Below are 538,756 nucleotides of genomic sequence, written 5' to 3' on the forward strand. Positions count from 1 at the left end.
CCAGGAAAGGAAAAGGCACTGCAAGTCAGTGCATCATAAGCAACAAACACTGATGCCTACTAGCATTGGAACCACTGCACTTCACTCCTGTGCAGGGCACCAAACATTACTGGTGGCTTTCAGCATCGAATTTCTCCCTCAAGGCATCCCTAATCCTTATAGCCCCGTGCTGGGCCCCTCTAATAGCCCTGGTCTCTGGCTGTTCAAATTCAGCCTCCAGGTGTTGAACCTCCATGATCCATGCCTGAGTGAAGCTTCACCCTTCCCTTCACAAATGTTATGGTGGGTAGAGCACTTGGCTATAACCATAGGGATGTCGTCATCAGCCAGGTCCAGCTTCCCATACAGACAGCGCCAGCGTCCCTTTAAATGGCCAAAAAGCACACACACCACAGTCATTTTGCACCGACTCAGCCTGTTGAACCACTTCTTCCTCATGTCAAGGCTCACAAGAGCTGTGTAGGGTTTTATGAGCCATGGCATTAAAAGGTAAGTGGTATCTCAAGGATCACAATGGGGATTTTGACTTCCACTATGGTGATCTGGTCTGGGAAGAAAGTCCCGGCTTGCAGCTTTCTGAACAGGCCTGTGTTCCGAAAGCTGCGTGTGCGTCAGCCTTCATGTTCATGAAATGCCCACAGTGATCCACAAGCATCTGGAGAAACATTGAGAAATACCCCTTCCGGTTTATGTACTCTGAGGCTAGGTGGTCTGGTGCCAGAATTGGAATGTGTCCCCCATCTATCGCCCCTCCGCAGTTAGGGAAACCCATTTGTGCAAAGCCAGCCATAATGTCACGCACATTGCCCAGAGTCACGGTTCATCTGAGCAGGATGCAATTAATGGCCCTGCACACTTGCAGCAACATGATTCCAATGGTTGATTTTCCCACTCCGAACTGGTTAGCGACCGATCAGTAGCTGTCTGGAGTTGCAAGCTTCCAGACTGCAACAGCCACACACTTCTCCACCAGCACGGCAGCTCTCAATCTCGTGTCCTTGTGCCACAGGATGGGGATGAGCTCAGCACACTCAGTCCCATGAAAGTAGCTTTCCTCATCCGAAAGTTCCGCAGCCATCTCTAGTCATCCAAGACTTGCATGACAATGTGATCCCACCACTCGGTGCTTGTTTCCCCGAGCCCAAAAGCAGCATTCCACTGTTGTGAGCATATCTGTGAATGCCACAAGCAATCTCATGTCATATGCATTATGCGTGTCATCATCATCATTGGACTCCTGTCACTTCGTAGCTTAAGGAGTAACTTGACTGCAATTCGTGACGTGCTGGCAAGACCCATCAGCATATTCCTCACAAGTTCAAGATCCATTCCCACAGACCAAAAGGTAAGACAGAATGTGCAGTACAAAAACTGTTGAAAGATTGCGCCAAGTGTGGACAGAAGCACAGGGATTGCTGGGATGCGAAGCGATGCATCATGGGGCATTGGGACCAGACCCAGGATGCACCACGCTCCCCCTCCCTCCAAGCCACAGTGCCAGAATGGGAAGAGGAGCTCTGTGGGATAGCTGCCCATAACGTACTGCTCCCAACTCTGCTGCAAGTGCCGCAAATGTGGCCACGCTACTGCGCTTGCAGCTGACAGTGTGAACACACAGCAGCGCTTTCCCTGCTGCTGTCTGAGGGCTGGTTTAACTCCCGGAGCTCTACATCTGCAAGTGTAGCCATGCCCTTAGAGAAGCAAGAAGTTTCAACACCAGTACTTTGAAGGCATATTCAGTAGTAAAGCACCTCCCTCAACTCTGGCTGAACAGAATTAAGAATCTGAAAGACAAGTGAAAAAAACAAGCCATCTCTACTCTATTAAGGAGAGCTCTACTTACCAATTTAAAGCCAATGTCAAATAACAAACAAAGCTTTTCTCAGATGGACAGAGTTAAGCCAGCTGTTGGGAGACAAGAAGTTCATTGGAGGCTGGAGTCCAGGACTTAAAGAAAAAGTTATCAGCTGGTAACCATTCCCCTCAAAATGGAAATAAAAGGTTCGGGTAGTATCAAGCTATAAAAACAGAGCTGTGATGTATGGTATTAATTTAGAGAGGCAAAAAAGTGTTTTACTATTGTGACTGGTAGCAAACTCTGCTGCCTGTGCTATATCTATTGAGGATCATGTGTATCGGTCTCCAGAACTCAGATAAAGACTAAGTTCACTCAGGGGGAAAAATAATGGATTAACTCCTACAACAGATTAACTGAATTTCTTGTGTGATAGAAAAAAGTCCATCTTTGTGTTTCAGACCTTTAACATTACAATGAGAAGATGCTCCTGGGGCACTGTATGCTATTAATGTGTGTGTACATAGATGTTTGATCAATTTATGACAACTTTTAATCTATTTTAGCTGTAGCTAAAAGTTTGATAAGGAGAATGAAATTACTAATCAAAATTATGCGTCTGCATCCTATGTTATCACCTTGCCTCACGAACAAGGGTTTAAAAAGAAATGCCCTACATGAGTTTCTAAAGAGCAGTCATCACAGCTTTGCTAAATAAAAAAATCCATTCTGCACTGTAGGAAGCCTGCAAAAGAAAAGGTATGTGTCTTTTTTTTGCTTCTTTAGAATATATAAAGGTGGCTAAACAAACCCACTGTGTCGCTTTTCTACTCACTGTTCTACTAAATCACAGCCCCCAATTACTTTATCATTTATTTAAAATGAAAAATATTGAGCGACAACCAACTCAGAGTATTCAGGTTTTAAACCATGTTCTGAATAAGCGCATCTCCAGTACTTACCTATTTCACACCAGATGACTAAAGAGCGTCTCATGTTACATTAAGAAAACAGAATTTCTGACAAACAGTTAAATGTTACTAAGCATATAAAGATTGTCACAATACAACAGAAGAGTCTAAGGCCAATCAATTATAAGAATGTTTGAATATTTATAAGTTACACTCAATCTATATTAAACCCTGTTTTTCAAAATATAACCAGAACAAAAGCACAACAATTCTGTAGTGTACCAAGTGTATATTTCAATTTACTGTATGCAATCTAACAACAAATTTGGTCATAATTTACCAGATATACATAAATGATTTAAGTAGTAAAAGAAGATTCAGTTTCAAGAGAATAAGTTCATACCTTGAGAAAAAAGTAAAATACATTAAGAATGTAAAGCCAGGTCCAGTTTCTAAGCATTAAGTGAGCTGTATTCTAATAGAGCAGATTTAGGTGAATTTCATGTATATATATATTATATATATAGACAGATCTACCAATTGTAAACTATGGTTTTAAAGGGGATAAATGGGATGAAAAAATCTTTATGCTATACTTACATATTCACAAAGCAGAACATTACTTTTAACGTTTAAAATACTTTTTCATAGGATCTTTGCCCAACTAATTTCTACTTTGGACCCCACCAGAATTACACATTTCAGTCTAGAATGAAAATAAGATGGATTCTTCAGTTTAAAAAAAACTGAAACAAAAAAAACAAAAAAAACCTAGTCATCTGTCAGGTTTATAGTGCTGTGGAAACTACCTATGAAACAACTGGATGATAAAAAAAGATGCATTTTAATACCCATATAACTGTAGTTCACCTTATCTCAGTTTCATCCAGCAGAAACAATGTCTAACATTAAATCACTGTTCTACTGAAATAAAAGGACAACAGTAAAGCTTGTCTCTTTAAATACATACCAACTTTGATCAGATGGAGCACCATTAATTCTGTCCATCAAAGCACAGTTCAAAGTTTTCCACACAACTAGCATAATTTAGTTACCTGATATAAATTAGGAAAATATACTCATTTTAAAATTACAACAAAAGCTGAAAATATGGGGACCCTCAATTTTTTTAATACAGTACAGTCACACTGGCCTAGCTATGTGTTATGATAAATGCTGTGCATATTTATTCATTGTGACATAGTATTACATCAAATGCAGTGTCCAATGATCAGCTAATTCATTAGGCTAGATGAAGCGAAGGAGTTTAACCTAAAGGTGCAATACCCTCCCCTCCCTCAGAAAGAGGCCTGAAATCATTGGTACAGTATCACAAGTTTAGAAAAAAAAGTCCATGGCTACAAAAATTCAAGTTTCAATGCCTCCTCAAAAACTGAAGTAAAGAGTGTTGGGAGCGGAGCATTCTAAATGGTGAACTCAAATGAATATCACTTTGCTTTTGGTTTTTTTTTTTTTTTTTAAAATGTTCCATCAAATTAAGCCGCCAAGTTAAACATAATTTAACATTAAACACTAGAAACACCCCAGAAAAATACAAAAGAATTAAAAAAATTAGATCATTTGTGTTCATTTTAATGAATAACAATGGGCACAACAGCCTAGTGTCTAATTCATACTGCATAACAGAACTAGCCAAAAGCAGGCATTTATTGTAAATTAACAAAGTCAGATGTCATATACTATTTCTATGACACTCTTTCTCCATTTTGGGGATTCTTTAAGCTTTGTGTTGGACTGAGGTATACGCCGGAGGAAAAAAGATGGTCAACAGGGAATGCTGCCAACAAAGATACACCTAAAACAGGCAGCAATGCCAGAAAGAATTTAATACACTAAAATTTGCTAAGTGGCAAGAAAAAAAAGTTACTCATATTTGAATCACAATCCACCCAGTATTAATCAATCATTTTTTCCGTGTGATTATTCTGCATTTGTTGAAAGAGAAATAGCTTTCTTGCAAATTCAAAATCATCAAGAAATCAAGTCAGTAAATTAATGCCAATATCTTCTCCAGTGCTTGTCACCTACACCACAGGCTGGCTTAAGCCAACTGATATAAGTCGATTTCATTAGCATGTTGGTATTACCTATACTGCATATTTAAGTTACTGAGGAGTTTAGACCATTAAGGGTAATGGGGAGGCAAGAGTGGTGTGGCAAAGCCCTATTCTTGGAAATAAGAGCCACTTCTATGGCTGAAACTATGATTGGATTTGGGGAAGCTGTCATGTATTTCCATAACAAGATTGTAATTTTCTTCATTCATGTTGAAGGATACATGAATGTGTAACATAATAAGTACAGTTACCATGTCTGAATAGGACCCAAGTAGCTATATCCTATAAATAATAAAAAATACATTTTCTTTTGATAACTGACTAGATGTGAGGACTCTGTATAATTCAACCAAATGGTTGTATGCTGTACAGTCCTGTGCAAATATTATAAAAAATTTAATAATCCTTTTTTGCTATAAGGCTTTGACCCTACAGTTTTCACAGCAACATAACTACCATCCAGCCTGTACCATATTTTGCAAGCCTTCAGTCCATGAACTCAAATTGTCAATCCACAGTATCCAACTGCAGCATCCTTAAAGAGTACACCCTCAGTCATCTAAAGGCATACAGACTTCCCCAGATTCATCCCATCGAGACTGGTCATTTTGTTCTTCTACATCATCAACTAACTCTTCATCCGCTTCTCCGACTTCATTTTCCTCATACTCTTCATCCCTAGGGAAGTCTGTGTCCTGCACCTGGTCTACTCCCTCTTGCCCTCCTGGTTGAGATTTATCTGCACAGTCTACACAAACTCCATAGCGTCGAGATCCATGTCTTATTCCAACACTGGCTGCCAGCATGAAGATCTTCTTACACACCATACACTTGTACTTTTTATCCTTTTTATGCACCTGAACAGGAAGAGAAATGTTATTTAGAAGAAACTCACATTTGCAACATTTGGAAAAACTTGCTGAATTTGCGTGAATTATTTGAGGTCAGTTCATGTTTTGAGGTCCTCAAAAGAGTTTTTGATGCAAACTTTGCTAGCCAAAAGCTGAGAAGTGAGACGAAAGGGCCTCTGAAGGTTGAGAGGCAATATTTTCACTGTCTTAGCTGTTGCCTGCCTAGAGATTTAGCAGCTGGTTGGGATAGGACTGGCTTGATTATTGTCAGTTTCACTGCTGTACAGTTTTGTATAGACACTTGAAAACAAAGACGCTATAAAGTTACACTGAGTCCTCTTTTCGAAAACTGTCTGTTATTCTAAGGGCTAGAAACTAAAAATAAATTAGCTTAAATCCTGCATAAATTAATAGCGTAGGCCCCTTCATTCCTTAGGAAAGCTTCCCACTTCTCTATGGAGAGTATTTTCAAGACTGAACTCCTTATGCATACAACTGAATTAATATGCGTTGTAACTATTCCATTATTGTTTAAGGATACGATATGAAAATATATAGTTTTTCAACAAACAAGTCACTGAAACACAAATTTAAAACCAGATGGAAATTAGTCAGAGGGGAGGTATTTCACCATATAACATTTAGACCTTGATTATAGGGGAATATGTTAACAGTTACAGTGCTGTAATTATACCAGCATAACCACTGTGCGATATTTATAATAAGAGTGTTTTGTTTATCTTAAATGCCTTCCCATGCAACACAATGTAAACAAAAAAGCCAATCTTCTATTGGAATACAAGTGTGCCCACAAGAGGTTATACTGGTATAACTGTATCTGTTTAAATTCTTAGATTATACTGAAAAAGTTTCCTCTGAAGACAAGAATGAAACTGGTACTCAGTCTAAGACAGGATGATGAAAAATAAAAATCCATGCAGTTGATACAGTTTCAACCCATGCGTAGAATCAATATATAGTTATAAGAAGCAATAGATTTTGTTGTTTTCATAGTTCAGACTCACTAGGCTCTTGTCCCATACCTAGGGCAAAAAAACCCATTCCTCAAATGAAATTTTCTTACTGACTAATAGAAACAGCTGCTCACTGCAGTTCAAGTCTCGAGTGGTACCGAAACTGCACCACGCCAAAGTCAAGAAGCCCAATAGGGCTTATGGGGTTGAGCTCCCCCTCAATGAGGCCCAAACAACCTAGTGGAGCTTATGGATCTATTCGGATCACACAGAGGGAACCAAGCCCAAGTCACCCAGAGAAGTTGCAGATGTTCAAAATGCAATCACACAATCTTCCACAAGTGGTGTCTCATGAGGGTAGTACTTCGAAAAATACCACGATCTTTTTTGTTACCAGTTTGACCCCTGCTTTTATTGCTTCCCTAAAGCTGAAATGTTAGTGCACCTAGGGTTTATACAACCCAAGAATTAAAATGAAACTTCATCTGTCTCATTCCTTGTAAACTACATAGAAAATACCAATCAAAATGCCTAGAATATAAACTTCTCTGGCTTCTCACATAAGAACTCATCTTGAAGTGCTGGGATTATCGCCATTTAGATACACCCACATGGCAAGTTAGTGAGTAACTGTTCAATGGCATTTTACATGGAATCAGTGTCAAAGGCAAGTTTTCATTTTCAGCATCAGGTTCAAGACAGTGGTCGCCCCACCTTGGATTTTTAAAGTGCATAATACATCATCCCATCAGGTATCAGAGGGGTAGCCGTGTTAGTCTGGATCAGTAAAAGCAGCAAAGAGTCCTGTGGCACCTTATAGACTAACAGACGTTTTGGAGCATGAGCTTTCGTGGGTGAATACCCACTTTGTCGGATGGCCTTTGGATGAACATACCTTCAACTTCAACAAGACACTTGGGAGAAATTGACTAGTGGATTGTCAGTGTGGGCAGAAAATGGTGAAGTAGTAGTACAGAATGAAAGGATGTCATATTCAACTGCTGCCCCATCAAGGGAAGGCTTCTTGTCTACTAAGCCTGTAAAAGGATGCATTTCTGCTCTTATTATTTTCTGTCACTTCCTCAATCCTCCTAAAACATCTGCCCCAAAATACTCATGACATCAACATGGAAGACCTTGGAAACAAATTTCACGGACAACAGTGCGATTTCCAGATGGGAATTTAAAGAGACAGATAGTTGTCCTGGAACCAAGTAGACTCAAACTTGGTTACTTCACGGTAAAACAGACACTATTCAAATGTCAAATCTCTTATGAAACTGTTTCTACCAAAGATTAAGAAACAGCTGAGAGCTTTAAAGATGTATACAGAAAATGTTACTTACCAAGGAATGTCTTTTTACATGCTCTCTTCGAGTAAACAGCTTCCCACAGATGTCACAGCTAAAAGATCTCACCCCTGTATGAATGAGCAAGTGTCTCTTTAGTGTTCTTCTGTACTTGGCTACATAATTACAGTGTGGACACTTCAGTTTGTTCATGATTAGAGCAGATGAATCACCTAAAAAAAAAAAGTCCCAGTGTTCAGTAATGGAACAAAATAAAACAAGATTATCCTCGGACACATTCTAGTACAACTGAAACCGCAAAAGGCTTTTGCACCATACAGATGTCAAAGTTACCCAGGTCAAAAACAATGTTGCCCTAGGGTCCACTGACATGGTAGGCCCAGTAAGCAGGATTTGACTGTAGGTGCCTATCTAGTAAATATGGACATCCCATGAAGTCTCATTCTCCTACAAAAAGATTCCAGAACCCAAGGACAGACCAAATCCTTGAAGCTGAGGGAAAAAACCCTGTTTTTATTGGATTTCCTTATGTATTTTCTCCATAGAACCTCATTTACCCTCCCCTTCTTTCCCTCTAATTCAGAGCTCAGATACAGCTTCTAGAGGTAGAGACAGCAAAGAGTCCCGTGGCACCTTATAGACTAACAGACGTTTTGGAGCATGAGGTAGAGAAGAACTGAGGTATTATCAGGAGGTAAGAGCTAGTTATACCCATGGGCCAGGGATGGTAGAGCTCAATGGCCATGCACAAACCCAAATTACAAGAAATGTTAAGATACTACACTACTGTATCTCTACCCTGATATAACTCTGTCCTCAGAAGCCAAAAAATCTTACCGCATTATAGATGAAACTGCGTTATATCGAACTTGCTTTGATCCACTGGAGTGCTGCTTTACCGCGTTATAGCCAAATTCGTGTTATATCGGGGAAGAGGTGTATATGACAAAAGGAAAGGAATGGGTCCAATGACTATGGTACAGTTGGACAGAGTAGAACTCACGAACCATTAAGGGGGATGGCTATTCACCCAGGGAAGATAGGAACACAAGATACATGCACATGGATTTAACTGCCACCAAAACTTTTAAAACAGGTTTTCTAAGGGCATGTGGCTATGCACAAGATGGATTCTGTGGCGTCGATGTCAGGAAGGAGAAAGCAAAGACTTGTATGTGTCTGAACAGAAGGTACTACTGCTCCCTGAGGCAAAGCCTTAATTCATTTGTACCATGGATTTTAAGTATTTGTAGTCTTCAAAAATTTGGCTTTCAATAGCTGACCACTCACATTTGCTGCATCTAACAGACTCGTAACGTTAACTATTTCAATTCTAGTCACCTTTAAGAAATCTTATTCCAGAACTGACTGAACCTGTACTCTTATGCATCCTGGCAGAGGTAGTCAGTAGGCAGACTGCAGACCAAATTCAGACCTGCAGACACTTTTAAATGGACTGCAAAATCTTTTTATTTACTTATTACCATTATTATTGTTGTAGTGTGACAAATTTTTTTTGGTTAAGGTCCTGACTCCAGAGAAACAACTGGCTACCCCTGCATCGAGGTATTACGTGTTTAAAAGGCAAAAAGACAGCCTCTTAGAAAAGAGTGCCATGATAGATTTTTAAATTAAAAATACCCCCAACAAAAATTAATACTAATGTATAAGGCTATGATTTAGTCATGGAGGACCTCTGCAACAACTTCTGCTTCAGCTGTCAGCAGCTAAAGCAGGGACTGGAGGCAGGATTGTGCACCCCTGCCTGGCTGCAACAGCTCGTAACTGCAAGCTGGATATCTGGAATCAGGACCCTGCAGCCCTTGCCCTGTAGTTTGCAGGGGGTGGAGGGACTGCAATCGGAGCTGTGCACCCCTGTCCCGCAACCAGCTCTGGAGCAGGTGCTGTGCACCCCCTGCTGTGCCCCACAGCTTCCATTGAGGTTGCTCATACCCAGCCCCATGGCAGGAGCTGCAGCGGGGCTGTGCGCCCCTGCCCCGCAGCATCCCAGGGCCCTGCCCACTGCGCCCCCCTCTACAGCCAGCTCCGGAACTGGGGCTGCGCTTCTGCCAGGGGCTGCAGCTGGGAGCTGCATGCCCTTGTCCCGCAGCATCCCAGGACCGTACACCATCCCTGGCTGTGGCAGCTCCAGGGCTGGGGCTGCGCATCCCTTGCTGCCCTCCAGCCCCATGGCTTCCACCAGGGTTGCATGCCCCAGCCCCATGGTGGGAGCTGCGCACCCCTGCCCCACAGTGCCCCTGGGCCATGCACCCCCTCCTGAATACGGCCGAGGCTTGGGGCAGGGGTGCGCCTGCAGCTGGGACCATGCACACATCCCACAGCTGTCTATCTCTGGAGCAGGAGCTGTACACCCCCCCCTCCGAGGCTACGCCCCCCGCTGCAGCAGCTTTGGCATGTCATTCTCCCCCCCCAATGGGACTCCGTTTCTCCTCCCTATTTAGCCCTGCCCCCGGCTATTTTTAGTAAAATCACGGATAGGTCACAAGCTCCATGAATTATTGTTTATTGCCTGTGACCTGCCGATGACTTTTACAAAAAATAACCGTGACAAAATCTTAGCCTTACTTATGTATGCCCACAAGGATCGGGGGGGGGGGGGGGAGGCTGATACAAAACTGAAGCGTAACATTAAGACCCTGCATGAACTATTATGTTGAGGAAGTCTCTCCTAGTAGATAAAATATTGGACTGGGACTTAAAGGACCTGTGTTCTTTTTCCAACTCTGCCACTGGCATGCTGGCAAGTGACCATGGGCATGTCATTTCACCTCCTTTTGCCTCAGTTCCCCACCTATAAGTGTCAGGATATTATTATCCTTCCTTCATAAAGCACTGAGTTCTGATAAGGGATACAGGGCTAGATATTACTACCCACTCCTGTATGTTCCTAAAATAGCTGCTTTATTGAGAAATGGTGTGTTTCATCATTAATATGTTTGTTACATGACAGTGCTTCTTTGTATATTCTCAAAATCTTCAGAGAATGTCTACAACTAACCCCCTAGGTAGATCTTATACAGTGGGAGCGAAGGGGGGGGGGGGGGGAGAGAAGAGAGGTTACTCCCAGAAGGGCAAGACCACCCAACATGGGTCTCAAGAGAAGATGCTTTTAGCCATGCTAAAAGGAAATATGAACTGCACTAACCAAAACTTAGTGTGTTGAGTGACAATTTTCAGCGTTAAGCATTACATATTTGAAGATCAAATCTATTTTATCTGTATGCTAATCCATCTATCCTAAATTGATAGTAAGAGCCTAATCTTAAAAAAAAACCAAACACACCAAACTGGCTATAGTTTGCTTTGGGAAAAGCTACTGTGACATTGTCAATGAGAAAGTTTGCTATAACCCACGATTTTTTTAAATTTTTCATTTAACAAGAATAAATTCAAGGAAGTCAGACTAGATGACCACAGCAGTCCCTTCAGCCTTATAATCTATACGATCATTAAACATTACAAGAAACTGGACCCCCAAAAAAAGAGGGCTATGAAGAGGAAAAAAAAAATTTACTTGCCATTTTCCCAAGCTTCTTTTGGCCAAGATTCCGGCAACAGTCCATACTTGAAGTCATTTGAAGTACCCGGCAACAGTCCATACTTGAAATCATTTGACGTACCCGGCAACAGTCCATACTTGAAATCATTTGACGTACCTGTTACAAGTAATGTTCTTTTAACTTGATTCAGACAAAATTCTACAGAAGAGAATTCTCTGAACAGTTATATTTTTTAAACAAACTCTTCAAGAAGCTTTATGACTAACTTGTGATATTCGGCAAATTGCAGATTCTGCAATATTAGGCTTCCACTGCAATTTTGACTACAAGCACCCCCATTCTCAGCCCCGAGTGGCTGACAGCAGAAAATTGCTGAAAAGTAATGACTTTATTACTGTGAATAATAAGGTCCATTATTACTTTTCCACAGTTTTCCCTGGCTTGTCTGCAACGCAGCCACAATTTTTTTTGATAATCTCGCAATTCAAGTAGGGCCTTATTTATGAATTGATTACTCCGATAGTCCCTTATAAGTAAGCATTAACTAATTTCACCAAAATGTGGGATTTTTAAGACTACAGCCCTGGGCAATTTCATCCTCTCCATGCTGACAGATTCTCCCTCAATAACATTAGCTATGCTGATAAATACTGACAGCACAGTTGCATCTACACAAGCACTTTTGCCAACACCGATGTTGAGCAGAAAGCACAATTTTTTCCTCATTCCCAGCCAACATAGCTATGCTGGCAAGACTGTGTAATGAACACCATGCCTTATACTAGTAGAAAGGTGATTTAAACAGGTGTAACTTATTTCTGTAAGTCTACTGTGATAGTGCCTTTATTTGCACTATAACTACATGCATAATAGGGGTTGTACAGCCTTAATTATACCCAGTTTCAAACAAACATACTTAAAGCAGTACAAAAAAACCTGATCAGTCCTTTGTCCCATCCAGTCTCTAAATTTGTACGTTTGTGAAAAGTTTTATAAAAAACTTCCTTATGCAAGTCAAATTTAAAGGAATATGGTCTATTTAACACATACACACGAATTTCATCCTATTCTCATACTACTTTTTCTTATGTCTATTATATAGCAACAGGAGATTTTATTTATTTATTTATTTATTTTTAAAAGCTGATTAAATCCACCCACCCACCCACCAAGAGATCCAGGATTAAGTGTAGAAGCTGAAGATTGTAGTAATTAAGAATGGTTAAAAGTTTTAAAGTTGAATCTCCCTTTAAAAATGTTATAAATAAGGAGCAGTTCTGTTGAACCTCAATGAGGATTGCAATTCTATTTTTGGTTTCTAAATCTAAACTCTAGTCCATACATACACACAAAAAAAGCCATACACCTAGTATCTATAGAATGTGTAAGAGAAAGCCTTGAAATACAGGCTCCATCACAAAACAAAATTTTCTGCATTTTGTATCATTCTTCTCTTCCCCCACTCAACTCATGTTGTCGCTCCTTCCTCTCTCTCCTGGCTTGACTTTAGTTTGTTTTATTCTTCTTCTAGCTACCAAAGATTGAAAAAACTACACTTAGAAACCATCATGCCTAGAAGCCATATATTGTGGTGATCCTCTAGCAACTAACTGGGTACAGGCCCCTTATCTATATGTTTCTTTAGTCAGGCATAAAGGGAACAAATCTTTTACTAAGGATACATCATGCTGGCATTGGCAGCACTGCACACCATTCTGATACACAAAAATAGATATGTTTTAGACTGAATTCTGATGGGCAACCACATCATTCCTACCATTCTCCTGTGCCTGTTCTTCGCTGGTGATGGGTGTTTTAAATCTGGAGGCTTGTAATCCTGTCCTACCCTCTTTTATCGGGTGTTAAGTCTTGAGCAGAAAGGGAATAGCTATGTCTGCACTTTTGTAAATTCCAGCTAACAAATCCATTTGCAGGTAGGGGGTGCACGCGATACAAGAAGTTCTGCCATACTTTGCCAGTGCTACAGCAGCAGAGGAGTGACAGTATACTTTCTTTCTGCTAGGCAAGGTAGGTGTAGAAGTATCCAACGTACATCAATTTTTCACTATTACTGTACAGTGAAAATCTCCTCACCATCAGATTGTATGCATCAGTTTTACCCTGCTGCTTAAACAGCATTATGGATTATGGCTGGCAGTGGTAATTGCATGGGAAGACAGCTCAAAGGGAGCCCAAATGAAGTTAACAGGTGTCTGGAAAAACTGTCACGCAGCTGGGTAGCCAGCTGCCAGCTATAGCCCATGTGGGATCATTCATGCAACTGACCCTCAGCAGCTCAGTCTCATTGGGATCTGAGGCTTTGTGATCACTGAGTAAAACAGGAAATTATTCTCCCTCTGCCCACAGGATTTGTTCCAAGGTTGTTGAGGGTTTGTTTGGGGTTTGGGTTTTTTTTGGGGGGGGGGGAGGGAGAGGGAGAAGAAGAGGATGGGAGGGGGAAAAAGAAGAGGAGAATTCCAATATTTTAGCTCTCATGCCTGATTGTTGGAGGGGAAGTAGTGACAACCTAACTTTCGTTTGATTCCTGGGAGCTGGAGTGGAGAAAGAATGAGGGGGGAAAAGTTACTGTAAGGAAGTTGTTCTTTGAAGTTACTTAGCTCATACCAGATCATTCTTATGTCCATGCTCCCACACAAAAAAAAGCTAGTGAGAACTCCCTCAGCTTGAAGATTATATTGTTGATTCCAGTACAGGCATTTCACAATAGCTCATGTAATGAAACCAGAGACACACATAGGGTATCTAACTGCTTATTCCTTTTGAATAGGTCCAATTCCCATATATACACAAAGTCCTCCCTTTGTGGTGAAGAGTATGGATGAATGATGATCTGTTATACCCCACTCTTGGGAATTAAAGATCTCCAGGTCTCTATTTAAAAAAATAATTTAAAAAAAATCAAGGAACTGGAATGGATACTGAGGACAGGTAAGCACTTTAAACAGAAAGGATGAGATTATAATGCTCTTAATCTTAAAGAAAAAACTAAAGAAAACAGTGGCATCCAAAAAGGAGAAAGATTAAGCACCAAACAAAGCTTTGTGATAAAAAAATTTTTAGCAACCCTAAGCAAAAAAACCCATATCTGCAATGTTGATAATCAAACCCTGTCTCTTGATGTAGTGTTAACACTACAACAACTGCCTTGCAAAGAGATGAGAACAGACTAAAGTTGTGTTGCAGCAGATTAAAGGTTTATGATGGACATGATTCTATCTCAAAAAAATGCGGCAGATAGGGTAACTTGAAATCAGACGCATCAGTTTTCATCTTCTATATAGACAGACATCCTCAGTTGTGTTAGAGAACCATTAAAACTTTCAATATCACCAGATATGGAGAGACTTTTGGAAGATATAGTGGGCAACTAGAACTCTGAAAGGATAGAGAACTATATTTGCCTCAGCCAATAAGCAGCAATTAGGATTCTTACTGCTACTAACACAGTAGCGCCCAGACCCCTACACAACAAGAAACAGGGTCACTTAGTACAAGGTGTGCCACGAAGTATTTAGTAGGAGATAACTGCCCAAAGATTTTACAATCATGTTTAACACAAGAGGAAATAAGAGGGTAGCAGACAAGAAAGGCGAGACAGGCAACATTATGCACCCAGAGCAGTCACTATTCAAGTTAAAATGAACTATGCAAACAGCAAATGAGTTAAATGAAGAGGCAACTTACCTAGCAGCTATCAGTTACAGTTTACTGTAGGTATTATGGAGGTGGCTTTTTGAAAGTGACTTAGAAGTAGTTTAATGAGAGGGTCAATAATATTATATGCATTAAAGCCATTTGGAGAGGGGAGACAGAGGCTAGCTTTGTTGATGGAACAACACAGTAAAGATACAAGAAAGGACAGAACAATGAGGAGTCCTTGTAGCACCTTAGAGGCTAACAAATTTATTTGGGCATAAGCTTTCGTGAGCTTTAACTCACTTCATCAGATGCATGGAGTGGAGAACACAGTAAGCAGGTATAAATATACAGCACATGCAAAGATGGGAGTTGCCTTACCAAGTGGGGGGGGGGGGGTAGGGAGGGGTGGGCAGTGCTAATGAGGCCAATTCAATTAGGGTGGATGTGGCCCATTCCCAACAGTTGACAAGAAGGGGTGAATATTAACGGGGGGGAGGGGGGAATTATTTTGTGGTGCTAATGGAGGCCAATTCAATACTCCCATCTTTTCATGTGCTGTATATTTATACCTGCTACCCCTCTGAAAGAAAGGATAGGTAACAGCTAAACTGAAGGACCTAAACAGCATAAAAGACCAGAAGTTTGATACAGTGGAGAAGGGGAGAGTCAGAGATACTGGGGGGGGGGGGCGCGAAGGGTGACATGGTCAAAAGCAAAAGGTCAGGAAAGCTACTTTTAATCAACAGCTTTAATAGATCTAAGGAGGAGAGATGGATGTCAGGAAAGCCAGAGAGAAGGAGTTTGCTGCAGTTAAAATAAGAGATAAATTCCTAGATGATGAATGCCTGAAAGGGTCAGAACTTTGGAGTGTTGTGAAGGAACAAAGGGCAAGCTACTGATGCAGACTTAATGTCAAGCATAGAGTTGAAAACATTCCAGTTATGTGCTATAGTAGCAGATAAAATGGCATTGTCAGGGACAGAGATCTGGATGGAGGGTAGGGGGGAGAAGAGACGAGAAGAGGAAAGAATGGAGGTCACATTGGTGTTTGGCTGGAACATTAGTTCTGATCATGAAGACTTTGTTTCAGAGGTTGGTCAGGATTTTTGTACTAGAGGTAGTGTAGCAAAGGAATGTATGTAACCCATCTCTAGTGGACAGAAGGAATCTTGCCAGTCCAATCTTTCTGGTGTCAGGTGTAGAGCAATTCTAGGTTGTTATAAACCTGCAGCACGCAACCTGCAGCACACAAGCTGATTTGCAGTGGCACCTCACATTGCCCAGGTCCTGGCCACCAGTCAAGGGGGCTCTGCATTTAATTTTAAATGAAGCTTCTTAAACATTTTTAAAACCTTATTTACTTTACATACAATAGTTTACTTTATAACTAAAGACTTACAGAAAGAGACCTCCTAAAAACGTTAAAATGTATTATTGGTACGTGCAACCTAAATAAATGAAGACTCGGCACACAACTTCTGAAAGGTTGCCGACCCATTATAAACAAATTTTTTTTTTTAAGCGAATGGGGACACAGTAAAAACACCCCCCCACACACACACACACCACTGATTCCCTACCCCAAATAAGAGTTCATGTAGCTCTGTCACAAATTGGCTTCAGTCAGTGCTCAAGTTTTACTGTCAAGCAAACTAGGAAAATCTATAGAATACTGCTTAGTCTCAAGATTTCCTGGCACAGTTAGTCTGTTTATTTAGACGACTGTGACCTTACCATCCACCTGAATCAGGACCACCTTGAGATTACCTGAAGCTCCTCAGTGCATTCAGAACCATCCAGAACATGCAGATGCTCCTGGCAAATCAAATGCCCTAGCCACATTTTAGACCATAAAGTTGCCCTAGTCCAGAGTTATGGGTCAGTGTAGCTTTTGACAGAAAGGATTTCTTTTAAAGCATGTAAACCCAGGAAGTGAAGAACTTCCCCGAGAAGGGCTCTAAAGAGCCATTTTGGAGGCAATTCAAGAGAAGAATTTCTATGAAGCAAAGATTCCATATCCCAACAGCGCAGAGCTTTTTGATGTACAAGACTCTTAATATCCCTTTAAGAGATAGGTCCTCTAAGGCAGACACCACAGACTTGCTAGTCTTTCTGAAACCTTTAGAAGGCCAAGAAGCTTTTGCTGTTTGTATTTAGGAGGCTTGCGTCCCTTGTGTGAAGAGAAAGGCCAAATACCCAGATTCTGAATATATTAAGTACTATTTAACCTCTTTGGTCAAAGATAACTGGACAACAAATTCAAGGAAACAATGGATGGCTTCCATTTTCTTAGTCTTTGAGGGAAGCCACCCTTTTTCTTTTGGGAGAAAAATGGTATCTCCCATAACATGGCAAATCGCCATGCTTTTATTGAGCCCCTAAGAAGGGCTTATGAACAGTGCAGTCACGAGTGTCTTCCAGCATCACAGCCGGAGAAGAGATGCTGTTGCTACCATTTACTAACAAACTAATACCAATGCCCAATATCTGGCAGCCTCAGTACCCTCATGTGCTACCTTGTTGAATTAACCTTGGCTCCCTATGGAAACTATCATCCACACAAGTGTCCTTCTACAGTGGAATTGGTATTTATCCATGAATAGGAATGTGACAGATAAAGATTGGTATAACCTTTTGGCCAAAGAGTGGATTTATGTTGAAACGAACAGTGCATTGGAACTGGGCCCCCCAATGACAAGGCCCCCCCAGAAAATGCAGGACAAACATATGACAACCTGCCCCCGAGTCTGGGCTGGCAGCGCAGTAGGGCTCAGGCAGGCAGGCTGCCTGCATGCTGTGGCCGGTGGCCCCACGCCACTCCCAGAGGTGTCCGGCTGCTAGCATGTCTCTGCACACCCCTGGAGGGTGGGAGACGGCTCTGCACGCTGCTCCCCCAAGACCCGATGCCCCCCTCCCCTCAAGGGGCATGCAGAGATGTGCCAGCAGCAGGGCTAAGGTGGCTCCCTGCCCCCCACCCCTGCACCACTCTCAGAAGCAGCTGGCATGTCCATGTGGCCCCTGGGGGGGGCTGTGTCTCTAGGCGCTGCCCCTGCCCCCAGCGCCAACTCTACAGCTCCCATTGGCCAGGAGCTGCAGCCAATGAGAGCGGGGGGGGGGTTGCGCCTGCGGGCAGCACTGCGCGGAGATCCTCTGCTCCTGAGCCGCTGCCATAGGGTTGTGCGCACTGGTTGCTTTGGGAGCCACGTAACCTGAGGTAAGTACAACCCCCCGCGCCCTCCCACACCCCAACCCCAAGGCTGCACCCTGCACTCAAACTTCCTCCCATAGCCTGAACCCCTCACCCCCCTCCACCCCAACCCCATCCCAGAACCTGCATCCAAACTTCCTCCCAGAGCCTGCCCCCTGCAGCCCAACCCCTTGCCCCAATCAAGGGGCCTCACTATTTTCATTTACATCCCATTACTTATAATATAGAAGGAGGATGAAGAAAAAAAAGAATGAAAAACAGAGGGGAGGGGAAGAACGCTCTTTTTCTTGGCTGGGTCCTGAGAAGGAGCCCCCCCAAAAAATGAAGCTGTGCACAGGGCCCCACTTACTCTAAAATCCGCCACTGCTTTTGGCTGACAATATATTAGCATATGAAGTCAGAAGTGTGGCTGGCCAATATTGCCTCTGGTCACGGCAACATTCACCACCAGGCTCTCTTACACAAGGTACAGCTGATGGATTTCCTAAGCAGAAGATACTTTCATCTACTCCTTTGAACAATCAGATCAATGGATTGTGCATGAGGTTATGGGTCATCTGTGCTAGCTTTCATCCCAAGACTGTCGTGTACTATATCAGCTCTAGGGCCAGCGAGCATAAAGGCTGCCAGAGCACATTATTTCATACAAGTTTTTATACCAGGTTCATTAGCACAATATCTGAGTACCTTTCAGTAATGCACTAAGCAACATAACTATCATGTTTGTTCGCTAATTCTCCCCAGGGAGAAGTGTAAGCAGTGGAGTGTTTTGTTCACATGCACAAGCCATTTTCTCTGGTGCACATTCCCTATATGTACCCGTTTACTGAGCAAGATCAAATCAAACTTTTTAAATATTGCTCTCCCAACTTAGAACTCAGTTGCTGCACACTAGCTCAGGTGGCTCTATTTGGTGAGCAGTGTCGGTTTAAATCAGAAGTGTGCACGCAAGTTAAAAACAGTCCAAGTCTATTCACCAGCCCTTTTTTCCTGAGAACTCTCTGGGCCGGGATCAAATGATCCCAAAATTTGCACCACTGAAGCCTACTTTGCGCCCCAATGAGGCATACTACTTTTCAAGACAACTGAGTATGCATATGGAGTTTAGACCACTTTGAAATGTCAGCTCTTAATACGGGAGCTTGGCCATGAGCTGTATCCCATAATGCTTTGGACTGGACTGTCCCGTGCCACTCAAGCACCATAAAGGGGACAGAAGTCACCCTAAAGTTCCCTGCTGGGTACATCCCCAGAGGAGATGTGGCAGTAGTGCCAGCATGTGGAAAGTTCAGAGCAAGGAAAAAGTATGTTAAGTGCATTACACTGCACTTATTTTCAGCTCAAATATGACATCCATGGGACCACTGCAGCTAGCACGGAACATTTTCAACTCACAACCAAGTACAAATACACCGACCCCCGCTAGAACGCATGTCCATAAAGGGTGAATTTGCATATAATGTGGTCGCGGCCATGGATCCCAAATTTCTTTAATTGCAATTCATTTTAACGTGGTCCCCACAAATTTCTCACAAAAAGCTATTACAGGAAGTTAAGCACTCACTGGGGTAAGGAGCAAAAAGCTAAAGTGAACTGAAAACTAGCTGGGAGAACAATAGGATAAGTAGATGGTTTGTTTTCAACATGGCAAGAGGTTAATTGCAATATTCAACCTTAGTTGAATAAGACTGGTACTGTTTAAAATATTTATTATCTAAAGGAGGAGTGAACAATGAGGTAGAAACATTTAAAGATGACCAAGTTATTTTGGTTAGTGCAGTTAAGACTAGCGACGGCTTTAGAGGGACTTAGAAGGGCTGAATAAGTAAGTAGTATAATGGCAGATCAAATTCAATGTTTTTCCAATGCACATTACCTCACATTTGTGGAATAATTTGAATTCTCAAACTAACTACTCAGGGCGGAGTGGGGGTGAAGAGAGGAAAAAAGGACAGACATCCTTGTGGGCAGCTGAAATAAAAAAAAGTCTGCTCATTGTGCAGCAGCAGTTGATAAAGCAAACAAAATATGTATTTAGTATATGCACATAAAAATGGGATGAAAGATACTGAAAACTTATGCCAGGAAATACTTTTAATAAAACCCACTCAAACTTCCTTCAGTAGCATGGGTTCTATTGCTCTTTCTGGAAAAATCATTTCTAGCAAACTCTTTACTGGTTACTAGCTGGGAATTTTGACACAAGAGTCCATTCTCATTCTGAGCGAAGTCACTAAGCATGGTCTACCTGAAGGTGACATTACAAAGCAGACTCGGCAGGATCTGAGAATCAAGAATAAAAATGTGCTTGTTGAATTCCCTAATATTAATCAAGCAATGTTGCTGTTCTCCCTCATTCCGGCAATACAAAGGGAATGGAAGTCGTCCACAGCTGGGCATTTGTGGGTATCCTAATATGTGGAAAGCCCGTAACAGCACAGATCCAGCATAACTGCTCCTACACATCCCAGTGCAGTGCCCTGAACAGAGGATAGGTTGGAGCAAGGAGAGGAATAGTTTGAGCATGCTGTGCTCCAGCTATCCCCATCTGGCATATGGTTGCTTAGGGACCATTACTAGCTGAAACTAATTGGAGCTGCCATGGGCTGGACAGACAATTTGAAACCTATAGCTCAATGATTCTCAGCTTCTTTACCCTTTTCTTAGGTTGCCCTATCTGGCTGCATGAGGAAGGAGAAGCTCTTTTTTTTGCAAGTCAATCCTTTAAATGTAGGCAGGGTCAGTCAAGTTCCTATTCTGTTCACCATGAAGCACCTGCAGCTCAACAAGGAAGCAGACAACAGAGCATCCAAAGCAACTCTCCTCCCTCATGTAATACAGCAGGCAGTCATCTGGGGAGCTACTAAGGAGCTGTTCAGAATACTACTGGCTCACATTACAACTACTCCTGAGAAATGGCATGCAGCTGGAGGTGATCCCATCCAACACTAGCCCATACCAATGCAACTGGCACACCACACCACCCACACACCACACTGCAAGTGTGGCTCAAGGAACACACTTTCAATTCATAATAAAAGTGAAACATCTCTTCAAGGGCCATAGGTTGAACACCACTGGTGTGAAGTCAAAATGCAACTTCTCTATACACTGAACAAAGGGATGATCATTCAAAAGATAAGTCACTAGCAGACATCAACCTTCCCACTGCAGGAGAGCATCTGGCCAGGCAATTAAACTCAGTTATTTTCAAGTTAAAAGCCAACTGCTGATTTTAAAGCATCGTACAGACTAAGTTACACATGGTGGATAGTTGAAATGTGCTAGCCAAGAGAATATACAATTAAACATTTATATAAGCAAAATAATTTTTTGAAAGTTTTCACCAGTTGATGTTACATTGTTTGGTTTATTTGATAACTGGCTCTTGAGGATTATAGAAAGTAGGTATTCACCAATGTGAACTGTAACTTTTAATACAGCGTCTACAAGTATTTTGGCAATAGTGTACATCTGAACACAAAACAGATATTCAGCCTTTTTTTTTTACTAATCATAACAGAGTAAGCATGTTTGCATTAGATAAGACTCACTGCAACATTGTCAGATATTTGCAATTCATTTTGTCTACTGATTTACTACTTGTTGCAGGATCTTAGCTAATACACGTTTATACAAGTGCGGTTATCCTAGAATGGATACAACAGTAACACTTGGATAATCCAATATATTAGTGAAATAATTTACCTGGTTCTTCCTTAATAAACTGCAAATCTTCTGGATATGGGACTGACGGCTGCATCACAGAGCAATCTTCTAAATTCTCTTCATTATTAGGTGGTATATTATAAATAAATCTCTTTGTAGTTTGGTTTTTCCTTCTTGCTTTTCCTGGTTCTTGAACTGATTGTCCCTGTGAGGCCATGTCATTCCACACAAACACTTTTCCTTCACCTTGAGATTCATTTTCAGCCATTTCAGGTGAGCTGTCCTGGACCCAACTACAGTCATTCATTTGATAGTTTTCTATTTGGCCCTCATCAATACAGTAACCATCATTTTCAGTTTTTATACTGCTTGCCAAGTTAGTAAGATTCCGTGTTGCCCAGAAACTGGCAACTTTCTGATCCCTTGATGAAGGCAGACCATCCCGACTAACCGATCTTCTGTTATAATCCACTACTACAGCCTCTGGAGCTTCTGATTTAATGCTTATATTTAAGGCATCTTTAATGAAATTGCGACAGGACTGGACAACCTCAGTCATTTGAAGATAGCTGGCCACTGACATCACTTCAATGGCATTTTGGCTTGTAAGGACAAGGTTACCAGAATATAAGAAGTCCAATATGACAGAAAAACCTTGAACAGCAACAACATCTAAATAGGTAACAGTGGTTTGGTTACGGCTTTCTTTGTTTGTAAAGCAGTACAGAGTCTTAAAGAAACGGCTGCCGGCAACTAGGATGTTCTTATGAGCTCTGAAGACCCTCCCACTCACCACAATATTGACATCACAAAGAATGCCTTTCTTCCTCTGTTCATTTAGTTCTTGCAGCAGCTGATAGCAATAAGAGTTCTCATTTGGCCTACTGTTGTAGTCGCAGTACCCCTCATTAGTCAATTCCGACGTTATTTCTGACTCCTGCAATTAGAGGGAAAAAAGTTAACTGTCAGTTTCCTTCTTAGTTTTCCCACTGCTACCAACAGGATATGAAAATAAACTTACTTTAAATATGTAATACAGAGGAAAATTGGGTTTATATCCTTTGTTTCTTTATGTCATAAAGGCAACATAAAATACAAGTTTCCAGAAAGTTTCCTTGTGTATTAGAAACTCAGGCCAGTTCTACTGTTTTTCCAGTTTCAGGAAAAAGGGGGTAGATGAGCTTTATGTACCACAGAAGTTAAATGTAAGCCACTGATGGTGTTTACATGGGTGTTTAAAGTGTTCATTTTTGTTAAAACAAATGCCTGAACTAGAAGATAGAAGAGATTTACATTGAAGATTCAACTACCAACCTGTTCAGGTAAGAGCTATGAAAACTCCTCACACCATTTCTCTGATCTTCCATAGAGGCCTCAAGTAAAAATGGGGAGACAGGACTAACATTGCCAGTATATCCTTCCTCCCTCCTTATCAGCCTTCCACAAACAAATGGAAGCAAAATGAATACAAATGCCACCCTGCTTCCTTTGCAGATCACATTTAGTAATAAACTATATTCTAATAACAATTTATAAAAGTTGGTGCACTACTAGGCATATTTTTTAACTCTCAAGATATTTTAACAAGTACTTAATTTTCCAACTATGACAGTTGGCATTAGAGAGACTCGGTGGGGTAATACACATGACTGGAATATTGGTATAGAAGGTTTTGGCTTGCTCCAGAAGGACAGGCAGGGAAAAAAGGGAGGAGGTGTTGCCTTGTATCTTAAAAATGAGGTTGAAATGGAAATAGGACACAGACTTGTTGAAAGTCTCTGGGTAAGGATAAAAGGAGTAAAAAGCAAGGGTGATGTCATGCTAGGGGTCTACTACAGACCGCCTAACCAGGAAGAGGAGATAGATGAGGCTTGTTTATAAAAAGAGCTAACAAAATCATCCAAAGGAAGACTTGATGGTGATGGGAAAGCAACACAGTAGGGCACAGATTATCCAACAAGTTCTTGGAATATATTGGAGACAACTTTTTATTTCGGAAAGTGGAGAAAGCTATCAGGGGAGAAGCTGTTCTAGACTAGATTTTGATAAATAGAAAGGAACTGGTTGAGAATTTGAAAGTAGAAGGCAGCTTGGGTGAAAGTAATCATATGACATTACAGAATTCATGATTCTACAGAATGGTAAGAAGGAAAACAGCACAATAAAGATAAAAGATTTCAAGAAGGCAGACTTCAGCAAACTCAGAGGTGGTAGGTAAGATCCCATAGGAAGCAAGTCTAAGGGGGAAAACAGTTCGAGAGCTGGCAGTTTTTCAAAGAGACATTATTAAGGGCACAAGAGCAAACTATCCAACTGTGTAGGAAAGATAGGAAGTATGGCAAGAGACCTCCTTGTCTTAACAAGGAGCTCTTCAATTATTTGAAACTCAAAAGAATCCTAAAAAAACCCAGAAACTAGGTCAAACTGCAAAGGATAAATATAAACAAGTAACAAGTATGCAGGGACAAAACTGGAATGGCCAAGGCACAAAATTAGATTAAACCAGCTAGAGACATAAAAGGTAACAAGAAAACATCCTACAAATTAGAAATAAGAGGAAGACCAAAGACAGGATAAGCACGTTACTCAAGGAGGGGTGGGGGACGACACGGGACAACAACAGAAAAGGACAGTGAATGCCAGTGAAAATGAGGTAAGACCAGATGCTAAACCAAGGAAAGAACAAGTTACAAATTAGACAGGTTAGAGGTTTTCAAGTTACCAGGGCCTGGCGAAACATCCTAGAATACTCAAGGAGCTTACTGAAAAGATGAGAGCCATTAGTGATTATCTTTAAAAAAAAAAAATCATGGAAGACGGGTGAGACTCCAGAGGACTGGAAAATGCCAAATACGGTGCCAATCTACTAAAAGGGGAATAAGGACAACCCAGGAAATTACAGACCAGTCACCTTAACTTCAGTACCTGGAAAGATAACGGAGCAATCAATTTGCAGACACCTAAAAGATAAGGTGATAAGCAACAGTCAGCATGGATTTGTCAACAACAAATGATGGCAAACCAACCTAATGCCTTTCTTCGACAGGGTAACTAGCTTTGTGGATGGGGAAAAGCAGTAGATGTGGCATATCTTGACTTTAGTTAGGTATCTGATAATGTCTTGCGTGACCTTCTCCTAAACAAACTATGGAAATACAACCTAGATAGAGGTACTATAACATGGGTGCATAACTGGTTGGAAAAAAAAACTATTCCCAGACAGTAATCATCAGTGGATCACAGTCAAGCTGGAAGGGCATATTCAAGTGGGGTCCCGCAGGGATCAGTTCTGGGACTGGTTCTATTCAATTTCTTCATCAATTATTTAGATAATGGTGCAGAGTGTACATGGTAACAGGTGTTCAAGTACATAAACTGTTGTTACAAGGAAGAGGAAGGTAAATTATTCTCTTTAACACAGAGATGGGTAAACTTTTTAGCCCGAGGGCCACATCGGGAAATAGAAATTGTATGGCGGGCCATGGATGCTCACAAAATTGGGGTTGGGGTGCAGGCTCTGGGGTGGGGTGGAGGATGAGGAGTTTGGGGTGTAGGAGGGTGCTCTGGGCTGGGACTGAGGATTCAGAGAGCGGGAGGGGGATCAGGGCTGGGGCAGGAGTGTGGGGAGAGGCTATGCGGTGCAAGCTCCAAGTGGCACTTGCCACTGCTTCTGGGAGCCGCTTGAGGTATGTCCCTTCTCCGACTCCTACACGGAGGTGCGGCCAGGTGGCTCTGCACACGGCCCCATCTGCAGGCACAACCACTGCAGCTCCCATTGGAGCACCGGAGGGGGCCACTGGAGCATGTAGGAGCTGGAGCGGGGCCATGCCACAGCTTGCGGGAGCCATGTGGTGCGGCCCCCTGACCTGATGCCCTGTCCTGAGCATCAGAGCAGGGCCTAGCTGCGTGGTGCAGCCCCTGACCCAGTGCCCCAGCCAAAGGGGAGCCAAGCCACATGGTGCAGCTCGCGAGCCGGCTTAAAACGGCCCACGGGCCACAGTTTGCCCACCCCTGCTTTAACCTCTGAAGCTAGGACAAGCAGCAATGGGCTTAAATTGTAGCAAGGGTGGTTTAGTTTGGACATTAGGACAGACTTCCTGTCAGGGTGGTTAAGCACTGGAATAAACTGCCTAGGGAGGTTGTGGAATCTCCATCACTGGAGATTCTTAAGAGGTTAGACAAACACCTGTCAGGGATAGTCTAGATAATACTTGGTCCCGCCCTGACTGTGGGAGATTGGATTAGAAGACCCCTCCAGTCCTATGATTCTATGGTTCTACAGTGGCAGCTTTCACCATTAGACATTAGTTCAGAAAAACAAGTGGAGAGAGTACTGAAGGCGATTATTGCAAGTGTTAAAATACCACAAAAGCTTGAATTATTAAACCAGGAAACATCTTTAAAATGTTGCACAAAGATTTGCCATTATAGTAGTGTTTAAATGTGTAATAAGTGTTAACAAGGGAATTACTACATCCTTTGCATTTATATAGCATTTTTCATAAGGGTATCTCAAAGTGGCTTGTAACAATTCCTGAAGAATGACAGACAAAGAGGCACCAGGCAGTGAAGTATTACTACTATAGGTCAATGCAGATAGTGGAAACCTGTAAGTAGCAGACAGGAGAGTTTTGAGCTCAATTTTCAAAAAGGGATGGTGAAGTCAACAGATGATGTGGCAACAGCAAAGAAGTATGCTCTGAACAAGGAGGAACTGGAGAGAAAATTGGAAAAGGGAAGAGTTGGTAGACTGGGATATACAGGGTGGCCCTAATTTAGATGGAGCATTGCCATGAAGAATACTAAGGCAGCAGCAGAAATTTTGTAGCAAATCAGTCAGAGATGGTCTTTCAGGACATCATTAATGCAACTCTATTTCTATTTATCAGTTAGGAAAGGGCCATAGATGTTTCAGAACAGGCTGGACTAATCAAAGTGTGAAGAGAAAAACATGCTATCATTGCCAACTATAATTCACACTTTTTAATGCCAGAAGGAACAATTATATCATCTAGACTGACTTATGCGACATATCAAATTTCACCCAGTTACCCCTGTACTGAACCCAATAACTTGTGTTTGACTAAAACAGATCTTCAAATCAAAACTGAGGCCTTTCTGGAAGACATCAAGAGATATAGTTGGTTAGCACCGTAACTAAGAAATCATTTTCCACAACACTAAAATAACTTGTGTATTTTGTTAGTAGCTCTCAAAACTCAATCTAATGTGGATCATGAAGAGGATGGCTGCAAGACTGATCAAATCTTCTCAATTCAAGTTTTAGCTGCTTCTGTTTAGGTAGCAGCTATTACCCCAGTGGGGCAGAAATGGAAGAAAGATTTATCTACAGTAGTGGTCAGGACTCTCTCCCCCTGGTGGGTGGAGCACTCAACCAACTCTATACTTTCCTACATCACCACCCTCCTTACAGCTGACCTCATGCAAGATGTGTAATGAAAAGCAGAATAGTGAAATATAGATGTGTAACTGGAAATGGATGTTTCAGAGTAGCAGCCATGTTAGTCTGTATCCGCTAAAAGAACAGGAGTACTTGTGGCACCTTAGAGACTAACACATTTATTTCAGCATGAGCTTTTGTGAGCTACAGCTCACTTCTTCGGATGCAGTTTTCGGATGTGGTTGTCTCAGCCACACCTTACAATAACCTTGGTACATCCACTCAATAATATCCCAAAACCTTCTATCAGAACCATGCCATACTCCCCAGTCAGAGTACCCAACTTCTTGTAACTCTAGTCTCAAAATCCTTTGAGGACTTAGTTGCTGCAGCAAAGAAACGGTGGTCAAGAAACCATTTGTCACAATGTATACCCACACCATACTTGTGCCTAATGTGGTCTCTCCTAAAGGAGCTCTAGTCATCTATTTGTTTATTAAAAAAAAAAAAGGCAGGAAGGAAGATGCTAAGGCATTTCAGATTAATTCAGAAGAAGATATGTGCAGATGACTGCAATTCCAAAGAAACATGTTCTTAAAATGCAATAAGTTAGTGAGAGATCTCGAACTAACACAGAGATCCTTGTTTGGCATCAGTCTCTGCTGTCTCCTGGGAGCAGGAAAGGACCAAAGACTCTTGCGCCACCTCTTGCATGTGAGTATGAAGAGTAATGGAGAAGTATTTATCCTTTCAGAATCCTTCATATGTTGTTTCATTTGCCTTGCAGCATCTTTCCTCCTCTATCCAATAGGTAGTTCTTTCCCCATCAGGTAAACACTGCCCGCAAACAAGCCCTTTCAGGAGAGAGAGAGAGAGAGAGAGAGAGAGAAGTATTTCCTGGCCACTGTTTTCTAGAAAACATTTCAGAAGGTTTTGCTGTCAGCTGCCATAGAGGTGGAGCATCACCTACACACAGACCTTGCCTTATTATTTAACATTTATACTGAGTAGCACTGAACAGACAATCAGATTGGGCTCCACAGTGGCAAACGCTATAGAAGATATAAGAAAATCCCTACTTCAAAGAGCTTATTTTTAAATCAGCAAGTAAAGGTGGGGAAGTAATCCTGAAAACAGGGATACGCAAACATATTTATGAATGAAACACCGCCTCATATTCGTGACATCCCAGGCAATTATGGTTCATGTGCAAGAGTGATACTACATCAACTGTTCTTCTGCTTTCAGAGAACTTCTGCCTTTATTTGAGACTGAAAGGGATCTTTTGTGGTGTTACCTGCAAAGTCCTAACTTTAAAAAGTGTTAGGTGGAGGGGAAAGAAAACTGGTACCCCTACCACATGCATTTACCGACAGCAGCAAAAGGAACACAGACCACAGTAAAGCATTTCTGCAAAACTTATTAACTAAATAAATCTGTCCTAGTGCAAGAGTCCAAATTTTAAAAACTTGAAGGCAGTCAGTCTACCCCAGGGCAGATAAAAAAATCTGATTTTTTTTAAATTTCATTTCAGACTTGTTTCATTATTTAAATTATAGTACATTTTTCTTTCTAAAAATTAATCTGTTTAAAATGAAATCTGAATTCAATACAAAATATTTTAAGGGCTAAACTTATAATTTCTTAAAACATTTAAATAAAAAATAATGCTGACTCCATCAGCCTCTATTAAAAACTGAGTTAAAGACCGCTTTTCTATATAAAGATAATTTCCGTCAATTCTAACTTTTTTCTTTATAAACATGGCACAATAGTGTCAAGTATCAGAGGGGTAGCCGTGTTAGTCTGGATCTGTAAAAGCAGCAAAGAGTCCTGTGGCACCTCATAGACTAACAGATGTATTGGAGCATGAGCTTTCGTGGGTGAATACCCACTTCGTCGGATGCACATCACAATAGGTCACGTACTTTATTAAGGGCTTGTTTTAATGAATATAAATGTTATATGCCGTTTGTATATTTAATTAAATTTCAGTTTCCATCCTAATGTAGCTTGACACAGATCATGAGTAAAAACGTAATTATCTAGTAAACAAGCAATATATCATTCATTATTTTCTAACATACTTAAAGGTACAAGAATCTAAACACATTAAGCTACATAATTGCTTAAATAATGTATACAGTTATAGCCTACCCTCCTAAATAGCAAAAAAGATATCAAATCTAGTGTAAAAGCTCTATTTAGTTGTAAATCAAAATATTTTAATGCTTATGAGAATGCACTCCTGTAGAAAATTGAAATATAAAAGGAAAAGCTGATCAAAATCAATGATTTAATTCAAGGCTTTCCACTTAGTGATTTAAATTGCTTTGATTTAGATCAATCCACCCAGGTCTACCACATACTGTAACTAATTTAAAGGCAGGCCATAATTTTGGCCTATAGTAATTGTCTATTTAAAACTAGTTTACAAAGGGGGGGAGGGGAAGAAACAAAACAAAAAACAAAACAAACAAAAACTTAGGATTGGTGCCTCAATAAGAGGCATGGAATCACAATACCCTTGAATTTATAGCTGCGGAAACCACTTGTGATGTATTTTGGCATTCCGAGTGAACTGTATCTCTCTAAAAAAAAATTGAAATCACTGCTCTCATGTGAGTCTATTGCCCAACAGATCTATAGATGTTTCCACTGCTTTAGTGTCTAATACCCACAATTTCCTTTTCTCACTTGAACAATGGCATTATGCCATGTGTGTCTTATTAGTAGCTGTTAAACATGTCCTGCAGTTGAAGCTTGTCAAGTGAAGAATACATGTGTACTATCTCTAGGACAATGACTGAAAGATCTCTCCTAGCTTTTAACTAAGGCTTTGGCTACACTGGTGCTTTACAGCGCTGCAACTTTCTCGCTCAGAGGTGTGAAAAAACACCCCCCTGAGCACAGCAAGTCATAGCGCTGTAAAGCACCAGCGCTCCCAGCGCAATAAGCTAATCCTCTCGGGGAGGTAGAGTACCTGCAGCGCTGGGAGACCTCTCCCCCAGCGCTGGCGGTGCGACCACACTTGAAACTTCAAAGCGCTGCCGCAGGAGTGCTCCCGCGGCAGCGCTTTGGAGTTGAGTGTAGCCAAGCCGTAACTCTTAAAAGGCTTCCTCCCCACCATGTTTCCTCAAAATTTTAGGAAAAACATGCTAAGGAACACAAATTACCTACTTAATATTCCAATGTTCTAAAAATTTGATATCGGGGAATTTTTTTTAAAGGCCTATTATTTTGGTATTACCAGATTAAATTTAGAGGTGGAGAGAAATCGCATCCCTGTTGTGTTTGCATAACACATGGGAATAGAAACATAACAGAAAAACCTCCACAGTTTGTTAATTAAGTTTGGAATTAATGGCAAATGTGATTTAAGAGATTTGACTACCCAGTAAAACTGTATTTATTCTTTTGAACATTCATACAAGTCAAAAATTTGCAGCAGAAAAAAGGGAGAGAATCACACAACAATGGTTCAAGGATACAGAGATCAGTACCTTCCATTTGAAGATTCAACCCTCTAAAGCTACCCTGTGGGGGGGGGGGTCCCCACTTACTCAGCAATAGTACAAAAGAAAAATCTGATGTTACACCATAACGCAAGTGTTTTAATTTGAGTGAGCAGGTATGGAACGTGGAAGATTTCAAATGTATTAAGCAATCTACTTTTATTTTAGGTCTTGTTATATTTAGAAGCGTTTGAAATATCAGTTTGCTGCCTCTATTTAGAATACTGAAGTGTTACTGTATCCACAAACTCTAAACACAGAGTAGATGGGACAAGCACTGACTGACAGTTTACAGAAGAAACAACAGATAAGGTTGATTCAGGTTATGAAAATCCCCGGCACAATGAAGTGCAGATCTCTGGCTGGTGTAAACAGCTTGAAAGAACTTCAACAGAAGCTGTGACAGTCTACAGCAATTGAGGATCTGGCTTTAGTGTTTAAAGGTTTTTCTATAGAATACAAAAAAAAGTTCAAATCTGAAGGAAAGCAGTAAGAAGTCTTTAAGATAGATGACCACTTAAAATACACTTCACATGCACCTGGGTAAGACGATAGCAGAAACATTTTCCTTCATATGAAAAATTTGAAAAGCCTAACATATTAAAGCAGCAAAATCCAGTGACTTATCAAGAATGAAGAGAGATACCACTTCCATAAATTACACCAGACTTACCATTACAAAATAATCATCCAAAAACAATTTTAAAATATAACAAGAAGGGATAGGAATGGTTGTAGGATGGCTAAAAAGGTTAACACAAGGAGTAAGGAAAAGCAAAGGAAACTGTCAGAAAGGAAATAGAAATTTTAGTCATTTAACACATCAGGACAAGACAATGGAGAGAGGAACAAGCCTCAAATTACAGGACAAGGAACAAAGTATGTTTGAGAATTACATGACAGATCACATTAGCAATCTCAAAGCATCAAGTTTCTGAGAATGCTTTTACTAGGAAGATAGACAGATACTTCAACTAAAGGTGAAGTTTATAGTATATAATTCAAAAATGCTCAGATAACTGAAGTCACTTTACTCACTTCTGAAGTGAACTGCAACACAACAGCAAGGCATAGGAAGTTCATGTGAAGTGAAACTTGTATATCCTATCCAATTGAAACTACAGGGGCATCTAGATTTGTTTACCATACCTGTCTTTAAACCCTGACATCCTGCTCAAATTTAGAAAACCTGGTCTTGCCAGAAGTGCCACAGGCTCTTTAAAGAGCCTAAGTAGTCAGCTCAATTTTAATTATCAAACCAGTTCAGCTCTAACTCAGGTAGAAAAGTAGTACTGCAGAGAAGTCAGTGATTCAGCAGGATTAGGCATTCCTTTAGTGTCTCATTCACCTATGGACCAGAGTTAACCCTGCCTAGCTGTGAGAGCTCTAATCAAGATCAAAGGCAGAAACAATACAGCTGAAGGCTTTCCATTTTTTTCAGATGTGCCTTTAGAGAAGTCTATATAATAGAAACTATTTTCCTTATGCTTGACTTACATTTTGTGATCAATTTACTTCACTATCTTGTTAATTTAGCCACAGTGTAAGATACTGTCAGAAACCAACAGTGACAAAGGAAATTACGTTCTCATTGCAGACAGTTAATTAAGTAATAGGTCCAATAAAAATACAGCTTTTATGTCAAGCACATGTATTTGTTGACATTTCAATCACTCTTTAGACACTTGGTAGATATAGTAAAAGAGTAATGTTGTCAGTGGCCTTGCCAATAAGAGATATAACAGCTTTTGCTTTCAGGGTGGTTGGGGATCCACACAGCTCACTAGTTTCAAAGCATTAAAGGGGTTAGATGGCATATTAACTAGGCTTTCAGGAAACCACATGTTTATCTTGATGCAATTGCAAACTCTTTATGCAAAGTAGCAGATGAAATCTAAGTCACCTATGTTGGGAAAAAAGAATTACAACCAAAAGCAGATATGAGCACCCTACACACCCTCTAGATACTAAAAACGAATATTCCCTCAGATTTCATGCTAGTGTCTAGAGGATTTTGCACACAGCTGGTTTTGGGACACTGTTATAGTTTTCCCCCAGAGAAGAATGCTGTAAGTAGTTTTAAATATCAGTGCATTAACACATTTAAGTGCATACAATTTTCTTCTCCTAAGGACATCAATTTATCATAACAAAATTAACAAATGAAAATAGTCACCCATCCCTGAGCACTTAAGTTATGTTAACCAGGTATAACCACAACTAAAACTATTTTGTCTACCCCCCCAGCTAATGTGTCTGGACTATAGGTGCTGGAACTAGGGGCCTTGACTGGAAGTGGATTCCACTATATACAGGGTTTCCAGTTTGATTCAATGGCTCTCCACACTCCCACTATAAAAACTGTTCCAGCACCCCCCGCCTGGAAAGGCGTATTAGATACTTCAGCCTGAAGCAGAACGCAGGGTAATCTGCATACTGGAGACAGAAGGTGTGGGAACTGGAGCAGAATGTGCCCCGCACCCCTATCGGCCAGTGAGAGACCGAGGAAGCCATTTAAACTACACACGTGGACACGCAGACATGTGAAACAGTCTCCATCTGGGAACTGCGATACCCCCACCCAACACTACCCTGGCCGGGAGGATGCCATCACCCCCAATCCCGAATACACCCCCCCAACCCCTGTGGCACCGTACCTGCTCTGCAGTGACCGGTTCGTTGAGGCGGTGCTCGGCGGAGAGGTGGTGTCTGAGAAGCAGAGCTCGTTTGTAGTTGCGGGTGCCCTTGCAGAGCTCGTCGTGCCCCCCTACGCCGCCTCCCCCAGCCATGCTGATGTCGGTGGGGGCGGAGGCGGCGGCGGTGCACCAGGCGCAGGACATGAGGCCGGTCTCCTGGCAGTAGTGCAGCCATGGGAACTCCTTGAGCCAGGAGCCCTGGAAGGAGACGTGCAGCTTCTGCAGCAGGGACTTGGGCCTGGCCGCTAGCGGGAAATGCTTGATGCTCTCCCCCTCCCCCGCGCCCACGCTGCTGCCCTCCGCCTCGTCCCCCCCATCGCCTCCAGACCGCCTGCTGCTGCTACAGCTGCCGCCCTCGGCGCCGCTGCCATCGCCCAGGCTGCCCCCCTCGCCGTCCTCTTCGTCGTCACTGCTGTCGCTCAGGGAGCCCCCGTCCTGGACCAGCTCCTTGCCCTCCAGCAGGCCCTCGGGCTCCAGGCCTTCGGCACCCTCCAGCTCCAGCTCCTCGTCCGCCCCCCGCCCATTGAAGTGCCTCCGCGGCCAGGCAGGGGCCTCGCAGCCATTGTTAGCGGCGGAGGGGCCGGAGAGGAGCCCTCCGCCGCCCCCCCGAAAGGCCAGAGTCCTGCGGTTCCTCTCGGCGAACATGGGGCCGCTGGCGGCCGCAGGGGAGACTGCGTCCTGGGGCGGGGGCAACAACAGCAACTCCTTCCCCTCGGCGGCGGCCTCCAGCTCCTCGGCCTCCAGCCCCTCGAGCTCCACTTCCTCGTCCGCCCCCCGCCCATTCAGCTGCTCGGGGTCTTGCCGGGCCCAGGCCTCGGCCGGGTTACCCCCAGTGTTATTGTTCGAGGAGCCGCCCCCGGCGGCTCCCCCGCCCGCCGCTGCGGCCGCCGCGGTGACCAGGCCGCCAGCCCGGAACGCCAGCGTCCTGCGGTTCATCTCCGCGAACATGGCGCGCGCGCGCGCCCCCCGTCCGCCTCGCGCCCCCCGCCTCGCGCTCTGACTCGCGACCGCCGCTCCCCGGCCGACCGACCGACTGTTCTGCCCGCTGACGGGGAAACGGGGACCCGGCCTGCCCAGGGAACAAAGAGAGACAAAGGGGCGAGTCCGACCCCGGGTCTGGCCTGTACCGCCGCAGGCTCCCCACAATGGATCCGGCTCCGCAGCGCTTCCGTCCCGACAGGCCCCGGCCCAGGTCGAATGGCAAATGAACAACGGACTCCTCCCACAATGCACCGGGGCAGCCACCGAAGAGGGAGGGGGTTGAGCGGGCGGGGGAGGGAGAGAGAGGGAAGGAGAGCGGGAGGCCGAACAGCTGGTGAGTGTCAGGTTCTAGTCAGCGCTCCCCGCGCGGCGCCCCCCGCCCCCCAGAGCACAGCGCAAGTCTCTGCCTCCCCCCCCCACCTCCGGCAGCGCAACTCTCTCTTTTTCCTTGTGCTGCCATTACTAGCCACGAGCTGCAGCCCACCTAGGGTGGCCAATGCACGCCGAGCCCCATGTTGTGTCTCAGAAAGGGTGCCTGCAGGGCCGACTTCTTATTGTGGGCGAGGGTGGCGACACACCGCCCGCCTCCGCGGTACAGTGTGCCAGGCGCGGGTAATTGCTCCGAAAAGCACTGCCCCGAGTGCCTAAGCTCCTTGCGCTTGTTGTGAAATGGGAATGCAAAGAAAAGGTCACACACGTGCTGAACTGAGTAGGGATGATTGCCATGGGTCTTACATCATGCACCGCCAATTACAGAGCGCCCTGCGTGTTTATACCTGCGCAGCCATACACTCTAATGGCATAGATTACCTGGGTTCCATAATCCGGTTCAAGGGAAGGGAGGGGAGTGCAGGTCAATGGTCTCAGTGTGCACTACAGGCAGTAATCATTAACAAATCTGAAAACACAGGTTATATTGGTTATAATAATGGTCTTGTAGCATTCATAGCAGTCTCTGCTGCATTTGTTTTCTAACCTCACCCAAAACTGAGCTAACATTTCTTAATTCCTTTCCATTTGGGTGCTATATTTATGAATACAGACCTAAAGTTCATGCTGTAAAATAGTCAGGGCTCTATCCTACAATACCATAGTCACCAAATTTGTAGCAGATTCTGTTTTTTGCTCAGAATTTAAACACTTTTGCGGGGGGAAAATCATTTCTAGATTACATATTTGGGGGGGAAAAAACCTTGAAAACAAACCAAATTAAGACGATATCGTGAAATGTGCTTGATACTGCATGTGACCTGAAAGTGTTGCCAACGCTCCTGGATTGTCCTGGAGTCTCCAGGAATTAAAGATTAATTTTATTATGTCAAGTGATGAAACGTCCAGGAATAGGTCCCAACCAAAATTGGCATCTGTACCTGAAACAATAGTTCTGAAAAGCCCAGTTCATTGCAGTAGGGTGTTAACTTTGCTTAATCATGGGCAAGTCTACACTTCAGACCTATATCAATATAACTACATCACCCTGAGTGATGTAGTTATACCAGCCTAACATCCCCATATGGACATAACTATCTCCTCTTGGGGAGGGAGGATTAACTACGCTGATGGGTAGTGATCAATGGCTCCATGTCTAGTTGGCAGCTGGTATCAAGCGGAGTGCCCCAAGGGCCAGTCCTGGGGCCGGTTTTGTTCAATATCTTCATTAATGATCTGGATGATGGAATGGATTGCACCCTCAGCAAGTTTGCAGAGGACACTAAACTGGGAGGAGTGGTAGATACGCTGGAGGGTAGGGATAGAATACAGAGGGACCTAGACAAATTGGAGGATTGGGACAAAAGAAATCTGATGAAGTACAACAAGGACAAGTGCAGAGTCCTGCACTTAGGACGGAAGAATCCTATGCGCTGCTACAGACTAGGGACCAAATGGCTAGGCAGCAGTTCTGAAGAAAAGACCTAAGGGTTACAGTGGACAAGAAGCTGGATATGAGTCGACAGTGTGCCCTTGTTGCCAAGAAGTCTAAGAGCATTTTGGGCTGTATAAGTATGGGCTTTGCCAGCAGATCGAGGGACGTGATCATTCCCCTCTATTTGACATTGCTCAGGCCTTATCTGGAGTACTGTGTCCAGTTTTGGGCCCCACACTACAAGAAGGATGTGAAAAATTGGAAAGAGTCCAGCGGAGGGCAATAAAAATGATTAGGGGGCTGGAGCACATGATTTATGAGGAGAGGCTGACGGAACTGGGATTGTTTAGTCTGCAGAAGAGAAGAATGAGGGGGGATTTGATAGCTGCTTTCAACTACCTGAAAGGAGGTTCCAAAGAGGATGGATCTAGACTGTTCTCAGTGGTACCAGATGACAGAACAAGGAGTAATGGTCTCAAGTTGCAGTGGGGGAGGTTTGGGTTGGATATTAGGAAAAACTTTTTCACTAGGAGGGTGGTGAAGCACTGGAATGGATTGCCAGGGAGGTGGTGGAATCTCCTTCCTTAGAGGTTTTTAAGGTCAGGCTTGACAAAGCTCTCGCTGGGATGATTTAGTTGGGGAGTGATTCTGCTTTGAGCAGGGGGTTGGACTACATGACCTCCTGAGGTCCTTTCCAACCCTGATAGTCTATGATTCTGTTCCATGACAGGAAAGCTCTCTCCCCTCGGCTTAGAGCATCTTTATTAAAGTGCTGCAGCAGCACAGCCACTACAGTGTTTTAAGTGTAGATGTGCCCTTAAAATGCTGCATCAGTGCAGCTGCAGCACTTTAAAAAAAGATGCTCTAAGCCAGGGGTCTCAAACACGCGGGCCGTGGGGTTATTTTCTGCGGCCCGCAAGCTCCTCACGGACCCCCCACCCGCCCCCAGCGTTTACCTAGAATGGCTCCGGCCCGACGCCCGGGGGCAGGGCATGCTCCCTGCCTGCCTGCCCTACCCCCGTGCTGCTCCGGGAAGCGGACAGAACCTGCGGGAGAAGAGGCACAGAGGTGTGTGTTGCTGTTGCTTCAGGCACCGCCCCCAGCAGCTCCCATTGGCCGCGATTCCCCGTTCCCAGCCAATGGGAGATGCTGGGGGCAGTGCCTGAAGCAACAGCAACACACACACCCCTGTGCCCTTGCTCCGCCATGTTCCAGCCGCTTCCCGGAGCTGCGCAGGGGCAGGGCAGGCAGGCAGGCAGGCAGGGAGCCTGCCCTGCCCCCGGAGTGCGCTGGGCCAGAGACCGCCCCCTGAACTCCTCCCGCAGCCGAACCCCCTGCCCTGAGCCCCTTGCCGTACCCCTCCTGCACCCTGACCCCCTGCCACACCCCTCCTGCACCCCGACCCACTGCCCTGAGCCCCCTGCCGCACCCTGACCCCCTGCCATACCCTGCACCCTGACCCCCTGCCCTGAGCCCCCTGCTGCACCCCGCAGCCCTCCTGCACCCCAACCTCCTTCCCTGAGCCGCCTGCCGCACCCTGCACCTGACCCCCTGCCCTGAACCCCCTGCTGCACCCCTCCTGCACCCCAACCCACTGCCCTGAGCCCGCTGCAACTCCCCTCACCCTTCCTGCACCCCCACATCCCAACCCACTGCCGAGCCCCCTGCTGCACCCCTCCTGCACCCTGATCCCCTGCCCTGACCCCCTGCCACACCCCTCACCCCTCCTGCACCCCGCACCCCAACTCCCTGCCCTGAGCCCCCTGCAGCACTCCTCCTGCACTCTGACCCCCTGCCACACCCATCATCCCTCCTGCACCCCACAGCCCAACTCCCTGCCCTGAGCCCCTGCCACACCCCACACCTCTCCTGCACCCGCTGGGGGCAGGGAGGGGGCAGAGTTGGGGTGGGGATTTCGGGGAAGGGGTTGGAATGGGGGCAGGGAAGGGGTGGGAAGAGGCGGGGCAGGGGCGGGGCCTCATGGAAGGGGTGGAGTGGGAGGCAGGGCCGAGGGCAGCGGTTGGGAGGTGTCAGTAATGCAGCCCTTGGGCCAATGTACTAGTCCTCATGTGGCCCTCGTGGTCATTTGAGTTTGAGACCCCTGCTCTAAGCTGATGGGAGAGAGTTTTCCTGTCAGTGTAGTTAATCTACCTCCCCAAGAGATGGTAGCTATGTTGGCAGGAGAAGCTCTGCTGCTGACATAGCATCTACATGGTGTGGTTCGGTCAGTATAACGACATCATTCAGTGGTGTGGATTTTTCACATCCATAGCAACATAATTACACTGATATAGGTCTGTAGTGTAGATAGCACCTATAACAATCCAAATATCACATTAAAGGTGATCATTTTAGCAGAAACATCCAACAAATGTGCTTGTTCCAAACTGACTTCCAGACCTTCCTGGGTGCCAGAAACCCAATTGTCTTCTCCCCAGCTGCAAAAACCTCCCATCCCCCCCACCACCACACACACACACACACACACTTTCTATAATGCAATTATGTTTTTAGCACAAAATTCTGCAACACATGGTACAGTGTTCTAGAACAGAGTCTTTGCTTCAAGTCTTTGCTTATAGGGTGCTATCACAAGACATTTTAGTATTAAACATTTTATACTAAAAGGTTAAATACTTAAATAGGCAATTAAAATTAAAGAAGAAAAATAATTAAAATTCAGTCCAAAAGAATCAATTTGGCTAAATTATGCAAACTCAAACAGCACCAAGGAATGTGGTATAAAAGACAATTCAGTGGCCCTCAAATCAGATCTCCCAGCCAACAAAATGGATCAGTTCACAAATGATAGAGTTGAAAAACGGTAGCATTAAGTATGAAAACTAAGGAAGAGGTTCCAGCATAGGCAAATCAAAATAAATGGGAGTTGTATTTTAATTAGCTGATGAATGGGAAGCAGAGCACTGCCCAAATTCTAAATGTAATAATTGCGTAAATAATATTCGTATGCTAAGGTGAGATCATGAGAAAAATCAGTAATTGAAAATACTAACTCCCCATCCCAACTCTGAGAGGATTCAAGTAGAAAATTAGTTTAACACTGTCCTCAGAAGTAGTAGTAGAATTGAGTTCAGAAAGGCACTGCATTGACTGTATTCTTAGTATTGGAGGTTAAAAGCTTAAGGGATCTCACTATAAGTCCATAGATTCTCTGGAGAAACAAACAAATCGTACAATGCATTGTCATACATCCATGAGAATTGTGGAGACTACTTGAATCTATAAGAGGAGATAGGAGAGTGGTGGAAAATATTGAACAGGTGACAAACAAACAGAGAGAGGCAAGGCAGGGCCACATATGGACCCCAGGATGAAGAAACGTGAGGGTTGTATTGCAAGGCAGATACATAGAAGACAATAACCTCCACGTATACTAACTAGAATGTTTTTCTGTCAGAAAATACTGTTTAATTGAATTCAAAACTTTCCATGGGAACATGTCAGTCTTGACAAAATTTTGTTTTGGGAAAAAAAAATCAAAATGAAGCATTTTGATAATGAGAAAACATCCCATTTTGACATTTTCAGAATGGAATGTTCAGGTTTTAATTTTGAAACAAATTCCAAATTTATTTTATATTACTTTATAAATTATAATATATAATAAAAAGTCAACATTGACATTAAACGTTTTGTTTGACCCCCCAAAAAAATTCAAAAATTTAATTTTGCAGGAAATTTCAGAATTCAATGTTTCATTCTGATTCAAAACAAAAACAATGTTTGAAATTGTGCAATTTCCCATGAAATCGAAATTCTGGTTCCCACATAGCTCTAATTGTACCATATAGGCCAAGTCCCAACACGATTCAAAAAATGGTTCAAATATAAGTTACAATGTGGAAACAATTCTCAGTACCCCCAGGGCCAAGATGGAAGAGCTATCAAAAGGACACTGTGCTTCATGGCATAATGGGACCAAATTCCGCTGCAAGCACCCTATAATTCTGAAGGACGCCCAAATTCTGTGATAATGTTAAATGATTATTTCTCCATTAAATGTCTCCATGAAATACCCTTCATTTCCATCCTTCCCACGCAAGACATACACACAACTATGGTTCATAGTTGAAAACACTCGATGTAAAATCGGTCAATGATTATTTTCAGCAAAGATTATTTCTGATTATGTATTTTTTTCTATGTGTTCTCTAGACAGCCAAGCTAGTTGGGTTTCAGGAGTTAAACCACTGTCTGGGTGATACAGCTCAGAATCTCCTTCCTTCATCCCATACATACCAGAGAAGGCAGGAGGATGTAAGTTTCAGTGGCCTCAGATGCTACTTCTACTCTCTAGGCAACCTAGCTGCCAAGGGTTAACATCCATCTCCCCTTGCTCCCTGCAAAGTGGACTCTAGCTTCCTAATTCATCTTTGGCCAGGTTCTATACAACAGAACTCTAGAGACAGCATCCACTTTAAACCAGTTAATCTCCATTTGTGGGAAAATTGCAGGCAGATCTCAGCAGAGCAGGGAGACAGAAAAAAAATGCTGGATGGCTGTCTGCTGCAAAATAATGAATTCTGCAGCAAAAATGCTCAGTTTTGTGGTATCTTGGAAAAATGACAGATTCTAAGACAGGGATTGGCAACCTTTTGCCCGCAGCCTGTCGAAAATCCGCCAGCGGGCCGGGACGGTTTGTTTACCTACAGCGTCCGCAGATTCGGCTGATCGCAACTCCCACTGGCCACGTGTTCGCCGTTCCAGGCCAATGGGGACTGCGGGAAGCTATGCGGGCCGAGGGATGTGCTGGCCACGTTTTTCCTAATAGTAATGGAAATTAGGACTCTAAATACCTTTGTGGATCTGGGCCATTTTGTTCATTATTGAATCCAATAACACAGCTTAACTATAACTATCTCTGTTCTGCAGAAACATTAACATTTCTTAAAATAACTGTATTTTAACGATATATTTTACTGTCACTCAGAAAATCAAAACAGGTTTAACAAATCCCTTGTTTGTTGGGTGAAGTATGTTACCAGAGAGGCAGATGCCTAGCCAATAAGGAGCTATGTCAGTACTCACCCATGTATATGATAGATAGCACAATGTTGTCCTTCTCATAGCTTCTTCTGCTGCTGCTGCTGCCACCTCATGTGTGGCTCAGCCATGGCAGCTGTAGTTCTTTTCTCCTCTTTCATTCTCAAAATCCTCTGCAGGTGATGCCTTTTACCAAATCTCCCCTTCCTAGGGATATCTGGTCAAATCCATACTGTAGAAAAGACCCACGTTGTCAGATAGCACATTTCAAACCTGGCTTTCTCCTGCCCCAGTTTGGAAGCTGGTTTGGTTGTTAACATACATAAGGCCAAACTGGGTTCAAAACAGTTGTCAAAATCCATCTGTGGTGTTTGGAAACACATCCTCTCTCCCCACAGCCCCCTTACTCATATCTCATGTAGCCAGAGCTAATGATATTCCTTACTACTTCTGTGTCTGAAGCTGTCTTATTCCAAAGGCTCCTCTCATTTCCCTTTCCACTACCCTTGAGCAGGGAACCAAATTCTGTTTCCATGTTACAATAATTTTGTTGAATAGCTTTGTTTCTCTCTGGTCAAACTTGTCTTCCCCTAATCTCTCTACCCACTTCACTTTCTTTTCCTCCCCTCCTAATCCTCAAACAAGGCTCATTCATCCTGGAAGAGGAGCCAAAACAAAGCCTGGTTCCTTGGACCTTGGCCTGATCTACACCTAAAACGTAGGTAAACTTAGCTAAATCGCGCAGGGCTGTGAAAAGTTTCATGCCCTGTGCGATGCAGTTAGGTCGACCTAACCCCCACTATAGATGCAGGTAGGCCGACGGAAGAATTTTTCCATTGACCTAGCTACTGCCTCTCAGGGGCGTGGATTTACTACAATGATGGAAAAACCCCTTCTATCACTGTAGTGTCTATGCTACAGCAGCGTAGCTGCAGCTTTGTCAGTGGAGCACCTGTAGTGCAGACATACCCTGTTACAATCCCTCTCCCCAACTGCCATTTCCCAACTGTCATGGAACTCTCCACGCTAGTTACTGTGTCCTTGCCCAACATGGAATGCCAACAGGGATTCCCAGCCCGGAGGCACAAGTTAAAGGGCTCCATACTTGCTGCATTAGAGTAATACTGTAATCATAATTAATTTATAAACAATCCATGATCCTATTCAGAAGAAAATATTTGTGGCCTTGGGAATTGCTGGCTGTGAAGTGGGCTGATGTACTCGGGGAAAAGGCTGACCAGCTGTGTGAAATGGCTAAATAAATAGGACTAGATTCACTCATACATTCTGGCTAAGCCAGGTTTATGGCTGCTTTGCATCATTGGAGTGGCACAAAGCAACCAGAACATACCAGCGAACCTGGCCCATAAATTCCAACTTGGGTGCGAGGAAAGTTCATGTCTCCCATGCACAATAACTGTCTTTGCTGAATCTGTGCATGTGCCCCAACTGAGGCCACACTTTCCACAGTGGCTATCAGGTCTACAATAACTCTGACTGCATATACCCCTAGTGGGACAGATGAACAGGTCCCAGGCTTAGCTTCCATTTCATTAATTAAAAAAGAAAATAGCCTTCAGTTGCAGTGGCATCCCTAGTCTCTGGAGAAGGGCAATTGGGAAAGACTTCTGTGTCCGTTCTATGGCGGTTGTGGAGTGCCCTCATGCTATTATTGACTAACTTCTCAATCAGTGAAGTATGTGTGTATGTCTTAGCATGATTATATTTAAAATTTCTGCAAAGAAGAACCTAGACCTTGGTTTAGTCATTTTGAATAAGATTTTGGGGCGGGGGGCGGGGGATAAAAATTGAAATAAATAAATAGATAAATAAAAATGACCATTTTACTTGGGGAGAGTGGCAAATTCTTCCACCCAATAGATCTCTTTCTTCTCCATAGCTGAGCTCAAACAGAGCTGTCAGGCAAGGCAACACCATCTTCAGGGTATGTAGTTCTTTTAAGTGTCTAAAATCTTCTATTGTTTGCTTTTCTTGCTACAATCTTGAACTTCCTCTCCCTCAGAATGTAGGTTACACCAACCTACATTCACTTGTGCAGATTTAGTTGGCCTGTTTCACCACTACATTGCTTCTTTTTTAAGCTGGTGCAACTATATTGAAATCAATTGATGTATACCAGCATAAAACTGGAATTACAGAGTAGTGAATCTAGACCAATGGTATTTCACTTGCACCACCATCGATGTCACCACTGATTTTAGCCCTGGGAGTTCAAGAAGTTGCAGAAAAAGTATCAACGGGACTTTGAGTTCCATTTGCACTGATTCTCATTTAACAGCAATGAGAATTTAACAGTCTTACAATTTGTTCCTCGACGCAATTCAGCTTGTTGGCCTTGACCTAATAAATCCTTTCTTGCTTGAACATAGAAACCATTTCTCTTCTAATATGTTAATCTGATAGTTGAGGTCAGCTGAGAGTGTTCAGAGTGACAGTTCTTAGGTCATATTTACTCTAGGCAAATAGGTGTATTTTTACAAGATAGCTAACACTTTGTAAAATCCTAGACAGGGCAGTTGTAGTTTAACTTGGACATAGCTGGTCCAGGTGAACACTAGGATTTTACGTGTTAGCTATCTCATTAGAAAAACACACCTATTTGTCCTAATGTATACATAGCCTTAGAGTTGTACTTCGGTGGCAATAGCAGGACATTCTTAATGGAAGGAACTGACTTTTGGGCACCACAAAGCTTCTCCACTTCAGTTTGAGGGAAGTAGAAATATAAATGAGAATCCCAACATACACAGAAGCAGCAAAGAATCCTGTGGCACCTTATAGACTAACAGACGTTTTGCAGCATGAGCTTTCGTGGGTGAATACCCACTTCTTCAGATGCAAGAAGAATCTGAAGAAGTGGGTATTCACCCACGAAAGCTCATGCTGCAAAACGTCTGTTAGTCTATAAGGTGCCACAGGATTCTTTGCTGCTTCTACAGAACCAGACTAACACGGCTACCCCTCTGATACTTGACAACATACACAGAGGCACAATTTTTCTGTAAAATGAGTTACTTGAGTTTGGGGTGTATCCCAAAGAATAATGAGACTAATCCTTTCCAAAGCCTCCTATAGTGGTGTGATCATGAAAGACATGAATCAGTTATGTTTTGGGAAGGAGTAGCAAAAATTTGTTTCACAGACCTGGCCAAAAATGCTCAGGCTGGTCCTGTGAGAGGAGGGCCCTTGAATAAAATTTGTTTCCTGACTCAGTCCAACAGAGCCCAAACTTGTTGAGCCACACGGCATATTTCAAATCTTATCTATTTAATCAACTCTGAGGAGCTGGGTTACATGGAGGGGGTTCTTTTCCTTTGTTTGTATAAGCAGGGACAATACTTTTTAGTACCGTTGACATCAAATCAGTGTAGATACTTGACTTTTTGTGAGTGTGCCTAGAAATTACGGTAGAGACCCAACATAAATAGAAATAAATAATTTAACAAACACATTTACAGCCAGTATTGATAGCTCTAAAATGGAATACAGAAAAAAATCAACAAAACACTCTCATATATAGTCTTTTATTTTACAAAATGACATCTCGTGCCACAGCAACCTCTTTAGTTAATCTATGGAGGCTGAATTTTTTCAAAATTAGGTGCCAAATGTAAAGGCAATTAAATCTGTAGTGAGCCGTCTAACTACATGTTTTAGGCACCTCAGGATACATCTACACTGCAAAAATAAAAAACCCATGACAGTGAATTGTGGAGCCCAGGTCAACTGACTCGGACTCATGCTACAAAGCTAAAAATATAGGCATTCCGACTTGGGCTGGAGCTCAGGCTCTGAATCCCAGCGAGAGAAGAGAGTCTCAGAGCTTGAGCTCCAGTCTGAGCGGGAATGTCTACATAGCTATTTTTAGCCCCATGGCATGAGCCCTGCAAGCCTGAGTCAGTTGAACCAGGCTCTGAAACCTCACCACCATGTTTTTTTCCTAGTGTAGATGTACCCTATGTGTTGATTTAGGCACTTAAACAAGGATTTAGGTGTCTAAAACTGATTCAACAAAGCACTTAACATATGCTTGACTTTAAGCATATGTCTCTGTTCAGCAAAGCACTTAAACGTGTTTAACTTTAACTTGAAGTGAATGAGATTTAAAAGCAGGTGCTTTAAGTTAACTATGTGTTTAAGTGCTTTGCTGAATTGGAGCCTAATACAAATTTGAGTGCCTAACTTTAGCCACCCAAGTTTGAAAAATGGGCTTTGTAATGTGAAATGTATATGCAGTCTTAGTCAATATATTTATCAGTAAAAGAAGTTCTATCACTTTTCAGCCTTATTATAAATATATAGACCCCTGAGGAAAAAAGCTATATACATTAATGGTTTGGGAATGTCGATATAATAGTATGGACAAATATATGCCTCCAGAAGCTTGAAGTTAGGAGAAAAGTTTATAGACCTACAAATGCTCAGCAGAATTTTTTTTTAAAAAGCTTATGAAAATAATTTCTTATTAATGTAATGTCTGTTAGTTGCTGATGTTTTCAACAAGTTATTTCCCATTTTCAATCAAAGTGAAAGTATTTGTGTCATCTGAAGGATTTATTAGGCAATTTAACATGACTGTTATGGTAGATTATTCAACTATTCTCATATATTGGGGCTCTTTCGATTACTTTCCTTTGAATTTACAAGTACCATTTCCTACAAAATGGAAAGCTATGCCAAGAAAAAAATTATAAAAAGTGGGTTGGCTGAAAACCTAATATTCTAGACTCTGCACAATCTAGATTCAGGCCAGGATATGGAACTGAAGCCACTTTAATAGCGTTGATTGATCATCTCCTCCTGTCAGTGGATAGAGAGGAGACATCCATTCTCATCCTCCTAGATCTCTCTGCAGCATTCAACATTGTCAACCATGAAATACTGCTATCTCACCCGAGAGAGGTGCAGAGGTCAAGGGTAATGCACTAAAATGCTGCCTGGAGGGATGCACCCAAAAAGTAGTGAGGGGAAGCTGTACCTCCATGTGACACTCTATACCTCAAAGTAGTACTCTGGAACCCCCATATTCACCATTGTCATATGATTATGAGATGTTTTGTACAAAGTGTGCCTGGTGAGGTATCATATTAAAAGTCTTGATCTGTTGAACATTAATATCCTGTTGGACTGTATGTGCTATCATTGTATGTGAAGTTATGAAGTATTGTTATATGTGCTACTGAAATACCGTATGTTGTGAGGTTGGGAAATGCTCACAGCCAGCCTTTCAGTTGCAACAAAGGAGGGTCAGACAGGCATTGATGGCTCATCAAGAAAAGAAGCCACTACCCCAGTCAGGGCCCTTGCAAGGATGTTTCGCGCCCTAGGCAAAACTTCCACCTTGCGCCCTCCCCCATCCCCGAGCCCCTGCCCTGAGGCGCCCCCCCTCCCCGCAGCAGCTCCCCCCCTCCGCCCGGAGGCGCCCCCATCCGCAGCAGTTCCCCACCCGCCACCCTGCACCCTGAAGCACCCCCCCACCCCAGCTCACCCTTGCTCCTCCTCCACCCCAAACACACCGTCGCTGCTTCACTTCTCCCACCTCCCAGGCTTGCAGCACCTAAGCTGATTGGCACTGCATGCCTGGGAGGCGGGAGAAGTGAAGCAGCTCACCCCTGCTCCGCCTCCTCCCCGAGCACACCGTCGCTGCTTCACTTCAATCACCTTAGGCGCCACAAGCCTGGGAGGCGGGAGAAGTGAAGCAGCCAGGGTATGCTCAGGGAGGAGGTGGGGCAGAGGTGAGCAGGGGCGGAGAGTTCCCCTGCGTGCGGCCCCCCCCCTTACTTGCTGCAGGTGGCCCTCCCTGCGCTCCCCTGCCCCAGCTCCCTCCGCCTTAATGCCGGCGGTGACCGGGGTGGCCGAAGATCTGGATGCCGTGGGCGCTGCCGAAGAAAATGCTGCCCCCCAAATCCTAGCCCCCTAAGCGACCGCCTAGGTCGCCTAAATGGTTGCACCGGCCCTGATCCCAGAGACTCCTTAGAGAAGGCACGCAAGGGAAACGGCTTGACCAATGGGGACTGCCTGACCCCCACATCACAGCAAGGATTTTTCTAGGAGCTGGAAGAAAGTATAAAAGTGGGAGAGTGACAGCATCATGTGACCTCTTTCTCCCCATCCCCCATCTCAATATCTGGAAGAACCTCTGCAAGAAAAAGACTTTGAATAGGAAAAGTTTGGTCCCAGGCTGGAAAGTGGTCCAGTGTGTGTATTGAGGAACTGTAACCTGCTTGTACCTTCTGTTAGGGTGAGACTTGGGTTGATTCAAATCTTGCATAGTCTGTTTAAGTTAGAATTTAGGCTGCAGATTTATTTTTGTTTCTTAGGTAACCAACTTTGATCTCTATGCCTGCTACTTCTAATCACTAAAAGTCTATCTTTCTGTAGTTAATAAATCTGTTTTATATTTTACTAAAACTGTGTGTTTTAGATGAAGTGCTTGTGAAATCTCATCTCAGACTACAAAGGCTAGTGTATGCCTATTTCAAACTGAGGGAGTGGCAAACTAGGTAATGAGCTTTCACTGGTCAGGCTTCCTTATTGATGGTTCATGAGTGGCTGGGAGATCATTCATGTAACTCATTTGGGTGTGTCATTGCCTGTGGATGTCTGTGTAAATGCAGTATCTGTCAGAGGCTTGTAGCTTGACATCAGCATCACAGTGTGAGGGCCATCCCAGGTTGGTGGGTTTGGAGGACTCAGCAGTCCCACAGTCCAGGTTGCACTGTAAGGACCCCGCCACACTCCCCTATTAGCCTCCTCACTTGTGAAGTCCCCCAATGATAAATTCTCTCTCTGGTACTTTACAACACCTATATGGAGCCAGTAGGTGAAATGGTCAGATTAAACAAATTCAAGGGCAAGCAATATGCAGATACCACTCAGCTGTAGCTATCCATCACCAAATATGGCCATACAATTACCACCAAGATACTTCAGTGCTTGGAGATCAGCTTGTGGATGAAGAACAGCTTGCTGAAGCTGAACCCAAGCAAGACAGAGGTCATGCTGGTGGGTGGAGGAAAGCATTCTGAAGCCAAATTACAGCATCTTTGTTTGAAGGCACACAACCACAATTGGTCAGATCAGTCCGAAGTTAGGCGTATTCTTGGATTCCTTGCTGACACAAAACTCTCACATAGCAGCATCTGCAAGTACACTTTCTATCATCTCAAGTTGGCTAGGAAACTCCACCACATTCTGGCAGATGATGATCTGGCCTCAGATATTCTCATCTTCATCATGTCTTGATTGGACTACAGCAATGCGATGCACTTGGGCATAAAGCCTTCAGCACTTTGGAAACTCCTGCTAATACAGAAAACTGCAGTAGATCTCTACAGCAACACAGGCTACTGCAAGCACATCAAGCCTGTACTCTGCTTATTATGCTGCTTCCTATAGAATATCAAATCAAGTCCAAGGTCTTGGAGTGCTTTGAAGATAAGGACCCAGGCCTGGGCCCAGGATATCTCAAAGACTGCCAAAAACTTCGGGATGAAGAACATGGTCAACAACTTTGCTCCTCTGGATCTACAATAAGGTATTCTGAGGGAATTCTGCACCAAAAAATTAAATATTATGCACACTATTTTAAAATTCTGCAAATTTTATTTGTCAATAAATAAATGTGGTTCCAGCATGGCAGTGGGGAGCACAGGACACTGGATGCATTGAGGTGGGAGCTCACCCTGAAGCCCTCACAACTCCCAGTACAGGGACTCGTCAGTGAGGCTGCACCTGACCCTGACACAGTGCAAGGGCTGGGCCTGCCCCAGAAACACCCCGGAGTCCTGCTCCTCTGCACTAGGTGCACCATGTGTGGGTGGGCAGGCTCAGCCCAGCAAGATCCAAATGTGGAGGGGCTTAGTGTGGCGGGATCCAGGTGTGGGGTGAGAGAACATAACATAAGAACATAAGAAAGGCCGTACCGGGTCAGACCAAAGGTCCATCTAGCCCAGTATCTGTCTACCGACAGTGGCCAATGCCAGGTGCCCCTGAGGGAGTGAACCTAACAGGCAATGATCAAGTGATCTCTCTCCTGCCATCCATCTCCATCCTCTGACGAACAGAGGCTAGGGACACCATTCTTACCCATCCTGGCTAATAGCCATTTATGGACTTAGCCACCATGAATTTATCCAGTCCCCTTTTAAACATTGTTATAGTCCTAGCCTTCACAACCTCCTCAGGTAAGGAGTTCCACAAGTTGACTGTGCGCTGCGTGAAGAACTTCCTTTTATTTGTTTTAAACCTGCTGCCTATTAATTTCATTTGGTGACCCCTAGTTCTTGTATTATGGGAATAAGTAAATAACTTTTCCTTAGCCACTTTCTCAACATCACTCATGATTTTATATACCTCTATCATGTCCCCCCTTAGTCTTCTCTTTTCCAAACTGAAGAGTCCTAGCCTCTTTAATCTTTCCTCATATGGGACCCTCTCTAAACCCCTAATCATTTTAGTTGCTCTTTTCTGAACCTTTTCTAGTGCTAGAATATCTTTTTTGAGGTGAGGAGACCACATCTGTACACAGTATTCGAGATGTGGGCGTACCATGGATTTATATAAGGGCAATAATATATTCTCAGTCTTATTCTCTATCCCCTTTTTAATGATTCCTAACATCCTGTTTGCTTTTTTGACCGCCTCTGCACACTGCGTGGACATCTTCAGAGAACTATCCACGATAACTCCAAGAGCTTTTTCCTGACTCGTTGTAGCTAAATTAGCCCCCATCATGTTGTATGTATAGTTGGGGTTATTTTTTCCAATGTGCATTACTTTACATTTATCCACATTAACTTTCATTTGCCATTTTGTTGCCCAATCACTTAGTTTTGTGAGATCTTTTTGAAGCTCTTCACAATCTGCTTTGGTCTTAACTATCTTGAGTAGTTTAGTATCATCTGCAAACTTTGCCACCTCACTGTTTACCCCTTTCTCCAGATCATTTATGAATAAATTGAATAGGATTGGTCCTAGGACTGACCCTTGGGGAACACCACTAGTTACCCCTCTCCATTCTGAGAATTTACCATTAATTCCTACCCTTTGTTCCCTGTCCATTAACCAGTTCTCAATCCATGAAAGGACCTTTCCTTTTATCCCATGACAGCTTAATTTACGTAAGAGCCTTTGGTGAGGGACCTTGTCAAAGGCTTTCTGGAAATCTAAGTACACTATGTCCACCGGATCCCCCTTGTCCACATGTTTGTTGACCCCTTCAAAGAACTCTAATAGATTAGTAAGACACGATTTCCCTTTACAGAAACCATGTTGACTATTGCTCAAGAGTTTATGTTTTTCTATGTGTCTGACAATTTTATTCTTTACTATTGTTTCAACTAATTGCCCGGTACCGACGTTAGACTTACCGGTCTGTAATTGCCGGGATCACCCCTAGAGCCCTTTTTAAATATTGGCGTTACATTAGCTAACTTCCAGTCATTGGGTACCGAAGCCGATTTAAAGGACAGGTTACAAACCTTAGTTAATAGTTCCGCAACTTCACATTTGAGTTCTTTCAGAACTCTTGGGTGAATGCCATCTGGTCCCGGTGACTTGTTAATGTTGAGTTTATCAATTAATTCCAAAACCTCCTCTAGTGACACTTCAATCTGTGACAGTTCCTCAGATTTGTCACCTACAAAAGCCAGCTCAGGTTTGGGAATCTCCCTAACATCCTCAGCCGTGAAGACTGAAGCAAAGAATCCATTTAGTTTCTCTGCAATGACTTTATCATCTTTAAGCGCTCCTTTTGAATTTTGATCATCAAGGGGCCCCACTGGTTGTTTAGCAGGCTTCCTGCTTCTGAGAGGTTTCTGTGTGGGACAGTCTGGGTGCAGGTGGCTCAGTGGTAGATCTGGATGTACAGGGGCTTGTTGGTGGGTTCTGGATGCAGGGATAACAGGACTCTGCAGAGGATCCAGGTGAAGGTGTTTGGTGCTCAGCAGGGGGGCTGGGTGTGGGGGGCTCAGTGGGGAGGTCCAGGTGCCAGGGGAGTGGGACTTGATGGGATGGGGTTCCAGGTGCAGCTGGTTGGGGATCAGTGGGGGTGGGGGTGTAGGGGGGTAGGGCTTGTCAGGGTGAGGGTTCAATGGGCCTGCTTAAATGGGAAGCCCCAGCTGCTGCCGAGGGGAAGCTGCATGCCTGGCTCCCACTTCCCACTGCGATTCCCCTATCCACTTTTCTTCTTCATCCTCCTCCCCTCATTCCCATATTCCCTTCCCCTGCCCTATTCCACCCCCCTCTTTCCCCACTGCCTCTTCCCCTATCTTCTCAATCCCCTTCCCTCATTTCCCCCACCCTCTTTTACCCAGCCCCACTGCGGGGACTCACTGTTGCACAGAATAGAAAACAGGAAGGCTCCCAGCACACAGAAGGAAGCATGACTGGCACTAGGACCCAGGAGAAGGCATTCAGATGCAGAGTCAGTGGAGCCAAGGCACAGCCTTCTTCGGCTGGGCAGCTCTACACTTGCAGAATTAGTGGGGGAGTGGCATGTAACACAATGTGCCCCCCATGCCTTGCCTATGTTTGGAGGAGGGAAATCCCCCTCCCCCTGCAAAAAAACCTGTGCCCATTGTTGTCCCCTCCCTCACACGGCTTTCATTTGCTTCTCTGCTGTTTTCTGCAGGGAAGCACAGGAATTCTGCGGGGGCAGGGAGTGTATTCCCCTCAGGAGTAAATAAGGGTAGAGGACGTATGTGTGGGAGATAGAACCTTCACCATGGCAATCCGAGACTATGGACAACCCTGGGAACTAAGAACCATCAAAAACCTCACCACCTTCTGCTCCAAGTGCAAGGCACATTTCTTTGATTTAGCTTTTTCTGACATAAATGCAGAGTAACATGCATATTATATATATATATATATATATATATATATATATTATATATATATATATATATATATATATATATATATATATATAAAAATAACCTACCAAAACAAAACATTCCTCCATGTACTCTTCTTCCCCGGGGAGAAGATGAGAGAACAAACAACACATGACAGGTATTAGTCGCATCATTTAATGCATAACTGGAAGGTGCCCAAATACTACAGTGATGAGCACAGTATAAGAACCTGAATGGACTAGAATAGTATGTAATGGACAAGTTGATTTGTTTATATTCCTCTATCAGATGAAATGTTGGCATACAGAGGGTAAATAAGGGCCTGATCCTGAAATCTGTCAAGGGCCCTTAGCACCTATTGACTTCTATGAGAAAGAACAGCACTCAGTACTTTTCAGGATCAGGCTTGACGATTGTCCCATAGAAGGCAGAATATTGTTCAAATAATACATTTTCACTCTGCCAAACCAAAATATACTGAAACACAGAGAGAGAGAGAGAGAGTGTTAAAATAAATGCTTATTTCCACAGAACAAGGCTTAAATACTCCTCACCTTACTCATGAGGTTAGTCCCCTTGGACTGGATTCTTGGGTTCATTAAGCCAGCTTTGTGCCGTACCAGTGGAGCTAAACTGCCTTAAGGTAGGCAACTGGTCAATTGAGCATCCCCTCTGTATAGTAACTGTCCAGTGGAACTTCCCCCATCATGGGGTGAGCTGGAGCCGGTTCGCACGGGTTCGCGCGAACCCGTTGTTAAATTTAGAAGCGGTTTTAGAACCGCTTGTTAACTAGCTTCCCTGCGAGGGAAGCTTTGATGGGCTCTGCCTGGGAAGCCTGTAATTCCTCCTCCCGGCCGCCGGGGGGCGCTGCGCTGTGCTGCGAGAGCCATGTGAGCTGCCTCCTGGCCCTGTTGCTGCTCCTGCTCTTTGGACCTCTGGCCCTGGGGCTCCGGCTGCGTCCTGCTGCTCCCAGCCGCTCCCCCCGTGTGAGTATCTGCGCCCCTCCCCCGCCTTCCCTGCCCGCAGCCAGCCCCTGCCAGCCCCTGCCCCCAGCCAGCCCCTGCCCACAGCCGCCCCCTGCCCACAGCCACCCACAGCCAGCCCCCTGCCCGCAGCCAGCCCCCTGCCACCCCCTGCCCACAGCCGCCCTCTGCCCGCAGCCAGCCCCTGCCCCCAGCCAGCCCCTGCCTCCAGCCACCCGCTGCCAGCCTCTGCCTGCAGCCCCTGCCCGCAGCCAGCCTCTGCCTGCAGCCAGCCTCTGCCCACAGCCACCCGCAGCCCGCCCGTCTGCATCACCTGCCCACAGCCAGCCCGTGTCACTCCCTGCCTCCAGCTAGCCCTGCCCCACGCCCCTATCTGCAGCCAGCCCCACATCCACTGGTGCCCTGCAGTTCCCAGGGCAGTAACCCTGCACACGTGCTTTAATGAGGGGGGGGCAGGGAGCAGCTGGGACCCACACATGTGCACACCCTAGAGTGACCAGACAGCAAGTGTGAAAAATCGGGACGGGGGTGAGGGGTAATAGGAGCCTATATAAGAAAAAGACCCAAACATTGAGACTGTCCCTGATCACCACCCACACATTTGAAACGGAGCTCATTTCTAGTTCAGCCCCATCTTTTTAAAAAAGAACTTTAGGTAGGGTTAAAATACATCTGTATTTCCCTGGACATGTCAGGCTTTTCGGTTCTTAATCACCTCCTGGGAAAATATGGACGTATGGTAACCCTATTGGTACAAAAAATACATGCTGTCGCACATCCCTTAAATCAGAACTTTTTATATGGAACCCGTTGTTAAATCAGAACTTTTTATAGGGAACCCGTTGTTAAGATTTTGGCAGCTCATGCATAAGATCCCCATGCATAAGACCACTGCAGTAATTCCTATGTGTAGCGGGATAGTTACCCGCTCCTGCCCTTTTGGGGCTTTAAAACAGCCCTGGGAAGGGGCTTTAGGCTGGGCTGATTGGGGAAGTGGCTGCAGCTGGGGCCACGCCCCAAACTGAGCCCAGGGCCTCATAAGCAGGCCAGGAAAGCCAGAAGCCAAACAGTCTCTCTCTAGCTATAGAGGGAGATGGGCCTGGCTGCTTAGGAGTTGAGATAGAGTACCTGAGTGGAGCAGGGCTGGGGAAAGGCTGGGGAGCTCTGGCCTGTAAAGCCCCAGGCTGTGGCCTAGCACAAGGCCAAAAGGTACTGGGGGTTGCAGGGGGCAACCCAGGGGTAGGCCAAGGCAGCAGGTCCAAACCTCCTTTGCTGATGATGAGTGGCGGATATTGCAGTCTGCCCCAGTGAATGGGGGCTAGATGGAGACTGGGCAGTAGCCAACACTGAGGCAAAGTGGGGATAGTGGGGTGGGTGTTCCCCTGGGAGGGGGAGACCCAGTTGAAGGGGCACCGGGGTCCTGGGAGGGACACGGGGGCCAGTAGTGGACAGGCGGATCACTGGCCTGCAGAGGGCGCTCTGGATGCTGGACTGAGCTAATTCCCAAGGACGACCAGCAGGAGGCGCCGCAGGGGTGAGTCCAACCTGCTACACTATGCCACACCTCACCTGGTCTCCCCAGACCCAGGAAAATAGGGGAATGACCAGGACACCTGAGTACTGAGCTGATCACCAGCTGCTAGAGCTGCTGCTGAGTGTATTGGTAATTGGTATACAATAGAGCAGCCTTCAGGCTTCTTTGTTTTAGGCGTAGGACTGGGCTTCTGACAGCAACATAGCACACTTGCCAGGTCAGGAGAATTTGGGTTATTGACTTCAATAGACTCACATTAGTAACAAAATCAGAGATCTATAACTCACTCTACTATGCCTGGGATTCACAGCACATTTGGTTTGTTCTTATCTGGATTTTGTAAGGCATGCATATACGACAATTGTGATCATGGCAGGAGTATCTAGATAAAGAAATAAATAGATATGATCATTGATTAGTGAATTATGCAACCTCTGAGCACATATTAGAACTAAATGTAAAATGGAATCTGTAATCGTTTTTTGCTGGTGTCATAAATATCTTGCTGGTCATTGGTCTTTATTCCATCCTCTTCATCTTCCCCTTCATTACACCAACCTTGTTTCAAAGATAGTTATAGCAAAGTGAGCTTTCCATACAAACAGTGTAAATTGCCTTCCTGTGAGGAAACCACTTTTGCAAACAGAATATTTCAGACTGCACAAAACCATGTATAGTCAGCTTCACGCTTGTTTTTTGTTAAATAGTACATTATTATTATTTATTCAGGATTCCTGTATTCTTGCTGTCACTGACTTACTGTGTGATCCTAAGCAAGTTATTAAATCTTTCTGTATGTCAGTTTACCTGTCTATAAAATGGGGCTACTTACTGTGCCCACCCTAGAAGAGTTTTATGAGCCATATTTAATTAGAGGTAGTTTGTTTCTTTAGGCACTGGGTGATGTGCGAGCTGCATCGTCTCAAGAGTAGCCCCAGGAGGTACTGCTCTGTCTCAGGGACATTCCCCTGAAATAGTTTCTCTCTGGGTCCCTTCTTTCTCCTGGGGAAGGTATGTTACTTCAGGACATAGTTTATTTCCTCCCTTGTGCCTGACTAGTTGTTTTGGTCAGTGAGCGGGCAGGGTGGGCTTGGAGTCAAGGCTGTAACCACTGTCCATCCATCTCTGCACCCACTTGCTCACAGAGGGGAGAACAAGGGCTGTACTCCACCTCAGACCTAGATCTTGACCCAGACTCAATATCTGGATAGATCTTATTGAGCTGAACATACTTAGGCTTGGGCAGGGGAAAGCAAGTCACAAAGTTCCATGAAAATGCCAACCATTTGAATTCTGGGTTGAGCTCCCATTGCCGGATGGGTCAAAAACAAAAAAAGATTACAAGAAGTGGAATATTGGACAAATGACCAGGGAGGAGTATAAAAATATTGCTCAGGCATGCAGGAGTGAAATCAGGAAGGCCAAATAACACTTGGAGTTGCAGCTAGCAAGAGATGTTAAGAGTAACAAGAAGGGTTTCTTCAGGTATGTTAGCAACAAGAAAAAGGTCAAGGAAACTGTGGGCCCCTTACTGAATGAGGGAGGCAACCTAGTGACAGAGGATGTGGAAAAAGCTAATGTACTCAATGCTTTTTTTGCCTCTGTCTTCACGAACAAGGTCATAAGAACATAAGAATGGCCATACCGGGTCAGACCAAAGGTCCATCTAGCCCAGTATCCTGTCTACCGACAGTGGCCAATGCCAGGTGCCCCAGAGGGAGTGGACCTAACAGGCAATGATCAAGTGATCTCTCTCCTGCCATCCATCTCCATCCTCTGACGAACAGAGGCTAGGGACACCATTCTTTACCCATCCTGGCTAATAGCCATTAATGGACTTAACCACCATGAATTTATCCAGTTCTCTTTTAAACGCTGTTATAGTCCTAGCCTTCACAACCTCTTCAGGCAAGGAGTTCCACAAGTTGACCGTACGCTGCGTGAAGAACTTCCTTGTATTTATTTTAAATCTGCTGCCTATTAATTTCATTTGGTGATCCCTAGTTCTTGTATTATGGGAATAAGTAAATAACTTTTCCTTATCTACTTTCTCCACATCACTCATGATTTTATATACCTCTCTCATATCCCCCCTTCAGGGGCAGCTCCAGGCCCCAGCATGCCAAGTGCATGCTTGGGGTGGCATGCCGCGGGGGGCGTTCTGCCGGCCACCGGGAGGGTGGCAGGCGGCTCCGGTGGACCTCCCGCAGGTGTGCCTGCGGAGGGTCCGCTGGTCCCGCGGCTTCGGTGGAGCATCCGCAGGCATGCCTGCGGGAGGTCCACCGGAGCCGTGGGACCGGTGACCGGCAGTGCGCCGCCTGCAGTGTGCCGCCGTGCATGGGGTGGTGAAATGGCTACAGCCGCCCCTGCCCCCCTTAGTCTCCTCTTTTCCAAGCTGAAGAGTCCTAGCCTCTTTAATCTCTCCTCATATGGGACCCGTTCCAAACCCCTAATCATTTTAGTTGCCCAGGTCAGCTCCCAGACTACTGCACTGGGCAGTACAGCATGGGCAGACGGTGACCAGCCCTCTGTGGAGAAAGAAGTGGTTCAGGACTATTTAGAAAAGCTGGACGAGCACAAGTCCATGGGGCCAGATGCGCTGCATCTGAGGGTGCTAAAGGAGTTAGGGGATGTGATTGCAGAGCCATTGGCTATTATCTTTGAAAACTCATGGTGATCGGGGGAGGTCCCAGATGACTGGAAAAAAGCTAATGTAGTGCCCATCTTTAAAAAAGGGAAGAAGGAGGATCCGGGGAACTACAGGCCAGTCAACCTCACCTCTGTCCCTGGAAAAATCATGGAGCAGGTACTCAAGGAATCAATTCTGATGCACTTAGAGGAGAGGAAAGTGACCAGAAACAGTCAGCATGGATTGACCAAGCGCAAGTCATGCCTGACTAACCTAATTGCCTTCTATGATGAGATAACTGGCTCTGTGGATGAGGGGAAAGCAGTGAATGTATTATTCCTTGACTTCAGCAAAGTTTTTGGTAAGGTCTCCCACAGTATTCTTGCTGGCAAGTTAAAGAAATATGGGCTGGATGAATGGACTATAAGGTGGATAGAAAGCTGGCTAGATCGTCGGGCTCAATGGGTAGTGATCAATGGCTCCATGTCTAGTTGGCAGCCAGTATCAAGCGGAGTGCCCCAAGGGTCAGTCCTGGGGCTGGTTTTGTTCAATATCTTCCTTAATGATCTGGAGGATGGCATGGACTGCACCCTCAGCAAGTTTGCAGATGACACTAGACTGAGAGGAGTGGTAGATACGCTGGAGCGCAGGGATAGGATAAAAAGGGACTTAGACAAATTAGAGGATTGGGCCAAAAGAAACGTGATGAGGTTCAACAAGGACAAGTGCAGAGTCCTGCACTTAGGACGGAAGAATCCCATGCACTGCTACAGACTAGGGACCGAGTGGCTAGGCAGCAGTTCTGCAGAAAAGGACCTGGGGGTGACAGTGGATGAGAAGCTGGATATGAGTCAACAGTGTGCCCTTGTTGCCAAGAAGGCTAATGGCATTTTGGGCTGTATAAGTAGGGGCATTGCCAGCAGATCGAGGGATGTGATCATTCCCCTCTATTCAACATGGGTGAGGCCTCATCTGGAGTACTCTGTCCAGGTTTGGGCCTCACTACAAGAAGGATGTGAAAAATTGGAAAAAGTCCAGTGGAGGGCAACAAAAATGATTAGGCGGCTGGAGCACATGATTTATGAGGAGAGGCTGACGGAACTGGGATTGTTTAGTCTGCAGAAGAGAAGAATGAGGGGGGATTTGATAGCTGCTTTCAACTACCTGAAATGGGGTTCCAAAGAGGATGGATCTAGACTGTTCTCAGTGGTACCAGATGACAGAACAAGGAGTAATGGTCTCAAGTTGCAGTGGGGAGGTTTAGGTTGGATATTAGGAGAAACTTTTTTCACTAGGAGGGTGGTGAAGCACTGGAATGGGTTACCTAGGGAGGTGGTGGAATCTCCTTCCTTATTTAGAGGTTTTTAAGGTCAGGCTTGATGAAGCCCTGGCTGGGATGATTTAGTTGGGGATTGGTCCTACTTTGAGCAGGGGGTTGGACTAGATGACCTTCTGAGGTCCCTTCTAACCCTGATAGTCTATGATTCTATTTTTCTATGATTCTTTGTAGACAGAGTTGGCAACGGAGTTTGTTGCAGGGATTGGTTCCTGGGTTAATGTTTTTGTTGTGTGGTGTGTAGTTGCTGGTAAGTATTTACTTCAGGTTAGGGGGCTGTCTGTAAGCGAGGACTGGCCTGTCTCCCAAGGTCTGTGAAAGTGAGGGATCGTCCTTCAGGATAGGTTGTAGATCCTTGATGATGCTGGAGAGGTTTTAGTTGGGGGCTGTAGGTGACGGCTAGTGGCGTTCTATTACTTTCTTTGTTGGGCCTGTCCTGTAGTAGGTGATGTCTGGGTACCCTTCTGGCTCTGTCAATCTGTTTCTTCACATCACCAGGTGGGTATTGTAGTTTTAAGAATGCTTGATAGAGATCTGTAGGTGTTTGTCTCTGTCTGAGGGATTGGAGCAAATGCGGTTGTATCTTAGAGCTTGGCTGTAGACAATGGATTGTATGATGTGGTCTGGATGAAAGCTGGAGACATGTAGGTAAGTATAGCAATCAGTAGGTTTCTGATATAAGTGATGTTTTATGTGACCATCACTTATTTGCACTGTAGTGTCCAGGAAGTGGATCTCTTGTGTGGTCTGGTCCAGGATGAGGTTGATGGCTGGGTGGTATTGTTGAATCTGGTGGAATTCCTCAATGGCCTCCTTCCCATGTGTCCAGATGATGTCATCAGTGTAGCGCAAGTAGAGTAGGGGCGCTAGGGGACGAGAGCTGAGGAAGCACTAAGTCAGCCATAAAAATGTCGGCATACTGGGGGGCTATGTGGATACCGATAGCAGTGCTGCTGACTTGAAGGTATAAATTGTCCCCAAATCCGAAATAGTTGTGGGTGAGGAAAAGTCACAAAGTTCATGCCACCAGGTTTGCAGTGACATTATTGGGGATACTGTTCCTGATGGCTTGTAGTCCATCTTTGTGTGGAAAATTGGCGTAGAGAGCTTCTACATCCTTAGTGGCTAGGATGTTGTTTTCTGGAAGATCACCAATGGATTGTAGTTTTCTCAGGAATTCAGTTGTATCTTGAAGATAGCTGGTTTTCAAGGGGCTGGGCAAATGCGGGGTGGCTGGGATCTCCGGGGCCCACCACCACCTGTGGGGGCTCAGAGCTCTAGGGTCCCCCTGCCCTGGTAGTGGGGAGCTGTGGGAATCCCCCTGCTGCTGGCCAGGTGCTGCAGGGGTCCCCCTGCCCTGCCGCAGCAGCTGGGGGCTGCAATGATTCCCCCTGCCCCTCTGTGGTGCCCAGGGAGCTTTGCAGATCCCCCTAACCCCTCATGGCAGCAGGGAGCTACGGGGTTAGGGTTGCTAACCCCCCAGAATTGTCCACGAGTCTCCAGGAATTAAAGATTAATCATTAATTAAAGAATATGCCATGTGATGAAATCTCCAGGAATACGTCCAACCACAAGTTGGCAACCCTAGCAGGGGTCCCCCTACCCTGCCATGGCTGATGTGGAGCTGCAAGGATCCCCCTGCCCCACCGTGGCTGATGGGGAGCTGTGGGGATCTCCCTGACGTCACAGGGGCCAGGGAGCTGCAGGGGTCCCCCTGTCGCCCGCAGCTGCCGTGAGCTGTGGGGTACCCTCTGACCATGGTGGCTGGGAGCTGTAGGGTACCACCACTGTTCATGGTGCCTCGGAGTTTGGGGGCCTGCTGCCTGAGACACCGGGGGTACCTCACCACTCCCTGTTGCTCTGGGAGGCAGCAGGACCCTTCCAGCTACCAGGGCTGAAGTCATGGAGGTCTTTGAAAGTCACGGATTCCATGACCTCTGTGACAAAATCGTAGCCTTATTCTTAATCTTGGGTTCATGAATCTATATTATTGTTGTCACTGACTTTCAATGATAAAAATAAGGGGACATCAAATTTGTGTGGAATGTAGATAGATAACTTTAGGACTAAAATGAGTGCCATCTCCAGAAATGAGAGATGCTTCTCAGGTATGAATAATGGATGTCTTTTAGATTCAACATATTCTTTCTCGCCAAATAATCCTGTCTAAAATATCACCTCCGGTGCTCACTGTTTATAGTTCTCAATTCACAAATTCATTTAAACATTAGTGAATGAATTCATTAGCTCATGTTTGTACAGTACTTTGAAGACATAAAGAGCTGTATAAAAGCTAGGTGTTACAACTTGTGAGCTTTCCTGAAAGTTTAATCAAAATGATATTTGGCATAATTCATTTGCAAATGATGTTCAACTGCAAATATGCTTCTTTTGCAGTGTAAATTCTACTTTATGTTGCAAAAACTGTATGGAATTGCTATATGTTCCTTAAAATATCCACTGCAAATCATCTAATTTAAAAAATTCTTCTGAGTAGAACTGAATAGGTTTCTACACCATATAACACCTCAGAATTATGCACTGCTTTACAAACACGGTGCTTGATTCACGCCCACAATGTGACTTCTGACCCAGTGCCCCTGTTGTTGCAGAGGGCCCATAGCTACTCAGTGCAACCGCCGGAATGTAGATACATATATAGTCTTTTGAATTAAGTTGAAGCGAAAGCACAATCTGGAGGAATAAAAACAAGGTTGAATGTCAGTGTCCTGTTCCAATATGACTGGGTTAGTGATTTAATGTGTGGCCTTGGGTCAGTCACTGATACTCTGCCCCAATTTCCCCATCTATATAGTGGAAGAATAATTTGGGGAACTGGTATAAACTATATCAGGAAAAGAACTCTTGCCACTACAAACTGTGCATGTCTCCTCTTGGAGAGTTTGCTGATATAGCTATACTAGCACACTGTTTCTAGTGTAGATATGGCCTTGATTTGGGGAAAAAAATAAATGGTGGTATCTTCTCAACACCATCCATCCAGTCCTGGCACCATAATGAAACATAATTCACAGTAAATTGTGCAGATCTGTGAATGATGTTCCAGACACTGGCTGTCAAAAGTGTTTGGCCTTCAGTTGGCCAAATGCACATTCTGCAACTGTTCAGTGTTTAATTAAACCTTCTCCTACCAGGTTTTTTTAAATCAGTCTGTTGCTTTATGAGCCAGGGCTGGAGAGAATAGGCTGGGTCCCCTAAAATAACAGTTGGCACGAACACCTCATGTACACCCGTATAACTGTCAGGGAATAAAGTTCCATCTTGTCCAAACAGATAAATGCCAGATCTTGTGAGCACCCTGGCATCATGCACCCTGCAAGTGTATTCCATGTTGGTGTTCATGAGCCTGCCTTTATGGTCAACCAAGGCCTGCATAATGATCAGTAGTGTCTTTTCTGGCTGACATGTTCATATGCTCCTTGTGGCATGCAGACAATGGGCACACGTGCCATTGATGGCCCCAGCACAGTTGGGGAACTCTGTTCTCTCAAAGCCAGGTATTATTTAGGGCAGGGGTGAGCAAACTTTTTGGCCTGAGAGCCGCATCGGGTTTTGTAAATTGTTTGGAGAGCTGGTTAGGGGAGGGGGTTGTGGCCCAGCCCCCACCCCCGGGACCCCTGCCTCATCCACACACCCCTGTCCCCTGACCACCCCCGGACCCCCACCGCCCCATCCAACCCCTCCTCTCATTCCTGACAGCCCTCCTGGGATCCCTGCCCCATCCACACACCCCTGCTCCCTGTCCCCTGACTGCCTGCTGCTGCCCCATCCTTCCTGACTGCCCCCCCAGACCCATGCCCCCATTCAACCCCCTGTTCCTCCCCCAACTGCCCCAACCCCTATCCACACCCCTGCCCCGACCACCACCCCGAACTCCCCTGCCCTCTATCCAACCCCACCTGCTCCATGCCCCCTTACCGTACTGCCTGGAGCACTGGTGGCTGGCGGTGCTACAGCTGCGCCACCCGGCTGGAGCCAGGCTACGCTGCCACTGCCATCGTGCAGTATAGAGGCTGGGTCAGGCCAGGCTCTGGAGCTGCGCTGCCCCAGGAGCTCACAGCCTCGCCGCCCAGAGCATTGCGCTGGCGGCGGAATGAGCGAGCTGAAGCTGCTGGGGAGAGGGAATAGTGGGAGAGGGGATGGGGCTAGCATCCTGGGCCAGGAGCTCGGGGGCCGGGCAGGATGGTCCCGTGGGCCAGATGTGGCCCGCAGGCCATAGTTTGCCCACCTCTGATTTAGGGACATTAGCCATGTTCACCACCCATGGTTAAACTGCAGTAATAGTTGACTTACCAATACTAAACTGGTTAACAATGGACCTGGTATGGTTCTGGACTGGTATGGCCTCCCTCACATGTGTGTCCTGGTGCTATGGGTCAGGACAAGCTTCTTACACAGCACCATGAAGATGACCTTCCACATGTGGAAGTTCTGGGACCACTGCTGGTCATCCCAGGTCTATGTGCTGATGTAGTCCCACCACTCTATGCTTCTGGTCCTGTGATAGAAACACTGGTCAGCATAGGGGAAATCCTTAGCTATTAAACCAATATCAACTGTCTCCATTCCATCATGTCAGCATGAAATCTGCATGATTGTTGTATCATGGGGCTCAGGGCCGGCTCTACCTTTTTTGCCGCCCCAAGCGGCGAAGGAAAAAAAAAAGCTGCCGCTGTCATGCCGCCACCGAGGGAACCAGAGGAGGAGCTGCCGCCATCATGCCGCCACTGAGGGAATTGCCGGAGGAGCTGCCGCCAGCATGCCATCGAAGAGGGAACCACCAGAGGAGCTGCTGCTGGTGTGCCGCCGCAAGCTGCCGCAGTGCCACTCTAAGACTGCCCGGGAAGCCGCCCTTTCCTGTTTGCCACCCCAGGCACATGCTTGCTAGGCTGCTGCCAAGAGCCAGCCCTGCTCGGGATTCAGGAAGTTATTTTAGGATAGTCCCTAAACATGTATTCTGGGGAGGGGACTTTTGCTTGGTCCCTGGGGGCCATGTTGTAAATTAATAAAGAAGCAGTTATTGAGTCCAGACCTGTTGTGTTGTGCTCCCTACCTACGCTGAGGAGCTGTAACATATTGGTGACTAGGTGCACTGACTGGTGCATGCAAAGCATTGTATATGGATGCAGTGCTGTCTGTAGCTGTGGTGCTCCTGAGAAGCTGCTTCCCTGGCTGAAACTGGCTGTTTTCCTGAGAGGGAAGAAGGGGACTAGCCTCCCTGAAAAGTCTGAGGCTATGTCTACGCTACCACTTATGTTGTTATAACTTATGTCACTCAGGGGTGTGTAAGTAAGCCACCACCCGAGCGATACAAGTTACACCAACCTAAGTGCTGGTGTGGACAGCACTATGTACCGGTATATAGCTACTGATATAGCTACCGCCGCTCGCAGGGAGTGGACTATTAAATCAGTATGAAAGCTCTCTCCCATCAGCTTAGAGTGACTACACTAGAGAGCTTACAGCGGCACAGCTGCATTGGAACAACTGCACTGCAGTAAGCTTTCTAGTGTTGCTATAGTCTGCGTGAGTACCAGGGGAAATGTGGAGGCGCAGACTCTGTGTTCTTCAGCCACACAAGGGTATGGCACACTACAGCAGGGTGCATGAATGCAAGCCTCTGAAGGATACATGGACACACTATGTAGAACACATTCACTGTTACCTATTGGCTAATGGTGTAATGGATGAGACAAAATGGAAGTTATCATACTCGGTGTTGTGGGTTGTGAGACCTATGGGCTGATTTGTGATCTCCTGGAGCCAAAAACTCCTGGACTGGTGACATTTGATGCAATAATTAAAGCAATGATGGATCATTTATGAACCCAGACCATCCATTCAGGTCCTGCTGTGTAAATTTAACTCCTGTGTCAGAGCGCTTAATGAATCTGTCTTGCAGTTTGTAGCAAATCTACAACAGCTGGCAGTCCAATGTGAATTTGGAAATGGTTTGGAGGACAACTTATGTGACTGTATTGTTTGTGCCATCAACAATGAAGCTACACAGCAAAGGATTCTGGTAGAGCCCACTCTAACACTCAAAAGGACATGGATATTGCTGTGGCACTGGAGACAGCCGCCAGAGGCACCCAAGACCTTTCCCAAATCCCCACCAACTGGATCCACAAGTTGGGAGATGGGAAAGGGATGGTCAAGTCACGATTGGAATGTCCAACCTCCAGACCTGTTAGTGCTAGAGGGAATAGGAAGTGGTACCAATGTGTGGGGATCATTCTCACATGTAGTACAGGTATGAAGAGTGTCATTATTGTAAAAAGAAAGGACATTTGGTTAGGTTTTGCAGAACTAGAGGCAGGCAATGCAGGGATACCCAGAAGAAGAGGGGGAATAGGATGCACCATGTGGAAAGATGATCAGCTGGGGACCCTGAACAGGAGGATGAGGAGCCAGATGAAGTGTATGGTCTCTTGACTCAGACGGATTCTTGTAAGGAACCTATTCTGTAAAGCTACAGTTGAATGGACAGAATGTAAAAATGGAGCTTGATACAGGAGCAGTAGGTATGGTGTTGAGTCAAGAGACCTAAAAAATTATCACTGATGTGTGCTCCAGCTTGACTTTGTCCCCTACCTGAGCTATACTCAAGTCCTTCACTAGGAGAAAATTCCTATAGTGGAGATGTTGGAAGTCGAAGTGAGGTATGGACTCCACAAGGCTCCTCTCCCTCTTTTTGTAGTAGCTAAGGCAAGGCCAAACGTTTTTGGATTGAATTGACTATCAACCTTGAATATGGGCTTGAAAAGACTTCAGGGACCTTTGAATCACAAGTTCAGGATCGATCAATGACCTTTTGGAAAAACATCAACAAGTATTTAGAGAGGAGCTGGGAGAATTCCAGAATCTCAAGGTGAAAATACATGTAGATCCTAATGTATGTCCTGAAATTTGCAAGGTCTTCCCCATTCCTTATGCTCTACAAGCCACGATAGAAGGGCGTGACGTTCCCTTGGTGTTATCTGGACTGGTGATCTGCTAGGTCACTGCAACCCTCGACAGTGGGAGCCAGCCTTCCCCTGCTCTGCTGTGAGAACCCCACTCCTGGGCTGTTCACGCACAGCCTCTGGCATGTAAGCTGCTTGGATTGTGCAACCAAATGACACTAGCCAATATCGCCGGTCCGCAGCACAACCCTAGGAATCTCCGTCTTGCAGTGTCTAGTTATGCCTGCTGAACGCTGCAAGCTTATGAGTTCATCAATTTAACAAAGAAATTGATACGCACCAGGCTTGTTATCCTAAGGGGGGGAGGGGGGTCTCTGACATGCTTCAAACCAAACACAGTGCTTCAGGTAGAATAAACAAACAATTTATTAACTACAAAAGAGATTTTAAGTGATAGTCAAAGCACAAGAATTCAGATTTGGTCAAATGAAATAAAAGCAGAATGCATTCTAAGCTCATCTTAACACTTTCAGTGCCCTTACAAACTTAGATGCTTCTCACACAGGCTGGCTGGTTGTCCTTCAGACAGGTTCTCCTCTTTGATCAGTGCTTCAGTTGCTTGATCTGTAGATGGAGGTGGAAAAGAGAGCCAGCATGTCAAATGTCTCTCCCTTTTATCATGTTCTTTCTTCCCTCTTGGCTTTGCCCCCCCACCACCGCCTTCAGAGTCAGATGAGCATTACCTCATCGTAGGCCCAAACTGACCAAGGGAAGGGAGGTGGCTCACTCAAGAGTCCAACAGATCCTTTGTTGCTGCCTAGGCCAGTGTCCTTTATTCCTGTGAGGCTGGGCTGAGGTTGTCCCATACATGCCCTGATGAGGTGTGGACTGCCCCTTTGCTCTTGGAGAGTTTTTGCCTGGGCTTGTTTTAAGCCATGAGGACACATTTTCAGCCTCATAACTATATACATGAAATTACAACTTATAACATTACTATAATAACAATGCTCAGTGCATCATGAGCCTTCCGAAAACACCCTACATGATAAACTTTGCATTGGATACCACACAATCATATTATAAGGATAAACATGGGGGTGCAGGGTGTTCCCCCAAGATAGTGTCATAAAGGGTAACTGTGGTGCTTAGACAGAGGGGAATAATCTGGTCACTGAAATTCTTTGAAGGGACTACTCCAGTAGTGCCTGTAATAGGAGCTGACCGCTCCATATGTATATGTGGTGATTATAAACAACCTGCAAACTAGGATACCCACTGGAGCACTACCCCATTCCTCGTATAGAAGAGCTTTCTAACAAACAGGGAGGTGGAGTCTTGTTTACCAAGCTAGATATGTTGCATGCTTACCAGTAGTTAGTCCAGGATGAATACTCACAGGCTGTGGTCACTGTCAATGCACATAAAGGACTCTACAGGTACACCTGCTTACCACTGAGGATTTGCTCTGCTTGTGCTATCTTCCAAGGGGCCATGGATGGTTCATTGGCTGAATTGCTCCATGTTTTGGTATACCTAGACAATGTTCTCATGACAGAAGAGACAGAAGTGGAGCATCTACAAAACCTAGACAAAGTCCTACAAAGGTTAAGGGAAGCCAGGTTGTGACTCAAGCACTCAAAGTGTGTTTTTGTGGACAACGAGGTGGTTTATTTAGAATATCATGTTTCAGGAAAAGGACTGCAACCACTAGAAGAGAAGGTTAAAGTTATTAAAGAAGCTCCAGCTCTGAAAAATGTGAGTGAGCTCAAGGCATACCTTGGGCTTTTAAATTATTATTATGATTCCTGCCAAATCTGTCAATGCAGCTTCATGTATTGCTCAAAAAATAGGCAGAATGGCTCTGGGGTAAGGATCAGGAGATAGCCTTCTGAAGTCACCAAATGCATGGTGCATTTTGACCCCAAGCATGCCCTGTTACTTCTTGCAATGCTTCTCCCTATGACATAGATGTAGTACTTTCTCACTGAATGGAAGATGGGACTGTCAGGCCAGTCTGCTATGCCTCATGTTCCTTACTGTCGGCAAAACAACGGTATTACCAGTTAGATAAGGAAAGCTTTGCTATTGTCTTTGCTGTGAGGAAGTTCCATCAATATCTTTGTGGGTGAAAACTCACTATAGTAACTGATCATAATATACTTTTAGGACTCCTGGGGGAGGCCAAAGCTATTTCCCCTTTGGCTTCTGTATGCCTGCAATGTTGGGCATTATTGCTAATAGCCTACCAATATCAATTGATCTATAAGCCTGGAACTTGCCAGCAACTGGTCATGTGGACAGCAGGAGTCAGCTGCTGGTGGGTAGAGCACCAGAAGACACTCCTGTACCTCAAAGTGATGTTAGCTTTAGCCAGAGTACAAGAAGCTCCACTAACAGCTAAGCAGATCACTCAGTCATCTAACTGAGACCGTGTCCTTTCCCAGGTCTCTTGTACAGAATGGATGGCCTGAGTTGAAGGTATCTTAGGACATTAGGTATCATATTTTCACTGCTTTGGGAACTGAGTCTCCAAAGCAGAGTTTTTCTCTGGAGATCACAAGTCATAATGCCTCCCCAGTCAAGAAAGTTAATACTGGAGGAACTGCACAGAAATGGGATGACCCAAATTAAAACTCTGGCTAGAAGTTATGTCTGGTGGCCAAGCCTAGATAGAGAGAGAGAGCCAGCGGTACTGGGCTGTGCCACATGCCCACAGTTAAGAAAATAGCCTTAGCCGACTTATTACCCAGGGAATGGCCAGGGAGACCTTGGACCAGACTGTACATGGACTATGCTGGTCCCTTCCTTGGGTCAATATTCTTTTGTTGTGGTGGATGCATGTTCTATGTGGACGGAAGTCATTCCGGTCACAGTAGCTACCTCATCTATAACTATTGAGGAGCTTCTTTCTAGTTTAACACACAAGGCCTGTCTGAGACCATGGTCTCCAACAGTGATAGTGTCTATACAAGGGAGGAATTCTTGCCTTTCTTATGGGCTAATGGGATCAAATATATAACATCTGCTCCTTACCACCCATCCATGAATGGGCTGGTAGAGAGGGCTGCTCAGTCCTTTAAGAATGGACTCAGAAAGGGTTGCTGCAGACCAGACTGCTTTGGTTCTTGAGTAATTATAGAACGACCCCTCAACCCAGGACAGCGGTATCACCTGCGGAACTACTGATGAGGCAGCTGATAAGTACCCACTAGAGTTTCTTGAAACCTTGCCTAGAAAAGCAAGTGCATCCGCATCAATAAAATATTAAACACAATCATGACCATTAATAGGGCACTCTTTTTTTCTTTTTTTGTCTCCTGGATACTCGTTTGCATTGCAGTCTGGTGGGAATACCCAAGTGGTTACCTGGAATGACTGTAAAAGCTACAGGACCAACTTTCCTATCAGGTTTCTGTAGGAGATTCCATCATGAGATGTCATATAGATCATCTGATTGCCTGAAGAGTAGGGTTGCCACATTTCTACTGGCTGGTAACCGGACCCTTGAGGCCCCACCCCTGCTCCACCTCTTCCCTCAAGGCCACACCCCTGCTCAGCCTCTTCCTGCAGACATCCCCCTCTCTTACCCCAAGACCCTGCTGCTATTCCACCTCTTCCCTCAAGACCTCACCCCCTTCTCTGCCTCTTCCCCTAGTCCCCACACCCTTCTCTGCCTCTTTTTCCCCAGATAAAAAAAAAACAGACACCAGGGCTTGTCAAGTGGCACCCAGACACACAAGCCAAAACCCTGACTCTCCAGGTGAAAATCGGATGGGTGGCAACCCTACCAAAGAGGAAGTGAGGAACCTGAGTCAGGTTCATAGGACTCATCCTCTTCCCTTGGTGGTGGTGGATCAGCAAATGCTGCTGTTCCCATTATTCACCCAAGTTCAGAGTTGGGAGAGGTAGAGTATGCTCCTTTTGGAGCAGGTACTGGAGTGGACCTCTCAAGGGACTCTCAGTTTCTTAGTACTGGGGTGGAATTTCCACCTCTCCTGGCTATACCAGGAACATCTATTCCAGTCTGCCACTGCTCCATGAGACAACACAACCTGCCCCCGATCTGCTTCAATCTGTAGATAGTGTGGGTGGGTGTGGGTGGTGGTGTCTTGGGGCAAAATCTTCTTTTTTCCCCCCCCTTTTTTTAGTGCACGAGCTCAAGTAATCTACCCTGCACCTCTAGATAGAGTTCCAGTTACTATACTGAGCAGTTAATTTTCCTATCAAGGAACTTTTGTTGAACTTTGAGGGAGAGGGTTGTTGTATCCTGGGAGCTCAGGACAGTGTATTTCGTATAGTCCCTAAACATGTATTCAGGGATGGCGAGTTTTGCGACGTGCCTGGGGGCCATTTTGTAATTTAATAAAGAAGCAGTTATTGAGTTCAGACCTGGCGTGTTGTGCTCCCTACTTACCCTGAAAACAGCTGTAACAATGATCTCACCAAGACCCAGCACTGCCTTCTAAGGGCAACAAGCTAATGCTGTAATGCCCTCCACCATGCACCATATCCTCTATCTCAGTGGTTCTCTTGCGGCCCAGTCAGCACACAGCTGCAGCCCCTGTGACATCCTCAGGGCCATACAGTTAGTATATATATTGTGTGTCTGCGGCACACAACACAGAGAGCTGCATACGTGGCCCACAATGGTAAATAGGTTGAGAAGCACTGCTCTATCTGCATCCTGCTGCATTAGCAGGAAGAGGTCATCATCTTGTGCTGGATCCATGCCTTGGTACTGGCTGGATAGACAGATGGGAGGAGGGTACAGAGCCAGAAGTGCTTTTGCTTACTTGTGTTGGTAGATAAGTACACTTCTGCAAAGGAGCTTGGGAGTTGGGAAGGACATACAAGTTCTCCCACAACACACCACAAAAAATTCCCTAGAGCAGCTTATCTTGGTTAAGTGCTTAGACCCATGGGCTATGCCCTCTGGAAATCCTTGTGCCTAATGCAGCTTACTGTAGTGCCAATGCAGATGTGGCTACACCAGTATGACTCTAGTGTGACTCAGCAGCGTGGACACACAGGCTACATTTACACTACGCACTACTGGCGGTGGCGTGTAGTGTAAACGTAGCTACTCATCACAGTGTAAAGCACACTGTCCACAATGTGATGTGTAGCAACACATGTCAGTGAAAGGCTGTGGTAGGGGAAGGGCTCCAGCAGCGGAGAGTAGCCAGTGTCTTTCCCTGTGGCAGAGAAGGATCCCAGCAGTGGGGAGGCAGCGGGACACTACATTGCTGAAAAAGGCAGTGTAGATGGGGAGGCATGGCTTGGGCGAGTAGAGAGCTGGGTAGGGTATGTGCTTGTGTATATACCCACACCCTTCAGGCACGTCTATACTGTATTTGCCAAAGCCATGTCTCTCTGTCTACGTTGCTATTCTATCTGTGCTCAGGGACTGCACATGTACATATGCTCTACCTCACCAAAACAAGAGTATAGACACACCCTTACAGGTAGGGTTGGTTAACTGGGTACCCAGACCTGGGCAAACCCTGCAGAGAAGACATACGTTGAGTGGTACCTTCCTCAGAGCTGAAAGAAAAATGAGTAATTGCTGTGTAGATGGGGAATCAGGAGCTGGAGAACAGGATTGAGAAAAAGTGATCTTCTCTTTCTCTACCCTCCTCTCTGTGGGCTCTCACAACTGCCTTCCAAGAAGCAGGCAAAATATTTTTTTTATTTTAGTCAATTCTGGCCATGATCCTGGGGAAACCATCTCATGATCTATGTTAGGGTTGTGAACCCAATGTGCCTGATTATTCTGCCGGCTTTGTGCATTGATTGTCTGAAACCATATTCTAGTTAGGCCTTTTTGGTGATCTCATACCCATGGTTTGAATCCCACATGAAATAACATCATCAGTCTCATTGCCATATCACCACATTTACTGTAAATAATATGTATCTATAATATCATGCTCTTCCTCTGATCTGAGCGCTGATTCTACTTTCTTGTCCCTCTTTAATTCGCTGTCTTCACTCTCATTTCACATTCTGTCTTCCTTAACACTCCTCAGCACTGGTTTCTGCTTTTCATCTCACTCACACCTTTTCCTATTGAACAGTGCTGGAAAAAGTCCAAACTCCTCTCTGATTTCTAACTCTTCAAATCCATTTTCACATGTTTTATCTCATATCTTGTTTTCTGCTAAGCAGCATAGTAATACCAACTTCATTCACTCTAACACTTCTAAATTTTGCAAATTATATCTACTCCTAAGTCACTCCGTTCCACTCTTTCCTTCATCTCCACCCTCCTTCTGTGCAGGATTCTTTAGATATTATTCATCCCTCACTTTCTCACCTCCTGTCTTCCCATGGCCTCTTCCAGCTGCTTTGTTCTTTTCTTTTACTTTGTTCTCTCAGTCTCTGATTCATCAGGGCTTCAGAGTTCTGAGTAAAGTAGCCATAAAATAGTTGCATCTCCCCAAGGAATTCTGCTGACAGGAAAGTCCCTGACAGGAGAAAAGTCCCAGCAGGTGCAGTTGGCATAACCGCCGTTATGCCACATTCTCTTCCTGGGAGGAGATCTTGGCACAAGGACACATCAGGAAGGGATTCCTGTGACCCAGCTATTTCCAGCCACAACAACCCATAGGGCCCCTAACTACCTCCTGATCTCTGTGCCAGGCTCATTTCATTTGCAGAGATGAATTTGTCTCTCAGTCCTTTGGTCATTTTCTTTCACCACACAATAACAAACATGCTTTAATTCTCTTCCTCCTTTCATACTCGTTCACTTTCTAAAATTATTTTCATTGCACATACATTCATTCCTTTGCTGCTGTCTTTTACCTTCCTCATTTATTTAGTCAAGCTGTGGTCTCTCACATTCTCAAAAAACCCCCACCCATTGACTCCCTGCAGATGAATAACTGTTGCCTAATCTTACTTCCTTTTCTCTCCTATTTTGGAGCTTGCTGTTCATTTGCAACTTTCAGTCTTCCTTTCACATCATTCCCTCGAGATTCCCTTCAGTTTAGCTTTTACCCAAAACATTCCACTGAAATTGCTATTCTGTCTGTGTACTGTTCTCTGTTAAACCTATTTCTCTCTCATTTATCCGTGTTCTTCTAAACATTTCTGCTGCTTTCATACTGTCACAGGCTTCTTTTGTCCTTGTGTCAGACAGGGTTCTGTTTTCTCATGGTTCCAGTGCCGGCTCCAGTTTTTTTGCCGCCCCAAGCGGCAAAGCGGAAAAAAAAAAGCCATGATCAGCGGCACTTCGGCGGCAGATCTACTGCCGCCTCTTCATTCTTAGGCGGCAATTCAGCAGTGGGTCCTTCGCTCCAAGAGGGACTGAGGGACCTGGCACCGAATTGCTTCCAAAGACCCAGACGTGCCGCCCCTTTCCATGGGCCACCCCAAGCACCTGCTTCTTTTGCTGGTGCCTGGAGCCAGCCCTGTTTCTAACCTCTCGTTGTTGGTGGCTTAGGCTCTGTCTACACTAGAGACCTTACAGCGGCACAGCTGTACCAATGCAGCTGTGCTGCTGTAAGATCTCTCATGTATCTGCTCTATGCCGACAGGAGAGAGCTCTCCCATTGACATAGCTACTGCCACTCGTTAGGAGTGGTTTAATTATGTTGCCGGGAGAAGCTGTCCTGCTGATATAGTGCTTATGCCAGCAAAACTGATGTCATTCAGGGGAGTGTTATAAAGCCTAGAGTAAATGGGAAGTTTGCTGATTCATTGTTTCCTCTCATCAGCTCCTGGTGGCAAAGCTCAGAAGCAGAGCCAGTTCAAGGGTCCCGTTACTGGGGTGAGAGATGGATATTTTGGGGACTCTGGATGTCACTAGTTAAAAAACAAACAGCCTTTGAGGAGTCCAGGGGCTAGTTAGAGCCTGGAAAATCTTGGATTTTAAGAGCTTAAAAAAGTAAAATTTGGCTATTGTCAGTACTTTGATGTGATATATAAAGAATGAAGACTGTACATATTGTACATGTTTTGGCCTTTCTGACAATAATTTAAGGCTGCTTGAAGATCATTCTTCCCCTTTCCTTCCCCTGGTAGCACCGAGTCTACTCATATGGAGTTCAGATGGAAGTTAAAATGGTCTCTCTCCAGGGGTGAAAGTAACTTAAAGGACTTACTGGTACACCCGGAGTCCTGAGCAGGGGGCGGGGCCCCTCAACTGGAAGAGGGTGGGGCCTCAACTGGACAAGGCAGGGCCTTTAAATCGCCAGGCCCTTTAAATCATGGGGTTCTGGCTGCGGTAGCAGTGGCTGGGAGCCTCAGGCCCTTTAAATCACCACCAGAGCCCCATGGTAGTGGTAGCTGTGGCCGCAGCTGGGAGCCAAGGGGCCCTTTAAATAACCACTGGTGCCCTTGGGCTCCCAGCTGCCTCTGCTACCTCAAGGGTCTGGTGGCAATTTAGAGGGCCTGGAGCTCCGGCTGCTGCCGGGAGCCCTGGACCCTTTAAATCATGGGCCGGGGGAAGCTGCCCCTTACCGGTATGGTTGGCTGTGTACCGGCTCTTGCCAGTATGCTGTACCAGCTTACTTTCACCTCTGTGTCTCTCCCACACAGCAGGGCCCCAGAAGATGGTATAGCAGAAACATCACCTGCCCTACACTGGGGTGCGTGTGGTATAAAATACACCATCTGAACTATCTTTTCAAATCTGGCCTGAAATCTCTGTTCTCCATTATCAAGCAGGGATCGTGAGGCAGGAGAGGAGCAAGATGAAGAGTACTAATAACTAATGGCAGTATAGAAAGAGAGCTAAAATATTCAGGGCTGGACTCTCAGCTCATGTAATCTGACATAGCGCCATTGAAGTCAATTGGTAAATTGGCATAGTTTCATTGAAGTCTGGAGATACAGAGCATCTAGGAATCCCTGAGTCTGTTACCTGAGAAATTTTAGCTCTGCATTATTATTTATAAAGCCCCATAGGAGTACATGGCATTGTAAAGACATTTAAGATAGCATGGTCCCTGTGTCATAGAGTTTACAGGTGAAATCACTGTAGAATGGGAGCTTACAAATTGCTACGTCCAGTGGGCAGTGAAACAACAATGGGGTAGTAAGATGAGCAGGTAAACAACTATGCAACAATGGGGTGGAAAAATGGGGAGGCGGTTGCACCTTTTTCTTTATTTTTAAAAATGTAGTTAGTGCTCCCAGTCTAATTTAAAGATTAATAATCACTCAGAATAGTCATGTCACCAAGAGCAATGGAAAGGGCCTGTTCTCTTGATCTCCTTCTTGTTGGTTGAAGGTTACGTTACAGCAGTATTTCACTGGAATAGTTGATTATCAGAACATACCGTATCATTTCACTGGTCTGAGAGGGACTGGCTTGATAGGAACCAGTTAACACAGACTGAGCAAACTAATTTGAGGCTTTTAGCATAATTCAACTAATCTAGAGGCTTTAGCATAATTTAAGCCTGCAAGGGATTTATAATTTGAGCAAAAGAAACACCTGCCCTAGCCAACTTCCTCTTCTGTGAGTAGAATGGGGAACCTTGGTTGTTCAATCAGAGCTAAGGAGAGGATGTCTGTTGGCATAGGCAAAGCAATGTGTCAGAGGAAAATAATACATGTTTAGACTAAATCTCTATTTACAAGGGCAAAACTAAGGTTACGGAAGCGCACAGGTTTTTCATGACTGAATGAATGAGGATAAATAGAACACAGAAAATTTTTAATCACAAATAGGCAAAAACAAATGTTTTTTGGGTAAAGGATACGTGTCTCCTAGTGTTGCTGTAAATAATAAGGTCAGAAATATAGATTTTTCTGACATTTCAATAAGCAAAGATTGAAAAGTTCTATGCAAAAGTCATATTAAAAGCCCCTTGGATTTGATATTCTTCTTACACCAGTTTTACATTAGGGTACTCTATTGACTTCAGTGGAGTTACTCCTGATTTACACCTGTATAGATGGGAGGAGAATCAGACCCACAATTTCCAGGTTTAACACTACAGGCCTTAACATTTCAGGAAAGGCTAAGAAGGACGCTACCTACCACAGATAGTAGGCCAAAATCATTCCTGCAGTAAATTCATTGATGGCAACAGCCTCTTACGTGCTTCAGTGAGTTATAATTTGAGAGATGGTATCTCACATCACACTCTGCCCTGTGAGAATTTGTGGGACTTGAACCCAGGTCTGTAGGCACATGCTGCTTCCACACTGCTACCAGGCAGCCTTGGCAGAGCCATGGCCTATGCATCAGACATCAATCACTTTGGGAAGTGACACCCATGGTAGAGATGACCAGCAGTCCCTCCCATGACCTCTGATTGGCCCAGACCTATTAGTTAAGCCTGGAGAGAATACTAGGAAGTTGCCTATGCAACAAGGCAGATCCCTGAGCTGCTGCTGAAACAGGCCCTGCTCCCTGGTTCCTGACTATTGACTCTGGCTCAATCTTAGGCTTTGATCCTTAGCTGGGGTCCAGAGCCAAGAGTCCTGCCATCAACTCTGGCTCGATGCCTGAGCAACTCCAGCTCTAACCACCTAACTGACCACCCACATCCTTGTTCCTGATGCCCTCACCATGTTGTCCTCTCCCCATCTTGGAAACAAACAAAGGGCCAGCACAGAGATTCAAGCACACATTCTGTGGTCACGGCATCTTGCCCCATGTTCATGAAGTAGGCAGCTGCAGCCCACACCGGCTGAAACTTCTGGACAATTTTCAAGCATAGCACCCCTAAGCACAATGCATTACACTTGTTAGTATGTAGATGACAACAGCGTGGATGACCATTACAATGTCTGTACGAAATGAGAATGGTCACAATCGTCTAGTCAGTGGTATATTATTAAAGGCAATATATCCTATTACTACTACCCAAGAATTCAGGGGCAATGCTGGATTTAATACGACACCATGCCTACAACCATTCTGGCAAAGGTAAGTGCCTACACCCTTAGTCACTGGCACAGAAACTAACCCATCCATTTCTCTACATAGTTTCCCGTTCAGACAAGTATCACTTCTGTTTTGTTGGGATTGGGATTGCAGTTCACCCCCATGCAGGTACCTGTCTAAGCCAAGCACCAGGAAAGACGTGAAACTCTAGATTCTGCATCTGATGAAAAGATAATGTAGAGGTCAGCATTATCAGCACCTTTATGTGATGACAGTGGAACCTGGAACACAGTTCTCTCCTAGTGGCCTTACATATATATTGAATGACGTGTGGATGTGTGAGACAAAATGGACTTTACAGGGCAAGGCCCAGCTTGGGAGAGTCTTACAGAAAGATGGGCAATTGCCCAGCACCACAGCACTACCCATGTGAGATCTCCAGTGAAGAACACCAACCCCACCAACCTCTGAAAAATGCTGCAAGAAAGTCAATGCTATCTGATGGCCAATGCTATCTGACTTTCCATATAGATCTACATCAGAATGAGCAGTAGAATAATAATAATCAGAGTTAATTCATATTTTCTTGGGCAGATGTAGTCATAATTCCTGTTTAATATGTAAAACTAGAAGAGGTTAGCAGTTCATTTACTTCCTGTAACTAAGTAGCCTGGGGAGGGGAAGGAGGTGTTAGGGCTTCTGTTTACTTTAATGGGAACCCAAGCCTACATATAGGAACATGGTCTAGCCCTCGAGATATGATGGAGTTCAGGATTCTGCAAATTAACATCCTGAGAGATGTAACACAGAAGGCAGAGCTTAGGGAGGAAGGGGCCAATGTGAATTTAAGCACAGATTCTGAGTTGCTGTGGGGGCCAAATGAAATGGTGATCAATTTATGGCAACATCCACATAGTTGTCTCTAGGCTGCACTGCAGCCCAGAATCCCCATTCAATATCAACTTCCTACTTGCCAATGATCCGCTGTCTCCCATCCCCAGCATGACTGCTCTATGGAGATCTGCAAAGGGGGAAAGTGCAGGACCATGGTTACTTTTTCATACTTTCCCCAATGCCGCTGCTGACGTGTTATCAGCTATCTACACCTCCCAAAAACCATATAAAAGCAGGAACCAGAAACTGATCCAGAGCATTCAAAATAGATAAAGCTTGTTTAAAAACCTACACATTTTCAGCCTTTCCATAGGATAAATATGAAATTAAAGAATTAGAACTATCTTAAGATTGGTTAAGGAAATATATTTGTGTTGTAAAGAAAGGCCCTGACTAGCAAGTAGAAGGGAGGCCTTGAAAATAATAAGTTTTAAGGCAAGAAGAAATAAAGTAGGGATGATGTCTGGTACAAAGAATAACTAATGAGATAAGGGGAAGTTTCTAAGAAGAAGGCCTTTATCCGATAGGGGTGATTGCAGATGGTTTTAAATAAAACAAAATAAATCTGTCTTAAAATGAGCCAGCAAGGCCCTTCCCAACCCACACACCAGCGTTATCTCAAAATTTAGGGCTTACGAGAACTCAGCTGCAAAAACTGTTGGTCAGCAAGAAGGAAGGGAGAAAAGGCCTTGGGAAGAAAGAAGAGGCCTGGAAATAAGGGTAAACTGTCTCAGGCCTGGTCTACACTAGGACTTTAAGTCGAATTTAGCAGCGTTAATTCGAACTAACCGCTCAACCGTCCACACCAGGAAGCCATTTAATTCGAACTAGAGGGCTCTTTAGTTCGAATTTGGTACTCCACCCCGACAGGTGGAGTAGCGCTAAATTCGACATGGCTAGCTCGAATTAGGCTAGGTGTGGATGCTAATCGAACTTAGTAGCTCCGGGAGCTATCCCACACTGCACCACTCTGTTGACGCTCTGGACAGCAGTCCGAGCTTGGATGCTCTGACCAGCCACACAGGAAACGACCCGGGAAAATTTGAATTCCTTTTCCTGTCTGGGCACTTTGAATCTGACGTCCTGGTTGGACATCAGGGCGAGCTCCGCAGCACCTGCAACGATGCAGAGCTCTCCAGCAGAGGAGTCCGGGCAATCCAAGAATAGAAAGAGGTCCCCAGCATGGACTGACTGGGAAGTCATGGATCTGATCGCTGTGTGGGGCGAGGAGTCTGTGCTCTCGGAGCTGCGCTCCAACAAGCGGAATGCAAAGACCTTCGAGAAGGTCTCCAAAGCCATGATAGACAAAGGATACAGCCGGGATGCGATGCAGTGCCGCGTGAAAGTCAAGGACCTGAGACAAGGTTACCAAAAAGTCAGAGCGGCAAACGGACGCTCCGGAGCCCAGCCCCAGACATGCCGCTTCTACGAGGCACTGCATGCCATTCTCGGTGGGTCTGCCACCACTGCCCCACCAGTGACCGTGGACTCTGAGGATGGCATAGTGTACCTGGACAGTTCCTCGGCGATGTTCGCCGATGGGGAAGATGAGGAAGGGTTTGTGGAGGACGGCGCAGGCGACAGCGAACACAATACCGCTTGCCCTGACAGCCAGGATCTCTTCATCACCCTCACAGAGATCCCCTACCAACCGTCCCCGCCCGTTAACCCGGACTCAGAATCAGGGGAAGGATCAGGCGGTAAGTGCTATAAACATGGAAACATTTATTTTTTAAAAAACAGGTATAGAAAAAATAGAAATACTATATAAAAAATTTTAAATGTCAAACTATATAAATAGTAGGTCCACACATATAGGAATTGAACAATAATCCTCTTGGGACAGTTCAACAAAGCTCTCAGAGAGCTGCTCGAAAAGCCTCCGCAGGAGGTTCCTGGGGAGAGGTGCCTTATTGGGTGCTCCGTGGAAGCACACTCTTCCGCGCCAGGACATCCTAATGTAGAGAGGAATCATCGCCTCCACCAGCATTGCTGCATATGGTCCTGGTCTGTGCAGGGCTTCCCTTAGCATCCGCTCTCTCTGACTCCGAGTGACCCGCCTCAGGGTGATGTCGTTCTGGACAGGCTGCATCTAAGTAGGGCAATTAGTGTATTGTTACTATTGTTAATGGTTTAAAATTAGGTTGCATAACAACGACCCTCGCTTAACAGCCACGTGCTGGAGGCCACAGAGAACAAGCATACATTGATCTTTCCCGTGCACTGGCGGGAGGGGCTGGAAAAGGCTCAGCCTTTTTGCTTTCCAGATTGCCTTTAGCAGGAGAGCACAGCTATCCACTAACCGATAAGCATTATCTACTTTAAGGCTTACCAGGACTGTCTGCAAGACGGATTCAGCTGTCTCTCCCCGCTTGTCCGCTCTCCTGTGCAATGGCGCCGCCAATGAGAGCATATTCCGAAATCTCGAACTTGTCCTGAGATCTCGTGGAACTTGGTCTTGTTCAGAGAAACTGACTAGACTGTGTTCACTGTTCGCAAACATGTATCTGTTCAAGGAAATCACTTACTGTTTCCCATCACACAGCTTCTGCTCTTTCCCGGACTGCCCCGGCATCCCCCTCGCAGAGGCTGGCTCAGATTAGGCGGCGAAAGAAAAAGACTCGGGACGAGATGTTCGCGGAACTGATGGCCTGCTCCAGAGCCGAGGCGGCCCAGCAGAGCCAGTGGAGGGAGACCCTCTCTCAGCAGCAGCGCTCACACAGCGAACGGGAGGACAGGTGGCGGCAGGAAGACCAGCAGGCGACTCAAACGCTGCTTGGGCTAATGAGGGACCAAACGGACACGCTCCGGCGCCTTGTTGATGTTCTGCAGGACCGCAGGCAGGAGGAGAGAGCCCCCCTGCACTGTATCTGCAACCACCCTCCAACGCCAAGAAGTCCTGTCCCCCCCTCACCGAAAATTACAAGACGGAGGGGCGGTAGGGGCCGTGAGAACTGTCACTGCACCACAGCTGAGCGCTAATGTACCACACACCTCTGACACTATAACTGTGTAGAAGCGCTTCCCTTACAGGATCACCCAGTCCCAAATCCAAGTTTCATCACCCCACTATGTAGTAGATTAATAAAAGCTGTTTGCTGTTGTTCACTCTTTCCGTCACGTCTTTCGTGTCAGAAGACTGTATGTAGGGGGGGGGGGCAGGGAATTTATAATTGCACGGGATAGCCTACATTAGCAGGGTACAGACTATCGGGGGCAGGATCAACTGCAGGGCACACACAGACTGCAGTCAGTAGTCACCAGGGTCACTCTGTGTGGTGTATACTGCCCCGGGTCATTCTGTGATGTGTACGCTTGTCCACGGTCCTAGCGCCTGCCACCCCCTAATGTTAAGGCATGCTGCCCTTACCATGCACTTCCACCGTAGGCGCGATCCTCTCCGCTGCCCTGAGCCCCAACAAGAGCCCTCATCCACGGACAGATACTCACCCTTCTCCCACACCCCTCACCCCTTCCTACGCCCAAACCCACAGCCCAGAGCCTGCATCCAAATCCCTATCCAAAGACGGCACCACTCGCCCCTTCCTGCAAACCCACCCCTACATGCACAACCACTTGAAACCGTCCCCCACCCCAGAGACCTATGTAGGAGCAGGAGGCTGTCCGTCCTGTATTGTACAAGCGGTCTGTACATCAGTGCACACCGTACCCAGCACAGTATGCGTCCATGTTTCAAACCCTGAACAGAAATGCAAAGTAAAAGAAAGATTTATTAACAATAACTGTTCCGTTTAATTTGTTTTAAAACGTGTTTTGGAAGTGGGGGAAACTTGGAGAACGGGGTATGTAACCGCAGATCTCACTCAACACATAGAGACACAGGCCCAGGATCAGCTTCTCTTAAAATCAAGTGGAGAGTCATAGGTTACCCTGCTCTCTGAGGAAACTTGCTTTCAAAGCCTCCCGGATACACAGCGCTTCCCGCTGGGATATTCTTTCGGCACGGGTGTCTGGCTGAGCGTAAACAGCAACCAGGCGATTTGCCTCAACCTCCCATCCGGCCAAAAAGGTCTCGCCCTTGCTCTCACAGACATTGTGGAGCACACAGCAAGCAGCAATAACTACGGGGATATTCTTTTCGCTGATGTCCGAGCGAGTCAGTAAGCTCCGCCACCTCCCCTTAAGACGTCCGAAAGCACACTCCACCACCATTCTGCACTTGCTCAGCCGGTAGTTGAAGAGTTCCTTCTCACTGTCCAAGGCGCCTGTATAGGGCTTCATGAGCCAGGGCATTAGCGGGTAGGCTGGGTCCCCGAGGATCACTGTAGGCATCTGCACATCCCCAACCGTTATTTTGTGGTCCGGGAAGAAAGTTCCTGCCTGGAGGCGTCTAAACAGACCAGAGTTCCTGAACACACGCGCGTCATGAACCTTGCCCGCCCACCTGACGAAGATGTTGGTAAAACGTCCCCTATGGTCCACCAGTGCTTGCAGCACCATTGAAAAGTAGCCCTTTCGGTTAATATACTGGCTGGCCTGGTGGGCTGGTGCCAGGATAGGGACTCATCCCATCTATAGCCCCACCGCAGTTTGGGAATCCCATCGCTGCGAAGCCATCTATGACGACCTGGACGTTTCCCAGAGTCACTACCTTTGAGAGCAGTTGCTCAACGATTGCGTGGGCTACTTGAATCACAGCAACCCCCACGGTAGATTTGCCCGCGCCAAAGTGGTTCACTACTGACCGGTAGCTGTCTGGCGTTGCAAGTTTCCAGAGGGCTATGGCCACTCGCTTCTGCACACTCAGGGCTGCTCGCATCCGTGTGTCCTGGCGCTTCAGGGCAGGGGCCAGCAAGTCACAGAGTTCAAGGAAAGTGCCCTTACGCATCCTGAAGTTTCGCAGCCACTGTGATTCATCCCAGACCTGCAGCACTATGCGGTCCCACCAGTCCGTGCTTGTTTCCCGGGCCCAGAATCGCCGTTCCACACCATGAACTTGACCCATTGCCACCATGATCTCCACTGCGCGGCGTACCCTGCTTTCTGAGAGGTCTGCGCCACTCTCCTCACCGCGCTGCCGGAGCCTCCTTGCCCGATTTCTCAGCAGCTGACTGTGGAAGAGGTGGACGATAAGGTGCGAGGAGTTGACAACGGCCATAAGTGCAGCGATGATCGCAGCGGGCTCCATGCTCGCAGTGCTGTGGCGTCCGCGCTGTAACCAACCAGAAAAGTGCGCGAACAGATTTCCCGCCGGCGCTTTCATGGAGGGAGGGCGTGATTGACGGTTCGATGACGACAGTTACCCAAAACCACCCTCGACACATTTTTTCCCCCAACAGGCATTGGGAGCTCTACCCAGCATTCCAATGGGCAGTGGGGACTGCGGGAACTGTGGGATAGCTTCCCACAGTGCACCGCTTCGAAAGTCGATGCCGGCCCTGTTAATGTGGACTCGGAAATTCAAATTAGTGTATTTACTGTGGATACACAAATTCGACTTCATAAGGTCGAATCCACAAATTCGACTTAAGTAGATTCGAAATAGTCTTGTAGTGTAAACAAGGCCTTAAATTAGTTTCAGCTGAAGTCGGTAATGACAGCACTTATTTGTTTAAAGGGTAAAGGGGTTATACATTTGAAGAGTTTTTGTCAGACCCTGCCTGAGCATGCTGGAGTGGAGTACGTCAGAATGAGATGGTCATCCCTAGGTTTGGCCTTTGTAAGTATACTGGTCACATGTTTATGAATACTTTGTTACTGTCAGGGCCGGCTCCACTATTTTTGCCGCCCCCCATCTCCCCCCCAAGCCACAATCAGTAGCAGCTCTACCGCTGCCGCTTAATTCTTCGGCGGCAGGTCTTGACTGAGGGACCCACCGCCGAATGGCCACAGAAGAACCAGACGTGCCACCTGTGGCAAAGTTCCTCCTCTCCTCTAGTAGGTCCTGCGCTTATTGGCGGATTTCCTCCCCTCAGTGGTCTTCCCCTTGGATGAAACCCACAGTCTGGATCACCTCCTCCTATGTCTGAATAGGAGTAGCGAGGCTTGGGGGGAACCCGGGCCCGCCCTCTACTCCAGGTGCCACCCCAGGGCCCTGTGAATTGCAGCAGTCTCTATAGTGCTACTTGTAACCGCTGCTTGACCGCTACAGCTCCCTGGGCTACTTCCCCATAGCCTCCTTCAAACACCTTTCTTATCCTCACCATAGGATCCTCCTGGTGTCTGATACTGCTTGATTGTATGGTGTTTCCTCAATCCTCCAGTAGTACACCCTCTCAGTTCTTAGTTCCTTGTGTCTCTGGCTCCCAGCTCCTCATACACCCTTCCTTCCTCTGGCTCCTCCTCCTTGACTGGAGTGAGCTCCCCTTTTTATACCAGGTGCCCTGATTGGCTGCAGGTGCTCCAATCAATGTAGCTCTCTCCGGTGCCTTCTAGAAAGTTCTTAATTGGCCCCAGGTGCCCTGATTAGCCTGCCCTGATTGATTGGAGCACCTGCAGCCAATGTAGCTCTCTCCAGTGCCTTCTAGAAAGTTCTTAATTGGCCCCAGGTGCCTTAATTACCCTGGAGCAACTGCCATTTTGGTTCCCATGGTACTAGGGATTTGCTTAGCCTGGGGCTAACATACCTGTTCCTGAGTACTTTCCTGTAGCCATCCGGCCTTGCTCCATCACACACCCCTTTCTGTTGGCTGCCCCAAGCACCTGCTTGCTGCGCTGGTGCCTGGAGCCAGCCCTGATTACTGTAATGCAGGGGTAGGCAACCTACAGCACAGGTGCCGAAAGCGGCACGCCATCTGATTTTCAGTGGCACTCATACTGCCTGGGTACTGGCCACTGGTCCGGGGAGCTCTGCATTTTAATTTAATTTTAAATGAAGTTTCTTAAACATTTTAAAAACCTTGTTTACTTTACATACAATAGTTTAGTTATATATTAGACTTATAGAAAGAGACCGTCTAAAAAGGTTAAAATGTATTACTGGCACACGCAACCTTAAATTAGAGTGAATAAATGAAGACTCAGCACAGCACTTCTGAAAGGTTGGTGACCCCTGCTGTAATGGGTGCAGTGACTGCTTATTTTTAGGCTATTAAACATGTTTAGAGCAACTGCATGAAGTACCATTTAGCCTTTTGATTTAATAAAGGAATGTATGGTTAAATTGGTGTCTGGTGATTTCCCATAATAATACTAATTATTTCAACATATTATTAATAATTCCAACACCATCCTCCAAAACAGGGACATTTTTAATTGGACTTCAAGTTTGGTTGGAAGCCAATGAAGGTGTCAGAGGATGAAAATGGCTTTACACAATGTGGTAGAATTCCAATACAAATATTTCCTCTATATTTGGAATATATTTTTAGTACAATAACTAAGCTACTCTGGATCTAAATGCTGTGCTCATGGTCTTTGGTGGGTTGACATGAAATATACTGTACATGAGATTCAACCATTTTTCACTAATATGCTTCTATTTCCTGAAGCGAAGCAGCTTAGCTATAGCACACTGTGGTTCTCTGGATGTTTAGAGACTGAGGGTATGTCTACACTATGGGATTACTCCGATTTTACAGAATTTGATTTTTGGCAACAGATTGTATAAAGTCGAGTGCGTGCGGCCACACTAAGCACATTAATTCGGCGGTGTGCATCCACAGTACCGAGGCTAACATCGATTTCCGGAGTGTTGCACTGTGGGTAGCTATCCCATAGTTCCCGCAGTCTCCTCCACCCATTGGAATTCTGGGTTGAGATCCCAATGCCTGATGGGGCAGAAAACATTGTCGCAGGTAGTTCTGGGTACATGTCGTCAAGCCCCACCCCCCCTCCATGAAAGCAATGGCAGACAACCGTTTCACACCTTTTTTCCTGGGTTACCTATGCAGATGCCATACCACAGCAAGCATGGAGCCCGCACAGCTGACCATCACCATACGTCTCCTGGGTGCTGGCAGATGTGGGACTGCATTGCTACACAGCAGCAGCTCATTGCCTTTTGGCAGCAGATGGTGTATTAGGACTGAAAGCCATCGTCATCATAAAGAGATGGGAGTGACTCAGCCATGTCATTTTCCATCTTCTGCCTAGCACCCAGGAGATGATGAGGGCTAGCAGTTGTAATGCAGCATCTTCTGGCGAGCAGCCAGGAGATGATGATGGCTTGCAGTCTTAATGCAGCATCTCCTGCTAAGCACCCAGGAGATGACAATGGCTAGCAGTCATACTGCACCATCTGCTGCCAGCCTAAGATGTAAAAGAGAGATGGAGTGGATCAAAACAAGAAATAGACCAGATATGTTTTGTATTCATTTGCTCCCCCCTCCCCCTGTGAAATCAACAGCCTGCTGAACCCAGGCTTTTGAGCTCAATCCTTGAGGGGGCCATTCTGAGTGACAGTTGTTTGTGTTTCTCCTTGATGCAAAGTCTTCGCCTTTGTGGATTTTAATTCCCTGTAAGCCATGTTATCAGTCATCCCTCCCTCCCTCCGTCAGAGCAACGGCAGACAATCATTTCGCTCCTTTTTTCAGTGCAGACGCCATACCATGGCAAGCATGGAGCCCCCTCAGCTCAACGCAGCAGTCATGAACATTGTAAACACCTCGCACATTATCGTGAAGTTTATGCTGAACCAGAACGTGGAAAACCAGGTGAGGAGGAGGCGACGGCAGCGCGGCGACGAGAATGATGAGGACATGGACACAGAATTCTCTCAAACCGCGGGCCCCGGCGCTTTGGAGATCATGGTGTTAATGGGGCAGGTTCATACCATGGAACGCCGATTCTGGGCCTGGGAAACAAGCACAGACAGGTGTGGGACGATTCCCAGTGACTGCAAAACTTTTGCATGTGTAAGGGCACTTTCATGGAACTTTGTGACTTGCTTTCCCCTGCCCTGAAGCGCAAGAATACCAAGATGAGAGGAGCTCTCACAGTTGAGAAGCGAGTGGTGATAGCTCTCTGGAAGCTTGCAACGCCAGACAGCTACCAGTCAGACGGGAATCAATTTGGAGTGGGTAAATCTACTGTGGGGGCTAATGTGATCCAAGTAGTCAACACAATCACTGAGCTGCTGCTATCAAGGGTAGTGACTCTGGGAAATGTGCAGGTCATAGGGGATGGCTTTGCTGCAACGGGATTCCCTAATGGTGGTGGGGCGATAGACGGAACCCATATCCCTATCTTGGCACCGGAGCACCAGGGCACCCAGTACATAAACCTCAAGGGGTACTTTTCACTGGTGCTTCAAGCACTGGTGGATCAAAAGGGACATTTCACCAACATCCACGTGGGATGGTTGTGAAGGATTCATGATGCTCGCATCTTCAGGAACACTAGTCTGTTTAAACGGCTGCAGAAAGGGATTTACTTCCCAGACCAGAAAATAACTGTTGGGGATGTTGACATTCCTATAGTTATCCTTGGGGACCCAGCCTACCCCTTAATGCCATGGCTCATGAAGCCACACACAGACACCCTGGACAGTAGTAAGGAGCAGTTGAACTATAGGCAGAGCAAGTGCAGAATGGTGGTAGAATGTGCATTTGGATGTTTAAAGGGTCACTGGTGGACTTTACTGACTAGCTCAGACTTCAGCCAAACCAATATTCCCATTGTTATTGCTGCTTGCTGTGTGCTCCACAATCTCTGTGAGAGTAAGGGGGAGACGTTTATGGCGGGGTGGGTGATTGAGGCAAATTGCCTGGCTGCTGATTACGCACAGCCAGACACCAGGGTGATTAGAAGAGCACACCAGGAAGCGCTGCGTATCAGAGAAGCTTTGAAAACCAGTTTCATGACTGGCCAGGCTATGGTGTGACAGTTCTGTTTGTTTCTGCTTGATGAAAACCCGCCCTCTTGGTTGACTCATTCCCGGTAAGCCACCCACCCTCCCCCCTTCGATCACAGCTTGCTTGCAAAGGAAATAAAGTCACTATTGTTTGAACACCATGTATTCTTTATTAATTGATTATAAAAATAGGGAGAGAACTGACAAGGTAGCCTGGATGGGGTGTGGGAGGAGGGGAGGCGGGAAGGAAAAGGCCACTTCAAAACTTGTTGAATGACAGCCTTCTGTTACTTGGGCTGTCCACCGGGGTGGAGTGGCAGGGTGCACAGAGCCTCTCCCCACACCCCCCCATGTTCTTGGGCATCTGGGTGAGGAGGCTATGGAACTTGGGGAGCGGGGAGGGCAGTTAAAAGGGGCTGCAGCAGCACTCTGATCCTGCTGCCATTCCTGAAGCTCCACCAGACACCCAAGTATGTTCATTTGATCCCACAGTAGCCCCAGTGTTGCATCCTGCCTCCTCTGATCTTCCTGCCTCCACTTCTCATCTCGATCGTCCCTCCTGTCCTTGCGTTCATCCCTCCTGTCCTCGCGTTCATTGGCCGCTTTCCTGTACTGTGATACTGTGTCCTTCCACTCATTCAGATGAGCTCTTTCATTGCAGGCCAACTGCATGATCTCAGAGAACATTTCATTGTACGTGCGTTTTTTTCGCCACCTTATCTGAAAAAAACTGAAATAGCCTTCGGGACGGAGGAGGGAGGCTTTAAAAATTTGAAACTGCGGGAGGGAAAAAAGGGAGAGAAGTATTTAGAAAGATACATTTTACAGAACAATGTGTGTACTTTTTCATGGTGAACAGCAGTATTCATATTACATAGCGCATGTGATTTTGGTACAAGTTCGCATTTTTCATCTTAATATTGAGTGCCTGCAGCTTTGGTGTTAGAGATCACAGGCGCAGGTCCGGGCAACAGAATTCGGCTTGCATGCGGCCATGGTAAGCCATTGTCTTTTGGCTTCTGCAACCTTCATAAAAGCAGCACCCTCCTTTCCCATACCAAGCAAAGCCCGTTGAGTGCTGCAGTTTTTGTGTTAACGTGCAGCAGCAGAAACCAAACTACCCCCCCGCCAATCCTTTTCTCTGGGATGACCGCTTGAACCCTCCCCCCACCACGTGGCTAGTATCAGGGAAGATCCCTGCTAGCCAAATGTGAACAGCTCAGCGCCAATGTCCTTCCTCCCCACCGCTTGGCTAACTGCGGGGAGGATTTCTTTTCAGCCACAGGCAAACAGCCCAGTAGGAACGGAAACCTATGAATGTCCCCTTAATTAAATTCCCATATTTCAACCAGGTTACCATGGACGATATCACTCTCCTGAGGATAACACAGAGAGATAAAGATGTTGCTTGAATGCCAGCAAACACCAGGACCATACGCTTCCAGGCTTTGTCATGCAATGATACCAGATTACTTGCTACTAGCATGGCGTGGTCAAGTATCCTACCATAGAGGACGGACTAAGGCTGCTTTCCCCAGAAACCTTCTGCAAAGGCTTTTAGAGTACCTCCAGGAGAGCTTCGTGGAGATGTTCCTGGAGGATTTCCGCTCCATCCCCAGACACATTAACAGACTTTTTCAGTAGCTGTACTGGCCGCGAATGCATCCCAAGTCCTCAGGGCAAATTAATAATTAAAAACGCTTGCTTTTAAACCATATTTTATATTTACAAAGGTACACTCACCAGAGGTCCCTTCTCTGGCTTCATGGTCCGGGATACCGCCTTGCAAGAGTTGGGAGGGTATTTCAGTCAGGGTGAGAAAAAGATCCTGGCTGTTGGGGAGAACAGTGTGCTGTGTGCTCTCCACAAGCTCGTCCTCCTCCTCCTCCTCCTCATCTTCCCCGCCCACAAAATCCTCAGGCATGGCTGAGAGTACCCCCTCCTCGGAATCCACCGTCAGGGGTGGGATAGTGGAGGTGGCCCCCTATAAAATTGCCTTAGGCTCAGTGTAGAAGCAGCATGTCTGCGGCTCTGCCCCGGCCCTTCTGTTTGCTTCTTTGGTTTTCTGGTAGGCTTGTCTGAGCTCCTTAACTTTCATGCGGCACTATATTGAGTCCCTATTGTGGCCTCTCTCCATCATGCCCTTAGAGATTTCATCTTTTGGAATGTAGTTCTGCTAGCACGGAATCGTCTCCCCATACAGCGATCAGATCTAGTACCTCCTGTACAGTCCATGCTGGAGCTCTTTTTCGATTCTCGGACTACTGTGCTGATGAGCCCTTCATGGTCACCCGTGCTGATCAGCTCTCCACGCTGGGCAAACAGGAAATTAAATTCAAAAGTTCACGAGGCTTTTCCTGTCTACCTGGCCAGTGCATCCGACTCCAGATTGCTGTCCAGAGTGGTCACAATGGTGCACTGGGGGATAGCTCCCAGAGGCCAATACCTTTGAATTGTGTCCACACTAACCCTAATTCGAACTGGCAATGTCGATTTCAGCACTACTCCCCTCGTTGGGGAGGAGTACAGAAATCGATTTTAAGAGCCCTTTATGTCAAAGTAAATGGCTCCGTTGTGTGGACGGGTGCAGGGTTAATTCGATTTAACGCTGCTAAATTCGACCTAAACTTGTAGTGTAGACCAGGCCTGAGATCCTGATAATTGACTTCATTGGGCACAGGATCAGACTCTAAAGGTCACACTCTCTCCCACTTGTGGAAGGGATAAATGTGCAGCAAAACTGTATTATGAATCAAGACAGAAGGGCTATGTGGATGGGAAAGACCCCTACAGAGGGTGTGAATAGTCTACCACAGTCACCAACAACCCCTTTGACAAATTCCATGCTATTCAATAAAGGTTCTGAGGAGCAGATACTGTATGGACAAGAGATTTGATACAATTCAGCCTACTCTGGATAAGAACTTTAAAGCTTTATGTTGCCAAACTGCAAGGGAGTGAGAAGAGAAAATGAAGACCTGAAGGTAATGATTGATGACTTCACAGTTATTCTAGCCAAGCATATAAAGAGCTGAAAAAACAAACTGGTGACCTGGAAAACAAGATCAGATTAAGAAATAATGTCAGGTCTGGGGGGGATTCCTGAAGGAGTGAAGATAGTTGAAATAGAGATATTTTGGTCACAGTGGATTACAGTGGTGTTAGGGATTAACAGAAAATTTTCAGCTTCCACTATAATGTGTCTGGGACATTGCCTCTCTCAGGAACACAATCAGGTAATGCTGCAATGGCCTGATTCTGCACTCCCTACAAGTAGTTTTACAGTTGCTGTAAGTCCCTTGACTACAGTGGTGTTGTTCCTGATTTACACCAGCAGACCTGACAGCAGAATGAAGCCCATGGCACTTTTGGAATTTACAGATCTTAGAATGAGCTACTCCCTTTTAAACAGCATAATAAATCTGCATCTAGGTTCAGGGAATAGGGGATTATACATACACACTTTGTATTTGTCATTAGTAACTCTAAATGTTTTACAAAGGAAGGCAAGAATGATTATTCCCATGTTACAGATAAAGAAACTGGGGAACAGAGCATGTAAACGACTTGACAGAGGCAATACAGCAAGTCAATGACAGAGCTGGGAATAGAACCCCGCCTCCCCGCTCCTGATTTCCAGTCTGATGCTCTCTTTAAACACTCAAAAACACTATGCTGTGTATCAGATAAGGCTGTTGCACGCCCATATGATATCAAACACAAAACATGAAGCGCAAGGAAATGAAAAACAAAGCATAGAATTTTACTTACTCACAGCTCCTGCAGCCAGAGAGATACGCCTCACTGCTAGAATCCAAACTATGCATCACATACAATGGATTGCATCCTCACCTTTATACAAGAAGGTGTCAGCCTTCCAGCAACCTCTGCCTCAAACTCCACACAAGGACAAAGCCTCCTGCTGTACCATGGTGGGATTGAATTTTGGAGAAGAAACAAGCTGACTGAGGCAGGTTGGTTCCAGTGGGAAGGTCACTATCCTAGGACTTAAAAGACCTGAATTCAATCCTCTGCTTGTCCACTGACTATGTGACCTTGGGCAAGTCACTTTGCCTTTCTGTGCCTCAGTCTCCTGTCTGTAAAATGGGGATAATAGTACTTCCCTACCTCACAGGGCAGTTGTGAGGCTAAATACATTAAATATGGTGAGGTGTTCAGATCAGGGCCGGCTCCAGACCCCAGCGCACCAAGCGCGTGCTTGGGGCGGCATGCCGCGGGAGGCGCTCTGCCTGTCGCCGGGAGGGCAGCAGGCGGCTCCGGTGGACCTCCCACAGGCATGCCTGCGGAGGGTCTGCTGGTCCCGCGGCTCCAGTGGACCTCCTGCAGACATGCCTGCGGAGGGTCCGCTGGTCCCGCAACTCCGGTGGAGCATCCGCAGGCACGTCTGCAGGAGGTCCACCAGAGCCGCGGGACCGGTGACTGCCAGAGCGCCCCCCGCGGCGTGCCACCGTGCTTGGGGCGGCGAAATTCCTAGAGCCGCCCCTGGTTCAGATACTACACATAGAGAAGCACTTTCAGAAAGACCCAGTTCTACATGAAAGTTGATTTGCTGAAGATTCTCCTCCAAATGCTGCTGGACTGGATAAACTCTTCCTTCTCAACCATGGTAGTCTCAATTTTGGATAGAGGGGACATATGTCAAAAGGCAGTGTTATACTGCTGTCTGAAAATGTTCAGAAATTCTTCTGAATGCTACAGAGGCAGCAGTTGTTAAACACATATATATATTGCTTACCTGACATGTCAAAGTTTTCCATTGTGGCACAAAATGCCAATTTTTTTCTTTTAAATTAATTTAAAAACTAGCTACTCAGACTAAATCTCATTGTATACACATTTCTGACTTTCTGCAGAGCTGGTTGTTGTATGAGAGATACAACATACATGTGTGAACCCCTTATGCTTAACAGTGTGTCTCATCTTGTCAGCTTGGACACGCTAGTTAACCTTCTCCAGACCTGAAGAAGAGCTCTGTGAAAGAAGCTTGAAAGCGTCTCCCTTCCACAAGAAGTTTGTCTTATAACAGATATTATCTCACCTACCTAGTCTCTTTCTACAGGCCATAATTTTTTAATCTAATAGAGTCAAAAAAGTCATGACACACAAAATGTAAACTTTCTTAAAGGGCTCAATTTTACTTAATTATAACCTGAAAAAATATTTATGAATATTCTAAGGATATATTAAACTATATCTTCAGAAATGTCAGTCTTTACAACAAAACATGTCCTTTAAATTTGGGGCAGATATACTAAATTTATTCATTCAAACTAAAGAGGTTGAATCTCTACTTTGAGTGCCAAAACAGAACCCTGTCATACCTATGGTGTCACTACTATTTCTCCATAGTTCCTTGGATCATGCTGCCTCTCTAGGTCTCTGACCAGACCTCAATGCTCAGATATTATGGCTACGGGTATGGTATAAGAATTAACATGGATAAGATAGTTGTCTTTCGTTTGTGTCATAGAGGTATTTAATTAAACTGGTTAAAGCAAGAATGTACCAAACCTTAAAATGTTGAAGCCAACAGGCTGTCCGATGGCCAGAAATACATCTTTTTTCTGTCCTGATCTGATGTTTCTGGACAAGAAGGAGTCAAATAGTGGAAGAAATTATTTCAGAGATCAGGAAGGGGGATGGGAGTGCACATTTTTTTAGCTCCCTTGCAGACATTCACTGTTTCTGGTCTAGATGTGGACAGCAGTGTATGACTGAAATCCTTGGGATAGTCAAGAGACATGTTTTGAGTGTATGATTTAAGATTGTGATCCTGTTTTCCAGGGGGAAAAATAGGCAACATACTGTAACAAACCAATAGGCTCCCAAATATCTATTTTTATATTTAGGTTGCCTAAGCCTTTCCTTTATAAAGGAACCTTTCTGCCTTTAGTCTGGGAAGCTCTCAGATCTCCCTTGTTTGCAGCAGGGCAAATCCTGTCAGGCTACAGAAGTGTCTTTTCTCTGTCTCATGAAATTCTATGTAGATTTGACTGAGATATAAAGCATTATAAGTCGCCATTTCCCTTCTCTCACGTGGGCTGCTCAGACATATTTTGGCAGCACACATTACACAGGGAACACCAGGGAGCTGCCAGAGCAGCAGAAGGTGGAGGCAGGTCAGGCTCTTTCCACACACCCCGCCATGAACCCCTAGATCCACAACATGGCCCACTACCCCTGACTCCACCCCTTGGAAGCAACATGAGGGGCTGGAACTCCCCCTGCTCCCAAGCAGGGAGAAAAAAAAAGTTTCCCCAGCTACCCCTGGACCCAGCACATGGCACCAGTGAAGTTCCTTCCCTTTCTCAGGAGTAACACATGTGGCATGAGCTCCCGAAGAGCACCAGGCCAGGCGGAGCTTCCCCTCCAGCACTTCTCCAACCCAGCACCTGGATGTGGCAACCCATTTTCTGCTCTGGGAAAACAGCTTTCTTCGGTTACCAGCTAGCATTGTTAGTCCTGTAACTCAAGTAAATGCAGTCTGCGCTGCAATGCTAAAGGTTCAGCCCTCAGATCCTGCAGATAATTCATAATGGAGAGGAAAGTCACATTTGTTTTTACCTTTTTCTTAAAAAAAGAAAAACCTAGGAAATTACCTATACAAAAATCTACATTTAAATAGTGTTATTTATATTGCAGTCAAGCCCTCAAAAGATAGGAAATACTAGACTCGCAGCCGCCTGTTCCACCTTAATTTAGTCTCCTTGTGCATATGCATTATAAGACAATCTTTAATTATGTGATAACATGCTATTTTTCCACAGGCCCCCTGCCTCATTCAGAGCACTGGATGAACGCGCAAGTGGGCAGAAGTAAGGTTACATGAGCAATCATAAATCTGACATTTTCTAACTTTTGAGTGCTTGACTTTGCAACCTAAATAATGGTTTTTAATTTTTGTGTGTGTATAAAATAGGTTAGAACAACTCTTTGGATTCCACCCAGTAGCTACTTGGCAGCCAGTGCAGCTCATGGCATTCTCAGGAGTAGCAGAAAGCCAGGAAGCTCTGGAAGCACAGCTAGAGTGACATGGGGGCTGGGCCTACGCTCACTGGTCTGTAGTCTACAGCAGATTTCAGGAGATCAGTGGGTTTGGGGATGGGAGGGGGGCAACATCCAACTCATCCCAACTCATGGGAGGAGATGGGCACAGGTTTGGCAAACTTCAGCTCCTCATTTAGAATGACTGAAAAGGCTGCTTGTTCCCACAAAACCTCTCCTACAGGATTGCCATGGAAGGGGCGATCCCCTTTCATTTAATTAAAAGGCAGTTTGAGTAGAAACCAGGGACAAAGTCAATATGGCATATTCTTACTTAACACCTCTTTCCCTTGGACTTGAGCTTGCAAGGTGCAGAGCACTCTGGCCCTGATCCACCACGCACTAAAACCCATGCATGACATTAAAGTTAAGCACCTGTTTCCATGCTTTGCTGGAGTCAGGTCCAGAGGGCTGAGCTCCAAGAGGGTAAAGCCAAGTTCCCAAAAGACAAGAGACCATGAACATGGTGTAAAAATTCACTGCATCGAGTGAACAAGTTTCTATAATGTAGAAAGTTCTAAAGATAGAAATATAATGTATTAAATATAAACAAAGCCACAGTGAATGAACCATCTCCAACAAAAGTCTGAAAATGTTACAAATGACAAACCATAGACACTACACTCTCAGACAAGGATCCACGGAAGTATTTAGCTGCCTAACTCCCATTGATTTCAATGGAAGTTAGACATCTAAAATACCTTTGGGGATCTAGACCTCAGACACTATGTTCACAAAAAGCAGCAAAGAGTCTTGTGGCACCTTATAGACTAACAGACATTTTGGAGCATGAGCTTTCGTGGGTGAATACCCACTTCGTCGGATGCATGTTCACAAGCGCTATATAAATGCTCAGATGAGATTAGATATTGTAGGAATGGAGGCCTAATCAATTTTTAATCAGAACCCACTGATCAAAAAAATCCACCTTTCCCCCTGGCATGCTGCAAGACTTGGACACAAATAAGTATGACAAGAAAACAGGCCTGTTGTACTGGTGAAATGAGGAAGAAAATGGTATGATAGAATTTAAGGATACAACTGAAATTCTGCAGAACTAAGTCTATGACTTTATCACTGTTCTGGGCTTCAATATTTGCCCATGCAGCTATGTTCCGTACTCACCCATTCAGCAAAGAAAATTGCTGTTAACAGCAGAAATTTAAAAATACATTAAGTTACAGAGTATCATATTTAAAGATTTATATGTAGATTAGCCAAATAACTCCTTGGCCAGAGCTGAATAAAAGTTGAGCAATGTCTACATTTTATTAGACAGACACTTCATCATTTAAGAAGTCCTCAAGGTCATTTTTTAATTAAACATTTTTTCTGTAAAAAAGAGAGAGACTTTATACAAGATTTACAGTGTGTTGACCAGTTTTCACACTGTGCAGTCTCAGCTTTGCAGGCTGAATGTCTATTTCTCCTTGTCATTCTTCAATCGGGCTTCACCCCTAGCTTTCTGATTTCATTTCTGTGCTTCCCTCCTCCTGACATCAGTGCTTTGCATGCCATAGGACGCTGTAAAATGCAAATCTGTGTGACTTAGAGCCTCTGACTCTTTCCAGAATGGAATAGTAGGACACTAGCGTGGCCTGTGGTGCCTGGGCAGCCCTCACTGGAAATGCCAAGGTCAGGGCAGGCTGCAAAAGGGAGAGCAGATACTCCCAAGACTGGTGGGTAACACTGAAGTCAACCAATCACAAACTGTGCTTCTGATCCCCCACACTGGTTATCAAGAAGCAAAAAACAAATCACACAGCCCCCTTTATTGCATTCCAGTTGTCTGGCTCCCAATCAGCACATAGGTACAGCACAGTCAGAAGTTATTTAAAAAAATCTGCTTATATATACAACATGTTCTTCTGACCCCAAAAGGTCAGCCACATCCCCAGGTCAATATAGGTTTGGATCTTACCCAAAATACCATGCTGCCTGCCAGTCCTGTCTAAAACTAAAGGTGTATTGTAAAGAAAAAAGAAAGAACAAGAAGAGAGATATTAAATGGTAAAGCATTCACATACATACGACTTCAACGTCCATATATCAGGTTCCTAGTTACTCCAGAGGTAAGAATCAGGAATGAAGACAAAATGGAGAAGATGCAGCTGCCTTTTATAGTCTTTTGCCATGCGGCCTGTGCTTCCTTTGTTTCAAACACAAGCTGCCCAGCACATGGCTTGGAAGCCTTTTCTGTCCATAGGCATGCCCCTGCATGCCTTGCTGAGTCATAAGGTGTATCTGCCTTCTCTGAATGGGTCAGTTGTATGGCTGATGGTCCTTAATGGGCCATCAAGCAGGCTAGGCAGTGCTGATGCCAAACAGTCTGGGGGTGTCATCCAGAAGCATAGCACAAGTTTTGTAATTCAGACCTACATACATATCTATAACCCATAATATACAAAGGTAATGCAAACACATAAATGAGATTATCATATTTGGCAAATTATAACATTTTTGCAGATATCTTACATGGCATATCTAGCACAACTTGTTGCAATTTTACAATATTAATATTCATAATATCCTCAAGTGTCCCCCAGATTCCTTACAGCGTCACAACTGGCTTCATCCCTTGTGTTCTCAACTGTTCAGGTTTTTGTTGCACTCTTACCTACTTTTGCATGAGAAGCATTCATAGGATTAACATGTAAAGTCCTAAATTTTGTTGGGTTTAATTACTTAAAGCCTGAAATTGCAAGGGGCCCGATTGCTGCCCCTGCACAGTCAGGTAGGAATATTCAAAACACCCTATTTATTTACAACAAAAAAATTCTAGCCTTGCAGCAAATAGCCTCCTGTAAAACCCCTTGGGGCCTCCATTCTGAACAAATCTGCCTCAACCTTTCATTTCCTCTTGGATGTAAATCCAGCACAACTGTCAGAAACCAATCATATAATGTTAAATTAGATTACTGAGAAAAGCCTATCAGAACAATCAGTATTTGATCTTAAGGAGAATCACCTCCAGCTGTAAGCCTTTAGACTTGGGGAAGATCTATTCACTGAATGCAGTCTCATATTTTTATTGTATCGTTAACATACATGCGTTCATATTTTTGCAGGAAGGGCCTAATTCAGTTCTCACTTACACCAATGCAAATTTGGAGTAATTCCAGTGAAAAGTAGTTATGGCAGGGTAGTATCACTAAGGGAAGAAGGATGGACCTCTAGTTAAGACATTGGACTGTGACTCAGAAAGTCTGAGTTCAGTTTCCCCTTCTACCACAGATTTCCTCTGTGACTTTGGACAATCACTGAATCTCTCTGTGCCTCAGATCCTGCCGTCTGTCTTTTTCTCTTAAACCTGGGTATGTCTATACTCGAGCGGGGAGGCATGATTTCCAGCTTGTGTAGATGTACGGCTCCTCGCTCTGGTCGAGTTAGCATGCTGAAAATTGCAGTGTAGTAGCACGGGCGGTGGCTTGGGCTAGCCACTCAAGTACATACCCATCTGGAGCATCTGAGTACATGCACATGTCCCTGCCCTGGCTACACTGCTACTTGTAGCACCCTAGCTCTCACATAGCTAGGGAGTATGTCTACACGAGCTGGGAATTGCACCTCCCCACTCAAATGCAGACATAGCCTGTAAGCTCGTTAGCAGAAGGACTGTCTCTACTGTGTGTTTGTACAGTGCCTAGTACAATGAGGATCCTGTCTCTCTGGGGCCTCTCGGTTCTGCTGAAATACAGATCATTAATAATAATCAAGCCCTATGTCTCAAAGCATTTTATTTTTCCAAGCAAAAACATTCTATGAATAAAGTTTGAACATTTGACATGGTGAAATGATTTAAAGATGAACCTTTAGTAGATGAAAACATTTTTGCATTAGAATTGAATAATACTTTATCCTCCAGGCCCTGTCTCTCTGCCTCAGATTGTTGAAAGAGTGGTCTGAGGAGGACATTCTGAGTATAGGACTCATCTCTACATTTAAGTATTCTTCCTTTTGGTCCCATAACACAGCCATGGTGAAGAGGTTTCAATCATCTGTAGCACAGATATATAGAAGTGGTTTAGCTGCAGTTAAGTGGATATGGAGGATGTGTGTAAAAACGTGCCATATTTGGCTTGATCATTAGAGAAACTAATACTTTTTATGTTTTTTAAAGAAAGATGTTGTGGGGGCAGGACTGGGGCTACACCACTGCCTATAACTTTCGTTAGGCAGAGCTTTGTTCCCAGCCATTGTCCCCTGGCCCTTATGGTCATGGAGATTGGCCAGTCAGTCGAGAGACAGGCATTCAGAGAGCAACCACTAATCAAGAGGCTGGAAAGCCATGACATCAGTACTGCAAACCCCTGCCAGTCACACAAGTCTGAGGGCTGGAGAGCCAGTCCCAATTTTCCATGGGCATGGTGGAAAAGGACACACACAGATTTAGGAAAATGTGCTTAAATTTGCTGCAACTTCATTAATAAAAGAGCAATTAACTATTAATGAACCTTGCAAGCTAATTCTTGGGGATGGAAGCTTGCCCTAAACTCCTCCTCCCCAACAACAGATGGGGCAGAAGCAAACTGGGCACTGCAGGTTAACCATTCTGTATGACAAAGGGTAAACTCACTCTTGCAGGCAAGCTGCCTTCCCCTCTCTCAGCCTCCTTTCCTCCCCCCCCCGCCCCCCGCCCCGCATCAGCCTTCAGTAGTCAGCTTTTCAGGATCCATGGGAGGAATTACTCCTCCTGTCTCCTGCAGCAGGATTGGCAGGCAATGAAGTCTACCCACCTGTGACTTATGTTTCTGGATGTTTATTCAAAAAATCATGCAAGAATTATTCATCACTAGATGCCACTAGCAAATTGCTGAGCTAGCATCCAACACTCCAAACCACACACAAAATAATTCAGTCCATGAGAGGAAGGCCAGAATAAACAAGCCCTCACGAGCACTGGAATGGAGGGCTGAAAGAGGTCCAGACAATCATAATTAATATTTGTGTGTCTGATGGTTTCCCCTGCTGAAGTCCTAAATAAAGTTCCTCATTTCCCTGTTGATGACTTCCAAGCTCAGTCAGTCCTTGATCTGCAAGGTACATTGTATGGTCCTTCCTCCAGCCCCTGTTGCTTCCTTACGTACCCAAAATGTCTGGAAAGTGGTGGTGAAGGCAGCCTCGAAGAGAAGTAATTTATGGAGAGAATTTGTGGAAAACCAAGTTCAGCAAGGCTGAATTAAGGCAATCCAGGTGACCCAGGGCACACCCTCCATAGCTCCACTCCTACACTATGGCCCCACTCCTACACCATGGCCCTATCCTTCCTTGAGGAGGCAGCAGATTTCAGAGTTGGATGAATGGGGCAGTTCTCTTGAAGCTATTGTTTCAGGCTCTCTGCAAACTCAGACTGACATTTGTTACCATAGCTGCTAAGTTTTGCATAACTCCATGTGTGAAATTTTATGTACATTATTTAATGAACTAATTTGTATAGTTGCTAATAATTTGCATATGACCATAATCTTTATTTTCTGGTTAATCTCCCCTTCCTCAAAGCAGTTTCAGGATAGGATATGAAGCTGCACAAAACTTGGCAGCTATGAGGCTGGGGTTAGTAGGGAGTGTGGGGGTGGCTACTTGGGTTGGGGTAGGTGAGGAAGTGTTCTGCTGGGTGACTGGGAGTACTGGATAGGTGCTCGGGATGCTTGGGCTGGTGGTGCTGGAGGATGTCTGGGGTCACTAGCTAGAGCAGGGGTGGGTAGACGTTTTGGCCTGATGGCCACATCCGGGTGAGGAAATTGTATGCAGAGCCAATCGGAGGGGGGGGGGGGGGCGGGGGCAGGAGGACCACTTGGCCTGGACCTCAAGCTCAAAGGGGACCTCAAATTTAGACACTTGATAATTTTTTGGCATTTGATAAGTTTTACAACTTGTTTTTATACACATCCCTATCGGACCAAAATGTGACACACTCTCTCAGCTTAGAGCTGCAAATTTAAGCAAATAAGAGATGTGATTTGGTAGAATTCATAATTTTTTGTTAACTTTTGTTAATAAAGATTTTGTCATATTAAAGAGTTTAAAATGTTCATAAATATTAATAAAAATATATTGGTTCTGATGGCACAAGATTAGACCATGATGAACCTGTCCTCTCAGATCTGCTGATTATATAAACAAACCACTACTAGTGGCTGGTTCTGGATCAAGTGTGTGTTGAAAGGTAGAGAATTGTTACATTTTAGTGTCTTTATAGTTTTATGTCTAGTTGATTAAGGAATTATTTATGTGTGAGAATTCCTCATTATTATCTTCATATGGTAGCTAAAAGAGGTGACTGGTTGGTTGGTTGAGCCCTAGCTTGGCCATCATCATAGGCTTTCATAGTCTATAGGCCCAGATTCAAGGTGAAAATTTCTGAGGACAATCTTGTACAATGAGTTTCCTGAGGACACACGTTTGAAATTTTTGGACATTATCCCTCTTTCTGTAGCTGTGTCTCTTTACTATATATATATGCCATCCCTTTGTCTTCAGCTCAGCTTGTTATATTATACCTTGCATGCTTGAGTTTTGATTCATTGATAAGGATAATAACCTGTCTGACTGTTTCATTCTGTGTTTTTAATTAGTATTCCTTCGTTTTAAGTCTTTTCAGTGTACCATTCAGCATTTGTGTACATGTTTACAGTAGAAGATTTCAAGTGTAGATAAGCTACTTATTTACAGCAGAATATTTCAAGTGTGGATAGGCTACATATTTACTTTAGAATATTTCAGGTTTAAATAGATCAGATAGATCACTATGAAGAGGAGATTTGAAAGTGGTGCAAGCAAGAGACGGCAAAAACAACTGAGTGAAGCAGCAGATAAGAGCTCAAAGGCAATAACTTCATTTCTCAAACCACTGGAAAACACACCTTACCCAACAAACAATGCTACAGATCATGAAAACTCAGCAACTGCAATGGGTGATATTTCAGTGCCAATACAAAAGGAGGACAGTAGTCAAGAAGGATATGTGCCAACAGTAACCGATGCAGCAGAAGATCCTGTGTACGATCAAGAAACTCAACAGTAACAGGAAGATGTAGATCTTATGTAGCAAGAGCAATTCATGAGTACTACAGGTTTGACTGTGACTGACATTGGAATTATTGACAAGAGCAATGCTGTCCAAATGCAGTCTTCAAATTCAGAAGCACATGTCCAAATTTGAATGCATTCTGATGTCATCTTTGTGGATGCATTCTGATGTCAGCTTTGTGAAGCTACTTACAATGATTCACCAAACTAATCTGGTAATTGAAGCACACAATGCTACACTTGATGTTGAGAGGGATAACACTGAAAGTCTTATCAATGACATTCAACAGATCTGTGAACAACGGGATGCGATCCTGACTTGAGTCCAAATTAGTAGCACAAAATATTGGCATTTCATCTGAGTTCCCCACCAATCACAATTTACCTACTGAATCCAATGTCAAGCAGCATTATAGGATCAATGTCTTCCTTGTCATCATTGACTCTATTCAATCAAGTTTTACACGTCAATTTGAGTCACTGCGAGTAATTTGTACCCTTTTTGGGTTTCTTTGGCCGTTCAACAGACTGAGTAATGAAGATCTACTTTCTGCACCTGAACAATTTCAGCAACAGTACAACAAAGAAATCTCAAAAGATCTCAGTGACAAGGTCATCTTCCTCAAACGAATATATTCCATGAACTTTAAATTGGATTGCAAGCCAAAGGAATTGCTTCAAGAAATACTCGAACTTGGACTCTCTGGGGGGTTTCCTAATATCACAATTGCATTGTGTATTTTGGCTGGTTTCCTGCATCAGTGGCTTCAGGTAAAGAACTATCACTGTTCAATTTTGGGATAAGAGCATTTGAATGGGCTCGCCATGCTTAATATCAACTGTGACTTTGCACGAAAGCTAGATTCTTCCTCAATAATTAGTGCATTTGCAAAGAAAAAGGCTAGAAAAGCATTTGTTAAATAAAAAAAATTCAAATTATGTCTCACTTTTTTTTGGGTACCTTATTTTGTTTTCATGTGTCATCATTTTTTATTTTTATTATGGCTAGGGGCCTCAAAAGCTGGAAGTGGCCCGGGCCTCTCTGGACCTCTGAGAGGGCTGGGGGCTGGGGTAGAGGGGTGCAGTGTGTAGGAAGGGGCTCAGGGCACGGGGCTGGGGTGCAGGAGGGGTGTGGGGTGCATCAGGGGGCTCAGGGCACGGGGTTGGAGTGCAGGAGGGGGTGAAGAGTGTGGGAGGGGGCTCAAGGCAGGGGGTTGGGTGCAGGAGGGATGTGGCAGGGGGCTTAAGGCGGGGGTTGGGGGGTGGGGTGCAGGGGGGGTTTAGGGTGTGGGCTCTGGCCCGGCGCTGCTTACCTCGAGCGGCTCAGGGGTGGCAGTGGCATGCAGCAGGGCTCAGGTAGGCTCCCTGCCTGCCCTGGCCCTACGCCGCTCCCAGAAGTGGCCAGCATGTCCAACAGTGGCTCCTGGGGATGGGGTGGGACAGGTGGCTCTGCCGCATGCTGCCCTTGCCTGCGGGTACCACCTCCGAAGCTCCCATTGGCCGCGGTTCCCCTTCCCAGCCAATAGGAGATGCGGGGGGTGGTGCCTGCAGGTGAGAGCAGTGCACGGAGCCCTCTGCTCCCCCCTTGCTCTACAGGCTGCAGGGACGTTGTGCCAGTCGCTTCCGGGAGCGCAGGGCCAGGGCAGGCACGAAGCCTGTCTTAGCCCCGCTGCACCAGGGGGCTGGCAATCCCATGGGCCGGATTGAAAGCCCTGATGAGCCAGATTTGGCCCATGGGCCATAGTTTGCCCTCCCCTGAGCTAGGGGCTAGTTTGGTGCTATCAGGGATAGCTGGGTCATATGTGTGAGTACTAGGCTGTGTGCAGTATGTGGGATATTGGGGTGGGACTGCAGTGCTATCAGAATGTGGTGGATGCTGCAATATCTGGGCATGCTGGGTAGGTGGGTATCATCTGGGAGGAGAACTGCAGTCTGTCTGAGGCCCAATAGCCTAGGGTACTGATGGCTGGAGTTTCTCTATAGAGCAGGATCTGGGATCTTCCTGAGGGTCTCTTTAGAAGTTAAGGGTCTGTATGGAATCTGATTCAGGGGAAGGGGACTCTCTGGGTGGGCTGCGGGGTGTGATCTGGGAGCTGGCTGGGGTCTCTCTGGGAGGCAGGGGTCTCTGGGGTTTCACTGGGAGGCAGAGGCCTGGAATCTCTCTAGGGGGTTGGCTGGCAGTTAGAAGGTCTGACTGGGGGATCCTGGTGCTAGTACTGGGCACCTTTACCTCCCCCTTGCTGCTACCACTTCTTTTGCTTCTGGCTGTTCTGTCCCCTCTAGGGTACAGGAGGAACAGCCAGACAGGAGGGAGGTAGATGTGTGACCTGGCTCCTGTCCCCAACTCAGCCAGATAGAAGATATCCATGCTGAGATGGAGGGAGGTGAGAGGGCTGCCAGATGTGTGTGTTAGGCAAGATGCCAACACTTGTCAGCCCTGAGTTATACTCACATCACCTTTCCAAGCTTTTCTTTGCCTCCATGAGAGGTATAAACAATTTTAAAGGAACATTGACTTTGTGATCTCAACATGACTCTCGTTAGCTCACTCCACAATCTCTGCGACGTGCAAACTGAACCCATATCTTTCACCCACTGTGGGATTAGGCTGCCCAGCCAAAACACCTCCACCCCCATCACTGTTTTCAGGGTACAGACCTGCCCTGCACATGTTTGGGTACCTGGCTGTCTACAAGATAAAGGAACAGCTATTAGGTTGGTGATGCTAGTAGAATATGTAAATTCATGCTTCCGCACTGCTACAATAATCTTCACAGTGTCTGTGTGTACATGATCCTTATAATGGTAAAAGTCCAGTGCAGACATGATCTTAGAAAGCTGAATGACCTAAGAGTCTGAGAAGCCATGCCAGGTAGAACTGGTTTTACAATGGACTCAAAGCCCTCAGGGCTGGCAAAAGCTGTACATTTTGCAGCTGTGTGATTTTTAACTATTTGGCATTGCTTTACCTATCCTTCGAGCCTCAGTAAAAATATCAAAGTGATAGAGGCCCTGAACATAGTGATAATAATGATTATAAATATCTTCCATTTACAGATAGTGCCTTTGGTGTTGAAAGATCTAAAAGTATTTAACTAGAGCTGGTGATGAACCAGAATGTCTGTTCTGCAAGAAATGCTGACATTTTCAATTTTGTGTGTGTGTGTGGAATCTGATCAAAATTTTGTGAAACAAAAATTCCAAAAAATTCTATTTGGAATGAGTGAAACGTTTTGTTTTGACAGTGTAGGACATATAGTCATGTAGATTATAGTCATGTATTCATTGCTTATATTTGGTGGAGTGAAGTAATCTTTCACCCAGTATCCCAGATGTGGTGATAGTTCCACAAAATCTTATTTTATTTATGGGATCTGGCCTGTCTTAAAGTGCAAGCAAGAGATGTGTGAATCAGTAAGGAACTACTTTTGTGGTTTTGTACTTCTGTAAGTCAAGGGACAATGGGTCGTAAGTTATGACCAGGAAGACAAGAGGCCCCAATATTACAAAGTCTCAGCTATTCACCTAAACACAAGGAGTTGAGATCATCTTAACAGTCATCACCTCCTGTGATGACTCATGGACTAAGAAACAGTACCCTAAAGGAGAACACCAAAAGTGGGCCAAAAGTCAGAATGACATCTGCTAATTGGGACTGGACAATGCAGTTGGGGTGAGAAAACTGATCTCCTGATTCCATCAGAAGATCACCAGGGAGGTTCTGTGAAACAATACCATCCTGAGTTTCACCCACAAAAGGCCAGATAAACAAGGAAGAATTGTACTTCTCTCAAGGTCACATGACGAGAACCTGATGAATGATGTGCATACTTCCTCTTCCAAGGAAAGCAGAGACAAAGACATTGAAGACCAGCCAAGCTGACCCACATGATGGGATCTGAGTCAGATATAATGCCTGGTTCCCCAAAATGGAGTTCCTGACTGAGTCTGAAGGTCCACAAGTCAAGCAAACTAAAGAGCAGGCACTTTTTCTTTTTCTAAGTGACGTAATTCTTTTTGTCTCTTTAACAAGACATTTGAATACCTGTGCAGAGAAACCTGCCAGGAAAGACCTGCCCCAGCCTTTTTTTCATTTTGGCAAGGGTAGGGGGGAGGGGTGTTCATTGATAATAATAGCACATACATGTAAAACTATAATGAAAATTACTTTTGGGTATTGATGAACCTAGGTTCAAAGCAAATCTTATCATAGCTCTCTAAGAGTCATCTGGGATGCATAAAGGTGTAAGCCTTAACCTATGGCTTTCTACAAGGGAAAATATAAACTGCCAAATAAACTGCATAGGAGTAAAAAGATTAAATAAATCATTTTATCACTGGTGTTATTTAACTTTCTGATTGGACTGCTGGTTGTGTTTATGTACTGCTGGAGGATTCTCTGCAGCTTGAGGTCTTCAAACCGCAATTTGGGGACTTCGATAACTCAGACATAGGCTAGGGGTTTGTTATAGAAGTGGATGGGTGGGATTCTGTGGCCTGCATTGTGCAGGAGGTCAGACTAGATAATCATAATGGTCCCTTCTGACCTTAAAGTCTATGAGTCTATGAGTCTATAATAACTGGATCATTTGTTGTTCTTAAATTGTGCTTTTTGTAGTTATCCAGTGCTAAGTTGTATTATTGCTAACTCCTTGATTTGACTAACTCAATTTATATTGTAATATCCATATTAATTATTATATTGTTTAATACTTTAAAAAGTATACAAAATTATATAACTGTGTAGTGTTTAATGCTCGTGAATAAAAATTGTAATACACCAAATTGGTTTTCTCTAATCAACTTCTGACCAGGTAAAAACAACCCTAAATTAAAGGGATTTTAAATATTCATGGTGCATTGGACTCAGGTCCTCAAAGACAACCCTTATTATTACAATAGCATCAAGATGTTTCATTTTGATTTCAATGACAATGCATTTTTCAATGAAAAACTGTGCCATTGACAATTTTTTTTGCAGCTCTACATTTAACACACTTTGCCCAGCACTGGTATGCAATCAACTGTGCAGCTAACAACATGCAAAAGCACTGCACAGTAGTAGAAGGCAGGAACAGAAGAAGAATACTGAATCCAAATGAACCTGCAGGAAGAATCTCAGACAAAATAAAATAATTACACAGTATAGTATGTGTAGATAATGGCTGTGCAAATTTAGGAAAACCCTCCTCACACAAAGTTCACTTAAGAAAATAAACCTGTTTGTTAGTCAAGCTCACTGATCTCCTGAGGTCAGGTTGCCTATATTTAAGAGATATCAGTGTCACATGATAATGGCCTATTACTGCTGGCAACCTGTAATGGCAAGCACTCACCCCTACAACCCCCTCTATGGCCCAGTGTGAAACTGCAACTATTTCTGCTTCAATTTCCCCTAGTGGGCTTTCAATAAGTTCAGTGACATTTGTATACAGTGAGCAGTATCTCTTCAGGAGTCTAGTTTATTAATCAAGCAACAAACATGGTATGTAAATAACCCTTCTTCTGCAGTGAGTCCCCAGGCTTCTCCAGTGTCTGGACCTCTGGAGTCTCTCTCTGCTGACTCAGGGTATCTCTCAAGCCCTATATCATGTACACCTGGTGCATGGTAGATTGTAGGGCTGTTACTAGGAGGGCAGGCTTCTGTACCAGATATGGACTGACCATAGAGCTTACTTCTCAGAGAGATACATATCAGGGCTTGTCTACACTACCCGCCAGATCAGCGGGCAACAATCAATCCAGCGGGGGTTGATTTATCGCGTCTAGTATAGATAAATCGACCTCTGAGCACTCTCCCGGTACTCCACCAGAATGAGAAGTGCAAGCGGAGTTGACGGGAAAGCGTCAGCTGTTGACTTACCGCAGTGAAGACACCGCGGTAAGTAGATCTAAGTATATCAACTTCAGCTACGCTATTCACGTAGCTGAAGTTTTTTATCTGAAGGTATGTCTACACTACCAGATTAGTTCGATTTAACTTAATTCGAATTTGTGGAATCGACCTTACAAAGTCGAATTTGTGTGTCCACACTAAGGACACTAATTCGACTTTGTGAGTCCACACTAACGGGGCAAGTGTCGACATTGGAAGCGGTGCACTGTGGGAAGCTATCCAACAGTTCCCGCAGTCCCCGCTGCCCATTTGAATTCTGGGATTTCCCCACAATGCATGCTGGGGGGAAAAATGTGTTGAGGGTGGTCTTCGGTAACTGTCATCATTCAACGTGCTTTCGGGCGTCTCAAGGGGAGATGGAGGAGCTTACTGACTCGCTCGGATCTCAGCGAAACCAATATCCCCATTGTTATTGCAGCTTGCTGTGTGCTCCACAATCTCTGTGAGAGCAAGGGAGAGACCTTTATGGCGGGATGGGAGGTTGAGGCAAATCGCCTGGCTGCTGATTACGCTCAGCCAGACACCCGTGCGATTAGAAGAGCCCAGCGGGAAGCGCTGTGCATCCGGGAGGCTTTGAAAGCTAGGTTCCTCAGGGAGCAGGGTAACCTGTGACTGTTCAGTTTCTTTACAGAGAAGCTGAACCTGCCCCTGCTTCAGTTACTGTTGACTTTCTTCTGCGGTTACATACCCCGTTCACCATGTTTCCCCCCTTCCAACACATGTTTAAAAATAAAGTTAATGGAACATTGTTAATTAACAACGTTTTCTTTATTAATGAATTCGCGTTAAAGGGTTGAAACAGGGACGCAGACTGTGGTGGGTAGGGTGTGCAGTGATGTTAACACCGCTTCTACACTCGAGGAATGATAGGCTCCTGCTCCTAGAGCGGTCTGCAGTGCCGGACTGGTTGTTTCAACGGAGCCTGCCATCCCTCCTTTTCGGGACTCTGTGTGTGGGAGCTACGTGACCTTGTGGCGGGGGAGGACGGTTACAGATTCCCCTGCTGCGTGGCTCTGTGGTCCGGGACAAGGACCGCTGCATAAGTTCTGTAACCGCCCTCCCATGCCACAAAGTCACGTACCCCCGACCCACACAGAACATGGAAAACACCTCCCAGACCGACCAGGGTGCCTACTGACTGCACTGTGTGTGTGACCTGCTGTTGATCCTGCCCCCGTGTCTGTACCCTGGTAAAGGTGACTGTCCTATGCAATTAACAACCCCCTTCCTCCCCCCCCCCTTTCACAGACAGTCTTCTGTAGAAAAACTTGACGGAAATAGTAATTAACAGCAAACTACTTTTAATAATCAACTACACAGTTAGGGGATGAAACTGGGATTGGGGCTTCGGTGAGCCAGGAAGGGAAGGACTTCTCAACATTTAGGGAATGAGAGCCTTCTTGTATTTGTGCACTCTGCAGGGGTGCAGTGACAGTTTTCACGGCCCCTGTCGCCCCTCCTTCTTGTTACTTTGGGTGAGGGGGGTTTGGGACTTTGTGGGGGGGAGGGCGGTTGCAGATACAGTGCAGGGGGGCTCTGTCCTCCTGCCTGTGGTCCTGCAGAACATCCACAAGGCGCCGGAGCGTGTCAAATTTTCCCTAGGCATTTCCTGTGTGGCTGGTCAGAACATCCAAGCTCGGACTGCTGTCCAGAGCGTCAACAGAGTGGTGCACTGTGGGATAGCTCCCGGAGCTACTAAGGTCGATTTCCGTCCACACATAGCCTAATTCAACATAGCCATGTCGAATTTAGCGCTACTCCCCTCGTCGGGGAGGAGTACAGAATTCGAACTAAAGAGCCCTCTAGGTCGAACTAATTAGCTTCCTGGTGTGGACGGGTGCACGGTTAAGTCGAATTAACGCCGCTAAATTCAACATAAGCTCCTAGTGTAGACCAGGCCTTAGATCAACCCTGCGTGGTAGTGTAGACAAGCTGTCAGACTTATTCACTGTAAGGTCCTTTAATGTTCTGCCAGGTCTGACTGAGGTTTGTGTACATAAGGTAAGTTACACACATCATCACCTAGTGACTGAACAGTATAATACTATCTAGCATTCTGTTCCATCTCCCCCCATAAAGTTCTGTATTCCTACCACTTACAAAATTTACACTATCATACTATCTTTGAAGTTCGGTATGTATCAGTTTGTTAAGTGTCTCTGAATCATACTGGTTTTCTAATTACATGACCTGAACACAACAACTTGGTCATCTGGCTGTCTATTAGTTGCAACACCTGACTATATAGCTAGTTTGGAATCTTTGAGTCTTCTTCTTGTTCTGCATCTGCCATTTGTAGAATTAGCTCTAATGATTGTTTCCTGAGGTGCAAACTGTAGATGTCGACATTTAGCTACTCTTTTCATGTCTGGCCACTTTGGAGATAGATTCCGTTCCAAAGTTGGAATAGTAGATTGTGGGCTGCCAGTAATATGATCAAAACTGTTGACAGTTTCTGTTGAACTCTCCACTGTCAGTCTCAATCACATATGATCTGGACAATTAATTATTTTTCTTTACGACAGCTGGAGTTGTCCATCCTTTTCTCTATCCAGTTCAACATAAACAGGGTTATCAGGTTCTAGAACCAGTAGTGTGTCTGGTCTCTTCCAAGGTCTGTCTGGTAGAGTTGTTGTTATTAAAAGTTCTTGGGCTTTGTTGGTCTGTTAGTTCTGCAGTGTTCACATTCAGAGACTTTACTGTTTATGTTCTTGATAGTGCCTGAGCTACCACACTGATTGGTTGGCTGATTTGTGGCACTTAGTTAATTCTTGATATCTTTCATAGATGAGGTTTAGGATCTCTCCTTTCATTTCATTTCATTTGATATTATGATGCAATTGCCTTTAGCCATGAGTCCATTTGACATATGATTGCAGTTGCCTTTAAGCATGAGTCCACATACTACAAAGTAGTTTCTTGTCACTTCCTTAGTGTCCTTTAGATACTTGGGCCGGCCAGCCCTAATGTAACTTAAAACTGCTCAAAGTTCCATGTCTGTTGAAGTTGCCTTTTGTATGTCATCTTCTAGCTCACAGATTGTTGAGTGTGCTGCTGGGCTCCATGACAGAGTGTCTGCTACTATCTGACTCTTCCCAGGAATATATTTAGCAATTGGGTTAAATTAAATTAACTTTATCGATAGATACTGGCATCTCAGTGGTGTTTGAAACACATCTTTTATGCAGATGAAAGTTACAAGCAGTTTATGGTCTATCATCAGTGTTAACAAATCCAGTCAACATAGATACCTGTAAAAGTTCTCACATGCCAATGTGCTTGCCAGGCACTCCTTTTCCAACTGTGTACATCATTTTTTTGCTTCTGGGAGTGTGTGAGAGCAAAATGTAACTGGCTTCCACTCAGAGCCACGTTGTTGCAACAATATACCACTTAGGCCATAGCTGCTTGCATCAGCACTGACCATTGTAGGTTTGTTCACATCATAGTATCTGAGAACTAGAGTAGTTGAGATCATTTCTTTTACCTTTTTGATGGCAATATCTTGCTTTTGCCCCCATAGCCAACATATGTTGGACGAGGGGTTCTCAGGAGAAATGTGTTGGTGGTCTCAGAGTGCGGTCACCATCTCTTGCTGGTGGCCGCTCTCACGCTTTTTCCTAAAATACTTAATAAGCTTTAGGAAAAACAAATAAATATGCACATATACACGTCCAAATCATTGCAATTTATTTATTGCTAGCTAGTAAGTCTGTTGTGAAAAGTGATTTTAACCTTACTCAGCTCTGCCAAACCTGAGGACAAATTAAGTCCTGGATTGGGGGCCGAGGGAGGCAGCTAGAGCCTGACGCCCCATGGACAGAGTCTGGGGCCTGCCACCGCACTGCTGGAGCCCAGGGTTGGAGCCCAAAGCCTCGTGGCTAGAGCCTGCTGCTCCACCACCCTTGGGCTGCAGCCCAAAGCCTGAGCCCCATCACCCCAGGGAACGTGGGAAACTCACCAGATGCCAGTTCCTCCAGCGTTGTGCCCCAGATATCTCCAGAAGGGACAGGGCAGGGCCCAACCCCTGCTGAAAGCCCCAGCAACCAACACCAAGCTGGTGCATCCAGGAGCACCAGGGAAGAGGAGGGGCTACTCCTTTGGCCCCCCACAATCACAGCCCAGGAGGCTGTGGCAGCAAGAAAAGCCACTGTGGGGGGCTTTTGAGAAACGTTGCATTGGACTTTAACAGTTCATTCAGTGGATTTGTCACTGCTGGTATCAACTAAAGTAATTTACCATCCCCAGTACACATCTCAGTTCTGGTATATTCGTTGGTCCATTCAACTTTGAATTGCTTTTACTTTCTCCGGGCTAGAACTGACTCCATCTTTGTTTATTGTCTGTCCTAAAAACTTGATTTGGGATAGGTGGAAAACACGCTTTTCCATGTTTAGCTTCATCCAGACTGATTAGGCTTTAGGACTTCATTGACAGTTTTGTTGTGTTCTTCCATCGAAGACCTATATATGAAAATATCATCCATGAAAACTACCACTCCATTTGTGTTCGTTAATAGTTCTGTCATTTTTCTTTGGAATTTTTTAGGTGCATTGGTAATCTCAAAAGGTAATCTTTGAAAGCAAAATCTCCCAAAGGGTGTGATAAATGCAGTCAGTTTAGCACTTTCTTTGGCTAAAGAAATTTGCCAAAATCCACTCCAGGCATCCAGCTTGGAGAATACTATAGCTTCTTTCCTTCTGGGCAGGAAGTCATCCAGTGTTGGGAGGATATATTTTTCTCTAACAACTGCTTCATTAAGTCTTTTAAGAGCCACACAGATTTGTATTTTTTCATTTTTCTTTATAACCAATACCACTGGGGCACATCAGGCTGTTGATTCAGAGATTTTTCTCAACTATGCCAAACTGTTCATTCTCTTTTACTCTGTTTTCTCTTTATGAAATAATGGGATCGGAATCCTGTCCAGGGTATGTAGACTATATGGTTCAGCATTATCTCTTAAGGTTATTTGTACTGGATCTCCTTTCAAAAGTCCAATATCACCAAATATTCCATCGAGTTCTTCCACCTTTCTCACTAGGCCTATCATGGCTGCCATGCTGCAGCTGAGAAGGTTTGTTGGTTATGATTCTTTGATCACATATAAAGACAAAAGGTTTGCATTTAGAGTGTAAGTTGTTTCTGTGATGAACTGGCCTATGTAGTTCAGAGCACCTCCCAGGCTAGTCAGAGCCATGTCAGGTGACTTCAGCTCTGGGAGGGTATTATAAGTCCCTTCTGAGGTTAATGTTGTGAGGTCTGGCTGAGGTTAGTTTAAATAAGGTATGGTACACACAATGCTGTCTAGTGGCTGAACAGTTACAGTTTAGTATTCCATCAGACCCTCCCTGCCTGGAGAGCTCACCTCTCCCCTGCTAATGCAGGGCATCTCCCGGCCTCCCTGCCTGGGCTTCGTAGTCTTTTTCCTTTGTCTTTGTCTTCCTGGGAGCCTCTGCCCCCATGGAAGCACCACTGGAATAACTTCCTACCCAGCTCCCCTGAGGAGCTCTCTCCCTAGGAACTTCCTCTCGCTGTGCTGGGCTCCTGCCTGAGCCCTCATAATCCTTTATAGGGTGTGTCTACACTGCAGCTGAGAGCGAGCCTCCCAGCCCAGGTAGACAGACTTGCACTAGCGGGGCTCAAGCTAGTGCTCTAAAAATAGCCCACCCCACTCCTTACGCTTGAGAGTCTGAGCTCTAGCCCAAGCTGTAACATCCATATTAGTCTTTTAAGTGCGCTAGAAGCCAGTTACATTTTGCTCTCACACACTCCCAGAAGCAAAAAAATGATGTACATTCAAGCCCCATTGACACAAATCTGTCTACCTGTGTTGGGAGGTCTGCTCCCAGCTGCAGTGCAGACACACCCTGGAAGGCCCAGGTGTTCCTTGACTAATTAACTACTGCTCAGCTACTTATCCAATTAACCATCCACCAGGCTCATTCTTCTTAGTAGAGCCTGTCACAAGGAGACTGGGTGCCTGACCCCTCAGAAGGCCAGCCCACATGACAGGGGTCAGTTCGAAAGCTGCATTAACTCAATGGCCATTGTTCACATTTATTTTCAAAGTAGGAGTTCTGATCCTGAAGCAGTGTTCCTTTATCATACAATGACTTCATTGCTGTTAACTGATGTAGCTATAATCATTTTCTCTGGTGGATGTTGGCGCAATGGAGAACAGTGGCTTAATGTTGAATAACCACATTCTGAGTGGCTTTGAGAACAGGTTGAATTCTTGGAAGAATATTTAAAGGAAGTGAATTCTGAATTTGTACCTGAAAATACTTGTACTGGAGACATGGTTCTGAGCATTACACTCATCCAGTTGGAGAACAGTAACACAACCTGTGACATATTTGGCCAATTACACCATCACAGTTCAAATTCTGAATACTGTCAACAAACTTCTCATGAATGAACAAAGACCAAGAATTATTTGCAGAACGTGTATGATGATTTATTTCAGGTAACAAATTGACATAATTGTAAGATGTTCTCAGACAATTCACAAGCAGAAAAAATGACAAAAAAATCATCAGGTAAAATATTCACTAAGAATTATTAGCTCACCTCTAAAGGGATTTCTTTTGCTGTAAGAGGGTCAGGGATGAAGTTAGCCTTGGGAAAGACTAGTGTCTATATCTGTGAAACAGAAATAGGAGGAGGCTTGGGGAAAAGAATAGCGTTCTAAAACCAGTACTTTTCAGTGATTTTTATTTCTCTAAGAAGTGTAGAAGAAAAGAAAAAAAGCTGGAGGAGGGACAGCAAAGTTAAACTTGAGGCCCTGATCAACACATTGAACATTTATTTCTTTTTTAAAAATTAGCCCTGTTACACCAATATAATAAAAACCAGCAGGATCTTATTAAGAGGGATAAGGCAAAGATGCCACATTTATTGTAAATATAATAGTAAAGCAAAAGATAAAAGCAAACAACGTTGTTTTACTATTTATTTCTATCACTACTTATTTCTTATACACACACACACATATATATATATATATATATATTCATTTACACAATTATTCATTCAGGTTCTGTATAGATGTTATAGTTACCAGCCTAGACGTTGCTCATGCCAAGTTACTGGCCAGGTATCTTGGTCATGAGGATGGAGCCGAGTCTGTGTCAGATGCACCTGATGCTCCTGGAGGCTGGCAGCAGAACCATAGACTCAAAGTCCTTAGTCTTCAGAGTCCAGTTTTATAGGAATTTATTCCTATGTCAGTCCATGAGAGTTGCTTCATTCTGCTGTTGATAAATCCATGTTGTCAGATGTTTGTTTTTCCTTCCTTTGAGGTGGTGGGGTGGATTCCAGTTTGCCCTCCGGGGGGTCATCTGGTTGATCCCACTTGACACCTTCTTTGGCTGACACTGAATTCTTCAGGCTGGTAACTCCCTAACCATTCATTCGTTATTTAAACTAGGCACTCATTCACATACATTCTCTATCTTAATCACATCTATTTCACTGTCTCTTTACCTTTTGGGGTGTTACCAATTTATGTGAGACTCCCTGTCTTTTAACAATCAAAAATAAAGTGAGATGAAAACTTACAGAGGGTGGGGGTCTCTATCTATATACTATAACAGCTACTGTTTTGGCTTACTTAGAGTTAATTAATGTTTAACAAGTTTTATACAAAGTATTTCTTTGAGCAGGCTTCACACAGACACAGCTGGTGGCTTGCAGGTTAGAGGCTAAATCTTGGGAATCACATTTACTTCTAATATAAACCTTCAGTTATAAAGTATCAATTAACAATAAATCATTTCTAACAATAAATCATTTTTCATATAAACCACGTCTAATATAAACCTTCTTTAATATCCCTACAGCCCCTGAAAGAGGAATAATAATACTTAGCCCTTGGAACTTTCATCTAAGAATGATAAAAATTGCTTTACAAACATTGATGAAATAAGCTTTATAACAACCCTGTGAGATGGACAGCAAACTTACAGGCTTAAAGGGCCCTTTTCAGTAAAGTTTGTGGTCAAATGAACAGTTTAGTGCATCTCATGTGTATATGTGGAAGAAAAAGAATATTCACAGGCCGATGAGGGAGAGTGGTTAAAAGAGAGAAGTCTTGATCACAGAGAAGGAATTTAGAAGAAAAAGCATTTTGAGAATGATAACTTTTGTGTTTCACTTATTGCCAGCCAAACCAATCTATATGAAATTAATAAGGTAAGAAAGTGCTTCAGGGCTGCTATGGCTTGATATTCTCGTAAGTGGAAAATTAAAAACAAACACCAGTGGCCTTAGCTGAAAAGGTTAACAAAACATAATATTAATTCTGGCTGTAATGTAATTTCCTTTTATGTGAAAATGCTCTTTTAAATCCTGTCACAGGTAAAGATGAGGCCTGAACTAATACTTCAGGTCTGACTGCCCCTGAACTTTGGGGAAGCTAGGATTCAACCTTTGCAATATTATAGCAAGCTGAACACCAAGCTTGGCTTGGAACTTTGTGAAAATTCAGAACCAGTTCTGGATCCAAACTGAGACGTTTGGGCTCATCTCTAGCTATGGGTCTAATATTAGAATTTCTAGCCAAAGAGCTTGTCTACATTGTGCATTAGTTCATACCAGAGGGGTGCAAATTCTTGTGTGCACTATCATGCTGTGCACTAATTAATCTGAGTGGACCCTGCTGACATGCAATAAAAGTTCCCTAGTGCAGTGCTTCTCAAAGCCAGTCCGCTGCTTGTGCAGAGAAAGCCCCTGGTGGGCCGGATCGGTTTATTTATCTGTCACTGGCCGTGGTTCGCCACTCCAGGCCATTGGGGGCTGCAGGAAGGGCAACCAGCCCATCCCTCGGCTCGCGCCGCTTCCCGCAGCCCCCATTGGCCTGGAGCGGTGAACCGTGGCCAGTGGGAGCTGCAATCGGCCGAACCTGTGGATGCAGCAGGTAAACAAACCGGCCTGGACCGCCAGGGGCTTTCCCTGAACAAGCTGCAGCCTGACTTTGAGAAGCACTGCCCTAGTGCACACTAATATAGTCCAGTGCTACCTTAACGCTCACTAAGGAACTTTTAGTGTGTGCCAACAAGGTCCATATGGGTCAATTAGTATGTAACACAATAGTGCACACATGCTAGAATTTACACCCTTCTGGTGCAAACTAATGCATTATGTAGACAAACCCTTAACAGCCAGTTAAATGTTTGTTACACTTTTCCCCTATTGGCTAACCTGTTTTTATTACGTTCCCTCTCTGCTATGTTGATTCTAATATCTGAACTGAATAGACATTCTACAGAGCATTATTATTGTATATTCAAGCTAACTTGGTATTTTTGGCAGAACTTGCTGCAGTCTGTTAAACACTTGACCATTAATTCTCAAATCACCTAACTGATCAGTATCACAGACCAAGAGTAGGTCTGGGCATGTTGTTCATTTTGGATTCTGGTGTCGGTGCCTAGTGTGGAATAATTCTTCCGTCTAGTCTTTGGCATTGAGGGTAACTAACCACTGGAACAATTTACCAAAGGTTGTGGTGGAGTTTCCATTACAGACTATTTTTAGATGAAGATTGGATGTTTTCCTAAAAGCTCTGTTCTAGGAATTATTTTGAGGAAGTTCTGTGGCTTGTGTTATACAGGAGGTCAGATTAGATTATCACAATGGTCCTTTCTGTCTTGGAATCTAGGAATCTATTAAATTAAAGCTCAGCTGAGCTGCAGCCATTAGTTTTATTTCAAAGACTTACATAAAAAAGCAGCAAGGAACAAACACAAACCTCAAAGTGAAAGGAAGAGCATTTAGGAGGGGTTTTTTTGTTTGTTTTTGGTCTCCCTTAGTCATAAGACATGACCAAGGTCAGCATAACTCAGGATATGATATTAATACATTATTTTGCACCGGTGTGACTGTCTTTGGAGACACCAAATCACACAGCTTGTCATATTGTTAGGCCTAGTCCACACTATGAGTGTAAACCTGCTAGCAAGGGTGTTAAAAATGGTTGTGGCTAAACCCAGGGTCCAGGAACTGACTCACCAGTGTGGAGTGGGGTTCCGCTCCCCCAAGAACCAGGTTACACAAACCCTGCAGCAGATCAGGCAATTTGAGCAACAGGGCATGGGAGCAAGAAAAGGGGAGGGAAGGAAGGAACAACTCCCCCCAGCCTCTTGTTGCTGCCTCCATCTAATCCTGCCCCCAGTCCAATCCCACACAACTCCCCTTCCCTTCCTCCCCCTGCCCACACAGTGCTCATATCTAAGGGAAGGGATGTGGCGCTAACAGAGGTTGTGCAGCTAGCTCCACCATGTCTTGGAATAGCTTTTCCTTAGAGCTGAGAGCTATGTGGCTGGGGCACAGACAGGGAAGAAACCCCCTAGCATCACCCCATCCGGCAGCCACATCATCCAGCTCCACGAGACAGCATTAGCAACCCACCCCCTGACCATCAAACACAATAGAGCAGTGACTTTCAACCTTTCCAGACAACTGTACCCCTTTCAGGAGTGTGATTTGCCTTGCATATCCCCAAGTTACACCTCACTTAAAACCTACTTGCTTACAAAATCAGACATCAAAATACAAGTATCAGAGGGGTAGCCGTGTTAGAATGGTTCTGTAGAAGCAGCAAAGAATCCTGTGGCACCTTATAGACTAACAGATGTTTTTGCAGCATGAGCTTTCGTGGGTGAATACCCACTTCTTCGGATGCAAGTAGTGGAAATTTCCAGGGGCAGGTAAATATAAGCAAGCAAGAAGCAAGCTAGAGATAACGAGGTTAGATCAATCAGGGAGGATGAGGCCCTGTTCTAGCAGTTGAGGTGTGAAAACCAAGGGAGGAGAAACTGGTTCTGTAATTGGCAAGCCATTCACAGTCTTTGTTTAGTCCTGAGCTGATAGTGTCAAATTTGCAGATGAACTGGAGCTCAGCAGTTTCTCTTTGAAGTCTGGTTCTAAAGTTTTTTTGCTGCAGGATGGCCACCTTAAGGTCTGCTATTGTATGGCCAGGGAGGTTGAAGTGTTCTCCTACAGGTTTTTGTATATTGCCATTCCTAATGTCTGATTTGTGTCCATTTATCCTTTTCCTTAGAGACTGTCCAGTTTGGCCAATGTACATAGCAGAGGGGCATTGCTGGCATATGATGGCATATATTACATTGGTGGATGTGCAGGTGAATGAACCGGTGATGGTGTGGCTGATCTGGTTAGGTCCTGTGATGGTGTTGCTGGTGTAGATATGTGGGCAGAGTTGGCATCGAGGTTTGTTGCATGGATTGGTTCCTGAGCTGGAGTTACTATGGTGTGGTGTGCAGTTGCTGGTGAGAATATGCTTCAGGTTGGCAGGTTGTCTGTGGGCGAGGACTGGCCTGCCACCCAAGGCCTGTGAAAGTGTGGGATCATTGTCCAGGATGGGCTGTAGATCCCTGATGATGCGTTGGAGGGGTTTTAGCTGGGGACTGTATGTGATGGCCAGTGGAGTCCTGTTGGTTTCTTTCTTGGGCTTGTCTTGCAGTAGGAGGCTTCTGGGTACACGTCTGGCTCTGTTGATCTGTTTCTTTATTTCCTCGTGTGGGTACTGTAGTCTTGAGAATGCTTGGTGGAGATTTTCTAGGTGTTGGTCTCTGTCTGCGGGGTTAGAGCAGATGCGGTTGTACCTCAGTGCTTGGCTGTAGACAATGGATCTTGTGGTGTGTCCGGGATGGAAGCTGGAGGCATGAAGGTAGGCATAGCGGTCGGTAGGTTTTCGGTATAGGGTGGTGTTAATGTGACCATCACTTATTTGCACCGTGGTGTCTAGGAAGTGGACCTCCCGTGTAGATTGGTCCAGGCTGAGGTTGATGGAGGGGTGGAAGCTGTTGAAATCATGGTGGAATTTTTCCAGAGTCTCCTTCCCATGGGTCCAGATGATGAAGATGTCATCAATGTAGCGTAGGTAGAGAAGGGGCATGAGTGGATGGGAGCTGAGGAAGCATTGTTCCAGGTCAGCCATAAAAATATTGGCATATTGTGGGGCCATGCGGGTGCCCATAGCGGTGCCACTGATCTGGAGATATATATTGTCATTAAATTTGAAATAGTTGTGTGTGAGGATAAAGGCACAGAGCTCAGCAACCAGTTGTGCTGTGGCATCATCAGGGATACTGTTCCTGACAGCTTGTATTCCATCAGTGTGTGGGATGTTTGTGTAGAGAGCCTCTACATCCATGGTGGCTAGGATGGTGTTTTCTGGAAGGTCACCAATGCATTGTAGTTTCCTCAGGAAATCAGTGGTGTCACGGAGATAGCTGGGAGTGATGGTAACATAGTGTCTGAGTAGAGAGTCTACATATCCAGACAGTCCTTCAGTGAGAGTTCCAATGCCCGAGATGATGGGGCGTCCAGGATTTCCGGGTTTGTGGATCTTGGGTAGTAGATAGAATAACCCTGGTCGGGGCTCTAAGGGTATGTTGATTTGTTCCAGTGTTACTGTAGGGAGTGTCCTGAGTAGATGGTGCAGTTTCTTAGTGTATTCCTCAGTGGGATCTGAGGGAAGTAGCTTGTAAAATTTGGTATTGGAGAGTTGTCTGTCAGCCTCCTTTTGGTAGTCCGACCTGTTCATGATGACAACAGCACCTCCTTTGTCAGCCTCTTTGATAATAATGTCAGGATGGTTTCTGAGGCTGTGGATGGCATAGCATTCTGCACGACTTAGGTTGTGAGGCAAGCGATGTTGTTTTTCCACAATTTCTTCCTGTGCACGTCGGCGGAAGCATTCAATGTATAGGTCCAGACTGTCATTTCGACCCTCAGGAGGAGTCCATGTGGAGTTCTTCTTCTTGTGCTGTTGGTGGGAGGGTAACTGTGTATCAGTGCGCTGTTCAGTGTTGTCCTGGAAGTATTCTTTGAGTCGGAGACGGCGAAAGTAGGCTTCCAAATCGCCGCAGAACTGTATCATGTTGGTGGGGGTGGCAGGGCAGAAAGAGAGTCCCCGAGATAGGACAGACTGTTCTTCTGGGCTGAGTTTGTGGTTGGATAGATTGACGATATTGCTGGGTGGGTTGGGGGTACCACGGTTGTGGTATTTTGTATCAAAATACAAAAGTGTCACAGCACAATATTACTGAAAAATTGCTGACTTTCTCATTTTTACCGTGTAATTACAAAATAAATCAATTGGAATATAAATATTGCACTTACATTTCAGTATATAGTATATAGAGCAGTATAAACAAGTCATTGTCTGTATGAAATTTTAGTTTGTACAGACTTCGCTAGTGCTTTTTATGTAGCAAATATCTATGTGAATGGATGTACCCCATGGAAGACCTCTGCATACCCCTAGGGGTACATGTACCCCTGGTTGTGAACCACTGCAATAGAGCAACTGATGCATTGAAATATTTTTTCAAAATTTAAACAAATGAATAAAATGATTAATGAATAAATACCATGTGGTTTGTTCGAAGGCTATTTCATTAATTTTGACCAGTTTGTGACTAAGTGTTCACATAATTGGTCACAGATTATTTTGGGGGCATTTTCTGGGTGGTGGACAAGAACTAATTAAGAGCCCCCATTTTGGAGTACTCTCCCACATAGTACGGCCGTACTGGAGACCCGAACAAACTATCCCATTTGAGGGGCAATCTCTCCCGCTCCCCCAACATTCCTTTCTCTATATAGTCAGTGTTCTTTTAGAAAAGGGCAGTTATCTACTGATTCAGTAGCTCTCTGATGCAGCACCCCCAGCCAGAGAACGTATAGAGAACCAGTGTGTTTTAAAGTTGCCTTTCCTTGGAAGAATCTCTCCCGACAGATCCAACAGACAAGCTGGATTGTTGGCTGAAGGATTAATAAGGATGCCCGACCCTTTCCATTATAAAACCCTGTTTTCAGAGTAGATTATAACTTTGCCCAACTTTAATTGTTTTGACTGAAATTGGCCATGCCAGGTGCCTGCCTCAAGCTGAACAGTTCAGCCATTTCTGAGAATGAGGGTAGGGAAAAATATGTTCTTTTGCTATGTTAAAAAAATCTGCTAATCTTTTCTTTGAGAAGCTCTAGGCACTCACATTGCCTTAGAGCAGAATGCCTTGGAGCAGGGACTTCAAATTTGGCAGGGGTTGGCCTTTGGGCCAGACGTATGCCTTATGTTGTCCTTGTGAAAATCCACTCAAATCTGGCCAAAAAGCCAGGGGGGTGACTGGGGGCTGGGGAACAGGGGAAAGACATATCAGATGAGGAGCCATGAAGCGGGTATGGATAGGCAAGGAGAGTGAGACGGGGACAAGGAGCCAGGGAAGAGACAGGACTGGGACAGGTTGCGGGGGATAAAGCAGAAGGGGTTAGGGGGAAACTGGCAGAAGGATCCATTCCCACTTGAGTATACTCCCCTCCAGAGCCTGGAATGGAACGCAATTCCTCTGCTGTCAGCAAAGTGTCTGTCTCATCCCCCTCTAGTGTTGGCTCACACAGAGGATGACAACCTACTACTGCTATCAGTTACTCCATTAGCTCAAGTGGCAAGAGGTATGGGCAGTGGATCTAAAGGTTCCAGTCCTCCTAATGATCTATGTGGATGTTAATCTGATGCCACATGCTGGAATTCTTTTTTCAATTTGCTTTATTAAAAATTAAGAAGTTACACATAAAAAACAGAGTTAGAACATGCCAGAATTAAGGGTGCCTGTGCAGCCTCATTTGCTCCCCTTGTGTGTGTGCATTATGAGAGTCTTTAATTTTATGATTACATACTAATTTTTCTACAAGCAACCTTAATTCTGCCATTTGCTAACTTTCGAATCCTTGAGTTTGCAACCTGAATGTTCTTTTATTGTAGTATTTTTATTTAATAAATATTAAGAATTATATTAAAATGCTGTATCAGTGTATAATGTTGTATCTGCAGGTCAGGTATAAAGTCTCTTTATAAAATAGTTTGAAATTTATCCATGTTTTAGGAAGTAAAGAAGTGCTGGGTTTGAAGACGGCATATACCATGTGTAACCCTTCTGTCCAGTGGAGCCAGCAGCAACCAAGGCTGGGTTCAGTATCTAGGGGTTCCTTTTCAACAATACAAAACAGAACCAGCTCAAGCCCCCTCCCCCACCAGTAACCTGGGAAAATTGCATACCACCTCTGAGAGGCAATACTTCCCCTCTCGCAAGCACAGAGTCTGAGTGTAGAAAAGAAACTTTTAATGAAAGGAGAGAATTCACCTGCCACTAATTAGGGAAAATGCCACAAGCAGGATTCATAATCATAAAACTGTGAGCAGGCCACCCACCCCAGAGTGCGTGGGACAGTGCCTTCCACCTCATGTGCTTGAGTTTTACAACCAAAAGTTCCTTTTCTGTGCCCCTCTGCTCCCTCACCATACCCTACTCACAGTGGTTGTCATTGGGCAGTGAGGACCCAGGGTTCAGAGGTTCACCTCTCACCCAGGGAAGAAGACACCTGACTTGCTCCACCACCTGAGCATTTGCTCTGGCTGGCCACCCTGCCTGCCACGGTTCTTCTCCGCTGGCTGCCCCGCCAGCCGCTCGTTCCGCTCCCGCCGGCTGACTTTCACCGCTCCCACGGGCTGATTGCTCACTGCTCCTGCAGGCTGACTCTCAGTTACCTTCTGCTGCCACTTGCTTCTCATGGTGAAAACAGAGTAGGCTGAGTTTAAAACAAATCCATGGAGAACAAAAGAAGGAACAAAGGGAAGACAGAAATTCTGATGAAAAAGTAAATTGAATATGTACCAGTTTAGCTTTTAGCAGTTTTGCTATTCCTAGTACATAGCCCAGGTTTCTCTGTTGCTTGAAAATAGTTTTGCAAGCTCAAAAATATAGATAGGGAGGGAGATTGACATACCTTCACATTCTACATGTTTTCATATTTTAAGATTTGCTCTTAAGGTGAGCTGCCTTTGATGAAGCCTTTTCTTCACAGGGCTGCCATATGTATTCTGTAAAATGTCTGTGCTGCTGGAGATGTTCTCTGATAAATCTTGTAAATTCAAGACAGATATAGGCTTTGCAGAATTCAATTTTTACAATTTTGACAGAAAATACCTGTTTCTTTTTAAGCGTTTCTTCTATTTTTATCTATTTACATTTTCACAGTTGTGCAAAATTGTGGATGTTAAGCATTTTTTATTTTTATTGACTTAAATGTTCAGTGTTGCAGGAAATTATGGGGGTCACACAATTATTTAAAGATAACAGGTGTTAAGATTAAAAAAGTTAAAGCTTTACACTGTTAAAACACAAATAATCAGTGTCACATCAAAGTATATAAAGTAAATGTTGTTAAATCAAACTCTAATAAGTTCTTAAGTAGCATTTTTCTTACTTTGCCTATCTGTAAATTTCAATTGTTATCGATAGAAATATGTTTTCATCAGTTTCTGTGTGCACGGTGAAATGAACATCTACCAATAAAAATCTAATCCTAACCCAATCCTTCCCACACTCATTTCAAGGAAGCAGATACGGTGCCTTAACTGGAAGAAGCATTTTAGGTTGAAGTTAGGGACACATTCTAGGGAAAGTGTGAAAGATTAAACTCCTGCAAGGCAAAATGTTCAAAGGCATCTTTCCTAGCTGCTCCCTGGTGTTAACAGAGAAGGGAAGTAAAGATGATATCCAATACCAGTCACAGGGAAGCACTCAACACACAGTTCCTAAGGCCCAGGTCCTCAAACATGTTTAGGTGCCTAACTCCCTCCTCCCTTTGAGGATCTGGGCCTAAAACCTTAGCAATAGGAAATGTCCTGTTACAAATTGGACTCTACATATCTTTAAGGAAATAACAATATCACTAATTCTAAGTAAGAAGAATGAAAAGGGAATGGAAAACTACAGGCTTTTCCATGTTCACCTTTGGTATTACTTTTTTCTTAATCTCTTCTGCAAATAGAGAACTAGTGCTTTTGGGTTGTAGGAAATTCTGACTGATCTCATTTCCCTGATATATACCGTAAATAGCCAGTATATAATAGCACAGAGAAGAAGGAAGTGAAGTAGGATGGCATAGTTTACAGCACTTTATGATGGTAACTGTGATGGGGTGGTGGTCCCCATCCAGTGTGGGGTGAGTCCACCCTATCCCTCGAGCACCCATTTCTTCAGGGTAGGACTTACACTGATAAGATTGTCCTGCATCACAGGGCAATAAGGCCAGAGTCTCTGAGGCGGCCCTGGGTCTCAGAGAAAGCAGGCCTGGGGGCCAGAGTCTCTGAGGCATCCCTGGGTGGCAGGGGAGGCAAGCCTGGTGGCCGGAGTCAATGAGGCATCCCTGATTCACAGGGTAGTGGGCTGCCCCCTGGGGGAGGGTAGCGGTCTATGGTAGGGGGACCCAGGCCTTCCCTACTCCACTGTGTCCTAGCCCAGGGCCTAGTAGTGGCAGAGGGTTCCGCCACTGAGGTGAGCATGGATCCAACTGCAACACGCGGCCTATGTCCGGGACTATGGCTTGTCCCCTTGGGCTACTTCCAACCTCGGTTCTGATGGCAGTAGTTGGGGCATCTTCGGGTGGCTCAGCTGGGGCTATTCCCAGTGTCTACAACCCATTCTGGGTATCAGCAGGTGTGTGGGCATCGGTTGGGGCCTCAGCACTTTGGGCTTCTGTGGGGTGGTTTGATAGCTGCTCCCCAGCAAGAGCCTCAAATGTTACATCCTTCCCCTCCGGCAGTCAGCCCCAACTGAACTGGGCTGCCTGCCTTTATACAGCCAGTGCACCCGGCACATGCCCAGTAGGGCAGTAGCTTTCTCAGCCACCAAGGAAGAGTTAACCCCTTCCTGTCCAGTGTGGGGTGAGTACACCCCCCTCCATAGTAACTTTTTAAGAAAGTTCTTGATCTCAAGTGAGTGAAACACTTTAACATGCATTTTGCCCTTGTCGTTTTTCTTACATGTGTAGAAGGCTTATGGGGATGTCTAACTGCAAGTTTTACTGCAAGCAAGTTTCATATGTTTTCCCTTTGTTGAAGCAGGATGTGGAGTTATCCAGTAAGTGGCAGCAAATGGCTTAAAGATTCATTGCCAGTCACTTGCTGAGTCTGTCTCTCCAGTGAATGAAGCAGAGTACTTAAATTCACTGTGTGATTCTATTTAGTGGGAAATGAAAACATCAGCTGTAAGTATTGTGTATTTGCTAACACAGAACATACATGCATCTAACTTCCTGTTGCTATAGGAGCCTCTCAAGGGTACAATCATGTACCAAGATACAACACCTTTTTAATTCAAAAGATGCTTTAGCAACACTTCAATTCCACATTTTTCTTTGATCCCATTCAGCCTGGGTTTAGAGCAGGCGTAGGCAACCTAAGGCACACATGCCGAAGGTGGCACGCGAGCTGATTTTCAGTGGCACTCACACTGCCCGGGTCCTGGCCACCAGTCCGGGGGGCTCTGCATTTTAATTTAATTTTAAATGAAGCTTCTTAAACATTTTAAAAACCTTATTTACTTTACATACAACAATAGTTTAGTTATATATATTATAGACTTGTTGAAAGAGACCTTCTAAAAACGTTAAAATGTATTACTGGCATGCGAAACCTTAAATTAGGGTGACTTCAGAAAGGTTGCTGACCCCTGGTTTAGAGCTTGTGACGGGTTCCCCCTAGGGTGCCACTGGGAACTGAGGTACCACTGAGCCCCCTGACCTACCAGCCTGGGCTTCCTCTCACACTGTACTGCTGTGACAAGCTGCAAAGCCCTCAAGCCTGCACTTTCACCAGCATTCATGCAGGTAGGGACACACCCAGCTGCAGTTACATGCAGGTTCTCTAACCACCAGCTTCCCAGCCTGGGACCCCAGAGCAGTACCATCCTGCCCTGGGCAAATCTGGCCAGTATACGGGTTTAATACCCAGTCTGCCTCTCCCTCAATGTGAAGAAAACAATGCACACTTGTGGTAACCAAGCAGAGATTTTCCCCAAGCACTCCAGTCAAAGCTCACTGGTTTAGATTAAAACATAAAATAAGTTTATTAACTACAAAAGGATAGATTTTAAGTGATTATAAGTGATAGCAAACAGATCAAAGCAGATTACCTAGTAAATAAACAAAACTGCAAACTGGGTTTACCACACTACATAAATAGGATATGAATTAGCAAATTCCCACCCTGAGTGATAAACAGGCTGGCAGATTCCTAAGGCACAAGCTTAAGTTTAGGTTTCCCAGGTTTTCATACGCAGGCTAGAAATCTCTGTAGCTAGCCTGGGACCACCACTTCCCACAGTTCAGTCTCTGTTCCTCAGGTGTTTCCAGGTATGTTTGTTGTTAGGAGAATGAGGTCACACATGATGTCATTTCCCCCCTTTTATATCTTCTTCCCACTTGCTGGAAAGCTCTTTTGCTGTAACCTGGGTGAAACAGTTCCCATTGTGTAGTGCTATCTATGAGAAGTTTCTATTGTACACGGTTCCTGGGGTAATCCTTGTGGTTGTGTGTGCATTTCCTCAATAAGCCATTAACATTGTTTGGCCTTTTTACTGTTGTACCTGAAAGGCTGCTTGTGGGTGTTTTCAACCTCACAACATGTTTCAGTAACACATACATAGCCAAACTTCATAATTTCATATAGCACATACCATCCAATGAGATATTACTGTCTAGCAGATCAAGACTTTTAGAATGATACCTTACAAGGCATACTTTGTGTAATATGTATCCTAATTACATGCCAGAGGTGAATATTGAGGTGCCAGGGTGTCACAGAGCTGTACATGGAATTGAGACTGCGTAGATAGGAATGATTTCTAGCAATGGACAATGATAAAGAGTCCAAACTAATTCTGTTGAATATATTAGCAACAGTTTAGACCATGAGAAACAGTTTATACTATTATACGCCAGTTTTCCAAATTCAAATTTTGATTGGTCTGTTAGGCCTTTTTCATGTCTCATATGTGCTGTTAAAGGAGCTCATTACTGAAAAACAAATAATCAAATAATATACAAATAAGCTTTGTAAAAATTATGTTGATTGGTTGGGAAGGAAAGTAAATTGTAGGGGTGAATGATTAGGAGGAGGGAAAGTGATAGTTTAACCACAAAGAGACAACTTACCCTTTCAGTACCATTTGCGGGACCTCCAGATACTTTTAAGTATATTGTAAAAACTAAACTGCTTGATATTCTCGCTTTAGTATTTTTAAAAGAAAGGGAATTGAAAACAGAAAACACTGAAATTGGGTTTTGGGTCACAACCTATTGCTGAAATGGCAGCTGAGCTTCTGAGGAGGGTGGAAAGGAATTGTGAAAGGTGTTTTAAAAAGAGGGGGAAATGAAGACATTAGAATAATAGCAGAAATGTGTTTCTAACCATTTTCTCTTAGCTTTCTGCTAGAGACTCTTTTTCAGAGTGGAAGGAGGCATTAAATATCTCTATCCCCATTTTGTTTTTTGAAGAAAGTTAAAGGTAGCAAGCTTTAGTTTAAAAGCAATAAGCCATGCCAAGGTGTGCATGAGGCTACTGATTCATTTCATGGGTGGCTGAACACACTCAAGGAATGCAGGAATAGCCTACAAATGTATGCCATGCTGTTTTGATTTGCTATAGTGACTCACCTGTTTGATCTTGCAGCAGTGGAGAGTGAGTTTTCGTGGTTCTCTCCTTCCTTTCAAAGAGGTCCAGGAATATCCAGTGGAACAATTGTTCATTTGCTGAGAGGCCTATAGAGTCATCAGTGGTTCTTTGTTGTCACCCCTCCTATTTGATGTACACAGTAAGCCAATAGAGGAAATGAAAGGCATTTGAAGCTGTATCATCACTAATATATTGAAGGTACTCAGCTTGGCACTGCCTTGCCATCCAACCTACAGTTTCACTATTCCTGTAATAAGAGACTTAATTTAAAACAGGCCACATGTTTTATTTTTAGAATTCTAGAGCTTTAGAATTTATAGCTGGATATAGCTGAAAGGGGGAGCAGGAAGGAGAGGCCAGAAGGGAATTGGTAACAACTCCCAAATGATAGGGTCACTCTATGCGGCCCTGCCCCCAGTGTAGATTAGAGCAGCCTTGGAGCAGCTCTAAAGTATACCAGTTGGCTAGGGCTCCCAAGAGGTCACCCATCAACCAAGGGAGCAGCATGCTCTGGCTATACTCCCTCCCCAACCTTCTCTTCCCCTAAAACACCTCTCGCACTTAGGACTAGGAGAGGGTGTGACTGAATGCACCCTGTATTCACTCCCTTCACACTATTATAATAATCTTCCTACAAAATATGTCTTGTGAGGTATCATTTGAAAACTAATAACTTACTGGTCAATAATATCATGGTGAAATATATGTAGCAACATTCTATGTAAAGTTATGAATACCCCTTGTCTCCGTCCTCAGAGTGGGAAGGAACTTTCCTAGGGGTAACCTGCAGGAAAATGCATTTCAAAGGATGACTAGACTATGAAAGTGAGGGCCAAAACCACCCCAGCTTTTCTCTCTTACCTAAGAAGAGAGAGGAACCAGTCTTTTGACTTTGGGAGGGATCCTGACATGAACATTTGGTCAGCCATGTTGCTGAGACCCTATGGTCAGGATTTTGCCTTGAACCAAGTCTAGCTTGTTAAATGTTAACTACTAGATAGCATTTTATCTTTATTTCTCTTGTAAGCATTTCTGACTTTATTACCTTATACCTGTAGTCACTTAAAACCCAACTCTTTGTAGTTAAATAAACTTGTTTTATTTTTTAATCAAAACAAATCCAGTGATGTGTTTAAAGTGAACTGTTTGGTAACATCAGTAAAAGTAACAAACTGTTGTATATTGACCCCTTACTGGGGCATCAGACCTCAAATGTCTGAACTGTCTAGGAGAGGGCTGGACAGTACAGAAAACACTTTTGGAGGGAAAATCCAGGACTGGGAGTGTGTTAGGATCACCCTGCAGGTAGTAACCAAGACTGCTGGAAGCCAGAGTGTGGCTGGTGTGTTACTGACAGGCTGCTGTGGTCAGAATTGCTGGACCAGTGCTGTGGCTATACCCAGGCACTCAGGGTGTGACCTGCATGCTGTTAGGCTGTCTGTGAGGAGCCCACGTTGGGAACTGCAGAAGCAAATCATTGTGAGGCACCCAGGTTGCAAGGCAGAGGTGACATAGCCCCTCACTGGTCTGGATTGCACCCTGAAATGTGACAGAGAGAGTATAACGGGGGAGGGGAGGAAATATGCTAGCTTGATGCCTGCTGGGGACTCGATGTCAGGGGAACCCCCAATATGGAAAATATCTGGCTCTTTGATCCCTTCAGAACTCTGGAGTGGAGCAGAGCAGGCTGGTGAATCTGGGCCCCATTCCATATTCTACATATATTACATTAAGATCCCTGTCTGAGCCTGTAAGCAGCTGTGCCCAAAAAGTGAAAAAGAATTTTTAAAATTAACGAGCCATATTGTAATAGCTACAAGGCTGTGTTACATCTTTTCTTCAGTGCTTTTACTGCAATGCAGCTTTTTATAATACACCAACATATTTTCCCTTATTATGAATTCTGGGGATAAGCAGAAGAAAAACTAGGAAATTGTCCAAGCATATATGCTGAGATGGAATCATAATTCACAATTTGGCCACTGCTCCATGAGTTCATGGTGTTGCAAAGGCACTCCTGGGCCTTTATGAAGTCATATGTTCTGTAAAGAGCTAGAGCATTTCTGAAGAACATCCAAGAAGGAACACTGTAATGTAGGTCAATTTGTGCTGCAATTTCCTGGAAACGAAACAAAAACAGCACTATTAATTTACCCACTATTTCCACAATGCCCTGGTTACAAGGGTGCTGAACAGGGAAACTTGCACTGCTTTCAGTTTTAATTCCATAGCTTTAGGTAGTGACAGGACCCTTCTGGTAAAGAGTAGAGGTGTGTGTGTTTTTTTTAAATTGCAGAACTCTATCACTGGGGACTGAATTATTGTCAGACAGAGGCAGGTCATTCTTTAGAGACTGTGTGACCCACCTGATATGAGTGTGGGACCAAGAGGCAGAAAACTGTGGTTCTGTTCCCAAATCTGACACTAATTTACTGTGTAGTTTGGACAAGTCACTTAAATCATCCATGTCTCAGTTGCCTTATCTGTAAAATGGGGATAAAGATACTCATTATTGTGACCTGCCTCAAGACCAATAGCTGAAAAGTGCTAAATGAGTATTACTGGAAATGCTTTTGATTTAAAATGCTTCCCACATCCCACCCAAATTAGTTTCAAATACCTATTTTTAAAAAGTCATTTCACTCCACATAGAGACATTTAAAAACAGTCTCAGAGCATTGTACACTGCTGTGCTTAGGGTAATAACATTTCAGAGTCCAGAGGAACAACAACTGCTTTACTGAGAAAGATTAATTCAAACTCTGTGACTAAAGCCAGGTCTCATCTTTGCTTCCGAGGGCATTCCAACCCCAATAGGATACTGATAACATACTTAACCAATGAAACATAAGTTTGGTTCTGTTTATACGTTTCCTTCTCATTCGCTGAGCATACCCTGAGAATACAGGACATTTAGCTAGCAACTGCTGAGAGCTGATTGACCCCTTTCATGGGCATCACATGCTCATCACACACCTCCCACCAGACTTATGAGATTTGCCCCAGCAATGATATAAGCCCTTCCTTTCCCTCTCAATTCTGTACTTTTTCACTTTACAGTCATAGTGCTGTATGGTAATTTTAGAATAGCTATATTTTGTACCTCATGTTCAGTACACCACAAGTGACTAGCAGATCACAACTCATTCTGAGGAAGTGAGGGAACTATTGTGAGGCAAGGCAATTTCTCTACTGTCCATTAATGTGGCATATTGGGAGACTGGGCTCTATGTCATTTATTCATTTCCCTCGGAGTTACAGGCTGTCATGCAATGATAAGATACCTGCTTTCAAAATTAAAATCTTTGCACATCCAGGGGGTCCTTTTCAGTGCTCCTCCTGCACTGCTGCCCACATGCTCCCCTTCTCTCCACTAATTTTCAGATAACTTACAAAAATCAACTCCCTCCCAGCCAGAGAATGATAATGACTCTCATTTATAAACAGAGTCAGTTCAGACTAATCTTGCCACCAGCTACAGTCTGCCTGCATCTGCAAGGCCACAATTATTCAGCAAGTGACCTTTCTCCCCATGCTCCAAACACCTACACCGGGGATCGGCAACCTTTCAGAAGTGGTGTGCCGAGTCTTCATTTATTCACTTTAATTTAAGGTTTCGCGTGCCGGAAATACATTTTAATGTTCTTTAGAAGGTCTCTCGCTATAAGTCTATATATTATATAACTAAACTATTGTTGTATTGTAAAATAAACAAGGTTTTCAAAATGTTTAAGAAGCTTCATTTAAAATTAAATTAAAATGTTGATCTTACGCTACCGGCCCGCTCAGCCCACTGCCGCTCAGGGGTTCCATCCACCGGCTCCCAGCTGCTGGACTGGCTCAGCCTGCTGCCGGTCTGGGGTCCCGGCCCTGCCCACATACAGTGGGTACCTACCTTTTCCCTGGTTCTGGCCCATTCTCTTCCTTTCTCTCTGCACTGAGCTGAGGGTGGGAGAGCACTGAGCACAGGGCTGGGGGTGAAGGAGCAGGCTGGAGGTTGGGGTGTAGGGTCTGGCCAGGAGCTAGAATGAGGGAGGGGGCTCAGGGTTTGGGCAGGAGGTTTGGGTGTGGGGGTACTTACCTGGGCAGCTCCCATTTGGTGCAAGGGGCGCAGGTGGGAATGTGCGGGGGGGGGCAGCAGTTCCTGTTTGGTGCTCAGGGTGGGGGTGGGGATGTGGGGGGTGCAAGAGTCAGGATGTGGGAGGTGCATGGGGTGGGGGGGTACAAGAGTCAGGGCAGAGGACTGGGGGCATGTGAGGGGGTGCAGGTGTCAGGGCATGGGGCATGGGGGGCCTGGGTATGTGTGGGGGTGCCAGAGTCAGGGCTGAGGTCGTGGGGGGGGTGAAGGAGTCAAGCAGAGGGCTGGGTGTGTGTGAGGGGGGTACAGAGTTCAGGGCAGGGGCCTGGGGGGTATGCGGGGCTGCGGGGCTGCAGGGCTCAGGGCAGAGGGCTGGGTGTGTGTGAGGGGGGGTCAGGGCAGAGGGCTGGGGGTGTGGGCTGCAGACGTGGGGTGCTCATGGCTGGGGGCTGGAGGGGATATGTCCCACTTCCACTTTCCCCCTTCCCCAAGGCCCTGCTCCGCTTCTTCACTGCCTCCGCCGGAAGCAGCGAGCACGCTGCGGCTCAGGGAGGAAGGGATGGAGAGGAGGAGGAGGGGCAGGAACACAGCACACTACGGGAAGAGGCAGGGGAGCCGGCAGGACCAAGCTTCTGCCCCTTGCCCCCTGCCGGGGCGGGGGGTGGGCAGAGAAGAGCGGGCTGGGCAGGATTTTTAATGGCATGTTGCAAGCAGCAACATACCATTAAAAATCGGCTTGCAGGCCGTCTTTGGCCCACGTGCCATAGGTTGCCGACCCCTGACCTAACCATGCAAACTGTTGGCTGAGTCTCATGCAGAGGAGAGAATAAGTAATGTGTCTAGAATGGATGCAGGGCCGGCTCCAGACCCCAGCGTGCCAAGCGCACACATGGGGCAGCATTTTGCCGGCAGGGCGGCAGGCGGCTCCGGTGGACCTCCCACAGGCATGACTGCGGAGGGTCCGCTGGTCCCGCGGCTCCGGTAGACCATCCGCAGGCATGCCTGCGGGAGATCCACCAGAGTCGTGGGACCAGCGGACCCTCCGCAGGTACGTCTGCAAGAGGTCCTCCGGAGCCGCGGGACCGGCGACCGCCAGAGCACGCCCCGCGGCACGCCGCTCTGCTTGGGGCGGCGCAATTCCTAGAGCCGCCCCTGAATGGATGCCTGCGTTTGTGGAGGAAACTAGGGGAACAGTGGATGAAGGTCTCTTGTTTAAACAGGACAGGGTAATTTACATCACTCCTTAGCCAGAGCAGTAAAGGGGAGATGCCTTTTCCCAGAGGGTTCAGGTTATTAATTAACCCCTTCTCAGAGTTTTCAGAGAACTATAAAGTAGCATATACTCAGCACCCAGCTCATGAGTGGTAAACATCCAACTAACCTTAGTGAGGTCTCCTAAACTGCAGCTTTGGCAGCACTTTTGAAACAGCCCTGTTTACCTTTCATAAAGCTGGATTCTCTCCTTGTCCTAGGTCTTGATTCCCTAAGGGTGAGGCTTTTGGCTCTGCCAGACAATTTCACTACTTCCTGCCTGGCATCCCTTCAGGGCTCTCTGGCCCTGCTCCACCAGGCTCCAACATAAAGTATGAAAAAATACCTGCTTGGAACAGGACAGGAGAATGAGATTCTCAACAATGTTCAGGCTGGGGTGGGGCAGAGATTAATAAATACTCCCAACCTCTCTCTGACCCTGTACCAGTCACCTTCCTGGCACTGGCTTCCGCCATCCAAGAGGAAGCAGTAATTATGATGTGCTAGACCAGTAGGTTCTCAAACTTTTGTACTGGTGACCCCTTTCACACAGCAAGCCTCTGACTGCAACCCCTCTTACACAATAAAAACACTTTTTAATATATTTAACACCATTATAAATGTTGGAGGCAAAGCCAAGTTTGGGGAGGAGGCTGACAGCTTGCGACCCCCCATGTAATAACCTTGCAACCCCCTGAGAGGTCCCAACCACCAGTTTGAGAACTCCTATGCTAGAACTTGGGTCATCAGGGTGTTGGTACCTTGAACTCTCTAAAGAGGGCTTCCGGGATGCCATATTTTGAGTTTTGTTTTCATTTCTTAATTTACTGTGTAACACTGACACACAAATATGCTCCTGATTTTTTTCAGTTGCTCTCATGGAATATTTGAATAAACTGTAGCATTAAGTTTATAAATGATCAAGGCCCACTAAGCCCTCTATAAATGAAACAGCCAACTGTTATTTATGCAGAGGATTAACAGATACCTCAGATATGAACCTGTTTGTTTTGATCTTTTATCTTCATTGAGGGACAACAACCTATCCTGATTTTGCAGTCTTATATCAGAAACCCAGCAGCAAACTAATATCCCTGTGAAGAGTCAATCTTTAGCATCTGTTGAATACATTATATATCATGTCATATATAGTAACTTACCATTTTCCTACTTAAGCTCTCATTTTCCTCTCAAGAATTGGCTGATGGTACTTTTTTTCGTTTCCACTTATTTAATTTTAGCTGCTAATTCCTTTAATCAAACAGAGGTATGGGCTCTCATTAGTGCCAATGACCTTCAGTTTAAAATCTGGGATGTAGAACAAATTAATGTATTTAGTGTTAGTTCTGACTGCCTGCTTTAATCACACTATGGTAAGTCTGAAAGAATTGTATTTTTATACTTTTAAATTAATAAAACTTCAGCATCATTCATATGAATAGTATGCTTTATCTTTTGTGGGGAGGGATAGCTCAGTGGTTTGAGCATTGGCCTGCTAAATCCAGGCTTATGAGTTCAATCCTTGAGTTCAATTTAGGGAACTGGGGGAAAAATCTGTCTGGGGATTGGTCCTGCTTTGAGTAGGGGGTTGGACTAGATGACCTCCTGAGATCCCTTCCAGCCTTGATATTCTATGATTTTAAACAATGTTTAATGTGTTTTGCAGCTAACAATTTATAAAGCAATAAAATCTGTTTAAAGGTGATTAGTTAGATAATGACTACATGCAAATGTTAAAGCCTAAGGCAAGGATGAGGGCTTTAACTCATGTATTCAGTCACTCTTTCATAGGTCAGGGGTGAAACATTAAATATTGCATTTGTTAACAAATCTGAGGACTCCTAAGGCTTTGCAGTTTTCACTGTGCTGTACAAAGAAAGCCCTGATGACAACAGGAATAGAATTCATGCTCATATCCCCTAAACTGAAGAACTTTTGGCTACCTGTTAGCAATGTAGGGCCTCCAATACACAGTTCAGCTGTTCTGATTCTATCCAGTAGAGGGTAGTGGTGCATATACTCATCAGGCAGTTCTTTACATTATTATGAAACCTAATTAGAATGAAAAATTCCATTGACATATTTTGTTTTCAATGGATAGACAGAGCAGCAGGATACTAATAATGAAGAGAATGTTTGCTTGTGTGCCTACCATACAGGAATCTGTGTGTACATGCTGTAATTAATATAGCATGGTCCTTTCCTTAATATGTTGCTTGATCTTTCAAATAATCTTGCTCAATTGTATTGTCTGTTTTCCTCCTTCTTTCCCTTGGGAGGGAGGTCTGATCTAGTAGATATAGGAGTCAAGCACTGGTGAGTTCCAGTCCCATTTGACACTCACTGCCTCTGGCTCCCTTATGCAATTCACTGAAGATACCTGCCTCAGTTTCCAAGCGGGAAAAATACTACTTAACTACCCATTTCCCATTATAAACCTGATTTTCTTTTTAAACTCTTCCCTCCAAAGAAACCGATTTCTGAAATTTTGCATGTTGCATCTCATCCAAAGGTAGAATTTTTTCTGGATAGTTTGATTAAAAATCAGAAAACAATATTAAGTGATGGTGTTTAGAAAAAAAATTAAAAGTTAATTTCAGGTCAAATTTTCAAATCTGAAAAATGACTTGGCCTAGAACTCTCAGTTTATTTTTGTTGTTTGTCTAACTGAGAAATGCCTTTCACTATATGTGTGGGTGAGGGGCGGGTGTAGTAGTAGGAATATATAATAAAAACAGCTTGTGATAACCCAAACTAAAGTAAGCAGTGCAGCAGCTAACTAGGGGGCTCATTAAAGCAGGGTATATCTTGAATGTTCTTTGATTTTAGCCAAATTGCCTTAACCAGTCTGGTTCACCAACTCTTTTCTTGTTTAAATGTGATGGTGGAGAAAGCATCGTTTATATTGTGCTATTCTCAGTTTTGTTATAACAGGGGTTTTCACTTATATAACTAATACTGATTGTTTGGTTAAGTAGTTTGTTCAACTGGGGAATCACTCAATTAGCTAGTCAGCTGAGGAGGAGAAAGTCTGCCTGGATTCCAGCTGGAGACTTTTGCAAGCAAGAGGAGGGAAGATATGACTGTAGTGCTTCTGACTCAGCAGACAGCATAGAGTGGATGAACAAAGACTCTGGTCTACACTACAGCTGTAAGTCGACCTATGTCATGCTACATCGGTTGCGTAACTGAAGTTGACGTAACTCAGGTAGACTTTCAGCAGTGTCTACGCCGTGCTGTGTCAACGGGAGACGCTCGTCCACCGACTTACCTTATGCTTCTCGAGGAGCTGGAGTACAGAAGTCGAGGGGAGAGTGCTCTGCCATTGACTTATCACTGTGCTCTTCACTATTTTTGAAGTGGGGGCCACTTTGGCAAAAAATCTTCAATGTGAGAGCCACATGGGGTGGGGCCGAAGGGTTCGGAGTGTGGGAGGTGGCCCAGGGTAGGGTGGAGAGTGGGGTACAGGGTGAGGGCTCTGGCTGTGGGTGAGGGCTCTAAGGTGGAGCTGGAGATGAGGGGTTCAGGGTGCAGGAGGGGGCTCAGGGCTGGGGCACAGGGTTGGGGTGTGGGCTCTGGGGTGGGGCCGGGGATGTGGAGTTTGGGGTGCAGGCAGGCTGCCCTAGGGCTGGGGCAAGAGGACTCCCCGCAGCCCTCTCTCTGCCGGCAGCAGCTAGCTCTGGGGAAGGGGCCTCTCTCTCCCCTGCCAGCAGGAAGCAGGAGCTCTGGGGGAAGGGGCCCTCTCTCCCCACTGTCGGCACAGGAGCTCCGGGGGAAGAGGCACTCTGTCCCCCCTGCCAGCAGCAGGGAGCTCCGGGGCCAGGGAAGAGGCCCACAGCAGCCCTGCAAGCTCCAATTTGCTCCCCTCCCCAGTTCCCACCCACCCCCTACCTCTCCCCTCTTCAGGTCCCTGCTGCAAGGCCCTTTAGAGCTGCTGAGTGGCTATTTAAAGCCTGATGTGAGGCTGCGCTGCTCAGAGGGAACTTAGGGAGCCACACTTAGGGTCGACAGAAGCTGCCACTGGCTCACGGGCCTTGCAATGAAGAACACTGACTTAGCGGCAGCAATGTGATCTAGCCATAAGTATAGACATGGCCTACGTAAGACTCAGGTGAACTCAATCTAAGCTTTTGGAACTCTGAGCGCTTCTCACTGTGTTTCTATGGGGGACTGACTTGTTTAGATTCAGTTTGTTTCGTCTGTGTATACACGAAGACAATTTATGTGTATTGTGAAGTAGCCTTATGTAACAGAAATTAAGCTTAGTTTATTTGTCTTTTGTAAAGTTAAGTGCATTCCTTTTGGGGTTCTTTTGGACTTCCTTATGGGGAGGTTGACCATGTGCAATCCTTGCTGAATATCCTCAATGACTGAATTCTGAGTCTCCATGTGCTTTGCTACAGAACAGGGATCGGCAACCTCTGGCACACGGCTCACCAGGGTAAGCACCCTGGCGGGCCAGGCCAGTTTGTTTATCTGCCGCGTTGGCTGATTCGGCCGATCATGGCTCCCACTGGCTGCGGTTCGCCATCCCAGGCGAATGGGGGGAGGCGGGAAGCTGTGGCCAGCACATCCCTTGCCCGCGCCGCTTCCCGCCGCCCCCACTGGCCTGGAGCAGTGAACTGCGGCCAGTGGGAGCCGCAATCAGCCGAACTTGCTGACGCAGCAAATAAACAAACTGGCCCGGCCCACCAGGGTGCTTACCCTGGCAAGCTGTGTGCCAGAGGTTGCCGACTCCTGCTACAGAAGGTGTGTTAGAGCACCAGGAGAAGGGCAGTAAAGTAAACTCTAGCCCACTCAAAGGTTACAATAGCACTGGGAATTTATCTACAGGAGACTTAGATGTGACTGTCAGACTCAATTCCGTTTGTGAACAGAGTAGGCCTTTCCAACAAATATGGTATATCCACCTACAACAATCAAGTGAAAAAAGCAGACTGAGGGAATTGTCATCTTCCCATCTGCTTAAAGAAAGTAAAAGTCTGGGCCACGTGGTTGATATTACTCCTGTATCTCTTTTTTTTTTCTTTTTTTCAGTTAATTGTAAACAACCTAAAGAGAGAAACCCCTCTGTGTTTGAATTCCATTGGTTTTTAAATTCAGGACTCACCATAATCAGAAAGTTCAGAGACTTGTTTCACTTCCTATATTTTCCCCTTTGTAGCTGAGACAAATCAGTGTTGGAGGCTGTAGCTGCTTCCAGGTTCATTTGCTCAGCCTTCTTGTCATCTAAATGAAAAAAGTTGTTTGACGCTTTGATTTTTGCCTCCAGGGCGAATGGAGAGAAACACAATGGCTGGCTTAGCTTTCCATCCGAGCGAGCAGGCTCTTACCAGTTCATTAAGGCTTAAGTTTTGTCCATTCAAAACAGTGAACTTCTAGTACACTACCAGAGTGGGCTTAATAAAGTATAATATATTTATTCTATTAATTTAAGGCCATATTCTGACCTTATTCACGCTGACATAAATGTAAAGTAACTCCATTGCAGCCTAAGCAGACACTCAATTTGGAGTACCTGCATTGACTGCAATGGAGTTACTCCTAGATTTACACCATTCACAAAGGGCTAGACTACAATAAGGAAATTTGCACTGGTGTAAATACAATGATGCAGCACAAAGCAGGGATTGCCCTGGTGCAGTCTCTGACGTGTACAAAATGGTACATTGTATGTTTATTTATGTCTCATCTACACTAGAAACTTTTGCCAGTTTAGAAATTGTGTTTAGTGGTGTGCTTTTTATTTATGTATACACACACACTGGAAAAAACCTTGGTGTAGAAGCAGTTATGTTGGGGTGTATCTACACTACAGGGTTTTGACAGCAAACCCTTTCTCGTGAAGACAAGGCCTTAAAGAATCGGATCCTATTGTACTATGGGCTGGAAGACGATACAGTTCCTGCCCTAAACAGTTTACACCCTGTGGTTTAGAAGGGAGGAGTCCTCAAGCTGATAGCACATGCCACAACTTGTATGTCTTCAATCTGGGCACTATCTTGAGCTATGCTCATTTAAGAGAAGAAAGGGTAAGGTTACACCAGTTCAATGTATCTGCTGTAATTATCTTTTATCCATGGTGTAACAACGGCCTAGATCCTCAAAGTATTTAGAAGCATTTGAAATAATGGAAGTTAGGAGCTGAAATACCTTTTTGAGGATCTGGGCTGGAGTGACAGGATTCTCCCCTCTTTCAGTTAGCAGGTGTTAACATGCAGCTCCCTGCAAGGTTCTAACTACTGCTGATTTACTGAGGCAGGTATGGCTCATTAGACTTCACTGTGAATATAAGGAAAATGGGAGGAGACCTCTGGCAGAGCATGTGTTCTGCACAAAGCAAACAAATCTTTAGGAGAATCCTTATATAGGGTCAAGTACTAGTGGCTGGTGTGTGCTTTTAGAGTTGCTTTTCTGCTAATAAATCAGTGCTTGAGGTCTCTTGACTCTGACTTTGTAGTATTGTTTGGAGCTGGGTAAGGATTTCATTGCTTTGCAAATGGTCATATTTTGTGCACATACAATCTAATTAATCTGAATTTTGCTCCACCTTTATAATGCAGGATACGTGTAAGTAAGGCTGCGTGTCTGTCATGGAGGTCACAGAAGTGAAAGTCAGATTCCGTGACTTTCCATGACTGCTGCAATGGGCTGTGTGGCTGGCTCTGGGGCTGCCCAAGCAGCTCAGGCAGCCCCTGGAGCAGCAGCAGCAGTTTGGGTGCGGGAGGGGGCTCAAGGCTGGGGTAGGGGGTTGGGATGTGGGGCAGTGCTTACCTCAGGGGGGGCTCCCCGGAAGCAGCCAGCATGTCCCTCCAGCTCCTAGGCAGAGGGGCCAGGGGGCTCTGCACACTGCCCCTGCCTGCAGGCACCACACCTGTAGCTCCCATTGACTGTGGTTCCCGGCCAATGGGAGCTGCAGAACTGACACGCATGGTGGGGGCAGCGCTTGGAGCCCCCGTGACCTTCCCTCCCCCTAGGAGCTGCAGGGACATGCTGGCTGCTTCCAGGGAGCTACATGGAGCCCGGTAGGGAGCCTGCCAGTCCCGCCAAACCCCCTCCCCCCTCCAAAGCACCAGCGGGGATCCTGGCCCATGCACCACTGCCTGCCTCCCCCGCAGCACCAGCAGGGGTCCTGGCCCATGCCCCCCCCCAGCATTCACGGGCCCCGGGCCCAAGTTTTAGTTAAATGTGTATAGTAAAAGTCATGACCAGGTCACGGGCTGTGAATTTTTGTTTATGGCCCGTGACCTACCCATGACTTTTACTAAAAATATCTGTGACTTACATTTAAGTAATCTGATACAAACTATACTTGTTGCAGAATTACTATGAAACAGGTCTTAAATGACCACTCAGGGGACTTGTAAGGAACTGTTTAGTGGAGGTGGCCTTCCAGTAATAACAGAAGAACAGAATTTATTGGATATGTTTGGGATAGTCTCAAAACAGCTGTGTACACAAAGGTGATCCCTTGCATAAGTTTCACAGTAATGACAGACATAGTTGTTTGATTCGAAAGTCTTGTTAGCTACAGTATTGGCAACCCCATATGCTCAAAAATAATGAATCACTTCAACTCCGCCCCCCTCCCCAATCATTAATTTGGCTTAAAAAATGCAAGGGGAGAATATTGGATTTGGAATTTATTTGCTCTATCTTTTTGAGCCTTGGGCTGCATTTGGGCCACATTTTCAAATTCTTCTCTAGCACCAAGAGGGTAAGATTTTTTAATTATTTTTATTGAAAGCTGAGATTTTTCATCTAATCGCTTAGCTTTAAGCTAAAACTTCAAATATAGTAACACTTGTGATTAAAATCATGAGTTGGTAACACTGTAGCTGTGTATTTCATACAAGTGGTTGAAATGCTGGACCAGTTTTCAAAGCTAGGAGCATTTAAATGTGCACAAGTCTCCAATATGCTGCCTAACCGTCTATGTGTAAACGCCATACCCGATTTTCATATGCGTATTGGGTGTTAAGGTACACACTGCTGTTCACTCCTTGCTTTGAAAATATGACCTTCTGGGTAGAAGTTAGGCCGATTATGCTTCCTGTCTGGTGACCAGGCAGTTGCTCTTAGTCTTAGGCCTGGTCGACACTACGAGTTTATGTCAAATTTAGCAGCGTTAAATCAAATTAACCCTGCACTCCTCCACACAACGAAGCCTTTTACTTTGATATAAAGGGCCCTTAAAATCGATTTCTGTACTCCTCCCCGACAAGGGGAGTAGCGCTGAAATCTACATTGCCATTTTGAATTAGGGTTAGTGTGGTCGCAATTCGACGCTATTGGCCTCCGGGAGCTATCCCACAGTGCACCATTGTGACTGCTCTGGATAGCGATCTGAACTCGGATGCACTGGCCAGGTAGACAGGAAAAGCCCCGCGAACTTTTGAATTTTATTTCCTGTTTGCCCAGCATGGAGTGCTGATCAGCACAAGTGACCATGCAGTCCCAGAATCAAAAAAGAGCTCCAGCATAGACCGTATGGGAGATACTGAATCTGATCTCTGTATGAGGAGATGAATCTGTTCGATCAGAACTCCGTTCCAAAAGATGAAATGCCAAAACATTTGGAAAAAAATCTCCAAGGCCATGATGGACAGAGGCCACAACAGGGACTCAACACAGTGCTGCGTGAAACTTAAGGAGCTGAGACAAGAGTACCAGAAAGCCAAAGAATCAAATGGACGCTCACGGAGGGAGGGGCGACTGACGACTGTAGCTATCCCACAGTTCCCGCACTCTCCGAAAACCATTTGAATTCCGGGCTGAGCTCCCAAAGCCTGAAGGGTCAAAAACACTGTTGTGGGTGGTTCAGGGTATATGTCATCAGCCCCCCTCCCCTTGAAAGCAAAGGGAAAAAATTGTTTCTCACCTTTTTTCAATGTCACCGTATATCTACTGGATGCTGCTGGCAGACGTGGTGCTGCAGCGCTACACAGCAGCATCCCCTTGCCTTGCCTTGCGGACGGCAGACAGTACAGTATGACTGGTATCCGTCATCGTCATCCTGTGGGTGCTCCTGGCTGGCCTTGGTGAGGTTGGTCGGGGGCGCCTGGGCAAAAATGGGAATGACTCCAGGTCATTCTCTTCTTTAAGTTTTGTCTAATGGAAATTCAGTCCTGCCTGGAATATCATGGCAGCTGGAGGCTTCTGCCTCAGGCTGCTCTCCCAGTCAGCAGCACCGCGCGGTCGCGCCTACCCCAGCCTATCCCTTGCTACCAGGGCTCACAATCAGATACTTAGACCTCTACATTTTGCTGCAAATAAAAAAATTAAGCTGCCGTTTAGAACTGTCCCCCAACATACATATCCTGGGACATTTTGTATTTTACCAGTGTCAACCAAAGGCCCACACACAAATGGAGATTCAGTCCTGCCTGTGCTTCTATCCTAGTGCTTATCACAGATTCCTATTTTCAGCTATAGGCTGAGCAAGTGCAGAATGGTGGTTCACTCTACTTCGCTGTAAGCCAACCGCCCTCCCCTCCCCCCTTTGATCTCTGCTTGCAGAGGCAATAAAGTCAGTGTTGTTTCTTATTCATGCATTCTTTATTACTTCATCACACATATGGGAGGATAATTGCCACAGTAGCCCAGGAGGGGTGGGGGACGAGGGAAGCAGCGGGTGGGGTTGTTGCAGGGGCACCCCCTAGAATGGCATACAGCTCATCATTTCTGTGGGATGTCTGGGGCTCTGACCCGGAGCGGCCATTTGCCTCTCTGGTTCTTTAGTAGGTTTGCCTGATATTCCAGGCAGGACTGAATCTCCATTAGACAAAATTTAAAGAAGAGAATGACCTGGAGTCATTCCCATTTTTGTCCAGGTGCCCCCGACCAACCTCACCGCGGCCGGCCAGGAGCACCCATGACAGCAGCAGACAGTACAGTATGACTGGTAACCGTCTTTGCTAACTTGCAAAGGCAAGGGGAGGCTGCTGTGTAGCACTGCAGGACCGCATCTGTCAGCAGCATCCAGTAGACATACGGTGGCAGTGAAAAAAGGCTGAACGGGCTCCATGGTTGCCGTGCTATGGGATCTGCCCAGGCAATCCAGGGAAAAAGGTGCGAAATGATTGTCTGACGTTGCTTTCACGGAGGGAGGATTGACTGACGACATTTACCCATAACCACCTGCAACAAATTTTTGACCCCATCAGGCATTGGGATCTCAACCCAGAATTCCAATGGATGGAGGAGACTGCGGGAACTATGGGATAGCTACCCACAGTGCAATGCTCCGGAAGTCGACGCTAGCCTCGGTACATGGACGCACACCGCCGAATTAATGTGCTTAGTGTGGCCGCATGCACTTGACTTTATACAATCTGTTTCCAAAAATCAATTTCTGTAAAATCAGAATAATCCCGTAGTGTAGACATACCCTTAGATAAGTGAGCTGGTGGCAGAGGAGTAAGCTGTTGTTTTTGGCTGAAACCTGATGGAGTGAATCAGCAATTTAAATTTCTACTGAAGATTTCAGGTCGAAGCCTGTAGAGCAGGTTTTCCTGACTAGTGTCAGGTAAACAGGACACCATATCACTTCTGGCTGCTTGGATAAATGTTCCAGCAGCCTTAAGCAGTAAAGGCAAATCATAAGTACTTTTGACTGCAATAAATTGTTTGATCTTCCCCTATATGGTCTAAGATGCATTGTACTGAAACAGGCGACTCACTGTTAAAGCCGGGTGAACAGTGCAAAACATTCTCCACAACTAACTGTTTGCGTTTTTAAAAAGAACTGATTTCAGCCATGTTGCGCTCATCGTTATTCTGCACCAGCAGAAAAGAAATATTTTCTCAGACCCATTTAATAGAGTGTGTGGGAGGGGAACAGACAACATGGATGAAAGAAAAGTTAAGCGTGCTCACTTTTTCAGCAGAGAAGCCAAGGATCAATGGGTATTGAGACTGAACTAATATCACTGCTAGAAATGGCCCCTCCAGATCAAGACTGAGGCAGTGGTAAGGTAATGTAGGTAAATAGTACATAGTCTATTGCAGTGTGGGTGGGGGGGGAGATGAGGGGTCCTGTCATGGCTCAGGGTCTTACTGTGGTAGGTGCTGAATAAACAGAACAAAAAGACAGTCCTACCCTGAAGAACTTACAGTGCAAATATAATGCATCTGTGCTAGGGAGAGAGTTGTTCAGTTTCCAAGGCTGCTTATATAACGTTTCAAAAGCATTACATTCATTTCAATGACTTTTTTTTTTAAAGGAATAGCTCAAATTATTCCTTTCAATCTACCACCATGATCCCATCCTCCTAGCTTTGTTAGGCCATTCTGAGTTAGTCTTTTACTGTTGACTAATCTACTGATTTTGACAAATTTTGCAATCTCATTGTTCTCCCAGCTTTTTACAGATCACTAATAAGTATATTAAACATAGGAACCCCATAGCACCCCACTGTTAACATTTTTGACATGCTGCAAACTGATCACTTATTCCTGCTCCTTTCTGTCTGTTAGTTTCTAATCCAGGGGTGGGCAAACTTTTTGGCCCAAGGGCCACATCTGGGTATGGAAATTGTGGGGTGGTCATGAATGCTCACAAAATTGAGGGTTGGGGTGTGGGAGGGAGTGAGGGCTCTAGCTGGGGGTGTGGGCTCTGGGGTGGAGCCAGAAATGAGAAGTTCAGGGGGTGGGAGGGGGCTCTGGGTTGGGGGGCAAAGGGATGTGTGGCTCCAGCTGGGGGTGCAGGCTCTGGGGCTGGGGATGAGGGGTTGGGGGTGCAGGAGGATGCTCCAGGCTAGGACCGAAGGGTTTGGAGAGAGATCAGAGCTGGGGCAGGCGGTTGGGGCACAGGAGGGGTCAGGGGAGCAGGCTCCAGATGGCGCTTACTTCAAGCAGCTCCCGGAAGCAGTGGCATGTCCCCTCTCCAGCTCCTATGTGGAGGTATGGCCAGGCAGCTCTACATGCTGCCCCGTCCGCAGGCGCTGTCCCTTGGCTGCAGTTCCTGGCCAATGGGAGCTGCGGAGGTGGTGCTTGGGGCGGGGGCAGCTTGTGGAGCCCTCTGGCTGCCCCTACATGTAGGAGCTGGAAGGGGGACATGCTGCTGCTTCCAGGAGTCGCATGGAGCAGGGCAAGTCCCCAGTGGGAGCTCAAGGGCCCACTTAAAACATCTGAAGGTCCAGATGCGGCCCCCGGGCCGTAGTTTGCCCACCCCTGTTCTAATCTGTTATAGAACTTTACTTCTTACTCCACGATAACACAATTTCCTTCATGGTCTCTTGAGCGACTTCTTAAAAGGTTTTTTTGAAAGCCCAAATAAAATCAAAACATTGGTTCTCCTGCATCTGCTGTTTTGTTGACATTCTCAAAAAAGTTTCATAGCTTGGGGGGGGGGGGGGAGGTTGTTTGTATATTCTCCTCTAGAAGTGTGCTGCTTTGTCTCTATTGTATCACTTGTCTAGGTGTTTCATAATTCTCATCTTAATTATTGTTTCAACCATCTTGCCTGCTACTGAGGTTGTTCTGGTAGCTATGATTGACTTTCTGTAATATAAAACTGTTTTTTGTAACATTGCAAATATAGTGTTGAAATACTTGCTTTTTCAAATGTTAGATGAAGTTTGGAGTTAGACCATAGAATTTTCCATTTAGTTTATTGCCTATCCATTTTTAATTGCCTCATTTAATTTAAAGATTACTTTCAGTTACACTATATAGAAAATAAAACTTCAGCGAAGCTACATCTATATTTTTATTCTCCAAAATTGTGGCTGTATTGGCCCTTTATTCTCTTTAATATTATGTGTTGAGTACAGTGGTCATATTAAGTGTACTCATTACTTATTGCTCCTTTTTATCAGATTTTTTTTTATAATTCTCATCTTTAAACTGGTTAATATGTGTGCTTTTATTTAAAAAAAAACCCTTATTTAAGAAAAATTGGGCCTTTAATACTCAAACCATAGTTGTTAGGCTTGCCATTTTCCATCTAACATAGTCACGCTGAGCAAAACATCCTTGAACACGACAAAGTACTCTGACTAGGATTTAAATATGCATGCTAAAATATGCCACATGGTCTATGAATTGGCCAAAAGTCATAAGTGTCTTCTGGGTACCAGGGATTGGAACAATAAAAGTGCAGCTGAAAAACAGACACTATTAAGATTGACATTCATCCTACACTAGGAATCATCCTCAGTTTGGTCTTGGAGGCAAAATTGAGTTTTAATTTAGAGAATGCTTTAAATTTAAAAACCAATGTCAACCAAAGCTAATACATCACTTTTCCAAACTTCCTTCAACTCCGCTCCTTTGAAAATAATCAGCCCTGGATCGAAGCAGGCTGTGATGCCTTGAGCATTCCCTAGAAACTTTATGTACATGCAGCAACATGATATCCTTAGAACAAATATTCAAACAATCTGTAAGTGCTGAGACAGATGGGAGACAAATGAAAACAACCAGTAACTAATACAAATGCTCAGTAACAGAGCGGCAATATGACACCCCTCCCTGAGCCACAATAATTATGTATTCACTACCACCATGAACATGTCCAGTGATTTCCACTGAAATATTGCACAGGGTGGCATTTAATTATGAAGATTTAACATAATAGCTTAGAGGTTTGCTTGGGCTGAATTTTTAACCCTGAACTGGACCCAGTCAGTAGTTTTCCAACCTGACTCTTCCACTGAATTTGAGCCAGTGCCTCCTGCCTGTGGGGTTGGCATGGTGGTGGCTGCATGCCCCGTTCCTGCCATGCCCTGTGATGCTGCAGACAGAGAGGTACTGAACTTCTCCGCACATGAACTCTGTAGCACACGTACTGCAGCAAGATGGCAGTGGCCAGCAGGAGTGGGGCACATAGCTGCATCCAGGCCAACCTCATAGACAGGAGAAGGTATCAGAGGTGACTTGACCCCAAGAGATGGTTGAGTTGCAGGGCTCTACAGTGGCTATCAGAGCATAGTCTGCATTAGGATCCTTATGATAGTTTAAGGCTGGGCATTTAATCAACATTGTAAAAAAATAAATGTTATGAATCCCTTAGTCCCTGTTGACAATACCATGTTATGTCTCAAACCTTCCTGAACATCCTACCAGAGAAAAGGCACCATAGGTTCAAGGCTGGCCAGGTCATAGGGTTGCCAACTGTCTAATCACACAAACCCAAACACCCTTGCCCTTCCCCCAAGGCCACGCCCCTTCCCACCCCTTCTCTGAGACCTCACCCCCACTCACTCCATTCCCCTTCCCTTTGTCACTTTCACCAGGCTGGGGCAGGGGGTTGGGGTATGGGAGGGGATTCAGAGTGTGGGAGGGGGCTCCGGGCTGAGCCTGGCACAGGGGGTTGGGGTGCAGGAGGGAGTGCATGGGGTGGGCTCCGGGAGGGAGTTTGGGTGTGGGAGGTGGCTCAGGGCTGGGGCAGTGGGTTGGGGTGTGGGAGGTAGGCAGCCTGCCTTAGCCCTGCTGCGCCACCAACCAGACTTTGTCCCATTAAAATCTCCTAGATTGCCTTTAATAGTCACCAGGAGATTGAAGCCAATTCCTGGAGACTTCTGCTCAGTTCGAGAAGGTTGGCAAACCTCTTGGGTCACAAGTTTGCATCCAAAATATTTCCCTCCATCATAAAAATAAGTTTATAAACGCTGAACAATGACCTCACCCCAGACACAGTGTTATTCCACATTAGAACACTGCATTGTTAAAGAGATGGGATTTGTCTGATACAGAAAAGACTCATTATTTATAGTCTGTTTGGGCCTAGTAGCCCCAGTCATGGATCAGGACCTCATGCTGGTAGGTGCTGTACAATTTTAGACCAAAAAACATCCCTGTCCCCACAAGCGCTCAGACTAAGTCAGTGAAGTTACACCAGAGCCTCATTTGGCCATTTGTGTCTTGGAAGTGTTCAGAGAGTAGCTCTGAAAATACCAAATTCAACTGCTCAAAGATGCACTTACCCTTTTGTTAGGCTCATGAAAATGGACCTGACAGCAGTGAGACAAGGAATAAGCATCAGTTCACTAAAAATATCAGAGTAGGGAAGAAAAAATTCCTCAGTGACAAAGAAGCTGCACAGAGAGACTGAAGCCACATTCATGCCCATCTTATTCAAAATAGAACTGCACATAAAATTGTGGGGTTTGAGGTAAGGCAGATGAGATCAGTGACAGTCGTCAGGTGTGAGTCATCCCTTTACAGAACTGGAGGAGTGAGCAACGTGTTCCCAGCAATGTGCTTACTGGAATAAAAAATATTCAGTCATCATAACCTATTTACATCAAACATAATATTACTGTGGCTAGGGCCTCTCAGGGAAAATACAGCTGAATCCATAATGGCACTTTCGTATAGCAAATATGGTAAAACACACAGCAATGGGAACAAAAGCGTCTGTATGCAGGTTTCTTTAAATATTTATGAGACAGATTTTGCTCTTGAACAAATCCAGACTGAGAGCAGAGCTGGCTCTTATCCTTTTTAAAATAAGAGACATGTTACACTTTAAATGTAACCAAGAATGTTTAATAAAGATTTAATCATCATTCATGTGACTAGACTTGGAAAAGACTGTGACTGGAGTAAAAGCTCACTGGAAACCTGGTTCCTATTATACCAGACTCATACTGTGCCTAAATTAAACCTCACAACCGGCGCTTCAGTGGGCAGAAATCCAGATAAAGCTGGGAACCACAGCAGAGACGTGGGGCGTGCCCATGCCAGCTATAATCAGCATGTTAGTGCTGGAACTGGCTCAAGAGGGCAAGCTGCTTATGGACGTGCAAGTCCAGCTATGGTGTCAACAAGCACCACTGTGAAGCAACAGCTGAGATATCTGTAGCACACTATGCTGCAATTCAGTCAACCAGTGATTACTCTGCCCGCAGGTTCTCACGGTGTCAGCTGAATTGCAAGACTTCTAATATGTCAGATATGGGATGAGGCACTCAGATAATCCTAGTGCATATTTGTCTTGCGTGTCATTGACCTGAGTGAAGATTTAGGACTCAACTTGCTTCTGATGCCTTGGAGAGTAGCCAAGAGGGTGGCTTTCAACCTCTGCAGCTTCTGGAGAATGCCTTGCATAGAAATATCCTCTGCCTAAGTGGGCAGTGGATTTGCTGGAGATGCAGTTCATCTGAATGTGACATTCAATAGACACCTGGGGACACACAAAAAAAACAAAGGTAAATTACTGAACAGGTGGGAGTGGTCTTGTTTGTACAATGCCAGCATGCGGCATCCAAGAGTGCTATTGGTTATCAGGCCAGAAGTTCCACTTTAGAGCCCTATTCCATTTGGGACTGCAAGATGCCTTGGGGCTGCTTGCGTGAGTAATGCTTTCAGAATCAGGCCCTATAAAAGTACAGTATTGGAGTTCAAGGATTCTGGCTCAACATTTTCTGAATAACTTTGCCTAAAAATTACTATTTGTGGATGAAATCCTGATGGTTTTACACTGCAAAACTTCCAGGTGAAGTTAAGGTCTCAGAATTCAGCACTATGATTTTTTTTTTAATCTAGACAAAATTTTAAACTTTTTAAAAAATATGGCCGCAACTGCTATACATTCTAGATAATCAATTTGTTTATGAGCAATCTGGGTTTCAGAGGTCTCAATGCCAATAACTTTCTTGGCAATAGCTATTTTGACAAATCCTGCCTACATACTCATAAGTATCCAAGGAAATGAGACATTTTAGTCTTTGATTCAATTAGTGACATAATTCAGCCTTTGTTTCACTGTGTGGTGGGGTGCATCAACCATGCACTAGCAATACAGAGGCCCAAGAGAGGCCACGCACCCTCACCCTTGCTGGGCATGCTCCTAGTGAAGGGAGCATATAAAAGGAAGCAACTTAGTTCAGTCTGGGCTGGCTGAGGAGAACGGCCATGTGCTGCAGGCTCCTGCTGAGAAGCTGACGGGACTCCAGACTGCTAAGGCTGAATACCCAGACTATTCCATGGGAACCCAGTTGACCGTGGGGACCAAAGGGGACATCGAGCCACTGCCAGCGGCAGAGTAAGGAGAGGAAGTGACCCGGGGGATGGCTTTGGAGACATGGAGACCTGAACCTGCACAGGGTAACTGGTTTCATAGGGTCCTGGGTCAGAATCTGATGGAGAAGGGTGGGCCAGGGTTTCCCTACCCTTCCCACACTTGCTGCTAGGCACCACTGCCACTAGAGAGGGCGGGTCGCTGGACTCGCACCACTGCTGCTAGCGAGTGTAGTCTTATCACTAGGTGCTACTGCTGCCAGACAGAAGGTGGCGCCTTGGACCCTTATTACTAGGTGCTACCGCTACCAGAGAGAGTGTGACTCCTCAGACCCCCACTGACCCCTTAACAAACTGACTTCAGAGTTGCCCCCTTACAAACCCCTCCCCCGATATAGCCCTTGCACTTTGGCAAGATAAAGTAACCAACTTTTAGAAATTCATCCCAAGTGTAACACCACTAATACTATGTTTATAACAGTCATGAATTTAGCCCCCTAATCAGACCACAGAGATGTTTTTATGCTCCATATTCTACCTATCCTGCAGGTGTCAGCTAAACAGTAAGGAACTTAGTGGTAAATCCTCTAGGGCCAGCGTGTGACTGAACAAGGGTACACCCCAAAAAAGAAAAAGCTTCTGGCTGTGGTAGTTGGAGTGCACACACAGTAATAGTGCGATCAGACCACAAACCCATAGAGACAGGCATGGTAAAGCCCCTTCTTAGACCTCCAAAGAGCTTGCAGTGCACGTCAGTGCACCTCCACTGCTACCAAGTTGCGGTAGCACCAACTAGGCAGGCCCAAAGGGACAAATGCCCCATCTCCCAAGTGTTTGCACATGCTCAAATTTCCATGGGTTGCAGACCTGTGGGGAGGGCCTGGTCTGACTACTTTTAAGCAAGTGATCCACACTAAATCAGTACAACTGCTGCTGGAACAGTCCAGCACATTGCTCCAGCTGCATGGTCATAGTACTGCTGAAATTGGACCTGGCCTCCCCTCTGTACAGAAACAGGGGCATCTACCAAGAACTCAGCTCCTGGCAACAGGGAAGGGACAGCTCAGTGATTTGAGTATTGGCCTGCTAAACCCAGGGTTGTGAGTTCAATCCTTGAGAGGGCCACTTAGGGATCTAGGGCAAAAAAAAGTTGGTCCTGCTAGTGTAGGCAGGGGGCTGGACTCAATGACCTTTCAGGTCCCTTCCAGTTCTAGGAGATTGGTATAACTTTTATTTATTTTTTTTTAAATTTAATTTAACACTGGCTTATGCACTGTGTGGGTAAAAGATTTGGGAGAGACCTGGGGTCCCTGTGGGAATGTGAGAGGATGAGTGGGGTTCAGAACAGGAGTCCTCCGAGGGGGGAAACCAGAATATACCCATTCCAGAAAATATCTGAATTGGTGCCACTGCCAGGCAGAGATCAGATACTGGTGTTAGCTGACACACTGAGCGGAACTAGGGTGACTAGATAGCAACTGTGAAAAAACGGGACCGGGTGGGGGGTAATAGGGTTCTAGATAAGAAAAAATCCCCCAAAATGGGAATGTCCCTATAAAAACAGGACATTTGGTCACCCTAAGCGGAACATATATACCCATCGTAAGTGAGTTTGGGGAAGGAAGATCAGGACATTGAATCCATTGTAACCATCTTGTAGTTAATACAAGAACTAGGGGTCACCAAATGAAATTAATAGGCAGCAGGTTTAAAACAAATAAAAGGAAGTTCTTCTTCACGCAGCGCACAGTCAACTTGTGGAACTCCTTACCTGAGGAGGTTGTGAAGGCTAGGACTATAACAATGTTTAAAAGGGGACTGGATAAATTCATGGTGGCTAAGTCCATAAATGGCTATTAGCCAGGATGGGTAAGAATGGTGTCCCTAGCCTCTGTTCGTCAGAGGATGGAGATGGATGGCAGGAGAGAGATCACTTGATCATTGCCTGTTAGGTTCACTCCCTCAGGGGCACCTGGCATTGGCCACTGTCGGTAGACAGATACTGGGCTAGATGGACCTTTGGTCTGACCCGATACGGCCTTTCTTATGTTCTTACCACGCTGCACTGTCTCCCAGTTTTAAGAGCAAAGCTGATGGAAATCAAAGAAACTACAGACATCCAACTACGGGCAGTCAAGAGATCGATACTAGCAGAGTGGCCAAAAGACAACAGCCAGGTGCTGTAGGAGCAGAACCATATTTTCAAATTAGAGATGAGCTGAGTGTGCAGGATGGAATCCTTTTCGAAGGACAGAGGACTGTGGTCCCTGCCTTATTACATACATGCAAAAAAATACATGCCTCACACTGGGCATTGACAGCTGTCTTAGATGGCCTCAAGAATGCATTACTGGCTGGGAATGAATACACAACTCCACTCCTTGAGAGAAGATGTGATGCCTGCGGGTTGGGTGATGGCCATGCACAGAAAGACTCTTACCACATGAGCTGACTATGGGAAAAGGTGAGAGCTGACATTTACTTTCAGTGAAAAGCAGTACTTGATTACATGGGCTCCTGTTAAAATTTTTGGGAGGTCAATGCCCTGCCTGATACAAGAAGCAAGTCAGTGATTGGGAAAACTGAAGGACTGCTTTGTGAGATCTAGCATTCCAGACACTGTCTTCACTGACAACAGACCCCAGTTTCCTTCAGAAGAATTCAAGTGATTTGCATGTGAATGGGAGTTTGACCACCACACTTCCTCCCCAGCATACCCACAGAATAATGGTAAGGTGGAATCAGCTGAGGCTGTTGCAAAGGGCTTTCTTCTGGGTTAGAGATTTCTCTCAGCTGGAGAAAGCAGGTACTTGAGTATGACAGGTCAGCCAATGACCTGCTGACCCTGGAGACAGGCATTCCTGTGAGGATCCAGCCATAAGAGAGAGACTAGAAGGTGTGGACTAAAGGAGTCACAAGGGGTGCAGTGGCTCCCTGGTCATATGAGGCAAAAGGGATAAGCAATACAAAGGAACAGAAAATACTTATGATTCAGTATGATCCAGAATGAGCCTCCAGAAGGGAGAGACAGAAATATCAGGAGGCCAGCACCACCGGGAGAGAGAAGACTATACAAAGAGTGAGTTCACTAGACTTGGAGACTAGTGGCAGGGAGAAAGAGAGAGGTCATTCCTGGTGTGGTCACCTGTTGAGGAGACCAAACTATCTCAAAGATATTTGATATTAGGCTCAGTCCTCTTTACTGAGGGGATTTAAGTCTCAAATGCCCTATGTGTCCGCTCTCTTGCTCTCAAGAGATCACAATAAAACAACGTGGACAATTAAAAAAATGGGCACATCTGAGGAGACATGGGCATATGAGGCATTTAGCTATGATGTTAGTGGGCAGCATAGTCCCAGAGTCCTGAAGTACACTTAGGCATACCCCTTTCTATTCTCTGTTCTCCAACACCTCACCTAGCTATTGTGATTTCAGCGTTATTTAGTAGTTGGTTTGGAGGAAGGGACCTTACCAGAGTTCACTTGTCTACAGTTGCTACTGCTTCCACCATCTTCTGCAGCTTCAGTGGAGAGCTACTTCTGCATCACTTCCCAGTGGATTCTCAGTTGAGGGGAACTAATAGCACACAGGACCCTTGTGCAGAGTCCTTGCCCCTGAGGATACTTTATGGCAAAGAGTGTAAGAGCCCCTTTCTCTCACTCAGTTCAGGTCAAGTCCTAACCATTTCTGACTTGAGGAATGCAGGGTAGAAGCTTATGCAAATGATGTTCTGTAGCTCTACCTTCCCTTGTTCACCAATAGATGGGGTAGAGAGTTCCTTTGCAGATGGAGTTTCTGTCCAGCTGGAGTTCTTGGTAAATACTTGATAAATGACCATAGAAATGTTGCATCTGTATAAACAGATGGGAACAGAGAGCTCCTTACCCTCTAAAGCTTCAAGCCACAGGGATTACACATGTGAAATATTATGAAAGTGGAAACACTGAGCTTTGAATAACCAAATAAATATGAGAAATACAGCATAGGACATTAGAAAGACGAGGTGGGGGAGGTAATATCTTTTATTGGACCAACTTCTCTTGGTGAGAGAGACAAGCTTTCAAACCAAAGTTGGTCCAATAAAAGATATTACCTCACCCACCTTGTCTCTCTAATATCCAGGGACCAATACAGCTACACTGCATACAATGTAGTGTGATAAAGTTCCTCCTCTGCCTTGGTGGGTTCTGCGCTTTCTGGTGGATTTGCTCACCTCAGAGGTTCACAGAAGTCCTCATTTTGGCTCTTTTTGTTAGTGGCACAAACCTGCCATTCACTTGGCCAACCTCATCGCTGGCCAGCATGGGGAAAAGGAGGAGAACAATCCCCACAGTCTCTGCTGGCCCACCTAATGGGTCAGGGGACAGGCCAGAGACCTTCCCCTCTGGTGGGACCCACAGTCCACATCAACTCCTCTTATATCAAATAGGGAGTTGAGGGGAACCCAGTCCAGGCCCACCCTCTACTCCAGGTTCCAGCCCAGGGCCCTGTGGATTGCAGCTGTCTATAGCAGGGGTCGGCAACCGGTGGCTCGCGGCTTGCCAGGGTAAGCACCCTGGCGGGCCGGCCCGGTTTGTTTATCTGCCGCGTCGGCAAGTTCGGCCGATCGCGGCTCCCACAGGCCGCGGTTCGCGGTCCCAGGCCAATGTGGGAGGCAGAAAGCGGCGCGAGCCGAGGGATGTTCTGGCCGCGGCTTCCTGCCTCCCGCATTGGCCTGGGAACGCGAACCAGGGCCAGTGGGAGCCGCAATTGGCCGAACTTGCCGACAGATAAACAAACCGGGCCGGCCCGCCAGGGTGCTTACCCTGGCAAGCCGCGAGCCACCGGTTGCCGACCCCTGGTCTATAGTGTCTCCTGTAACAGCTGCATGACAGCTACAACTCCCTGGGCTACTTCTCCATGGCCTCCTCCAAACACCTTCTTTATCCTCACCACAGGACCTTCCTCCTGATGTCTGATAACACTTGTACTCCTCAGTCCTCCAGCAGTACACCTTCTCACTCTCAGCTTCTTGAGCACCTGTTACTCCCAGCTTCTCGCACACACCTTACTAACTGAAGTGAGGTCCTTCTATAACCAGGTGCCCTGATTATCCTGCCTGTCCTAATTAATTGTGGTAGCTTCCTAATTGGCTCCAGGTATCCTAATTAGCCTGCCATAATTGGTTCCAGCAACTTCCTGATTGTTCTGGAACAGCCCATTATCTTACGTGCAGAAAAGGGACCTGCTTAATCTGGGGCTAATATATCTACCTTCGATCACTCTCTTGTAGCCATCTGGCCTGATGCTTTCACAATAGGATATATCAGTCAAAAGTCACTTGGATCTCTTACCAGTGCTACAGGTGTAATTCTGAGTTAGCCTTTAAAAACTGAGAAATATTGAAGCGAGAAATGTATGAGCAGTGAATAATAACATTTCTATTAAAAAAAATTCTGACACACATGTCCCATGTGTCAGCCAAGTAGTATATCATGATGCAGAGATGTAAATTGACAATCAGGCTTGGAAATTAAGTACAAATCTAACTATCATCAACCTAGGAAGCATATGCAAACCTTTGTCACCTTAATAGACTCAGCAATGAGATTAAAGCACAGAAAACCTAACAGGGAACTCTGAGGGGGAACCACAAATGAGATGAGGCAAATTCTTCTGGCACAGCATGTCAGATGAATCAGACAAATTAAAAAAAACAAAACATGAATGGATAACAAGGTCCTGAAAACCAAAGATCAAGGAGAATCTTGGCACAATACCATGATCAATAATATAAAAGCAGCCAATCAATCAAAAAGTATTAAAACCAATGACAAAACAGGGGAACAACTGTTGATTACCAATAACCAAGTCATTTAAAAACGTTACAGGCATTTGCTGTGAAGCAATAATCTCCTGCAGGATTTGGGACTATCACAGCAAGTGACCAGCACTATTGACCTTTATAATGCTTTGGGCATGTGGATTCTGTTAATGCATCACTAGCAAGTACTGCCATGAAATTCTGGGCAAAGCAATAACACAGCATTAACATGTGCTAGGGTCAATGTAATATGATGCAGTTGTTATACTGTACCATTAATGTTCAAAACACTTTGAAATATGCTGATACCAACGTTTAGTTTATTTCCTGTTGTTTCTTCCTTTCTTCATTCTAAGGCCCTGGATTATATTTTCCAATTGAGTTATTGTCTCCAGATCACTTTTTGGTGAACATTTTGGAGGGAATCTTTCTGGTCCTGAATTTGTCTCGTTGTTTAGCAGGTGAATGAAATCTTAATGAATGCTATGAACAGTTACTAAATGATTCAGCCTTCTTGTAAGAAACTTGAATTCTGAAATGGTTTGCCAAAGAGGAAAAGTCAGTCCTTGAATGGAATTCAAAACTTGAGATAGCAACACCCTAGAAAAATGCATTAAAGCAGTTGATTGTTTGGTAGAATTAACTATTTGCCTTTAGCACAATGAGGTATTAACTTTGTTTCCTCACTATGCCTGGCTCATTTCATTCTTGCTTTTAGTCGGCTGTGACCTACCTTATGTAATGGGTAAATTCAGAAATATGATCCTTGTTTCTAGGAGATATTTTAGGAACCATATAGAAAGTGTTTTGAGCAGGCTGTCTTCAATAGCACACATTTTGTTGTCTGGGCAAAATAGTGAGATATTGTGTGCCTGATCTCTACAGAACAAAAGACAATAAAAACAAATGTCCTTTGAATAATAAGGCTGAGAATTCAACCAGGAAACTCAAATGTTCAGGTTTCTGGTGCAATGCTAATTCACCCACATAATTTATGAGATCCAATATAGCTAACAACACAGAGACAAATCCTAATCTATTTATATGGGCCCAAATTTTGCCCTCAGATATCACTCCTGCTGCAGTCAAAAGAAGCATCTAATGACAAATTTAGAGAGATAAAATGGGTGAGGTAATATCTTTTATTGGACCAACTTCTGTTGGTGAGAGAGACAAACTTTCGAACCACACAAAGTCATCTTCAGGTCTGGGAAAGGAACTCTCAGTGTCACAGCAAAATATTACCTCACCCACCTTGTTTCTCTAATATCCTGGGACTGACATGGCTACAACTACATTGCATACAAGAAGGGAAAATTTGGCAGGTTACCTTTTGATTTCAATGGGACTTGCCTAAGTGAGGACAGAGCTAGGCTTGTGAGGAGAGGATGGAGGAAACGCTCAAATTCTCTCTTCAGGGTTCCTCCAAATCTTTCTTGGCCAGGCCCTCTTCTGCATACTGGTTCATTCTGGATTCCCACTCCCTCAATTCAGCACTCCCTGGCAGGATGAGAGATGTGCTATTAGGACCTTTCCAGGCCAGAGCTGCCATCAGGACTCTGTTTAAAGGCAGACATCCCAGCTTTCTACCGAGAGGGTATTACAGTCTGGAGCTATATTATGTTTTCCTAGTCATCTTCACCAGGCCTGTGGGGGAACAGTACAGATCCCTTGTCCTGTCCCTGGTCCAGCATCTTCCCTCTGTAGACCCTGACCCAGTTGATAGGTTAGGAAAGATGACGTGATGATGTAGTTGTGAACCCCTTACGCTCAATACAGAGTAGGTCTGTGTGTGAACGCGGCTATCTTGGCTGACACTGGAGATGAAAACATGAGTCTTGAGCTAAAAAGCCAGCTTCTGTAGCTGGGGGCTCATCCTCTATGCCTCAAGCACTGATGGGGACATGTAGCACACATTGACCAGTGGGTTACATGTTCATGGAAGGCCTTGTCCACACAGGATATGAAAGACACAGTTTGACCCCAAGCAAGGAGAGATTTTGTTATGTCCTGTATAGCATAAAATACAACGGCCACACATTTTAGCTGCTAGCACCATAGACAGCCAGTTGGAAATGTTTGAATTAAAAACAAAACAGGCCCAGCTTTCTAATAAAATGTTATTGGGCCCATCTGCAATATCACTCTATGCACCTACAAACAACAAAGGCAAAACTATTAAAGCATTGAATAAACAAGCAGACGATATAAACCCACACAGCTGCATAAAACTAAATCATTGTGCCATGCCAAACTCCTCTGAAAAGGTTACCTCCTAAAATGGGTCAGATTCATTACAGTTTAAGAAAGTCAGAGGGAGCTGAAAAAGTAATGGGATTAGACTAGAAAATGCACTTCACCCTTAACTATGGCTTTTGCTGCTCTGGGACCCATAGCCCATATCATGCCAGCTTTTAAGCAGAAATACATTTTAAATGGCACAATAACGTGAGGATGACTTTCTTGAGCCATCCTTGCCAATATGCTGCCTGTATGGAAATCTACTGCTCTGTTTCTGTGACTAGCCTCAGAGTAGCAGCCGTGTTAGTCTGTATCCGCAAAAAAAAAAACAGGAGTACTTGTGGCACCTTAAAGACTAACAACTTTATTGTAGCATGAGCTTTCGTGAGCTAAAGCTCACTTCTTCGGATGCATAGAATGGAACACACAGACAGGAGATATTTATACATACAGAGAACATGAAAAGGTGGAAGTATGCATACCAACAGGCAGAGTCTAATCAATTGAGATGAGCTATCGTTAGCAGGAGGAAAAAAAACTTTTTGAAGTGATAATTAAGATGGCCCATAGAAGGTGTGAGGAGAACTTAACATAGGGAAATAGATTCAATTGGTGTAATGACCCAACCATTCCCAGTCTTTATTTAGACCACAGTTAATGGTATCTAGTTTGCATATTAATTCAAGTTCAGCAGTCTCTCTTTGGAGTCTGTTTTTGAAGTTTTTTTGTTGCAAAATTGCCACCTTCAAGTCTGTCACTGAGTGGTTAGGAAGGTTGAAGTGTTCTCCCACTGGTTTTTGAATGTTATGATTCCTGATGTCAGATTTGTGTCCATTTATTCTTTTGCGTAGAGACTGTCCGGTTTGGCCAATGTACATGGCAGAGGGGCATTGCTGGCACATGATGGCATATATCACGTTGGTAGATGTGCAGGTGTACGAGCCCCTGATGGTGTGTCTGATGTGATTAGGTCCTGTGATGGTGTCACTTGAATGGATATGTGGACAGAGCTGGCATCGGGCTTTATTGCAAGGATAGGTTCCTGGGTTAGTGTTTATGTTGTATGGTGTGCGGTTGCTGGTGAGTATTTGCTTCAGGTTGGGAGGCTGTCTATAAGCAAGGACTGGCCTGTCTCCCAAGATCTGTGAGAGTGAGGGATCATCTTTAAGGATAGGTTGTAAATCTTTGATGATGCGCTGGAGAGGTTTTAGTTGGGGGCTGTAGGTGATGGCTAGTGGTGTTCTGTTATTTTCTTTTTTAGGCCTGTCCTGTAGTAGGTGGCTTCTGGGTACTCTTCTGGCTCTGTCAATCTGTTTTTTCACTTCAGCAGGTGGGTATTGTAGGTTTAAGAATGCTTGATAGAGATCTTGTAGGTGTTTATCTCTGTCCGAGGGATTGGAGCAAATACGGTTGTATCTTAGAGCTTGGCTGTAGACAATGGATCGTGTGGTGTGTCCGGGATGGAAGCTGGAGGCATGTAAGTAAGTATAGCGGTCAGTGGGTTTCCGGTATAGGGTGGTATTTATGTGACCATCGTTTATTAGCACAGTAGTGTCTAGGAAATGGACCGCTTGTGTGGATTGGTCTAGGCTGAGGTTGATGGTGGGATGGAAATTGTACCCAGAAGCCACCTACTACAGGACAGGCCTAAAAAAGAAAATAACAGAACACCACTAGCCATCACCTACAGCCCCCAACTAAAACCTCTCCAGCGCATCATCAAAGATTTACAACCTATCCTTAAAGATGATCCCTCACTCTCACAGATCTTGGGAGACAGGCCAGTCCTTGCTTATAGACAGCCTCCCAACCTGAAGCAAATACTCACCAGCAACCGCACACCATACAACATAAACACTAACCCAGGAACCTATCCTTGCAATAAAGCCCGATGCCAGCTCTGTCCACATATCCATTCAAGTGACACCATCACAGGACCTAATCACATCAGACACACCATCAGGGGCTCGTACACCTGCACATCTACCAACGTGATATATGCCATCATGTGCCAGCAATGCCCCTCTGCCATGTACATTGGCCAAACCGGACAGTCTCTACGCAAAAGAATAAATGGACACAAATCTGACATCAGGAATCATAACATTCAAAAACCAGTGGGAGAACACTTCAACCTTCCTAACCACTCAGTGACAGACTTGAAGGTGGCAATTTTGCAACAAAAAAACTTCAAAAACAGACTCCAAAGAGAGACTGCTGAACTTGAATTAATATGCAAACTAGATACCATTAACTGTGGTCTAAATAAAGACTGGGAATGGTTGGGTCATTACACCAATTGAATCTATTTCCCTATGTTAAGTTCTCCTCACACCTTCTATGGGCCATCTTAATTATCACTTCAAAAAGTTTTTTTTCCTCCTGCTAACGATAGCTCATCTCAATTGATTAGACTCTGCCTGTTGGTATGCATACTTCCACCTTTTCATGTTCTCTGTATGTATAAATATCTCCTGTCTGTGTGTTCCATTCTATGCATCTGAAGAAGTGAGCTTTAGCTCACGAGAGCTCATGCTACAATAAAGTTGTTAGTCTTTAAGGTGCCACAAGTACTCCTGTTTTTTTTTTTTGTGACTAGCCTGTCACTTTTCAAGATTTGTCTTTCAAAGAGACCAATATGGGAGATGGACTGGCCTGTTGGGAGGGAAAAGGTGACTAAGTGTATAAACATTAGTATTTGTAAAACTTGAGACTACTAGCACTAGCTACAGCCAAGCATGGTGAAGAATTTAATCTTGAGCTGAACCAATAACCTGGTAATCCAATAAACAGGTAAGATGGGTGAATTGCTTGGCTAACCACTGACTAAGGGAAGAGATGATTATCATGTAAAAAAAATCTGAAGGGAGAGGAGTCACTTTGGGTGGCTCCAAAGAGGTACAACTAGGATTAATATGATGAAAATAGACATGGACAATATAAGCCAGATAACAAGAATACTTTTCTAACAACGATGGCTCACAGGCTTTGGAATGGTTTCCCAAGGGAATTGATGGAAGTCCTCTCATTTGTGTAATTCAAAATTAGATTGGACAAAAAAATTGAGAATATACTTTAGAGAACAATCAAGTAGATAGGCAAGGTAAAATGATTTTCCTTTCCATCTCTATAATTCTTGGCAGGCACTGTGCAAACTGCCCTACGCAGCTGTGCGATGATAGCCATTCAGAATAAAATTATTGGTGCCCAGAAAATATTTGAAGGTCCTGGGTTGTTCTCTCTCAAATTGTGTGGGGTCTCGCTCCCTTTTCCTCTTTCTCCTCCCATCCCTCTGCTGCTCCCCTCCTGCCTTTTCTCCTTCACCCACAAACAGCAAATTTTAATAAAATGATCAGACTACCTTGTGCCCTGTTACATCTACTATCACAGTGTTATCCCAGTTTGTGCATACCAGTTCTGTAGCCTGTAATCTGCAAAGGGGCATGTGCTGCACATGCAAAGTGGGGAGAGCAGCACAGAACAGAAAGAGCAAGCCAGGCCTGGCAACGTAAGACGAATCCTACATAGTGATCTCAGCAGCTTGGTTAGCATTGTGGTACAGATGTGGAACAGCAGTTCCCCACTCCAGCACTAGGTTTTCTCTTATCTTGGCAGTGTGTTTCATTCGGGTTTTGGTTTATGCAGTAGCCAAAGGCATTAGTAGCATAATACTCACATATGGTAGTAAAGTGATGGAAATTATATTATAGGTGTTAGTATTGCCTCTAATTAAGATTGCCTGACTCCATCCATTGTCATAGACTCCTAGAAATGTGGGGCTGAAAGGGATCCTGAGAGATCATCCAGTGGCCCATCCCCCAGTGCCAAGGCAGGGACAAGTAAATCTAGACCATCCCTGACAGGTGTTTGTCTAACCTGTTCTTAAAAACCTCCAGTGGTGGGGATTCCACAACCACCCTTCCTAACCTATTCTAGTATTTAACTATTCTTATAGTTAGAAATCTAATAGCTAATCTAAATCTTTTGCTCCAGATTAAGCTCGTTACTTCTTGCCCTACCTTCTGTGGCCATGGAGAACAATTGATCGCCGTCCTCTTTGTAACAGCCCTTAACATACATGAAGACTCTTATCAGATCCTCCACTTAGTCTTCTTTCCTCAAGTTTAAACATGCCCAGTTTTTCTAACCTTTCCTCTATCATTTTTGGTGCTCTCCTCTGGCCTCTTTCCACTTTGTCCACATCCTTCCTGAAGTGTGGCTCCCAGACCTGTATACAGTACTCCATTAAGTAATGGACTTACTAGTCTTGCTCGTGCGTCTTCTTATTGCCTTTTAGGAATCTTGTTAGGTGTAACTCATTTTGTGCCTTAGCCTTTCTGATCATAAGACCCTGTTTTCAGTTGCTTATAGATTTGCCAAACTTTAACCATTTTGTCTGGAATTTTCCATACCTGGTGACTCTCATGCTGGGCCATATAGTGGATAACAGCCTACTACAGCTATTGCTATCACACCATTAGCACAAGTGGTAGAAGTCTGTGTGGTGGATCTAAAGTTCCAAGCCTACTATGATGCATCGGGGGATAGGGGGAACTATGATGCCCAATAATGTATTTTTTGTTGGTTTACTTTTTTAAAAAGCTACAAAATCACACAGACACAAGCCTACACTAAAAGAACATTAAGTATTGTGATACCAGCAAACGTTTTCCAGAGAAGGCAAGGCCTTAGTCAGCAAAATGACAGCGCAGAAGGTCTGGGACAGGGAGCTGCAGTTTGAAGGAATGGATGTGCTGGAACAAAAGAGACTAATAATCCTCCTCCTTTTACATTGCATGTTTTAGCTACAGTGTATAGCTTAAGTTTCAGGTGCTTTTACCCAGTGTACTGAAAACCCATCAATACAACTGGAATGTGGTATGTTTGATAGTATTTTTTTTTTTTAATGATCTCAAACAGTTTTCACTATCACTGTTAAAAATATTTTAAGCCCTGGAAAAATGGTAGCAGCTGTAACCATTTAAGATTAGTCTTTAGAAACCAGTTCAGAACACAGTACACTTCAGCAGACCAGAATGCTGCTGGCATGGGTGGCGGGTATCATAGGCAGGGGAAGGCTCAATCTACCCAAACTGCTTGAAGTGGCCTGCCCATGTTCCACCCCCAGATCCCCTCCTGCCTGCCTGGTGTTCCCTTGTGGTGGGGTGACCCAGAGGCTGGGCCAGGAAGGCTGGGACTGGGAGCTGCAGTGCACACAAGACCTCGCAGTGCGCTGCCTGCCTGCCCAGCCAAGCACTGGGGGGATAGGGGCTTTCTGGCTGCCAGGGTCGGCTCCAAGGATTTTGCCGCCCCAAGCAGCCAAAAAAAAAAAAAAAAGCCGCGATTGCGATCTGCGGCAATTCAGTGGGAGGTCCTTCACTCCCAGCGGGAGTGAGGGACCCGCCGTCAAATTGCCAAGAATACCTAAAAGTGCCACCCTGCTCCGGAGTTGCCGCCCCAAGCACCTGCTTGATAAGCTGCTGGCTGCACCACCTGCCTGGGGCTGGGGCTGGTGGTGGCAGCTGCAGCGGCGGGGGGCGGTTCTCCGGGCTTTGGTGGAGGGGGGATAAGGGACAAGACCTCGGGTAGAGAGGGGCTGGGGGCTAGCCTCCCCCAAGGGCAAGTTTACCTGATCATATGGACATTCACAGGAAGGACCATTAAAAGGTGAAAGCATCATGTTTGGGAAGAGAAAGAGAAATTACTTTTCTTTTTAAAGCACAGAAAATCTGTAGTACGTAATGAAGTCTTGACAGAAAGTTAGGAGCAAGATTTTTTAAAAATGGGGATGTTTAATGTTAGGCTCCTAAATCCATATTTTAGCACTGAAATAAAATGCTGAGTACCCAGCAGTTTCTCCAGTGACTTTGGTTCACTGCCCAAAGATTTCATTAACACCGAGTTAAGGTAACCAGCAGGACCTCATACCTTTTCAGAACTGTGAATTCATCTCATCAGAAGCAAGTTCCCTACAGACCAGGACACAGCAACTCCAAGTGACACCAGACCCTGCCAGAACAACAGTGTAAGACCTGCAGACATATCTCCACTGCTACAATGATCAAGCCTCCCCCCTACCCCCACAACACAAGATCCATGGCTCCTACACATGCCTATCGCAACATGTGGTGTGCCTCATCCAGTGCACTAAACACTCTAACAACCATTTAAACCAGACAGTCACTATGTTCTCAAATGAACTCACACAGAAAAATGATAAAAAGCAAAAACACCCTATCTCCCGTGGTTGAATGCTTTTTTTTCAGAAAATGGTCACTCCGTATCTGACCTTTTAGTCCTTGTCCTCAAAGGAAATGTGCACAACACATTCAAAAGATGAGCTTGGGAACTTAAATTAATAACTCTGCTGGGCATTAAAAACCAACCACAGACTTAACAGAATACTGGTTCTATGGCTCATTACAACAATTTGCAACACACCCTACAGCCTACTAACCCTTACTTGTCCACTCCATCTTAAGTGGCCTCCTGATCTATAACATGTGTGAAATCCTTATGCTTAACAATCTGTCCCTCCTTGTATTTAGCTCAGACAGAGGTTGGTGCAATAAAATATATTACTTCACCTCCTTGTCTCTCTTGCAATAAACTATAAGATTTGATAACACTGCAACTATTGTTGTTTTTCAAAGAATGATAGGACTAAAACATTGTTTTTAAGTGTGATGTTTCTGTTGTGAAGATACTGTAGTACTGGAAGAAATAATCTCAGGCTTGCCATGGAATCCTGGAACTTGTCGATTATGGCTGTTGATCTACGAAGGAGTTCCAAACGTCCATGGGAATTATGTTTCTGAATGCCTTAAGTACTTTTGAACATCTTCCTCTGGAGTTTATCACACACATAGATTGTCATTTACAATGGCACCGTTATTAACCTTGCAATGTTCTTTGTTTTCTTGTCTTTTTCTTATTTCAGTTATTTGTACCAAAAGTCTGTGTGCAAACTAGGTTTAAAAAGTAGCTGATTGTGTAAAGTTAGCTATCTGCAGAGTTCTGTAGATTTGGGGATAAAATTCTTAGCAGAACTTGATAGACTTCCCTGTTGTATATTTGGAATTTTTAAAAAAGTATGTAGGAGTCCGTTTAAGAAGAAAATTTTGATTTAACTGAATAGATAATACTCTTGAAGCGGGACAGATGGAAATGTAAGTACTGAGCCAAATTCTGCCCACAGTTACATCTGTGTGTCTGGAGCTGCATGAGTGCACCTGAGGGCAGTGTAGTGAATTGAATGGTATTTGACAATGGAGTTCTGAGAAAACTATCAGGATTTGGGGGTGGGTTTGTTAGATCTATGTACAGACATAAGGAGAGTAGACATCCTTCATTTGACAGCTAGAAGACTGTAACTATTAGACAAACAGAGCAGTCTCTGCCTCTGCACTGAGGGGGAGAGGCTGTGGAATGAAGTTTGAACAGGGAGGAACCCTGTGGTGGAGGAGAATCTCTGATCACATTGAAAACACTTCTGTGAGATATGAGAACACTTGAAGCAAAGAGAGAGCCTTTTATGTTTAGCAGCTGCAAGACAGGAGCTAAAATTGCTACTCTGAAAGAACTGATAAAATATAAAATAGCTTCTGCCCAGTCAGCTTGAACTAAACATGCAGGGGTCAAGTGTTAATGAAAGAGATGCTATTTCACGTAGATGGTTTGAACATTCAAGGACAAAATTTGCTCTTGGATGAACCTGTAAGTCTCTGATTTATGACAATAATAGAACAAATGCTGTCTCCTTACTTAGATTGCAAGTTCTTTGGGGTAGGAACTTCGTTTGCACAGTGCCTAATTCAATGACTCCCGGTTCTTGATTGGCCCCCGTGGCACTTGTGCAATATGAGTAATAAACAGGATAATACTGCTGTGTAATCTTTGTTAAGCAACATATTCAACCTCTACTGACATATAGTCCAACTATTTCTGTGGAATGAGTTATGGTCAGGATTTGCAATAGGTTAGGGCCAAGAATCTATGGCAGTAGTTCTACAGATTTCCTGAATTACTTTCTCATTTGTTAGTAGAGGAATAAATCGTGTTGTATTTGCTATATGTTACAACAGAAAATCATGGATTATATCAAGTCTTGGGTGAGATGTAACAAATTTTTTTGCTCCAAGTTTCAGTGGGCACAATAGCTGTCTGGGAAAGTGCATACTGGCTGTCCAGGTGAACTGTTTTCTTTGTATGATACATTAACACTCCCCACCCCCAAAATAAAATGATGTACTATCTGGAGCCGTAACTTGCATCGTTCAGGACTCCGAATTGAGAAATTAAATCGAGAATGAAAATGAAAGTACAATTAACAGCAGTTGTCATCTGCTGTAAGCCACCAACTTAGGAGAAAGATGAAGTTGCTGGGAGATATATCACTGAGGGCAAAGCTGCAATACCTGGTCCTCCTGGGAGTCTTTAACTGCTGAGGAAGTCATTGGGTAACATTTGGATGGAATATATCCTGTGTTCACACCCTACATACTGTTGTAATAATGTTTGTACAGGGCATGCCTTATGAGGCATCATATCATTTAAAAACTCATCATTTTCTGATCAATCACTCCATGGCAAAATGCATGAAGCGACATTATATGTAAAGTTATAAACATACGCTGAAACATGTTTTCCAGATAAGTCTGGGGAGTGGCCAAAGCAGTTTCTCAGAGACAAAGTGCAAGCAGAGATGGGGCGTGCTTGGGGTACTGGACGGAACTGGCTGGGAAGAAGCAGGGCAGGGGTGGGGGCTTGGGGGAAGGGGCTGGGTGGGGGCGGGGCCTGGGATGGAGTGGGAGGGGTTGACCACCCCGGAGGCCTGGAGGAAGTTAGCACCTCTGCCCCCAACACACACACCTTGTCTTTCTCACATACACAATCCATCCACTCTCTCACACACTCTCCCAACGCACACACTGTCTGTCCCCCCCCACACACACACGCTCCCTGTCACACACACTCCCCCCACCAATTCGGTTGAAAAGTGGCTGGCAATCTAGTAGGATGCCCATGGAATAATGGGATTGAGAAACCTGCATCATGTGACATTGTACCTATCCCATGAGGCATTGCAAACCCTTCCCAATGCACTCTGCAGCCATTGCAGTGGGATAGCTACCCACAGTGCACTGCTCTCTGTGCGGATGCAAGAGCGCTAGTGTGGATGAAAAAAACACCCCCCTGACCAACATAAATGTCACTGATAGAAGTGCCAGTATAGTCAGTGCTATGTCAGTGGGAGATATTCTCCCACTGACATAGCTACCGCTGCTCATTGGGTGTGGTTTAATTATGCTGTTTTATTGTTTTATCCAATCCAGTGTGTTTGAGTTGAAGTGAAACTAACATATTATTCCAGGGGTGGCCAAACTTACTGACCCACAGAGCCGCATAAAACAATCTTCAGAAGTTTGAGAGCTGGGGCACACCTGCCAGGAGCCAGAGCTCGGGGCTTCAGCCCTGCTCCTGCTGAAGCCCTGAGACCTCCCTCCCCACAGGGCAGAAGCCCCTACCTCACCACCCTTCTGCAAGGCAGAGGTCCGGACCCCCCCCACACACACAAATCTGATAGGTGAAGAAGGCGACATGGTGCATTCTGGAAGTTTTAAACAAAGACAGAAACCATCTGTGGCATCCATAGGCACCAACTTTCCCTGGTGCCAGTAGGTGCTTGCGCCCCCCCCACCCCGGCCCCGCCCTGTCCCCACCCTGCCCCCATTCCATCCCTTTCCCCAAAGTCACCTCCCCAACTCCACCCCCTCCCAGCCCTTATTGGACCCCTTCCCCAAATCCCCGCCCCGGCCCCTCCTCTTCCCCGAATGCATTGTGTTCCCCCTCCTCCCCCTCCCTCTCAGCGCTTGCCACCCGAAACAGCTGTTTCGTGGCGCAAGCGCTGGGAGCTAGGGGGAAAAAGGCACGTGGCGCGCTCAGGGGAGGAGGCGGAGCAGAGGCGGGGGTGAGCTGGGGGGGGCAGGGCAGGGAGCTGCCGGTGTGTGCAGAGCACCCACCAATTTTTCCCTGTGGGTGCTCCAGCCCCAGAGCACCCATGGAATTGGCACCTATGGTGGTATCCATTACTAGACAGACCCAAGGGAACAGAGCTCTTGTGAGCTGAGAAAGATGGGTCCTTCAACCAAGGTGGGGAGGGTTTGAAGTCTCTGGAAACTCAATATAGGTGAGAAATGTGCTTAGGCACACATCTTTCACCTAGGAAGAAAAGGGAAGCAGCTTCTGGTACTTCTGTGGAAGGTCTTGACTGAGGGAAAGTCAGCCATGACTACGAGGAAGATTGGTGAGAGAAACCATGGTGAACAAAGCTTGTACCTTGCTAGACTAAGTTTTAGACTTTTTAGATGTGTGTTTTCACTTAGATTTGCTTGCAACCCTTTATTCCTTTTACTTGGCACCACTTTACCTATGACTAAGGCTACATTTTAGTCATGGGTATTTTTAGTAAAAGTCATAGACAGGTCATGGGCTGTAAACAAAAATTCACAGCTCATGACCTGTCCATGACTTTTATTATATACACCTAACTAAAACTTGGGCCCTGGGTGCTCGGGGGCGGGGGGGTTCAGGGGCACCATGGGTGCTGGGAGGTGGCCTAGGATCCTGGCTGGCGGCGGTGCACAGTCCAGGATCCCTGCTGGTGCTCGGATGGGGGGTAGCAGCGTGCAGCCTGAGACCCCTAATGGTGCTGGGGGGGGTGGCAGCGTGTGGTCTGGGATCCCTGCTGGTACTGGTGGGGGAGGATTGGCAGGGCTGGCAGGCTCCGGACCCAGCTCCAACTGGCATGTCCTTGCAGCTTCTAGGGGGAGGGGCGGCCAGAAGGGCTCCACGTGCTGCTCCTGCCACAAGCACCAGCTCCACAGCTCCCATTGGCCAGGAACCACAGGCAAGGGGAGCTGTGGGTGCGAGCAGCGCGCAAAGCCCCTGGTCCCTCTGCCTAGGAGCTGCAGGGACATGCGGGTGGGAGCCGGGGAGTTCCCCTGAGGTAAGCACCGCCCCGCAGCCCAGCCTCCTCCTACACCCAAACTGCTGCTGCTACTGGCCTAGGCCCCTGAGCCAGCTGCTGCAAAAGTCTCAGAGGTAACAGACACGTAGCCTTACCTATGACCTATTGTTAATAAATCTGCTTTATTTTCACTATAAACCAACTCAGTGCTGTGTTTGCAGGGAAGGGTGTATTTACCTCAGCTAACTTAATAAGCCATGATGTGCTCTTGTGTCTTTAGCGGAACAAACTTAACTTATTTCTCTGAAATGTCCAGCCCTCTCCTGGACAGCGCAGAGCACACTGTTTTGGGAAAACTGGGGACTGGGAGTGTGTTAGGATAACCTTGCTGGTTGTAACCAAGGCTGGTGGAAGCCAGAGTGGGGCTGTAGACAGGTTGCTGAGGTCAGAGCTGTCTAGCACACACACACTCAAGGTGTGACCTGCATCCTGGTAGGCTGGTTGTGAGTGTCCCAGGCTGGGGGCTACAGCAGCAAAGCATTGTGAGGTACCCAGCATTACAGAGCAAGTGGTGAGTCAACCCCTCACTGGTCTGGATTGAACCCAAATACCATCACACCTTTATTGCAGGAAATGGTGCTGGTGATTCAGTAGCAGACACGCTCCCTTCTGAGTCAATGCTTATGTAATCAGTGCTCCGTTCAGGGACATCTAAGCTCCTTTTTCTTTTTTCATGTATTAGGAAGTTTAATGCTGAAATGTTACAATAAATCATAATAACGGTTCAATATGTATGATTCGGTACCACTGATGTAATGACAACACTGAAATTTGATCTAGCCTAAACTCTTGTAAAATTGATTTTAGTAGAGAACACTTTTGGTAATCAATGTGCCACTATAATACACTGCAAAACTGTATGTAATTGATAAGGAAACAAAATACTCTTTCTCCTATAGTAAAGGCTCTGCAGATATTAAGAAAATACAACATCTATGGAGGCTCAAGGGACAATATGAAGACATTTTTACCACTTATGTGAACACTAAATAGAGGATAAAACAAAGAAATCTTTTCAAGGTTTTTTAGGTTTAAACAAATACTCAAGAAGCATTTTTGTTGCATCATTTCCTAGTTTTTCTTGGCTTTAGTACTGTCTAATTCTTGGTTTTTTTGATTGGGCCACATTTTCCAAGAGGTCTCAGGTTAGTCTCGGCTTAGTGGGCACAGCTTTTCATTTGCAGTTAATTGTGGGCACAAAACTGCAAATACCTACGGGGGGGAGGGGGAAGTGTCTACACAGGACTCCCTTCTCTGCCTGCATGTATACTCACCATTGCCCTCCAGCAAAAACTCAGCATGACGAACTTCCTGTGCAAAGGAACCCTCTGGATTTCGTGACTTCATGCTGCATCGGAGGGGTCACAAACAAAGCCATGGCCTGGAAAGCAATAGAAGTATGGCAAAAGTGAGCTTGCTGCCTTTGGAGACATGGCACAACCCAAGCATTAGTGTACTTAAGGTGTATTGTGTGCAGTCCATGCAAAATCCTGACTTTTATGCCCTGTTCACCCTTACTTCATTATTATTGTTTGCAGTGTTGTTGTAGCTGCATTGGTCCCAGGATTTTAGAGAGAGTATGCAGGTGAGGTGAAGAAGAGCTCTGTCCTCTTTCACCAACTACATAGCCTTCCTCCACTCACTAATCCATCTCCCGCAGGAAGATCCAATCCAAACTTCTAAGTAGCTTTAAACAGGTGCCATTAAAAAATTTCTGTCAACCACAAAAATATTTCCTCCTTTCTGTCCAAAAGTGGAATTCACCACCATGTTACACGGGGTAGAGTTTCAAGTTGGGCATTATTCTGTCCTGGACCAGCAATAAATGTATGGTCTAAAATCCTCTGTCCTTTACAGTGAAATAATTCCTAGCTTTCCGTTGGGTTCTAGCCCCAGAAGGTCTTAATATATATCAGACTTTAAAAACATGGTGCGTTTATGTGTTAAAAAGCTAGTTTTTGTATTTCTTAGAGGTTTTAAAATTGTGTTTCTTATATTTTTTCTTCTCTCCCACATGGGTCTGAATAGCTGGACTCATAGGGCCAGGTTCTCAACTTGTACAAATCCATATATTTACAATGTCTGATTTACACCAGATAAGGATCTGGCCCTATAATACTAAGGCAACTGGTTTTACAGATAGATTACAAAAAAAATCACAACCAACCCCCCCCCCAAACCCAAGTCCCGATAAAAAATTAAAATTAAAATATCTAAGTTTTCCAGACTACATGATGGTTTGGTATAATTATTTTTATCAGCATGCATTTGGAATAAAATACATAATTTGCCCATCTCAAGCTCATGCTGATCAAATCTTTACATTGCACCATACCCAGGTGTATTACAGAATACATGCCGCACAGTGACTGTAAGATTCAAGGTGTTGCACATCTATCTGTCTTAGAAAGATATTACTGTTGTGCCCATCACAGTGATTTCTAACCGTTGAGCAAGTACATTAGATCAGCATGATCGTATCCTTAATGAATTTCATAAACGATTCTACTCTACACCCTGTGCAAATTCTAAGCTGTCTTGTGTACATTTTTCATAACATTGATTTTAGACCACGTTGCAATACCCACCCATTTGCTAAAGCATTCCTACCATAACCAATCACATTTTGGGTTAGCTTAATCTCCCCATTCCACAAATGACTTCCCCTTACTCCCATGAATGAATCCCAAAATATGAGTGTCCCGCTATTCAATTCCCTAGTATTTTTTGTATAATTAGTTGATCTGCTGCTCCCTTTGGATTTTCTCACCTATTTTTCTAATAGTTCATTTCTGCAGCTATCTCCCCAGACCTTCTCTTTTGCTCTCTACCAAAGGCTTCCTTTCAAGGCAAAATTCTCCTTTGATATGGGTCCAAGAAAATATAAATTCACAGTATGGATCTTTGTGATATATTCTGCACTCTGGGTGTGAGGGTCGGGGGTGGCTTCCACTGATTTCCCTTCAGGCAAAAATCTTCCTGTTAGATGGCCACAGTTGCAACAACTATAATGCACCTGTAACAATTTATCATTTATTTTTTGGGCTTGCTATGGAAATTTTCCTCAATGTATCAAGTTAAAGAAGTTCTCCAGGTTAACCTCTTTTACAAACTAAGCCAAGAGTTTACATAAGTGTACTCTCTTCCTATCACATACAATAGATAGGCACATACACAATCTACTGAACACAGCACAGGTTCAATACATGGGGGACATGCAAGCTGCAAAACAAGACTCTGCAATGGCACACCAGAGAAGAGCAACAAAAATGATTACCATCTAGAAAACATGACCTGCGAGGGAAGATTGAAAAACCTGTGTTTGTGTAGTCTGGAGAAGAGAAGATGGGGCAGGGTGTGGGGGTGGGTGGGAGTGGACGACATGATGACAGTTTGAAAGTACATAAAAGGTTGTTGCAAGGGGGAGGGAGAAAATTTATTTTTTGTAACCTCTGAGGATGGGACAAGAAGCAATGGGCTTAAATTGCAGCAAGGGCGGTTTAGGTTGGACATTAGGCATAGGTGCCGATTTCCTCAGTTCCCAGGGGATGCTCAATCCCTGCTCTGCCCCAGGCCCTACCCCCACTCCACCCCTTCCCCCAAACTCCCACCCCTGCCCACCTCTTCCCATCCTCGCCCCGCCTCTTCCCACCCCTTTCTGCCCCCTCCTCTGCCTCTTCCTGCCCATGCTCCTCCCCACAGCACCTCCTGCATGCTGCTGAACAGCTGATCGTTGCAGGCAGGAGGAGCTAGAAGGGAGGGGGAGAAGCTGATGCGGGGCCGCTGGTGGGCAGGAGGCGCTGGGGGTGAGGGGGAGGCACTGATTCATGGGGCTGCCGGTGGGCTCTGAGCACCCACTATTTTTCTTCTGTGGGTGCTCTAGCCCTGGAGCACCCACGGAGTTAGTGCCTACGACATAGGAAAAACTTCCTAACTGTCAGTGGGGCTAAGCACTGGAATAAATTGCCGAGGGAGGTGGTGGAATCTCCATGAATGGAGATTTTTAAGAGCAGGTTAGACAAACACCTGTCAGGAATGGTCTAGATAATACTTAGTCCTGCCATGAGTGCAGAGGATTGGACTAGAAGACCTCTCAAGGTCCCTTCCAGTCCTATGATTCTATGATTTTCTTTCTTCCTGCAAGTTGCAGTAGGGGTCCAGGACCCATTTCTGGGCTCAGTGCTAATATGGTGCCTTCCTGTTATGTCCTCTTATATTCATGCAGCGAGAGTATTGTATATTTTTGTAAAAGTATTATTTCATAGCCTTATCTTTAAAGAAAGTATTTTAGAATGACTTGAGTCCTGTGGTATTCTTTTCTGAGATCTAACTGTGACATCAGGCACCATACATGATGGAGAACTGAACGTCTGAAGTTTTAACTAATCGGAAAAAACAGACAGACTCCTGCTTGAGTTGTGGAAAGTACGGAGGCTCATAGTGGTTGTTCAGCCACACACCTAATGGACACTTCTGGTCTTGTTGCTCCCGGTTAAGATACTGTTGTGTCCCTTTAAGCAGCAGAATACTTCAGGAGCCCATTCTGTATAAACTGGAGCCACAGATGTATGTGTACTCACCTGTTGATTTTTTTTATGCTGGGGGGTGGATCTCCTAAGTTCTCCAACCACTAGATCGATCACATCCACATTTGAGGATCAGGCATTAAGCAATCACAGATCTAATGAGGTGCAGGAATTTGAGAGAGATGTAAACTGACCAATCAGGGGAAGGCTTCTCCCTTGCAATCCACTAACAGTGTAAAGCTCTCTACCACCTCATATGAAGTATCACTTCCAAGCTATGTCTCATAGTTTTAAAATAATTTCTTTAACTAATTGCAGTTTGTAAGAAATCTTCGGACACTTGAAATTGAAAGCTGTTTCCTTATCAAAATTGCCTTGTCTTTATTTTGTATACATAGATGCTGCCTGGGACACTACTTTGGGCACCCAGGGCTGCGAATCTCCTTGTTACCACTTGCCTCTAGTGTAAGAGAGTCTTGCCTGTGCCAGCTGGGTGTTAGTCCCAACACCAGTTACCACCAGCCTTTCAGCCACTCAAGCACTCTCCTCTGTACCAGCCCCGCCTTTGCCCTGCAGGTTGACAATAGATTCACTCTAGCTCCCAAGTCCCTTCACAGTGTTCTGAGGAATTCAGCCCCTGCCATCTGGATACCCACAGAAATCCCAGATCCTTTTTTCCCAAAGGAGCAGTGTATCCCAGTTTAACAGTTTTACCTTATCCCTCCACTCCTGCATCACACACAGCACTTCAGTTCAATTATAGTAAAATAAAAGGAAATTTGTTTAAGGATAAATGGAGATTCAAATAGAAACAAGTGTGAGTGATGGAAATAAATGGTTACATACAAAACAAAATCATAAAAATTGACCAAGGGCCTACACTTATTAATAGTCACCTTTCCTATCCAATAAAATAGATTCAGAGGTCAGTCTTTTGCAGAGCTTGATAGCCCCAAGGAGCTAGAAATCCAGTCTTTCATGAAACCCTCCCCTCCCCACTCCCCGCTCATCAAGGTATCTCCTCAGTGAATGGATCTAGAGTGCCTTTCTCAAGCCTGTGATATACTGAATCATTGTCCTTATTCATAGACAGGGCAATCCCATCACTGTCATATTGTTCCAAGTGGTTTCAGTGTTTACAGTTAGTCTTTGATGGCTTTTCCATTTACTTTTCTGGGTTGGTGCAAAGGTAGACAATTGAACAATATATTGTGTAATCAGCTAGCCTGGGAGAGGTGACAACCCCTTCCCACTTGAATGGGACATCACTGAGACGTATTATTCTCTGGTTACTTACTTTCACCTCAAGACAATAAGGACATTATTTCTAACATAGTTACATTATTCCTCAAACATTACCCATACACACATCTCGCAACCATTATGAGTATTGATAAGTTACAAGCTTTCAGTAGAGACCTCACATGCTGCCCTTTATGGATAAATACAATGGAAGTGGTGGAACAGGTATAATGAGTTTGTCAGGTGTGAGACAGGAGTTGCTTGTAAAGAACAGTGTGTTACCTGTCAGCTCTGTGTTCTTGGGGAACCAGGGCGCAGTACCCAGCCTGTCTGACTCATGAAAGACCTTCCCCCATCCACAGCCTCTGCTTGAACCAAAACTGATCAGAAGAAAGACTTAGGGCTTGTCTACACTGGCACTTTACAGGGCTGCAACTTTCTCGCTCATGGAGTGTGAAAAAACACCCCCCCTGAGTGCTGCAAGTTTCAGCGCTGCAAAGCACCAGTGTAGACAGTGCACCAGCACTGGTAGCTACACCCCTTGTGGAGGTGGGTTTTTAGAGCTCTGGGAGAGCTCTTTCACAGCATTCTGCCTTGACTACACATGCCACATTAAAGCGCTGCCATGGCTGCACATTAACAATGCCAGTGTAGACAAGCCCTTACAAAAAGCAATGAAAAGGAAATGGGAGACACACCTAAGCCCCTGGGATAAGGATGACAGGATTAAGGAAACTCCCCTAGCCTCATTTACATCAAAGATGGGACAGGCAGGCATCTCCATTAGCAAACAGAGTGGAGAACAGAGGGCTTGGCTACACTTACAAATTTGCAGCGCTGCAGCAGGGTGTGAAAACACACCCTCTCCAGCGCTGCAAATTGCGGCGCTGCAAAGCGCCAGTGTGATCAAAGCCCCAGCGCTGGGAGCGCGGCTCCCAGCGCTGTCCGTTATTCCCCACAGGGAGGTGGAGTACGGACAGCGCTGGGAGAGCTCTCTCCCAGCGCTGGCGCTTTGACTACACTTAGCGCTTCAAAGCGCTGCCGCGGCAGCGCTTTGAAGTGCTAAGTGTAGCCACAGCCAGAGATTCCAAGCAAGAACCACGGGGCCAGAAAAGGGACCAGAAAAGCAGGGAAGCACTGCATGATGGGGAATCTCTGCTCCAGATGTTAATGAACCAGCACCTGCACACACCCAGCTCAGTAGTTATCAGACCAATTCTAGTAATAAATTCAAAATAGTGAAGCTCTCTAATTGCATTGTGAGCTCCTTCCAAGGAACACTGCCCAAAGCCAGGGATGATCAGCTCCCATTGTCTAGCCTGAACAGAACAACTTTGGTATACTCCCTTGTTTACATATAAACAAATCTAGTGTTCTCTCTTGCACCATTGTTGTTTCTCTACAAAAACCCCTACCCACGGTCAAGTAAGGGTTCTGATGCCTGGATCCAAAATCCGCATCAGTTCCATTGGGACTGATCATGCGGGGGGCTCTGCCTGTCTCCAGCACTCCGGACCCTCAGTTACCAGCACCACCTGGGAACCCCGACCGGTTCAGGCTTCACGAAGTGGTGAGAACCCATCTCTCTCTCTCTCTCTCTCTCTCTATTGGTATAGCCTTCTGACCTATGTGATCAGTTATAGTTTTGTAAACCTGACTTTATAATCAAATTTAAGTTAGATTTAATATTATAACTGTTTTGTTTGTTTGGCTTCCCTATGGTTATTAACTGGCACTAAATAACTTTCATGATTAAGCTGGTTGCTTCTCTCTCTCTCTCTCTCTCTCTCTCTCTCTCCACTTCATGGGTGGGGTTTTTTTTTCGGTTTCCCCATTCGCTCTGCAGCAATGCTTCTTGTACCTAAGCTAAAAGATCCCTGAAGCACCCAAAAATCCTGTGGGGTTTGCTCATCAAGTGGGTTCTACCAGAACAATTGTAACGTGAAAGTGGGGATAGGGACATGCTGAACCTGGGACATATGAGGGTGGCAGCTAGGAAGTGCTGCTTCACCCAGTTTGCTGAGTCCAGGGGCATATTAGGACTGGGCTGCCCAGAGGGGGGGGCAAGTGGGGCAATTTGCCCCAGGCCCCTCAGGGGCCCCCACGAGAATATAGTATTCTATAGTATTGTAACTTTTTTTATGGAAGGGGCCCCTGAAATTGCTTTGCCCCAGGCCCCCTGAATCCTCTGGGTGGTCCCGTATTAGGAGTCAGCTTGGGAGTACTGATTAACCCAGTCCTCTCAGACATGCTCTGTTAATGTGTGTGAAGAATCCAGCCCTGGGGAACCTAGGTCGTGCAGGATTGCTCCATTGGAAGGGAACTCGCAGCAGGGAGAAGTAGAGCTCTGTATGAGAACACAAGTGACACAAGCAGTACATTGATGTACAATCCCCCTCCCCAGAAGAGTAACCCTAATAAATGATCATACCCCAAAGTAACGGGCAAAGCTGGTAACAAGTGAGCCCTTCATCAGTTGGCACCAGTGGGTCTCTGCGTCACACTGCCTTGTTCTGATAAGGTTGCTAATGAATGAGTGTTGGCATAACCTTTTAACATGAACATGGACGTTTTTTTCCTTAAACACATTAAAAAATTAGATGGACTTTGCAGATTGATATATATAGCAGTTCAAATCTGAACCTCTTTAATGTAACAGTGTCAGTTTTCCAGGAGCAGAGCATTCTGTACAGTTTTGCTGTGCTCTTGCCTGTTTTCAAGATTTACATATAGGATAATAAATTAACAAATGCTTTACCCTTAGTGCTTTAAATTCAAAATTACCTGTTATGGGCAGCAGAGAGATTGGTGCAGCAAAAACTCACCTCACAGACAAATTCCTCACCACCTCATCCCCAGATGCTGAGGGTAGAAATACCCCTGCTCTCTTTATTTTTCTTTTATAAGAGATTTCCTTTTTATTGTTTTCCAGAAACTACTGCAAATTACGTATGCAATTAGAAAATCAAACAGAGGAAAAACTAGCATGCACAGCACAAGCCAGACTACTGTGAAATAGTCAAAGAACTAATTGTTCTACCATACACACATATTTAAGTCATGGTGATGCTATGGGCACCCACAGTCCTTTATATCAGTAGTTCTCAACCTGGGGTATGTATACCCCTGGTAGTATGCAGAAGTCTTCTAGGGAGTACATCAACGTATCTAGATATTTGCTTAGTTTTACAACAGGCTACATAAAAAGCACTTGCAAAGTCAGTACAAACTAAAATTTCATAAGACAACGACTTGTTTATACACCTCTCTATACTATACATTGAAATGTAAGTACAATATTTATATTCCAAATGATTTATTTTATAATTACATGGTAAAAATAAGAAAGTAAGCAATTTTTCAGTAATAGTGTGTGGTGACAGTTTTGTCTTCTTATGTTTGATTTTGTAAGCAAGTACTTTTTAAGTGAGGTGAAACTGGGAGTACACAAGACCAATCAAACTCCTGAAAGGGGTACAGTAGTCTGGAAATGTTGAGAGTGACTGACAAAGTCCTGTAAAAGCAGCAAAGAATCCTGTGGCACCTTATAGACTAACAGACGTTTTGGAGCATGAGCTTTCGTGGGTGAATACCCACTTCGTCGGATGCAAGTAGTGGAAATTTCCAGGGGCAGGTATATATATGCAAGCAAGAAGCAAGCTAGAGATAACGAGGTTAGTTCAATCAGGGAGGGTGAGGCCCTGTTCTAGCAGTTGAGGTGTGAAAACCGAGGGAGGAGAAACTGGTTTTGTAGTTGGCAAGCCATTCACAGTCTTTGTTTAATCCTGAGCTGATGGTGTCAAATTTGCAGATGAACTGAAGCTCAGCAGTTTCTTTCTGAAGTCTGGTCCTGAAGTTTTTTTCTATTGTGTGGCCAGCGAGGTTGAAGTATTCTCCTACAGGTTTTTGTATATTGCCATTCCTAATATCTGATTTGTGTCCATTTATCCTTTTCCGTAGAGACTGTCCAGTTTGGCCGATGTACATAGCAGAGGGGCATTGCTGGCATATGATGGCGTATATTACATTGGTGGACGTGCAGGTGAATGAACCGATGATGGTGTGGCTGATCTGGTTAGGTCCTGTGATGGTGTCGCTGGTGTAGATATGTGGGCAGATTTGGCATCGAGGTTTGTTGCATGGATTGGTTCCTGAGCTAGAGTTACTATGGTGCGGTGTGCAGTTACTGGTGAGAATATGCTTCAGGTTGGCAGGTTGTCTGTGGGTGAGGACTGGCCTGCCACCCAAGGCCTGTGAAAGTGTGGGATCATTGTCCAGGATGGGTTGTAGATCCCTGATGATGCGTTGGAGGGGTTTGAGCTGGGGACTGTATGTGATGGCCAGTGGAGTCCTGTTGGTTTCTTTCTTGGCTTTGTCTTGCAGTAGGAGGCTTCTGGGTACATGTCTGGCTCTGTTGATCTGTTTCCTTATTTCCTTGTGTGTGTATTGTAGTTTTGAGAATGCTTGGTGGAGATTTTGTAGGTGTTGGTCTCTGTCTGAGGGGTTAGAGCAGATGCGGTTGTACCTCAGTGCTTGGCTGTAGACAATGGATCATGTGGTGTGCCCAGGATGGAAGCTGGAGGCATGAAGGTAGGCATAGCGGTCGGCAGGTTTTCGGTATAGGGTGGTGGTAATGTGACCATCACTTATTTGCACAGTGGTGTCTAGGAAGTGGACCTCCCGTGTAGATTGGTCCAGGCTGAGGTTGATGGTGGGGTGGAAGCTGTTGAAATCGTGGTGGAATTTTTCCAGAGTCTCCTTCCCATGGGTCCAGATGATGAAGATGTCATCAATGTAGCGTAGGTAGACAAGGGGCGTGAGTGGACGAGAGCTGAGGAAGCGTTGTTCCAGGTCGGCCATAAAAATATTGGCATATTGTGGGGCCATGCAGGTGCCCATAGCGGTGCCACTGATCTGGAGATATATATTGTCATCAAATTTGAAATAGTTGTGTGTGAGGATAAAGGCACAGAGCTCAGCAACCAGTTGTGCTGTGGCATCATCAGGGATACTGTTCTTGATAGCTTGTATTCCATCTGTGTGTGAGATGTTTGTGTAGAGAGCCTCTACATCCATGGTGGCTAATATATGCCATCATATGCCAGCAATGCCCCTCTGCTATGTACATTGGCCAAACTGGACAGTCTCTACGGAAAAGGATAAATGGACACAAATCAGATATTAGGAATGGCAATATACAAAAACCTGTAGGAGAATACTTCAACCTCGCTGGCCACACAATAGAAAAAAACTTCAGGACCAGACTTCAGAGAGAAACTGCTGAGCTTCAGTTCATCTGCAAATTTGGCACCATCAGCTCAGGATTAAACAAAGACTGTGAATGGCTTGCCAACTACAGAACCAGTTTCTTCTCCCTCGGTTTTCACACCTCAACTGCTAGAACAGGGCCTCACCCTCCCTGATTGAACTAACCTCGTTATCTCTAGCTTGCTTCTTGCTTGCATATATATACCTGCCCCTGGAAATTTCCACTACTTGCATCCGACAAAGTGGGTATTCACCCACGAAAGCTCATGCTCCAAAACGTCTGTTAGTCTATAAGGTGCCACAGGATTCTTTGCTGCTTTTACAGATCCAGACTAACATGGCTACCCCTCTGATACTTGACAAAGTCCTGGAATGACAATTGCAATAGGATTATATGTACATAGGGTGACCAGATGTCCTGATTTTGTAGGGACAGTCCCAATATTTGGTGCTTTTTCTTATATAGGCTCCTATTACCCCCCACCCCCGTCCCAATTTTTCACACTTGCTGTCTGGTCACCCTATATGTACAGGCTCAATGTTTTCAAAAGTGTACACACAAAAATAAACATATCCAACTCAGCTCCAGAAATATTCTGATAGGTGCTGGAAAGCTGGCAGGTTGCATGCTCACACAGATACATTCATGCATATAGTTTAGAAACTTTCAATCACAGTATATTTTGCCAGACACCTCCTTTAAACAGTTCAGAATCAAAATGCTTTATTGCCCAAAGAATTCCTAAGCATCTGTTGGGGGCCTCGTGCCTACATTTTAGTCCATTAATTCGTATGTGTCAAAGTGAGAACATTCTCGGCTCCCAGGAGATGATTCAATGTACATTCCTGCCTCTCCCTTTAAAACAACCCAAACATTTCACATATTTTCCTCTTTCTATACACTAAAGCTTTGATGCATTTACTTATCAAGTTGTAGACTGAGAAGTTTGGTCTGGTCTAAAAGCACAAGAGTGGGAACAGGAGATCTGTGTGTTACTCCTGTCTGCACCACCAATTTTCCATATGACCTTGGGTAAATTTTCTTAGACTTTCTGCAGCTGAGTTCAGCCTCCATTATGAAATTGAAGTGATTTTGTTTTAGAGAGGCAAAGGCCAAACAGGATTCCTAAACCAACACAATCATTAGATACAACTGCTACTTACCACAAGATGGACCATCTATCACAGTAGTATCTGAGCACCAAATACTTACCTTCAGACATTAGTGTGAGTTTGCCTGAGGTGATAGACCCAGGCCAGCTGGGTACAACAAATTAGTAGAAGGCTGATATACTGGCCACTGGATTAGCAGTTTTCTGTTCCCTGACTGACCAGAGCACGGGCTGCTCCAGGCTAATGAGAACACCTGACTCTAATTAATCTGCAAAGAGTCAGGTGAGGCCATTAAGGTACTGTGATCACCTGACTCTAATTAAGGCCCTTTTGATCCTATAAAAGGGCTCACTCCAGTGAGGCTGAGGAGAGCCAGGGAGCCAGTGGAGAGGAAGTGCAGCTGAAGGGCTGGTTAATGAAGACACCCTCAAACCATCGGTAAGGGAGCCCTAAGGTAAGGGTGAAGAGGAGAGAAGCGGGAGAGCTGTGGGGAAGTGGCCCAGGGAAATGTAGCAACTCTGGCAGTGAAAGGTTGGCTGCCAACAGCTGCTACCATTAGGGTCCCTGGGCCAGAATCTGGGGTAGAGGGCATGTCCGGGTTCCTCCCAGCCTGCCACTACAGAAACACCTCCTGGGAGGGGAAGACAGGCCCCTGTCAGGACAGGAGGCTAAACTGTTCTGAAATAAGCCCTAGGGACAACAGAGACTGTGGGAGTTCTCTCATCAACCTCCTTGCTGGCTTATGAAGAAAAGGGCTCGGTAGACTGTAACCGTGGCCCTAGAGAGAGAAGGGCTACGTGGAGGGTTTTAGTGAGCCACTGAGGCTAGCATAAAACGCCTAGAAGTGTGGGACCCATGGGGACAAGGTCAGAGCTCTGCCATACTGAGTAAAAATTAAATGAGGACTTCAAGATTAGATCCTATTTTAGAAACATTCTGAAATTATGATGTAAAAAATATTGGCCTGTCTCGTCTACTCCTCTCTTTTCAGCATTATCCAACTTACATTTTAACTGCTACATCCAGAAATACTTGAGTCCCAGACACTCCCATATTCCAGATTGAAATGCTTTATAAGAGTAGCTTCAAATACTCTTTTTTGATGGTCTATGCCATATTTTCATCACCATCTGAGAACTCTGTCCTGCTGCCTGTTCCCTCCATTGCTGAATAGTATCCTGCGGGGCATGACAGCTGCAATGGCTGGTTACTACTCTGCAAGCCCAACCCCGCACTTCCCCTTTCAGAGGCAGCCATGACTTCTTTCTTATGTGGCGCCACATAGCTGAACACTTTGGAGTCACATCCAGGAAAGAGTTCTCTCCCTTCCAAAGGCAGTTGGAGAGAATGAAGTACTCCCTCAAACAGGGAATCCCTCTGTGCCAGAAATGTCCTTCCTGATCCACTATACCATATAACCTCCCACTCCTTATTCCAAACCTATTTAGGAACCCATCTTGTTCATAATCTCTTAGTTGCCCAACCCCCCATTCTCAACATTTTAACTATAACATAATTGATGAAAAGTGAACATAGTTCATACTACTTTTGTATGGCGATAGTGGAACAGTGAAAGCAATGGTGTGGCTACAGTTGGATCTTAAGGTTTTTTATCCAGTCCAGAGCAGAGGGGGTATCCATGTGAATGGCTGCATCACCTCCAAGATGAGCATGTGATGTGTCTGACAATTTGCACCATGCCACAGTTGCAGTTCGGCGATTCCCTCACTTTCAACTGGGGTTCCAGGGGAGCCACATTGGAGTTACTCAGTTAGGGTGAACTGCAAAGAATGAGGCAGACAATCTCCAAAGCTGGTGGATATTCCAATACTTAGATTTACCAAACCAGCACAAACAGCTTCTATTATACCTCACTGGTTATCCAGAAGCCAACAACATAGTTCCCTTAAAACAAACCAGCTTCAGGCCTCCACCCAGACACCCAAGTCAAATATGATGAAGATTACAGAAAATCTTATTAATCATTTAAGAAAGTTCTGCCAATCTCAAAGTATCAGACACATTACCTCCCAGGTTAATGAATATTTCAGAACTTACCCAAATATACGCTTACAGCCAATGCTTATTAACTAAACTAAAATTTATTAAAAAGGAAAAGAGAGAGAATTGGTTAAAAGATCAGTATACATACAGACATAAATACAGTTCTTGAGATTCAGATTCATAGCAGAGATGGTGAGCTTTGTAGTTGCAAAGAGTTCTTTCAGAATTAGTTCATGGGTTATAGTCCAATGTTTATATTCAGAGTGATTCCAAGTTAGGACTGGAGATCTCAGCCTTGTAGCTTAAGCTTCCCCTGTATGAAGCATCAAGCAGATCTGAGATAAAAAGGATCAGGACCCAAGGGTCTTTTATACAGTTTTCTAGCAGCCACTTGACCATGCAGTCCTGGGTGAACAATAGGCTTTTGATGTAACCTGTTTCCTAAACCTCACTGGTAATTAACTACATGGATTAACATAAGATAATGTATCCATTAAGCAGTTTATCACAAACTTTAAAGAGACATATAGACAATGACATTATTACACCCAAGATTCATCTAAATATTAATATTCTCTTTTGATCTCTGAATCAATAGCCCTATAGTGACAGACAGGAACTGTCTGTTTACATGGCTAACATTTAACAAGCTATAATTAAACACATACAATTAGTATCACCTCCAATTTTCTAACAATACAGGTTTGCATTTCAAAGTTCTAGCCTATCTAGCATGGAATGATACTAATTACCATTTATATACTTTTCTACCATGTTTTTAAAGACTGAATCTGGGTCATTTATCCTGCAGGATGCTTAACCCTTTCTGGCCATACATCACACTGTGTATAAGATTTGTTGCAATTATATAACAGTGGTAGCAACAGTGATTTGCATGCTCATATTTTAATTAGATGTCACATCACCTATGGAGTAAGTATCCACATCTTCCACCTATTAGAACTATCCATATGTGCCATGGGGAAGAGAACCCCGGCACTTGCACAGCTGGGTTGACAATTAGATTTGTGTTTGGTTTGGCAGATGCCCACGCTTCAGACCATCTTCTGTGATAATCCTTATCTTCCGCCAGGAGAGCTGTGGCACAAGAGCAGAAGGGTTTTCTTGATTTTAGTCAGTGGCGAGGAGGTTGTTCTAGGGCATGGTGGAACAGTCATGTGGTATTTGCTGATCTATAGTTCATACTATAACATGTGTTAGGTTCTACCCAAACAAATTTATAACACATTCTGCATATTCCCCCCTCCCCTTTGCTGGTTGCTATCTCCCTCAGCAATCCTGTCTCATTGTGGTCAGCTTAGATTGTCAGTTCTTGGGGTAGGGACCGTGTGTTTGCATGCTGTGTAAACTGCTGTGTATATGGCCATACACAAATGCTAAAGCCTAAGTACAAAGTAATACGAATGACAACAAATGATAACAGAAGTGAGATACTCCCATAGGTGCTGGAATTAGGGATGCTGGGAGTGCTGCCACACTCAGTGCCTTGAAGTGGTTTCCATCACATACAGGGTTTACAGTTTGGTTCAATGGCTCACAGCACCCCCACTTTACAAATTGTTCCAGTATCTCTGGATACTTCTGCAGGCAGTCAGAGCAGGGAGGCACCACCATCAGGATGTGATGGGGTAGAGAGCCTGGACCCCATTCACTCCTATTTAATTGCCACCAGCTCCAGCCCTCTTCAATACTGACCTCCCCAAACTCAACAACAGAGACAAACAATTGGAGTAGCACAGCCTGAAGGCTGCCTGCGTGCTCCAAGTATACCAATGCAGAGAGATGTCTAGAATCAGGAATTAAACCATTTACAACATTGAGAGCCCATGTACATTGAGAGCAGTTCCACAATTCCAGAGACGGCAACAGACTATTTTTGTTTGTGTTTTTTTCCTCTTGCATAAGGACCAGGGGCAGTGAGTTATATGGGCCCGTGGTGCCCATACTCCAGCAATATTCAAGGCCCGGCCTCGCATGCTGCCCCTGCGTGCCTTCCCTGAGCGTCCCTGCCAATGCCCTGGGAAGCAGGCAGCTGCCCCCTGCAGCTCTGCGCTGCGCTCTGCTCTGCTGGCTTCTGGCATCAACTGCTGCTGCAGGATCCTAGCACTCACCAACCACTAGTGCCAGGGCAGGCTGACCCAGGCTGACCCTGACTCTGCCCTTCTGCCTCCGACGGATGGATCCTTCCCTTTTCCGGTGGGACCCTCCACCAGCACAGGGGGCCCCCCTGCCCACAGTCACCACTCCTGCCCCACGCTGGGCAAGGGGAAGCCCCATCCCCCACCCCCATTGAGGCGACAGTGGGGGCAGCAGCAGGGGAGGAGGCGCACACGTGATGGCAACCCTCCCCCCGGCACCCACCACAGGGGAGACAAGAGGGCTTCCTGGGCCTGAGAGGAGCCCTAAGAGCATGTTCACTGACAATGGTGCGAGGTAAGTGTGCTGCCGGCGGGGAAGGGCTGGGGGGAGTCTTCCTCTCTGGTCCCAGCCCTGGGGCAGCCTGCCTGCACCCCAAACTCCTCATCCCTGGCCCCAACCCACCCCAGAGCCCGCACCCCCAGCCAGAGCCCTCACCTCCCCCACATCCCAACCCTCTGCCCCAGCCTTGAGCCCCCTCCTGCACCGTGAACCTCTCCTCCCCAGCCCCACTCTGAAGCCCTCACCCCAGCACTCCAACCCTCTGCCCGAGCTGCTCCCACACCCCAAACCCTTCATCACCAGCCCCACCCCAGAACCCCCACATTTTTACGTTATTTTAAAATATATATATCAGCTTACAAGGCAGGTGGGGGAGGGGACTTGGACACATTTTGGGCACCACCAAAAATTATACAAAACACCTCCCCATTGAATAGACGACCCCAGTGCAGAGCCTGCAAAGGCAGCTCTTCTGTGGCTTACACACCCCAAGTGCTTTCCTATCCTTTCAGTGAATTGGACTCTGTGTGTAAAAGCTCTTCCGAATAGCTAATCAGTGCCTCTCCTTTCTTAAGCCACACGTTTTACACCTGTAATGAAAACATGATTTATTAGCTTTCATCATTAAGTCCTTCAGCAATTAGCCAACAGAATTTAAGATCCTAAAAGCCCTTAATCTGTACTAAAGAGATATAGTTCTGTCATAATGCGATGGCATCCAAGCAACCTAGGAAAAAGTAGAAAAATTATGTTTTGGACTATGAGGGAAAGAACAGATCTCTTTAATCTTACCCTCAGAGTTTAGTTTAACTCACTGATATTTTGTCCCATTCCAAATTGAATCAAAATACGATAGAATTGAATTTTCCTTTATAATCAGACCATTCTCTCACAGATCACCAGTCTAAATCAGGAACAGCAGCGGTAAAAAGAGAGTTTTGTAATACTCGGACTGCATGCCAGTAAGAAACATAGGGACAACCCTTTCAGCTGATGTAAAGTGAAGTCAATATAGCTAAGTTGAGCTACATTGGCTGGTGATCTGGCCCACAATTTCCGAATTTATGCTCCAAACTTTGTCAATGAAGAATCTCTGCACACTTCTGACAAGAGATTTTTCCCATATATATTAATTTTCAGCATTAACATGTTGTTATTATGTAGGGCAGATGCTTTGGGAAAATATTTTAGCCTATTCCTTCAACACTGTCTATGCCCTCTGACAGCTTCATGACATTGATATAAAAATGTTATGGAAACCTAGAAGCCTGCTGAAGATGCTGATTGATTTATGTTTTTATAAAACTCTTGTTCAAATGCTACAAAATATGAAGTGTAAATATGATCCTCATATGTCTCTGGTATAGAGTTGTGAGGGCAAATTTTTGTCTCTTTACAAATGCCATCCCAATTATTTAAATTCAATTACAATGGTGTAACTGAGAGAATAATGTGGCCAAGGGATCCCTAATCCATCATTATTAATGGATTATCCTCAGGCAAAGGTAAAACATTTGCAAATTTCCAAGCCAAGGGAGATATTACCCTCCAGCAAGGATGTGTTAAATATTGAACAAAGCATTCAAATTACTACTTCTGCTCCATCTTTTATTGCTCAGTTTTGAATCAATAGCCTCAAGTCTACCTGCTTTAATAATTTTAATTCTATTTAGATGCAATCGATATTATTACTGTGTGTTATTTGTTTTGAGCATCCAAAACTATGGTATGCACATCACAGAAACTATAGACACAAACTTATCCCTGAGGATGTACAATCTATATCTGACATGGTACAACACAGGGATAACCAACCTGACCCCTGCACAAAAAAGAGGAGGTGGTCAAAAGAGACAATAAAATCATAGAAATGTAGGGCTGGAAAGGACCTTCAGAGGTGATCTACTCCACCCCCTGTGCTGAGACAAGATCAAGTATACCTAGATTACCCCAACAGGTGTTTGTCTAACCTGTTCTTAAAAAAACTCCAGTGATGAGCATTCTACAACCTCCCTTGGTAAACTATCCTTAGGGGGTTGAAGGTTTTTTCTTAATAGTTAACCTAAATCTCTCTTGCTGCAGATTAAGCCCATTTTTTCTTGTCCTACCTGCAGTAGACATGGAGAACAATTGATCACTGTCCTCTTTATAATATATTGCCTTTGTTACCCGAGGGTTCTTTCAACCCAAAGCTCTTGGTAACATTTACTCTGTGCGAGGTGGTGTCAGGAAATAAATCAGGGGAGACACAGCAGTCCGACCGATAGATGGCTGGCACAAACAGGACAACACAAGAGTGCTTTCAGTTAAAGCACTTAGTCTCAAGCACTTACACACATCCGCAACAGGTTAGTAAAACACCCCAACCCTTGATAATTACCAAAGCTGAGTGTGGCTCTCGAGTGACACAGCAGCAGGCTTCTGGTGGCCAAATCTTCTGTCTGCCGGTGGGGACCGCAAGATGTATCCAGAGAGAGAGTCCAAACGAGTCCAAAAAGAGTCAAACTACCTCAAACTTTTTCCCCTTATTTATACATTAGTAATAGAATGACATGTCCCTTAAAGAAAACTTAAGTAAGCAGCTTCAATGGTCAAGCAAGAGGTTCCTTCTGATTATTGATTACCTAGCTGTGGGTTTTTCCAGAGTTTGCAGCCTTGAGGCCCCAGTAGACATTCCTGGGGCACATCCTGCTCTTCTAAAATGCATATATCAGCAACTTCAACACAATTCTTATCAGGAAGGACGCGGGGTCAAGCTGCCCTTTCTGTGGCAGCCAAAACCATCTCCCCTCCTGCCTGGGTCAAGCTGAGACTGCTGACTAGGCTGCTTTTAGCAATAAGCCATAGTGGTTTCAGGCACTTTACTGTTTTGCCAAAATCTCCCTGTACACCTTAACATATTTGAAGACTGTTCTCAGGTCTCCCTTGGTTTTTTTCTCAACTAAACATGTCCAGCTTTTTTTAACCTTTCCTCATAGGTCATGTTTTCTAAACCAGTTTAGTTGTTCTGCTTTGGACTCTCTCCAATTTTTCCACATCTTTCCTAAAGTGTGGTGCCCAGAATTGGACACATTACTCCAGCTGAGGCCTCACCAATGCCAAGTAGAGCGAAACAATTACCTCCCATGTCTTGCATATGAAATTCCTGTTAATACAGCCCAGAATATTAGCCTTTTTTGCAACTTCATCACAATATTGGCTCATTCAATTTGTCATTCACTGTAACCCCAGATCCTCTCCCGCAGTACTACTGCCTAGCCAACCCAGTTATTCCCCATTTTGTGATTATGTATTGATTTTTCCTTCCTAAGTGCAGTACTTTGCACTTGCCTCTATTTAATTTCATCTTTTTACTTTCAGATCAATTCCCCAATTTATCAAGGTCATTTTGAATTCTAAAGTTGTCCTCCAAAATACTAGCAATCCCTCCCTGCTTGGGGTCATCTGCAAATTTTATAAGCATACTCTCTGCTCCAATATCAAATTCATTAATGAAAATATTGAATAGTACTGGACCTAGGAGAGACCTCCGTGGAACCCCAGCAGATATCGCCTCCCAGTTTAACAGTGAATCTTTGATAACTACTCTGAGTATGGTTTTTCAACCAGTTTTGCAATCACCTTATAGTAATTTCACCTAGACCATATTTTCCCTAGGTTTCTTATGAGAATGGTTTGGAGGACAATGTCAAAAGTATTACTAAAATCAAGATGTACCTCATCTGCTTCCCCTATCACTAGGCCAGTAATCCTATCAAAGAAGGAAATTAGGTTGGTTTGGCATGATATATTCTTGATAAATATATGTTGGCTATTACATATCACCCTATCACCCTTTAGGTCAGTGGTTCCCAAATTTATTTGATCGTGTTCCCCTTCTTTGTGTCTGTAGTAGTTTACACCCTCATTCCCCTCCCCCGCCACACAAATACATATACGATTAAAAAAAATCAACATGCAACTCTCCCTAAATATTAAAAACAGTAAAGCATTGATTCAAACAGAGGCAATGATCCATATAAGAGCAAAAGCAAAACTGCGATTGCAGTCATTGCTTACAAATAAATGTGCACACTTCACTGTAGCAAATGGACTAATGTACAGATGGCAACGACTTTGTAAAATGCTATGCAAGCTTAACAGAAATCTATCAAAACACACAGTGCTCTCTAGAGTCAAATGCACAGCGTCAGCTGAGGACCTGATATGTCTGGAAGAATCAGCTTTGCTAGTTATTCTTTGCTGTGGGTAAAACGTGCCCAGTAATTTTTTTCCCTAAAGCTTCTCCCGCCCCCCCAAATACATTCCGTGCCCCACCCCTGAGGAGTCTGTCCCCCAGTTTGAGAACTTGTGCTCTAAGTGCTTACAAACTGATTGTTTAATCATTTGTTCCAGTATCTTTCCATGGTTAGCTAGGTCAGTGAGGTCAGTCATCTTGGTGGTGGCATTGCTTTTAGTTTTCGTAGTTCCTTCTCTCTCATATTTCATGGTGAGACAACAGAAATGAGCTTTCAGAATGGATTTGAAAGAAGCAAGGGAAGGGGCATGGTGAACAGGTTTGGGGAAGCAGTTCTGGTGTAAGGGGCAGAATGCCGGGTGGCCACCTCTTACCATTCCATCACGGGTGTCATGATATTTAGTGTTTTTTCTTAAAGCTCCACCTCCTGGAAGCTCTTGATCCTGTGTGGATCCCATCATTCATTTTTTAATAAAAAATTAACTTCCTTTCTAGTTGTGGTAGACAAAGCCTGAAAACATGACCTGAGCGCACCTGAAAGGCTCTGAAATCAGAAAGCAAATGAAAAGAACCACCAATGTATTCTAATTTTAAAAGCTCATGATTTTTTTTAGGCCAGTCTTGATATTTTATGGGGCCTGACTCAAGATTTTTGATTGTCTGATGTTTGCAATGCTGGGGATGGAAGATAGTATAACAGACAGGGACATTTGCAGGAGTGGGAGATGAAAGGGGGATTGAGACAGATGGGGTGATATTGGTGGAGGAAGGCAACATGAAAGGAGATCAAATGTCCCGGGGCTAGAAAGTAGTGTACAGGGGAAGAGAAACCATGTGCAAAGCCTTGCAAGAAGTGGAGAGAGGATTGTTGGAGTTTCTCCACTCATTGCCTCCCATCCCATCCATTTATCCATCTACTATTCCGGACCCTCCAAAGGGTTCTCTCCTGTGACTGATGGGCCAATGATCTGCTCTTCACACTGGTATCACAGTTGCCAACTTTCATGTGGTAAATAAGCACCTTGACTTTCACAATAAGCCAGAAATCAAGCTAATCCCATTTCAAAACAAGCCAATCCCTAAGAACCCCAACACACTATGTGACTAGATCCCCCTGGTGTGCAGTACTGTCTGGGACTGTGGTGGGCCCACTGTGCAACCCTGACTCTCTCCCTCCCCAACCCCAGCTTGCCGGAAGCCAATAAAAAAAAGAAGCAACAAACTACAACGAGCAACAAGCCAATTATGCCAAAACCAAGCCCAATGCACCACGGTTTTTAACTTGACTTTGATAACTCTGTGTGTATGCCTTTAAGAAGGTGCTCAGTTACTTAGACAGTATAATTACAATGGGATGTGGCTGTTGCTACGGTAACAAGTCTTATGAATAGCCAAGCAATTAGACATGTAAAAGCTATGGAGAGCATCCATTTGTAAATTTATTTCCGCTGTTATGCTTCAAAAACACCCCCTCCCCCACCCCGCTTAATGGCCACATTTGAAGAATTGTATTCATGACTACAGGGGCACAGTGTGTAAATAGGTAGAGCACTTGATGACAGCTGATCTGAGTTTTTCTCTCTCTCTCTTTTTTTTTAAATTATACTACCCCTTTGTAACTAAAAGAAATGGCCACTTAAAGACAGAGAAAGCTCCTTTGAAAGGTCTCTCTGTGCGAGGCCTTATTTATTATTTAGCTCTCTGTCATATTTAACACTGCAACACCCTTGGAGGATACAGTTTGTATGAAATATACTGCACAGAACCAAGCCTTTCTTGCAGGAACCAGAAAATCATCCTAAACAAAGTGGATTTCTGTTAAGGTTAATTCCTATGAAAATGCAACAATTGTTACTAAGGCCAGGTCAACATATAGACCTCTATCGGTACAACTATGTCGCTCAAGGGCATGAAAAATCCAGACCAGCACAGTTCATATGGATTCATAAACCAATGAACCTTTCTTCTACTGAAGAGATCACATTAACCCTTTGAATTCCTGCTCCTCTTGAAAAGGAAAAAGAATGTGCATAGTGTCTTTAAAAAATAAAGTCACAAAATATTGCAGGCCAGATTCTCCTGTTATTTACAGTTTTAACACCAGTATGAAGCCATTCACTTCTGTGGAGTGACTCCTGGTTTACACCGGTGAAAGAAAGAAGAGAATCAGACCTTTTACATGTGATGCAGTTTCTTAATGCTGAAGTTAGTTCATTGACACTGAGTAACATATTGATTTATCTGAAACGCCTTAAGGATGAAGTATAGAAGAGCTGAAAAGAAATGAGGGATTTTTTTCATAGTCTGCATTAAGCCTGCAGCAGTAGATAATGCTTTAAGTGAAGAGTACATTTGGACATCCCTGTACATTGCCATAACCAGGGAAATAAAATTAAAAGTCTCATTATTCAGATGGCAGGACTGCAAATGTAACTCCTGGCCAAAGTGAGGAGGTACTAATGACTGGATTGGCAAGGAAATGACTCAGTGCTGAGTCAAAAGATGAGGTTTTTTCTCTCTCAGAACTGAAGATGGGACATAAAGCTAATGCTGTAGATAGATAGGTATGGTTATTTATACAGCACCTAAATTTGCCCTTGTGTAGTAGTTACCTACGCTTGGAGTTGTGAAAAGTGGGTGTAAAATGCTACTGTTCTGATTTGGGAGCATTTTATACCCACTTAGCCCTGGGGTAAATGACTACATAAGGTGCAAGGCAACAGCCAATCAGATCTGAATCTGTGTCTAAATACCATTGAGGATCTGTGCTTTGGTTCTAACCCCAAGCAGCATAGCTGCCACTAGGGCTCAGTCCTGCAGCCACTTATTACAAAGCTTGCAACAGAAGGCAAAGGAGAGAATAAGAATAAATCTACACTACAGAGACTATACCAGCATAGCTACATCGTCATAGCTACACCAGCATAATCCCTTAGTGCAGACACAGCCTACACTGATGGAAGAGGTTTTTCCATTGGTGTAGGAACACCACCTCAACAACAGTAGCTACGCTGATGGAAGCATTCTTCCATTGCCATAGTTGCGTCTTCACTGGGGGTTTCAGTTGCCATAGCTATGACAGACAGGGGTGTGTTTTTTCACACCCCTGACCAACATAGATATATCATTGCAACTTTTAAGTGTAGACCAAGCCTGAAAGTGAATGTGTGTGAGACAGGTGAATAGATAATGGTATGTGAGAGTAAGTGACTGCACATGTGAGGGAGTGAATGAGTGTGTAAGTGCAAGATTGAATGAATGACTGAGGCCTGGTCTACATTTAAAATTTAGGTCAACCTAACTATGGTGCTTAGGGACTATGCTGACCTAACCCCAGGGTAAACACAGCTAGGTTGATGAAAGAATGCTTCTATCGACCTAGCTACCATTGCTAGAGGAGGTGGTGTTCCTACAGGGATGGAAAATCCCCTCTGTCAGTGTAGGCTGTGTCTATGCCATGGGGTTATTCCATTTTAGCTACGTCTCTGTAGCTATGCCATTATAGTCCCCATAGTGGCCTAAGTTTGTGAGGAAGGAGATGAATGTGAGGGAAGGCATGGAAAGCCTGACTGGGGCCCTGCCCCTTACTGTGGGCTGTGCTTACAGACACATCAAGCACTAGAAGGTTGTTATATTATTTTACTTTATAGCTATCTCCAATTAGCATAATGAGGTAGGCTCCTTTCAGTGCAGTTTCAGCAGCATCCCTGTAATGCCTTTCCTCCAAAACTGCATATGGAAGACAGCTGATTAGCAGCACTTTAGCAGGGCCGCCCAGAGGGGAGGGAAAGAGGGGCAATTTGCCCCAGACCCTGGGTCCCGCAGGGGCCCCGCGAGCTGCTCCAGATTTTCGGTGGCGGGCCCTTCACTCGCTCCGGGTCTTTAGCGGCGGGTCCTTCAGTGCAGCAGAAGACTCGGAGTGAGTGAAGGACCCACCGCTGAAGTGCTGCCGAAGCCTCGGAGTGCCGCCCGGTGAGCACAAGCACCACAAGTGGCGAGGGGTGGAAGAGAAGCTGCAATTGGTGGCACTTAGGCTGCTCTACCGCCACCGCTTCATTCTTCGGCAGCAATTCGGTGGTGGGTCCTTCCCTCCGAGAGGGACCCGCCGCTGAATTGCCATCGAAGACCCGGCCCTGACCCAGGCCCCCTGAATCCTCGGGGAGGCCCTGCACTTTAGGAACACTGAGAAACAACCTCCTCCACCGCAGCGCCAATGAAGGGGCAGAATCTCTAGTGAAACAGTTTCTAGACATTAACCAGAATTGCACTGAGAGCTCAGACTGATTAGTCTCTGAAGTAAGGAATTGGACTACACTATTATAAAACCTGTAATTTTTTAGAACAGATGGCACACAATTGTGCTCCTAATTTGCATTCACAATTATGTAATCCTATTCCTCAGGCAGTGGGGTTGAACCTAGGACCTCTGTTTCTAGAAGTATGAGGCCTGGTCTACATTTAAAAATTAGGTTGACATAGCTATTGTGCTCGGAGGTGAAACATCTACACTCCTAAGCATCATAGCTATGTCAACATAACCTCCAGTGCAGGCACAGGTAGGTAAATAGAAGAATGATTCCATTGATCTAGCTACCATCACTCAGGGAGGTGAAGTTTCTACACTGATGGAAAACCCTTCCGTCACGGTTGGAAGTGTCTACACTATGGGGCTATAGCAGCTGTAATGCTTGTAGAGTAGACATGGCCTGAGCTGAAAAATCCAGCTTTGTTAGCCATTGTTGTAAGCAGGTTCACCAACATGTATATATGGCCCAGCCACCACCAGAAGGAGACAGCGTGACACTAAGTGTACGTTACAATTACGGTAACTCAGCTCAAGTCAGGTGAAAATTTAGGGTTAAGTGGAAATCCATGTGATCTTGTATTGCTTTCAAGCAGGTAGCTCAGTGGGAGGAGGAGTCCTGGTCTAGCTGTTTGACTCCCTTTCTGAAAACAGAGATATATGCCACAAACTGGACCTGGTATGGGGAGGTTGCTAGAGAGAACAAGCCTTTGTCATCTGCTGTTTTAGATCAGTTGCAGGTCTTGTAGAAGACATACTGGAAGGAGTTCCAAAATTAACTGTATTCCTTGAGAGTGCAGCCATACACTTTTGCCCAGTTCCTGATGGACTGGGTAATCTGTTGGTTCAGACCTGGGGCCTGGATGGTTCTAATAGATATACTGGTATTAGAGCAGTTTAAGTTGTCTTCTATGTTCTGAAAACCTTATTTATTGCTGGAGGCATACATCATGCTCTGGGTGAGGCCATGATGGGACTGGCTATTTTAAGAGGGGGAAACAGACGGTATTACCAATTCAAGATAACTAGGACCATCACATCCTTCGTCTCAACATTTAGGGCCTGATTCACTGCTGTTTTGCCCCTGCTCTATATCGGTGATCCCATTAGAAGTGATGATCATCAATTGGAATATTTAAATAAAGATTGGCTGTCTATTCAGCAGCAAGTTACTTGACTCAGTAATGTTCATTTATGCAGTAGGGAAGAATGATTGCCTTCACTGCAGCAATTGCAGTGTGAAATTCTATGGTTCATGTTATGCAAGAAGTCAAATATGATGACAGTGGGTCTTTCTGGCATTAAAATCTATAAAAAACTGGAGCAACAGTAGGGTTGCCAGTTCTGGTTGGATGTATTCCTGGAGGTTTCATCACATGACATAATATTTAATTGAATATTAATCTTTAATTCCTGGAGACTTCAGGACAATCCTGGAGGGCTGGCAACCCTAAACAACAGTGATTAATGGCTTCTCCATTGTGTCCTTTTTACTAGGATTCCTATATATTCCTACCAGTTCTGCCACTGATTTGCTCTGTGATGGGTAAATTATTTACATTTTCTGTGTCTCAGTTTACCTAACTGAAACATGTCTGTACCACGATTTAGTCATCTATAAGAGCAGGGGTCTCAAACTCAAATGACCATGAGGGCCACATGAGGACTAGTACATTGGCCTGAGGACCGGATTACTGACACCTCCCCCCTGCCGCCCTCGGCCCCGCCCCCACTCCACCCCTTCCATGAGGCCCCCCCGCCCCGCCTCTTCCCACCCCTTCGCTGCCCCCGTTCCAATCTCTTTCCCGAAATCCCCGGCGCAACTTCGATCCCTCCCTGCCCCCAGGGGGTGCAGGAGGGGTGTGGCAGGGGCTCAGGGCAGGGAGTTGGGTGCAGGAGGGGTGCAGAGTGCAGCAGGGGGCTCAGGGCAGGGGGTCGGCTGCAGGATGCGGCAGGCGGCTTAGGGAAGGAGGTTGGGGTGCAGGAGGGCTGCGGGGTGCAGCAGGGGGCTCAGGGCAGGGGGTCAGGGTGCAGGGTATGGCAGGGGGTCGGGGTGCGGCAGGGGACTCAGGGCAGTGGGTCGGGGTGCAGGAGGGGTGTGGCAGGGGGTCGGGGTGCAGGAGGGGTATGGCAAGGGGCTCAGGGCAGGGGGTTCGACTGCAGGAGGGATTTGGGGGGCGGGCTCTGGCCTGGCGCACACCGGGGGCAGGGCAGGTTCCCTGCCTGTCTGCCCTGCCCCCACGCCGCTCCGGGAAGCGGCTGGAAGATGGGGGAGGAGAGGCACAGGGGAGTGTGTGTTGCTGTTGCTTCAGGCACTGCCCCCAGCATCTCCCATTGGCCTGGAACGGGGAATCGCGGCCAATGGGAGCTGCTGGGGGCGGTGCCTGAAGCAACAGCAACACACACCTCTGTGCCTCTCCTCCCCCAGGTTCTGTCCGCTTCCCGGAGCAGCACGGGGGTAGGGCAGGCAGGCAGGGAGCATGCCCTGCCCCCGGGTGTCGGGCCGGAGCCACTCTAGGTAAACGCTGGGAGAGGGCGGGGGGGCCGTGAGGAGCTTGCAGGCTGCAGAAAATAACCTCGCAGGCCGCGTGTTTGAGACCCCTGTATAAGGGCTTGGCTACACTGGAGAGTTGCAGCGCTGGTGGTGGGTTTACAGCGCTGCAACTTACATACCGTCCACACTTGCAAGGCACATACAGTGCTGCATCTCCCTGGCTGCAGTGCTGGCTGTACTCCTGCTCTGCCTCAGGTATAACTATTGCAGCGCTGGTGATGCAGTGCTGCGCCGCCAGTGTGGCCACCAAAAGTGCTGTTATTGGCCTCCAGCAGAATTTTCCCATAATGCTTTTAACTAAAAAACTCTTTGTTTTGTTATGATGCCTCTCTTTGTTTTGTTGTGAACTAGGGGCACCCGGAGCTGCTTATCTAAAAAACAAACACAGCTCCTGTTTGCTGTGAATGAGGCAGGCAGGGGGATGAATGTCTACAGCTAGTGTTTCCTTTAGGAGAGAAACAGCACGGTGGTGGGGGCGGGGGGGGAAGGGAGTCTGTCGGAGCAGCTGCTTATCTGGTCTGCAGGCTGTTTGCATTTAAGAGTGAATGAGGCGTCAGGGAAATGGTCAGAATTTGCAAGGCAGGGAGCTGACACAGTGTCGGCTCCAAAAATCCACTCTCTCTCTCTCTCTCTCTCCCCCACGCTCCCTGTCACACTCCACCCCACCTCCTCTTTTGAAAAGCATGTTGCAGCCACTTGAACGCTGGGATAGCTGCCCATAATGCACCACTCCCAACACCGCTGCAAATGCTGCAAATGTGGCCACACTGCAGCGCTGGTAGCTGTCAGTGTGGCCACACTCCAGCACTTTCCCTACACAGCTGTACGAAGACAGCTGTAACTCCCAGCGCTGCACATCTGCAAGTGTAGCCAAACCCTGAGAGTGTAGTGAAAGTTACCTAATGTTTAGAAAGCACTTGGAGATCATTGGATTATTAATTATTATGTGTTAAATGTACAGCATTTCAGGCTTTGAAATTATCTCATTTGACAATGTAACTGAAACAGACTGGGGACATGATTTCATTTTGTTTCTGTTATCAATTTCCAACTGTGCAAACATATTCCATTATAGGTAAGGCTACGATTTAGTCACAGGTATTTTTAGTAAAAGTCATGGGCAGGTCATGGGCAATAAACAAAAATTTACAGCCTGTGACTTGTCCATGACTTATCTGTGATTAAATCTTGCGGGGAGGGGGGGAGAGACATTGGAAGGGCAAGGGGGGGCACTGTTGGGGGGAGTGCCCAGGACTGGCGGCACCAGCTACCTGGGGCCATGGACACTGGCTTCTCTGGCCGGCCAGGGACTGCTGCCTAAGCGAAGTAACTGTGGCTGCTCCAGAGGGCTGGGGATTGCTGCCTGGGGCTGCGGACCATGGCTGCTCCGGACGGCTGGCCAGGGGCCACAGGAACGGCGGCTGGTGTGGCTGTCCCGGAGGCCGCCTGAGCAGCTGGCCCTGGAGCCAGCTGCTTGGGCAGCCATGGAGTCAGCCCTACTGACCCCTGCAGAAATCACGGAGGTGACAGAAAGTCACAGAATCCATGACTTCCGCGACCTCCATGACAGACATGGAGCCCTAACTATAGGTAGTGTGGTTCTTGAATGGATATTAGTTTCTGTGACTGACACATTAACAGCAGCAAGTTGATACTAGACAAAAATCCACCTAAAATACAACTATATTTATTGCAACAAGGATGTTACTTACAAACAATAAAGCATGTGGAAGTTAAAGCACTGCACTTATCAATCAGTGTGTTTTATTATATACCCCAGAGTACCTCACAGGCTAGAGAATGCTCCATAAAACTACTACCATAGACATAAACAAACATAAATCTTATCGAAGGACATTAAGGTAAGGAAACAAGTCACTAAGCGGAAGTTAGAAATTTTTTCCCCTATTCATTAAGAGAGAAAAACAAAGAAACCAAAACCTTAAGCGCTTCCAGAAATTCATGGGTATTTAACAGCTTTTGCAAAATCCAGAAGCTATTTATTGTCCAGCTAAAATTAATTGCATTATATCACACTCTTTCTTATGATAAGCCATGCACCGACAGACACAGATACTGCACATTTTGTAGTAACACAAACGTAAAAGAAACCATCAAGTGCATTCATTAGGATCCTAATTAAAAATAAATAAGTAGTCACTTCACTGAGAAATTAGGAAATGTGCACTAATCAACATACACATAAGAAGACATAACATAAACAATGTTTGGTGCTCTTGTACGCTCTGTGGTGGCTGTACTGTAGTACTTAACTAAAAACTCTTAGCCCAATTCACCACTACTGCTCATTATGTACTCACTGACAGCAGTACAAAGTGGGAGTAAAATGCTGCTGCAGGTGGGAGTGGAGAGTTCTAAATTGATAGCATTTTAGACTCATAGGGCCAGACTGTCTCCTGTAGCTAAGCTCCATTAAGCAGGGTGTCATGAAGCCTGTTGTTCAACGGGAGCTTGTTTGAGTAAGAATTTCAGGATTTGGCTCATTATTAATAATAAGTATATAGTCGCTTTAGGACAACTGCTGTGTAATGCTTAGTGAAGACTTCAGAATGATAGTGTCCAAAGCAGCAATGAGCAGATAGAACTTCCAAAATCCTTGCAATATTATTTCTAATAATCCTTGACAATACTAATAGTATTCTGTATGTGCTGTACAAGTGACAAACACCTTGCAGGAGTCCCCCAAATGTTTCAGAGTCCAGGTGATTAGAGGTGGCAGGTATCTTTTCAAAAGTATCTAAGTGATTTAGGTGCCTAACTCCCATTAAATAACTAGGGCTTCTTCTGGCCCAAATGACTATTTAAGTATTTTGTCAAGCTGTCCTGCAGGGACTCAAGAGCATGAGTACCAACCTTAGATCAGACTGTTAAGAACCAGGGCACAATCCCCAAATTGGTTGTGAGTTCTGTACTTAGATTTTACCAACCAGTTATCAAGTGTAAACTCCTCAGGCACCATAACAGCCTGAACAAGGAGTCATAGACATGAGCCCCTCCCAATCTTGTCACCTAGAAAAGCCTGCCTTTGTGATAGATGGTCCCTTACACCACAAATCACAGAAATATTCAGGTTACTCCCAGTCCAAAAGGACCAGTCACTTAACCCAGGTCAATTGCACCTTAGATCTCAAACCAAAGACAATGCTTGCAGAGAACCCTATAATAAACGATTGTTTTATTCATAGGAAAAGGAAATAAGAGTGTTAGTTACAAGGTTAAAGCCAGTAAACATACGTACACAAATGAATTACCATCTTCAATTTCAACATTATAGAAGGTTTCATAATAAGCAAGCTCGATATGTCCTTTGGGGCTAACTGGGTTCTCTTGCCTATGCCTAGAAACCTTGCCCCTCAAAGTCCAAGGAGCATAGAGGTTCACTTTCTTCTTGTTAGAGGTTTTTATTCCCTTCCCCCTTGCACTTTGAGCTGCAAATCAGCTGATGGGAAGAATTCACTTGCAAGACTCAAACATTTTTCTTGTTTAATGTTCTTCTCTATCTGGTGTTGATGGGCCTTCCTTGTTGGGCAGGACATAACACCTTCTGTTGGAGACGTGCATTTCACACTAGTTCATGTCTCTCTCCTGTCTGGTGATTTACACAGTTACAGAAGCTTGCAATGCAAACGCTCAAATATTACCTTACAATATGGGATACAGATGTTATTAGTGAAATTAATGCATGCAGCAACTCACAGGCATTCATATCTAAACACTAAACAATTCTTATAATTCTAATACCTATTTTTATAGTACTAACACACAGGTGAGCCAGACTGATCTCAGCTATATATTTGTTAATATTCAACTGAGGCTGGTAAAACGAGTAGGGCTGCTTCTGAGCCCAATGACTATTTAAGTATTTATCCACAGTAGAACAGTCACTGGGCCTGAGAGAGGTGGGAGACTCAAGATCCAGCCCCTGTTTCAAACACTCTCTGATTATTTGGCCACAGCAGAACAGCTTCAGCGGGAGAGACTAAGGGAATTCTGAATCAGACTATCCCATACTTCAGTGGCACACTCCTAAGAGGTGGAAGAATTCCAATTCAAATCCTTTCTGCCTTTTGGCAGTTCTCTAACCATTGGGCTAAAAGTGATAAGGTGCACATCACCACCTCCTTCAGCAGCTAGATTTTGAATGGAACCTGACCTGGTAGATGGCCTCCTCTCTAACAAGTTCAGTGGATAAACACCTATCTTCCCTCAGTTCACAAATTGCTCTGGGATCTAGATATCCAGACACCTAGAGGGAGGCAGCACTGCACATGCTCAGAGACAGAAACTTAGGCACCTAGAGAATTTTTACCCTGAAAACTTAGGTGTAGAATGAGTGTGAGAGCCTACAGGGTTTAGCAAGAGTTTTGTGGATCACAGTGGAGCCTGAAACTGGGCTGTACGCACCTTAACCTAAGACATAGGCACCAAAATACCTTTGTGGGTCTGGGCCCAAATCCTCAGCTGAGCATTTAGCCCTATATCTCAGTAAGTGTTGTAAAGGCTTCATTTTTGTTAACTGAAAATTAAATTTTACACTTATGAACCCCCAACAAAACACAAATGACTCAGCTTGGAAAGGGCCCAGTCCTGGCCAGAACAGAGCATTCTCAGCTCCCACAGATAAACAGATAGCCAATAGGGATTTCTGATAACTATTATATTTACAGTAGAACCTCAGAGTTACGAACACCAGTTACGAACTAACCAGTTAACCACACACCTCATTTTATAAATAAATAAATAATATGGCAAGTAGGGTACAGTACTGTGTTTAAACATAAACTACTTAAAAAATAAAGGGAAAGCAGCATTTTTCTTCTGCAGAGTAAAGTTTCAAAGCTGTAAGAGGTCCATGTTCAGTTGTAAGCTTCTGAAAGAACAACCACAATGCTTTGTTGAAAATTACAAACATTTCAGAGTTACGAACAACCTACATTCCCGAGGTGTTCATAGTTCTGAGGTTCTACTGTAGATCTTATAAATGAAAAAGGTAATTGACTCAAAACAATCTGTATATATAACTAATCACATGTTCCCTTTGTCCTCTCTTCCATTTTTCTTCCTATTGTTTGTTACACTCACCCACTTGTGTCTTCTCTTATAGATTGTAAGACCTTCAGATCAGAAACTGTCTTTTACTCTGAGATTGAACAGTAATGTCTTTTACCATGTAGTTGTAGAGCACGATCATGGCTAGAGCCTTTAGGCACTTCTGTAATATAACTATAATAATAAAAATAGAATTAGTGGGAGTTGAGAACAATCAGCACTTAGCAGCGCACCTTGCAGCATTAGGCTGCAAATGAAAAAGGAATATGCTACCTTGCATGAAAGCAATGCTGAGGATTTTCAGTGCTTCTTCTCCAGAAGAAGAATATGGAGGTGAGGGGCATGAGGGGATCTGAATATAAATATGCTGAACACAGAGGTGGACAGACTTTAAGCTGGCCTAACAGATACAGATAAAAGCCACAAACATTATCTCAGTCAATGGTTACAGAAAGACTGGGGTTGAAAGCTTGGTGACAAAAGAATGAAGATGCACAATACATTCAATCCAAAGTGAACAAACGGAAAAAGGAATCCAAGCAGAAAAAAGGTCGAAGGTCAGTATTATTCATGTAACAGGCTGTTGTGGTTATGTTCTTCCTTTTAATAACTGGGTTGCAATAACTGGATGAAAAAGAAAGTACACATTCAGAGAGAATCATCCTCTGCATACCTGTGAAGAAAAACAATAGAATGTTAAGATAGTTTAAGTGTATTTGGGGGACTCCTTTGTAACCATTTGTAGTTAAGAGGCCAGATTTTGTCAAATTGGTACAAGGAGGTGTACATTAAACCTATCAATCAACTCCAACAGTACCCTTGCATGGAACAGGGCATTCCTCTCTGGTGAGAGCAAGTAGCCTGTCAGCGGTGCTCTTCATTGGGGGTCATCAGAGCAGGGCAGCTTTCATTTGTACCAGAGACTCATAGGAGCTTTGGGGATGGGAGTGCGGGGGGAGGAACTAAATCAATGAATGCCCTAACTGCCCTGGTAATGCCTCCATCCTGGTCATCACACCCATTCTGGGGGATATACTGGCTCTGGCTCCTATGCCTCTCTAACCCCTAAGAAGAACTGATCGCTTTGCACCACTGCAACCCTGACAGTCCTTAGCAGACTAGTCGTGTAAGTCCTGCATAATTGTGGAGTGAGTGGAGCCCAAGGGATTCAATTCTCTACACTGTTGATATTCTTACCTTCTGAGAACTGATCAGTCATAAATCATCAGCTGCTCATGGGAGATGGGGAAAAGCGTAAGATTTCAAGTGCAATATTTTAAAATATAGTTCTCGCTGAATTATTTATGTCTTTTAATATCAGAGATATATCAGTTTCGAATACGTATCTGTGTTCAGTTTTGTGTTCAATCACTACCATAATCAAAAACCATTACTGTGAGATATGTAGACTCATCTCACTGCACAGGGTGTTACATGCCTAGCTAAACTGATTCTTGTACACCAAGATGAAAATATACCCATTATCTTGTTTTATCTGCTTGCTATATTATTATGGCATCTTCACAACCACTTCGTTCGGAAGCAATGTATATGCTAGAATGTAAACAAATAGCTGTCCCAGATTTCATGGAATACCCGAGATTTACGTTTTTTTTCCTCATTGTCTAGGCATCCAAATTGGCATCTCATAGCCCTCTATTGTGATCCTCTTTGGCATGTGACAGTGTGCCAAATGTTCATGACAATTTTGGTATTCACAAAGCCCCACGCTGTGTCTGTCTGGCCACTCATTTTATGCAAACACTGCTCTTTTTGAGCAAACAAAGCCATAGATAGCAGGACCAGGGGAACAGAAGGGAGTCGGGGAAGAAGTGTATCCGTCAATCTAATATTCTTTATTGACATACTCTCTCAAAATGGTTTGCTTTTATGGCAGACTCCACAGTTATAAGCTTTCAGCATTTAAAGTTATTTTAGGAGAAAAAGCTCAGACTACATATGTGATGTTTCAGGTTCAGCCAGTGCCCTGTTTTTTAAACTGTTAGTTCTCTTTAATTGTTGTATGCAATGTTGTTGTAGCCATGTCATTCCCAGGACATTAGAGGCCAGGTGGGTGAGGTAATATCTATTATTGGACCAACTTCTGTCCACTTAGCTGTGATACACTGAGTACCTTTCCTAGACCTGAGGAAAAGCTCTGTATAGCTCAAAAGCTTGTCTCTCACCAACAGAAGTTGGTTCAATAAAAGATTACCTCAGTCGCCTTGTTGTCTCTCTCATTCTCTTTAATGCAGCAACAGTGCTTTTGAACTGATGATCTGCTAAGTGCACTGGGTTGCTTTGTTTAACTGTTCACAGCTTTCAAGGGGACATCTCTGAGGCTAAAATAAGAATATAATTTAGTTTCAGTAACACTGTGCAAGTTGTAAATATGCATATTGTTTACAAGCAAAAATATAATAAATAGAAAAAAGAAATAGCCTGAGCCGTCACAACAGGGTACAGACATATCATGAATTAGTGTTATGAATATTCAGCCTGCCATAGGCTTCTTTAAACCAGCTTGTGTAAAGTGATTGCTGTATCAGTTCTTTGAATAAATAAAATAATATCAAGTTGCAATTATTAAGCAACTTTTATTCCAGGGTCCAGAAGCACTTTATAGAAGGTAGTGAGTACTGTTAGCTCCAGACACTCTGGTGATTTATGAACATGTAAAGCTCTGAATAAACAAACAGATATTTTTATATAGGAAACTGAGGCACAGTATTAAATAGCATAATAGTTACCATGGAAATGAGTGCAATGTAAAAATCCCAGATACCATCGGTACACAGATTGTGGTATATGAACTTCAGGCCCAATTCTGCAAAACATCTATGCATGTGAATAACTTTAGGCATATGAGTATCTCATTTTAAATCATTCAGACTGCTCATGTGTGTAAAGTTACTCACATGAGTAAGTGTTTGCAGCACTGGATTTGGAAATAGAGAAATACCACAGTCATTATGTGATATAATTTATAAATGCCTAGATGCTCAGATTAGGTTAGACCTGTTTTGCAAAATGTAACTGGTGCACTCACCCAGGAAAAGTAATCTGTATTTGAAGAGTAAATGAAATATCTTTACTTTTACCATTATGATCATCATCATAAAAGTAGAGAGAGTGCTGCCGCCGCTCATGACTTTATCACAAGTCTGGAGATATTTGGCATTTTATGGCATCTTAAAGACCTGGCTCCTGGAGCCAATTGAGGACGATGTGATAATTTTGCCTTTCATTTCAGAAAAGATATTTCCAGCCCGCTAGGTTTCAGAGAAAAGCTTGAAAACAGGAACCCCCAAGACTCATAAACCAGCAGGCAAGTATAAAGACCCCCCTGGTTATTATTTTTAAATCTGCTTTCTAAGGGAAACTTGCGATTTCTTGGGGCCTGATTCATGATATTTGAACGCCTGGTAGCGGGCACTAGGAGGGCTGATGGGGCCGCTGACAGGCGCTCGTGTCCGGGCTGGTACGTTTCCAGGACAGCTTTCCAATACGGCGGGATTGGGGCGCCTCCAGGGCTGCCAATCACCCTGCCCCGCTTGAGAAGCGAATCCCACAGGCGGGGCTCACGGCTCTGCCCCGGGGCAGGCACCTGGGCTCAGCGGCGCAGAGCCCCGGCCCCCCCAGCCAGGGGCGCCGCCCTCACCTGCCAGCACCGTGCAGCTGCCCCAGCCGGAGGGCGGCTCCGGTCAGGTGGCTGGCGGCTGGCTGACGTGGCCGGGAGCCCGCCCTATATGAAGCCCAGGCGGCGCTCGCGCTGCCGAGCCTGACGCCGGGGGGTGGTGACTGAGCCGGGGCTGCACGGGAGCAAGGCGGCGGCGGCGGGGGGCTGTTTCCGGAGGGCGGCAGCTGCAAGCATGGACCCCAACAGCGAGCAAGGTACCGGGGGACGGGGCGCTTTCCCGGCCGGGCGCCCCCTGTCCGCCCCGGCCCCGCCTGCCCTGCCGGGAGGGGTGCAGCTGGCAGGGCGGGGCTGCCGGGGGCCGCTGGCGGGGCGGAGCTGCCCGCTCGCCGGCCCCCGGAGCAGCGGGACGGGGAAGAGAGGAGCAGCCACCTCCCTGGCGGCAGCGCCCCAGCCCCAGCGCCCTCCTGCCTCCGGGCGGGGCCGCGGCAGCAGCCCCTCCCCTGGCGCCTCAGGGCTTGGCCCGCGCTCGGGGTCCCTCCGCTGTGTCCTCCCCCTGTCCCTGGCCGCATCCGGGAGCGGGGCGGGGCGTGAAGCGGCCGCTGGGCAGCGCTCGTTGTTTGCATAGTGATTAGCTGCGCGCGCCCTCTGGGAGCCGTGGCAGCTGCTGTAGCTCCGGCGGTGGCTTGGGGCGGAGGAGTGAGGCGCGGGAGTGGAGGTAGCCGGCCTTGCCTGGGTGGGAGACTGAAAGCCCTAAACTACCCGTAGCTTGGCTTCCTCTCAACCTGCCCGGCTGGAACCTAGGCACCTCCCAGCCCTGCTCCTACTGTGCCCCTGTCTGCACTAGCAGGTCCAAGAGGTGTGTCTTCCTCTCTTCTCTTCTCCCCCCCCCCCCCCCGCGCTTTACTCCTGTGTGCCAGGCTTGACACCAAGCACCCAACCTGCTGAGATGCTGAACCCTCACTACTCCAATTTGCTCTTGTGGGTGCTCAGCACCTCTGAAAATAAGGCCCGAGGTGGGCCCAGCTACTTGGTTTAACTGCCCAATGGTCTGCCTTAAAGATGCCCACGAAAGCTTATGCTCAAATAAATTTTAGTCTCTAAGGTGCCACAAGTACTCCTGTTCTTTCTGTGGATACAGATTAACACGGCTGCTACTCTGAAACCTGTTAAAGATGTTGTCAATCTAGTTTCTAACTTCTATACGCATAGATAGAATGGAATTACTCTGACTTAGCCTCTGAGATGTTGGGTAATCTTCTAAAATAGCTTATGTTCATATTTAATAACTGTGCTAGGCTCAGGTGATTGCCTTAAAACACAGGCTAAGCATTTATATCCTGTATTTCTAATGTGCTCAGCACTCTGGGTATTTTATGACAGTATAGTAAACATGGATTGAAAACCAAACCCAATAAAACACATTCATTATAGGGATGAAGTTAATTTTGTAAACCTGGTAGTGGAACAGTTCCAGTAAAATATTCTGATCTGTCAAATCTCCTCTGGTAGAAGGAAACATCCAGTATTCCTGTAGCATGAAAGAGCTGCTTTCCTATAATAAATCCAAGGCTTAAATCTACCAAAAACTATTAGCAGGAGAACTGGACCCACTAGTTACAGATATGGCTTTCTAGTGTGGGGTGGATACTCATAAGGTATGGGGCAGTGGTCTAGTGAAGAAACCAAGCCTTGGTGCCAAATCCATCTGGTGTGTTTTTTAAAAAAACAAAACAAAAAAACAAGTTGGGTGCTGGGACTTCTACTAAGGTGCTGTCCTTTATTCCTTGAGCAGGAGTGCTAGGGTAGTAGTTGTTAAATTCCTCACCAATAGCTAGAGTGGAGAAGCTCTGTTTCTTCTCCTTTTGCAGTAGAGGCACATGGAGGGGAACAGAGAGTGAGGATGTTGAGTAAATGGAGACTTGTTTTTTAAATTGGTCTTACTAATACTAGTGCTCACAGCTTCGCCTAACAGCAGGGAATTTGTATGACATCCATTGTGCTGCTGCCCACAGGTTTCTGAATTGCTACAGCAGAGGCACTGCAGCTGTTTGTAGACTCTGGAAGGCAAAAATTCATGGGCTTGGATTTCCTTTATACATGTATGGCCGTCTTTCTAGTGCCTCTCTCTAGATTAATCATGAGACTAAGGCCTGGGCTACACTAGCAGGGTGGGGTGGGGGGTCGAACTAAGATACGCAACTTCAGCCACGCTATTTGCATAGCTGAAGTTGAAATATCTTAGTTCGACTTACCTGGCTGTCCTCATGGCGGCGAGTTGACTGCCACTACTCCGCTTACTCCTCCTGTTGAGGTGGAGTATGGGTGTTGATTAGTGGATCGATTTATCGCGTCCAGATGAGATGTGATAAATCGATCCTCAATACATCCAACACTACCGCTGATCCGGCAGGTAGTATAGACATACCCTTGGGGGGGGGAAGTGAATTGAATCTTGCACCTTAAGGCTGGTGGTTATCATTGGGCCAATCTGTGACATGACCTGTTGCTCTAAAATGCTCTAAGGATGATATTTACACATAGCTTTACATAGCAACATGCTGCATTATGTACCACTGACTTCTCCTGGGTGGAATAAATTAGGCCTACTGTATTTCTATAAACAGCTTCTTGCACTGCTTGAGCCACTGGTGCTGCTCCTTACCTGGTCAAGCTTGATATTTGAATCCAAGTGCCCTCATCTTGTATTCATGACACATGTTCAAAATCACAATTGGTTAAATGGTAAATGGCTAGTCTTGGTGTAAACAATAGACTGGCATGCCTCCAACTTGGACTTTATCTAGCTTTGGACATAACCCCTTTTGATCAGAGGCAACGCACTTCAGTTAACTCGCATGGCAATGCAGTTGGCCTGATTAGACTAAACAAGTGCATTAGGGCTTGGCTACACTTACAAATTTGCAGCGCTGCAGCAGGGTGTGAAAACACACCCTCTCCAGCGCTGCAAATTGTGGCGCTGCAAAGCGCTAGTGTAGTCAAAGCCCCAGCGCTGGGAGCTGGGAGCTGGGAGCGTGGCTCCCAGCGCTGTCCGTTATTCCCCACAGGGAGGTGGAGTACGGACAGCGCTGGGAGAGCTTTCTCCCAGCGCTGGCGCTTTGACTACACTTAGCGCTTCAAAGCGCTGCCACGGCAGCGCTTTGAAGTGTAAGTGTAGCCAAAGCCTTAGTGTGTTAACCACTATCTTTAGTACAAAGTGTACTGCATTAGCTGATAATATAACTTTAAAAAGACCTCTGTGAACTTCTCTGCATGTGCACAACAAAAGGAAAGAGTTGCCTGGTAAGACTTAGTGCAGATGAAAAATAATTAGTTAGTGAAAAGTACTGAAGTAAAACTTTCAGTTGTGCCTAAGTCCCATTGTAAATATTTGTGCTCCTAAGTTACTTTGGTAAAATTGAGTGCACATCAGTGCAGCAGGATTTATATGTGCCACCTTCAAATATTGTGAAGTACTGAGGACATGGTCCATTATGCCTTGAGATTGAGGTCTCAACTTGGTGTTTTTACTCTGCAATGTAACTGTAGACTTGTTTGTCAAATTTTAGTTTAACTTTATGTGGAATGTTATTAAAAAAGCAGATGAAACTTATGCTTTGCCAGGGCACCTCCATTGAGCTCATGTGATGGTCTACTAAGGAAAACATGTAGCTTTTACACTTAAATTTATCTTACCAGCTTAGTTATCTCCATAAGACTCAAAGTGCAATATTTAACAACTTGCATCAAAGTATATTCTGGTTTCAATATCTAACTGAAACAATTACTGTAGAGTAGACTTTATTCTAAAGCAGCTATTCCCTGAAAGTAATAGCTGTGCATTGAAACAACATGGAATCTGGAACAAAAGACTGACAAGACTTGTAGAGGGAAATACTTGCCTCTTCCAGAAGCCACTGTCTCAGACTAACACGGCTACCACTCTAAGTAGTATCAGCAAAAAGAACGAGGCATATTTGTGGCACCTTAGACTAACAAATTTATTTGGGCATAAGCTTTCATGGGCTGTCCACTTCAGGAACTTGAAGGGAGTGTTTCTCTGAATTCCCACTTCTGATCTCCTTGTACAAAATGAGAATATGCCCCATCATAAAGTCAACTACTCTGATATAACAGGGCTCCTCTGTAGTGAAGACAAACATAGTTAAATCTGTTTTAAAAATAAGGCTTGCAAGAAACTAGTCTAATGAAATATAGCTATAAGCAAACTCTATTACTGGAGACATGGGATTCTTGTTCAGCATTTGATAGGCCTGCACTCACCAGTGACTTACCACTACAGCGGCCTGTCTTCTTGAGGGCACATCTAATTAGCAAACCGGATGTCTCTTTGGATTGTAAACTTGGCTGACAATACTAGTCTTGTCTCGCTTACCAACAGAAGTTGGGCCAATAAAAGAGATTGCCTCACCCACCTTGTCTCTCTAATATCCTGGGACTAACGTGACCACAACAACAATACTAGCCTAGTCAGCCAAGCAAACTGTTGCTTAAGAAAGCATAGTGTGTCAGTAAGCTGTATCTCACTGACTCTTGATGGCTGCTGTAAACTCAAAAAGAATATGGGGAGAGGGTGAGAAGGCAACCCAGAGGTAGTAAAGATCACTCGTAACAAGCTCAGCAATAGCCAGAATGCTGAAAAGATCAACTTTGTTTGAAACTAGCAAAAGTTGGACTCTTCCTGCTTTCTGTCTCACTCTTTTCTGTGGACGGTGGAAGGAAAACCTCATTTAGATGCTATATATAAAATTATTGCTACAGTCTAGGAGATGTCTATGCCATGAGCAAGACAATTGAAATAAGTTTATTGGTTTAACAATGAGGTTTGTGAATGAATTGTGATGCAAACAGAGTGATGATAGTGAAACTGCCATGTAACCTATGTTTCCACTTAATAGATGTCAATGCAGGGTAGCAACCTTGTAACAATTAAGTTGACAGCTGCATTCTCACCCTGTGAAAGTGAAAAGAATCCTGGATGGCTTAATAGCTGTTCCTGAATTTTTGTACTCCACTATATCGTATGTTAAATATGAAACTAATTGTAAATCAGTTGGTTACTCAAAACAGTAAACTTTAAAAATACACAGGTAAATGCATCTCAGAACAAACAAATTAAAATAATACATTGAAATGAAGAACTTCATAAACTTAGCCTTGAATACTGTAAACTGGGTTTCTTCACACTTGTGCAATAGAAAGACTTTTGTGTAATGCTGGCTAGAGACTAGTTCTTGAGAGCCTTTAGTTTTAAACTGTTAGCACTAGAAGTTGTACTTTATAGAACAAAAAGCAATTTACTAAAACTAAGTGGGTGTCACAGTATTCATTTAAAATGCTATTTAATGCTTATTCCTTGTTATTTTTAGAATCTCGGATAAATCTTTCACTACAAACTAATGCTGATAAATCATGGAGTCTTCTTTGCTTTGTGGTGTTTGTATTCAGAAGTAGGGTCTTCCCTCACATTAACTATAAGCACTAATGTTGCATGTCTAACATCGTAGCTAACAGGAATGGTGGGGAAAGGAAACAAATGTGCTTTAAAATCAGGAGTGACAAGCATGACTTCACCAGGCAAATAGGCCACCGGTATGACTAAGAAAGTCAAACTTGTATAGCTAAATTCTCTCTTCACAAAGTCCCATTTTAAAGTGTGACCAGAGCAGATCTGCTGTAGAACCTCACTAGGTTGAAGTTTGGCTGACTAGTCAGTCCATACAAGACCCATCAAGTTCTGCCCTGCTGAGTAAAGTTTGTCAGCTTGTATCTGTTCTTGTCAAGCTTGTTTGAAAAAAATCAGACTTTCCTTAAAAATTAATCTACACATTTCAAAATTACTGTCTTCACAAAACTTTCTCTACAGTTGTGCATGGCTAGACAAATGGGAAATGAACAGTTAAGGGATCAGCCAATTCTTACTGTCAGTAACTCTTTGGTATCCTGACATCCAACTAAGCTTTTCTGTAGGTTTTAGAGGTCAAGCTAACAAACTACTAGATGACTAGAAATTGGCTTTTTATTCCTATGTTATAAAGCCAAAAGGGACTACTGATCTAATCTGACTCCTGCATCACCCTGACTGTAGGATTTCACTGAATTGAATTCCATTAGAACTAGAGCATGTTTTAGAAAAACATCCAATCTTGATTTAAAAATAGGATTTTTATGGTGTCCAAGTAACTTGTTCTGCCCTCCTGTGTATTGAAGCAAATCTTAGTGTAAACTGTTTGGGTGGAGAGTGTAAATCAGAAGGTGAGAGTGAGAGAAGGATTTCTTATTGGTGATAGGTTGGCTCCTGGATGGCTAACTGGAAATGCCCAGACACTCAGATGCTTGGAGGGAGAGGTAGGTGGAAGGCTGAGGAGAAGGGTGTCTCTATTACTCTGCCTCTTCCAGCCTTTTTAGACCCTCCTTCCTCAACAGCTTCATTGCCTGCATGCCTCAGGTACTTAGAGCTTCCCCAAGTTACCAGCAAGATAGTTGATCTGAATCTTGTCAGTTTCACAGCTGCCTATAGCATTCCCAGCAGCTTCAGTGAAACAGAAGAATTCTGAACTTCAGTCTGCTGCTTAGCAAAGTGAGTAGCAGCTGAGACATGTCATTTGTCTCTAGACTTGGAAGGGTGCCATTCCACTGACAAACACTTTGTACTTTCAGCAAATGGAAGGGCTAAACTGTCTCTAAATGAGGATTAAATGTTGCAGTCAAACTTCCTATCTTAGCTCTGTTATAAATGCTACACCTAGCTATTTTTTTGTTTTTAGAGTTGCTCCAGTTAGGCCTGATCTACACTTACGCTCTAGATTATTTTAATTCTACTTGTAAGGGGTGTATCTTTTTATTTATTTATTTAAACTGTTAGTTATGCCAGTGAGAGCCCTAATGTAGATCAAGTTATGCTGGTATAATGTTCTCTGTACCAGTATAGCTTATTTTGCTTTCTTCACCAGGCTAAGCTATATCAGTATATGCATACTTGTACCCATACAACTGCATCTATGCTGGAGGAATTGCTGCTATAACTATGCTGACGTCATAAGGTCTATGATGACATAGTTAAGTGGCAAACCCTTAAATGAAGACAAGGCCTTAATTCTCTCTCCCCCATATATTTACCAAGTGGAACTGGCTTCACTCTAAGCTTCAGTCAGAAGTGCTTCTTTGGCAAGAACATCATTGGTAAAACACTTCCTTAAGCTCACTCAGCTAGGAGCATCTAGCTTTTTCTGTTCGCTTGAGTTTCCTTTTCCTGTTTGCAACTTCTATTCTTGGGCCAGATCCTTGGCTCCAAAGCGTCTCTGTTCTGTCAGCACAAACCAAGCATGAATTTTCTGGATCTGGATGAAGGACTTTCCTTAGTGTGGGGGAATTCCTAGATGGTGTCCCCAGCTCTTGCTGTAGAGGACATCTGGGGGAAGGGCGGGCAGTGGTATGACTGGAATGCTTTTGTAATTGGTCAGTCCTGGCTGCCAGGACAGCCCCTTTGCTTAGGCTACTCTGTATTATGCCAGTAGCTAGTAGCAGGAGAAATACTCTAAACTATGCTGGGTACCAGCCTGGTGCAGAACTGTTACTAAACAACTCTACTGAACCCCTTTCAGCAAAACCTGGTGCTTATTAGGAATAGCTGTAATTGTAAATCTAGCCCCCATATATGTAAGCCTGCTGCTCCTTTCTAACACTCTTCTAATTTTCCATAAGAATCTTGTCTCTCTGCCATCCTTGCTCCAGTACTAATCTCATGCTTGCTTTTGCTTTCTAGTGTTAGATTTTTTCAATGCTACTGGCCATATAGAACAGTTCCTATATCCCGGCTACGCTAGACATTAAACATTTCTCCCCTTATTAGCCTGCAAGTACTATCTCTTTAAACAATTTTTTCTCCATAGGCCAGATTCTTTCCTGTGGCAGAGCACTGATCTGCCTAGGAAATGAGGGGATGTCTGTCAGGGAGTGGAGTGAGGCTGCCTGACTTGCACAAGTCCTTATGAGATTGAAGAAGCCTCTTGGCTGTTCTAAATTCCACCACTGCTATGAGGGCTCTGTTGGTATCAAGAGCTCTGCCATGCTTCCTCCCAATCACTTGTATTTCTGACACCAGGGTGTGGGGCAGCTGGTGTAGGAGCCACTTCTGCCTGTTTACAATGGTAGAAAGCTCTCCTATGCCAACACAAAGGGGTCTTGAAGAATCTACCTTCGTCATAGCAATGTACAAAGGTGTTGGCCTGTTTGGCCTATGTACTATCTATAATTCTGTAAAGTATTTTGGGATTTGAGATAAAATTGTATCCTTTCAGACAAATAGTGTGCAAGATGGAAACAAAACAAAATTTAGTGTTTCCATGACAGCAGAACAGTGTAGGAACTTTACCTGAATGCTAAGGATTCCTGAACTAACTTACCGAAAATTTTATTGTAGACTTAAAGGTGGTTTTCCCCCCCCCCCCCCACCTCCTCTCTGAACAGAATAATAGTCCAGGTTGCTGACCTCCGCTCAGCAAGGCTATTTGAAAGAATCCTAAGTGGCTTCAAAGCAAAAGTACAAGCTCAGTCAAGCTGTATCAGAAAAGCACACAGCTGCTTCTGCTGGAGAAATAATCTTCCCTAGTCTTAATATCTTGGCTTGAGGTTCATTGTGTGGTGGTAGATGTTTAACTTCTCCTCCTGATCCTTGGGTAGACTGCTGAGAGTAAGCCAAAAAAAAAATGGGGACTGGAAGGGAAAGCAGGTGCTACAATAAGACTACTTACTGAACTGAGGAACTACTATATGGCCAGAATTGTCAGTGTGAGTCAGCTTAAGCTTGGGCCCCATATAGATTCTTAATGTAGAGGTGCAGAGCATATGCAGCTCCCACTGATGTCCTTAATTCTCAGGGAGAGGGTTAGGATGGAATGGAACTAGGCCATTCTTAGCTAGATGCTTAAATTGAAGCCCTTAAAACTAAAGTGAAGCCCCTATCACTAAGACATACTGAGCTTTTGTGTGTGTGGGGGGAGGGGCAGGGAATGGAGTGAAGACCAGCTGAGTGCCCTCAAATGCTGAAGCGTGAAAATCCTAGAAAACAATTCTAATGCCTGTCTAAAATCTTCTGTTGATAAGGGAAGAATCTTAGCTAGCCAACCAGAGACTGCTGTGCAGAGCTGGAAGTTGATGTGGGGAGGTGTCTTCCTCCTCTGCCTCCAGTTTAGTTGCTTAGGCAGCTGTCTGAACTTAGAGACAGCATGCGCGCGTGCACGCGCACACACACACACACTCACTCTCTCTTCTCCCCCCCACCCCGCAGCCCACCCCACTCCACACTCTTCACTTGAAAAGCAGCTGCCAATTTAGTAGGATTCCCATGGAGCAATGGGATTGAGAAACCTGCATCATGTGATGTTGTACCTGCCCCATGAGGCATTGCAAACCCTTCCCAAAGCACCCTGTGCCCAGTTGCACAGTGGGATAGCTACCCACAGTGCACTGTTTCCTGTGTCAATGCAAGTGCTGCTAGTGTGGATGCACTCTGCCGACACAAGGAGCATAGTGTGGACATGCAACAACTGTTTTATGCTGCTTTAATTAAAGCACTTTAATTACTTTTTTTGTCAACAAGATTCTGTACTGTAGACATCGCCTTAGGAGTAACAAGAAGAGTTTCTTCAGGTATCTTAGCAACAAGAAGAAAGTCAAGGAAAGTGTGGGCCCCTTGCTGAATGATGGAGGGAACCTAGTGACAGAGGATGTGGAGAAAGCTAGTGTACTCAATGCTTTTTTTGCCTCTGTCTTCACAGACAAGGTCAGCTCCCAGACAGCTGCACTCTGCAGCACGGTATGGGGAGGAGGTGACCAGCTCTCTGTGGAGAAAGAAGTAGTTCGGAGCTATTTAGAAAAGCTGGACGAGCACAAGTCCATGAGGCTGGATGCGCTGCATCCGAGGGTGCTAAAGGAGTTGGCCGATGAGATTGCAGAGCCATTGGCCATTATCTTTGAAAAATCATGGCGATCAGGGGAGGTCCCGGATGACTGGAAAAAAGCTAATGTAGTGCCCATCTTTAAAAAAGGGAAGAAGGAAGATCCAGGGAACTACAGGCCAGTCAGTCTCACCTCAGACCCTGGAAAAATCATGGAGCAGGTCCTCAAGGAATCAATTCTGAACCACTTTAAGGAGGGGAAAGTGATCAGGAACAGTCAGCATGGATTCACCAAGGGCAAGTCATGCCTGACTAACCTAATTGCCTTCTATGATGAGATAACCGGCTCTGTGGATGAGGGGAAAGCAGTGGATGTGCTATTTCTGGACTTTAGCAAAGCTTTTGATACAGTCTCCCACAGCATTCTTGCCAGCAAGTTAAAGAAGTATGGGCTGGATGAATGGACGGTAAGGTGGATAGAAAACTGGCTAGATGGTCGGGCTCAACGGGTAGTGATCAATGTTCCATGTCTAGTTGGAAGCCGGTATCAAGTGGAGTGCCCCAAGGATTGGTGCTGGAGCCGGTTTTGCTCAATATCTTCATTAACGATCTGGAGGATGGTGTCGACTGCACCCTTAGCAAGTTTGCAGATGACACTAAACTGGGAGGAGTGGTTGATACGCTGGAGGGTAGGGATAGGATACAGAGGGACCTAGACAAATTAGAGGATTGGGCCAAAAGAAATATGATGAGGTTCAACAAGGACAAGTGCAGAGTCCTGCACTTAGGACGGAAGAATCCCATGCACTGCTACAGACTAGGGACCGAATGGCTGGGCAGCAGTTCTGCAGAAAAGGACCTAGGGGTTACGGTGGACGAAAAGCTGAATGAGTCAACAGTGTGCCCTTGTTGCCAAGAAGGCTAATGGCATTTTGGGTTGTATAAATAGGGGCATTTCCAGCAGATCGAGGGATGTGATAATTCCCTTCTATTCAGCACTGGTGAGGCCTCATTTGGAGTACTGTGTCCAGTTTTGGGCCCCACACTACAAGAAGGATGTGGATAAATTGGAGAGAGTCCAGCGGAGGGCAATAAAAATGATTAGGGGGCTGGAGCACATGACGTATGAGGAGAGGCTGAGGGAACTGGGATTGTTTAGTCTGCAGAAGAGAAGAATGAGGGGGGATTTGATAGCTGCTTTCAACTACCTGAAAGGGGGTTCCAAAGAGGATGGATCTAGACTGTTCTCAGTGGTAGAAGATGACAGAACAAGGAGTAATGGTCTCAAGTTGCAGAGGGGGAGGTTTAGGTTGGACATTAGGAAAAACTTTTTCATAGTAGGGTGGTGAAGAACTGGAATGGGTTACCTAGGGAGGTGGTGGAATCTCCTTCCTTAGAGGTTTTTAAGGTCAGGCTTCACAAAGCCCTGGATGGGATGATTTAGTTGGGTTTGGTCCTGCTTTGAGCAGGGGGTTGGACTAGATGATCTCCTGAGGTCCCTTCCAACCCTGAGATACTATGATTCTATGATTAATCATAGACAAGAGGCCAGGGAAAAGGTAGTGGCAGACTCCTTCCTCCTGTTGCAAAATAGCCTAGAAGGGGGAAAGTACTCTCTTCCAGCAGGTAAAGGTAGGTGGAGCTTCAAATTTATCAGAGCCCTATAAGACAGATACAGAAGAATGTGCCCCAGCATCACACCTTGGTAAAATCAATCAGCCTGGGGCAGAGTTGAGCTTCTCATCAGAGTTGCTGCTGGGCTTCAGTGCAGGGAGAGCCCAAACTTGCATAGCAACCCCTGATGAGTAGCTGTCAAATTCTTCAAGGCTTTTATAGCAACTGATCCTTGCTTATTTATTCTTCTAAATGGAGAAATTGACATGTACAGCTGCAGCAGGCAGGTACTTCATGTGCTTCCCTTGTTAAGTGTTGACTGTTTTGTCTCTCTCAGAAAAAGGCCTTTTGTCACTGTGATCAAACAGCAAGTTCTGGCAGGTTTTATGCAGTGCTGGAGTATGTCTTACTGCAGTAAGAGGCTGGCAGTGAGGTTACTGATCTACACCGGGGGGATTGACCTAAGATACGCAACTTCAGCTACAAGAATAGCGTAGCTGTAGTTGACGTACCTTAGGTCGACTTACCTCACATCCTCACAGCGTGGGGTCGACTGCCGCCGCTTCCCTGACTCCGCTTCCGCCTCTCGCTGCGGTGGAGTACAGGAGTCCATGGCAAAGCGATCAGGAATCGATTTATGGCTTCTACACTAGATGCGATTAAATAAATCCCCGATAGATTGATCACTACCTGCTGGATCAGCAGGTAGTGTAGACATATCCTTGGTTGGGGGAAGGTAGGGCTTGAAACTTAGTGCTCATCACAGGATGTAGGACCCAGTCTGCTTGAGCAGGGCCAGAGTTATGACTCTCAAAATCTATCCAGTGTTTTCCTGTTTAGGACCTGTCCACAGGATACACCTCTACCTCCATCCCTGAACCACAACAAAATGTGTGTGTGGGGAGGGGAGGAGATGAAGTAATGGTAACTGACAATTGGAACAATTCCAAGTATTTGGATTTTCCGTTATTCAAAGTCTTTAAAGACTGGATGCCCTTTTCTAAGGGCATGTCTACACAGCTGACGTTAAAGCTATGTAGATGCAGCTCCAGTGCTGGAAGAGAGCTCTCCCAGCACTGTAAAAACAAACACCTTTTGTGAGGGGAATAGCTACCAGTGCTATCTACACTACCACTTTACAGTTCTGAAACTTGCATCACTCAGAGGTGTTTTTTTCACACTCCTGAGGTGAAGAAAGTTTCAGCACCATAAGTGGCAGTGTAGACAATGTCTTTTAGGGCTTAACATCACTTACTGCACTTCTGGAAGGAGCTCTGACTACAGTGGTGAGGGGCTGTGTAAAACTGAATGGAGTAGTACAACCCAGAAGTTATGGGCTTGATGCAGGCATATGGCCCATTATGCATGAGGTCAAATTTATCATAATGGCCTCTTCTGGCCTTAATCTCTCAGAATTGATACATCATCCTGTAAGGCAGCGGTCCCCAACCTTTTTGGCACCAGGGACCGGTTTCGTAGAAAAAAAAAAAAATTCTGCAGACCTGTGGGATGGTTTTGGGACGATTCAAGCGCATTACATTTATTTTTGTACTTTTATTTCTATTATTATTGTAATATATAATGAAATAATAATTATACAACTGACCATAATGCAGAATTAGTGGGAGCCCTGCCCCCTATCTGACCCCCACCCACTTCCTGTCCCCCCGACTGCCCGCCCCCCTCAGAATCCCCGACCCATCCTGCTCCTTGTCACCTCACCATCCCCCAGAGACCCCCACCACCCTGGGACCCCACCCCTGCTCCCTGTCCCCTGACTGCCCCAACCCCTATCCCCCCACCCCGCTGAGTCCTGACAGACCCCCCCGGAACACCCACAATCCAACCCCCCCATTCCCTGCCCTCTGACCGCCCCCCCAACCTCCGCCCCCTCTCTGTGCCCTGACTGTCCCCAGGACTCCCTGCCCCTTAGCCAACCCCGCTGGCCCCAGCCTCTTACCCCTGGCTCCCCGCTCACCCGGAGCCTCAGCGCCTCGCCCGACAGCTGCGGCGTGCCTCCGGCGGGGCCTGAGCTCCATCCTGCTCAGAGCCGTGTGGTGAGGGGGCGGGGCTGGGAGCTCCATGCTGAGCAGAGGCAGCTGAGCTCAGCCCGGAGCTCGCAGCCCCGCCCCCTCACCACGCGGCTCTGAGTGGGGCGGGGCTCGGGCCCCGCCGGAGACACACCGCTTGATGTGCTAGGGGTCGGTTTGCGGCCCAGTTCCTAACAGGCCGCGGACCGGTACCGGTCCGCAGCCCGGGGGTTGGGGACCCCTGCTGTAAGGCACTAAAATGGGTACTGATTAGCTCTGCCCCATGTTCAAGGTCAAGCTGCTAGGGGCCAAATTTTTAGATTTGATTCTTGATTAATGCTGTGACTGAAGGGTCTTTAAAATGTTTAGGTCTAGATAACTGACCCTTAATATAGTAACATGCCTTGCTTTCAGATATGTCAGTCAGTAAGAACTAGTCTCATTCTACCCACAAATATGCAGTGGGCAGTTGGCTGCAACAGAAATATTTTGTTAATTTCACCAGGACCTTATCAACTCTAGAATTTGTCTTCTGACACTAGCAGATTCTGAGCCCTATGGAACAGAGGTTTCCAAACTTTTCTTATTGCGTACCTCCTCCAGATCTGCCATCTGCCTGTGTACCCCATTCCAGATCTACCAGCTGCTCATGTACCCCTACCTTTATTATCACTGATATTTTGTGTGTTCTTCTTAATACCACCTGTCTTTAGCCAGCTGTCCATATTTCACTGTTACATACAGTATATAGTGTGACATATACAACTGAAAACCTCCCCTGATTAAGTTTTGGGCTCAGTTACACTGGACAGTTGTTGCTGGGCAACTGAACCTGTGCTGTACAGTGACTGGAGGTGAGGGTTCTGTAGATCACTTCTCTGTCCTCATTGGTACATAGAATCATAGACTACCAGGATTGGAAGGGATCTTAGGCGGTCATCTAGTCCAACCCCCTGCTCAAAGCAGGACCAATTCCCAACTAAATCATCCCAGCCAGGGCTTTGTCAAACCTGACCTTAAAAACCTCTAAGGAAGGAGATTCCAGCACCTCCCTAGGTAACCCATTCTAGTGCGTCCAGTGCTTTACATCTTGAAGTAAATTAACTACTGTATTTTATATAACATTCTCAGTTTTTTAAAGCTTTGTCTGAGTAGCCTGTTAAGAGAAATTGTGTTGTGATTTTATTTATTGCATTTTCATGTGTACCTCAGGGATATGCGTACTACAACTTGAACTCCTGCTTTAGAGGAAGGGCTGCAAATGCAGGATGTTGTACTGTCCAACTTGTCAGCATTGCAGTTGACATCAAATTTGACAGTGTGCACGATTGCCCAAGGGAGAAACAAAATGAGCTCAGCAGGCATGTACTAACTAAGCACTGAAATGAAACTGCTTAAATTATACCAGTGTTCTGTCATAGCAACACAAAACTTTAAAACTGTTGCCCTATTAGTAGTATCTAGTCTAACAAACAACCCTAGAGAGAGGAAATCCTGGGTTCCCTGGCCGCTTTACATAGTATATGCAGCATACACCTTGCATTCAGTAGGATTCTTTACAAATCCGTGGCTACAAGCACTCCAGAGGCTTGACTGTATTGACAAAAACATACTGTCAGTGACATGCTAAAGCACTCTTGACACATGGAAGCTTGCTTTTTAGCTGTGTTCCCTAAATCTATCTGCAGACTCAATTTCTGCACAGCAACACAATGTTTAGAGGCAAGCTCATCAGACAACTTACAATTGTAGAGACCTTCATATCTACATATCTTTGGCTGGTAATAGTCATGTGTATTTAAACTCTTGTAGCAAATTACACTAGCATTCATAGCTGGAGCAGTAGCTCAGTGGTGATGAGTGCACAACAAAATACTAAATCAGTGGGCATTGTCTGAATCTTAATCTTAAAATGTAAACTACATCTTTAGTGAAGACTAATCCGTTGAACAGGCTTCAGTTGTCACATTAATCATTGTATTAATACCTCATATGTGTTCATCTTGATTTGGGCACTAGAGCAGGATTATGGATTTCCTTCCAGACTGAAGGGGGTACCATTCTATGAACTCAGAGTACAACCACACTCAAATGGGCCTGTTTATACAACCTATAGAGTAACAACTGGTTCCTTTATCAATATTATTCCTTGTTGGCACTTCAATGCCAACCCAGTTAAGAGGGAACTGGAGTCTATGCCTCCCTTGAGCACTAATAAAAATGTTCCAGTGACTTGTATCCACTAACAAAGCCCACGAAAATAATGCAGCTGCATGTCACTGAGGGCATATTTGAGTCTATACAGTCCTCCCATCCTTCTCATGAGAAGGAAACCCACCATGACTCCTATCCTAAGTAGAATCTGGAGACCTCTCTGTTTTAAAAACAAAAAAAAAACAAAAAAAAACAAAAAAAACCACAAAAAAACCCCACCTTACTGTAGCTGTAAATAGAATACACTTAACCAGAGTATGTCTTCCTTTCTATTATTTGCTTATAAGAGTAGAGCTACACCTGCTACATTCTCCTCTAGAATTTAATACTAATTTAATTTTGAATATCCTTTGATTTCTTACCTAAACTAAATGGACTTCCTCTTGATAGTTATGGCAGGGCTACCCACTCTTAAACTTGGAAGGACAGTGCAGGGTCTTCATTCCAGCCCTCAGCCCAACAGATGCCGTATAAATGGGAAGGAAGAATAGGCGGGGGTCGAGAAAAGTTGGGAGAGAACAATCAAAATATTCAGAGCAGAAAGAACTCTAAGGCTAGATCTATACTTACCACGCGGGTCGATGTGGAGAGTTCGACTTCTCGGAGTTCGAACTATCGCGTCTAATCAAGACGCGATAGTTTGAACTCCCCACGCACTCCGGTCGACTCCGGAACTCCACCACTGCGAACGGCGGTGGCGGAGTCTACCTTGGAGCCGCGGACTTTGATTCCGCGGCGTCAGGACGGGTAAGTCAGTCGAACTAAGGTAGTTCGACTTCAGCTACGCTATTCGCGTAGCTGAAGTCACGTACCTTAGTTCGACACCCCCCCTCCCCGCCCCCCGTAGTGTAGACCAGGCCTAAGTATCAACAAAGCCAAACTATAAGAAAATAAGTATGAAGGAAACAAAGTTGAGACATCTTAAGATCAGAGGAAAAACTAGTGAATAAATGTGTGGGTCTGGAGGGGAATGGGTATATTACAATCATGTTTCCTCGTAAATGTTTAGAATCTACAATCTTTATTATAACTTGACTATTTATATTAAATCCATCTTTGGATTGGGAGGGAGTTGCTGCTTATCTAACCCCTTTAGGATGCTGCTGAACTCTCCTTTCAAGCAACTATGTTTTGGTTTATTATACAAATAGGGACTAAAGCACTTCCAACAAGTGGAGAGTACTCTAGCACAGTACTACTAGTAGAGAATATCTTAATATGTTGTAAGTGCTGTTGATTAAATAATGCAATAGGTTGAATGTGGCATTGAGAATTGCCTCCTCATATTGCAGATTTCAAGAACTTGAGTGTCTAACTGCCTCCCCCCCCCCCCCCCAAAACAAACAAACAAAACAACCAAACACACACACACCACTTTTGGCATTACATTCTACATTTCAGAATGAATGGAAAATAATCTGGATTAGTCACCTTGATCCCAGCCAAAAATGCTAGTATTTAAATATTCTCAGCAATTATGCATGTGGTGGAGGCACCATGTGCAAAACAAGGCTTGCACACTTGCTGATGCAGTGGCCTGAAGCTCACTGAGTTTTCCATGTCTCCTGCTTGGATATATTTAAATATCTAAACTGTTTCCTAGGTTGTAAACTGATGATATAACAATCCAGTCTGCTACTAAATTTAGTAACAAATAGCTATTAAAACTTTCACTATAGGCTTCATAACTCTGGATTACAATTAGGAAACAGGATGAATGCATAAGTGATTGCTGACATTGTGCAATACTTTCAAAATTCCAGTTGTCATGGCTTTATATTGTACTTTAATTCTAGCTGAGAAATTGCATAATTCATAAACTGAAGTGATCCCAAACTTCAGCTTTTTAGTACTGTACACTTGTAAGTGTTCATGGGCCTCCTGATACCCATGTTGCCATTCTTCAATCCATAGAAAATAGTGCTAGATCTCCTGCCCATGCCACCTGCTTTCTGAATCTCCCCACTGGTTTCCATGTTCACTGCATCAAGTTCAAGATCTGTCCTTCCAGGTCTTGCATAACTGTCTCTGCATTGTTCCATTAATGCCAACTTCTACATGTGATTTGTCCATTTGCCTTTCACTTAAACACGTTAAAATTCACCTGACCAATTTCCCTGTGAAATATAGTGGGGATTATCTAGCAAGGTTTATAACATGCTGATGAGAGAAACAACTTACCATCAGACTGGAGTGACTGAAGAAGTCCCACAAATGGAAAAGACAAGGATGTCAGTACAACTCCTGGTTGCCAAATGGTTGGGAGGGATCAGAGCAATACTAAAGCTAAAACATGTGAACAGATTCCTAATTAACCTGGTTTGCAAGAAGTTAAGGACCCTGTTCTAGTAGCTCTATCTTGGAACTTTTATCTTCCATAAAATTCAAGGAGGCAAATTCACACGTAGATTGCTTTGTCATGAGATGTGTGTAGAAACAAGAAGTCCACTTGCCACAGCACCCTGAATGCTCAAAGGCTTTTGCGGTACTGGTAGCGGGCCTTGGACAGGAGGTGACTACATACAGCTCAGGGCTCCATCAGAAACAAAAGTAGTGTATGTTACAGATAATCCAAGCCCTAGAGGAGAGCAGGTTTTGAGATAAATGGGAAGAATTGGCTTCACTGAGCCTGCCTAGATGCCATCTAGCAGAAGGGGTTTCTTTAAGGGGAAACAAAATTGGCCGAGGCCTCTGCAGTCAGGGTCTCTTAAGTGCAGTATTTCTTTAAGTGAGGCCATCACAATATGTCCACTTGTCACAATTTCAACTAATATCTAGGGGTTTCCAACTGTGGGTGGCAGAAAGCAGATTCTTGAGGGCATACTGAATAGCTAAACAAGAAAGCCGTTAATGACAGAAGCCTGTGGTCTAGAGTTGGCTAAGAAGTAGAATGAACATTTGAGGTCTTCCATCAGAGACAAAGTTGGAATTTTTTGACCAGCTCTATTGCAGATGTCTCAATGTTGGAGAATAAGAATTCCTACTTTGTGTAGCAAAGATCTACAGGCCAAATATTCTGGTTGGGAGTAAACCAGAAAACGTGGCTCTTTAGCACCCTTCCACTCTGGCCCCAATCCAGCCTGCAGTGTTGAAATATGATGAAAATAACTTGAGCATGTAGGAAACTCTCTAGGTTCCTACATGAACCCCATCACTCTAGTATCTTAGCATCTCGTGAAGGGTAATATACTTGCCTTCCTCACAAGAAGAGGACAAGTATAAATTTCTTTATTCAGTTGCCTGAGCTTGCACAAGAAGTCTGTGGTATAGCTGGAATAGAATGCACATCTGACTTCTTGTAGTACCTTAACTAAAGACCAAACCTCAGCTCTACCCAGTTTCCACAATCTTCCAAAGGAGGATGCTGGGATGCCTCACTTTCAATATCTGTGTTGCTTAGCTGACTACAAATCTGGATTTGGGCTTCCAGAAAGACCTCAAGGCCATCTCCTTCACTCCTGCAGTCAGACTAAAAGGATCAATTTAATCATTTTGTAGTTTTTAATTAAAGATATTTAAGCCGAGTGTACCAAATACACCTCTCCCCTGCCATGAAAGTCTCCATATATCCTATGTATTCAGACAGGGAACAAGGGAAAATGCGCACCAACTAGATCAACACATTTTAGGTTTTCATTTGAGAGGAAGGTTTATTACTCCGTATGAAGCCCATTAGAAGTAACAATATGATTAGTCTTATTTCTTAGCTTTTCATTATTTTGACTCCATGTACAGTAAACTCCAGTAGCATTAAACATTAACAAGTCTTACTATGACTAGACATTTGCAGTTATTTCAAGTCAGATAATTAAGTGAAGTGGGTAGCCTACAAAGAGATTGCTGTCACATGAATGAAACAAGACGGTCATAGATACTAATCATCCCAATCTGTGTTATTAACATGAGCTAATAGCTGCTAGTATGCAGCATCTACAACTTTAGTCCTATGTTACTGTTCTGCTATACCATGTGGTGGAACAAGTGGATTAGTAGTTTTACAGTTGAACTACAATAAACAGAACCAGACCTATCAGGTGCTCTTACTATATTGTCAAATACTGGATTATTTGAAGGTCAAGATTTCAAACCAAACTAACAAGCAGAGTATCTGGTGTCAGTCTGCATCAACCTCTCTTGCAGTCTCTAGCTTTGTGTGCGCACACATCATGAATGATGCAGGAGGAAACTAGCAAATTGGGAAACTGGTCAAACCTTTTTGAAAGTTCATCTGACAGTACTGTGTACTAGTATGGCAATAGCACCAAAATGAGCTAGTTACACAAGGGAAGATGAGCTCTGCCCCAAAACACTTGGTGGGGAAGGTTATAATACAACATAAGCAGACTGGGCAGGGGGTGATAAACACAACTCATTCTACTTTGGTAAAAATCTAATTCTGTATCTAAGCTGTGACTATCCTTCATCCATCTTGATGCAAGCTACCGCCTTCACATCAAGCTGCCAATGAAATCAATATCTTTTTACCTTTTAAGCTGTCTGAAAGAGATCTGGCTAAATCTGAACTCTTTTATCCAAGCAGGGGAGCTAATACCTTTCAGTAATGGCTCTTATTCCTAGCCATTCTTTGAGAGATTGTCCTCTGTGTGTACACTCACTCCAGTCATACCACTGAGTAAAGTGTTCACTAATCTTCTGCAACTAAAGATCCAATTAAAAATGGCATGGGACAACTTCATAACAACCTGCAATTTTCTGTTGACAAACTAAGGGAGCAAAGGTGATAGGTAACAGTTCTAAACTGCCAGTTTGGTATGCGACATCTTCCCTGCAATCATTTGTTACTATAGCCCTTCAGTAAGGCAAACTTCTTATGCAATAGCTTAAGATATGACAAAAGTCCCAGTTGACAGTGCTGTGACACTACAACCTTGAATTTAGCTGGTTGTGGCCTTGAAGAGAAGAAATAAGTAACACCAAGTATTGATGCTTGGTGTGAGCATGGTTAATGTATACTGTTTGAACTACAACAGAAATACCTTATTTCTATACTGAGTGGCCATAACGGTGCTGGTTCTGGCAGGACCCAACGGAGAGTGCCAATTCGGGACAAATTGCTTAAAGCAGGGCAGTTACAGCCCAAGGTTGAGGCTTCTACGCACACCAAGGCAAGCCAGAGAAGACTTTTTGGTCTCATCCCACTGGCTAACCACAAGTCACACAAGCAATTCCCTTAGGGTAGGTCTATACTTACCCACTGGGTCGACGCGTAGAGTTCAACTTCTCGGAGTTCGAACTATCGCGTCTAATCTAGACGTGATAGTTCGAACTCCAGACGCGCTCCCGTCGACTCCGGAACTCCACCACTGCGAACAGCGGTGGCGGAGTCGACGGGGGAGCCGCGGACTTCGATCCCGTGGCGTCTGGATGGGTGAGTAGTTCGAACTAAGGTAGTTCGAGTTCAGCTACGCTATTCGTGTACCTGAACTTGCGTATCTTAGTTCGACCCCACCCTCCAGTGTAGACCAGGCCTTAGACACTCCAGTTTCCCAGTATTCCCACCCATGCCACTCGTTATGGGGACAAATGGTTATGAAAACCAAAACCACAGTAAAAGAAAAGGTTCTCCCGATCCCAAAGGACCAAGCCCCAGACCCAGGTCAATATACAAATCGGATCTTACCCACAAATCATGCTGTTGCCAGTCCTTTAGAATCTAAAGGTTTATTCATAAAAGGGAAAAAAAATAGATGAGAGCTAGAATTGGTTAAATGCCATTACTATATGTAATCGATTCCAAAGTCTTGGTTCAGGCTTGTAGCAGTGAGAGAATAAACTGCAGGTTCAAATTAAGTCTCTGAAGTACATCCCCTGCTGGGATGTGTCATTCAGTCCCTGCTTCTGAAGCTCTGAACAAAGATTGAAGACAAGATGGAGATGAGGCATCAGCCTTTTATAGTCTATTCCAGGTGCAAGCAGGGGCGGCTCTAGACATTTTGCTGCCCCCAAGCAGGGTGGCATGCCACAGGAGGCGCTCTGCTGGTCGCCGGTCCCGTGGCTCCGGTGGACCTCCCGCAGGCATGCCTGCGGAGGGTCCACTGGTCCCCCGCGGCTCCACCGAACCCTCCGCAGGCACGCCTGCAGGAGGTCCGCTGGAGCCGCCTGCCGCCCTCCTGGCGACCAGCAGAGTGCCCCCCGTGGCAAGCCGCCCCAAGCACGCGCTTGGCGTGCTGGGGTCTGGAGCCGCCCCTGGGTGCAAGAAAACCTCTGTCCTTACTGTGGAAAATTGCAGCAAAATGGAGTATGGAGTCACATGTGCAAGTCCCTGCATACTTTGCTGAGTTACAAGGTGTAACTGCCTTCTCTCAATGGGTCCATTGTATAGCTGATGGCCCTTAATGGGCCATCAAGCAGGCTAGGCAGAGCTAACACCAACTTATCTGGCGTGTCACCCAGAAGCATAGCATAAGTTTGAAATACAGACAGTATAGAGCCATAACTTCAACTACAAAAATGATACACACATAGACAGCATAATCATAACCAGCAAACCATAACCTTGTCTTAGACACCTTATTTGACCCCCTTTTATAAAAGATTTGGTATCACTATAGGACCTTGGTTGCAACAATTATCTATACAGTCCCAGTTCATGTCAATAACATCACACCTCCGACGCAAAATTGATGCAGGAAGGGATGACATATCACTGACTGCATCCCAAGAGCTCCCCATCCTTGGGTCTGTCTCACTACAGCTAGTATTGGGTTAGAAGCCGTACCAGTGTATAACAGAAATGGTTTATCAAAATCATGTTCAATAACATGACTGAATCTCTTTACAAACTCAAGGTAAAACTTGGTTAGAACAATAGTGGATTGGATCTGCTCTTTACAGTTCTTGATAATAGCAACACATTAGTTACAAAAATTACCATTAGCAATAACAAATTCATTGCAAGTATCCATTTACAATCATGTTTGTCATGCCACACCTTTGGCTCAATACCATTGGAGTTTGGGCATTTTTAGGGTTCACCTGTGGCTTCCGTTTGCAAAATTAATTTCTCTCTTTGCTCCTTGTCCTGAAGGATTAAACCCCGATTTCTCTTGCTTAACAGAATTCACTGGCTGATTGGCTGTGTGCTCTGTGCTAACAGCTATTAGCAAGTCTTCTCCCAGTCAGTCAGGTAATTTGCATTACCACAGACACTAGCTTTTAGATTCTTAGCTGCTACTAATTTTAAGGCTGGACACTCATTCTTCCCTTCAGCAGGATGTGGTTCTTTTCTCCCCACACCTTTTCCCTAGACAGTTGAAAACTGAAACTTTCTTGATCAAATCACTTCACACCCTTCAGCTACAGCAAACTGCTTGCAAAGACTACCATGAGGATTCCTCTCCCTAGGGGCTTTTCTAGGCAACAATTCACCCTTCACAGAAATTCTACCCTTACCCCCTTTACCTAAGGCTTGCTCTAAAGTAAAACTTTCCTGAGCAACAACAGACTCCTTCTGGGTCTTGTATCCAGAATCACCTCTGGTCCATCAGGCGGATTCCTACACAATCCCTTTTCAGGCAAACTTATAGACTTCCTAGATAAAAGGTTAGAAGCATCCTCCTTCCCTTTGCCACACACAAGTTCAGGAATCTTTTCCTTCTTGCTACAAGTTTCCACACCATCAGTAGGTAACACAATCAAATCACCTTTATGCTTTCCTTGTGCCCTGGCTAGGATATCACACTAGTTAGACAGTCGCTACACCCTTTCCCAAGAACACACTAGCAACAGGTAAAATACAAGCACCAGAATTGTCTGGTCTCTGGGATTTTGCCATGACACTAACTGGATGCAACCTAGTTACAGTGCCATTCTCCCTAGCAGACACAAACTTAGGACTATTCCTCTCCTGGGCTTTAGTTGAATCCCGAACCAACTCTGAGACAACTGCATTATTCTTAACCATCACAGGCTGAAAGGCACCTTCTGTCTGCTCCACAGACAAAAGAGCCAGAGACACATTCTCCTTTACCAGACACACAGCTTGGGATCTCATTTCCCTTGTCCCAGCACACAGGGCTGTTCAGACAACTGCTTGGAGACGAAGGTAGCTTCCTCCATAGGCAAGTCCATACCCCAGACAGACACAGCCATGTTTCCTTCACTATCACAATTCTCCACACAGGTAACAGATAAGGGATAGGGAAACTCCTCTTCCACTCTCCTTGCCTTCCCAGACTGCTGACTAGATAAATCCATCAGCTCACAAGGCTGCCTAGGCTCATCTAAACTTTCCTTACCAGGCACATTGCCACTCCCCACAGGTAAACTGCAGCTCTTCTCACTATGCTGAGCTACTTCCTGCAAATCAGTTACCCTTTTCAGGTTCACTTTTACAAGCTGTGCTAGCCAACCATCCATCACTCATCAAAAATCTACCTTTTCCTCCCTCAATTAGGGCTTCAACCTGACCATCCACCCTAATCTGCTCCTGAGAAATATTTTCCTGATCAATGAGATCTTCCTGTGCTTGATCTAACCCCAGATTCACTTCTGAGACATTAGACAGACATTCAGAAACTTCATTTAGAGACAAACTGCTTTCTTGTACATACAAACAGCTATTACCCCCCCAGGTTAGAATCCCCCTCTCCATGGCCATAGCAAAACTGGTTAAGCACAGAAAACTGCCACGTAATACCACATATCAGCATAGTTATAAACTGGATTTTCAAGAGGATACAGTTTCTGCTGTTCTTCCATTGCTTTTTTGACTTGGAGCTGGAGTCTAGCTGTCTCCTGTTGCACCTGATGAGCTTTTTCCTTAGCAGCTCCAGACGCCCCGTACGAGCTCTTTCTTCTCTCTCATCAGCCTCCTTCAGCTGGGCCAAGGCTTGCTTCTCTCTCTCTCAAATTTCTGACAGTTTTTGCTCATGTTCAAACTGCAGGCTGTCTTTCAGGGCTTGCAGTTTCATTGCTTCTGCTGATGTTTTCTGGCTCATGGTCACTGATCTTTAACCAACCAAACTCTCAATACCAAATTTCAAATTTGGACCGCGTGAGGTTCTGACCCAAAGATTAATTGACCTGGTTCTGTGGATCCTAGCGCCACTAAGCCACTGTAACGATGCTGGTTCTGGCGGTAATACTGGGAAACTGGAGTGTCTAAGGGAATTGCTTGTATGACTTGTGGTTAGCCAGTGGGGTGAGACCAAAGCCTTCTCTGTTTGGCTGCTTTGGTTTGCCTTGGTGTGCGTAGAAACCCCAGCCTTGGGGGCTGTAACTGCCCTGCTTTAAGCAATTTGTCCTGAGTTGCCACTTTCAGTTGGGTCCCGCCAGAACGTCGCAATAGCTAAGCTTGCTGTACTCTGGTTCCATAGTCAATTTGCCTGTACTAGAAATCTTCTACAGATGTGCTCTTGGTGAACATGAAGTAGTCTCTATGTACATGTAACTATTTGGCTACTATAATCTATAAATGTTCTTTTAGAAAGACACTTGAACCTTTGGAATCTTTTAAAGCTAGCTGAATTTTAAGTGATTTGTGTCCTTAGGACGAGAACCTACGTTCTATTTGCTGCACACCATAGCTTGTAACTCCTCCCCCGAGCTGACCGCTTCCCCCCTCCCAACTTGAACAAGTACAAAAATTTGGGGGGGGAGTATTTGCTGCCAACAGGTATGCCAATTGCTGCCTGCTGCTTACCAGGAGGAGGGATGTGGGGGAGAGTAGTGGGGGCCCTGCTGGGGAGAAAGTGGAGGAGAAAACTGACTGGCCAGTGGTGGGTGATTGGGGGGTGGGTGGGCTGAGGGAAGGGGCAGAGCCACAGATGGGGCGGTGCCATAGGGGAGGCATAGGCATATCCTCCTCCTAGGATGAAGAGCCACTTAACCCTGAGAGTTCAGGGTGGAACCAGGGTTGTACCCTGAAAACAGAGGGGAGGAGTAGATGTAGAATCCCACAGTTCTCAAAACAAATATCTGGTATAGAGTTAATGGGAGGGCTAACTGCTTAATTGCATTCATACAGAATTTTAAAGGGGAAAACTAAACTGATGCTCCTCTATAGAGTCCCTGCATGACATGGATCTCCCTGTATAACAAGCCTGATAAATAGACTTGTTTACAGCAGAGTTGATATCAGTAGTGTCTGAATATGCTAAACTTAAGATCAAACTGATCCTTAGACAATTGTGCTATTGGCAGATCAGGCATAACTAATAGGGTTTGGGAATATTTGAGTACTCTCAAACTGTTAATACGAGTCTCTGTTTTCCTTGCAATCAAAAAATCTAGTTAGCAGTTAGCCTATCTTGCCACTGTAACACTGACTGTAACTTTAGGTTTCCTCAAGGAGCACATGTAGTGAGATGTAAACCAGGCCAGTCAAACTTGCTTTCCCAATTTTTTCCCTGGTGCATAATATTCTTCAACTTGCTATTTCTACAGAACACCATTAGGGGGAGCTCAACTACTTATTTGAATACCTAGGCTGCTTGTTAATGCTTTTAACTTTGTCACATTTAACCTTCACACCTGCACTGAACAAATAGTATTAACTGCAGTCTAAATATTTAATTCAGATATGAGTTGGGTGACCAGATAGCAGGTGTGGAAAAATGGGTGAGGGAGGTAACACAAAAGCCTCAAATATCAGGACTGTCCCTATAAAATCAGGATATCTGGTAACCCTAAATATGGGATAGGCAGTCAGCTGTTCTGAAAATCCTGATCTGTCCCTTATTTCTCTAGTGCAACGTATCTCAACAACCGGTCTGTGGACCACTGCTGGTTCCTGAGATCTTTCTGAAACAGTTTAGGAAGGGAGCAAGGTATCAAAGGTTGAGAGACACTGCTCTAGTGCATTTTTTTATGTCAACAATTCCTCATTTGCTGAGGAACATGTTTCCTGCACCTCTTCTTCCTCATGTAAGGGGAGCTGGTAGAAGGCACTGGATGCTGCTGTCAGTAGTGGTAAAGGAGCCTCCAGCAGGTTAGATGTTGGCTCTGACGGAATAAACAAATGTGACAGTCTAATTCTGCTGTCTACAATAGGGAACTTTACTGTGAATGACTAGTACCTAGGACCAAAAATGGATTTCTTTAGGTCTAGGTGGAGAAGAGTTCGGGTGCCCCTGAACCATTTTTAAGTTTCAACTGGCTTTATGCTGTTTAGGATGGAAGCTGCAAAATTCTCATATCAAATGCACCAAACTAGGCCTTGTCCACAATAGGAAAAAAATTGTGAAGATAGGGTATTTGGAATCTACTCTGCTTGAGTATCTTTGGACGAACAAGTACAGATTAATACCTTCTAATTAAACAAGCTTCTCCCTATTCACAGCCCCTCACATAACTGCATGGATGCAATCCCCTTAGTGTAGTGGTCCCCAACATGGTGCCTGCAGGCGCAGTGGTGCCAGCCAGGGCATTTATGTGCGCCTGCCTAGTGCCCAGCATGGGAGAGAAGCCGCAGCCCAATGCCTGCTGGGGACAGAACTCCAGGGCTGCAGGGTGCGGGTGCCGGTGTTCTCGGTCCCTGGCAGGCACGGGGCTGTGGCTTCTCTTTGGCTTCTCCGGGGCTGCAGGCTGCGGGCGCCAGTGTTCTCTGTCTTCCCGGCTTCTCTCCAGCTTCTCGCTGCACTGCCCAGAACTGGTGCCAAAACACAAACGAAAAAACAAACACACACAAAAAAACCCACTGATTCTGCAGAATGGATGAAATGCCGCCCCGTAGCATGTGCTGCCCCAGGCACGTGCTTGTTCCACTGGTGCCTGGAGCCGGCCCTGTATGTGAGTAATTGCTGTCGCCCGCCACACTCTTCTGTAAACATGAATGTGCTACTGGCCACAAAAAGGTTGGGGACCACTGCCTTAGTGCCTCTCAACACTGCCTGAAATTAAGATAAGCTACACAGGTCAAACTGTTGCTTAGCTGTCAGGCAGGCTACTGATGTAGCTGGACAAGTGCAATGGACAGAATCTGCACAGAGACTATGGAGGTGTTTAGTCCCTTAGAGGAAACTGTTAGTCTAAAACCTCAAATTGGAGCTCAACTCTGCAACTTGTATGAGCAAGTTCTTGTTTGTACCACAGGCACAAGTAGTGCAGAGTCCTTTTTCCCTTTGGGATTTCAGACCTGGCAGTTAGGCTATCATCATTTAAAGAACTTTATAAAAAGGCATAAGGGGACAGTCTGCTCAAACTCTAAAAATATTAGTGTCTTAACTGAATGTCATGACTTCTAAACCAAGTTACTAGTTACATCTCACATTGCAGCATAATTGGCATACTCCAAAAAATTGGATCTTTCTACCAATATATCTATTGTGTACTCTGTTGAAGTTCTTAAAGTAACTTGAGCACTACTCAAAGGTCATTGGTCATGAAGTAACATCACTAATGTTGTATTCCTGTATATGCCCCCTTCTATGATTAACTACAGTAGGCTAACTAAACCCAACCATGGCAATATCTAACTGGGGTGAAGAAGCTGTTCAAGGACACTAGGTTTTTCACAACAAGCTCTACTAGGCAACATTAAAGTTTTGTTCTTTGGTAAGCTTAACTTTCATTAGCTTCAGATTTTGGACATGTCTCGACTACAAACTTAAGTCTACCTATGCTAGGTCCACGTTACCCTTCTGTCAGTGGTGTGCATCCTCACCATGAGCGCTTCCACCAAGGTAAGGGGGTAGTGTTGGGGGTGCTGAGAATCTGGGCTCTTGGCTTTGCAGCTCCCTGCTCCCCAATGTAAGTAACCTGCAGTGTCTACACAGACACAGCACCACCCTGGCTATACCAAAATAACTCCATCTCTACAAAAAGTGTAGGGCTTATGTCACTGTAATAGGGCACTTACATTGGCAGGGGCAAGGCAGTAGTGTGTACACTAACATGATTAGGTTGACATAAGATGCCTTATGTTGACCTAAATCTGTAATGTAGACCAGGGCTTTGAAATCCAGAAAATTATGACCAGCTCAACTGTCTTTGCCTGCTTAGTAACAGGCTTGTTACGTGGCTCATATTCTAGCTGGCTTTTGCCCTCCTATAATTACTTTTGACAAATTATGCATTACCAGACTACTAGCAAAAGTTTGAGCATCAGTTCCTTTTAATATTCCCTGTACTCAAGCTTTGTAGCTATAAAAACCTAGGCCTTTTAAACAAGTGAACAAAACTTGTTGACATTCCCATGGTATGAGCTAACTTAAATTAGCAAAGATCAGGACTTTAGCAATACCTTACCAGTTCAGGCTTCAAGTTATGGTTACTGGCACATCTAAGAGATTCCAGTACTATTTCTTGCATCACATCAAATGACTAACTTTGGTGTATCAACTACAAAACTACCAGCACTTCAGATAGTGCCCGAGGTAGCACTTAGCTACTTAAGATCCAACTTGGAACAGCATTAAATATTCTTGATGAAAGCCAACAAGGTGTTAGGTCCTATACATTGGATTTAGGGTCCTTAGTGATTGGCAAAGTGTTCTGAGAACCAATGAAGGAAGTTTTTGGCATGTTCCATTGAAGGAAGTAGGTTTAGCTGAAGAGAGCAGTGTACATAATCTATGATCTTCTGAGGAAAGGCTTGAGGCAAGATTAGTACGTAGCTGTAAGGGTTAGGCAAACAACGCTTGAGTGTACTAAAGAGAACAGGGACACAGCCTCATCCAACTTTGGTTATATTTTGAGATAACCAGTCTAGGGAAGAGCAGCTGAAATGATTAGTTATGGTAGGACTAAATGGGGCACTTGTTGAGGCATCAATTGCATAAAACTTACCTGTGGTTTTGTGACCTACGTAGGTACAATCTAGACTAAATTGTAGGTGTCACTCATGCCCTGTAACCTGGAGTTCCCTTTACAATATTTTGCTGCTGTAACCTCTGGTGTGAACTGCTCACAGCCTCCAGCAGGTAAGCCACTCCCAGCTGTGTCTGTGTGCTGCAGCCATCCAGCCATACCTTGGCTCTTGCCAGCCTTGATTATATTGCATGGTGACTCCAACATGCTCCCAGTCTGACTTCCCCCAGAAATGTATGTTTTGTATTGCCCAGCCCTCTCCTAGACAGCACAAATTCATATAAAGTCCATATTTCTTTGATAGAAATAATGTGTACACATCTTGTTACCCCAATGGAGTTTCACAGTCACTTCCATTTAAACACACTGGATTCAATAAAACAAGTTTATTAACTACATAGATTGAGTACAAGTAATGAGGCATAAAAGTCAGAAATGGTTACAATAAAAATAAAGGTACAACGCAACTGGTGCCTGATGTAACAACCTTGCTTTAAACTTTACAGTTTTTCTTACCACGTGCTCTGAGCAGTCTTACTGACCAAACTTCTTAGACTAGAACCCCTTTTCCAGTTCAGTGGCTGCTTCTTTTGTCCCTTCTGGTGCAGTGAATCGATGGACAGACGAGAGGCGCTTTGGGATGTTTGTTCCTCCTTTTTATAGTGTCAGTCCTCCTTTTGGAAAATGTTTCCAGCTGAGATTCTGGAGACAAAGTCTACGGAGAAGGATGTTCCTTGCTGCTTTTCCTCACCTGTCGGAGTTTTTGTTTACCCTTCCTGCTTGGTGACTGTTTTTACTGCTTAAAAGCAAATTAAGCACAGCACACATTCCTTTGTTTGATAGACCAGTTTAACTTCTACTGTGGTTTGGAATGTGGTGTTATAAGATTTCCCTGTATGTTAACTCCACATAAAATGTGTTCCAAAGTTGTATCAAGACAATATTGACCCACAAACTGTGGTTCTCTCCTCCCCCCCCAAGATGCTACCTCACAAGGCTACTTAGTACAAAGATTATTCATGTTTTTGTGGGTATTGAAGCTGACCACATACAACTAAACTAGTTTGTTGCTCTTGTAGCTGAAATGGTTGAGTTTCTCTGCCACTGAAGTAAAAATGACCAATGAAATTTTGCAAAAGGGCCATTCAGGTATATCTTGTGTGTTGGTGCCAAACATAAAATTGGTACTGGAAACACCTCCAAAACAGTGAAAACTGTCTTCATCAAGCAATTGGAAAAACCTGAATGCTTGATATCTGCCTTTTATCTGAGTTGCACTGGACATGAAGCAATGAAAAAGCTGAGGACTATACCTTGTTCTCATGCTGCCCTGACAGGTTGCTCCAGCAAGGGGAGGCTGTGGTAGCTTAACCCAATGCCTGATAGGCATTGCAAGGGTGGCAGGTGGTTGAACTACTTATTATGCTGTGGGCATCTTGCCATCATTGCAAATAGCCCATAAACTGAAGTCAGGGAAGGCACCGGGGTCACTACCCCTGAGTTGCTAAAGACACATGAGAATTGTTGTACTGTGGCTGCATAGGCTTTTTCCAGACTTTCTGGAGTATAAATACCAGCCCCGTCTGACCAGAAGGGGGCTATTCAGTTGCTGAAGGTAGCAACTGTAGATCCAGGGGAAGTTTCACTTCTGTTAATGTCTCAAATGAACAATGCACTTTGTGGCAAAGGCCAGGATACTTGGTGCAACATTAGACCTGGTCATTCCACGATCAGTGAGATCTCTACCTTGAGACTGCCTTTTGAGGATGTCTGAATTTTAGTAAGCAAGTTGGTGCACTTACATGTGGCCTTTGATTCAATACATCGAGCAAGTTTTGTGGGAGCTGATGAGGTGGCTCATCACAGGGAAGATGGTCATTTGCTAGAAGAGCTATATTGGAACAAAGCTGCATTCGAATCAGTGGCAGATAGGAAATCATGGTGTGTATTGCCACAGAAATGTGGGAAGGCAGTTCTGTCACCCTAATTGTTCAGTATCAGTGTTGATTGGCTAACAGGTTTAAGAAGGCAGCTGCTGGTTTTAAGCTCAGCACTGTTTTGCTGTAAGATCTCAAATATGCTGATGACCTCTTGTTGGTCTTAGTTTGAAATCACTGTAGCTGATGGCTGACTTGGTTGGGCAAGAAGCCATGAGCACTGATCTGATTACTAAATAGGCTAAAATGAAGTCCCTGGTCTCTATCATTAAGCTGTCCAGATGGCAACTGTCATGTATATTTGAGTAGTGTTAGTGGAGGATGCTTGAAGAATGTGGACATTTGTATAGCACTAGCTGCTGCTGCTGGGTGAGGCCCTTAAATGATCTCTTGGGATGTCATGACATCAAGCTTCCTATAAAGCTGAAGATCTGTAGAACCATGGTTAAACTGTTGTACAGAAGCAAAACATGAGCACAGACGCAGGCTGCAGAAAACTAAATTGACATTTTTGACTCGTGTTTTTTTGTCAGCGTTTCCATATAAAGTTGCAGGGTAAGATAAGTTAGGATATTTGAGGAAATTGTTGGTTTGGCTTTGATCAGCGCTGGTTTGATTTCAGTGGCTTTCCTGATATGGAAGACCAACAAATTCCAAAGCGTGTGTGCCAAGGAATGCTGCTATGCAGCCTGCAATCATGTCATGTCACCAATACATCTGGCGCACAAGATTGCAGTCATGCTCATCATTGGAATATACAACCAGACCACCTTAAGCACCTAGCCAGCCAGCGACCTGGATGGCGCTCTATTTGCAAAGAGGCCATGTCCCTTTGGGATTTGTGGTAATGTGTATTCAGCCTCTTTTTTTAAACTACAGGAAGGGCGGGGGGGGAACTTGGACCGCAATGGAAAGTGGCTTCTGGTAATACTTCCTTTGGTCTTAAATGAACAGACTCCAGTTATCCATTATGATTCTAACAGTGTGATTTCAAAAGCTGAATTGCTGGCTTCCTCCACTAGAATCGTGTGTTGGAATGGGAAGGGTGGGGAACAGCAGTGCAACAGGGCCATTTTAAAAACCAAATCTGGACGCACTACATGTGTCTTGCCCTGTTGCACTGCTTTTTCCCATTCTGAAAACCCTGTTTTCTAGCAATGTTCTCTTAAACTGATCCAGAACCTTGAAGCTGCATTAGCTGACTTTGCCTTTGATCTATGAGGGTTTATCAGTTTAAGCAATCCAAGTTATACTGCATAACTGTAGATAGGCTTAAATGGCTTTAGGGTTTAGATGGTGTATACCACAATAAAACTGAAGTGGGGAAGACATCTAAGGGGTGCAGGAACATGGACTTGGTTGAAGGGTGTAGGTTTAAAAGGCACTAGTTGGGCAAGTATTGACTAAATTCAGAATGGCCTAGTAAGATAACCTCCCCAGTTCAGGACACAGTCTTAAGCTAATGTAAGAACCCCTTTAGCATGATGGCACTACCCTGCCAGGTCAAATAGATAGAATATGGTTCTGGCCTAGCGAGTTGGGACAATGATCATTGTCCCAAAAGTGATAGCTGGCAGGGGACTTTGCTTTTTTAGTGCTGATTCTGAAGTGTGGACTCAGTCACCAAGAGACCTCAAGAAAGACATGGAATTTCTATCACCATATCCTGTGCAGCACCAGGCTCTGTCCAAGTAATGCACCCTGTTCCAAAGCTCTAATGATAGAACTTAATGTCTACCTAGTTACGGAGTAGACTACTAGTATCCTAATCACTCTTCAGGCAATATGGAGCTCCTACCCAACTCTTTCACTTTCTGATTTCAGTGTGGAAGATGAAAAGAAATAGATATTGCTGAAGTGTGCTTCAGATTCTAAGGCTGTCTCCACTGAAGATGTGCTTTCTGCTGTGAAAACCATTCAAATCAAGGCCAGAGACAACTGGGACTCAGTTTCTCTAATCAAGCTTCCTAGAAAAAATGCACTTAGTACAAGGTAGGGGGAGATGGATTGAATTAATAACCATTGTATGTGTTATGACTATATGGAAAGTGTACAGCTGATTCATTCATAAATGCAACCTGCAATAGTGTAGATAAGACAGCCTTGTTGAAATGTAGGCAAACATTATGCTTTCTTAGCCTTTCCCATTTGAGAAAGCAGTTAATAAGATGGCAACACTTGTCACATGATCATTGCCAATTAGTATTAGCCCTACATTGTGAAATTGAAACTAGGTAGCAGGTGGTATCTGAGGAACAAATACATCTGTGCCCAACTCTCTAATCAAACACATGTCCTGTTTTTTAACATTGGTTAGTAGTGCTTTCTCTCTCCACAAGTGCAGAGAGCTTTCTACATCTAATTCATGTAGAGAAATACTAGCTCTTGTTCTTCATGCTGAGTACTAACTCCGAGAAGTCTTGGCACACTAACATCACAATCCAATTACTTGTAGCGTATAAGAATCTTGTAAAATGGCTCAGTCAGGCATTAGCATCATCACATTCAGGCAAACTTGGTTGTAATTGGTTAAAGTGTATTAGTCATGAGTAATTGACCACCTTGACAGCCTTTGCACAAATAGCATCTAATGGTGTAAACCCAGGGCTGAGCACTTAGTCTATTGAACTCCTACTCCCCTCACATTTTTAGGGTAGAAATGCTTTCTACAGCAGTTCACCTCCTAGAAGTTGAAATGCTGGTTATAGCAAGCCATGCCCTATCAGTATGAGTCTCTGGGGCAGGTATGTCTAGAAAACTACTGCCCTTATCTCTCAAACCTGTGCCCATCTCCTGCCTTTCATTGCTTCTGCTTGCTCCTGGTTTTGTCAGCCTGTAAAGAAGCAATTAAATAGTCCTAAAACATGTGAATGCAGTGGTTAAACAAGCAACACTTCTGAAACAGAAAAGGTAGCAGGGTGTATCTGAAAAGGGTTGAGCTCTAAGCTGACAAAACTTGACTTTTGTCTTCACGGGATACAGGAAGATGAGGTAGTTCAAACTTCCTGCTAGTGCATGTAGCTAGCTGTACTGATATTGCCGCTACAAGAATGGGATTTTAGTCTGTGCTGTTTTTTACTTGCTCTCGAGACCATAAGCATTCTTGAATGTGTGTAACAGCTATTACAGACTGGCTTAAAATAGCTAGAATCTGAATCAGCTGTGACCACCTCAACTCCTGCAGATAGTGCTAAGGCAAGATGGCAAGGTACAGCTAATGGGAGGTGATGTGTAGTACTTAATTTGTAATGAGAGGTGCTGGAGCTCAAGCCATTTTTTTACTTTCATAACTGACTTGGCAATCACAGAGGTGCCGGGGCTATGAACTGCCAAGCCTAGAGGTGCTGGGGCTCAAAATAAGCACTGCTCATGTGGTCAGAGTGGGGAAACTATCTTCAGCTAGAGGTCAGGCTAAACCAATCTTGCCATTTAAAGGCATACTGCAAGACTCTTTGGCAGGTCATTTCATAGCAGGGTCTCTTGCTTCACATGGGAGTCTTCCTCATAGCTATATAATGGAGGCTGGTAAGCTGTGATCACATTGAGGAAATCTTGGTTTCTGGTGCTCTTGCATGTGTCGAGCAGTTCCTTGTTGGCTGTAAGGAACCATCCTCTTCTCAGATGTGCCTGTTCTGATAGTGTTTTACTGAAGACTTGTCATGGTACTGGAGCCTTCATCTCTTGATGCATCTCAATGTACTTCTTTGGCACCTAGACTAAATCAAGGGAAATGTAATAAGCAAAAGCTATCTTAATATTTCAAGGCCATCCTTCAGTCACTCTTCCACCTTTTCTAGCTCAACAGATGTGCATTGTCAGAACATTTAAAATGTACAGTAGACCCCAGCAGCACAGACCAGTTGTGGTCTGGTCTTGCATTGTAGATGGAAACAAACAATGTTATCTGAATGCATCATAGCTTGTGAACAAGCTCTGTTCCTGTCCATCTTAAAGACCAAACTGTTGGGACAGCTGTTCCAAAACTTGAGACCCTAACAGGGTCTCCATCTCACTTAACCCAGTTTGTGCGATTAGTATCTGACTGAGGCTCAACCAAGATAAGTCGGTCAACATTTGTAAATTCCAGGGGCTGGATGGTAGGAAAGAAAATGAAAGTTATTTAATGAGACTCATGCTTGAAAGGGCATTTGCCACCTACTAAATCTAGCTATGTTAATTCTTAGCTGTTCCTGGATACCTGGGTAGATGCTATAGCCAAAACTTTCTACCTGGCTGAAAGATAACTTCTGTGGCAGGATCCTCAGCCATTTTTTCCAATGCAGAGATTAGGTCACAATGCCCTCTACATGGGGTGCAGACTGGAAGGTACAGAAACTTATGCAGCACTCACTTCAGTGGAATTTCCTGCAGAGATCTTATTTCTCTTATTACTTCCATGATCAATCTGCACTGGTTTCCAATTTGCAGACCACCTTAAAACATTTGATGCTATCAGCAGAGGTGACTGAGCTAACAAGCTTGGACTCATTATGTTATGGTGCCTTTCTACAAAGGGCACTGATCAGGATTCAGTACCCAAACTTGAGTGAGGTAAGTTGCAAGGATCTTTTTCTTGAAGGAGCCAGGGAGAAGGGAAAATGGGATGACTTGGCAAAAGACATCAGTTTCTAGGGAACTGCTCCTTTGATCTTCTCCATGGTCTGTTCTAGGAATGCCCAATCAGTCTCAGGCCCCATGCCTTCTCTCTAGACAGGGAACCACATCTCTTCGCATTTCAGACTGGGAGTTTTAGGCTGTAGTCCCCTGTAGTTCACTAATCACTTGAGCAGGCCATCTGCCTAAAAGCCAGCACCTGCACGTGGCTTTCTCCGGAGATAAAGACAAATTAGCTACCAGTAACCACCCAGCTTTCTCTGACTACATTGCATCAAAAATATTGTTTTCAGAAATAAATAGAACAGAAACAGGTAAAATGTACCAGAAAAATCCCAGGACCCATAGACAGAAGGGCAGGTTAAAGTACTTCCAACCCTTCAGCAAGGATTTTCGGGGAGAGGGCTGTGGACCAAAGGTCACATCCATTTGCTGGATCTGAAAGAAGACTCAGTCTGTGTAAATTCAACCTCTTATTCCAAAAGCCCTTTCTTTTGTTTTTCTTGGGCCGTGTGTGTGTGTGATAAACAGATAGTTAAGGGTTAAGGTCTGTTTTACCTGTAAAGGGTTAACATGTAGTACCTGGTGACCACCTGACCAGAGGACCAATCAGAGATAAGATTTTTTCAAATCTCTGTGGAGGGAAGCCTTTGTCTGGGTGAGAACTCTTTGAATCTAAAAGAGACTAGTCATGTCTCCAAGTTCTCCTGGAGTAGTTTCTACTAATTAATAGTGAGTATTAATTAGAAAGGCGAATTAGTCTTATGATTTGATTTTTATATTTGCAATTGTGTGTTTGCTAAAGGAAATGCTTTATTCCTGTTTGCTGATATTGCTTTTACTGAGAAAAGGGGGAGGGAGGATTCTCTCCAGAGATTGATAAGGTTATACCCTATGAGTGTCCAGCTTGGGCTCATAGAGATTCTGTATTTTCTTTTTGTTCTCTTAATAAATTCTTTTCTTTTCTTTGGACTTGGTTAATTCCTTCTCTTGTGGAAATTCAGGGGAAGGGGAGGGGGGAAGAGACAGTCCTCCTGGGTTTGATTCAAGGAGTTTGAATCAAGGTATCTCTCTCTCCGGAGCAGGCTGGAGAGAGGGCAGAGAGGGGAGGGGTAAGGTTCCTCCTCTGTGAATGATCTGTGTTCCCAGGGAGTGTCTTTGAAGGGAGACAGGGGGGAAACAGGGGTGTCCCGGCCCACGTATTGACCGCGGTGGTGGCAGCGACAAGGAAACCTACCCTAGGATTTTAGGGTGGGGGAATACATGCTGGTCCTCACTTTGAAACCGCCCAGTTTCAAGTGAGGGTGCAGACCAGGACATGGTGGCAGCTTACTAGATCTAAACTAGGATTTTAGTTTAGAGGGAAACCAAGTCAGGTCCCCACATTGGAGCCCAACAGTTCCAAGTGGGGGTGAGACCTTTGACATGGTGGCATGCGGGTCCTCACCTTGAAACCCCCCAGTTTCAAGTGAGGGTAGACCCCTGACAGTGTGTGTGTGTGCAATCACTCCAGGAATGGCACTTCTCTGGAGCTGTTCATTGCATTCATATTATAATCACCCCCTGACAGTCGTCTAAGTTCCTGGAGGAACTGTGATAACCTTCCTTCTCTTCTTCCCCCCTCCTGCCCCACTCACAATGGAGTTGAATACAATTCCTAGCCCACAACGATACACAATATTAACTTGCTCTAATTTTCTAAGTTCCATTGAACATCTGTACTCATGCCAATTTTGCCTCTGATAAGCATAAATGTTTAAAATTCCTAATCTCTCTCCTGCATAAAATTGTGTAGCTGTTTCCAACAACCTGCCTCCTCTTGAAAGCATGTAGTGAAGTAACTGAGGGTAGTATAGCAATATATTTCACTAAAGTTGCGTTGCCTCAATATGAATTTAATCCAGAAAACTTCCACTAACTTTTTTGGAATATACTGACTAGTACTAAATAGGCTTTAGCCAAAGCACCAGGTGCACAGGTTACAAAGGTAGATGAACTACATTTCCTCTTTAGCTTGTGAAACTTATAAACTTTTTGTACTGTCTGTTAATCAGTTTGTCCATTGCTGACCCCAGCAATAGGTCTCATCTGAAAGTATCTTGAATATATTGGTAACTCTCTTCTCAGGTGACAAACACTACTTTGAGTATATTAGACTGCTGAGATGGGTGCTGCATTGTAATCTTGCTAGATAAACAAACAGATTCTGACTTTTTTTAAATTTTTGCTAACCACACAAATTACAGACAGTTGTTGCACAGACAACAGGAAGCCATACACAATTTCTTGTTTCTGAGATTATATGCCATCTGTGTAGGACTTTTAGAATAGATTATGGCTAGTAATCCTTTTGTGTCCTAGAAGATTAAGGATATCCTGGTACAGCTGCAGTCAGCTGACTTTTTTTTATTTAAATGATTGAAAATTCTGGCTGCAGTTCTGCAGAAGACTAAGACGTCCCAGAAGCCTGTGCATAGTGTGCTGCAAGTGTTTGTTTACCAAGGGAATGGTCCGTAAAACCCAGCCCAGGTTATAGATTTACAGGAATTTAACCTTGTGCTATGCCACAACTACGACATGGCTCAGAAGTAACTTAATAAATGTGTACTGCACTTGAGTCGTATGAATGTCTAAAGTCATCCAAAGGAAATGAAGCGCAGTGTGGGAAATTACATCTAAATCCTGTGGTTGGGATTACTAAGTGAATGAGGCTGCACAATGCTGACAATCAGGATGAATGCTTCAGTGGATGTTGATCTATATTAAGGAGTGAACATGCATTCTGAACTTTCTGGGATGGATTGGAGGGATACAGATCTAAATGAGGATTATAAATCTCCTTTTGATTTCAATAGTGGAGTTAACAAAAACTATCTCTACCTGTCACCTAGTGTAAACATTTCTCCACCTGGATCACCTGTACAGAAGAATTCTGGTAACTTTTTTCCTTAATATTTTTTGTGAGGGAGAGCCGTGAGTGTACTAGTTTACTTTAATCTATGTAGAAATTATTACATCTGCAGCGAGAGCAAGCAAATTCTGGGAAATCTAGGGGCTGGTGTTGTGGGGGCCCAATTCCTATTCTGGCAACATCATTGCCAGAAAGGGTTGCAGATATAAATGAGGACAATTTGGTCCACTGCTCCCAACTTGGGAGGCTTACTGTCTGAAGCATATGTACTGCAGATCATTCCATAATAGTATGACTAAAATTGATTTCATGCTGTAAACAAGCTGTCTGGAGTCTGAAGTAGACTGAGCAAAAAGGAGTGATCTGAAAGCTGACTAAGAAAGCAAATTTTTGCAGGATGGGGATACTTAACATAGCTTAACAATTGTTTAGTTGCATGTGAATCTTGCATCAAAAAAAATCTTGAGCTTAAAATAGCCAGTGCCCCAAATAGGTGGAAATTGGACATTAACTCTTGTTGGTTCTGTATCAAAGTATTTCCCAATCTAACAAAGGCCCATAGTCTTTAAACTACAATTCCCACATAGCTTTTCCTCCCCTCCCCCCCCCCCTCCCCGGTGCAAACTAACTTTCTTGTGCACACAAACAGCAGAGTCTGATTGGGATGAATACTGCTTTTAGTGCCACATGTACCAAATAAGCCTTCTTGGTGCCCTTGGTCTAAAATTGAACATTTATAATTGCATATGAACTGGCACTTTGAATTTGTCTTGAACACTTGTGAAAAGAGTCTCCAGCTGGAGAACTGGGAACCTCTGGCACCCTCCTATGCTCATTTGCTTGCTTCTATTCCTGCCTCACCCACCGCTCCTTATGCTAGTGAACACATTTGCTCTCGTTCTGGTCAGATCTGAATGCAGTATGAACAAGAAGATGCTTGTAAACTAATAAATGGTAAATAATAAATGCAAAAGAATATGGTACCTCTCCCTCTTATCTCCCCCCCCCTTCCCCTCCCCCCATGAGGACAGAACTGTTAAGCATGTTTTTTAAAGTTAAACTATAGGGATAGATAAAGCGACAGAGTCCTGTGGCATCTTATAGACTAACAGATGTATTGGAGCATGAGCTTTTGTGGGTGAATAACCACTTAGTCAGAAACATGATAGAAAAGACTGGGCTCTTGGTCCTCTGTAGATAGGAGGCCTAAGGTATTAGTATGGAGAAAAGACAGGTATTTTCTCATCAGACTGACTAGAGAATTTAGTGAAATAACTTACAAATGAAAGTTGAGCTAGAGAACTTCTTCCCAGATTGAAGTTAAAATGAAAACCAATGACTCCTGTGGAACAATGACAACTCTATCCAACATCTTCACCTTAAATTAATGTGGGAACTCAAGGTACTCAAGGAACTCAACATGACCAAGTGTTCTCTAGCAAAATCGGGGAAACTGACATGACAGACCTGTAAATTAGGTACTTCATGCCTCTCCTCTGTGAATCACAAAGCAAAAATCCCTTCCAATTAGCCTGTAAGCAGTTATGTGAGTAAACTTAAGATCACTAGCAGGCCAGATAGATTAAGAAAAATCATTAATGTACATGGGAATAGTCCCCCCCCCCCCCGTTCTGTTCCTGGGCTTTAAACTATTATGCCTATCATGATACTTCATAGGTTGGCTTCCCTTTAAGGCAGATACAACTTAAATAATGTTTTCACAGTACTGTACAGTAACAGTGGTCCCCAACACCACTGCAGGGGAGAGAAGCTGCAGCCCCGGACCTGCTGGGGACAGAACTCCGGGGCTGCGGGAGCCGGTGCTTTGTCCCTGGCAGGTGCGGGGCCGCAGCTTCTCTCCAGCTTCAAAAGAAGCTGCGGCCCCGTGACTGCTGGGGACAGAGCGCCGGCGCCCACAGCCCCGGAGTTCTGTCCCTGGCAGGCGCGGGGCCGCGGCTCCTCTCCCCTGCTGGGCACTAGGCGGTGCACATCAATGCACCGCTTTGGGGACCACTGACAAACTGACTGGTTTGAAACCCTGCTATACCGCGACCCCGCATTTAGCACAATGGAAGTTTTTGGACCCCAAACGTCGCGTTATAGCAGGGTTTCACTGTATTAATTTTGGCCATCCCTTAGTTTTGTAAAGATAGCTACAAGTTGTGTGGGGTATTTTAGTTATCAAATTAGTTAAAATTCTGAAAAAATGCCACCTTACTGTTTATCCTCTGTCTTCATTCTACAATGCTTGCTAAATAATCTAGCCTCTTAATCTGTTCAGTCCAGACTTTAGCGCCTAAAGAACTGACAGTATCCCAAATGTACATTGGAGGAGAACTCTTAAAACAGGGAAAGATATTTTCTTCTGCAAAATAAGGGGATTAGAGAGCTCGGACTTCTTACTACCTTTAAAGGTCTTGGGTGGTAACAACTGTTACTTATGTCTTGAGGTGAAATTGAGTTGGTCAGTCACTTGCTAGCAATGTGTCAATATTGTCTACCCACATCCAATGGAGAGCTTTCCATGTGCTACTGGGAGGATGAGGTTTTTTTAAGCTTTTTTTTTTTTTTTTGAGAAGTTCAGATCTACTATGAAGGCTGGTTAAAACCTTGGCTTCAGGAGTAACTTAATTTGCGCTAGCTGTAGGGGAGGAGGATTCTGAATAGCAGTGATTTCCAGTCTCCTGAAAATGTGGCACCACAAAATCCACCTTTGCTGGTGAGTGGTGCAGAGGTTGAAGACTAAATGCATATGGAAGTCTATCTACAGTCTTGATCTGGGTGGTCTTGAGCTCAAAATTGAGGCATGCTGTGATGTGAAGAAGATTGTACTGTTTATGTTGACCCTATTCCTCAAATATATAGATGTTGCTGACAATCTGGCATGTTTCATTAGCACTGAATTCACAAACTGTTTATGGATAGATAATTCAGATGACTGTTCCAGTCATCTTGTAATTAGGGCTGTCAATCACCATTAACACACAGCACAATTAGTGCATTAATTTTTTTTAATGTGTGTTAATCGCAGACCCGCTGGCTGGGAGGGCAGTATCAGCTGCTGCGGAGAACCTATGTCTGGTCAGGTGCAGTAACACAAGCAGTCACCAGAGGGTGGGAAGAGAAGAGGCTAGAGAAACAGATGGTTCTCATCCTGGCTCCAGCAGAGAAGTAGAGATCTTGACCCTTCCTTCTCTATGCTATGTTGGCTATTCAAAACTAAGGCCTTGGCTACACTTGTGCGTTATAGCGCAATAAAGCCTTCAAGAGCGCTCTACCTCTCTCCCCGTCCACACTGGCAAGGCACGTAGAGTGCTGTGACTCTGTGGCTAGAGAGCTCCTGGTACTCCACCTCTATGAAAGGAATAACGTTTGTTGCGCTCTCGCTGGAGCACTGCGGCGCCAGTGTGGACACCTAACGCACGCTGGCCTCTGGAAGTGTCCCACAATACCTGTTCTAGCCACTCTGGTCATCACTTCTGAACTCTGCTGCCCTGTCCTCAGGTGACCAAGCATCAGACCAGCCCTTTCAATTCTCTGGGAATTTTGAAAATCCCCTTCCTGTTTGCTCAGCCAGGCGTGGAGTGCTCTCAGTGCATCTTTCCAGGTGGCCATGCCTCCATGCACCAGGCGATCCCCAGTACGGAGCAATGGTGAGATGCTGGACCTCATCAGTGTTTGGGGGGAGGAAGCTGTGCAGTCCCAGCTTTGCTCCAGCCATAGGAATTATGATACCTTTGGGCACATTTCAAGGGCCATGATGGACAGGGGCCGTGACCAGGATGCAGTGCAGTGTCGGGTTAAATTGAAGGAGCTGCAGAATGTGTACTGCAAAGCATGCAAGGCAAACGGCCGCTTGGGTGCTGCCCCCACGACCTGCAAATTCTACAAAGAGCTGGACGCAATACTTGGGGATGATCCCACCTCCACGGCAATGACCACCATAGATGCTTCTGAGCCCAGCATGGGGGCGGGGGGAGGAGGAAAGTGCGAGCAATGGTGCTGAGGCTGGGGGAGACGCATCAGAATCCCTAGATGCATGCAGCCAGGAGCTCTTCTCGAGCCAGGAGGAAGGCAGCCAGTCATGGCATCCGGTGCTTGGGGAAGGACAAACTACAGAGGAGGTTCTTGGTAAGCGGCTTTCTTTCTTTCTTTCTTTCTGTGGAGAATGTTGGGACAGTGTTCAGGGTAGGTGCCCCCTGCAGCTGTTGACTCTCCCCAAGGCACAGAAACCTGAGGACAGTACAGCCATGGAACAATCAGTCATAAGAATATAAGAGAGGCCGTACCGGGTCAGACCAAAGGTCCATCTAGCCCAGTATCTGACCACCGACAGTGGCCAATGCCAGGTGCCCCTGAGGGAGTGAACCTAACAGGCAATGATCAAGTGATCTCTCTCCTGCCATCCATCTCCATCCTCTGACGAACAGAGGCTAGGGACACCATTCTTACCCATCCTGGCTAATAGCCATTTATGGACTTAGCCACCATGAATTTATCCAGTCCCCTTTTAAACACTGTTATAGTCCTAGCCTTCACAACCTCCTCAGGTAAGGAGTTCCACAAGTTGACTGTGCGCTGCGTGAAGAACTTCCTTTTATTTGTTTTAAACCTGCTGCCTATTAATTTCATTTGGTGATCCCTAGTTCTTGTATTATGGGAATAAGTAAATAACTTTTCCTTATCCACTTTCTCAACATCACTCATGATTTTATATACCTCTATCATGTCCCCCCTTAGTCTTCTCTTTTCCAAGCTGAAGAGTCCTAGCCTCTTTAATCTTTCCTCATATGGGACCCTCTCTAAACCCCTAATCATTTTAGTTGCTCTTTTCTGAACCTTTTTCTAGTCCCCATGGACCCTCACCATTACTCACCATTTTTGGAGCTCCTGTGGGTTATGTCACTTGCTTTGGGACAGGCAAAGTGTGTGTGTATGTGGTTTTTTTTTTTTTTGGTGGGTCCCCCCCCCCCCCCCCCCCCCCCCCCGCTTAAGTGCAGGGGAATCATTGCTCTGTCTGGTGTGTACAATGCTGCCTCTGTTAAGTGTTGCATTTTGCCTGTCTAGGTGCAACCTTCAGATCTCAGCCGTCATTCTTATCACTGGCCGACAGACTGAGAAGACTCCAGAAGAGGCTGCGTAAAAGCAAAGAAGACATGCTGCGTGAAGTCATGCAGCAGTCTCCAAACAAGAATCAAAAGGCACAGAAGTGGAAGGAAAGCGAAAGGAGTTTTCCGCCAGGAAAACACGATGCACCGGCGGCAAAGCATGGAAGGGCTGATTAGCATAATGGAGCGCCAAGCGGACTCTATCCAGGCGCTCATTGCCATGCAGGTGGAGCACTACTGTGCTCGCCCCCCCTGGCAGTCCTTGTCCCAAAACTCTTCCCCTTGTGCCCCCATGTCCCCTCCAACCCACTTTCCCCAACATCCGGGTTCTTACCGCCCCAGCTGCCTCCTACACCCGTAGCTTCATCACCCACCCACAAAAACTACGACCCTTATCCACTGTACTCAACCCCCCTCAACATGCCTTATAGCTATCCTGAAATGTAGCACTGAGTGCATAGCAGTCCAGACATGATTCAAGAGTATGAAATCCGGACATACTCAAGCCTATGAGTGAACTGGTCCCCACCCCTTTGCCTTTTTGGTATTTGTGTTACTTTTTTTAATGAATTTTCTTTTCAATAAATGGAGTTTTTTACTCTGAAAACATTTTATTAGTGCATAAAGCAAAATGCCCAGGAAAGCAACAAGCACTGCAAGTCAGTGTACCAAACACAGCCACTGCACTTAACTCCCGTACAGAGCACCAGACATTACCGGTGGCTTTCAGCCTCAAATTGCTCCCTCAAGGCATCCCTAATCCTTGCAGCCCCGTGCTGGGCCCCTCTAATAGCCCTGCTCTCTGGCTGTGCAAATTCAGCCTCCAGGTGTTGACCCTCTGAGGCCCATGCCTGAGTGAAGCTTTCACCCTTCCCTTTGCAAATATTATGGATATAACTGTGGGGATGCTGTCTTTGGCCAAGTCCAGCTTCCCATAAAGAGAGCACCAGCAACCCTTCAAATGGCCAAAAGCACACTCCACAGTCGTTCGACACCGGCTCAGCCTGTAGTTGAACCGTTCCTGGCTGCTGTCCAGGCTCTCTGTGTAGGGTTTCATGAGCCACGGCACTAAAGGGTAAGTGGCATCTCCAAGGATCACAATGGGCATTTCAACTTTCTCTACGGTGATCCTCTGGTCTGGGGGGAAAAGGTCCTGGCTTGCAGCTTCTTGAACAGGCCAGAGTTCTGAAAGATGTGTGCGTCATGCACCCTTCCAGGCCAGCCTGCATTAATGTCAGTCAAACACCCGCAGTGATCCACAAGTGCCTGGAGAACCATGGAGAAATACCCCTTTCAGTTAATGTATTCAGAGGCTAGGTAGGCTGGTGCCAGAATAGGAATGAGTCCCATCTGTCACCTCTCTGCAGTTAGGGAAACCCATTTGTTCAAAGCCAGTCACAATGTCATGCATGTTACCCAGAGTCATGGTTCTTCTGAACAGGATGCGATTAATGGTCCTGCAAACTTGCATCAACACAATTCCAACCGTTGACTTTCCCATTCCAAACTGGTTAGTGACCGATTTGGTAGCTGTCTGAAGTTGCCAGCTTCCAGATTGCAATAGCCACCCGCTTCTCCACTGGCAGGGCAGCTCTCAATCTCGTGTCCCTGTGCTGCAGGGTGGGGGCAAGCTCAGCACACAGTCCCACGAAAGTGGCTTTTCTCATCCAAAAGTTCTGCAGCCACTTCTTGTCATCCCAGACTTGCAGGACAATGTGATCCCACCACTCAGTGCTTGTTTCCCGAGCCCAAAAGTGGTGGTCCATAGTGGTGAGTATGTCCGTGAATGTGACAAGCATTTCTGTGTTGTATGTGTTACGTGACTCAATATTATTGTCAGACTCCTCACTGTCACTTTGGATCTTAAGCAGTAACTCGACTGCCAAACGAGATGTGCTGGCAAGACTTGTCAGCATGTTCTGCAGCCGTTCAGGCTCCATTCCCACAGACCGAAAGGGAAGACAAAGCATGCTCTGCACAGAAACTGTTGAACGATGGCACCAAATGTGGACAGAAACACGGATTGCTGGGATGCAAAGCGATGCATCACGGGGTGTTGGGACAGGATCCAGAATGCCCCACACCCCCTTCCTACAAGCCACAGTGCCAGAATGGGAAGAGGTGCTCTGTGGGATAGCTGCCTATAATGCACCGCTTCAAGTGCCGTGAATGTGGCCACGCCAGTGCGCTGACAGCTGTCAGTGTGGACAGACTGGAGCGCTTTCCCTGGTGCACTCTCCGAAGGCTGGTTTAACCCAAAGCGCTCTACATCTGCAAGTGTAGCCATGGCCTGAGTATAAAATTCCTCATTTGTCTGCAGAGATGTATTAAAGCTGTAGGCCTGGTGTCTATTTAACAAGGTCTTCTTTCCCAAGCCCCAGTTAGAGACTATGGCTGTTCTCTGATCCCACCTTAGTGCTAGGTGCTACCTGTATCTTCTTTGAGAACTTGACTGGTAGGCTAAAGGATGACAGGCAGTACTCCCCCCCCCCCCCCCCCAGGCTACAGCAGGGGTCTGGCAATGGAGATTCAAGGATTTCTGCTTTCTTTCTTTTCTATCCATCCTACATGTGTAAAGAAACAGCCTTCCAAACTAAGGATGCTGACTTCAATGCTGATGTCAAACTAGGAGGCCCTTATATAAGTGCCAAAACAATTGCCTTAAGGATTTCAGGACTTGTTAGTACGCAAACTCTGGCATTGTAGTGTTTGCCACAAGAGCAAATCTTGTGGTCTCCATGGCGATCACAATACATCTACCATCTTTTCTTAGTGAATAGAGTACTCTATTAATCTTTCTCTCCCAGGTTTGCTGAGCTCAGACACAGTACCTGAGGTAGGAGAGGATGCTGCAGCTACTGTTAATATGGCAGAAAATCTTTCTGAAGAAGAACAGGAGGAACTAAGAAAAGAACTTGCTAAGGTAAAGAACAATCTTTATGCAAGTGGCTCTCACTCTGAATGAAATCTTTCAGAAACCAGTAAGTTGAAAATTTGAATAAGATCCTTCTCTGAACTGGCTGTCAGAATAGAAGTCTGGGAAGCACTGACCAAAATGGTCAATTTGGGGTCCCCAACTTTAGGCATTCAATCTACCTTGATTTTAATTCAAAGCTAGTACTCACAAATCTCACTAAAGTCAGCTAAAGCTATCAGTGCACAGCATTACATAACTAGTCATTTTCAGTAGATGCCTAAATACAGTGTTAAGTGTCTCTTTAGGTGCCCAGGCTTGAACACCTTGTCCATTTCCCTTCACACTTCAACTTCAGAATCCAATAGTAAAACACCCACTCTGCTAATGTTTTGGGGTTTTTTTTGTAGTGTTTATTGATGTGCACACTTATTGCTAATGGTTAACAAGGAAATTAATCTTGTCCTTAATTCATACCAGCAGTAAACATTGTTTTTAAACAAAGACCTTATCAATGAGCCAAAATGAACTAGGCTCCTAAAGACTTTACTCCTAAAGCTGTTGAGCACCCTCTAGTTTCAGTGAAACCTGAAAAATCAGGCCACTCAAATAATACTTTACTCCTGGGGGAATTCTGCGCCAGTGCATGTGCACAGAATTCATTTCCCCCACTGATTTCTTTGCTTCCCTGCAGAAAAATGACTTTCTGATGGGGAAGCTGCAAGAGCAGTCATACACCACTCCCTATTAACACAGGTACGACATTTCAGGCACCCAGAGCAGCTCAGAGAAATCACTGTGGGGCTGGGGACACCCTAGCCAGTGGCTCCTACCTTGAGCTGGGATGAGCTGCTAGTCCTGGCTGGGCTGGAGGCAGAAGAGGACGGGATTTCCTCTTCCCTTGCAAGGAGTGGCTGGGGTTGTCAGACCCACCCCCAAAACCTCCCGTGGCTGTAGGAAGCTCAGCATCCTCCCCTGCTTCTCAGCTGTGGGGAGGAGGTGTCGTATAGGGAGCTGCTCCCCCATCCTCACAACCCCTGTACATCCTGACCTCCCATACCCAGATACCCCTGCCAAGCCTCACCCCATACACCCAGAATCCCCCTAGCCAGCTATACCTGAACCCCACTCCACTGAACCTCAACCCCACAACTGGAGCCCTCCGCACCCAGACCCCCTGCCTTCAGACACCCATGGCACTGACTCCCCCCCACTAGCACCCAGACCCCATCCCACCAAGCCCCACTCCCCCCAGCCCCAGTCCCCTGCTGAGATCCCTCCACTGAGCCCCAACCACCTTCACTTGGAAGCCCCTTCAGAGTCACATTGCACCTGGTACCCCCCTGCCCCATGAGCCTGTGCATCCAGACCCCCCATACCTAGACCTTCTACTGAGCTGCCTGCACCCAGACTGTCCCACACAGAATCCTCTAACCCCACACTGCCCCTCAGATCCTGCCTGGTTGAGCCTGCGTGCCCCAATCTGGTGCACAGGGAGAGGGCCCCAGGGTGTTTCTGGGGTAGGCCTTGTGTGGTATCAGGGTCGAGTGCAGCCTCACCACTGAGTTCGTGTTCTGGGGTTGGGGAGGCTGCAGGGTGATCTCCCACCTTTTGTGCAGCCAGTGGCCTGTGCTCCCCACTGCTATGCTGGAGCCTCCACATTTATTTATTGACAAGTAAAACTTGCAGAATTCTAAAATATTGCATGCAGAATTTTTAAGTGCAGAATGTCCTCAGGAGTAAAGACTGCTAGAGCCTCCATATAGTTTAACTTCAGACCCTTAAGTTTGAACATCTCTGCCTAAATGCTCGTTTCACATATTCTAGAGTTGATGAATAAAGCTGGCATTCCCTAGCTAGTCATTTCTCTAGCCTCTGCTGGCCTGTTCGGTAGTGTTCATATATAGGCAGATTGGTTGAGCACCTCTCATCTGAAGATAGGGTCTCCATAGGGTGCTTCATGTTGGAGGCTCAAACCTTGGCATTTGGCTTTTAAGAAGTGTAATAATCTCAGTCTATTCTTAAGAACCTTTAGTCTCCAGGGCAGATACCCTTCATTTTTACAAGAGCACAAATCTTATGCACAGAACAGGTACAGTGCAGGCTTCACTAGTCCCTGTAACCATGTCAGGACTGAGGCATAAAAGTGTATGGTAGGTCCCTTAACAAGACAATCCTAGATCTCCGAACTGTCTTGTAGACAATTATACACTATTAATCTGGATGAGTAGATAAATGAGGCCCTATAGCCTATTAATCTCCTAAATCATCCAGTCTTCCAAAAACACTGAAATAACTGGAGGAGATGAAAACCTTTTTTTGCACTGGTCTCCTCCTAATGTCTGCAGTCCTTTTTTTATAAAAAGACCCTTTTGCATCGATTCCTTTCTAAAACACAAGAGGAAGTGTTAAAACATGGCATCCATTGTAAATTACTTCATCATGCTAAATCAGTGGTCCCCAACCTTTTCGTGTGGCGGGCGCCGGACAACTAGCCGCTGAGAAGCATGGTCGCCGGACAAGCAGCCGCCAAAATGCACTTTGGTGGTGGTGCTTCTTGACATTGCTGCTTCTCGGCGGCATTTCGGTGGCCGCTTGTCCAGCGGCCAGTAGGCAGGCACACATAGATCCCCCGGCAGGCGCCATGGTGCTCGCGGGCACCGCATTGGGGACCTCTGTGCTAAATGTTCTTCAGTTAGCAATACTTCATTTAGAAAGTTATTAACTGGTTACATCACTTGCTAACTGATCTTCCTCCTTGAACTGTATACTGCCCTAGGTAGAAGAGGAAATCCAGACGCTCTCACAGGTGCTAGCTGCCAAGGAGAAGCATCTAGCAGAGATCAAGAGAAAACTAGGAATCAATTCACTGCAGGAACTGAGGCAGAACATTACCAAAGGCTGGCAAGATGTGACTTCTACTTCAGCGTATGTCCCTGTCACTGATTCAGTGTATCATGAATCTTTGTTGGTTAAGTGAAAACTGTTCCTGTGCTGTTAAACTTTGTAATGTTTACTAGTCAAACTTTCTTTACTTACAAATGTCTGAAGAAACAGTAGCAGTCTTCTTGAAGGTATCAAGTTTAAGGTAAAACTACGCTTTGTTAAAATCTAGCAAGTCCCGTCCCAAAGAGGCTTCTAACAACCCCGTCTTTATAGTGCCATGATTCCTATTTTGCATAAACAAAAAAGCAATTATGTGTTGCACATAGCACCACCAAATCAAATCAATACCCTTCCCCCTTTAATTGGCAAACTATTATAAATCTTTCCCTGATGTAGGAAAAGAAATGCACAATACTACAATGGGCACTTGAACCTGGGATTTTATGCAAACAAAATTCCAAAGCTTGTCATTTTTAACATCACTCAACTGGTGGATATCTAAAAGATCTGCAGTAACTGTAGGTATGAAGAAAAAAGTTTATATGGAAAGGTTTCATAACATTGAGATTCAGCACAAAGCCTTTACTCTTAATCACTTCTTCAAGCAGTTTTTCACTAGAACTGCACAAAATTTAGCAATCTTGGTTTCAGCCTGCAGCTTAAATCACTTCTCCAGTGGCCATTGTGTGTGTGGCTTGGCTTCATGTAGAAAAAGCAAATTGATTTCTAGGTGAGCCTGCACTGAAACTTGAGTTGATGATAGTGACTTAAGTGTTAAGGCTAAAGGGACCATTGTTATCTCTGACCACCTGCAGAATTGGCTGTAGAATTTCAGTCTTGTGATTGGGGCATATTTTGGATATCCATCTTGATTCAAAGATTTAATGTTCATGTGGGTTTTTTAGATTTTTGTATCAAAATGTTGCACAACTTGCAACTGTCTGTCGACTTACTAATGGAATCCTATTTACCTCTGGCTGTTTGAATATAGATATAAGAAGACATCAGAAACTCTCTCTCAGGCTGGGCAGAAGGCTTCTGCTGCTTTTTCATCAGTTGGCTCAGTCATCACAAAGAAGCTGGAAGATGTGAAGTATGTTTCATAAGTCTTTTACTGAAGTTCAGCGTGTGGTGGTGGGGAGGGTGAATTATTAATTTCACTTGTACTTCTGATCAGCGAGTAAAGGCACAGACTAGTATACCAAGAACTTGCAGAGCATCTGCTGCTGACTTGACCTGGGTGAGAGAGTGGCTGCTTGTGGAATGCACTCCTAAAATCATTATATTGAATTCTATTCATATAAGAGGTTTATGTACGCAAAATAGTTTACTATTAAAATTTTACTTCTAATGTCACTTGATTCTCTTTAGAAGGATTTTATACAGTAAGTATTTTCATCGGTACTCCTATGGTGTCATTGTTCCTGGGTTTTTTGGCTATCTCAGCCTATGGAAGCACATTACGTTCTCTCATGACTGTCTAAAACTTTTGCTTCAAAATCCATTTTGTATGGATAGCTTTTGGTGTTTTGTTTGCTTTCCTTAAGTTATGTTTCATGTTTTGTAAGCTATTTGTAACTTCATTCCAAGAGCCTGATTTTATTACCTTTTTATGAACTATTGCCAATGTGCCAAGTTAAAAGCTGGTAACTGCCAAACTGAAAATCTGTTGCTGTCTTGTGCCAAAACTGCACATCCATTATATTGTATCTTTCATGCACACTAATACCAAAGACAATTTAAAATTCTCCTCTGTTTTGGCCAGCATGAAAGATTTTTTTTTTTCCCCTGACTCCATTAACATCTGCAGGCTTGTACAATCCATACAATTGCACTGCTTTAACTACAGGAATTTGCGAAATTCCTGTTTATCTTGCCTCTGTCTTGCTGTAGCTTGTCTTGCATTAGTGGACTAAATTATTTGCCTGTTAATTGGCCCATAGAAATGTAATCATTTTAAGAATTGAACTGCATTGGAAAACAGTGTAATAAAGTCAGCCCTGCATTTCATGTGCTGCCATTTACCTCTTTTGCTTCTATAAAATGAGTGCTTGAGAAGTAGCTACATGAGATTAATTTTACTACAGATTTATCAGAACTTCCTTTCTTTTTTAATGCTTACTCTGGCGTCCTGCAGATTGCAGGCATTTTCACATTCCTTTAGGTAAGGTGGGATTTAGAATTGTTAATACAACTTCAGCACATGATTGGTTAGTCTTTTCCACATCAATTTTTAAAATTGGCTTATCTAGGCAACACTTATGTCCCTTATAGTAACTACACAGAATAAAAATAACCTAATCTTTAATGTCAGGGGTTGGATTTTGTCATTTTGGGCAGTTCCTAAATGAACAAGAAATCCAGATTTATAGTTTTACTGTATTACTCTTTTTAAAAGTAAAAGAAAGGAAGCTGTTGAGAAGTGGGAGGTGGGGGAACAGTTGTGGAAGCATGTTGTAAGGAGACGTGAAAAGGCTTTGAGGTCAATGGCATGCAGAATTCCTTCCTCTAATGTCTGATTAAAAGTTCTGGTCCCCTGTTTGTACCATATGTTTGTTCAGCAGTGCATTGATAGAGTAGCAGTTTTCCTTTCAGTGTCTCTCATCACAGTAGCTGTTCAATAATTACACTGGTGTATTTAGCCTCAAGTATTGTGACATTTCCAAGTAATTAATGCATACTGATGTCTGTAATCTACTTAACTACTATTTCTCACCCTTTATATGTACTATTTTTGGAATCCTAAGCAAACTTAATATTTAACTTGCAAGTAAGACTCAGATTTATAAGCAACTGAAAAGGCAAGCTACTAAATTTAATGTTAGTATACCGGCTTTGGTGGATCATCTTGGTCTGACTAACTGTAGTGTATAAGGGGTTGTCATAAACAGACAGTTATGGGTTAATTCCTCTTTTAGGGTTAAAACGTTCACATAGCCTAGCTGATACCTGACCAGAGGAACCAATGTGGGGGGGGGACAAGATGTTTTCAAAGAGGGAGGAAGGAAATCAGTTGTTTGTTCAGAAAAATTTGTGCCGGAGTGAAGGATCCAGGAATCAGCCATTTAACATTTCTTAAAAGTAGTAAGTGTTTAGAAAAGGAATGTATTAGATTGTTTGTTTTCTTTTGTGACTTCATTTTTTGCATAGTGGGAGGATCAAATTGGGTGTCTTTGTGTAACTAAGGTTTTTGCCCAGAGGGACATCCTCTGTGTTTTGAATCTGTTGTCTGTGAGAGTAGCTTGTATGCTAATCTCAGAGGTATTCCTTTCACCCTTTTAATTAAAGAAAAAAAGGCGGGGGGGAGTCGTCTTTTTAAAGAACCTGATTTTTTCCTTGTTTTAAGATCCAAGGGTTTTTTGGATCTGAGCTCACTAGGAATTGGTGGGAGGTGAATCAGTCTCAATCCTGCCAGAAAAAGGGGGGATAAAGACGGGGGAAATATTGGGAGGAAGACAGTTTCCAAATGACTCTCCCATAAACGTTTGTTTAAACTATTTGGTGGTGGCAGCTACTAGATCTAAGCTGGTAAATAAGCCTAGGGGTTTTCATGCAGGTCCCCACATCTGTACCCTAAAGTTCAGAGTGGGGGTGACACCTTGACAGGGGTAATAAATATTGATGGAATTGACAATTTAGCTGCATAAACAATATTCACACAATAACACACAAAAGGTTGTGTATTAAAAAGGTAGTTCAGGGGTAACATGCATGAGAAACTATAATACTTTTAAATATATAGTAATTCAAGTATCTTAACAGTGTATAACAGACATGGTATAAATATTCTAAATTTTGAGTCTGGTGTTTTGCAAAATAATAATCCTGTCTTCAATGTTTTATCCCTGCCAGTGCCTCTTGGCTCTTAGCAAACTTTTTGGCCTGAGGGCCACATCTGGGTATGGAAATTGTATGGCAGGCCATGAATGCTCACAAAATTGGGGTTGGGATGTGGGAGGGGGTGCGGGCTTCAGTGTAGTCCAGGGTAGGGCCAGAAATGAGGAGTTCAGGGGGAGGGGCGAGGGTGCTGGGGTGGGGCTGGGGATGAGGGGTTTGAGGTGCAGGAGGGTGCTCTGGGCTAGGACTGAGGGTTTTGGAGGGTGGGTTGGGGTGTGGGGGTGATGGATCAGGGCTGCAGGCTCTGGGCGGCGCTTACCTCAAGCGGCTCCCAGAAGCAGTGGCATGTCCCCCTTCTGCCTCCTATGTGGAGGCCCGGCCAGGCGGCTCTACTGTGCCCTGCCCCATCCGCAAGTGCCACCCTTGTAGCTCCCATTGGCCATGATTCCCAGCCAATGGGAGCTGCAGAGGCCCGTAGCTGCCCCTATGTGTAGGAGCTGGAAGGGGGACATGCCGCTGCTTCCAGGAGCTGCGCGAGGCAAGCCACAGACCTCACTCCCTGGCTGGAGCTTGAGGGCTGGATTAAAATGGCTGGCAGGCCAGATACCACCTGTGGGCCATAGTTTACCCACCCCTGTGCTAGAGAGATCTATTTAATAGAGAATCCGTTTTAAAGCTAAATGCGCTGTTTCTAAGGACCTCTTCCCACTCTGTCTTGATCGCTGAAACCTGATCTCGCCTTTGACATGGTACCTTCAGACACTTACAATGTGTGTTTCTATTCTTGCTTACTTGTCCAAGTCCTCCAAGAGGACATAGTAGATCTGGTAGGTTTCCTTCTTCCTTCCTCCCACTTCCTGGATTCTACAGTGATCCACTATAATCCCCCAGATCCTTTTCAGCAGTACTACTGCCTAGCTAGTTACTCCACATTTTGTAGCTAAGCATTTTTTGTTCCTTTCCCGTTAGTGCAGTACTGCTGTCTATCAAATTTCACCATGCTGCTTTCAGATCAATTCTCTAACTTATCAAGGTCATTTTGAATTCTAATCCTGTCCTCCGAATTGCTTGCAACCCTTCCCAGTTTGGTGTCACGTGCAAACTTTAAGCATACTCTCCACTCCATTATCAAGTCATCAGTGGTAATGTTGAATAGAATGAGCCAGGACAGACCTCTGCAGGACCCCACTAGATATGTCCTCCCAGTTTGACAGTGAACAACTGATAACTACTCTGAGTGTGGTCTTTCAACCATTGTGTATGCACCTTGATCATAATTGAATCTATATCAAATTTCCCTAATTTGCTTTTGAGAATATCATGTGGGATTGTCAGAAACACATTTACTGCTTCCTCAGCCCATTTGTCCAGCAACCCTATCAAAGAAGGAAATTAGTTTTGTTTGGCATGATTTGTTCTTGACAGATCCATGCTGGCTATTCCTTATAACTCTAATAGTCTCAAGGTGCTGACAAACTGATTATTTAATAATTTGTTCTAGTACATTTTCAGGTATTGAAGTTAGGTTGAAAGGTACTAAGGACCCTGGGACTCAGACCAATCTTTAAAAAGGGAAACAATTGCTCTTCAGTCCTCAGGGACCTCACCCATCCTCCATGAGTTTTCAAAGTTAATTGCTAACAGTTTGAAGATTTTCCCCTAGTTGTTCTTCCCTAGGATGAGTTTAATCAGGCCTTGCTGTTTTGAATACAAATAGATTTAATGCCTAACAAATAGGCATTAAACCCCTCAGCCCTCGGTGTTGTCAATCACTAGCTCTCCTTCCCCACTAAGTAGTGAACCCACTTTGCTTCTTCAAGTGCTTGCTCATATCCATTTCAATTAGGGGTGTGCACACCACATGCACAGTCACCAGAGGTTTTTCCCCTAGTAGCACCCATCAGGCCGGCTATGGAGCCCCCTGGAGTTGTGCCTCCCTGATGCCGCTTATAGGGCCTTGCCAACCCACTACCTTTCCAGTTCCTTCTTACCGCCAGTGATAGTTGTTGGAGTGCTTTCTGTCTTGCTTGAGTGATCCCCTATTAGCTTTTGCTTACTTCTCTTGTAAATAGTTTAGATAGTTTGCTGTAGTGTAAATAGATAAGTTTGAGTTTGTTACTGGGGGTTCTTCTCCCTGTTTTTTCTGTTCCCGGGGCATGCCTTGGTCCCTGCCTCCCCTCACTTCAGGGACCCTTCTCACAAGCAACTCCTTATGCAGGAGGTACAAACACTCCAGTTGGCAGGAGCCATGGAGGAGGTTCTGCTGGAGCTCAAGGGCAAGGGGTCTTTATTCCCAGTATTTGCTAATACTGAAAGCAAAGGGGGGCCTCAGACCCATCCTGGACCTGCGCAACCTCACAGGTTCACGAAGACGCTAAAGTTTCACATGGTCTTTCTAGCCACCATTATTCCTTCCCAGGATCCAGGAGATTGGTATGCTGCCCCCAATTTTGAAGGATGCATATTTCCATAATCCCACCCCACAGGCACTTCCTGTGGTGGTGGTGGGTGCTCACTACCAATTCTCAGTGCTCCCGTTTGGTCTGTCATCAGCACCTCAGCTGTTCACCAAATGCATGTCAGTCAGGGCTGCCTTCCTGCAGAAAAGACAGGTTCAGGTATTCTCATACCTCGATGACTGATTATGTGATGGACATTCCAGGACACAAGTGGATCAGTCAGTCAACCTGATAAGATCCACCTTTGACCGGTCTCCTGCTAAATACTCAAGAATAGTTCATCGGGGCAGTACTAGACTTGAGACAGTCCAGAGCATTTCTACCTCAGTCACGTTTTCAGGCCATACATGATGACATACAAGACCTCAGGCAGTTTCCTACAACCACAGCAAGGAGTTGTCTGAAATTCCTAGGACACATGGTGTCGTACACATACGTGGTCCAGCATGCAAGGCTCAAACTCAGACCTCTCCAGACTTGGCTGGCATCTCTGTATTGACCGAGCAAACAGTCTGGACAGGGCAGTCATGCTTCCACCAATGGTTCTCAAGTCTTTTCAGTGGTGGCTTGACCCTGACGCGGTGTGTACAAGTGTCACATTCTTCAAACCACACCCTTTGCTGATGCATCGGTGACCAATCATAACGATGTGGTGGGAAGCTCACCTTAGAGAGCACAGAACTCAAGGCCTCTAGTCTCCAGAGGAGCTGTTGCTTCACATCAACGTCAGAGCTGAGAGCGATTCGTCTGGCATGTCAGAGCTGAGAGCGATTCGTCTGGCATGTCAGACCATTCGGCCTCATCTGGAGGGCAAATGCATATCAGTCCTGACCACACAACACAACAGCGATGTTTTATATCAACAGACAGGGTGAAGCGTGCTCCTCTCCCCTATGTCAGGAAGCCTGCAAGTTCTGGGAGTTCTGCATAACACGCTCAATGCTTCTGGAATCTTCCTGCCTCCCTGGATCTCAGAATGAGCTAGCAGACCATCTCAGCAGGTCTTTTCACGGCCACAAATGGCCCATTTGCCTGGACATAACAAACGATATCTTCCAATGGTTGGGTCTTCCCCAAGTTGAGTTGTTCGCCACAAGGAGCAATAGGAAGTGCCTGTAATCCTTCCTGAGCTACAGCCAGGGCTCATTAGCAGGTGCATTTCTTCTCCCATGGAAGGACCAGCTCTTCTATATGTTCTCGCTTCCCTCCTCTTCCCACCCCCCCATCCCACTTACTCACAAGATCCTCCAAGATCCAGAGCAACGGGGCCTCTGTCATCCTGACCACACCAGCATTGGTCCACCATGTTGCTGGAACTCTGTGAAGACTCCAATCCCCCTGCTGTTAGTTCCAGACCTCGTTAGTCAACATCATGGCCAGCTCCAACACTGAAATCACGAATCTCTCCATCTCACTGCTTGGAAGCTGTGTGGTTGAATCCACTCAAGCTTGCATGCTCAAGCCCCATTAGGGAAGTTCTTATGGGCAGCAGAAAACCATCGACCAGGGCGGCCTACTTAGCCAAGTGGAAAAGATTCTCTATTTTGTGTTTGCAGAGGCATGTCCTTCCATCGCAATTTTCGGTCCCCCTTCGGTCTTGGACTCCCTACTAAGGTTGAAACAGTAGGGCCTGTCACACTCTTTGATAAAGGTTCACCTGGCCACCATCTCAGCTCTTCACTCAGGAGAGTTGGGCCTCTCCATTTTCGCTAACCCTATGATGTGGCAGTTTCTTAAAGGGGATAGATAGGCTATCCCTTCAAATTCAGCAGCCCACCCCAACCTTGGGACATGAACTTGGTACACTCAAGGCTGATGGGGCCTCCGTTTGAACCATTAGCAACATGCTCAACTACTTTATAAGACAAGTAAAGTAAAGTAGCCTAATCCTAGTTGCCATAATTTCAGCCAGGAGGGTCTCTGACTCAAGGCCCCCACATCTGACCCCCACCCCCATATACTACATTTTTATAAGGACAAAGTGCAACTTCACCTTCTGGAGGAACACCATGTGGGGTTGGTCTCCAACTTCCACACAACAAAGACCTATTTCTCCCAGTCTTTTTCCTGAAGCCCCATTCCAACAGCTGTGAGCAGAGGCTCTGCTCCCTGGATATTTGGCTGGCTTTGGCTTTTTTATGTTGAACGAACAAAACTGTTCACAAGTTGAACCGGCAATTTGTTGTGGTGGCAGACAGGATGAAAAGCCTCCCGGTGTCCTCCCAGATAATATCATCTTGGATCACATCCTGTATCTGGGTATGCTACACTTAGCCAGGTTGTAACATTGGACTTGTAAGTCAAACCTGGAAACCAAAGTAACTTAACTGCTACTAATTCAAAATTATGCTTCATTCTGATCAGTTGTCTGGGCTGAGTTACTAAAAACACATCATAGCTACATAACAAACATGATTTCTGGTACTATGGGAGTTAAACTACACCTCTACTCTGTTATAACGCTGTCCTTGGGAGCCAAAAAATCTTAACACGTTATAGATGAAACCATGTTATATCGAACTTGCTTTGATCTGCCGGAGTGCGCAGCCCTGCCCCCCTGGAGCGCTGCTTTACCGCGTTATATCCGAATTCGTGTTGTATCGGGTTGCATTATATTGGGGTAGAGATATATTTCCAGAACTGTGCATGGTTTTTGAGGTCAGTGAAAACTTCTCTATTGAAAGCTGAACACTGAAGCTTGTGTTTACAGTAATGTCTCTCAAAAGACAATATGCAAATGCTATCCTTAAAGGTCACTCTTTGTACACTAACTTTCATGTATGTGTGGATGGGTTTGTAGACTGTAATACCAGGGGAAGAGTAGGCATCCTTTCTACTTTTTTTTTTTTTTTTTTTAAAGTAGGACTCCCATCTCTAGATGTGAGAGCCTCTTATAGGGTCAGACAGGTGGCTGACCACTGCTGGAAAAATGTAACTATTGAAAGCATTAGAAAACGTATTGAGCCAGAAACTTTGCATCCAGCAAAGTTGGGATCTGTGCCAATCCTCTCATCACATAATGGGACTCAATACAGAAGTGTGACTCATCCTGAAGGCAGGGGATAAAATAGACTCTAGAAATCTAATTATTAGAAGCTGGGCCTCCTACAGGGACATGGGTGGCAGATATACACAAGGTGAAACAATGAATAAACATGACTGGAGCACAGACAAAACCTCAGCAAACTAGTAGCTGACACAGAGTTTGACTTGCCGTATATGGCACTACTACCCAATCTTCAGTCACATATTCAGTTAGCAACATGTCCTGGCTTATCTTAAAGCTTTTTACCTCTTTGTCTAAACATCTCCAGAAATCCTTACATTCTAAACCTATTCTGGAAACTTTTCATTAGTACCAAAATGGCTCTATCACTGAGGCACTAATTTAGGGGAGACTGAGTTGCTATCAAAATGAGATGAATGACTAGCTGCTGCCAGAGATGAGAACTCTCATATGAAAGTACACCTCTACCCTGATATAACGTGACCTGATATAATACAAATTCAGATATAATGCGGTAAAGCAGTGTTCCGGGGGGGTGGGACTGTGCACTCTGGATCAAAGCAAGTTCAATATAACATGGTTTCACCTATAAGGCGGTAAGATTTTTTTGGCTCCCAAGGACAGCATTATATCGAGGTAGAGGTGTATTGACTCTTGATTCAAGATGTAGCATCCAGGTATGGTTGGAGAAGACACATGGTCCAGCAAAACTGCTCTACAGAAGCTGGTATGGTACTCAACTAGTACAGACTACACATCTACAGTAGAGTAGGACTAAATATTTGGGGGGGGCGGAATTTAAAAATAAGAATGCTGAGCTTTTCCTAGGGAGGATTAAATTGGCTCAAGTTATTACTGTCTGAAACAATCTAGTTGCTGTTGGGCCTATGACCCTCCTAATGACTCCTTCCTAATGAGCAGTTGTCCATATCACTTAAACCGTATCACTAACTACACTCCTACTGATGGCAGGGTTAAGATTTAATAAGTATGAAGACTAAACTTGTGGTTCCTCAAAAACAAAGTTAAGGTTAAAGCTGGACAAGAAACTGTCTTCCTGTCCCACAAACTTGAGCTTTCAAACTGTTTTCCTATTCTACACTGGGACAAAACAAAGACCTAAATCAGAGCTGGGACTTGACCCTGGGTCTGTGATATACCAGGTGAATGCCCTAACCACCAAGCTATTGGCTTGTCTGGGACAGTGGCGTGATACGTCCAACTATTTTGTTGGAAACTTCCCAACCATCTGTAGTTGAAATTAGGCCTGTTGAGTTACTATGACTCTAATCCTAGTGAAAGGTAATGGATTGACAATCCACAAAACTGAGCTGTTTCAGTTTTGTGAACTGTGCTAGTGAACTGAAATTCAGTTCCTGGATCCATACTGACTTGTAGTTTACTACTCCATATGCAGGAGTCCCATTGCAATTAATGTAGTGATAATCTGAAAGAATTTACCCTTTAATGTAAGCATCATTCAAGGGGAGGGAATATGTGAATGATAGCTTTTGGCATTCACTTGACACTACCAGAATTGCAAACTTAGCATGTTTCTCACTGTCTGAAAAATTAATGGGTAGATAAAGGACAAAGGAATTATATTGCAACTATGCAGAATGTACTTTTTAACTGGCATGTTTTTTAATAAAGTATTACTACAGCTCTCTTGCATGTTCTTTATGAATGTGTGCATGACTCCAGTTTATTTGAAACTGCCCTTGGGAAAACAGTTATGGTCTCAGACATCTTCAGTTATGGGGAGAAAGATTCTCTTTCCGTGGAACCTGATGCAAAGGGTTTCTAAGCAAATTGCTTTTCATAATTGATCATAACTAACTTCACTCTCTCTCCTTTTCTTAACGCTGACACTTAGTATACGCTCCATACAACATTCAATTAGCATGCCTGTTATGAGGTAATGTATGTTTTAGTATGTAATTCAGCTATTGGATATGGGTATTGTCTTACTAGTTGAACTGATCCTCTTTCCTTCCCCCATCCCACCCACATGTGTAGAATTAAATACATAGAAACATTGGTTTTTAGAACAATTTACCATACTGACTTAGGATAAAGCATGTACTGACTGTTCTTGCAGAAAGTTCAAAGAAATAATGAACTTTGTTCTATTGGCAATTACACATCCTAGACATGATATTTGCTTATGGTGAGAAGCTGAATGGTCTTTATTTTCCTAGAAATATTATGCTACTAAATGATTTCAAATTCAGAACCGTCTACAGCTTTTCTAAAATGAAGAGACTTACTTTCTTATTAACCCATAGGAAAGTAAGCAGTTTGGCCTCTGACCTCAATTTTCTTTTTCTCTTGCTGACTTTTAATTGCTTAAATAAGGTTCAGAGTACATTACAAACACTAAGGCTGGCTGCATCAGAAGTAAGCATTCCTCCATCTGGTGACACAGATTAAGGCACAAGGTCACACTGCAATTTGGTGCCAATTGATATAGAATCCTTGGGTGACTTACTGACCCTCCTGAAGTCAATGTTTGCCATTTACTTCAGTGGGGACAAAATTTCACCCCTTGTCTAGGCTGCTATGACTAAACACTGTTTTTATCTTAGGGTATTGCATTTTACCTTTTCATAGTTTAATAGTCTCTACCTGTGAGAGATGGGGAGAATACTTATTACTGTTGATAGTGGCTGTCTCCAGAGGGACAGGGTAAACAACCTTTCTTTAACTTTGACACACATACTATAATGAGTTGTCTTTAACAATCACTCGCTAGCCTCTAGAGTGATTGGATGTGACTAAATTGTCTTACTGAGCTAGCTAACTTTTCTAAGCCAACAGCCGTCAACCTGTTTTGAAGAGTCAATAAAAGTCACTAATGACAAGTTAAATCTGGCATTCTACAGTACCTTACCCCCTTACCTTTGTAAAGGGTACTAGTTACAGGCAATGAGTAACTTCACTGAAAACTTTTATTCTGCTGTTAAGCAGTATAAAGAGTGACTGCCTCAAAGGTAGTAATAAAATGAGCTTCTTGGCTTGCAGTTGAAAGTTCTAGACGTGGGTTTTATTTGAAGCTCTTTAGCTGTACAGTTTAGGCCTAAAGTAACTGTTTACGAAATGTTCAAAAACTACTATCCAAAAGATACATTAATCTGAGGGCTGTCAAAAGCATGTTGACATAGGACAGGGAAACATGGATGCATTGTCTCAAAACTAACCTAGTATTACTATGCTCATGTTCTCACTTTAAGAAACTAACCACTGGGTTTTTTTCCCCTAGAAATTCTTCTACTTTCAAGTCATTTGAAGAAAAGGTTGAAAACTTAAAGGTAAATCTAACTAGCTGCTTCTGGAAACAGTTGTTTTATGAGAGACTTAAGCTGGGACTTATGAAGGAACCTAAATGTGGTGCTCAAATCCCTTCCCTTAAAATTCAGTGGCAGCTGGGCAACTAACCTCTTAAGCTGCTTTTTAAAAATCCAAATGTAGTCATTTGACAACCAAGTAAATGAATGCTATGAAATGCAGGGGTATAGCCAGCTATGATCGCTTCATGCCAGAAAATCCCCAGTTGGGAAGACAACAGCTCTCTGGTCCACTTGTATGCTCAGAACAGCACAAATGGGCTGGATCATGCTGTTTCAGTTCAGGACAATTGCACCTGTATTTCTCCTGTATGGTCCAAAAAAGGCCACGCTTTCTGACTCCCTGCCATTACCTCTTGGATGGAAACATGCATCTCTCTCCCTCCTGACCCCAAAATATGTCCAGGCTGCACAGCTCCCTGCCTACACTGGAAATTCACCAGCAGCCAGACTGCCTAAGCAGGCCTGCTTTACCTTTGCTCCTCTCATGGTAAGCAATGTAACTGACCACAATTAAGTTAGCACACAGCTCTTTCTAAGCAACCACATTTATTAAGGGAAAAGCATTAGTGAGAGAACATATAAAATAGCAAACTTGCATGCAAATACGCTTATCAGAGATCACCCCAACTCCAAGCAGGGCTCTGGCTAGAGAACAGCCCTTCAGACCCCACCAAGGGGTTTTTCTGTGGTTACAAGTTGGTAACTGCTGTGGCGCAGAACCAGCACACTATGAATCGAGTTGCTCTTTTATGCCATTTGGGCTTTAATCCTGGGAACAGGTAACTTGTAGACAAGATCCCCATCCCAGATCAAAGCTTCAGAAGATCAGGTCTGGAGGTGGATATTTGCGTTCCGCTCCTCACAAATATTTCCTAGGAAACCTACTCCATTAACAGCTCATTCTTGTCTTAGCCCATTGTTTGTTTTAAAGAGTTCTTAGAAGCTCGTAACACTTCCCAAAGTTTACATTAATCATGTCTTTCCAGACAAGTTGCAAATTTGTGTTGTGGTGGGATTATTTGCATTTTTAATACAGTGAAGTTCTAAGATACTTCATTCAATAAAGGTTGTCCAGGAAACTGCCTTTCACACATAATAGAGAACCTGGTCTTGTGTATATCCAGCTTCTATACTGATTTTTAACTTCAGGGCTGAAAAGTTTTATTCTAGCTTACATTGGGAATGCAAACTCCTGCATGTTACCATCAAAGTAAGGAATAGAAGTGTGCAATTCTGTTGTAAGATGTACATGCTCTTTGACTTCACTGTCAGGTAAGGAGGCTGAAATTGGGGCTGAGGCCTCAATAAGCAGAGATCAATATTGTGTGGCTGTTTCAACTAACTTTTTGGTATAAAGGCCTTCATATTATGGACCAGACTGCTCCTTGGGGTTGGGGAAAAGTGCATAAGGAACTCCTTTCCCCTTTTGGCATCCTGTATAATGGCCTGTTGCAATCTAAGGGAGTTTAGGAACTTCTCCTTCCAGGAACTCTGGGAATGCATCTCCCTAGAGGGGAGGTGGTGGAGGTATATGGGAGTGATGTGGGGTAAGTGTGTTACACATCATCTGAAGGGGTGTAGCAGTGAATGTGCTCCACCAAAACAAGAGAGTTTCAGGATGTGTCCTTGAGGCTGAATGTTTTTCTCTGAGCTCCTCGAGGGTGGTACAGAACAAAAGCTATCAGGTTTTGTAACATTTTTGAGTTAAAACAAATGTAGGATGTCTCAGCTTGAAGTTATGCTCTGTGAAGATTGTACATCTGAGTATGGGCTGTGGCAACAATCTGATCAGGAGTATTTTTGCAGTACTAAAGGCCAAGGGAGACCCATGTGTTAAGCTAATGATTGGAGGGTTGCAACATTTCCTTCAGTGTTTCTCCACCTAGCTTCTTCCACCAAGTTGCACTGAGTGCTGCTCCTATCTCAAGTATTGTAGGGGCAGTTTGATCCTGGAAAAACTGCCTCCAAAGGATAAATTCCCCCAAACAATCTTGACATGAAGGTATTGTTTATTGCAAAACTTGTTTGTTAAAATACCTGGCTATCTAACTGTGTTTCAGCTATACTTTCTGAAGGGTTTATCTAAAACTATTTGTATTTTAGTCTAAAGTTGGAGGAGCCAAGCCTGCTGGAGGTGACTTTGGAGAAGTCTTAAACTCAGCTGCCAATGCTAGTGCCACAGAAACTATTACAGAACAGATACAGGAGGAGACCCAGTGAGATTCCTGCCTTTGTCCTGCTACCCACTGCCAGATGCTGCAAGCAAAAACTAAGCACATTTGTAATGTTCTTCACTGTCTGTTTCCACCAGATGTGCTTTTACTTAGCACTTAGCTTTATATCAATTTGATAAAATAGCTTGTTTGTGGGTTTAAAATATTTTTTTGGAACTAAAGTAGATTGTATCAGCCTGGCTTTTGGGGGGGAAGGGACATTTTTATGCTTTTCAAGTACTTAAAGGATATATCCCTGATTTTAAAGGCAATCTCTAAAATGTTCTTTGAAAAACTTTAGACAAACCTACTAATACTGTACATATAGTATGTGGATTCATAACTTCCTTTTGGATGCTGTGATTATTAGCAATTCTCTTCACTTATAAGAATTGGCATTCTACTTTTACTGCCAAACTGAAGGTTTACTTCACTCCTTCGGTGGCTTCAGTGCAACAGTTCTCTAAATTGGACATCACACTTGGAAGATTACTCCAAGCTGCAGAAAGATTTCTGCTTCAACATTATGAATAACATCACTACAGCAGGTTTCCACAAGTGTATAAATTTAAACCTGTTGAGTCCTAAACTGCATTTGGTGCATGTGGGGCAAAGGACATAATCCTAACTAGCATTCAGACTTACTGACTTCTCTGTGGGTCCTGTGACCAGACTTAATATCCTAAGAGTGGGTTTCTCAGAGTGCTCCAAATGAAAGTGAGATGCTTAATGGTGCTGGTCTAGTATCTGAGCCAGTTTGTTTACCCCAGTACACTATTGTGAGTTCTTCACTTGATGCTTTAATGCCTGAATTATTCTGCTGTGGTAAAATGGCAGTCACTGTAATAATGGTCTCCAATGTTGATGATTCTAAAACTTCTTCTATTCTGGTATTAATATTGAATCTTACACTAAAAACATGGAGTGGAGATGAGATGTGAACACGTTCTTACAGCTCAGAATGTAGGAATATGGCTTTATGAACTTGGTCTTGGATGTTAGAAATATTTTTTGCAGACAAGTCATTATTGATTAATTCCCATAACTGACTTGGAATTAAAGGTTTGGTGGTTTTTTTTAAAGCCTTTCACCATGCTGTAGTAAACTTGCACAGCATTTGCAGGCAAGAGCCATTGCTCTAGGAGGCAGAAGACCTTTGAGATGTTCAAACTATTTCATGCTCTAAAGACTCTCTTGTCCTAAGTCTTTTTCAAGCCTCTAAAAAAAAAAAAAAAAAAAAAAAAAAAAAATTAGCAATACTGTTTGCACCCTGGAGATTCCACTTCTGTTTAACCATTGAGATCCACTCTTGAAACTTTACCCATATCAAAGCCTATAGCAGACCTTGTAGGAGGGCTATGTTGCTTTACATGTTGACTATATCCACTTTATGTACTTTGGAAGTTGCTTGTATTACGTACATGTCTGGCACATGTTGGTCGTTAACAAATTGTAACTTATGCCAAATGTCTCATCACTGAGCTTGGAATGAACTGGAAGCGATTAAAAAAACTAACTGCAAAAATCTGTCAAGTCAAATTCCAAAACCGCTACACAATTTTCTTTAGACACCATTGTACTGCATTTCTGATGACCGCTTTGATAGCACTTCACCTCTAGTGAATATGCTGTTACATGTGAGCAGCTTAATAAAATCCTATACATGAGCACTGTATTGCCACTGTCTTTAACAGCACAGCTGTAAATACAGACATTCCACTCTTTGGAAAAGTCATAGCTACCTATAGGCCTAAGCTTTTTAAAATCAATTTGAAAGGACTGAATTCACATATGAAATATTCCCTTACTATCCTCTGCTCCAAGTAATTGGGAACATGTTGGAATCCTCCTGTCTTCATACTCATGGCCTCATGACCACTTTTCAGTTATTTCTTGGACAGATGGGCTGAGTTGGTTCTATCCTGGAAACTGATTCAGGAATTTACTATGCCTCTTGTAGCACAAATGTAATTCATGAACGGTTCCTGGCCTGAGACTTAAAATTGAGCAGAGGCTGTAAATCAGCAAATAAAACAAATGACAACCATACAGGATCAAAATTCCAGTAACACCAGGGTACTTTCCCATCTAATACGTTTAAACCACCCTACTTTAGTGCTGCAATATATGGTATGATTAAGTGATAGTAAGGAAATGTTACAGGTGCACTAGATTGAAACTAATATCAGTACAATGGAACACTAAACTAAACTTTTTGGCATGAATATCAGCTCTTTTCTGTTTAGGTTTTGTCTCTTCTAAAGCTTTTTTTAAATGCTACTCTGAATAAGTAGGATTCCTAGACTGAAGGAGCATTCCTATCTGTGCCTGGTTTGATAGTGTCAAGCAAACACATTCCCTGCCATCTAATCAAGTCAGCTATTTCATTCTCCCTGTTGACCCACTGAAGCATCTCCCACTCTGCTTCAGAGGCAGGCTTTTGCCTGAGGCAGGCTCTTAGAGCTAGGTTGGCACAAACATTCCCAGTATACTGCCTCAGTGCTTCATACGTAATGGGTTTTCTAGTCTGTTTTTGCTCCTGTCTGTGGGATCCAGCTGCACCAGTTGCCTTAAGGAGGATGACCATAGGCTGCCATCACATAGCCATTTTTGTATGGTCTGGAGAAAATCCACAGGGCTTGAGTTTTCCTCATTACATCACTTTAGCTAGAGCCCCTGGTTTCCTCTCCAGGTACAGTAGAAGTGTCTTGCCTAGGCCTAACCCTCTTTTCGCTGATGTGGTGAAACACCTGAATCCTGGCCAAATGTAAACTGAGCTAACAGTGTGGGATAAACTGAACAGGTACACCTCAGAATCCTTAGGCAGTAAAATTCCACTTAAAACATTGGCAAGAAATCAGAGGAGCAGTTTCAGCTGACACATCTAGGGAATGTTTTCCCACTAGCGTGAAATGCAATTAGCAGCTCCATCTAAGATGTCTTCAGTACCTGAATCCTATCAATTGAGACTTCTGCTTCGAAAGCCTTGACTTGAAATGGCTGAAAAGCAACCCTGGACATCAAATTTCTAGAACCACAACCTGTGATCTAGTCAACATCCTAAGCCAGTTAACACTTACTCCCTGCTTTTGAGTGGGATGTTTTTATGCTACGGCAGCTTGTCAGGAATGGGACCTATCTGCAAAGCTGGACCTTGGTGCTAAAGATGGATGCAATGGTTTGTAATTAGCTACTCAATCTATCAGACAATTTCTTAACTTGGTATCTCTATACATATCCTACCTCTACTGCTACTCACTACTCAGTTAAACTTTCACTACCTGCTTTCTTAACTTTATTCCTAAATTTACCTGTTTCCTATGTCTCCTTTCACATTCCAGTCTTTAAATGAGACTTATCAAATACAATATGCTTATTCCAGTCCAGTGACTTTTGTACCAAACTGCTGCTTTCACTTAGTAAAGATATCTCAATCCATAACAATCATGCCATCTATCTTTCTTAGTTATAACTATCTTTACTTTCTTTACAGAAACCAGACATTAACAGATATGCAGCTGTTCTCAAACTGATCTCTTGTAGACATTTAGCCCTAGGCACTATATTAGTTTGTTTGAAAAGATGGAGTTTGTAAAACAGCAATCTTACAAATACTTTATGTACCAGATTCATTTTCTAGGTACTGATTATCTGTTAATGCATCCATGTTTCCTGGCCTAAGCTTCCTTGTCGAGTCTCCTTACTGAAACTGCTCCTCTGATTCCTTTCTCACTGCCTTTACAATAGAACCTCAGATTTATGAACAGCTGGGGAATAAAGGTTAACTCTGAAATGTTTAACTCTGAACAAAATGTTATGGTGGTTCTTTCAAAAGTTTACAACTGAACATTGATTTAATTCAGCTCTGAAACTTTACTATGCAGCAGAAAAATGCTGCTTTCCTTTTTTTTTAGTAGTTTACATTTAACACAGTACTGTACTATATTGCTTTTTTTGGTCTCTGCTACTGCCTGATTGTATACTTCTGGTGCCAAATGAGGGGTGTGGTTAACTGTTGAGTTTGTAATTCTGGTGGTCATAACTCCTTAACCAAAAAACACTTGAGGTGAAAGTCCTTTTCCTGTTTCTCATAGATGTCTTAGCTTCTCCTAAACTAACCTGCTGCTAGACTAAGCTTTTGGCTTGCATTTTGTGTCTAACTTGGCCTGCACAAAGAAGGAAGAGCTTCCCACTACTCCAAAGCTAAGTCTCCCTGACAGTTAGCAGGCTAGGCTTTCACAGCTAATGTCTCAAAATATTAAAACAGGAAGCATAAGAATGGCCGTACCGGGTCAGACCAAAGGTCCATCTAGCCTAGTATCTGTCTACCGATAGTGGCCAATGCCAGGTGCCCCAGAGGGAGTGAACCTAACAGGCAATGATCAAGTGATCTCTCTCCTGCCATCCATCTCCATCCTCTGACAAACAGAGGCTAGGGACACCATTCTTACCCATCCTGGCTAATAGCCATTTATGGACTTAGCCACCATGAATTTGTCCAGTTCCCTTTTAAACACTGTTATAGTCCTAGCCTTCACAACCTCCTCAGGTAAGGAGAACCACAAGTTGACCGTGCGCTGTGTGAAGAAGAACTTCCTTTTATTTGTTTTAAACCTGCTGCCTATTAATTTCATTTGGTGACCCCTACCCCTAGTTCTTGTATTATGGGAATAAGTAAATAACTTTTCCTTATCCATTTTCTCCACACCACTCATGATTTTATATACCTCTATCATATCCCCCTTAGTCTCCTCTTTTCCAAGCTGAAGAATCCTAGCCTCTTTAATCTCTCCTCATATGGGACCCTCTCCAAACCCCTAATCATTTTAGTTCTTTTCTGAACCTTTTCTAGTGCTAGAATATCTTTTTATTCAGTTCCATAACAAGGGTGAGGTGAGTGAGGCACTTGCCTTGGGTGCACAAAGCAGAGGGGCGCAGCTCTACCATGATCGGTGGTGCTTTGGCAGCAGGGGGAGGGTCCTTCTCTCCAAGAGGGACTTAAGGACTTGCCTACAGCTCTGCAGGAAGTTTTGTCATTGCCACCTAGCCCTTGACTACCTCAACTGTGTCCTTCACTAACAAAGCCTCCAAACTTTGGTACTGTGGCAGCTAGTCACTTAAGACTGTCTACACAGTTTTGGAGGGTGCAGGAACAAGTCTCCCAGGTCCAGCTAACCGAGGCAGGCTGGTGCTCTGTAAAATATCTGCACTGACAGCAATTTGAAGTTGTGGCTTGGGCTCTGAGCCCACCTTGACCAACATCTTCAAAGCAGCATCTATTGTTACAGTACTAGCTCAAGTAAGTCTAATCAATCCAGGCCAGGACATTCCTTCCTTCCCAGCTGCTGTACAGATGGTCTCTTCCTGAGCTGCCTGTTCATCAGAGGGGTTCTCAGACTGGGCGTTGGGACCCCCTCAGGGGGTTTCAGAGTAGCAGCCGTGTTATGGCCCATAGAAGGTGTGAGGAGAACTTAACATAGGGAAATAGATTCAATTGGTGTAATGACCCAACCATTCCTCAGGGGGTTGTGAGCTGTCAGCCTCCACCCCAAACCCTGCTTTGCCTCTAGCATTTATAATGGCGTTAAATATATTAAAAACTGTGTTTAATTTATTGGTGGGTCACACTCAGGGGCTTGCAAGGGGCACTAATAAAGTTCGAGCCCCACTAGTTTAGCGGCAGTCACTACAACGATTCCATTATCACAGGGTGCCAGCCGGCTCCCAGCCTGCCACGGCCGGGGGAGACCTGCACTGCCAGGGAAGCCGAAGCCTTGGTCGCGGCCAGTAACGGGACCCTCCCCGGGCGAAGTGCCGGCCGGGCTGCCTGGCCCCGAGCGTTCGCCGCGAGAAGGGCGCGAGTCGCTTCACTTCGCCGCCCGCCCGCTGGCCGCTCCCGGCAGCCGAGCCCTACAGCGCGCGCGAGCCCGCAGCAGAGGCTGACGCTGACCGGCCGTTTCCACACGCACAGGGCACCCAGCCAGGGGGGCGGGACACATGACGGTGGGGACCCTCCCCCCGGAGAGGTGGGCTCCAGGCTACAGGCGCTGTTCCCCCTCCAACGCCTTTTCTCTCTACCCAGAAGCCCCCCGCCATTAAGTGACCGCCGGCTCCCCAAGCCAACCAAGATGGCGGCGAGTTCATGCGCGCGAGGCGGCGCTCTAGGATACCTCCGCGCTACTCTATGGTTGCTCGCGAGTCCTCTGCCCGTGCGTAGGAAGGGTCAGAGGTCACGCCCCGCCCCCCGACGGACGCGACATGGCGACGCCGAGCTGGAGCCGCGCCGCCTCGCGGAGCCGGGCATGGCAGCTGCTGGGTGCGGCCAGGCGCGGCAGTAGCCATGGAACCGGGGACTCGCTGGGCCCGAGTATCTCGCCCCCGGCGCCAGAGAAGCGGCCGAGCAGCCTCACCAGCGCCTTGGGCGCCGGCTCGCGGCAGGTGAGACCGCACGCAGGGGGCGGGGCAGAGAAAGCCGCGCCGTGTCACGTGACAATTGGTTGTTACGTGATGCGGAGTGAGGGGCGGGGTCTAGTCCTTGGCCGAACCCTGTGTGAGCCGCCGGGAGTCCCCGGGGGAGCGCTCAGGCAGCGCCCCCTGCTGTGCGCCCGGCGGCCTTGGCACGTTCGCAGGGGCAGGGCGGGTTTCACTGGGGCGGGCTCAACACGATTTCGGGCGACACGAGTGAAAAGACGCGCGGAGCTGGGCGCAGGCGCGTGTGCACCGTGTTCTAGCGGGGAGGGGGAGCCTGGGGGACTACAGGGGAGCGTGACCCTGCATAGATACGTGTCAGGTGCCAGCCTGCGGCTGAACAGGGTTTGTAGGTGCAGCTCCTTCCCTCCCACACACCATGGGTGTGTCACAGGGTTCCCCCCTTCCCGTCATAGGTGTGTCACCGGGTCTCCTAGGTGCAGGGCTCCACGCCCCCTGCTGTGGGTGTGTCACCGATCCCCAGGTGCAGGGCTCCCCTCCTCCCTCTCCTGCTGTGGTTGTGTCACTAGGACCCAGGTGCCAGGATCCGGCCCCGCGCTGTGTTATGAGATTTGCCCATTACTTTGGGGTATGCTCATTTGCTAGGGTTACTCTTCTGGGGGGAGGGGTGTTCTGTAATTCTATCGATGTATTGCTTGTGTCATGTGTGTTCTCATATGCGCGCTACTTCTCCCTTCTGCAAGTTCCCTCCTAGTGGAGCTATCCTGCAGAACCTAAGTTTCTCAGGGGCCTGGGCTGGGTTCTTCCAGCCCCAGAATCAGATGCACACACATTAACAGAGTGCATCTGAGAGGGCTGGGTTAATCAATACTCCCAAGCTGTTACCCTCCTATGCCCCTGAACTCAGCAGACTAGGTCGAGCAGCACTTCCAAGCTGCCACCTTCATATGTCCCAGTTCAGCACATCCCTATCCCCACTTTCACATTACAATTGTTCTGGTAGTAGCCCACTTGATGAGCAAACACCACAGGATTTTTGGGCACTGCAGGGATCTTTTAGCTTAGGTACAAGGAGCATTGCTGCAGAACGAATGAGGAAACCAAAAAACACCCACGAGTGGGTGGGGCGGGAGGGGAGAAGCAACCAACTTAACCATGAAAGTTATTTATTGCCAGGTAATACCCGTAGGGGAGCCAAACAAACAAAACAGTTATAATATCAAATCTAACTTAAATTTGTTTATAAAAGTCACGTTTAGAAAACTAAACTGGCCACACAAGTCAGGGTCAGAAGGCTACACCTAGAGACAGAGAGCAAGAGCTGGGTTCTCACCAGTCCATGAAGCTTGAATCGATCGGGGGTCCCAGATGGTGGTGGTAACTGAGGGTCCAGAGTGCTGGAGACAGGCAGAGTCCCCAGCATGATCAGTCAGGAGAAGATGAAGTCCCAATTGAACTGATGCAAATGTTGGATACAGGCATCAGAACTGACCATGGGTAGGGGTTTTTGTAGGAAAACTGGTGACTCAAGGGAGTGTTCCAACGTTATTTTGTTCTGACTAGACAATAGGAGTTGCTCGTTCCTGGCTATGGGTGATGTTCCTTTGAGGGAGCTCATAATGCTATTAGTCAGCTTTAGTATTTTGGATACCAGTAAAGGATTTATTACTAGAATTGGTCTGATAACTACTGAGCTGGCTGTGTGCAGGTGCGGGTTCATTAACATATGTAGCAGAGATTCCGCATCATGCAGTGCTTCCCTGCTTTTCTGATCCCAGAGTTCAGTGCAGTTCTTGCCTTGGAATCTCTGTTCTCCACTCTGTTTGCTAATGGAGATGCCTCCCTGTCCAATTTTTGATGCAAATGAGGCTGGGGGAGTTTCTTTAATCCTGTAACTCTTGTTGCGGGGTGAGGGGTGTTAGGCATGTCTCCCACTGCCTTTTCATTGCTTTTTGTAAGCCTTTCTTCTGATCGGCTTTGGTTCAAGTAGAGGCTAGGGGAGGTGTCCTTCGTGAGTCAGACAGGTTGGATACTGTGCCCTGGTTCCTCAAGAACACAGAGCTGACAGGTAACACCGGGTCCCAGGTGCAGGGCTGTCCTCTTCTCCCCCTCACCCCCCTCGGTGTGTCACTGGGCCCACGTGCAGTCTCTTTCCCCCCCCCCCCGTTGGTGTATCACTAGGCCCATGTGCAGACCCCCCTCCCGCCGTCAGTGTGTCACTGGGCCCATGTGCAGGGCTCCCCCGCCCCCCTTGGTGTGTCGCAGGGCTCCCTCAGGAAGCTCCCCCATGTCATCATTGTGTTCCAGGACCTCTGGTGCTTTTGTCTTCCTCTGTGCAGCTCTTATATGAAGTTAGTGTGTAATGAGTTCTAGTAAGGCTTTTTTGATGTAGGACCCCAGCCTTGGTTTTTTTACTGCATTTTTGCCCTATAATGAGTTCTTTGATATTCAGACTGTGACAGGAAATGGTGAGCAGGGATACTTTTCTGCTTAATCAGTGGGGTTAGGATGGTGTTTAGGATTTTGGTACTCCATTTTAGTCTTGTTCCTCTAACTGGCACAGTCAGTATTTCTGAATTACCATCCATTTTTCTGTGGTACATAATGCTGTATAATTTTGTATTTTAAAAAATGCTAAATTGTTTATTGTAGAAGGTTATCTAACATTATTTTCATAGGATGGATCTTATAGGGATACTATACCATTATAATGGGGAGTTATACTGGTTCACGTATGCCTGTAAATTTCCCCATGTGACCAAGCCTTAGTTACATGAGAAATTCAGGCAGGGTGGAGGAGCTGCATGCTTATGCAACTTTGGGATCAGAGCAGCTGGATGAAAAATCAGGAGACCCAGCAAGGAAGACAGGAAGATAGTAGAGAGCAGATGAAATTAGGAAGCATAAGATATCTGAACATTAATGCAGCAAGCCTTGAAGAATCAGTTCTAACTAGCAGTCTGAGCATGTTCCTATCCATGGAAAAATTAAGAAGTACTAAGAAAACTTTCAAAAGGCAGGGTTCTCAAGTGCCTTGAGAAAGGGAAGAAGGGTAGCCAGGGCTGTGGTGGCAGCTGAGTTGGACGCTTACCAAAAAAAGCAGGGGAGAGATAAGTGGAATCGAAACTCACAAAGCAGGTGTATTCATGCATTTGGTGTGGAGACTTGCCAGGTTCTGGGGAAAGGTGAGGTTAGCGGAGTTGGAGGGGAGGTATTATGCTCGCATGGGGGCTGTGAAATATTACATGCTGAGAGGCATGAACATACAGATGAAGCGAAAGAAAAGTAACCATCTGTTCTTAGGAAGAACGTGAGGTTTAGATTTTCGTTCTTTAGCAAATTCTGGATCCTATTCATTTGACAAGTAAACAAAACAAGATTAATTTAAGAGAAAATCATATTAAAATTCATAATGGAATAATCAAATCAGCTTTCAAGTCATGTGTTTTTCCTTCTGAAGTCAGAGAGTCAGTTTCTCCTTGGCCAAGTTCACCCTACTACCAACATGTAATAAAGTCAGGGATTTTCAGCCTATGAAAAAAAAGTTGAAGCCTGCATGGGTATCTTTTTAAAGAGATTCTGTCAACATGAAATCTAACCAATTTAAAAATAAAAATAAACATACTGCTATTGAGTCCCCTGCCAATTATAGTGGTTTCATGTTAAATAGGAGAATGTGGTAACATATTTTTCTCTTCCATATTGTGTAATAGATCCAGGCAAACAAAGGGTGAACTGACAGACAGTTGCAGGAAACTTGCTGTTCGTGTGATTATTTATTATTTGTATTACCATAGCATGGAACCTTACATGATTGTTGTTAAATTCACAGAGTAAAATAATATTGGGGGAAAATAGGGATTTTTTTTTCTTTTCTTGGTTTAAATTATAGTAATCTAAGATGTCGTAATAACAAAAATAGGTAAAGCATTTCCTGATAGTTGTCAAATTGTCTAATTTGTTAATGTAAATTTCAGTTTTGCATACTGCATATACTCGATCATAAGCCGGTTCATTATAAGATAACCCCTCCAAGATGGATAAATAAAAATGAAAAATTGTTATGACCCATTCATATGCTGATCCTATAATTCAGAGGTCGACAAACTTTGGCTCCCGGGCCATCAGGATAAGCCGCTGGTGGGCCGAGATGGTGTCTTTACCTCGAACATACGCTGGTATGGAGGTAAACCTAAGTAAACAAAGTGTCCAAGCCTGCCAGCTGCTTACCCTGATGGGCTGGGACAGCAACTGGTGGGGAAATTTTTTTTGGGGGGAGAAGCTGGGGATTGGGGGAGTAACCCCTGTGACGACCCCCCACATGATCCCACCCCTAGCCTGGAACCCCCACACTCTCCCCATCCCATCCCTTCCCACCGTAGCTGGAGCGGGCCACGGGAGGATGTCTCTGGCCTGGCCGGAGCTGCTCCAGCAGGCTGGGTGGCATGGTCTCAGTGTAGCGTGGTCTCAGCGGGCAGACTGGGCGGCGCAGCCACAGCCCGCTGCGGCAGGCTGGGCCGGGTGGCACGGCCTGCCAGCCTCGGAGTTGCAGCTGCTTCGGAGGCTGGGGGGAGAGCAGCGTGGCCAGAAGTGGAGAGACTCTGGCCCTGTCTCTTCCCTTCTGGCTTTGCTGCCTCTCCTTGCCCCCTCTGTTGGGGGATGGGTGAGTGTGGGAGGCTGTGTCCCACCTCTATACCTGTTCATAAGCCGACCCCCTTCTCTGATGCTTCCCTTTTTTACTAAAAAAATTCAGCTTATGAACAAGTATATACGGTACCTATTTGTCTAACTGTAATGTTTAATATACAAACACTGGAGCAGTTCTTTTAAGTTCTGATTCTGCAAGCAGACCTATGTGGGCTGGTTTCAGTCTGTCCTGCTAGGATGCATCAGTCTGATTATAGGACCTAATATGTCAAGCTGAGCCTTAATTCTAGTAATTAGAATCCTTTTTTTTGTATGCCCTAGTTAAACTGATGTGAATTCCTAATGTTGATTATCTAAATGGGATTAACCCTTGCTTGTATATCTTTATTGACTTAAAGGTTAAACCAGTTCAGTGTATCTCCATTAGGCCTGGTCTACACTGGGGGCAGGGAGGGGGGCGGATCAATCTAAGATACGCAATTTCAGCTACGAGAATAGCGTAGCTGAAGTCAACGTACCTTAGATCAACTTAGAATCTCTTACTTTGCATCCTCGTGGCACGGGATTGACGGCCGCCGCTCCCCCATTGACTTTGCGTCTGTCTCTCGCCGAGCTGGAGTTCAGCAGTTGATGGGAGAGTGATCGGGGATCGATTTATCGCGTCTGTCTACACTACATGTGATAAATCGATCCCCAATAGATCGATCGCTAGCCGCCGAACTGGCGGGTAGTGTAGACGTACTCTTAGGGATTTACACCAGTTTAACTGGATACATGGGTTTAAAAGTCAATCTAGTTAAGCTGGTGAATTTTTTTAATATAGCAAAGATTAAAGTTCAGATTGTTCTCTGCAAATATAGCCCATGCTATAAAAAGCCTTCCTCCTACACAGGCAGGGAAGAGTACCCTCATTAATTGAAGGCAGCCTGTGGCCTCACTCCCTGTAAGAATAATGGGATATGGCAGCCATTTTTGAAAGAGGGCAATTGTGAGTTTCCCTGAAGATTTGTTGCACCAATTCTGCAAACAGGTAAACTTACAAACAGGCAAAAAATGACATTTAATCCTAGGGTGGCCAGCAGCAAGTGTGAAAAATCGGGACAGGGGGCGGGGGGGGGGTAATAGGAGCCTATATAAGAGAGAGACCCTCAAATCGGGACTGTCCCTATAAAAGCAGGACATCTGGTCACCCTATTTAATCCTAGATATTTATTTTCATAAAGTGCCTACTGTAGTAGATCTGTGCAAGGGTCACCTCTTTACCAGTTGTTGTGTCGATGCACAATGTTGTTTTTATAAATACACGTTGATAACAAAAGGTTAGAAACCCTGCAGGAGCCCAGCTTCAAACACTCCTTTAAAAATATATTACACAAAATGAAACAAAGTTTACATAGAAAAATCAAAGGGCATAAAAGATAACACTGTGGAAATTTCACACTGGAAAACCAATTACTTTGAAACAAACCAATCCAGAAATTGACGCCACATTTAAAAATGATTTCAGAATGCAACCTAAGCTATAGAGTTGTGGCAAGTGTCTCCATTATACATATATAATTGCAATATATGGAACATGATTTATTTATATGCAGTCAGATATTTGATAAGGTATAACAGAAATCTGTTTTGCCGCTGTAAACAGATTAGTTCTATATTGATGATATTCAATCAGTAAGATATTTGGCGTGGGCTAGAATTGCTTCCTGTGCAGTCAGTAACAAAATTTCATTGACTTCACAGGGGCCCAGATGAGTTACAAGTTGTCTGTAATAAAACTAAGAATTAGAAAATATCTGGATTCTATACTGAGTACATCAGGTTGATACAGTTTGTCACGCTGCTTGGTATGGGACACAGCTAAGAGCGCCAATCTCAGGTCAGACTGTCAAAATACAGGGCATGTACCCCAGACAGGAGGTTTACTCTATCATAAGATTTCACCAAGCTAGTAACAAATGTGTTCTTCCAAAATATTGTACTAGTTATTGTGAAGCCACAGACAGTCCCTCTAGCCCCTCATGTATCACCCAGACAAACCAGACTTCAGTGATAAATGATTATAAAAACCAGAAATCACACATATATTAGGTTCTTCAGTTCCAGAGAACCAGCCACTCATCCCAGGTCAGAGTATACTCCAGATCTTACCCAAAAGCCATGCTGGTAGCCAATCCTCTAGCAAACTAAAAACTAACAATTTATTAATATAAAAAAAAGAGAAGAGTTATTAAATAAGTAAACTGAATCATATAAATTACAGTTGATTTTAGAATCTGTAGATCAGGCTAATAGCAGTGACATTAAATCTGATAGCTTGCAATAAGGCTCTTTGGTTCATCCCAAATATTGGGATCCTCAGTCCATTGTTCAAAGCTCTCCTTTGTTACAAATTGCAGTCCAGAGATGAGCAGGAAAGAGGCAAGGAGATGTCACTCTCTCCAATTTATACCTCCAGTTTATGTGCATGGAAAAATACTGGCTCAAACATGGAGTCATGGACCACATGTTCTACCTGCCCTGTTGAGTCACTGGCCCTCCATTGTCCATATGCTCTCTGAGGCATCCTTGGGAGGGGCCCACAGGAAGAGCTGATTCTTCTTAATGGCCCATGAACACATGGGTGGTTAGTCTTGATGTAAATGGGTCTTGTGGGTGTTATCCAGGAATACAACATGTTTAGTAACAAGTGCACAGAACAATTTAATAACTTCATACACAATGGTGATACTTTGTACAAGATTTATTGTGATTGTGCAACAGTGGTGATAATAGTAATATAAACATGATCATCTTCCTTTTTATATAGTGTCACACAGCTATAAAAGCTTATTAGTATAAATGACCAAATATATATCTCTGTGTGGGCCAGGTTGTGTCCAGGGATGCGTAGGCAGAAACAGGGCACTTCGAGCATCTCCCTCTCCTTCGGACCGCAGCAGGAACCAGGCATGGTGAGAGTCCTTGTACTTGAGTGCAAGATCTCCTTTGGGCTAGTGTCAGTGCTACCAGAAGCCATTGCAGAGGGAGCTGGACCATGTCCATGGAAGGGGTCAAGACATCCGTTAGAAATGTTTACCGGTGACCAGTATGAAAAATGGCAGAGCCCCCAACCAGTAAAATTCACAGGCAGTGCCTTAATGAGAAACTCAGCCTCACCCCACTCTGAACTGCTGGGAAGGGGAAGATGGATGCTGGGGATCCCCTGCCCAGGGGGCTCCATCTTAAATATCAGCCTATGACTTGCAGATGTCTAATATATCTGAAACCACCTCTTCCACGCTTCCACAATTCTCTGATGCAACCTTAACATGGCAAAAGAATTGGAGTATCTGCTAAATATTTCACTTCTGGTGGCGGGCGGGGAGAGGGTGTCAACAAAATACAGTGTAAGAAAGAAGAAAGTTTTTAATTTTTGTATGGTAGGAATTTGTGGTGGAGTTAAGGTACTTCAAAATATTTGAGATAAAAACAGATGTTTTTTAAATTGGGTCCCTAGTGTCTCATGCTTTTTTGGAACCCTTTTGCAAAGAGTACATACAGAGATTCTACACTAAGTTTCTGGGATGGATTATTGTTGATCACCACTCTTATATTTTTCCATTTTGGAATTTCTGAGAAAATAAATTTAAATTTCATAACTGATTTGTGCTTTGCCAGTTTGAAAGCATTGCATTAATAATATGACAGTGTTATTGCCTAACAAATAATCTATGGCTGTACATGGCAGAAATTTAGACAAATTCTTATTTCCCTATTTACTTGACTTGTACTTCAGCAAAGCCAATTGAAAAAGCATCACATACACTAATTATTACATTCTTTGCTAGATAGTTTTCCAAGTTTTTCACACATGAGATCAAGAGTCGCCAAGCTGCAAGCTCTGCATTTTAATGTTGACATTTCTCCATAGTCAAGCATTCCCTGCAGCTGCTGTTTGCTTCACTATATTGGTATTATTCTTTGTAAAGCCCTGTATTATTTTATTTTAATTTTTCATTTCCAATTTGCACATTTTTTTTTTAAATCTAGGGAAATTAACATATAAAAGTTTTAATTTAAAGTTAGTTATGGTTGCTCAGTTCTATTCTAATAACATTTTGCTGAAAAGCTAGCAAATATAATGTTATGGTTAACAGCCATGCTTGTAGAAATATAAAACTTAACAATTTTATCTATTACTGTCCTTTTTACACAACACATGGTTGACAGCCAAGGCTTCAAAAACTACCATGCAGTCTTAACTTTGACACACCTACAAGAAGAACAGGTATGTTAGAAGTTATTCTTTTCCCCCCTATGAAATCTATTCAACAAAATCTTAAAAAAACAAATACTTTTAACATATGTCCTTGTATGCATGTCAGATTGAAGGTTGCATAGTAGTTTATGAAGGCCTGGCTATTAGGTAAGAGTTGATTAGTTTTATGTAGATGTTGGAAGAGAAACAAAATGTGGTTGTTGACCTTAACTGAATGTTATTTATTTGGTAGCTTTTCAGTGGTTGAGAAAACTGTTAAAGTAGAACAGAGTAACCTTAAGTTACATTAAATGAAGTCTTTTGCTGTATGATAGACTAAATAAAGTGTAAAATGTTTTGATAATAGAGTGAATAACCTAAGTTTTTTGTAGCTCAATATCTTTAAGTGGAAATGATTATTACTGTGAGTTCTTTTTAGTTGTTTAGAAAAAGCGTGCATTGGCACAGTATTAGGTTCTATTTGCTCCTATTGTTTCCTTAATTATAACAGAAAAAGAGATACCAGGTCCACATTTTACATTTCGGCAAAAATCTTAGAACATCTCAAATGATTATTTTAAAACTATTTACTAAAGAATTTATGTCTGTAAACTTAGTCCTCAGCCCCTTAAATTTAATGGAATGTGAGTTGTTAGAAGCAAAAACACAAAACAAAAAAACCCCAACAATGACCAGACTCATAACCCTCAGCATCTCACTTGTAACCACAAGGTGGAGGTAACTGAGCAAAGAATCCTCTTTTGTGTAGTTAGGTTAACTTTAGTTTTATTACAGCAGAGGGCGTCAGTTCTTTTAAGACAGAGTGGAAAAAGTACTGTATATTTCGGGGATTTTCTGTCTAGTCACTTTTAAAACATATAACTCTTGAGAAATGTTATAATTGTGAATAACTACGCTTGAGATTTATAAAAAAGTGCCTAAGTGACTTAAGAGCACAAGTGCCTTAGGCAATGTTGAAAATCTCACCCGTAATCTTCAACTTTTATTTTGATGTTTTCTTATTTATGAATGTACATACGTTTTATCATATCCGTGTATTGAATAGTTCTTTTGATTATCATTGCATCTCACTTGCTAGGCTGAGGCACAATGCTTAACATGTAGATCTCATCTTCTGTTCTCCATGTCATTGCATATTTATATTAACATTTCAATTGTGTGTGTGTTTCTCCATCTAAAATTATGCTGTGATAACTCTTTTTCATCTAAACTGTCTTGACCTGTAAAATATTTTGCAGTTTCTGTATCATCTTCTGCATAAAAGGTCTACTGGTCTGTTTTCCCTGAATGTGAAGATTTTCTACATCCATTTGAAGTTCCCTCCTCTGGATCTGTGGTGATATTGTGATGATCTAACTTTTCTTCCTCTATAAATGCATTTTTGATGGAAAAACACAGATAACATTTTTAATAATTATTATATTTGTATTAAATTACATATGTTTAACTTTAGGAAAAAAACTTTGCATATGTTTTTTAATCCCTTATTATGAGTACATTAATTTCAAAATAAATTTTGAGGTGGACATTCATATTGGTAAATGAGCACTTTGTTTAATGGAGACCCCAGCAAACCATGTGTTTCGACTGCAGTCCAGAAAGTGCGTCATCATTTGGAGCCTTCTGTGGTGCAATTTCTCCCTTCTTTGTCTAACTTAGATGGGAAGATAATGAGAGAGCTCCTACTTTTTACAGGAAACAGGGATATTTGTTTGAGTTGACAAATCACAATAAGATGTAAAGTTATGACGTTTTTGGGTTAGCCCCTTGTAGTTGTGGTAGCAATTCAGCATGTAAACAAAGTGATGTCACTGCTTTCTACTACATTCAAATTATAACTGATTTACCTCGCACTAAGCTTACATTAAACTGGGACACAGGAGCAGTTGTGGTGAGAGCATACTGTGTTTAGATAAGGTCTCGCGATGATACTTTAGGCTTGTTCTGAGGTAAATTGTACTGTTTGTTTTCAAAGGATAATTATTATTGTTTCCAAAAAAGGATTACATGAAAATAATAGATATGAAATTATAGCTCCTTTTCATGTAAGTACATCTTATCAATCGGGAACTATGACTTTCTTAATATTTTCAAAAGAAGGAAATTATACACGAGTCCCTACTCTTTCCTAATACCAAAATAAATAAATACATTTTCTCTATTGAATATGTGTAGGTAAATAGTAAATATGTTTAGTATTACTATATTTTTCTGCTTCATGACATTAAAACTTTCTCCCAAAACACAGAGATACATATTAAATTAATGCTGAATTTTGTATGGTCTAGATACATAGATTCTAAGGCTACAAGGGACCACTGTGATCATGTAGTCTGACCTCCTGTGTAAAACAGGCCTTCGGACATTCTGTAAACAATATTGTGCAATATAATTAACAAGGGCATATGCTACAACATGAGTATTGTTGTATTACGTTATTTTACCACTGTCAAGGTTCCTCTCCCACTCTGAACTTTAGGGTACAGATGTGGGGACCTGCATGGACACTTTTAAGCTTAATTACTAGCTTAGATCTGGTAACACTGCCACTATCCAGAAATTTCAGTGTCTGGATCACTTTCTGTCCCCCCAAAACCTTCCCCTCCCTGGGCAGCCTTGAGAGGCTTTTTCACCAAGTTCCTGGTGAACACCGATCCAACCCCTTGGATCTTAACACAAGGAGAATTTAACCATCCCCCATCCCTTCCCCCACCAATTCCTGGTGAGTCCAGATCCAATCCCCTTGGATCTTAACACAAGGAAAAAATCAATCAGGTTCTTAAAAAGAGAGCTTTTAATTAAAGAAAGGTAAAAATTATCTCTGTAAAATCAGGATGGAAAATACTTTACAGGGTAATCAGATTCATATAGCCCAGAGGAACCCCCTCTAGTCTTAGATTTAAAGTTACAGCAAACAGAGGTAAAATCCTCTCAGCAAAAAAGGAACATTTACAAGTTGAGAAAACAAAAATAAGACTAATACGCCTTGCCTGGCTATTACTTACAAGTTTGAAACATGAGAGACTGATTCAGAAAGATTTGGAGAGCCTGGATTGATGTCTGGTCCCTCTTAGTCCCAAGAGCGAACAACCCCCAAACAAAGAGCACAAACAAAAGACTTCCCTCCACCAAGATTTGAAAGTATCTTGTCCCCTTATTGGTCCTCTGGTCAGGTGTCAGCCAGGTTTACTGAGCTTCTTAACCCTTTACAGGTAAAAGAGACATTAACCCTTAACTATCTGTTTATGACAACAACCTACATATATTTATTAAAATTATGACACATAACATAATTTCTGTTTTCCACAGTATTGGAGGGCTGCTTTTTCTATATCTAGACAACACATCTATGAAAATGCCTCTGACTCAGAAAAGGCAAAAGTCACAACATAAAAAATATTATCAGAACCATAGGGGAAAAAATATACAGCAAAGAAGTTTTGATTTAAAAAGATAATTCAGGAAAAGATATTGTATACTATGCCAAACATAAAAATAAGATGGCTGTCATTTAAAAACTGCCTACATTATACTTCTTGAAGAACATCATAATTAATAAGGAAAATAACATATAGAGTATAATACTAAACAGTTGGAATGCTTCATATCCATGTCTGTTCACCAATTGATAAAAACTAAATTGTCATGTCATATTCTAAACTTGTAGTTGAAGTTTAATCCTTAACTTTCTATTTCCTGATTCTTGTAATAGTTTGGTAGAAAGCAACCAACATGCACATTAAACAGTTTTTTTTGTTGGAATAAAAATCTCTGGTAAATTATTTTCCCTCCATGTATAATTTTTAATATTTTTGTCAGCAGTCACACGCTAATCGCTTTCTTTTTCAACCAGTGACACATCCTTCCATAGCTGCAGTTCAGGGGATTAAGCAATTAACTGAAGAAAATAATTTAATTTCCAATAAATGCCAGCAAATTTTCACTATTAATCAAATATGAATGTAAAGTGTTAGAAAAATGGTATAGAAATGTACTGAATTGTTTGAGAAATAGTGTATGATCACGTAATTAAAGACTACATAATAGATTTTAACATCGAACGGCGCCATTGTTATAATCTAGTTTGACCTCCTGCATGATACATGCCGTAGAATTTCACCCAGTGATTCCAGTATCAAGCCAATGACTTGTGGTTGAACTAAAACACATATTTTAGAAAGATAGCCAGTCTTGATTTAAAATCTCCATTGTGACATGTGCAAGAGGGCAGAGTTAAGGTTTCTGATGTAACCTAACTTTTGGCATTTTCTGATTTCTGAGTGCAGCTTTAACATTCTCTTTATGTAGCTTTGTGTCTTGGATTTTGTGGGTTTTGTTTTATTTGCTTTAAGAATAAAGTTGGAAAAAATAAAAACATAAGAAAAAAACTTCACTTTCTATGACTTTGTAGCTCAGCAAGCGTTAAACAGGTTGGCAGTAGCACTTGTAAATCAATGGTTTGGAACTGTCTATCCAGACGCCCTTAGAATGCCCTGGCCCACATATGCAGGAGACTTGCAGAAGGAGTTGCTAGATGCATAGAGGAATGCAATGGGTGGGAGGGGCAGAGAGAGACCCTCTCATGCAAACTTTTAGCAACTGCACGCTTCAAAGGCACATCAGAACAGATCTTCTTTACACAGGTCTTATAAAGTGTGCAGCAACCTTTCCCTAAAGTCTTTGCATCTTCAGCATAAATGAGCTACCCTGGAATACATGTGCAGCATGGGCTCCTTAGATGAATTACTTACAAGCTTAGGCCGTTATTCTGCAAATGTGAGTAGTCAGGGTCTTAGTGAAAAATCCTTTGCAAAATAGTACTGCACATGTGCAACATGTGGTTTGTGAAAGGCTGTGTGTATCTCCGTAAAATCAAAACTAAATTGTGCTAGAACACCCAGATCACTCCTTCTCATTGAAGGATATTTAAATATCAAATTTCAACTTTCAGTCCCCATCATTTTTGGTTGTAGAGTTGTTGTTAAAGTAGGAACAAGATTTTTTTTTATATATAATGGGAAAAATTATGCATGTATTTTTCACCCTCTTACTCAGAATAGCTTTATTTTTAAATTTGGGAAAAAAAACACATTTTTTTTTTTTAGGCCAAGACTAAACATGAAATAATTTAAATCGAAAATATGTAAGTTTCAGAAAGTTATGAAATGATTAGAACACAGATGCTTAAGCAATCTCAGTCAAAGCAGTTACTGTTACTCATGGTATAATTCTATTGAGACTGGATCATTTCTCACTTTTTTTTTTCTTTTGGTCACCATTTCCAAAATTCCTTCACTGCATTTTTGTTAGCATATTGAAAGTGTCTGAGTAAGAGCCTCCAGTTTTCACTGTGCTCTTTAAGTTTTGTGTTTTGTAATGTTTACTGTAACTCTTACTCATCTTTTTTTCATCTTTTCTCTGAATTTTGACATTCCTCCACAAAGTTTGCTTTGTTCACTGGGGTCATTTTGAAGACTTGTTTAGGGTTGGTTATTTTTCTAAATTATTATTAAATTGAAATAAGCAGGAAGGAATAATGCTCTCAAAAAGGCTGTTGGTATTCATTGCAATAGCTGTTATATCCATTGTTTTTCAAAGTACTAGAGAAGATTAAAATGTATTACTAATTCATATATTACCAGTATTTTCAGTGCTTTGGTTGCAGGCAATGGCCAGCTACTTTTAAAATATAATAGACAAAAATAGGATTGTGGTTACTCTCGTGCTTACAGAAATGACCTAGGACAACATGTTTCCTAAGAAGAAAAAAGTTTTTAATACAATGTTTTGTTGTGTGAGAATATCTTCTGACTTTCCATCCAACTGCCTCCCAAATCCCATTCAAAACTCTCCCTTGTGACTTTCCAAGTTAGCATTTAACTGTTTTCTCTGAGTTAATCACAGCTTTTCACTTTCTTTGTTTTTGATAAAACATCCTTCTTCTATGACATCTCCTGTTACCCTGTTTTGTAAAGCAACTTTATTAAATAAAATTTCTTCCTGTTTCAGTTTATTACAGTAGTTGTTTTTAATTCCTGTTGGTAATGAGATCCATGTTTGTGCTCCCTACCATTATCTTCGATTGTATGGAATAAAGTAAAAAAGTCTCTTGTTTTAAAAAAAACGAAGAGGTCGATCTTGTCTTTGTGGTTGCCCATGTTGGCTTGTATGTTGAATCTGTTGGGAAATACTATGAGCTTTAATTGCGTGGGGTTTTTTATATGCCAGAAACCCAAAGGCCACTAATGAGGGAGGACAAAGAACTATATTATGATGGGGAAAAAATTTCAAAACATAGTATGCTTTAAAAAAGTAAACACCGTGTGTGTACAGTATTTAGTTGTAACTATACAAGTAAAAGTGGATTATAATTGAACATCTTACTTATGTGCCTTAATAGGTGAATTTTACTAACAGCTGTATTTACTTTATTCACACGCTAGCTAAAACTTTTGATTTGGTCTGTATCATGCAGGGTTGTATGATCAGTGGTCTTGTTTAAATTTCTATTGCATGCCCAGATTGATGTGTATATTTTGTCCATACACATCATTTTGATTTTATAAGCAGTGTTGTGATTACAGTCTAAGATATAATTTGTCACATGCAGTGGATTCAATGAGTGGTAAGTCTTGAAAAACACTAAATTTAGGGAATACTGGTCAGTTGCTTTGCTTTTTAGACCATTAGACTGCCAAGCCAGTGAATTGCTGTATTATATTTGCCATCCACATTGAATTGCTGTATTATATCTGGCAAAATGGAAAGAAAGACTTAATACTTCTGGTCTGGTGATATTTTCAAATCAAGAGATTAACAACTAAATCAGTATTGTTTACTCCTAGGGAAATTCTGCACAGATTTCCTTTGCTTCCTTGCAGAACATGGTTTCTGTGGGGAAGCAAAGAGAAGCTTCATCAGTACTCACTCACCCCTCACTGTGAGCTCAGCAGCTCCGACGCATCTGTTTGTGCTGCTGGGGAGAAGTAGATCACTGGGGGGAGGGAGGTCTGGGGATCCCCCATAGAATCATAGAAGATTAGGGTTGGAAGAGACCTCAGGAGATCATCTAGTCCAACCCCCTGCTCAAAGCAGGACCAACCCCAACTAAATCAGCCCAGCCAGGGCTTTGTCAAGCTGGCCCCCAACCTCCTTAGCTGGAGGAGAGGAAGGAGGATGGAGACAGAATTTCCCCCTCCCCCTTCCCTGCAGGGAGCAGCCGGGCTTGGTCAGAGGGATAGCTCAGTGGTTTGAGCATTGGCCTGCTAAACCCAGGGTTGTGAGTTCAATCCTTGAGGGAGCCACTTGGGGATCTGGGGCAAAAATTGGTCCTGCTAGTGAAGGCAGGGGGCTGGACTCGATGACCTTTCAAGGTCCCTTCCAGTTCTAGGAGATTGGTATATCTCCAATTATTATTATTTTATTATTATTATTATTATAGATCAAGCCCCAGAAACTTCCCGTGGCCGCAGGAAGCTCTGCACCGCAAGGTGGGGAAGAGGCTTGGGAGAGGGGTTCCAGGTACAGGGACAGGGGTGAGGTTCAGCGAGAGGGGTTGAATGCAGAGGGGCCTGGATGCACGGGGCTTGGGTGGACAGGGAGAGCAGCTCTCTGTACAGTGACCCCTCCTCCCACCCACGCACCCGCAACCCCCCACTGAGCCCCCTCTGCATCAGGAGCCCCCTGCACCCAGACCTCCCCCCCCCACCGAGCCTCATCCCCTGCATCAGGAGCCCCTCATACGCGGATCCCCACCCCACTGAGTCCCAACCAGGTGCACCCTGACCCCCCACTCCCCCAGCCCCTGGCCCCCACTTCACGTGGACTCCCCTGCAGAGTCCTATTCCCTCTGTACACAGAACCTCACACTGAGCTCCTGTGCATCCAGATACCCCCCTGCACGCAGACCCCGCACTGAGCTGCCCGCTCCCAGATTGTGCCACACAGAACCCTGGTACTTTTGAGGGAATTCTTTGAAGAATTTTAAATTTTTAGGTGAAGTTCTGCATATTTTAATGGTTAAAATAACACAAACACAATAATATAATCACATAATTTTCAATTATTTTGGTAATTTATTTCAAAATACTTGTCAGCAAATAATTGAAAATAGTGTGATTATATTGCGTTATTTTGACAAATAAAATACACAGAATTTTGTAGAATTTTAAAATGTGATCAGAATATTTAATTTTTTTGCACAGAATATTTAATTTTTGGCACAGAATTCTCTCAGCAGTAATTGTTGAATAGTGTAATGTGGCGAAGACATGCTGCACTGAAAACATTACAGGGCTGTATGTAGGGCCCTACCAATTTCAGGTCCATGATTTCAGGTATTTAAATCTGAAATTTCATGGTGTTGTAACTGTTGGGGTCCTGACCCAAAATGGGATTTTGGGGGGGGAGGGGGGGTGTTGCAAAGTTATTGTAGGGAGGTCCCAGTATTGCCTCCCTTACTTCTGGCGGCACCACTGTCTTCAGAGCTGGGCGGCCGGAGAATGGCAGCTGCTGGCCGGGAGCCCAGCTCTGAAGGCAGCGCCACCACCAGCAGCAGCACAGAAGTAAGGATGGCATGGAGTCGTATTGCCACCCTTACCTCTGTGCTGCTGCCTTCAGAGCTGGGCCCTCGACCAGCAGCCGCCACTCTCGGCCACCCAATTCTGAAGGCATCGGCGCAGAAGTAAGGGTGGCATGGTATGGTATTGCGACCCTTACTTCTGCGCTGCTGCTGGTGGGGTGCTGCCTTCGGAGCTGGGCACCTGGCCAGCAGCTACCGCTCTCTGGCCACCCAGCTCTGAAGGCAGCGCAGAAGTAAGGGTCGCAATACCATGATCTCCCCTACAATAACCTTGTGACTGTCCTGAAATCCCCTTTTGGGTTAGGGCCCCCAGTTTAAGAAACTCTGGTCTTCCCCATGAAATCTGTATAGTATAGGGTAAAATTACATGAAAGACCAGTTTTCACGGTCCGTGACGTGTTTTTCATGGCCGTGAATTTGGTAGGGCCCTACCTATATGTGTTTGTGTGTTTTCCTTAACTGAAAGTCAAAATGGAACCTGGGGTTACATCATAGTACAACGCTCTTGTATGGTCCAACACTACAAAAATATTAATACATTCTGTACAGCAAATAGGCCACAGTATTTAATATATTGTAAGTATAAATACTTAGTGTTCATTCATCAGCTTCTCTTTGCTTCTAATACCACCAGCTAATAGGTGAGATGAGCCTGTGACACAGCAGATATAATTGCTTGTTTAATCCAAAAGGAAATTATGAATAATATTTCTCTGTGAGGAATTTGGAGCTGCTGTGTAATAATTTATGAATTCTGTATGTTGGCCTGGTTAGTGGGATATTTTCTGCATGGCTAATATTGATTTAAATCAGCAGGGCAAACGATCTCGAAAAACAGGCAGGGAAGAATTGCTCAAGATAATCCCTTTCTGTGCTAATAATTGAGAGTTAAAGAATAATGTCAGGAATCTTAGCTCTGAAGATTTTGCCTCCTCTCTAGCTAACCTACAGAACTGGTTTGGACCAAGACACACAAGAGATCCATAGAACTCTGACAGGCTTAAGAAAAGCACTCTCTCTAATGGGCATGTGTAGTAGTTCAGGGGAAGCAGATTGAGACGCCAGCATCTGATGGACGTATCTGCAGAAGTGAGGCCTTGCCTATATTACCATCAGGGGATGGCAAGCCTCTAGGTAAGTAGACGTGTGTAGTCTGTTAGGGCATGTCTGCACTACAGACTTAAATCACTACACCATTAGGTCGACTTACATCCACCACAGTAACTACTGCAGTGGCTGATGGCCACACTACCCTCCTGTTGGTGGTGCATGTCCTCACCAGGCGCACTTCCACCAACTGAAGAAGGGCAGTGTGGGGGACTGAGAGCCAGGGCTGTCCCCCAGGCTTCTCGCTTCCCCACCAGGAGCAGGGGGTAGCCACCTGGGCTTCTTGCCTCCCCATCAGGAGTGAGGGGCAGCACCTGGGCTTCTTGCCTTCCTGAGTGGGGAGCTGGGTGGGTGAAGCCCAGTTCCGAGTGGGGGGCCAGGGGCAGCCTGGCTCTAGCCCCCAGGCTTTCTTGTCAATTTCACAGCTGCAGCATGGAACCCTGAAATTGACCAGATAGGCAACAGCCCATGTAAGTAACACAGTAGACATAACTACACTGACTTAAGCCCTACATCTTTCGTGGAGGTGGAGTTATGTCGGTGTAGTCGGGCACTTGCATAGGTGGAACGAAGCTATAGGGTGTACTCTCACATAATTAGGTTGACATAAGATGCCTTATGTCAACCTAACTGTGTAGTGTAGACCAGGCCTTAGTTGTTTTAAAATCCTTTTTCTGTACAAGCTAAAGCTTTGTTCCTACTTCTAAAATAAACAATACTTCTGTCTGACCAGAAATACCACTGGTCACAGATTCCCAATAGGAAGCAGGTGCCCAGATTCAGTCAGACCTGCAGGTTAAGAATGCTTGATACACAGGCTACTGTAGCCGAGCTCCCAGTCTAGCAGTGGAAGAACTGCAAAATTCCACTTTGGGATAGATGAAGACATCAGGCCTAATACTTGAGAGGGTTCACTCAGATTATATCTACATGGCAAATTAAAGGTGTGTTTTTAACTCTGTCAAGTATCAGGAGGTAGCCGTGTTAGTCTGTATCCACAAAAACAACAAGGAGTCTGGTGGCACCTTAAAGACTAACAGATTTATTTGGGCATAAGCTTCTGTGGGTAAAAAAACCCACTTCTTCAGATGCATGGAGTGAAAATTACAGATGCAGGCATTATATACTGACCTGTATCTGTAATTTTCACTCCATGCATCTGAAGAAGTGGGTTTTTTTACCCACAAAAGCTTATGCCCAAATAAATCTCTTAGTCTTTAAGGTGCCGTCGTACTCCCTGTTGTTTTTTAAACTCTGGTCAGCTCACCCATATTAGATAACTTGGATTAAAGTAGCAGTGATGACCCCGCAGCTCGGTTTTTATCTTGTGTTAGCAGCTTGATTTAAAGCTTATAGGGGAGCCTAGGGTTGAATTTGAGCTGCTAACCTGATTTAAAAGCTGAGTTGCTGTGTCTTCACTGCTGTTTTAACCCAAGTTAAGAACACACCTTTTTAGCGGTGTAGACATACCCACAGCTTACTTGGGCTTGCAGGGCTTGTGCTGCAGGACAGTTTCATTGTACTGTAGACTTCCGGGCTCATGCTGGAGCCCAGGGTCTAGGACCCTGTGAGGTGGAGCTCAGGCTGCAGACTGAGCCCAACATCTGTACTGCAATTAAACAGTCCCATGAGCCTGAGTCAGCTGGCATGGGCCAGCTGTGGGGGTCTAATTGCAATGTAGACATACTCATTGGGTCTTTCATTCTGTTGGACATCAGTTACTGCAAGACTATATTGTGCATGAGCCGCCTTCAGCTATGTGCATGCAGCTCCCATTGGCTTTAAGGTGAGAAGTATATGCACAGCTCAGGGCAAAGTTTGGCCTTAAGTATAGAAACCCCAAAATCTTAAAACAGTTTATTATCAAAGTTACAAGCCTTATTTTTGGGAATTGGCCTTTTAAGAATTGTATGGGTCGCTGTTTCTAAAAGTAATCCCTGGAGCAGATTTTGGTTGAAGGGTGATGGTTGGGGGAAAAAAAGAAGTGGTATAACTGAAGAATAAAATTTGTTGGTGTTTTTTTTTTAATAGAAGACTAGAGAGAGAGACCCACTAAGTGGGTTATGTAAATAGTTACTGCCTGGGTAATTTGTAGGAGCATTTATTTAAAATGGCTAGAACTTTTACTCCTATCTAAATAGTAATATGTAACTTTTATAGGTAAAATAGTGCAAACCATAAGCTCTTATGGGCTAGTAAATAGAAATGAAATATTTATTGTAAAGAAATACAATTAAAGTGACTTAATGGTAATGATTTTCATCAGGTCAAATGAGGATTTTTTTTATTTTATAGTAGACTGCCTACTCCTTCTTGTTTTCCAATTCTGTTCTTAATTGCTGTGGCTATATAGTACCTCTCACTATAAAAGACCTATTTCAAATAACGCATTTTTTTTTCTATTTTTATTTGTTGTAACTAGGCAAGAGATGTCTGCCCTTGTCAGTGTTTTACACTGACAATCCTATATTTATGTACATGATAGTTGCATTCTTCACATACTGCTTTATGTTAACATCATTCATTCCACAACTGCAGGAATTTAACCACCCATCTCATTTATCCATGTTTCATTTGTATTCCACACATTCCAACATGCACACTGCTTGTCCTTGCAAGCAGAAATAAAATATGTTTGTAGGTTTTTCAAGACCTGTTGCTCATTGGGTGGGATGGGACCACCTTGCTGTTAAGTTGGGGACGGGTGTTTACTTCAGAAAATGTGCAGCGCCTTCCTCCATTACCTGGGGATCTTTTACTGAGGTTTGGGTCTATGATTTTTCCATCTTTTGTTCGAGATACATTGTCTTGCAGAATATTTAGTTTTAGGGAGAGCCCAGATTCTTAGTATTTCTCATACTGACCTATATGGTGTACATAGGAAACTGAACATATCCAAAATATTGTGGTTTGTGTTAAACCCTTCTGGCCTCTTTCCTCTTTTAATGTCTAGGGGGTCGAAAGCAGTTATATACACTTAATTTGCCTAGATTAGTGGTGGGCAACCTGCAGCCCATCAGGGTAATCCGCTGACGGGCCGTCAGACAGTTTGTTTACATTTGCACGGCTGCCCACAGCTCCCAGTGGCTGTGGTTTGCTGTTCCCAGCCAATGAGAGCTACGGGAAGCAGTGGCCAGCACGTCCCTGTGGCCTGCGCTGCTTCCCGGAGCTCCCGTTGGCTGGGAACTGTGAACCGCAGCCACTGGGTGCTGCGGGTGGCCGTGCAAATGTAAACAAACTGGCGGCCCGCCAGCGGATTACCCTGACGGCCCGTGTACAGCCCACAGGTTGCAGGTTGCCCACCACTGGCCTAGATGTTTGACACCCTTTTTGTACATCTGAATTTTATTTGTCATGTTTTTCCAAATTTTTTCAAATTTTATCTTCATCATGATTAAATATATTTATATCTTAGACCAGTCTGAATGTTTGACAGGAAAGCAAGCAGCTGTAAATAACTTGAGGTCCAAAGGTTTGCGCTCTCAATTCTGTTGCGCCTACTGGAAGAAAGTAATTAGAGGAGTCTTAGAAGTCATGAAGAGAAAACAACAAATACATCAGAAGGTGATCTAAGAGTGGAATTATATGTTTGGGAGCAGCTGAAGACACACAAACCAACATCTAATGAGAAATCCTGGAAGTTGCACAGAAAATTAACAAAAAAAGTTGCATTTTCTGCCGCCAGATTGTAAATGAACATATTGATGGTGTGTTAGCCCACAGAAGTGTCTTGGGGCTCCTGTACACCAACCGTTAGAACCTCATCCTCCTCATAGCAACTTAGAGGAGAGTATCCCTGCTTCAGGCACATGGGTTTGTAATAAATCTCAAGAATATCTATAATCCTTTCTGAGAGAATTGTCCATCTAGAAGTCAAAATAGGTCCAAAAGAGAGAGGCTTCTTGGCACAGCAAAGGTTCGATGAGACCGATATGTTGGTCTCCATGGTGTCAAGGAATCAAATTTGTCCAGCCATCTTTATCTGCAGCTTCTGCGGCTTCGTCTTGTGCATAGAGCCTATTCCAAGGGCAAGCTTGCACATAAGAGAACTTCAGGGTCTAAACTGTTTCCTACAAGAGATGCTTAGAAGAATGAAGATATTATCCAGAGTGACCCATTGCCCTCAGTTTGTGAAAACAGAAAGCCCATATGATATTAATATTATGAATTTTCCCTTCACAGTCCCAAAAATCTTGATCACAGATGTCAGGCTTTCAGGGTGGGGAGCTAATTGGGGATGTTATAATACACAGGCAATATGCTTGAGATCACTGAGGCTTCAGAGCATCACATTTCTAGAGATGAGAGTGCTAAGGGTAGCCATTGGGACTTTCAGGGTATGTCTACACAGGGATAAAAGCCTTGTGGCATGGCTGTGGCTGGCCTGGATCCACTGACTTGGGCTTGGGACGAGGGGCTAAAAATTACCGTATGGATGTTCAGGCTTGGGCTGGCGCCTGAGCTCAAGGACATTCCATCCTTGCAGGGTCCCAGAGCTCAGGCTGCAGCCCAAGCCCAAATGTCTGTGCAGCAGTTTTTCAGCCCTGGAGCCCAAACCCCAAGAGCGCAAGTCAGCTGATCCAGGCCAGCCGAGGGTTTTTATCCGTGTGTAGGTATGCCCTCAATCACCTGCAGGAGCAGGTTCTGGGTCAGACAACACAATGACTTTGGTATTCCATTGTCTGGCAAGGGAGCAAAGAAGCTTGAGTCTAAACACAAATCAAAGATCCTCCATGGGTGCAGTGATACTGAGCCTCCATCAGGAGGATCCACATAAAAGAGACAGTGAACACAAAAGCAGCTAAGACACCAGCATATGGACAATTCAGTGGTTTCTGTATCAAGAAGTATTCCAATTTCTGTTGAGGAAGTGAGATCATGCCGCAGGTGGGTCTATTCATATCCAGTTGAAATGTGAAAACAAGGCTCTTCTTCGTCAGCCACGCAGATAACCAAATATGCCTCTATACATCCCTTTTTCTTGTTTCCACTGGTGAGAATAATTCAAAATATCAAACTGGAGGAAATGGTAGCCATTCTGATTACCCCAAATTGGTCAAGAAGTCAGTAGGCTAAGTACCTAGAGTTGCCACAGAGGCTGCCAAACCATCATCTAAGCAGATAGGATTTCCTGTTCCAGGGCTCAGCCTGCATTCCAACTCAAAGATTACCTGAGCCTAGTAGCTCAGTATTGAGTGCAAATGCCAAAATAAGAGTGGATACTCCTCCGAAGTCATAAATATCTCTCCTAGTCTCCCATAGACTCCTAAATTCCTAAGTCACTTTTGAAAATAGGACTTAGGTTTTTAAGTCACTTGATGCTATTGAACATTTTACTCAGTGCTCTTAAAGTCTAATGGGGAGGTCAGTCAGTACCCGTTGTAGATTTTGGCATTGTCTCTAAGGTGCTAAAAAGTGCAAGAAATTATATTTGTGCTTTCCTTCAATATACTTTAACAAGCAGAACCTTAGACAATTTTTACTACTTAGATATGAGGATTCAAATGCAATAATCTGTTTTATAGGATTTTTTGAATGATTTATTTTAGATGTATGTTTGTGTCATTTGAGCAGTATGTAGGGCAGCCTAAGGATTAGGTGAAGCATTACCTAGATTGCGGTATCACCTGAAGAAACGCAAATTGTTAATGCTTGCTGTCAACATTCCTATTGAATCTGGCTTTTATTCTTGAAGCACTGTTAAGTGCTTTTGTAAAATTAATTTACTTTACCCAGTTGAATTTAGTTTATATTGTACATGCCTGAATTTTGAAAAAAAAAAAGTGTGCATTAGTGATTGTAAAGCAGGAGGTTTTTATACTTATGCTGGTGGTGCATCAACAGCTACTTCTGTCTCTTGGTAATAGGTGTTTTGTATACATAATTGCTTAAAAGTATTTTAGTCATAGTCCTGGGGTGCTACTGTTTACATTGGTAGTTTCTGAATCAGCAGATTTGCCAGGCATCAGATCTCTAGCTCAATTTCCAATTCCTGAGGTTTTGCTATGTCAGGACAACCCAAGCTGTTTGTGCATTCCAGTAAGTCGGAATTCAAAACTATCCCTTTTTGTTATGACGTTATTAGAAATTAGGTTGCCAAATTTACAGATAGAACATGATGGCACCATTCTCGCTACATGATTACTGCTTTTTCAGCATCTGTTTAGTTTAGGCTCGGGTACGTGTGTTTTTTTTATAGTGTCATATTTGATGAATAACACTGAACTATCTGTTAAGAGTTATGAGATAGAAACATCTTTGTTTCCCATTAAGCATGCTTTTGATTCTTTGATTAAATACTGTATGGTTTCAAGTAGTTTGAAATGTTTTAGTTTTCTGATTGAATAGTTTGTGTTTCATGCTACAGTCTTTTGTAACAATTAAAACACATTACTGCTAACGCATCAGTAGGTTGTTTGATTAGTTCCTTGGCATGAAGAGATACTATTTACCCTTTGCAGTGGGAAATCTAATCATAGATGTCTGTAGCCAGTAGTACTCTGTATTTTAGACTACATTGTGTAGACTCTATAAAAGGTGGTAAAAATGTTAGAGCCTGGAATGTCTTATTTACCATTTTAAAATGACTGGCACATGGGCTAACTTCACTACAGATGGAAGTAGGTATAATTCCCTCACTGCTTACATCAGCAATGAGTTTCACCCAAGCTTTCTAGATATTGAGCCTTATCCTGCAAGATCCTGAGCTCCTTGTTTGAGGTTCTGAGTGCCCCCTAATCCCACTGGAGTTAACATAACATGGGTTGAGCCATTCTGAGCACCTTTCAGGATTGACCCACTATATCGAAAAAAGTGATGCAACTATAATTTTTAATAGCATTTGGTAGCTTTGAGACTTTTGATGCTATGTATTAAAAAAGCAGGAAATTACTGAAAATCAGTGCTCCTCCTACATCAACCAAATCTGTAAAGGTTTGGCTATTTGATTATTACCCGTTCCATTGAGATTAGGAGCCTATATGCCTTGGCTTGGAAAAATCAGCGGCTGAAATTATATAAAGAAGTTATTCTGTTAAGGTAATAATTGCTAACTTCCAAAAAGCAATTGATTAATGGGTTCTGTCTTTGCAACTTATGAATAAAAATGTTCTTTTTCATGCACTTTCTGTTTCTGGGAGGTACTGTCTCAAAAACCCACGCATGCCTCCACAAATTCTCTTGCTTCCCAGAAAAAGGCTGCTGTTATCGTATTTCATAGGCATCCATCTTAAAATTAACCAAACTTAGTATCTTAGTAGTTAGTCTTGTTCTTATAAATGCTGCTTCTTTCTGACTATGGTATATCTAGGTATTTTAAGGCTTTCATTTCTTAATACTAAGGTTAATGCCTTTTACTTGGAATATTTAGGTACATAATACCCTGTTTATAGAGTTCGAGTATTTACTGTTTGGTTTAAATTCTCTTAGACTTTTCCTTTGAGTGTTTTACTCCTTGATTATGTATTGTTGCTGATGGCTGAATTATTAGCTGTAACCGTACAGTTAAATGCTTTTGTCTTGTTTCCAGATCTTTCATGTCAGTCACATTATGCTCAGTTAGCATCAGCCAGCACAGATAGCAGCTAAAGTACCTCAGTTTCACAGAGGTGTATTTTTCAGTTATTGTTTTTAATTGGATGTAGAGAGATGTTTATTGAAATCCATGGATGAGTGTACTCAAGAAAATACAGCAGTATCAGACATAATTTAAACCTCACCAGAGAGACAGATTGGGGACTTAGGGGAGCAGGCCTCCCTGAAACCAAGTAGAAAAGGGGGAGGTCTCCTTTTGCTAAAGGGAGAGGTCTCCTTTTGCTTAAGGAGGAGGATTTGTGGTCCCCAATTGTCTTCAAGGGGAAAAAATAGTGTTCTATGTATTTTGCCAGTAGGCACTTGAATTCAAGTGTTTTGTTTGAGATTTTGGTGTATGAGAGAGGAAAAAAAAGGTGGTGTTAACCCCTGCCATAGAGATTGTCTCTCAAACTGGGGGTCGTGACCCCTGAGGGAGTCGCAAGGTTATTACAGGGAGGTTGCAAACTTTCAGCCTCTATCCTCAAACCCCGCTTCACCTCCAGCATTTATATTGGCGTTAAATATTTTTTTAAAAGTGTTCTTTAATTTGTAATGGGGGTCACACTCAGAGGCTTGCTGTATGAAAGGAGTCACCAATATAAAAGTTTGAGACTCACTGCTCTGTGGGTATTTAAAACAATCAAGTTTGTATATGTACTTCCATATCATTACTCCGATGAAATATTTTCCATGTTTATATGTGGGGTGGTAATAAAAAAGCTGTGAGCATTAATCTGTAATTTGCACTGTTCCTTTTATTATTTAAATACAAAAGCCAAAAAGCTAAATTGTCAAAAATTAAAAAAATAATTACAGTCAGTAATGACTTGCCAAATGTATTTGAGTGCATTTTCAATGAGGAAGCAAAATGTATTAAATTAAAATCTAATTTTAATGAGGTTCTACATGCAGGTAGATCATATCAATTAGGAAATATACCTTTTAAAGCACTATTACATTATTTTATTAAATTATTGATTAGTTAATGTTTATAGAACAATTTGAAGATATGCCTTACTACATAGGTGCAAAGTATTATTTATCATCTCTATACTGTATAGCTGAACTATTAAAATATTGCCCTTTTTAATACATGAAATGTTTTGGATCAGAGAAATAATATACCATAACTGAAATCCTCTCAAAAGGAGAGAATTTACAAAAAAATGTGCCAAGGACATGAAATCTTGAATTGTATTGTAGTGAATGGCTCTTGTTTATACATTAAAAATAAGATTTAGTATTTCGTTTAGACATCAGTTGCATTTTATGTATGGAAATATATGTATCACATTTTTTCTTTTTTATATTTCTCTGTAGGTGCCTTCAAAGAATGTGGAATCCTTTGCATCCATGTTGAGACGCTCTCCTTTAGTTCAGATGGGGCCTGCCAAAGACAAAATTGTCCTTGGTCAAATCTTCCACATTGTAGAAGATGATCTTTACATAGATTTTGGTGGCAAGTTTCACTGTGTGTGCAAACGACCAGAAGTAGATGGAGAGTAAGTAATACTATTGTGGTAAATGAATAAAATTTGCAAGAAAACCAGAATACCTAGGTAGTCAGAAATCTCTTTGGAATGATCTCAGATAGGGTCTCTTTGTAATGTATAGATTTTAAACTGCTGAACTGTAGATTTCAGGTGGAGAACTAATCCAAATCACAAAAAGATTTGCTTTTGCTCTGAAGTCACTGCATTAAGAGCAGATTCCCTTACATTATCAATTATAGGCACAAAAATTTTACAACTCTTAAAGCCCAGAGCGCAATTACTTATGTTAAATGTGTGATTTGTAAACAGAACATTAACTGGAGATCCAAAATAATTTATTTGTTAATGTTTTCTGTCTTCTTTCAGTTCAGCTTTTTAAATTGTCAGAATTTTATCTTTCCACCTTGAAATGTACATTGGCCACAAATGAATAATGAACAACTGGACTGATGACATAAATGGATAAATATGATCCAGTTTAGATTCATTGCCTGTTTCTAGATGAGTGCACCACTAATATATTTGTGTAAGCTTTTCTGACGAGCAAAATAGATGCATGAAATGTCAGATTCCTGTATTTGTAGATGTTGGTTTCAAAAGAAATAATGAGTTAAAACCATCTATTTCTGTAGAAAACAAGCTTTATTTTTTGAGGAGAAAGATGTTACTGCTGTTATGAGTACAAAGAAGATAGCATTACAGATGTGAACTGAATATAAACTGGATTCATTGTTGTCTTCCTCACTTTTCAGAGACAGCTCCATACTTCTGCAGCTGGGTTGCAGGTTGCCCAGTGGCAATGGTAGCAGTGTGAAATTAACAGCTCAGTTTCACTTTTGCTATCCTGAAACTTGTGGTGTTTAGTGAAGCTGTTAGCTTTCTCATGCAGGAGTATGATTCCTGTGAGCAGCAAGGAGAACAGGAACTGAAATGAGGAAGAAGTCCCAAAAACAGGGACTGGGGAGGAGCAGAGTAGCGCAGACCCACCTTCTGGCAGCAGACTGGAGGCTCTGGTGAGGCAAGAAGAGACAAAATTTCTTTTCCCTTCCAGCAGCCAGAGGAAGGTGGAGTTTTAGATTTATCAGACACCTAATGCCAGAGGCTGATCATAAAAGATAGAGCCTCGGAAGCCTCTGGGGACAGCACCCTAGTAGAGATATTGTTTCTTGCCCTATTTGCAGCTGCTGGGGAAGAGGGCTTCTCACCGGGTTCTTGCCCTTGGACCTTGCTGATGGGAGCACCCTTCTTGTCTTTCATATCTGAATCTGGCTAGTGGGTTTACTCTTCTGTCCAGTAGGTGTCTCGTCAGTAACTGTAAGAGGCATCATTGTATCAAAGTTGTAAAACCAAACATTTATTGAAAATATATATTTTTGTGAAAACTTGAGCACATTGAGAATGAAAATTCACTTTCATTATTCAGTTCACTTTCACTCTTTAGTTTTTGTGCATTAGCACAATGTTGTTGTGCTTGGGTTCACAACACTATGGTACATTTAAATCTACCCCCCAATTTAAAAAAAAAAAGCAACAACAAACTAAAAAAGGTTTGAAAATATTTGGGTTAGATGAAACCCCTCATTACCATACCTAAAATAATAGTCTTAAACTATCTTGACAATAAAAGCCAACTCTAGAGTATTTTGATTTCCAAAAGTTTTTAATTTGAAATAACAAGTTCGTGCATAAGACTCTAATGTAATTTTATAATCAAACAGCATTTGCGTATTCATGAATTTGCTCCCTAATGTTTTCTAAAATGACGGCATAGTGATTTTTGTAGTGTTGCCTTTCTGACAACAGATATGTTTGACAGGCCTGTGACTTTCAAGCAGTTATGATTGACAACTATAAGGTAGATAGCACATGACATGAATAGTAGTAGTACATTTTTTGACACAGACATGAAATAAACAAGGTAATTTCTCAGTTCAGGTTATACATAGGGTAAAAATAAAGGGGGCTTAATTCTGCGATGTGGTGAGCATCTCCGAAGAAAGTCCTCCAGCCCTGTTGACTTCATTGGGAGCTCAGTACACTCAGCACTCTCAGGATCAGGTCTATAGAGTCAATCTATATTATGTATTCAAAGCAACTAAATTTAAAATGCAGAAAAGAGAGAATTCAGGGTGGGAAAAGGCAAAAGAAAATCCATCCTTTATACATAGTTCTAGTGAATTTTATGTACACAGTTTTAGATTCTTGATTTAATATTATGATAGTTTAAAATTTGAGCTATTACTATAATAATTTTGCTTATAAAAGATTAAGATAGAAAACTTGGAAGTCCTGTGGTTAATGTAGATCAGGGGTCTCAAACTCAAATGACCCCGAGGGCCACATGAGGACTAGTGCATTGGCCCGAGGGCCGCATCACTGACACGCCCCCTTGCTGCCCCTGGCCCCACCCCCAATCCACCCCTTCCATGAGGCCCCGCCCCTGCCCTGTCTCTTCTCCACCTCCTCCCCTAAGCGCGCGGCTCCCCGCTCCTCCCCCCTCCCTCCTGGAAAGTGCTAAGCGCCACCAACAGCTGTTTGGTGGCTTGGCGGCGGGGCACTTAGGCGGCGGGTCCCGGAACAGAAGGGGCCCCCCACCGCCGAAGACCGGGCTGCGCTTCGGCGGCGGCGGGTCCCTCTTTTCCCCACCCTGGCCGGTCCCGCTTCCCACCCCGGCCCCGGCCGGTCCCGCTTCCCTCCCCCACCCCCCGGCCCGGCCCCGGCGGGTCTCGCTTCCCTTCCCCACCCCCGGCCCGGCCCGGCGGGTCTCGCTTCCCTTCCCCCCCCCCGGCCCGGCCCGGCCCCGGCGGGTCTCGCTTCCCTCCCCGGCCCGGCCCCGGCGGGTCTCGCTTCCCTCCCCCCCCCCCCGGCCCGGCCCCGGCGGGTCTCGCTTCCCTTCCCTACCCCCTGCCCGGCCCGGCGGGTCTCGCTGCCCGTCCCCCCCCCCCGGCCCGGCCCGGCCCGGCCCCGGCGGGTCTCGCTTCCCTCCCCCCCCCCCCGGCCCGGCCCGGCGGGTCTCGCTTCCCTTCCCCCCCCCCCGGCCCGGCCCCGGCCCCGGCGGGTCCCGCTTCCCACCCAGGCCCCGCCCCGGCCCCGGCGGGTCCCGCTTCCCCCCCCCCCTTACCCGAGCGCGTCTCCGGCGAGGCCTGAGCTTCGTCCCGCTCACAGCCGCGTGGTGAGGGGGCGGGGCTGTGAGCTCCACGCCGAGCGCAGCGCTCAGCCCAGAGCTCCCAGCCCCGCCCCCTCCCCACGCGGCTCGGAGCGGGGCGGGGCTCAGGCGCTCGGACGGAGACTCGGCGCTCTATGCGCCGAGGCTCCAGGAGAGGGGCGGAGGCGGGAGCCTCCGCTTTTCTCTTGGGGGCCCCTGCGGAGCCCGGGGCCCGGGGCAAATTGCCCCCTTTGCCCCCCCCCCCCTCTGGGCGGCCCTGGGGAGCTCCGCGGGCCGCAGGGAAGAGCTCCGCGGGCCGCCCGCGGGCCGCATGTTTGAGACCCCTGATGTAGATCATACAATGAGAATGATCAGTAATCATGGCAATCAGGATGTCGTGTGTTAACAGGACATTGCATCATATTTTGGTGACAGAACATAGCACAGGAAAGAGAAGAAATGTATCTTAAAGGAATTTGTCCCCAAGACCAATAGGCAGACAAGTGTTTGTGGCTGTATGGACCCATCTCTAGTGTTCCTTTTCCCTATCTTACTTTTAAGGTTTACATTTGTACATGCTTTGTGGTAGGTGGATTGGGGTGGGGCTGAGGAGTTGGTGGTATAGAGCTCAACTAAATTACTACCAAAGCATCACTTAACCCTCCACAGATACTCCAGAACAAGTGCAAGATTAGCCCCTGTGTTTTTTAAATTCGCATATAAACAGGTATATTAATTTTGATGAAATTGACGTGGGAGTGGTGTTAGTATCTGATTGTTTTTGTTTTAGTGTCAACAGTTATATTATGAGATGTCTTCTTCCTGTAGCACATAGCTGAACTAGTTATCCAAAACTTGGCACATTGGTCTGTGTGCGCGCACAAGAGACTTTTGGATCAAAAGCAAATCTGGAAACTGTTATCTTGGCTAGATGTATTAACATTTAAGTAGTCATAACTATGTCTTGAAGTCAATGCCGCATGAGTAGGAATAAGTGGGAAGGTCATGCCTCTGCTTGTCTGATTACTTCAGTCTGCGTGCAGACTAATGACAGCATTGCATTGATTTTACAAAATTAAGGTTGCATTCTCAGAACAATACAACCTTCTCATGTTTAATAAGAGCCTGGTATAAATAATGTATGGAGACTCTGCTTTGGATATTCATGTGTCTCTCACCTGAGACAGAGACGGAGACTGAGTTCCAGTTTGGAAGCAAATGAATATTCATTTTACCCCCCCTCCCCCCCAAATCCTTATTTTGGTAGAAGATGCTAACCTGGTTCTATTCTAGAGAGTGACAAGATAAGAATATCATCCTCTTTTATATATATTCTCATATATGTTCTTTGTGAGGGTTTAGAGTAGTGGTTCTCAACCTGCAGGCCATTTGCAGCCCAATCAGCACAGAGCTTTGGCCCATTTGACATCCTCAGGGCCATACAGGTAGTATTGGATGTGGCCCGCAATGGTAAATAGGTTGAGAACTACCGGATTAGAGCCATCCCTATTCACAATGGTGACCACAATAAGAATTTATTATACTTTCTATTAGCACTGTAGAGTCAATCTAGCTGGAGAGTGGATTGTCTGACATTATGACTCACATTGCCAACAGAAATGTTTATAAAGTTCTGTTTGTGGATATTTATTGTTGGTAGAGCATGAGCCAGAAAGGAGACATCTTGACTTTCAGATTGCATATTGAATGTAGAGGGCTAAACTAACAATTTAGAAAAAAATTATATTTAATCTGCATTTACTGAAACAGAAATGGAACCTTATGATGCTATTCTTACAAGTAACTTTTCAGAGTAGAACTATACTGTCATACCTATTCTAGTGTGACTTGTACTGCAGATCTCATTTTAATTTGTTCTTCTCTTTTCAGGAATGGTAAACTCCCCAAAAGTGTTACTTTTTGATATCAATAAGAAAAAAGGGGGAGAAAATGTACTTTTTGCCTCTAAATAATCCTCTCTCAAGCGATGAACCTGCAATGCTTCCTTGATAACTTTGGCTTATTACTCTAGAACCAGGCTCCTCAAACTTCATTGCACCGTGACCCACTGACAACAGAAATTATTACAAGATTCCAGGAGGGTCTTGGGCCTGAACCCACCCAAGCCCCGACTCCCCAGGCTGGCGGGGCCAAACCTGCCGCCTTGGGTGTGGAGGCCAAAGTCGAACTTCAGCCCCAGGGGAGGGGAGGCTGTAACCTGAGCTCTCACGCCCAGGGCTGAAGCCAAAGCCTGAGCCCAGCCACGCTGGGGTTTCGGCCCCAGGCAGTGGGGCTCAGTCTTTGGCTTCGACCCTGGGCCCCAGCAAGTCTAACACCAGCCCTGGCAACCCCTTTAAAATGGGATTGCGACCCACTTTGGGTCCTGATCCACAGTTTGAGAACCGCTGCTCTAGAACAATCATCTAGAATTAGTTTATAGTCTCCTAGATCATAATAAAACCTACCTTTCATTATCCAGCACAATCTTTGAGCTGCAGGCAGACTTTTCGTTCTTCAAAGCAAACAAAACTCTTGTAGACCTGTTCTGTGGAGCCTGTTCCTATTAACCAGCTTCTAAAAATCCTAATTCCCTCAATTCTTTTTGCCTCCTCCAGGGAGGCAAATTTCATCCAGCATAAAGTCCTTGTAATGCTGGGCAAAGGAAGATATATATTTTATTTAATTAAATATTTACGTATTTATTTATTTATTAAATATTTTCCCTTCCTTTTTCATGGATAAAGTATTTCCTTTTATTAAGTAATTGCAGAGCAGCCACCTCGTAATCCCCTAGAATATGTCTGCACAAGAACTGTGCAAGTATCTGATTTTTTTGGTTTGTTTGCAGTTACGAAAAATAAAAAGTTTTAGGTCGACCCAAAACATTTTGTTTTACCTGAAACAAAATGTTTCATTTCAATTTTGAGCTCTTCAAACATTTTTAATTTTTTTTAAATAAAATTGAAGGAAATTTAAGTAAAATTATTGAATCAAAATATCAAAATGTTTTGTTTCAAAAATATTAAAATGAAACATCTGGATTTTCTTTGGATTTTGTTTTGTTTTGTTTAGTTTCTTTTCATCAACTCAAACAATACAGCATTTGCATTTTTCCTCCAAAAAATGTTTTGGCCAAAAAGTTTTGGCCCATCCTTTCTCACCATTATATAAGATAATTTGCAACCTTGAGTTGAAACCACTTCTGGTTAAAAGAAATCCTGGAAACAGTACTGATAGAGGTTCAAAAACAATGAATATAATGGGAAAGTGAAGACTAGAAACGTCTTTTCTTGCAATTCATTGTCTGTTTCTCCTTTTGGAAAATATTACCGTATTTCATTGAATTTGTAAAGTCTGTTATTAGTGTGATCCATCATTATTGATGTTTGTCTGCATCGGGATCCGAATCTGCCCTATCTGGAGTATAGTCAGTTTACTGTGGGCCAAATGCATTGCTGGTGTAATGGCAGTGGAGTTAAACTAGGATGCACTTGTTCACTAAAAGCAGGTTGCCATGTAGGATTTATTTGATGTTACAAATACACTGTCATTCTTGCAGAACAAGAAAATATGAATATGGGGCATTACTAAATACATGATTTTTATATTATATATTGCAGTTATTAAAAACATCATCTTTCCTAGCATGCATTATTTGATCTTGTATAAAGTTCCTGTAAAAAGTGTAGGTCCTGTAAAATGATTTGTAATCCACCCAGAGATAATTTGCAAGGCAAAGAGATACTATGGAAAAATAGTACTATGCTAAATTGTGTTTTTTCTGTAGCTGAAAGATTTTCCTTTTGGGTAGAAGGGGAACAAAGCCTTTAAAAAAAAAAGTGCACGTTTTTAATAGATCTCCCAAAAAGAACAACAGTATAAACCATGACAGAAAGGTTCTGTTGCAACCTGCGTCTGTCATCACTGGATGACATTCTTAAGAACTGTTAGGTATGGGAAGGAGTTGTGCTGATTTTGTTTCTTGCAAGGTCTGTACCTGTATCGTTAATGACCATTCTCAGTAAAAGCACAATGACTTGGCAGTTTTCTGAAATGTGGGATTGCAGGACCCCTATCTGTGCCAGTCTGATGTTGCTTTGTTTTCGAAGGCTGTTGTAACCCTCCAGCAACTTTATCAGGTTACAGAATCTAAAAGGTACTTTTTAAAGTTTGCATGTGCAGCTGTTGCAGGGATTTCCAATACATCCTGTGGCAATTTACTTAACACCTTTTAGTCTGTGCCAAATTTGCGTGGGGGAGGAGGGGAGAAGAAGGGAAAGAAATCAGATGATGCTAGTTGCAATTCAGAGCATGACAGCTTCATGACCTTCATAAAACATTAGGTAATATTACTTTTGGTATATTATTATTATACCAAAATATTTATACTGCTTGGATGGTTGCCAAGGTGAATTTTATTTGGGAAACATTTACATGCTTTTGTTTTCTATATTAAAATTATTTTATATGTTAGGAGGTGAAACTAATTATTCTAAAAATATCTTTTTATGTAGTTGATTTGTTGGGGGGTTTTCCCCTAGCAGGCAGGGTTGTCCCTAGTCATTCTGGGGCCCTACGCAGCCCCCATGGGGGGGAGGGAGAAGCTGGCCCCAGGCCTCCGTGGGGGGGCAGGGTGGAACTGCCCCCCAGCACTCACCCGTGGCATGGCTGGGGCCGGGTTGCTGCAATTCCTGCTGCCGGTGAATGCATGCTCAACCCCTGCTGCAGTCCTCAGGGGAGTGGGAGCGGGGCCATGGGGAAGAGACGGAGCAGGGACTGGAGCAGCACACAACTGCGCAGGGCACCAGGTGCCCCAAATTTCATGGTGCCCTACAAAGTTGCGTATTTTGCGTATGGGTAGGGACGGCCCTGCTAGCAGGTATGTTTAATTAAGACAATTTGAGTTGTACTGTTTCCAGTAATGATGATGGATGAAGTGTGGATATTTAAGATTAAAACATGTTTAAAAAAATTAGAGCTAGGTGGAGTGAGAGATTCCGGTAGTAGATGATTTCGATATTTCAAAATTTGGTTTCATTCCAGTTGGACCAAAACACCCTTATTTCAAAAATCCCCATGAAAGGGAATGGAGTGCTAGCTCTGCATTAGTCTATCTGGTGGACTGCTGTGGATTTGGAAGCCCTGGGGTCCCCAACTCAGAGGCAGTTCACCTGGCTGGCTGCCTCGGACCCTAGAAGCCCTGTGGTCCCCGGTAATGAGGAGCTGAGTAGGTGAGCTGGTGGGAAGTTAGTCAGATTTCCATCAGAACTCTGCCTCGTTTCCAGCAGAACTTTGTCAAAATTGAACCATCTCTATGAAACATTTTGATAAATAGGCAAATTTTAACAAAAAATGTTGTTTTGGAATTTTCCCAACCAGCTGTAAAAAGCCAACCAACCAAACAAAAAAAAACCCCCACATTTCTACTATTCCTTTTTTCAGGCCTCACTATAAAAATAATTGAAAATGTTTAATGTGCATCAAAGAAAAGGAAAATATAAGATTTAATTTTACATTAATAAAGTGTTAAGCACAATATTTTAATTTACATTTCTTAGGCTTGATCTACACTAGCAATTTATGTTTGTATAACTATATCACGCAGGGCTGTGGAAAAGACAAACCCCTGAGCGACGCTGTTATAGCAGACTAACTCCCGGTGTAGACAGTGCTATGTCGATGGGAGTGCTTCTCCCGTTGACATAGCTACTACCTCTCGGAGAGGTGCATTACCTGTGCCGACGGGGTAAGCCCTCCTGTCATGTAGATTGCATCTACATTGAAGCACCACAGTGGCTCAGCTGCACCGCTGCAGCATTTTAAGTGTAGACAAGCCCTTGGATTTCAGACGTTTGGCCAAAATATAACAACTGGCCTCAAAGTCACATCTACAAAGTTTGTGCACCTACCCACATTTGCACAAGAGTTACCTCTTTTGATGCTGATCGAATAGAGCACTTAAACACGCATGCTATTTTACACTTCTGAATACTCAAGTTGTCTTCAGTGGGACTATGCATCTGATTAAAAGTATGCATCTGCTTAAATGCGTTGCTTGACCACAGACTGTGCATAAATGCCTGGATGGTTGTGTCTATGATTAGGATTTTTACAAAAAGAATTCTTACCTGGGTTAGGGCTGGTAGGAGTTGTAGTACAGATAAGTGTCTGATGGCTTCCTGTGTTTTTGCCAGTGTGTTAATAAAATCATAGAATCGTAGGACTGAAAGGGACCTCAAGAGGTCTTCTAGTCCAGTCTCCTGTACTTAAGGCAGGACTAAGTATTATCTGACCATCCCTGACAGGAGTTTGTCTAACCTGGTCTTAAGAACATAAGAACGGCCATACCGGGTCAGACCAAAGGTCCATCTAGCCCAGTATCTGTCTACCACCAGTGGCCAATGCCAGGTGCCCCAGAGGGAGTGAACCTAACAGGCAATGATCAAGTGATCTCTCTCCTGCCATCCATCTCCATCCTCTGACGAACAGAGGCTAGGGACACCATTCTTACCCATCCTGGCTAATAGCCATTTATGGACTTAGCCACCATGAATTTATCCAGTTCCCTTTTAAACATTGTTATAGCCCTAGCCTTCACAACCTCCTCAGGTAAGGAGTTCCACAAGTTGACTGTGCGCTGCGTGAAGAAGAATTTCCTTTTATTTGTTTTAAACCTGCTGCCTATTAATTTCATTTGGTGACCCCTAGTTCTTGTCTTAAAACTCTCCAATGACGGAGATTACACAATCTCTCTAGGTAATTTATTCCAGTGCTTAACCATCCTGACAGTTAGGAAGTTTTTCCTAATGTCCAACCTAAACCACCCTTGCTACAGTTCAAACCCATTGCTACTTGTCCTATCCTCAGAGGTCAGTGAGAACAATTTACCACTCTCCTCCTTGTAACAGTCTTTTATGTACTTGAAAACTATTATCATGTCCCCTCTCAGTCTTCTCTTCTCCAGACTAAACAAACTCATTTTTTTCAGTCTTCTCTCATAGGTCATGTTTTCTAGACCTTTAATCATTTTTGTTGCTCTTCTCTGGACTTTCTCCAATTTGTCCACATCTTCCCTAAAATGTGGCACCCAGAACTGGACACAGTACTCCAGTTGAGGTCTAATCAGCATGGAGTAGAGTGGAAGAATTACTTTTTCATACCTTGCTTACAACACTCCTGCTAATACATCCCAGAATGATGAGTGCTTTTTTTTTTTTACCACAGTGGTACACTGTTAACTCATATTTAGCTTGTGATCCGCTCTGATCCCCAGATCCATTTCTTCAGTACTCCTTTCTAGGCACTCATTTCCCATTTTGTCTGTGTGCAAGTGACTGTTCGTTCCTAAGTGGAGTACTTTGCATTTGTCCTTATTGAATTTCATCCTATTTACTTCAGACCATTTCTCCAGTTTGTCCAGATCATTTTGATTTTTAATCCTATCCTCCAAAGCACTTGCAACCCCTCCCAGCTTGGTATTGTCCACAAACTTTATCAGTGTACTCTCTATGCCATTATCTAAATCATTTATGAAGATATTGAACAGAACCGGACCTGACCCATACAGGACCACACTCGATTTGCCCTTCCACCATGACTGTGAACCACTGATAACTACTTTCTGGGAACAGTTTTCCAATTAATTATGCAACCACCTTATACTAGCTCCATCTAGGTTGTATTTCCCTAGTTTGTTTATGAAAAGGTCATGCAAGACGGTATCTAAAGTCAAGATATAACAGATCTATCACTTTCCCCCCATCCACAAGGCTTGTTACCCTGTCAAAGAAAGCTATTAAGTTGGGTTGACATGATTTGTTGTTGACAAATCCATGCTGAGTGTTACTTATCACATCATTATCTTCTAGGTGTTTTGCAAATTGATTGCTTAATTATTTGGTCCATTATCTTTCCAGGTACTGAAGTTCAACTGACTGATCTGTAATTTCCTGGGTTGTCCTCATTCCCCTTTTTATAGATTGGCTCTGTATTTGCCATTTTCCAGTCCTCTGGAATCTCACCCGTCTTCCATGACTTTTTGAAGATAATTGCTAATAGCTCAGATATCTCCTCAGTCAGCTCCTTGAGTGTTCTAGAACAGTGGTTTTCAGATTGTGGGTTGTGACCCAGTATTGGGTTGCGGAATGGAAGGCACTGGGTTGTGGTGGGTCTGGTCAGCACTGACCAGACTGTTAAAAGTCCTGTCAGCAGTGCTGCCCAGCTAAGACAGGCTAGTTCCTACCTGTTCTGTCACCACGTTGCACCCTGGAATCAGCCAGCAGCAGGTCCGGCTCCTGGGCGGGGGCGGGGGGGCATGGGGCTCTGTGCGCTGCCCCCATCCTGAGCACTGGCTCCGCACTCCCAATGTCCGGGAACCAGCCAATGGGAACTGGGAGGGGGGTCGGTGCCTGTGGGCAAGAGCCACACTGAGACGCTTGTGCATCTCCACCTAGGAGCTGGACCTGCTGCTGGCTGCTTCCGGGGCTCTGTGTGATCGGCGGTGCCAGGACAGGCAGGAAGCCTGCCTTAGCACCCCCACTGCACCGCTGACCGTGAGCTACCTGAGATAAGCCTGTGCCCCAAACCCCTGCCCCAGCCCAGACCCCCTTCCTGCACCCCAAACCCCTTATCCCTGGCCCCATTCCAGAGCCTGCACCCCCAGCCCAGAGCCCTCACCCCCTTCCACACTCCAACCCCCAGCCCTGAGCCCCCCAAACCCAGAGCCCCCTCCTGCATCCCAAACCTCTCATCACCAGCCCCACCTCAGAGCCTGCACCCCCAGCCCAGAGCCCCTCCCGCACCCCTGCCCCATCCCAGAGCCCCCTCCCACAGTCTGAGCTGCTCATTCCCAGCCCCACCCCGCAGCCCAACCGTCTGCCCCAACCCTGAGCCCCTCCCACACCACAAACCCCTCATCCCCAGCTCCATTGGGTCACAGGCATTAACAATTTTCTTCAACTGGGTCACCAGAAAAAAAGTTTGAAAACCACTGTTCTGGGATGTATTTTCGTCAGGCCCTAATGATTTTAATATATCTAACTTGTCTAAGTAATTTTTAACTTTTTCTTTCCCCATTTTAGCTTATGATCCTACCTCATTTTAACTGGCAAGAAAGAAATATGTAGTAGAGATGCAGATTTCCATTTCAGATGTCCATAGGATCATTCTAAGCAGTAAAAAAGAAAACATGATGAAAGTGACTAAATCTGTCCTTTTAAAGTGTAATTTTGCACATAGTATAGTAAATATACTGTACTGATCATAATTCTTTCTTTTACATTGTCTTCCTAAATAGAAGCAAATCATTTTACAGACTTTATTAACGAGTTTTGTAAAGCATGTTCTAGGTTTTACCTTCTGCACTAGACAACTAAGAGGAAGAGAGCATATGGAGTCTCTTTTTCCCACCCCTGCAAGTAGCAGGGCAGGATTCTCTACGTAGCACTTGAGAGGGCCAGCAAACACATTGGTCAAAGTATCATGGTCGTGTACCAGCTAGAGGTGCCAGCTAGGCCCACCATTTGCTAGTGTTTATGTTAACAAACTCGTGCATACCATGAGCAACTGCTGCTGCCAGTTAGAAAGTGTGCTCCAGCATCTCGTTTCCCATAGAAATCTGCCATGACTAATAGGATGATTGCAGTAGAAAACACACCCACTAGTATTAGGGATAGTAGAGGGAATAATTATATGTATCACATTCATATACACATACACTATAAACATACATATGAATCACTTTGTTCCCCACAAATGGAGGGTGCAGCCTTTTTTAGATTGAAACACGGCATCTATTTTAAAGCACATAGCAACATTAGACAAAAGTTATTCTCTGTCACTATCACTCTGCCAATAGTGCCATCTCTCTATCCTGTTCATCTGCTTCCAGGAGCATCTCTGTTTCTTCTATATTGCCCCCCGGTGCTTTGGCACGACCTTATAATTCTTGTCTGGCAGGCCATCTCTGTGTCTATTTGTTCCTTAAGACTCAGCTCTTCTGCAATGCCACAATGTGAGTAAATTCATATTATTATTATGAAAATATTTTTTAAACACAACAACAAAATAGTGTAACTGAGCCATCATAATGTGTGCACAACCAAGCTGAATAACCTCATGATTTTGCTGTAAACCACATTATTCCTTCCTTCCTTCACCCTGTTGTTCATTATTCCCACGTGGTGCATCCTGTATATTATTTTATAATCTGTAAGGGAAAGAATGTCTTTCTACCTGTACAGTGAGACCCCATGTAGCAAATATCATAACAGATGATGTAAAATAAATTAAAAAGTGAGGAATACTGTATCCAACTGAAACATCCGGGTAGAGCATAATTGGCTGAGCTTGCACGGCCCAATGCTCAACTTGATGGCATTTCTCTGTTTAGAAATAACACTAATAACTTTTAAATGCCACCTCTGATTAATTCCCGTACCTCAGGGAATGTTCTAGGCATCAGTGGGCAGAACCCTATTGGTTTTGGTGAAAATCAGAAAACCAGAGGGGGAAAATGAGAGAGAGACAGCACCACTTGCATTTGGTTAGCAGACTTATTGCCTTCAGTCACCTCTGGAATTGTCTAGAGAACAAAGAACCAGTTGATGGCAGCCATCAACACATTGCAACATAATAGTATTCCTATCTCAGTTTAAAATGTTGACACCCTGAATGAATGGAGGGAGGAAAGAGGGGAATTAAGGGCATATGCAGAGCCCCTGGCATGATGGGAGGGGAGGGTGGAGTATGGAGGACCCTGGTATGGGGAGAGAGGAGAACTGGGGGTACATAGAGACAATAATGGGATGGGAGGGAAGGGGTGAATAAGGACATTCAGAGTCCCTGGCATGGTGGGACTCACAGAACCTCTGGCAGAGGAGGAGAAAGGGGAGACAATACTATGGGGGAGGAGGAAAGGGGAGCACACAGAGCACCTTCCATAGTGGGGAAGGGGGAATGAAGGGCCCTGGTATGGGTGACACCATAGAGACCCTGGCATGAAGGGAGTTGCAGTGAGTCACTGAAATAGAGGGGATGGAAGGGTGGCACACAGGGAACTTGAGGGGAGTGGAAATGGAGAGAAGCAAGGAGACTCTGTTGTGTACAGTGAGCTCAGATGACAGAAGCAACTAAGTGTGGGAATCCCCAGTTACCCAAAGTAAAATTTGGCCAGGATACAGGAACTTAACCCTACACTTGCAAAATATGTCATGGGATTTTTAATGACCCCAGTGATCATGGACTTCATCTTCAGCCCTAACCCCCAAAATATCCCCATTAGAGTAGAGTGCCCCCTAATACTAGACTGGGTCACCGTGCTAGAGTACAGATTCTTCAGGGTTGGTACACAGTGCCTCCTGCTGAGTCACCAACATTACTTCTTGCAAGTCCTGAGTTTCCTCTAGATCTCGTCCACCCAGTTACTGACCCAAGCTTGTGATATTCTGACATTATTTCAGCTTGAGGTATAATACAACTGTATCCAACGCCTGTAGGTCAATATGCAAATAGACAACACTTTAATTTTGAGCAAACCATTAGCTCATATGTAACTTTGTTTTTAGCAGCAATATAATGCACTGCTAGATTTAAAAAATTGGTCCTGGTACTGCACTGGTGATATGATCTTGTTTTTGTTTGTTTGTCTTATAATAGTTCATTTCTCTTTTAGTGTCAGTAACCAACAAAAACAATCTGCGTACACATTGAAATGCTTGGGGGGCGGAGGGGCGGGCGGGGAATTGCCACCTAGCTTGTAAAGAAATACTATTTTTAAATGAGAGAGGTAAAGAACAGAGATGTAATGTTATGCTTCTGCTGTTGGCTTCTTTTTAAAGTTACTTATTTTCATTTTTATTATTGGGATCATTTTTTGCTGAAAACCCAGAATGTCTAAGGTGTTTTTGTTTGTTTAAAATTTCAGTTTGGACTTACAAGACAAGATCCTATTGTTTGTGGCCACAAAGGTAGCTTTCTCAGAGTGGAATTAAATTCACAATCATAGAGTCGTGGTACTGGAAGGGACATCAAGCAGGAAGGGAAGGGAAGGGACATCAAGCAGTCAGTTAGTCCAGAGGTGGTCTAGCACTTAAGGCAGGACTAAATATTATCTAGACCAGGGGTCCCCAATGCAGTGTCCGCGGGTGCCATGACACCCGCTGGGACATCTATGTGCACCCGCGTACTGGCCGGAGGAGAAACATCCGCCGAAATGCTGCCAAAAAGCGGCGTCATCAAGAGGCATCGCCGCCGAAAAGTGGCAACGCCTCTTGACGTTGCCGCTTCTTGGCAGCATTTTGGCGGATGCTTGTCCGCTGGCCATGGTCCTCAGTGGCTCGTTTTCCGGCACCCACCACCCAGAAAAGATTGGGGACCATTGATCTAGACCATCCCTGACAGGTGTTTGTCTGACCTGCTCTTAAAAATCTCCATGATGGAGATTCCACAACCTCCCTAGGCAATTTATTCCAGGGCTTAACCACTCTGATAGTTAGAAAGTTTTTCCTAATGTCCAACCTAAACCGCCGTTGCTGCAATTTAAGGCCATTTCTCCAGTTTGCCCAGATTATTTTTAATTTTTAAATCCTATCCTTCAAAGCACTTGCAACCCCTCCCAGTTTGGTATCATCCACAAACTTCATAAGTGTACTCTCTCTGCCATTATCTAAATCATTGATGAAGATATTGAACAGAACCAAAGCCAGAACACACACACGATAAGAGACCAAATCACTTATAAAGTAATACACTGGGCCAAATGCAGTTGTGGTGTAAGCAGGAGGAGTTCCAGTTAAGTCAATGGAGAAGCACCCGCTGATTTTATCCCATTGTGACGCTTTTCTGCAAAGACAAAAATTAATATTCTATCTACATTTATAATCATTTTGATAAATCACAGGAAAATTACCTGGAAATGCAAAGGATTAACATCTAAAGCTTAACAGAACAGTAATACTAAAATTAGGCCTTCTCATTAGACAACTTAGATATTATTTATTTCCTAAAACATATTTACAGTGCACTTTAGTTTGTTTTCATTTACTAACTGATAACTGTATAACTAAAAGATGTTTAAGTGATCATTTGGAACTTAAACAGCTATTTCAGTTTAAAAAAAAAAGAGAGTTAAACTAAGCGCTACCTCGTTGTCAAGAATTAAGTAAAATTCAACTTATAAATCCTCTGCATGCTTTTGTACATACACTCAAAATTATATATTACATACCAAAAACCCCATATTAAAAAAAAGTTACAGTTGCAAACTAAGGTTTCAGAGTAGTAGCTGTGTTAGTCTGTATCCGCAAAAAGAATAGGACTACTTGTGGCAACTCAGAGACTAACTAATTTATTGTAGCATAAGCTTTCGTGGGCTACAGCTCACTTCATCGGATGCATGTAGTGGAAAATACAGAAGGAAGAGATTTTATATCTATCTATCTATAGCTAGGCCATTACACAAAGTGAAAGTATTTCCCCATGCTTATCTCTCCTCCCCCCCCCGTCCCCCCCAGCTCCTTACATCTCCTTGTCAAGTGCTGGAAATGGGCCATTTTCATTACCACTACGAACAGTTATTTTTCTCTCCTACTGACAACAGCTCACCTTAACTGATCACTCTCCTTATAATGTGTATGGTAACACCCACTGTTTCATGTTCCCTGTGTGTATATATATATCTTCTTTCTGTATTTTCCACTACATGCATCCAATGAAGTGAGCGGTAGCCCACGAAAGCTTATGCTACAATAAATTTGTTAGTCTCTAAGGTGCCACAAGTTCTCCTATTCTAGTTGCAAACTAAAGCATTTAAAAGTTAAGAAATGCCAGAATTAAGTTTGTTTGTGCAACCCTAATTTGGCCCTCTTGTGCATATGCATTATGATACAATCTTTAATTACATGATCATATATTTTTTCCACAAGACTCCTGCCTCATGCAGTACACAGGATGGGAGACAATCATGGAATGAATTAGGGTTATGTAGTGAATGAGATTGTTTGTCGGATCCTTGCTTCATTTGCTGCAGAGGTAGAGAACAGTAAGAGGGAAGATGATCTTCTGCTTAAGGCAGGTGAACACTCCAAAAGGACCTCAGTTCTATCCCTGCCTTTGCTACAGAGTTACTACGTGATGCTCAGCAAGTCACTTAAAACTAAAATTGACAGGTGGACACTAAGGGCATGTTCCCCAATTTCTGGTTGCCCAACCTGAGACACCAGGGCATAACATGCTGAAGTGCTGAGCACTTGCAACTGCAGCTGAAGTCTACTGGAGTTGTGTATGCTCAGCACCTCTGGCTGTAAGGCAGTGTGGTCTGAAGGAACGAGCACAAGGTTGGGAGTCAAGAGATCTTGAGTTCCAATTCTGGCTCTGCCACTCCGTTATCCTGAAGAGGAAACAAATTCATTAATGTCTGTGAGACACTAAAATATCAAGGTGATAAGTGCCCTAGAAAAGACCATAAAATGAGTGAATAATTCTGCATTCATTGCAGGTTTTGGATGGTGTGCAGTAAAGCAGGCAGGAGCCAATAACTGAATAAGGATAAACATTTTGAATAGCAGCCTCATTCCCTGAGGATCATCTATCCCAGGGGTCCCAACGCGGTGCCCGCGGGGGCATCTAAATGCGCCCGCGTCCTGGCCGGCGGTGGAGCATCCGCCGAAATGCCGCCGAATTTCGGCAGCGACGCCTCTCGACGATGTCACTTGTCAGCGGCAAGTGGCATCATCGAGAGGCGTCGCCATCGAAGCGCTGCAGAAATTCGGTGGCGATGCCTCTCGATGACGCCATTTGCCGCCGACAAGTGACGTCATCGAGAGGCGCTGCCGAAACGCCGCAGAAATTCAGCGGCGACGCCTCTCGATGACGCCACTTGCCGCCGACAAGCGACATCATTGAGAGGCGTCGCCTCCGAAACGCCGCAGAAATTCGGCGGCATTTCGGCGGATGCTCCACTGCCACCGCCGGACAAAAAGGTTGGGGGCCACTGATCTATCCTATGCACTGAATGAGGAGTCAGGGTCCTGGGGAGGACATAGTATACAATCACTATCAGTGCACACAGACAAGGGGCAGAGTTAAGGTTGCACAGGCAATCTATAGTCTGGCATTTCCCAACTTTTTTGAATGTTTGATTCTACAACCTAAATGTATTTTAACAAGATTTCTGTATGTAATTTCCTCATTTTTAAAGGAAAATATAAAAAAAAAATTCTATTATGTGCAACAGTAGCAACTTCGCATCATCAGTAGGGTTCGAATCCTGCACCTGCTGGGAGCTTGTGCATGAAACATCTAATTAGCAGGTGATATCTTATTGTGTAGAAAAACATGTAGAGGAAAAGGTCTATGCCTGTTGTATAAATATATCTGTGTGCATAAGTATGTTTTTTAACTGGCTCGGGTTTGCAGTTAGCCTGGATAGGGAGACGAAAAAGGAAAGTCTTTAAAGAAAGTAGTAATACAGAATTGGCCTTCCGTCCATTTCTATTGTAGTGGCTACCAAGAATAATGCTTCTGGCCTGTTAAAATCACACCTTATTGACTCAATATATTGATATATTGAATCTCCTTTAAGTTCCATCTTGTAGGTCTTACTGCAAGAATTCCCGGGATGTGGATTTAAATGCAGTTTGTGGATGAGGGAGAAAGGAAAACGATAACAGCTCTACTTGAACTATTACTTCATGCTATTTGAACTTTCAGGCTGATAGTTTACCGTGTTTTCCTGCTCTGTTTGCTGCTTCCCTCCTGGTAGTCTCTGCAGCAAGCCATACACTGTAGAAAATATCCATGAATGGCTCCTACGCCTTCTGCAGCCCATCTGTCTCTGGAGTGGATTCTCAGTCTCCTTTTACCTACTTTCATCCTTTGCTGTCATTCTCTTTTTCAGAAACTTCCTACTGATGTGTTCTTCTGTTGCTCTCTACTGACATCTGAATTCCTCACCACTCTTATACCTTCTACTTTTTTCCCCAGTAATAACTGCAGCCAAAAAATAATACCGTCTAAAATCATAGTATTATAGAAGTGTAATACTAGAAGGGACCTCAGTAGGTCATCTAGTTCAGTCCCCTGCATTCATGGCAGGTCTAAGTATTATCTAGAACAGTGGTCCCCAACGTTTCAGTGTGGCGGGCGCCTGACAACTAGCCGCCGAATTGCTGCCGAGGAGCACGGCCGCCAGACAAGCAGCCGCCGAAATGCCCCTGAGAAGCGGCAACGCCAAGAAGTGTCGCCGCCGAAATGCCACCGAGAAGCTGCGTCATCAAGAGGTGTTGCCGACGAAATGCCGCCAAAAATCAGCGGCATTTCGGCGGCAACGCTTCTTGACATTGCCGCTTCTTGGTGGAATTTCGGCAGCTGCTTGTCCGGTGGCCACGCTCCTCCGCGGCGGGGCACTCCCTTGTCAGTAGGCAGGCGCATATAGATACCCCGGCGGGCGCCGCGTTGGGAACCACTGATCTAGAACATCCCTGACAGGTGTTTGTCTAACCTGCTCTTAAAAAATCTCCAGTGATGGAGATTCCACAATCTCCCTACGCAATTTATTTCAGTGCTTAACCTCCCTGACAGGAAGTTTTTCCTAATTTCCAACCTAAACCCCCTTGCTGCAATTTAAGATCATTACTTCTTGACCTGTTTTCAGAGATCAATGAGAACAATTTTTCCCCATCCTCTATGGAACAACCTTTTACGTACGTGAAAACTGTTATCATGTCCCCCCCTCAATCTTCTCTTCTCCAGACGAAACAATCCCAATTTTATCAATCCTTCCTCACAGGTCATGTTTTCTAGACCTTTAATCATTTTTGTTGCTCTTCTCTGGACTTTCTCCAATTTGTCCACATCTTTCCTGTAATGTGGCACCCAGAACTGGACACAGTACTCCAGCTTAGGCCTTATCATTGCAGAGTAAAATGGGAGAATGACTTCTCGTGTCTTGCTTGCAACACTCTGGGTAATACATCCCAGAATGATGTAAATCAGTATCGTCTCTAAAAACCTTAAGGTCAGGGCCAGGGTTTGGGGCAACTACAGAGGTAGATGTATTTTTAGGCCAAACAGTCTTCTGTTTCTCTTTTTAATTGGACACTATCTGATCAAAAACATATATTTAAAAATAAAATTCCCTGCCTGTGTTGTTAGTAAAAATATTAATAATTCTAAAATGGAAAGGATATCAAAGATATAATAAGTAGTCCATTGGCACCTTAAAGACTAACAGATTTATTTGGGCATAAGCTTTCGTAGGTAAAAAACCTCACTTCTTCAGATGCATGGAGGTGAAAGTTACAGATGCAGGCATTATATAATGACAAGAGAAGGGAGTCCCTCACAAGTGGAGAACCATTGTTGGCAGGGCCAATTCAATCAGGGCGGATGTAGTCCACTCCCAATAATTGATGAGGAGGTGTCAGTTCCAGAGAGGCAAAGCTGCTTTTGTAATGAGCCAGCCACTCCCAGTCCCTATTCAAGCCCAAATTAATGGTGTTAAATTTGCAAATGAATTTTAGTTCTGCTGTTTCTCTTTGAAGTCTGTTTCTGAAGTTTTTTTGTTCAAGAATAGTTACTTTTAAATCTGTTATAGAGTGTCCAGGGAGGTTGAAGTGTTCACCTATTGGCTATTTGTGATATAATGTGTTCTTATGCATTTTTGGGGTCAATTTCAAGGATCCCACAGAAGTCCCAAGTGATTGGGCTTTCTATAGCCATCATATGTGAGGGTGGGAGAAATTAACTACCTCCCAGCCAAGCCACTTCAGCTATGCGGGGGAGGATAGCTCGGTGGTTTTAGCATTGGCCTGCTAAACCCAGCGTTGTGAGTTCAATCCTTGAGGGGACCATTTAGGGATCTGGGGCAAAAATCAGTACTTGGTCCTGCTAGTGAAGGCAGGGGGCTGGACTTGATGACCTTTCATGGTCCCTTCCAGTTCTATGAGATAGGATGCTCAGCCATTGGCTACACATGATGGTAGATTCCCTAGTCTGGCCCATTCCTGGTGCCTACTTCTCTGACAGAGTGGAGTCATCATGTCTCAGACTTTATGGAGACTCATTGGGAGTGTATGCATTCCATCCACACAGGGGTGCACTGAGTGGGCACTCTGCTGCAGGTTGAATTTTGGTTTTTGCATTTCATTCAGCTTGGACAAGGTAAATACAGTAGTCATCTTAACTTTTTTAACTTCCTTGTTCTCATGTACAATCTTTGTCTTGTGAGCGTGGCTAGGATCGTTTCATATCTGAACAGAAACATAGTTTTAATGGAAATTAAAAAATCATCAGAATATTTCTGTTGTACTAGGTTTTGTAAAACTTTTATCAGATCTAAAGTAGCTGACCGTGTCCATTTAATACATTGAAGACAGTCACAGGTTTTGTATGAGTGGTAGCCAAATTTTAGTTTGGTCAATTATAGTCTGTAGTGTTGCTGTGCATTTTTAAACAGCTGCCGTGTTTCTGCTTTCCAAAGTGTGTGCATTTTAGTGGTGTGTGAAGTGACCCCCTATAAATATATTTTTTAATAAACCAATGTCATCCAATTTAGTGTGAAAGGTGGTATATGGGAATAAAATACTATAATCTTAAGAATTTATAATTACAGAACTTACAACAGTGCACCTTAACATCCGTACAAAATCAGCATGAAAACTTATCAGGCCACACACAAAAATCTGTGTGCACCAAAATAATTATGATTTAAAAAATGCTGTTTCTTGCCTGATAAAAACATTACTTGTTCAAGTATCAAGTTAAGTGAGCAAGCAGAATTTTGCAAGTTTGTATGAGGAGCAGTTTCTTTAAAAAAGAAAAACTTTTTTAAATCCTTGAAAGTTCTTCAGTGCAACTATGGTGACCAGACAGCAAATGTGAAAAATTGGGACCGGGGGGAGGGGGATATAGGAGCCTATATAAGAAAAAGACCCCAAAATCGGGACTATCCCTATAAAATCGGGACATCTGGTCACCCTAAGTGCAACCATCTTGTATCAGTTTCTTTCTCTGTAATGGCATACAGGCAACCAAATAGTAGAAATCTTAGTACTGATTTTCACACAGTAGAAGTGTTCCTCCAGTCAACGTTATGTACTTTGGACCATATCCTTCCCCAATGTGACATCAGGGCTGACTTTGGCCCATTGTATGTTTATACACTGGTAATGTTTGCTAAAGTTTAAAAAAAAAAAAGTCTGATTCTCCTTTGCTCTACATCTTTTAAGGAAAACCATAATCAGACAGTTAGTCTCCATGCTGTGAAAAATGTAGTCTCTCTCTGATTAAAATTGCAAGAATGTCATGTTGAAATCCTCAGAGGACGGAGATGGTTGCCACTGTTGATCAGCAAACATGCTTTCTGGCACTCCAGTCCATCTCTTGATCACAAACTTTATCCAAATTCAAGGGAGAAATGTTAAGCGTTGCTGGTCTTGTTGTCCCGTTCCCACATACCAACATTGCAACTTTTAAAAGGAAGAGTCATTGTTTAAATTAAAGGAGGCTAAGTCCAAGGAGGTGGTATGAACTCCCTTTTTCACAAAGCTGTGTAGTGCAGTTCACCATAGCTCCTAGCCCAAACAATGCATGTGGTGCCACTGTGTCTGCTATCAAACAATTTCATCTTTTCTTTCTATACCATACTTTCAGAGAAGCCCTCTGACTGCAAACTTAATCTGTACAATACAGCAAATAACGGCTAACCTTATTTATAGTAGTGTGTATTTTCAGAATTATAATATTTTATCCCCTGTGCACATAGCATATTATTTGGTTGGTTACTTTACAATTGTGACTTTTTTTTTGTCACCCACTGTATGTCATTCTGAAATAGTTATTTTCAGCCACAAATTGAGGTGTTTTTTTTGTGTGGTTCAGTAATACACAAGGACTGTATTTCCACAGTTCCTGGAGCCTTTAGGTCTGTAAATATTTTTTGGAATATGTCTTAAATTTTACATAACTGATCGTTGGTACTTTAAGCTTTAGTTGATGAAATAACATACTGCAGTATATGGGTGATCAAAGTGCAATGGATTTGCACTAATGATGGACCAGTACAATAATGAATATTGAGTACATATTATCACATGTCTAGCATCAATCTCACAGCAGAGCAAGTTACCCTGCAAATCACTTCTTTTCACTCCTGGCACTATGTTTGACGCAGCATAGGCAGAAAGGAGAAAATAATTGGACATTTTACACCAATGTAGCGTTTGTCAGATTGAGAGAGCTTGTGACGGCTGTGCAAGCACAGTTTTTGCCCTGTAAGGCCACATGACATCCTGCATGTGGGGGAGAGAGTGTTGAAGAAACAGCTCTTGGAGAACAAAGAGGTCCATAAGTTGTCCTTGGCTCCTTTTGATCCAGGGCCACAGTCTATAAGCACTGTATGACCACACAGAAAAGCATGATTGCCCTTACGTCATGGTTATTCATATTTATCAAAAGGTTTATTTGGCTAGCACATTAGGTCTGAATATTTTGACTAAAATGTACCCAAACATTAATGTGAGCAGGAAGCACTGTGTTTCCTGGTGTGTTTCAGGTGTTGGACCTCCGTAGTTGCAGAAGCTGGAATTCTAAACTCAGGATCTGGCAAGTAAATTGGAAGGAGAATAGATTTTAACATTCTGATTAAAAATGTATGAACAGACCTAATTTAAATCAATATGTGCAGTCTGCGGAGGGACTCTTTTTTTTGGTATTAAAAAAACCAATAACCTTGTAACTCACTTTTAATGAGAACTTTTGTCATACTGAAATATTCTAACTACTATAATTAAAACCACCTACTTGAGATTCCACCCAACCGTTTTGGGTGCAGCCTGAGATAATAGTTTTGGAGGGATTCAGGGGGAAAGTGCTTTAAAGGATTTGTGAATCCTGGATGACTGGTGAGGAGGTAATGATACAAAAGGTGTACAATTGTCTGAGGGCACTTCTATTTGTATCTGGAGGTGTTTTAAACATTAGGGACACAGAGTTGCTAAATGGACTCTTCTGTTTCTGGAACTAAAAATGCATTGGTTCTATTTTGGATGAAATACGAATGATGAATCTTCATATACATACAGATGCTCTGAGGGCCCATATGAATATATCCCACAATAAGAATAATTATTTCATTATTTATTTATTTTTACTAAGTAGTTAAAAATATAGCCTATCCCCTATGGAATAGTTATAGTGGACAGTTTAAAAAGAGATGAAGAATGACATGAGGGACCCTCTACATACAAGTTTATAGTTCTAGGAATGCAGTATTATCAATCCTAGATGTTCAAAACTCATGAGATTTTCTTACATTTGTGATTTTTAAGCCAATAATTTTTGTGTTCCTTTTATTTCCCTTCTGGCCTCTGAGTCTTTCAGGTTCATGTTTTCAAGCTAATTTTCTCAAATCTGAAGGCTAGGCACTTTAAAAAAAATAAAATAAAAAATTAAAGCTGAGATTCTCATGTAATAACAAGATTCCTGGGGTTCGGGCTTTAAGAAAAATACCAAATATTGCAAAGACTCAGGATATAATTGCTAGACTTGGCAACCTTGGAAATGCGCATCCAGCACAACTATATGATTGACTGTTCTTCTCAGGTTGCTTTATTATATTAAGAAAGTACTGGCTGGTAAGGTGGTCTGCCTGATTGATGTTATAGATTGAGAATTAATTAAAGATCATATATAGTTGCTTTGAAAGCATTTGCAGTTCAATTTAGTCATGCATCAATATTTGCTAAAATTGAGAGGGGAAGGGTCATCCATGGGAGTTGTGGCATTAAGCACCACTTGGGATCAGACCTTTTAGTGGGACATAACCAAACTAATTTTAACTATCCCTCCTCGTCCCAGAAAAATCCCTGAAGATGCACTTCAGCTCCTCTAGGGCTAAAAGTGCCTTCCTATTTTGTAATTTTTTATCAGCATATTTAGAGGCAATGCTCCAATCATGGAAGAAGGGCATGTGAAATTCAAATTGAGAAACAAGAATATTGAAGAATGACCTTTTCAAAATGGCCTAGGGGATTGGAGCACCCAGTTCTCATTAGGCAGCTTTGAAAATCTCAACTTAAGTGTTAAGCACCTGAAAGCACAAACAGAAAATGGTGTTTTGCAGCAAATGTGCAATTTAGGAATTCACCCGTCCCTTATCTCCACCCGCAAATATATCAGTAAAGAAAACTCCATCCTAGACTCAGATCTTTCCAAGTCTCAGTCTTGAGGAAATTTTTGAGGCTGATTTATAAACCCCATGAAAGTGAAGGTTTATTATAGAAATGAGCAATTTTGTGTGGATGGGGAGGGGACAGATTATACATAATGGCAGAGACTTTTCCATCAGAAATATTTTCAAAAGTTAGGGGCAGAGGTACTGAAGGAAATGAGTAGGTCAGAACAATGACTAGATTATGGTGATTATCCTGATTGGATGAAAGTACTTCTAGCAGCATGCTCCACATCAGTAAATTTTGTTTACTCAACTTGTCTAATCTTTTTAGGATTTTTCATTGTGGAAAAGAGAGGGAGGGAGGGAAAGGAAAGGACTTGCTGCTCCATTGGGAAAAGCTTACTGTGAGTGAAAGCTATATTCGTTTTTAAAAAAAAAAACCTGTTCATGTTTTAAAAGCCACTCAGAATATCACCTTACTCAACACTGCAGTCTGTGTGTGGTCACTGCTGCCATATTGCTGTCAGCATTTAAAAAACGATAGCAGCCAACAGAGATACACGTTGCTGGTAGTACTTGGTGGGACACACTGAAAGTAGGTATGATTTATGGACATTGAAATGTGAAGTAAGTTGATAGTCAAAAATGGAACAGCTTTTCTAACAAAAACAACATTCTGCTTTTCCCTTCCCCCCTCTCCCCCTTTGTTACATGTGTTGATTGTCAAGAGAAGCAAATTTTCCATTTTCTTTTGTTAGCATTTTGGAACACTTTATTTTTAGCTGAAGAACTGAAAATCAAGCCACCCAGCTTGGGTGAGAATTAATAGCCTGAAACATCCTGAAGGAACTGTTTTGAAAAGCTCTGAAGATGTCTATTAAATTAAGTGGTTGGAGACTTGGCAGATTTTTTCTACATAGAAAAGTGCCTAATTTGATCACTGGTGTTCCTACATCAGCACATAAAAGCCTAGCGTGAGTAACTCTGAAGTACTGCCATAAAGGTAGGGAAAGGACCAATTTGGGTACAATGAGAAACAAATGTCATTTGTTCCTGCTTGGTAAATTTAAGCTGATACACATCTATCATGAAATTAAAACCATAATGGGTAAGCAAGACACCTTGACTTGGTATCTTGCTGTTATATGAAGACATGATTGTCAAAGAAGCATCCAGTATAAAGGTTACATGAAATGGGAGGAGGGGAGAGGAATGGGCTTGTGCCATTTCCCTTTTTGTTTTATCAAGAAGGCACAAAGAGTATGGGCTTGTTTTTTGTTTTTATTTGTTTTAGGTTCTTTGTTTATAATTGCTTACTTTTTATATTAGTCAGGTCTTGTTAAGCTTGGAAGTCTGTCAGCCAGATCCTCAGCTGGTGCAAATCCACTTAGCCTCTTGGAAGCCAGTGGTGCTCTGGTGATTTCCACCAGCTGAAGATCTGTTCCTAGGACAGTAGAATTAGTGAAATTATGACATTACAAAAACCAAAAGAGTAACAGTTGAGCTGGGAAGGGATTTTTAGGCATATTGGTTAAAAATATTTTTCTGTTTGTGTTTAACACTTTAATGTCTAAGTAACTATTTGGAGAAAGGATGTCTTAAGGAAAGATTCAACACCCCATCCATTTGACTAAGTTGAGAGAGTTTTTAGTATAATTCATCTGACACCAAAGTCCTCTGGTAAGATCAGGAAATACCAGAACTGATATTTAAAGTAAAAATATTTAAGGTAAAAACAAGCATGTAAAAAACAGCAAAAACCAAGCAAACTTTTTAGGCCTTTCCATGGATAGTAAAGAAGGAAAACAGGCACAAAGCCCAATTACTTTAAAATTTGTGCAGGTAATCTTTAAGCTGCACTGAGATGTGACACTCAGTTTGACAAGAATTAATTCAATCTGTTGCTAAGGTATTGACTTTGTTTAGGTTTTTTATTAATATGTGTTGGTTCAACTTTGTGTTTAATATTATTTAAGGAGTTAATGTTTCTAACGGGAGTCCTTTGTGTGTCACTCTTTCCTCTTTTGGGTCCCTTTCAAAGGCCCTGTATCAGATATCCATTCTCACAGCTGAGTACTGGATTTAGCTCCCTCCAGAGCACAACGAGACTGCTGTTGGCAATTGGCTTGAAGGAGTCACTACAGAGCAAAATGAAGCTCTCTCTTCCGGTGAACAGTTCTGTAAACAAACTGTGATTCTGTGCCTGGCAAGATGCAGCATTCCCACTTGATTCCCAGATACAAGATGGCAGTGGCATGAGGCAGAAATGACCAGAGGACTGTCTGGGAATGTCAGTTATCTAAAGGACAGCCCACTATAAACTGAAAATTGTTCAAGATACTTGAGATGTACTTATGCCCCACCCAGGCATGGGCATATCTACATGAGAGAGTTGAACTGGTTTATTTAAAGGTGTGATTTTTAACTAAGTTAATTAAACCAGTGCAAAAGGAGGTGTGGCCACTTTCATTTTAGTTTAAATCAGACTCATTTTGGCATAATTTAGATTAATTAGGAATTGGTTAGGAATAAATCACTCTTAAACCCAAATAAGAGTGCCCACATAGAGAGGTGTGCAGTGGTTTAAAATAACATCTTTAGCTAGACCAGTGTAACTTTCTCATGCAAACAAGGCCTTACATTCCTCTTCCCTACTAATCATAAGGGAAACTTTGGCTTGAAAGATTCTCCTCCCTGTGAATTAGATCAGTTCATACAAGAAGTTGTGCTAGGCACTGACTCGCTTTCTCCATATTTGTTCAACATTTCAAATACATGGACTTTTCTACGTTATAGGAACCCAGTATACCAACTGATAATGTTCTAAAGCTGTAATTAACAGTCTTGAATAACACTGTGAACTGCAAAATTTCTTTTGGTAGTCTGTTTTTAAAATTACTGTTTAAGATTCTGAATGAAGTTTCCTAAATTAGATTCTGAGTACGTTTGCAGGCACATATCTGCTTTCATACAAATACTTTCCTACATTGCACATTCCGTGCCAGTTCAAGCCATGTGCACTACCACAGCCTATAGTGAATGCCCAGAGTGGGCATACCCACAAATGAACGGAAAATCAGGCCAGATGTATGAAAACTTATTCTCTCAGCCATTCCAAGCTTCATGTTAGTCATATAAGAATATAAATATGCAATCACAAGTAACCACCTCACTCCTTTTAGAATAAACAGTGCATGTATTGTTTTATAATCTAATTTAATTTATGAAGCAGTTAAAGGCAATACAGTTTTGATTTTGTGCTAGAATTGTCTTAGAAAGTAGCTGCTTTGTCTGTCAAACATGAGCATAAAGATAGTACTGTAAATGTTATTACTATTTACACAGAAATGCGAGTTTACTATATATGGTTCTTGAGGTATTAAGGTAATTTGTATTAAGTATTTTGCATATATTCAACTATAATGTCTGTTAAATGTAAATCTGAATATGCACAGGTGGGTATGCATATAGATATACTTGCCGCTGTAGCTATACATGCACAATGTAACTTTTTGAGTTTGTACCTTGAAATATCAAAACATAGCTGATTATTGTTTGCTGTTGATAAATTTTGGCATTAAAGTTCGTTATATTGGGAGTTTAGAATGGAATGCTGAATAAGTTGCTCTCTATCACTTCTGAGCTAATTGTTCAAATAACTTAGAGCCAGTATAATCCATATTCATAGTGGAGTTTACCTCCGTGTTCCTTGAAGATGTGATTCTTCAGTACCCAACATTGCTGCAGTGAATTGGATTGCTAGGGATAACCATGGAACGGGAGTGGTTTAAGAAAGGAAATAAAGTAGATTAATTAAAGCTCATATGTTGGCTTCAGGCCAAAATCCCAGTGATAAATGCTGTTCTAAATATGGCTAGCTTGGGTCTAAATCAGAAATGTAGCTGTTACTTTAAAGTGGGGTGCTGGGAGAGATTTGACCAGTGACTTTGGGCTTCTCATTTGACCTGTCATGTGCCCATGGATATGCTTTGGCTGCAGGAGAGAGTGTGGAGCCATTCTTCCGCCTTCACTTCCTAGGCTCTTTAGCCCCCATTGAGCTGAGAACAGTGACCGAGGACAAAAGCTGTATACACTGTACAAACAGAGCACCAAAGCAGCAGTACACTGACTCATTCTTCGCTCTGTGTGAGAACTGAGGGGGACTCTATTCACTTCTTTTGTGCTGGTGTCTGTCAACAGCGCTGTTTGAGGCAAGGCCTATTGTGCTGGCCAATGTTTCTTATTGACCTAAGTCTGTGCCTGCAATGTTCCCAGGGTCGAAGTTGCGAGTGAGAGAATGTTTGAAAAGGGGTAATCATAGGCTAAATGCATTTTCCTGCATTGTCATCTGACCTATTAAATCTAAACTGTGGTCTACGTTAATGCAAACAGGTAATTATGTAGTCACAGCTGCAGCTATTGACATCTGGTTACCGCCCCATGGAAAAAAATATATGTGGTTTTCTATTCTGTGCCTAGGCTCTTGAACGCTGGACTTTAATGATATTAACTGGAAATAGAGAATGGATTAGTGGGACTGACAGGTCAACAAGGTGGATACTTTATCCATGTAAGCAAAAATAGCGCCAGCCACAGCTGTTGGTATATTTCTCCTACCTTACATTTCAGAGCTTTCCCATGACTCCAGGTTTAACCATTCTCAACTCCAGATTCAGTTATTTAACCAGAGTGCTCATTGCAAAATAGTTTTGCAAGCCCTGCCTGTTGTAATTGATTTTACACTGTGGTGCTTTTATTAATTACCATCATCTTTTCATGTGTTGTTGCCAGGATTTCCAAATGTAAGTCATTACAATAGGCCGCATCCCCAAAATGTAATGGTAGGTGTAGTGTGCAAGGGTGATAAAACACTTCTGGCTATAAATTATTTTATGGAGACTTCTTTCCCTTTCAGTGTATTGTAGAATGGACACAAGTGTTACTTGCATATAAATCAGTTGTAGCACATCCTCTCTTTCCTTGCTTTCCTGCATTTGACTATAAATTAAGAAATTGTTAAAATAATGTGTCCTTCTGGACTAAGCAACTTTCAAGAAATATTTCAATGAGAACAAACTCTTTACTGCTCTTCTTCATTTGTATCCTAATATAATTTCTTCGGAGCCAAGTATTCTGGATGCTATGAAGTTATTGAAATAGTAAAATTAATGCAACAGGGAGAGTAGGTGCTGTACAGCAGTATGTTAGGTCCAATATGTGATAGATCCCCTTGTAGCTGTGGAAGGACTGTAGCTGGTAAAACTATGAAATTTCCTCCTGCAAAGGCATGTCCTCTGAGTCTTACTAGAGATGTAGGTCATTATCCTTAAAGCATGATGGCAGAAAAGCTGTTTACCCACCTCACAGGGACCTGCCCAATAAGTAATTCTCTGGAATACTCTGTCTTCCAGAGGCCTCTGAAATTCAACAGTTTTCCTTTGTTTCTTATTGAGGATAAACTTCTGAGATGTGGTTCTGTTTCAGTGAGAGCTTTCCTTTCTTCCTTGCTTTCTGTGCATTTTACTGTCTTCTGCTCCTTCTAATCCTCCTCCCTTGTTGCTGGTCCTCCACTGAATGGGGAATGCTCCTTCTGCTGGGCTGGGGCATTACAAGATGGCTAAAAGAGCTGAAACTAAAAAATACCTTAAAAACAGGAAACACTGCCTGATCCCCTGCAGCCAGAAAACTGCCTTTTCTGCACTCAGACTCCAGAGCTGGAGATAGTATCTTGCTCAGAGAGAAGCAAAGAGTGCTTATGTCCCTCTATCGGCACAAACCAGACCAAGTTACTGAGTGGGCCAGAGAGACATCAGCGTTGCCCCAGACTCAGGCTGCTATTCACCCTTGTAGAGATGAACAATCTCACTGGCTTTTTGCTTCTGTTCATTAGGAGCCAGTGAGGTGGGAGGCAAAGGTAAGTCCAGATCTCTCTTGGTCGTCTTCTGCAGCACCAAATCTGCCTACCCATTCATTGCTTTTTTCAGAGTCCAACAGGCATCAATATTTTTCCTCTGGTGCTGAAACTGATGTTGTCAGCTGTGGGCTCCTAGGCTGGAATTGTCCTTTCACAAGCTCCACCTGCCACAGTACCAGACTCTCCTCAAGCTCAGCATTCCTCAAAGCTAGCTAGTTCCGGTGCCTAAGTTGATGCAGATGGTGAAATGTCTCAGCTGCAGTATGTCTGTGGTAATGCTCCCCCTTCCCTGGATGACTCCCTTCAATTCCTAGTTATAAGGATGCCATCTAGGAAAGAACAAAAGTGGAGTCATGCCCTCAGATGTGCCTCCAGAGTTACTAAAAGGTGTGTGAACACTCTTGTCATTATGGACATTCTGAAGGGTAGCACTAGGTACTAGAAGGGAAGTTGCCTGGGGGGGAAAACATTGAAATAATCTGTGTGTTAAGTGAATTGGGAGATACAAATAAATCTACTTTAAAATTATCCACTGTGAACTGTCCAGTTTGTTTATTAGTTTGGAAAGATTGTAGACTCCCAATTTGGGACTGAAGCTTGAAAGAGATGGGGAGGTTTCGAATGGAAATTAAATCAACAAAAGTGTGGGGAAATAGTGTACAAGGTATGCAGCACTGCTCTGTAAATCATCCTATTAAGGCAGTGGCGTTCAAGCTTTTCCATCACATGTAATGAATGCACTTCCTCCTTGTTTTATAGGAGAAGTGTAGCCGAGGGTGCATGCAGTATTGAACTACCCCATTTTGGCTCAGTGTTCTCAGAAGGATCAGTCTCACTGAGGGCTCCAATGTTAACCTGAAACTAACAACTTATTAGTATCCTGTTGGTCCAAGTTGTTCTTCAGATCAATGATAGCAATGGAAAAAAAAGCACCACGAAGGTACCCAACACTGACCAGCGCATTAGTTCTTTCCTGGAAATAGCGATACTTAAAATGCTTATCTTAAAAAGAAATGAAAAACAGGATGCCTTTGACCAACTCTGACAACCTCTCCTTGACCTATGGTATAACAGCATACATTATTTAAAAAGTTAACCATAATAAATTCCTTCTGTGTAAAGACATTGCTTGCAAAAGGAAAATTTGCTCTAGATTTTAACATCTCTGCTTATATACAAGGGGTCAGATCATCCTTATAAAGTATTTTTTCGGTTGGGGTCTGTTTTTTTAGTTGCTTTTAATTTTTACCATGTGATACTTAATTCACAGTGTAACAGTCATATTTTTTTAGCATCTCTCCTTATACTAAAGTTCATAAATGGATAATATTCTTTCTTAACCTGGAATGCCAGGTTATGTCATACCTAAATGTATTGCTGTTATGTCAGAACTGGGAAACGATGTGGCCACAATCCAAATGGGCTCAGTTTGTGAACCTTTCTTAAAAGGAAAATGAAGCGATTCATAAAAAGAATGTTCTAACAGAAATTAGTTGGTGTGTTTCAACAAAGGCCCCAAGCATGTGTAAAAACCACATTACACTTGGCACAAGTTGTCTCTCTTAGTTCAAAAGAACTTAAGGGGAAACTCGAGTTACCTATTATACTAAAAATACATTCCAGGGCATACCCTCTAGCTTCTGGATGTTGTGTCAGATGTTCAGCATGGGAGAGCATTCCTCCAGAGATATAGCTTCTGTGGATTTCAGCTGGAGACTAGCTGCAGTGTAGGAGAGTAAGAAAGCAAAAGTTCTATAGAATAATACCAATCCCTCACAGATATAGTTTTTGTCTTAGAAGTTGACTATAATGATCATTTGGTGTGTCGGAAAATGAATGTAGCTTGTGAATTCAGTTGCTTAACTTAATTTTACAACACTCCTTTCTTAGAAAAATTTTGTTTAATACATTTATTTCAGGAGGCAGAGAAGTGTAGCGTGGTATAAAAAGATGCAAGCCCCAGTTTTGCTAACTTTTTTAAAAGAATAACAAATCTTAAAAAAGCACAAAGCCACATTTATTGATTTCAGTTTGAAAATTTGTTGATTGAACAAATATTGAACACATTAACATAATGTATAGAAAGATGCAGCAAAGAATCCGAAGAAGTGGGTATTCACCCACGAAAGCTCATGCTGCAAAACTTCTGTTAGTCTATAAGGTGCCACAGGATTCTTTGCTGCTTCTACAGAACCAGACTAACACGGCTACCCCTCTGTATAGAAAGATGACACTTTCTAGATTTGTTGGAATGAATGCGCCAAATGCTGGTTTATAGAAGCCCTGATATAGGAGGGATTTGGCATCTTTGTTAGTACTGTGCCAGCTAAATCTGAGGGTATTGTAAAATATTCTACCTCCATAGAGGAAGACACAGCACGTAGTTACTCTTGTGCACCCCTAGGGCTAGTTCAGGCATGGCATTGTAAAATCATTCTGTTTTTCCTAGCATAGGAACTAATACGTGGAAAGCACAAGTGAATGAGATTGGATTACAAAATACCTAATTTAGGTTGTGTAAAATTCAGTGTTTATTTCCCTGGAGTAATTAAAGCCTCTCTGACAGATGTGTATTCCTAGAGTTTGTAAGATGATGGTGACCACATAGTCTGCTGAGACTTGTACATTATGGTAACTTTTAAAAACCTAAACCAATTTTCGGTCAATTTTCTACATTTTCCTGTGTCACACGCGCACATTTTTGTATTCAAATTGAGATATTTTCAACTATCAGAGCTGAATGGACTCAGCTGGTGGCTCAGTGTTGCCCCACATTGTGGCTTTTTATACTGCTTCTCATAAGAGAAGATGTAACTGTAAATGCAGGATGTAATAGTTAAACAGGGTTGTGGACCATGAATATATAGATTACAATCAGTACAAGTCAACCTCAACAGTGAGCTTCCTTTCAACCATTTGGACAATTGTTACTGCTTCCCCTCATTCAGTCTGGTGGTGGTTGTTCTTAGCACAAGACCAACAGACGATATTGATAGTCTAGCAAATACTGTTTTCTGTTTGATTTTTCTATTTTACACAAGAGAGTGAGTGGCTTTGTGCTTTGAGTGCCCCCACCCCATGAATAAATGGTAGCTGTAGAGGTTTCAAAGTTTGCAAAATATCATTGAAAAGATAAAGAATTTACATAGCTTTTCTTTTTTTAAAAAAAGACTTATCTTGTTCACATTGGACTTCATAAAAAAAAATTTCCCTTAAAAAATAAAAGAGGAAAAAATCAAAATGGATACACAACTTAGTAGGTAAGTGGCTTCATTTGTTTTAGAGAGGTTTCTAAAACCATATAGTACAGTCTACTCAGGTCACTGCTCTTTACTTGAAGAAGTAGAGGCACAAAAACACTGAGGACTCAGTTCCAGAGTGTGAATAAAGTCTGGGTTACACAAATATTTCCAGGAAATGGAAGCACATGTCATAGAGCCTCTTACAAACCAGATAGGAGCAGTACAGGGTTAACACTCTGACATTCTGAAGTGTCTTAATTAGGCTTTGGCAAAGAGCCATGGTCAGTAGAAAATGGGCCTCGTCTGAGACAGGAGCAGAAACTAGTGGTTTCAGCCTCTGGCAAGGTCTTGTGCATTCAGTAGCATTCTGTGCTTGTGCCTACCTGTTGTGGGAAAGTGAGATGCTGTCCAGACCTGAAACAAAGCAGCCCGGCATTTTCCCATCCAGCTTTGCCATTGTGTGCTTAAAAAGAAAAAGAGGGAGGGAGGGAAAGGTACCTGTCAATGAACGTGGCTTTTTGCAGTGATTCACTGCACATAGCTGCACTCAATTAAAGGAGGGCCTAGTTAACCCACAGAGCAAATATCTATCAACTTTCTCAGACTAAGCAGATCATTTAGAGCAATATTCACTGTAAAATAGGCTGTCTTAGGGATTTGAGGTTTTGAAGTTAGCCATGCTGAGAGAATTTTATAGTGCTGATGTTTGAATCTCTTGGTGCTTTCTGTACTAGTCTTTTCAAAATGCAAATGATTGTAATCTTTAAAAATGAAAATTTTGAGACTATGATCTTTGATATATTTTTACATGGTTATTTTAGCACCCTAGCTAGTCCTTTACAATTGAACCAAAATTCAAGAAAATTGTTAGTGTCTAGACTTGTTTTTTAAATATTGACACAATTTAGATCAGTGGTGGACAACCTGCGGTCCACAGGCTGCACGTGGCCCATCAGGGTAATCCGCTGGCAGGCCGTGAGACAGTTTGTTTACATTGACCGCCTGCAGGTACGGCCACCCACAGCTTCCAGTGGTTGCGGTTCACTGTTCCTGGCCAATGGGAGCTGTGGGAAGCGGCAACCACCCCGTGCCGCTTCCCGCAGCTCCCATTGGCCGGGAACGGTGAACCGCGGCCACTGGGAACTGCAGGCGACCGTGCCTGCGAATGGTCAGTGTAAACAAACTGTCTCGCAGCCTGCCAGCAGATTACCCTGATGGGTCACATGCGGGCCACAGGTTTCCCACCACTGATTTAGATAGATCAGCCAAGTAGGCTAAATGTAAAAACTATCTTTTTTAAAAAATAATATTTTCTCACATAATTACAGGGCTCCAGGAGCAGGGGCTGTGTGTATGAGCAGAGTTATCTGGAGACTTGCAATAAAGTTGCAAGAGTTGGCAACGCTGTAATATATATATATATATATACACACACACATTGATAAAGAGTGCGTAACTGTGAGGGGGTCCGTGAGGTGCAACCTGGATTGTGGGACTGCTGAGCCCTCTGTCCCACCAATCTGGGCTGGCCCTCACACTGTGATGCTGCTGTCAAGCCACAAACCTCTAGCAGGTACTGCACTTACACAGACATCCACAGGCAGGGACACACCCAACTGTGTTACATGAATGATCTCCCAGCCATCATGAATCATCAATAGAGAGGCTCCAGCCAATTTTCCCTAGCCTTGCATTCCAGATCTGTACCATCTTACACTGCTCAAGGCTCCCTTGGGCAGTGCAAGTTCATTCAGTAGTTTGCCACTCCCTCAATGAGGAATGGAGACACACTAGCCTTTGTAAACTGAGCTGAGATTTCCCAAGCACTTCAACCAAAACACACTGTTATAAGTAAAATATAAAACAGGTTTATTAACTACAGAAAGATAGATTTTTAAGTCATTATAAGTGGTAGGCATAAAGGTCAGAGATAGTTACCTTAAGAAAATGAAACTTCAACTTTAAGCAAGAGTTGAATTAAACAATGTCTCACTCTGACAGATGGTACAAGCAGGTTTAGTTCCTCAATACACAGTCTGGGACCATCCTTCCCCAGTTCAAAGTCTTTGTCCTCCAGACGGTCTTCCAGGTATTGAGTTGGGAACTTGGGAGTCAGAGGCCAAGAGATGATGTCACTGTCTCTCTATTTTCTTCCAGCTTGCTGGAAAGATCTTTGCTGTGACGTGGGTTAGTCTGCCCTCAGGTGTACATGCCTCCTCCAAGGGCATGGTTACACTTGCAAATGTAGAGCATTGTGAGTTAAACCAGCCCTTGGAGACCACAGTGTATTCACACTGTCAGCTGCAAGTACACTAGCGTGGCCACATTTGGGCTCGGGCAACAAGCACTGAGTGGTGGAATCACGTCATGCAAGTCTGGGATGACGAGAAGTGGCTGCAGAACTTTCGGATGAGAAAAGCCACTTTCATGGGACTGTGTGCTGAGCTCGCCCCCATTCTGCGGCACAAGGACACAAGACTGAGAGCAGCCCTGCCGGTGGAGAAGTGGGTGGCTGTTGCCGTCTGGAAGCTGGCAACTTCAGACAGCTACCGATCAGTCGCTAACCAGTTTGGAGTGGGAAAGTCAACGGTTGGAATTGTGTTGATGCAAGTTTGCAGGGCCATTAATCGCATCCTGCTCAGAAGAACCGTGACTCTGGGGAACGTGCATGACATTGTGACTGGCTTTGAACAAATGGGTTTCCCTAACTGCGGGGGGCGATAGATGGGACGCATATTCCAATTCTGGCACCAGCCCACCTAGCCTCCGAGTATGTAAATTGGAAGGGGTATTTCTCAATGGTTCTCCAGGCGCTTGTGGGTCACCGTGGGCGTTTCATTGACATTAATGCAGGCTGGTCCAGAAATGTGTATGATGCACGCATCTTTCGGAACACAGGCCTGTTCAGGAAGCTGCAGGCCGTGACTTTCTTCCCAGACCAGAGGATCACCGTAGGGGAAGTCAAAATGCCCATTGTGATCCTTGGAGACCCCGCTTACCCTTTAGTGCCGTGGCACATGAAACCCTACACAGGGAGCCATGACAGCAGCAAGGAGTGGTTCAACAACAGGCTGAGTCGGTGCAGAATGACTGTGGAGTTTGCTTTTGGCCGTTTAAAGGGCCCCTGGCGCTGTCTGTATGGGAAGCTGGACCTGGCCGATGACAACATCCCAACGGTTATATCCGCATGCTGTACCCTCCATAACATTTGTGAAGGGAAGGGTGAAAGATTCACTCAGGCATGGACCTCCAAGGTTCAACATCTGGAGGCTGAATTTGAACAGCCAGAAAGCAGGGCTATTAGAGGGGCCCAGCACGGGGCTACAAGGATTAGGGATGCCTTGAGAGAGCAATTTGAGGCTGAAAGCCACCAGTAATGTTTGGTGCCCTGCATGGGGAGTGAAGTGCAATGGTTCCAATGTTAGTAGGAATCTGTGTTTGCTACACTGACTTGCAGTGCCTGTTACTTTCCTGGGCTACGGTATCTTTTACTTAATGCAATAATAAAGAATGTTTTCATAGCCAAAAAATTCATTTATTGACAAGAAAATTCATTTATTGAAAAGAAACACAACTGCTCAGGAAACAGAAAGGGCAAGGGGATGGGGTGGGGAACAGTACACTCACAGATTTGTGTATGTCCTGTTATACTCAGCCTTCCTGTGTGGAGTGCAATGCAATGAGTGCTGCACTTCATGCTGGCTAAAATGCATGGTGATGGGGGTTGAGTGCAGTGAGTGAGGGTCGTAATTTGCAGGGCTGGGTTGTGAAGCTACAGATGTTGGAGGCAGCTGGGGGCGATAAGAACCTAGATGTTGGGGAAAGTGGGTTGGTGGTGACATGGGGGCACAAGGGAAAGAGTTTTGGGACAAAGGTTGGGGGAGGGGCACGGAAGTGCTCCGCCTGCATTGCTATGAGCGCCTGTATCGAGTCCGCTTGGCGCTCCATGATGCTTATTAGCTGCTCTGTGCTTTAGTGCCGGCGATTCGCGTTCTGCTGGAGGACTCTCCCGCCACTCCTTCACTTTTTGATTTTCATTAGGGCACATGCAGCATGTCCTCTTTGCGGACGCTTCCTGATTCTTTGGAGTCTTTCGGCCGTTGATAACAAAGACAACTGGGATCTCAAGGTTGCATCTGTAAAGCCAAAATGCAACACTTAACAGAGGCAGCATTGTTCATGCCAGACGGATCAATGATGCAGCCGTACTTAAAGACAAGCACAGTCTACACAATAGCAGAAATTGCCAGTCCCAAAGTGAGCGCACATAACCCACAGGAGCCCCAAAATGGTGAGTAAGCACAGGGGCAAGGGAGGGGACTGATTGTTTCAGGGCTGTTCTGTGCCTTGGGAAGAGCCAACAGCTGCAGGGGGCCCTTATACTGAACACTGTCCCCACATTTTCCACAGGATGAGATCGTTCTGGAAGATCTTGCTGCTGAGGGTGACCTGGGAAGCAAGGGAGGGTCTTCTGCTACAATGCAGCTTCCACCCTGGTCCATATGCAGCTTGCCTGTGTGCAGCAGTGGTCCCCCTGCCTGTCATGGCACAGTGGCATGGACATGTTAGCCTTACTGGGACAAGGAGCACAGTAGCTCTGCCAAGGAACCTGCGCAAGTGGATTGCCCAGCTTCTGCATGAGACCTTTGAAGAGATCACTGAGGCCGATTACCACAATGTGAGAGAGCACAGCAATGCCCTATTCCTCATCTAGACATGCATGCAGCCCTAACCCTCCTCACCCCAAGAGCCTACACCGAATAACTTCTTTCCCAAAACAAAAGCCGCTTACTGGGCACCTCTGCTGTTTGTTCTTCCCCAAGCACCGTCTGCTGTGACTGGCTACCTTCCTCCTGGCTCAAAAACAGCTCCTGGCTGCATGCATCTAGGGATGCCGGGCTATCTCCCTCCCCTCAGCACCCCCTGAAGTGTCCATGGTGGTCTTCGGAGTGGACGTGGGGTCGCCCCCAGGTATTGCGTCCAGCCCTTTGTAGAAACGGCAGGTCACGGGGGCAGCACCGGAGTGGCGATGTGTATCGCACGCTTTGCGGTACGCATTCCGCAGTTCCTTCACTTTAACCCTGCACTGCAGTGTGTCCTGGTCATGGCCCCTTTCCATCATGTCCCTTGATATCTGCCTGAAGGTATCGTAATTCCTATGGCTGGAGCGCAGCTGTGACTGGACAGCTTCCTCCCCACAAACACTGATGAGGTCCAGCACCTCGCCATTGCTCCATACTGGAGATCGCCTGGTGCGTGGAGGCATGGTCACCTGGAAAGATTCACAGAGAGCACTCCACGCCTTGCTGAACAAACAGGAAGGGGATTTTCAAAATTCCCAGAGAATTTAAAGGGCAAGTCTGACAGTTGATCACCTGAGGTTAGGGCAATAGAGTTCAAAGTAATGACCAGAGTGGCTAGAACAGGCATTGTGGGACACTTCTGGAGGCCGACCAGAGTGCATTAATAGACCAGGGCGCCCACACTGGCACCGCGGTGCTCCAGCCGGGGTGCAGCAAACGTTATGCCTCTCGTGGAGGTGGATTACCAGGAGTTCTCCAGCTGCGGCGTCCAGGCGCTCTACGTGCCTTGCCAATGTGGACACGTCATGAGTTAGGGCGCCCGGGGCTGCTTTAATGCGGTCTAATTTGCAAGTGTAGCCAAGCCCTGGAATAGTGGATTGTGTGTTGATGGGCCATTAACGCTTTTCTGGCTATTGATGGCTGCTCCTTAGTTGCAACTGACAGGCTGGTTGTGGATGTTCCCAACTTAACAGTATATTTCAGTAACACATATAGTAATACTTGATAACTTCACTTACAATGATTATACAAACAATCCAACAGGTTATTATTGTTCAACAGACCAAGACTTACAAAATGATATCTCAAAAGGCATATTTTATACAAAACATATAATCATATGACAGCCGTGAATATGGGAGTTCCAGAGTGCAGAGTGCCACAATAACCTTAGACCTTTTGCGCCTCAAGCCAATACATTTGTAAAGTGGATATATAATTTACACAAGGTTACACATCTCCTAGAGCTTATAGGGTAGTAAATGAGATTATAGGGGAGACTTTTAAAGGCACAAAGAGCAGTTAGGTGCCCAAATCCCATTGAAACTCAATGGGAACTGGGTACCTAACTCCAATTTGTGCCTTCATAGATCGCCTACCCTTTGAGATATATGATTATTAATAATACATTACAGCACAGTCTGTTCCTGCAACAACTTACTACCAAGCATAATGCTTAGTATAGTGTGACATCAAATCCACCACTATCTATCTACTTAGCTGAACCTGCTCTCCTTAGTAGACTGTCCCCATGTTCCAGTGGGACTCTGGGAGATATCTGATGGATGCTGGAACATCGTAACAGAGCAGTCGTCAACTGCCTCGGCTTTGGGAGACAGATGGATCCAGACTCAATTTTCTCTTCTTTGGGAGATTCCAAACCACCAGAGGAGCCATCATCTCCTCCTCCAAGAAATTCTAACCCAGACAGTAGATCCAGCGCCTCCTGGTACCAATCTCCACCTCAGTATTTGCCTCATGCCTTGAAGACCTCCACAACCCCATCCTGATCCAGCTTAATGGCCATATTGGGGAACATGGGTCTCATATGCTAGATATGCTTGTGTGGTCTGCTAGGGAATCACTCTACCATTCCCCTCTGAGGGAACAGCCAGAGCTTCCTCTTGATTCCATCGTTTCTACTGGTACCGAGAAGATTGTCCTCTTCATCTCCTGTAAAGCTGTCACTCCAGCATCTCCATCCCCTCCAGATGACCATAAACAATTCCACAAATTATTGCTGTACTTCCAGTTAATTAAGTTATTCTGGAACTTACTAGAGCAGTCTGGCCTGCACCAGCCACATGTACCCCTACCCCCAACAAAGCAGAGAAACACGATTTCATACCAGCCGAGGAAGTGGAATTTCTTTTTACCAATCCCACATCTAATTGTCTGGTCATCCAGGCTGCCACAGAGAGATCTAGAAAACAACATCCAAAACCCACCCCTTCTGACAAGGAGGCTAAACGTCTAGACTTGTTACGAAGGAAGGTCTTCACATCCATTAGCTTTCAGTTCAGAATAGCGAACTTTAGAACCGTTGGCTAAGTAGGACTAGCTGAACTATTCCAAGTTCACAGACTTTGTAGACAAGTTGACACAGCAAGACAGAGTTCAGTTCCAAGCTCTTATTGGTGAGGGCAACCTAGTAGTCAGAACTGCACCTCAATCAATGGTTGATGCAGCCGTCACTTCAAGGTCAGTAGCAGTGGCCATTATAATGTACCATGAATCGTGGCTACAGACTTTGGGATTTCCCCGGGAGGTCCAAAACACCATAGAGGACTTGTTCTTTGATGAAGCCCACCTTTTCAGTGAGAAGACACAGGAGTCCTAATATACTGTAAAGGACTCCAGGACTACCCTTCACTCCCTGGGAATATACACATATATAGGCATGCTTACGAACCTAGATCGGTGATTCAAAAGTCTTTTACTCAATGTATTTCCTAGTACCCAAAAAGAGAGGCAGATGGAGATACATTCTCAATCTCTGCAATCTTAACCATTTTATTCACAAGATGGAATTTCACATGACACACTGGCATCCATAATCCCATCCCTGGAAAAGGGCATTTGGTTTACAGCTCTTGATATGGAGGATGCCTACTTCCACATGGACATTTACACTGCCCACAAGTGGTTTCTCAGAGTCGTGGGGGTTGCCAACTACTTTCAAAACAGTGTGCTCCCTTTTGTCCTTGCTGAAAGACACTCCAGGTTCTTTTCCAAAGTCTTCCTGGTAATAGCAGCTCTTTTTGGACTCCAGTTATGTTGCTTATCGACATGGCTTCAAACAGTGTATTCACCAACCAAACACAGTATGAATACCACAGTGACAATTCCTTTCAGAGTAACATCATCTCTAATGTGGTGGAAGGTTCCCCATCAAGTATGTATGGGTGTTCCCTTCCTTTCCTCTTCACAGGACAAAATGATCATTGTAGATGCCTCCCATTTGGGCATGCGGTCCACATGTACAGCCATATGGCAGAGGGCACGTAGATGGGCCAAGAAGCCAGGATGCACATCAATCTTCTGGAATTTTCAGTCAGTCTGAGAAGCTTGTAAGGCCTTTCTGCAATTTATCTGGTTCCACCATGTCCTCATGATGTCAGATAATATGGCAACTGTCTTTTAAATCAACAAACAAGGAGGGGCAAGATCCATTCTCCTGTGTGGGGAAGTGATCACCATGTGGAATTTGTGTATTAGGAATCAAATCAGCCTGTCAGCAGCTTACTTTCTGGAAACTTAAAATGTGTTGGCAGACAACCCTCAGCAGATATTTCACCATCAATTGTGAGTGGGAGTTGCACGATTCAGTAGTGAACATACCTTAGCTTATTAGGGAACCCCAATCTGGGATCTGTTCCTTTCCCAAACAAACAGGAAATGCAACGTTTACAGTTCCAGGGGAGCTCTAGATCTACACTCTCAGGGTGTCAAGTATCAGAGGGGTAGCTGTGTTAGTCTGGATCTGTAAAAGCAGCAAAGAGTCCTGTGGCACCTTATAGACTAACAGACGTATTGGAGCATGAGCTTTCGTGGGTGAATACCTACTTTGTCGGATGCAACCCATGAAAGCTCATGCTCCAATATGTCTGTTAGTCTATAAGGTGCCACAGGACTCTTTGCTACTCTCAGGGTGTTGCTCTCCTTCTCCCCGGTCAAGATATCTGAGCTATGCCTTTCCTCCCTTACCACTCCTACTTAGATTCCTATGGAAAATTTGACAGGACAGGGCAGAAGTCATCCTCATCATCCCCAGGTGGCCCAGCTGGTTTTGGTTCCCAAATCTCCTAATGCCATCTTGTCCCGTGATCAGCATCCAGTCCTTTCCTGATCTCTTGACTCCTCTGATTTACACCCAGAGGAGAAGGGCAGGATCAAACATCCTGACCCTGAAGCACTTCATCTCCTGGCTTGGTTTTTGGATGTGTCATCCTTAGAACATTCCTGCTCTGATGCCATACAAACGATCCTTATTAATAGCAGAAAAGAGTCCACTAGAAAATGCTGTTCAGCCAAGTGGAAGCATTTTCCACTTGGACACAGCTGAAACAGGTATCTCCTGAGTCTGTAAATATTCTCCTTATTTTGGACCTTCTCCTTTCTCTCAAAATGACTGCACTCTCCCTCAGTTCTATGAGTCCACCTGGGAGCAATCAGTGCATGCCATCCATCAGATGGTTGCTCAATTTTTTCTCACCTGTTACCGTAATTAACAGATTCTTGAAAGGCCCGATCAGAACCTTCTTTCCAGTAAGGAAACCTACCCCTGACTGGGACTTGAACCTTGTATGTTTGGCACTCACTAAGGGCATGGCTACACTTGCAGATGTAGAGCGCTTTCAGTGAAACCAGCCTTTGTAGATCGCAGTAGGGAAAGCGATGCAGTCTGTCCATACTGACAGCTGACAGCGCACTGGCGTGGCCACATTAGCAGCTCTTGCAACGGCCACAGAGAGCAGTGCATTGTGGTAGCTATCCCAACATGCAAGTGGCTGCAACGTGCTTTTCAAATGGGGGGGAAGGAGGGAGTGTGACGGAGTGTGTTGTGTGTATGTGGGGGGAGAGAGAGTGGGTTTTGGGAGGGCTGAGAGCATGTCAGCATGCTGTCTTGTAAGTTCAGACAGCAGCAGACCCCCCGCTCTCTTTCCCCCCCCCCCAGCATTCCACAGTAATGGTTCCTTTGTCTCGGAGCAGATAAGCATGCTGGCTGTCAAACGGAGCTTTCAAAGGGCATATCCAAAATAATGACAAGAGTTGCCACTTGACTTAAGGGGATTATGGGACCTTTCTGGAGGCTGATCAGAGCACAGTAATGCAACACCTTGTTCACACTCCAGCAGGGGCACAGCAAACGTTATTCTACTCGCTGAGGTGGAGTACCAGGAGCGCTCTAGCCGTGGAGTCAGAGCGCTCTACGTGCCTTGCCAGTGTGGAAGGGTAGTGAGGTAGTGCGCCTGGGGCTCCTTTAATGTGCTGTAACTCGCAAGTGTAGCCAAGCCCTAAGCCTCCATTCAGACCACTAATCACATGTTCCATGTATCATCTACCAATGAAAGTTGCATTCCTTGTGGCCATTACCTCAGCGAGAATGGTAGGTGAGCTCAGAGCCCTAATGGCACATCCACCATACACTATATTCCATAAGGACAAAGTCTCACCCACAAAGTACTTTGAGTTACACTTAAACCAGTCGATCCAATTACCTTGTTTTTTCTGAAATCATGTGCATCTGAGAAGAGGAGACTTCATTCCCTTGATGTGCAATGAACCTTGGCTCTTTAAGTACAAAGGATAAAACCAATCAGAAAATCACCTAGACTGTTTCTCACCATCAGAGAATGACTTTGAGATCAAGCTGTATCTTCCCAGAGGATCTCTAAATGGATCTTGAGTGTATCCTACTCTGCTACCAGCTGTCACAGCCTCCCCTTGATGGGGTAAGCGCTCATTCTACAAGAGAACAAGCAACGTCAGTAGTGGAGTTCCAGCTACACATTCACAAGACATAATGGTCTAGTTCCACTGACTCCTCCACTGATGTATCTTTTGGCCCTTCAAACGGCTGTACCGCCTGCATCCTTGAACCTTTCTCCTACTTGAGTACTGCTTGTCAGTCACCCACAGTGGAATACACATACAGACCAACATTTGAAGAAGTAGTTGCTTACCTTATAGTACCTGGAGTCCCTATCTGTATTCCACCACACTCCCTCCTTCCACTCTGCTTTGGATCATTGCTGGATTTGCTGTAGAGAAGAAACTGGAGAGACTGTTGGTCTGCTCTGCCCTTTATACCCTTGATTTGAGGCATAAGGAAAGCAAGCATGCATGCATGGACCAATGGACATTGCTTGTGAGAATTTTCCAATTCCAGGCGCATGGCACCCACAGTGGAATATAGATAGAGACTGCATATCTTGAAGAATCTCCAGTTACTGTCAGGTAAGTAACTCACTCGCAAGTGTGAAAGTTCTTGTATATGTTTGTTTGCATTGTACAAAAAAGAAAGTGTGTCTGATTAAGCAAATATCCCAAAGTTGTAACTGAGCGTGGAATCTTCTAAAATTTGTTTTTACTTCAGAATCAATATAAGGATTTCCAATATTTGAAGACCAGTTATATTCTGATTTACACCCTATTGAACCAGTTTAATTTTGAAGGGGCTATACTGTGTATAAATGAGGGCACAATTTGGCCCTTAGTACACTTTTTTCATTGCAGTTGGATGAATTATATTAATGAGAGGTGCATGGGAAGGTGAAAACTCAATCAGCCTTCAAGTTTGTTTATTTAATCAATTATCTATACAGTGCCATAGTGTGCATGGTGCTTTGTAACCAGCACATCAAACTGTTTCCTGCCCCTGCGGATTTTGTATTCTAAATCAGATATAATAAAGTAAAAGAAACAAAAAGGGGGAGAGAGGTGTGAAGCATGGGAGAAGGAGGAAGAGGAGTGTAATCATGGAATGTCATATACGTTTATTCTAATATATGCGTTTTGTCAGTTCCTCTTTTAAAATATATTAAAATCTGGGGCGGAAATGATGAGTTATAAACACAAAAAGATAAAAAGTGTAATCTAACTTACTTTTCCTGTCATTTTAAAAAAAAAAAGCCAATTAAATTATTTTCTTCATTGCAGTATGTCCTATAGGCTTCATCTCTAACCAGCCCCTACCCTGCTTTATATTCAGAGTAGTAATGAATAATCTTCTTAGTTTGAGTGAGAAATAGGAGATTGCAATATGTTATGGATGGCATCAGGGAGTGATGTATCCAGTGATGATGATACATGTTGCTTTCTGTTACTTTTATAATTTTGACCCAAATATTTCCCCCCTTGATATACCAATTAGTTAATTTACACAGATTCCTCTCTCTCTCTTCCTTGAGCCCTACCCACCTTAAATGGCCTTAGTATTCAGTAAGTCCATGCTTTTGTCTGGCAGATTTTTTAGACCTGGTGATACCAGATAATCAAGCTGCCTGCGACGTCATAAAATGTGTTGGATCAGGAATGCGCCATCAGCCTGGCTTCATTTTGTTTCTAAGAGTCCACAGTAGCTGTCATTGTCTTAGAGTAACTGATATCCTGTAGTCCTTACAGATCAATCATTGGTCAAAAGAAACTTTTGTGGCCTTTCAGACCATTCTGTGAGCACAAGTTTAATTCATTGAGGTACTGATACTAAGCATGACCTCCTCTCATGTCAGATGAAAGTCAGTCACAATATTGTGATGAATTGTGAGAGAATAACCTATATTATTGAAAGCCTCTCTCAATATAAAAGGATTAGCTCTGGAAAACTTTTTTTCCTGCTGCTGTTCAGTGATAGAAAATATACATTTTTATTGGAGAATCTATTGTTTGTTTCAGCTATTTAAAAATAGTTGCTGAGCCAGTTGTATGCTTTTTTAGTGCCCACAGATACATAAAGGAAGTAGAAATTTGTGCAAGTGTAATTTTTAGTCACATTTTTCAAGTTTATTACTTTATATGAAGGAAACTGGATGAACATTAAAACTATTAACCAAACTGAAACAAGTTTAAAATCCAGGAAGGAGGAGAAACCACAAGTTACCTTGAATTTAAGTTCAAAAAAATAAATAAGTACCCTCTGCCTAGCCTGCCTTTAAATCCTTTTCTTATGAATAATTTGTTACAGCTATTTACACAGGAGAAAGTTACTTGGGCAGTTACACTTACTTCTTGTAGTAAATTAGTTTAACTTTCAGGTCAGTGCTGAGATGCATAGTTTCATTTATTTTAATTTAAATATAAATGTGTTTACATTCTATGGCTTTTTTTCGAACTGTCTTAGTTAACTGGTGTGTATGGGGAATTGAAGAGAGGATCTTTTTGCAGTGTTTCAGGGATACAAAAATTCAAGATACAGAGTTGACTAAAGCAAAAGATTTCATACGGACAACTCCAGCTCCCTGATCACATCTATCTCTGGGCTCCCCTGAGCTGAGCTTAAAGCTCCAAGAGTCTATAAACATGGTTGCCAGCTCCTGGTGCTGACAGGAGCAATATTGGCCCCCAGTTCTGCTCTCTTTTGCCTCCCAGTGGGGTATCCTGACCCCAGTTCAGACCCTTTCTCTTCTCCTTCCAATAAAGAGCAGAAGAGGGTTCAGATGGGGACTGGCCTAATTTGCCTCAGGGAGCTGAGGGAGTAGCTATTTGAATAGCCTTCCAGGCTTCATTGACCTCAGCCTTGGAGTGCTGCCTGTGCTCTGGGGTAGGAGAAGCAGAACTAGTGATCTAGGGGTGAGGAGTGAGTGGGAGGGGAGATATGTGGAAGATGGGGTATTGCCAACTCATGATTTTTTCATGAGTGATGGATTTTGGCTGGGGCTGGAACTGCAGCCAGACTGGCGATGATGCAAGGAGCTCTAGCCCTCTAGCAAATGACAGCCCTCCCTGAAGGAAAATCCTCTCGGATTGGCTGCCTGTCCCACTTGCCTGCCTCCTAGGAAAGAGCAACCAGTCAGGGCTGTTGCAGGAAGCAGGCTGAGCTCTCTCCCTCTTCTCAGCAATCTGACCCCATTCTCACAGGAGGGGAGGAGGGAACAGAAAAAGCCCAGGACTGATGTGAGGTCAGGGAGGCATGATTTATTTGGCGCTTGGAGGGCAGACTTAATTGCTGGGGAGGGGATAGGCAGATGTGAAGGTGAGAGCTCCTGCAGCAGGGGCCAAAATCACATTACCCAATACATTTGAGAGTGGGCCACACTAATTGTCAGACACCCACATTAGGGGTGGACAGGGCCAGCTCAAACAATCAAAAGACAGATCATAAAACACAACATAATCTGTTTTGTTTTGGCATTTTGTTTGTTTGTTCGTTTGTTTTTGGTTTTTACTGTGTTCTGCCTCATGATTTTTGAACCATTGGGATTGGCATTACTGAATATGGGGAGCAGACATGGGGGAGAATAACAAGGACCTGGGAACCTTTACTATGTTTTTTTAAAAGTAACTATTTCTTGGCACTTTGGCCATTCCTACCCTGGGCATGAGTAATATCCCTTTAGATTGTATTATGGGTTGTAATTTCAAGACCCAGTTCTGGAGCCCTTACTGACATGATATACTCCCATTGATTTCATTGGAACTACTCACTTCAGCAAGGACTTCAGGATCAAACCACCTTTCTATAGATTTTGGTTTTTTTGCTTCAGTAATCTAATTTGCAGTGTAACTTTAACAGCCCCATTTACATGTTGTCTACAGATTAAATGAAGTAGCCTCTCCAGAATTCTGTCTCATGAACCATTTTTTGGATGCATGTATGTGTGCTTGAGTACAAACATCTCTTTAAGACGCACAAAAATGTACTCTGTGTGTACATATAAGCACACCTACAACTTTTAATATGCATCCATCTTTTTAAAAACATTACAGTTCACTGTATTTGACTACTAGAAACCGCCTGCTGTGTACCTATCTCTGATGACACAGATTGGTTGGATACCTGCTGGCTATACTGTGACAAGAAATTGTTATTAAAATATATTAAATTGGAATTTCTATCAGTTTACCTTGAGGCTTATATCATGCAACAGCATTGCATGATCTGATAACCATAAAACCAATAAAGTACAATAAAATAGATGAGTAGTATTCTGACAGGTTCCTAACCTGGAGTAAACTTGTCAAATGGGACATGTACAGTTAGGGCAGCAAATTTTCTGCAGTGTCAAAGTCCTCTCCCTTAAACTCACAGTTCCTTTCAAATTGGTTTCAGAATTATTTCTGGTGCTTGTACACCTCTTAACTCCATTAATACATAACCTCATTAAACATTAATGGTGAAGAGAGTAGGATAAAAACCTTTTTATTTGCTTCCTTGCTTATGCGTCAGCCTAATCAGTGATTTCAACATTCTGGAAGTCATGTATAGCTGCTGCTGCAGAGCCTGCAGATGGAGAGCAAGAATGCAACTCTGGTTTTATGTGAGTCCTAAACAGGGCCGGCTCCAGGCACCAGCTAAGGAAGCAGGTGCTTGGGGCGGCCAATATCAAGGGGCAGCACTCCGGTCGCTACTGGGGCAGCATGTCTGGGTCTTCGGCGGCAATTTGGCGGCAGGTCCCTCAGTCCCTATTGGAACAAAGGACCTACCACCGAATTACTGCCAAAGAGTGGAGCAGCCTGATTGCGCTGCCGCGGCTTTTTTTTTTTTTTTTTTTGTGTGCCACTTGGGGCGGCAGAAAACCTGGAGCCGGCCCTGGTCCTAAATATAAAAAGTTGCTATTGTTTGAGGAAGAAGGATGATAAATTATGATTAAACTTGAAGACATTTTCCCCTATCAGCTAACAACTTTTAAATTTCAGTAGACTAAACTTTGAGAATAAAATATTTGATAATGTCCTTTTAAAAAAAAATTTCCTTCCTCCCCTCACCTTCCGTCTCCCTCCCCCACATTAAATGTGCTCAAAACTTCACTGCTGGGCAACTTGTCAATTAATAGCTGTAACATACAATCTAGCAGAGTGTAGATAGCTTGTGCATGAGTAGTTTATTTTAGTTTCCTGCAGCTGATAGAATGATTTCATTGTGGAATTACTGTTGATAAGAATGCTTTTGTATTTGCAAGGCTTGAAATTGGCACCTGTCAGCAATAAATTGACAAATGATTATATTTATGTGAACAGTGGTACAGCCTCTTTGTGAAGGCAAACACCTGGACCAGCTGAAAAATATAGCAGATATACCGTTTTATTAATCAGTCATTTCCATAACAGACTACCTGCTGATATGGCCCCACTTCCTTGTTGATTTGAAGGTAGAACTTGTACAGTTATTTAATGTAATTATAAAATTGTTTCACAGCCAGGTGTTTATCACATACTCCATTGTATAAATGTCTGTCTCTATGTAACATATACTGACAAAATAGTAAGCACAATGTTTTAGAATCAATTCTATACCTTTCTAAGACAATAATAATAATACAGTAATAAAAAGATACTGGAGTCAACATATACTGATTACTTCATCAGAAGTTTGCAGTTCACATCCATTTGACTTAAACATTATTTAAATTCCTTCAAAAGTAAACAAAACAAAAATAAACTTTTGTACAGACAAAAAATATTGACCCTGGTTTAAGATCCCAAACTAGAAATAAATTGTGGCCCAAATCATTATTCGGGCAAAACTCCCATTGATGACAAGCGCATCCATCTCTTCTATGCATTGAACCCACTTCTGCAAACATTTGTTACCTGGTGTAGAGCTTAGCAAGAGTAGACCCATTTATTCTGTGGGCTACTGACATTAATAAGCACTGTGTTTGGTAGCAAGAATATCCAGTCTTAGCCCCTTATACATTATAAATAAGGTTAAGGTTTCGTCACGGTTATTTTTAGTAAAAGTCAGGGACAGGTCATGGGCTTCTGTGAATTTCTGTTAATTGCCTGTGACTTTTACTAAAAATAAGGGGGATGGAGAGGCTGACTACTGGGGGTGGATTGACGCCTGAGCCCCTTGGGGTGGGGAGGATGACTGCCTGAGCCCTACCACCTTGTGGGCGGGGATCGGCTCCAGCCTCCACCACTGTGGCTGACGGCTCCAAGCCCTGCTGAAGCTGAAAAAATCAAGGAGGTTTGTTAAAATCATGAAAGTTACCTTTTGTAAATCATATCCTTAATTATAAAAACACATTCTTAAAAGGTATATAATATGGCGATACACCTATCTCATAGAGCAGGAAGAGACCTTGAAAGGTCATTGAGTCCAGTCCCCTGCCTTCACAGCAGGACCAAGTACTGTCCCTGACAGATTTTTGCCCTAGATCTGTAAATGGCCCCCTCAAGGATTGAATTCACAACCCTGGGTTTAGCAGGCTAATGTTCAAACCACTGAGCTATCCTCCCATTAAGCATAGTAATTTGAATATTATTCAGATATGGTGGCATAATGATCAAGACTGTATTGTAAACATTAAAAAAAATTCCATTTCCTCCTATGAATTATAGACTGGAATTCTATGGTAATTAGGTTGTATATACTGCCCTCATCACAGTGGTATCTAAGCACTTTCCTATAACACGTGAAGGAGGGCTAACATCTGTCATATGCAGTTTGTTCTTTGCTTCTGCCTTCCTTACCCTGGGGTAAAATATTCATGTGGATTTTTTTTATTTATATCTGATTTATTGTGTGTGTTTTATTTGTGGACCAAGGCTAAATAAGCGCACCTTGCACTTGTAAAAGAAAGTGGTGATTCTTAGTTTCTTGCAGGAGTTCTTTCTGTATCTTGCACGAACAAGTTTTATATTTATGTTAGATAGCTCCATGTGCTATAGCTGGAGGAGCAGAATTACTGTTTTTTTGGTATTCCAGGCCCAGACCATTAAGTGCCTTGAAGGTAAGGACCAAGAGTTTTTACTGTGATGCACTGTTCTTTGGAAAGTCAATGTATTGAGCAGGGGACAGGTTTGATCTGCTGTGTTGCCAAGGAGCTGCTGCATTGTGTACTAGTTGTAGTTTTCTCAGGGCTGACTGTTTCGTGCCCAGATAGATTGCATTGTGATAGTCCAGCAGTGAGATAATGAAGATGTGTTTATTTCTGAGGCCAGGCCATCACCAGAATAGGACTTGGATTTCTAGCTGGCAGTAGATAGTAGCATCTTCAGATAATGTGTTTTACAATGTGAGAGCTTTGGTGTTGTCTGACTATTGTTCCTTTGCCAGAGGAAGAGAAAATGAGCAAGACATTGGCTATTTTGATCACGGAAAGCACCAGTTGGTCATGCCTCTTTTACTAACCAGGAACCCAGGGATCAGATTCACAGAGGTGAATCTTCAGAGGGTATGTCTACACTATGAAATTACTCCGATTTTACAGAAGTCAATTTTTGGGAACAAATTGTATAAAGTCGCGTGCATGCATCCACACTAAGCACATTAATTCGGCGGCGTGCATCCATAGTACCGTGGCAAGCGTCAATATTCCGAGAGGTGCACTGTGGTAGCTATTCCACAGTTCCCACAGTCCCCGCTACCCATTGGAATTCTGGGTTGAGCTCCCAATGCCTGATGGGGCCAAGAATTTGTCACGGGTGGTTATAGGTAAATGTCTTCAGTCAACCCTTCCTCCGTGAAAGCAATGGCAGACAATCATTTTGCGCCCTTTTCCCTCGATTGCCCAAGCAGATGCCATGGCACGGCAAGCATGGAGCCCGTTCAGCTCACTGCAGCAGTTATGAGCATTGTAAACACCTTGTGCATTATCGTGCAGTTTATGCAGAACCAGAAGCTGAAAAACCAGGCAAGGAGGCGACGGCAGCGTGGTGACAAGGACATGGACACAGACTTCTCTCAAAGCGCGGGCCCCGGCAATGTGGACATCATGGTGTTAATGGGGCAGGTTCATGCCATGGAACGCCAATTCTGGGCCCGGGAAACAAGCACAGACTGGTGGGATTGCAAACTGTTGCAGGTCTGAGATGATTCCCAGTGGCTGCAAAACTTTTGTATGCGTAAGGGCACTTTCATGGAACTTTGTGACTTGCTTTCCCCTGCCCTGAACCACAAGAATACTAAGATGAGAGCAGCCCTCACTGTTCACAAGTGAGTGGCGATAGCCTTCTGGAAGCTTGCAACGCCAGACAGCTACCGGTCAGTCGGGAATCAATTTGGAGTGGGCAAATCTACTGTGGGGTTGCTGTCATGCAAGTAGCCAACGCAATCACTGACCTGCTGCTATCAAAGGTAGTGACTCTGGGAAATGTGCAGGTCATAGTAGATGGCTTTGCTGCAATGGGATTCCCTAACTCTGGTGGGGCGATAGACGGAACCCATATCCCTGTCTTGGAACCGGACCACCAAGACAGCCAGTACATAAACCACAAGGGGTACTTTTCAATGGTGCTGCAAGCACTGGTGGATCACAAGGGACATTTCACCAACATCAATGTGGGATGTCCGGGAAAGGTTCATGACGCTCGCGTCTTCAGGAACTCTGGTTTGTTTAAACGGCTGCAGGAAGGGATTTACTTCCCAGACCAGAAAATAACTGTTGGGGATGTTGTAATGCCTATAGTTATCCTTGGGGACCCCGCCTACGGCTTAATGCCCTGGCTCATGAAGCCGTACACAGGCACCCTGGACAGTAGTAAGGAGCTGTTCAACTATAGGCTGAGCAAGTACAGAGTGGTGGTAGAGTGTGCATTTGGACATTTGAAGGGTTGCTGGTGCAGTTTACTGACTCACTCGGGTGGGGTGTGGGAGGAGGGAAGGAAAAGGCCACTTCAATACTTGTTGAATGACAGCCTTCTGTCCACTGGGGTGGAGTGGTTGGCAGATGCCGGATCATGTCCGTTTGTTCCCACAGTAGCTCCAGCGTTGCCTCCTGCCTCCTCTGATCTTCCTGCCACCACCTCTCTTCGCGTTCACTGTCCGCTTTCCTGTCCTGTGCTATTGTGTCCCTCCACACTTTCTGCTGAGCTCTTTCAGTGCGGGATGCCTGCATGAGCTAAGAGAACATTTCATTGTGCGTGCGTTTTTTTCGCCATCTTATCTGAGATAGCCTTTGGGATGCAGGAGGGAGGCTTGAAACATTTGCAGCTGCGGGAGGAAAAAAAGGGAGAGAAGTATTTAAAAAGATACATTTTACAGAACAATGGGCGTACTCTTTCACGATGAACAACACTATTCACATTGCATAGCACATGTGATTTCGGTACAAGGTCATTTTTTGCATCTTATATTGAGTGCCCGCAGCTTTGGTGATAGAGATCAAACACGCTGGGCAACAGAATTCGGCTTGCAGGCGGCCATGGTAAGCTATAGTCTTTCGGCTTCTGCAACCTTCATAACAGCAGCGCCTTCCTTTCCCATACCAAGCAAAGCCCGTTGAGTTGTCCATTTAGGGCTGCAGTTTTCGTGTTAACATGCAGCAGCAGAAACCAACTAACCCCCCTGCCATCCTTTTCTCTGGGATGACCACTTTAACCCTCCCCCCACCACACCGCGTCGCTGGTATCAGGGAAGATCCCTGCTAGCCAAACAAGAACAGCTCAGCGTGAAGCCCCCGCCCCATCCTTTTCTCTGCGATGATAGCTTTAACCCTTCCCCAACCGCATGGCTGATATTAGGGAAGATCTCTGCTAGCCAAATGCGAAAAGCTCAGCACCAATGCTCCCCCACTCCCCTTGGTTAACTGCGGGGAGGATTTCTTTTCAGCCACAGGCAAACAGCCCAGTAGGAACAGACACCTATGAATGTTGCCTTAATTAACTTCCGGTATTTCAACCAGGTTACCATGAACGATATCACTCTCCTGAGGATAACACAGAGAGATAAAAAATGGATGTTGCTTGAATGCCAGCAAACACCGGGACCATACGCTTCCAGGCTTTGTCATGCAATGATACCAGATTACTTGCTACTAGCATGGTGTGGTCAAGTGTCCTACCATGGAGGACGGAATAAGGCTGCTCTCCTGAGAAACCTTCTGCAAAGGCTTTTAGAGTACTTCCAGGAGAGCTTCGTGGAGATGTCCCTGGAGGATTTCCGCTCCATCCCCTGACACGTTAACAGGGTTGGGAGGGTATTTCAGTCAGGGTGAGAAAAAGATCCTGGCTGTCGGGGAGAATGGTGTGCTGCGTGCTCTCCTCAACCACCACCACCACCTCCTCCTCCTTCTTCTTCTCCTCCTTCTCCTCATCTTCCCTGTCCGCAAAATCCTCAGGCATGGCGACTGAGAGTACCCCATCATCGGAGTCCACGGACAGGGGTGGGGTAGTGGTAGCGGCCCCCCCTAGAATTGCATGCAGCTCAGCGTAGAAGCGGCATGTCTGCGGCTCTGTCCTGGAGAGTCCGTTTGATTCTTTGGCTTTCTAGTACGCTTGTCTCAGCTCCTTAATTTTCACGCAGCACTGTGTTGAGTCCCTGTTGTGGCCTCTGTCCATCATGGCCTTGGAGATTTTTTTCAAATGTTTTGGCATTTTGTCTTTTGGAACGTAGTTCTGCTAGCACGGAATCATCTCCCCATACAGTGATCAGATCCAGTACCTCCTGAACGGTCCATGCTGGAGCTCTTTTTTGATTCTGGGACTACACGGTCACCTGTGCTGGTCAGCTCTCTACACTGGGCAAACAGGAAATGAAATTCAAAAGTTCGCGGGGCTTTTCCTGTCTACCTGGCCAGTGCATCCTAGTTCAGATTGCTGTCCAGAGCGGTCACAATGGTGCACTGTGGGATAGCTCCTGGAGGCCAATACTGTCGAATTGCATCCACACTAACCCTAATTCGAACCGGCAATGTCGATTTCAGCGCTACTCCCCTCATCGGGGAATAGTACAGAAATCGATTTTAAGAGCCCTTTATGTTGACAAAAATGGCTTCGTTGTGTGGACGAGTGCAGGGTTAATTTGATTTAACGCTGCTAAATTTGACCTAAACTCATAGTATAGACCAGGCCAGAGTGTCCTGCACTTCCTGATGTTTGAATGGTCTGAAGTCAAGGAAATACAACAGGCTGGCTGTTTGGACAGCACACGTAGATAGGATCTATGCAGCCTGAGGAGTCTTCTCAATGCAGGTGATATGATAGTTCTTTGAAATGCATAGTGCTGCTCTGAATTGTAGGCAGAGTTGATGAAGCAGTCGACCACAATTCTGAACAATTCTTTAGGTCATGTTTTCATGGCTTCTGTGGAAACAGGCTAGTTCTCTTAATTGTAAAATAGCCTTAACATAGGCTAGGAGAAATTCTTTACTTCAGCCTGACTATTTCAACCTTAATTTTCCATCATCACTGCTCAAGTTTCCATCCTTCTCTCTTGATCTGGCGCAGAATCTCTGAAAGTCAAGGGTGATGAGAGAGAGAGTGGCTATTTGGGGGCTAGCATGTCAATGGTGGTAGCTACTATATGATGATTAGGACCTTACCAAATTCACAGCCATGAAAAACACGTCACGAGCCATGAAGTCTGGTCTCCCTGCCCGTGAAGTCTGCTCTTTTGTGTGCTTTTACCCTATACTATCCAGATTTCATAGGGGAGACCAGTGTTTCTCAAATTGGGGGTCCTGACCCAAAAGGGAGTTGCAGGGGGGTTGCAAGGTTATTTTAGGGGGGGTTGCATATTTCCAGTCTGTCTTCTGCGCTGCCTTCAGAGCTGGGCGGCTGGAGAGCGGCGGCTGTCGGCCAGGTGCCCAGCTCTGTAGGCAGCGCCCCACCAGCGGTAGTGCAGAAGTAAGATACCATATATGCCACCCATACTTCTGCACTGCTGTATTCAGAGCTGGGTGACTAGAGAGTAGCGGCTGCTGACTGAGGGTCCAGCTCTGCAGGCAGCAGCACAGAAGTAAGGGTGGCAATATCATACTGTGCTATCCTTGCTACTGTGCTGCTGCTGGCAGTGACTCTGCCTTCAGAACTGGGCTCCCAGCCAGCAGCCACTGCTATCCAGCTGCCCAGCTCTGAGGCAGCACCGCCGTCAGCAGCAGTGCAGAAGTAAGCATAGCAGTACTGCAGCCTCCCTACAATAACTTTGCGACCGCTGCACAACTCCTTTTTGGGTCAGGAGCCCTATAATTACAACACTGTGAAATTTCAGATTTAAATAGCCGAAGTCATGAAATTTATGATTTTTAAAATCCAATGACTGTGAAATTGACCAAAATGGTCCGTGAATTTGATAGGGCCCTCATGATGATGATAGTTCAACAGATCTCAGCTTCTTGACCTGCAGGTGGAGTACTGCCATCCTTCTGCATATTTGGGGATTTGGTGGGATTTATGAGCCTTTGTGGACAGACCAGGATCAGGGGCAGTTCAAGTTGCCTGGGAATGTGCTAACCACTGCCCAAATGAAGTGATGATCTGGCAAAGTCAGTAGCTGAATTTTAATGTCCTCTACTGGGACATCTAATCCGAAAACCATGGATTAGATGTCACAGTAGAGGACATTATGAGCAGCTGTGCAGGTCCAATAACAAGTTCAGTAACAGTCTCAGGAGCTGAGTGTTCCCACCTAAAAAGAAAATTTCAATGGAGTTTTCAGTGTGAGATGCAACTAAATGCCCTGAATGCTTCTTTTTTAATGTTCTTCATGTCTGCGGTATCAGGAATTTCAAATAAATGCATCTGTATTTCAATGTGAAGAAAAGTCCTACTCCTTGGTTTGTTCAGAATTTAGTGGAGCATGTGCAGTGCCCCCATGCGATTTTTTTTTCCCAACCACTGAAAATTAAAGTGTGTCTAAGCCACAGGCCCAGTTTTATCCCCCTTGCTCAAATTGAATAGTACCCACTACACAAGTCCAGTGGTAAACAAATTTTAAGTTGAAATCCATGGGACTATTTATGTAATAAGTTACTAATCAGTGTGAATAGAGGTTTCAGAATTGAGACCCAGATTTCTTCAAATATATCTAATGTACTTGTTTTCACCGAGGATTAAGACCATAGCAAATGGGACATTTTTAATAATAAGCTGCTTTGAGTTATGTGAACACTAACAATTTTCCCCTCATGTTGTTATTAAGCATTTAAAATGTTTGTTTTTTCCTTGCAACAAGTCCGAAACAGCCAGAGAGGTTGTTACAAAACTTACTTTAAAACTTTTTTAAAAAGTTTTTAAACGCCTGAAAATAACACCTTAAAATGAGATCTTCAATTATAACTCTGAGGGGAGGGGGAAGGAGAATATAAAATGTATTTGAGTTTGGTTTTCTCTCTTGTGTTACCTTTGCCAAGTGATTTAATGTATACATTTAATTTACACAGGAGCAATTAGGTTTAATTAAAATAACACATGTAAAATATTTGGTTTCTCTCTGTCCTTTACTTTGCCTGCTAGAAAAGCACACTCTTCTGAATTAGCAGACCGGTATAGCATATGAGTTATGCTTCTGCGACTTATTTTTAGTATTACTTAAAAAGCTTCCTTTTGCTTTAATGATTCTTACAGCCTTCCCAGCTAATTTCGTTAATCCTTCAGGAAAAAAATTAAGAAATAATTTACTAATTCTATTGAATTAAGAAAATGACTACCAACAGATACTGTATTTAATGGAACTTCAAAATCAATCCTTTACATAATTCAGTGCAGAATGCAACATGTGTTTGACTAAAGGTTGGAAACCAAGTTTCAGCTAGCTTTGAGCTGTACAGCTTTTGAACTCATGAAGTACTGAGCCCATTGGCAACTCATGCTTCTCGGCAGCAATTTGGAGTGAGTGGGGGATGTACGTGCAAGTGTCATGCAGTGTGTATCCAGAGTGACACTAAAAACAAAAAAAACACCCGGCTGCAGCCTGCTGAGCATAAGCAGCTGCTGCTTGATGTCTTGCACTGTGAGAGCACCTTTCTGACAGGTTCTCAGGCTCAGCTCTGAGGTCAGAACAGGATTAGGATGGGAACCCACTTTGTCTATACTGACAGCTGCACTGTTTAGTCAGCGCACTGTGACTTCAACTCCCTGGCTTCTAAAGAATGTTTAATTAATTTGCCCACTATCAAAAGTTATTTCTACCAGAAACACAAACATATGTTAGAACTGGAAAAAATACGTTTGAGTTGGTAAAGAATAATATCCTACAAATGTTATGCATAATTTCATATGAGGTGGTATTGTATACTTCTGATTTTGTGAATACTGCCATGCATTTAAATTCTGAATTTATTTTAAAAACTCAGTTAATTTTAGATTATACCTTGCAGTAATTTTACTGCAGTATATTAGAAAAAGTAAATTAAATAATTTAAAATTATAATCTAAAGTGTTATGTTTAATATTGTCATCACATTTTGTATAGTCTGTATTGAGTGTGAGGATGTAATCTGAAGTTTCCATAGACTAAATGTATTTTTTGTTGTAAATTATCGTTTTTGAGACATCTACTGAAAGCAAAATTTCACCTCTACTGAAGTAGTTTGCTCAAGTTAACAAATATGCTATTGTTCTCAACAACAAAATAAAAAGTTAATAGGAACTTGAGTAGACTCAGAAAGACAAATGCTGTTTTTCACTGGTTTTCATCATTAGCATAAACTAACTCAAGCAAGTTCATTGCAGATAAAAGCAATCCTTCCTGTATTCCCCTGGTGAGTGACTGGTTCTTACTATATATTGTAAATATGCTGTACCCTGAAATATTTTTCTGAAGCACATTTATATTCTGAATAATAGCTAAAACTGTACAAAATGTATTGACATCCCCTTCTTAGTTTTGTGTTTTCTGCAAGAAGACAGTGTTTTGAAGTGTAAAAACATTTTCACTTGCTTAAATGTTTAGCTGCCTTGTTCCTGATGGGAGTAAGGGACACTATGGATGAAATGTGGTAACACTCGTCAGATTTCATGGTCATGTACAAGATGTTATCTGCAGCCAGTCTTCCACTCTGCCAAACCCCCTGAGACTGGTGTTCATTGCCAAAGGCATTTTCCCACCAGGAGATTAGAGAAGAGACTAAAGAGAGCTGATTGGTCTACTGTGTAAATTGTTGAATATTTAGGTCACGTTAGAAGATGAGATTTCATGGGGCAAGATAGAAATGTGAGTGTTATTTACATACTATATATATATATATATATAGGACCCATAAAGACATTGACACAGCAAGCCTAATATGATTATTTTTTAACTTTTGTCCTCCCTTATCTCTGCTTCCACTCCAGTGCTTATTGCTATCACTTACTGCACATTTTGTAAAAATGTAAATTGTAAGCTTCTCAGGGCAGGGACCATATCTTTATCTCTCTGCAAAGTGTGTAGCAGTTTGGGGTACAGTAGATTGCTGCTCTTTGCTTAATATTCTTTTTATGTTAAAGTTATTTGGAATGATCACGATGTACACTTTAACCAGAAGCCCTGTCTGTTCTGATCTTTCTCTACCATCATGCTCTTGCCCAACACTCCTTTCTTTATGGTTTGTCACGCTCATTTGCTACATCTTTTTAGAATTAGTTTGTAAGCTCTTTAGTGATCATGCAGTGATCATGTTGTCTTGCATGTTGTACAGCTCCTAGTACAATGGAGTCCCAATCCTAATTGCAGCCTTGGGGTTCCACTGCAGTACAAATAGCACACAATAACAGCAGTAAATATCAGTAGTAATATTCATTCTGTTATGTCATATCCAATCCCATGTGATGAAATGTCCTGAGATATATCTGACCTCCTAGCAGTCATAATAGTTTTTTTTTCATTTTGGTCATGTATGTTACAGATATTAATAAATTAAAACCTCACTGCATCCCTATGTAATAATAAACTATTATTATTCCAGTGACGGATTGCTGTACATACTGCTGGGTGGCACAACCTCCTGGCAGTTCTGGAGATTAGCTCTGTCGAGGCTGATGCCCCTCCCAGGCTTTACACCCTGTCAGTTTCTCCTCTGCAGACGCTCTCTCGCTCTCAGGAGCCACAGCTGTCGTCTTTGTGGCTCAACCCTCTGGTCAGGTCACTATTGTGGTTCCCCTTCCGGGGGGAGTATATCAAGTTTCCTGCTCTCCTGCAGTCTTCCATTTCTCTTCCTCACAGTGCCACTCCTGCAGTGGCTGGCAGGGGAACCTGGGCCCACCCTGAAATTTGGCTTTTGGCTCAGGGTCCCTCTACACAGCAGCCAAGGTCCATTCCCTGCACCTTGCTGTCTTTTCCCTGAGTCACTTCCATACCTCCTGGCCCTCCCCACTCCCCTGGGTTTACCAGTCTCTTTAATCTCCTCCCAGGGAGTACCTTCAGGCAACTTGTCTCTGCAGCCCCCAAACACTCCTCCCTTTTCCTGTCCCTGCAGCCTCCTTCCTGCTGTCAGATCCCTGGCTTTATGGAAGCCACGCCTGTTCCCACACAGGTGATCTTCCCCTAGTTTGGGCTTTCCTCTCAGCCTCCAGCCTAACAGATTAATTGGCCCATCTGGCCTCCATTAACCTCTTAAGGGCAAGGGTGGGGTGGACCCCATCACAATCCCCATTTCATGGATGAGGAAATTGAAGCACAGATATGCGAGGTGACTGAGTTTACAAAGTATGTGGCAGAACTCAAAGTAAAACCCACCATTTTATTACTATTTTTATATTCCACCCACAAGACCATTGGTCTTCCAAATAAGCAAAGACTCAGTGACTCGCAGTGCAGTTGCAGAGGGCTTTTACGATAACTGGGATAAACAGCATATTTGCTCCCAATCATCTATATACTTAATCATAAACTGAAGAATGATACAGAACCACTGACATTTGATTTTTCTATGTGTTCCTCAAAGGTGGACAGCACTCTGGTTTTGATGTGCTCTTAAGGGGGGTGCAAACAGAACACCTTCTTTTGATATTTGTGCAGAAGGAAAGCTTAATCTGAGCAATTTATTCACTGTAGTTACCCTCTAACTTCTCATTTAATGGAATGTGATAGGCACATACCCTCTGAAGTGCTTGGCATGACAACAAATACTTCTGAATTAAAAGTGGAAGTTTAAATCTTTCTTTTACTATTCCAAATGCTTGCTTGATATATGTAAGTGTGCGTATGTGTGAGAAGCTAATGGAAGTCATGCACTGTTATGTGGCTGTTACCAACGTGAAAAGAAGATTGTGTGACTGAAAGCACCCCTGTAGTCACACCCAATACATTATTGTAATAATCGTTCTACAATATAAGCACTGTGAAGTATCATTTAATCATAGCATTTAATCATTTAATAATAGCACACTGATTATTAATATTCTTGTGTAATGTATGTATGAAATGTGTATTAAGAGTTACCAACATAAACTGAAATTATGACTACAATGTCATTGCCAGACAAGTCTGGGGAGGGGGTAAACCCGTTTCTGAAAGACAAAGGGCAAACCAATGCTTCTAGCTAGATGTTATCAAAATTGATTGGCAGTCACCTGTCAAATGGCCATTCTTTGGCAATGAAGGGAGGCAGGAACAGATTGTTTGTTTGCTAAAATGCAGATCAACAACATGGAACTTCTTTCACCATGAGATTCCACATCTCTGTCCGCACAGCTGGAATTAACTTTATCTAGGGATAACCTCAGGAGAATAAGTGACTGGACTTTAAAAGTGAGGGGCAAAAACACCCCAGGTTCTCTCTCTCCTTTCACAAGGGAACCAGCCCTGGGGGCGGATCCTGAACTGACAGTTTGGGTAGCAGTGTTGCTGGGAACCTGTGGTAAGAATTTTACCTTGAACCGAGTCTAGCTTGTTAAGTTTTAGCTATTGGAAAGTGTTTTATCTCTATTTCGCTTGTAACCATTTCTGACTTTAATATCTTACACTTACATTCACTTAAAACCAAGTTCTTTGGCGTTAAATAAACTTGTTTTATTTTTAATCTAAACTAATCCAGTGCTGTGTTTAAACTAAACTGTTTGTTTGGTAACTCCAGTTAAAGTAGAAAACTGTTGAATATAGACCCTTTTACAGGTGCAGTGGACCTTTAATATCTGATCTGTCCAGGGGAGGGTTGGACGGTGCAGAACCCTGGTTTTGGGGTAAATTTAGGACTGGGAGTGTGGTGACAGCACTCTAAAGCTGTAACCAAGGCTGGTGGAAGCCAGAGTGTGGCTGGTATGTTGCTGACAGGCTGCTGAGGTCAGAACTGCTGGACCAGAGCTACAGCTATACAGACAAGACACTCAGGTTGTGACCTGCATGCTGGTAGGCTGTTTGTGAGTGGCCCAGGTTGGGAGCTACAACAGCAAAACGTTGTGAGGCACCCAAGATTGCAGGGCAAGCAGTGACACAACCCCTCACTGGTCTGAATTGCACCCTGGGATTTGACGGGTGGTATGTGCTTTCAGTTGTAGGAAACTAGAAGTAGTGCTGAATGATTAAGAAAAATAGAAACTCGTGTTTGGAAAAGGTACAGAAAAATTACTCATTTTAATAAACGTTTTGGATAGTGATATGCACAATGCCTCATCAAAAAACTGCACAACCTGCTGGGATTACAGTGCTGTATAGTGTCTGAATACATTTAATTTGACCTGCAAGGATATTTCCATGAGTAGCAGTTTACTGTACTTCTCCTATTTAAGGTTTACAAGCAAGAAAAGGGTCCAGGGTAAACCTTTAGTAGTAGACTAGCTCCAGTCTTGAAAAGGTGAAAGCTAAACAAAAGTACAAAACTTGGATGTGGTCAGTAAAAACTTGCAGTGATCACTGAAACAAAGTGAAGGCATTCAAATGGGAAGACGTTAGATGTTACAAATACCTTCCTCTTGTCCCCTCAGGAATTGCTCTCACTAATATAGCAGACACTATTTGCAACAGGCAACATGGTGTTAGGGATTCTTCTTGGTGTATGCACAATGTACCTCAGATGGCACGTGACCAGGATTCATCACTGAATTTGGTCCGCTGCTTGGTTCATTAGCTTCCACACGGCCCAAACCGAGTACTGATGGGGTTTGCAATATGAACGTTGATCCATGTGCCCTCGTCTTAGTGATTATTGTAGGTAGATGAAAAGGAAACAGAAGTTTAAGATGTATTTTTAATTTTGTGCATATTGCTTGTGTTCATTGCCTCATTTTATTTGAAGGTCATTCTGGTTTTGGTGCTTTGTAACTTGTTAGTTTTAGTTACATTTTACTAATGAATTCAGGAACCTTTCTCCAGTGAAGTTGCGTCCTGCTCCATTAGTGCAGTAGTTATGAATTTTTTGCTTTCATACCATTTTGGAGATAGACTTAAGATCCTTACTGTGTCATTCCCCTCTGCCTCCCTGCCCCCAAACTCAGTGCAGGTTCCTCTGGCTGGCACACTTGAGGTACTGTTCTGCTAGCTCAGTCTAATGTGTCTATGCCAGTCAAATGGAGATTCCTCATGGCTCTCTCTGTGTACCCTCCTTTCCAGGAAAGGGTTTTTTAAAAAAAATTTTAATTTATTTTTTAACCGTTTTTCTCTCTCTTCCTCCAGCCTTGCCACAGTTCTGATAGAGAAGAGGATCCTTCACCAGAGATTATGGGGAACCGGGAAATTCCTCCATTCTGGTGTTTAATAGCCTCAACATACTGGCTGGTGAAGTGGGGGCCTAGTGTTCAGATTAAAGAAGGCTCTGCTGTCTTTCCCAGTTAGCTCATATTGTCCGCAGCACCTCTTCTCCCACTAGACAATTTTTTTTCAATAGTATGTTTCTAAAATAGTTCTTACTCACATAGTTGAGGGGAGAGAGTATGTCTGGGCTCTCAACAGGGCTTAAGTATCCCAGGAAGGGGAGTCAGCATTCAGCATTCGGGGGTGAAATCACAAAACGGATCTCATATTTACCACCAAAGCCTAGAATGAAGGCAGAAAGCCCATTAATACTGGCCAAATAGAACAGTGTGTGTTTCCACACATGGGAAGATAAAATTACAGGTAATTAAATTAATTTTGCCTTTATGTATAGGGTGCAGATACATTGAAATGTACGGGTATTGTGCCAACCAGTAAAGTACTCCCACTCAATGGGATTGTTGCCTTGAATAAGGAGCAAGTAAAATTAGAGTAGGAAACATTGACCCATGGCTTCGAGCTTCATTCCTAATTGGGCCTACGGTGAGGAGTCTTGAGTGTTTTGTTTACTTTGTACTTCAGTTCTGGCACTTAAAAATGTTTCCAGTAGCACTAAGACAAACTATTCTAGTAACTTAAGGTATGGAATCTATTTTGAATTTTATTTTATAGGGCTTGAAAAATAAATGTATTTGGATTGGAAAGAGTCCACTGTAGGTGTACGTAATTACGTCTGTGCATTAAACTTAAAATTTATAGTATTATGTAAAATATATACATTGTAAAAAGACAGTGAAATATGTTGATATGGAATAACATCTGGCTCATACAAGAGTCACTCTTGGTGGATAATTGTCTGATCTTTCTACCTGGGCTATATTCTCTGCGAAATCTTAGTGTATTTTGAATGGGTATGCTTTTCAGTGGAACAAATTACACACACTGCACAGTAAATAGTATGTTGGTGGCCACAAGCGTGGCTGTGCACTCAACAACATCTTGTATACAGCTGTTAACATTTATATTAGTGCCAGCTAATCCACAGTAATAGTATCTGTGAGGGGAATGCAGGCTAAGGAATATTAATATCTCATCGGAAATATGGCATCATCCAGCAATAGCACATCTCCATGGTATTAGACTTTGATGTCGGCATTGGATATAATTCCAGCATGATGTCGGACTTGATCATAAACTTCTGGTCCACAGAGGAGAGATGAGCCAAAGTAGCATTCTTGATTCTTTCTCAAGTAGCCATAAGTGTCTGTGGCAACAGCCTTTGAGCTGACTTGCTAATCAGTGACTTGACTTTACAGTTGCGTACAGTTACACTGCTTTACAGCTGATTAAGATGGGAACATTAAATATCTGCAAAGCAAATTTGATCACTTTCCTAGCATGCTGTTTTAGTAGTCAAATGTAGAATGTCTCAAAAAATCTGGAGAAACTTTGGAGGGATTGTTTTGTCAAAATATAGATTATGGCCCCTCCCCTTTGAAAGGCTTTTTATGTAGCAGGAATTTTATTTTTGTCTGCTTTAATTAATTTGTTGGTATACAAATGAGGGACTCTTTTGCACCACAAGATTTTTTTATTTTTGTTAATGATTAAAAATTCTATACTCTCACTAAACAATAAATTGCTACCATTCAGTATTTCTAATTTTTATATACAGTATCAACTTTAGAATCATAGAATCTCAGGATTGGAAGGGACCTCAGAAGGTCATCTAGTCCAACCCCCTGCTCAAAGCAGGAGCAATCCCCAACTAAATCATCCCAGCCGGGGCTTTGTCAAGCCTGACCTTAAAAACCTCTAAGGAAGGAGATTCCACCACCTCGCTAGGTAACCCATTCACCACCCTCCTAGTGAAAAAGTTTTTCCTAATATCAAGCCTAAACCTCCCCCACTGCAACTTGAGACCATTACTCCTTGTTCGGTCATCTGCTATCACTGAGAACAGCCGAGCTCCATCCTCTTTGGAACCCCCTTTCAGATAGTTGAAAGCAGCTATCAAATCCCCCCTCATTTTTCTCTTCTGCAGACTAAATAATCCGAGTTCCCTCAGCCTCTCCTCATAAGTCATGTGCTCTAGCCCCCTAATAATTTTTGTTGCCCTCCGCTGGAGTCTTTCCAATTTTTCTACATCCTTCTTGTAATGTGGGCCCAAAACTGGACACAGTGCTCCAGATGAGGCCTTACCAATACTGAATAGAGAGGAATGATCTTGTCCCTTGATCTGATATAAAAATCAGCATTTAAAAAAAATTTACTTTCAAGGTAGATTCACTGGTATACCAGAGCAGTGCAAAGCAACCAAAGCATACTGGTGAATCTGACTCTTAATTTGCAATTGACTTATTGGTTCAGACTGAGGGCTGTGAAATGGCACCAGTGATGTCGTGTTGCAGGCATGGTTAGGGTGAATAAGTGAGCTTCATAGATTTAAAAAGCAAGTAGTAGTTTGAACGCACATCTGTGAATTGTAACAGTTGCTTGACAGAATAATGGGAAAGGAATCATATAAAAGAACATTGATGTGATTTGGGCATCTACAATATCATGTCTGAAAGATGATGATAGTAAATATTCTGGGCTCCAATTGCATAATATAAGACTATATAGAAGAATACATTTGTTTTGGGTGTATACCATTCTGAGCTAACACGGCTTACCAGGATTCTTCAGTAGGTTAGTGCTATTTCTGCATCAAATGTAAGAGAATTTTGGTGTATATCCGTAGCTCTTTGTATGTCCACAGCATTTGCTGTCATCCCCAGAATTAGGTAATAAAGGTAATAATTGGAGATATACCAATCTCCTAGAACTGGAAGGGACCTTGAAAGGTCATCTTAGTCCAGCCCCCTGCCTTCACTAGCAGGACCAATTTTTGCCCCAGATCCCTAAGTGGCCTCTTCAAGGATTGAACTCACAACCCTGGGTTTAGCAGGCCAATGCTCAAACCACTGAGCTATCCCTCCCCCCAATTCCAGGAGAGTTGGCTTTTCCAGAGATGGAATCACTAACTCCCCATACTATTTGTTACACTCTATAGTGTACTTTAGAGAGTTAGTTTTCCAACTCAGTGGACATTAAGAGAGAACTCGGGAATGATTTTCCTGAGATACCCATTACACACACAATTTAAAAAACCTATGTTAAAAGAATATTAAAGTTGCAAAGTCAAGCACTGTAAAAATTAGGAAATGCTATAGTTAATAAGCAGACTCCTGCTTCTGCATTATGATATGGTCTTTAATTACATGATCACCTACTATTTTTTTCACAAGACTGTTGCCTCATTTAATGCGCAGGATGGACATTGCTCACTTAATGAGAAGCTATTCAGTTATTGTGTTTTATCCTTGTTCTTCCGTGTGTGGCTTTGTGCCTTATTTACTACACATTATGCAATCCCTGCTCTGAAGATTGAATCACTAATTTCCTCATGGGCTTTTTCTATGGCATTCATCGCTACTGTATCTGAGTGCTTCACAAACAGTGAATATTTTTTTCACAACACCCCAGTGAGCTGAGGGGATATTATCCATATTTTACAGATGGGAATTAGAAGAATACAGAGATTAAGGTCAAAAGTATCTATTAATATTGAGTGCCCAACTTGAGATGCCTAGGACATGATTTTTCTGAGTACTTAGCATTCAGTAGCATTTCATGGGTTCAAAGTGCAGCTCCCATTGATTTCAGTTGCAGCAGTGAGTGCTCAGCACTTCTGTAAATCAGACCCCAGGGTCTCCAGCTGGGCACCCAGAAAATGAAGAACACACAATTAGTGATCACCTGTGAACAGTTTGGTTTAAGTGACTGGACTAGCATCACATAGGAACTCCTGTGGCAGAGGCAGGGATAAGAATCCTGTTCTCCAGGTCAGCTTTCAGCTGTTTTATCCCTGAGATCATCCTTTCTCTTCCTGCAATCCCAGCCTCATTCACCACAAACCTTCTAATCTTTTTAACAAAAGAAGTAGGGTCCTGCAGACCACAGCCTCCTTCACTGCACAGCACTCATTGATCCCTTGAGCAGGTCCATCCAATGCACTGAATAAAGCATGGGTCCTGTGGGGGGGAAAAAAATATGATCATGTACTAAAGATTGTATCATAATGCATATGTACGTGGGCCCTCAATTAAGGCATTTCCTAACTTCTGAGTATTTGATTTTGCAATATTATTATTCTTTTAATTGAGGATTTTTTTGTGTGCAATTTCCTAGCTTTTAAAAAAAGCAAACAGAATTTCTGGTTTTTTCAATCACTTGGCATCATATTGATTTCCACTTGGGTCATCATCAGGGTTAGACCCTTTAGATCAGGGGTTGACGATAGGTGGACCAGAGGCCAAACCTGGACCTCCAGATCCTTTTGAATGGACCATGACATCTTTTTATTCACGTATTGTTGCAAAAATAATAACAATAATGAAGATATTATTTTCTCTGGAGGCTGGACTTTGACTATACCTTGACCAAGAAATGTGGACCTTGACACAAAACTAATTGATTAACCTTGCTTCCCCACCATTCCCCAATCCCTCCCCTCTGAAATAATGTTGCTGGTGTTACTGATCAGCTATACTACTTAAGTTGTTATCTTACTAGTTTGAAGTGAAAGCTCCACAGTGAAGACTAATTGTATATGAAATTGAAACTGCATGGGAAAGTTAAATAGAATAGAATTACTGAAGTTCACATTTAGCCAGAAGGCCGGAATGAACAACACTACTCATCTGATAAATGCTTTTGGATTTTTATTACCAAAAGTTGTCAGGACCTTGATTTTATGTATCATTCCACAGGTAGTACCTCCAGTAGCACAGAGCACCTTAACATCAATCTGTGGTAGAGGTTCAGTACTGACTTAATATTCCCTTTTTAATCACTAAATTAACATCCGTCTGTACCCAGGGAGGTCTCTCATTCAGGTACTTTTTAGTGTTCTCTAAATATCCCCTCCACCTTTGACCAGTTGAAGTTATACGATCTTGAGAGAAACAGTATTCAGGACTAGGTAATATTTTGGGGAGTACTTTCCTCCTCCTACCCATTTATTTGTTGACCCTCTGCATACAAAGTTTGTAACTGCCTCCTTCACCGAAGAGTGATGGGTAGAGATAGCTGCTTCTGTAACTATGTGAATGCTATTTTATAAATCAGAGAGCAATGATTAGTCTGTGACAAACTTCTTTAGAGATTCCAGCACGAAAATCCATGGGATCAATTTCTTTTTTAGGTTACTGCATGAAGCTATAATAATAGCAGATTCCTTTGCATTCCTCTTCCAAGAATAGCAGGAGCTCCTATGGATTTTTCCAGATTAAAGGTTCAGAATAACTGATGCACAGTGCTAGCCCTGGAGGAAGGGAATATCCATGTATTATTTTTGGTATTAAAAATGAAGCTTGTACTGATTCAACCACTCCCTCCCTATTTCTCTTCTAGCTGCTGACACCTAGCACTCTTCGTGCAGCTGTATGAGTAGGCAAGCAGCTGTCTTCACAGCCAGCCTGTGCCTCTAGCATTCTTCCTTCAGCTGTATGGGCAGGCAAGCAGCTGCTGTTACGTATTAATATGTAGACTTGGCATTGGTTATGAAGGCAGTTACTAAGCAGTCATCACAGCTGGAGGAAGTGTGTTTGCTATTAGCAACAGCTAATTGAAATAGAGGGAATTAATAACCAGGAGGGAATGGGGTGTCCTTTCATCTTCCAATCTAGATCACACAGGGTTGCATAACTCTTTGATTTCCTCAGGAAATGTAAACAATTAGTGGAAGTAGTCAGGTATATTGATAGTCACCTAGAGGTTTTTCTTCTGCATGTATGGCTTTAGAATGGTGACACATAATTGCAGGGTAACGGTTGAAGTCTTGTAGCAATACTGATTGTTCCACTGGGGAAAAATGAAGATATTTCAAGGCTCTACACTGAATTTTAAAATCTCACAATAACCATACAATTAATGTCCTCATGGCAGGCAGAGCCTAGAGTTCTGTCTGGTTTTAATAGGGAAAATGGGGACACCTGAGCTTTTTGTAGTCTCCACTTGTGTCACACTGGGCTGTTTATTAAATGCACTTTGACAAGTTTAAAAGACCCAAACCCAGTTGAACTTGGAGTTTTTCTTTCTGCCCTTATTTGTGGAAAAAGAATGAAAGTTTGTATTACAGTTTGTTTAGTCTTTGACAGATGGAAGCACCACTCTCCTGTATTTGATCTGGTCACCAGCAGCCAATAGCAGATTGTATGTGGAAGGCCTTGTCCATATGAAACTTCCTCCTGTCAAATTCTCAAGTAACATAAGGCTTAGAAGAAAGAAGAATGGGGATTAGTGAAAAGCCTGAAAGTGCTGTGTGTCACACAAAGCCATCCCATCATCAGTAAAAGACACAAAGCCCACCACTAAGCTACTTCAGACTTCATGGACAGTGTTGAATGAAGTAGCAAAATTCTGCAAGAACACCAAGGTTTTTCTTTAAAATGGAGAGCGGCACAGGGAGAGAGCACAAGAGGATATTTAGTATTCTATTGTAGTGGTCTGTTCTGCTTGATAACGCCAGTCAGTGGGCAGATCAGGCTTCAGTGACACAATGCTATGCACTTTTTGAGTCCATTGCAAGCTTGAATGCAGGCCTAATGGGATAAATAAGGTGTTTGAGGAGTAAATAGTAAAGCATAAGAGGATCTTGGTATTGATGAAAGTGCCTTCCTTCATGTGATTGGGAGGCCTACTCTCCATAAGCTTTTCTAGTACCATAAACAAACACTTCTTCTAAGAATGTGGTGCATGTTTCTTTGATGTTGGCTGAGAGCTTTTGGAGTACATGTAAGAAGAGATTCTTTCATCCCTTAGTTTGGAACTATTTTCAGTTCTCCCTTTAGACTTCTTCAGTTACCAGGATGGGAAGTGAAAAGATTCCCTTTCATTCAGAAATTAAAAATGCTGTATTTTTCTGACACAGTTAAGATCTTATGTGCATTTTAAAAACTCCAGACTAAAAGATAAATGATTCTGCACAACTATATTTTAGATGGAGATTCAAAGAATCATTGATATGTTTTATTACCATTGGGTACAATTTCTGCTGTAATGTGCAAAAGAACTAAACATGGCAAGTTAATTTGCTTGTTCAAACATGTAATTGTTCATTTGCACTCCAGAGAAGCTATGGTAATCCTTCAGTGATTTTTTTTATTAGCCATACATTATAGGTGGAGCTGGTAGTGATGCCCATCGTTAGTATTGCCTAATACGTTCCACTACAAGCCCCTATTTTAGTTGCTTCTAATTCTGGGAAACTGATTATTTGGGGTTAAATTTTCAGCCATTTCTGAAAACAAGGTTTGTAAAAGTAGGTAGTTTTGCCAATGTTTAAAAAAAAATGTTCCCATTTCTTTGAGAAGTTCTGATACCTCCATGCTTTGAAGCAGGGACTTGAAATTTGTCAGGTGGAGAGCCCTGATGTCAGCAAGTTGCCTTTTGCTGTTCCTTTGAAATTTCACTTAGAATTAGCTAAGTTATAAGTCTTTGAAAATTACCATTTTCACATATTTAGTAGCGGTTTGATAGAGGCTCACAGATAAAATCTTTGAATGTTCTGCCTACACTGAGCATGCTCCAGTCTATCAGAGCTTGCTGAGCATGCTCTAGTACAGGGGTCGGCAACCTGTGGCACGCGTGCCGATTTTGAGCAGCACGCAGCAGTCCTGGCCCCCAGCCCCACTCAGCCCCCTCGCCCACCGCTCTCCCCTGCGGGGGCAGGAGGCAGAAGCTTGGTTCTGTGGCAACCAAGCTTCCCTCTTCCCCCGCTTCTTCCCCCAGAGTGGTGCTTTCCTGCCCTGCCCCCTCTTCTTCCCAGCGTCAATCAGCTGATGGCCCTAGCGAGGGGGAGGGGAGAAGAACAACAGTGTGCAGGCAGTTCCCTAGAGGGGACAGAGGGAGGTAGGGACAGAGCCTTGGGGAAGGGGGTGGAACAGGGCATATCCCCCCTGCCCTGAGCCACTCAGGGCAGGGGGCTGGGAGCACCCTTATGGGCCGAGCATCCCAGCCCTCTGCCCTGATCCCCCCCCCCACTGTCTTCTGTTCTACACCCCCCAGCCCTCTGCCCTGACCCTTGAACCTCCTCACACCCCCAGCCTTCTGCCCTGCACCCCCCACACCCCCAGCCTTCTGCCCTGCAGCCCCCCACACACACTCAGCCTTCTGCCCTGCAGCCCCCATACCCCCCAGCCCTCTGTCCTGACCCTTGACCCCCACACACACAGCCTTCTGCCCTGACCCCTGAAACCTCCCCATCCAGGTCTGGGATCCCGGCCGCAGGCCCTGCTCAGCCCGCTGCTGGCCTAGCTGAACAGAACCCCAGGCTGGCAGCGAGCTGAGCAGGCTGGCGGCATAAAATCAGCATTTTAATTTAATTTTAAATGACGCTTCTTAAACATTTTGAAAACCTTGTTTACTTTACATACAATAGTTTAGTTATATAATATAGACTTATAGAAAGAGACCTTCTAAAAATGTTAAAATGTATTACCGGCACGCGAAACCTTAAATTAGAGTGAATAAATGAAGACTCAGCACACTGCTTCTGAAAGGTTGCCGACCCCTGCTCTGGTACCACTCACTTCATTTGTACTGAGCATGCTGCCTGGTCTCATGCAGCCTGAGCTGCAGATGGGACACAACAGCAGAAGTAGATGTCCCTTTAACTTAGGGGTTGGAATGCTGGGTAGAAAGCCTGGAAAAAAACCACAGCTTCTAGTCCAACTTCATCTGCCAACTGATGTTAGTAATGCACTGCATGTTGCAGTCCTTGTTACTGAGCCTTACCTCAGGAGGGAGGTAAGTATTATTCCCCAAGTTAAGTAATTGAGAATTTACAAGTGGTCCCTTCCGGCAGTGCTGGGAATAGAAATGTTATCACTGACAGGGCAAACCAAAGCCACTTTGATCCAGAAGTTTCTCTTAAAAGATTTTTGATCCAGGGTTATCTTTATTAATTTATTCTGTTGTAGTTGGACATATCAGAACATTTATTTTGCAGCCAAATTGCTTAAATTGTAATATAAAGTAATAGTCATAAAATATTACAAAATTGTTTAGACCTCTTTCATCATTACGGTCAATTGGGTTTCCGATACCCGAGTTAAGGATGTATTGTTTCTGTGATAGATGATTACATTCCAAGAACATTCAGTGAATACTTCCCCTGTACCATTCCCACCCTCTCAACAAAACAAATGGGCATTCTTTAAAAATAATGCTCTTCTCTGACTGATTGTGTAGCATTGCAATTAGGCCCTAGAAAGCTATAAACAAGATGCTGATATAAGACCTTTGGGCTAAATCTGGCCCTCTGTGTCACTGGGCCTAGCGTGAGAAGGTTGGAGGATTTAAGGGAGGGGAGTCTTTTCAGGCTGCAGAGACACTTCACTGTCACTGCTGCAGCTTTGAGGTTACAGTAGTTGCTGCTTCTCCTTTGCCCTGGCTCCGTATGGGATAGGTAAACTGGCTAGTGAATCTGGATTGTGATAGATCGCTTGGTCCTGCTCCATCCTGTCCACAAAAGATGCTGAAGGGGCAACAGCAAATCATTTGTAAAGATATAGATGGCTTTGCTCCCCTGTGTTAAGCTTTTTCTTTTATGTGTACTGTATCTTTAAATGTGCAGTGTCACTCTGCTTGGTTTTTTGGGGGAGGGAAAAGGGTGGCGTACAAAAATGTTGTCAGTCATTTCATTTCTCTCATGGAGAAAATAGATTTTATTCTTTTGTTGTCATTTTCTTTGATCTAAAATAAGACATCTAGGTTGACGGTACATGTTTTGCTCTTGGTGAATGGAAAACCTGACACCTCCCTTCTCCATATCTGGGTCTCTTTGTGGCAATAAAATATGGAACCCTTTTTATTTTGCATCTGTACTTCCAAAACAAGGGTATTTTGGGCATGGGGAATCAAGATATGACCACAGTTTTGAGGATAGATGTGGAGTTCTGTACAAAGGTACAGTACTCAGATCTCAAAAACTGAATGCAATGTTATTTTAGATAGTGAACTACTGAAATTGACAGGTAAGCTTATTGGGATTTCATTTGCCAAAAATATTATTATTTTTATTTTATTTTATTTTTATTTATTCCAGGACATTTTTCCTAGGGAAAAATTTTCTAAAGCACCTACGTCCCATGGATTTTCAGTTCACTTTCAGGCATGTATGTGCCCAAGACACTTTTGAAAATGGGACTTAAGGGCCAGATTTTCAAAGATGTTCAGGTGACTAGATATTCAGCCAGGCACCTATGGGATTTTCAAAAGCAACTAAGCAGATTAGGTGGTTAACGCCCATTGATTTTATGATGGCCTTTATTTGTTATTATTTGTATGAAGGAAGCATCCAATGTGCCAAGTCAGGATTGGGGCTTCATTGGTACTAGATGTAAAATTTTTGTGGTCTCTATGTCATTTGCTTTCACCCCAGATTGTTTTAGCAGAGCCATCACTCTTCTGATTTGCAGTTGTATTTTGTGTTAGTTTTGTATGTTAATAAAATCCCATGAATAAAATTATAAGCAAAAAGTAAAGCTGAGCATTTCTTTTAAAAAGTGACATCAAATTTTATACCTGTAGTCGTAAGGTATTTTGCCACATACATGTAATCACATTATTAACAGTGTGGCTATGTTAGTATTAAAGATTAGGTGCTAGCAAACATAACAGGATTTTTTTAAATTTTCAAATGGAATCCTAAATCAATTTACCATGCATTGTGGAACTAAAGTTGATTTAAATATTCCAACACTTAAGATAAATGTATGTAGGTTTAATTCAAAAGGGCATAAAACACTGGCATTTAAACTGAAGTAGCTTTCCTTTGAGTTAATTGTATACAGATCTCATGATTAGACAGTTTCACTTCAGCCAAAATACCTTTCCACAAAACCACGCCTAACAGACTATTTTAAACCAGTGAAACTTTCTGGAAATGGTAATTAGCCAACAGATGCTAAAGATCGTGTTCTATGTTTGTACAGCACCTATCACAGTGGGGTCCTGGCTAGAGCTCCTAGGCACTACAGTAATACACACAAATAATTATAATATAAAACTGTACCTAGGTTCTTGGGGATAAATCCTTTCCTGGTGTAGATGGATCTGTTTTTATCACCCAGCCACTCTCTTTGACCCTAAGAGAAATGTAACTTTACTACTTATATCACATCTGAGCATCTTAATGCCTGGTTTTAGTCTTACATTCACTTAGCCCAGGGGTGGGCAAACTTTTTGGCCTGAGGGCCACATCTGGGTATGAAAATTGTATGGTGGGCCATGAATGCTCAGGAAATTGGGGTTGGGGTGCAGGCAGAGATGAGGGTTCTGGTTGGGGGTGCGGGCTCTGGGCTGGGGCCAGAAATGAGGAGTTAAGAGTGCGGGAGGGGGCTCTGGGCTAGGGCGTGTTGGGGGGAGGGGAAAGGCTCCAGCTGGAGGTGCAGGCTCTGGGGTGAGACTGGGGATGAAGGATTTGGGATGTAGAAGGGTGCTCCAGGCTGGCACCAAGGGGTTCAGAGGGCGGGAGGGGGATGAGGGCTGGGGCAGGGGGTTGGGGCACCGGGGGGGGTGAGGGCTCTGGGGTGGGGCCAGAAATGAGGAGCTCAGGGTGCAGGAGGGGGCTCCAGGCTGTAGCAGGGGTTTGGGAGAGGGATCAGGGCTGGGGCAGAGGATTGGGGCACAGGAAGGGGTTAGGGGTGCAGGCTCCGGGCGGCGCTTACCTAAAGCAGCTCCTGGAACCAGTGACATGTCACAACTCTGGTTCCTATGCAGAGGTGGGGCCAGGCGGATCTGCGCACTGCCCCGTCCGCAGGCAGCGCCCCTGCAGCTCCCATTAGCCACAGTTCCTGGCCAATGGAAGCTATGGATGTGGCACTTGGGGCCGGGAAAGTGCGTGCAGCCCCCCTGGCTGCCCCTAAGTGTAGGAGCTGGAGGGGGGACATGCTTGTGCTTCCAGGAGCCCGGCATGTGCATGTGGAGCAGCCTTGGACCCTGCTCCCCAGCTGGAGCACAGGAGCAGGGCAAGACCCAGACCCCGCTCCCCAACAGGAGCTCGAGGGCCAGTTTGCCCACTCTTGACTTAGCCATACAGTTAGAATGATAGACACCACTGATCATATTTTAAAGCTTTTTTTGTGTATTACAGACACACGTATCCTTTTAAAAATGTTTATTTAGCTCTGTTGTCAAGTGTTTAACAACATATTTTGATGGCCTTGGTACGTCAATGGAAAAAAATCAAATTTGTGTGGACTTACTTCCTTTTCTGTGTGTGTGAGAAAAGTTTCTGAACAATTCTATCCACCCCAAGGGTATTATAGATTGCTTGTACTGTCAATACTTTCCTCCAATCTTTTGTTGAATACAATAAACCTCCCTGTCCCCTTTATTAAGAGGGATGGTAGAATTTCACCCACCATTTAAAATGTAGATAATGCATTGTTTGGAGACGTTTGTTTGAAAAAGTAGTTTAAATTGGAATGAATTATCACCTAGGCGCTCTGTGTGCGTGTGTGTGGGTGTGTGTGCGCGCACCAGCAACTTGATACTGTGGGAAAGCTGAGAGACACCTTCTGAGATGGAGAAAAATATATACTGCAGTACAATTAGTTTTGCTCGCAAATGAGTGTAGGATTTTGTTATGGTGATTCATTGTGACTCAGCATACTCCATGAGAGGATGGGTGATGGCAGTTCCTGAAAGATGGCGATAGAAGCAAAACATACAGATGAAATTTTGAGGTCTATTTTATTCACATTTTTTGTTCACAGATATAACTGCTTATGCTGAACCCATAGAATATTAAAACTACTTTGTTTTTTTTAATGAGCATGTTAAGTTGTAATTTATTTGGAAGAGAGAACACTTGTTTACTTCATTAACATGGCTGAAACTGCGGTGCAAGGACAGGATTTAAATCAAGAGCTGATTTTACTACTAGCATCTATTGTTTCATTTGTCCTTTTTGTTGTAGAGGCATTAACCACAAACCCTCTGTTGGTTGTTGATCCCTCTAACTAAAAGCTCTCCTCTCTACTTATACAAAAAGCCCCACTGGCATTTATTCTACTTCCCACCACACTGGTTTCCTCTAGATTCCATCTGACTTTTTGTGGTGCCCCCTCTCTGCATCATCATCCATATCCAGAAGCTTCAGTTATCTGTGGTCTTGTCCATACAATATAGTTATACTAGCCTAATCTCTTGGGTAGGCCCTCTTATTCTAGTTAAATAGTGGCTTTTTTGGTTTAGCTTAAACCTTCCCAAATGACACAAAATAAATGTAAAAAGACTCTCATACTGGAATAGAAGTGTCTGCACAGGGAGGGTTATATGGGCATAATTATCTTTTTTAATCATACCTTAGCTTTATACTGAAACAAGGTCTGTTTCTTCAGGGTTACTTTTCTGGGTCTTGATCTTCCCTATATGAGCTTTACTTCCATCTGGTGGCTGCTGATATTGACTGGCTAATGGGTGTAAGCACCACCAAAAAAAATCCCCTCCCCTTTATTCCTTTAAACAAGCAAAAACCCTTTGTGGCAGATCCTGTTATTTTATACAGTTGCACAATGGAGAGAACAATGAGGGATGATTTGGACCAGGAAGGGGAGGGGCTGGCAGATTCTTCAGTACAGCACCAAATGATTTGTCTGGATTGGGAAAATAGGTGGGGTGAGCTCAGGGGTGGCTCTAGGATTTGCGCCGCCCCAAGCAGGGCGGCACGCCACAGGGGGCGCTCTGGTGGTCACCGGTCCCGCGGCTCCCATGGACCTCCTGCAGACGTGCCTGCGGAGGGTCCGCTGGTCCCGCAGCTCCAGTGGACCTCCTGCAGGCACACCTGCGGATGCTCCACCGGACCCATGGGACCAGCGGACCCTCCGCAGGCACGTCTGCGGGAGGTCCAGCGGAGCCATGGGACCAGCGGACCCTCCGCAGGCATGCCTGCGGGAGGTCCACCGGAGCCGCCTGCCGCCCTCCCGCTTGGCGCGCTGGAGTCTGGAGCCAGCCCTGGGTGAGCTAACCTATGTTAGGGGAACCCTGATCTAACCACTACCTCTTTCACAGTGTAGAAATGGGTTAACACCTTTTACCTCCATTTAGCTGGTTGAGGTGAACCCTAGAAGGGAGCAGTTTGATCAGCTACATGGAGGTAAAAGGTGTTAATCTGTATCTACATTAAGGAAGAGAGGTTGTTAGAGACAAGGTTAGCTCAGCTGACCTGTTTTCCTAATCTAGACAACTCAGGCCTTGGCTACACTGGCGCTTTACAGCGCTGCAACTTTCTCGCTCAGGGGTGTGAAAAAACACCCCCCTGAGCGGAGCAAGTCACAGTGCGGCTCCCAGCGCTGTAAGCTAATCCCCACGGGGAGGTGGAGTACCTGCAGTGCTGGGAGAGCTCTCTCCCAGCGCTGGCGCCGCGACCACACTTGCGCTTTGGAGTTTCGAGTGTAGCCAAGCCCTGAGTGCAGTTAGCGGATCGAGGGACTGGCAGTGTCTCTCTCATCTTCAGTACATCAGTACCATAGGCCTCGTCTAGACTAGGATTTAAAACTCTGGTGAAGCAGCGGAGACTTTAACTAGATTGATTTACTGTATTTGAAAGGACAATTGCTTTGTCTTGAGTAGAGTTTTAAAAGGTGTTGTTTAGATCAAGCTAGTTGATTGCATCTAACTTTCTTGTCTAGGCAAGGTCATCCAGGAGGAGAGAGGTGAAGTACAGAGCAGTGCTAAGAGTTGCAGATGCTCACAATCTACTTTCCCCAGGCCCTTTTGGAGATAGTTGGCCCCCCTCAAGTCCCCATCCCCACCCCCCCTCCACCAAGGTCTGAATGTAGGCGTGATACCTGTGTAGAACTCCAGCCCCCAAACACCCTCTTCTCCCCCAGGTACAGCACCAGGGGTCCAACAGGGAAAATCTGAGGCACAGGGAGGGAGTAAGGAACAGGCCAGCCTGTGATTTCAAGAAGGCAGGAAGACCTGTGGCCAAGGAGGAAATGGGGATTGAGGGGGTTGAAGAGAGGGATGGGAGGGTGAGATGTCAGATGTGCTGTGTTGTGTTTGTAAGCATTTCTGAGACCATTTAAGTTTGTTTATATATTCCAATAACTTTGAGTCTACAATACCTCACTGGCCAAAGACTATTTAAATCATGTTTCCTGTGCAAGTTTAAAACCATATTTGAAATTAGTCCATCCTTCTTTCCCTCTATCTATAACTAAAACTGAACATTTTGAGCCTTTTTTTTTTCTTCCAGTTTGCTGTATGAGAATTTCCCTATTTGTGTAAAAGAGCATTTTATTTAGCATTTTACGGAAATGTCTGAAGTCTTGAGAAGCTGTAATATATCTGTTCATTGTTTCTCAGAAGGTGAAAATGAATGTTTAATGTTTAGGAGACAAAAAAATGTAGATCATTTCTGTAAGGAAGATGAGCTGCTTTTTAGCCTGTCCTGATGATTTGGCAGATTATTTTTATTTTATTTTGTTTGGCAACCTCTCAGAACCACAACGTAAACAATTTCTGATTGAACCTAGTGGCAGTAATTCAGAGTCTGTACAACAGAGGTGTTATAGGGTTTGTTTTTTCTTAAATAGCTAGTAACTCAGTAGTGGGGCTTAAAGATCAGGTTTTTGGACATTACAAAGGAACTGTAATAAATGGATTAAGGAGGTTGTGGTGTGAAGAAAATGACTAGGTTTTGTGCACACAAACAGGATTCATTTTTGGTTCTACATTGGATGCTTAAACATAATCCTGGAATGACGTCATGCTGCTATTTTCCACTCAGGGCATCATGGTATGTTGTCCCAGGTGGGATGGTTAGTAGTACTACTTTCATTAGATGCTTGAATGTTTATTAACTTCTGTCTCTGACAGCTGAGGCTAACATTTTTGTTAATGACTAAGGCCAAGTCTAAAACATGAAACTTTTGCAAAAATTATCCATCATTGTGAGCATTAGCTCAACTCTACTAGCATTGGCAATATTGGGAACCCTAACTTAGAGGTGCCTTTGGTTGCTCCCAGTGTTTTAAGCACTGTGTAATCTAAGGCCGTGTCTACACTTACAATCTTACAGCGGCACAGCTGAACCGATACATAATAAAACCAGCTCAATGACAGCAGTATCTGTGTTGGTGGGAGAGCATCCCTTGCTGACATAGTGCTGAGCACATGAGCGCTTAGGCCAGTACAATTTATGCCGACATAAGTGCTAGTGTAGACATGGCCTAAAACTTGTTAGGGCAGGTCTGATAGATATGTTGCTTTAAAAGCATATAACTGGTATATACTTGGGCTCCCAACATTGCAAAAACAGGTTAGGCTGAAACAGTGGCAGTAACTATGGGATATTTTTCAGAATTTGCCTATTGCAGACAAGACTTAACACTAGAAGTGCTTAGGAGTGGGGGGAAATGGCAAGGAGATCAGGGATTAGGAGGAGAATGGATTGTAGCAAAAAGGATGCTTGGTGAGAGACTGTGAATAAGTGAGGAAGGACTAAGGAGACTTGCAAGAAATGAAGATGGACGAGTAGGAGGGAAACGAGGACAACAGACAGAAAAAGAGAAACTTATTGGAGGAAACTGAGGAAGAAAAGAAAACCTAACAAGAGAGACCACAAAAAGAGCATTAGAACAAGAAAAAAAATTATCCCAGTGAAGACAGCATCTCTTGTCAATCTTAACAAGCACTGTCCCTGTTTTTGTCATTGGTGGAGCACTTTCCCATTTTAACTAATTTTTGCATAGACCTAAAAATGTGAGGGACCATGTGTAGTAAACTAAATATAGCAATAGTCTTTGGAAATCTGCTGTCAAGGAAAATGAGTTTGATGTGATAGTATCTGTCAAATTCCAAGACCAATAGTACCCCACAATTTGGCATGACTGAGAGTCTCAGTGTAGTGCTGGCCATCGACTAAACTGTTGTTGTAGCCAGGTTGGGCCCAGGATATTAGAGAGACATGGTTTCAGATTCTTCTAATAAGCCATAAACATAGTGTCTCATTCAGTGCAATAAATACTCCAGTAACAACTATGTGGGTGAAACCAATCACTGCAGTCTTGAACTTGCACAGAAAAATAACAAAAGACAAAAACACCATGTCACCCATGAGTGAACACTTTTCACAAAATGATCGCTCCATAACTGACCTTTCAGATCGTGTCCTCAAAGGCACAACACATGAACACAAGAATGGCCATACTGGCTCAGACCTAGGGTGACCAGACAGCAAATGTGAAAAATCAGGACAGGGGGTGGGAGGTAATAGGAGCCTATATAAGAAAAAGACCCAAAAATCAGGACTGTCCCTATAAAATCGGGATATCTGGTCACCCTAGTCAGACCAAAGGTCCATCTAGTCCAGTATCCTGTCTTCCGATAGTGGCCAATACCAGGTCCCCCAGAGGGAATGAACAGAACAGGTAATCATGAAGTGATCACATTCCCTGTCGCTCATTCCCAGCTTCTGGCAAACAGAGGCTAAGGACACCATCCTTTTCCCTCCTGGCTAGTAGCCATTGATGGACCTACTCTCCATGAACTTACCTAGTTCTTTATTTGAACCCTGTTATAATCTTGGCCTTCACAACATCCTCTGGCAACGAGTTCCACAAGTTGACTGTGCGTTGTGTGAAGAAATACTACTTTTTTCTTTGTTTTAAACCTGCTGCCTATTAATTTCATTTTGTGACCCCAAGCTCAGAAAAGGGCCCATAACACTTGCTTCCTCCCCTCTGCAGAAACGGAGCCTCAGAGCAGCCTGGATCCAGCCTGAGAGATGAGAACCCATGGGGCCTTGGGAGATGCAGTTCCTTGGCCAGCTCCCTGCCTATAGAGTTGGCCCTGGAGCAGGGAAGGAACTACATTTCCCAGGATTCCCTTGGCCACTATCAACAGGAAAGGGAGGGGGAAGGAGTGGGGAAGCTGAGAAACTCCATGCGCTGCAGCTTGCTGTGAATGGAGAGCTGGCTACTAGAAGTGGGTGGCAGTGTGAATAGGGAACAAGTGTGCCCAAGGAGTAGAAGGCTTTGGCCCAATATCACCCTCAGAAGACTTCCCCAGACTGGCTTAGGGATGCTAGTGTGACCTCGCCTGGCAGCCCCCAAAGAAGGAACTGGGTGGACTAAATGGACAGTGCACCTCTCTATCTGAATCCTAGCTAGGGAGGTATGTGGATCCCACCAGAAGTTAAAATGATAAGGGAGGGGAGGCTCTATTAGAGGACCTGGGCAGCTTCAGTTACAGTACAGGAGGATTTCTACTTCTGAGCCATGAAAATAGAAATTGACTTTTCCTTTCCAGATTTATCCAATATTCAGAAAGAGAATCTAGCACCTGCCTTCCAGATTTGAACACCCTCAAAATTCAGGAGTGCTCAAGCTCAATTTGGGCAACTGTTACTTCATTTCTCCCAAATCAAATATGCTGATCCACTGTAATTTGCTGTAGAAAAAGTAGAATAAAATTGAGCAACAAATTCTGGGGTCTTCCCAGTGCTAACTAGGACTGGAATTGCTATTTTCAACAGCCATTACCATTTTTTTTAAATTTAGTTTTGTTTGTTTAAAAGGAAGACAGTAATATTGCACTGGCAAATTCCCCATAGGAACGAAGAATGGAACAAAAGAATAATAAAGGCACCTCAACTTTTCCTCATTTGTGTAGGACAGTCTTATAATATGGATCCAGATATCTTCTAATCACATAAGGTGAAAATTGTTCCACTTTACTGCAGTTCTGTAACCATGCGGGAACCAGTCCTGTCTGTGTTCTGTGCACATCCAAAATTCTTACTGAATTCAGACGTGCCTTGCTTTTGTAACCATACTACTTGATATTTTCAGCCCTTGTAAGCGATGCAGGTTTACATTTAGTAATTGGGTGGGAAGCCTCTCAGAAAAAGTTAGGTGCTGTAGGGGTGTTGCTTATTCACTAGGTAATGTGAGACCTTCCTGTTACAGTAGTAAACCAGTGCCGCATAGAATGCACTTTGCTCCTAGAGTCTAGAATGGGGTCCTTCGCTTCTATACATAGCCCATTAAACACAATGAAAAGACTCCAACTCACTTAGGCAGGCTTTGGACAGAACGGATTTATACACAGGGTAACTCCACTGTCTTCACAGGGTCCTGGTCTCAAAGCAGAGCGGGGGCATGTGAGCTTGTTGCAGAGCTGCTGCTCAGGGATGGGAACCTCCTGGCACCCCAGCCTCCAAAATCATTCAGGCTGCACTTTCTGCATGACTGTGTGCTAGCTGAGAGGTGCGTGGTAATTGGTGGCCTCTGCTGCAGGCGATGGGAATCTCAGATACTTAAAGCCATGGCCTAGAGGAGGGAAGTGCCTAACTCCAGAGTCTGCAGCTGCCTAGGGCCAGTGCTGAGGATTTAGAGTCCCTAGTGCCGCCACTGCAAGGTTCAAGCATGCTCAGCCTTGAGATTGCCACCCCTCCCTTGACTAGTAGCTGCCTAAGGCTGGCCTTTGGAAATTGGCCTCATGGCTATAGCCAGAGAAGCTACAAGTGGCTCTGTGACTACTGGGGGCCATTAAGCTAGAGCAGATAGAGAAACTGGAGTTAACCTCAAGGAACAGAGGTCACCAGTAGGAAAGGAATGTCAAGGGGAGCAGGGAAAGAGGAAGCAGGTCAGGCTTGCAGCAGGAGAATAGCCCCAGGTGGTTGGGGAGCATGTCCAAAGTAGAAAGGAAACAAGCATGGGGAGAGGTGGTGGTGATCAGGTAGTAGACTAGCATGTAGATGGGAGCAGAGGTAGAAAGGTTAGTGTCTTCAGATTCCCAAGGGCTCAGTCTCACTTTGGGGAAATGGTGTTTGCAGGTGGCTTGCTCAAATAACAGGATGGGTGCTGAGGGAGGGATTTGTCAGAATTGATCAGGTATCTGCTGGCTTTCGAGCTTTTAGCTGAGAGTAGGACCACATGCAGTGACTGGTGACATAGAGTGGTACTGGAGACATGGCTATAGAAGGTCTGAATGAGGAAGGAGATAAATCTGTGGGGAGTTTCCCTGATCACTATGAAAGTTCTACTCACTGTGGACACTGGTAAACCCACTTGGGTGTACAGCTCAATGAGAAAAACTGGGGGCTGAGGGAGCTTTGTATGGCAATGCATATGTAGAGGTGTGTGATCAAAATGAAAAATGTCTCTGAGATTCAGTACCGGGTATACTATGGCACTGCCACACCAGGCCCACACTCGGAGCCCACAGTGACTACATAGGGGCCCACAAAAGGTTAATCCGGCCCTGCCTGGGGGACACCACTATTTACCTCTCTCCATTCTGAAAACTGACCATTTATACCTATCTTTTGTTTCCTATATTTTAACCAGTTACCAATCCATGAGAGGACCTTCCCTTATCCCATGACAGCTTACTTTGCTTAAGAGCCTTTGGTGAGGGATCTTGTCAAAGGCTTTCTGAAAATCTAGGTACACTATATCCACTAGATTCCCCTTGTCTACATGCTTGTTGACCCCCTCAAAGAATTCTAGTAGATTGGTGAGGCATGATTTCCCTTTACAAAAACCATATTGACTCTTCCCCAACAAATTATGTTCAGCTATATGTCTGACAATATTGTTCTTTACTATAGTTTCAACCAGTTTGCCCGGCACTGAAGTCAGGCTTACCAGCCTGTAATTGCTGGGATCAGCTCTGAAACCCTTTTAAAAATTGGCGTCACATTAGCTATCTTCCAGTCATTTGGTACAGAAGCTGATTTAAAATATAGGTTACAGGCTACAGTGAGTAGTTATGCAATTTCACATTTGAGTTCACATTCTAAAGACAAGCCTGGGAGCATGAATTCATAACTTTGCTAGACAGAAAATCGTCTTAATAAAGACCCTGGATTTATGTCGTCTTAGAACAATCTGTAACCCACTAACCACCTTTTTTTGTCCTATGACTGCAGAGGTGTTAATGAGATACTCCACTTTGAATGGTCTCTTTGAATATGTGTTCACTACTTAGGTTAAACAATCTGTTCCACCTTGTATTTAACTGTGACACTGTAAGGCCTTGTCTACACTGCCACTTCACAGCGCTGCAACTTTCTCACTCAGGGGTGTGAAAAAACACCCCCCGAGCGCCGCAAGTTTCAGTACTGTAAAGTGGCAGTGTAGACAGTGCACCAGCGCTGGACATTCCCCTCTTAGGGTACGTCTTCACTACCCGCCATATCGGCGGGTAGCAATCGATTTCTCGGAGTTCAATATATCGCGTCTCATCTAGACGCGATATATTGAACTCCGAACGCGCTCCCGTTGACTCCGGAACTCCTCCACCGCGAACGGCGGTGGCGGAGTCGACGGGGGAGCCACGGACATCGATCCCGCGCCGTGAGGACGGATAAGTAATTCAAACTAAGGTACTTCGACTTCAGCTACGCTATTCGCGTAGCTGAAGTTGCATACCTTAGATCGAATCCACCCCCCCTTGTGTAGACCAGGCCTTAGTGCCACAACTACACAGCCATGTTAAAGCGCTGCTGCTAGTGAAGGCAGCCCTATGTACCTTTCCCAAACCTGAAGAAGAGCTCTGTGTAGTTTGAAAGATTGTCTCTCTCACCAATAGAAGTTGGTCCAATAAACTCCCACACCTATCTTGTCTCTCTAATGGGCTAGACTGGCATACACATTGTAGGTAGGGTTTCAGGTGTACAGCAGCAGTAGCAGGTGGGGCCAAAGGAGGGAGTACAACCAGCTGGCCATCCTGCAGCCTCCCTTACTCAGTGCATTCCGGGGCAGCCCTGGGAGTGGTTTATGATCAGGACTCCAGTTCCCCCGGGGGTGGCAGCAACAGCTGAGGTGACATCTTCACTGAATGAGACTGTGGGAATCTTTGGTCATCAATAGAAACTCAGTGAGGTAAAGGAGATTACTTTGGGGTAAGAGGTTAAGGAAATAGTCCACAGGATTGGCAAGGATTCAAAGGAATGGATCAGTGAGCATCAGCCGTACCTAAAACTTGGCGAGGCGAGAGGGATAAAAGGGGTGGAAAATAAAAAGAAAATGCAAGAACCAAATAAATAAATAAATAAATAAATAAAGCTTAAATGTCAAATAAAAAACAAAGCTAATAAGGCATGTGCCTATTTTCTGTATTTTGTTTGTTTTACCCCTTTCACCTACTTGTCATCTTTGTCTATTTTGGCCCCAGTTCAGCCCCCATGCCAAGTAGAGGACTTTGTCAATAGGAATAAGAAGAATACATGTAAAGCTCTCTGGAGAATCTTGCCTACTTGATATATTAGGCCAGACTCATGCTTGTTTATGCAGTGTAGAAGATATTACCTCACCCATTTTCTGTATATGCTTGTTTATCTTCTTATCACAAGCATACATTAAAATTTACCAATTTTACCCCAAAATTGTAAAATGATTAAAATAGATATATTAAAATATATTTACCTCTATGGGTAAAGTGATTGTATTCAACAACTATTTTTATTCAGAAGTGAACCCATTCTTTTCTGGTACCGAGTGCATACATAAATAAAGTGAAGTATTTTTCTATCAGACATCGCCAGACTCTACTGAATCCCCTAATTTCCATAAAGGATTTTATTGCATGTGTTTGTCTAGACTGATCATTCTGCTCTATTCTTTTTCTTTTACCCTTTGGGCAGATATCTTGGAGTCTACATGACTTATCTATGTGACCCAAGAGGGGACCATACAGAGGGGATTGAGAGTATACTTACAGCAAAAGCAAAAATGCTAGTTCTTTGTTTTATAAAGTGAGTGTCAAACCCTGCTTTCTTTACTCATGCAAGTAGTCCCACTGAGGGTACTCAGTTATCAGTCTAAGAAGCAAGTGGTAATCCAGAACCAAAACTATGCCTCTCCCATCTCCGTTTTCACCGAAGTGGTGAAGAATAAGACATTTCTGATGTTTGGTCACTGAGATACATGTGGTTTGGGAGGGGGCAGTGTTTTAGTTCAGTTGTTCCTATTGGTTGTCCTCTTCTAACTTGTGTTTTCATTCTTTGCTCAGAGCCTGAGACTTGAGTATTGAGCAGAGCTCCCCATTAATTGCAATAAGAAGCTGTATTTAAAAATCAATGGCACAATATGGCTTTCCATTGGGAAGTTACTTCTGGAGTGAGAGAGGAAACAATGTCAAGTTTCAGACCATGAGCAAAGATTTGTCAGATTATTTATTAGCTACTAAGAAAACAAAACATAATCAATCAAGATGGCCTGAGACAGATGGATCCTTCTGAATTCTAACCTCTACTCAGGACTTGTCTGTGTTGGGCTGTTTTTCACCGGTGTAGCAACACTCATGTAGCTTCATCCTGCAAATCCCTAGTGAAGATGGTCTGTAAAAAAAAGTGACTTGCGTCAGTGGGTCTTTGGTTTCAAGCCAGAGTTCCTGGCTTTCATCTATTGGACTACGCTGTCTCTCAAGGTACATCCACACTGTGATGATAAACCTGTGGCACTGAGTCTCAGAGCCTGGGTCAATTGACTAGGGCTTGAGGGGCTCAGGCTACAGATCTAAAAAAAACAGTGTAGATGTTTGGGCTCGAGTTCTGAGACCTACCCCCCTCACGGGGTTGCAGAGCCCTGGCTCCAGGCTGAGCCCAAATGTTTACACTTCCATTTTTAGACCCACAGCCCAAGCCCAGCAATCCCAAATCCATTGACCCAGGCCAGCCACAGCTGGGTCTTTTATTGCAGTGTAGACATAAAGTGGTTGACACAAAATCCAGACAAGCAGTACTATTTGTGTGAACATTATTTTTGTCTATTTTTTTCTTTAAAATTTTACAATTTGTTCCTCCTCAAATAAAACCTGCAACACTATCCAAATCAGGAGAAACATTTTACTATCTGTAGTTCAGTATTTTATGGCTGAGATCTACTCTCATCCTGTAACAATTTGTGATAGAGGGAAAAGAAGACCCAGAGAGTTTGAATTATTTAGTGACTGTTTTTGCTTAATATCAAAAGCAGTTCTTCATTATAAAAACAAATCCAGATTAAAACTAGTAATGCAGGATAAACTTAACCCTTTTCACTGTATTTGGAGTAATAGTAACAGATGTCGTTGTTCGACTGTCCTGTTTAAAATCTAAATAAAATGAAAGGGAAGAGGAAGGGAATGAAAGAGCATTTCCTTACCAAGCAGTCACACAAGCTATTGTTGGGGGAGGGGGATGTAGGGGAAGCCAGTTTTGTGTAGTTCTGAGCACACAGATGTTCCTCTTGGCATCAAAACAGTACTAGTCAGGATAGGGGTTTTTGTAGACAGAGAATGTGAGGCTTCTTTGTTGGAGACAAAGTGTGGCCTGTGGTGGGAATTGCTGCAGTGATGGGAAAGTATCGTAATGTATTGTTGGATTACTGTGATTTTTTTTTCAATAGAGACAGTACATTAAAGTAGCTTTGTGGGCAGCAAATTGTTTGAGCCAAGCCTGGCTAATAACACACTTTTCTTGGCAAGCTATCTTACAAGGTATGGCTGGCATAGTTTGTACGGTCATGGGGTTGTCCCAGGCATGGGCATCAGCACTGCTGCAGTGAGTACCAGTTTTAACAACCTAATTTATTTAGGTGATTTAATAAAGGAGTTTTTTACTTTAAAGTTAGAACTGTAACACTTTCTGCCACTATTTAAACAAATGTAAATTAGAGCTGATATTATACATGCCTTCCTATATAATAATTTTTTAGGATGTCTGTCTGCTTTGGGTTTTTAAAGGTGAATGGAAAATCTTTAAGAAAATTTGGTAAACATCTGAAAATCACAAATGAAAAGTACTTTTCAAATCAGTTCTTCCATTACTTATCAGCCACAGTTTAATTTGCAGATCCTGTCTTACTTTGGGAGTGGCTGATGATAATGCTAACCTAAAGCACCGAATACAGCAGCTCTTTATACTGTTTTTGGTGATGTTCAGCAAGAGGAACACAGACCTATCAACTCTGGTCTTGGTTAGGGGCTACTGGGTTTTTTTGTCTTTTCAGTAAAGGTTTTTTTTTAATTGTTCATCTCTCCTTTTAGGTCTATTGTACACACTATTTTTGTACTGATTTAACTATTTTGGTTGGGGATGTGTCTTTATACCAGTTTAGTTAAGGTACAGCCCCCTAATCTGGATGTAGTTATATTGGGGTAGCGTATTCTCTTTGATTTTATGGGAAAAGGCTATACCTGTATAAGCACTTTTATATCAGCATAACTGCTTCCACGGTGGGTGGGGGAGGGGGCATTATATCTCTTACCTTATCGGCATAGTAAGTGATACAGCTTTGTGTGCATAGACAAGCCCTTATACTGGTATAATTGTGTCCACTAGGGGGTTACACCACTTTAACTTTGTTTCTGAACCAATACAGTTAAAGCAGTACAAAAACTGTGTCAACCAGCTCTTAAAATTAGATGGAAAGATTAGGTAAACCTTTAGGAGTAATGCCCAATTCTGTTAATCCCACCCCCCCCCACACACACCCAGCCTACATTTTCAATGCCTAAGGGGCATTTTCCTTGGATTTAAGTGGATCAAACAGTCATAGATTATGACAGATTCATTTTGTTGTTGTTAGACATTATTGTAAAATCATTTATACAACACTATAAACAATATTTCATACATGTGACGTATGATATATTTGTTGCTCCAAAAAATTTTCAATCTAAGGACTCAATCCTGCAATCAGGCTCTATATGAGTTTGAGTCCATCTGTGCAGATGCAATTGTAGGATCATAGTGTAATATAGACAGGACAAGTCATGGGCTAACAGTTTAGGGAAGAGAGATTATTGGTGAAAGGAACAAATATAGAAAGATACCTGGGAGAAGCTGGTTTAAAGGAGGAATTTGAAGATGAGTGGTGGTGATTGACTCTGTACAGTTGCTTTACGCTTCATAAATCTTTTTTTTAAGAAGACCACTTTAGGAACACCCCAGCTCCATCACAATTGCTTTTTTGATTGGTTGGTTTGCTAATTTAGGAGCTTTTACAGTAGTTGGAACTTGATCCTTGTTTCTCTCCTGAGCAATATTTCAGTATCTAAATCCAAACAGTTTAGCTGAGGAGGTGCCCCGTTCCATTTGTGAAGTATGTCACTACACATAACCATTCTGAGCACTTACATAATATAATACATCTTCAGCTTGCTGTGAAAACACTGAGTTCAGTCCTGCTCTCATCTGTCCCCTTCCCTGCCCCAATTCCACCCTCTTTGGTACATCTACACTACAAAGAAAAATCTGCAGCGCCAAGTCTCAGAGCCCAGGTCAACTGACTGGGCTCGCGGGGCTTGTGCTACGGGCTAGAAATAGACATTTGGGCTCAGACTGCAGCCTGATCTTTGAGGCCTTCCCCCTTTACAGGGTTTCAGAGCCTGAGCTTCACCCCAAACCTAAAGCCTACACTGCTTTTTATTATTATTTTTTTTTAAACTGCGCAACCAATGCCCTGTAAACCCAAGTCAGTTGACCTGGGCTCTGAGACTCGCTGCTGCAGGTCTTTTATTGCAGCTTAGGCATATCCTTTCTCTACTCCTTTGCTCCTGTTTCCAGCTCTGAGACCTTTCTTTTAACAGTCTCTCTCTTCAATCCATTCCCTGGTTCATACTCATTTAAACTATATCCCTCTCCCTTAGTTTCAGCCATTCCATTTTTCACTGCCTACAAACATATTCTTGTTTCTCCTGTCATGAAAAGTCACCATCCTTTGATCCAAATTCCTTCTCTAAGTCCCATCCTATTTTCTTGCTCCCCTATGTTTCCTAAATCCTAAGGCATACGGTGTTCTTGCTGCCTAGACTTCCTGTCTTCCACCTCTCTCCTTGTGACCCTCCTGGTCAAGTTTCAACTTGCAACTTTAGCTTCTCTCAGACAAATCTTGTCTTGGATGTTCAGCTGCCATCTCCCACTCATTTTCTCCAGAACTGAACTCTTATTCCTTCTGAATTTCTTTCCTTTGCTATATTCATTGATAGCTCCTATAATTTTCCCATATCCCAAGACTGTAGCATCAGGGGAATCTTTGCCACTTCTCCCTATATAGAAGCCATCACAGGCTCGAGTCTTTCTTTATAATGTTTCCAAAAGCTGCCCTTTCCTCTGTCTTCACATTTAAATCTTTTGTCTACATACAAGTCATTCGCCTGTTGTGCCAGAGAACACATTTTTAGCTGCCTAGAATTACTGCTTTCAAGCCATAACGGACAAAGCATTCAGCTCTTCCTACATTTGCTTGTTTTGTCTCATTTTACATGTTTGGGTCAACAAATTTTTTTGAAATCCAAAAATGTTTTTTAATGGACCATATTTAGCAGAAAGTAAAAACATTGTGTCGTCTTCAAGTGTTAGGTTTGCTTAGAGACTGATATTTGTCATTTCTGATAGAAATCAATTGCGGGTAACCTTGCAGCACACTTTAGACTCATTCCTGCTGGGGTCTTGAACTCTGATGGTATGACACTGCCAAACCATCTTCATTTTCTTTTCAGGGTGCCAACCCTTTGTAAGAATTTTATGTTCCCTCTAGAAAGTACTTTTATTAACTAGCAAAGTCATTTGAATGGGCTGAGTCCTAAGGAAGTGCAAAAAAAGTTCCAGAAAAAAATCTGAAAATTTCCCTTTGACAAGGAAACCATGACCATTTTTTTCACCAAAAAGTCTGTTTAGTACCAGTATTTTATTGTGCATTCATAATGTAGGTAGCTAAGATTATTCTTAGGATATTTTGATTTTTTTTAGTTAAAAATGAAACCTACCATGTTTTTTAAATATTGGGACGTGCCCTCTGGTTTCTAAATATTTTTTATTTTAGAAACTTACCCAAGAAAATAACCACCCTAAAAATATTATAGGCAGGGCTGATCATACTGTCTATTATTAAGGTTGTATTAACATTGTATGCAATGTTGTTGAGACCTGAAGAAGGGCTCGGCATAAGCTTGAAAGCTTGTCTCCCTCACCAGTTGGTCCAATAAAAGATATTACGTCACCCACCTTGTCTCTCTCATTAAGGCTGCCTGATCTGTCCCATGATCAGATCCTGTTTTCAGTTGCTTATAACTTTGCCAAATGGTAACTATGTGAACTGAAATTTTCCATTATGGATGGATGCCTCAAGCTGAATTTTTGGGGGAAAATTTTCAACCAATGTCTAGTGAGCCATTTTCAACAACGAAGCTAGAGAAAAATATATTGTTTTTCCCATATTAAAAGAATTCTGACAACCTTCTCTTTAAACAGCTCTAGCGCCCGCATGCTTTGGAGTGGAGACTTGAAATTTTGCAGGGGTTGGCTTTTGTGGTCAGGGCTTTTGCCATCCCAAGGGGAATCCACCAAAATTTGGCCAAGTTATAAACCTCTGAAAAATTGCAGTGCAACAACTAAAATCTTCAGAGATTCCATCTTCATTGAACCATCTTCAAGCCTCTCACAGCTCCATGTGCTGATTGGACTGCACATGAACTATCCACACAGAGTGACTGAACATGCATCATCCAGCCCATGGCTGTGGGGGCTCAGAAGGACTTTCCCAGTAATGGCCATTCTCACCTGCTCCAGATAGGGCACTGGAACTGGGAGCAGGGAGCCTGTCTCTTGTGCTCTCAGTAACTAACCCACCCCCTGCCTACTGGAACACAAGCAGCGTGGAGGAGGAAGCAATCTAAGGCCTGGTCTACACTAGGACTTTAAATCGAATTTAGCAGCGTTAATTCGAACTAACCGCTCAACCGTCCACACCAGGAAGCCATTTAATTCGAACTAGAGGGCTCTTTAGTTCGAATTTGGTACTCCACCCCGGCAGGTGGAGTAACGCTAAATTCGACATGACTAGTTCGAATTAGGCTAGGTGTGGATGGAAATCGAACTTAGTAGCTCCGGGAGCTATCCCACAGTGCACGACTCTGTTGACGCTCTGGACAGCAGTCCGAGCTTTGATTCTCTGACCAGCCACACAGGAAATGACCCGGGAAAATTTGAATTCCTTTTCCTTTCTGGACAGTTAGAATCTCATTTTGTGGTTGGACATCGGGGCGAGCTCAGCAGCACCGGCAGCAATGCAGAGCAGTCCAGCAGAGGAGTTCATGTAATCTCTGAATAGAAAGAGGGACCCGGCATAGACTGACTGGGAACTCTTCGATCTGATCGGTGTGTGGGGCGAGTAGTCTGTGCTTTCGGGTCTGCGCTCCAACAAACGGAATGCAAAGACCTACGAGAAGGTCTCCAAAGCCATGATACAGACAGAGGATACAGCCGTCATGCAACGCAGTGCCGCGTGAAAATCAAGGACCCCAGACAAGCCTACCAAAAAATCAAAGCGGCCAACGGATGCTACGGAGCCTGCCACCACTGCCCCACCAGTGACCGTGGACTCTGATGATGGGACAGTGTCGACGGACAGTTCCTCGACGATGTTCACGGACAGGGAAGATGAGGAAGGGTTTGTGGAGGACGAGGCAGGCGACAGCGCTTACAATACTGCTTTCCCCGACAGCCAGGATCTCTTCATCACCGTCACGGAGATCCCCTACCAACCCTCCCCGGCCAGGAACCCGGATCCTGAATCAGGGGTAGGAGCAGTCGGTAAGTGCTTTAACCATGTTAACTTTTATTCTTAATATAACAGGAATCTGAAGTGTGTGAAAAGGAGGTCTCTGTATATATGGTGATAGAACAGAAATCCTCCTGGGAGAACTCCACGAAGATCTCCTGCCATTATTCAATAAGCATCAGCAGGAGGTTCCTGGGGAGAGCTGCCTTATTGGGTGCTCCGTGATAGCACACTTTTCCGCGCGAGGCTTTCATGTGGTATTCAGGGAGCACTGCCTCCCAGAGCACGGCTGCATAGGTCCGTGGTTCGTGCTAGATTTCACGCAGCATGCGCTCTCTATCTCCTTCAGTGCCCGTCCTCACGGTTATCTCGCTCGGAGACTCCTGCATCTAAGTAGGGGAAGAACTGTTACGTTATGCCTGGTCCAAAGTATTTTTAATAAATAAACGGACAGACGGCATAGCACAGACTCAGCACGCAGCTGCGTGACGAGCGTAACGGAAAGCCAAAGAATCAAATGGACGCTCATGGAGGGAGGGGGGAACGAGGACGCAAGGTATCCCACAGTTCCTGCTGTCTCCGAAAAGCATTTGCATTCTTGGCTGATCTCCAAATGCTTCTAGGGTCAAACACAGTGTCCGCAGTGGGTCGGGGCATAGCTCGGCAATTTACGCACCCCCCCCCGACCCCCAGAAGTTAAAGGGAAAACAATCCTCTGTTGACTCTTTTACATGTCACCGTATCTGTACTGAATGCTGCAGATAGACGCGCTGCTGCAGCACTCAACAACAACATCCTTCCTCCCACCCCGCCATGGGTGGCTGATGGTACAATAGGACTGCTACCCGTCCTCATCATCAGCCTATTGGCACATGGGGCAGTGCAAAAGGACTGGTAACCATAACAACCGTACCAACTTGCTTGGGACCGGTCGATCAAGGCCACCTGGTCCTAATTTTTCATGGTAGATGGTGCAGTATGGCTGGTAACCGTCCTCATCATTGCAACAGGGGGCTGAGCTCCATCAGCCCCCACCCTTCATTGTAAAGAAAAGATTCAATTGCCCCTGGACTAGCAGAGGGATGATTGGCTCCCTCCTCCACACCCCTTAATGTCATCTCTGGACTATCATTGCAGCTGGAGGCTTCCTTCCACTCATTTCTCACAAACGACTACCTGTGTCTTATTCATGCATTCTATATTACTTCATCACACAAGTGGGGGGACAATGGTATTGGAACCCAGGAAGGCTGGGGGAAGAACGGGATGAACAGCTGGGGTTGTTTCAGGAGCACACCCTGTGAATAGCATTCAGCTCAAAATTTATGCATGATTGGACAGAGAGCAGCTGTGCTCTCTGGTTCTATGATACAGTGGTTCTCTAGTACAGTTGCCCATATTCTAGGCAGGACTGATTCTATTTTTAGATACCCAAAAAGGAGGGATTGACTCGGGGAGTCATTCCCAAATTTTGCTTTTGCGCCCCTGGCTGATCGGCCAGGGGCACTTATGACAGCACCAAATGGCGCAGTGCAAAAGGACAGGTAACCATGACCATCTTATTACCGTCTTCTTACCAGTTCATGGTATGGTAGACGGTGCAGTATGCCTGGTAACCATCTCTGCTGTCATGCAAAAGCAAAAGCATGCTGCTGTGTAGCGCTGCTGGTCCGCCTCTGTCAGCGGCATCTAGTACACATACGGTGACATACACAAAAGGCAAAATAGGGTCCATTGTTGCCACGCTATGGCGTGTGCCAGGGCATTTCATGGAAAACGTGCTCGAAATGATTGTCTGCCGTTGCTTTCCCGGAGGAAGGAATGACTGGCGACATTTACCCAGAATCCACCGCGCAAATGATTTGTGCAACAGCAGGCACAGGGGTCTCAACCAAAAATTCACAGAGACAGCCTAGACTCAGTTAAGTGTTTGCAAAAAAGTATCTTTGCAAGGAATTCACTCCCTGTTTCCCATCTCACAGCTTCCACTGTCTCCAGACCTTCCACAGCATCCCCCTCGCAGAGGCTGGCGAAGATTAGGCGGCGAAAGAAAAAGACAAGGGACACAATTTTCGATGAATGTGTGGGCTGCTACCTAGCCGAGGCGGACCAGCAGAGGCAGTGGAGGGAGAAAGTCTCTCTGTACCAGCGCTCACACAGCGAATGGGAGGAGAGGTGGCGTGAGGAACACAAGCAGGAGACTCAAGCAATGCTTGTTCTAGTGAGGGAGCAAACGGACACGCTCCGGCGACTTGTGTATGTTCTGCAGGACCGCTGCAGGACAGAGCCCCCGGCAGTATCTCTGCAACCGCCCTCCCCCGCCACAAAGTCACATACCCCCCTCACCCTAAATAACCAGGAGGATGCCCGCCCTGGGCCGTGAATACTGTCACTGCACCCCAGCAGAGTGCTCAAGTAACCAAAAGCTCTCATACCCTACGTTTGCATAAGTCCTTCCCTTCCGGACTCAAACAAGTCCCAATCCCAGTCCCATCCCATAACTGTGTACTTAAGTAATAAAAATACTTTGCTGTTAAGTACTGTTTCCGTCATGTTTTTTCACTGAAGACTTTGTTTGAATGGGGTGCGTGGGGAAGTGCGTTGCTAATTGCATACGACAGGCACCTTTCCCAGGGTACAGACACGGGGGCCGGATCAGCAGCGGGTCACACACACAGTGCAGTCAGTAGGCACCGTGGTCGGTATGGGAGGTGGTTTCCAGGTTCTGTGTGGGCGGTGGGGATGTGACTTTTTAGCGGGGGAGGGCGGTTACAGATCTTATACAGCGGTCCTTGTCGTGGACCGCTGAGTCACGCAGCAGAGGAATCTGTATCCGTCCTCCTCCGCCACAAGGCCACATAGCCCCCCGCACACAGAATCCCAAAAAGGAGGGATGGCAGGCTCCGTTGAAACAAGCAGTCCGGCACTGCGGACCGCTGTAGGAGCAGGAGCCTGTCATTCCTTGAGTTTAGAGGCGGTCTTTACATCAGCGCACACCCTACCCACCACAGTCTGCGTTCCAGTTTCAACCCTTTAACGAAAAGTTATGAATAAAGAAACCTCTCCTCAGTAACAGTGTGACATGTATTTTATTTTTACACGTGTCTTGGAAGTGGGGGAAACGGGGAGAACGGGGTATTTAACCGAAGAGGAGAGTCAACAGTCAGTGGGTAAAGAAACAGGGGCAGGTTCAGCTTCTCTGTAAAGAAACTGAACAGTCACAGGTCACGCTGCTCGCTACTCGCTGGTATTTGAAGAGTTCCTTGTCGCTGTCCCAGGCGCCTGTATAGGGCTTCATGAGCAAGTGCATTAGCGGGCAGGCTGGGTCACCGAAGATCACTATAGGCAAATGCACATCCACAACAGTTATTTCGTGGTACGGGAAGAAACTACCTTCCAGCAGGCGTCTGAGCAGCCCACAGTTCCTGAGAACACACGCATCAGGAACCTTGCCCGGCCATCCGACGTTCATGTATGTAAAACGTCCCCTATGGTCCCCCAGTGCTTGCAGAACCATTGAAAAGTAGCCCAATTTCTCAGCAGCTGAATGTGGAAGAGGTGGACGATAAAGTGCGAGGAGGAGAAAACGGCGAGGATCGCAGCGGGCTCCATGCTTGCAGTGCTGTGGCGTCCACGCTGTCACTGACCAGAAAAGTGCACGAACAGATTGCCCGCAGGCGCTTTCAGGGAGGGAGGGAGTGAGGGCGTGATTGACGGTTCAATGACGACAGTTACCCAAAACCACCCTCGACACATTTTTTCCCCCAGCAGGCATTGGGGGCTCTACCCAGCATTCCAATGGGCAGTGGGGACTGCAGGAACTGTGGGATAGCTTCCCACAGTGCACCGCTTCCAAAGTCGACGCTGGCCCCGTGAATGTGGACTCAGAAATTCGAATTAGTGTATTTAGTATGGATACAGAAATTCGACTTCATAAGGTCGAATCCACAAATTCGAACTAAGTTGATTCGAAATAGTCTTGTAGTGTAGACAAGGCCTAATTCAAATGCAATGGGGAACCCAAGTTGTACCATGCTGGAGGGAAAGAGTAGATTCCCTATCCTATTTCTAGTCATCAACAATTGGGAACAAATAGAGAAGGGTTCAATCTGAAACATCTGAATAAATTCCTAAACTAGGCTTATCTTCATATTCCCATGTTACCATCTCACTGACAATTCCATTTTGCATATGGATAGCAGATGTTCCCCTTCAACTTCAGTCATTGCCATTTGTTCTGACAAGTGCTCCCAGTGTCTCTTGCAAGATCATGGTAGTATTAAAATTGGCTGTAAGGAAGAAGAAAATTCAATTTTATCTCTTCCTGGATGATTTTTGTGATCACAGCTCTGTACGGTGAAAAAGCAGAAACAAGTACACAGAGGATACTGTTTCTGAAGTATCTTGGATTCATGATAAACAAATGTCATTTGGTGCCAGGGAACTCAATCATAGGCTGAGCCAAGGAGAAATGCTATCAAGTACAAGGTTTCATCTCAGAAGAACATTAACAGAAGATGAAGATGGGCATCAAGAAAACAAGTGATAGTCCGCCTCGGCTCGGGAGCACCCCATAAGTTCAGCGAACATCTCGTCCCGTGTCTTTTTCTTTCGCCGCCTAATCTTTGTCAGCCTCTGTGAGGGGGATGCTGTGGCAGGTCTGGAGACAGTCGAAGCTGTGTGATGGGAAAAAGGGAGTGAATTCCTTGCAAAGATACATTTTTGCGAACAATGAACACAGCCTAGTCTGTCTCTGTGAATTCTGGGTTGAGATCCCAGTGCCTGATGGGGCAAAAAACATTTTCGCGGGTGGTTCTGGGTAAATGTCGTCAGTCATCCCTTCCTCAGGGAAAGCAACGGCAGACAATCATTTCGAGCCCGTTTTCCCTGGATTGCCCTGGCAGACGCCACAGCGTGGCAACCATGGAGCTTGTTTTGCCTTTTGTGCCTGTCACCGTATGTGTACTAGATGCCGCTGACAGAGGCGGTCCAGCAGCGCTACACAGCCGCATGCTTTTGCTTTTGCATGACAGCAGAGATGGTTACCAGCCATACTGTACCATCTACCATACCATAAATTGGTAAGGAGATGATCATGGTTACCAGTCCTTTTGCACTGCACCATTTGCTCCTGTCATAAGTGCCCCTGGCTGAGATCAGCCAGGGGCGCAAAAGCCAAAATTGGGAATGACTCCCTGAGTCAATCCCTCCTTTTTGGTATCTAAAAATAGAATCAGTCCTGCCTAGAATATGGGCAAGTGTACTAGAGAACCACTGTATCAGAGAACCAGAGAGCAGAGCTGCTCTGTGTCAGATCCTGCATAAATTATGAGCTGTATGCTATTCACAGGGGGTGCTCCTGCAACAGCCCCACCTGTTCATTCCGTTCTTCCCCCAGCCTTCCTGGGCTACCATAGCATTGTCCCCCCACTTGTGTGATGAAGTAATAAAGAATGCAGGAATAAGACACAGTGACTTGTTAGTGAGAAATGAGTGGAAGGCAGCCTCCAGCTGCTATGATAGTCCAGACAGGACATTAAGGAGTGTGGAGGAGAGGAGCCCAGCATCCCTCTGCTAGTCCAGGGGCAATTGAATCTTTTCTTTACACATGAAGGGTGGGGGCTGATGGAGCTCAGCCCCCTGTTGCTATGATGAGGATGGTTACCAGCCATACTGCACCATCTACCAGGAAAAATTAGGAGCAGGCGCCCTTGATAGACCTCACTGATGCTAGTCGGCATGGTTACCAGTCCTTTTGCACTGCCCCATGTGCCAATAGGCTGATGATGATGATGGGTATCAGTCATATTGTACCGTCAGCCACCCATGGCGGGGGGCGGGGGGGAGCAAGGATATTGGTGTTGAGTGCTGCAGCATCGCATCTATCTGCATCATTCAGTAAAGATAGGGTGACATGTAAAAGAGTCAACAGAGGATTGTTTTCCCTTTCACTTCTGGGGGTTGGTGGGTGGGGGTGCGTAAATTGCCGAGCTATGCCCTGACCCGCCGCGGACACTGTGTTTGACCCTAGAAGCATTTGGAGCTCAGCCAGGAATGCAAATGCTTTTCGGAGACAGCAGGAACTGTGGGATACCTTGCGTCCTCAGTCCCCCCCTCCCTCCATGAGCGTCCATTTGATTCTTTGGCTTTCCGTTACACTTGTCACGCAGCAGCATGCTGAGTCTCTGCTACGCCGTCTGTCTGGAGATTTTTTGAAAATACTTTGGACCAGGCGTAACATTACAGTAATTCCCCTAATTAGATGCAGGAGTCTCCAAGCGAGATCACCCTGAGGACGGTCACTGAAGGAGATAGAGAGCGCATGCTGCGTGAAAGCCAGCACAAACCAGGGGCCTATGCAGCCGTGCTCGGGGAGGCAATGCTCCCTGAGTACCTCATGAAAGCCTGGCGCGGAAAAGTGTGCTACCACGGAGCACCCAATAAGGCAGCTCTCCCCAAGAACCTCCTGTGGAGGCTTTTCGATTCCCTCCTGGAGAGCTTCGTGGAGATCTCCCAGGAGGGTTTCTGTTCTATCTCCATATATATAGAGACCTCCTTTTCACATACTTCAGATTCCTGTAATATTAAGAATAAAAGTTTACATGTTTAAAGCACTTACCGACTGCTCCTTCCCCTGATTCAGGGTCCGGGTTAACGGCCGGGGAGGGTTGGTAGGGGATCTCCGTGAGGGTGATGAAGAGATCCTGGCTGTCGGGGAAACCAGTGTTGTAAGCGCTGTCGCCTGCCTTGTCCTCCACAAACCCTTCCTCATCTTCCCCGTCCGCGAACATCGCCGAGGAACTGGCCGTCGACACTGTCCCATCGTCAGAGTCCACGGTCACTGGTGGGGCAGTGGTGGCAGGCTCCGTAGCGTCCGTTTGCCGCTTTGATTTTTTGGTAGCCTTGTCTGGGGTCCTTGATTTTCACGCGGCGCTGCGTTGCATCCCGCCTGTATCCTCTGTCTCTCATGGCTTTGGAGACCTTCTCGTAGGTCTTTGCATTCCGTTTTTTGGAGCGCAGCTCCGAAAGCACAGACTCCTCGCCCCACACACTGATCAGATCCAAGACTTCCCGGTCAGTCTATGCTGGGTCCCTCTTTCTATTCAGAGATTACATGAACTCCTCTGCTGGAGAGCTCTGCATTGCTGCCGGTGCTGCTGAGCTCGCCTCGATGTCCAACCACGAAATGAGATTCAAACTGTCCATACAGGAAAAGGAATTCAAATTTTCCCGGGGCTTTTCCTGTGTGGCTGGTCAGAACATCCAAGCTCGGACTGCTGTCCAGAGCGTCAACAGAGTGGTGCACTGTGGGATAGCTCCCGGAGCTACTAAGTTCGATTTGCATCCACACCTAGCCTAATTCGACATAGCCATGTCGAATTTAGCGCTACTCCCCTCGTCGGGGAGGAGTACAGAATTCGAACTAAAGAGCCCTCTATGTCGAATTAAATGGCTTCCTGGTGTGGACGGGTGCACGGTTAATTCGAATTAACGCTGCTAAATTCGAATTAAAGTCCTAGTGTAGACCAGGCCTAAGCAAAAAGTTCAAATCTGTTTAGTATATTGCTATAAATAAGTTTTAAAAAAGGAAAATGTGTACATTAAATACTTACTTAGGGCAAAAACCTTTATTCTAGTCCCAGAAGGTAATAGAGCACAACCTTGAAACCTCTTTCTGATGGTTATTGCACCATCCAGAAAGAACTTATGCATGAGGAATCATTGTACTTCCTGTCCATTAAAATAGACTTCACAATAGCTGTTCTCTCCAGTCAGCCAAGTTTTGAAATTGAGATCTTTCTCCAATGAGACCCAGTATTATTCTTTGAATTCAAACAAGTAGTCCTTACAACTGTTATGTCATGTCATTCATTCTCAAAGTAAACTCAAGAAATATTCTTCCTTCTGTTAAGCATCAAAGTCTAGTCCTTGGGAGCACTGATAACCTCCAGCAGAATAGTCATGTTTCCTGTATTGACAGACAGCCACATGACCATCAGTACACAAATTCACCAAAACTTTATATATTGATATCCATTCTTTATCCATGCAAATTTTTGGTAGACATTTTCACAAGGAGATGTGGAGGGATATGTAACATCCCTCATTTTGGAGATCCATATTTAAAAGATGATCCTGGCTCCTACCCTGGAGGCACACTGCTGTGAAAACTCCATTGTAATGGATCTGTGGATCTAGGCATGATGAATAGGAAGATGTAACTGTGTGTTTATTTGAAAATTTTCTTTCTTCAAGTAATACTGTCCACAGATCCAACTCACCCAGAGGTAAATGGATCATCTAGAATAGAGATGGAACTGAACATCCAAAGATCTGGTTTTTGTTCATGTAGAGGTTCAGACTCACCCCTGCAGCGTCTCCTGCTGGTGACTTCCGGGAATTAGCTCATTCCAGCTCTGGAGCGCCCTCTGCAGGCTGGTGATCGGCTTGTCCTCTGGCCCCGTGTGTCCCTCCCAGACCTGGTGCCTTTGTACCTGGGGTGCTGCTCCCTAGCAGTAATCCCCTCAGTCTTAGAGTCTCCCCTCCCTGGGGAACCCCCACCCAGTATTCCCACCTTACCTCAGTATAAGGCTACTGCCAGTCACCATCTAGCCCCAGACCCTGGGGCAGACTGCAGTATCAGCCTACTCATCATTGGCAAGGTTGGATTTGGACCTGCTGCATTTGCCTACCCCTGGGCTGCCCTCTGCAACTCCCAGTACCTGTTGGCCTTATGCTAGGCCGCAGCCTGGGGCTTTCCAGGCTGGAGCTCCCCAGCTCCTCCACCTTTCCCCAACCCTGCTCTACACAGGTACTCTGTCTCTAGCTCCCTGCAGCCAGCCCCTTCTCCCTCTACAGGCAGAGGGAGACTGTTGAGCTCCTGGCTCCCAGCCTCTTTATACAGGCCACCTGTGGTCTGATTGAGACGTGGCCCAGCTGCAGCCACTTCCTAATCAGCCCAGCTTAGCAGCTCCCAGCCACAACCTCCTCCCAGGGCTGTTTTAAGCCCTTCAGGGCAAGAGCAGGGTAACCACCCTGCTACAGTTCATGAAACTCTGTCCATTTACATATTCGGGCGGAGTTCCTCTGGGCGGCATCCGCTGACTCCCTTAACGCCTTTGAGGAGCAGTGGGCGCTGTCCGGGGTTCTCTGCTCGGTTTCCCTGTCAGGCTCCCTTCTTATGACCCTTTGACCGCACTCCTGTCCCTGTTCTTTTATTAGTTGTCCCCCGCAATTAGTGGGTTTCTGAGGTCCTGTAGATCCTCCCCTTAGGCTGAGGGGGGGATCCGTTAGCATGGGGCAGGCTTCACCCGCCCCGTTTTCCCGGAAACCCAATAGATACAGTTCATGAAACTCTGTCCATTTACATATTCGGGCGGAGTTCCTCTGGGCGGCATCCGCTGACTCCCTTAACGCCTTCGAGGAGCAGTGGGCACTGTCCAGGGTTCTCTGCTCAGTGTCCCCGTCAGGCTCTCTTCTTTTGACCCTCTGACCGCACTCCTGTCCCTGTTCTTTTATTAGTTGTCCCCCGAACTCAGTTGGGTTTTGAGGTCCTGTAGATCCTCCCCTTAGGCTGGGGGCGGATCCTTTAGCAGTGGGCGGGCTTCTGCCCACCCACTTCCCAGAACCCAATAGGTACAGTTTATGAAAGAGAATTACCTATACTCTGCAGTAGGAGGAATTGTAGTGCTTCTTCCTCAAAGTACATTTAACACTGTCTAATTTAGTAAAGTAGAAGTGGAATTATGGCTGTGGAAATTGCCACATCTGGTGGGATCTTCAGGGGGTATGGTAATCCCATGTTGCCAATGACTTAGTGGTTTAGTTCTGCCCTCCAAGCCTCAAGCAAGCTGAAGTACCCATTATAATGGATCTGTGGACATTGATACTAAAAGAGAGGAAATTGTCAGGTAAGCACAGATACATTTTCTGAGTCTAAGACATGAACCTACATTTAAGTCTGATTGTTAGCCAATATGACATAGTAACTTAGGAATTGCAATATATGATCACACAAGTGGTCTCTCTAATAGAGTGGTCAGTCTCTGAGAATTACAAAAAACAGATGCTTTAAAAAAAAGGGGGTGTGGAAAACACTCTTCAGTGAACAATATCTTTCTGATGGGGGGGATTTAAATTAGAAGTTATATTATAACTTTTTAAAAATCCAATTTAGCATAACTGGATAGTCTCATTCTCTACATAAGTGTATAATCCTTTTGCAGTCCTACTAAGCTTTTAGAAATGATAAATTTGCTGGCATTACTGCCTAAATAGTAACTAAATCCCATATATATATAATACTTATTTTTAAAATATTATTTTTAAATTAAGTAACAATATTTTTGTCTTCCAAAAGAGTTTGTCTACTGATTATGTTCCTTAAGAACAAAGTAGCTGAATCTCAACTGAAGATCTCTATTTCCTTTACCACAGTCCTTTTGAAATGATGTTTCCTCTCAAGTTAGGTGACAAATTCTACATTCCGGTCTGGGAAGGTGACTGGCATAAATTGTTATATTATGACATAACTATACCTGATACAAGTTCTTTGATGACAGCAGTTACCTTTTTCAGGTTTCATTTGTCAAATCTTATCAGATTGTGCCATGGAGAAAAGGTTATACAATTCATATTTGATATTATATGAAAAATATCATATATAAAATAATTCCTTTAGTGTGAAAGAAGAGGGGCTCTTTCAAAAAGTTTCAATAATAGCTTTTTACAACACAAACTGATTCTTCTACACAGTCAACAAAATCTTTTTTTCTATTCTGGCAAATGTCATTGTAGCATAGTGTGGGACACTTTGGAAGAAGGGTTTACTTTAAGGTAAAAGCTAGCAGTACGTTTAAGAAGTTCTTAAAAATATGAATTTCTATCTAGAATATTTTTTTAAAGAGCAAAACCTCTGCTTTAAGAGCCACATGTAGAATTAAGATTTACCTGTAAATGATTTCAAACTTTGAGAGTTTTATTTTTACTTTAGCAGAAAAATATAGCAATTAATTAGTGATATTACCATCATTGTACAATGTGATGGACAGTTATTTTACCAATTTGTTAGGATGACTTCTGTCATAAAAGGGCTGTAATGAGGCATTGTATTCTTTGGTTTTATCAGCAGACACTGAAAACAGACATATTTCAGCTATCCACTAACGTTGACCCACCTATTCTATGAAGAGGGAATCTACACTATCACTTCTTAAAAAAAAAACACAAACGAAACCCCCCCAAACACCTCAATTGTTAATGGTCTAACAGCCAACAACATAAGCACACCAAAGAATGACAAGGATACAGAAATCTGAGTCATCTGGAATGAAGAGACCACTTGATCAATATATTTAAGTTTTGGGCAGCTCCATAAGTATAAAGAAGGTAACCCTTTAACCCCCAAACGTTGCAGTCCTTATCAGAGTAGACATTATTAAAAGTAATGTCAGTAGACATTAAAATTCACACCTGTTTAGACCGTGTAGTGACAGTTTTACTGTATAATGTGTTTCTATAAGATCCATAGGTTATATGGATTTTCATGTCACAGAATGTCCTTTTATGCTTCAGGATCTAATTACACTCCCAAATCTTTATCTGAGAATTTCAAGACAATTTTGTCTTTTAGAAGTTGTTAAATAAAATAGTTCTTGGGACCAAATCCAACCTCAGGCACACACAACTCCTGCTGATTTCAGTGGTGATTGTTTGTATACTTTGTGCATATACTGTAGTTAGAAAATACAGTGCACAGTGTAATGAATATGGGCACTAGGGTAAAGGTTACATATAGGCTTGATGCATTCTACTAAGTATTTCAAAGAATGTAAGATAGGTGAATAGTTTTTGCAATGCTTAACATTATCCTGAAAAGCATGTCCCTTTCCACTTATGAAAGGAGGTTTTTTTATACCTGTATGGTGACATATGGAGCAAAAAATATCCCGGACACTTATTAAACAAATAGCATGAAACTAAATACTCAGCAACAAAGTATAAAAAGATATTTGCTTTTTAGCACATGGAAAGATGAGAACAAAGAAATGGAGAGGAAGCAAGTCTAGATAAAGTGGCCATGGGTGGACAAGTCGCAAGAAAAACAAAATACAATTTCTTACAGAATGGAGTAAATCTAACTTTGGCCACCAGCAACCGTGGAGCATTTTTGTGTCGTACTTAATGATTGCAGAGAACAGGGATGCCTTGTAAATCCCATTTTGAGTATACATTCTTCTTCTGATTTACTGACTGCTGCAATAATGATTCATAGAGTTTAAGGGAAGAAGGGACCTAATAGATCATCTAGATTGACCTCGTGTATATCACAAGCCATTAAATTTCACAGTTACCCCTGCATTGAGCCCAAAAACTACACTTGACTAAAGCATCTCTTTGAGAAAGACGTCAAGTGATGGAAAATCCACCACGTCCCTTTTGTAGTTTGCTCCAGTGGTCCTCACTATAATTTACCAACTTTGCCGAGTTTTGTGTCCTCTACAAATTATCTCAGCAGTGATTTTATATTTATTTCCAGATCATTGGTGAAAATGTTGGACAGCATAAGGCTTACTACCACACACTGTGGAACCCCACTAGAAACACTCCCATTTGATGATGTTCCCCATTAATGACTACTTTTTGTGATCTGTCAGTTAGCCAGTCCTTAGTCCATTTAACATGTGCTTTATTGATATTGTATAGTGCTAATTTTTTTATCTGAATGTTGTGTGGTACTAAATCAAATGCTTTACAGAAGTCTAAGTACATTACATCTAGGAGGTTACGTCTATCATCCAAACTTGTAATCTCATCAAAGAATAAAATGTTTGTTTGACAAGGCCTATTTTCCATAAAGCCATGTTTTGTGGCATTAATTATATTCCTGTCTTTTAATTCTTTATTAATTGAATCCCATATCAGTTTTTTCCATTATTTTGCCTGTGATTGATGTCAAGCTAAGCAGCTTATAGTTATCCTTGTTCATCCTTCTTGCGCTTTTTGAATATTGGCACAATATTAGCCCTCTCTCAATCTTCTGGAATCTCCCCAGTATAGCAAGATTTATTAAAAATTAATTTTAATGGGCCAAGGACTTTTCAGCCAGCTCTTTTAGGACCATTCGGTGTAAGTTATCCAGGCCTGCTGATTAAAAATGTTTATCCCTAGTGGATTTTGTCTAACATCTCTTCGGTTACTAAGGGCCTAGAAAGTACTTCAGCATCCTCATGTGATGCAAGTACATCCTGGATCCAGTCTTCTGCTGGGTGCAGCAGAGGTGAGGGTACTGCAAAGGCATAGGTTGCAGGACTCAAACCCTGAAGGCCTGTTCAACTTTGAGCGTAGTTTAGAGTTGCTCAAAACTATGCTTTGGCTGCAGTGACTCTTGGGGCGGTTGCTTGCTAGTCAGGGATTGATGAAGAGCAGTGTGCACTAACCAGGCTTCATTCCCTGGATCCGCCCACAACCAGTCGCCTATGCCAGCCTGTATAATCTTTGGACAACAGAGGAATATCCCCACCTGTTTGTTTTTTTTAAGCCAGCTCTACTGTGGCAGATATAACAGTATCCTGGACAAACACCTAACTGAATTGAGTTAAACCTTATTGAACTGAGTTTAATACCTTTGGGGTCCATTGTATTAAAAATGCAATTATTTGTGGTGTTGTGAGATTGTATGTAACTTCTCTAGGAGGAGTCGGTTTGCTAATGTAATTCCTCTGGTTATCAGCCTTTTGAAGCCACCCCCAGGGAGGTTTGCATATACTAGTTCAAAGGGGATTCTCCAGGGGCTAACAGACAAAGGATTTTGGATATATAGCTTGGTTTTAAACAGGCTCGGGGGCTTCTTCCTGATCTAATGAATGGACAGGACCCCTGGTCTACAGAGGGCTACAATCCTTAGGGAAGCATTGGAAGGACTTGGCCTAATGAGACCCTATAAGACTGTGTAGATTAGGGGTTTGGAGAGGGTCCCATATGAGGAAAGATTAAAGAGGCTAGGTCTCTTCAGCTTGGAAAAGAGGAGACTAAGGGGGGATATGATAGAGGTATATAAAATCATGAGTGATGTTGAGAAAGTGGATAAGGAAAAGTTATTTACTTATTCCCATAATACAAGAACTAGGGGTCACCAAATGAAATTAATAGGCAGCAGGTTTAAAACAAATAAAAGGAAGTTCTTCTTCACGCAGCGCACAGTCAACTTGTGGAACTCCTTACGTGAGGAGGTTGTGAAGGCTAGGACTATAACAGTGTTTAAAAGAGAATTGGATAAATTCATGGTGGTGAAGTCCATAAATGGCTATTAGCCAGGATGGGTAAAGAATGGTGTCCCTAGCCTCTGTTCGTCGGAGGATGGAGATGGATGGCAGGAGAGAGATCACTTGATCATTGCCTGTTAGGTTCACTCCCTCTGGGGCACCTGGCATTGGCCACTGGTGGTAGACAGATACTGGGCTAGATGGACCTTTGGTCTGACCCGGTACGGCCGTTCTTATGTTATTATGCACTGATGCTGTTATGAACGTGTGACCACAAAATGACGCCTTTGAAGGATATGAAGGACTCACCTGCTAGAACCCATGTTGGAGACAATCAGTGGGCTTATTAGCATGGGTGTAGGTTCTTTTATTGTTTTAATGTTTTCTCTGTAGTGGTTTTATCTTAAAAATAAAATAAGCTTGCATTGGAAGTGCCATGTGGTAACTTATCATTGTTGGCAATTACTCTATTATTAGTCTCTGAAGAGAAAGCAAGCAGGACTGTTTAGGCAGACTCTCTTTTGGTGGGTGCAACATATAGAAGCCAGGGAACTGTACAACCTGGATATATCCTGGTCAGAAGGGAGTGAGACATGTTTACACTCGAGAGGTGACAGGAGCCAGAAGCCTGAATGTCAATGACCTTGCTGTACCAGAGAGGGGAATACAGATGTGGTTGCCGTGAACTGTGACATATGACCCCCCCCCCCCCCCGTCGCTAGAGCAAATGAGCAGTTGCAGGGCTAAGGACAGAGCTCTGAACATTTTATAATTCCAAAACAAACTCCTGACAATGAAATACAAATATTTTTTATTCCTAACTTTACTAAATCAGAAGTTCTGTTACGAATAACGGTATTTTAGTAAGGAACTATGAGCATAGCACATAGCACGGGGGAGTTCAGATTGCTGTTGGTGTACTTGAACAGTGGTGATAATATCAAAGAAAAAAATTGGAGCCAAATTGACTGTAAAATTGCATAAAAGACCATTGATTTTTGTTCTTATGGTTTTTTTAAGTTAACAGATATGAAGTCTTCCATTTTAAAGTTGGAAATGGTGAGAAACTGTAGAAAATCTTAACTACACTGTATTAAGGCATTGGAATAAACACACTATTCATTATTAGTTTCAAAAGATGCATTTTGAAAGTCTGAAGATGCATTGTTGCAGTAATACAGCTAATTTGCCTAGCAAAATCAGAATTTCTCACAGCATTCTATATAGATACTGGATACTGCAGTTCAGTCCTAGCCTTGACTTCAGTGTGCTTTGCATTATTTAATATATTTATATCAAAGAACTAGCCAGAGAAATTCCCTCTATTTAAATCTATGAGAACCATCACTAGAATGCATTGGCAGATGTTAAAAAATGTCTGTGGAAAGAATGTCAAAAACCTCTCCAAAGGAAAGACTTTAAATCATGCCCTTAATACAGAAACACAAAACCAGATTTAATTGCCCTTTTCCTATCCAGATGAGACAGGCAGGCTCTTTTGGTTCAGCATATGGTATGAAAGAGTGCATAGTGGAAGAGAACAGGCATATCAAGGTCTGGGATTGAATCTGTTTAGCTTTAGACTTCATAAAGATCACTCCAAAGAAAGCACTGGAAGTTAAAAAAACAACAACAACAAACAAAGAAAACCCCAGACAGAACAGAGTATTTTCATTTTGAATATGCTTATTTGAGATGTCCTACTTGCCTTTCAGGGTAGCAATGTTACATGTTTATGAAGTGGAACAGAGGATTTCTGAGGAGCCTTTGTGTATGAATGCATTTTTAAAATCAGTTTTAAAAGGATGGAGAAAATTAAGACATGTAAAGTGCCCCCGCTTCTGCAATTGTCATTGATTTTATAACCTTTCTAGGAATAAAAGCCCTTTCACTTTAACTTAAAATAATAATTGTTATATGATTTTAATGGCAAAGGCTTCATGATTATGATGCTGGGAAAGTGGCCAGGTAAAATTCTTATATATTGAATGACTGAAAAAAAAATACTGCAGTTATTATACCATACTTTAGAGTCTGGAGAGAATGTCTGTTATTCTCAAAATAAGGATACTCCTGCTACCCATGAATAGACATGAAATTGCACACTTGCAACACTATTCACTTGATAGCAAACACTCTAGTTAGAGTCACAGAACAGTTTCAGTTGTAGCCCCTGGTTTTTACATGCTCGTTGCTTTCTGAATTACTCACTTTGCAGATCTTACACTCTATCCAAAGGTAACGTCTTAAACCAATATTTGAACTTTTTTTCCCAGCTATATTGTCATGGGTTGTAAACCATCACTACAAGCCCCCCACCCTCCTGTCTTTCTTATGAAAATATTCTTAGGTTTGTTTGCTTTTGTTTTTGAATAGGACAACATTGAAAATGGCTAAAATTTAAATGTTGAAATTTGGTATCCAGAAGAGTCTTCAATGAGAGATCGTGTTTTTTCTTGGTTTGAAAGAAAAAAATTGGTTTTAACAGACTTAAAGCTCTGGTACAAAAGTGAGAGGCATGGTCTGAGAATCAGAATAAAATAGAAGGGTATGATCATTTGGAAAGTAAGTTATATTGCACATATATAGTATTTTCCATTCCTGGTTGCACCAATTTGTGGGGGTATTGTTTTTGAAAACTTACTATATTTTTGTTAAATTTATACTACAAAATATTGAAGATATACAGTGTCGGTGGATCAACATTTGTTGTAGAAACTTGAGGTTTGAATATGAAAAATGGCTTTTCTTTTTGCTCGCCCCTTCAGACTCCTTACCCTGTTTTCCCTGCTACCTTCTCCACCCTTCCAAAAGTAATAAAATCTACCACTCCTGTTACCACTACCATAAGCAACTTGTGTCTATTATGATCACACCATTGTGGACAATTACTGTCTTCAGGTTTTGAGAAAAGGTATTGATATGGTTCTTTGAGGCACCTCCAGTCTGAGTCATTTTCTATAGAAAGATGTTTGAGGGATGAGGCACCTTTGTGCCATTGCCAGCTTCCCACTACAAGACAGACAGAAACCTATGAATAGTTGCCAAAATAGTTTGTCAAGGAACAGTAGTCTGGAGATCCAGTTCAGTAGCTGACTGGTGGTTCACCAGGAATTTATGGCACCCCCAGCACCTGCACTGGCAGCCCACAGAGTCCTGCCTCCAAAACTGGGAATTGGTCTGGAGTCCTCCATCCAAACCTGAGGACTCCAGACCAATTCCAAAATTGAGGTTTTCATGGGTCCAAAAGGACAAATGTTGGTGGCTGTGGAGGGGAACATGACCTTTAGTAAAAAAGCATTGACAATCTTTGACTTTCAGCTATCAGTTTATGTTTTCAAAGATGTCTTTACAAGAAAAAGGGCTGGAAACTTTTTCAAAAGAAATCAGTGATTAGTCTGAGTGTGTCCAGATCTTTAGAGGTACGCCAAAGGCCAACTCTGGTTTGAAAGCTATGCTATTAGGTCAGAAGGAAGGGGAACTTTTTCTGGGTAGGAGAAAAGAGTTCTGTTGTGCAAGAAATAGGACTGAAGCATCAAAGGGATCTAAATTAATTATTCCAGAGGCTGCCTTAACTCACAAACTAATTTTCATCTACCTGATATTGCCCTTCTGATTACTGTTTTGGAAGTAAATTATAAAGAAGTTGAGCCACTCCTTTTCCTTAGAATTTACTTCCAAATTGCATTGTTTTCCCTTTTTTGAGTTTTCCAAAAGTTTTGCAGAGGAATTCTATACCACTGCTTCCACTCCAGACCAAACTATCCTTCAAATTGTTTACTTCAAAGTGGGTTCAGTATTCTCACTTGACAATGGAAAGTTGACAAACACTGGAATGCTTTACAAACACACATAACACTTGCGGAGGTTAAGAGACAGGCTCGTTGTTCCTGTCTGTTCTACCCACAAATTGTCCTGATATGGAATGCTCTTGAATACAGCTGCTGACATCATTTTAAAAGAGAGCAAACCCTTTAAAAAAAGAGAGAAAGAAAGCTGGGACAATTCCTTTCCTTTTCCATTGGTATTTTGTGCTTTCTTGGACAGTTCTCCGGTTTTGAACATAACAAAATACCTGCTTTGTCTCTGGATTCTACTTTAAACACAGGATAACCTCGGTTGTTTTAAGGATTAATACTTTGGTGCCTTGGATTGAATGATGGGTTTTATGTATGATTACCAGGCCTGCAGCAACCTATCATTTCCCCATGCTTCTAAACTTGTCTGATGGGAAACCACTGCAAGTAGTATTCATGTTTCCGCTTTCTCTACATCCTCCATTGATCTTTTATCCTAAAGTTTTCTAGCTGTAGGGAAAATCTGTCACAAAGGCAAATGTTTATAACCACAGAAATTGACGGTTTTGTCAGCTGCTTCAAGGTGGTGTTCTTCAAGATACTTTTGTAAGCAGGTGTGCTGTGACTACAGAAAACTTTAATAATTGGATTATGAGTGATTAAAGTATCTGGAACTTAAATTCAAATTATTGAGGCAGCAGTTAAGGTTTGTGATGCTTTCACCATGATACAATTACTTGGCTTTTTCATTACAAATATGTGTTAAAGGCATGTCCAGGAACTTGGGCAATGTTCATTACAAACCTTACCATGAGCAAATAGGCTTGTTTATAATTCTACAATGGGAGATTAAAGCATTCTTGTGGAACATTATGATAAATTGAATTTACTTTACAGTTGTGAGATGCATAACACAGAGAGAGCCTGCATTTGTACGACTCACTTTTTTATAGTAATATATATTGGTCAGACTGTCTGTCTAATCTGTGCATTTGTAAAACACTCATCACTATAGTATCTGGATGCCAAATGATTATGGTGGTAATCAAACAAAAAAGAGTTTTTTCAGTATTTGAACTTGGAGGCTAATATGTAAAATTAATACCTTTGAACTTGGAGGCTAATATGTAACTTTTAAGATTCTCTCCATTCTGGAGAATTAGTGGCTTGATCCTGCAAAACCCTCCTCAGTTTAATAGTCCTATTGAAGATCTATACATGTGAGTACAGAGTTTGCAGGGTACCGCTCTAGTTAGGTCATTGCTGGGCAGGTTAATTTACTGGTGTGTTTATATGTATGTAGGTACTGGTGGGGCATGACAGTTTACCTGACACCTCCTAGCCCATGGACTACATTTTATTATCCAGGGCAAAAATCTGTCCCTCCTCCTTTTGCAGAAGACTGGAAGAGTTGTGTGCGGTTTACTTTGTACTTACTTAACATATCACTCAACATTTCTATTTAAAAAAAACTTATATTCTAACTTATTATGTCTCTCTTGATTTTGCTATACCTACTCTTCCTTCCTGGCTTCACTCTATATTTTCTTTTATTTCTATCCTATTGTAGATGATGATATCATGTTTTCTTACACTATTTTGAGTGAGTTACCTGTTGTTAGTCTGTCTTTCTCTTCCTCTCCATTCCCTATTTATCCCTTTCCTTTTCATATATTGTGTTCTCCATCTCCTCCTCCTGTCTGTTTCCGCTGGCCCACAACTTCTTCCAAAATCTCTCTTCCTCTCAACGACTAACTTATTTTTTAACTTATTCCATTCTTAGTCCTCTTTCTTATACCTCATCTGCTCACCCACTCAAACCCCTTATACATAAGGGATGAAAACTTTACCAGCCAAAGTAAGGGCTAAAGTAAGATGAAGTCCAACTGTCGAAGAACAACACCCTGGTGAGATACGAAGACCCAGCCTTCTGTGCTGCTAATAAAGAGGGAAGCGCTTGGGTTCATATTGGAGAATTGGCCCTGGATATTTCTAAAAGGCTCCGTCTTTTGTCGCCTCTGGCTGCTGGAAGGTGCTAGGAGCAGTCTCTCTATATCAGCGGTGGCCAACCTGAGCTTGAGAAGGAGCCAGAATTTACCAATGTACATTGCCAAAGAGCCACAGTAATATGTCAGCAGCCTCCCATCTGTGAGAGGCATCTTTTGTCATCCTAAGCCTAAACCAGCTTCTTTTTTTGTGTGTCCTCATCACCGGTAAATAGGTTCAGATTTTGGTACATTTTCTGTAATTTTGTTTTGCCCATTTTTATACCCTTGAAATTTTGTGCTTTAGCCAAGTTTCATGAAAACAGCAATTCTACTGTGAAACTGCAAGATTTTGCCTGTTTTCACAGTGAAGCCAATTTGGCTTTAAAACAGTCCTATTTAAGAGCTAAAAACCCATTTTGTGGAAATCAGTTTCAAATTTACAACCAAACGCAAGCATGCCCTGTTCCCCAGCCTTTTGAATTTCACAGTGACTATTTCACACACCACTACGACTGTTAAGTGAATTTTACTTCACCTAAGTCCTTGAGAGGTTTCAAGATCTGCACTTTACTCTTTAAGAAATGTATTATTTTTCTCATGTGTTGGGAAAGTCAAAATACTTCATTTTTCTCTTTTTTTTAAAAAAAAAGTGTGTAAAAATCCTGACTGATTGCATTGATTGCTACTGTTACTGGCAAATGTGATCAGGGCAAGGTCTTGGAAAATCACTCAAGAAGCTGCTCACTGCAGTTACTACTTTAGAATCATACTATCAATTATTTTTCCTTTACTACTCTGGGAAAAAAAATCATAACCCAACCACCTGAGCCGCAAAGGATTTACCAAGAGGCCCAGGAGTAAACTGTAAACTAGGATCTTCACAAATCAAAATAAATATGTACGAGCCCAGAACACTTTGTTTTAAGATCACATTTGTTTTTCAGCACAGTCTTTCTGTAGTCTTGGATGACTCGTTAAAGAGAGATCAATTCCATTACCATTTTGCTAAGAGATTCCCACTGTTTTGCACAGTGCTAGTAGTTAGCTGTCAGACAGTAAATGCTGACTTCCTGGGTTGAAAGGCAAAAACAAAGTTTGTCAAGAGAGCATATACATTAGACAGTCTGACTTGCCTATTTCACCTTCTCCAGTTGGCCATGTTGGCAAAATTGATCTCATTTGATAAGTGTTCAGTTTTTCATGCATTAAAAGTAAGAATTGCTTATGGCTGAAATTTTCAAAAATACATAGTGCTCTTACATAGTGCTTTTCATCAGTAGTTTTCAGAGCACTTTACAAAGAAGGTCAGTATCATTATCAAAGTGTTCACTAATTTTGGGTGCCCAGCTTGGTAAAAGCAGGCCCTAGGTGACTCAAGTGTTGAGCAGCTCCCATTGACTTTTTAAAAAAGTAAAACAATAAAACACAAGTGTTTCTCTTCCTCTAGGCAGAATGTTCCATTATAGTAGGTATGGCGGGGTTGTTTTTTTAAATAATTTAACAAAAAATTGCAAATGATACTAATTCTGTGGAGGATAGAATCAAACAAAAAGCTTCCTTCCTTGCCTAAGGCTTGGAAGTGAAGATATAAGGCATAGTTAAGGCAAAGATTTTGTCATGGCTATTTTTAGTAAAAGTCTTGGACAGGTCATGGGCAATAAACAAAAATTCATGGAAGCTGTGACCGGTCTGCGAATTTTGCTGCTGCAGCTCCATGTTTCCCCCACCACCATGGTGGCTGGTAGCTATGGGGTTCCCCCTCTGCCCACAGCGGCTGCGAGCTGCAGGGTGACCATATTTCCCAAAGAGAAAACAGGACACCCCAGCCGCTTGCCTGAGGCGTCATTCCTCCCACCTGTGAGAGGCTGTCGCCTGTCGTTGGAACCCTGAGGAGGGCCCCCTCAGCAGTCTGTCATGTGTGGCTGGAACTTTGCAGAGGGCCCCCTGTTGCTTGTTGCTGCTGTCGCCTGTCGCTGGAACCCTGTCAGGACCCCACTGGCTGTCAGCTTCAGAGTCCTGCAGCCCCTGGGGCTGAAGCAGAGAATGTCACCAAGGTCTCTGGAAGTCACTGACTCCGTGACATAAACGTAGCCTTAGCCATAGTTAAATAAATGCCAAGTAGCTTGAATAGCCAGTGTCATATATTTTTTGAACAGAGAGTAGCAATGTCACCAATGACCTAGTGATGTGTTGTCTTCCCCTTTGATGATGTATAAGTCTTACTGATAATGGTGTACATGACACCGCAGGTACAGTAAAACATTTTGGTAGAAGAACAAAACAGTTCTCAATAGTAACTCCATTCTAGCATAAGACCTAGTCTCTCAGTGGGGTCTAGCATGGATTGCTGTACCTGGGCAGAGTTCATTGAAGTTAATTGGAATCTGCATAGGTACAGATTAGGCCTTTATTATTGATTATCATTCACTGTACTTGACCCACAAAGGAAATGATGGACAGAATAGCTGTCTTTATTTTGTCCACCAGTTAGGCCTACTTTCTGACATACCAATTTTGGTTTTCTAATTTCCACACTTTCCTTGTTTACCAGAAATAATCCTTAAATAGTCCTTAAATTATATCAGTAGGAATTTTTTGTTTAGACTAATTTAGTTTGTCTTCCTTTGATACCTTGGCCCATTAATATTTTTTGTTCTAAGTTTGACATCTTATGAACTTATTCACTTTTTATAAAGACAAGGTGGGTGAGGCAATATCTTTTACTGAATCAAATTCTGGTAAATGTGTAGGCCCAGTTATCAGAACAACCTTCACACATGATTAAGCTCATGTACGTAAGTATTTAGCAGGATTGGGCCCTAAAACAAGGAGAAAGAGAATTTACTAGCTTTCCCCTCTTTCCCCCAAATCACACTGTCTCTAATTCACATCTAATGTTTTAAACATGTAGTTCAATAAAAGTAAAACATATTTATTTAAAAGATGCCTATTCTTTAGCAAAATCACCTGTGTTCATTCCTTATCTGTATCAAGGTACTTTAAATAGCATATGTGTGCGTGTAATTACAGTGTAATAGGAAAGTTACCACAAATGTTCGTGTATTAGTTTCCATACAAATTACCGTTAATCATTTTTTGAAATTAGGGACCAAGGTCCTAATCCAAAACCCACTGAAATCATTGGAAGTCTTTCCCTTGACTTCACTGGGTTTTGCATCAGGCTCTCAAGTGCCTTGCAAAATTTTAATTTAAAAAATGAATTTGTTTGAGTAGTTTGTTTTATTTTTTAAAAATCTTTCCAATCAAACTATTTTTTCTTGCAACTTTGTTACTTATAAATACAGTAAACTGTAAACTAATATTGGTGAGTGCAGTGCTGTAATGCTGCTAACTTCATAAAGAATGAGGTGAATCATTACCTTGAAAAAACCATTATCAACTCCCTTATCTTTTGCCAAAGAAGCTAGTATCGATTTGGAATTTAAACTAGTAATATACTACTTTGCACTTATGTCTTCCAGCCAAGGATTTCAAAGTGTTCTTGCAAATATGTAGGTAAATATTATCAATGTCATTTGACAGACAATAAAGTGAGACACGGAAGGGCTGAGTGATTTGTTCAAGATTACAAAGGCAATCCTGTGAGAGAGCTAGGAATGGAGGCTGGGGTGCATTACTGCCAGAGATTCTAGAATATATTCCATCCTAGAAGATGTAAGCATGTCTAGTGCTTAACAGAACTTATTTTGTTTGTTTTGGTTTTTCCCCCAGAAAATATCAAAAAGGATCCAGAGTGCGTCTGAGACTGGTGGACCTTGAACTCACATCTAGATTCTTGGGAGCAAAAACAGATACAACTTTACTGGAGGCTGATGCAGTGCTGCTAGGGCTCCTGGAAAGCAGAGAAATAAGGCAAAAGGAGTAAAGTTATGTAAATAAATCAATAAACTGTAGATGTTTAACATTTCATTTGTACAACTTGCTTGTTCTCAGAAAGAAAACACTAGGATTCTTCCCTCACGGTTGTGTAAATGGTAAGGTAAATTAAATAAAAGGCAACAATCACAGTATGTCTAGTCCTTAGTTATCTTTTACCTTCTCATCTCTCGGCTTAAAATTAAACATTCTCACTTCATACTAAATTCAGTGGTAAGAAGTTAACTGAGCTTCTTTAAATAATTTGGTAACCATACTGTGTCTGACCTTTGTGTATTCTTGTCTGGAGCAGAACAGACATTCCAGAGTCTGTACTCCAATCCCAGAGGAAAATTGATCTAAAGTGCTATGCTTTGCCAGCAGAATTCCGTGGGGGAAGTGAATTGTTCCTTCCAGTAAAGGTGCTTAATTTAGAAATATACGTATGGTTCCTGGATCAAAGGTCAGAAAGCAGAGCTCATTCTACAAATAATGGTCTTAATCTCTGTCATTGTGGGGTTCTCATTGGTATGATGATATGGCCCTTGCTGTTGCCCATGTCATAGTGGAGCATTGAGTGACTTGAACTTATTTGTTGCTTTGATTTGAGCTCTCATCTCAAATACATGTTGGTAAACACTGATTTTTTTTAATGGTGACCAGTCTAAATGCAAAAGCCTATTTTAATGTAGTGTTATGCCTCTGCCTTTCTAAACAAACTTAGAAAGGGCATGACAGTGTGTGTTTTAATGTGTAGTCTAGAGATTTCACACACTGTGCACATTTTGAGACTCTGCACTGCAGTGTTCCAAGTGTCTTTGGCATATTTGAAATTGGAGTACCATTCTGCTGGGCTCTGGTGCCTCCAGGTTTGAATTGTATGTACTCAGTGGAGCTCAGAGTAGGTGAAATGTGCCATTTTATAGCAATGGGGCCCAGAAGAGAGGCCACCAAATCTGCAAGGTTATCCATAGTGCATCTTTAAAATGAATGAAGTGAGGAGAATGGTTAAGGTGGATATGACTTGCCAGGCTGCAGGGACAACCCAGGGAATCAAGAGCTGCATGTAGAAATCTAGCACACTATATATTGGCCAAGTGTATATTGTTCTAGACATCAGCGCTTGGTCCAGCAATTCCACTGTGGCGTAGAACAGAGTGTGCAAGTGTGAACTCCTTATGAAAGGCGGTCTCCCACTTCTCTCCTCAAGCAGCCACTCCTTTTAACCTTTTCTCTGAAAGTATGTGCAAGGAAAGGGAGAAACAGAGATGAAGTTAAGCTCCAGTTCACCTGAGACAGGGTTGTAGTTCCCCGGAGCCTTGTCACACAATGGTTCCTAATTATTTTCCTTCCTGAAGCAAAGATTATATTCCCTTCACTTCCTCACTTCTCCCCCACCCTTAGCAAAACCGAGGTATTGGGGATCACACAGCCACCAGTGCCATTGTTCAAAATACATCTCAGTGCATGATCTGTCAAGAACAATGCTTTAAAAATCATGTACTTCTCTGCCACAGGATAGGAGTAGGAATCTTATGGGAAATGTGCAAGCTTTGTGAGGGGAATGGAGCATGTTTTAGCAGATCTGTTTGCAAACCAGTAAAGGGAGGTTGTTTCTCAAACGAGAAATGATCCAAGTCAATGAAGGAGAACAGGCCATGTGAGCTTGCTTGTTGCCTTAGTTTGCTCTTTCATCTCAGTGATCATAATTATGGGAATTTGAACATGGGAGATTAGCCTCCAGGTAAAGAATTATACTGCCACTGAGACAGAAAAAAGAGTGTTTTTAGAAACCAAAAGGCATCTTGGATACCCCCAAAAAATTGACTGATCAAAGTAATCCATCTAATTTACACTGTTATATCATTCTTGAAGAAATACGATTTGGGGTCAAAATGCATGATGCTAACTATTCCAGGGCACGCAGTTGTGAGATGACCTGTTGTGATACTGAGACTCTCACTACAGACACTGATTTTATCAAGACTTCTTTGGGGGAATGTTATGGTCTCAAAGTAGAAAAGAAATGGCTGTTTAAAGGCTGCAATGGCTACTAAACAAGGTTCTGATAAAACGGAAAACCAGTTTGTTCTCATGTGTGGAAGCTGAGACATTGCAAAATATGAGAAGGCTCCATTTTACCAGAACAAAATGAATTCCTGCAAACTAGACTGGGCAAAGATTCTGGACCTGTATTGTGAATAACTTGATTGTGGGCCTATTCTACTGTACTTGCCACTTTTGCGTGTATACAATATACTCCTGTTTATCCAAAATTCTATTATCTGAATCTCCACAGTATCCAAATCTCTTCCTTGCATGCTTTCTATATCTCATGCTGGGGAACAAGGAAGGGAATTGGATAAGGTGGATAATAGAGCAGAGACCTTGGCCAGGACTGTGAAGAGGAGGACAAGCCCCAGCTGTGGGGGAGGCCACATGGCAGCTGATTGGCTCCAATAGCACCACAGGGAGCCCTCTGCAGCTCCACTATCACAGCCCTGCTTATTCATTTCCATGACAGAGGTCTACATAGAGCTCCCTGCACTACTGCAGGGCAGGTGACACCCAATCCCTGCAGGTGCAAAGTGCTGGAAAGGCTGCAGTCCTGGTGGGACAGAGCAGAATCCTGTGATAAGTCAAGAGTTCTTTGAATAGTGTCCCTATAGGTGTTTCACTCTTGGTACGCGTGTGCCCCAGGCACTCTCAATCAGAGAGTTTCATTAGCAGCCTCCGTTTGACCAGCATATGTAGCGTTGGTCTCTTCATGCCGCCCCCCCCCCCCCAAGCTATATCAGGCTGCGCAGGTGAATTGCCCTCCCATTCCCCCCACCCCCAGTTCCTTTTCAATGGCCTTGGCCTGAGACAGAGCTAGTGTGTCTGCTTCTTGCCTACCTCAGTAGTTTTGTATCAGAGGGGTAGCCGTGTTAGTCTGGATCTGTAAAAGCAGCAGAGAGTCCTGTGGCACCTTATAGACTAACAGACGTATTGGAGCATGAGCTTTCGTGGGTTAATACCCACTTTGTCGGATGCATGAGTAGTTTTGGAGCTTCTCAGTTAGTTAGTTAGTTAGTTAGTTCTCCCTGTGAGGGGCATGCCTGGTTCACATGGGTGCAAACATTGACTTTTGTGTAAAGAAGCCATCCCAATCAGTGATGGACAAACCAAGTGTGTTCACTGGGCAAATCTCGTGTGTGTTTGAAGTGCAACTTCTGTCTTGTCCTGAAATCAAGGGCTCAGAGGAACCAAGAAGTCAAACTTTGATTCTTCTTCGAGTGCTTGCTCATATCGATTCCAGTTAGGTGTGCGCGTGCTGCATGCACAATCGTCGGAAGATTTTTACCCTAGCAACACTCACTGGGTTGGCTGAGGCGTCCCCTGGAGTGGTGCCCTTATGGCACCGGATATATGCCCCAGCCGACCCAGCGCCCTCTCAGTTCCTTCTTACCGCCCGTGATGATTGTTGGAACTGTGGAGCGCAGCATAGCTGATCTCCACTCTCCCTAGCATTCACTTTAGTACCTGTTAATAGTTTCTGATTAGTTATTAATAGTTATGAATTATTTAGTATAGTTAGTTAGTTTAATTAATCAGGAGGAACAGGGTCTTCTCCCTTCTCCCCTATCCCGGTACCCAGGCTTCAAACCCTGCTCGGCTTGCCAGAGGCTGATGCCAACAGAAGACCCCCCACGACTCTTGCCTAAGGTGTCTGGGGGAATCCCACCAAGCAGACAAGTGCTGCATTTGCAAAGCCTTCAAGCTGAGGACCAGGAAGGAGCAGGACTTTAGACTGAAGCAGCTCCTTATAGAGACGGCACTTAGTCCAGTCCCTTCCTCTGCGTGCCAAGACTCGGCATCGTTGTCCTCAGTGCAGAGTGTCCCTGTGGCACTGACTGGTCCGGCACCGTGTTCGGACCCTACCAAAGACTCGCGGCACCAGATCTCCCCGGCACCTCCACCACCCCGCGCAGCTCTCTATCTTTGAGCAAGAAGAAGCAGGCCAAGCAGGTGCAGGCCACTTCTTGTTTGTCAGTGCGGCAGCTGCCGACGCTTCCCGCACCGCAGTTGGAGCCATGTCCATTGCCGGAGCACATAGGACAAATATTGGCTCCTGCACCATCGACTCCGGCACCGCAAGGGCGGTCGAGTCCGGTGCACATAAGCTCCCCGGTGCACACTGCGGTCGAGCTGAGACTACCCTCCACACCAGAAACCTTTTCAATGGCACGGGACTTGATCACGCTCACAGAGCCGACTCCTCTGCAGCCGGCAGCACCTCCAGCACAGACAGGGCTGTCAAAGTGAAAGCCATCCCTCATGCGACCACCATCGCTGAGTGAAGAAGGACGACACTGGTCCCAGTCCCAATTTTCTTCCCGGCACCCATCACGGTGTCGCTCGCAGTCCCGGCACCGTTCTCACTTGGTGCTGGTCGTACTCGCGACCCCACTCCAGCTCACAGAGATCCGAATTGCGTTACAGCCGGTACCAATCGGACTCCCGGCACCGCTCCCAGTACCAATCAGAACGGCGCTTGACCTGGTGCCGAAGCCCGATGCCGATCTCACCAAAGGTCACCATCGAGATCCAGATCAGGCTCCCGGTAGCAATACGACTGCAGGCACCGATCGACGTCTCGGTACTGCTCTGCATCACGGCACCGGTCCCCGGCACCACGGCATTGTAAAGCACCGGGGTACTCTGCACCAGCGCGTACAGCACCACCTTGGCTGCCTCTGCATCGTTGCGCTCAGAAGGTGGCTACCACCCCAAGGACCAAGGTGAGGGCGGTACAGGCCAGTGGCTAGAAGAAGGCCAGGACCTGGGCCACGAACCCCCACAATTGTCTTTTTGGACCCCCTGGGCATACCTTTGGAGCCCTGAGTACCGTAGACGCCCTCCTCTCCCCCCCCCCCGGAGGCTCTGAGGCGACTGCTCCAGCGCCAGTGCAGGCCCACGCTCCTAGCATGAGGGACCTTGAGCAACAAGATCCTCCATAAGAGGGCCTCACGCAGGATCCCTTAATCCCGGGGGTATCTTCCTCGTCCTCGCCTGATGAGGCAGTGGCGTGGACTGCGGTTTCAGGCCCTCCTCCTATGGACCTCTGCGCCCACCAGGAACTGCGCCGCAGAGTGGCGCGCAATATGAACCTCCAGGTAGAGGAGGTGGTGGAGGTAGAGGACCCTGTGGTGGACATTCTGCGGAGGCACCGTCCAGAGTTGCCCTCCCCGTCATACGAACCATTCAGGCCAATGCCAAGACAATCTGGTAATTGCCAGCCTCTGTTCCACCTACAGCCAAGGGGGTGGAAAGGAAGTACTTTGTCCCTTCAAAGGACTATGAGTACTTCTATATGCACCCCCAACCGTGCTCCCTTGTTGTGGCTTCGGTCAACGAGAAGGAGCGGCACTGTCAGCAGACCCCAGCACCTAAATCAAAGGACGCTAGATGCCTAGACTTCTTTGGGCGCAAGGTGTACTCGGCCGGAGGCTTGCAGCTCAGGGTGGCTAACCAGCAGGCACTCCTGAGCCGATATGACTATAATTCATGGCACTCTGTGGAGAAATTCAAGGAGTTGGTTCCACAGGAGTCCAGAGAGGAATTTGGGTCTATAGTAGAGGAAGGCAAGAAGGTGGCCAGAACCTCCCTACAAGTCTCTCTGGATGCGGCAGACCTGGCAGCTAGGACCCTGACCTCGGGCATAGACATGCGCCGCATCTCGTGGCTGCAGGTCTCTGGCTTACCACCAGAGTTGCAGCAGACCCTCCAGGACCTGCCCTTTGATGGCCAGGGCCTATTCTCCGAGAAGACAAACTCAAGGCTGCAGAGTCTGAAGGACTCAAGAATTATCATGCGCTCTCTGGGAATGCATACCCCAGTAACACAGAGAAGGCCCTTCAGACCACAGCCTCAGAGGTCATACACTCTCCCTTGGCCAAGACAGGACTTCTTTAGAAGACACGGACGAGGTGGTAAAAGGAAACAAACAGGACACCAAGCCAGCCAAGGCCAGGGCCCTCCCAAGCCATCGGCAGGGCCTAAGCAGAACTTTCGAAGGTGTGCCCGAGGGCAGAACACCAGTCTCCATTCAGGATCCTTCCTCATCTTTCCAAAATCGTCTCTCCCATTTCCTCCGTGCATGGTCCTACATAACATCGGACTGTTGGGTCCTACTCACGGTGGAAAGGGGATACTCCCTCCAATTTGCCTTCCCTGTCCCTCTTCAGGGACCCTTCTCACGAGCACCTCCTTCTACAGGAGGTCCAGTCACTCCTGGCTTTGGGAGTGATATAGGAGGTTCCAGGAGAGTCAAGGGGCAAGGGCTTTTATTCCCGCTACTTCCTAATCCCCAAGGCCAAGGAAGGGCTTCAGCCCATCCTGGACCTACGCAGACTCAACAAATTTATGGTAAAGTTGAAGTTCCGCATGGTCTCACTAGGGACCATTATTCCTTCCCTAGATCCTGGAGACTGGTACACCGCCCTCAACATGAAGGACGCGTACTTCCACATTGCGATCTACCCAGCGCACAGACACTTCCTTTGCTTTGTGGTCAGTCAACAGCATTTCAATTCACTGTCCTTCCTTTTGGCCTACCCACGGCCCCCACGGTATTTACCAAATGTATGGCTGTGGTGGCGGACTCCCTTTGTCGACAACGGGTCCAAGTGTTCCCATATCTCGACGACTGGCTTATTCGGGGTCGCGCCAGGGATCAGGTGCAGTCTCATGTTCAGCTCACCATGAACATGTTCAGTCAGCTGGGCCTCCTATTTAATGTTGCAAAATCCACTCTGGTACCAACCCAGAGGATAGAATTCATAAGAGCAGTATTAGACTCAGGCCTAGCCCGGGTAATTCTGCTGGAATCACGCTTCCAATCCCTGTTGAACATCATCCACAGCCTGCAAAGCTTCCCGACCTCGACCGTGAAAACATGCCTATGCCTCCTGGGACACGTGGCCTCTTGCACGTTTGTGACCAGGCACGCCAGGTTGCGACTACGTCCACTCCAAGCCTGGCTATCAGCAGTATACCGCCCAAGTCGGGATAGCTTGAGCACGGTGGTTACCATCCCGCCAGGCGTATTAGCCTCTCTAGGCTGGTGGCTGGACCCCATATCAGTGTGCGAAGGGGTACCATTTCACACCCTGCAGCCCTCCGTGTCCCTAGTCACAGATGCGTCATCCCTGGGATGGGGATCCCATCTCGGGAATCTCCGTACACAGGGGCTATGGTCGGCAGGAGAATTATCCCTGCACATCAACGTATGGGAACTCAGAGCAGTGCGCCTGGCGTGTCAAGCATTCTGAGAGCTCATTCAAGGCCATTGTGTGGCAGTCCACACAGACAACACTACGGCCATGTTTTACATCAACAAGGAATGGGGACCCAGTCATCCCCCCTCTGTCAGGAGGCCACTCGTCTGTGGGAATTCTGCATAGCCCACTCAATCCATCTGGTGGTGTCGTTTCTCCCAGGGATCCAGAACACCTTAGCGGACCACCTCAGCAGATCATTCCAGGCTCACAAGTGGTCAGTTCGCCCGGACGTCATCCACTCTGTCTTCCTGAAGTGGGGCTTTCCCTTGATAGACCTATTCGCCAATCGCGAGAATCGGAAATGCCAGGTGTTCTGCTCTCTTCAAGGACACTCTCCGGGTTCCCTTTCGGACACCTTCCTAATTCAGTGGAAGGATCACCTGTGCTATGCCTTTCCTCCATTCCCGCTAGTCCACAGGGTCCTAATCAAGCTGTGCAGGCACAGAGCCCATCTGATTCTGGTTGCCCCGGCGTGGCCCAGACAGCCCTGATATATCACTCTCCTAGAGCTGTCGGTGGACACCCAGATTCCACTTCCGCTGTGGCCAGACCTGATCACTCAGGATCACGGTCGACTCTGTCATCCCGACCTGCAATCTCTCTACCTCACAGCATGGATGCTGCATGGCTAAATCAGTCTGAGCAGTGCTGTTCTCACTCGGTCCAGCAGATCCTTTTGGGTAGCAGGAATCCTTCAACCAGGTCCACATACTTAGCCAAGTGGAAGCGTTTTTCCTGCTGGTGTGCCCGGAATCATACGACCCCCCCCTTCAGGTGTCAGTACCTGTCATCTTGGACTACCTTCTGTCCTTAAAGCAGCAGGGCTTGGCAATATCTTCCATCAGGGTGCACCTGGCAGCTATTTCGGCTTTCCACCCGGGCAAAAACGGGCGCTCGGTCTTCTCCTATCCCATGCTTAGCAGATTTCTCAAGGGGTTGGAGTGCCTGTTCCCACGAATTCGACAACTGATCCCTACGTGGGATCTTAACCTGGTCGTATCCAGACTCATGGGTGCCCTGTTCGAGCCGATGGCAACCTGTTCACTCCTGTACCTTTCTTGGAAGAAAGCCTTCCTTGTAGCTATCACCTTGGCGAGGCGTGTGTCTGAGCTCCAGGCACTCACATTGGAACTACCATATACAGTGTTCCGCAAGGATAAGGTACAGCTACGACCCCACCCGGCCTTCCTCCCTAAGAGGGTGTCTGCCTTCCATGTCAACCAGGATATATTCCTCCCTGTCTTCTACCCGAGGCCGCATGCCTCTCGACGGGAACAACAGCTGCACTCCCTAGATGTTTACAGGGCCCTGGCCTTCTACATCAAGCAAACAAAACCCTTCAGGAAAATGTCACAACTGTTTGTTGCTGTGGCAGAGTGGATGAAGGGCTTTCTGGTCTCCTCCCAGCGCATCTCGTCCTGGATCACATCCTGCATCCGTGTGTGCTATGACTTGGCTGGTGTCCCATCTATGCACCTTACTGCCCATTCCATGCGGGCTCAGGCTTCATCCTCTGTTTTCCTGGCGTATGTGCCCATTCACGAGATATGTAGGGCAGCGACTTGGTCATTGGTGCATACCTTTGCCGCCCACTATGCGATAGTGCAGCAGTCCAGGGGTGATGCTGCATTTGGTTCAGCGGTCCTTCACTCTGTGACATCTCACTCCGACCCCACCGCCTAGGTAAGGTTTTGGAGTCACCTAATTGGAATCAATATGAGCAAGCACACGAAGAAGAAAAGATGGTTACTCACCTTTGTAACTGTTGTTCTTCGAGATGTGTTGCTCATATCCATTCCAAACCCGCCCTCCTTCCCCTCTGTCGGAGTAGCCAGCAAGAAGGAACTGAGTGGGCGCTGGGTTGGCCGGGGTGCATATCCGGCGCCATAAGGGTGCCACTCCAGGGGGCGCCTCAGCCGACCCACCAAGTGTTGCTAGGGTAAAAATCTTCCAACGATTGTGCACGAAGCGCGCGCACACCTAATTGGAATCGATATGAGCAACAGATCTTGAAAAACAACAGTTACAAAGGTGAGTAACCGTCTTTTCCTTATGATGGCGCATCCACTCCGCCCCACTTCAGAACCAGGTCAGGACCTCCCAGATGTCAGTCTCCGGAAGTTTCTAGCGCCCCTTCCCCCTCACTGCAACATTCTCCTAGGAAAGAGAAACCCTCAGAGCCCTCTAAGAAGCCGCTAAGAAGAAGAGATATAGTTCCCCTCCCATGGATTCCCCCTCAGAAAGACCTCTGTCTGCAGCCAGATCTACGGCCTCTGAGATGTCTTCCTCGAGTCTCATTACTATAAGAGGGAAAGGCTCCTCTGGTACAGGGGATGTGGGAAAATGCCATGGTTCGAAGACTAAACAGGATTCCAGAAAGATGCTGGTACCATTGGCTGGGGACTGTACCAAACATAGAGGATTGGTACCATTGACTTGAACTCTACTCTCAGTGCCCTTACCAAGTTGCAGTACAGTATAAGCCTTCAACCTCATTGGCACCACCCTTGAAGTGTCTTAAGGCTTTGGTTCCATCAGATAAGAACAAACACTTGATATCACAACCCCACTTGATACCTCAACAGTTATCGGTACCATAAGACTTCAGATACCAGAGAGACTTGGCAATCATTGCCGAAACAGAGTCTCCATTGTTAACAGGTATCAAGAATCTCTTGGTCTCTGGCTCCCTTTACATCCCTGGTACTATTGCCCCCCTATTCTCTGGGAGCTCCTCCTTTAGAAGAAGAAGAGCATGACAAGGATGATGACCTTCCCTCTGCTTCTTCCATTTCAATGCAGTATTTGCCAGTACACCCTTACGCTAACCTCTTCTCCCAAAGGGGCAGGGAAGATGCTCCAGCACCTCATCATTCCTGGTAGGAGCAACTCTGCATGCTGCCTCCTTCCATGTGTTGGCCTCAACAGCCATATTGGGGTCTCTGGGTAGTCTACTGTCGACGGTTCTCTAAGTTCCTGCCCCTGTCCTATCAGGACGATAGGGAGACCCAAGCTTTTCCTCTCCAGCAGTATGAGGAAACATTTGATGAGCAGGAGTCCAGTGCAGACACCTCAAACCACCATCTCATCCTCTTCACCAGATGAGGCCCTGATGCCTCCCCATCCAGCTGATGATTTTTGCCAAGTCCAGAGCCTTGTTAAGCAGGTGGCAGACTCTCTGCAGATACCCCTTGAGGAGGTCAGAGAACCTCAATGCAAGCTGTTGGGCATTCTGTGCTTTGCAACACCATCTATAGTTGCCCTCCCAATTAATGAAGCTCTACTGGAACTCTCTAGAACCATCTGGCAAACCCTAGCTACAGTGACAACTACTTGTAAGAGAGATGACAAAAATATTTTCTTTCCAAGGACTCTGAATTCCTCTTCTCCTACCAACCTCCCAATTCTTTGGTTGTCAATTCAGTGAATGAGTGGGGCAAACAACACTGCTATAAATCCAAACTATATGACAGAGACCAAAAGCGTCTGGATCTCCTGGGAAGGAAGGCCTACTCATTGCTATGCCGCAATTCCATATTACAATTTATCAAGCCTTGATGGCCAAGTACAGCTTTACCAACTACAGCCTTTCATACTACTGTTGAGGAGTTCTCTCTGTTTGCTCATCCCATAACCATGAGATTTATGAAAGTCTTGGGGAATCTCCTTCCCCAGATAAAGGTTCCTACTCCTGCTTGGGACCTAACCTTGGTTCTCAAGAGCCTCTGAAACACGTGTTTCAACCAGTGACTACCTGCTCCATGCTGAATTTATCAAGGAAAACAGCCTTTCTAGTGGCGATAACCTCAGCTCACAGAGTCAGAGAGATTGGGGCCTTAATGGCAGATACCCCTCCTTTCACAACATTCCACAAGGATTAGGTGTCCTTACAGCTGCATCCCACATTTCTCTCTAAAGTAACTTCTGAATTTCACATGGAATCAGACCATATACCTGCTCGTTTTCTTTCCAAAATCATATACTTCCAACTGGCGGGTCATTCTTCACACTCTAGATGTCAGGAGGGCATGATCCTTTTATCTGGCTAGAACTAAACCATTTCATAAATCCAATAGACTTTTTTTTTTCAATTGCAAACAGATCAAAGGGTTCTGCCATTTTTACCCAGAGACTCTCTAAATGGATTTCCAAGTGTATTATAGCTTGCTACCAGGCTGTCAACATTCCACTCCCTATCAGCATTTTGGCACACTCTACTAGGTCACAATCTACATCTATGGATCTTCTTTAAAATGTTCCCATTCCAGAAATCTGTAGAGCTGCTACATGGTCTTAGGTACATATTTTCTCTAGACCAGTGGTTCTCAAACTGTGGTCTGCGGACCACCAGTGGCTCCATTCAGGTGGTCCACAGATAGTTCCCTCTAAGGTGCATGCCTGGGTGGCCGCACACGAGAGAATGAGGGGCCACCCACCTAATTAGTGAAGCTGCGCAGATGTGGCTCCACTAATTAGGTGCCTGGATCCTGGAGAAGATGCACATGTAAGGTGAGGTGGTAGCCTTGTGGGGAATAGGGGGCAGGTGGGAGGGGGCAGTGGGGTTAGAAGAGGGGGTAGCGGGGAATCTGGGATGTCTATAAAGCAACCCATAGGGGACACATCTTGAAAAACTGCACAGGGTGAGTATCCTCCTCTTATTGGATAGTGAATTATGAAATGTCTCAATGTTCTGTTCATTGGTATTGTGTGTGTGTGTTTTATGATTGCAATACATGTCTATTCTGTAAGTATGGAGTACATGAACTTCATTTACATGCAGTATTTTATTAAATGAGCACCAGCAGAATACAAACATACCTGTTTCCTGTTGGGCTTGCAATCTAGTACAGGCAAGATAACGTTTCAGACACACATAGGATTATAGATGCTATTATGAATGGGCAGTGGTGTGGGAATCTAGCAGAGCTGTGTGTTGAAAGGCTTTACAGAAGTAGTGTGTTTTGAGAGGAGGAGTCTGAAGGAAAATGGGGAGAAATTTGGAACGTGAGAATTGAGAGACTCCATAAATCAGTATGGAAGAAGGCAAGGAGATGAAAGTAGGGGAAGGATGCAAAAGGGTTCTAAAGATAAATTATAATATATTAATATATTACCAAAATATTTTCAGTTACTTCCAATTATTTTTTAAGTACGAAAGACACTTAGCTATTGCCTATTCTGCCCTTATTTACATACCTGAGTCTCCATTTACTTCATTTACACGTGTTAAATCCTGTTGACTTTAAGAGAGGGTAGATTTATCCAATAATGGTATTTTCTGATTTAAGATTAACACTTCAGGCTAATAAACTGAAGGGTGCAAGTTATTTTAATATGCTGATACCCTATTCTCTAAAATCATGCAGATATAAACATATCTTGGATTTGCAGAGGAATCCCTTAGCATAGTAAAAGTTAAGTTATAGGAGTGTATTCTGAGTGCCAAATTCAGGAATTTCCCCATGGGACATTTTGGCAATGATTTGTTTTGTTTTTAAGTTTATTATTTATGCCTTCCTCTGGAGCAGTGATCAGGGATAATCTATTAAGATCACTGTTTGGCCAGGTCCTGTAAGTGAAGCAGATCCAGCGCCCCTGTGTCAGAACGAGTGCTCCCAGTTTGGCCAATTAAGAGGGTGAGGCAACACCTGGGTGCTATAAAGGATTAGAGAGACTGGGGAGTTAAGAGAGAGACCCCGTGAGTTGTGGAGACCCTGTGAATCAGGACAGTCGGTGACAGTCAGGAAAAGGACAGGTGAGAGCTGCCTGGGAGTCGGAAACTGGAGCTGAATTATCAAGAAGTCCATGGGGAGCTGGCCTGCTCAGCTTCCTGAGCTAAAGCCAGTGCTGGGAGGCTGAAAATGGCAGAGGACTAGGAAGCCAGAAGTGGGGATGGCCTATTGATGACCTTCCTTGAGCCGAAGAGCCATGGCTTCAGAAGGCTGAAAGAGGGCTGACAGCAGAGAGCAGCAGAGGGAAGGGAAATGCCTGCTGGCTCTCTGTGCTGAAGCCAGAAGGCCAGAGCAGGCTGAAGGCGGGGAGTGAGGCATGGTAAGGATCACCAGAGCTGTGCTGGAGAGCTGGAGCAAGGTGAAGGACACCAGAACCGAAATGGGGAGCTGGGTGTGATGGGGACTAGAGCCATACTGGGGAGCTGGGGCACAGTGAGGGATGCCAGAGCTGTAATGGGGGGCTGGGGTGATGGGGACACTAGAGCCATACTGGGGAGATGGGGTGAGGTGAGGGACGCCAGAGCTGGGGCATAGTGAGGGACGCCAGAGCTGGGGCATAGTGAGGCTCCCGAGCCGTTTTGGGGAGCTGGGGTATGGTGAGAAATGCTGGATCTCTACTTGATTACTGTCTGGACTATAGTTGTGGGACTTGGTTTTGGGACTTGGTTTGTTCTGGTTTATGTGCACTGGGCTGTCTTTTATAATAAATTATTAGCAAAAGGGTCCAAACTCAAAAAACTGTTTGGACTATTTCTGGGGGGAAGGAAGGAAATTGAGGCAGGTGCACTTGTCGTGCTCCAACCTGCTACATGAGGATGCTTCAGGCAGGGGGCCCTTTAGGGTGAGCACATGGGGTTTAATCCAATGCAGTCAATTTTTTAGGGCTTGTCTTCATGCACAGTGCTACTGCGGTGCAGCTACATGCTGTAGTGCTTTAGTGAAGACACTACTATGCCACCGGGAGACCTGCTCCCGTCGGCATAGTTAATCCACCTCCCCAAGCAGCAGTAGCTATGTTGACAGGAGAAGCTCTCCCATTGACACAGTGCTGTCTACAGCAGGGGTGTTGGGTTGGTATAACTACGTCGCTCAGGGGTGTGGTTTTTCATACCTCTGTGCGATGTAGTTATATCAATATAGGTCTGTAGTGTAGGCCTGGCTTTAGAGTTATAGAATTGAGACCACAGCAGATTTGAGTGGATCTTATTCCTTCTCATCCTCTGTTTCTATAGCAATATTTTCATTCTTTGTTTAAGTGTTTCTCAGTTCTGACAATGCACAACTTACAATACAATCAGAGCACAGTACTCCCTTCGTTAGCTGAACTTCAGTTATCTGGTACTCCCCCTCCTCAGATGCAGAGTTCACGTCCCCAGCATCTGTGAATTACATTGACGAGTCCCTCATATATAAGCAGATAATGGTGACAGATGGACTTTATCAATAATTCATATTTCATATAGTGTAGAATTAACGCTGAGAGAACAGTGAAATTCTACCATAGCGCGGGAGTGTCAGTGGAAGCCAGGAGTTGTGCTGAGAGGCTGGTGCACCTCATCTGTGCTGTGAATAGCATCTCCATGGCTAGCCGCCTGTATGATTCAGCACAGAATTTCACGGTGAGGGCAGGCCAGCGAGTGGCCACAAATTCAATTTTATACAGATCCAGGGGTCCTGTATCTCCCTGCAGTCCGTGCAGCGGAGCTGGGGCCACTATTCTAGCCCAGCCCATTGCAGAAATGTCCATGCATTTCACCTAGCTAGCCACTTCACTGCACCTTGAGAGAGCCCATATACTTTACATGAGTGTTTGTGGTGCTTTCTGTGTCTACAAACGTTCTGAACAAATATTTCCTTGCTCAGATGTGCCTGGAAAGCAAGTAAAAGAGGTCACAAATACCTTCAAAGCAAATTTGTTTTTTATTTGATGGAAAGCTTACAATTTTTTTTAATAAAGGATTCACTCAGATCTAGTTACAGGGCCTTTGATGATGAGTTCCCCTAAAACTCTGCCTAACTTTTACATTTCTGTTCTGTATAGGACATTAAGAGGGCACGTGCAGCTCTGAAAAGCAAAACAATTTTTTAATCACAGACTGTGGAAGAAAAATAACACAATTAAATGCTCTCTTGGTGGCTGATGTGCTAATGTGGTACATTGTAAATAGCAATCCCTCCGCCGTAGTCTGCCCTTTCAAATTCCAGGCCTCTACAGGGTGAAATAGAAAAGATGCTGAAGAAAAAAGCTAGAACTTGCCTGATGACAGTAAGTTAGGATATTGCCACCAGCAAAATCTGCCACTGGGCTTGTCTCTGAGGTGAAGAGCAGTTAACATTTTGCTTTTCTCTAGAATACTGAAAGTTTTTTGATTTTTATCTTTTTATATTTACACATTTATAAGTAAAGGAATTTCTTAAGCTTTTTTTTTTTTTGGTTAATGTTCTCTTTGGTTGAAAATTTTCTGAGTCTTCTGTCTTGACTGTGAAGCTTTTTAAATGGACACAAGCATGCGCTCTACATGTGTCTTAGTAAATTATGTGTTCTGTGCATTATTTATCATGTATCTAGGGTCAGACTATCCAAATGAGGCTGTTACATTGTCATCTGGCCTGACACCAAAATAAATATTATCCCTGAGATGAATGCATTAGACTAACATTCACTAAGTGCTTAAATACTCTCAAGCATTCTTGTTTCTTGTTTTGGGCTCTGTCCTGTTCAATCAGAATTAAGCATGCTGATGAATTGTGCATTGCAACTATACCGAGGAAATCAACCATTGGTTAATTTTTTCAACCCTTCTGTAATGGTTTGGGTGTAAAACAAAGCCAAGAAATAAACTTCCTAAATAAAATAACCCATCCAAGCCATATGCCTCATTTGAGGTGGATATTGTAGTTTGCCGTTTTGGGCTAACCTTTTACAATGGCAATATATTGAAATGTTTTTGGCATCTTTTCATTTAATTGGGGAGCTTACCTCTTGTACAAGATGACCTGGGGGGCAGAGGAAATTCTGGTCCTGATAAACATGTTCTATAGAATGACAATTTTGCTAATGGAATATGCGGATAAACTGCTAATCTGGTGAGCATTTGGTACAGTTCCAAATGAGAAAATAAAACTTTGGCTTACTAAGCAAAATAAGGGCTTGTGATGTCTCACTCTGAATTAAGTGTAAGAAAGAAGTCCACTTTGCTTTATGAGGAGTCTAGCTGTATAATATTAACAATCTCATTTACTTTTAACAGGTGATAGCTCTGCACAGTGTCATCTTTGGAAATATTCCAATGAAATGTTTACATTGCAAGTGGTACACTAGGTCCTGTTCTCCTACTTTAATGAGAAATAAAATAGCTACTAAAAATGATCAGCCATATTAGCAAACAGTTCCTCTTTAGCTTCCGTTTCAAACAACACAAAGAAAATTTATGTAGCACTGGTACTTCCCCCCCTCAGCATTAAGCCTCTTTTGTGATAAAGGCGTAACACATAGGAGCACTGAGAAGAGACTGAACCTTATTTCCTGGCGTCAGTCATCTAACATGGATGAGGGATAATGAGGTTAATATGTCTCTTACACGACAGGGGTTTCAATCTCCTGAATGTTTACATCTTCCCCTTTAAAATAAAGCAAATGCAAATAAAACATATCAATTAAAACTAACAACCACAGCTTCGTGCAGCCAATTACTAAACCACACAAACAAGACATCTAGAATGGAGGTCAGGGTAGACCACCTGAACCTCCTAACTGATGAGAGGATTAGCTTGCCTCTTATTGGAAGTCTGTCAATAACTTCTATTTCTAAATCTCTGTGACTTTCTAACCACATGACCACTTCTTAAAACAGTTCCTTCTGCGATGACCTGTTTGGTTGCTGGTGTGGATCCATCACCCAAGGATCACAGGGAGGGCAGGCAGTATCTTCACTCTGGGATTCCACTGGTTAGGGAGGCTTCTAATGGCTCCATAGGCACTCTGCCCTGCCGGTGGTTGCTGAGGGGATGCTCTGAATCAGCACTATCCCCTGCTCAGCTGGCCCACTTTCTGTCTTAGACAGGCATCTTGCTTGTCCTGCAACGGAGCTAAGGTTGTGGCCGCTTTCTGGCACTGTTGCCTCTCACTTAGCAAGTTTATGCTATCCTGAACCCTATGCCCCGGTTTACCTTTATGTATACAAGCAAACTGAGGGCAAAATAAGAGGTGGGGCTAAGCTGTGCATCTTCTTCCAGCCTCCTCCTCATGTACATTATACCAACTTAGAGCCCCTGAGATGTTACACATCTTAACAATCACCTCTCAGTTTGGCCCACTGGGTCAAAGTTGGTTTACCTCCCACACTGAGGGGGTAGAAAAGCAACCAGCCAGAGCAGCTATTTGAAATAGGACTTTCTCTCCTTTAACACACACCTTTTCTCAACTCAGTGTATAAATTATACTATCTTAGATGCCCATAACCTCCTTTACACCTACTTCCACAGGCAATGAGTAACTCACATCACCCTTTTGGCTCTGAGAGATTGTGTGTTGCCCAAGTCACGTAGTGAGTCGGTGCCAGAACCAGGCTGTAACTTGGGAGTTCTTAGCTCTGCCTTGTGCTTTAATCACTAGACTTTGCTGTCTCCAAAAGACCATTATAAATCAAATGGGAGTACAATGAACTCATGCCAAGTTTGGAATTAAGAATTTTAATCATATTATTTCCCCCAAATGCTGTAAAATACCTCTGAATTATACATTAATTCCTGATGGCTTAATGTTTCCCACCTCCCAGGCTGTGTCCACTATCCATATACAGCCCAGGAGATTTTTCTCCTCTCCTTCCTTTAGTAACACTAGTAGGAGATGTTACCAGAATGCCTCTGCCTGTGGCTTACAAACACACTTGGTGTTTCCCTGGGGAGGGGAGGGCCGATACGGATCTGAGAGACCCAGTCACCAGAGGCGGCCAGCTGCCTGGAGAGCACGAGCTGTGAAAGAGCAGCGGCTGCTTGGAATCTTTCTGCCATGCCCTTTGCGACCTTGGCCTGCAGCTTCCCCGCACACGCTGGATCACAGGGGAGCTGAAGTTTCATTTACCGACTGAGCGACTTTGAAAAACGTCCCTGTTCCCAATTAGTGTTGCAAGTTGTCCAGATCAATGGTGGGTTAAACTGAGCTGCCCACTCAAGTGGTGGGTGTAGCGTCTAATAAAGGGGAGGGAAAGGAGGCTTGGGGTGGGGGGAAGTCCCATCTCTTTCAAGGGGGCTGGATTCTTTCAAGCGAGCTGCAGTGAGCTGGATTCTTGTGTGAAAAACAACTGCCACAATACTTAAGTCGTAACCTCCTCACCCCTGACGGCATGGGAAAGTGCACTCCTCAGCTGTTAGTTATAGAGAGGCCGCTGTAGTCATGAGAAATGTTGATAAAAATGCAGTTTAAAGCCTGCCCTCCTACTCTGCACATGTCATCTTGCCTATCAAACTGCCTAATTGGAAAATTAGACTTGCCTTAATTTAGAGCCCTGAAAGTTCAAGTGCCAATAATTTCTCAGGGATTTTTTTATTTTATTTATTAATATATTCACTACATGTGAGACCTTTTTAAAAAAAAGTTTTGATCTTTCATTTCTGATAGATTCTTTGATTCTTGTGTGAAACTTTGCTACTGTCAGCAAAGACAATCAAGCAGATGTGAGCATGTCCTGTATCTTTTCTGTCCCTTCCTTTACCACGTCCAGGGAGCGGTGCTCATTTCAGCTGACCGGCCATTTGAATCTTATTTTAGAAATTAAGACACTTGTTATTTTCTCTCTTACTGATGCTCCCGTATAAGTGCTTTAAAGTTCTTGAGAGGTAACTCTGCAGCTACATAGAAAAACAGTGACTTTTATTTTGGGGCTTGATCTTTCAAAGTCTTACTCGGTAGCTTTGACTGTGAGAGCACCATTAGATCCCTGATATGGCAAATCTTTAGTTACATGGGCAGTCCCAGGACTGCTCACAGGGGTAAAGGCTGCAGGATCAGGGCCCAGTCTAGCTTCCACTGAAGTCAGTGACAAAATGCCTACTGACTCGAGTGCGGGCTGGACCAGACTTGCAGTTCGTCTGTTCTGAGCAGATGCAATGTGTCCCTTTAGATTTCCATTTCTTAGCCTGTGTGGCTAGATCACACAGCACAGCACCATATATGTTTATTCTATTGCTGGACAGCATCCATGTGAGACCTCTTATGGGTTAAAGGAAATAGTAATTGAATGCTTTAAGACTCCCAGGCTTTCTTGTTTATTCTCCAGTTTTAGGACTGTAAAGGGGAGGGATTAAAACTGATTCTTGTTTTGCTTGTACTAGCAGGAGCTCTGTGTTATCATTAGTAGAGCAAGGAACTCTGAACATGATTAATCATCAGGGCACTACAGCCTTCAATTATAATCACTGCCAGTCTAGACAATGGTTCTCTCACTGTTTTTCAACATTTATTACAGCAGTTAGCTGTAAATTAGCACCTTGGGGGTTGACAATATGTTCTGTGTGCTTTCCAGCTGTGGTGCAAGTGGCTGGCACTTGCAAAAGTGTTTTAAGATAGTCTGATACACCTGTTAATCCTCTGGACTGGCTCCCTATTGATAAAAGCGTCACATCCCAAGGACATGAGCAGAAAGGAAACAAATATAGAGAGCAACCATTATTTTCAAGGCCTCAGTGCTGATAACCTGGTATGTATCAAGTACATTAAATTATATAAAGCATGACACCATTTAGAATCTGGGAAATATATTTTACAGAAAGAGAGCCTGGTTTCATACAAAAGTATCTCGTGGTCTCAAACAAGTAATAAATCCATCATCCTTGAATTTAAATAGTGTCTTTTATCCTGCAGAATCTCATAACATGTTACAGGGTGTTCCACTTAACCCTCTGCACACCACCTGAAATGCAGCAGTTCTGGGAGATATGCAGTATCCATTTTGTGATGAAAGCAACATTATGTGATTCTGATTCTAGGAGGGGAAGTCAAAAATAGTTACCTGTCAATTAAAACTAGATGGGGAATGTTAGGTTGGCAAAGTGTCATTACCTAGGTTGGAATTTGGCCAGGTCAAACACCCTACTCTTGGCAAAAGTGCAATGAGTTCTTTAAGGAACACAAGGGGTCAGGATCTTAGTTTTTTGTCTCCTCCAAAAGTAGCCAGTACCAGCTTCAGAGCACCCATAAGGGGCATGCTGAAGTTCAATATTGGTGCAGAAGGAAGAATGAATTGTCACTACCAAATACTAAAACCCCTACCTTTTCCTTGGAGGTAATTCCATCCATCCAAGTAGTGGCAGCCTTGACCTTGCTTGGCGTAAGGTGTGATGTGGCCATGGGATTTTTTACTCTGTAAGTAATACAGATTTCAGTGCAGCCTTGCAGGTTTACACTACTTAAAGATCTGACCCCACTAATGTTATGTGTGTGCCAAATCAGAACGTATATGAAGTTTGGATTTTTTCAGAGGAAAAATCAAATGAGGAAACCAGGGGAATGACTTGATAAACCCAGCCAAACACAAATCCTGGTAATATGGGGCAGGGGTTGATTCTCCATGCAAGTGTGGAGCACTGTGCTTGAATACGTAGAAAGTGATAGGTAGACCGTCATGCCAAAATAAACCAATTCTGCATTAATGAGATCACTGCTGCCAAGTTAATCCTGCTGGAGAGCAGGAATAAGGCCAAAGAGGAGAAAGCCTGGAGCAAAAGGCTTCAATTCCATGTTGGAAAAGATACTCACTTTTGGTTTTGTTTCATTCTGGTTTTTTCCCCCATATTTCCTAATAAGTTATTTTAAAACTTTGTGCTGCCTTCCTAGAAAGGCACCCTTTCCAAAGTTCTTAATACTAAGTGGAACAGAAGCGTGTTTCTGTGTATGCAAGCGAGCATATGTATTCCAGACAAGATGGAGCTGAATAGATAGTATAGATTAGAACTGGGGGTCAGGACTCTCAGGGGGTCGTGAGGTTATTACATGGGGGGTCATGAGCTGTCAGCCTCCACCCTAACCCCTACTTTGCCTCCCACATTTATAATGGTGTTAAATATATTAAAAAGTGGTTTTAATTTATAAGGCGGGGTCGCACTCAGAGGCTTGCTATGTGAAAGGGATCACCAGTCCAAAAGTTTGAGATCCACTGGATTAGGACCATAAAACAACTGTAGGTTTGTTATTGCTCTTGCATTCTGTACACAAGTGGGGTATATGTGGTAGGCTCCCTTGACTGATACGGAAAGAGAAGAGTTCTATGTACTGATCTCAAACTGCTTCTGGCAGCACCTACTTACCCAGTGGTTGTTTCCCGAAGCAGTACTGATAAGACCTGATCCTGCTTAGTTAATGAGATCACAACCTGAACTGCTTTGACTGCAGAAGTAAATTAAGGTAACAATGGTAACAAATCGCTTATTTCAGGTCTATAGGGGTCATCAAGCCATCTACCCTTGTATACTGCACAACTGGTTAGGTTCATTAAGAGGGCTACTTACCATCTTTTGAAGCATCGCTCACTGGCATGGGCAGCATAACAGGCTAGACTGACATGATTTGATCAGGAATAACAAAGCACTATGGTGCTCAGCTGGCATGAATCAGCTGTAGCTCCATTGAAGTCATGCTGATTTACACCAGGTGAGGATCTGGCTCCAAGTTCCCAATAGTAATTGTTACCGTTGTCCATTATTTATCATAGGTGGGCATGGTACTTTCACACGCAGATAGAAAGAAGAGGTCCCTGTCTATTGAAGTTTACAATCTAATTTAGATTAACAACAGAAAAATAGGCTGGTGGTGGGAAAACACATCAGTAAATACAATGAAGGGAGTACAGCTCTTGTGGGAGAGCAGTTTATTTTGCTACTTCCATGGGATCAAGATTTAGCCCACAGAGCATAGTCAGAGTTTATTTTAAGTAGTGCTGACAACGGCCTTCGTAAAGTTAACGCATAGTCACGCTTATATAAAAGATTATTTGGTTGTTCTTCTGTTGGTACATACACATATACTTTGATTCCTCAATAGGAAGAAACATATGGCCGGGATGTGCAAAACTTATGTTTAACTTTATGCAGTGTGAGTAGTCCAAGTGGCATATATTGGACTACTCGGTGCATAAATTTAAGCACATTATAGTGATTCCACTTCTCCTAATTATTCATCTTAAGTATTGAATACAAATACAAAGATGTTATCAAACGTAAATAGGCTCAGTCCTTGATATGGAATGATGGTTACAGAGATAAGCACCTTGCTCTTTATTCCAACACTCTCCTCAGGGACTCTACTTTAAAGTCCTCTGATGCCACTAACCCAGAGTTCTGGTAACCTATATCATTACTGTTGCTTCTGTTCCCTTCCCTTTCTGTTGAGCATGCAAAAATAGATACATAAACCACAATTTCCTTTTATTTCAATTCAATTTACTCAATTTTTTATTTCGAGTTCTGCTACTCCTAAATTTGATCTAAATTTTTCTTAGGTTTGAAAAGTCCATATCATTCTTTATTGTATTTTTAAACAAAAAAATCAGTTCTATAGTTTTAAAAATCATATCAGAAGATGTCTGGCACTCCACAGCAATTCTACAATAACACAATCCAGGGGGTGCGATGGGGGAACAATACTAGTAAGGGTGAAAGGCTTCTGGGAGGTGAGGCCAAATGGGGGAACTCTTGTGAGTAGCGATATTGTCCTACCTCATTTCCTGCTTGTCTGGGCCCTACTACTGCACTCCAGCCTTGCTCCTGATATGACATATCTTCCCTCCAGTTCCTGACTTCCCCTTCAAGCTGGGAACCAGCAAATAAGGAAGTGGGTCAGGTCAGGAGAAAGGCCTGTTAGGTAGGAACAAGCATAAAGCCTAGAGACGGAGGGTAAGTCTCTTTGTAAAGCAATAACTTAATTTGAATTTATGTTAATATATTTTTGCCTACTCTGAATGGGGTGCGAATTAAATAATTTTTGAGAAATTGGAGGCTGGAAAGACCATTTTTCTGCATGCTTGTTTCGAATTCCTATCTATCTCTGTTCTGATGAATGTACAGATTAGTAGTTGGATATATGGGTGGTGTGAACAATTCTCAAGACATTTTTTTAATGTGGCTCCTTGCTCCTGATATACATGTTTACTTTTCTTTGTTCTGTGCTTCAGAAACACAATGGTTTAGGTTACAAGGTACCCTATGTACAATTTAAAATGTGAGACTTATCTTTTTTCCCCTTCAAATGACGTTTTTCTATTTGAAATAATTATTTTCCTCATAAGACTTTAAGAGCCTGATAGGCACAACTGAATGTGTGCAGTGCTCACCTAGCTGACAGTTACTGTGACTGCTCATGCCAGGTCAATAACTGAATGCTCATCTTTCAAAATCAGGCCTGTAATGTTCTTAATTTTACATACTTGATCATAAAGAATTTTCAGGTTTATAAAGGGTGAGGATTACTATGTCATCTACTAAAATATTTTTATATTTTATATTATATCCAAAAATGGTTATGTTGGGTGCCATAATTAGGCACCTAAACCCATAGTTAGGTACCTAAAGAAAAACGGCCTGATTTTCAAACATGGCAAACATCTACTACTCCAGTTGAGATCAATGAGCTACAGATATGCTGTACCGCTGAAAAATCAGGCTTCGTTTATTAGCGTGCCTAAGTATGGAAACAGGTGCTGATCTCTGGGCACTCAAGTTTGAACACTTTGGCCCTCTACTCTTAAAAGTTTATGTAACTTTTAAACTTCAGCTTTTCTTATGATATTACATTTTAAAATTAAAAGTTACCTCAATTTTTTTGCTCAAAACTGCCTTTTATTCTTGTGAAACACCCATAACACTGGATATTGTATAGAAAGTTGCATTTTTCTCATGTGCAGCTAAAAACAGAAGGTTGTTTACTGAGGTCTATTTTTTTCTCATTTTCAGCACAGGCTCTAGCAATTTATGCTTAGTGAATAACTGTTGGGGTTTCTTTTGTTTTGTTTTTTCTTTTTACTTAAAGAAGCAACGTATCATTTCTTGTGAAATTAAATGTCACGATGTCTCCTCTTTCATTCGTCTGCTTTTTAATGTAGTGTTTAACCTGCAGAATGAAATATGGGAATTCTCTAAATAAATCACGAGGTTGTGGCACAGATGTGAATTGTCTGACCCTAATATAGAGTTAATTTGAACTGGTGCTGGGACTGGTGGGCACACCTCAAATTAGACATGTGGTGAATTGGTAACCACAGTATTACCAATTCACATCTGAACAGCTGACAGCTCTGAATAATTTATTGCATGCAAATAGTGGGACCTGCCATCCATGTTAGAAGTGGGATCCAATTGCCACACCACATTAATTGTAATTGCTAGTTTCTGCTGACAGTAGTAGTACAGACAGTCAAACTACAATGATTAAGCAGCTACAGGGGGACTGTCTCCTCCTCCCCCTTCTTCCACAAGTAGACTATTTTATCCTTTTTTTTTTTTTTTTTTCTAATTGAACTGGAAGGACTGACCAAGCAACTCCCATATGCTGTCTCTTGGGAAAACAAGGTGTACTCTCAGGATGTCAGGTAAATTAATCTTGATTCAGAGCTTAATTGGAATTGGAGGCTATTATAAATTGTGGGTGGCAGGCACCTGAGTATCACACAAAATGCTTTGTAGAACACGGGGTTCTCCTCTGTAACAATCCCTTCTGGGAGTCAGAGTCACAGAATCATACTAGTTAGAAATGGACAAGTCCTACTAGGTCTCCCACTAACCCAACAGTATGTTGTCTAGTGCCTTGCCTAGATGACTAAAGCAATGAAAGCATCACCTCTTCCTTTTGGAGATTGTCTGCAATCTGATACTCACTTTCAGAAAGTTATTCCTGACAATCAGCCCAAGCTTTCCTTTGCTCAGTTCCATCTCATTGCTCCAACTTATACTCAATTGGACCATCCTGTACTGTCCCATAGCATTTACATCCTACAGGTATTTATACAAAATAATATTCCGGAGTCATTATTTAGCCAACCTACAGTGTATGTATTTAATTTTTAATCTTCTTTATAGTCTTTAATCCTTCCTTAAGTCATTTAATAATTTTTGAAGCTCTTCTTTGAATTTTTCTCCAACTTGGTCAATATCATTGTAGAACTGAGGTGTCCAGAACTCTCTGCAGTGACTAATTATGGTGCTGTTTCACAACTTCTGTATAAACAGAGACTGCTGTATCAACTCTTTACTCTGTAACATGAAGCTGCTGCATAGACATTCCAGATTGCAGCACCTTCTTTGCCACCATATTGTATTCCAAGTTTATATCCAGTTTGCTGTTCTCCATGACCGCAAGTCTTTCACTGGTCCTATGGGGGCTCTTCCAGCATTTCCAACTATCTCCTTCCCATTGAATATCTATGCTGCTTTATTTTTCTCCAAGGTGTACTAGTTTGCAGTGTTTTGGGTTCAGTCACATTACTACAGAGGGGCAAGTTGCATGAGTAATTTCCAGATACTCTGGCTATTGTCCTGAATATGTTCAGTTACCATTCAGCTATTACAAGAGTTGGTGCTCATCATTCTCTGAGATGCTGGGTCAGCAGAAGGCCAAACCAGAGCTAGAAGCTCTTAATCAAAGATGAGGAGGAGGAATGAGGGGAAGGAAAGATGAAAGGCTAGGGAGCAGGGAGGGAGGAAGGAAAGGAAACATGGTAGAAGGAAAGAATGGAAAGGCGAGAGCAAGTGAATACAGGGACGGAGAGAGAAAATAGTCACCGAGGGGCAGAGAAAAGGAAATTCAGAGACCATGGAGAGAGGAGAGGGAATCCATGGAAGGAAAAAGATAGAGATGAGGTAAGAGGCAAAAGAAATGATTACAGAGAAGAGAAACTAGAATATTTATTTGACATAATTCTAGGAAGAGTGGTAATGTCCCCTATCGATGGCTAACATTTCATATTTTTTATAAACATTCTTCTGATTATTGTTTTCAGAAGATCTCTAGTACCACCATATTTTGAAGCAGGAACTTGAAACTTGTCAGCGGAGGTAGCCCTGAGGACTAAAAGATTCCTTTTGCCATCCCCATTCAGGCGTGGTAGACTTGTAAGTTTTTGAAAATCACCCTTTGCCTGAGCTCCATAGAGTTTGTTAGAGTTTTGTTCCTTAAACCACTGAACATTCCATATGCACCAATCCTGTAGGGCACATCAAATTTCACTTTTGAATTTCAATAAATATTCAGATATCTTTCCACTCTTCACTGAGCTCTTCTTGTAATTCAGCCATATAAAAGTCACACTTAATAAAACCTTCTAACCACACCGTCATGTATTCTGTAATGTGAAATCATGTGTGTTTTAGTCCTCTGTTCCTTCTTTCCCAGCCTTCCTTCTCTATAGTTGAATTTTACAAAGGAGCAACTGAAACACAGTAATTTGTTGGGGTTTTTTTGTTTTATTTTTGGTTGGGGGGAGGGAGTAACACTTTGATTTACCATTTTACATAACCTTCAACAATAGCAGGTTTTCAGAGACTTGGTACACCCTGTACTCAGAGTAAACCTGAGTATGTTATCAGAAAGTGCTTAGATGGCAAGATAAGCATTTAATACCAATGAAGCAGCATTATCGAATAATACAATGGATGGTGTTTTTTCACTTCCATTCTTTTTCTTATTAAAAATGTCCATTTGAGTATTTACCTGATGTACCTGAATCTTGGATCATGTAACTGTTTGTTTTGGTTGGACATGCTGACGCCTCTTTCTCATGGATGTGTGCTCTCTTTTTTCTTTTCTAAGACAGTAAAAGTAATCCAAAATATGAGACAGCAAAGGAATACATGTACCGGTATTTGTTCCCATCTGACAGAGCGAGGCTTTTCACAAATACTAAGAAACAGATCATTGTTCTAGATTACAAGGGATATGTAGTGTCCAGTCCTACTAATACATGAGAATGAGAAAGCCTGTATATAATTAAAATGTTTTTTTTTTTTTGCTGAAACTCTTGCTGATCTAACAGATTAATTGGTCATTTAAATACTGTGCAAAGCATTTGACTAATTGTTCCATTAGTAACACTCAAATTGTGTAAACTGTAGAAATAAAATAAGCTGTCAGAATTAGTCTCCAAAATTCTTTGGGTCAAGAATGAAGCCTGGCTGGCATGGGGTAACATGGGCTGTTGCTAGCTGCACTGTACTTGTTCTATGAACAGGAGACTTCAGCCCCCGGGATTGTCAGTCCAGCTCCTAACATGGGCCCACATTGTGCTCCCTAGATCTGCACACAGTTATCGCCTCCTACACGGAAGGCTCAGCACCCTAAAGCACTGTCAGCCCTCCCTTGGACCATATGAAGTCCTCTCCCTAGGTACAGGGATGCTTGACCTGATTTGAGAAAGCAGCCCTGTTCAGGAAGCTATTTAAGCATGTGTTTAAGCAGGAGTGGGCAAACTTTTTGGCCCAAGGACCACATCTGGGTGCGGAAATTGCATGCAGGGCCATGAATGTAGAGCTGGGCCAAGGGGTTGGAGTGCAGGGCGTGGGAGGGGTGCAGTATGTACGAAGGGGCCCGGGCAAAGGGGTGGGGCACAGGAGGGGTGCGGGATGTACGAGGGGGCTCAGGGTAGGGTGTTGGGATGCGGGGGGGTGCAGAGTGCAGGAGGGGGCTCAGGGCAGGAGGTTGGGGTGCAGGAGGGGTGCAGCAGGTGGCTCAAGGCAAGGGGTTGGGGTGCAGGGTGTGGCAGGGGGCTCAGGGCAGGGGATTGGGGTGCAGGAGGGGTGCAGCAGGTGGCTCAAGGCAAGGGGTTGGGGTGCAGGGTGTGGCAGGGGGCTCAGGGCAGGGGGTTGGGGTGCAGGAGGGGTGCAGCAGGTGGCTCAAGGCAAGGGGTTGGGTTGCAGGGTGTGGCAGGGGGCTCAGGGCAGGGGGTTGGGGTGCAGGGTGCGGCAGGGGGTTAGGGTGCAGGAGGAGTGCAGGGTGCAGCAGGGGGATCAGGGCAGAGGGTTGCGGTGCAGGGTGTCGGAGGGGTTTGGGGTGTAGGCTCCAGCCCAGTGCCTCTTACCTTGAGCACCTTCAGGGTGGCAGCGGCACGCAGCAGGGCTCAGGCAGGCTCCCTGCCTGCCCTAGCCCTGCTCTGCTCCTGGAAGCGGCCAGCACCATGTCCCTGTGGCCCCTGGGGGAGGGGGGAATAGAGGGCTCCCCATGCTGCCCTCGCCTGTGGGTACCTGCCCCGAAGCTCCTATTGGTTGCGGTTCCCCGTTCCCAGCCAATGGGAGCTGCAGGGGGCGGTGCCTGCAGGCGAGGGCAGGGTGCCTAGCCTCTGCCCCTCCCTTCCCCTCTCCCAGGGGCCACAGGGACACGGTGCCAGACACTTCCAGGAGCAGCGTGGGGCCTGCGGCGCCACGAGGGTGGCAATCCCGCGGGCTGGATCCAAAGCCCTCACTGGCCGGATCCAGCCTGCAGGCCGTAGTTTGCCCACCCCTGTGTTTCAGTCACACAGAAGTTGTTGCATTTTTCTTGACTTATTGACTAGGATAAAAGGTGCTACCATCCATCCTTATTCGGCAAAGCATTTAAGCACATGCTTAACTTTAAGCATGTGTTTAAATTCCATTGGTTTTGGCTTGAGTAGGATTTAAAGATGTGGTGTTTGAATGAGTTAGCTAACACATTTCAAAACGAGCGAGGACACAAAAGTGTAGACTTCAACATGTGCTAGCTCGTCCGGTTAAAATCTATGCTGCCAAAACATTCCAATAACACACCTTTAAATCCTAGTCAAAGAGAAACCCAAATGAGATTTAAAGCATGTGTTTAAAGTTCAGCACATGCTTCAGTAGTCTCCTGAATTGGGGCCAGAGGGAGATTCCTACCTCCAGGGTGTGTTCAACCAATTAACATTTGTTCTGATGTGATGTAGCTATTGTGCATTTTGTTCATTGAGGAATGTTTTGGCTCTCAGCATGCTCTCTGTGCACCTGGATTCTGCACCATTACAATCAATGGGAGTTTTGCCATTAACTCCAATGGCAGCTGGAGCTTTGTATGGGTGCAATTCTGTAAAGCACAATTTGAAATTGATCTCTCTGTCATCCCTAACACTCAAGCTCTCCTGCTCACCTAGTTCAATTGATTATTCTTAATAAACACTGTGGTTTTTCTAACTCACCTCCAAATGTTTAAATATTATGACACCAAACACACCACTTATTATAAGTAATAGATGGATTGTGCAGACAGGGCCTAATCGATGATGAAAAGAAAATTCATTGATATTTTATTTGAAAGTTTTTTTTCAAACTTAGGAAAAATCATGCTTCTTTATTCATTTTAGTCTAGTTCTTTAAGATGGAAAAATATTGATTTTTTTTTTCAAATACATATAACACATTGAATTAATTACTTGACAAATATCATTTGACTAGCTCTATTCAGATAAAAGGACAGATCTGATGTATAATAAAACTGTTTTCCTCCATCTCTGGAATGAACACTGGGGATCATTTAATACAAGTGCACAGGCATTTCTAGTTTCCCTGTCAGAATATGATTTGTATCAAACAGTTGTTGTGTTTTCATTCTGTCTGATTTATTGCTTTTCATATATACTTTCCATAAATACTGTATATTGTTTCATTTGAGAGCCCAGCATTTTTTCTTTGTATTGCAGCTTGTGTTTGAGTTTCATGTGTACCACTAATATCTTTCTGTCAACCTCTTCAGTTCCACAGAATACGCTAATCTCATCTCTGCCATTGCAAATGCTCATTGTTTTCATTACATGTTTCAGGGGGACCATAAAATAATCTGAAGTTCTTTACGCCAATATGGTTGTCACTTGATGTCAGGACAAATATGATTCTTTTTAAATATCACATTTGGTTTCTTTAAAAGCTCTATCCAGTGAAGCTAGATAGTATGGTTTTTGACATCAGGCAAATGCCTGCAATGATGCTATTTACTCAAGGGTACTGAAGGAATTAGCTGAAGAAATCTCAGAGCCACTGGCAGTAATATTTATAAACTCATGGATGCCAGCAGCAGTCCCAGAAAACGAGAAGGGCTAATGTAGTGCCCATCTTTAAAAAGGGGGGAAAGGAGGAGCAAGGGAACTATAGACCAGTCAGCCTGACTTTGCTACCTGGGAAACTACTAGAACAATGTATAAAACATTCAATTTGTGAATACCTGGAGGATGAAGGGGTCATTACTAGCAGCCAGCATGGATTTGCCAAGAACATATCATGCCAAACCAGCTTGATTTCCTTCTTTGACAGGGTAACAGGATTTGGTAGCTGGGGGACTGTGGTGGACATAATATACCTGGACTTCAGCAAGGCTTTTGACACAATCCCATAAGACATTCTGATAAGTAAGTTGGAGAAATGCAGACTCGACAGAACTACCATTAAGTGGATACATAATTGATTAAACAACTGCAAACAAAGAGTAATTATTCATGGAATGATGTTGGACTGGAGGGAGGTCTCAAGTGGGGTTCCATGGGGATCTGTTCTAGGTCTGGTGTTCTTTAACCTCTTTATTAATGACCCGGATGTAGGTATAGAAAGCACACTGATCAAGTATGCAGATGACACAAAGCTGAGGGTGTGGGGTTGCTAATGCTTTGGAAGATAGAAAATTCAGAGGGCTCTTGATAAATTGAAGAACTGTGCTATAGACAACAAAATGAAATTCAACAAAGACAAATGTAAGGTGCTACACTTCAGGAAGAAAAACCAGATGCACAGATACAAAATGAATGGGGGAAAACTGGCTTGGCAGCAGCACTGCTAAGAAGGATCTGGGAGTTGTGGTGGATCACAACCTCAAAATGAGTTGGCAATGCAATGCTGTTGCAAAAAAAGCAAATGCAATTTTAGGTTGCATTAACAGAGGCATAGCATGCAAGTCACGGGAGGTGATGGTATCACTCTAATTGGCACTGGTTAGGCCTCAGCTAGAGTACTGTGTCCAGTTTTGGTCACCAAAGTATAGAAAGGATGTAGAGAAACTGGAAAGGATCGAGAGGTGAGCAACAAAGATAATCAAAGGGATAGAATGCAAGCCATATGAACAAAGGCTGAAGGTTTGGAAAAAAGGAGATTAAGAGAGGATATGATAGCGGTCTTCAAATACTTGAAAGGCTGCTATAAAAAAAGATGGAGAAAAGTTCTTTTTTGCCACAGAGGGCAGGACAAGAGGCTATGGGTTCAAACTACAGCATAGCAGATATAGATTAAATCCCAGGGAAAGCTTCCTAATTGTAAGAACAGTAGGACAATGGAGCAGACTATCTCAGGAGGTTGTGGAAGCTTCTTCACTGGAGGTTTTCTAAAGGAGGCTGGAGCCGTCTGTCTTGGATAATTTAGACACAACAAATCCTGCATCTTGGCAGAGGGTTAAACTAGATGACCCTTGTGGTCCCTTTTATCCCTATGATTCTATGATAATACACCTTAGCTGGAGTGTAGTAGTCAGTCTTCAAATCTTGGTGATTATTCAGATAATGCCTTTCACAACAAAGGGTCCCGTCCTGTATTTGGATCAGTGAGGGTCAACCCCCAGTATTAGTATTTATTGTTTGTATTAGCATGGTGCCTAGGAGCCCCAGTCATGGGCCAGGGCTCCACTCTGCTAGGCAATGTACAAACACAGAACAAAAAGAGGGTCCCTGCCCCGCAGAGCTTACATCCTTAGTAGATCCAGGGGGATCCGAAAGCACACAGGTCTGCTCATAGTGATCCAATTGCAGGATCGGGGCCTAAAGAACCTTACCTCAATATATAGAGGATACTGGGAGTGAAATTCTGGTTCTATTGATGTGAATGGCAAAACTCTCATTGACTTCAATAGGGCCAGCATTTTATCCTAGGTATTTGCTTACATGGATAGATAAGATTAGTAACCTTAGATAGATAGATTAAAAAAGGCCGGCAGGTCTTTAAGGTGATTCAAAAATCTTAAATATAGTTATTTTTAATTTCTTAGTTGGTTTTACTGCTTCCTTCTGTGGTATTTCCCCCTCCCTCAATATTTTGATTAAAAAAAAAAGACTAAAACCACTAACTTGGCTAGCAGCAGTTTCTTTATAAGCAAGGTAAACAGATGACTACTGCACTAGGTTGGAGCTGAGGATTTAGAAAGGGTATTTAGCAGGCTCCTTAAGTTAAATGAAGTATAAGATCTTTATTGCTTTGTGGGCTCAAAGTGCCTGTGGCAATTCTCCCTGCTCTGAACTAAGACAAACAGAAAAAAGTTCCCTTTGATAAATAACCTTTCCATATTAAATGCACATCAATCTGACATAAACAATTAGCTGTCAGGTGCTTGGCTTTGCAAGCAGAGGCCAATTTTCAGATTAGTGCTAATTGCAGGGCGGGCTGACACATCAACTCAGAGACCCAATAGCTAGCAGCACTGCTAGGAGTGGACTTCAATAGTGGGAGCAAGGGAGGGCTGAGGCTGCCTGTCTCCAGATTGCTGGCAGTTTGACTGTAGACTAAAGTAATGGAGCTGGCAGGGTGGAATCAATTACTGGCCAATGAAGATTTTCCCACAGGTCGAGGCTTGGGAAAAAAAGGACGTTCCTGCTGCCTAGACAGCTGGCAGAGACTGTCCACTGGGAAAGAAGCCTGTAGAATGAGAAAAAGAGGGACAGTTCTCTGTGATAAACTGGTGACAGACTATAAATTATGAAAAGGGGATTTGGCAGAGGATTTAGAGCTTGCTAGCCCTGCTTCTTCCTTCCTCCCCCACTGCACCCCCTCCTAGGTCTTTATGCCAGCCATGTTCACTGAGTTATTCGATCATCTTAGTTAGAAAATAACGTGTTAAGAGAAAAGGTTATCATATATTTTTTGCTAAAGAGGGTGTGTAATCTATTTTGAAAGGCTTTAATGCAACACTTCCTCATACAAATCAACGTTTGGTTTGAGTCACTAAGTCTTACTAATTATGCTGTATGTTGCTTCCCTGTAGCTGCTGTGAGACAACTGGATTTCTCTGGTGTTGATCCAAGGGCCACAATACATTTTGACCTCTTGATCAGTTTGGAATTTTATTCCTACTCTGCTATAGTAATTCATTTGGGCTCTGAGGAAAAATACAACAGCATTAGCTCAACACCTATCTCTTGGGCCTCACCTTAATCGTGACAACAAAGTACAACACCAGCTCCCTTTAAAACTTCTGATCTTCATTGCCGAAAAGGAATTGTCCAATATATTTGTATCTGGGGAGGCCGGGGAAATCTCTTCTGATTTTGATCTTTCATGAAATATTGTATGTAAGTTCAAATCAGACAGTATCATTGCCCTAAGCAACAATTCTCTCTGAAAGCTCAGCAGCCTCTGTTTAACTACCCTGTCCAGTTTTTATCACAGACAAGACTTGTGTAAAAGTCATTACATGTTTTAGGCAACAATATTTGAACGAATAAGCATGTCTTACCTATTACTTCTTAAACATAGGTTTAAGTATATGTCAAAAGAAAATTTTAGTTAGTACTCATTCTGTTTAATTGTAATCAGGGGTGCTTAAACTAGGGGTACTGGGGATGTGGCAGCACCTCATGGCTTGAAGTGGTTTCCATCATATACAGAGTTTATAGTGTTGTTCAATGGCTTTCAGCACCCCCCACTATATAAATTGTTCTAATGCCACTGATTGTCCTAATGGATAAAACCATTACACCAAGATTCAATTAACCATTTCTACCTGTTTTTTTAATTGGGAAGGTTTTTGTAATTAGGAAAGAAGAGGAGGAGAGTCTGAATGCCTATGTCATTTTGTTGCACAACATTTTATTCCTATTTTTATCATTAGAAATCTAAAATTAAGACTCTATCAGACAGATTCTCTTTTAGTTTTGTTGCACTGTTGATAATCTTCAATAACTCCACTGTCTCTGGTGGGACTTCATTGAAATCAACAGAGTTATTTTGGATTTACACCACTGTAACTGAAATCATTGACTGTTTCCTCAGAGGCAAACTTAGGACCCCTAATTCTCCACATGTTCAGTTCCGTCATTGCTACCACTGAATTATACATAGGATGTTTGCTAATGCTGACAAGTCTAATTTGGCGATCTATCTCAGTCCTACATGCATGCACGCGCACACACACACACACACACAAAGCTCTTCCAATGAAATATTTATAGAGTTATTTAACATTTGTATATGACGCCTTAGGTGTGCAAGGCATTTTATATAAGAATGAAGACAAGACCCATGTCTCAAGAAACTTTCAGCTTACTGTATTGCTAACCCCAGTGGTTCAAAAATAATGACCCAGGCCCCCAAAATCATGAGATGGGCTTTAAAAAGTGAAATTTAAAGAAAATAATAAATGTGGATTTTTATTTGCCTTATGTTTTCTGAGCTTTTGGGATACATCAGTTCACATTTCCAGGTTTTTCTCCACAATCATGAGGGCTAGAAACATACTTTTTATTAATAAATATTATTTATTTAGTTATTTCACATAACTTGCACAGAAGCATCCATTATTTTGGACTCACAAAATTATAACAAGAACTGGCAACACTGAATTTAAGTTAGCTATGAAATGATCTGTGGAAGCTTTTCCCAAAATAATCTTCTGAGGTTCAACTCATGTTGATTCCACATTTCAAGAAGCATTTTTAAAAGCGTAAGTGTTAGGGCTGATCTCCACTACGGGGAGACCAACGCTGCTGCAATCAATGCAGCAGGGATCAATTTAGCGGGTCAAGTGAAGACCCGCTAAATCGATGGCAGAGCGCTCTCCAGTCAATCCCGGTACTCCAGCTCCCCAAGAAGATTAAGGTAAATCGACGGGCGAGCATCTCCCGTTGACGCAGCACAGTGAAGACACCAGGATAAGTCGACCTAAGCTACATCGGCTCCAGCTATGTTATTCACAAAGCTGGAGTAGTGTAACTTAAGTCGACTTACCCCCATAGTGAAGAGAAGCCCTAAGAGAGGGAATTGAACAATTGTGTAGAGGAGGAATGTGAAGCTGACAGAAACTGAGTGGCAAACAGCACACAATGTGCCGGTGGGTCCCGAGAGAGTATTTGCTAAATCAGGTTCTCAACCTGGCGGACATGCCCCTGGGGGGCAGGTGGAGGAACAGAATGTATTCCGGGGAGGAAAGAGTGTGAGACACTTTAGGAAAAAAAAAAAACCTTGCCTCACGCATTCAGAGCTGGGTGGCCAGAGGGTGGTGGCTGCTGGCCGGGTGCCCAGCTCTGAAGGCAGTGCTGCTGCCAGCAGCAGTGCAGAAGGAAGGATGGCATGGTATGGTACTGCTACCCTTACATCTGTGCTGCTGCTGGCAGGGCACCGCCTTCAGAGCTGGGCACCCAGCAGCTGCTGCTCTCTGCTCTGCTTTCAGAGCTGGGCAGCCAGTGGGCACCCGGGGGATGAAGGAGGAAGGGAGGTTAACTATTACACACACAAAGAAGGGGGGCACGATCAAACAAGTTTGAGAACCACTGTGCTAAGTTGTAACCTAGCAACTGAGAGAAGGAGGAAATGTAGAAAGATCCCACCGCCACTGGGATTCAGCAGGAGCAGAGAGGAGCCACAGCTTCCTATTGATACTGCCCTGACTTTGCCTCCTTGCTCCCCTCCCCTCCTATGGCCTGCCCACACACAGGGAGGCGACTCAGCACTGCTAGAGGCTGTCAGGGCAACATCACAGCTTCTTGAAGCAGCGCTGCCCAAAGCTGAGCATTGTGTGGGCAAAAATGTGAGCACCCATCCTCCCGGTCAATTGACTGTTGTTTTCTTTGAGGGCGCTGGCAGATATGTACCCCCTAAACTACTTTCTCATCTGAGCCTATGGGTCAGATATGAGACACACTGGTGGGACTGCTTTTCGGAAGCTTGCTTTGCTTTAGGAAGCTTGCTGTGGGCCATGCCTAGTCTCTGGATAAAGCCTAAGACTTCAGTATCCAGGGATGTGGCTCTAGCACCCTTCACAAGGATTACATTTATCTGGCAGACAATGCTGCGCTGGCTTGCATCCAAGTTACACTTCTTTAAAAGAGAATTAAAATGAAAGCATGGATTCAAGAGTGCAAGATAACGCCCCTCCAGGGGAAAGAACTGCCTTGCCAAGCTGCTACTAGCCCAGCCCAGTTCGATCCCTACCTGTAGCATGATGGCACATTAACAGAGGGATAGTCCAAGGATGGGAAAGCGTCCTTAAAGCAGATTGACAACAGACCCAACTCTGCAAGGTGCAGAGGTTCTGGGAGTGGAGAGCAACCAGCACTGCACAGTAACGGGCCTTAAAGAGAGGGAAATGAGAGTGTGAGAGGGCAGGAGGGAAGGCCAAAAAGGAGAGCATTTTTAATCAACACCTGTGGCACTAAGGCCACCATTTACCTCACCTTCCATGCACCTATGGGGAAGCATGGGGCGTGGCAGTTTACATGAAAAAGTCAATTGCAAGCTTGTCATTGATGTGTGAAGTATCCATAGTGTATTGTATTTCAATGCTGATCGCTGGTGAATAGCTGTAATATGCAAAGCGCTCTCTCTTTTGGGTTTAGTTTATTTTTCTGCCTTTATGGCAAACCTGGCCTCAAAATAACATAATGTTAGACTCATTTTTTTAAAAATCAGAGGCTTGCCTGACCCTGCTGACAGGTCTGAAGTCTGAACAATTTGTTCGCCAAGAGAGGCAGATTTGGCAGTGCTCCTCGTAAACTGCAGCCGCAGGAGGCCCCAGTTTCAATTGAAATTGTTTCCTCTGGTTAGACTTTTTTTGGCGGGGTGCCCCCCGGGATGAGAATTCACAGTGTTTGTTTTGGGGTTAGGCTGATGGATAGGAACAATGGAGTATGTGTGTGTCTGTGAGGGAGGGGGCACTGACACTGCTCGCAGGGGACTCTGACAAGCTAACGCCAACAGTTTGCCTGAGCAATATCTTCAGAAACCGAGGGCCTGTTTTATCAGAAAATAAAGGCCAGTAAAGTGGAAGCATGGTACACACACGTAACAACCTGGCAGCAAATTTTTTTGCCTCAGTGGGCCAAAATTATCCCTCACAGAATTCCATGATGGATGAATTTGGCCCTATAAATCACTCTTCAGCTTCCTGCCACAGCCCACCCAGTGTCTGTGAGGGTTGAGGAATTGACATAGTTTAATTAGGTGACGCCGTAGCTACTGAGCTGTGGGGTGAAACAGAAGGGGACAAAAACCGTCTCTGATTTGTACTTCGAGTATGGGCTGGACTTACAATGATTTGCCATTTAGACCTTGTGTTGTACAAAGCTTCCTCTGCTTTTGCTGCCTATCTTATCACTTGTGACCATTGCCTGTGAAGGAATCTCTGTGGCAACTGATTTTCTTCCTGTGCTTGACTGTTTGTTTGCTTCCTTGCTAAGCGTACAGTTGATTCATCTTCTTCATAGAGCAACAGAATAGGAACAGGGGCTCTTTAATTGTTGTGAATTTGTGTAAAGGGCTGGACAATGGGTATGGTATAAATCAAACCATAGGCTGATGACTTCAGGGGGCGTTCTGAGTCTGAATATTCGGACATTCTCTCCTGACAGTTTGTATAACGCAGCTCTGCATTGCCAGCGTGTATATCCAAGGCACATTCAAAGGCGAGTAGATGGGACAACATAAAATAAATGGAATTTAGTATAAAAATAAACAACACAGGGTGTCTGTATGGACGGTATTGTTACTTTTAATATATAATTCAATGAAAACCCTCCAAGAAACCAGGGTGGCTGGCTGCAGAATTAAGTCTGGCTTGCAATGGAGTGCACATGGCTGTAAGGATACCTAGCTTCCTTTGTAACCTGCTTTTCAGTTCTCAGACGAAAGGGGCTATCCACGTGTAAAGCACTGTATGTGTCCAAAGAGTTATCAGCCTTATCCAGTCACAAGAGCCAGCTACCACTTAGGTCTGTGCTGCAAACCCCACTAGAATAGTAAATTGCAAATCTGATAGCATCCAGATATCCAATCAGAACAGGTGTCCTTTGGGGGTTCTCCATTTCTCCAGCCTCATTCTTAGTGATAAGAGTAAGAACAAATGTGAGCAAGTCAGAAATACAGTAACAAGAGCTGAAGTAGATATCGGGGGCCTTAAGGGCCTTTCTCACTTGTACCCCACAGTATGGCGCCCCTTAGGGAGATGGAAGAGGAAGTGATTTCAGTGTAAAGTTAGCCAGAAAGACTGAAAAATCTCACATTGTTGCTGCTTTTCTTCATGTTTTAAGAATCCTCTAATCTACCCTGCACCCTTATGACCACTCTCGAAGCAGCATTGGCATGGGTTTAGTGAACACATGCTCTATGTCCTAGCAAATAGGGTCCCTCAAGGGGGAATGTAACAACAATACAGTGGCTTAAAGGATATCCCCACCCAAGGACATGAGTTAATGCCAGTCTTTAAATATGAAGGAAACAACTGAAAATTTTGCATCTTAAGTAAAAGATTCTGAAAATGAGAAACTCTATGAATTAACTGTGAGCATCCTGAACAGATCCTTTTATATGCTGGCACAGTGCACATCCCTGAAAAGGGGCTACCCTCTGCATCCCTAGGGATATTTTTAAAAAATCTTCACTGTTACTAACACCAATTCCGCTCCACTAGTATAGACTGGATATTGGCTGCTGCTGCTAGCATTTTTAAAACCATGTTGATTAGACCTGCTCAGAGCAACATGCATTCAGTAGTTAAAAATGCCAATGGCCCATATACGTTGGGATTTGCAATATTGCCAAGCACCATGGAGCTGAAATGGTGTTTCCAGAGTGGGAAATTTTTGGAAGTTTTGCTAGCATAGACAGGGCCTACACATGACAAGAAGAAACCTGATTTCTGATATGCAGAGGCTTTCTGTACACAGAGCCAATGTGTGAGGGATTCAAAATGACTTACTCTAACCAGCAATGACTCATAAGAAAATAAGGAATTTCTGGACATGGAAAAGCCATTTGTCCCATTGTTGTTTTACACTGAAAGCTCTTTAGGAAAGGGAAATTTTCTTCATCTCTTTCAATCTACGCCTCTATATGTCTACATGGTATCCGAGCACCTTCCATTAGCGGTAGACACAAAAGCAGCTCTCTCTCTCTCTGTCATGCTTGCTGGAACAAGCGTAAAGCTATGGCTGGGATTTCTGTTTTGTTACTGTGATTTAGACAGTTGTCTGTAAAACACCATGCATACTAGTGGTGCTATCTAAATGAGGGGTCTCAACCTCACGCGGCCTGGGAGCCTCCCCAGTGTGGCCCCCGGGACTCCAGCAGTTTGGGGAACGGGTCTCTCCCTTGGCCCCACCTGCTGCCCCTGGATGCTCCCCCCTCATGAGCCCCAGCCGCGCAGCGGAGCGACACGCATCTGCCTGCTCACTCCAGTGGCTGCCGGCCCTGCCCTGCGGCCTAGGGCTGGGGCGGGGCTGTGCCTCCGTGCGCTGCCCCTGCCCCAAATGCCCCTGTGGCCAATGGGACGCTGTGGGGGGGCAGTGCCTGGGGGGCAGAAGTGCACAGAGGCCTCCCAACCCGCCCTGCCTTGGAGCCCCAGGTATGCGCCATACCTCCGACCCCCTCCCAGAGCCTGCATCCCAACCCCTCCCCACATATCCCCTCCCAGCCCAAACTTCCTCCAAGAGCCTGCACCCCCTTCCCACACAACTCCTCCTGCCTCCAAACTCCCTCCCAGAGCCTGCACCCCATTCCCCTTTCCACACACACCCTTCCCACATGCCACCTCCTTCCCCCAAACTCCCTCCCAGAGCCTGCACCCCCTTCCCCTTTCCACATACCCCCTCCCACCCCCAAACTCCCTCCCAGAGCCTGCACCCAGTCCCTATACCCCCCGCAGCCCTCAAACTCCCTCCCAGAGCCTGTGCCCCATCCCCCCCACACCCTCAGGCCCCAAACTCTCTCCCATAGCCTGCACCCCCTCCCCACACACACCCCAGCCCCAAACTCCCTCCCAGAGCCTGCACCCCAATCCCCTACCCCAGATGACCTACCCCTCCCAGCGCCTTAGGCAGGTGGGGGGCAGAGTTTTTTGGGGGGGCAGATTCTAGGTGACATGAGTGACATTGGCCCGCTGGGAGGATTTGAGGGCCCTGGCCCTAAGGTGGTTTTGAGTTTGAGACCCCTGATCTAAATAATACCAATAATAAAAGCAATAATAATCTAGTCTGTTTCCTCCTTTGTCCCTATTTCTCTTTCTTTGAAAGGAAAAGAAAATCTTGTTGTCTCTGAAACTTCTCTATACCTTACTGGTTTTAATTGGCAAATTACTCCCTATGTTTCCTTTTGTCTAGTTCACAAAACTTACAGGTTATCTGCAAGTGAGGGTGGTGAATTTTATCCCTCTGTAAGCTCTGGGGAGCCCAACACACCACTTGATTACTCAGACTTAGTTGGGGTAGGGAATAGGTGGAGGTGCATTTTAATCCTCTTATGAATCTATTTGAACAACTTTATATTGTTGATAGAAAATGTTTGTTGCAGCCCCACATTCAGTATTTATTTTTGCTCCTCCAATTAGGGGTGCTGGAATTAGGGGTGCTGCAGCACCTCCTGGCTTGAAGTGGTTTCCATCCTATACAGGGTTTACAGTTTTGTTCAATGGCTGTCAGCATCCCCCCTATACAAATTGTTCCAATGCCACTGCCTCCAATTATCTTTTTAAATCATCTGCTGCTTATTTGTATAACTCTCCCACTAGTCCTCCTCGCCTGCTTATTTATATTTTAAATGCCTTCTGCTTATTGCTCATTCTGATCTTTTACTTCCTTACTTCACAACATTAACAGCTGTTGCCCTTCTCCCTGTTTTCACTTTACTGGAAGGAATTTCAATAGCCCTTTATGTCTCTTACATGTTTCCTACAGTTGGACCATACATTTCTCTATAAACCGTAGATTCCAATCAGAATTTCTCATAGTGTCTCACAAATTCTTCAAAATCAACTTTTCTATGTCTTAAAAAAAAACCCTTTGTGTATTTCAGCTCAAGAATGTTTCTGTCCTAAGGATTTTGGGTCTCCAGATTCATTTTCACTTCCCAAATTCCAACCTTATTTATCATAGTTGACTTGTTGGTTAAAGTTAAGTCCAGAATAGTTTCTGGCCATGCTGATTGTTTAATAAGCTCCCTGAGCTAGACTGGCATCTTGTAATCTGCTTTGAGTATGGGGCAGCGCCCACAAGCAGTCCAGGGACCAAATTATTTTACTCAGAGTTACTATTCGGTCCCTACTGCCCCCTTGATTCATGGGGGAAATAAATTGTACCAGCCCTTTTCTTCGTGCAGCTTACATTGCCGTCCATGCTGGCTCAGCTGTGCTGGGTGGCATGTTGTGGGGGACAGAACCAAAGCTGCTCTTCCCCTCCCCCATGTGAGTAGCTTGTGACAGGGAATAAAGAGGGATCTGATGACCCATAATCCCTCCTTCTCCCCAGGCATAGAGGCCAGCTCACAAATTAGTCCCATAAAGAAGTCATCCTGCATTACCTCTATAAATGGGTTTTCCTCTTCAGTTTGTATGTGGTTATCTCTAACAATACCAGAGCAGCTAAATGTTTCTATAAATAAAACTTCAGCATTCTTACCATCCTGTTATGTGTAAAAACATCTCCTAATCTTCTTTCCTCTGCTTCTTGGATGTCCATATAACATCATCCAAGAACCAACCAGTTGCCTTTCTTGACTATAATGTTTTCCTATTCCCTAGTCTGTGTTGGGTTAGCCAAAGTATTTGCTGTGTACTATTTCTCCCTATAGAGTCAATATCATCCCTAACAAAATGCTATTGCTCCTCTTCCTGCTTTTGCCTCTCTCATCAAAAGACTCTGGTTCCTGGTATTTTAAGTTCTCTGGTTATTTTTGTGGTTTGTCCATTTATTTCCATAGTGTAGATATTCTTAAAATGTATATGGTAATGCCAGTTCAGCATTTATTTTGTGTATTCACTTAGCATTTGTAGAAAAGGATTTTGCCTGACTTAATTCTGAGCTGCTGTACATTTCCATTCTCTTCTGTCTTTTATAAATAATCTACAATGCTAGCCAAGTTCTTTTTCTATATTAGCAGTAATACGTTCTCACTTTTACTTCAAAATAGTCCCAGTTGTCTTAAAAAAATCCCTGTGTTGTCAACTGAGTGATCATCCATCCCAAGACCCTATTGCAAAGTCATTTAAAAGCATTCTCTTTGTGTATAGTTTTTATGAAGGCAGGACATATTCTCCACTGCACAGAGAAGACATGTATGATGCAAGTTATCTACCAAGAATAACTGGAAGAATAAAATAAATTTATAATAACTCAGTTATGTAATGATATAGTGTCTTTCCTCACAGTGGTTTTAAACCTGATAAATAGATATACAAGCTATGGACAGAGATCACTTCACCCTCCACCAACATAAGGTAAAAATGCAGCACCTGTTCATCAATACCCAGTAATGCTATATTCAGGCCTTGTCTACACTATTGGCTAAATCGACACTACTGCGATCGATGCAGCGGCATCAATTTAGTGGGTCTACTGAAGACACGATACGTCAACGGGACAGCACTCTCCTGTTGATTTAATTAATCCACCTCAACAAGAGGTGGAAGCTATGTTGATGGGAAAGCATCTCCCATCGACATAGCATGGTATAGAGACCGCTTTAAGTCAATGTAAGCTACGTCGACTTAGGTTATATTACTTACATAACTTAACTTACATTGACTTAGAGCAGTAGTGTAGACTAGGCTTCAGATTAGGACAGCAAGGGATGACTACTGTATCCATTTGTAATGGCAGGGACCTATTACTTAAGAAGAATGTAGGTATCCAATTTTGAATTTGATCAAGGCACCAGGGTTGACATTGCTACCCTTGCAAAAACTGCTGTGGGATCTTCGATGACCAGACGTGGTGATTTCAGTGATTTTGTGCATCAACCAAAAGACAACTGCGTGGTGACCCCTAGCATCGTATTGGGGTATCACTTCCTACAGCACCTTGATTGTTTTCAGTATAGATGGGCCAACACTCATACAAACAAGGATTCCTGACTTCCACATCACAGGCTTGATTCAGATATAAAGCTCTACCTCTTGTCCACTGAAATCAGTGGCAGTCTTTCCATGGACTTCAGTGGATGTTGGCTCAGACCCATAATGCATTGCTTTGGATTTTTCATACTAACCAAAGTGGGAGCTGAAGCCTGTTCTGACTTTATTTTAGAACTTTTATTTTTCTAAAATTAATTATATTTTTCTCAGTGACTAGGGGAAAATCTGGCCAAAAGTTGGCTTGGGGACCACCTTACGAGGACTGGGGGTGATGAGTGCTCATTCTTGTTTTCTTCTGTTGCAAAGCCCTCTGGGTAGCTGAAGAAACAGCTCTTTTTGGCTTTTGGTCAGCATCTCTGAACAATGTTGGCAAAGGTTTGCCGTTCTGTTCAGTCATATTCTTCTCAAAGTCCCCTGGATAGCCAAATAAGGGCATGAGACTGCAGCCTTTACTCACGTGAGTAGTCCCTTTGAAGTGAATTCAAAGGGAATGGTCATGTAATGTCTGCAGATACAGCACAGTTAATCATGACCGATACCATTTCCATTGTTTAATGACTTAAACTTTATTTCTTATACCTAAACAGATTTTTTTTTTTACATTGTTGACACTGATCCTCTAGCTTAGCAAAGGGCACTTGTGGAACATTTTCTGAACCAATTTAGCATCTGCCCAGGGCATCCATTGCACGTTTCTCATTATTAGGGAAGAAATAAAAGCCATTCACTAATCCCCAAACCACTTTATTCCCCTATGGTCCTTCAAAGAGTAGGGCCCCTAGATGGTGATTAAAGACCCTAGAGACGGTTCTCAATGGATATTCCCTTTTCTCCCAGTATCAGAGAGAGAGACTCAAATTGTCAAGCTGGGTAATGGATTTTTTGAATTAATGCCATGGGACTTTAAGAAAAATCAAAAAAGAAAATAAGGAAGATAATTATATTGGGCTTTTAACTGTTTTTATAGGCCTCTCATGTTGCCCTCAGTAAAAACAACTCTCTCTGCTTAGTCTGTGGATTGAAGACAGTAGTGGTGAGTCGGAGGCCAGGCAGTGGTTGTTGCAGTTACGAGCTTGTCTAATTTGTGTTTAGCCCTGCAGTGATGTGCAAGGATGGAAGAGAGTGAAAGGAGCTTTCCCTTACCTCTTGTGTTCTTATGCACTTGGCCCTAGCATTTCTGGTGCACAAAGACCAGGGCACTCCAACATGGATGGTGGTGCTAACCACTCTATAGGGACAGATGGAGGGCAGGACCAGGGGATTGTCCTCATTCTGCACTGACCAAGAGAGCTCCATCTGCGGGGAAGGTGCTCACACTGCACCCTGCCTTGAGAAGCTGCTGCCTGCAAGCTGATCCCCTCAGCGTCCACTCCCTTCTACCCTGGGTAGCCATTTACATCTGTGCAAAACAGGTGTAGGACCACTGCTGGGACAGTCACGTTGCACAGGTGTAAATGACTACACAAAGTGCACGGCAGAGGAGAACCAAGTCCAAAATACGGACTCCACGAGTGGGGAAATCCATCTCCTTTTATTTTGTGTTATGCCATTTCCTTTATGTCATGTCCATTTCATCTCCTTCCGCTCCACTTCGTCTTGCTAATAACCCAAACTCTATTAATTCTTAGCTGAAGCCTGCGAAGTAGGTAATTTTTTCTCTCTCATAGGTTGGCTTGTTATCATTTCTTGTCCTCATCTAAGCAAGGAGAGATTTTTTTATCCAGAGCTCTACTGCTAGCATAGCCTGTAGAACAGGTGGGCATGTGGGTGTTGTGTGGGCATCACCAGAGGATGCTGAACAATATTTTGTTTCAGTGTTGGAGAACTTTTTTCTCTTACGTCTAATGCTAACTGCCCACAGCAAGAAAAGCAGAGGGATTCAGCAGTAGTCCAGCATGACAGCAATGAAATATAGAGTTTCACCTCTAACTGCTGACTTGAAGGGATCAATGCACCAGAAAACCACTATGTCCAGACTCAGTTGTACATATGAGGGGAAAGTAATTGACATTATTCTCCTAGTTATGATGCATCACCAGCTCTGTTTTTCAAGCTGATTTTGTTTTGGCCCTTATTTTAGGAGAATATTATGAAAAACAAATTTTCAGTTGTCTTTAAGAAGACACCTGTTGTTGCAGGTGATTTTCTGACCTCAGAAGAAGTCTAGTGACTTCATAGGTGTAATATATTTCAGATATAATGGGCCTGATTCTCCACTGCTTTGCACTTTGTGCACTCCTTTATACCTATGCCATGTGGACAGAAACAGGATCTAGCAAAATACTCGTTGCAATTTGATTGGCGCTGCTGGCTGCATGTTGGATGAGTTGCACTAGCAACCTCATTGACCCAGACTGGTTTATGTGAAAGTGCAGAAAGGAACATTACTTGCCCTGATACTACATCACTCCATCGATTATTACAGATATTTTAATGTGTGTCTTGCCAAAAGATTGGTTTGTACCTTGTAAAAAGCACTTGCAGACCGACTAGCTTAAAATTTCCCTTGAAATAATTTATACTGGTGTAAATCTGGAGTAACTCCATTGAACTTGATGGAGTTACACCAGTGTAACTCAGAGCAGAATGTGGTCCCATATCTTTTTCCCTTTCCTGTAGTATTCATCTCACAGGGCAGGAGCAAAAACCGCCGTATAATTTGCAGAGAAGCAGGAAGTGAAAAGCAGAGTTCAAAGCTTATTCTGCCAAAAGAAAATGGTTCTAACCTAGCCTCCTACGGTTGGGTCTCAGATGACACTTGCATCAAGAAATTCCAAGGACTGTTCACTGTTGGCAGTACTCACTAGCCTCCGATGCTGCTATTTTAATACTGATTTGCCATACTTGTTCGACTTATAGTTGCCGACCAAAATTTAGGACTTTTAAAAGGCTAAAGGTCAACTGGCAGCTATGGGATATTTCAGAGGATGCGAGTTATTATGAGCTCATAGTAAACACCAGGCAGTGGCCGGATGGATGAGTTTAATTATAAGAAATAGCATAAAATTCAGGAGCTGATTCATTCTGCTTGGTGAAGTGCCAGGTGCCAGTCTTATTTTGTCCATATAAAATAAGCCCAGTTGAACCTATTTAAAAGGAGGCTAGAAGGGGTCATAAATCTTTATAGGAGTTGAAGATCCACAGAAAACTAGGCCTGATCTCTTTTACATCTGTTTCAGGTTCTCAGCCTTATCTAGTTCAGCTGCCTTCACTCTTTGTGGTTGCACACAAATACCATTAAACAAAAGTCCTTTTGCAGTTGCTGAGTGGCAGGTATAGGGTAACTATACTATGAGCACTGAGGACACAGAGGGAGGGAGGGAGGGCTGGGGGCGGGGGGGTGGGGGAAGAGCCACTGCCAGAGTTATTGCTGCAGACAGCCCCCAAAGCCTGGCTGATTGACATTGTAAATCTATACAGAGGGGTTGTTTGAGGGGAGTCTGTCAGATTGACAGTGTAAATGTGTAACACACACAGCCTGTGAGAGAGGAGTCTGCCGGCGGGTGGGAGAGCGCTGGCTGAGTGTTGGTCACACGGAGATTGAATTACAGCTGAATTAGATCAGAGCTGTGGGAAACAGCACCTCCTAAACACACACACAGTCTCCTAGGGAGCTGTTGAGGAGGAGGGGGAGATGGAGGCGGGCAGCTGCGGTGAAGTACTAAGGGCAGCTAACAGAAGCTAGCAGCTAACTTAATTACTGGAGATCTCTCCGCAACAGGCTTGCCAGCCTTTGGAGACTCCAGCGTTGGAGACTGAAAGGCTCCGTGGTGCCAGCCCAAAGATGGGGCAGTTGGCATTTAATCCACACCCTTGTTTGGAAGGAGAGCGATTGTTCATTTTAACAGAAGAGAAAAACCGTGATTACGGGCAGACTGGGGAAGGCCTGGGTGCTGGAGCTGCTAGCCCTGCAGCTGGAGGGTCAGACTCCAAAGGGGATTTGGGTGGCTTTAACTGATACCTTTTAAGATTTGAGGTTTTATAGAGTTCCACTAACACCGCAGAGAAGAATCAGCCTCCTCGCATACAACTCACCCTCCTAATCCTTTTGATTTTCCCATGTGCCGTGCTGGCATTTTGCAACTGTGCAGTATTAATGTCTTTGGGTTGCGGGCTGGGGGGGATGGGACTTTAAAACAGGAACATTTTAAGCTCCGTCTGAAAGGGCAAAAAGTCAGTTGGCTTCGGCGTGCACTCGCTCAGCAGGGGTGATGGAGGCATTTCCAGGAGCCAGCGGAAAAGCATTTGTTTACTTGGCTGGCACTGAAATGCCTGGTTGCAATGCAGCAGACAAAGCCGGGCATTCTCTTGGGCAATCACACCTCGGCGCCTTAAAATGATCCCTTCTCTCCCTTTGTCACTCAGCTGGAGAAGAAAATCACTGGGGTGGCTTACACTGGGCTGGGGAGGAAACAACGTCCTTTCTGCTCACTCTCCCTCCCCTTAATCTCCTGTGTTTGCACATGTCTCTGTGGGCCTGTTGAGCAGGGATGGATAACTGCCCCATAAAGAGGTGTGTGTGGAATATCAGCTTTTTATTATGCAAGCCACTTTAAGTACAATTCTCCTTTATTTGACCTTCCAGTATCTGTCACCTTGCATAATCACTCTCGGCCTAACGCTAGCCACAAACATTGGCCAGTTCATCTTTAATACTTTCCACTTTCACACTAATTCTCGTCAGTAAAATGCAAGCTAGCCAGAAAATCAGGGCGTCTCACTATAAAGACAGGGCTCCATGTGTGTTTAGTTTACCCCCGGCTACAAAATCATGGGGCTCTGCCTGGGCTGCCCCATGATCCTGCCCTGGCAGAGCAGGTTGCAGGGCACATCGGAGTAAGGTTATTTGCTGCCCTTTGTAGTAAAAGGCAAGGGTTGCCAGAGCCTCTAATGTTTGTTACAAAGCTGATCTGTGTACGTATCATGCCATCCTGCCCTGCCAGAAAAATGTAGTGACCAGCAGCGGGGTGGCTAGAAAGAACTACTGAAGAGGTCAGAAAATGGTGGCTACTGAACTATGGAAGGCACACAACTGCACATATGGCAGAACGTGTGCAAGTGGCCATGCCATATGGAGAACAGAACCAATTTTTCCCAAGTGCTTTGCAGGCTGAACTGGAGCCATCAGACCCCCATCATTTGCAGGGTGACCCCTGTAGACTCAGACCCCCAACAAAATGTTTACATGTTGCTGCCCTGAATTTTTTGCCAGTAGCCAGCCAATGGTGCTCAGAGCAATATCAGTTTAGTATCTTTTTTCCCCATAACCCTTTACCTGTAAAGCCAGCCACCCTTAGTATCATGAGGTCTAGACATTTTTCTAGGTTAGCGTATGTAAGCCCAGAGCTAGAAGGCTTAGGGAGAGAACTCTCTGCTTCCCCATATAGGAGAAAAGGAAAAGTCTATCTGCTAGCAGGCTTCATTTACATAAAGTGTAATTTTGCTAACCTATAATTCCTTATCGTGTTGCATTATATGAAGTTTATGTTCAGATTTTATGGATGGCAATAGTTCAACTATTTACAAAACTACCTTTACAAAAGGGCATGTGAATTGTGTGAGCTGTACTCTAGAGAAAATGATCCACCCTGAGCTTAAAAGTAGGAGAATTGGGGTAGGAGCCCAAAATTCATATGCCCTTTTACAAATGCAGTTAATAAACTATTGTCATTCATAAAATAAGAACATAAACTCCCAATAAGGGGAGGCAAAGCATCCTATCCTAAGTATTCTAGCTTGGGGGCTTACATATAGCGCATACTTTAGCTTTGCCTTGATTTCTCCCACATTTCATCAAATCACTTCCTTTTTTGTACTTTTGCAGTGGCCTAATCCTGTCTTGGGAGACCCACTCCAAACTCTCAGTGAAGCCAATGGGAGTCTTGGATGTGTATGCCATGGCAAAATCAGGTCATGTAGATCTTTATCTTGGGATGCTTTCTATGCAAACATGTACAGTAACATAAGAATAAGAAGTCAGAGAATTAGAATTTGGAATCTGCTTCTGTTTAAATTTTGTTTTGTTTAAAAAATGGAGTTCTGAAGTGAGAGGTAAGTGGGCATTTTTCAACAGATTTGCTCAAGCAGACTGAATACTAAAATGTGTTTATGGGTGAGACAAAGAAAGTTCTAAATATCAACTGGCAAGGGGATGCAGAGGGTTATGAGTATCTCATGATTCTGGTTACACATTCTGGTTCACCAAAAAATGTCATGTGAGCAGGGCCGGCGCTTCCATTAGGCGACCCTAGGCGGTCACGTAGGGCACCAGAATTCGGGGGGCGGCATTTTGTGCGCTCCCCTCAGGGCGCACGGGACCTTCCGGTTCCACTCCTGTCACGCCGCCGAAGAAGGACCTTCTGCCGACGTGCCGCGGAAAACAGCGGCAGGCAATTGAGCAGCTCAATGACTGCTGCTGTTGCAGTCGTGGCGGCACGATGGGAGTGGAACTGGAAGCTCCCGTGTGCCCTGTGGGGACCGCACAAAATGCCGTCCCCACAAATTCTGCCTAGGGCACCAAAAACCCTGGCGCCGCTCCTGTATGTGAGGTCTCAAATGGAAGCCGGTGTCACACTGGGGATCAATGTCATTGTGAAATGTAGGTTAAGGTACTATGCAAGGAGTTATGTATCTGTACCACAGAATTATAATCTTAAGCATGTAAGTTAAAAGCAGGTCACCAAAAGGTGAAATGCCTTAGACCAGTTCCTCTAGACAGGAGGTAAAAAACATGTATCTCTCTGTGGGGATGTAAATTTATTCTTGTTTTCACTATCAATATATCTAAGTGCTGTGATGTTAAGCAAAGTGCTGGTCCTGAGTTGAAACTTACAAGCTAGTATGTACTGTTCCTTTGAGAATAGCAGGTCTGGTAATGCTGTGAGTGTCCAGGGGATAAGGGGCTAGACACTACAGGGAATTCCCTGAGGACTCAGAGGGTTGGTATGTGCCTATCGCTACCTACACAGAGAAAGCGAGGCCTGTGGAGGCCTGGCAGATAGTGCTGGTGTTCCGAGAGGCTGGTGAATTCAAGAAGCTGATTCACAGCAGACACAGAAAAGGCTGTCTCACGCATAAGGGCAGACAGTGGTGAGGTACCTCAGAATGCTGGGGTACCCTGGGGGAGTCTCACAACAATGACATTTCATTTCTGGATAATGACAGACCTGGTATTTCATGTTCTTCCTGGCCTCAGTTCAGCAAAACACTTAAGCATGTGCTTAACTTTAAGTCCCCTTTATTTCAATGGGAGTTATGTATGTGTTTCATCACTTTGCTGAATCAGGGCCTACGCCTTGGGTGCTCCCCTCCCCATCTCTATGAAAGAAAGAAACGAGATGAGAGAGAAAAGAATTGTTCTCTTTTCTTTTCAACCTCCATGCCCCTGGAGTGGGGGGAAAGAGAGAAGGAGAGCAGTGCTTTGCCCAGATTCCTGTGTTTTGTCATGATTCACTTGCAGGATAACTCACTGTAGCCTCTTATACTAGTATCAGTCAAAAGTAACCCCTCTAACATGACTGAGGTCACACCAGTGTAAAACTGGGGTAAATCAGATCAGAAACAGGCCCTGTTGTGGGGTTTTTTTAAAAATAAGAGATAGTTTGTACCCCCCCACAACATCCCCAAAAGAGAGAAAACAGGTTTCTGCAGCATCAGTGGCACCAGAGGCAGAATCTGATAAACAGAAAACTGTAAGTCTACTCCTTTATTTGATGATGCTGGAGCAATCTGAGGATCTTGTTGCAGAATTCAGGTCCAGTGGGCCATAGAATATCTAAGTCCCCTGAAGTTGTGGTGATGGGCACAAGGGACTTGGAAGAGAAAACTGATCAGCACTGATTAGTTTTAGGTGATGTACAAGATACTTTTCTTCACTACAGGCAACTAAAGGATGAGGTAGGAACATAGATACATTTATGTACGTTAAATATCATTCTTGTTGTGACTTTTGGAAGGAAGGACATTTGGCTTCAAGTCCAGTGCTTAACCAGAACTCCACTTTGGGTTCTATTCCCAGCTCTGCTGTGGATGTCCTGGATGACTTTGGGCAAGTCACTCAATCTCGAGGTGTTTCAATTCCTCATTTTAAAAAGGGATAGTTCTTCCCTATCTTGCCGGCGCTCAGTGAGCACAAATTCATGAATGTCTGCAAGGCGCTCCAATGTTACAGTTGTGTGGGACACACACACACATACAAATATGTTTCTTACACACACACACACAAATGTTTCTTCCAGCTTTCTTTTGCACATTTGCACATTTCTGCCTTTCAGGCCAGTTGGGACCATGCTGGCCCCCCAAAAACTCATGGGGAATTTTGTGATAGAAGTCAGGAGAAGCAGGTTTGGGCCTAAAATGTATGACATATGTTAAGATCAATTCATAAATTTTAAGGCCAGAAAGGGCCATTATGATCATCTAGTCTGACTGCCTGCCTATAAAACAGGCGACATAATTTCACCTAGTGATCCTTGCATCAAGCCCCTAACTTCTGGTTGAGCTACAGACCATCTCTTTTAGAAAGGCATCCAATCTGGATTTAAATGTAGGAGCAATTTACCTGGCCAGCTTCCTCAATGTATTGTAATGATTTATTATTTGGATTGCAATATTGTCCAGTGACCAAAGTCAGGTTTGAGGTCCTTTTGTGCTCAGTACTTTGCAAACATGGTCCATGCCCTAGAAAGTTTACAATGTAATTCTAAACCGGACGCACCAAGTGGGTGTAACAAACAATAGGAGAGTGTTTTCCATCAGACAGCCAGGAGTCCTGTAATACAGCTTTATAGGATTCTAGTTGCCCTGACCTGGGGCAGGTACCCTTTTTCTTGCTGGGTGAGTAAAATATCATTTGTGTTTTCATCATCATCCTGCTTGTAGGGCACACAGTTAGATTTTGTGCTGGGGCTGTTATGTTTTTTATTACAACTTGGTCAGGCGGCTGTGATATACATGTGGGTTCAGCTAGTCTGAGACTGAATCCTTTAAAAATCACCCTCTCATACTATCACTCTCCCCTTTCCTATTTGCAAGAAAACCTTTGTATGAAACACATTGATTCATTCACCCTTAGCATGACTTAACTTTTTTTGTCTGAATTCTTGCAGGCCTTCAATGCAAATTGCTCATGTCACAGTTCACAGCTGAATGGGAGCAACTTCCACTGAAAAGTACTCGATTTAAATCCAGCTAAAGTGCTCAAGAAACACACAGCTCATAGCCAAACAGGACGAAATAGCACTTACAGGAAAGTATGACTAACCTAATTTCCACATTTACTTAGCAAACAGAACACTCCAGTACATATAGCACTTCAGAGGTCACAGGGATGGGATAGCAGGGGGGAGGGTTCAGTTAATTTATGGCTGAGTGGTGCAAATCAGACATGGAATTCAGCTCTTTGATGTGAGCAATGTTATTAGCACTGATTCTGTGTGTGTGTGTGTGTGTGAAAGAGAAAGAGAGAGAGAGAGAGAGAGAGATTATCTGCCATGTATTATAATGTTGCAAAGTAAGTCGCTTGTTTCCTTCGCAAGCAGAATAAGATACTCCTGAAATGGAGCCGTGTGTTTTGAGTTTAGTCAGTACGGCATGCAGAAGCTTGTGCGCTCTGTCCATCAGAGCTGGCAGGCTGATGACATCAGGAAGCTATGAGTGTCCCGCAGCTGCTTGGTCTGCTCCAGATCATATATCTGCATTAGAAAACCAGGCCCGGGGGTAGGGAGTTGAGGGGGAGGGGTGCAGGAGGAGGTTACACATGAAGCGACTTATCGAAATGGCAATCTTCTACAAATACAAGCTACATTAAACTGTTTGGCCTGTCTTGGTCTCACAAGTCCTTCTATAAACAGAAAAGCTGCAAATGTTGGGCGGGTTTTTTGCAGCTAAATATACTCTTGTCTGCATTCTGCATTACTAGCCACCTGTTCATTGCACTAGAGTGCTGTCCATTGCTTCATTAGGCCAAACCACTCGAAGAGATACCACATGTGTTGGCCGTCTCTCTTGTCACAAACATGTATGTCTGCTGAACAAGAAAGTAGCAACAGGTTGTCTTGTTACTAACCGCAGATACAGATCACAGAGGAGGCAGTGATAGCTGGGTGATAAATTCAATTTATCAGGCACCTTTGACTGCCACACCTGCATGCTGCCCACTAATCCAGCTCTGCTGGGACTATTTCTGACATTCCAAACCTCTGAGCAACTTCAAACAACTGTTGCCTCTTTAAAAAAAAAAAAAACCTGAGAGAGAAATGTTTAATTCTTTCCCCCCCCAAAGGCAAAGTTTTCCCTCTGAAATGACATAGACCTAAGGCACAGGATATGCAATATTCCTTCCTGCACGAGTGACAACTTAAATGCCCAGTATCTTGTGACACAAAGAGGGGCTTTATCACACTGGAAACTGGAGATTTCCCCTTTCCATTGGGACTTTCAGCATTTATTTCTACATTTTGGAAGGATCTGAGCCTGTGGACCTTAAAATCATTACATTATTATGTACAGAAAACCTTCTTTAGATCACTTGGAGCAGTTTCTAAAATGTATTAGTTATAACTTTTCTCTCCCTCTGTGAGACCTAAATAGCAGGATTCTGGCTGTAAGGTCTATGGATCTCATCAGTCAACAGGAGTCTTTCTTCAATGGGCTTGGATCAGGGCTTGATCCTGCAAATTCTTATTCATATGAATAGTTCAGCCTCAAGTAAGCAGTCCCACTGAAATCAACACAAAGTGATTGTAGTAAGAATGAAGTTTAGCAGGAATTGGTGCAAGAGGATGGTTGTATAGGTGGATGGGTATGGAAAATATGAACAAATAAAATGCCTTAAATGCTCAAATATTTCCAAAGTAGTTTTCTGTAAAATATATGGTATGTACATTATATATGATGGCATGGGGTGGTATCTTTTTTCTAATTACCTTAATTTGTTGTGCCTGCAAAGTTCATTAGAGGCTTCCCCATCAGGGCTGCCTGGTGGGGGGAGGGGCAAGTGGGGCAATTTGCCCCAGGCCCCGGGCCCCACAGGGGCCCCCACGAGAATATAGTATTCTATAGTATTGCAACTTTTTTTATGGAAGGAGCCCTCGAAATTGCTTTGCCCCAGGCCCCCTGATTCCTCTGGGCGGCCCTGTTCCCCATTCGTGAGTCATGCCACTTCCTCTACCTCATACCGAGTGCATCAAGTGCATATATCATCTCTCACTCTCTCTGATATATGTTATATATTGTGTAATGTCTGTGCTCATGTATAATGTTTCTTGTAAACTTGCTTCTATAGTTTTAAAAACTCTTTAAAAAGTGATTTACAGGGAAAACTTTAAACATTTTGAAATTTGCAGCAAGGAAACCTGATGAGAAAACAAAAATAAATGGAACTTTTTCAAACTTCCATAAAGGCAGAGTCAGGCAGGCTCTTTTTTAATCGGAATGTCTTCATGGATACCTAAAAGAAACAGGGGCAACCTTGTTAATTAGAATATGTGAAACCAAATAAAGCGGGAGAATGGCCCATTTCATACACAGCCGTGACATGGCATTTTGGCTAGTGGTTGAAGCATAGGAAGTATGGCGGAGTGGCGAAGGTATAGGACTGGCAGGAGATTTTTTGGGAAGGAGTTTTCGTCCTGGCTCTCCCTCAGACTTCCTGTGTGATTGTGACTGTGGGCAAGGCCTAGCAGTACAAACACTTGTTCGTGAATACAATGAGCAATACTGCGGTTAGTCTCAATGACTGCAGTGGGACTGTGCCCAGTAATGTTTGCGAAATCAGGCCCTTAATCTCTCACTGTTTAACCAGAGCCTTCTATGTCCAAGCCAGGGAGTAAGGTAGCACAAGGCTACCCCCATCACAGCGGGTGGGCGAGGCAATGGGAGAGCAGCCATGCCAGGGCCAGTACTCCCTGTCCTGCTCGGCTAGACAGAGAGTGAGCAGAGCATTGGCTCTCCCTCCCTCCCCCGAGACATGCTGGCCAGTGGAGCTGAGCTGGCATGAAGAGGGATGCACACTGAGTCAGCTAAAGGGCAGGTGCAGCTTAATTCCCCGAAATAGGGGTAAGCAGGGACCAAAATCCAGTCCCTAGTCTGCTCCTGCTGGCAGCGCAACAGCATGCTTCCTCTTACTCCGAGCTCCTGGTAACTCCACGTTTGTTAGTTTTTCCATCTGTACAATGGAGAGAATACCTGCCACAGAGGTGTCATGAGGCTGACTTCCTTGGAGTTTGTAAAGCTCTTGTGCTCCTCAGATGGACAGGAGCTATAGAAACACAACGTATCATTCTTTAATCAAAGGGGCTTCACTTTCCTGCTCTCCCCAGTTATATTGACTCTGTTCATTGTTTCTGTTTGACTGACATGATAATCAAGGAGGGCCTGGGAGGGAGGGAGGGATGGGTTTTAGCTACTGTATTAAAAACCCTGGCCCTACTATTTATACTCTTAGCACTTTAAAGGTGACCTCACTGGTCCCTCCCCCCAGTTCAGAAGGCTTCCATAACAAACAAAGCTCTGACTGCAGAGCAGATCTGCAGTGTGGATTATCTGCTTGTTTGAAGTGAAATTTTGCTGGTCTTAATCAGAAGTCTAACCGCATCAGGTTCACATTAGCCTGTACAGAGGTAGTAGTTTCACACAATGACATGGTAGCAATTAAGCCAGTTGCTACTGGTTCTTACCCTAGGGTACTACTTTGTTTTGTTCCTTATAGATTAGTAGAACTGCCCTAGTTTCCACATAGTTTTCCTTCCTGTAGACCCTGGTTATTTCATGATGAACCCTCAGGGACCACTTATTAGACCACACAAATTGTAATTATTTCCCAAACAGGCAGGACAAGTTCTGAATCTGCACCATTGTCAGTAAGAAGAAGATTATGAATCTGAAACAGGGAAGGGATTTCGCTAAAACCAAAAGAGGCTAAAAACTCCACAACCACAGGGAATAAAATAATTTCAAACATCCGGAATATGAGATAAGAACTCATTCCAAGAAACACTATCATTCTTTATTTGGGGTTGGGTGAAAGGAGGTTCCTTTGGGGTCCCCCTTCATGTCTTCCTTTACATTCCCCAGCAACTGCAAAATCACAGATTCCCCCCTATACTCCAACTGCAAGGGGACCCAATTATATCATAGCTGTCACTTGACGCAGTTCTGTTTTGCATTTTGGACAGGGTCTACACACTGTAGGCAGGGCTTTAAGACTTGTGATAAAGGCTTGACGTGTGGGAAAGGATTGGATCTACCCTACTTTAGAAAATAATAACAAATTGTATAAAATGAAGAAGCTAAAAAAGTTATGCAAATTACAGCTGATCATGGGTAACATCAATTATCCAAGCTGAAACCAAGGTTGGTGGCATCTCAAAAGCAAACTTTTATTTATAGGAGGAACTACTTTTGATTGAGTTTTCTGCACATGACATTTTTCCAGTTTCAGGCACAGCTGTATTTGTGTGCCAACTATCTTTTCTTAAACCTATGCATTCTAGACACCGTAATGAAAAGGCTGCTGTCCATTACTTTCTAGAGTTCCCTCCTACAATATTCCGAGGCAGTCATGCAGTAGGGGATCTTATTCCAACCCCATTAAGTTTCTTTTGGTATTCGCATGAGCAGTAGTAAATTATTTTAATGGGAGTTGAGTGACTAAATCCCTGTCCTCTTTGAAAATGGAGGCGGACAGGTCATTCTAGCAAAGTTCCATAGCAAAATTTTCCACCAAGTTAAACCGCGTAATGCAGAAAACTGTGACTCTCAAGTATAAAATAAAAGTTTACCCTTTGGATCAAAGTCCTTGTGTGGCAGTATCATGACATATTGATGTTACCTTGTCACATCATGACAACTCCCCATGTCACTCAGCAGACACCACCACGGTGGGATATAATATCGTTATGTCATGACAGAGCTTCAAAACGTGGTGCCGTTGCATTGGTCCCCAAAATATTTTGAGTCACTTTCATGGCAAGGGACAAAAGCCCAGATCACCAAAGGTATTTAAGTGCCTGCCTCTCATTGATTTCATTGGGAATTAGGCACCTAAATACCTTTGAGGATCTGGGCCAAAGCATCAAGCTCAGGACTTCCCCTTGATGATCTCGACTGATGGCAACCCTAGCTCAGGCCTCAAGTTCTTTGAAAGCTATGCCAAAGACCTTGACTAACCATAGGCTAAATGATTCCAGCTAAGGGTTCTGGACCTAAAAAACACACCTGCTCAATGTGCAGTGAGCTGTGGAAAAGTTGAAAGAGTGGAAGGGGGTGGAAAGGACCCTATTATCCTTCTCTGCTCTCGGTGCCTAAATTCAGGATGGGAAGAACCACAAATAACAATACGTGACATGAAGACATCTGCGTTTCCAGTAAGGACAAGTTGACTAGTTCAGAGAAATTGCCACCACCAGCTGCGGAGCACATAGTGCTTTTTCAAAGTTAACAATATAAGGTGGAGAATGTGCTGATAATTATAAAATGCCAGATGCTCAAGCCCAGTTAAGATGCCTTTGTGCCACTCTGGTGGCACAAAGGGGCCATAATACAGATGCAAATTGCCAGCAGAGAATTCCCCTGGTGTAGGGAACTCTCTGGTGTAGGGAACTCCCTGCTTGTGCATCTGGGCCTCCATTGAGTCTGGCACCTCTGCTACTCATCCCCTCCCAGTGTAGAGGGCATGCTGGGAACTGGGAGGAGGGTGGAACTCCATTCAGCTATCAAAATCCTGCACTGGGATAGGGTCCATTAAGGACTCTTCATCAATGGCATAACCTGCAGCTGCCTCACAGCAGATGTAAGCTGTGGCAGGGCCAAGGCTGGCCTTCAGATCTGATTGCCCCCTCCCAACCCCCTCCTATGTAGAGTTGCCAATTATGGTTGGACATATTCCTGGAGACTCCAGGACAATCCTGGAGGGTTGGCACCTCTACCCTATGGTGAGCAGCGCTCTGGCAAGAATCTGCTCTACTAGCCACAGTGATGTGGAACACTTCCTTTCCCTTTTGCCCTCTGCAGGATCCTGCAGGCTACATGTCTATTTCTTTTTGTAATTAACAGGAGTGGTTATTGTATGGTTGTCTTCTTAATTATAGTAGCCTGATTATGAAAGTGTTGTGCATTGCCCCAAAGAGGAGTGAGTATGTGTGTGTGTTGGGGTTTTTTTGTAACTAACATTGTGATTATGATTTTAATGCCCTCTTCCAGAGGTCCCCAACTAGGGTAACCAGAAGTCCCAATTTTATAGGAACAGTCCCAATATTCAGGACTTTTTCTTATATAGGCACCTATTACATCCCATCCCTGTCCTGATTTTTCATGCTGGCTATCTGGTCACCCTATCCCCAACAGAATGAAAAACAAGTAAGTAGATAGCAGTTTATAACTGTGCCTACCCCAGTTAACTCCTTGAAATCCACATAGGCAACTCTTTTTCCTCCTGGGTCAAATTCAGACATTGGATTTTTTTTGCAGAGAAACAAATGACAAAAAAGGAACCAATCAAACAGAAAATAACTCTCTAAATTCCCATAACAAAGGAGGAACAATGTGCTCTGCAGAATTTACTCAGGTATTAAGACAATGTCCTCTAACCTGCTGATAATTAAAAGGAAAGAGGCACTGTAATGGTTAGGAACAGGAATTGTTGTTACATGCATTAAAACCATTCCTGATGGCTGATATATACAGGTTTCTGTTATTTGCCTTCCCAAAGGTCAATGACTGAAGTCTGCAAAGGTAGTTAACCTGAGGGAAGGCTGCAATATGCCAACTGTATTGTTCCTTTTAGAGGTTTCTGTCTCCTGACTGGTCGAGAATGATACCTTCTTCTATACTTAAAGGTGTTTTTTAAAGGTCCTCAGAAATACTCTATTTTAAATTATATACACGTCTATATTTCCCTTTAGAAAAGACTTTCTTTATAAAAGGTAATAATGACGAAGATATCAGATTCTGGTTTTGGTGAGCCACGAGAGTAATATTCCTCCAAGGGAAATATTGATGTTAGCTTTGCAAGAGTCAATATTTGCCTCTTGGGTAAATAAATCTTGCTGTCAACCAAACCCCCAATCTAATATCTGCTTACTGTAATACAGAAGGTACAAAATATTGATCAGGCACCAGACTTCACTTGCTAATGCATGAACGTTTCACTCAAAATAGTTTCAAATTAAAGATATGGTTTCCATCCCTATATTTGAAAATGACATCAAAAAATCCTAACAATTTCCACAAAATTCCCACCTTACACCTAAAACACCATAAACCCCAAAACTTTTGCTTCCTATAGTGTAAAAGTCCCCTTACTCTCAGAAACAATCTGCAAGTCTCTCTGATTAACTCACTAATCTGTGAGTGACGGGTTCCCCCTGGGTTCCCAGGCTATAGATAGACCACTTCTGGTCCTATGCTCCCACCAGCATTCACACAGGCAGGGACACACCCAGCTGCAGTTACATGCAGGCTGACCACCCACTGCATGAACCAACAATAGAGAGGCTACAGCTAAGATATCACTAGATTCTCAGTCTAAGACCCCAGAGCTGTACTGCCCTTCCCTGGCCAAAACCCTGACCAGTATGAATATTACCCCCTTCATCCCTCCCTCAGTGTGGAGAGGAATATGCAACAAGCCTGTGTTAAACCAGGCTGAGATTTTTCCCCAAACTCTTCACTTAAAGACACACAGTTTTAAATTAAAACAAGTTTATTAACTACAACAAGATAGATTTTAAGTGATTATAAATGATAGCAAACAGATCAAAGCAGATTACCTAGTAAATAAACAAAACCGCAAACTAAGCCTAAAATACTAGAAAGGTTGGCTATGAATTATCAATGTCTCACCCTGACTGATGAGACAAGCAGGCTTACAGATTCTCAAAGCACAAGCTGCACTTGCTTTGCAGCTTAGGCTCCCCACCCGCATTCAAAGTCCTTTTCTTTTGAAGCTTCTCTCAGGTATTGAGTTGTGGGGGAGTGAAGAACCACTGATGAGGTCACTCCCTGCCTTATATAGCGTTTCCATAGGGCGGGAACCCTTAGTTTCAAATTTGGTTCCCAGACCAGTTTGTGGAAAAATACAGGTACCCAAACTGGTGATCAGTGTCATGTGATCTGGTCACAATGCCCTGGCAGAGTCATAGCAGCCGTTACTTACAGGCTGTCTAGAGCATTCTCAGGAAGGTTCACCAGGTGGGGATAAGCTTCTCCTAAAGCCTATTGTTTCCCCTGATGGCCCATTACCTTGAATAGGCCTGTAGTGAGGCGGTGGGATATCCCGCAGCCCCGCCGAGGGACAAACCTCCCCTAACACCAATGTGGGCGGAGCCACCGGGTCCTGTGCCCACCCCTCAGAGGTCTCGGCACAGACCCGGAAGTATAAAAGCTCACCTGCAGAGCTCAGTGGAGAACCAGCCGCCGGAGAGACCAGGCGTCTGTGACCGAGCTCCCTCGTGGGAGACAGCAGCAGGCCACGGCTGGCCTGAAGTCGCACCGGGCCAGCCGAGCCTACCCCGAGGAGGACTGGATGGGCCTGCCCCTTCCCAGCTACCCGGAGGAGGAGCCGAACCTGTCCCTTCCCAGCTACCCCGAGGAGGAGCCGAGCCTGCCCTTCGCCGCGTACCCAGAGGAACCAATGGTGTTCGAGACCGCCGAGGATGCTAGCACGACCCAGGCACCCTACAAGGGGGAGTGTGGAAGTAGCCCGGGGGGCAGCCGACCCCAGTCTGGCTGCAGCACTGCCTGAACCTATGTCAGTGTGTTGTGGCCAGGATCCCCACTGACAGCAGCGAGTCTTTGACGCTGCTAGGGCCCCGGGCTGGGACGCAGTGGAGAGGGAGGGCCTGCGTCCCCCCCTGCCACCCACTCCTAGGGTGACAGGCTCCCCCATGTCCTTTTCCTGGCCTGGAGAGGCTAGGACCATTTGGCTATTGAACTATTGACTCAGCCCCTGCCTAAGGGCCTGAGTCCCTGACTATTTGCTTGCTGCCCCGCCCTGACCTACGGCCTGGGCTGCTTTTGAACTATTGACTCAGCCCCTGCTTAAGGGCCTGAGTCCCTGACTGTTTGGGTGCTGCCCTGCCCTGACCTAGGGCCTGGGCTGCTATAGAATTCTTGGCTCAGCCTGGCCTAAAAGGCCTGAGCCCCTAACAGTGTGTTTGCCGTCCCAGACTGACGACGAACTAGAGCGAGGCGGTGGGATATCCCGCAGCCCCGCCAAGGGACGAACCTCGGCGGAACCCGTTTACAAGGCCCTTCCCAAACAGTTGTCTAGACTGGAAGTATTTTGCCTAGTGGGTGTTACCTAGATATAACCACATTTGAAATACAGATACATAGTCAATATGCATAACTTCAGATCCAAAAGAGATACATGCATACAAATAGGATAGTCATATTCAGCAAATCATAACTTTTCCAATGACACCTTACATGACCCACCTTGTACAAAATGCATCATAATTATGTCATAATCATATCATAATAATATTACTATGACAAATATGGAGTGCAGTGTCACACTGTGTACATACTTAGGCCTGGTCTATACTACAGGATTAGGTCGATGTAAACTGCCTGGCATTTATCTAGTTGTTGAAGTGTCTTCATTTGAATTTGTCTCCTGCTGATGTATGGGCCTTTATATGCCGATTTAGTAACACCCCCTCCACAAGCGGTGTAGAGTCACGGTCATTGTAATTAGGTCAACGCAGTGTTGGTGTCGACACTGTATTGCTTACGTTGACTGTTACTGACTTTCAGGAGTCATCCCACAATGCCTCATGGTGACAATACAATCGATAACAAGTGCTCCTGGTGCACTGCCAACACAAAGCCAAGTGTGTGCACACACAAGTGATTTAATAACTGCAGTGGCTGTATGCTGACTTAAGTTAGGTTGACATAATTTTGTAGTATATACATGGCCTTGGGGGCTCATCACTGCAGTGTCTGAGCACCTTCCAAGACTTTAGGAGCAGAAATAATAACAATCTCTCTCTCTCTCCATTATCCTTCTCAGTCTATGTGGGAAATTGCTCAATTTGCTCATGGGGAATTTTTGTTTATGGACATTTGTGTGTGAGTGGATGGACTGCATTATGTATACGTGAATAAAGAACTTATTGAGGGAAAGGCAAAATGAATAAATTAGCTTTGCATTTAATTCTCAAACTGGTTGGGTCTGTTGTTGTTCTGATGTGCTGTGGGAATCAGAGTCATCGTCACAGTCTAGGTCCAGCTCCTGTGAAAGTACTGTTTCTTGAACTCACCAGCCTCCCCCTGTTGGTTGACAGTTGCACTGTTCTAGTAGAACACAGTTGTGGGAAATCATAGTCATGGAGGGACTGGAGTTCTCTCAGGTAGCTCATGGAGGGCTTTGAAAGAGGCCGTGACCTGGACTCTGTATTCATTGAGGAACCAGTGCAAAGAGCAGAGCAACAAAATGATGTGTTCACAGAGACCCACATTACTAAGCAGATGGCTTCAGCTTTTTGTCCAAGCTGGAGCTTTTTCAAGGCATGTGGCTTCATTCTGAGTCCTATAAATAATGAGCTGCAATAATCAACAGCTATAAATTCATACCATTAGAGAAAGTCTTGATTAAATCTTGTGATTGTTATGGGCTTGGTAGCACAGTGAGTTGGTTTCCTAGCTTTATTTTCCCCTTCTGGTCTAGTTTACTTGTGCAAATATATTGGTGGTCTCAATGAGTCCTTAATGGACATTGGAATGCATCACAACCACTGTTCCCTCTGGTACAACCTTGCCTGATAAGCACTGTCTCTGAGCAGCCAATGGCTGGAATAGTGGGGGGATCACAAATCATGACTGGTGTCACTGGAAAACCAGCAGGGCAAAAAGTTGCAGATTATAGACTATTATTATTACTATTATTAAATTATAACTTTTGTATTTGGCTTTTTTTTTAGACATAGAGAAAACAGGTTTTCATTTCAATAACGTTTCTAGCCCTTTGTATTGAAGAGAAAAACCTTCCACTGAACTGTTGCCCTGTAAGGGGAGCTTTGTTGCAAACTACTCTGGGAGTATTTTACCAATCAAGGCTGCCAAAGAAACAAACACTTAGCTGAGTCAAGGATCATTTAACAGTATTATTGATGTTGAACCCTCCTGTGCCAACACCCTCTGTATTTTTTCAGGATGACTTCTCCTTTTGTCCACCTGTTCCCCAAGCAGGACTTTCTGCTGCAGATCATGGGTTGGAAATAAAGTGACATTTTTCTTGCCCTTTCCCTTGTTGGTACTGTTCCACATTAGCAACGTGTCATCCTGCCTCTAAGCCAGAAGTTATCAAACTGTGGCCTGTGGACTGCTGGAGGTCTGCAGAGAGCTGGCTGGTCACATGGTGCTTGATTTTCTTCCTCGTTTCTAGCACCTAATTCCATTAAAAGGTAGCTTAATACATATTTACCTAGTATTACTTTCCCGTGTATGCAATTGTCATTGCTACAGGAATACAATGTGTTTTCAAATGGGAGGAGAGGTGGTCTGTGGGATCAAGAATGGGAAGAATATATGAAATAATATGAGTTTGAGAACCCCTCCTCTAGAGGGTTTTAACAGTTCTTATGGCCAGAACTCTGGGCTTCTTGGCCAGACTACATCTCCTAGTATGCCATGTGATCCCCATGTGATCCCCTTTCTAACTGAACTACATGGTGCACCAGGGGAGAGGTAGTCTGGCCAGCAAGCCTGCCCACAGGAGAGAAGAGGGGCATGAAACAACACAGCTATAACTTCCATGAGTTTATGCAATTCCCATGAGTCAATGTGGCACCGTAAGAGATGCAGTTTAATGTTGAGCGGACTCAAAATGAAAAGTTTCACCATTTCCAAATTGAAATGTTTTGGAACTTTTGTTCCATAAATTTTTTTAATATTTCAACTTTTTGTCCCAATTCAGGACAAAAAAAAATTGAAATATTGGAATTTCCCATAGGATACAGATTCTGATTTTCACCTAGCTCTAATCCCTCAAATAATGGGAAAGATCCATATAGTCATTACTCCAGTTTTCCACTGACTTTCACTATGACTGATATGCATTAGAAGAGCGGCATACGTAACCATATGCAGTGCCTACCGGCTCTGTGCCTGAATCTAACAGTTCTATGATTTCATTGGTTTTAAATGTTTAATGCAGGAGGAGGGGAATGGAACAACTTGCTTCTCCAAATAAATTACCTGCTGCAAGTAGTGTGAACCCTTTGCCATGGTAAAAAGTTTACAGGACAGTTTTGGTGTAAATGTATGAGATGTTAATACTGAATCTAAATAACTCCAGGACTGCTACATCACCTGCACAGTCACAGAACACTCCAGAACACTCATGGTTAAGACAGCATGCTGTGTAGTCTGTAGAACTGTTTATTGCTATGGAACCAAGACTCCTATCATATAAATTTAATTTGGTCTTAACACTCAGGATACTGCCATCACTTGGGATTAATTCTTGCTAGACTTTGGCCAAAAACATTCTACAATCTTTACTTCTCAGCCAAGGGCTCTCAACCTGCGGGTCATGAGCACCTGGCCTTTGCCATATTGCTAAATGGGAAGGGGGTCCTGGCTATATGGAAAGGGACACAGGATGGAAAATCTTAAAAACTAGTCCTATGCCATTTCAGGGCTGGTGAACTGCCTGCCCTAAATGGCGAAATAATTGATGGAAACTACAAGCAAACTATGGACTATGTTCTTTCCTCTGTCTTTGCACCAAACTGATGTCAAGAGGTGTACTTGCTGAAGGAAGGTAAAAGATGGCCCTACATCTTCTACCGTATTTGAGTAGATACTCAATCTTCCCTATGATAGGCTTGGGGCCTGCCCAGCTCAGAAAATGCCTCTCTCCCCATGTGATTCCGACACAGCTGTGATCAGAAGAGGCACTCAAGCTATTTTGCCCTCAGTTTAAGTGAGAGGGAACCTCTGATAAGTTGTTTTCCAGATGAGGTCATCAATGCTGGAATTCACTTCCCTCTTGGCTTGCCAGAACTCAGACCTTTATCTTTCAGAGCACACTGCAAAGCCCATCTTTTGTCCTGGACAGTGGAAGTAGGGTTGCCACTCGTCTGGGTTTTGCCGGTCAAAAGGAGGATCTTGCAACTCTAAATGGCACCCCAACCAAAAGTCTGGTTACTGCGGTGTCGGGGGAAGCTCCAGGTCATTAACCTGCCTCCTACCTCCAGGCAGGCTCCTTGAGACAATCCAGTGAGTGACAGAGGAGGGGGCAGAGGGGCGTGCAATGGGCGCGGGGACTGGAGAAAGAGGTGGAGCAGGGGCAGGACCTTGGGAGGAAGAGGCTGAGCAGGGGTAGTGCCTTGGGGGTCCGGCCACCAGCAATTAGAAAGGTGGAAATCCTAATTGGAAGTGAGATAACAAAAGCAGTCATTATAGACCTATTCCTTTGGGCACAGACTGTTACATGCTGCATGGGCAGAGCCTCGGGTGCTATAAACTGGCAGAGCGCTACTGAGGGCACTGGAGCTACATTGCTGGTGTCAGTCTGGGAATCAATTCCCTGTCATGGCAGGGGCCTCAGGCATTGGTGGCACCTTAGTGTCTTGTTCTCTGCTTGTGGCACACAACAGCTTGGTTTCCTGAGGACTAAAATGCTGTAGTTTCACTGACGTAATTGGGCTCAGCTTAAGAGTGTTTGGTGAAATGTAATGGCAGGAAATCAAGACTATATGATCTGTTGGTCCCTTCAGGCCTTAAACTCTATGAAACTATTAAATCAGTGGAGCTGTTCTGAGGTCAGTGGAGCTATGTCAGTTTACACTAGCTGAGGCTCTGGCCCCATGTTTTGGGCCGTCTGTGATATAGCATCTAACGACTATGATTTGACTCCATGCATCTGAAGAAGTGGGGTTTTTACCCACAAAAGCTTATGCCCAAATAAATCTGTTAGTCACCGGATTCCTTGTTGTTTTTGTGGATACAGACTAACACAGCTACCCCTCTGATATATGATTTGTTGATCGTCTAATGTATATTTTAAATTTCCAAACGCGCCTACTTCTGTGGACAGGGGCTTCAATTCGAAATCCAAGAAAATAAATAAATAATAAACTTCTATTAAAAACATACGCCTAGACACAACAAGGTCATGTGAATAGGACTGGCTATCCAGTGCTAGGAGGAATAAGAGAAAGCCCTGACTCACATAATTTCCTTCTCTTTTCTGATTGCATGCTGGGGCATGAGCTTGCTTTCTCCTAGCTAAGAGAACAGAGTTATTTTCCTATGAACAGACTAAAAACCCCCATGTCCTTTTAAAAATATTCCTTTTAACCTATTTGGTCCACCAAAAGAGAATATTTTGAAAATTCAGTTTGCTAAACTAATCCCAGTATTTTTTAATATGTTGTTTTGTTTTATCTAGCAATAAAGTCTATGCTGCTTCTGTGCACTAGTGTTTGCTTGACAATCAACACTTCTTCTCTTTCCTGGGAGGGCAAAGCGGGGAGGGGGAGAAGGGAAGGGCTGAAAGTACAGCAAAGAATTGTTCAGATTGCCTAGATCCCTCCAGGAAGTGATCTTTCTGCTTTTACTCCAGACACACGCCTCCCAGCTAGCCAGCAGCTCTAACTAATTAGCACACGTGATGGGAATAGGAAACAAAGCCCCAAACAATAGTAGCGTGGGAACGCAGAGTAAACTGCAATTACATCGCCCCCCCCTCCCCAAATTAAATAAATATATAAAAGCCGGCGACAATAAAACCAATAGCATGGGAAGCAACACAAACCGCGCTGGGCAGAGGTGAAGATCAGTGTTTGCTGGCCGAGGAACAGCAGCTATTATTTTCATTCCATACTTCAAGTATATTGAGGCTGCTTCTTTCCCTTTTGTTCAGGGTTGGGGCACAACAGAAAAATGTGTTTGGGGAATTTCAGCACTTGCCAGGTCATGGGGGAGGTCAGGCCACTTTTGTTGGGAGAGAGGCGGAAGAAGAAAGAGGGCAATCAAATATCCTCCTGGAGACAGCTTACAAGCACATGTCCCATGCTGTCAGGATGATAGGCTCCAGTGTGACACTTGCAGCTTGTTGTCTTGGTGCCAAGCTGAATACATTTGGTATATGTTAAATATGTGAGAAGTGGCCACCACTTCCCCAGCAGATCACAGCTTTTAGACATATTATAAGGGAGCTATTGTGTGGGATTAAACACATTTGCTGTGGTTAAGCACTCCTAGTTTGTGCTTTTTCCCCTGTGCTTCCTTTACAGCAATATTATTAATCATGACTATCTAGGTATTTATGCCGAACCCATCACTGTGGCATCTGAGCACTTAGAATGTAATAGATCAATAGTCACATAATAATGACTTTGGTTTTGTAACAAGAAAACACACAGGAACTGATTCTTGTTTTAGCTACACCACTGTAAATCAGGAGTCAGGCCTTGTCTACAGGAAGGAAACTGACTGGCATAGCTAGTCCAGAATAAACTCCTGCATATGGACACTCTTTTGGAATACAAGGAAATTTATTCCAGAATAATTACTCTGCTTCCAAAGCAGAGAACTTATTCAGGAATTAATTCACTTTTATTTCAGACCACAGTGTCCACATGAGGAGTTATTCCAGAATAACGATGCTGGTCGATTTCCTCATATAGACAAGCCCTAATTTCACTGAAGTCAAAGTTACACTGGTTAAAAATGGTATAAGAAAGATTGGAATCAGGCCTTTTGGCAGGCCACATGCCTTAAATCTCAACATGCATAATTTTCAGTGTGCTGACTTCATTTTTGTGGTACCTTTAAAATAAAACTGCTTTTACACCCGCAAATTTGGACAAAAGAATTTTGTGCTGCCAATCTCAACACAGCTGCTTATACATCCTTAGATCATTCTAACAAACAAAAAGCTCCTTAAAAACACAGCAGTCAGCAGGGATGAGGATCTGGCCCAGTTTTGGCAAAATCTGGCTGACATTTTGATTGCATTGTTTGTATTTATCATAGTGTTGTCCCATCTTAAAGATATAAGGGAAGGGCAAGAGATATTTGTTGATCGTAGGATTTGATTTTTGATGTTCTCACTGCAGAAGATGGCTTAGGTCTAGGTCCTGACTCTGAAATATTCAGACTCTGTGGAAACACTCATTCAAAGAGTCAAACCCAGCCATTAATTTTTCAAAAGTAGACAGAGATACTTTGCCAGTTCTCTAAGATAAAATCTTAACCAAGGTCCTGGCTGCTGTGTAAATTCCCATGGCAAGAGAAGGGATTAGCTCTGGTTTCATAGGCTGAGATTTCCCTCAGTACTCCATGTGCAGTGTGCTATACATTTTCCTGGCTACTGCCATCCACCTCAGAGGTGGCTGTACTTCCGTGGGACTGAATGTATGTAGTTAATTAAATGTTTAAAGTTCTTTCAGCATGAAGGATGATGCTACATAAATGTGAGTTAACTTAAGGACAAACCTAAATACAAGTAGCAAAGAATCCTGTGGCACCTTATAGACTAACAGATGTTTTGCAGCATGAGCTTTCGTGGGTGAATACCCACTTCTTCGGATGCAAGCAGTGGAAATTTCCAGGGGCAGGTGTATATATAAGCAAGCAAGAAGCAAGCTAGAGATAAGGAGGTTAGATCAATCAGGGAGGATGAGGCCCTGTTCCAGCAGCTGAGGTGTGAAAACTAAGGGAGGAGAAACTGGTTCTGTAATTGGCAAGCCATTCACAGTTTTTGTTTAGTCCTGAGCTGATGGTGTTAAATTTGCAGATGAACTGGAGCTCAGCAGTTTCTCTTTGAAGTCTGGTCCTAAAGTTTTTTTGCTGTAGGATGGCCACCTTAAAATCTGCTATTGTGTGGCCAGGGAGGTTGAAGTGTTCTCCTACAGGTTTTTGTATATTGCCATTCCTAATGTCTGATTTGTGTCCATTTATCCTTTTCCTTAGAGACTGTCCAGTTTGGCCGATGTACATAGCAGAGGGGCATTGCTGGCATATGATGGCATATATTACATTGGTGGACGTGCAGGTGAATGAACCGGTGATGGTGTGGCTGATCTGGTTAGGTCCTGTGATGGTGTTGCTGGTGTAGATATGTGGGCAGAGTTGGCATCGAGGTTTGTTGCATGGGTTGGTTCCTGAGCTAGAGTTACTATGGTGCGGTGTGCAGTTGCTGGTGAGAATATGCTTCAGGTTGGCAGGTTGTCTGTGGGCGAGGACTGGCCTGCCACCCAAGGCCTGTGAAAGTGTGGGATCATTGTCCAGGATGGGTTGTAGATCCCTGATGATGCGTTGGAGGGGTTTGAGCTGGGGACTGTATGTGATGGCCAGTGGAGTCCTGTTGGTTTCTTTCTTGGGTTTGTCTTGCAGTAGGAGGCTTCTGGGTACACATCTGGCTCTGTTGATCTGTTTCCTTATTTCCTCGTGTGGGTACTGTAGTCTTGAGAATGCTTGGTGGAGATTTTCTAGGTGTTGGTCTCTGTCTGCGGGGTTAGAGCAGATACGGTTGTACGTCAGTGGTTGGCTGTAGACAATGGATCTTGTGGTGTGCCCGGGATGGAAGCTGGAGGCATGAAGGTAGGCATAGCGGTCGGTAGGTTTTCGGTATAGGGTGGTGTTAATGTGACCACCACTTATTTGCACCATGGTGTCTAGGAAGTGGACCTCCCGTGTAGATAGGTCCAGGCTGAGGTTGATGGAGGGGTGGAAGCTGTTGAAATCATGGTGGAATTTTTCCAGAGTCTCCTTCCCATGGGTCCAGATGATGAAGACGTCATCAATGTAGCGTAGGTAGAGAAGGGGCGTGAGTGGACGGGAGCTGAGGAAGCGTTGTTCCAGGTCGGCCATAAAAATATTGGCATATTGTGGGGCCATGCGGGTGCCCATAGCGGTGCCACTGATCTGGAGATATATATTGTCATTAAATTTGAAATAGTTGTGTGTGAGGATAAAGGCACAGAGCTCAGCAACCAGTTGTGCTGTGGCATCATCAGGGATACTGTTCCTGACAGCTTGTATTCCATCAGTGTGTGGGATGTTTGTGTAGAGAGCCTCTACATCCATGGTGGCTAGGATGGTGTTTTCTGGAAGGTCACCAATGCATTGTAGTTTCCTCAGGAAATCAGTGGTGTCACGGAGATAGCTGGGAGTGCTGGTAACATAGGGTCTGAGTAGAGAGTCCACATATCCAGACAGTCCTTCAGTGAGAGTTCCAATGCCAGAGATGATGGGGCGTCCAGGATTTCCGGGTTTGTGGATCTTGGGTAGTAGATAGAATAACCCTGGTCGGGGTTCTAAGTGTATGTTGATTTGTTCTGGTGTTAGTGTAGGGAGTGTCCTGAGTAGATGGTGCAGTTTCTTAGTGTATTCCTCAGTGGGATCTGAGGGAAGTAGCCTGTAAAATTTGGTATTGGAGAGTTGTCTGGCGGCCTCCTTTTGGTAGTCAGACCTGTTCATGATGACAACAGCACCTCCTTTATCAGCCTCTTTGATTATAATGTCAGGATGGTTTCTGAGGCTGTGGATGGCATTGCGTTCTGCACGACTTAGGTTGTGAGGCAAGCAATGTTGTTTTTCCACAATTTCTGCCTGTGCACATCGGCGGAAGCATTCAATGTATAGGTCCAGACTGTCATTTCGACCCTCAGGAGGAGTCCATGTGGAGTTCTTCTTCTTGTGCTGTTGGTGGGAGGGTAACTGTGTATCAGTGCGCTGTTCAGTGTTGTCCTGGAAGTATTCTTTGAGTCGGAGACGGCGAAAGTAGGCTTCCAGATCGCCGCAGAACTGTATCATGTTGGTGGGGGTGGCAGGGCAGAAAGAGAGTCCCCGAGATAGGACAGACTGTTCTTCTGGGCTGAGTGTGTGGCTGGATAGATTGACGATATTGCTGGGTGGGTTAGGGGTATCACGGTTGTGGCCCCATGTGGCAGGTAGGAGTTTAGACAGCTTACAGTCCTTTTTCCTTTTTAGAGAGGTGAAGTGAGTAATGTAGATCTCCTGTCTTATTTTAGTGAAGTCCGTTTGTATGGAAGTTTGGTTATTGATGAGAGTCTCTAGGTTGGAGAGCTCTTTTTTGATGTTTTCCTGTTTGCTGTATAGGATGCTGATCAAGTGGTTCCTCAGTTTCTTAGATAGAGTACGGCATAATCTCTCACTGTGGTCTGTGTAGTATGTAGATAGCAGTGGATTTTTTACCTTTAGTCCATTAGGTATGATGTCCATCCGTTTACATTTGGAAAGGAAGATGATATCCGTCTGTATTTGTGCAAGTTTCTTCATGAGGTTGATGGATTTCCACTCCAACTCTAAATACAAGTTACCCGACATGTGCGTGCATCTTACACCTGATCTGCAAAATGCCTAGTTCTTCCTGTACAGGGCCTCTCTGTGCAACAGTGATCAGAGATTAGTATCTTCAAAACGGTAATAAAATATTACTATGATTTGCTTTGTCCCAAACTTTGTTTCCCAACAGCTAGAGTGTATGCTCGAGTTTCACTTTTATTCTTACCAAATGAATTTTTGTTGTAGGGAAGTTGCTCATAAAACCAGATATACTATTTCTGTTTATACGTTTGAACAAAGGTTGCCAAAAAGGCAGGTTTTCCCTATTAAATATCATAAATTTAAACAGTGGTTTGCATTAATGGCAGTAGGTGTGGGAGCTGCTTTCCATCCTAACCACTTAGTCAGAAATGACTAATACTTATTTTTGTCAACGCTGCATCTTAATAGCAAAGAAAACTCAAAGAAGACTTTACACTGTAAACTCTTTGGAGCAGGCACTGTCGTCTTACATGCCTGTACACCACCTAACAAATTTTGGGCACTACTGTTACAAGTAATCATGCTGAAGAGCGCTGTAAAGACGATTAGATAGAACTTTCCTTGGTGAAGGAATCTTAGGGGGCCTAACTTGAGGTCACCAGAACAAGAAAGTTCCTGGTGAATAATTCTGCTCTGTCCCACTGTGTCAAAATATTGCAGGAGTCTGAAAAAGATGTCTCATCAAATAGACTTTTCAGGAAACAGACATCAAAGAAAAACTGCATAAATCTGGGAGAAATTATATAGAGAGCCCAGATAGACTGCATCATGTTACATAGCAATCTGCCATACAATCAGCCTTGGACAATAATGCCAAATGAACAAAGGGATTAAAAAATATCTCTGAACATGGTGAAGCTGTATCCTGGGCAGATTGTACCTACCCTCTGACACATACCTCAGGGCGTTGGCTCCTTACATAGTTTGGCAACACTTCATTGAGCTGTCTTGCCAATAAAGTATTATTGAACTGAACTGAAATCATTATGTGATCTTGTAATATCAAGGTATATTTACATACAAATAAATGATTAAAAAGTGTGTTACAGCTGCAAATCAAACACTGAAAAGTTAGGAAATTCCAGAATTAAGGTTGCAAATGCAACCTTAGTTCAGATCCCTGGTGCGTATATATGCGTTATGATACAGTCTTGAGTCACATGATCACATAGTGTATTTCCACAAAACCTCCACCTCATTCAGTGTGGATGTTTGTCTGGGGATGAATCAGGATTGTGTAATAAAAGAGGCTGTTGTCTGTAGGCCCCTGCCTCATTAGTGGCAGAAGTGGGAAGTTGTATGGTGGATATGGAAGGGAATTGCAGGAAGTGGAAGGATGGTCTGGTGGTTGAAGGTGTGAGTATGTGTAATTATGTAGCACAAACACCATGCTAAACTGTGCAGGTGCTATAATCATTTAAGGCAGAGTTTTTATGAAAGCAGTTATTGTACATCTGTACCATACAAAGTGTACCGCTTTGCACCTCTTCCTCCTTCCTACCATTTAAAAATAGCCATATAAACAAAGATATTTCTCATTGTGATCTGTTCACATTCACAGTAAGCATATCTCTGAAAACTTGTGTAACATGTTGAAATCAAAGTTTAAAAAAAAAAAGAAAAAAAATGCAGAAAAATGTCAGTCACGTCATCCCTTTAAAAACAGTTGAAACATTAGTGGCTAATCTGTAAACCCCTTCATTAATCACACTGGTGAACAAGTATTGAAATGAAATGGGACAATCTATTTGAGTAAGAATCTCATCTGTCTTAAGAACATACAGCTCTCATTCCCATTGTATCTGAAAACATATTTATCCTCAACACTCCCAGGAGGGAGCAAAGTATTCATCCTAGTTCTACAGATGCATTGTACTGAAAATGAACATATTCAGGAATGAAATATGTAAAGAAACATGCAAGATTCAGAGCAGTAAACTCTGGAAAAGCTGGTGCTGTGGTTCAGTAATTTCTTGGTGGGAGGGTTAAGGTTTTCAACTCGCTGCAGCATGAGTGCCAGAGCCACTAGTTGAATTGGGAAAAGTAACCATAGTAACAGTGAATTTCCGGGACTCGGTATGACAGGTTGATGGGATTACTCTTCAAAGCAGTTGCTCCCTTGGGAGAGAAGACTTAAAGGGAGGGGTTTGGAGTTAATTTAGTGCACACACTAGAACAAGGGTCAGCAGTGGCAGGTCTCTGCTGAAGGGAAGCCTACAGCAGCAATAAACAACTCCCTTTCAGTGTTATTTTGACTAGTATCGAAATAGCCTAAGGAAGCATAAAACAGAGAAGAATGATGGAAAAGTACACAGAAAATCACACAGACTCACTCAGAATGATAATTATGATGAAGAATTCTTAGACATGTCAGGCCAGATCTTTGGGCTTGCCATGGCAGCTTTGCAAACACTCCTGCTTTACTGCCTCTAGTGTAATGGGTGATTCCAAAGAGAAAGGGGGGGTGGATGGACCCCTTCTGTGCTCCAGTAGTCCCTGGCTCTCGGAACTGCCCCTTGGGGACAAGGGCAAATGTTAGACCAAACCTGAGAACCAGTGTGACGGCAGCATCAGAGGGGCATAAAAGTGATTTTTGAAAGCTATTTTGCTCTGTGTTTCTCCTGATCCTGCGCTCAGTTGGAGTGGATGATCTTTCTAGACCACCACATCTTTTAACATTTCTTATCTTATGATAGCAGCTGATAGTAATCTGCAATTACTCAGACACAGGCCCACCTGCGTGCTGACTGTCTATTTCTGTACATCATTTTTGGGAAATCAGTAACTGGAAAAAATCTGAAGCCTCTCTGGAAGTTGTCTGGCCTCCTTAGTCAATGAGAGGAAGTACACATGAAGAGTAAGACTGTATGCTGAAAATCCTTATGGAAATCTCTGTAAGTGAAATAGATTACTTAACATAAATTCATTTCTAGCACTCCTTTAAAAAGTGCAAAGGACACCATCTTTGTTAAGAAGTAATAACCTGCAAATCTGTCTGAAAATCCTCATTCCCTAGCACAAGGCAGACGTGTAACCCTTGAGCCAAAACAGAGTGTATTATGTGCCTTATATTGCAGTTGCACTTTTAAAGCTTAAATGGCCAAACACATTTCTCTCTTTGTTTAAAGCCCAATCTGCTTCTAAGCTCGTAAACGCCAAATGCATGGACAGAGAATGTTTATGATTTATAAATGCTTGAAAATGGATTTAATGGAAAAGCTGACCCAAACTTAACTCTAGCTTTGTAAAAGGGGCAGATTAATTTAAAAAACATTTCTTTGGAATAGATGGTTCCTGTCTTATTCAAACTGCAGGACCTTTCTATCAGCTAAACTGCAACTGTTGGCTGTGCCATCACTGGCTTTTATCTCTTTGGCTCCATTTCCTTTCACTCTGCCAGAAGCCCCTTCCAAAAATGTTATTGTTGCATTTACCAATAATATGGGCAACTCAATGAAATGTACACTGTGAAGCTGTGGGAATAGCTAAGTTAAAACAAATGGGATGCTTAAAGCAACTAGGTTAGTAGATGGAGCAGAGGAGCAGCCCTGGGAAAAGCTAGGTTTCCTGGTGCTGCCTTACTGTGTGGTGGTGGGCATCCCTTAAGTTTTTTTTATGACTAAGTTCCCCATTTGTGAACCCAAAACTATCCACCTAGTAAAGGACCCTTATTTGAAAGGCCTTGTGTAAATTATTATTTGTATTACTGTAGCATTTAGGAGCCCCACTCATGGACCAAGACCCCATTGTGATTGGCCTATCAATGGTTATTAGCCAGGATGGGCAGGGATGGTGTCCCTAGCCTGTTTGCCAGAAGCTGGGAATGAGCAACAGGGGATGGACCCCTGGATAATTACCTGTTCTGTTCATTCCTTCTGGGGCACCTGGCACTGGCCAGAGTCAGAAGACAGGATACTGGGCTAGATGGACCTTTGGTCTGACTCAGTATGGCTGTGCTTATGTGTTGTACAAACAGAGCACATGGCTGATCTCTGCCCCCAGGAGCTTACAGTGGAAGGCAAGAGAGAATAGATGGCGCTGGAGAGATAACAGGAGGACACAAGGAACCAGCGAGCCAGTACCCTTCAGCCTCAGAGGCTGTGGGCTTGGCACCCCAGCAGCCAGTCATCAAGATTTTTGTTTGTAGGCACCAGACCAAGGGCAGTTCGGTGGCGAGACAGGCAGGAGGCTAATGAGGTGCCTCGGCAAGTGTTTACCGGCAGGCCCTCAACATGTGAGGGCCAGCGTGGGTGCACGCATGGAGGCCCTTGTTGCCACTGCACCACAGCTACCAATGGAGGCTGGCCTGGCGGGCTCATGGCAGGGCGAGGGGGCATTTCCATAGCGAGCCAGAGCCCATCGCCGTGACGGGCCCGGGACACGAAAGGAGCCTTAACTCACGGTATGAAACTACCTCACGGAGAAAGCAGCAAAGAGTCCTGTGGCACCTTATAGACTAACAGATGTATTGGAGCATGAGCTTTCGTGGGTGAATACCCACTTCGCATGCATCCGACAAAGTGGGTATTCACCTATGAAAGCTCATGCTCCAAACCGTCTGTTAGTCTATAAGGTGCCACAGGACTCTGCTGCTTTTACAGATCCAGACTAACACGCTACCCCCCTGATACCTCCCGGAGCGGCGCCGCCGCCGGCGGGCGGGGGCGGCACAGAGGGAACCGAGACACGGGCGGGCGGCCGGGCGGAGGCTGCCCCGCGGGGGTTGGCAGGGCCAGCCGGGCTCCCCGCGCTGGGGGCGGCTCAGCCCTTAGCCCGAGCGCAGCCGCCGCGGGCCCTGTCTATGCCACGCCCGGCGGCCGGGGGAAGCTCACACGCGGCGGCCGCCGCTGCCGCACGCACCGCCCAGCGCCGCAGCCGGCCCCGATTGGCCGCCAGCCGGGCACCGAGCAACTTTCCCACGGCCGCTCGGCCACGCGTGCGGCTCCGCCAGCGCCCGACTGGCTTCCGGCCCAGCCAATGGCGGACCGACGGGGGCGGGCTCCGAACGCGGGCATGTGTCGCTCCGAGCAGCCCCACCCCCAAGCAGCGCCGGGGCAGCGGGAAGAGGCGTGTCGCTGGCCGGCCTCCCCGCCGGCGGCTATTGGCTGCGACCGGCGGCGCGTCCGCCAATCAGGAGAGCGGGGCCAGCGAGTGGCTACAATGTGATGTCTGTGGCCGGCGGCGCCTGGCGTCCCCCCTCCCGCGGGTAAGAGGCGAGGCGTGGGAACGGGATGGGGGAGACGGAGCTGGCGGAGCCAGAGGTCGAGCGGCGGCAGCGGGGCGCGCGCTGAGCCAGCCAGGCAGCCCGGGCCCGGTCCTGCAGCCTCCCCTGCCCGGCGGCGGCGGCGGCAGCATGAAGCGGGCGCACCCCGAGTACAGCTCCTCTGACAGCGAGGAACTGGACGAGCCCGTCGAGGTGGAGAAGGAGAGCGCGGACGAGAATGGGTGAGGAGGGGAGCGGGGCGCTGTGCCCCAGGGGGCCGGGGGCGCGGGGGCCGGGGCAGGCGCCCGTTTGCGGCCATCCTCGGCGGAGCGGCGCCCGGGCCGTGCTCCGTGTCCGCCGCGGGCAGGTAGGTTCCCTGCCCTGGCGGCTCGCACCTTTGCCTCCCGGAGTCCCCGCGCGGAACCGCCTCAGCCCACGCGTTGTTATTATGGGAGCGGCTGGGTTGATCCTTCCTTACAGCCCCGTTTCTCTCGCTCCCGGCACCTGCGCTAACTGCTTGTGGTTCATTTCAGAAACTTGAGTTCAGCTCCAGGTTCAATGTCTCCATCCACCACCTCCCAGATCCTGGCCAGGAAAAGGCGCAGAGGGGTGAGTCCCCTTGCACGAACTACTGATACCCTCCCAGAGTCGAGCTGCTTTGCCCCAGCCTGCCTTTTGCAGTAAACGCTGAAAGCCTGTCTGTTTTACTCCTAGATCATCGAGAAACGTCGCCGGGATCGAATCAATAACAGCTTGTCGGAGCTGAGGAGACTGGTGCCAAGTGCTTTTGAAAAGCAGGTAATTCACATTGGGCTCTGAGTATAATTACCATAGGTGACTCAGTCACAAGGACTGCAGACTAGAAGTGGTGTTGCATTTTACCCCTTTATAGTTCATTTTGCACTATTTCTGCCAAACTCTTTTAGATCTTCTAAAAATTGACCTATTCTACACCCTCTCCTCGCCTGCTCTCTCTCTTTTTCCAGGGATCAGCCAAACTGGAAAAAGCTGAAATTCTGCAGATGACTGTGGATCACCTGAAAATGTTGCATACAGCAGGAGGCAAAGGTAATCTTTTATCTGAGAACAGATTCAATAGTCCTGAATAAACTGTGATTACAGCAACAAAGTTGTAGTAAGACCAAGCAGCATCCTGAGCTGTAACTGAATGTCCCACAGATTTGTCATCTGACATGCTGCATGCAGTGGGAGGAGAAATCAAATGGAAGTATGTATATATGCTACTGGGTAATTCAGTATTTCCTCTTACATGGAACATTGTATAGTCTATTTACTGTTCTATGTTAAGTGCAGATTACGCTGTTGTAGACTATAGATAGACGCTTTGTTGGGAAAATTATTTGTTATCCAAGTTTCTGTAAGGTTATGGCAGCAGTGTGAAGTGAAGTAACTTTCAGCCACTGAAGAGAAACAGGAGCTTCCCTCCCCCACCGCCCACCTAAAACAAGTGGTCTATTGGGATCTTTTTGGCTGTTTAATGTTATAGGTTGAAATGGGTAGTGGAGGAGCTAACACAAATGACAATGATTGATTGAGAACCGACAGCTAGTCTGTGAAAGTGGCCTATGATAAGTTACATGTGTGGGACTAATGAATTTCACTGTTCAGTGGCTTCATGTCCATTGATGTAGCTAGCATTGAAAAATACATCTTTTCTCCTCATGCGTTCTTTGCTGGCAGTGTGCAGTTTCAGCTTACACATGCCAATCTGCGACTGGTCCTGGGACTCGCAGCATGACAACACTGATACTATAAAAGAAAAATGTGTTAAACCATAGAAGAGTTTTTGGAAGCCATTCTGTGGTTCGGGAAAACTGGAACTATATAACCATCACACTCAAATGAAATGTGCTTGCAGGGAGTGTGGAGGATGCAGTGTAGCCAATGACTAAAATGGTATTTTAAGACTCCACTCTTTTTTGTTCCTTTTTCTTAGGCTATTTTGATGCCCATGCTCTTGCTATGGACTATCGGAGTTTAGGATTTCGAGAGTGCCTGGCTGAAGTAGTCCGGTACCTTAGTATTATTGAGGGTCTGGACACTTCTGATCCTCTTCGAGTTCGACTGGTGTCTCACCTCAATAATTATGCCTCTCAACGGGAAGCAGCAAGTAGTGCCCACACGGGCATTGGACATATTCCTTGGGGCAGTGCCTTTGGACATCATCCTCACATCACTCACCCGTTGTTATTGCCTCAGAATGGGCACAGTAATACCAGTACCACAACGTCTTCCACAGAACCACATCACCAGAGCAGAATTGCTGCTCCACATGCTGAAACTTCTTCACTGAGACTGCCCCCTAATGGCAGCATTGGACCAGTGCTCCCTGTGGTCACCTCTACTTCCAAACTATCTCCTCCTCTGCTGTCCTCCATGGCATCTTTGTCTGCGTTCCCCTTTTCATTTGGTTCGTTCCATTTGCTGTCTCCTAATGTACTCAGTCCATCTGCACCAGCACAGTCGGCAAACCTTGGCAAGCCCTATAGACCGTGGGGCACTGAGATTGGAGCCTTTTAAGAACTAATGGTTTAGCGCAGGGTGAGAGAAGCTTAAAAACTCAGCTGAGCTGGTTTTATTGCCAACTTCAATTTTAAGTTCTTAAGTAACTGAGGCAAAGGTACAGTTCAAGCTTAACAAAGTTTGTCTAAAAGCTGAAGTATTTTGAGTTTTTTACATTTTTGTATTAGCAGATTTAAAAAAAAACAAAATGAGTTGCTGAAGTTTGTCCAAAAATAAAATCACACTAGTGGATATTAACACTTGTGATAGGTTTATGCTGAGTGTTTAACTCATTTTATAAACAATTTGTCTCAAATGATTCCATTTTGCCTGAGAACATTGGACCCTTTTTTAACATTTAGTGTATTTTTGTCTATTTACTGTTAGTGACAGCTTATTTTTAGTTTTAATTTTTCAGAACTGCTATTCTCAGCATTAACATAACTTGTGTTTTTGTTAATATTTTGACATTAAGATGTTCTATAAGGAAATATTCTTTTGTAAACTATATTCTGAGTTTTATATTTCTGAACAAAGCGTTGACAAATCAGATTGACCAGGTTTATGCCAGAAAAGGAATTCTGTGTCACAGGGGCTGGGTGGGTTTGGTGATCTTATCCTAGTGGACATTTATCACAACTCAGAACCACTGCATTATTTCTTTTGGCATAAGGAGGGGCAGTTTTTTTGCTCAAGAGCAAACTACTACTAGAATAGCAAAGGTGCTACTGATCAAGTGTGAATTGCTTTGGTGTTGATTTAGGTGGGGTTATGGGGGAGGGAGACCAACACCTTACACCACTTTACTGGCCAGAGCCAATACTAAACATCCTTTCAATTGTGTGGGGTCAGAACCTGATCTTGGTTACAATGGAGTATCCTAAATTTATACTTGGGTAACTGATTTCACCCCAGGAGCTTCAAATTTGCACCTAAAATAAATTGTGGTGGTATTTAAATAGCCAAAGGAATGGTACAGTGGAAACCCGTTCCGGGCATAAGCTTGTTTGGTAACAAATGTATTCTCTTAACTGGTTAATTTTCTATTGTATTTTACTTTGAGATGCACCCAGAGGTGATTCCTCATATTTTACAAGGGCTCTGCTGCATTCTTGTATATATTCTGGTTGGGTTTCATGAAACTCTCATTTTGAACAGGTTTATTCTGTCAAGAGGTATTCTTTAGTGGGCTCCACTGAATTGGGTTTGGTGGCTTTTTGTATTTGTGGCTAAATAAAGGAGAAAGAACAAACTATTTTGAATGGCATTTTTGTCTGATGTGTCAATGGGGAATCCTGTAGCCACGAGTACCATCTGAGAGGTTGCAGAACTACTACTTGTTCTTTCTGTGACATATAGTTGCACAGTGATGTTAAGTATGTCTTTAAATGTTACTGTGTACTTTTCTACTACGATTCAGTACACAGAGTAGTGCTGTCTCAGGATAAAGCCACCTTTCAGAATCAGGCTTTAAAAATGAGTATTAAGATTACTTTTTTGCTTTTCCCATGCTTGCCAGTCCAAGGAGGATAAGGTGAAAGACACCAACATCGGTCTAGAGAGGAGGGTGAAGTTGCACTGCACATGCTGGTAAAAGCCATTGAAATTACTTGAGATTTTTTTTTTAAGTTAGCATTAGGAACTTGTTGATGCTGCTTCACACATGAGAGTTTTGTTTTGCCCAAACATCTATGTGAGTTCCGCAGATAAAATTTCAAGTTCATTTTACATCCTATGTGGTTGTACAGCATTTAGCATGATGGGGCTCTGACACTGATTGGAGCCTGTGTGTGTTACTACAATATCAATAATACGGTGCAGCTGGCTCACACATACTGAACTTAACAGTATGATGTCATGTGTGTAAAATACTTCCCTAAAGCAGTATGAACAGAGACATGACCTGAGGCACCTGGTTTTCTGTAGCATTCTGGAAGTCGGCACCTGTAGAACTTAAGGATTCCTCCTCCAGGTACCTTAATTCTTCTCTGTACATTTGATTTTATAGAGTAATTCTGTCTTTAAATGGCTTATCTTTGTTCTGACTTAACTCTGCCAGAATAGAGCCAGAGTGCCTGGCCCCTTGGGAGCAGCATACTTTGTTGTTTTTTAAAAGAATTCTCTGCCTAATATAGGAGTGGCATTGACTGGAGCCTGAGGGATGTCTCGGCTCCCATAGTTGAAAGAAGCATTGCCTTGAGGTTGGGAATACTTAATATGGGAGGGAAATCAGGTATATAACCTCGTTCTGTTCTCCTAGGCTGGAGAAAACTGTTGCCAGTCATGAAGGTAGAAAAAGCAAAACTGAACATTAGTGCTAGAAGTATGTCAACGTATCACAGTGAAGAAGTTATAGAATATAGTGTCTATAAACATGAAATAAAAGGCTATAAAAGTCAGATTCCAGTTTCTCTTTCAGATGTATATTGTCACATATAATTATGTTCCTGTTCGTTTGGTACTAAACTAACACATCTCTACCTAAGGGATTGCCAGAGTGCACACATCTGCTCTTTCGTAAAGTTTAAAAGCTTTCTAAACCACAAAGCTGCTAAGCCTCGGTGATTATTTCCTTCACATCCAAATGTTTTTGCCGATCTTTAAATTGCTGGCTCTCCTGTGTACAGAGACCCATATAATTATTTCTATCCCACTGCCCTAATACTGAATAAACTCTGGGTTTGCAGAGTGCATTATAAGGTTCAAGACTGGTATTTGTATCTTAATCAGTCTAGTGTGTGTCCTTTCTATTGACAACAGCAAAAACGTTCATGAAAAAAACTTCTTATACTTGCTTTCTGAAGAAAATATATGGTATACTTTAGAGGTTCAGAATCTACCAATGGTGGTCTTAAAACAGAATGGAATTATGCCGATAGATACTACTCTGGTGGTGCCTAGAAATTCATGAAAGCCCAAATCAATAGCAGGAGAGGCAGCAGGGCCTAGTACAGTGGCTTTCAAACTTTTTTTTTCTCGCGCCCCCTCTTGAAGAAAATTGTTGATGCCTGTGACCCAACAGAGCTGGTGTGATGGGTTTGGGGTGCAGAAGGGGCTCAGGACTGGGGCAGAGGGTTGGGAATGAGGGGTTCAGGGTGTGGGAGGGGCAGGGGGTTGGGGTGCAGGAGGGGAGTCAGGGCCTTGGGTTGGGGATGCAGCCTCTGGGGTAGGGCTGGGGATGCAGGGTTTGGGGTGCAGGACAGGGCTCCAAGTTTGGAAGGGCTCAGGGCTGGGTCAAGGGGTTGGGACACAGGCTTACTTCAGGCAGCTCCCAGTCAGCAGTGCAGCGGGGGTGCTAAGGCAGGCTTCCTGCCTGTCCTGGCATTGCAGAAGTGGCCAGCAGCAGGTCTGGCTCCTAGGCAGAGGCTCGCAAACGGCTCCACAAGGCTCTTGCCTGCAGGCACTGCCCACTCCAGCTCCCATTGGCTCCCATTAACGGCCTGCTTGGTGGTGATGACCAGAGCCACCGCGACCCTGTGCCTTACATTCCATGACCCATAGTTTGAAAACCACTGGCCTAGTAGATGGGACACTATTCCATACATCAGGAGACCTGAGTTCAGTTCCTGACTTTGCCACTAACTTGCTGGGTAGTTTTGGGCAAGTTATTTTAACTTTGTGTCACAGTTTCCTGAGATGTAAAATGCAGAGAACAGTATTTGTCCCCCTCCCCCCTTAGTAAACATTTTTAAGATCTGCAGATGAAAATTGCTCATTATTTGTAAAAGTATAGTACAGGGAGAGCAGTGATACTCAGACCTCAGTGGTTCAGGAGCCAAATTAGCAATCAGCATTACCCAAAAGAGCCAGGGTTGTGTGAATTTATTGTTTCATTTACTATTTGTACAATTTATATAATTCTCACACCAAAATGACTGACTAAGTATTCTTATTTTATCAACTATGATTGGTTAATAGAACAGTAAAAGCAGCCTGATTGGCTAATAACTTAGATTGCAGCACATGATATTAAAACACCATGTGATTTAATTATTAGCCACAGAAGACACATTTAAGAGCCACTTGGGCCTCGTGAACCTCAGTCTGAGTATCACTGGTATAGAGGTAATTAGGAACATAGGACTGGAAGGGATCTCCTGGGTTATTGACTCCAGTTTCCTGCTATTGCAGGCAACCCCTTGTAATAGCTCATACATAACCCAACTAGTTTTAAGATGGAGCTTGATAAGTTTGTTTGCCCTCCCTCCCTCCTCCTATCAGAAGGTTGTTTCAGAATCTCAGTACTCTGGTGAGTAGAAACTCTGATTTCCAGACAAAATACATTCATGACCAGTTTATACCAATGCAGTAGTTTTATCGTTCTATTTTTCCATTGCTGCTCAGTGGATACTCTAATACTACTCTTACTACAACAGGTAAGAAAAAGCAGAATAGGCTTTTACACTAGGCTAGCCTTGAATTGCAATATACTGATACCTGATGGCCAATCAAGAGTGTCACTAAATGAGCTTTGTTCATCCCTGACAGCTGGAAGATAATTATAGGGACATGAGTTTAAATGGAAGGGGAAGAGAAGGGATATTTCTGTATGTCAAATCTGCATCCTGAACACAGGGCCCCAAATTATACCCCAAGTGCTACAACTTTTGTGATCCCCCCAGGCTGCACATGTGTGTTATGGGGCTAGAGCTCAGTGGGGGATGTAGGCTGATGGAGAGACCTTGAACTACCGGGAGAAGCCTGAAAGCAAAGATGATTTTTTTTCTTGGAGGGGGAGAAGAACAAGTTGAAATGTGGAACACATCTAGAAAGCTTGATCAATACTGTATAAAAATGGGTAATTCTAGAATTAGAATTCTGTGTCTGTGCTGGGGAATAGTTGACAGAAGTGACAGATTTAGCTTTTGTGGAGGGGAAATACCAGTTAGTTGAAGCCCAAGGCAACTCTGGTAGCATAACTTGGTTTCTTAGGATTATGTGGAAAAAAGAAATCCTGGCTATGGCTCTCTTCACCGGCAAAATGGCAAGCATGCCTAATGTTGACAGAAGACTTCTTAGAATATTGCATAGCAGTGGGAAGCCAGCCAGGTTTTCCCAAGAACCAGCCAAGTCAGTACAGATAAGCTGAAATCCTTCTTCCTGTTCTATATTGTGTGACTAGTCACAGGAACCCCTTGCCAGAAGCTCCAAATTTGGTCTCCAACATGTTCTCTCCACAAGGCTGGAAGGCCGTAGTGAATAATGGGTAGTCATGGGCTTGGGGTGGGACGGTAACAAAAACATTTTACAAAGCCCTTTTTAAGACCTTAAATGAAAGGGCTTCAGGGGTGAATTATGAAGTTTGCCAGGTGACTCAGCGCACTGATCCACTAATATAAGCATCTGATGTCCAAGCAGTAACCAATCAACCTGAACTTCTAAGAGTATGGTGCACCTGGGTCTTGATTGGATGCGTCTCTCTTCTCTTGGGGAGCTTCTAATTTGTATTTATAACTGGCCCTTTCTTTCGGAGCCAGGAGACGCAGGCACTGACATGCATTTAGAATAATAAAACTTGAAATGCCAGTGTTGAATGGGATTCAAAAATGTGGAAAAGGTGTGTGATGAGAGACAATGGACAATGGGAATCATTTTCTCCCTCCCTGGTTTTTATAGTTCCTCAGTGATAACTTGTTTTCTCCATACTCCTTTTGATCCTTTTCAAAGTGCTAACCCTATAACACGTTCTGTTAATTTTTCATACGCTGTTTATAAATAGCTAGCCAATGTGGTGCCAAATTATGGAGGAAATAAGTTGCCTTCTCTACCCATTTGCATGGCTTGCATAAGGAATGCCCAGAGCAGTGGTCCATATGCATGGGAAGAGTTCTGGGGCTACTATCAAGTTGCTCCTTCCTGGAACAACTTGCTGCAAAGGAGGCAGAGAATAGGCAGAGCCATCTTCCTGTACCTCCTCTTTCCCACCTCGGTGCCAGTCAGCAGAGTCATACCTTTTGCTCTCCCCTTCCTGACCACAGATGGGGAGCTCCGGGGAGGTCCAGGGAGCCTTGAGCCTCTCAGAGCTAATGTGTAACATCTAAGGTTGTCTAATGCAGAGATTAATATAATGGAACCTATCTCTCTTCTACCTGCTGCGCGCATGTGTCGTTTCGTCTGTATGCGCACCTGCAGCACAGTGTCACATCTACCTGTAGCTCTGGGTTCTTAGATCTTGGTTGGACTTTTTTCTCATTAGTTGCATTTCCCATGTTTTTGTGATGATCAGTGGACTTTAAAATAAATAAATAAACCAACCAACCAAACAAAAAAACCCAGTAGTGGGATAAACACTTTCCCTATGAGCATTTAAATCTCTGGATTGTGCTGCTTCTCTTGCAGACAGAAGCTACAGGAATGGCAATAAAAAAAACAGAACACTACTTTAATTGGAATAGAATTCCAGAAAGAGCGAGAAGACTAAAACACAGGGCCCTCGGGAAATGGAAGTAAGGGAACGAATGAAAAATGAATGAATAGCTGCACTGGCTGTAGTAAAGATGCTTAAAAATTGTCAACAGGCAATAAGACATGGAGGCGTTTACGATATGTGAAGGATTCAAACGGAGGGGGAAAAGCAATAGTTCTCAATCTGAGCTTTGCTCAGTAAGCCAGAGTCAGGTGAGCCACAGGCTAAGATCCAACTATATAATTAAAGCAACAGGAAGGAGCTGGAATGGATTTCTGTGGATACGTTTTCACTTGATTTGATGGGCTGTCTGGCTGACGAAGGGCAGAGAAAGCCTCGGGTTCATGTTTGCTGAATGTGGTTGAAAAATACATGACAGCATGACTTGTTGATCATGTTTCCTGTCAAATAATTACAAGGGGTTTATCTAAGTGTGGTCGGAGCACGAGAAGAGTCTTGTAGACTAATATATTGGGAGTTTCATATGGCATAAAAGCTGGTATGCTCAGAATGATCTACAGCAGTTCCATTGAACAACCAGCATTCTTCAACAGCTGCCCCCCCGGGTATGGGGTTACTAAAGTATTTCCTTGAATGTAGGTGTGGCGCTATTGGACAAAAATCTATTTAAGTGCCTTCTGCTGTACATTCCCTGTTTCTGCCCCATGGGAAATTGACTCTGTATTCCCAGGTTTGGCTAGGATCAAACTTTTACAGCCAGTTCATACCTATTTTTAATTCATGATGGGAGGAACTTATGCCTGTGCAGAGATCTAGCATGTGGCCTAAGCAACAGTTACACCCTGACTTGTGCTCAAAATGTGTCTTTCTGATTTTGTTGAACGTTAGGCCCACTTAGGAGCTAAGTCCAGTCAATGAAGGCATTTAGCTTAAGTGCTTTTCAGTCATGACACTGGTCAGTTGATAGGAGAGAACTGATCTACTCTTCGTTGAGGTAGTAGGGTATTGAGGAAGTTGGTTGATTGTGGGATTAAATTTCAATATTTGAAGATGAAGTAAAAGTAAGTGTGACTTACTGTTAGGAAATGGTTGTGTATAAGCACTGGGCCTTGGAGAGTACATGATGTGACTCTCTGTATAGTATAAACAGAGAGTGAGGGGAATCCTAAATGTAGTAAGAACAGTTCTGCAGCACGTTAAACAGTGAGCAGAGTTATTTTTTATTTTGTAAGGAAAACATCAATTAGATTGAACAATGTTTGCTGTATAATGTAGATGCCTAATTGTCTGTAGATAGCCCCTTTGAATTTTCTTTGGGATTCGTTGCGCCTTGGGTTAGGAGGAAACTATCAACAACAAGGGGAAATCCTGTACTAGTACTGAATAGTCCTTATTCTAAAGGTACTTCCCTTCTTGTGGGAATTGTATATAATCAGATCAACACTCCATAAAACAGATGAATTATTTTAGAAGGGAGACGGCCAGCTTCTTATTTAAAAAAAGAGTCTGACGTTATTGTACATAAGAAATAGTCAATTGTTAGGCTGGATGACATTCTTCCACAAGTTGCCTGTTCTACACAAAGGTGGGGCAAAGTTTAAGGCATTGGTTACAGGAAGTTTTTGCTCCTTAGAGACTTTCATGTTTTCTAGAGCACACAATGACAACTCAATGCTAAAATTACTTTTTTTTGGATAGTGCACCCTCTGGAATAAATGATTAGACTTTACCCTGCTACAATCCGGATTTTCTGGGGACATGAATGGTACATGTATCTGTAACCCAACAACTAACGTCTATGGTGGGTAACAAATCAACCTGCTGCAGAGAGCAGTCACAACTGCCACATAGAACGTGCACACAGAGGCAGAGACTAGAACCCTGGGGCTCAGATTCACAGCTTGTGTAAACCATCATAGCTCAGTTGAAGTCCATGGCGCTATGACAATATATACCAGCTAAGATCTGATCCTTGTACTTCAGCTCTAACTACACAGGTTTTTGCCAGCAGCTAAGCCAGGAGTCAGCAACCTTTCAGAAGTACTGGGCCGACCCTTCATTTATTCACTCTAATTTAAGGTTTCGCGTGCCAGTAATACATTTTAACGTTTTTAGAAGATCTCTTTCTATAATAGATAACTAAACTATTGTTGTGTGTAAAGTAAATACGGTTTTTAAAATGTTTAAGAAGCTTCATTTAAAATTAAATTAAAATGCAGAGCCCCGGGACTGGTGGCCAGGACCCAGGCAATGTGAGTGCCACTGAAAATCAGCTCGTGTGCCGCCTTCGGCACCCGTGCCATAGCTTGCCTATCCCTGAGCTAAACCATAACTAGTTAAGCTAGCGCTACTAGTAAGTCCCATAACCCCCAGTGCTCCAGCCACTAGAGGGAGCTACAATTTACTCCTACCCAAAGAGCCAGAGTACAGTGTTGTGAGATTCTAGAATGAAATAGCTATTAAAGGAAGCTCACTATGAAATGAGGTCTCCTAGGTAACTTTAAAAATCTTTTTCACTTTCATTTGTCAGATTTCTGTCTTCCCATTTGCAGTTGGCCAGACTGCCTGCTTATTGGTGTTGCCTACAAAGGATAGCCTGGCTAGTATCTTGCACAATCCAGAAAGGGCCCCATCTTTGTGATTCTGCCAGTTACCAAACCTCAGTCTCACTTACTCGCTACGCAGCAGTTAAATGACATGCTTGCTGCAGTGGTAGAGCTGGTGGGCAACCAGAGGGACCTAATACTAGGGAATTCCTAGACTGTGTTGGTCTTTACTCTGTCACCAGAGATAAAGCTGGCATACTGAGATGGAGTGTTGAGCCAAATTTCCACTTAAGGAAGTAAAGAACAGGGATTTTTCTAATGTCTTTCTGTTGTGCCACTGAGTCAGTCTCATTTTATGCAGCCTTTAAGCAATAAGTTGTTTGTGATGAGACACTTCTTTAGCCTTCATTGGTGGCTAAATTGTAACCTTTTTAGTGCGGATAAGGTAAAACTTTTGTTTCTAGTTCATGTGCTATGTAAGGCAGTCATTTTCTTTCAGTGCCCTGCACAACAGACATGCCCAGGCTGCACTGAATAGCTACTGAAAGAGCTATGATTCATATTTCATATATGATTTCCTTTAATAGTGTAGTCACCAGGCGGTGAAGCTACGCTACCGCTTTAGGTTAACTCTTATCTTTCATTCGGTCCATGGAAAGATTTTATTTGATTATATTTGACACCCACATGAACAAAACATAGTTCCATGGGCTTTAACGGCTGTATGTTTAATTGGCCCGCCCTAGAAGAGCTATAGAGAGAATGTGCTTGGTACCTCTGGAGAGGGGGTGATAATAGTGGGAGATAATATGATAACAAAAATACATTCAAACAACATTAGGAAGGTTGCAAAGTCAAGCACTGAAAAGTATCGAGATGCTGGAGTTGAAGGTACAATTTCAATTTGGCACCCCTGTGCATATATACATTATGTGCACATTCAGTGCACAAGGTGGACAGTGCTCTCAGAATGTGCAGTTATGTAATATTTGGTTTATCCTCATTGTTCCATGTGGGTCCCTAGGTGTTTTTTACTGCACTCTTTTTCAAATCCTATTCTGAATGCAGAATTATTAATTTCCTCATTGGCTTTCCTATGGTGCTCCTCACTACAGTATCTGATGCTTCACACAAATGAATTAATGTCTTCACAATAGTCCTGTGAGGTGTGGTGGTGGTGGTACTTCCGCTGTACAGATGGGGAATTGAGGCACAGATTAAGGTCAAAAGTAGCCACTAATTTTAGGTGCTCAATTTGAGAGATCTAGGACCTGATTTTTCAGAGTACTTAGCATTATAAAACACTCTCATGTGCAAAGTTGGCTTTCATGGCATTCCTCTACAGTGGTGAGTGCTCAGCTCTTTTGCAAATCAGACACCAGAGTCTCAAGTCAAATAGACAGCTCCTTTGCAGAGCCGGTAGTCTGGCCTGGAGCATGATGCATGCCTTCTGCTGCTGCCCCCCAGGGCTCCGATACGACCAACAGCTCTTTTACCTTCTGAGGTCTCCTTTGAGACCTTTCTGAGTTGCTGGCCTTTACCAGGACCTCCTCAGGATCTGGAAGCTAGTCTCAGTGACCAGGTCCATAGTGGCCACAGAAGGAGGAGGACCTCGTTGTAGAACCCCTGCTACACAACTCTCATCTATGTATGCACATGGTGGAGTCTCTCTTTGTTTGCCAGAGGTTGGTCCTGGCTAGTGTCACCAGACTGAGTCCTCCTGCATTATGATTGGAGGCACAGGGTGGACCACAGATGCTAGACCAGTGCATGGGGCTGTCCACCCTGTGTGTCCCCTGTTGTGTGCTCCAGGAGGTATGGGCAGTCTTGCCTACCACCTCTCTTGCTTTTCTTGAGGGGTCCTGCAGGAGGGTGCTCCTTGCCTGCCCCTCATTCCAGTCTCTCTAGAATTTGTCATCAGGCCCCTGCCTCATAAGCCTCCCTGTCCACCCCCAACATGCAACCAAAGTTGGCTGAATGACATCCAGCTCCTCCATCTCTAAACCACACCCAGAAAACATCTCATAGATTCATAGACTTTAAGGTCAGAAGGGACCATTATGATCATCTAGTCTGACCTCCTGCACAACGTATGCGCTCATGCTTCATAACATCCACTTCCTCACCCTCGTGTCCTGCACGGTCACCAAGTGGCAGGACCTGCTGCCACCTTAGGAGGGCAAGGAACCCTGGTGGGCCAACCTTTACTCCAGTCTGGTTCCATGGCCCACAGGGAATATCAGCTGGTGGCTCCTCCATGGAGCTGTGAGAACAGGAATATACCTGGGACAGTACAAACTCCCCTGACACCTGTCCTTTCTGCAGTGAGAGGGATACACTGGCACACATCTATGTCGGGTGCATCAGACTGCAGCCCCTTTTCTGGCTCTTCCACAACCTCATACTGAGGTTCTGACTGTACTTCTCCCCACACTGCCTCATTTATGCACACTCCATCTGTGGATCTACAAAGTTGCAAGACCTCCTTGCTGACCTCCTCTTGGTGCCAGCCAAGATGGCTAGCCATCACTCCAGGAGGGGAAGATGGATGTTGGGGAGGGAGCGCTCTTTGACTGTGGGGCCTACTTCTCATCCCTTGTGAAGTCATGCCCCCAAGCAAAGGTCCTCTGGGCAGTGTCTACTGTCTGACTCCTTAGATGTCTTTTTGAAGAGAAATGGGTGCTGTCGGGTTCCTCTTCTCGGTGTCCCCTTCTGATTCCCTGATTTTTGCCCTATGACCTTAACTCTCATCCCTAATTTTCATTTGTTGCCCTTAGTATTCAGCAGTGACCTGGGTTCACTGGCCCCTCCCTGCCCCTGGCTAAGGTGGCAGGCTTAGGCCTGCCATGTTTCCGGAACTGCAATAGGTACACAACCTTGATTCATCCTTAGAGCAGGTCCATCATGTGCACTGAATGAGGCTGGGGCCTGTAGTTAAAAACCATATTATCATCATCATGCAGATACACAAGAGGGCTGACTTAGGTTTGTACAGGCAACCTAAATTCTGGTATTTTGTAACTTTTGAGTGCTTGATTTGACAGCCTTAACATTCTTTTAACATTGTGTGTGTGTGTGTGTGTGATTTCCTAGGTTTCTATAAAAGCAAACTTAAAAAAAGAGAAGTTCTGTCAGGTGGCCTCACGTAGGTCATTAGCAGGGTTGAGAACTTTAGATCCACCAAACTGACCTCTACCACTTGAGCTAATGGCGTAACTGATAGCAGCAGTGGTTGTCATCCTCTATGTATATCAGCACTAGAGGGGGATCAGAGATGTGCTGTGCCTGTGGTTTCACAGGTACTTGTAACAGAGCAATGGGGAGACTCAGGAATCTTGGGTTCCATTCCAGGCTCTGGAGAGGAGTGTTCTCTAATGGGCACAGACTCTTCTTCCTGGTTCTCTTCCTCCTTCCCCCACAGTTTGACCCCTTCTGCTCATCCCTTCCACTTGTCGCTGTCTCTTCCCCACTCCTGTCTCCTTCTCCTAGTCCTGTCCTCTCTATCTAGCTCCAGCCTCCACTCTTCAGGCTTCTCATCCCAGTCTCTTTTCTAGCAAGTCCTACTTCCATCCTCTGCTGCTACTCCTTGTCCCCACTCTCCTTGCCCAGCCAGTCCCAGTTTCCTACTCCCAACCCCTTGCTGGATCTGTCTCTCCCCTCCCTATGCCCATTGACTCCCAGTTCTAGTCTCCAACTCAGGGTCTTCATCCCATCTCAGTGTCTCCTGTTTCCCCTGCCCCCCAATCTGGCTCCCAGGCCCAGCCTCCTTGCCCAATCAGTTCCAGACTCCCCCGCCCCCCCCCAACCATTCTCAGTTTCTAGTCCCAGCTTTTCTCACCAGACTCCTTTCCCAGTCTACTCCTTTCCCTTCCTGGATCCAACTTTTGTTCCCTTTGCATTTGTATTGTATGGCTTCCTTGCCCACACTCCCTGGGTGCCAGCAGCAGCGTGTGTCAGTGAGAGCATAGGAGAGACAGGCTCTCATTCTTCATTCTGATGCCTGGCTCCAGCACAAGCTTGTACATATATTACAGGGCAAGTCCAGCTTTGCCCCTGTAGCTGTGGGCTGGAGCATGCTCAGTCCCATCACATGTTGGAGCTGTGAGTGGATGGAGGACGTTCATTCAGCATGGAATTGTTGGAGATTTTAGTTGTTGAGCTTTGCGAACAGGGGTTGCTAACAGGGAGTTTCGCAAGGGAGTTCTTTAGGTGAAGGAGGAGCAAATACAGCACCCTTGGGGTAAGTGGCTGTCTGTAGTGTGTGTTTGTGTTTGGGGGTTACTTGCTGTGTGCTGAGCTTGTGTTTGTCTGTCTGTTTGGTTGTTTGTTTGAAGGACCGTGTGCTGTGGCTGGCAGTTGGAAGCTGTGAGTTTCAAAGGAAGGTTTGAAAGCTAGAAGCCTCTGTTAATTGGCTAAGCCTTAGTCAGTGGGCAGGGCTATCAAGAAGGCCAGGGCTTTATAAAGCAGTGCACAAGCAACCAGGGAGCTTTGTGACCAGGGGCTGCTAACAGGGAGTTTCGCAAGGGAGTTTGGAAGGGGAGTGAGAAGGGGGCAAGGTTCACTTGCTGTTTTTTAAAACCTGTAAACTAAACTACATTCAAAACTTCTTGATTTAAACAAAACCCTTTCATTAACTAGGTAGCTGCAGGAGACAATGCAGAGTGGGGGCTATCCAGTTTATTGCGCCGAGTGCAGCATGTATGATTACCTGCCCTGTGGGTGGGTGGTGTATGTGTGCATTCGGTGCAAGGAGCTCCTGGCCCTCAGAGACCCTGTACGGGCTTTGGAGGCCAGGGTGGCGGAACTGGAGAAGCTAAGTGAGGCAGAGAGGTATGTTGATGAGGCTTTCCGGAACACTGTAGAATTGTCCCACCTCCAGTCAGACAGCCCCTGTGCTGTTGAGGAGGATGAAAGGCCCAGGGGAGCAGAGCAGTCAATGGCAGCAGAGGGAAACCTTCCCATAGTTGGGACCCTCCTTCCAGATGGTGCTGGGGTTGCCTCTCACACTGAGGTTACCTCTCCAGGGGAGGGAACTTCAGTCACTAGGAAAAGGCAGGTGTTAGTAATGGGAGATTTGATCATTAGAAACATAGATAGCTGGATTTGTGATGAACGGGGGAACCGTATGGTGACTTGCCTGCCTGGTGCGAAGGTTGCAGATCTCTCGAGGCATCTGGATAGACTTGTGTAGTGCTGGGGAGGAGCCAGTGGTCGTGGTACATGTAGGTACCAATGAAATATAGGGTGATCAGATGTCCCGATTTTATAGGGACAGTCCCGATTTTTGGGTCTTTTTCTTATATAGGCTCCTATTATCCCCCACCCCCTGTTCCGATTTTTCACATTTTCTGTCTGGTCACCCTAATGACATAGGGAAGGGTAGGAGAGATGTCCTGGAGGCCAAATTTAGGCTGCTAGGGAAGAGACTGAAATCCAGGACCTCTAGGGTGGAATTCTTAGAAATGCTCCCAGTTCCACGCACAGGGTCAGGTAGGCAGGCAGAGCTTCAAAGTCTCAATGCGTGGATGAGATGATGGTGTAGAGAGGAGAGGTTTAGATTCATTAGGAATTGGGGAAACTTTTGGGATGTGGGGAGCCTATACAGGAGAGATGGGCTCCATCTAAACCAAAGTGGAACCAGACTGCTGGCACTAAACATTAAAAAGGTTGCAGAGCAGTTTTTAAACTAAGAGATGGGGGAAAGCTGACTGCTGCAGAGGAGCACGTGGATCGGACAGAGACTTCTCTTAGAGGAGAGTCTATTGATAGAGATTCTTTAGGTTCTAGTCAGGAGCAGAGGATGGAAGACGATAATGTAAGGGCCAGATCAGATGAGAAACATTCACATAAAGAATCGGACACATCAGAAAAGGGCAGACAAATAACCAGGGACAAGTTTTTAAAGTGCTTGTACACAAATGCTAGAAGTCTAAATAATAAGATGGGTGAACTAGAGTGCCTCGTGATAAAGGAGGATATTGATATAATAGGCATCACAGAAACCTGGTGGACTGAGGACAATCAATGGGACACAATCATTCCAGGGTACAAAATATATTGGAAGAACAGAACAGGTCATGCAGGAGGGGGAGTGGCACTATATGTGAAAGAAAATGTAGAATCAAATGAAGTAAAAATGTTAAGTGAATCCACATGTTCCATAGAATCTCTATGGATAGTAATTTCATGCTCTAATAAGAATATAACATTAGGTATCTATTATCGACCACCTGACGAGGATAGTGATAGTGACGATGAGATGCTAAGGGAAATTAGAGAGGTTATCAAAATTAAGAACTTAAGAATAGTGGGGGATTTCAATTATCCCTATATTGACTGGGAACATGTCACCTCAGGACGAAATGCAGAGACAAAATTTCTCGATACTTTAAATGACTGCTTCTTGGAGCAGCTGGTACGGGAACCCACAAGGGGAGAGGCAACTCTTGATTTAGTCCTGAGTGGAGCGAAGGAGCTGGTCCAAGAGGTAACTATAACAGGACCGCTTGGAAATAGTGACCATGATATAATAACATTTAACATCCCTGTGGTGGGAAGAACATCTCAACAGCCCAACACTGTAGCATTTAATTTCGAAAAGGGGAACTATGCAAAATTAGGGGGTTAATTAAACAGAAATTAAAAGGTACAGTGACTAAAGTGAAATTCCTGCAAGCTGCATGAATGCTTTTTAAAGACACCATAACAGAGGCACAACTTAAATGTATACCCCAAATTAAGAAACACAGTAAAAGAACTAAGAAAGAGCCACCGTGGCTTAACAACCGTGTAAAAGAAGCAGTGAGAGATAAAAAGGCATCTTTTAAAAAGTGGAAGTCAAATCCTAGTGAGGTAAACAGAAAGGAGCATAAACACTGCCAAATTAAGTGTAAAAATGTAATAAGAAAAGCCAAAGAGGAGTTTGAAGAACAGCTAGCCAAAAACTCAAAAGGTAATAACAAAATGTTTTTAAGTACATCAGAAACCTGCTAAACAACCAGTGAGGCCTCTGGATGATTGAAATACAAAAGGAGTGCTTAAAGATGATAAAGTCATTGCGGAGAAACTAAATGGATTCTTTGCTTCAGTCTTCACGGCTGAGGATGTTAGGGAGATTCCCAAACCTGAGCCAGCTTTTGTAGGTGACAAATCTGAGGAACTGTCACCGATTGAAGTGTCACTAGAGGAAGTTTTGGAATTAATTGATAAACTTAACATTAACAAGTCACCGGGACCCGATGGCATTCACCCAAGAGTTCTGAAAGAACTCAAATGTGAAGTTGCGGAACTATTAACTATGGTTTGTAACCTGTCCTTTAAATTGGCTTCTGTACCCAATGACTGGAAGATAGCTAATGTAACGCCAATAGTTAAAAAGGGCTCTAGAGGTGATCCTGGCAATTACAGACCGGTAAGTCTAACGTCCGTACCGGGCAAATTAGTTGAAACAATAGTAAAGAATAAAATTGTCAGACACATAGAAGAACATAAATTGTTGGGCAAAAGTCAACATGGTTTCTGTAAAGGGAAATCATGTCTTACTAATCTATTAGAGGTCTTTGAAGGGGTCAACAAACATGTGGACAAGGGGGATCCCGTGGACATAGTGTACTTAGATTTCCAGAAAGCCTTTGACAAGGTCCCTTACCAAAGACTCTTATGTAAATTAAGTTGTTATGGGATAAAAGGGAAGGTCCTTTCATGGATTGAGAACTGGTTAAAAGACCGGGAACAAAAGGTAGGAATAAATGGTAAATTCTCAGAATGGAGAGGGGTAACTAGTGGTGTGCCCCAAGGGTCAGTCCTAGGACCAATCCTATTCAACTTATTCATAAATGATCTGGAGAAAGGGGTAAAAAGTGAGGTGGCAAAGTTTGCAGATGGTACTAAACTGCTCAAGATAGTTAAGACCAAAGCAGACTGTGAAGAACTTAAAAAAGATCTCACAAAACTAAGTGATTGGGCAACAAAATGGAAAATGAAATTTAATATGGATAAAAATAAAGTAATGCACATTGGAAAAAATAACCCCAACTATACATACAATATGATGGGGGCTAATTTAGCTACAACGAATCAGGAAAAAGATCTTGGAGTCATCGTGGATAGTTCTCTGAAGACATCCACGCAGTGTGCAGAGGCGGTCAAAAAAGCAAACAGGATGTTAGGAATTATTAAAAAGGGGATAGAGAATAAGATGGAGAATATTTTATTGCCCTTATATAAATCCATGGTACGCCCACATCTTGAGTACTGTGTACAGATGTGGTCTTCTCATCTCAAACAAGTTATACTGTTTATACTGTATACTAGAAAAGGTTCAGAGAAGGGCAACTAAAATGATTAGGGGTTTGGAATGAGTCCCATATGAGGAGAGATTAAAGAGCCTAGGACTTTTCAGCTTGGAAAAGAGGAGACTAAGGGGGGATATGATAGAGGTATATAAAATCATGAGTGATGTGGAGAAAATAGATAAGGAAAAGTTATTTACTTATTCCCATAATACAAGAACTAGGGGCCACCAAATGAAATTAATTGGCAGCAGGTTTAAAACAAATAAAAGGAAGTTCATCTTCACACAGCGCACAGTCAACTTGTGGAACTCCTTGTCTGAGGAGGTTGTGAAGGCTAGGACTATAACAGCATTTAAAAGATAACTGGATAAATTCATGGAGCTTAAGTCCATTAATGGCTATTAGCCAGGATGGGTAAGGAATGGTGTCCCTAGCCTCTGTCAGAGGGTGGAGATGGATGGCAGGAGAAAGATCACTTGATCATTACCTGTTAGGTTCACTCCCTCTGGGGCACCTGGCATTGGCTACTGTCGGTAGACAGGATACTGGGCTAGATGGACCTTTGGTCTGACCCAGTACGGCTGTTCTTATGTTCTTATGTAAAACAGGGGTGGGCAAACTATGGCCCACGTGCCACATCTGGCCCATCAGACCATTTAATTTGGTCCTCAGCTCCCGCCAGGGAGCGGGGTTGGAAGTTTGCCTTGCTCCGGTGAGCGGGGAGCCGGGGAGTGGGGTCAGGGGCTTACCCCACTCCACACGGTTCCCAGGAAGCTGTCGGCATGACCCTCCTCCGGCTCCCACATAGTACATGGAGGCATGGCCAGATGGCTCTGAGCACTGCCCCATCTGCAGGCACCACCCCCTGCAGCTCCCATAGGCAGCGGTTCCCAGCCTGGCCGCACTTCAGAGCTGGACAGGGGACAATATGCCGCTGCGTCTGGGAGCTGCTTGCGGTAAGCACTGCTCGGAGCCTGCACCCCTGAGCCTCTCCTGTGCCCCAAACCCCTGCCACAGTCCTGATCCCCCTCCTGCTCTCTGAACCCCTTGATCCCAGCCCGGATCCCCCTCTTGTACCCAAGCCCCTCATCCCCAGCCCCACCCCAGAGCCTTCACCCCCAGCCAGAGCCCTCACCCCTCCATGCCCCAACAGCCTGCCCCATCCCTGATCCCCCTCCTGGCCTCTGAACCCATTGGTCCCAGCCTGGAGCACCCTCCTGCACCCAAATACCTTATCCCCAGCCTCACCCCAGAGCCCGCCCCCAAGCCGAGCCCTCATACCCCAATCCCCTGCCCTAGCCCTGATCCCCCTCCTGCCCTCTGAACCCCTGGAGCTGCCTCCTGCACCCCCCCAGCCCCACCCCAGAGCCCTCATTCCCCCCCTGCATCCCAACATGGAGCCCTCTCCCACACCTAGAACTCCTCATTTATGGCCCCACCCCAGAGCCCTCACCTCCTCCTGCACCCCTACTCCCAATTTCGTGAGCATTCATGGCCCGCTATACAATTTCCATACCCCATGCGGCCCTCAGGCCAAAATGTTTGCTCACCCCTGTGCTAAAAACTAAGAAGTTGCTACTGAGCATTTGTGAACTGCAGTTTTTCAAAGACTTGTAACTTGGCCAAATTTGGGATGATTTTCATGGAAATAGCAAAAAGCACATCCCTGATACAAAGGCCACTGTCCTGCTAAATTTCCAGTCCCTGCTCCAAAGCATAGAGGGTGCTAGAGCTGTTCAAAGAATAGGTCACCAGAATTTCAATATGGGTTTTTCCCCTATCCTCATTCTCAGAATCTTATGAACCGTTTTGTCTAAAAATTTCCAAAAAGAGTCAGCCCGAGGCAGACCTCGGCTTGGAAAATTTCAGCCCAAATGATTAAAGTTTGGCAAAGAGATACACAACTGGAAATGTGGTCTTATAATAGGCAGAAGTTGCCCAACACATCCCATAAGACTGAAAGGAAAAGAAGCTTCAGTTATTTAAAAAAGCCAAACTTTGGCTACTGCTGCAAACTGTCAATCACCACAGACATTTGGCATAAAATATGAGGAAAAATTAGGCTGAGCTGTAGTTTTCTTATTGCATGATCTTTTCTTGTTTTTAAAAAAATTGTGATTAGTTACCACAGCTACCAATTGTGGGCAGTATTTCACAGGGGCTTTAAGAAAATATTGCTTCCTGTCATTGAAAGGTTGGTAAATCATATTGAATGGAAGATTATCTTTTTTTCATTCTTTTGTAGAGTGTTGCTGAAATACCTTGTGTGTTAAGGTGAGATAGTCTTACTAAATTTTAACAGTTTATTTGTACTGGATTCAAACTTCATAGTATACATCATCAGACCACGCTTTGCCTTTACCACAAAGTATAAATTTCCCCCTTCTTGGCAGGGAGAAATGACAGCAGAGACTGATGTTTGACACTTCATTCTGACATGAAAACCATTTCCGTTCAGAGACTTGGAAGGTCCTGACTTGAAGCCTCTTGCTTTAACACTACACTGCTCTGGCCTCCTCCTAAGTGACAAAACAGCTATTTCAAAAGGCCCAGAAGAGATGCTGAGTTGGTATATTATGAACTCACTTGGTGTTTAGTTGACAGAACAGTGCCACTCAGAGAAGCCTCAGCTCCCCCTGTTATTCTCTTTAAAATTTCCTGAATTTGAATAGATTCTAATAAACAAATATTAGTTTGACCCTCCCAGCCCCTTATTTGATCAAATTCCTGATACAGCAGCTTCTACTTATTTCTATCTGTGGTACATATAGGGCTCCCATTACCACAATATCTGAATGCTTCACAATTTAAGATAGATGTATTTGTCATCACAACACCCCTGGGAGGTAGTGAAGGGCTATTATCCCCATTTTACAGACAGAGAAATAAGGCTTAAGAGCTAGGGCTAGGCTGACCAGATAGCAAGTGTCAAAAATCAGGACAGGAGATAGGGGGTGATAGGTGCCTATGTGAGAAAAAGATTCCAAAATTGGGACTGTCCCTATAAAATCGGGACATCTGGTCACCATAGATAAGGCATAATTTGCCCAGGAAACTCTATAGTAGAGAAGGGAATTGAACCTAGGGGCTCCTGATTCCTAGCCTTGTACCCCAGCCACTAGATTATCCTTTCAGTCTGGTCTCAGTCTCTTAGCTCCATAGCTAATCATTTGATCAAAGGGTCTCAGTAACTGACCATGAGGAGCATATCAAAGTATTTAAAACACATATCAGTAAATTAAACTGTTACACATAGGTTATTTTTAAAACTCATTCACCAATCCCTCCAAAATGGGTGCCAATGGGAGCTGTGCAAAACATGGAGGTTTCACTCACAGGGGTATATATGAGTAGTTTCTTTGGTTTCTGTCCACGTGGGTTCCAACACACACCCTATCTGCTTGAGTTGTGGTTTAAATTTTGGGTTCAGACACATCAAACATTACAGGGTAATTCAATGTATATTAGAAAAGGGACCATGCTGCAATATTTTGATCTGTATTTCAAACAACCCCAAATGACAGGATTTTTTTTTCCCAACATAGAGATAGAGGTGTGACATATGGGTTTGGATTCAGATTTGAATCCTACTTTCAAGATTCTTTGGATGCAGAGTTCTGGTTTGATCCCATCTATATATGTAAACATTGCTGAAGGAAAATGAAGTCAAAGAAGTAAGTTTTATATATATTTCTTAAAGGGGTGAAGGTGTGTTCTTTATATATAGCTCTTAAAGGGGTGAAGGTGTGTTCTTTATATATAGTTCTTAAAGGGGTATTCTCATCTCTTGTGAGTTCCACAGTCTAGATCCAGTCCCTGTGAAAGTTCGATCTCCCATATTCAGTAATTTCCCCCTTTTTGCATTGTTCCACTGGAATATAGTTGTGGAAAGTCATGGCCCAAGAGGGAGTGAAGCTCTTTCAGGTAGCTAGAGGCAGTTCCTTGAAGGCCTTTGAATAACAGGATGAAGAGTTTGAACTGGACTCTGTATTCAGTGAGGAGCCAGTGCACAGAGCCATGCGCTGGGTTGTTTGTGGTGACCTCTGTTGCTGAGTAGATGGACCTCTGCATTTTGTAGCATCTGGAGATTTTTCAGTGCATGTGTGTTTGTTCCTAGATATAATGAGCTTCAGTTATGAAGCTTAGAGGTCATGAATACATGGAGCAGTGTGGCTAGATTAGTGTGTGGAACAATTTTCTGACCAGTCACAGATGGAAGAGGGTATGTATTGCTGCCATGGTTGTCCAGTAATGTGAAGAGACCAGTAGGACACCAAGGCTGTGGACCAATTCAACCACTTCAGGAAGATGGTCTTGTGATTGGAGGTTATTACAGAGAAAGTAAGCTCTCCAGTGTATTTTCTCGTACTACAAGCATCAACCCAGTCTAACCTGGTTTAGCTTCAGCCAGGTGCTGATTTTGCCAAACAGTGATTTAAATAACTGATTTGCACAGTGATTTAAATCAGCAAGCAGGAAACCTTGATTTAAATAATTGATTTTAATCTTGTTTTGCATTTATACTTTTTATTATCCTAAGAAAGGTTGTTTCTCATTGGTTGGTAACCATTAAAACAAGTTGTTGATTTGCAACCAAATATAACCTTTGCACTAAATTTGATGCTTCTTTTGCTATCCAGGAGGCCATACTAAATCCATACACATTCATTTAAGCAATTATGTAGCTTAATATATATATATATATACGTATTCAGATTCTTAATTTTTACATTTTTTTTTGCTGTTAGAAAATGGGGAATGATACATTTGTATTTACTAGATGATGATTTAATTTTTTACTTTTGATTTTTGCCAAGCTCTATTTGAATAAATTAAAAATAAGCACAAAAGTAGCATTTTCATTTTTTAAAAAATTGGTTAAATAAACTACCTTAAATGTGCTGGATACATAAGAAAGATACTTTAGTTTTAAATGCAAAATGTTTTATAAATGAATTATAAAATAAAGGAAGTATTCTCTGTAATTAGTGGATCAAACTGATTGCTTCTGATCACCATGTCCTTCAAGATTTTAGAAGTAGTAGATCTCATCCTCTCACATCAAGTTTTTATTCATAGATTGGAAGAGGAAAACAAGCTTCCAGGTGCTTAGCCAGTGACTTCCACCAGTTCAGTGCTTTGACTTTCTTTAAAGTTTGGCAGCACCCAAGTACTGCTTAATATTATTTAAAATTAATATAAATTATTTTAGTATAATAAATTTTAGGCTTTAACATAGATTTTAATAATTTCAAATTCAATTTTAATTTTTTTAACTAAACCTGTATTTAATTTAAATAAAAATTCAGTTTAAATATCAACAAAATCAGGGTTTAAAAAAGCAATTAATTTTTATCCACTCTGATGCTGGAACTTCAGCCCATATTGTTTCACTACATCAGCTCTCCCAACGGCTTTCTATAAATCATTAACAACATTCAGGAGAATAGTGAGCTTTGTGAGAGTCTGCAGATGAGGGCTTTGGAGGTGGAGGAACAGGTGTCCCTAATAGTTCTCTGAGTCTGGCCTGAGTGGAAGGCCTTCAGTCATTTTTTCAGAGTATTTTTGTCAACAATGTATCACTGTAGAGGTGATACAAGAGTATTTGTTGATTGTACGAGATGTTTCCTTCTAAAGCTGTGAGTACCACTCTGCTCTGTACCAGTTGCTGGCTGGAAACTTGTCAGTATCCTGGATCCTTCTCAGTCAATTGGAGAATGTTGTTTGCTGTACCTTGTCCATTAGCCAGGTTAAAGAAAGGAGGTTAGATGCTAGAGAGAACATGGTGCATTATGGGAGATGTAGTCTGACTGGGTAACCCAGCCTATAGTGGACAATGGGATTATGAGGTACCTGGACTACAACTCCCTTGAGACACCATGGCAGCATTTCTAAATAAAACTATTTTAGTTTTCAGCCAATATATTTTGGTTTGTGATTCCTTCCCCCACCCCCCCAAAAAAGTAATTTTTTTCAAGGTACCCTCCCTTTCCATTTTCCAACTAGCTCTAATCTGAGTGCTTACTCTTGAAGAATCATGTGTCCGAGTGTCTAGCTTGACGGTAGCAGTGTGGGCTGTGACCCTCCATAGCACTTTGCCAGCTAGCCTTTATTAAAAGAGCTTCCATGGCTTCTTTCTTCCTTAATATTATCTATGCAAACTTTTGGCTCCTCTCATACCGGCAGCCCTTTGCTTCCCTTCTCCGGTATTATTGTTTCCTTGCTTGAATGTGCAAGTGGAGACAAGAAACAGGGCTGTTGTTATAATGCACATGACCAATTGTCGATTCTCAATGAATGGTTGTAATAATTCCCGAATGCCTGATTGGCAGCAAAATACTTTTTGTTATTGGGGAGATTGTGAAGTGGGCTACACCATTTTAAGGGAACATTCAGATTAAAAAAAATAGATTTGAAGGACCCTAACTTCCTTTCTAGTGCCCCCAGCTATGCAGCTTCTTTTAGTATTAGTAGCTGAAAGTGACCAAAATACTTCCATTTGACTGGAACCAACTATCCACCTCCTCAAGTACAAGAAATTGAACAATCTCATTTAGGACCTGGTCCAGAACATAATAAAGTCAATGGACAAACTCAATGAATGCAGCTGGAGACAAACCTGCGAATTAAATCATCATAGCCCTGTGCACTGGCCCTTGATTTTTTATGTTGCCATATTTTGCTTGAAGGATATAGTTAGTTTTCAGTTTTGATTGTGTTTTTTAAAAAACATAATCAAGACACTGTCTAAGCTTTAAATAGTAAGTGGAAAATATTGTATCTGTTGGCTTGTGTTTATCTCATGACTCCTATACCATGGTAATTATATTCATTTACAATATTCTAAATCACTATAATATTTCAAAATTGAAAAAAATCGAATTTCCTGTTTGAATGATCAAAACAAAAGTTCTAAGACCGTATAAATCACCTCCTTTCAATGTGTCCATGATCGCCAAAAACCAGTGAGAAAATGCCATGTGTGTGCAGAATGCCCCAGCCATTTCATAGTGATCCCTATATTGCTGAAACTATCCGTTACATGATCCAAGTTGGAAAACCAGGTGTTATGTAATCAAGACTTGTGCAGCTCTAGATGAACCCCCCCCCATCCTCAAACCCTAAGTAATTCTACAGCTCTTCATCTGGTCTATGTGTAATGCAGTTTATTTTTCAAAAAGTGGCACATAAAACACTTAAATCAATTTACCAACAAAGAACTGGCTTCTGTACAATTTCTTGTGTGTGACTTAAACAAGTTTTCACAGGGTAAGTACAGTGCTGTTCCAAGGGGTATCACATGAAATATTGCCATCCAATTACTTAAAATGAAGTGTTACCTTGTTATTTATGTTGCTTTATCCCCTAGTGGAATTCCCAAAGGAAGAACTGCTTCTGTCAAGAACTAGTCCTACCAGTGCTCTAAAGCATTACCATATTGCATGACTCTACAGACAAAATACAGGGGTAAAAAAATACACACTCTGGAAACTGCCAACCTTTTCCTTTCTTTATTATCTCTGTGTTTTGGCCCCTAAAACTCTCTTCTCCCAGATGATCTTAACTGATTTGTTATAAAGGAAATCCTTTCTGAAAGGCTGATCAGCAACACTTCAAGACTATGTAAATTAATACACTTCATTGCTGCTCTACAAAATAAGGGATCCATGCCACAAACACACATAGAGATAGTCTTTCTTACTCCCATGAGTGTCAGTGGACTCTGCAGAATGGGTCTCACGTTCTAAAAGATGGTGCTCTGTGCAATGGCAACTACTGCAATGGGTGTGTTCGGAACTGGTTGGCCCAGTGTTTCATTCTGCACTACTATGAAAAGCACCCAGCCAGGAAGGATAGTCTTGTGGGTGAAGCACAGCAGGGAGGTCAGGAGGACTACATTCTACTCAGAGTTCTGTCACAGGCTTCCTGTGTGGTTTTGGTCATATCACTTACCGTCTCTGGGCCTCAGGGTTTCTCCTTTGTAACATGAGAATATTAAACCTTGCCTCACAGCTAGGCTGAGAAACGAACTTGATGCATGTTTGTAAAGTGCACTGAGATCCTTGGGTAGGAGGTGTTATAAAAGTGAAAAGTGTAAGTTGCCAGATGCCTAGGTTTGATTTCTGGTCTTTTTCTCTGACCAGGATATTCACTCTGTGAACAGGCATGGGGGTAAACAGCAAAAGCTTGGAGTGGGCTGTAGCTTCTCCACAAATTTTTAGGGATAGCATTAATGAAGGATACACTGAGTTTGAAACAGTTTATCTCACTTTATTAAAAGTGGACAAATTTAGTCATGAAACAAAATTGCTCAAGACAGCATTACTTTTTAAAACTCGAGTAAAAAGAACAGCTTTCAGATCTGTAAGACTTCCAAACAGTGATCTTCACCCTGGGTTTCTTGAAATGAATTCTTCAGCAACATCTGCAAGCTCTAAGTCATCAGGTAGGTCCTTGTGAACATGTAAAATCAAACACCAGTTGAGTCATGATTGTCCCATTGTGGATCAAAGTCATGTTTGAATCTGATGTAGGACACTGAAACTATGTTCACAGCACTGGTTACCACCACAATAAATTTTATCAGCATCACCACTTTGGAAAACAGCCGACCAGCAAATGACTGCCATGATCTTTCTGTAAGCTGACAGTTGGCTTGCAAGGAATGAAGCTGAGAAATCAGTCGATCATGGTTTAAATTGAAGCCATACACTTGAAGCATGTCTTGAACTTGTGTTTCTGTTACATTTGGAGTTATGAATTTTTCAAGCTTTTGAATAATTTGGAACAGACAGGTTACAAATTTTAAATGAATACTGGACACTAAAATCAAATATTTCAAAGTAGATATACTTATAAAATTCCTTGGCTGAATTTGGATAGCTGGGTTCACCTATATGTAGTTGCATTTTCTTGACAACTTTTCTCTCTCTTGGACGCTTATGGATTCTGTTTCCATTCAACTTTCCTGGTGCATTTGCTCTCAGAATAAGTTTTAACTTTCATCTGATCAGATGGACTGAAATGAATTAGGTGGTATTTTCATAAGAGAGTGGCCTATTGCTGAAATGTCTGACCCTTGCAGAGTTTTGGACAGATTGTCTAGGATTGTTTAGGACTTTCCGACCAAGTTCAATCCCAGAGAGGAAATTAAACATTTCCATTTGAGCTGTGAGGCCACCAATTGGAGCTCTCATTTCAGGATCTTTACATTCTTTGCAACCTTCCAAGTTGCACACAGCGCAAAGTAATTCTCAGAAATTGAAGCCAATGCTTTTTCACAGAAAGTCCATCTTACTGGACACAGACAGGATGTCTGGTGAGCTCCTTAACCGTTCATATTTAATGTCCTGAAATATAGCATCTCATTTGGTGATTTTTAATTTGTTTTGATTTTTGTAAACAGTTTCAAGAGTATCTCTTAGGATAGTATTATTTTTAATAGCGTCCTGGCATGTCCAGTTCACAGCATGCTCATAACAATGAGTATACGTAGCCCATGGTTCCTCCTGTTGCAGTTTCTTTTCTGCACTTGATACTAAGCCTGCCATACTAGGGACACCATCATAGCATTGTCCACAAGAGTTGTTGAGTCTCAGATTTTTGATGTAATAGTATATCTTTAAATACTGATACAATTATCTCTGTTGATGTACAGGGTCCATTGTACAATCCAATGGACTCTCCAAAATCATTCATGTTATCACCCACAGATTTCAGGCATAAAAACCCTTGTTCTGTGTTGAAGTCTGTTTAATCTCCTTTTGTAGTATACCACATTCCAGAACCATTCTCAGAAATATCCCTCACAATTTTAAGAGCCATGATTTCTATTATCTCATTTTGAACAACTGGACTTGTGAATTTGTCTTGACTCTGTTTCAGCCACTTTGATCCTATTCTTTCTGCAAACAAAGCATCTGAATAAAGTTGCAGTCAACCTTTCCACTTAAGGGCATATTTTCAGCTTGTTTAGTATAATGGCCTGTGGCAAGGCACCTTCTCAGTCTCCCCAGCCTCTGCTGCTTTTAGCCCTGGTGAGACAGGCTTGGGTAATATGGTCTCCCTTGGGACACTGGGGAAGTCTGCTTCGCGTATCTCCACCAGTCCTGTTTAGAGTCTTTTTACTCCCTTGTGGGAGAGAGTACTGCCTCTCCTCCTGATGAGGCTTGCTGTCTTACTGCTCCAACACTCCTGGCAGCAGGACTCCTTCTCTCTCTGCTCTGCCCCCTTCTTCCTCCCAGGGAAGGGTTTAAAAAGGTCTCAGGCAGCTCTAAGTTGGAATCAGCTGATCCTAATTAACCTCAGGTAGCTCCCCCTCAGCTGATTCTAAGTGCTACCTTGGCAACCCTTTCTCAGCTGAACCTGATTGACCTGTAGTTGCCTCCCAGTTGATAAGGAGGAGGGCCTTTTAACCCTCTGGGACTGATTCCTACCCCTCCCTTGCAGCTGTCTGTCCTGAGTTTATCACAGGCCTCACAGTGCAAATCCTTGTTGGGAATGATAACATATACTACTTACCATTTTCATTAGGATCTTCCTGTTTTCTTCTGAGAGTACTGAAAACTTAGCCTGTTACCACCATTCTTTGTGGTCTTTTGAAGAATATAAGCTGCTTTGTGGTGACATGAAGAACCTTGGCGCCTCCTAAATTTGTCTCAAGCCTTTTTCCAATTAGATAATCCAGGCTGTGAAAGCTTCATCTGTGTATTTAGTCAAAAGTAGCGTGTGCCCAAAAGCTGTACAACAGTAGAAACAAGTACACACTCACTAGCTTCAGAATAAGGAAACCAATGAAACCATCAAACCGGATAAGCAGAAATAACAATTATTTTCCAGAGTTATGCACAAGGAAAGACTTAAGTCATAGTTGATGAGGTGTCTCAGAAATGCTACTGGTATCAGGCAACTGGCATTTGGTTCCTGTTGCAGGCAATGGTGGAGACAAATCAGTACTGCAACCAGCAGTACTTGATCCACTTGTTGGGGGAAGCGTCGCTTCCTCCTTTTAAAAAATCAGCCATATTTTAAGTGATTTCATTTTAGCCCTTTGAAAATATACCCATTATATTGGTACTTCTCTCAGTCACTGCTCGGTAAGAGTGGTGTGGGATTGCAGGATTAAAAAGCACGCACAATATTCTCTGGCAAACTGAAACATTGAGGTGGCCTCTTGCTTTCAAATAGTCACTGTGTACATTGGAGAACAGTAGAGAATGTGGCAGAATGAAGAAAGGGGACTGTCTATACCTGATTTGTTGATTACACTGGAAAATAATTGTTTTTATATTTATGCTTATGTAATTCACTGGATTTCTCTCACCCAGGATCTCTGACAAGAAAAAGATGGTAGCTAGAGACCCTTTGAAACCAGGCATTATGGGATTGCAAACAGTCAGTCAAAGCATCATAGAGCTCAAGGCCAGACGGGACTGCTAGATCAGTGGTTTTCAAACTTTTTTCTGGTGACCAAGTTAAAGAAAATTGTTGATGCTCTTGACCCAACAGAGCTGGGGATGAGGGGTTTGGGGTGTGGGAGGATTTCAGGGTTGGGGCTCTGGGCTGGGAGTGCAGGCTCTGGGGTGGGGCTGAGGATGAAAGGTTAAGGATGCAGGGAAGGGGTTGTGGGTTGGGGGGGCTCAGGGGCAGGGGATTACCTCTGGTGGCTCCCAGTTAGCGGTGTAGCAGGGGTGCTAAGGCAGGCTTCCTGCCTGTCCTGGCACCGCAGACAGCGCTGCGGCCTGGAAGCAGCCAGCAGCAGGTCTGGCTCCTAGGTGGAGGCATGCAAGTGGCTCTGTGTGGCTCTCGCCTGCAGGCACTGCCTCCGCAGCTCCCATTGGCCGGGAACTTGCCAATGGGAGTGCTTAGCCAGTGCTCAGGGTAGGGGCAGTGCACAGAACCTCGTGCCCCCCGCCCCCCTTCCAGAAGCCGGACCTGCTGCTGGCCGATTCCGGGGTGCAGCGTGGTGTCACAAGTAGGGACTAGGCTGCCTTAGCCGGGCAGCACCGCTAATGGGACTTTTAACAGCCCGGTTGGCAGTGCTGACCAGAGACACCATGACCAAGTGCCTTCCATTCCATGACCCAGTACTGGGTTGCCACCTGCAGTTTGAAAACCACTGCACTAAATCATCTGGTGTGACCTCTAGTATATCACAGGCCACCAACACCAACCAGCACTCGCACACTAAACCCAACAACTGAACAGAGACTAAAGTATTACAGTCCGCAGGAGACTAGACTATTATGTGCCACAGGCAGAGAAGAGGTGGGACTGAGGTGCACCTGTGCTTGAGGCCCCTGCATGATTAAATGAGATACCTTCCAGGATTATCTGGGTATGACCTGCATCCACATGCTGCAGAGGAAGGTGAAATACCCCCAATCAAGATCACTGCCAGTCTGACCTGGAGAAAAATTCCTGTCCAACTCCACACATGAACATCAGTTAGCCCTTGCGCATATGAGCAAGAACAAGCCAGCTCAAGCACCTGAGAGAGAGAGTGCTCTGTGCCACCTCAGAGCCCTGTCCAGTGTCCCATCTCCAACAGGGCTATCCCTGATGCTTCAGAGGAAGGAGCTAACACCCCCCCCCACACCCCAAATACATTGGGGGTGGAAATCCCTTCCTGATCCCTGCTGGTGGCTGACTGAAACCATGAAGCATTAGCTTTAGGAACATATGTCTTAAACTGGAAATGAGCCCTGGGGCTGCTAAGCACTGCCTCCCACCATCACGAGCAACCATGTCACACATTTGCACTACATAAATTTGTCCAGCTGTCACTTAAAACTAATTAAGTTGTTTGCCCCACAGCTCCTATTGGGAGGCTGTCCCAGAACCTCGCCCCTCTGGTGGTTAGAAACCTTTTAATTTCCAGCCTCAGTTTGTTCATGGCCAGTTTATATTAATTTGTTCTAGTGCCAACATTGGGCTTTAGCTTAAATAGCTTGTCACCCTCCCTGGTATCTACCTCCCTAATGTATTTAGAATGAGCAATTATACCTTCTCGGTCTTCTTTTTGCTAAGCTAAATGAGGCAAGGTCTTCCAGTCTCCTGTCATAAGATAGGCCCTCCACTACCCTGATCATCCTAGTAGCATTTCTCTGCACCTGTTCCAGTTGGAATTCAGCTTTCTTGAGCATGAGTGGCAAGAATTGTACACAGTATTCCAAATGAGGTCTTACTAGGGTATAGTATAATGGCATTAATACTCCCCTATCCCTTCTGAAAATGCCTTCCCTAATACATCCTAGGATCACATTTGCCTTTTTCACAGCTGCATCACATTGGTGGCTCATAGTTATCCTATGATTGACTCATACACCCAGGTGTCTCTCCTCTTCTGTTACTGCCAGCTGATAAGCCCCGAGCTTGTAGTAGAAATTCTTATTAGTAGACCCTAAGTGCATGACCTTGCACTTTGTACTGTTGTACTCCAGTCTTCAAGGTCATCCAGATCTATCTTCCTATATAATACTCCGATCCTCCTCTGTACTGACGATGTCTCCCAACTTTGTATCATCAGCAAATTTCATTAGCACATTCCTACTTTTTTTGCCAAGGTCATTAGTAAAAAATATTGAATACAATTAGTCCCATGGGCTCCTTGATGTCTGGCCTCCCATCTTCCTTAGTCAAAAGAGCACATGGAATTTTGAAATTGTGAGGGGGAGGAAGGAGAAGGGAAGAATCAATCAAAAGGCTCTGGGAGTCAGCCACAGAGGAGTGGCAGCTGATTGGGCCTATCCCAGGTTTCCCTAGAGAGAGGGGATCAGAAGTCTTTGTGCACAGAGAGTGAGAAAGAGAACAGGTAGCCTTCATGAGAGAAGGAGGGAAACAGCTAGTCTGGTTGCAGAAAGGGTGGGAGAAGCACAGACCAGTAAGTCTCATCCAGGCACGTAGAATTCCTCTTCACAAGACGAGGATACTCTGTTTACTAAGCTATTTTCCAGCCAAGGAAGAAAGGATCCAGAGAGTCTCTGCTGTAGGAGAGACTTTCAACCTCGCCTTGACTATCAAGAGCCAGCACATACCCTGGGAGAAAGAGAGGGACTTTAAGCTGCTGAAACTATCAGAGACTGTCCCCCTGCTGGGTTGAACAGAACAGATTGTGAGTTATCCAGGGTCCCTTCTTCAATAATCATGTAGTGTAAAAAAAGATATTCAACAGCAACCTCTCTTCTTCTTTTTTATTTTTTTTAAACTCTAGTCTCCCTCCCCCAGATCAAAATGTTGCTACATCCCTGATAGGGAGGGACCGAATACAAATAATAACTGTAAACTAGCTATCGGGGTAGAATCTGTATAATAAGGAAATGGAATAGCATCTCTATGGCCTAATGCTATGAGCTGAGGTGATAACCTTCAGTAATAGGCTGGAGTTTCTTTCTTACCTATCTACCTACACTTATGGAGAAGTCCTTTTGAAAACTAAGAGAAAATATTATCCTATAGAATTTTATAGATAATTCTATCCATGCCATAGAATTTCTTTAGGATGGTTAAAAAAATGGACATCAGGAGATCTTTCTTATGTTCTGTAGGTTTTTAGAGTATTTTATATAGAGCCGTATGAAATCTCCACTGTGTTCACCCTTAAGTTCTATAGGACTTTGCTATAAAGGAATCCAGCCAAAGCAGTGGGGTTTCCCCACTCAGAGGGTAACACATTTTATGAGTCAAACTAAAATCCAGATCTCAGGACAAGTAACAGGATGTCAAACTTCACAATACTCCATATCAGGGCAGGGGTGCTGGAACAATTTGTATAGTGGGGTGCTGAGTGCCAATGAACCAACTGTAAACCCTGTATGTGATGGAAACCACTTCAAGCCAGGTAGCACCCCCAGTAACCGTAGTTCCAGCACCTATGTTCCAGGGCCTTAGTGTAGTGCACTGATTACCACATTTGAAATGTAAAGTGAGCTTAGTCACATGTTTAATAATAATATATTGCCCCCTGCTGGTCATGCATGATTTTACAACGTTTATTAAAAGCTTGTGTGAAAACAAGTAGAACATATAAAAATCATTTTTAACATGATGGTTGTACAAATTTGATATTTTAATAATTTAGGGGTTATATTCCTAAAGTACATTTTAATATAATATAATAAAATAAATAGAATATAATATATAATATAAACTGAATGTCTGTTTAAAATATTACTGTGTTTCCATAATACAATGAAGTACTGTACATTCCTGTCTGAAAAGCTGTGGCATGGCTCTTTCCTTAGTCAACACCTCCCTCTCTTGTTCTGTATCTTGGCTTTAAGGCTGCTTTCAGGTTGTCTTCTGTCTCCAGTGAGCTATGTGTGCACCCAGAACTATCGTCATGGACATAGAAACAAATTTTAGATTATTTTTCAATACCATACAATGGTGTGGGGAATTCTAATACTAGATGTAGATGATAGTTTTTACCTTTTCAGGTAAGTTGTGGGCTGGATTTTTATGTCTACTTGTAATGTGTCCTGGTTATCCCCCATTCTAAGCCTTCTGTGGCTACGCACCTTTGTAGAAGGGTGAATTCAAGGCTAAGCCGTCTCTTTCATCTGCTCTGATGCTAGGCCTATGTTTTAAGTGCAAGAGTTATTTCTTTGTTTGTCTAGCCCACATGATCTGTTACTGAGCATCCATGCTAGCATCATTCTCTGTTCCCTATCTTTCTGCAATTGCTCCTATCTATTCCTTGGTTTTTCTTCTGCGCTGCCTGCTGTGTATCATTAGCTGCCTCCTAGGACTCTGACAGTGCTAGGCTTGTCTAAAGTCACATTATCCTAGTTGTTCTTTTAGTTATGGAGGAGTCTGGGCAGCATAGCTGTCCCCGTCCTGCTCTGTAGTTAGAATACTTTGTTGCCATGTATAAAATCATCACTGATAAAATGTGCAGGTGGCCCGAAAACTGGGGGAGTAGTAAATAATGAAGACAACAGGTTAATGATACAGAATTATCCGGATCACTTGATAAGATGGGATCAAGCAAACAAGATACATTTTAATATGACCAAATGTAAATACATATGCCTAGGAACAAAGAGTATAGGCCAGACTTACAGGATGGGGGAAATCTATCCTGGGAAGCAGACTGAAAAAGATTTGGGAGTTGTGGTGGATAATCAGCTGAACATGAGCTTCCCGTGTGACTCTGTGGCCAAAAGGACTAATGCAATGCTTGGATGCATAAACAAGAATCTTGAGTAGTAGTAGAGAGATTATTCTAGCTCTGTAGTTGACACTGAAGTTGTGATGGGTTGGATCACAGAAACCCCTTTGGGGCTGCCAACTGATGTGCCAAGACTACTTCTGCCCCTGCTTTCCCTGCCAGCCTGGGACCCCAGCACCCTGTCTTGCTGAGCCAGACACGCCAGTCTGCCCCAACACAGACCCAGGTCTGAACCACATGCCCCAAAGCTGCAGACTTAACTGAAAGCAACTTGAGAAGTGTTCCTGTCTTTAACACTCAGATGCCTAACTCCCGATGGGATCCAAACTGCAAATAAATCCGTTTTACCCTGTATAAAGCTTATACAGGGTAAACTCATAAATTGTTTGTCCTCTATAACACTGATAGAGATGAACAGCTGTCCCCTCCCCGAGTATTAATACATTATCTGGGTTAATTAATAAGTAAAAAGTGATTTTATTAAATACAGAAAGTAGGATTTAAGTGGTTCCAAGTAATAACGACAGAACAAAATGAATTACCAAGCAAAATAAAATAGAACACATAACTCTATGTCTAATACAGTAAGCAAACTGAATACAGATAAAACCTCACCCTCAGAGGTGTTCCAGTAAGCTTCCTTTTACAGACTAGTCTCCTTCTAGTCTGGATCCAGCAATCACTCACACCCCCTGTAGTTACTATCCTTTGTTCCAGTTTCTCTCAGGTATCCTTGGGGGTGGAGAGGCTATCTTTTGAGCCAGCTGAAGACAAAATGGAGGGGTCACCCAGGGGTTTAACTAGACTTTCTCTTGTGGGTGGAGACCCCCTTCTCTCTCCTATGCAAAGTCCAGCTCCAAGATGGAGTTTTGGAGTCACATGGCCAAGTGACAAGTCACATGTCCATGTATGATTCAGTTTTTACAGGAAGCAGCCATTGTTTACATGCTACCCTGAACATCCTCAGGTAGACATCTTATGTGGATTGGAGCTTTCCAAGATTCATTGTCCTTTAAATGTTTCTTGATTGGGCACTTAATTTGCACATTCCTTTCTCAAGAAGCTGACCAAATGCTTTACTAAGGCTACTTAGAAATCAAGCAAGTACACAGCCAATATTCATAACTTCAAATACAACAAGGACACATGCATACAAATAGGATGAATAGATTCAGTAGATCATAACCTTTACAGAGATATGTTACATGGCATATGTAGCATAAAACATATTCCAGTTATGTGATATATATACATTCATAAGCATATTTCCATGAAGCCTTATGGGGTGCACCATCACAGAAGTGACCTGGTGTACTGTGTCCAGTTCTGGTGTCCACAGTTCATGAAGGATGTTGATAAATTGGAAAGGGTTCAGTGAAGAGCCTCGAGAATTATTAAAGGATTAGAAAACATCTTATAATGATAGACTCAGGGAGCTCTATCTATTTAGCTTAACAAAGAGAAGGTTTGGGGTGATTTGATTACAGTCTGTAAGTACCCACATGGGGAACAAATATTTAATAATGGGCTCTTCAATTTAGCAGAAAAAGGTATAACATGATCCAATGACTGGAAGTTGAAGCTAGACAAATTTGGACAGGAAATAAGGCATACATTTCTAACAGTGACAGTAGTTAACCATTAGAACAATATACCAAGGGTGGTGGTGGATACTCCATCACTGACAATTTTTAAATAAAGAATTGGATGTTTTTCTAAAGGCTATGCACTAGGAATTATTTTGGGGGAAGTTCTATGGCCTGTGTTATAGAGGACATCAGACTAGATCACAATGGTCCCTTCTGGCCTTGGAAACTGTGAATCTATGAATAAACTGACTGCTTCTAGGTCTGCAGTTGGATGAGATTTCATGTCAGTCACAGTGCAGTGCAGTGAAACAGTCATAATCTAAAGTGGCTGGCAGGGCTGGCTCTAGGTTATTTGCCACCCCAAGCACAAAAACCAAACCAAACAAACCAAAAAAACCCCACCCCTCTGAGATCGCCTCTGCCGAAGCAAAAAAAAAAAAAAAAAGGTGGCTGGAATGCTGCCCCTGAAATTGTGCCACCCCAAGCACGTTCTTGGTTTCCTGGTGCCTAGAGCCGGTCCTGGTGATTGGACTCCAAAAGTTATCAAATGTATTAGTGAAAACATAATGCCGATTCAATGAAAACCCTTTGAAAGAAGAGCTTGACACTACATGCTCTAGATTAGAGATTCTCCCTGGTGGAGGCCAACAAAATAAAAATTGTCCACTGCATGGCGCCACTGCACCAGTATTTCTGAGACAGTAAGGCAAACGTATAAGATTTTCAGGATTTCTATCTTTCTTGGCTATATCCCTAATGGGTGAATTGCTACTTCTAAACAAAATAGATGTTTCCCACTGCTCCCTCGTTGCTGAAATACACTTAGAATGAGCGATACACTTTAAAATGTAAGCAAACATTGCCTCTCCATTGTAAGACATGGTCCGTTTTTTGTTGTATACAGTAGTCTGAGAGCTATCCAGTAGCAAAGGGCCCACAGAGACAAACTTCACTGCACTTTCTTGAAGAAGGATAGAATCGCTATTTCCTTCCTCCCAAAAGCTTGAGAAAAAGGGGTTTGATTGCACAGGGGCTGTCTCCCTGTCCTCCTCCCGAAAGCCTGAGGAGGTGGAAATCTTTATTCCACTACAAGGGCAGTTTAGTGGTAAGATCTGCCCAGTCATTCCCCCTCTTCTAGTCATCCAGCCTTTAGGAGAGGAAAGAACTTCTACAGGTCACTTCAGGTGAAGGGAGTAACCCCCCCTTTTCAGGCTGTCACCTCTTCAGATATTCCGGAGACAGCTGATCCCAGTGGCTTTGCCTCTAAAAGGATCAGTAAGAAGTAGGTCAGTGGGGTTAACTTTTTGGACGTACCATACCAACTGTTTGGACATACCATACCATAACCTCACACAGCCATTGCTGTGTGCACCTGCAAACTGGGGTTAACTGTGAGCATGCAAAGAAAACAGTGCCTCTTATGGGGTCTTGGCACAACTGCAGAGCAGAGATGTGCCGTTATAACTCTCACTGAGATGGCCAAGCATTTGCCCTGGTGTTACAGTATCCCCTGTATGCACTGCACTGTTTAAGGATCTACCAGCAATTTCAGTTAGTTCAGTTTCAGTGCTTAGGCTAAAAATGTTCACATCTATCTGGAGATATAGTTAGGCACCCAAATCTATGGTTAGTCACCTAAGGAAGTGGCCTAAATGTTGAAGGTGCTGCACACACACACACAATTTCAAAAAGCTCAAATATTTAAAATGGCTGGGATAGAAAGGCTTTTAAATGGGTGTTCTGAGTATTCTGACCTTTCAGGAAGATCTTTAATCTGCAACCCCATTTTATAGATCCATTTCACCAAATGTATAAATGGGGATCAGCTAGAAAGTATACAGTAATGGCGTAATAGGAACGGTGCTAAAATGGTGCCAAATCTTATTAGCCATTTGACATGGCAGTAATGTAGTTCTGAAGGATCCTCAGGTGCCAGTATATTATCTTTGCTTGAGAAATGCTCACACCAAACCTGTCGATCTGAACCCCTCTGAACTTAGGTGAGCTCCTGGATGGTTTTCCAAAAGCTCTGTTCTAGGAATTATATGGGGGAAGTTCTACGGCCTGTGCTATGCAGGAGGTCAGACTAGATGATCGCAATGGTCCCTTCTGGCCTTGGAATCTATGAATATACCTTTATAATGGGTGCAACCAAAATGCCAAATCCAA

The 538,756-nt window shown here is 44.1% G+C and overlaps 3 protein-coding genes and 1 long non-coding RNA gene across 10 annotated transcripts; 2 read left to right on the top strand and 2 right to left on the bottom strand.

The window, feature by feature from the left end:
* Positions 1-4,285: 4,285 nt before the first annotated feature.
* Positions 4,286-42,414, bottom strand: ZBTB10 (zinc finger and BTB domain containing 10). 4 transcript variants are annotated; one of them, XM_045005061.1, is made up of 6 exons: positions 35,381-35,468; positions 33,551-33,787; positions 22,017-22,914; positions 11,459-11,596; positions 7,956-8,131; positions 4,286-5,641 (listed from the first exon to the last, which is right to left on the bottom strand). In XM_045005061.1, exons 2-6 carry the CDS (start codon positions 33,731-33,733, stop codon positions 5,336-5,338), a joined length of 1,701 nt encoding a protein of 566 aa, XP_044860996.1. In that variant the 5' UTR covers positions 33,734-33,787; positions 35,381-35,468; the 3' UTR covers positions 4,286-5,335. The 4 variants fall into 4 exon arrangements, with proteins under 4 accessions (XP_044860996.1, XP_044860999.1, XP_044860995.1 ...); XM_045005064.1 differs by lacking the exons at positions 33,551-33,787; positions 35,381-35,468 and adding an exon at positions 41,484-42,414; XM_045005060.1 differs by lacking the exon at positions 35,381-35,468 and having other exon boundaries at positions 33,551-34,564.
* Positions 42,415-205,658: 163,244 nt separating this feature from the next.
* On the top strand, positions 205,659-422,632 carry TPD52 (tumor protein D52). 4 transcript variants are annotated; one of them, XM_045005933.1, is made up of 7 exons: positions 244,373-244,556; positions 252,448-252,563; positions 255,334-255,482; positions 256,432-256,533; positions 268,006-268,054; positions 304,224-304,405; positions 422,337-422,632. In XM_045005933.1, the coding sequence occupies exons 1-7, from the start codon at positions 244,397-244,399 to the stop codon at positions 422,488-422,490; spliced, it is 912 nt and encodes a 303-aa protein (XP_044861868.1). In that variant the 5' UTR covers positions 244,373-244,396; the 3' UTR covers positions 422,491-422,632. The 4 variants fall into 4 exon arrangements, with proteins under 4 accessions (XP_044861866.1, XP_044861867.1, XP_044861868.1 ...); XM_045005931.1 differs by lacking the exons at positions 244,373-244,556; positions 304,224-304,405; positions 422,337-422,632 and adding exons at positions 205,659-205,779; positions 270,197-271,511; XM_045005932.1 differs by lacking the exons at positions 244,373-244,556; positions 304,224-304,405; positions 422,337-422,632 and adding exons at positions 238,969-238,999; positions 270,197-271,511.
* Positions 305,157-315,604, bottom strand: LOC123364114. Its single transcript, XR_006577000.1, has 4 exons — positions 315,563-315,604; positions 305,602-305,708; positions 305,384-305,406; positions 305,157-305,296 (listed from the first exon to the last, which is right to left on the bottom strand). It is a non-coding gene; the product is annotated as an uncharacterized LOC123364114 (long non-coding RNA).
* Positions 422,633-499,011: 76,379 nt separating the features above from the next.
* HEY1 (hes related family bHLH transcription factor with YRPW motif 1) lies at positions 499,012-502,868 on the top strand. The gene is made up of 5 exons (XM_045005559.1): positions 499,012-499,339; positions 499,631-499,706; positions 499,812-499,895; positions 500,084-500,165; positions 501,055-502,868. Exons 1-5 carry the CDS (start codon positions 499,248-499,250, stop codon positions 501,636-501,638), a joined length of 918 nt encoding a protein of 305 aa, XP_044861494.1. The 5' UTR covers positions 499,012-499,247; the 3' UTR covers positions 501,639-502,868.
* The last annotated feature ends 35,888 nt before the right edge of the window (positions 502,869-538,756 follow it).

Source organism: Mauremys mutica, chromosome 2, assembly GCF_020497125.1.
Source record: "Mauremys mutica isolate MM-2020 ecotype Southern chromosome 2, ASM2049712v1, whole genome shotgun sequence".
Taxonomy (NCBI): domain Eukaryota; kingdom Metazoa; phylum Chordata; order Testudines; family Geoemydidae; genus Mauremys; species Mauremys mutica.

Coding starts and splice junctions, on each gene's coding strand:
- ZBTB10 (XM_045005060.1), bottom strand. CDS start 34,537: ATGTTCGCGGAGATGAACCGCAGGACGCTGGCGTTCCGGGCTGGCGGC. Junction 8,132..11,458: donor AAAAGAAGCTTGGGAAAATG/GCAAGTAAATTT, acceptor TTTTTTTTTTAG/GTGATTCATCTGCTCTAATC. Junction 5,642..7,955: donor ATGTAAAAAGACATTCCTTG/GTAAGTAACATT, acceptor CTTCCTGTTCAG/GTGCATAAAAAGGATAAAAA.
- TPD52 (XM_045005933.1), top strand. CDS start 244,397: ATGCATTCTGAACTTTCTGGGATGGATTGGAGGGATACAGATCTAAAT. Junction 256,534..268,005: donor AAGAAGCTGGAAGATGTGAA/GTATGTTTCATA, acceptor TTTTTCCCCTAG/AAATTCTTCTACTTTCAAGT. Junction 268,055..304,223: donor AAAAGGTTGAAAACTTAAAG/GTAAATCTAACT, acceptor ATTTCTCTGTAG/GTGCCTTCAAAGAATGTGGA.
- HEY1 (XM_045005559.1), top strand. CDS start 499,248: ATGAAGCGGGCGCACCCCGAGTACAGCTCCTCTGACAGCGAGGAACTG. Junction 499,340..499,630: donor GAGAGCGCGGACGAGAATGG/GTGAGGAGGGGA, acceptor GGTTCATTTCAG/AAACTTGAGTTCAGCTCCAG. Junction 499,896..500,083: donor CAAGTGCTTTTGAAAAGCAG/GTAATTCACATT, acceptor CTCTTTTTCCAG/GGATCAGCCAAACTGGAAAA.